Source organism: Saccopteryx bilineata, chromosome 3 (genome assembly GCF_036850765.1).
Source record: "Saccopteryx bilineata isolate mSacBil1 chromosome 3, mSacBil1_pri_phased_curated, whole genome shotgun sequence".
In the NCBI taxonomy this organism is placed as follows: Eukaryota; Metazoa; Chordata; class Mammalia; order Chiroptera; family Emballonuridae; genus Saccopteryx; species Saccopteryx bilineata.
In genome coordinates this window covers 70,560,273-70,989,981 of record NC_089492.1, presented here as the reverse complement: position 1 = coordinate 70,989,981, position 429,709 = coordinate 70,560,273, and the positions used below count along the sequence as shown (strand labels likewise).

Below are 429,709 nucleotides of genomic sequence, written 5' to 3'. Positions count from 1 at the left end.
TCCTGGTAGCTCGTGTCAAAATTGAATTGAATTGAAGGACGCCCAGTCAGTGTCCAAAGAGTTGGTCAGTGTGGAGAGAACAAAACGTCACAAAGTTGGTGTCAGAGGAGCTGAATAGAGAAAAGGTTTACCTTTAGTTGGTGTGAGAAAAGCAGGATGTGCTCGGACAGCCCTGGCTGCAGGAACGTGGTTTGGGGAGAGGAAAGATGGAAGGGTCAAGGGGAAACATTCGGCCTGATCATGTGGTGGCGCAGTGGATAGAGCGTTGGACTGGGATGCGGAAGGACCCAGGTTCAAGACCACGGGGTCGCCAGCTTGAGCGCGGGCTCATCTGGCTTGAGCAAAAAGAGCTCACCAGCTTGGACCCAAGGTTGCTGACTCGAGCAAGGGGTTACTCGGTCTGCTGAAGGCCCATGGTCAAGGCACATATGAAAAAGCAATCAATGAACAACTAAGGTGTCGCAACGAAAAACTGATGATTGATGCTTCTCATCTTTCTCCGTTCCTGTCTGTCTGTCCCTATCTATCCCTCTCTCTGACTCTCTTTCTGTCCCTGTAAAAAAAAAAAAGAAAGAAAAAAAGGGAAACATTCGGTTCCTGGGTGCCCACATGTTCACCCATGCATGGAGCAGCCTCTGCTATACTCAGTCACTAAAAGTAAAAGTTACCAGTGGAATTCAGAGACAGATCCTCTCCTGGGGCTGGTCCTCTTGATGCCTAAGGAAACGTGAAGTGAGATAAGCCACCCCTTGGTCACTGTGATCTGTACTAAGGTGGAACTAAAAGAGAGCGCTGGGGCCCTGGCCGGTTGGCTCAGCGGTAGAGCGTCGGCCTGGCGTGTGGGGGACCCGGGTTCGATTCCCGGCCAGGGCACATAGGAGAAGCATCCATTTGCTTCTCCACCCCCCCCTTCCTCTCTGTCTCTCTCTTCTCCTCCCGCAGCCAAGGTTCCATTGGAGCAAAGATGGCCCGGGAGCTGGGGATGGCTCCTTGACCTCTGCCCCAGGCGCTAGAGTGTCTCTGGTCACGGCAGAGTGATGCCCCGGAGGGGCAGAGCATCGCCCCCTGGTGGGCAGAGCGTCGCCCCATGGTGGGCAGAGTGCCGGGTGGATCCCGGTCGGGCGCATGCGGGAGTCTGTCTGACTGTGTCTCCCCGTTTCCAGCTTCAGAAAAATACAAAAAAAAAAAAAAAAAAAAAAAAAGAGAGAGCACTGGGCTGGACCTTGATGACAGACCAAGCTCAGATTTCAATTGCTCTGAGTTTAGGCCACTGGCCTCTGAACCCCTATAAAGGGACAAATTATGTGGGGATAACAGAGAACACCTCTAAGACCTCTGGCCACCAGTGAGGTAGTCCGTGTCAGGGAGGGCAAGAACCAAGAAATGGTGGGAAGCAGGAGGAGAGCGTGACAGGGATTTCAGGATCGCTATCACCCAGCTTCTTAAAGACCGTTACTAAAATGGGTTATGAGGGTGATTTTAGGGCAGTGTCTTTGATTTTGAAAGCCACAGGTGGAAGAGTGCGTTTGGGTTCCTACAAGACACAGGGCTCAGCTGGCCTGTGGTGGCACAGAGGTTAAAGCATCGACCTGAACTCTGAGATCGCCGGTCCCAAGCCCTGGGCTTGCCCAGTCAAGGCACATACGACAAGTAATCATTGAACAATTTAAGTGCAGCAGCTAGAGTTGATACTTCTTGCTCCTCTCCTCTCTCTGTAAAATTAATAAAAGCTTAAATAAAAAAAGGCACATGGCTCACTGCTGAACAATGACAGGTGGCCACCCATGATCCAGACACAAAGCAGGCTGCTCCTGAGGGAACAGCCAGCAGACGGGATAAAAGCCACAGCCAGACTTGTTTATCCTGGGGAGGCTGCCTGCCCAACTCCCTCTATAAATGCAAGTGGAACATCCCAGGTGAGGCAACTGATAGGCTTCACATGCAAACATGCGGGACTGGTTTCATGGTGATCAGGATCGTCACCTACTGGATATGCCCATCACCTGAGTCATGGCACTGCCGTGGCTAGAGGCCTTTTGTGCACGGGCACCTTCCAGAGCCTTGGTGCTGCCTGGCTGAGCAACAGTTGGGAGCCTTATCAGATACGTGGTCTGAGCTTCCCTGCCTGGTCTTGCTGGAGCTCATAAAAACATTAGGTTAATTAACGAGAACGGGAGAGGCAGAGGGAAGAGTCCAGGGACTGATCTTAGGAGGATCAAGTTATTATTTTTTTATTTATTTTTATTTTTATTTTTTTTTGTATTTTTCCGAAGCTGGAAACAGGGAGAGACAGACAGACTCCCGCATGCGCCCAACGGGGATCCACCCGGCACGCCCACCAGGGGCGACGCTCTGCCCACCAGGGGGCGATGCTCTGCCCCTCTGGGGGGTCACTCTGCCATGACCAGAGCCACTCTAGCGCCTGGGGCAGAGGCCAAGGAGCCATCCCCAGCGCCCGGGCCATCTTTGCTCCAATGGAGCCTTGGCTGCGGGAGGGGAAGAGAGAGACAGAGAGGAAGGGGGGGGGGGGTGGAGAAGCAGATGGGCGCTTCTCCTGTGTGCCCTGGCCGGGAATCGAACCCGGGTCCCCCGCATGCCAGGCCGATGCTCTACCCCTGAGCCAACCGGCCAGGGCCTATTTTTATTTTTTTAATAAATAAATTTTTATTAATTTTAATGGGGTGACATCAATAAATCAGGGTACATATATTCAAAGAAAACATGTCCAGGTTATCTTGTCATTCAATTATCTTGTCAAACAATTATGTCTAGTTTTCTTTGTGCCCCTCCCCCTCTCCCTCTCCCTCCTTCCCTCCCCCTGCCCCCAGGGATCAAGTTTTTAAATGGTTATTAAGAAATAAGGTGAATAAAGGGAACATTGATGGGGTGAAACAAAGGGATAAGAGAGAGGAGACCATGGAGTCATCCCAGCTGGGTGGAAAGCTATATTTAAAAATGCGTTGAGCCTGACCTGTGGTGATGCAGTGGATCAACCTGGAACACTGAGGTTGCTGGTTCGAAACCTTGGGCTTGCCTGGTTAAGGCACATATGGGAGTTGATGCTTCCTGCTTCTCCCCCTGTCCTTCTCTCTCTCTCCCCCCCCCCTCATCTTTCTAAAATGAATAAAAAAAAAAGTGTTGAATAAAACTGACTGACGGGGTTCAAAAGTCTTAATACTGCACTATCAAAAGCTGGGCAGGCCCCCAGGCTCCCTGGTGTCCCCCAACATTAAAGGGCTCCCCCTAGCAAGTCAGCTTTATTTACTCCAAATTGTAGAAAGTTTAAAAGCCAGAAAGCAAAGGTAAGGATGACAGAGCTGATCTGAAATCCTGTGGGTCGACAGTCAGCAGATGGAGAGGAGACGTTCCCAGGAGTCCTTTGTGGGGGCCTCGGCTGCTGTCACCAGACTGGGGAGGCCCTTCCTGCCTCCTGGGCCACACAGTTCGGCTGAGAGAATGTAGAAGTGTAAGCGCGACAGGATCGCGAGGACTGACCTGTTTCATCAGGGTTAGGCTTTGTTCCTTTGACCTTCGGCACTGTTTGGCCTCGGGGACGTCCTGCTGTGTGTGTGTCCTTGGAAAGGTCAAGGGTACGCTCCTCGGCACCATCTTAGCAAATCAGCAGCTCGTGTTACCTGGCCCTGTGGGTCTACCCAGGGCCAGCAGTAGTGCGTGAGTTCTTGACTTTGTGCTGGAAAAAATTCACAGCCCAAGTTCAGGTGATTTTGAGAGTAAGTTTATTGAAGCCGGGGACAGGGAAACAAGGAAGGGCCCAAAACAGAAGTGATAAAAAAGCCAACACTGGAAAGTCAGAGAAAAGGGGGCCTTGGAGACAGGACCTGGAGTTAGCCTGGGACAAGCTGCTACTGCCCACTGCTCCCCTGTTTGCCAGTCTCCTGAGGACCCTTAGAGTTTAGGAGATGCACGCCTAGGGGAGATTTAGAAAAGAAGAAGGGGGAAGGGAAAGGCAAGGACGTGCTCTGGGAGGGAGAGTGCTCTCCAGGTGTAGCCTTTTAAGGTCGTGGTCTCCGCTGATTGGTTGGTGCTAGGGGGTCATTAGTCAATGCAGCTGGTCCTGAGGTCAGCCAAAGGCTTGCTTGTCTCTTTCTGCTGCTTCTCTAGACCTGGAGCTGAAACACAACAGAGGCCTAGATGTTCTCCCGAGGGGCATTTCCCCCCTCCCCCCCCCCCCCCCCCCCCCCCCCCGCCCCTGCTGAGGGGGGTCTAACCTGTATGACTAGCAGCATGCCAGGGGAGGAAAGGTCAGGGGAGGGTCAGAACCCAGGACCAGAGATATGAAATCAGAGTCTCTAACCGGCAATATCTGGTGGAGGAAAGGTGCCTGGGGGCAAGATCCTTGTCTTCCAGGTTTTGCTGGTTGCTAAGCACCTGGGGCTTTCTGTCCTGGCGACAACCTGTGCTTGGCCTATTGTCCTTGTGCTGCTCACATCTAACTGCCTACCACTGCCTACATTCCCAAATGGTTGGCTGAACTCCAGGGAGGTGCATAAACTCAGTCAAGGTTGGCAGTAGAAGTTGGAAGTGGGGGAGGAAGGAAAAGAGAGGGTCAACAACCGGCCTTGGTAACAGTGGTTTATTCTCTTTGGACATCTGAGACAGCCGTTAGGGGCCAGGGTCCTGAGAGGTTAGAGAACCCAGGTGTGTGCAGCCCTAAGCAACGGGGCCAGCAGGTACTAGATAGAAAAGTCGTATATCAGGCCTTAAGAAGTGGTGTGTGTGTTGGAGGGAGTTCACAGGATGTGGAACAGCAATACCAGGAACTTGGGCAGACAAGTCACTGGCCCCTCACAACACCAGGGGCACAGAGAGGCACCAGACAACTTCTTTTATAAAAAATAAACTTGAGAAACTTTTTTTTAATGTTTATTTTACTGACTTTAGAGAGAGGAAAGGGGAGAGAGAGAGAGAGAGAGAGAGGCAAAAACACTGATCTGTCCCTGTATGTGCCCTGACTAGGGATCAAACCGGCAAGCTGGGTGCTTCAGGACGACACTCCAACAAACAGAGTTGTCGGCCAGGGCCTGACGACTCCTAACGCACCAACAGGCCTCATTGTCACCGGCAGGTGGAGGACAGGAAAAAACTCTTACCTCTAGATGTCTAAGTTCTCGACTTGGACTCTGTAACAGAAGAGAGTCAGACGAGAAAAGCATACGGATGTGTTTAATACAAGTCTTGGGTGGCACGGAGCCTCCCCGAGGAGACGCAGACCTGAAGGACACTGGGACCTGCGTGCTGTCACACCAGGTTTGGTGAGGAGCAGAAGTCTCGCCAAGTCACGCTGGGACAAGCTGTAGCGACCCGGGGACAGCTCGGCAGGGCCTGTCTCAGCACATCCCCTCTGTGGCTTTTCATCTTTGGAGATGAGAGTGCTCCTTATTTCTGAGTATAGGGGGGTACCTTCTACAGGACGGGATATGACTCATTCAGGGGTAGGGCAGAAAGTCCTGCCTGCATCCACCATTTCTTAAATTCCTTTAGCTTACAATAAGCAATTTGCCAAGTTGCCATATTTTGGGGTAGTATGTTCTGGATCCCACTTTCGTGTGGAGCCTGCAGGTGATGCTTGGGTGGGACTGGGACACGGAGCAACAACCCCTGCTCTGGTTGATGGGTGCTTCTGATGCTGCCCGTCGGCCTGACCTTGTCTGGCTGCCTTCTGCTGCTCCTTTCCTAGGTCACGTTTCCCTGGCATGGAAGCCCCCTTCCCACTGTAGAATGTCCCAGAAACACCGTGTGATTGTTACCATTCATGGCATGGCCTGGGAGTGTCCTCCAGCTTCCAACTTGCTCCTTATTGCTTTTGTTGCTGCCACGGCTCCCTGCCTGCACTTGCCAAACCCTGCCCCTTGCCCGGGGAGGAGAGGGGACTAGAAGAGCACATTTGGCCCTGTTCCTCTCGAACCTGGTTTCTGTAACCCATCCTTCGGGTGTGCAGCTGTCTTCAGTGGGCCCGGAAGGTGCAAGAGAAGGAAAGTCAGCTGCCATGATTCATGCAGACCCAAGTATTCATGGTAGGAAATTTTTAGTGCCACTTTTGTTTTTTGTTTTTTTACTCTGGAGCAATGCAGTAAAACAATATGATATGCTTCAGAAAATGTGTTGTTATAAAGTACTGCAATCCGCGGGTTATGTAGAGACGCCAGGCAGTTTACAGAAGAAATTTGAGGAGTTTGTTAATTAGCCGGCTAGCTAGCTACATGGGTCAAAGTTTCAAATCATGTAGGCCCTCTTACAGTTCTGAACCTTCTTTTATACAAAATCAAGTACTGGTTGGGTGGGTAAGGAGGGAGCGTGGTACAACAGTCAATTACTAAGAAGCTTACATCTATCTATAGGATCTATTAAAAGGAAAAGCATTCTTACACATCAAGACCACAAGATAACACAGTAGTGATAATTGTTTTACATACCTGGCAAAGACATTCCCAAATTTTCTAGTGTCTACCCTCATCCCTGTCGCTACAAAATGTTTAGCTTAGGATAAGGAGAGAAGCTAAATGAAATTACCTTTGCTAAAAGTGTTGGGGCTAGCTTATTAGAAAACCTAATAAGCTAGTCCCCGCTTGTTTAGTTTACAAGTTTTTATACATATAAAAGATTTCAAAAGGGGTGATTATTAGAAAGCATATAAAATGTTACACAATGCAGGTTTTCAAGCAAAGTGAGCGGGCTCATGATACCTCACTCTCAGGACTCCAGGAGGGGAGGAGGAGTTAGAATCAGTGTAGGAATTTTAATTAAGATATGTAAACATTGTATCCTAAAGGGTCTTAAGCAGGGGTCCCCAAACTTTTTACACAGGGGGCCAGTTCACTGTCCCTCAGACCGTTGGAGGGCCGGACTATAAAAAAAACTATGAACAAATCCCTATGCACACTGCACAAATCTTATTTTCAAGTAAAAAAACAAAATGGGAGCAAAAACAATATTTAAAATAAAGAACAAGTAAATTTAAATCAACAAACTGACCAGTATTTCAATGGGAACTATGCTCCTCTCACTGACCACCAATGAAAGAGGTGCCCCTTCCGGAAGTGCAGCGGGGGCCGGATAAATGGACTCAGGGGGCTGCATGTGGCCTGCGGGCCGTAGTTTGGGGACCCCTGGTCTTAAGGATGGGGAAGAGGAAGTTTTCAGATAAATTTTATCCTTCCAGAGAACTATGATTAGTTACTAACTTTTGCCCCTTTAATCTCTTTCTCTGGGTGTTTTTTTTCTTTTCAGAGAGGAGGGGTTAGGGGGCCTGACTTCCTTTTAAAATATATACTAATGTTAACAATTTTTGCAATTCCTTGGCACCTTATCATTGTATGGCATTTTAAATGTGACCCTAAAATTCTTTGACATCCCTCCCATGGAGAGTTGGGGCGCCCCTTGAATCTGGGCCCTGTGACTACTGGACTTAAAACAGCAGAATTTACAGCAGGGGTCAGGAAGTTTTTTGGCTGAGAGAGTCATGAACGCCACGTATTTTAAAATGTAATTCCATGAGAGCCATACAACGACCCGTGTACGTTTCGCATTATCCAATAAAAATTTGGTGTTGTCTCGGAGGACAGCTGTGATTGGCCCCAGCCACCCGCAATCATGAACATGAGCGGTAGGAAATGAATGGATTGTAATATAAATACATGGGAATGTTTTATATTTTTAACGTTATTATTTTTTTTATTAAAGAATTTGTCTGCAAGCCAGATGCAGCCATCAAAAGAGCCTCAGGTTCCGACCCCTGATTTACAGCATATCAGTGCCAGCTACTGGGCCCAGGCCTTCAAAAACTGGTGTCTCTGACTTCCTGTTTCTTGCAACCCAGCTCCTATGCTACAGAGAGACAACAAGTAGTGTTCTGGTCGCCAGCCCCACTGAGGCCCCCACAGACAGCCAGCATCAGCCACAAATAGGAGTGCACCCTTGGGCAATTTTGCCCCCAGCCTGTGAGCTGGCCTGCTGATATTGGGCAAAGCAGGGACAAATACTGAGCCTTGCCAAAACTGCCTGAACTAAATAAATTGCTTGTTTTAAACCACTAAATTTTGGGATGGTTTATTATGCTGCAATATCATTTTCAAAATCTTTATCATTGATTTGAGAGAGAGAGAGAAAGGAAGAAGGGAGGGAGGGAAAGAGAGAGAGAGACAGAGAGAGAGAGAGAGAGAGAGAGGGAAGCATCAATCAACTCACTGTTCCACTTAGTTGAGTACTCATTGATTGATTGTCCTATGTGCCCTAGCCGGGGATTGAACGCATACCCTTGGTGTACAGTGTCAGTGCTTCATTCACTGAACCAGCAGGCCAGGGCTGCAATGTCTTACTGATTTAGAATGTCATTTACAATTACCAAAGAGAAGAAAGAATGAAACGGTGTCAGTAGCTGCAAGAGTCAGGGTTTTCTTTTTCCCTTTATAAATGGAAAGGAGAAAGAATGTTGGATGAATAATGAAGTTTTTGAAGAGGGGACAATGAGGAAATCCTGAGAGGTGATTGCTAAGATGATGCCTCTATCAAAATAGTCACAATTAAAGTTTGAAGGTATCATTGAACTTAAGAAGGAACACCTGCCTTCTCCCCACATCTTCCACCCCCACCCCAATTTAGAAATGTTACAAATTTATTTCCATTGCAAGGAAATTTAAATGATTATAAACAAGGCACATTTCTAGGCTTTGTCATGTATATGGTTCAAAGAAAAGTATTATAAATTTAGGATAAAGATGAGGGAATAAAACCAAATTATAGATTCGTTCTCTGGAATGTCTTTCCACACCACCAACCAATTCCCTGGCTTTCTGGACACCAACTATATGGGGAGAAAAGCATAGTATTTCTTTACTTACACCTCTGACACCAGAGGTGTGGATGTTCTATGCCAAGCAATTCTGACACTAATAGGTCGGGGGGAGCACAGACCTTACAAGTTAAGTAGGAGCTCAGTCCTACAGCATTGTCCCACTCCCGTCACTTCCGATGTCAATTGCAAGTCCAGGTTGTCACCTTGTGTTTCTGACCAGGTGGGTATAAATAAATCTAGGGTCCCCACCACCCTCTCCTCAGTTTCGATAATTTTCTAGAGTGGCTCACAGAACTCAGGAAAACAGTCTACTTGCTAAAGTACGGGTTTATTATAAAAATGTACAACTCAGGCACAGCCATATTAAAGAGATGCATAGAACAAGTGTTGGGAAAACAGCTGTGTTAGGTTTGCTCGCTCGTACTTTGTATGATTAGTGCATGAACACGTGACGTTGCCACGTGTGCATAGCCTATGTAAGGCTACGGATGATTTAATTTAGGCCGGATTGCAGATTGCCTGCCTGCCACTGTGAGGGGCCATTTTGCTGTTCGTTTGCCTGCTGCAGTGAGGAGAGGTTTTTCTCTGCCTGTTTGTTCCTCTGCCATTGCAAGAATCTAATAAACAGGAATGGCCCAATACTTTCTGGCACTGCAGTTCCTCTACTGTCTGCTCAAATCCAGTGTGTACCTGCCTGGCCTCGGCCATCAGCATTACAACAAGGTATGAGGGACCCAGAACTTCCAGGGATTCCACCCTCCTAGCACCTCAAATGTGCTTCAAGACCTGGAGGCTTCTCCTTTGGTTAGGGTTTTGTATGGAGGTTTCATTATGTAGGCATGATTAAATCATTGGCCATTGGTGATCCTTGGATCCTCCTACCCTCCCTGGAGGTCAAGGGATGAGGCTAAAAGTTCAAAACCTCTAAAAACCCCTTTGGTTTCCTTGGCAACCAGAACTCTGATTTTTAGGGTCTTTCCAAAAGTCATCTTATAACATAAATGCAGATGTGGTTGAATGAAATTTGCTATGATTAACAAAGCAATTTCACCTGTAATACTCTGTAGCTATTTTAGGATATTATAACAAATAATGATTCTGTCTTACCACTTAGGAAATTACAAGGGTTTTAGGAGCTTTATAACAGAAACCCTGGGCAAATAGCAAAATGAATATTTCTTATTGTATCACATCACACTCTCCCATCCCTAAAAGCTAATGAAAGGCACGGAATGAAAACAATTTTATTTTCCCCAGAAACTCTACTGGGTAAAGCTAAGTTAATCAAAGATCTGGAGAGACCTTCCCAGATTAGGCATGGGCAAAATGGAAAGAAATTATGTTAAAATTATGTCAATCATTGTAATAATAATAATAATAATAGTAATAATAGTAATGATATTGTGGACTGTTGCATTAAAAAGACAGAGGAAGAACTCAGGCTAGAAAAAAAAACACCACTGAACAGAAGAAGACTTTCTGTGGGTGCTTGTTCTATAGATAGATGTAGCATAAGTAAGTCTTGGGGAAAGGAAGAAACTTTCCTCTACCCTCAAGGTTCTTTCTGCTGATCTAGTAATTAAATCCACAACAGGCAGATTAACAAGAAAAAAAGTGACCAAAAATAATACACATGTATGCCTGGGAACCCTACATACATAGGCAGGTGAGAGAGAGGCCCACCTACATGAGAGGTTCAGGGACAGAAAGTTTAAAAGGAGGTATTTATGGCATTCGGAGCTAAGGATGAGATAAGGTGCCTCTTTGGGCTTCAAAGGGCAGAAGGATAAGAAGGGAAGATAATTTCAGTAAGTAGTAGTTTTCCCTGCCATATAGATATCTCATAAAAAGTTATTTCTGGAGATAACTTTTGTTATGGGCAAGTTTCTCTTGAGCCCACAGGGTCTCTGTTGCCTTTAGCTCAAATGCATACCACAGAAGGTACATCTTGGAGTGGCTTATTCTGAACCCTTACGGTGCACATGCAATAAAAGAGAGGACATACCTGGAAGAGAAATTGTGGTTTGTGATTCTGGAACCTGTCCCATTCAAATTGCTTACACATGACCACAATGAATTTAAAAACACTATTTTTTTTCTGATGGTTGAATATTTGAATGATGATATCTGTTAAAAATGCATTGACAAATTGGTTGCCCTGTTTTAGTCAGCTGGCAATAGGATCACTCCTCTTTAGTTATCCATTATTTTCACCTCCTATGCAAATATTTCATTTTAAAGTAAAATCAATATCATAGATTTATGTGTGGATTTCCACATCACTCAGGTGATTTCATATACATATGCTACCTATATACCTTGCGCACAACGTTCTCTCTGATAATTATGGCTTCTAAACATTTATTCTATTTGGTGGTTCAAATGTAACACGTCCATGGTCTCCTAGTTAGCAACTGGATAACCAAAGACTTAAAATCAGTTATAAGAAAAAGTTATGGTGGAGATAAAGTTTTCAATTACTTTTAATGATCTGAATCAATGTTAATAAAGTTTCTGACCACATCAGAGTCATTTCCAAGAACATAGACTCATCCATTTATTCCAAAAGCATTTCCCTCCACTTAAAATACAAAATAACTACAAAAATAACTGAGACACAGAGCCTGCTCTTAGTGCACTGTCTGGTGATAGAGACAGGCTGAAAACCAACAGTCCAACAACAATGTCAGAGGAGAGAGCCAGGAGAACGCTGGCCTGCTCAGAGGAGTAAGAGAGTGTCTCTCAGAGAGGTGATGTTGAAATGATCTGAAGGATGATATGTTTATCAAGGAGGCGAGGATGGACTTGCAGGGCAAAACAATAGCCTACTGAAAGACCCGGAGGTGGGAGGCATGTCCCTTGGTACTGCTGGTGTAAAGAGCCTATGTTTATTCCAAACATGCAGCAAGTATTTAAATGTTGACTAGGTGCTAGGTTTGATCAGCCAGAAGTCACTGACCAAGAACCAATGCGGATTTGGGGAGGATGCCACATGTTAAGTTTGAGGGACTTTGCAGAGGTGCAGAGGGGAAGGAGCATAGGAAAATTCTAGGCAAAAACAGCAGTGGCTCATATCTCACCACATGAGACCTACCACATACCAGGCACTGGTATGTATTACATTTAAACACATGATTGTATGTAATCTCCTGTTAAACAATAGAATAACTGACTCATTGGGTAAGTAACATGCAAGTGAATAACCAGACCTGGTTATCTACTTCCGCTGCCCTCTTAACCATATGCTACTGTTTCCCAGTTGTAGATAAGACAACCATTGATTTTAAGTACTGGCTGAAATCACAGGCCTGGTAGACATTTCTCAGGTGAACCCATGCGAAGAAGGAACTCTGGGAATAATATAAATTGATACTTTTGGGAAAACGGGAATATTTCTATTTCTAGACTTTGTCAGATTGTTTTCGGTGTCATTTACTAAATGAAGTGTGGAATTTATTTGGGCCCAACTGGGTTTAAGTTATCTGGGCACCAGTAACCCACATCAAAACCAGGACAAATCAGGAAGTAATTCAAGTTTTCTGGCAACCTTATCTCAACAAGCTAGGATCTAGGGCACTGTTGTAAAATGGTCCTCATTTTTGGTTCCAAGGATTTCTTTTTTATGTGACTAAGTACTTTTTTTTTTTTTTTTGTCAAGGATGTTTGGCCACCCTGCCTGTCTCGGCGAGCAGGTGATTACGGATCACTGGTGTTTCCTGGTCGAGATAGCGGCACTAATCCCCCTACCCTCCTCCACGCCCCTCCTCCCCCTAGCCTGGGAAGGTGCAAGGTCCGCTAAAACGTGCATCGCACAGCTGCGGCTGGAGAGACGCAGAATGGTCGCGCGTCCCCAGCAGAGCAGACGGGGCAGCCGCAGAGCCTGGGGCAGGTACAGGCAGGGAATCCGGGCGCAGTCTGCCGTCTAGAAAGAGCAGAGGGTCCACCGGGTGGGGGAGGCGGCCTCTGAACGAAAGCCCGTGTGGAGCTGGCTGCCCAAGGCCCACCCTTTGCAGCTGAGGCTGCGGGGAGCCGGGCTGGAAGCAGAGGACTGCGCATAGGGTGCGCTCCCCATGCACTTGCCGCCTGTTCCCAAGGTCCCGGGAAAGGCCCTCGATCTGTGGGCCCAGCCAGCTGGCAGCAGCACCACAGCACTTGGGCGGCTGCCGCCGTGGCGAAGCCCAGATGGCCGCTAGGGGGCGGGAGCAGCGCCGTGAACAATGGCCGCGCTCGGCTGCTGGCGGGCAGGGAGGGAGGGCGGGAGCGCGCCAGGGCGGGGGCGCGCTGCGCGGACCCGGGAGGGCGCGGCGGGAGCGCTGGGGAGGCAGGCGGAGGCTGGGGGCGGGGAGCCAGAGGGGTGGAAGCCGGCGGCAGCGGCGGCCGAGCGGGGTCAGTTCTCTGGAGTGTTTGCCAATGTTGGAGCTGACCGCAAAGTATCCCTGGCCAGAAGGTAAAATACCCGGGTTCAGGGGGCCCCAGGTGGCCCACTTCCGCCTCGCAAGCGGAGGAGAGAGAGGGTGCTGGGGAGCCCTGCAGTCCACCTCGTGCTGCGAGCCCCCAGGAGCCTCGGAGGAGCCTCGGGCCCCTTCGTGGCTGCCCCTCCCCCGCGCTTCCCCCCTACCCAGGCTCACTCCTGGCTGGAGGGGGAGGGGAGGTCCTGCGGGTTAGGATAGCCAGGGAGGGGGCGAATGAATGGGGGGGGGGGCGTGTAGAGAGGGTGGGATGACACAGGTGTCGGAAGGGAGGAGCTGGGAGGAGGCTAGGAGGTTGGCACCAGTGGGACTCTGGGGGTGCGGGGACATGGGGAGGGGGAGGCGGGAACCCTACGGAGGGCGCTGGAAGGTGGGGTGGTGAGGGCCGGGTAGGAACAGCGGGAAGAGGGACGGTGGGTGCGACACAACGAAGTGGGGGAGAGGGAGAGGAGGGAAAAGGAGGGGAAGGCCTGGGGGGCGGGTCCCCACGGTGAGGAGCTCAGCGGAGTGGAGCGGAGGGGAGGGGAGATAAGCTGGAGAGGAAGGGAGGTGAGGGCAGGCTCACAGGGGAGTGGGTCTGGGGGAGCGGGGGTCAGGGGAGCTCCGGGGTGGGGATGGCTATTTCTGTATAATGGGCAAGTGGTAAAGACGTAAGACGCTGAAACGGTAGGTGGGGCCGAGGGGACAAAATAGAACCTATGACAGGCAAGTTCTGCTGTGGCTCTTACGAACCACTACCGAGGTGGCTCGGCTTAAAGGGGTAGTTGGCAGTTAGTGACCTTGCCGGGGTGAAGGGAGTTGGGCGAAGAGACAAAGATCAGTTACAGAATCCTCTGTGGGAGGGCAGCACCGCCAGTCCCTCCCGGGAGAGCCGGGGTTGAGGGGTGGGGGTTCTGCAGAGACAATCCGGAGCTTAGGGAGGGGGGCGGGGATAATGGCCTCAGGGTTCTGAAAGTCCCTGCAAATTTGCAGAATTTTGCATTTGTGAATCATTTTCTTTGGAAAGGATCACGCAGAGGTTAGGAACTACTTGGGTAGGGAAGGACCATTCAATTAGGAGAATGTACTGAAGGGTTTTAAGGTGCGTGGTTCCTGCGGAAAGGAGAGAGATGCTCCTTTAAAGGTATTTCCCTGTTAGCTGAAAACCTTTATTTTTAATGTTTGTTTTCACAATTTTGGTGCACTTTTGCCAAACAATATATTACTTCTCTTCTGATGCATTTTTACGTTTTATTCTTACCGTGGTGAACACTTGAAATTAAAATTGTGATGGACAGGCAGAATAGTAGTAATCTTGTGGGAGAAAAGATTGCAGCGTTTGTCCTGGAGGATATTTCTTGCCTGTCCTTGCTCTTAAGGTGGTTCAAATATATTTTTAATTGATCTGCAGTGGGAACAAGAATTCTTATTTAATAAAACCGTCAAAACCAAGACATTCTGCATCTTGATTGTTTTCTGATAGGACAGATTTTTTATTTTTCAGTTTGTCTGTATTTTGCTGCAAATAAGATCACATATCACTTGAATTAGATATCTGCTGCATTTTGTAGCAGGCCTGTGTTAAATTTTTGAAGCACTCAGGCCAAACTATGGAATGTGTATGCTTTTTTCTTTTCCTGCTATGATTTCAACTCAAGTCCCCATTGCTACATTTCATTACATGGCATTCTTGTTTGAAATTTATTCCTAAGTGATCATTAGTTGACAGTTTCTTCACAAAGCATTAATTTTTTTTCCTTAAAAACTCTTGTGTTGTAAAATGTTGTATAATCCAAATATGTATTATTGACTTCAGATAGAATGCCGTGTAATTTCTAAGTTTCAACTTTTTATTTGGAAATAGAATTAGAATAGTACAAAGAACACTCATGTAGTCTTTACTCAGATTTACTTGTTACTGTTTTTCCCATTTATCACTTGATCTTTCTATGACACATGTATAGTATTATTTTCCTGGACCATCAGGGTAAGTGTCATCCATCACAGCTCTTTACTCCTAAATACCCAGCATGGAAAACCATAAAACTTGTACATTTTAACTTATTTAGCTTGCCTGGAATTTTAGCTTATTTAATAGCTTGCCTAGGCATGCTTGGTCTGGTTTTCAGCAAAGGTAAGGATATCAAAAATATCTAAGATGGTCATCAGGCTTTTTAGTATGTAATAACACAGAAAGTGAGGTTGGGTGGTTTTTCTGTTTTAGGGTCACATTCTGGAAGATGTAATTGGCATATATATATGTATATATATATATGTAAATATATATATTTATATTAGTAGCTAATCTCTTCACTCCTGTTACTTTGTCTTCTCTGTGCTGAGAACTGATTATTTATGTGTACAATCATAAAGAGAGAAAAATTTAGATATTGTAAAATTGAATTGGTTAATATTTGACTGAGTAGAGATATGTAATGTATGATCAAATCATGTAGATATATTGTCTCTTCTTAACACTAAAGAAAATATTAGATGAGTTTCTAGACTCTATAATAATTATAATTTTTATATGTATAATTATTTGATTTTGAATAAATCCCCAAAGTTCCTTAGAGCAATCTTGACATTATGTTGTCCTAGTGGTTATGCCCTTTGCGAAAGGAAAAATTTTAAGAAGTTTAATCTTTTTTTTTTAAGAGAGAGATAGAGGCAGGCAGGGAGAGATGAGAAGCATCAACTTGAAGTTATGTCTCTTTTTTTAGTTGTTCATTGTTTGTTTCTGATATGTACCTTGACGAGGGGCACAAGCTGAGCCAGTGACCCCTTGCTCAAGTCAGGGACCTTGGGCTCAAGCCAGCAACCATGGGAACATATCTGTGATACTGCACTCAAGCCAGTAACCCTGTACTCAGGCTGGCAAGCCTGCACTCAAGCTGGATGAGCCCGCACTCCAGCTGGAGACCTCTGGTTGTCAGACCTGGGACCTCAGCATCCCAGGTCGACGCTGTATCCACTGTGCTGCTACTGCTGGTCAGGCTAGTCTTTATTTATAATTAAATGTATAATGAAGAGAAGAAGCCTTTAAACCAGACCATATTGGGTTTTAATCCTAGCAATGGACTATGGGAAAGAAATGCCACTTCTAGAAAAAATGGGGATAACGCCTACATCCAAGGTGGTGTGGATGGAGTTAATGTAAAAATGGCAAAATATGGCACCTGGCATGTAAGATGGCTGTCTGGTAAATGTTACTTTCCTTGTCATCTGGGATGGTGGTATGTGAGTTTTTGGGGTTTTTTTTACAGGAAAAATTCAGAAAAATGTTCATGGAGTGAGACATCTATATACATAGAATTCTTCATAGGCCATTAGGACATATGTATAAAATTTGTATTAATTTTTTTTAACCTAAAAACCAGTTTTTTGGGGGATGACTACTCTTAAAAAGAAATGAAAATGAAAAACATTTTAAACACTTTTTTAAGGACCCCCATGAGTTTTTTAGAGTAAGGAGCTTTGAGTTGATACTTAGTTTTGTAGTAGTTTGGAGCCTAAGAATGGGATTAGTACATCTTTTTGCTTTCCATATTGTCAGACAGAGACATTGAAGGGTAGATTGCGGGATGGCTGCTGATATAAAATTTCATTGATAAGTATTTAATTGTTGAGGGTTTTACAGATTTATGGCCAGCTTCCAGCTTATTAGATGGGCCAGATGTAATTCGTAGCAAGAGCAGTGAGTTACATCAGCAGTGCATGTTAGATACATGCTGGGCTTCTAAGTCCTCATGGGCAGCACGTGTTCTCCAGTGAGCAGTGCCCTCTCTTCCCTCTCTGCCCTCTCACCATAAGCCACCAGCCTGTTTTCAGTTAGTAGCCGGAATCTGGAACTGCGCATTCTAATGTTCCTGACTGGGAATCACCGTAGGGCACCTTTGGGGCATGTGAATAGGTTTCTCTGAAGGTACTTAGCTGTAATTGGAATGAACTGTAGCTGGAAACTTTTTTGACAGAGGAGGGAGAGGTGGATTTTATGAAGCCATAGGCAGTGTAAAATTGCTCTGCATTTTATTGCTAGGCCTTAATATTTTATCCAATTGTTTTAAATGTAGGACAGGAGAGCAGGCCTGTCTTTACAGAAGAAATGAAGTGTTAAAGGACGTGCCACTGGGCATTCTGAATTTCCACAGTATCGTTGTGAATTACAAATTTTATATTGTTGTAAATCTCTTATAACTTGTTTGTGAAAAAGAGTAGGTTCAGAACATTACCCTGTTACCTCACAGAGTGCTGTGATAGATACTAGTTTCATATTTTAATTTATACAGATCTCTATTTTGTAGTTGTGGAGAAAAGAATTATAGAATATTTAAAACTAATGGTCAGTATTAAGCAAATAGGTGCTTTTACTTTTTTTCTTCATAAAACTAACTTTTTATATCCCAAGATGAGAACTTTAGAAGATATACCCCTGTATCTTACTGTGCCTCTTTCTTGGATTCGGCCATCAGTTGCACCAAACTAATACTGAAGAAACATATGCAGGTCTAGAGATAATCATTTGTAACTTCTAAAGGTTTCCATTAAATAAAAACAAAATGGAATTTCTCAGATTTGTTGAGTGCTTACTAAATAACATTAAATTCTGGGCAATAAGAACACTAAATTAATGAGATACTTTTGGTAGTTTGTTTATGTTTAACTTCCAAATGAATTATTTCCAGTTAAAAAATGAAAAGTGGGTGGGTTTGTATTTGTAGGTATAGTTAGTATATTTTAATATCATTTAACTAATGCTACATCTTTTAATGATTTCATCTTTTGAATAAAATATACATGTTTACATTTTACAATTTACCACTTTCCAATTCTAACAGTGTTCATTTGTTCATGTTGAACAGGGAATTAATTCTTTTTTGGCCAACCTAAATATGTTCATTAATACCTAAAGCACCATAGGATTACAGAATTTTAGAGTTGAACTGCACTGTTTTATTTATGGTTCAGTAGCAAACAATCCCAGAAATTGAGGGATTAAAACAAAAAACATTCATTTTCTCAGAAATCTGGGTACAGTTTATCTGGGTGCCTGGTGCTCAGGCTCTCTTATGAGGTTGCAGATAATCTGTCATTGGGGCTGTAGTCTCATCTGAAAGCTCACCTGGGGGGTGGTCTGCTTCCAAGCTTGTCACGTGGCTCTTGGCAGGATTTCAGCTCTTGAGGGATACTGGACTGAAAGCCCCAGTTTCTTTTGGACTGTTGCCTGGCAGCCTCCCTCAGTTCTTTGCCATGTGGGTCTACTTAAAGGGCAGCTCACAGTCTGGCTCCCCTCAGAGCAGACAGTGAGAGAAGCAGAGCAGGTGACGCCTGAGGTGGAAGGTGTGTCTTTTCATAACCCAATCTTGGAAGTGGTATCTCATTATTTCTGCTGCTTTCCATTTGTTAGAGGCTGCCAACTACCAGGACTTTAGTTTACTTTGTAATGATTTCAAGGTAAAAAAAAAAGTGTGAAAGAAAAAAGAACTCAAAGATTCACAAAGTAATTTGCCAAGGCTCAGAAGATAATCTCTTGAAGAGCTTGGACCACAGCTCAAATTCTCTGGCACTCAGGCCTTATGCTGTTTCTATAACACAAAATTCTCCTAGAAAATATAAAATTTGATACAGATGCTGAGGTCACTATTGTAAGAAATATATTAAAAACTTTCAGAGTCATTTAAAATTGACCCCAGTTGTCATCTTGAAAAAATGTTAACCATATGCACATACACACATGCACATTTATAATAGGCAAATGTGTGTGTGTGTGTTTGTGTATATGGTATATCTCTGTGTGTATGTATTTCATGAACCTTTGCTTCTGAGGGAAAGTTCAATATTAAAATTTTACATAGAAGTTTATCATAAGTTCTTAGATAACTTTTGCTGTATATCAAGACTGTGTAATTGCTTTTTTGATAATTTTGAGAGGGGGAACTGTGTACATGATTGATTTTTTTATTTAAACTTTTCTCATTAAAAGATCCTATGATCTATTTGTTTATAAATTTGGGCCTGACCAGACGGTTGTGCAGTGGATAGAGCATCGGACTGGGATGCAGAGGACCCAGGTTTGAGACCCCAAGGTCACTAGCTCGAGCAAGGGGTTACTCAGTCTGCTGAAGACCTGCGGTCAAGGCACATATGAGAAAGCAATCAATGAACAACTAAGGTGTTGCAACGCGCAACAAAAAAACTAATGATTGATGCTTCTCATCTCTCCATTCCCGTCTGTCTGTTCCTGTCTAACTCTCTCTCTCTGTCTCTGGAAAAAAAAAAAAAAAAGTAAATTTGGTGTTTCTTTGGTATCTTTTTTTAAGTTAAGTATACAAGAGATTTGTTTCACGGAAAGAAATACAACCATGGTAAGGTCAGACCCAGAAGGAAACCAGTTCAAATATGTGTAACACTGGGATGTGTGAGGATGGTGATTTTATATGAAATTTTAATGTGCGTGCTATTTTTATAATGATAATAAACATACCACAAACCAATCAATTCCTGTAGATAATCTTACTATGTGCTCTTTCTGGTCCCACCTAAGAGAATACATTGTACTGTAGTTTCAGGCTTAATTTATCTTATAGGGATGGAACAAAGCCTTTTAGAAACCTTATTGGAGTAAGGGGAATATATATTAAATGTTTATCCACGTATATATTAAATATAGGCGTGTCTATATTAAGTATCAACTTTTAGACTGTTTTATGTTTCACTTTTTCTGGAACTCTAGAACCAGGGAGTCTTTGCTCAAGCTCGTTCTGTTCTGTCCAGTTTGGTAGCCATTGGCCACATGTGGTTATTTACATTTCAGTTCATGTTAAAAAAAATTAAAAATTTGCTTTCTTGGTTGCATTAGCCACATTTCAAGTGCTCAGTAGCCATATGGCGTTAGTGGCTACTAGATCGGACAACACCTATTTATTATAATAGAAAGTTCTATACTGATTTAAGGTCTGCTCCATTTCACATTTGATTTTGATCAAGGACGTGTGTTTCAAGTACTAATCATTGAAATCACCAATTAAGTTGAACTTTATTTTTTTCATTTTCATTTTCCAGTTTTTGAAGCCGTGAGGGATACAGCAGTTCGATCAATATTGTTTTAACATGCTTCAAATCAATCAGGTGAGTTTGTGTTGAGGCCTGTTCTACTAATACGGTGCTTGGGTTCTAAATTGTGGAACGTTTATAGTACTCAGCTTTTCTATAACCATAATGCGACTACCACTTCATAGAGCAGTTGCATGCTATATATTCTCTATAGGAGACTGCGGGCAGGCAGTTTAAGGATGATATCGATCATCTTCAGTGGTGGTGACTTCCAGGAGCTTTGAGGGTGCAGAGCAGGGCTGTTGGTTCTTTTTGATGTCACATCCTGCCAGGACTTGCTGGTGTGCTCAGACTGCTTACAGTCACAACCTACCTTCAGTAGGTGGCAGTTCTGAAGACTTTCTAATGAAATGAAGCATTTCTAGTGACAGATCCTGTGAAGAAGTCATATCGGCGTGTTAAAAAAGGCCCCTTTTGGGGGGCACTGAGAAAGGCTAGAAGGAAGCGCTCTGCTAAATGAATTGTAGCATAAAATGCCTTAGAGTCACTGAAAGAAATATGTTTCTTAGGTCTTTGCATTTCTCCAAGAATCTTAATCTTTCCCTTCCTGAACAAATTGAGGGCATTGTATTATAACTTTAATATTAGAAAATACTTTCTTTTGTTTCATGTTTGCAAATCAAGAAAGAAGTTTCATTTGATCACAAGAAGTAATTTTTTTGTGCACATCACTATGCACAGTGGTGTGGTTTGAGGAAGTAATATGTGTCTCCGCCTCACCAAACCCCTGATCCAGTTTACCTTGCCTAAGACGTCTCCAGTTCCTCTGCATCGCACACCATCTCTAGTGACATAGGCTCATTCCTGGTCTAGACTGCTTTTCTGAGCTCCACAGTCACGTAGCAGTTACCAACTTGATCTCTTCACTTGGATGTCTTTATATATCTTAGATTTAACATGTGCCCGGAAAACAATCTAAGTGTTTCAGTTACCCCAGGCTGTTTCTTTCTTTTTTTTTCTTTACAGGGACAGAGAGAGAGAGTCAGAGAGAGGGATAGATAGGGACAGACAGACAGGAATGGAGAGAGATGAGAAGCATCAGTCATCAGTTTTTTTGTTGCGACACCTTAGTTGTTCATTGATTGCTTTCTCATATGTGCCTTAACTGCGGGCCTTCAGCAGACTGAGAAACCCCTTGCTTGAGCCAGCGACCTTGGGTCTAAGCTGGTGAGCATTTCTTTTTTTTTTTAAATTTTATTTTGCTCAAGCCAGATGAGCCCGTGCTCAAGCTGGCAACCTCAGGGTCTCGAACCTGGGTCCTCGGCATCCCAATCCAACACTTTATCCACTGCGCCACCGCCTGGTCGGGCCACCCCAGACCGTTTCAGTTCCTAGATTGGGCAAGGTCATTCCAGCCGTGGGGGCTCTGCACAGGTTACCCCTGCCTGGACCTTTTTCATATCCCTGTGCTTGGCTCACTTGGCAGGACTTGCATTTGTTCTCATAGCGCCCTGCCCGCCCTTTTAGTTAATGACATCCTGACATTTTCATGATATTTAAATATGTAATTTTCTGTTTCATGTCTGATACACTTATATATATGGTTAGCCAAATGCTTCATGAAGGCGGTGACCTGGCTTGTTTACTCTTGGATCCCCAGGTCCTAGAATATATTCTTGTTGTGGATAATTTTAATGTATTTGCAGACTGAGTAGATGAATGGTGCTAGGGTTGTTGCATAAACAAGGGAGACCTGCATTCTTTTCAACAATAATTACCTAATTGCATTGTCAGTTTTGGTATTATATGATGCTTACTTTACACAAATGCCATTAATGTAAAATCGTTCCTTATGCAGTGTTGTTCTTCGCTTTTCTCCTTGCGCTAGAAAATTTTCTTGTGTAACAAACATTGCTTTTGTCAGAGATATCACTAATCTGGGTTTAAAGGCATCTCAGACTTGTACTGTGCACAGTAGTGCTTCCTGCACCTTCACAGTGGCTGTGAATTCCTACAGGGTGTGTTCACGGAGCCGCGTGAGCTGTGATGTGCAGACTATGCTGGCCGTCAGACGTTGCCTCTAAATGATGGCATGAATACCTGCCATTAATTATATGGGTCCAGTTGGAATAATTTGTATTATATTCTACTGCACACAGATGGAAATGATCATTTTATGCCAGTCAACATCACTGAAAATTATAGTTTATAGACGAGTCTTACTCAAGATTTACTAACTGTCTGTGCTGCTGGTCGTATTGAATTGGGTATTGGGAACAATTCCTAAGCAGCATGGCCGTGGGCAGGTCCCTGAGCTTTGGCTGAAAATTGTCCACAGTGCCTGCAGAGAGACATCCTCTGCTGTATAGAGATGTGTTTGTAGACTCACTTCAGGACCCTGTCTTGTTATTGACTAAGTTTTATCCCTCGAGATGTTCAAGTCTGAGGGGGAAAGTTAACCTAATTTGGATAATAGAAGTTATAAAGAACACTGTCTCTTCAGCCAAACCTAGAGTCATATTGAATCCTTCCACTTCTGAGTGATGTTCATGCATGCTCATTTTCATGGTGACTGTTGTCCCTTTGGAGTGACGGTTCTCAGGCTAAATATGATGAAAGGCAAGTAAAGCTGACACTCTGCTTGAAGCAGTTTAGGTTTTTACTAAGTGATTTGCAACACTTTTATGATGAATACTACATTTTTATTTGGGAGGTCATTTTGTTGTCTTAACACGCCTGACTAGTGCTAACACATTTTTCCATGTCTGTTCCTGGAATGAATGAAAACTTAGGCTACTGAATATTGAGTTATTTGATTAAAAAAAATTAATCCTGACTGACATTATTATTCTTAGGCAGCTGGGGAATGTTCATGCTCTGGTGGAATAATGGCATTTCTGCCTTTTAGCTCTGCTCCTCAGTTCTACTTCTGTCTTTTAGGAAAGTGTGTTGTTATCCATGTTCAACTCTGTATAGAATGATTAGGTGATACAAATAAGCAAAAAAAAAAAAAAAAAAAAAAAAAAAAAAAAAAAGGAATCAGAAATAATTCCACTATTCTTTTACAGAGATAATTATTGCCAATATTTTGGGGTATACTTCTAGATATTTTTCTACACTGGTATATTTTTGTGTGAATAAATATGTTATTTTTAAAAAACTGAGATTATACAACACCTAATATTCTGTAGTGACTTAATAATTATAATTTGGAAGTACTAAATTCGTTGGACAGATGCTATATTATAGTCTATGCCATGGTGAGTTTTTTAATTTAACTTACATCTGTGGTCCTGTGTCTATTATTTTCTTGTCATTAATTAATAGAAATTGAAATTCTAGTCAATAGGGTATATAAATTTTAAAGCTATTTAATGCATAAATACCAAAAATACAAAATTATATCTATTAGAATTTTATTAGAATGCCTGTCCTTGACAAATAATGTCCTTGACAAATTTTCATTGTTGGCCAATCTGTTTAACAAAAAGTATGATTTAATTTGTGTTCCTATGAGTTGCTTATTTTGGTTCTTTTGGTTTTGTCTTTTGTGAATTGCTTATATGTGTCCATTGGTATCCTTTTATTTTTCTTTGTAAATAAAATTCTTTTGATTACACACCCTTGCAAATATTCTGAGCTGGTATTATAATCATTGCTTCATATATTTATTTTACTCCTTATTTAATAAATAACTCATGGAAACCTATGTTTGGAGTGGTTTTCACCATTCTCCCTAATGAGTAATCGTGAGCCCCCAGGGAGCGGAACCTCATCTCCACGTGAAGCAGTAGCTAATGTAAACTAAGAAGGCACATGTGCTGTGAAATAATATGTTAAAATGAGTAGCTGACGTAGGGCGCATTTTTGGGGATTAGCTGGTGACGTACACTTGACAGAGAGCAGTGTGTCCTGAGGGGTTGGCAAGGCTGTACTAGGCAGCTGTAGCATTGGGAGGGCCCAGAGCAGTGGGTCAGAAGAGATCTAATAAAAAAAAGCTAAAAGTTAAAAAAAAGTAAATAAAAGAGGTCTGAGTGGTTTCTTTGAAGAGGCTTGGTAGTAGGTGATGAGAACACAGACTGAAGAGGGAGCCTGCGGGCCTCCTCTGGAATGGGAGGGCAGGGTCTCAGTGCCTGGCTGCAGAGGGTGCAGGTGCAGCTCGAGGAGAGTAAAGCTCCACAGTGCAGACAGGAGAGTGTCCGTCCCTTACAAGCCCCAGGAAACGGGTCTAGAGTGTGAGGGATAGTGAAACCTCCTCGCAGGTTTCTTGTTAGGAGTAATTGAGGTGACAGCGGCTAAGTCCTTTGTGTCCGTCCTGGGATATTGCTGCTGCAATGAGTATAAGTGAGTATGTGTGTCACTGTTGCCATTGCTGGCTGGCTCTGGAGACTGATGAGAAAGGCAGACATGTAGGCTGGTCTGGGGGAATGAAGCACTTGAGGCCTTCTCCAAGACCAGGTCAGCCATGTGGGCCCTCCTTTGCCTTTGCCTTTGCCTTTGCCTTTGCCTTTGCCTTTGCCTTTGCCTTTGCCTTTGCCTTTGCCTTTGCCTTTGCCTTTGCCTTTGCCTTTGCCTTTGCCTTTGCCTTTGCCTTTGCCTTTGCCTTTGCCTTTGCCTTTGCCTTTGCCTTTGCCTTTGCCTTTGCCTTTGCCTTTCCTTTCCTTTCTTCTTTTTCTGACGGAGACAGAGAGAAAGAGAGAGGGACAGATAGGAAGGGGAGAGAGATGAGAAGCATCAATTCTTCGTTGTGGCACTTTAGTTGTTCATGGATTGGTTTCTCATATGTGCCTTGACTGAGCATGGAGGGGTGGGGAGGAGGAGCTACAGCAGACCAAGTGACCCCTTGCTCAAGCCGGCGACCTTGGGCTCAAGCCTTGCTCAGACCAGATGAGCCCGCGCTCAAGCTGGCGACCTCGGGGTTTTGAACCTGGGTCCTCCGCATCCCAGTCTGACGCTCTATCCACTGCACCACTGCCTGGTCAGGCCCTCCTTCTCTTTCTTGACAAAGACCCCAGGAGCGTGATTGTTTTCTCTTAAAACCTGCTGCTACTCACCCTTAGTTATTTTTCTCCAAGTCTGGTTGTGGGGTAAGACCTACAGTCTGCTCCTGTCTCCTGAAGCCAGAGGATGCAGTCTGCAGTTAGAGGACTGAGAAGGTAGTAACAGTTCTGGGAGCCCTTGGCTGCCATATGATGAATGGCTCACTGGAGTGGCTGCGCAGGGAGGAACCGGCCTCCAGCCTACAGTGTGGGACCGAGCCGTCTCTGAAGTGGATCTCAGCCCTTGCCAGGCTCCCAGCCCTGTACTCCTGGCCCACTGACATTGACTGCAGCCTCATGATAGATCCTGAGCCAGAGCCTCCCAGCTGGACTGCTCCCTGACTGCCGAGCCCAGGAAGCTTGTTAGGGGTAATTTGTTATGCAGCAGTAGCTTATACACTTCCTTTGTAAACAGCTTGAGAACATATAAATATGTAAACAGTGGTTTTTAGACATTGGGTGACAGGTGTCATAGTCTGGTGACTGTGATCCCTGAGAGTGCACATGTTTATAGGAGAGCCTAGAGGTTGTTTACAGGCTCTAGTGCCTGGGAGGGGCCAGAGCAGAGGCCAGTCTTGTTTTTTTTTATTTTTATTTTTTTTATTTTTTTTTATTGATTTTTTAATTGATTTTTAGAGAGAGGGGAGAGAGAGAGAAGGGGGAGGAGCAGGAAGCATCAACTCCCATATGTGCCTTGACCAGGCAAGCCCAGGGTTTCGAACCGGCAACCTCAGTGTTCCAGGTCGACGCTTTATCCCACTGCGCCACCACAGGTCAGGCCGAGGCCAGTCTTGTTGAGATAGGGACACATACAGTTTGAGGAGACTAAGGTGGTTAGAATTGCAGAGTACTAGGGAGAAGGAAGTGTCACGGACAGGTATATTGAGTATTTGTTAAAGTAGAGAGAACAGTTAAGCATGTAGGCATTCTGGACACCTGCAGAGTCGCCTCTAGTCTTCGGCTGAATTTTTTTTTTTTAATTTTTTTTAAATTTTATTTATTCATTTTAGAGAGGAGAGAGAAAGGGAGAAAGAGAGACAGAGAGGGAGAGAGACAGAGAGAGAAGGTGGGGAGGAGCTAGAAGCATCAACTCCCATATGTGCCTTGACCAGGCAAGCCCAGGGTTTCGAACCGGTGACCTCAGCATTTCCAGGTCGATGCTTTATCCACTGCGCCACCACAGGTCAGGCCTGAATTTTTATCTGTAGAGGTGACAGGGAGTACTCAAAGCCAGGGAAAGAACTGCTGGAGAACAATAAGGTAACAATTCCCAGAGCTCACAGAACGCTGCGAAAGCAGTGGGAAATATATGGCAATAAACACATAAAGCCGTGATTTCTAACCTTGTTCATCTTTTGGTATACATAAACTACTAAAATTCTGTGGCACACCAAAAAATAGATTTTTTTTTTTTGCCAATTGGACAATAAAATAGGGACAATTTTGATGTACAAAAAAAATAATAATAATTACCCTTTTTGCTCCAAAGTGACTTTTTAAAAAAAATCAGATGCATATACCTGTATATAAGGATTTCTAGTACCAGAATTAACCAATCAGATACAACTTTATTATGCAACATGACTAATAAAATACAACTCTATTATATGACCTATATATTTATGGTTCGAGACAGGGCATTCACATAGGGTAGCTATTGTTGTGTTTATTGTTGTTATTTTTTAATTTGACAATCTAAGAGAAAAGAGGTCAGTACCCCTGACTCAATGGTCAGGTACTGTATATTTTAAAAATTCTGCAGCACAGCAGTTGAAAGTCACTGACATAAAGGAGGAAGAAAGATCTCAAACAAATAACTTTTCAACTTAAGGAAACTAGAAAAGAAGAGCTGATTAAATCTAACATAACAAAGGAAGGAAATAGTAAATATGGAAATGGTGATAACAAGACAGAGAATAGGAAACGATATAGAGAGTCAATGAAACCACAAGTTGGTTCTTTGAAAAGATCAATGAAATTGACAAACTTTTAGCTAAGGCTGGCAAAAGAAAAAATAAGCAAAAATGCAAATAACTAACATCAGAAATGGCAGTGGAGACATTGATACTGACCTTAAAGAATAAATATAGGAAAAAAATGTATAACCTACATGAAGGGCAAATTCCTACAAATACATATTATCAAAACTGACTCAAGAAGAGATGGAAAATATGAATAGATCAAATAGAAGAAGACTCCCAAACAGAAGTCCAGGAGCAGATGGCTTCAATGGCAAATTCTACCAAACATTTAAAGAAGAATTAACACCAATCCTTCTCAAACTCTTAAAAATAAAATAAGAAAGGAGAGAATACTAACTTATTCTGAGACCAGCATTTCTCTGATACCAAAGCCAAAGACCATGAGGAAAAAAAAAGAAAAAAAAGATTTTCGTATACTACTTGCAGTTTTGTGATTGGCTTATTTTATTCAGCATAATGTCTTCAAGATTTGTCCATGCCATAGCTTGTGTCAGAATTTTGTTTTTAATGCTGAGTAAATGTCGATTTTATGTATATACCACATTTGGTGTAGGCATTCATCCATTGGTGGACAGTTGGGTTGCTTCCACCTTGGCCATTGTGAATAATGCTGCTCTGAATGTGGGAATGCTAGTATCTGTCCAGGTTTCTGCTCTCAGTTATTCAGGTTATATACTCAGAAGTTAAATTGCTGAATGTTATGGTAATTCTGTGTTTAATTACTATTTTTCTTAGTGGCTGCGCTTTTTCACATTCCCACTAATAATGGACAAGGGCTCTGACTCACCACACTCTCACCAATACTTATTTTCTGTATGAAGTGGCATCTCATTGTGGTTTTGATTTGCATTTCTGTGAATTAATGATGTTGAGTTTATTTTCATATGCTTATTGGCGATTTGTATGTTATCTTTGAAGAAATGTCTATTTAAGTTCATTGCACATTTTTTGATTGGTATTTTTTGTTATTTTTGAGATGTAAAGGTTTTTTTTTTTAAATAATTTTATTTTTTTAATGGGGCAACATCAATAAATCAGGATACATATATTCAAAGATAACATGTCCAGGTTATCTTGTCGTTCAGTTATGTTGCATACCCATCACCCAAAGTCAGATTGTCCTCTGTCACCTTCTATCTAGTTTTCTTTGTGCCCTTCCCCTTCCCTCTTTCCCTCTCCCTCTCCCGCCCCCCCCCCCCGTAACCACCACACTCTTTTTTTAATTTATTTTATTTTTTTTATATTTTTCTGAAGCTGGAAACAGGGAGAGACAGACAGACTCCCGCATGCGCCCGACCGGGATCCACCCGGCACGCCCACCAGGGGCGCCGCTCTGCCCACAAGGGGGCGATGCTCTGCCCCTCCGGGGCATTGCTCTGCTGCGACCAGAGCCACTCTAGTGCCTGGGGCAGAGGCCAAGGAGCCATCCCCAGCGCCCGGGCCATCTTTGCTCCAATGGAGCCTTGGCTGCGGGAGGGGAAGAGAGAGACAGAGAGGAAGGAGGGGGTGGAGGGTGGAGAAGCAAATGGGCGCTTCGCCTATGTGCCCTGGTTGGGAATCGAACCCGGGTCCCCCGCACGCCAGGCCGACGCTCTACCGCTGAGCCAACCGGCCAGGGCCAACCACCACACTCTTATCAATGTCTCTTAGTCTCACTTTTATGTCCCACCTACGTATGGAATAATGCAGTTTCTGTTTTTTTCTGATTTACTTATTTCACTTCGTATGATGTAAATGGTAAAGTTTTTATATATACTCTCTTCAGATACATGATTTGCAAAGGCAGTGGCTTTTGAGAAGCAGAATCTGAGGGAGTTCATTTCAGCAGAGTTGCACTGCACAGTCTGAAAGGAAATTCTTTAGGCAGAAGAAAAATACTAACCGATGGGGATTTGGGTCTTAGAAAAGGAATGAAGAGTACAAGAAATTATAAAATAATGTGGTAAACACAAAAGATATCTTAATTTTTAATCTTTTAAAAAGATAATTGACTATTTAAAGCAAAGATAATGATTAGTTGGAGGCTTATAACGTAACTTAGAAATCAGTTGACTGATGTGAGTGGTGTGAAGAGTGGGGCATGGGAAAGGGACATAAGCGTATGGTGTTGTTAGGTGCTTCTACCATGCATGTAGTGGTGTAATATTGAAGGGAGGCTTTGTATGATTTAGAGCAATAGCTATAAAACAAAATAAGGAAAAATAAATTATAAGCCCATAAGGGAGATAAAATTTAATACTAAAAAATTATCAGTTCAGCCTGGCCTGTGGTGACGCAGTGGATAGAGCGTCAACCTGGAATGCTGAAGTCGCCAGTTTGAACCAGGCTTGCTGGTCAAGGCACATGTGATAAGCACTGAGTCAACAACTCAAGTGAAGCAGCAATGAGTTGACACTTTTTTATGCCCGACCTCCTCTCTAAAATCAAAGATAAAATCTTTTTAAAAAATCAATCAGTTCAAAAGAAGGTAGGTGAAGATTCAAAAAAAAAAAAAAAAAAAAAAAAGGGAAAACTACAGATGGGACAAAAAAATTAAAAACAAGGTTATTTTTCTTTGTTTACAAGTAGTATATAGCTTTAGGGTTTTCTCTGAGGGCTATAAAGGTATGGATTTATGGGACCTCCATACAGTTCCTTGGGACCAGCAAAATAGGTCTGGCTGTAAGATGGTTCAAATGAATGGTGCCGTTAGCTGGCCAGACCTCTCTATTGCTCAGTTTATACTGGGGCCAGGCTCTGTTGCAAGGAATAGTCTTTTTATTGAGGGATTCAGGAGCAAATTTCTCCCAGTTGGAGAGGATGCACCCCAAAAGGGGTCTTTCGAGGCACCGAGGACTGGTTCTCCATCTATGGAGAGGCAGATTGTAACAAGCAAGAGTTAGAGATGTCCCTGCAAGTCTTTGGGCTCTTTTGGGCCATTGTGTAATAATAGTAGTATGGATAGTCTGTCACCCTGAAACTACCTGGGGTGTGGAGTGCTTCCCTAAGGGTAGACTTACCAATGGTCAGAGTGTTGGCCAGGCACGGTGATTATGGACTTACTCTGCTAAGTGTCTGGCTTGCTGCTGGGCCCTGGTAGAGACTGAACACCTGACCATGAGATACCAAATGACTATGCAACCTGAGCTTCCCCTCATGGACTGAGAGTTCTGATCCATCAAACAATGAAGCTAGCCATGTGCCGCAGCTTTCTATCATCAAGTGAGTGAAATTGCTCAGACCAGGGCACTTGTTCCTGCCACATGCCATCTCTTTCTCAGTCAGTACCTCACAGCAAATTACCTGTGATAATTGATGGAGGAAGAAGAAGCTCAGGCCCAGTGCAACTGGGAGTGTATGGCTGCAGTGCTACAGGAAGGCCCTGAAAGACAGTGGAGGAGCGAGAGCCTTTCAGTGAACACAATGTCAAGCAGGACAGTTGGTCTTCCATATCTGCAGACTTGGCCTCTATGATTAGACCAACTGGAGATCCAAAATACTTGAGAGAAATGTTCCATTGTTGTTGTACATTGTGTTAGGCCTGCAATGGTTGCATCTGTGCTGAACATGTACAGACTTTATTTTCCTGTCATTATTCCCTAAATCAGACAGTACAACTGTTTACATAGCATTAACATTGTATTAGGTGTTATAAATAGTCCAGAGATCATTTAAAGCATATAAGAGGATGTGTGTAGGTTATATGAAAATACTATGCCATCTTATATAAGGAAAGGAGCGTCCATGGATTTTGATATCGTTGGGGTCCTGGAGCCACTCCCTCACAAATAATGAGGGATAAGCTAGATGAAGATAGAAGTTCAGAAATGTGGATCTGCTCATGTGCTGGCTGGTCAGTTTGGAGGCTTAGTAGTCAGGAGGTCTGTGTGAGAAGGTACGTGGATGGATCTTTAGCAGTGGGTACAGAAGAAAAGGATGTTTGTATTCTATGCAGATACTCCCCCTAAACGTACTCACTGCAGAGGAGTCTCAATAGATAGATGGACCAGATGACTTGTTCTGTAGATGTCAGTCATGTCATTTTCCCATCAACCGTATCCTTCCTTGCTGAACAGGGTCACATACAAAATGGCTGTGGACACTGAGCTAGAAGTTATAGATGGACACAACAACATGGACTTCCTCTCATCAAGACTGAGTTAGCTAAAACCACTGTCGAGGGCCCAGCTTGTACAGAGTTCCTGATATGGCTCCATTCCCCATAGGAGTTAGCCACCTAGTGGCCAGTTGATTACATGGCTCTCTTCCATCACAGAGGGAGCAGCAATTTGTATATTCTGGGTATGAATTTGCCTTTGACTGTAGTCCAGTCCTGGTATTTCGTACAACATTGCTTCTGACCAAAGAGATGATATTACAGCAAAAGAAATGCAGCAGTGTGATTATACCTATGGGATTTTCTGGTCTTATCATGTACTCTACTATCTAGGAGCAGCTGAACTCACAGGATATTGAAATGGCCTACTGAAGACTCCCTTATAGGGCCAGCAGGGAGACACTGCAGTGCTGGGGTGCAGTCTAGGATGCAGTATATACTTTGTAGCAACCACAGTGCTCTTTTCCCACATGTGGAAGCCATGGATCCAGCAATGCCAGGGTGGGAATGGGAGGGACAACTTTCACTATTGCACAAAAGAACCCATTCACAAAAATGTTGCTTTCTATCCCTGAAACTTTGGACTTTGATGGCTCAAGATTATAGTTCTCAAGGAAGGAATGCTTCTGTTAGAGCATATGTCAATTGACTTAGAAGCTGAGACTGCCACTTGGCCATCTTGAGCTCCTCATACCATTGCAACGACAGTCAAAGAAGTAGGCTACCTTTTGGCCAGCGTGATTGACCCTGATCACCAAGGGTAAATCGGGTTGCTGCCGCAATGGTGGCATGGAGGACTGTGCATGGGGACTGAAGGGTTCTCTGGGTGCCCTGTTGTACTTCTGCATCTGATAGTAGAAGATTAGTGGGAGACATTTCACCAGTGAAATACCTCAACCACGAGGTCCTGGCTGAGGACAAAAAGAACATAGAATAGAAAAGAGAATTTATAAATATCAATAGTGGCCTTGTAGTCAATTACAGAAAAGAGAGCTGTGATAGTGAGAGGTATTTTCTTTTCCACTTGTCATTTATGTGTATATAGTGTGTATAAGGAATGCTGGTGCTGGTTAAATTGACATTTTAGTCCATATATCACAGTAGATTGAGATATGCCTGTAATCTCTAGGACTAGAGAGCGAATGGGAAGAGAATCCAGCACTATCCAGAGTGATGTTCCTGACTGATGGGGCTTTGTGGGTCTAATTTTTGGAGAAAAGGTTATTGTTCTTGAGTTTAATTATGAGTAAGAGGATCTGTGTGGATGTTTGAGTAGTTAGTGAGGTGGACAGTGCTAGAAAACATCTCTGATTTCTTTAAGTACAGCCCTGTTGTGGCCCTGGCTAGTTATTCTTTTCATCTTGATGAAAAACTTCTTATGCATCTTTATATAAATAAAATAAAACTGCTTTATATGCCACAAGAAAAAGTAGATTTAAGTCGTAATAGTTTTGATAATTACATTAAATATAAATGATTTAAATACTCCAGTCCTATTTAGAATTGTCCTGGATATCCTGGCTAGGGCAAGAAAAGGAAGTAAATGGTATTGAGATTAGAACGGAAGGAAGAAAAATGGTCTTTATTCATAGACAACCTGATTTTTCAATCCTACAAAAACTAATTGAATGAGTGGAGTGAGGTTGAAGGATACAAGATCAATATACAAAAACTAGAAAGCCCAGCGGTCATACGAAATGACCGCTGTTCTAGATATTATAAATTGTAATTAAAATGATTTGTGCAAAGGTGTCTGCTAATTCAAACTGAATTACCCAGGGCAGGCGGCGAGGACGCCCCTTTGCTTACTGCCCCACGGGGTTTCCCCCTTCTACTTGCTTAATTGCTTAAAGTAGAGTGCAATGAAGGAAACCACTGGTGGTACATTTCTTTCTTTCTTTCTTTTTTTTTTTTTTTTGAGTGAGGGGAGAGAGAGAGAGAGAGAGAAAGGGGAGGAGCAGGAAGCATCAACTCCCATATGTGCCTTGACCAGGCAAGCCCAGGGTTTCGAACCGGCAACCTCAGTGTTCCAGGTTGATGCTTTATCCCACTGCGCCACCACAGGTCAGGCTGGTGGTACATTTCTTAAGAGCCACCGCTAGCTCAATAAATAAAGGTGATTTAAACAATAAAATGTTAATTCACATGTCAAAGATCTCTTTGTACACAACATTTCTTGTGTAGATCTTTCCATCATTTTTAAGCTTGCCTTGCAGAGGACCATCAATTATTTTTAATTTTACGTCCATTCTTTCACAAACTCTTGAAACATAAAGTTGACCGTGTCCAAATGCAGGCTCAGGTAAAAAAATGCCAACACGCTTAAGCGTTTGGCCCTGAGACTTATTGATGGTCATAGCAAAGGCAAGTTTTACAGGAAATTGTCTACATCTCAATTGAACGGCAACCCTGTTTGAGACGGAGCCAAATCAATTCTTGGAATGACATGTATTTCACCTTTAGAGGAGCCAGTCAAAGAATTAGCTATTATGACATTATTTTTCAATTGGAGAACCTCTAGTCTTGTACCATTGCAAAGACCCCTTCTGGTGTTAAGATTTCTTAACAGCATAATAATTGCTCCAATCTTTAACCTCAATTTGTGAGGTGGCATGCCAGAAGGTGGGACTATTTGAATGCCGTGGCAACTTCACCCCATTGGCTAGTACAGTTACGCAAGCAACCAATAAGCTATCGGCGACAAACAGACACTTAAGCCGCATATAATAAAGGTTAGTTGTGTTTATATATGGTATCAAAAATATGCAGTACTTATGGATAAATCTAACAAAATATGTTAAAGAAAACTGAAAACCACAAAATCCTGCTGAGAGAAAGTAAAGGAACCTACATAAATGGAGAGACAGTTGAACCTCATTATTCACAGATTCTGTATTTGTGAATTGGTCATTTTCTAAAGTTTACTGGTCATCCCCAGATCAATACTTGCAGTGCTTTTGTGGTCATTCACTGACAACATGCAGAGTAGTTAAAAAATTTTGAGTCACCAAACGTGCCCCATCTGAACTGAATGAAGTTGAATGTGGTGACGCTGCTCTCTCATTTCTACTCTCATGCTGTAAGCATGTTGTCCTTTTCTTGGTCTACTTGGTGCCACATTTTTTGCATTTCTGTGCTTTTTGTCAGTGATTTAGCTGTTCAGAGTGCTGGGCAGTGCTTCTAAGCACAAGCATGTTGTGTTGTGTCTTACAGAGAATATGTCATGTCTTTAGTTAAGCTCCTTTCAGTCAAGAGTTACAGTGGTGGGTGCTGTGAGTTCAGTGTTAATGAACCAGCAGCATAGATTAAGCAAGGTGTCCTTTGGTAGAAATACACATGAAACAAGGTTATGTATTGATTTTCAAAAATGTTATGATCAGAGGTTTGCATGAACCTGACCTGTATTTCCTTGAGAAGCAATGGTTCCATATTCGTTAATATTTCCCATTTGTGGTGATCTTATAGAACATAACTGTGATCAAAATACCATTATTTCTATTCTTTTTTTTATTTTTTATTAAGTGAGAGGTGGAGAGGCAGAGATAGACTCTTATGTGCACCTCGACTAGGATCCACCCAGCAAGCCCCCTACTGGATGTTGCTCTACTTTTCTGAGGCAGCTACTCTGTTGCTCAGCAACTGAGCTATTTTAGCACCTGAGGTGAGGCCATGGAGCCATCTCAGCACCTGGGGCCAACTTACTCGAACCATTTGAGCTATGGCTGCAGGAGAAGAGGTTAGGTAGTGTGGAGAAGCAGATGGTCGCTTCTCGTGTGTGTCCTGACTGAGAATCGAACCTGGGACTTCCACACGCTGGGCCGACACTCTACCACTGAGCCAACCTGACAGCTGAAATATCATTATTTCAATAATGGGAATTGACTGTATATGCTGTACATCAGTTGGCAGACTCAGCTTGGTTAAAATGTTGATTTGTACCATATTAATGTGCAGGTTAAAGGAAATTTTACTCTAATCCTTGCATGCATTTTTTGCCTAAAATAAAATTTATGTTGAAATGCATTTTAGAATAGTCACAACAACAATGAAAAAGAACAGTGTTGGGGGGTGGCAACACTACCTAATTAAGAATTGTAAAATTACAGTAAAAACAGCATTGGCATAAAAGTGACATAGATGAATGAAACAGTAGGTAGATAGTCCAGAAATAAACCCTCTTATATATGGATGTTATTTTGACAAAACCATAAAAGCAATACATTGGAGCCCTGGCTGACGGCTCAGTTCCTTAGAGCATTGTTTTGAAGTGCAAAGGATGCTGGTTCAAACCCTGCTCAGGGCACATACGGGAACAGATATGTTCCTGTTTCTCTTTCTCCCCTCTTCCTCTCTTGCTAATATCAATAAATAAAAAAATGTAAAAAAAAAGCAATACAGTGTGTGTGTGTGTGTGTGGAATATAGTCTTTTCCACCAATAGTGCTCAAACATTGAATATCAATACACAGAAAATGAATCCATACCTTACATTATGTACAAAAATTTAAAATGACTTGGAGACCTAAGTGTACAACTTAAAACTGTAAGGCTCTAGAAGAAAACAGAAAATCTTTGAGACCTTAATAAGGCAATTATTTCTTAGACACGGCATCCAAAGCACAAACAAATTGATAAATTAGATGTTATTAAAATTAAAGTCTGTTCTTCAAAAGATGTTCCTAAAAGAATGAAAAGAAACACTACATCCTGAGAGAAAATCTTTGTCAAAATATGCCTGATTAATACTACTTGTATTTAGAATATATAAAGAACTTAAGAAAAATAAATAACTCAATAAATATGGGTAAAATATTCAGATGAGCACTTCATTCACTATGGGATGTAGATAGCATATAAACAAATGAAAGTATGCTCACCATCATTAGTAATTAGGGAAATGCAAATTAAAACCACAAAGAGAACACACCTGTTAGAATGGCTAGAGTTAAGAAGACTGACCAAACCAAATGGTGCTAAGGCCATTCTGTTTTAGCAGTGCTGAAATTCCAAGCTGGCTTCATTTGAAAAGTCAGATTGGAGGAAGCATTACACTTATGGCCTGATTTGTTGTTTTTTTTTTCAATCACAGTTGACATACAGTTTTGGTTTCAGATGTATAACATAGCAATTACACAATTATGTAACTTACAAAGTGATCCTCCTATAAGTCTGATGCCCATCTGATACCATAGAGTTATTACAATATTACTGAATATATTCCCTATGTTGTACTTTATATCCCCATGACTATTTTTTTTCTTTATTTTTTATTTTTTGTATTTTTCTGAAGTTGGAAATGGGGAGGCAGCCAGACAGACTCCTGCATGCACCCGACCAGGATCCACCCGGCATGCCCACCAGGGGGCGATGCTCTGTTATAACCAGAGCCATTCTAGCACCTGAGGCAGAGGCCATGGAGCCATCCTTAGCGCCCGGGCCAACCTTGCTCCAATGGAGCCTCGGCTCTGGGAGGGGAAGAGAGAGACAGAGAGGAAGGAGAGGGGGAGGGGTGGAGAAGCAGATGGGTGCTTCTCCTGTGTGCCCTGGCCAGGAATCAAACTCGGGACTCCTGCACCCCAGGCTGACGCTCTACCACTGAGCCAATCGGCCAGGGCTTATCCCCATGACTATTTTAAACTGACTTAAGACCTGCATTGAATCAGGTCCTCAAACATCTTCTTTCTGTTTTCAGAAAATTGATGGCATTGGAAAGACTTTAGGAAGTTTAGTAACAATGAGAAACTAAGGCTTTAACACTATAAACCAATCTCTAGAAAAGCTGCTCTTAAAAGGTGTAATTCAGTGGTTCTCAAAGTGTATGCCAGGGTGCACTGGTGCGCCCCAGAAGAGTTTCAGGTGCGCCCTATGGTGTTCCAGAGAAATATGTGCCTGTTGGAGACCAAAATACCAACAGGGTTTTTAGACTTTAGATTTTTGGGGGACAGAGGTGTGGGGAATTGGCTGTAAATTGACAGTCTGCTCAACCCCCCACCTCACTTGCCTGATTAGGTTGCAAAAGGCTGTTAAGCTGTGGTGCTGGATTGTTTACACTACCCCCCATGTTCTCCGGAAAGACAGGAGGCAAGTTTCTTCTATCCTTTGTTTGGTGTAAAGTTAGGATGATATGTATTGTGAGGGTTTTCTGCACTTAACACAATTAAGAGTAAAAAGAGAGGAATTCTTCAATATGTTGATGAGGCAATGAGAGTTTGCCTTTCAAATATATGCCCAAACATTGAAGAAATTGCTAGGACACATCAGGCTCATGTTTCTCATAAACGTAAGAATGAAAAAACACATTTTTGCTGGGACCTGCCAAATTTACTAAATTTTACTAAGAATGTATCTATACATAAAAAAAGATAACTTTTTGTCATTTTTTATTTTTTAACCCTTCATTTTACGAATTCTAAAAAGCATAACTCAAAAAATGTAACATAGAAATGTTTTTTAATGTCAGAATAAATTTAATTTTGTTGTATTTAATTTAATTACCATAAAAGCACATTTGGACTTTATATTTTTTCTTTAATATTTGACTTAATTATTATAATATATTTTTCAGAAATTTGTATATAGTGCACCTACAATTATTTATAGGATTTTAAATGCACCCCAACTTCAAAAAGTTTGAGAACCACTGGTCTAACTAGATGACAAGTGGTGTAAATATTTTATAAGAGGCTTCAAAATGTTTCTATGTGGAAACATACCTACATAAATAGCATGCTGTCTTGCTTCTTTTTTCATCTTATTTTTATATTATGGCCATTTCCTATGCAAATAATGGAGCAAACAGCTGTGTAGTTGTAGAGTTTTGTTTTTGAGAGAATGAAATGTTTATATATTAATGGTGGGCTTTTTTTCTTATTTTGAAAATAAAAAGTACCTAAAAGAAAAAAAAAAGCCCCATGGTATGGTTTTGTCAAATAATTTTTAAATTATGAAAGTTATACATATTTATTGTAAGGAGGTAAAATAATGCAGCACTTCAGAGTAGAAAGTGAAGAGCTCCCCCCACCAGTCCCACATTCCCTTTAATAAATGCACGTTTGATGGAAAGAAAAGAAGAGGCTCAGACAGTAAGCTGTTGCAACTGTTTTCATTCCACCTTTGTAACGTTGTCCTCTGTGGGTTCAGAGAGGGCCCACGCCTCACTTTCTTTTCAGAGCTATGCAGTCCTTGTGGTTTGTTTATTTTTTATTTTTATTTTTTATTTTTATTTTTTAATTTTTTTTTTATTTATTCATTTTTTAGAGAGGAGAGAGAGAGGGAGAGAGAGAGACAGAGAGGGAGAGAGAGGAGAGAGAGGCAGAGAGAGAGAAGGGGGGAGGAGCTGGAAGCATCAACTCCCATATGTGCCTTGACCAGGCAAGCCCAGGGTTTCGCACCAGCGACCTCAGCATTTCCAGGTCGATGCTTTATCCACTGCGCCACCACAGGTCAGGCCTTGTGGTTTGTTTAAACAGAACTATTACTGGTGGGTGAATATTCAGCTCGTTTGTAGGTCTTGCTGGTACAGTCCCTCTGTTGCAGGTTGTCATATACAGATCTCATGTGAATCTTGCTGTAGTATGATTGTTTAGATGCTGAATTGTTGTTTTTTAAAGATTGGAACTTTATCAGTTTTGCCAGTTTGCCCACCAAAAAGTTTATATTGTTACATGTTCCTCAATACAGTTTGTACCCATTTACCCACATCCTTGCCAACACTGAATGTGATTACTTTTTCATCTTTAGCAGTCTAGTGGGGTAAATTGTATTTCACTGCAATTTAGATTTTCATTTGTTTCAACATTAGTTTTTTGAATAGATATGTTTACTTAATTTTATTGTGAGTTGATTGTCTGTACACTTGCCCTGTTTCTTTTGGATTTTAAAACTGTGATTTATGTCATCTTTGTATTTTATGAATGTTAACAATTTTTCTTCACATGTTGTATTTTCCCTCCAGTTTGTAGACTTTGTAAATGTCATTTCTGGTGCGTTTTGCTCTGTAGAATTCTACAGTTTTGTGCTGTTAAATCTTTCAGTTTATCCTATTATGGTGTCTAGTTTTCTCATTTTATAGAAGAGCCTTCTGTGTTACAGGATTATGAAGAATATTTACCCAGGTTTTCTTGTGCTTTTGTCATATTTTTATATTTTGCATTTTAATACTTCTGAAATTTTTTTGGTGCATGTTTCTGTGAGATAGGAACTTAAAATATTTTCCATTTGATAGGCAGTTATAATAGAGCAGTTTGATTTTTGGCGATTTGTCATGGAACACCTTGGGTTATAGTCTAACTGGAAGTTACAAGGTTTGTTTTAGTTGTAGGAATGGACAGGAGTCACATTCCTCCTAGAAGACAAGGGCTCATGGGAGGTAAATTCCTTTGCTCTTTTGACTCTATTTTCTTTCTTTTTATTTTACTGGGGAATTAGGATGAGTCCCTTCCAATAGCAGGGAATAGGGGAAGGGGAGCCAGCAGAGACAGAAACTGTCCAAGTCATTTGTGGGACCAGGGATGGAAGCGGACTCTTCTGTCAGCAGGTGAGGTAGATGGTGACTTTGCTGGCAACAGCTCTGGCTGCAACTTAACTACTTTAAAAACGTTGCTCACCTCTGTTTTGGCTTAGGAAGCTTTGTGTGTTTTGATGGATTTTGGTCGTAGTTTTTTCTGCTACTTCCTTTTATGCGTTTTGTCATCTGCTAATGACCTACTTGCATTTGCCAGCACGTGATTAGTTTTATTTGCTTTCTCCTGTATGTGTGGGCAGGTGTGTACTGGCTCTTTTCCTCCCTAGCTAACTTGGTGAATTTATACTTTCCTTAACTAATCAAATTACTATCTTTTGAAACCTACTTTGTCTCCCTCCCTTCACTACCTGTGCTCCTGTAACTGCCTTACATGGCACTTACCACATTGTAGTTTATGTATTGGTTTATTGTTTGTATTTCTTGTTGTACTGGACTTTGAGCTCCTTTGGGATAGGGGTTTTGCCTGTTGATTGAAAACTGTGAACTACATTATTTTGATAGAGTTTAGAGATTCAAGTTCCAGAGAGTGCACAACATTTTATAGAGATATATGAATAGAATCTATCTAAAAAAAATAGAGTAAATCTAGGTTTTGTTGAGTGTGCAGATACTGTTATTATAAATAGTCATTTTACCAATGTCACTTATCAAAGTTACAGAGTTACATGTAAAAACAAACTTCATTCATATCAAAGATATAATATGAGAAATCTTAATGTAACTGATATCACATGTGGAAATTTTTAGTGGAAAATCAACTTAAAATGTTATAATAAGTCAGTGGAAAAATAACAAATACATGTTTATAAAAAATATTAAATAAGTATATTTGTTTGAATATAAAATCAGCTAATTGTAACAGAATATTTTATTTATTTATTTATTTATTTATTTATTTCATTTTTCCGAAGCTGGAAACGGGGAGGCAGTCAGACAGACTCCTGCATGCGCCCGACTGAGATCCACCCGGCATGCCCACCAGGGGGCGATGCTTTGCCCCTCTGGGGCGTCGCTCTGTGGTGTCCAGAGCCATTCTAGCACCTGAGGCAGAGGCCACAGAGCCATCCCCAGCGCCCGGGCCATCTTTGCTCCAATGGAGCCTCACTGCGGGAGGGGAAGAGAGAGACAGAGAGGAAGGAGAGGGGGAGGGGTAGAGAAGCAGATGGGTGCTTCTCCTGTGTGCCCTGGCCGGGAATCGAACCCGGGACTCCTGCACACCAGGCTGACGCTCTACTGCTGAGCCAACCGGCCAGGGCCCAGAATATTTAAACTCAGAATATTTTAGCTAAGAAAGCCATGGAAAAAAGTTTATAAAACCATGTTACTGTTTAAATATTTGATTATAGTGTTTTAACAAATTGTTTATGATCAAAGTAATAATGCATTCTTATCATTGTTAGCAGTCTTAACATCATTTCATTTAACCTCTACCACCATCCAGTAATATGAAAATAACATTTCTATTTTACTGTCTAGGAAAACAAGATTTAAGTACTTTCTCAAATCCTGTAGATATCAATAAGTGGCAGAGAGATCCAAAACAGGTTGTTTACCATCATGTGGCATTTGTTCTCTCAAAAACAAATCCATTACTATTAATTTTATTTACTTCTGAGCAGGCGTCTGCTATTCCAGCTACCAAACTGACTTGGCGCTGATTTCAAAATAGCTTCATTGAGGACATTCTTAGCAAGTGTACGTATATTTCTCTTTTTTGAATTGTTGACTTTTCTAAAAAGTGATATATAAATTAAGTGTATAAATCTCAATTATTTTTTTATTTGACAGAGGGAGAGTCAGAGAGAGGGACAGATAGGGACAGACAGACAGGAAGGGAGAGAGATGAGAAGCATCAATTCTTCGTGTGGCATCTCAGTTGTTCACTGATTGCTTTCTCATATGTGCCTTGACCAGGGAACAACAGCAGAGTGAGTGACTCCTTGCTCAAGATAGTGACCTTGGGCTCAATCCAGTGACCTTGGGCTTTAAGCCAGCAACCTTTGGGCTCAAGCCAGCAACAGTGGGGTCATGTCTATGATCCTATGCTCAAGCTAGCGATCCCACGCTCAAGCTGGTGAGCCTGCGCTCAAGCCAGCGACTTTAGGACTTCGAACCTGGGACCTCCACGCCCCACTCTGATGCTCTGTCCTTTGTGCCACTGCCTGATCAGGCTAGATCTGAATTTTTATAGACCAGTTTATTTTATAATTTTGTTGATGCTTTTATCAGAATTTTGGTTTAACTTTTGAATTATCTATCACTGAGCTCTGTCAAGTAGTTAATACTAATAAGATTTCTGATTAAATGGAGGAACAGCTATTTAAAGTTTAGTCATTTTGTAAAACAAACGATTTCAACTAGGACTAATTATTTTTAAATTTTTTAACTTAAACAATTGGATTTTAGCTGTAAAGTTTTATTAGAGTGAGATCATGATTGTGTTTTGCATACCTAACACAGCAAAACTTCAGTCACATGGTAAAATATTTTATTGGGTTCATGTTATTTTTATGAAGCAGAAAGTCAAAATTAATAAAATCAAAGTTTAATACTGTGTTAATATCAATAGTTAACACTTTCCTTTAATATATTTAAAGTTTATGCTATTAAAATTTTTCATATTGTAAAATTGTCACATTTTTGCAATGTAACCAATGAATATGCAGCATTGCTGTGTTATGAAAATTGTACAGTAACAGTATAAATGGTTTTTCAGTTTTAATGCAAAATTGGCTGATTATTACCACACTTTAATATTTTTCTCATTTTTATCAACTTTGTCATTTTTTTGTTTTGCTTTTTCTGATATTCAGGTAGCTGTGTTATCTATTGTACTTGAGTATTTACTGGCATGGTCTGCAAGGATGAAAATTGATTATAGCCCCAGTTCACCTTGTATTTGATACAATGACTGATTTTCTTGTACAATTTATAAAATGCTTATTTGAATGATACACACTGGAGTAAGTAAAGTGTAAATTTCCTCAAAACTCTTGACTTACTCTTGTCGTGTTTCTGTTGTTCCAGACAAGAATGATTTCTAGGTTTTTTTGTTTGTTTTTGGGCTTGCAAACCACTTAGAGAATGGTTCAATTGTAGAATCAGTTGTCATCTGTGTTGATCCTATAGTTGGTGGCTTAGATTAATTCTCTTTCCTTTTACTTATGCCTTATTAGGTATTTATGTACTTTTCTTATAAAGTAATGTCATAATCATAATGATTGTGATCAAATTATTGTACCAAATTATTAGTCCTGTAAAGAATATTAAAAAGTTAAAAGATACTGTTTTCTACATTAAAACTTGCCATAGATTGTTTGAAAATGAAGTTCCTAAAACCAGCTATTTTATTCATTTAATGTATTCTCCATACGTTGTGACTCTAGTTTAACTGAGCAGGAAGTAATCTACGTGCATGTTATTTAACACTGATTCATGGGAGATGGAAGAAAAACTAAAAAGCAATTAAATGTGTCTATAAGTGAGATGAAGGAAAAAGATAGCATGAAATAATATAGTATTAGGAAAATATTCTGAAGCTGAAATGATTGCGGTAGAATTCAGAATTACCATACATTTAAAAGTCTTAACCTTATCACAGCATGTGAGTTAAGTAGGATAGATTTGTTACCTTTATTTTACAGATAAAGAATAGATGGCTTAGTATATTTAAGTAAACATCATTAAGACCTTGCAGGTTAGGGAAGGATTCCTTGAGGCCTGAAAAGCACAGTCTATAAAAGATTGATAAATATAATATATAAAATAATGAGTAGAAAGAAGGACAGAAGCAGTTTTCAGAGCAGGAAACCCAAATGATCAATAATAAAATGAGAAGATGGTTCCTTACTTGTAATTGTGGACACAAATTAACATAGTAGGGAAAGCAGAAAACAATAGTGGAATACAATTTGGCAGACATCAGATTATCAAAAACTGAAATACTCAACCACACTGTGTGTTTTCATGGTGGAGGGAAATGGTAATTCTCATGCTGCTGGGGAAGGTAATTTGGGACAATTGTTCTCTGTGCCATTTGGCAGTGTGTTTTTTAACCTGTAAGGCTGAAGAATTGGAGACAAACTAAATGTCTGTCAGTAGAGGAATGGATTAAGAAATAGATATGACATTGTGATGGAGATTATACAGCAGTTAAAATTAATACACTGAATCTAATTTAGGATCTCAAAAACATAATTAACCCTTTGAGTAGTGAGTTTTTTTCATGCTCGCTGACCCCGGGAGTGAGTTTTTTTAAAAAAAAAATGAAATAGTTCCAGTTACAGTTTTGTTAACTTAAAATCATGTTTGTTTGATAACCAATTTCTGGAAACAAGGAGAACATACATTTGCCTTTTTTTAATGTTGCCTTACACATTTTTAAAATAAAAATTTTTGTTATGCAATTCCCTCGTATCTCCCACGAGGACATACATGAATGTTCGTACTACTCAAAGGGTTAAGAGTGAAGAAAGTTGTGAAAATAATATAATTCTTACATTACTATTTATGTGACTATAAAATCACATATATCAAGACTGTGTTTTTCTTTATGGATATGCATGCATGCATATAAATGTATTTAAAATATCCCAGAAGTATATATTCTAATTCAGATAATTGTGGTTTCTAGAATAGATATAGGGAACTTAACTGGAAGGTAATAACTGTCATTTTATTTTATTATTTTTAATGTCTTAAAGGAAACATGGAAAACATCAATTTCAGTTCTGGATGTTAAGGATATGAGCGTTTGTTAAGTTATTCTTTCTATTCATGCTTTCAAAATTTTGTTTAAAAAAAGAAAAAGAAGGTACAGCAAAATAGTTAATGAAAGAACTAGTACTTGAATTTAGAACTTGATTCCCAACTCTTGAGCTTTTCTATTAATAGCCTCCCTCAAAATGAGGAGGAAATAAAGGATCAAAGGATAGAAAAGGTAGACAGAATTGAGTATTACAGTAATAAGAATCAAGAGAATTATGTGCTTATGCTAAAATTGTTTAAGAGGAAAGGAAAGCTACAAGATAAGTTAGAAATTATTACAATCCTGTATTATTACACTTGATCTTAGCCAAAAGGCTGAGAAGTGATATATAATTCTATATTATTTTAAAATCTTTAAGCATGCTGTTATTATATATATGTATAGAAAGCAACTTAGGTACTTAGGAAAAAGTTACCTTAGGTTGTTGTATAAAATGTGATACATATTTCTGTTGCATGTAATAGAAGACATTAGATGACTTGAATTTTTATATAAGTTTGTGAAAATAATTCAAATATATAATCTGATTTAAGCTAAGAGTCAAAATGAGCTTTTCTTCCATTTTGTAAAGTCAAGAAGACAAAAACTTTACAGCCTTTTTATTTACAGCTTCTCTCCAAGATAAAATGGCAAACCCCAAAGAGAAAACTCCAGTGTGTCTGGTAAATGAGTTAGCCCGTTTCAATAGAGTCCAACCCCAGTATAAACTTCTGAAAGAAAGAGGGCCTGCTCACTCGAAGGTAAGGTTATGAAGAGAGGTGGTGAGACATGCTTATCCAAGTCTATCAGACTTAGTACCTCAGGTTTTAATTGTGCTTTATTTTGGGGTGAGGGGGAAGCCAATGGCCTGAAGGCTCTTAGTTCTACATTAAAAATATTTTGAAGTCTATAACTAAACAGTTTTGTAGCTTATTATGCTTTACAAAACTCAGATACAGCACTTTACAAAATCACATGATATATGGGTTCTTGATTTTTCTTTTTGTAAATTAAGGAACTAAGGCACAGACAAGTGAAGTGACTTGCTTAATATTTCATAGATGTCAGAGCCAACATTTGAACATGTGTTCTTTGGCTTCCAAGTATAGCACTCTTTCTATTAAATTATAGCTGCTACAGTAAAAATGCATAGCAGTGGTTAACATGTATAGCAGTGGTTACCTAGTGAGATATCCTTTCCATTGTTTAATTCTGAGACTCACCATTTATAAAAGTTGTATAACCAGTATTGTTATTATCTGTGCATTCACTTATAATATTGTTCTTTTAAATGGAAAAGCACCTTATATTTATATATAGCCTTATACATATATGTTTACACATGTACATGATGCAAAGCAATCTGTAACTAATGTATTCACGTTTGAGCTTTATTCATCTGTTTTAAAAAAATTTCAATTGCGCATACATTTCCTTGGTACATTTTTAATCTTGGATGTTGGAGATTATGATGATAAATATAATATGGAAGCAATTGATTCTGTAAAAGTTGGTTAATCTTTGTAAAGCATCTGCCTATTAGGTTATTTGTTTTCTAGCATGTCCTTTAAAGAAGGAAAATAAGATGAAATTAAAAACCATCAATTTTGGTCTGACTGGGTGGTGGCGCAGTGGATAGAGCATCGGACTGGGATGCGGAGGACCCAGGTTCGAGATCCTGAGGTCGCCAGCTTGAGCGCAGGCTCATCTGGTTTGAGCAAAGCTCACCAGCTTGGACTCAAGGTTGCTGGCTTGAGCAAGGGGTTACTCAGTCTGCTGTAGCCCCACGGTCAAGGCACATATGAGAAAGCAATCAGTGAACAACTAAAGTGCCGCAACGAAAAACTGATGATTGATGCTTCTCATCTCTCTCCGTTCCTGTCTGTCTGTCCTTATCTATCCTTCTCTCTGACTCTCGCTTTGTCTCTGTAAAAAAAAAAAATAATCTGTCAATTTTGTTTTCTATTACAGGCTTTTATGAAGGATTTCTGGGCAACAATTTAATTTGTACATAATATCTTTTGTGCAGAGAAAAAGATCATGGCCGTGGTCTACTTGTCTAGTCATACATCCTCTTCCATGCCCATTCCATCCTCATTCTCTTTCTGGCCCTAATTGTGTTGAACTGTTTGCATTTCTTGTTTATTTCACATCTCTCAGCTTTGCCTATACTGTAGTCTCTTTCTACAAACAAGGTCCTTTTGCTCTTATTCATTTTTTAACTCCCAGTTCACAAATCACATCTTCTGAACCTCTGGAACTTCTCTGACCCCTCCACTGGGCCCCCAACAGGACCATACAGCTCTCTCACTTGTGGTCATTGCTGTGCAATGATATATGTTGGTCATTACTATGTACTAGACTGAGCTTGTTTAGAGGTAATAAAGATTTTATTTCTGTATTTTATGGTTCCTCCAGTAAAGGTCCTCTTTGCTCCTCATTGCTAATTCCAGGTGTTTTTCCTGGAGACCCCCTCCCCCCACCATTTTGATTTTTATAACAGACTGACACCCCCCCCTCGTCCCCTCATGGTAGTCATTAACCTGGGTGATCCCGTGACGTTTTTCATGGCTCACTTTCACTCTCTTCTAACACCCATCCTGTTTTAATTTTTTGGTGATGTCACTGTCTGAATTGATGATTGTTCCAGCATGCTTAGTTGCCCCTTTTGTACTTCTCCAGTTGTCTTGTCTTCCACTCGTTCCTGTGTCATATTCTTGACCTCGTCTTTACCAATAACTGCAAGACTCCATGATTTTATAATGTCAAGCATTCATCTCTCCAACACCTCCTGATATTCCAGTCCATCCCCTCTGGTAGTTTGGCTTCCGTAGTCCTTCCACACCACAAGTCCATTGATTCCACCACTTTTTTTTTTTTAACTGTTTCTCACTCCCCTCAGCCCTCACCTGGCTCCTTATCCCCCTTGACTTCAATGCGCCTTCTGTGTGCCCGCAGTACTCTCTCCCCTCTTGGTCTTTACCTGCGTGGCAGAACCAGCCTAAACCCGAAGCTGGTCTGTCCTTTTCATTTACAGCTGCACTGTCTATAGAGTAAGTAGCACCCCCACTCTCGGTACTAGACCCTCCCCTCTGTCGCTCATTGAAGCCATGCCTCCAGCTGCCCTTCCCCCCCACCCCTTCTTCCCTGTCATCTGTGTCTGAGACCCACCGCGGTCCATGTTCTTACAGGGGAAGCAATGACCTGACTTCTGTCCATGTGCTCTCCTTGCTCCCCCACTGAGTCTCACAGACTCTGACCTGCTTGCGGCGGCTTTCAGTATGTGACTGTTAACTAAAACTAATTGTTTTACCCTTTGCCTTGCCCCCTTTTGTTTTTCTGCTCACATTTTAATAGAACGCTAAATACCTTATGTGAGTTATCGTGGCATTGCTGTGTCTCCTAGGTATTCCAACACAGCTCTTTATTTTTTCTATAGAGTGTTGTTTTGATTTTCTCAAATCTCAGAAGAAGGCTATTATGGTTTAGGGTATAAGGAAGAGAGCCCTGAATAACATAACATGGCATTTCTCCCTCCTTTATTTCCCTACTTTGCTAAGTTGTTAGCGTCCCCGACCAAGTGTTACAGGTGCTGTGCTGGTGTTGGCTCTTCGAGGAGGTTTGCTTTGGAGCACGTGTCCCCGAGGAGGCAGGATCACAGGGCCTTGAACCAAGCAGTCTTTGTTTTTAATCTTGCTAGATTTGCTAGGCTTGATCTTTGCCCTGCATCATCCAGTTTGTGTGGGCTGGAGCAACTCATTTGGAGTCTCAGTTTTCTCATCGGTAACTTAGGAAATCCAATACCCGTTCTAGTGTGGTATAATGGCATGATGATTTGTAAATTCTTGGCAGTTGTGTTGATTATAGAGGTACCCAGGTGATTTTATTATTGCTTCTTAGAAGTGTATAGAATTTTAAAAAGTCCTTGGTAAAATAATAACTACTACATGACAGACACTGTTCCTGCCCCGAAGCTTTCCTCTGCAGTCTTCTGAGATGTTACTCTGTATATCCTGCAGACAAGTCTCTCTTCATTACATTTGCTTGGCAAGTATTGCCTTCTAGTTGGAGCCAGATCTTTTTTTTTTTTTAGCACTGTCTTTTGAAGAGCGGTTTTTAATTTCGATGACTTCGGACATCCATTTGTTCTCATAGAGATTGTGCTTTTGGTGTCAGAGGTAAGAAATCTTTGCCTCATCAGAGATCATAAGATTTTCTTCTGTGTTATCTTCTAGATGTTTTATAGTTTTAGGTTTGACGTTAGGTCTTATGTGTAGGTTTAATTGCCATTAAAACACTTTTTTTATTTATTGATTTTTTTGAGAAAGAAGAAAGGGAGGAGAGAGAGAGAGAGAGAGAGGGAAATATCTATTTGTTCCACTCATTTATGCATTCATTTGTTGATTCTTTTTTTTTTCCCCAAATTATGCTTCTTTGTTTTATTTATTTAAATATTCTTTATTTATTTGTTCCAGAGAGAGAGGAAGGGAAAGAGAGAAGCAGAAACATTGATTTGTTTCTGCATATACTCTGATGGGGTGTCGAACCGGCAACCTTTATGTATTGGGATGATGCTCCAACCAGCTGAGCCATCCAACCTGAGTCATTGGTTGATTTTTGTATGTGCCCTGACTGGGGATCAGACACACAAACCTTGGAGTGTTGTGGTGATGCTCGATCTAACTGAACTATCCGGCCAGGGCTTCATATGAATTTTAAAGTCAGCTTGTCCATTCTCTAAAACATTCTGCTGGGATTTTGAATAGAACTGCTGTGAATCTATAGCTCAGTTTGTGAAAATGAACATGTTAGAAAAATTTAATCTTCCAACACATTAACAACATATATCTAATTTATTTACTCTTTAATTTCTATCAACAGTGTTTTGTAGTTTTTACTGAATAGTTTATATTTCTAGGTTTATTCTAAGTATTTCATGTTTCTATTTATTTGTATTCATATTTTTGATGCCATTATCAGTGGTATTTTTATATTTTAGTTTCTATTTTTATTAATTATTGTTCATCTATAAAAATAGACGAACTCATTCTCATTTCTACATTGATGGATTCCATTTCTTAATCCTTTGTTAAGGATTTGTGTTTAGACCAATAGTTTTGTTTTATTTTGTTTACTTTAGTAGTATCATACTCTGGATTTTGCTCTCAAGGTAATGTTGGCTTCAAGAATCAGACTGTTGGGCAAAGTTCCTTCTTCAGTTTTTTGAAGAGTTTGTGTAAATTGGTATTCTTTTTTTCTTAAATATTTGGTGGAATTTATCACTGAAACCATCTGGGCCTGGAGTTTTCTTTGTGGAGTTTTAACTACATGTTTATTTTCTTTAACATATATAGGGCTATTGGGGTTACCTTTTTCTTCTTGAATGAGCTTTTAGTAAAGTATGTCTTTCAAGGAACTTAAGTTGTTGAAGTTACTGGCATAAACTTGCTAGAAAACATTCCCTTGTTATATTTTTAATACTTTAAGAATCTGTAGCGATGTCACCTCTCTTATTCCTGATATTGGTTATTTGTGTCTTCTCTTTTTTTCATGATTAATTTAGCTAGAGGTTTACCAATTTTATTGATCTTTGCAAAAAAAAAACCCAGCTTTTGATTTTATTGATATATTTTCTCTATTTTAAAAAATTTTTACCTTTATCTTTATTAATTTCTTTTTTTTTGTTTACTTCCGATTTAATTTGCTCTTCTTTTTCAAGTTTCTTAAGGTAGAAGCTTAAATTAACTTATCTGATATCTTTTTTAGTATAGGCATTTAGTACCAGCAATTGGGAATTGTTTTATGAGAAATTCAGGTTTTTAACCTGTTCTTGGTTGGGGTAATGCCACTGGATTTGAATTTAAAATCAAATTTGAATTTGATTTTATTAGCAGTACGCTGGGAGCTTATTACATCTGAGCTAAAAGATGAGGCACAACTGACTCCAACGCAGTGTCCCTGGTAGGCAGAAGAGAGAGGTTTGCGAAATACTTACGAGGTTAACATGGGCAGAATTTGGTGACTGCTTAAGTGTTGTCGAGGATTGAGAAATGTATTGGTGACATAATATTTGATAAGATTGCTGATTCATTGACTTGATCATGCTAAGTATGAAGTGAAAGGAATTTGTTACAGAGAAAGGGCCTTTTGGATCCTCTTATAGTTTCTCTTAATGCTTTGTACTTATTCTACTTTTGTGAGGATCATTTGAAGGGCATTAACAGTATGATTCTATTTAGGCAAGCAATTTCTTCTTGAATTATTCAACCCAAAATATACATGCATGCCCTTAAACCTTTGGATAGAATAGAACAGAATTTGGCACCATCTCAAAGTTCTCTCACGAGGTAGAATAAGATTTTTGTTGCAAATGATCTGTAAGTCACCCCTAGCTCTAAAATGTTTAGTCTATGTTGTATCTGTTCTCTCTCGGACAGCACATTTGATTTCCTCAACAATGTTAATATTTTGCTCTCTCTTTGTGTTTCTCTAAGATGTTCTCAGTACAGCTGAGTCTCGGTGAGCAGACATGGGAATCGGAAGGGAGCAGTATCAAGAAGGCTCAGCAAGCTGTTGCTAATAAAGCTCTGACTGAATCCGCGCTTCCCAAGCCCGTGCAGAAACCACCCAAAAGTAATGTTAATAACAACCCAGGTAGGCATCGACTCGAGTCTTCTGCCGTGCTGCATTTGTGTGTGCCGGTCTCTGTGTTGGTCATGATGGCATGCCAGTTGTGTGTTAATAGTACATATGAGAAAGACAGGCAGATGATAACTGAAGGTGAGAGAATGAAGAAGGTAATTGTAATTATTTAAAAAATTTACTTTAGTGGGTACTATACTGGTGTATTACTGACTTTTTATTTTTAAAAATGTTTCCTTTGATTGGAGAGAGAGAGAGAGAGAGAGAAAGGGGAAGGGAGAGAGAGAAACATTAACTCTTTGTTCCACTTAGTTGTTTTATTTAGTTGTGCACTCATTGGTTGCTTCTCATATGTGCCCTGACCAGGGATTGAACCCATGACCTTGGCATGCTAGGATGATGCTTTGTCCACTGAGCCACTGGGCTGGGACTTTTTTATTTTTATTTTTTCCATTGATTTGAGAGAGAGAGAGAGAGAAAGAAAGAGAGATAAAATTATTGACTTTTTAAACCTTGACAAAAAGAAATTTGGATACAAAGAACAGAAAATAAGATTGAGATTTTCCAGCCTGACCTGTGGTGGCGCACTGGATAAAGCATCCACCTGGAATGCTGAGGTCTTCAGTTCGAAACCCTGGGCTTGCCTGGTCAAGGCACATGTGGGAGTTGATGCTTCCTGCTCCTCCTCCCACTTCTCTCTCTCTCTTTCTCTCTCTTTCTCCCTTCCCCCTCTCTAAAATGAATAATAAAAAAAGTTTTATATAAAAAAAATTGAACCTGATCAGATGGTGGCGCAATGGATAGAGCATTGGACTGGGATGTGTAGGACCCAGGTTTGAAACCCCGAGGTCACTGGCTTGAGCATAGGCTCACTCGGCTTGAGCACAGGCTCACCAGTTTGAGCGAGGGAGTTGCTGGCTTGAAGCCCAAGGTTGCTGGCTTGAGCAAGGGGTAACTCGCTCTGCTGTAGGCCCCCACTCCCCTCCCCCAATCAAGGCACATATGATAAAGCAGTCACTGAACAACCTAGGAGCTGCAATGAAGAATTGATGCTTCTCATCTCTCTTCATGGCTGTCTGTCCCTATCTGTCCCTCTCTCTGACTCTGTATCTGTCAAAAAAAAAAAGAAAAATTGAGTTTTTTTCTAAATTAAAGATAAAAAATGATCGATTTCTTTTTTAAAATATATAATATAGAATTTAATAATTAAATTTTTTTTAGTTTAATAAAGAATTATAAAACTAGCTTAAGAATCTTTTTATTCTGCTTGTTAGTGTAGAAATGATTGATACTTGGTTTAGAATATTTGTATGAAATTTAGTAAGAAGCCTACATGTCCAAAAAGCCCCACAAAAACCCACCTGTGTGTAATATAGTGCTAAATAAATGAACATTCTAATTTTAAGCTTTTAATAATAATTTTAAAGTGTTGTTTTGATCACATATAATACCAGCAATATTATATGTCCAGGGATTTATTGGGAAGAAGCAAGCCTGTACTGAGCATAGTGCATGAATTGACAACATCAAATTAATAAAGTTTCATAAGTAGTACCAACCCTATATCTGTGTACTTATTCATTTCCTTATTCATTTACATGATTACCTCTGACAATATTGCTTTAGGTATTTTTGTGATGGAGTACAAAAAGACATTTTGCCTGCCAATAATGACTCTATAACCTATTTAATTACAGTCCACATGCTTATGCTCATAATCAAGTCAGACACTCCATTTTCACAAGGCACCTGCTGGGTAGACAATAGTCTCCTCTTGCAAGGACTACCTTTTCCAGAACTCTGTGACTTTCCTATTACTAATCCTTTTGCTTCTGTTCAACTGATTCCAGTATTTTTAAAATAAGCTTAAATAAGTCAAAATATTATTACAGTAAAGAAAAAAACCTAGTGTGTTCAGTTTGAAGTTGGTAAGAGGCTACCTAATTATTTAATTTTTAAAAATCTCTTTAGATTATTGGTGGATCATTATTACCCCACCACTACCTCTGTTTAATAAGAACTTTTACATATCTAAGAAGTATAAAACTTAAGGTTTTACAGGTGTACACATGAAACACATACCTCAGTGGTAAAGATGAACTACCAAGTGAGTAATAACAGCAGTTAGTATTGTAACTTGGTAAGCCTGGACGGAGCTGGTTGAGCTGACTGGAGAGCAGGCTGGTGTGCAGGAGAGGAAAGACTGCTCTACTCTGAGGATGGGCATTGGAACTGGAGTCGGGACAATGGGTTTGGTTTAGAAAAATTAGATGGTTTTTAGTTAAAGCAGATAAAAGAGAAGACTGAAGATGTAGTTAGGGAGTGGACTGTGACAGACTTTAGTGCCAGCTTTAGGAGATTAACTTCTCTAGAGCAAGCCCTCGGATAATGTTTCATCAGATGCCATAGGAATGTAAGTCTTGTTTGGGTCACTTAGCATGTGGCAAAGTTGGCTTTCTTCTACACCATTTAGCTTAAAGTTGCTGAACCTATTGATGATACTAAGTGAGAACTTACTGTAGGTTGGTTGGATTAATATTGGCAAGCTGCTGGAGCATATTTTTTAAAAAGTATTTTAGGAGGGCCCTGGCTGGTTGGCTCAGTGGTAGAGCATCAGCCTGGCATATGGAAGTCCCAGGTTTGATTCCCAGCCAGGGCACACAGGAGAAGCACCCATCTGCTTCTCTACCCTTCCCCCTCTCCTTTCTCTTTGTCTCTCCCCCCCCCCCCCCCCCCGCCTGCAGCCAAGGCTCCATTGGAGCAAAGTTAGCCTGGGTGCTGAGGGTGGCTCCATGACCTCCTCCTCAGGTGCTAGAATGGCTCCAGTAGAGCATCGCCCCCTAGTGGGCTTGCTGAATGGATCCCAGTCGGGTGCATGCGGGAGTCTGTCTGTCTGCCTCATCACTTTTCACTTCAGAAAAACACGAAAAACAGAAAAGCATTTTAGGAAATTCAATTTGACATGTGAATGGAAGGTGGAAAATGCTAGGAAGACAATCAGTTATGAAAGCACTATCATAGTTTATGGGGGAAGGAAGAAGGAAAGAAACTCACATACGTTGGGCACCATGGGCCATGCTCTGCCAGTGCTGAGAGTAGCAGCTGGAATGGGACAGGACAGGTAGTCCCAATCCATGGCGGAAGCCACGGGAGGGCAGCGCTCTCCAGGGCAGTGGCATGCATGAAGCCCGAGCAGAATGTGCTGGAGCCAGGCCAGCAAGGGAGCCAAGGAGGGAAGTAGCACAGAGTCTGGGGGCCAGTGCGGATGAGTCTCCACTCTGGAAAGTTGCAGTGAGCTGAGAAAATGAGCTGATTTTGGGCAGTAAATGTATGAAATGGAGTCTGATAGTATGTGCCGGCAAGTGCACACGTTACAGCTGCGGAATCTGGATGGGTTTCTGCTCTGTAATTGTGTTAGCAGATCCACAGGCTCTGCCAGAGCCTGGGCAGTCTCCCTGTTGCCATTTCTAGTGGTTGCACGACTCCACAGGGAACACCATTCTGCTTTCTGACATCTGAGGTTCGTTGCACCTGCTAGTCGGAACCACACACTGGATAGCTCATTTTACTCAACATTATCTTTGTGAGATTCATCCGTGTTATTTACATTGCAGTATTCCATTACTTGAATATACCACAATTTATTTAGTCATTGTACCATTGATGGACAGTTGGGTTGTTTCTGATCATATATATATCTAAATATATATATATATATATATATATATTTAGTGAGAGAGAGAGAGAGAGAGACAGTGAGACTGAGAAAGGACAGACAGGAAGAGAAGGGAGAGAGATGAGAAGCATCAGTTCTTCATTGTATCACCTTAATTGTTCATTAATTGCTTTTTCATATGTGCCTTGACGGGGGGGGGGGGGGAGGCAGAGCAAGTGAGCCCAGCAAACTTGGGCTTCAAGCCAGTGACCTTTGGGCTCAAGCCAATGGTCATGGGGTCATGTCTATGATCCCACGCTCAGGCCAGTGACCCCACGCTCAAGCTGCGCTCAAGCAGGATGAGCCCTCACTCAAGCTGGCGACCTCGGGGTTTGAACCTCGGTCCTTGCATCCCAGTCCAACACTCTATCCACTGCGCCACCATCTGGTCAGGTTGATTATTCTTGTATATAGACATTTCCATTGGGGATGTATCCAGGGTTGGAATTGTTGGGTTATAGGTTATGCACGTGTTCATGCTAAAATCAAACCAGAAGATGAATTAAGGTTGTCCAAGCAGGGCTGAACTAGCCCAGGTCAGAAACAGAGCAGGTAAAAAAGCTCCTGTGCTGTTTGGGAGTGGGATTGAATCTGTGGATAGACACTGCACTCCAGCCTCGGCACATGGCAAGACCTGTCTTGTTTGCCCCTCCTTGATTTATAGAATTTGTGTCATTTGAATGAATTAACAAATGAATGTATGCCTTTTTCCAAGTTCATACTTAAAAAAAAAACATACATAATATATACATACATGATGCCAAACATCATTTTCCCTTCCTTGCCAATGTACGGTATCTTCAGCTTTCAGAATTTTTAGCACTTCTTGCCCTGGCCAGTTGGCTCAGTTGGTTGGAGCATCATCCTGATGTGCAAAAGTTGGAGGTTCGATTCCTGGTCAGGGCACAGACAGGAACAGGTCGGTGTTTCTGTCTCTCTCCTCCTCTCTCTAATAAAGCAATAAACAAATTACAGAGCATTTTAATAATTCTTGTGGGGGGTATAGTAGTAATTCATTGTGGTTTTAATTTGCATTTCTTAATACTAAATGGAGCCGAGGCCGTTTTCGCATGCCTGCCGGCTCTCTTGTTGTAGAGTGTTGGTTGAAGTATTTTTCCCATTACAAACTGCATTATTTGTGTTTTAAATTTTTCTATTTTTTGACTTGTAGGTCTCTTATATATTCTGGATTCATATCCTTTGTCAGTACTGCAGATGCCTTTCCATACTCCTAATGGTGCATTTTGACAAACAGAAATATTTTTATTTTAATAAAGCCTAATTTATTAGTCTTTTCCCTTATTGTATGCCAGTGCTTTTGTGTGTGCTAAGACATCTTTGTCTTCTACAAAGTTATGAAGATAACCTTATTATCCTTTTAGAAGCTTTATTATTTTGTCTTTTAAATTTAGAACTATAGTCTGTCAGAAATATCAGGAATAAGGTTTATGCATGATGTGAGGTCCAAGAGTTTTCTTTTTAATATAGAGGCATTCAGTAAACTCAGTCCCATTTATTGAAGACATTGTGATCTGTTGCACTGCAGAGAAGGAAAGCTCAGACTTCACAGAGAATAGAGGAGTCTTAAATAGTAGTTATACTCCAGAGAGGAGCTAAAGTCACATACAAGATGTCTATTCTGCTAGTTAAAAATACATCAGGCCCTGGCCCGTGGCTCTGGATAGAGCATTGGCTAGGTGTATGGATCCCCCGGGTTTGAATCTTGGTCAGGTCACACAGGAGAAGCAACCATCTGCTTCTCTCTTCCTCCCTCTCCCCCTTCTCTCTCTCTTCCTCTCCTGCAGACAGTGACTTGATTGGTTTGAGCATGGCCCTAGGTGGCTGAGGATGGATGGCTTGGTTGGTCAGCCTCAGGTGCTAAGAATAGTTATGTACTCGAGCTTTAGCTCCAGATGGGGTTGCTGGGTGGATCCTTGTTGGGGCACATGTGGAAGTCTGCCTCACTGTCTCCCTTCCTCTCACCTAAAATAAATAAAAAAGAGTAGAAAAAAAGAATACATCATAGGACTATTTTGCTTTCTTTCTCCTATTTTTTTGAACTTTTTTTGGGTGGAGGGAATAATTTTAGATTTATATAGTTTGTAGAAAGAGTATGTGGAGCCCCGTGTACCCTTCACCCAGATTCCCAATGGTTAACTATTCTGAGCCATTTGAGGGTAAGTTGTGGACATGGTGTCTCTACCCCGCAGTACTCAGTGTGTATCTCCTAAGTCCATTGGCACTTTCCTCTCAGGAAGTTAACACTGATCCAGCATTAACACGTTGTCCACAGACTCCATGTGGATTTCACTGATCTTCCGGTCCTGTTCTCCATAGGTCCAGGATCTGACCTGGACCATGTACTCAGCATTTCTCTTCATTCTACTTGGTCTGGAATGGTTCCTCTGGAATGAGATCTTGAAGAGGGTAGACCATGTCGTTTGTAGAATGCTGCTCAGCTGAGTTTGTCTAGTGTCTCTTCATGGTTGATTCATTTTAGCGTGACTGTCATAGGCATGACCTGGGCTTACCTCAGTGTCTCATATCAGGGGACACCTGATTCTGATTAGTCCCATTAGTGATATCTTTTGTCACTTGGTGACGAATATGTCTGCCAGCCTTCTCTATTGTCAAGTTAATAAGTATGGCTTATTATTAGATTGTATGTAGTATTTTCTGAGGACACACTTGGAGACTATATGAACGTTCTGTCCCTCATCAACTTTCCTTCACCCACCAGATTTCTCACCCATTAGTGGTTCTTGTCTGAATCAGTTACTGCTCTGAAGATTCCCAAAGAGTGTTTTTTTTTCTTTTGTGATTTAAAACAGCAGAAACTTATTCTTTCCCAAACGGTGATTTTTAAATTCCAATATTCTTTTCAGATTTATTAGTTGTCATTCTACCCAAGAGCTTTCTCTTCCCCTCATATTTTGTTTATTTATGTCACTATAGACTCTTCCATCCCTATTTTACTTAGAAGTTTATAATCTATCATTGTGAACATTTTTTTTAAGTGAGAGACAGAGACAGAACTTTTTTTTTTTTTTTAGTGAGAGAGACAGAGACAAAGAGAGGGACAGAGATAAGGAGAGATGGAGACAGACAGGAAGGGAAAGAGATGAGAAATATCAATTCTTTGTTGTGGCACCTTAGTTGTTCATGATTGTTTTCTCATATGTGCCTTGACCAGGGGGCTACAGCAGAGCGAGTGACCCCTTGTTCAAACCAGCAACCTTGGGCTTCAAGCCAGTGACTTTTGGGCTCAAGCCAGCGACCATGGGGTAATGTCTTTGATCCCATGCTCAAGCTGGCGACCTCGGGGTTGCTAACCTGAGTCCTCTGCGCTCCAGTCCAACGGTCTCTCCACTGTGCCACCACCTTGTTAGGCCACAGTGGCTCTCTAGTTAATAGCCCCAAACTGGAAACAACCTAAATATCCCATCAACAGCACAATAAATAAACTGGTATAAAATTTGTTTGAATACATTGGAATATTCAGTGATTAAAAAAAGTTTGAAATACTGATCTAGTCAATAAAATCATTTTGTCAAGTGAAAGAGGCAAGACAAAAGAATACATGTTCAGATTTGAAGAACAGACAAAACTAATCTGATGACAGAGGTCAGAATGAGTAACTTGGGAGTTAGATCTTGACCAGGAAATGGTGTCAGGAGCTTTCTAGGTGATGGAAATATTCATATCTTGATCTGAGTACAGGTCACATGAATGTTTACATGTGTAGGAATTCATATGCTTTATGTATAAGGTCTGTACATTTTATTTATCCCTTGGTAAAGTACTGAACAAAAGAGAGAAAAAAGGACTTTCTCTTCCTCTGACCTGATTGTATGGATTAAATTAGGGATTTGGATTGATTTGATTTACTAGCCTATTAACTTTTCTTTGCTGTTTTTTCTTATTTGTACCTTTTTCTCCCCCCTCCCCTCTGTCCTTCACTCCCTCTAGTTTCCCCTCTTCTTTACTTTGGTTCAGTTCCTGTTCCTTTTAATTCTTCGGTGGTTTCACACAAATTCTTTAAAAATGAGACACAGTGAGCAGGTTCTTGACCCTTGGTGGGTTGCTTGTGACCTGGCTGCTGGTGTGGGTTTGTATGGGACCCCCACCCCTTTGCTGGTGCTGCAGTAGCCCCAATTTCTTTGTGGCAGTAAGTGGACCCGATTTTGTATTTGATGGAGCCTTAAATGTATGGTGCACAGGCGTAATTAAGATGAATGGTACAGAATTTACATTGCAAGTAAATTTTACTTTCTACGAAAACTTTAGGTTTATTTTTGTGATTGGTTATATGGAACATATGTACGTGTATTTTATTAAATAATCCCTTTTAGTACTTAAAATAACTTGACATACTAATTTTATATTATGTGTCATCACGGAATTATTCAAACTTGTACTGGAGAGGATATGATAGCAATGTCTCTGTACCCATCATGAACTGCAGCCCTTACCCATACCTGATGGCCAACCTGTTTTCCATCTGTCTCTCCTTTGGATTATTTTGGTACTATTTTCAGATAGGTCACTTCATCCTAAACACTTCAGTATGATTCTATAAAGACAGAAAGCTTTACTTGTGTTGCTTTGTCCTATTGTTGGTTATAGAATAAATTTGAAATTTATTTTCATTAAATTCAAGAATAACTTGTATTCCTTGTTAAGTTTAATTGCTTGATTAACAAAATGTAAATAAAAATATTCACAGATGATAATGTTTTTAATAATTAGATAATTGTAAGGTTTCTGGGGTAATTAATGGTGAAGTTGAATATTTTCTTTATAATATCCAAAATAATCAATCTATGAAACTTGTGTTTGCCATATTTTGAAATAATATCACTATAAAGTTGAATTTTTGGTCATTAAATATAGAAAATGTTGCAAAAACCCTAGATAGATTTAAAAAGTTATTTTTTACTTATTGATTTTTAGAGCGAGAGGAAGGGGGAGAGAGAGAGACAGGAACATCAATCTGTTTCTGTATGTGCCCTGATCAGTGTCCCACCGACAACCTTTGCCTATCAGGGTAACGCTCTAACCAACAGAGCTCCAGGCCAGGGTGTAAATAGATTTCATTAGATATGATTTTCCTGTTTAAGTACTTTGTTTATGCACTCCCTTAGAAAATCATCTCTTCTTCCATGGCAATTATATATACCGTATTTTTTCGCTCCATAAGATGCACCTGATCATAAGACATTCTTAGGGTTTTATGGAGGAAAATAAGAAAAAAAAAACTGAACCAAATGATGTGTTAAAATATTTAATAAAATACCATATTTTTCGCCCCATAAGATGCACGGGCATTTCCCCTCCACTTTTGCAGGGGAAAATTGCATCTTATGGAGCGAAAATTACGGTAATAGAGATTTAGCTTGCATAATTTATTATGGAAATGTTTCACTTGTGTGCCTTTCATATGTTTTCTGAACAGGTAGTATAACGCCCACTGTGGAACTGAATGGGCTGGCCATGAAAAGGGGAGAGCCTGCCATCTACAGGCCACTAGACCCCAAGCCTTTCCCAAATTACAGAGCTAATTACAACTTCCGGGGCATGTACAATCAGAGGTGTGTATGTCTGTTCTGGTTTTGTTCTTATTTATTATTTTATACACACTGTAAATGTTTCTGAAACTCAGAGAGTATTTTAATTGTAAAGAATATTGACTTTGGACATTTTGCATGGAATTTAGTTAAACAAACTCACGAGGACTATTTAAAGTAATAGCTTAAAAAATTAACTGGTTTTCAAGAACTAGTCTGAATAAAATATAAACATGAATGTTTATAATTTTTTTAAAGATAATTTTTATTGTGGTAAAAGCATGAAATTATATTTTTTTCAATGAAATCTAGTACTGTGAAAACAGGAGTAAGAGCTTACTTAAATTTTTTCCGTTAAGAGTTTTATAATTTACAAAAAATTGTTGGGCAGATGTACTAAGTCTTTCTGCACATTACATAATTTTGTGATAATTACAAATGTAACAGAATTTTCGTTAACCCTTTGAGTACTGAGTTTTTTCATGCTCGCTGACCCGTGGGAGTGAGTTTTTTTTCAAAAAATGAAATTAGTTCCAGTTACAGTTTTATTAACTTAAAATCATGTTTGTTTGATAACCAATTTCTGGAAACAAGAAGAACATATATTTGTCTTTTTTTTTTCTGAAGCTGGAAACAGGGAGGCAGTCAGACAGACTCCTGCATGCGCACCAGGGGGCGGTGCTCTGCGCATCCGGGGCTTTGCTCTGTCGCGACCAGAGCCACTCTAGCACCTGGGGCAGAGGCCAAGGAGCCGTCCCCAGCGCCCGGGCCATCTTTTGCTCCAATGGAGCCTTGGCTGTGGGAGGGGAAGAGAGAGACAGAGAGGAAGGAGAGGGGGAGGGGTGGAGAAGCAGATGGGTGCTTCTCCTGTGTGCCCTGGCTGGGAATCGAACCCGGGACTTCCGCACGCCAGGCCGATGCTCTACCGCTAAGCCAACTGGCCAGGGCCCATTTGTCTTTTTTTAATGTTGCCTTACACATGTACGATCATACTCTGGATGGTCAGGAGGCACGGGGATGCACATGAGCGTTCATACTACTCAAAGGGTTAATAAGCATGGCAGAATTTTTTTAAGTTTATTACTTTTCCAGATTATTTATAAAAGCAATTTAACTTATTATAGAGGATGTGAAAAATGCAGAAAGTTAAAAAGAAATTATAAATAATTTGCAGTCCCAGAATTAACCACCTTTAATATTTTGTATACTTTATATTCTTTTTATACTTTGCATATAAATATAACCAAATTGAAGTTTACATTATATGCAATTTCTATAGTACTTTATGGAGTTATATAATATATGAATGATAAAATGCACAAACCTTAAATGTTCATCTTGATGACTTTGGTTATTTTATTTTTGTATGTATTATATATGTTTACAGTTTATTTGATGACTTTTTAAACGTGTGTATCATATGTCACCATCTTGATCAAGGAGGTTTTCATCACCCCTGGGAGTTTCTTCTGCCTTTTACCAAAAGTAAACATGCTTCTGTCCCCATAGAATAGTTTTGCCAGTAACTGAATTTCATATAGCTAGACTCATCCAGTGTTTACTTTTTTGTGTCTGGCTTTTTTTTACATCATAGAATGGTCTTCTTGTTTTGTTTGTTTGCTTTTGTTTTTAGAGATTCATTTATGTTGCTCATATCTGGGTTTAGCCCTTTTTTTAATTGCCTAATAATGTTCCTTTGTCTTACTGTTTCATAATTTGTTCATCATATATTTAGCATTATGTTCATTTCATTTAATATAGTGATCATTTTTCATATCTTTAAGTAATCTTTGAAAAAAATTTTTTTTGTATATTTCTGAAGTTGGAAACAGAGAGGCAGTCAGACAGACTCCCACATGTGCCTGACCGGGATCCACCAGGCATGCCCACCAGGGGGCAATGCTCTGCCCATCTGGGACATCGCTCTGTTGCAATCAGAGCCATTCTAGTGCCTGAGGCAGAGGCCATGGAGCCATCCTCAGCGCCTGGCCAACTTTGCTCCAGTGGAGCCTTGGCTACAGGAGGGGAAGAGAGAGACAGAGAGGAAGGAGAGGGGGAGGGGTGGAGAAGCAGATGGGCGCTTCTCCTGTGTGCCCTGGCTGGGAATCGAACCCAGGACTCCTGCACGCCAGGCCGATGCTCTACCACTGAGCCAACCGGCCAGGGCCTGAAAAATATTTTTGATGGGTGTTAATGCTTCATCTGGCCAAGATATACTTTATAAGTATACAAACAGGTCTAAACAAATAATACTTTATAATTATACAAACAAAATATACCTTTTTGGGGCATCTAGGTTTCCCTCTTTTTTGACAGTTATAATTAATGCTGTATAGTAAAGAGTATACAGTATACAGATTTTTGTTTACATCACTAATTATTTCTTTAAGATAGATTATTATAAAGGAAATATTGGTTTACAAAGAATAATGTTTTGCCCAATTACATTAAAGTTTGTATGAACTTCTTACAGTATATTGTCGTTGCATTTTGACAACACAAATTGAGTTTGAACACTTTGTTTTGTATGATAGTTAAAAAGTGGAATGTTTTTAGGTTTTGGTTTTATTGTGAGACTGAATCATTTTCAGATATTATTAGTTGCTTGTCCTTTCTGATTTGTTTTAGTTTGCCTATTTTTATTGTATTGCTTGACCAGTCTTCCAGTGTTTATGTATTGAGGATATTACAGTAAATATTTAATTTTTCTGCTTAAGAAAGTTGGCTAGTTTTGTGTTGTTTTTAATATACTACAATTTAGATGTTATACACTCTAATTTGTTAATTATTTTTTATTTCTTCCACTGCTTTTATGTTCAAGAAATTCTTTTTTTTTTTTTTTTTAAATAAATTTTTATTAATGGTAATGGGATGACATTAATAAATCAGGGTACATATATTCAAAGAAAACATGTCTAGGTTATTTTGTCATTAAATTATGTTGCGTACCCCTCGCCCAAAGTCAGATTGTCCTCCGCCACCCTCTATCTAGTTCTCTGTGCCCCTCCCCCTCCCCCTAACTCTCTCCCTCCCTCCCTCCCATGTCCTCCCTCCCCCCCACCCCTGGTAACCACCACACTCTTGTCCATGTCTCTTAGTCTCATTTTTATGTTCCACCAATGTATGGAGTCATGTAGTTCTTGTTTTTTTCTGATTTACTTATTTCACTCCTTATAATGTTATCAAGATCCCACCATTTTGCTGTAAATGATCTGATGTCATCATTTCTTACGGCTGAGTAGTATTCCATAGTGTATATGTGCCACATCTTCTTTATCCAGTCTTCTATTGAAGGGCTTTTTGGTTGTTTCCATGTCTTGGCCACTGTGAACAGTGCTGCAATGTTCAAGAAATTCTTACATGTGATCAGATATTTGCTGATGCTTTAAAAATTTTTTGAGATATAATTGTATAACACTGAAAATTTAAGGTGTTTGACATTGATTTGATACATTTATATTGTAGTATGATTGCCATCGTAGTGTTAGCAAACACCTCTGTCATATCACATAATTATCATTTTGTCTAGGGGTGGGAGGCTAACACTTTTAAAATTATTTCATATACTTACTGACATTCCAACTCAGATGTGAGGAGAGATATTTATTTACTCTCTCCATAATCTAATACTTTGTGATATCTTTCTTGGTAATGGATAAATGATGATTTAAAACTTGGTCCATATTCAAATTGTTAGTAATTCATTTAAATATTTTTGCTCAGGTTCTTGAAGAAAAAAAAGGGGACAGTCTCTTAGACTTCTGCCCCTCCCACTTTGCTCTCAGCAATTGTCCTGGGAGGAAGAAAGGGCCCTCACTTCTGTGGGTGTCCTGTATGGTGCCCTGGCTTCTCTGGTCTTTGTGGCGATGTTCCTTGTCCACCAGGTAGCTGACACCTCTCATGCTTGCCCTGCTGACACCTGCACTGGGTGATCATGGTCCACCACTTCCTCCTGAGTCATCCTTGAGTGTGTCTGCCATCTTTCCTGGCTGCCTTGGCCCAAACCCTGAGGTGTCCTGGGTCCCTGGGATGTTCTTCCATCATCTGTGTCCTCTTGCATACGTGGCACATCCTGTGGCAGACATGTCCACTCTCAGCTGGTGTCTGTGCTGCGTAGGAGGCAAGAGAGACGTAACATTTGTCTCCTAGTTGCTTCACTCTCTGTTTTTTTGTATGACATGCCCATTACCTTCCTTGTCGGTCAGCTTACCTAATAGAAATAAAACTGTCTGCCTACTTGAGCACACTAGAGAGGTTTGGTCACCTGACGTAGCAACCTTGTCTATTTTCTATTGGTAAGGTACTTAGCTTTTAAGTGTTTATTGATTTTGATATTTATAGTCTTATATTGAAATTTTGCTAGAGTTTTGATTAGTAAATTTATTATTTATTTTTAATTTTTTTTTGTTGTGGTATAATTAATATATAACACTGTGTTTCATTACTTATAAACGAAAGGCATCCGGTGCCAAAGTGGTGAAAATGAGACATTCATCTCCGTCCTTATGGAGCTCATGCTCTCGTGGGGGAGGCAGTCCGTCAGTGTGCGGCAGTTACTCACCAAGAAGGTGGCATTGTTAGTAACAAAGGCCTGAAGAAGGAGAGGGAACAGGCGGTGTGAATGGCATGAGAGGAGGGAGAGGGCTTGGAATATGAGGATGTCACAGGGCTCCTGTGGTTTGCTTTGATTTTACTTTTTCTGCTTTACATCTTCTATTAAGAATATTGACATTTTTCCTTTGGCCATTCCTCTTTTCACAATCTGATTCCATGTTGTCATGAAGGGTACAAGAATTTAATTTGACTTCTCCAAAGGGTTGTGCCGTAGGCCATTCCCATTTAATGGATTAAGTGGGCTTTCCCTCCAGATTTCTGGAGGGCCTTGAGAATTTTCTGTAGGTTCCAAAAAGGGTAAGAAGAAAATGGGGAAGCTGCCCTGCCGTGTTTCACAAAAGCTCTCTGCTCACCATTACTCTGTTAAAATGATGGTACCACATGGTGTAATTTGCAGGTGACAACCCTTGAATTTGTTACAGGGAATATGGACCCAAAGATTCAAGAGGTCTCCTCTTGTTCATATTCCAGCTGAAGCAGTAGCTGCTTAATAAGGCTAGGAATGAAAGATTAAGAAGTTTAAGAAACAGATATCATTAATAGGGGTTTTTAAAAAGATCTTTTTGCTTTCTACTTAAAATAATGTTAAGTAATTATTAGATATTACCCATGTTGTCTTTTTAGTCCATTCTTTCCTGATAAGGTTCCTCCATTTGAATTTGTTCAGAGGCCTAAGGAGGAACTCATAAAAAGACCTTCCCCACCTTCTCCCCACCCCCATTTCGGTGGCTGGAGAGAAAAGAGATTATTATTACGACCTGGAATCTGAAGGACTGGTCGGCCTTTGTTATACCCAGGATGTTTGAAAGTCCAGGTGCATTTTTGTCTCATTTGTGGCCCTGTTCACTAACAGGTATATTATACACTTGAAAGCATACACAAATTTATATGACCAAGTACAAGATATAAAGATTGGAGAACATTGTGTGCTTTTTTTGTTGTCCCAGATTTGTTACAAAAAAATTAATATACATTATCTCAAGGAATAGAATGGTTAAAATCAGGCCACCTACAATTTATAAGTTTTGTACATTCACAGATGAAAGAAAAAAATTATGATTGCTTGGCAAGTGGCCAGAGAGCCCATGGCCCACTGATGCCGATTGCCAAAGGGCCACCCGTCCGCCTCACTCACTGAAAGGGGGAGCTTGCCCCGTGTAACTGGAATGTCTCGGGGAGCGCTTCAGGCAGGGCTGGGTGGAGACCTTTCGTGTTGTTTCCCCTCGTTTTTCATTTCTCTTTCTAGCTCTTGTCTCATTTTTCTTCTGCTTGGCTTTATTTTCAAAGAAACTCGCTTGATTTACTATACTTCCTTTGCTACCAAGTCCTTTGACTTGCACTTTAGAGAAGGAGAACACGCTTTTGGTTTGGGATTATTCTTAGGGGCGGGGGGACCTTGAGTAGACTGGCCATCCCAGCGTTTGTCATGCAGACTGGATTTGGGGTGGGGGGGACTTTAATTGGCCAAGGTTGGGTTTGCGCCCAGCCTGGATAAACAGGGTTTAGTCCCATGCAAATGGCTCTGAAGAGCACAATGATTTCATAGAACAGTTCCCCAAAGGCACAGATTCTGAGAGAAAATAATTTCCATTACTGTCAGAACGTTCGGTTCAAATTGCAGTTCTGATGCTCTTAGATGTGGGATTTTGGGCAAGGCACTGGACCTCCCTTACTTTCCTTATTTTCTAAATAAACATAATAGCAAATGAAAGGACTTTGGTGAGGCCTCATTCATTCAGCAAAAATTTATTTGAATGCCAGCCTACCCTTTGCCACATGTTGTGTTAGAGTAGATACTTTAATGAAACACAATCTAGTAGATTCTGAGACTGTTGGAAGAGGGAGACAATGAAAAGAAACAAGAACAGAATGATAGCTGTGTCCGTATGGTGAGATGGAGACACTGAGAACAATCACTTCCCTCAGACTGGGGAATCAGAGAAGCCTCCTTGGAGGAATTCACACTTAAACCGAATCTTCATGGTTAACCAGGTGTCAGCCAGGTGAAGAAGGTTAGGGAAAGCAACCTAGATGGTGGGAATAACGGCAAAGAATCCTGAGAAGTTTAGTTCATTCGTGGACTTGCAAGCAAATTGGTCCGGCTGGGATGACAAGGCTGAAGTTCAGGCAGGGTGCTGGTCTGGATGTGCTCAGGTGGCACGCCGAGAGGCGGTGTCGAGTATTTCCTGAAGGTGATTCACAGTCATTGAAGGATTTTAAACTGGGAGACAAAATAACCATATATATATAATTATTAAAAAAGAATATTACTTTAATGGTATATGGAGAACATATAGTTTGGATAGGCTTAGAATTTAAGGGAAAAAGATGAATTACAAGGATATTATTGTAGTTCAGACTTAACATGGTGAGAGCTGGGGACAGTGAAGATGGGGAGAAGGGGTGGCTGGCGTGTAGGTATTTAGAAGGTAGACTTGATAGCACTTGGAGATGGATTGGATGGGGAACAGAGGATAACTTTCACATCTCTAAATCGCTAGAAATACTGTTGACAATGGGAGGAGTTGGAGCAGGTCTTGGGAGAAATGAGGAGTTCGATTTTGACCGTGTTGAGTTTATATTACCTATGAGGTATTTAGGAGGAGTCATTTTCTCACTCTTTGAAGCCTCAATGAAGGCTGTGCAAAGATAATCTTTGGCTTTGAGTGTTGGTTGGAAGTACATATGGGAAAAGGAAGCTCGGGGTCTAGAGCTTTCAGAGTAGCCTGTGTAATGTCTCTTGCAGAAAACGCCATTGTTTAGGATACGACCTCAGTTTGAGTGACCCATCTGTTGTTCGTTCATCTAGGATTTGTACTCCCTTCCCAAAAGGGTTTGTATATTGGTTTGTTGTCATTCATTTTAGAAGAATTTTATGGCTTGTACCCATGCCAAGTACCCCTGTCCTCAGGTGTGATTGGAATATATTTTGTGTGAAGACAATATTTGCTTGCCTTTGTTTAGTGGATCCAATTCCTGGGCCAATCACTTGTGCCTAGGTTAGTCAAGTTGCTTTCTTTAACATGTGTGGTATGGGCCATAGCAAGTTAAACGAGGAAAGAGTTGTGACTATCATGCCCCAAAATTACTTGTTCCTATGGGCAGAACCAGGTAACTACTTGAGGTTTCATCCTCTTCCCCCTTGCAGTTGACCTGGAAAATTAACCTATGAGACTTGGAAAGAACTTTAAAGAGAAGAAATATGATAGGGTGAAACAAGTGTTTTGAAATGTCTGAACTGATTTTGTCATTATGTTAATTATCAGTAAAACTAGAAATAACTGAGTTTTTAGTTTTTGAAATAGCTTGTTTATTATATTTCAAAGTTTATGTTATATATGACGACTGGCTGCTAATTATTGTTAGGAGTCCTGTTTATTTTAAGCTTGTTCAACTGTCAGTCTCAGAATTTTTTACTAGTGTAAAATGACCCTTTATAAAGCATATTGGAAAGAAAGTGGAACTGTCAAGAAACTGAAAATATTTGTAGCAGTACTGGTGTAACAAGTATAAACCTGCAATTTTACTTCCTGCCACCAGATGGTGCATGTATACTGATGAAACAACATACAGTCTGGGTGCATTCACTTTGGCTCCTGTTCTGAGGCTGGTGGCTAAATGATAAATGAGAGTTTAAACTATATGAAATTGCCGATATTTGCCTTCTTTTTAAACCTACTAGTATGTCAGCTTCATGTGGCTCAACAGAATAGGCAAAAGTCAGCCAGATACACAGCTCTGAAACTTCTTGGATAAATGAAATAGATATGAGGTGGTGAAAAATAGGAATTCATTCTAATAGTTATATATAATTTTGCCTTTTGTGTATTACATCTCTTGATTTGGGGAATATATTTACATATTTTTATCATATGCCTTATACTTTGAATGTATGTCATAACGTTTCAAAATTATATTTCTTTTTAAAATTCTACTTATGAGGATATCATTTTATAGACTAGATGTAGAATTGAAAGATAGGCTACAAGTCAAAGTTTTAAGTATTTTCACATAGGACTAAATTAAGTACATTAAGAATATTTTTTATTTAGGGGAAATACTTATAAATCCATAATAAAAAAATCATTAAAAATACATTGTCTTTGAAAACTCATATGCCAGAGAAGAAAATTTGACTAGGTTGCCAAAGCAAAGATGAGGGCAGATGAACTGAAATAGGAAGTGAGGGAATCAGAGAGCCAGGGAGATGATTTTGGGGTAGGTGGAGGATGATTCTGAGTCAGCAGCTCATCATAGGTAGCCTGTATTTAAATTAAGAATAGGAACCAGTAAACATTGTAACTCTCTAGAACGGGTCCCCAAACTACAGCCGCCCGTGGGCTGCATGTGGCCCCCTGAGGCCATTTATCTGGCCCTCGCCGTATTTCCGGAAGGGGCACCTCTTTAATTGGTAGTCAGTGAGAGGAGCATAGTTCCCATTGAAATACTGGTCAGTTTGTTGATTTAAATTTCCTTGTTCTTTATTTTAAATATTGTATTTGTTTCTGTTTTGCTTTTTTACTTTAAAATAAGATATGTGTAGTGTGCATAAGGATTTGTTCATAGTTTTTTTTATAGTCCAGCCCTCTAACGGTCTGAGGGACAGTGAACTGGCCTCCAGTGTAAAAAGTTTGGGGACCCCTGCTCTAAAACAAAACTTAATGCTTAGTAAGACCAGTTGTGATACTTCATTTTATGAAATAGAAACATAACCTTTTCTTTGAAGTGAAATATGAAGATGGTCCCCCAACATCTGATTTCCCAAGAATTAGTTAAAAATCAAATTATTTAAAAGAGTATTTTGAGGGCTTATGCTTCTGGTTGTAATAGAATAACTGAAACCAGCCTTACCCTACCATCATCAGCATCTAGAAAACCTAGGTAAGGTTCTTACGTTATATATGAACTGATACAATACAATGTGAAGGGAATGTGTAGTATGTTAAAGATGTATATTAAAACACAGAAAAAGTAATTGTTAAGACTACAACAGTGGAGATAAAATGGAATCATAAAAAATTGTAATCTAAAAGAAGATAGAAAAGAGGAGTAAAGAACACATGGCGTACATATACTGTTCACAAAAATTAGAGGATCAAGGAACATGCAGATACTCCAATGCTTTCAGCCTTTTGTATAGTGCATTTTCACCAATGAAATAAAAGTTGGTTTTGCATCTCATTTGCATAATTGAACAACTTTCTTTGACTTGTCATTTGCTTTTCTGATGTTCTTATTTAATAAAAAAATCAAATGCTTTTTTATTGCTTCATATTCATTTTGAAATATCCCCTAATTTTTGTGAGCAGTGTAGAAAACAAAGAACAAGATGTAGATTTAAGCCCAGTCACATTGATGATTACATTAAATGTAAATGTTCTAAATACTTTAGTTAAAAGGTAGAGAATGTCAGACTGGATAAAAGAGCAGGAAATATAACCATATGTGATGTAAAGAAAGCCGTTTTAAATATAAAAATTGGTTAAAAGTAAAGAATGGAAAATGTCAGTCAATGCAAACACTAATCATATGAACCTGGAGTAGTTTTACTTGTATTGGACAAAGCAGACTTCAGAGCAAGGAATATTGTCAGGGATACAATTACCAGTGATGAAAGGGAACAACTGTCAAGAAGACCTAACAATTCTAAACATTACGTGCGCCTGCTAATAGGCCTTAGAATAAGTAGATAGAAAAGCAATAAGGCTGCTGCTACTGCTATAGACTGAACTGTGTTCTCTCCAAATCTACATGTTAAAGCCCTAACTCCCAATGTGATGGTAGGACCTTTGAGAGGTCCTTAGGTTTAGAGAGGTTGCAAGGCTAAGGCCCTTATGCTGTGATTAGTGTCCTTATAAGAACAGACACCAGATAGCTAGCTGTATATGCTGTCCCCTCTCCCCCCAGCTGCCATAAGTCTGCTGTCTACAAGCCAGGAAGAGAGCTCTGCCTGGAAACTGACCATGCTAACACCTTGATCTTGGACTTCTAGCCTTTAGAACTGTGAAAAAACAAGCTAATATTGTTTAAGCCACCCAGTCTGTGGTATTTTGTTATAGCAGCTCATGCTTAAGACAGCTATAGATATCAACAACCTTGTCAATTGCTGTTAGGGGACTCTCCATGTAATAATAGCGGAATATGCATTCTTTGAAGTGTGTATGGTACAGTCACTAAGAGAGATGATATACTGTTCTACAAGAGAATTCTCAATACATTTAAGAGACTTGAAATAATATAAACTAGGTTTCTGACCACAAAGGGATTCCATAAATACTTGGAAATTAAACAACACATTTCTAAATAGTGAAGAGGTCAAAGGAGAAATCACAATATTAGAAAAATATTTTGAGCTAAATGGAGATGAAAATGAAACATTGAAATACGTGGATGCCACCCTATGGGTGTATGTATGTTAAAACTCATTAGCCAAAAGCTTAAAGTAGGCCCACTTCATTGTATGTAAGTAAATGAAGTTGATTTCAAAACATATTTTGTAATATTCAATCTTATTTGAAGTTAAAACCATTTCTAAGAGCATCAGATTTTTGCCTCTCTAACCTTTGGCCAAAACCATTATAAATAAATGTCTTACTAGGGGCTGAAATATTTATTTCTTAGTGTTTGAGGATAAAATCATGTGTCTGTAAATTGCTTAGCTACTGCTTTGCTCAATAAATGTTACATAATGTTAATATTTATTTTATTGTAGGAAATATAGTCTAGTTATAGGTACATATTCGGAGTTAGGATGGTAGCTGTGTGGATTGAGCAGGCTGCTTAGCTGTCGAGTTCCATCTGTGAATTGGGAGAGTAAATTGTGCTTCCTCATATTGGTATTTTCAGGATTAAATATAACATTTCATGACCACACATGCCATGTTTTTTTAGTTCCTTAAAAAGTATTTAAATGTCAGTGTATTTGCACTGGGACATTGATTTCAGCCCAACTATTATAAAAAAGAATCAGGCTGTGATTCTGTTGCAGTTTCTGAGTGTATGCTTTCTAGAAGGAATGACGGAGCCTGTAATACAAATATACATACTTTGGCCTTTTTTTGGAATTTAGTTGGTCCTGGAGTAATTTTGACATTGCATCCCAGACAGTCATTTCTCCCTTGGAAAATTACTGTGCACATCAACAGCTATTAACTTGGAATTTAAACATGAGCCTCAGAAAACTGGTGCCTTTTATGTAATTGTTTGCAGCACTTTATACACATACTTTTCTACCTTGTCAGAGCTTGATAGCCATTCGCTCTGCTTTTGATCCTTGGCTTTGTTCCCCTCAGTCCCGAGGCATGGCTGTCCCTGCTTCCTCACCACCCAGCTAGTGTTCAGGCTTCTTTGTTCTGCTCTTACGGGCAGTCGGGCAGGAGCCACGCTTACCGCTTTATGTAAACACCTGTTCTGTTTATTACATAAAAATCTTTTCTCATGTCATACAAATTTAACATTCAGATTTCCCTAAAACAAACACACACAGAAGTAAACAAAGCCAATTCTTAAAAAAAAAAAAAAAAAAGACTTTATTATTCTAGGTTGACTGTCTTATTTGGTCAATTTAAAAAAGCTTTTGAGATAGGTCCTTTCTCAATTAGAAGTTTAAAAAATTATTCTCCATAAAGGTGAATATAAGGAAAGCACAAAGAGAATAATTACTCTAAATACTGCTCCCCACCACCAAGTTTATCATGACTTTTTAGGAAAATGCAGCTAACAGCTTTAATGTGATAAATACTAAATTCATAATTTTTGTTTTCATTTTTTTTTTTTTACAAGAAGTGACCTACCTTTATAGTCCTAAATTCATTTTAAAAATTCAACAATTTTTATCCTGGGTTAGGAGAAGTAAACGGCATCCTTTTACTGTTTTAATTGAGGCTAATTTTATTAATCTATTTTTTAAGCTCCGAAAACCTAGTCTAATATTTAGTTTCCTTTATTTGTGATTGAAGCGGAGTTATGTCATAAACGTCTTTTTTTGTTCAGTTAAGCAAAATGTTGCTTCAGCAATGCTTACTGAGTTTTAAAAAAACAGGGCAAATGACAGTTCCATTTGTGGAGCTTGTTTTCACATGGCATGTGACATCGATGAGTGGGCTCTGATTTTAGAATTGCATAAAAAATTTATACAAATTGCTAGCATTAGCTCTGAGAAATTTGAAAAATTCTGCATCTTTTTTTTCTTCTTTGGTTTGGAGAGTTCCTTTATAAATTAAAAAACGGTATTATATTATGCCAGTGTTTTTCCTTAAATTCAATCACTTTTTCTGTATTTTCTTGAACTATTGATTTTTAACAAAGGGTTTCTGAAATTTTTAATGTTAATTGAATTTAGAAGGAAATTTCAGTATGGTTTTTAATGCAATTGCTGAGACTATTAATGAGTGTTTATGTTACATGTTTATAGAATTTCCTGCAATAACAGCATTTCTTGGAAATGGAATATTGTGTCTACTACATTCTGGGCAAGATTTTGAGTGATCAGCAAAAATAGGTCATGTTCCAAAGTTTGTTTTTATGTTGGTTACTGGAAACTTAGAATGCTAAGTACTTTCTCAAAGAAAGATTTTGGTAAGTGGTGGCAAAGTTCCCGAGATAGCCCATAAAAACTCCCTTTATTTACAGTCAACAGTGTGTACCTTGCTGATAGTTCTAATTTTGGAATGGTTTTTCATTAATGCCTGATCGATAGGCGTGAGCCTGGTTTCAGCTCTCACAGTAGCAGGAGTAGAAAAAGAAGGGAGGTAGGGAGGTTCCGGACACCGTCCCAGTGATGGAGAGGCAGTCTCCCCCTCCATAGCTTTAGCTTCAACTTGTTTATTAATAGAAGCAAATTTAGTCAGCCTGCGGGAGGGCTCAAAAGTGTTGGGTGTGCTTTAGGCCGGGGTTTAACAACAGGAGTGGGCTAAATAACCAGACATAGAAGCAGCTGAAAGACGGCTGAAGGTGGGAAAGGGACAGACTGTGACTTAGTCCAGGCGTTATGTCGCATAGCGTTGGTGTCGAGTCTAATAATTTAGTGCAACCTGAAGTTGCTAAGGAGTGGGAATGTCATGCTAGAACAAAATATTTCCTCTATTTTGTAGGAAAATTTCTGCTTGTTGCTAAGGTCTTCTTTCAATTTACTTCCCCACTACCACCACTGCCCCCACCGCCGCTGCCGCCACGTGATCAGTCGTGTATGGAGAGGGGTGTGCTAACAGGTCTTAGTAAATGTGTGCTTTTCTCATTAGCTCCCTGCATCTCCTGTAGTTTTTGATTCATAAGTGTAGTTGCTGGGCCAACACAGGTATTCATAACTATAACATAGTATTTGAGAGTTTATGGATTTTAGTATTAAAAAATGGCCTTTGACATTAATGCGTTTTAGCTGGAATTCTACTTTGATCCTGGGATAAGAATCGTTGTTTTCACTAGCCTAATACACCTTTGCTTATCCTTTTATTTTTAGCCTTTTTCTGTTTTTAGTTCATCTCTTATATATATAGCATATGGTTGGGTCTTGTTTTGTGAGACGAACTAAAACTCTTTCCTTTTAAGCCCGACATCTATTTGATTTGAGAAACATGGTGAGACATTTCTTCTAGCTGAGGTGGGATTGGTCACCTGTGGGTGCTGTTGGGTGTTGGCCACCTGCAGGTCCAAAGTTATGGTGAAAATATATTTAAAATGCATGATAATGTAAAATCACTTTATAAAACAAATACTGTTAGCAGACAGATATTGAATTAATGTTTTTATTTTTCTACCTTTTCTGAGTATACCAAATTAAAGACGTTTACAAATAACTGATATAATTAATAGTCATTTCATAAGGCTTAGGAATGCCTTTTCAGACTGCTTTCTAGAAATTGAGAAATTAAATAATTGTAACAATTGTAATACATCCCATTGCCAGTCAGCTAGCTTCTACTTCTTTGCTTTCAACAAACTGCAAGAGGTCCTAATCAAGTTCTCAGATGGACACAGCATTAAAAATACTTTCTGATCATAGATCACAATGTATGTTGTGACATAGAAAAAAAAATTGCTTTTACAAAACTCAGAGATGATTTGTTTCTTAATGTGAATTATCTTTTCCAGTGATTATATCTACTTAGAAAATTGTGAAATAAGAAATTGAGAACCTGTCTTATTTTAGCAGTAAGAAATATTCTTCCATAAATACAACAATATACGTTTTTTTAAAAAAGTCCTTCCTCATCTCACTAAGAAACATGCCCACTAAGATTTGACTTTTTGTTTAAAAATTATCAAAATTTGTAATTTATGTTGTTTCATTAATTATCTGCTAATAATAATTGCAATAATGGATTATTCTACAACATTTAGAAAAATACATGCTTATAGTCACTAGAGATACAAACTTCTAAAAATTTAAATTAATACCTATATTTTTTATCATAGAATTATGCTAGAGTGAGCAGTAAAAGACTTTCAGGTGTAAAATATAACATTAGGATAAAATTCTGTGGAGACAGTGGAATAAAATGCAAGTTCAAGAAAAAAAACAATGATGTAAAACTCAGGAGTTTTACAGAGTTTAGGTATTTCTGAAGTAGATGAGGATAGATATCAACTTGTTAGGATATTTAGATACCTTTGGACATATTTAAAGGAGTAACATACACTTTTATTTTAAAATGTCAGTATGTACAGTAAGTCAGAAACTATATCCTATGGAAGTATTTAAACTTCTAATGAAAAATTTTAGATGCTAATTTAAATTTTAGATGTAGGCCCTGACTGGCTGGCTCAGTGGATAGAGCATTGGCCTGGGTATGTGTGGACGTCCTGGGTTTGATTCCTGGTCAGGGCACACAGGAAAAGCAACCATGTGCTTCATTTCCCCTCCCCCTTCTTTTCTTCTCCTCCCACAGTCAGTGGCTCAATTGGTTTTAGTGTCAGCCCCAGGTGCTGAGGCTAGCTCAGTTGGTCTAAGCATTGGTTTTAGACACTAAAAATAGCTTGGTACTTGTAGCATCAGCCTCAGATGAGGTTGCTGGGTATGGATCCTGGTCAGGGCACTTGTGGGAGTCTGTCTCACTATCACCCCTCCTGTCACTTAAAACAAATTTTAGATGTAATAAAATGTGCAAGAATACACATAGTTTTCAAAATTCTTTCATGGGGTCTGAGCATTGAGTTGGAAGAGCTTTGCCACAGGCGTGTGAAGAATTGGAGGGGGCAGTTATGGAGGGCTCAGGGGCAGCATACATTTTTCTCTTGACTGTCAGATGTATATGTGGGCAAATATGATACTTTGATGAAAATGGCTTGCATTTAAAAATTTTTGAACATGAATATAGCAGTCTTCCTTTGTGTATGTGACAGAGACAGAGAGACAGATAGGGACAGACAGACAGGAAGGGAGAGAGATGAGAAGCATCAATTCTTCGTTGTGGCACTTTAGTTGTTCATTGATTGCTTTCTTATATATTCCTTGACCGGGGGGCTACAGCAGAGCTAGTGACCCCTTGCTCAAGCCAGTGACCTTGGGTTCAAGCTGGTGAGCTGTGCTCAAAGCAGATGAGCCTGCGCTCAAGCCGGCAACCTCAGGGTTTTGAACCTGGGTCTTCCATGTCCCAATCCAATGCTCAATCCACTTTGCTACCACCTGGTCAAGCTGAATATAGCAGTTCTTAATCTTTTGAATCTCAGGCACACCCAAAAAAGTGAAATCTTACTTTCTATATTACTTAAGATGATTCTCCTATTTACAACAATAATAAAATTATTCATCATCAGTGTGTATTTTTGGTGTAGTACAGGTAAAAATGTTTATCTTGAACCATTAGAGGGCAGCATGAATTTACTTTAGCTTTTACAGTGTAGGAATGCTTTTAAACATCATTTCAATTAACTATGACATTTTTAGTAAAAATTAAAATCTTTCATTTGGAATTTTGGTAATATAAATATAATAAAAAACATGATCGTGGTATACCAGTGAGCCCCCATTTTCCCCTTTCTCTCACCTCCCTTACCTCTAAGCATATTAAAGCTTTGGTATATTTTGGAAAGTGGCACAATTTGGTTCTTAACATTTAAACAATATTTACCTTGATTTTCAGCCGAAGAGTTATGAAGTCAGAGGTTTAAGGTGCTCTGTGAAAAAAAGGGGGCGGATTTAAAGACAAAGTTGGGAAATGCTGCATACTGTATCTCTCTTAAAGATTCCTTAATGATTCATTCTAGCCTGACCTGTGGTGGCACAGTGGATCAGTCGTTGACCTGGAATGCTGAAGTTGCCGGATCGAATCCCTGGGCTTGCCTGGTCAAGGCACATACAAGAAGGAACTACTATGAGTTGATGCTTCCTGTTCCTTCCCTTTTCCCCACTCTTCTGTCTCTCCCCTTCTCTCTCTCTAAAAATCAATAAAAAAATCTAAAAAAAATCTAAAAAAAAAAAAAAAAAAAGATCCCTTAACGATTCTTAAAGATATCATTTAGAAAATTATTAATCTAAGTGGTTCACAACTCTGGTCAAATGTCACTCTCCTGGAGCACTTTAACAAGTCTCATGCCAAGCTCTCTCTAGACTAATTAAATCAGAATTTCTGGTTGGGGAATTTGAACACCAGCCTTTTACCAAGTTCCCCAGGTGATTCTAATATCTAGCGTTGGGCACACACTGCCCTTTATCAACATCGAGGATTACTTTATGGTGTGCTGGTTTAAATAGTCAGAGACAGAACTTTTGAAAGCACTGAGGTAAAAGGTAAAAATTAAGCGAAGCACAGTCCTCAGGGAAGCAAGTGTTCTGGATGGCTGAGTTTCTCAAATACTGAGGATTTATCCCTTTTTGCAAACTAAAACTTTTCTTATTCTAGTAATTGTAGATAGAAAATTTCCTGAAAGTTAGGGCCTTCATTTTTCATGTTAAAAATGCCACAATTTTGCAGAAGAAGAATCTTCCATGTGGACTTTAGTGTCCACCTTATAAATAAATGACAGTCATCATTCTGAGCTTTGTGAGACACATGCGTGGTTTGTCCAGATTCTCCTGGACATTAGCTACTTGAGTCCCCATGTCTGCTGTGGTCACTTTCTCAGTCACCCTTGGCAGTAAGGTTGCCAGTGTACCCCTGTGTAGCCATGCTTGCCCTGCCTCCTTAATTTAATGCTCTTAAACTGCTCTTGTCTTAAAAATGGATGCTGTAGTTAGAACTGGGAGCAAAGTTGGAGTAACAAGGCTTTGAATCAGGCCCTGAGGCCCTCTGCTCCTGTAAGTGTGAAATACACGAGCTCGTTTTAGTCCATGGATTTTTTGACTTCAGAATTTATTTTTCCCTTTATATATTTTGACTTTCTTCTGCATTTTAGGTAGAATGAAGTTGCCAGTCAGCTGAGTACAGGTTTGGTGAATTGTGTATGTGTGTATGTGTATAAAATATTTAATGGTGAATTATATACATATATATATGAAAGAGTTGTGCCTGGCTCAGTGGAAAGGGCGTTGACCTGGAATGCTGAGGTCTGTGGTTCAAAGCCTGGGTTTGCCTGGTCAAGGCACATACGGCAGGCAATCAATGGACAACTAAAGTGAAGCAGCTATGAGTTGATACTTCTGACTCTCCTGCACCCTATCTCTTCTCTCTGTAAAACCAATAAATACAATCTTAAGAGAAAAAAAGACTGTTTGCCAGTGGGAATGCATACTCTTAGGAAACTGCTGTCTGAGCGTGTTTTTCCTGTCGCCTCTAAATAAGAGGCGTCCCTTTATTGACTTGCCCTTTTTACCTGCTGTTGCTTCTCTTCTCCCGTCTACAGTCCTTTATGGATGTTTCCTCTGGTTTTCTTTCCTTGGCCTTTGTCTAAAGAGCCTGTTCTAAGTAACCAAAAATAAATCTTTCTTTTGTACCTTTTTGATTTTTAGGTGTAACAACCTCTGTTCACTGTTAAAAAAAAAGACTGCAGGATATTTTTCTTTGGAAGAACAAAACCCTTTTCTGTGCAGTGTGGATTAAGTCAGTGGAGATGGATGTTGGTTCCACATCCTATAGTTTCTAATGTAACTGTGTGAATTTAAGTAGAAAGTATTTAAAGGGAAGTGGTGTTATTGCCTGTTGGAGATGGTCAAGAGAGGTTTCCTTCCTTGGCTTGATGCAGATGAGTGACTTTTAAGACTTTTTTTGATTAACCTTTGATAAGGAATATATATATTTTATTATTATTGAGAAGAAGGCAGAGAGACAGACTCCCACATGCGCCCAGACCAGGATCCACCCGGTAAGCCCTCTTCCAGGAGATGCTCTGTCCATCTTGGGCCACTGTTCTGTTGCTTAGCAACTGAACTATTAGCACCTGAGGTGAGGCCATGGAGCCATCCTCAGCACCTGGGGCCAGCTTGAACCATTCAAGCCATGGGTGCAAGAGGAAAAGAAAGGAGAGGGGTGGAAAGCAGATGGTCACTTCTCTTGTGTGCCTTGACCAGTAATTGAACCCAGAACATCCACACACCGGGCCGACACTCTACCCCTGAGCCAACTGTCCGGGGCCAGAATATATATATATATATTGTATTTTTTTTTTCCGAAGTGGGAAGAAGCAGAGAAGGCAGACAGACTCCCACATGCACCTGGCCGGAATCCACCCAGCATGCCCACCAGGGGGCAATGCTCAGCCCCTCTGGGGCGTCGCTCCACTGCAACTGGAGCCATTCTAGTGCCTGTGGTGGAGGCCATGGAGCCATCCTCAGCGTCCGGGCCAACTTTGCTCCAATGGAGCCTTGGCTGCAGGAGGGGAAGAGAGAGATAGAGAGGAAGGAGAGGGGGAAGGGTGGAGAAGCAGATGGGCGCTTCTCCCGTATATCCTGGTCAGGAATCAAACCTAGGACTTTCACACGCCTGGCCAACGCTCTACCGCTGAGCCAACCAGCCAGGGCTGGGCCAGAATATTTTTTAATGGTTAGAATCAGTATAAACATACAAGTATATATAACTAAAACAGAAGATTTAGGAAACTAATACTCTTCTCATGTTGTTGTACTCTCTTTTCTATTTTTTTCATTAAACATGCTAGCTGTGATTCATGAAATTCATTTTATGACCTGGGTCATCATTTGAACTTTAAAAAACACTAATTCAGATGACTTCTATGGTTCCTTCCAACACCAAAGTCAATGTTATTATGAACCTATATATCACAGAAGATTACACTTTATCATTGAACAGCTGGGAGTCAAGTTAAATTAGGAATAATATTAAGAATTTCCTCAATTGCAAATCTCGATGTTTGATTACCTCAGAGGCATTATCAGTCACTGAAAAAGTATAGACTCTCCATAGAAAAGCTTTTGTTTGATGAATACTGTTGTGCTAGCTTTTGGTTTGGACAAATGTCTTGTGGTTATATAAAGAAAGCTAAGAGGAAGGTATATAGGAGCTCTCTGTTCTGTCTTTGCACCTTTAAAAAATATATATGTAATATTATTCTAAAATCAAAGTTAAAGGTACTGTATAGAAAAAGATCTTTGTCTACGGCCATACCACCCTGAACGTGCCTGATCTCGTCTGAACAAGAAAAAGATCTTTGAGTAGTAATGTGCTCTAAAAAATAATACCCAAAACCCTAGAGTTTTTTCTGTTTCAGGTTTTTATTATGATATACTGATAACAACACATAATGTTCGCTGTCCTCAACAGTAAGTCCTTAATAATATGACCTGTAGGAGTCAGAGAACGGAACTTAACAGCATTAAAGCTGAGTTTGCTGATCGTACTTGATAGTTGTTGGAGAATCCTTTAGGGATTTTAGAACTAAGAAGAATTAGTGGAATAAATTCTATGAAGACTTTAAGAGATAGATGAAGGGGGTCAAAAGGTCAAAAAATGTAGTTGGTGTGAAACAAGACAAATTTTGAATCATTTAAAATATTGACTATATCCATATGTATTTATATATGCTAATGTATATGACATGTGTATATATAATACATTAAAACATATATTTGTTATTTTTAAAATAATGAAAATAAAACACCACATTCTAAATCTTTATGATGAGAAAAATAATACTTAGCCACTAGCTGTGTAAGGCTACTGAGCACCTAGAATATGGCTAGTGTGACTGAGGGATTTAAGTTTTATTTAGTTTAATTTAATTTAATTTAATCAATTTGCTTAGTGACTTTAAAAATAACGCTGTTTGACAGTGACCTGCTTGATGGGGCTCCCTGGACCTCTTTTCCCTGTTAGACTTCTACTGCCAGAGGCCAGAACGACCTCCTCTAAGACTGCTGCCTCCAGCCGGAAGCTACAGCTAGGGCTAGACCCAGGGTTACGTGGGCCATTTTGTTTTAGATGGTATGTGGCATTTTTATAGGACACCCAGGTTTATTCATTTTTAACTTTTTTAACTGAGCAAATATTACATTTAAAAACATTTACTGATAGCAGCGAGATAGGAAGGGAGAGAGAGAAACATTAATTTGTTGTTCCACTTATTTATGCATTTATTGGCTGATTCTTATATGTGCCCTGACTGGGGATTGAACCCACCACCTTGGTGTAGTGGGACGATGCTCTAGTCTAACCAACTAGCTATCTGGCCAGGGCAGAGGACACCGGGTTTAATGCCCCACTGCCCCGAATTTCTGCCCCAGTGGGAATGTTAATTCCCAGACATGGGATTGGACGCAGGTGCCAACCTTCAGTCTGTGTGATGTCTGTGTGGGCCGCAGTACTCAGTGGAGCACTAATGCTCAGGATTAGCCTCTGCACCAAGTTTACCATGCTGATCGAACGATGTAGTGACTTGTGGAGAATGTTTAATTAGAATTTCATATCTAATCTCTGTTTAGTGGGAGAGTTTTCAGTGTCTGGCTTTTGCTAGTGTGTAGAAGTTACTGCTATTTCCTGAGAGGACAGAATGGAGGAGAAGCAGATTTGTAGAGGGAATTAAGACCTGAGCATACACCCTGCCTGCCTGAAGATATCCAAGAGGTGTGGCCGAGTGTATGTTTGAAGCTGGAGACTGGACCTTGGGGGAAAGGTAGGGTGGGGAGTGACAGCGGGAGCTGGCCGCACCAGGGTGCCCTCCTGGCCCACTGTGTCAGGCCTGCCGGACCTCCTGGCCTCATTCACCACTCTCCACCACACCAGCTCCTTTTAAACCCCCTTGGCCGCTGTTTCCAGCAAGTCCTCCATGCTTACATTATAGAGGTACTGTTTTTTTATTCTCTCTCACTTGCTAAAGTCTGTTGTAATCTTTGAGTCAGGCCTCTCTTGGCCACCTAGTTTAAATTGTACCCCACATCACTGCACGCTGACATGCCCAGTCCCCTGCCCTGCTTTTTCCTCTGTACCATTTATGTCCCCTGTACAAGCTTGTGTGGCTCAAGATTGGGATGCAGAGAGGAGCAGTGACCCGAGATGAGGCTGGAGAAGGGGGCAAGGGGGAGAGCGTCCAGGCCTTCCTGAGAGACTTGGTTTCCATCTTGGGAGTGGTGGGGGTGAGTGTGTATGAGGAGTGCGTGTGTGGTCACATTTGCATAGGGAGGCAGCCAGTGATTGTAAGAGTGGTGATGGGTGATCAAATACGAGGTGATTAGAATAAAAACCAAAGGGGGGAAAACATAAAAAAACTTAAGTTTTCAACACTCTACTTGGTTTTGAAGAAACAAGGATGGTAGAGTGTTACTCTGTCTCCTGTGTAAGGCATTGAGTTGCAGAAGGTTAGAGAGGTGACTGCAGTCCAGAGAGCAGTGCCAGGCGAGAGGGGTTCTGAGCGTGTGGAACCGCAGACTAGTACATTTGGTCTGAGGGTTCCAGTTTGTAAGCCTTAATTTGATACTTGAACAACTTTCACAAAGTTACTACTTAGAAGTAGTCTCACAGTATTTTGCAATTGAGACCCTGAAGGCATATTTATCTAATCCCTACTGATGAGGAAATTTTCCAAAGTATGTTTTAAGGAGTTTTAGTTTTTTGGTACTAATAAGTACTGTACAAAAAAAGTAAGTGAGTAAGCTTGGAGAATGCTAAGTTAAACCAGGGGATATCTTTACTGCTTCACAGAACTCATGATATGCTTGTGTACATTATGAATCTCCTAGAAATGTATATAGTGGGTAACACTTCCCGTACTTAGTTGGCCATTGATTCTAGTGTGTTAATGAATCATGTGTGAAGGCAAAACAGATTTTGGGAAATGCTGGCTTCAGTGATTTGATCAAAGTCTTAACTAGTTACAGTTGGCTGCAGCTGCAGTACAGTTGCCATGACTGTGTCCTGTGATTTTCTAAGACATCTCTGTATTACTGTAGAGAACAGCTTTATGAAAATGCCACAAGTCTCATGGCCACATTCTAATACTATTTACATGTGGGGGTGAATGAAATTCTAACTTTGGCATAAATGTTACTAATAAATCCATTATAGTTCAATGGGAAAATATTATACAGAACAAATTTAATTCCTTGTGAAATTTATGACCCAGGAACGTGTAATGAAATAACATTTTTTTGTTTCATTACCTCTTTTTTTTTATGGCTTTGAAATATTATGAGTATTTTAGCTTTCTTAGTTTTAGCTTTCTTAGTTTTGCTTCAGTTGCTATTTTGGCAGATAATGCTGTTTTAGGACTTAATCTATTGGAACAATAATAGTATAGTTAAAATCCAACACTTTATTTATGTTTTGTTATAAGAAAGAGTGGAAAATGTTACCAGTAACTCGTCTTCATGCATTTCTAGGTCAGGGTTGACAGACTGTAGCCAATGGGCAGTGATCCAGCCGCTGCCTGTTCTTGTATGGCCCATAGTCTAAGATTGCACTGGTAAAAAATATTGAAAAATAATCAACAGAAGAATAATATTTTGTGATGTGTGAAAATTATATGAAATTCATATTTCAGTGATCATATGAAAGTTGTACTGGAGCGCAGCCGCACTCCTTCATGTCTGTGTCGCCTGAGGTTGTAACACAGCCACAGCAGGTGACCGGGCGTGAATGCACCTGCATGGCCTGCCAGGCCTGAAATATGCACTGTCTGGTCTCTTCAGAAAAAGTATGCTGAACCCATGATCTAGAGTAACAAGTAGTAATGGTTATGGTGTTTTTTTGTAAGTCAAAGCATATGACCTATAGGGAACTATGTTTTATGTGTAACCACTCTTTATATGTCCTCTAATAATTTCCATTTATTTGTCCCTGCTGATTCTGTTCTTTTTTTTCATATTTAATTAATTAATTTATTTATTTTTGAATTTTATAAGAAGTTTATGCATCTGTGAACAGATGGGCTGAGACTCTAGAGGCGTCAGCAGTGAGAGGATGAAAAGCCCTCTTCATGTTTTATTTTAACTTCAATTAATTTTCTTCTTTTTGCCTGTTGACTAGTAAACAGTATATACTGTCATATAGTGTGATAGGAAGCCCTTGGGTTTGGAAAGTATTTCTTTGTAGAGCACACAGAAATTTGAAGTAATTTAATATTTTCCCCATTTACTTGATTTGTGAGAAAACTGTTATATTTTATTTATAGGAAAACTGTTATATTTTACTTTGAGATTAAGTCTTTAAAACATTTTTTTTCCTGTTTGTTGAATTTATTGGAGTGACACTGCTTAACAAAATTATATAGTTCAGATGTACAATTTCACAACACATCATCTGTATACTGTGCTGTGTGTTTATCACCCCAAGGCATGTCTCTGCTCATCACCATTCATTCCCCCTGCACCCACCTCCCTCTCACTCCCCCGGCGGTCACCGCACTGTAGTCCATGTCCATGAGGTTTTCTTTGTTTGTTTGTTTTTGCTCAATCCCTCCAACCATTCCATGCAGCCCCCCTAATGCCCCCCCCATGGACAGCTAGACTAAGTCTTTTAAAAAAACACATTATTTCAAATGATTATATAAGTAGCAGAATGGTATTATTATTATTATTTTGAGAGAAAGAGAGAAACAGGAAGGTAAAGAGATGAGAAACATCAACTCATAGTTGTGGCACGTTAGCTGTTCACTGATTGCTTCTCTTTTGTGCCTTGACTAGGGGACTCAAGCTGAGCCAGTGACTCCTTGCTCAATCCAGCAACCTTAGGCTTCAAGCCAGCGACCATGAGGTTGTGTCTGTGATCCCACACTCAAGCCAGTGACCTCAGGGTTTTGAACCTGGGTCCTCAGCGTCCCAGATTGACGCTCTATGCACTCACTGTACCACCACCTGGTCAGGCACAGAATGGTATTATTATTAGATTTAGTTGGCCCAATGGATCAGTAATTGATTTTTTCCCCCTGAATTCAACTGGAGTAGATATTCTTAGAATACCTCTGTTTGAATGCCACTACCAGTTGAATTTTATTATAATTTTAAGTTTTTGTTGTGTATTCTTTTTGGTAGCTCTCTTCTTGGCTAAGAGGGTGAGTTGATTTTTGTTTCTAAATATATAAACACTTTTGCAGATAACTTTATTTCTTTTTGTACATTATATGGTTTTGGGAGAAGTAAAAATAATATCAAACCAGAGCAAGAATAATGGAATTATGGTGTCTTGTTCAAAGTTATCTAAAACGTGAAGTTTTAAAGAAGCAACTTGAAATATGTTTTCTTCGAAGATGTTTATGGTTTCATGACTTACATTTAAGTCTTTTATATATTTTGAGTTTATTTTTGTGAATGGTATAAGTTGGTGGTCTAGTTTAATTTTTTTGCAGGTAGATGTCCAATTTTCCCAATACCATTTGTTAAAGAGGCTGTCTTTACTCCAGTATGTGCTCTTACCTCCTTTGTCAAATATCAATTGACTATAAAGGTGTGGGTTTATTTCTGGGTTTTCTATTTGGTTCCATTGATCTGTATGCCTGTTCTTATGCCAGTACCAAGCTGTTTTGAGTACAGTGCCCTTGTAGTGTAACTTGATATCAGGAAATGTGATACCTCCCACTTTATTCTTCTTTTTCAAGATTGCTGAGGTTATTTGTGTTCTTTTTTGGTTCCAAATAAATTTTTGGAATATTTGTTTTATATCTTTGAAGATATAAAACATTGGTATTTTATTGGTATTTTAATAGGAATTGAGTTGAATTTGTAGATTGCTTTGGATAATATAGACATTTTAATGATGTTTATTCTTCCTAACCATGAGCACGGTATATGCTTCCACTTCTTTGTATCCTCCTTGATTTCTTTTATCAATGTTTTATACTTTTCTGAGTATAAGTCTTTTACCTCCTTGGTTAAATTTATTCCTAGGTACTTTATTTTTTGTTGCAGTAGTAAGGGGATTGTTTCCTTAATTTCTTTTTCAGACAGTTTATTGTTGGTGTATAAAAATGCCACTCACGTGCCGGGTGGATCCCGGTCGGGCGCATGTGGGAGTCTGTCTGACTGTCTCTCCCCGTTTCCAGCTTCAGAAAAACACACACATATACAAAAAATAAATAAATAAATGCCACTGATTTCTGAATATTAATTTTATATCCTGTCACCTTGCTGAATTCGTTTATTAGGTCGAGTAGTATTTTGACTGAGACTTTAGGGTTTTCTATGTACAGTATCATATCATCAGCAAATAATGATAGTTTTACTTCTTCTTTTCCAATTTAGATACCTTTTATTTCTTCTTCTTATTTGATTGCTGTGGCCAGGATTTCCAGAACTATGTTAAATAAGAATGGTGAAAGGGGTCACACCTGCCTTGTTCCTGATCTTAAGGGGATTGCTTTTAATTTTTGCCCATTGAGTATGATGTTGGCTATGGGTTTGTCATAGATGGCCTTTATCATGTTGAGGTATATTTCCTGTATTCCCACTTTGCTGAGAGTTTTGATCATAAATGGGTGCTGGATTTTATCAAATGCTTTTTCTGCATCTATTGATATTATTATATTATTTTTATCTTTTCTTTTGTTTATATGATGAATCACATTGATTAATTTGCAAATATTTGTACCAGCCTTGCCTCCCAAGAATAAAACCCACTTGATCATGATGTATGATTTTTTTCATGTATTGCTGGATTCAGTTTGCTAATAATACTTTGTTGAGAATTTTAGCATCTAGGTTCATCAGGGATATTGGCCTATAGTTTTTTTCTTTGTAGTGTCTTTGCCTGGTTTTGGAATGAGGATTATGCTTGCCTCATAAAAGGAGTTTGGAAGTCTTCCCTCCTCTTGAATTTTTTGAAATAGTTTGAGAAGGATAAGTGTTAGTTCTTCTTTGAATATTTGTTAAAATTTGCCTGTGAAACCATCTGGTCCAGGACTTTTGTTTGTTAGGAGTTTTTTTTATAACTGTTTCAATTTCATTTGTTGTTATCAGCCTGTTTAGGTTTTCTGATTCTTCCAGATTGATTTTTGGAAAATTATATGTTTCAAGGAATTTATCCATTTCACCTATGTCAGTGGTCAGAAAACTTATTAGTCAACAGAGCCAAATATCAACAGTACAATGATTAAAATTTCGGAGGCCAAATTTTTAAAACTTAAACTATATAGGTAGTACATTTCTTATCAAAGTAGTGCCTGCACATGGTATTTTGTGCAAGAGCCACACTCAAGGGGCCAAAGAGCTGCATGTGGCTTGCGAGCCGTGGTTTGCTGACCACTGACCTGGGTTGTCCAGTTTTTTGGCATACAGATCTTCATAGTATTTTCTTACAATCTTTTGTATTTCTGTGGTGTCAGTTATTACTTCTCTACTTTGATTCTTAATCCTATTTGTTTGAGTCCTCTCTCTTTTTATCTTTGTGAGTCTGGTTAAAAGTTCATTAATCTTATTTACATTTTCAAATAACCAGCTCTTGGTTTCATTGATCTTCTGTATTGTTTTTTTAGCTTCTATGTAATTTATTTCCACTCTGATCTTTATTATTTCCTTCCTTCTACTTTCTCTGGACTTTATTTGTTGTTCTTTTTCTAGTTCTTTTAAATGCAGGGTTAAGTTGTTTATTTGAGCTTTTTTCTTATTTCTTAAGATATGCTTGTAGTGCTTATAAACTTTTTTCTCAGGACTGCTTATGCTGTGTCCCATAGATTTTGAGTTGTTGTATATTCATTTTCATTTGTTTCAAGGAAATTTTTTATATCTTTCTTGATCTCATTGTTAACCCATTTGTTATTTAACAACATGCTATTTAGTCTCTAAGTATTTGAATGTTTTTCAGTTTTTCTATTGTAGTTGATTTCTAGGTTCATGCCATTGTGATCAGAGAAAATGCTTGATATGATTTCAATCTTCTTAAATTTATTGAGTCTCGTTTTGTGTCCTAACATGTGGTCTATCCTAGAGAATGTACCATGAGCACTTGAAAAAAATGTATATTCTGCCGCTTTGGGATGAAAGGTTCTGAAGATATCTGTTAAATCCAGTTGATCTAGTGTGTCATTTAAGGCCAATGTTTCTTTGTTAATTTTCAGTCTGGAGGATCTATCCATTGATGTTAGTGGGGTATTCAAGTCCCCTACTATTGTAGTATTGCTGTTGATATTGCCCTTTATGTCCATCAAAGTCTGCTTTATATATTTAGGTGCTCCTATATGAGATGCATAGATATTTATAATGATTATATTTTCCTGTCAGATTGCTCCCTTTATCATTATGTAGTGACCTTTTTTATTCCTTACTACATAGGCTTTGTTTTAAAGTCTATTTTATCAGATATAAGTATTGCTACCCCAGCTTTTTTTTCATTTCCATTTGCATGAAATATTTTTTCCATCCCTTTACTTTCAGTGTATGTGTATCTTTTGTTCTGAAGTGGGTCTCTTGTAGACAGTACATGTACGGTTCCTGTTTTCTCATCCATGCAGCTACCCTCTGTCTTTTGATTGGAGCATCTAATCCATTTACATTTAAAGTTCTTATTGATATGTACTTATTTATTGCCATTTTATTCTTTAGATCTACATTCATCTTTTTCTAGATTTTATTTTTTCTTTGCTCTATTTACAATATGCCCCTTAACATTTCTTGCAGTATTGGTTTGGTTGTAATGAATTCCTTGAGTTTTTTTTTTTTTTTGTCTGGGAAACTTTTTATTTCTCCTTTAATTTTAAATGATATTCTTGCTGGATAAAGAAGTCTTGGTTGTAGGATCTTGTTTTGCATCTCTCTGAATATTTCTTGCCAATCTCTTCTAGCCTCAAGTGTTTCTGTTGAGAAGTTGGATGTCCTTCTTATGGGGGCTCTTCTGTAGGTAATTAACTACTTTTCCATTGCAGCTTTTAGTATTATCTTTGTCTTTTAACTTTGGCACTTTAATTATGATGTGTCTTGGTATAGGCCTCCTGGGGTTTCTCTTTAATGTGACTCTCTGTGCTTCTTGACTTTGTGTGACTTTTTCCTTCATCAGTTCAGGGAAGTTTTTTGCTATGATTTCTTCAGACAGGTTCTCTATCCCTTATTCTTTTTCTTCTCCTTCAAGAACCCCTATGATGCGAATGTTATTTCTCTTCATGTTGTCACAGAGCTCTCTTAGAGCTTCTCAGACTTTTTGAGCCTCTTTTCTTTATGCTGTTCTGCTTCTGTGCTTTTGTTTATCTTGTCCTCTAAATTGCTGATTTGGTCCTCTGTTTCATCTAGCCTGCTGTTAATACCTTTTAGTGCAGTCTTCATTTCTGATATTGTATTTGTCATTATTGACTGATTCTTTTTTATGATCTCAATATCCTTTTTGATGCTTGTTATCTCTTTATTTAGTTGCTCATTATGTCCATCCATTGTTGCTCTGAGATCCTTGAGCATCCTGAAAATCATTGTTTTATATTTTATTTATTTATTTTCTTTGTATTTCTCTGAAGTTAGAAGCAGGGAGGCAGTCAGACAGACTCCCGCATGTACCCAGCAGACTCCCGCATGTGCCCAACCGGGATCCACCAGGCATGCCTACCAGAGGGCGATGCTCGGCCCCTCTGGGGCATTGCTTTGCTGTGGCAGGAGCCATTCTAGCTCCTGAGGCAGAGGCCATGGAGCTGTCCTGAGTGCCTGGGCCAACTTTGCTCCAATGGAGCCTTGACTGCGGGAGAAGAAGAGAGAGACAGGGAGGTAGCAGATGGGGTGGAGAAGCAGATGAGTGCTTCTCTTTTGTGCCCTGACTGGGAATCAAACCCAGGACTTCCACACACCTGGCTGATGCCCTACCAGTGAGCCAACTGGCCAGGGCTGAAAATCATTGCTTTAAACTCTGCACCTGGTAGTTTGGTTACTTCCCTCTCATTCAGTTATTTTGCTGGGGATTTCTCTTGTTGATTCATTTGGACTGCATTTCTCTGTCTTCCCTTTTTGTTTGTGTATAGATTCCTCCTTAGGGTTTACTGTTTCTGTAACTAACTGAGTCCAGGGTTGGCATTGTTGGCCTCCAGCTTTCAGTTGAATTGTTTCTAGATCTTCTTGGGTTGCTATCAGCTGCTATTTGTAATCTGCCGTGGGCTACTTGTCTTAAGCTACTGTTCTTTTTGCTGTTTGTGTTGGCGTTTTCTGTGCCTTAGCTGCATCAGGTGTGAGGAGTCCTTCATTAAGATAACACTCTAACACGGGTTGTTAGGTCCTGAACTGATGGTCTCCGCATCTGGCTGCTTTCTGTGCCAGCCCTGGATCTCCCTGGCAGGAACCTGACACAGACTAGTGGAGCTCACTGCCTATGTCTGGCCCTTAGCAACCTTCTTGGAGCCACAAGTGATCCAGAGTTTGTGGCTGCATCTGCTGGGCCCAGGTGCCATAGACAATATCAGCTGCACTCCTAGGCTGGCTTTTATCTACTCTTGGCCTGGGGAAAGTCTACTTAAAAGTTCAAGTTCCCTTGAGTTCTGCTTTTTGCCGCCTTTTACTGCTGGCTGCTTGTTGGGCTTAGCATGGTAATTCAGGGATTACGAAGGGTAGTGGGTGTATGTTGCCCCTTGGTCTCAGGTGTCATTCTACCCAGACTTTTTTTTTCAGCCCTCAGTAGAGTGTGGCCACAGGAGTCCATTGGGTGTGGCCTCTGAGATCCAGAGGTATGTTCTACCCGTGGGCCCACCACTGGGCCCACTGCCGGCCTTGCCGTCGCTGCCGGCCCACTTGTCCTTCTGTAAGAACTTAGCAGTGTGGGGTGGCACTGTACCTCAGGCCTCAGCAACCAAAACCTGTGTCCCTGACGTGCCCCCAGCTTCTGAGCCACCCTTTTTTCTGACTGAATCAGGGAGACTCTTATGGGTGGGGTAACTGCTTCCGTTTGCTGGTGTTGCCAAAATGTGTTGCTTCTCCCAGGAAAATGGCTTCTTTAGTATTGGGAATGACTCAGCACAGGGTGGCCTTCCCCCACAGTGTCACAGCCTGGGCCTCTGGGTTTACATTCTACTCTTGCAACTCCAGTCCCTCAGCTCTCTCTGCCACCGGGAGCCCCTGGTAACTGTCTGTGAAGGAGGTTTTCTGCGCGGTCCCTTTAAGACAGAACCTGGGTCTGAGAGTTCTGTCTCTTTCTTGCAAATAGTAACCCGGCTCTTTTCTCAGCTAATACTGTCTGGGTGCCTCTTCTAGGCTCTGGGGCTCTAAACTGGGGCTCCAGTCCTGGGGCTGAGCACCCACACCTCTCAGGGCAACCCACCCCTCTGTGAGAGTCCCTCTGGGCCACCACTCACTCCTGGGAGTGGGGCAGCCCTTTCCGCATCTCCTCTCTTCCTACCAGTCTCGATGTGGCTTCTTCGGTGATCCTTGGTTATAGACTCCTCTTAGTTTAGTCCAAAGTTGGTTTTTCAAGATGTTTGTTCTTAAATTAAGTTGTAATCCAATTTGGTCCTGGGAGGTGGCAGTTGGAATGTCTGCCTACTCTGTCGTCATCTTATGGATCTCCCATACGAGACATTCTTATAGGTACTTTGGATACATCAATAAATACACAAGACAAATATTTAATAATATAACATGAAAATTAAATTTTTGCTCTGATGAAGCTTGCATTCTAGTTGGGAGAGACAGACAATAAACAATAAAGATAATAAATGTTTTATAGTAGATAAGGAAGTGAAGGTACTTGGACAAACAGAAAATGGAGCAGAGTAAAGGGACAATGGTTACAGTTTTATTTTTATTTATTTAAAAAAATATTTATTGATTTTACAGGGGAAGGGTGAGAAGCATCAACCCATAGTTGCTTCACCCTAGTTGTTCATTGATTGCTTGCCTTATATACCTTGACTGTATAAGCCCAGGGTTTCAAACTGGCAACCTCAGACTTCCAGATCAAGGATCAATCCATTGCGCCACCACAGGTCAGGCTGACAATGATAGTTTTAAATAGAAAGATCGTTTGAGAAAGTGAGATTTGAGCAGGGATTTTCAGGAGGATAGGAAGGGAGCCCTGTGGGTGTCTGGGGAGAGGCAGGAGGTCAGCCACTGAAAAGGTTCCAAGGAGCAAACCTATGTGGTGATTTTGAGGAGCAGGAAGGAGGCCAGTGTGTTTGCAGTGGAGTAGATGTGAGTCCTGGTCAGAGAAAAGACTTGGAGCCACATTTATGTAGGTCCTGTATGACATTGTAAGGACTTTGGCTTTTACTCTGCCTGACCTGTGGTGGTGCAGCATCGACCTAGAATGCTGAGGTCACAGGTTCAAAACCCTGGGCTTGCCTCATCAAGGCACATATGGGAGTTGATGCTTCCTGTTACTCCCCCCTTCTCTCTCTCTCTCTCTCTCTCTCTCTCTCTCTCTTTCTCTCTCCTCTCTCTCTAAAAATGAATAAATAATATCTAAAAATAAAGGTTATATTAGAAACTTAGAGCCATTGCAGTGTTTTGAGCAGAATAATGACACCGTCTGATCTACTTTTAGGAAGGATCACTTTGTGGACTAAGAAAACAGTTCAGAGGTTATTACTGTAATCCAGATTATAGACAAGTCTGTGTTGAATCTCTTGGAATTTTTTCCAGATATAATTAGGTGTAAAATGACATCTCTTTGGCACTTTTATGTGCAGTTCTGTATGAATGAAATTGAGCATCTTCTCCTATCTAAGTCATTTAATGTTTCCTTTCCTGTGAATTGTGAGTTTTTAACCTTCGCTTATTTTTCTGTTGATTGAATTGTCTTTTCTTACCCATTTATAAGTCAGTTGATTTCCAGTATAGCTACGGATGAAAATGACAGATGCAGCCTGACCTCATCAGTACATCATATTATGCAGCTGCCCAGGTTCACTGGTCATGCTAAATGTGAAGATGTACTTGGAGAGCCCACTGTTGCGACTTTGTGCGTCCCCAGCCAGACCCCACATGCATCCTTTTTTTTTTTGAACTCACCCTGCTGTGGGCCCGATTTGCTCGCTCCCACTTGACACGAGCCGAGCCTTTGCTGGTCCAGTGTCCTCCCTGCCAACCATCTGCTCTCACATTGAGGGGACTGCAGTGGTGCTGTGTTGCAGATAAGGGGGGCTACATTTGTTTAAACCTGGCTCTCCTTAGACCAGTAACTTAACCTCCCAATTCTTCAGTCCCTTCAGCTGTAGAATGGAAATAACAATGGGTTTTACCACATGCGGCTGTTGTGAGGATTAGCAGAGTTGCTGTGTGGACAGGGCTGGCAAACAGTAAACCTCTCAAGTAGAAGTTAGCTGGGATCACTCATTCCCTCAGTGAACATGTTTACTGGACTCCTTTTGAGTGCTGGGTAATCACACCAGATACGAGATGCTCAGACTATAGTAATAAGACTCCCCTCTCCCCTGTGTCTGAGTGGAGATCAGTCCCACACAGCCTTCCTAGAACACCACCCCCAGAACACTATGGGAATCGTGCACTTCTCACTCTGTTGAAGATATTATGTGGTCTAACACAGGGTTCACGAGCCTTTGCAGGGGAGTCGTGTCCTTAAATTTGAGAAGTAAAAGAATAGATTTGTTTTGATTTTATTAGAATTATATTTTGATAACACAAGAATCAAATGACAACTAAGATTATAGATTTAGCTCTTCATGTAGTTGACTTGGTCATGAGTTCACCAGCTCTGAAGTGTTCAGTTTCAGGGTGGAATTTCTTGTGCTTCTCTGGGGTGACTGAGTTTCCCAAGTGATCACCATGGTCCTACCCCTCAGTCCTGATCACTCTGCCATGTTCTGAATCCCACCACCTCCAATTAATTTCACATCTGTCTTTGTCTCGCAGGAAGTGTCATTCTCTGCAAATAAGATGGTATAGTCTTATTTGCAAGCCTTTCTTTTTTTCCCTTAAGTGAATTTTTCAGGAGAATAACGAAAAGGATAATTAAAATTTGCTCAAGATACATTCTTACTTTTAGTCCCATGTGTGTCTCAGCTTTTTGGAATTCTCTAGGCTGCTTCCTCAAGTCCTTCTGGAACATTATACACGCCGAGTTTGAATGACTCATTGATTTTACTTGACATCCTGTCTTTTTAAGAACATGTGGAAGACTTTCTCCAAGTCAGTAAAGGCAGCAAGAGATTTTTTTGTCATGTTGAACTTACTAGTTGTCTTCATATCTCATTTAAAAACTAAAATAAAACTCATGCCCTGCTCTTTTCTAAATTCGAATAAGTCCTCATGCTTAGTCTGTATTGCTAATGTAATATAATATAAGAATCTTAATATCACATGTAATATCAAAGTATTTTTCACCCTTATTTGCTTGCATGCTTTCTCTCTCTTGCTCAGCCCTTCTTTCTCATTGATGTGAAAACAAGCAACTTCAATGCGTTAGCTGTTCTCTCTTAGGCAGTGATGTTTGGACTATGTATTTAATTATCTAAGGTATTAGTCTCACCATGGCTTACTGCCCTTCTCAGTTTGAATTTCCTGGGACCTTATCATTCACTAATTTCCCAGGCTTTTTCTTGGCTTCAGTTGTCAGAACCTTGACCCACTTGCTTGCTTTATTTCCTTATTACTTGTTGACGTTCTCACATTCTCTGGTTAAGATGCATTTCTTCAAAGATAAATGAGTTCCTAGTCTCCTACACTGTGGTTGACTGACAGGTCCATAGAACAGTCTTTTATAGATAGAACACAACCCCAAACATGTAATATATGTTCTTGAAGTCATAGAAGACAAAGCAAAATTATAGTAAAAGACAAAGCAAAGTTAAAGTCATAAGCCAAAACAAAATTACAGTAAAAATATTACAGTGACGGTATTTCTTATGTTACATCAAATTCTTCCAATGATTTATTTTGCTGGTTTTCACAATAGCTGAACGTAACGGTGTATCTTCTGGATGTTGCCTGGTAGTGTGAAGTGTGTTGGCATACTTGAATGACTGGGGAAGCGAATATCAGGTTCTATACGTGAAGTGGAGTGCTGGGGGTCAGCCAGCGTGACCGCAGCCCTGTCCGGGGCCTCCCCAAGCGGACTAACTGTGCAGTCGTGGCAGGGTCCTAGATTCGAGGAGCTGGTGGCAAAGCCTTTCAGTTATTTATAGAGAGAATAACGAAGTATGAGAGGTGCTAGAAGCATCATAGAAACATTGCAGCACATCTAAGAAGGATGATGGGTTAGTTGGTAAGAAAGAAAAGAGGGCAAACCATTGTGATTTCCTGCTATGAGCTGGCATAGTGCGTAACATCCAGGGTGACACAACCCAGACAGGGCTGAGCTGCCCAGGATGCTATGACTTCAAAACTCATGTTTATTTCTGCGACACTGTGCCAGCTCATAGAGATATCTGCTCTTCGGGAATATTAGGATATCATGACAGACTTATTTAAGAATATCCTTGTTGGTCAAGTAAGTTTTAAACTACGATTTTTATGTTTGCTCGCTTATAGTTTGCATTGGGGGCTGGGCAGCATCAAGTATATGTCCGTGAAATTGCAGATTACCTTCCTGTTTGGGAAGGGCCATTGTCTTGCTAATGTTTGCTAGAGGAGAGGTTTTCACGATAGAAAGTTTGGAAGAGAGCAAGAGAGAAGGAGAAAGAGGCAGAAAAAAGCCAGGCTGTGCAGAGAGAAAGAAGCCTTGTTGGCAGGGAAAGAGAGAGAAGCCATGTTTGCAGAGTGAGAGAGCAGAGAGAATGCAGAATGCTGAAGAAGAAGCCAGTTTGTGCAGAGAGAAAGGTGTGAGGATGGGGAACGAGAGATGAGGGGCTTCTGCCTTTGATTCTAGGAGAAACCGGAGAAGATTCTCCTGGTTGTGGAACCGGAGAATGTGTCAGTGGCTTTGGAAACCCTGAGTGAAAAGGAAGTGTTTTCCCTGTGTGTGTTGCTCGTTGGCCGATGTGAGACTTTAATAAAGGGATGGCCCACCATTTTTTGGCTCCACTGTTTCTTTTATTTTTTTTTCCTGAAGCTGGAAACGGGGAGAGACAGTCAGACAGACTCCCGCATGCGCCCGACCAGGATCCACCTGGCACGCCCACCAGGGGGTGATGCTCTGCCCACCAGGGGGCGATGCTCTGCCCCTCCGGGGCGTCGCTCTGCCGTGACCAGAGCCACTCTAGCGCCTGGGGCAGAGGCCAAGGAGCCATCCCCAGCGCCCGGGCCATCTTTGCTCCAGTGGAGCCTTGGCTGCAGGAAGGGAAGAGAGAGACAGAGAGGAAGGAGAGGGGGAGGGGTGGAGAAGCAGATGGGTGCTTCTCCTGTGTGCCCTGGATGCTCCACTGTTTCTTTACCATCTGCCTGAATCTAATGGGAACCTGTATTGGTCTGGCCATGATGGCCGCAACTACTGGCAGTACAATCCTCAAAAGCAAAATACCATTTTTTCCCTGTGATAGTCACAGAATAGAATTTGCAGTGTGATAAAAATGCAGTCACTTATCCATATTGTGAATGGGAGTCAACCAGTGTAGTCAGAGGTCAGACCTGCCAGCCCTTCCAGCTCTAAGTATTGCCACCTTGTTCACATGGGTAGTAGTCAGACGGAACGTCAGTGTCCTGTATTGCCTTATCTGTCGCTGTGTCTTTGCCTCAGGGCACGTGGCAAAGTGTAAGAGGGTTTGGCGATGCTCAGGGCAGTGCACATCCTGGATTAAGGCACAGTCCACACTGACTTCCTGACGAAAAGCACCCGTGGCTTACCTGCAGCAGCACAGGAAGAGGCCGGCACAGGTCACGGCACTGCACATGGTCGTCCCTGGAGGACATGACCTGAAATTGTTTAGCGTTACCTCTAAGTACCTGTAGGTCGAAGTAGAAGAGTTTTCTAAAAGTTTCAGATACTCTTCTGCTTTAACAAAAGGTGATTTTTACCCGTTTTATAGTGTGAAAGGATCCAGCTGAGTAAATTCTTTCCACTCATTTCCTTGAAAAGGAGTCTTTGAGTCAGACCATGGTATTGGCTCCAAAGGATATGTATAATTCCAGTAAATCATCTGATACGCATTATGATAAAAAAAAAAGTGCATTACCAACAGAAGTTTCTAAGACCCTTACATGATTATTATCAATAATCTGTGACTACTTGCAGTGCCTGAATCTGACAACATGTTTCATCCGCGTGGCAATCCAGCAAAACAATTATATTTCTTTTTTCAATACCTATTTTTTAAAGATACCTGTCCCTGTAATGATTGTGGAAATATGAAAAAAGATGACTATCCATTTGATTAGTTCTTATTTCAGGCGAGAGGACAACATGTAGTTTGTAAAATAATTGATTAAACGTACCTATTCCTTGGCATACATGTTTGGATGTTTAATTATAATTTTTATGATGTGTTGGCGCCAACATTTTTCTATAGAAATACAACTCAAGATTTAATATTGGGTAAGAGTGGGAAAATGGGATTTAGTATGAAAATATTTGCTTTATGTAAACCTTTTTATGAATGTAGCTAATGCATCAGGGACGGCAAGCTGTAAAAACAATTAACTGGGAAAATGCCAAGTAAATTTTTTATATTCCAATGAATATCTGTTAACTACACATTATTGTTATCATTAAACTATATGCAAATGTACAACCAGATCCACTTAGATTGAGGTAAAAATAAAACATAACCCAAGACTGGAAGTATGCAATCAGTGTGATTACCGTTCCCATCTCCAAACAAAGCACATTCATCTTCCTGTGATACCGCTGATGTAATGTCTCCCTGTAACTAGTGGGAGTGTTTGAAGTGGGCAAGCATCCAAAGTTGATAGTTAATTCTGATCAGCAAAGGCCCTGGAGTAGATGTCTGGGTTGGACATTGTAACAAAGCAAACAATTTCTTAAGCTCTCGGAAGATTTCAACGCAAACACGATCATCCATTTGATTCTCTTATTCTAGACATTACAAAATCAATTCATTCAAAAAGGGTGTGAACCCTCTTCTAAAAATACAATCTGATATCTTTTGTATTTTTTTTAAATTTCAACTCCTTGAAAACATATTCTTTTGGGCTTAAGATAATGAGGAAACTAAAGCATTTGTAATATTTTCTAGAACTTGTTTCAGGAACCATTTTGTTGGTGGAAAGGACAAGAGATCCTATGTATTAGTGGTTTCAAAGAACCTTCTCAGGCAGCCCTTACCCAGACATGGCCTGTTGATGGCATTGAATAATGAGAATCATCTTACAACTAAAGAAAAAAAAAAGCCATATTTTCAATAATTTTCTTAAACTTAGGAATTTGCTGTTAGACTACTAGCATGTAGTATTTAGTAAATATATATTAAAAGCTTAACATATTTCTTTATGAAGGAAAATGAATGCATAATAGACTAATTAAAAAGCATGCAGACTCTGATATCTTGTCTTTAGGAAGAACGAATAAAATATATAAATATGCACTCTCACCAAGGTAAATGTGATTTTAAAGCACATTTGTGAAATACAGTCTGATAATGGGAAACATAGATGTACAAGAAATGAAACTTCTCATAAAGGACTATTTTGTTCAACTCTGGAAAACTCTCTCAGAACCGAGATGAACTGGGTGATTTTGTAAGAAAACATAAATAATTAAAACTGACCTCAAAAGAAGAAAATAAAAGACCTGAATCCTATGGGAAAGGATAAGCATGTGGTCACATAGCTTGCTACTACTACCATCCCATCATCCTGAAAAAAAGCACTTGACTTGGATGGTTTCACAGAGAGAGTTAATTGAGCTTTTGAGAAACAAAATAAATTATTTTGGTCAATCAACAATAATTTGATGTCTAGCTCAACAGTGCCAGTTTAAAAAAAAAAAAAGAAGAAGAAGAAACGATAGAACTTCAGATCAATATTATTTCTAGAATATCAATGGAACCTGGCTGAGTATATGTTGGTTGGAGCATCATCTCGACAGGCCAAAGTTGTGGGTTTAATGCCTGGTCAGGGCACATATAAAAATCAACCGATGAATGCATAAATAAGTGGGCCAAAAAATTGATGTTTCTCTCTCTCTAAAACAGGGGTCGGGAACCTAAGCTTGTGAGTCAAATGTGGCTCTTTTGATGGCTGCATCTGGCTCGCAGACAAATCTTTAATAAAAAAAATAATAGTAAAAATATAAAACATTCTCATGTATTACAATCCATTCATTTCCTACCGCTCATGTTCATGGTTGCGGGTGGCTGGAACCAATCACAACTGTCCTCTGGGACAACACCAAATTTTTATTGGATAATGCGTAACGTACACGGGTTGTTGTATGGCTCTCACGGAATTACATTTTAAAATATGTGGCATTCATGGCTCTCTCATCCAAAAAGGTTCCTGACCCCTGCTCTAAAATCAATCAATATCAATGGTAACACATTGAAAGAAGAACCACTATAATCAAGTGGGATTTATTCTAGGAATATAAATTTGTTTTACTGTTAGAAAACATATTAATAAAATTCACCTTATTAAGAGATAAAAATAAAAATTGTTAACTCTACAGATGCTGAAAAGACATCTTAAAAATCCATTTATGACTTTGAAAATTCAATAGATTATGAATAATTGATAATTCTTTAACATTGTAAACTATATGGGCTAGAGATACACACACATATATTGTCCTCCACCCCCCACATCCTATCCCATCCCAACACATCCCAACCCAACCCAACCCTACTTACCTACCCTACCCTAACAATTCAACTCTACTCAACACAGCTTAACCCAACCTAAGCCACTAGCCAATATTATGCTTAATGAGGAGGTACTAGCTTGCCTTTGAAGTAAGAAACAAGGCAAGATGTCCATTATGAACTGCTATTTTGTATTCTTTTGGTGATATGGACCAAAATAGTGAAAATAAAAGGAATAAAATATGGAAAGAAATAGAAAAAAATGATCATTTTTGCATATCCAATATGATTAGCTAGAGCATTGCAGAGAATCAACTAAAAACCTATTAACAGCAACAAGATACAAACAACACCAAGAGCCGGCTTCATGCTCAGGAGAGAACACTGCAACTCCTCCTCGTGGTTTCGGGTACTCTACACGATCAGAGAAACTTCTCTAGTAACAAACTATAGAAATGATCCCTGAAAGTATAGTCTTAGCAACAAGATACAAAGTGAATATTCAGGACTGAAAAGCTTCCATATACACAAAGAAGGGGGAGGGGAGAAGACCCCTGTAAGGAGGGGCTTGTCAGTCTTTGGCATGCACAGAAGTCACTGAGGCTGTTTGGTAATAATGCAGATTCTGGACTCCACCCAAAGAGTCCAGTTCCACCAACCTTGAATCTGCATTTGACCAGGGGTTCCTCAGCCCCACCAAGGACTCTGATGGTGTCAGCGTGGGGCCACACTTCGAGAAATGCTGCCGCGCCACCACCCCACCCTCACCGCCAGCTTCCGCAGCACTGTCCACAGTGTCATTTACCTGTCCCAGAGGCGTGCTGTTCTGCTCAGAGGTTCTCTCTGGAAGGGGGCCTCCAGGTAGCTCTACTGGGGGCTCTTCTTTTCAATCACAAAGTGGAAACACAGCGCTTCCCTGCAGGTCACCCACCACAGGGGTGGCACACTGCTGCTCCTGCTGCATGTCATTTGCTGTCCCCAGGGAGGGTAGAGAAGAGAGTGTGTCCTGGGACCTGTGCTTCAGGAAGACGTGGAGCAGAGCCTCCCGATGCCTGTAGCCTGGGCCAACGTGCTGGTGTCTGCGGGCTGTCACTTCCCACCATCCCTCCCGCCAGCTTGTTTCCTGTGTTTCCCAGCGCCTCTCTGCCTGAATGGCCACTGATGGTGGCAAAACCGTCACAATGAAGCCAGTTCCTCTGACTTTGCACTCCCACCCAGGGAGCTACCGAAAAACACAACTATACTGACCAGTTCCATCTTGAAATGATGACCACAATCGTCAATTGGGCTTTGAGAACTGCCGGCTGTTGGGCTTATTCTAGTCATTTCGATCTCCTGTTTTCAGAGACGACTTGTGGTGGCCTGCCAGCTGCTGTCTTCTTGCCTCTTTTTGGGAAAATAGCACCAAGAGACTTATCAGTCAGATAGTGCCACTTCCCTCCATGTGTAGAATTACATTCTGATTTGCTGCCTGGCTACTTCTCAGACCTGGTTTCCCTACCACTTACTCCTTGATTTATGGCTTTCCACATACGCAAACACTGCTGTTTCTCAAAAAAAAAAAAAAAGTTCAATATGTTACCTCCCCAAGGACTTTTGCCTTGCTGCCACATTGGCTTGGAACTCTTTTCCAGGTATGAATTAGACCCTTGGTAAGTACTTGTTGGGTTAATAATTGAATTCACGTATTCCCCCAGACAATCAGTCAAGGGCAGGAAGAAGAGCCGGTCACTGATTTTCGAGAGCCAGCAGGGAGGGATGCTTGTAGTTCCCGCCTCTCTCCGCAGTGTGGTGGGCTCCTTGCTTGGAGTCTGCCAGGAATGGAATGGGAACAGGGTCGGTCACCCGGGCAGACTTTCTCGTCTGTGAGAAAACAGAAGACTGAACCCGAGGGAGCAGCAACATTAAACAAAACAAACAAAAAATTTTTTAATTGAGGTAAAATTAACAAAATATACAATTTTAGTCATTTTAAAGTGTTCTTTTATGGATTTCATTTTATTCACAGTGTTGTGTAACCACCACCAGAATCTAATACAGAACATTTCATCACCTCTAACCCTACTATTCCCCGTTGCCCCTCTTCCCAGCCTCTGGCAACCACTAATCTACTTTTTGTCTAATGGATTTGCCTTCTTGGGACATTTCATCATATGAAAATTACTCAGTACGTAGCCTTTTGTGTCTAGCTCTCATTTAGCATGTTTTCAGAGTTCCTCCACGTTGTAGCTTGTATCGGCACTTCATTCATTAGTATTGCTGTATAATACCCCTTGTAGGGATAGGCTACATTTTGTTTACTGATTGGAGCTTTGTGTTATTTCTATTTTTTTGTGTGTGTTTTATGAATAATGCTGCTATGAACATTTGTGTATATGCTTTTGTTTCCACACCTCTTTTCATTTCTCTTAGGTTTATATATCTAGGAGTAGAATTGCTGGGTCCAATGGTAATTCTTTACTAGACTTTGAGGTACTGCCAAAATGTTTTCCACAGTGGCCACACCACTTTACACTCCTACCAGTTTTCACTACGTCCTTGCTAACGCTTGCTGTTTTTGTTTGTTTGACTATGGCCAGCCTAGTAGATGCTAAGTAGTATCTCATTGTGGTTTTGATTTGCATTTCTCTAATGAGAACATCCACATTTAAGCAAGGGGGCTCTAGAAGGGTGCAGTAAGAGAGGCAACAGGAAGCTCATAGTAGGGCTGCAGTCAGATTGGTCTCCTGGACCTACAGGGTCCTAGTGCTCTCCTTGGCTGTGAACACGACCATTAGCTACAGAGCTCTTTGGTATTTGCCGGATCTTGTGTGTGTAGTCTGATTTAAGTTGCCTTGATGTTCAGAGTCTGGCATGATGTCTCCAAAGTTAACATGAGTTGCTCTGCATTTTTAGTGCTCTCCCCGCTTAGTCAGAGGCAGCAGAAGGTAGCGGTTCAAAGCCTGAGCCCTGGGTAAGGCTGCCTGGGTTCACGTGCTGGCACACATGAGCTGGCTTTGGGCAACTTAATGAACATCTCTGTTCCTCACTTCCTTGTGTGAAAAATGAATTTAGGGCCATCGTGGTAACTGAATGAGATTAGTGTATAAAGTGCTTGGAACAGTGTCTGGCAGATAGTTAGTGCGTCATATGTTTTTGCTGTAATCATGGTGCTGATGATGGCATTTTACCTGGATGCTCATTTAGAGATGGGACAAGAGTGGGTTTATGTTAGACCCAAGTATGGGATTGAGGGTGTGTTTACAAAATGGGCCTCTTTGATAACATGCTTGCTTTCCATGGTCTTCTTGTGGTCTGGTGTCCGCAACACAATGTAAATTATTTACTCTTGTGGCCTGTAGTCTGTATTTCACGAGTCATTCCACTGACCAGACTTACATCTATTTGCACAGGAACTAGATTTCCTCTCAACACTTTCTTCTGTAATTATTCTAGTACAGTCGCACCATTTTTAAAAATTTGGAATTGTGAAAGAAACATCATTTATAATTGCATTATTTCAGAGCACCATGTCTCAGCATCTAGTGCTCACCTTTCCGTGTTTTCCACTAGGTATTTAAAACATAATTACAATGATTTCACGAACAGAATAGAAGATCCTTGCAATTCTTTTTAGGGCTTGTTCTCAGCTGCCCCGTGAATCTCTTCTAATAGGTCCTAATTTTTAAAATTCCTCAAGACTTAACATTCAGATCCCATAAAAGATGTATTTTCAAAATTTATAAGATGTGAATAGAGAAAGAACCCTCTCCTATCTAGACATTTTATATACATACAGGCTTGAAAACAGGCCAAGGACTATTTTATAGCTTTCTGATAAAACCTATTATTTTTCTACAGCAAGAAAAAGAATGCTTAGCAGTGCCAAGAAAGTGTATAGAGAGTCAGAATAATCAACATGTCATTTGAATTCTAAGTTTTGGCATTTAGAGTTCTTTAAGCATAGATTCTGCAAATATTTTTACAGATAAGTAAACTGAGATAGAAAGATTAAGTGACATTTCTGTTTTCAGTCAATGTTAGAAATAAACACAGAGATCCAAAGCCTCTCCTTATTAGATCAGGAGATAAACCTGTAGCAGAGATATGAACACTGAAGCTATGCTGAGATTTATGAATAATGGTATCAAATAAAATGAGGCAATTACTTTTCAATTTTTAAAAGTTCTGAGATTTGGAATATGTCTTTGTCACCTTGTAAAAGTGATACTTAGGAAAGTGGAGATGTTGAAGAATAAGGCAATCACAAAATGGGAGGGAGGACATGCAGATTTTAGTTTGGAAAGAAAATAAAAAATAAGTCTATAAAAGTCATTAATGAGGTATCTGTAGAGAGGATGGCAAAGGCATATGGTATAGAAAGTTGTTATAGCTGATGGGTAATAAGGATACTTATAGTCTTATAATAATAATACTTATATAAGAATGTAAGGTCTTTTCTTTGCTCAAATAACAAAACAAAACTGTGTAAGGAATGTCACATATTCATTCAAAGGGACCAAGTATATTTCCTTTCTTTATTTTGGTATTGACCTGTGATATTTTGAAGATGGGCCAAATCTAAAAGACTTTTGTGAAATCTAAAGAAAAGAAAGCTTTTATTTTATTTGGAGCTTTATTTGTTTGTTTCTGTTTTGTAAGACTTCTAGCAGACAGAGGGCATGGTGCAAACGGCCTGACAGGCTGCCTTCATCAAGTTCAGCCTGTTGAGCCGTGGGCACGTGTTGGCCATGATTCTGACCTGTCACTCTGGATAGGTTGTTCAGTTGGGTCTATGTCTGAACCTGCTTGGCTTGACATAGGGTAAAACATGGGGTTTCATCGGAGTTGTTTGTTCCAACAGCTATTCAGTAAAACTCCTCTGAAGACTATCAGTGGACCTGAGGTTTAGAAAGAACCCTTCAGTTCTCAGGCCTGCCAAAGACATACAGCCAATTTCATAATCAAATATGAACCCAAATTTCCTGAGCTCTGGTTAGGCAGACTTGAGTTTGACTCCCAGCAACTCTGTGGGGGAGATTTGCTACCTGCCAAAGTGACCACAGGGGCCTCTTATCTCGCCAGGCTGCAGTGAGGATTAAATGAGAGAGATGCAAGGCCCCTACCGTGGTGCTCGAGGAAGGACTGAATGCCTTCCTTCACTGACATGGCTTTGAGGTTCTCGTCAAGTCACTGGAGCCGTGTTATAGGATGTGGTGCTGTCGTGGGTGGCAGCTCTTGGACTCTCAGTGTAAAGACTCAGCAGGGAAGCTTGAGTGAAGATTCTGCTCCCTCCCTGGGAATTGATTCAGCAGATCCGGGTTGGAGCACGGGAATCTGCATCTTTAACAAGCACTAAAGATTCTGATGAAAGTGCAATCGCACTTTGCAAAATACACTGGAGGTTGTGGGTAAAAGCTATTTTACCCTGAGACTTTAATAGCTTGGACGGGAGAGTTTTCCCCACCCATCTTTTAACAATAATCACTATGGGGATCTAAGCGTTGACCACAAAATTCTAACTAAGAAACGTCATTCGAGAATGACAGTGTAGACTTAGGTAAATAAATACTAATTTGTAGAATTATGTACATTACTTAACCATAAATGCTTTACCAAAAATGTGTGAAATAAATAAAAATAGAAAAAGGAACTCCCATTAAATAGAACATGGCCTTTGAAGTTAATAAACTTGGAGTGTTTCTTTACCAAAGGGAGTCAAGATTAGCGACCAGGACCTGACACACTGGAAAACATTGTGCGTTGTCTCTCCTATAACTCAGTCTGGGTGCCATTAATGCGAGTGCTCTGGGTAATCTTAGTTGTCATGACGATACGAGGAGACCTGATCTGTAAGGTACTCAGATCACGTGGGGGAGGTTATTGAGAATCATTGCCAAGTAAGAGGATGGAGTGGAAGTGGAATGGAACTGGTCAGGCGTCCGGTTTGGTATTTCCTGTTGTTAGTGCTAGAATGTTTTAAGAACACAACCAGCCTAATTTTCCCTCTGATACTTATACAGTATAATTTATACGTACATATGTATCCACATGCATGCCCATGCGCGCACACAGAGCAGTGTTTGATGGCCAAAAAGGAAGAGGCCCCAAGGGCTCTTTAGCGTACAATTAATATTTTGGTTAGAAAATCAGCAGATTGTTTCAGTATGGTTATGTGTTATGACATCATATTCCAGTAAAGTTATAATGAACAGAAATTTTGTTTGTCTCTGTGGCAAACAGAAATGAGTTTTGTAATTGTCAGCAGGCCGAAGTGATTACCATGGCGCCCACTCCCTCTACTGCAGTTAAAGGTCTGCTAGCATTCCAGTTGTGGACCTCTGTTTTCAGAAGTGTGTAATTAATTGTAAACATTTGCTCTATGGTGAATGCTTGCCGTGCAAGATCTCAGGAGTTGGTCTCTGATGGTAGGTTGTCTGTTTTAAAAGGTTTTGTAGTGGGACCAGTTTAAAGCATGGCATCAAGTCTGTAGAGGTGGGGAAAAATGAACTTTGTGGGACCCAGAAATAACCTGCATTCATCCCATCGGTCTGTCCAAATTTCTGCATAAAAGGAATCTAAGATAAAGCAGGTAGCAAGAGACTGCAGTTTTGTACACTGGCTCATGTAATCAAAGAGCAAGAAAGAGTGTGGCTTTTGGTGCGTCTTAGCCTTTTGTGTGTTAAAAATAGTCTGTTCCTGTAAGTGGTTTTTTCTTCCTTTAACTTTCTGTATCTGCCAATTAAAAATGGGAACATACGACATCAAAACAGACATTTACAAATATATACTTTATCTTAAAACAAATTAATAGGAAACTGTGGGCCCAGAAAATTGACCCTAAGAATTTAAGGCATCAACTTTTTTTCAGGCTGTGGCTCTCTCCACCCCCATAACACTGCCGAGTGTCTGCCTGATGTTGGGTTGTTCTTTTCTGACCTGGACCTGCCTTCCTCCCCTTCGCTGCCATCTGGCTGTTACTTCCCCTGCCTTTTGATCACGGGCATTAATCAGAGTGCAGCCTCAGGCTCTTTCTTGGTTCCTGTTCCCTTTCCTCTTCCAGGTGCTTATCCACTCACCTGGTTTCAATCAGTGCCTCCCACATCTGCATGCTCAGTGCCGACCTGCCTTCTCGTCCTTCACCCTCAGTAAACCCACTGATGAGTCCCATCTGCCTGCTGATTCTCACACGATGGGCAGCCTCTGTCCAGTTGATCTCAGGTTGAAACAGAGCAATGCTACCTGCTTGTCCACTAGTCGTCTAAAACTCAGTTGGGCATCGATTGGACTTCTTTTTGCTTGGAAACAGACATTTTTCAGCACTGGAGTGATTTTGCACTTAAATTTTCAGCATTATTATAAATGCACCATCAAAATCAATCCTGTGAGTTTTGCAGATTCGTTTGACTTGACCTGTGTTGGACACAATTGACCCCTCACTCCTCCTGCACAGACTTTCCCACTTGGATCCCTGGGAGGACACACTGCCTGCCTGGGCTTCCTGTCAGTCCCTCCCACAGTGCTCTCACTGCCTGCAGCTTAAATTCCATCGATACATTGAAGATTCCCAAATCTTATTCCCCCCTTGAACCTATTTTCTGGAGTCCAGATTCGTAATCTCAACTGCCCATTTGACATCTCCATGTGGATGTCTAACGGGCCTAATGATTTCACATCTTCAAACCAGAGCTGCTGATGTCTGTCCCCCAACAGCCCCTTCCTTCTGCAGTCTTCACCAACTCCATATACGGTACCCTGTCTCCCAGGTACTCCGGTCAGGAGCCCTGGGTCATCCTTGACTCTGTTCCCTTCTTTCATAGCCCATTCTCGGGTACACCTTGTCTCTCTGCTTTTGAAGTCTACCCAGAATCCACAACTTCTTATCACCTTTTCCACTGTCCCCCCTTCACCTGTGTTACTGTGCTAGCTTCCTAATGCATCTCCTGGTTTTTTGCCATCTCTCCCTACAGTCTGTTCTCAATGTAGTTTTCAGAGAGTTCTTCAAAATGTCAGCCACATCATGTCACTTTCCTGCTTGAAACCTTCTGGTAGCTGGCCATTTTACTCAGTAAAAGTCAGATCCTTAAAATGATTTCTAAGGAAGGCTTAAGGGACTCTGGCCAACTCTCCTGGCTTTCCTTTTCTCACTCCCTGTACTCTAAGCAGATGGGCATGCTCCTGAATTACTTGGACGTGCATGGCATGCTGCTGCCCCAGGGCCTTTGCACTTGACATTCTCTCTGGTTCAGTTGCATCATCTCAGATGATCCATGTGGTCTCCTCCCTCATTTATTTTAGATCTTTATGCAGTCATCATCTTCTCAGCGAGGCCTTTCCTAGTCACCCTGTCTGAAACCCACCTCCCTGACACTGCTGAACCTTGGCCTTTTATTTAACTGGTGTCTCTAACATACTGTGCCTTGTGTATTTACCTTATTTATTGTTTGTCTTCTCCATGGTAATGTGTGTTTTTGTTCACTGTCATATTCCCGTCATGTGGAAGGAACTCCTTAAATAGTTGCTGAGTTAATGGAGTTTATTGCATGTCACCTGAATTTTTTTCTCCATAATTTCTTCCAGGTTTGTTCTTTCTTCTCACGCCCGCTTCTGTCCCTCCTTGTCTGTATCACTGCAGCTTTCCAGCTGTGCTTCTCTCCCGCGGTGCTCAGCATAACCCTGCCAGAAAGGTTACCTTAAATACACTTTAATATACTTTCTACCTAAGAAATGGTTTAAACTCCCTATTCTTTTTTATTTTGAATCCTAGTCCCTTTATTTATTTCCAAAGTGCTTATCATTTTGGCGATGTGACTCCTCTCTGCCCCTCCCGTTTCTAAGCATAACTATCTTCTGCTGAAAAGCGCAGTGGTCTGCGCGTTGTCCCCTAAGTGGCCTTGCTTGCCTCCGTCCTCCGTGGTGGCTCCCCACCCTTCAGCACCAGACCATTTGTCTTGCTTCCATCAAAATTCGTCTGAAAACTTGAAGTTAAAACTTTATTAGGGTTAATAAGAGGGCATAGTACATTATATAGTTGGTGTCATTTTAAACAAAACAAATCTTACTAATAATTATAGAGTGATTTTTATTGAACTAACATTAGTATTTTATTTTCTTATTTTAGGTATCATTGCCCGATGCCTAAGATCTTTTATGTTCAGCTGACCGTAGGAAATAATGAATTTTTTGGGGAAGGGAAGACTCGACAAGCTGCTAGACACAATGCCGCCATGAAAGCCCTCCAAGCTCTGCAGAACGAGCCCATTCCAGAGAAGTCGGCTCAGGTGTGTGCTGCAGAGACAGAGACGCGTTCTTACAGATAGAAGGAATTATCTCTTCTGACAGGAAAGACGAGAGGTGATCCCTTCTGATCACCTGTCTACTCTGCTAGACAAGTGTACCTGTGGGGATGACCTGGTCACCTATGGCGTGTACTTCCCAAGCAGTTCAGGATTTTGGGATGTGTACAAGAATGCACTAAATGCTTCATTTACTGAGCATGGATTGTGCTGTATTGATCTAGAATCAAGGAATTTAAAGTGGAGGAGAGCTTTATGGCTTTGTCCAGTCCTACTTGATTTTTACAAATGAGGATATTGAGGCTATTCTTTTTTTTTTTTTTGTATTTTTCTGAAGTTAGAAGCAGGGAGGCAGTCAGACAGACTCTCATATGCGCTCAACCGGGACCCACCCAGCATGCCCACCAGGGGTGATGCTCTGCCCATCTGGGGTGTTGCTTCATTGTGGCTGGAGCCATTCTAGCGCCTGAGGTGGAGGCCATGGAGCCATCCTCAGTGCTCACGCCAACTTTGCTCCCGGGAAGCCTTGGCTGCTGGAGGGGAAGAGAGAGATAGAGAGGAAGGAGAAGGAGAAGGGTAGATGGGTGCTTCTTCTATGTGCCCTGGCCAGGAATCGAACCTGGGACTTCCACACACCAGGCTGACGCTCTACCATTGAGCCAACTGGCCAGGGTCGGGGCTATTCTTGAGTAATTTTTCCCATTCTCATGACTTCAGCTGCTTTCTACTGATTTCAAAGTAGTAGCTCCAGCTCAGGCATGTCTCAGCAGTCCTCTTCATATCGAGGCCTCCACTTAGTTATTGCAAACCGTATAGTTCAGCCTCTACAGTTCCGCAGATCTGTTGTTCCTCCTCCACTTAGGTTGATATTGGCTGATGGCAAACTTAGGTGTTTTTCTCCCGTCCACTTTCATTAGGACGTTTATCTGCTTTCACACCATAATGTAAGCCTCCTGACAGAAGGAATACTCTCTCTCTATCTCTATTGCTTATACCGTGGTTGGTGTATCTGAGATCCTCCCTCCAGAAATGTGTTAAATCAGTAAGTGAGTTGTTGCCAAGGCCAGACCCAGAGCTCCAGAGTCCTGGTTTGGATCCCATAGTCTTTCTACAGCTTAGTTTTTATAGAAGATTAAATACCATGTTATACCACTAGTGGGGGTACCTGCTGCTGTGTGTGTGTGCAGACGTGCGCACAAGATAGAGACTTCTGCAAAACTGGATAAACTCAAATTAGTGTATGGTTGAGTAAAGACTTGTAAACTTAGCATTTATCTTTCTACTTTGAGGGGAAGAAAACCTAAAACCAAATAACAAGGAGTCTCATAGCACAGTCCTTGACCAATGTGGCCATGTAGGAATCCCCAGGGTCTAGCCAATGGCTTTCTATTTCTTACTGTATTTTCCTTTCGATGGGCCCCCTGCTTGTAGACTGTATGCAGTTTGTTACAAAGTGAAGATTCAGTGTCGTCCTGTTTTTTGTGATTTTAGAATGGTGAATCCGGAAAAGAAATGGATGATGACAAAGATGCAAATAAATCGGAGATCAGCTTAGTGTTTGAAATTGCGTTGAAGCGAAACATGCCTGTCAGTTTTGAGGTACGTGCTCAGGAAAGAATCCATGTGCTTCTTCATGTCCACACTCTGCCATGAAAATGATATGGGCCCTGGAGAGATTAGCACTTACAGTGTCATGGATTACTGCTGACCTCTTTGGCTTTTCGGTATTAAGCCATCTGAGTATATATTATATTTCAATTTTCATCATGAACTTATCATCCAAGTGTAAATTAATTTGTAGTACTCTAGGATTGGGTGTTTTTAATAGGATCAAATTGAAAGTATCCCAGTTACTATTTAGTGACACATATTTATTAATATCCAGTTTTTTTTTTCTGTATTTGCCAAAATACATTGAAATTTTATGAAGTCTCTTAAGTAAGCATTTTACCAATTAGATACTTTGTCAACTAGATAAATGTGTCACAAGGATAATTCTAAAATGGTGTGAAATTTAAAAGAGAAAATGTTTAATTCTTATAATACCTCCTGTATCAAGAGGTTACTAATATTTACCCTTTCTGGGTAGTCTAGTGGATAGAGCTTTATCCCGGCACACTGATATCTCAGGTTTAGTCCCCAGTCAGGGCATATGTGAGAAGCGATCAGTGAGTGCACAACTAAATGGAACAACTAAGAGAAACAACATGTTGATGCTTCTTTGTCTTCCTCTCCACCCCCCAAATTAATGGGAAAAAAATTTTAAAAAGAGGTTGCTAATTTTGCAACTCAAATACCTAGTGTAAGGTATTTTTCCCCGCCGAGAAGGAAGGAAGAGATCTCGGAGCCACAAAGTGTGGAATAGCAAACGGCTTTATTGAGTACAGAGCACGCATCCTGCCCGGCAAGGTTCCCTGGCCCCAAAGAAAGATGGAGGAGATGGAGGCTAGAGAAGTTGCACGGATTAAACCGTGTGGGAGATATTTAAAGGGTCCCTCTAGGGAAGTGGAGCTACTATGACGTGGTGAAATTTCACTGGCTGGCAGACGATGGCTTTTTTCCAAACGGTTCCTGTGAAGCCTCCTTTTGGCGCACTTAGTTGTGGGTGGTCCTAGCCAAAGTTCGCGGGTCTGAGTTCCCCACGTGACCATCCCCCATTATCCACCGACCTTACACCTAGAAAATAGGCAGAACCCAGGAAATAGGCTGAAACAGTCGTGGAGTGTCCTCCTTCAGGCTGTGTGATGTTCATCTACCAGAAAGTTCCCCCATTTCCCTCACTGGCAGGATCAACTGACCTGTTTGCTTTCTCCTTAGACACAGTTCTGACAGGTTGGGCTGTCTGAGGTCAGCCTGCAGCCAGTTAAAGGCAGCGGAATGGGGGAGGCAGGCCAGCATGCACAGAGGGCTGGCTAGGCTCAGCAGGAAATGACAGGAACAGTATAAAAAACCAGTCAGAGTCACTGCATGTACTCAAGAAGGATTGAGGATTGGGGGCCTTTAAAGGCTGCGACGAATAGAAACAGTGTTACCAGTCTTAGGAGTCCTTGGCGACATTAGTATAAATATATATTCCAGAACTTCTACTTGATGTTCAAATGGTGATCTGATGTTAGCAATAAAGGGTTAAATATTTGGTATTCTCTATTGAGTTAGTATATTATATAGTTTTTCTTTTAAATTAAAATTCAGGAAGATGTCCAGTAAAGTGGTTAAAATAAACGGTTTTGGTATTTCAACTAGTAAACTTAAACTACTTGGAAAATATACTTATCATAAAGTTCTTATCCCTATCATTGTCGAATTATTGAGCTATTGTGTTTTTGTTTTTTTTCCTAATGGGTATCCAGTACTGAAAGATGAAATTTTAATATAAAGTTAAATAGTAAACTATTGAACCAACTAGGGTATATTTTATAAATCAGAATTTTGAAGATGACTAAAGTTTTGAGCACTCAGATTTCAGAAGCCATCCTTCCTTAAAAAGTTGTCTTTGTTTAAAGAGTGCATTAATGTAGGGTTTAGGAACATTCAGAGCGGACAGATTCATACTCTGTCGCTCTAGAAAGTCACAGAGAGTAAACATTCTAAAACAGCCTCTAAAGTCTGTGTCAAAATTACGTATTTTTCACCCACCAACTGTTGCCCAGGGGCTTCTTCTACCTGCAGGATGCTCAGTGTCTGTAGGACGCCAGTAAGTCGTGGCCATCATGCCCCTGTCACTTCCTCCCCAGAGGGGAAAATGAGATACGTACAAATTATCATTCTTGATGCCCTATGTCCCTAATCTAATGTATGCTTTATGTTCTTAATTTTCTGTCCCGTAAGAAATGGGGAACCATATTTAGAATTGCCTATTTTAAACTAGCAAGAGAACAATTCTGAGTATGAACTGAATGTATTTATTTGAATTTCTGTTCTTCCAACTTCAGTTTCTTAAGCACTCTTAGTATTGTAATTGAGTAGTCCTTCTATAATACCTTTATAATGGCTTTATTAAAGAAATCTATAATTTTGAGATAATTCTAGATTTTAGTGTTGATTATGATACAAACATTCAGAAAGATACATGCTCTGAGAACACATCTCAAGTGCCTGTGTGTTTTCATTTAGGCTGTATTTTTATGTTACAGGTTATTAAGGAAAGTGGTCCGCCACACATGAAGAGCTTTGTGACCCGGGTATCCGTGGGGGAGTTCTCCGCAGAAGGAGAGGGGAACAGCAAAAAACTCTCCAAGAAACGCGCAGCCACCACCGTCCTACAGGAGCTTAAGAAACTCCCACCCCTTCCTGTGGTTGAGAAGCCAAAACTATTTTTTAAAAAACGCCCTAAAACAATAGTCAAAGTAAGTGTATGCTTGTGGACATGAGTCATTTTTGCTGTATACATATTATGGTAACTCTAGATAACAGTTGTTCCATAGGGAGGTATCTAAATCTATAGAATATATACAGTCCCTGATTCAAGGTTGGACATGTGACTATAAATCAGTAACAGTTCTGTTTTGCTTTCTAGACACTTGTATACCTGTGCTTGTTTATCAGACTGTACCTTACATACTAACAGGTTTTTATGGCTTAAAAAATACTTTCTTGTTTGTGACCACCTTTAGTATATAATACCTTAGTATAAAATACTTTCCCGTTCATGATTACCTTTAGTATAAGTGTTGTTATGACTGTAAGGTAGAGAACGGAACCCCCCATATTATAAATGAGGTTTTACGTAGCACATTGAAAGCATTTGCTCACTTTTCCTCACCTGTTGCATGGAGCAGCCTGAACTACTCTGACCCCTAATTCAGTGTTGTTTCTGCACTCCACACTGCTCTGTAGTATCTCCTTAGGATTCAGAAGAGGTGACAGGATGCAGGGTAGGAATCATGACTAACTCTGAGCCTGTGACAGCAGCAGCTAGTGAGTGTCCCAGACTGTGTCGGGTTACGCTCATGGTGGCAGGGAAGAGTGCTAGTGTTGTGTTTCGGTCTTCGGGCATGTCCTTGCCCAAGAAGGGTACAGAACATGCAGATTAATTTTATTTACATTCATCAGAAAAGGGAGTAAAAGTCAGAGAAATGAGATGAATTGGCACTTGGAACGGGACAGGGCCCGTGGGTGTTTAGCGTGTATGACATGAATGGAATTAGAGCTTGGTTTCCAGAGAAAGCCTGAACTTCGCAGTGTGTCAGTTGCCTGCTCAACCTAACCTCGGTAGAAGGCTTCTGATGGGCTCTGCGAACCAGGCACTGCAGAAGTAAAATCCGTTTTGTCTTTCATGAATTTCTTTTGCTGAATTCCAGTAGCTTAGTTTAGTTATTTCTATGGGTTTTATACCTTTACATCTTTGTTTAAAAATATGTATTTACTTAAATAACTATATTAATACTTGTTCTTTTTAATGACTACTGTCCTTACTTCACTGAGAAGATGTAGGTTGTGAGTTCCCTGAAATAGCATTCTGCATTGTACGTAAAGTAGACTAAAAATAAACACCAACTAGATCCACTAGTCGTGAGTCACAGAGGTTCCGTGGAGGACTGGTGTTTTTTCACACCTCCCCGCAGTCTGGAAGGAGGGTGTGGCTGTTAACAACATGGCCTTTGCTGTCCATTTTGAGTGTGTCTCCACATGGTCTGAGCAAGTTACCCGACTTTCAAAATCTTGTATCTCCTCATTTATAAAGTAGGCGTAAGACTTGAACTTGCTTTATAGTATGAACTGAAATAATACACAGAATGCATTAGTAATTATTATTGTTTACTAATAATAAAAATAATAAGTACCCAATAAAATTAACTGTTATTTTATGTCTAATTTTTTTTATTTTTTTATTTTTCTGAAGTTGGAAACAGGGAGGTAGTCAGGCAGACTCCCGCATGCGCCCGACCGAGGGGCAAGGCTCTGCCCATCTGGGGCGTTGCTCTGTTGAAACCAGAGCCATTCTAGCACCTGAGGCAGAGGCCCCAGAGCCATCCTCAGCGCCCGGGCCAACTTTGCTCCAATGGAGCCTTGGCTGTGAGAGGGGAAGAGAGAGACAGAGAGGAAGGAGAGGGGGAAAGGTAGAGAAGCAGATGGGTGCTTCTCCTGTGTGCCCTGGCTGGGAATCAAACCCAGGACTCCTGCACACCAGGCCAACGCTCTACCACTGAGCCAATCGGCCAGGGCCTTATGTCTAATTTTGTTTATTCATATTTTATATATATATATATATATATATATATATATATATATATATATATGAATATATCCATGGTCTGTTTTCTTAATCCTTTTATGTATAAAATCTATAACTTATTCATGATAGGAGAACAGTGCTCTACATCAGAATGCCAATACAGAAATGTTCACCTAATATCTTCAACTAAATCTAATCTTAACAAATTAAGAATGATAAACCATAAGGCTAGAAAAGATCTGTACATTTTTATAGTTGGATATAAACATAACTCTTGTTAATTCTCACTAGAGCCATTCAAAACAAAATTATTGTTTGAGTACTGTTCACCAGAGAGGGGAGAAACATTTTGAATTCTCAAAATTATTTGCCATTAACTCTTGCTTATAAGCATATTATTCTAGAGCTTGCTTCCTATCATTCGAATATGAGCTTGAACTTGACTTCTTCAGGGAACGCTTCTCTGACTTTGCCCCTACTCCAAACTAGGTTTGCCTAGTGGTTCTCAAAGTGTGGGCGAGGGTGCACTGGTGCACCCTTGAAGATTTCCAGGTACGCCCTATGGTATGCCAGAGAAATATGTGCCTGTTGGGGACCAAAAAACCAACAGGGTTTCTGGAGTTTAGACATTTGGGGGATAGGTATGGGGAATTGGCTGTAAGCTGACAGTCTGCCCAACCCCCCACCTCCCCTGCCTGATTAGGTTGCAAAAGGCTGTTAAGCTGTGGTGCTGGATTGTTTATACTACCCCCCCCCCATGTTCCCGGGAAAGACTGGAGGCAAGTTTTTCTATTCTTTGGTGTAAAGTTAAGATGGTATGTATGGTGGGGGTTTTCTGCACTTAACACAAGAGTAAAAAGAGAGGAATTCTTCAATGTATTGACGAGGCAATGAGAGTTTGCCTTTCAAATACATACCCAAACATTGAAGAAATTGTTAGGATACATCAGGCTCATGTTTCTCATAAACACAAGAATGAAAACATTTAACACATTCGTGCCAAGACCTGCCGAATTTACTAAATCTTACTAAGAATGTATCTATACATATAAAAAGATAACATTTTTGTCATTTAAAAAAATTTTTTAACCTCCCTTTTTTTTTTTTTTTTTTTGCATTTTTCTGAAGCTGGAAACAGGGAGAGACAGTCAGACAGACTCCCGCATGCGCCCGACCGGGATCCACCCAGCACGCCCACCAGGGGCGACGCTCTGCCCACCAGGGGGCGATGCTCTGCCCATCCTGGGCGTCGCCATGTTGCGACCAGAGCCACTCTAGCACCTGGGGCAGAGGCCACAGAGCCATCCCCAGCGCCCGGGCCATCCTTGCTCCAATGGAGCCTTGGCTGCGGGAGGGGAAGAGAGAGACAGAAAGGAAGGCGCGGCGGAGGGGTGGAGAAGCAAATGGCGCCTCTCCTATGTGCCCTGGCCGGGAATCGAACCCGGGTCCTCCGCACGCTAGGCCGACGCTCCACCGCTGAGCCAACCGGCCAGGGCCTAACCTCTCTTTTTTACAAATTCTAAAAAGCATTAACTCAAAAATGTAACATAAAAATATATTTTAATGTCAGAATAAATTTAATTTTGTTGTATTTATTTCATTTAATTACTATTAAAGCATGCTTGGGCTTTATATATTTTTTCTTTAATATCTGACTTAATTATTATAACATATTTCTCCGAAATTTGTATATAGCGTGCCTACAATTATTATTTTAAATGCACCCGACTTCAAAGAGTTTGAGAACTACTGGGTCATCCCCTGCGTTTCCCACATGTGCATCACACTTGGAACTTCTTGTACCATGTCTATCTTGTGTTAAAATATATATGTCTTAAACATCTAGGGTCTAGTGTTTTTATATGCAAGAGAAGTAGAGAAAATATCTGTTGGTCATTTGCCTTGATTTTATTTAAAGTAATAGAACTGTCACATCGTCTCGTTTGGTCCTCTTACCCACTCTGGGATGTAGGTATCATCCCCGTTTTACAGATGCAGTCCTTGGTGTTTAAGGAGCTTTACCTGAGAATAAATAGCAGAGTCAGGGTTCAGGTCTATTCATGTGACTCAAGTGCCCATTTGAAACTAGTTGCTTGTGACTCCTTGTGGGCCTACTTCAGTAGAGTTAAAACTACTGTTGTCTGAGATAATATCGTATCTTAAATGGTCTCTTCTATAAGATGAGACAGCAAAGAAAGCTTTCTGAAAAAATTTTCTGGACACAACTGTTACATGACTGTCCTTACTGGTTTGTAGAGTGGTAATTCAAGAGCTGATATCCAAGGAATAACTTAATTGTCAAGGATGCTAGTGGTTAATATCAGTTAAGAGAAGAAACCAATCATTCTCAGTGTTCTTAGAATTCCATTACTATCTAATTGCCTTTTTTTTTTTTGACAGAGAGAGGGAGAGAGAGAGAGAGAGAGAGTCAGAGAGAGGGACAGATAGGGACAGACAGATAGGAAGGGAGAGAGATGAAAAAACATCAATTCTTTGTTGTGGCTCCTAAGTTGTTCAGTGATTGCTTTCTCATATGTGCCTTGACCGGAGGGCTACAGCAGAGCGAGTGATCCCTTGCTCAAGGCAGAGACCTTTGGGCTCAAGTCAGTGACCTTGGGCTTAAAGCCAGTGACCTTTAGGCTCCAGCCCAGACATCGTCAAACTTTTTATAAAAGCCGCCCACTTTTGCAGTGCTGGTCAACCTGGTCCCTACCACCCACTAGTGGGAATTCCAGCTTTCATGGTGGGCCAATCATGGTGCCGTTTGGTTGCTCCGCTACCGCCCACCATGAAAGCTGGAATGCCCACTAGTGGGTGGTAGGGACCAGGTTGACCAGCACTGCAAAAGTGGGCGGCTTTTATAAAAAGTTTGACGACTCCTGCTCCAGCCAGAGACCATGGGGTCATGTCTATGATTCCATGCTCAAGTCAGTGATCCTGCACTCAAGCACATGAGCCTGTGCTCAAGCTGGTGACCTCAGGGTTTCGAATCTGGGTCCTTTAAGTCCCAGGCCAACGCTCTATCCACTGCACCACCACCTGGTCAGGCACTATTTAATTGCTTTTATACTCTGCTCTTTTGTCATTGGAATCTGTGTCAAAGTACCTTTCTATCTTTGACACCTAAGACATTCTTAAGAAAGAGGTGAATTAAACAGGAAGAGAGACTGCATGCCAATGAAGTACATTATTTGAATGTCTTCATGAACTAGGTATACCTCTTCCAACCCAGACTCAAAAAGCTTCCTTGGTAGTCAATCTATAACTCCTAAATTAATTGTCTGTTTGTCTTTTCATTGGTAGTCAATCTGTGACTTATCAATTACTATCTCTTCTCATCAGCATTCTTTAGTTCCTAAATTGTTTGATATGTAAATAGAAACTAAAAATTTCCTTTTCTCTCTTCTCTGTTCATTTTTTTTCAGTCTGTCTGCTACTCTTTTGGTCCAACTCAAAATCATCTCTCACCTGAATTATTAATGTTGGTTTGAAATGGACTTTCCTACAAATACTCTTGATGTCAAATGGTCTTTTTAAAAGTGTTATCTTTTAGAGACACTAATCAGATCATGTCATGACTCTGCCTAAAATCTTTTAGTATGTAATTACTGCTGTTTGGATAAAGTCCAAAGTTCTAAACACAATTTAAAAAACCCTTCAGTATCTGACCCGGCGGCCGCACCTGCAGCACCAAACTAGATCCAGTGGAGGCTCACCAGTTCCCAGACAGAAAGGAAGGGAGAGAGATGAGAAGCAACTCGTAGCTGTGACACCTTAGTTATTCACTGATTGCTTTCTCATATGTGCCTTGACTGGGGGGCTGTAGCTGAGCCAGTGACCCCTTGCTCGAGGCAGTGATCTTTGGGCTCAAGCCAGTGACCATGGGGTCCTGTCTGATCCCACACTCAGGGCGGTGACCCCATGCTCAAGCTGATGAGCCTGTGCTCAAGCTGGCGACCTTGGAGTTTTGAACTGGGGTCCTCAGTGTCCCAGGCCAATGTTCTATCCGCTGCACCATCACCTGATCAGGCGATTTTTTGCGTTCTAGCTAAGAAATTGTTGTGTAGCCAAGTCACAAAAATTTACCCTATATTTTCTCTATATTTCTTTATATTTACCCTATATTTATAGTTTTAGATATCATATTTAAGTCTGTGAGCCATTTTTAGGTAATTTTTGAAAATGATATTAAGTATGGATTGAAAAAGATATTTTTTGCATATAAATATCCACTTGTTCTAGTCCCATTGATTGAAAAGACTACCCTTTATCCACTGAATTGCTTTGCACCTTTGTTGAAAATCAGTTGACTGTGTGTGCAGATCTATTTCTGGATGCTGTTTGTTTCATTGGTCTCTGTCTTGATGCCGAGAGTACACATAGCTTTATAATGATTATCATAGCTTTATAATGAACTTGGTATCAGATAACTTGAATCCTTCAACTTTGTTCTTTTTTTTTCAAAGTTGTTTTGGTTATTTGTACTTTCCATTTCCATATGAATTTTAACATTGACTTATTATTACCCAGAAAAACCCTGCTGGGATTTTGATTGGGAATGCAATGACTTGATAGATCAGTTTGAGGAAAATAAACATTTTAACAATGTTGAGTCTTCTGACCCATGAGCAAGCCTCCCTATTGAAAGCTCACTTAATTTCAGTAATGGTTTGTAGTTTTAGTGGGTTTTACATAAATTACATCATATTCTATGTATTCTGTACTTGCTTTTCTCACCTGACATCTTTTTTTCCCCCTGAAATTCATTCATCTTGATGCATGTAGCAATACTTAGTACATTTTCACTACCCTGTGCCCTTCCATTGTATGAACACGCCATAATTTATCTATTTTACTTTTGATGAATGTTTAGGTTTTCAGTTCTTTTGCTATTTCTTTCTTTTTTTCTTCTTTTTTTCCAAGTAAAAGGAGGGGAGATTAGAGAGACAGACTCCCACATGTGTCCCAACCGGCATCCACCCAGCAACCCCGTCTGAGGCTAATGCTCTGCCCATCTGGGGCCATGCTCACAACTGAGCTATTTTTAGTACCTGAGGTGGAGGCTCCATGGAGCTATCCTCGGTGCCCAGGGCCTGATGCACTCTAACCAACTGAGTCATGGCTGCAACAGGGAGAGAGAGAGAAAGAGGGAGAAAAGAGGGAGGGAGAGGGGTATAGAAGTTGATGGTTGCTTCTCCTGTGTGCCCTTACCAGCCATCGAACCCTGGACATCCACATGCTGGACTGATGCTCTAGCACTGAGCCAACTGGCCAGGACCTTTTTTTTTTACTATTTCAAGTAATGTAGCTATAGCTATTATTGAGCATATGAGCTAGCACATATGGGTAACAGTTTTCTAGGGAATATACCTGATAATGCCTATGCTGCTATAGAGTACTTATACCATTGTTGGCATCACTAGACATTGCTGAATTGTTTTCCATTTTATATTACTGTCAGCACTGTATCAGTTTCTGTTACCCCCACCCCATCCTCAGCAGTCGGGGCTGTCAGGCTGCCTAATGGTTACTAAATTGATGTGTGTGAAATAGTATCTCACTGTGGTTTTAATATACGTATTCTGAGTCCTAATGAGATTGATCATCTTTTCACATGTTTTTTATCTGTAAAATATCTGTTCATATCTTTTGCCCATTTTCCTTTTAGATTATATTCTTCTTAATACTTTCTAGGAGTTTTAAAAAATATATTTTGGATATTGGATTTATCATTTTTTGTTATACATATTGCAAATATTTCTTCAGTTCCTGGCTTGTCCTCTTCTCTTCTTTTGGTGTTTTTGATGACCAGAGTGTGAAGTAGCTGTCCTAGAGAATTTGAAAGCAAAGTAGGTGACCCGGTTTGTCAGCAGTATCCCCAAACCGGAAATTCCACACTCTTGGCTTCAGATTTGTGTTATGTTTTTTCTTCACAAATCCTCTCCACGACTCTCAGTTATCTTTTCCTGTCGCAGTTTCAGGATGTGAGGCGGGGTGGGGGTGGGGGAGAGGGAGAACCACTTTAAGGATCCAATAATAAGTTTATAAGAATGTTCTGAAAGTTTTTTCTTATGTTGTTTTTCAGGCTGGACCAGAATATGGTCAAGGAATGAACCCCATTAGCCGCCTGGCTCAAATTCAACAGGCTAAAAAGGAAAAGGAGCCGGACTACGTTCTGCTCTCGGAGAGGGGAATGCCTCGGCGTCGGGAATTTGTGATGCAGGTATCTCTCCACCTTTTATATGAGAACAGTAGTTTTATTGTTTATTTTTTTTAACTGTTGAAAGAAATGTAGAAATACTCAGGTTGGAATAGAGAGATGAGGAAAAGCCGACTAGGAATTAATAGCAGAAATTTACTCTTAGAGCATTTATTCCCTCCAGGCCCCTCTTCCGCCTTGGTTGAAACATTCAAGAGTCAAGGATATGCTGTCATAGACCAGTGGTTCTCAAAGTGTGCACCAGGGCACACTGGTGCGCCCTAGAAGATTTCCAGGTGCGCCTATGGTATTCCAGAGCAATATGTGCCTGTTGGGGACCAAAAAACCAATAGGGTTTTTGGAGTTTAGATTTTGGGGGGACAGAGGTGTGGGGAATTGGCTGTAAGCTGACAGTCTGCCCAACCTTTTACCTCACCTGCCTGATTAGGTTGCAAAAGGCTGTTAAGGTGCTGGATTGTTTACACTAACCTCCATGTTCCCCAGAAAGACTGGAGGCAGGTTTCTTCTAGCCTTTGTTTGGTGTAAAGTTAAGATGACATGTATGGTGGGGGTTTTGGATTGATGATTAAACATAAGGAATTGTCTCTTGAAACCTTTTGGATTTCTATAAAAGAAGAATATGTGGCAATATCTAAAAAAGCTTTGAACATTTTACTATAATTTTCAACATCCTATTTATGTGAATTAGGATTTTCTACCCTCAACACAATTAAGAATAAAAATAGAGGAATTCTTCAATGTATTGATGAGGAAATGAGAGTTTGCCTTTCAAATATATGCCCAAACATTGAAAAAATTGCTAGGACACATCAGGCTCATGTTTCTCATAAACACAAGAATGAAACACTTTACACATTCACCCTGGGATCTGCCAAATTTACTAAATCTTACTAAGAATGTATCTCTATATATAAAAAGACAACTTTTCTGTTGTTTATTTTAACCCTCTTTTTTACGAATTCTAAAAAACATAACTCAAGGCCCTGGCCGGTTGGCTCAGCGGTGGAGCGTCGGCCTAGCGTGCGGAGGACCCGGGTTCGATTCCCGGCCAGGGCACACAGGAGAAGCGCCCATTTGCTTCTCCACCCTTCTGCCGCGCTTTCCTCTCTGTCTCTCTCTTCCCCTCCCGCAGCCAAGGCTCCATTGGAGCAAGGATGGCCCGGGCGCTGGGGATGGCTCTGTGGCCTCTGCCCCAGGCGCTGGAGTGGCTCTGGTCGCAACATGGTGACGCCCAGGATGGGCAGAGCATCGCCCCCTGGTGGGCAGAGCGTCGCCCCTGGTGGGCGTGCTGGGTGGATCCCGGTCGGGCGCATGCGGGAGTCTGTCTGACTGTCTCTCCCTGTTTCCAGCTTCAGAAAAATGAAAAAAAACAAACAAACCATAACTCAAAAAACTAACACTAAAATGTATTTTAATGTCAGAATAAATTTAATTTTGTTGTATTTATTTTGTTTAATTACCGTAAAAACATGCCTTGGACTTTATATATTTTTTATTTAATATTTGATTTAATTATTATAATATATTTCTCAGAAATTTGTATATAGTGTACCTACAATTATTTATAGGATTTTAAATGTGCTCTGACTTCAAAAAGTTTGAGAACCACTGGCATAGACAGAGGAGTTTTGAGGGAACTGAGTTCACACAGGCTTTTTAGCTCAGAGTTTATCATTTCGAAGGCTTGTCTCTATCTTACTGTGTTCAGCCAAAGACAGTTTTATGATTGGGACTAGGAGACAGATGAAATTAGGAACAAAATTGAGAACGATGAACGTTGATGGAATTGGTATAAGACCATGAACTTTGGGGTTTTCAGGAAACTTAGGAAAAGAGAGCTAGCTCTCTCTAACCACAATGAGGACCGCAGGACTCAGATTGCTAAGAGTGTTAACAGCAGTCTTTGCAGCCAAGAGGACGGAGCTTGGTGGCTAGTGGATTGATTGGCAGGTGGGTGGGGACTGTTAATGGGGTGGACCAGCTAAAACACCCTCCTCCTCTTAGATCCTGTCTTTGCATCTTCATGGGCCAGCTCAAGTGCCAGTGCTGGAGAAAACTTTAATTTTGATTATGGAAATTGCAAACATGTCTTAAGGTGGATATAGTTAATCGTATACTATCAAAAAAAATGATATAATAGCATGTTGGGAAATATGCCCACCATCCAGACGTAACAGTTCAGATTCTCACCACACGTGTTAATTTTTCTTTCCTTTCTCCCTCTCTGCCTTCTTTTCCTGAAGAATTTCAAAACTAATTTCTAACTATATGTCATTTTAGTCTACATGTTTAGTGTGTATCTCTAAAAAAAAAAGTATGTTTTTCTTACATTAGAAATTCATCAGAATCCTCTAATAACCAGTCTGTATTTAAATTATCTTTATTGTCCCCAAACTGTTTTTGTTATAATTGGCTTGTCAGGGAAACTTCTTCCACTGGAACCCATGGATCTCACCTTTAATATAATCCAGTCAAAACAAACATATTAATTAAGTGCTGACCATATGGGAGAAATTTTGATACTCAGGCATAGTCTCATGCTGATGAACTTCTCATACATTTCTAAAGTTTACCTTCCTTCCTAATTTATAATCTTTATATTTCTTTATCTCACAGGACCCAACACAGTGATATATGTATAGTAGGACGTTAAGAAACCTTTGATGTGTATTTGCTGCCTGTCTGCCTGATTGAGAGCTACTATATTTGGCTTTTGTTGGAGATGTAAACTTATGATGCAGTCACAGATAAACCACTTTTGGGCACCTAGACATCCACAGAGGCGGATTGGTCTGTGGTTAGTAGACCATATGGTGTAGATGTCATTAGGACCCAGAACAATGTTGTTCTAATATCTTCACTTTGTAAAATATGTGCACCAGTTTTTTCTTTTTGCATTCTTAGCTTTGAAGAATTCTAGAAAGTATTCTTTGAACTTAAAAGCATGAAGAAGAAACTTGCTTACATTTTAGATCTGTATTAGGAGTAAAAATTAGCTTTGACTTTATTAAACCATTCCTTTTCTGTGGAGTATATTGAGTACCTCCTTTTGAAAGAGGAATTTAGAGTACCTTATGCCAGCTTCCATTTTACAGGTATTTGTAAACATTCTAGTCAAATGGGAACATTTGGCTGTGCTTTTACATGTTTTCACACTGAATTCATATAGTTTTTTCCCCCCTTCTGGAAGTCCCAGTGGATTCATTACTGTATTGCTGTAACTTTATCAAAGTAAAGGCTTTTGTATAAACTACTTAAACAATATTATTATTTGTTAAAATTGAATGTGGAAGTAAAATATCTAGAGATGATATGCTAATATTTATCACCCAAGAAAGTAATTTTCTGGTGTTATAAAATGTATGCGATTACTTGTTATTGATCGCTAGATAAAAGACAATCTCTGATGACTTTATTTGGGTATTAGTTCCAGAGCAAATTTCTTAAAGCTTTTAATTTTTGGGGACAGAGGGATTTAAGTTTTCAAAGAGGAAAATAATAACTAAATTGCATACCAACACACTGTACCACTATATATCAAATCATGTTAAGTTTTCTACCTGTGATTAAGATCACTAGGTTTTTAAAAAGATAAAAAGCAAATTTTATCAGTTTGACTCAATGAAAGATAATGAATTAACTTTTTGGTAAATACTATTTTAGAAGTTTTTGTTGGGTTTTTGAGGACTTGATTTATTTAAATTATTTTTTTTACAGCAATCTGCAGTCTTAAATGTATTGCATAGCAAAATTGAACTTTGCAGAAAAAGTGACATTTTAATAAAATCTTATTTATAATAGTTATAAAATTTGTGAGCTTTCTAGGAAGATGACTTATGAAGTTTATTGCATACTTGCTTGACTTTTATATAGAAGTGATTTATTTTTGAGTGACTGTCGTTAGCAGGGAATCAAAGTCCTTCAGCGCAGCAGTCTTTTTTAATTTATATTTTATTAAAATTTCTTGCAAATTAAATTAAATTTTTTTTCAGAAGTCTCATTTAATACTAACAAATAACCTGGGATAGCTACTCACAAACTCTTGAACCTCCTGTGTAAGAACTTCTGTGAGACACGGGCTGGTGAATGGGAAACATGACTCTGACAGTATCCACTCTAGAAGTCTTGAAGGAATCAGAATAGGTCAGAAGGGAAGCCGAGGACATGGACCAAGGTGAATGCCGAGATGGGAGCAGCATAGTCAAGGGCAGGCCCCGGAGCCGAAGGGCTCAGGCCTGGGGTGATAAGAGAGGTGGATGGGTGAGCCGGCAGAAGAACTGAATCAGTGAGTGACATGTATATAGTGTATGAAAACAGATGAAACATATTTGTTGCTCAGTGATCTTTGCCTTCCATTTACTTTGGCCAGCCTTTTGACACTCAGAGCAAGAGAGGAAGCTTCTGACGTAGCTGGCCTAATCTTTCAGCTAGCAAGCATTCCAGCAACAACACAAGGGCTGTTGGAACAAACCGAGCACTGGGAAAAATACCAGGTAGCAGAGGCTGGCGCCAGCCAGGGACTCAAGCATATTAGACCGAGGGCCTGTTGTGTCAGGTGCAGGCCAGCACAGACGTGACAGGTGGTATGTGTTCACCTGGCCAAGTATCTGCCCTGAATGATTCTAGACCAGTGCTTTCGAGTGAGGCCCAGATTACTGCTGATTTGTCATAATGCACTAGGTTCTGGGTTCCAAAGAAAAAGCAATGACTATTTCAAAAACTACGCAGATTGGAACTGTGAGATTTGTGATAGTTACAGAACTTCTATACTGAATATATTTTCAATGTTTCATATGCTATAAGAACGATAGCTCATCTTGACTAAAATTCTATTAACAAAGTGCATTGTCTTTGTCATAATCTTGCACATTGTTTACATTTAAGGTTTCCTCCCTTCTGTATTATATATCCCTAGTTCCTTAAAAGTAGTTGGTCCACTGAAGCTTAAAAAGTAGTGATGGAATAGTAACACATTGAACTCTAAATAGTGATGTAAGAATAAATGGCAAACGGTACACAACAGGGTAGCAGATGGGAAATCTGTATGTTCTGAGACAAATGAAAGAGCCAAAAAAGGAAAAGAAAAATAGGGGTAGAAGTAGCATGCTCTATACCCAGAATCTGGATTTAGCTGAACTATGTACCCATTCATTGATAGTACCCAGTATGTTGTCACTATGAAATTTTATTAACGTGGCACGAGCTTGCTGAAGCTTTCTGCTGATAATTTTTTAAACAAAGCACGATGATATCTGATACAATGGTCCATATTTTCAGATATAGACCGTCTATTTCATTTTTCTACTGGCTTTTTAAAAAACTGACTTATAGGACTCCATTGTATATTGTGTAATGTAAGTCTTTTTGCTCTTAGGTGGCATTTCAGATATGTTCTATTGTGTTGTGACTTTCCTTTTTAATGATTTTTTTCGAGGAACAGCAGTCATCAGTTTTCAAAAGTGTTTAGCCAGAATATTCAATATTACTTATTATTTTGGAATGCTACAGAAGCTGTTGTCATTATCCATTTTCATTCTTATTTGTGTCTTTTTTTCCCAATCAGCCTTACTTTTGGTTTATCATTTTATTATTTCTTTCAGGGAACCAACTTTTGACACTTTGAACTTCTCTTTTGTACTTTATTTTCTATTTCTGTAATTTCTGCAATTTCTTTATGCTTCTGTTTTCCTTGGATTTATTTTGCTGTTATTAATGTCTTGAGATGGCTGTCCAGCTCATTACTTTTCTTTCTCTAATGTTTATGGCTGTGTATTTTTTTTAGATCCTTTAGCTGCATCCTTCAAGTTTTGACATATTGTATCTCCATTATTATCTATTTAAAATATTTTCTAATTTGTTAGCACTAAGATTTTTCCTTTTACCCATAGATTATTTAGATTACATTGCTTAATTTTTAAAAGCGTGATTACCTTCTTATCTGCTTCTTCAGTCACTCTTTGAGACCAACATATTTAATTCCACTATAAATTATATATTTTCTATTTCTCCTTGTAATTTTATATTTTTTGATTTCAGATTTACTTTTTATATCTGTATTATCTCTTGGCACATGTGTCTCTAAAAGACGATTACCCAACTCAGAAAATGTGTGTGTGGTTGTAAGATGAGTGATGTATATTTATATATATATATATATATATATATATATACACACACACACACACACACACACACACACACATGTGCATCATTTATTCACTGAAGAGAACTGTGGGATAGTTCTAATGTGAAAAAGCTGCTATTTATTGAGCAATAATGATTAATTGTACACTCTAGTTAACATACATTTTCTTACTTAATTTTCATTGCAACACTATAAGGCAGTTGTATTACCCTTCATTTACTGATGAAAACACTGAAGCTTAGAGATGTTACAATAATTTGAATCAGTTCATATAGCTAGGAAGTAGAAGAATTGAAATTTTTTTTTTTTGTATTTTTCTGAAGCTGGAAACGGGGAGAGACAGTCAGACAGACTCCCGCATGTGCCCGACTGGGATCCACCTGGCACGCCCACCAAAGGGCAACGCTCTGCCCACCAGGGGGTGATGCTCTGCCCCTCCGGAGCGTCGCTCTGTTGCAACCAGAGCCACTCCAGCACCCGGGGCAGAGGCCAAGGAGCCATCCCCAGAGCCCAGGCCATCTTTGCTCCAATAGAGCCTCGGCTGCGGGAGGGGAAGAGAGAGACAGAGAGGAAGGAGAGGGGGAGGGGTGGGGAAGCAGATGGGTGCCTCTCCTGTGTGCCCGGCCGGGAATCGAACCCGGGACTTCTGCACGCCAGGCCGATGCTCTACCACTGAGCCAACAGGCCAGGGCCAAGAATTGAATTTTATACCCAAATCTGACTTGGAAGATTTTGATCTTAACCACAATACCATATTAACCTTTGTATATTAATTCCTCAGGAAATATTTAATATAAATATTTATAAACTTGGTATGCATTGTGAACATTATTTTCAATGGCACCAGCATGAATTTCAGCCCTTTCAGTTTATTAATTTAAATAAAGAATACTAAATGTAGTTAGAACCAACATATACTCTATTATAATGTCAAATTAATTTTTCTGCTTATATAAATAATACAAGTTTATTGTTTAAAAATAAAATCCAGAAATATGTAAAGAAGTGAAAATCTAAGATTCTATCATCCTAAGATAACCTCTGTCAACATTTTGAGAACCGTATTTTCATATTTTTCTCCATGTATCTTTTCACTTGTACATATAATCTTACATAAATGAGATCTTATCAGTCATTTTTATTATGGACTAAACTTTGTATTTTTGAATGCTAGAGAGAAGGACACATTGCTTTGTGGTGTTAAGGAGTTCCTGTTTATCAAAGCAATGCTCACTAATTTCTTCCTTTAATCTTATCAGGTCAAGGTAGGCAATGAAGTTGCTACTGGAACAGGACCTAATAAAAAGATAGCCAAAAAAAATGCCGCGGAAGCAATGCTGTTACAACTGGGTTATAAAGCGTCCACTGGTCTTCAAGATCAACTTGACAAGGTGAGAGTTAAGTTTACAGGTACACGTCCTATCCTGTTAGGACATCAACAAATTCTGTTTCCATGTTTTTTGACTCTAAGTAATGTCTTGACTGGCGCTAAAGTAGACTTCAAGTTTTAACTTGTCCAAGGCAGTACTCTATACTTCGAAAAATAGATTTTCCAGTTATAAACCATCTGTTTATGGAGTCAGGATGAAGAAATATTAATTATAATCTTACAGTTGGCAAATACTGAAAATTTGTTGTATGGCTGTGTGTATTTTGTACAATACCAATTTAGTAATTTTTAGCTGGTGGGTTTTGCCACATGGACAGTTTTAATTTGTACTAAATTTTTAAGAACAGAGGTTGTTAGCTTTTATTTCTGAAATACAGCTGAAAACACTGGAAATAAAGACCCTGAGTTATCCCTTTAGGGCAGCAACTATATTGGACAGACACTCTATAAACTAATTTTTGTATTTACTTTAAATTTAAAGGTAAACGCAGAGGGTGTTTATTTCTGCCAAGACTTGTGTTCATGGTTCCCTGTCTCTTCTGCACAGTTACTGACATCATTCACACCTGCCTCTGTCGCAGGGGAAGTGGGGAACCCCGGATCCAGGACTTGGCAGGGAACTTGGCGAGAACTGGCTTCATTTCATTTCGTATTAAATTATCATTTGTCTAGGTATATGTAGAAATTATTATTAACATATATATGAATATTCACAAAACAGGCTTAATAATTATTTCTATCAAAAGCAATATGCTTTTTCCATGCCATTTTCTCACATTATGATTCCTGTTTCAGAGAGATTTTTAGTTTCTGCAGGAACACATTTCAAAAGTCTAGAGTAGAAACAAAATCATCTATTAAAAATCATTTAGATCTACTTTTTTAGAGCAACTATGAATATATAGCCAATTATTTGGAGTGATTAAAAAATTATTTGTCTGTGTGGTATCACTAGAGATTTCAATTCTGTTTTTATAACCTGGGTAGTCAATGCTTTTTCTTCCTTTAAAAATATTTGTAACATGAAACCTAACATGTGTTCAAGTTTCTATAGTTCTTGCATGCGTATATGTTGTTTTAACTTAACACATTTATATTGACTTAAACCTGATGAGTGATTTATAAAAATAGGTCAAAATAAATCTCAGACATTTATTTGTAATTAAAAACAAAACACTAAAAACAACATTAATTTCATTAATTTAAAAACAATATTTTTTGCATATCCACTGCATTATTCGTTAGTGTCTGCAGAGAAGCAGAGCCAACAGGAAATGCGCATATACATACATGTGTACATATGCCTGTGTGTGTGTACACACATATGCATATATACGCATCACATTCAGAGACTTATTTTAAGGGATTGGTCCCTGCAGTGCTGGAAGCTCAGCCAGAACAAGATCTGAGAGGGAGGCTGGAGAGCCAGGAGACTCAGGAGGGTGCTAGCAGTTCAGGTGTGGAGGTGGGGTGATCTGTTGGGGGTTCCCTCTTGTTCCTACGAGGTCAACCCTTCTGGGTGGCTGGCAACTGATTAGCTCCCTCCTCCTCGTGATGGAGGGCAATCTGCTTTATTCAGCATTCAGTCACTTAAATGTAAGTCTCTCCAAAAACACCGTCACAGGAACACTCAGAATAACATCTGACCAAATATCTGAGTAGTGTAGCCCAGATAAGTTGACATATAAAATTAACCATCACACCCATGAAGTGCCAGATACTTACAACCAAAGACGAGGTGACCAAAATTTGGTACCTGAACCCAAGGAACTGACCAGTAGGGGTTAGGGATGAGGTGCTTTAATCGAATAACAAAAATTACAGTATCCTAGAACCTAGAGAACATGAAGACAGATCTGAAAAGTCAGGGAGGGCTGAAACTACTGTTGCTGTGCAAAGTGAACAACTTGGAGAATTATAAGTTTAACACTTGAACATGAACCTGACATGATCTGGTTTGTGTTCGTCTAAGGCGATCCTGTAATAATGGAGTGAATGGATTTGAGTAAGATGAGTAGCAGAATGTAGCCTGAGAGAAACCTTGTAGGAAATAGGTCTGCTCAGGGTCAGCGAGGTGACCTGGAGAGTTCATAGCATCTTGAAAGACTTCTAGACATTGTTCTGTGTTCAGGCCCTTGAAGGATTTATCTCTGGGGAAGGAGCAGGTGTGCTTCTAATTCCGAGGCTCCTTGGGGCCTGGCACACTGGGCACACTTATGCAGGTGAGGCTTAGCCTCCTGTGTCTGCTGAGTTAGGGACGGCTTGTTCGGTGGCTCTCAGGCTCCAGACTTTGACCTCTACTGCTGTTGACTCCTTTCATATTCTAGGGGCAGAGGGTGGAGGGAAGAAAGGGAGAGGATTTATATGGGTTATTGGATGATCACCTTAGAGGTATTTTGGGAGAGAGAAGAGATTCCTCCTTGTGTTCACACTATTGTGTTTTAGCCTAAACCTTACGAGAGCAGTTTCATTAGTGTTAGGATAGAAATGAGAGTGGTAGACTTGGGGTTCAGTTGAAAGTGAAAAACTAAGCATAGGGAATACAATCTAATATTTAAATAACTTTGGTTATTTGTAGAGGGAGAGGAATTATGAAAGATTGCATGAAATGCTAAATTTATTATTAACAGCTTCAACTGGGCCAGCAAATGCCTGAGAACCTGTATTCTTCTCATTGGCCCCATTTTGCCCCTCCTGAAAGTGACTTACTCCCTACCATGTGCACTTTCCTCCAACTTATCACCCCCTCCACCAGCTTCCCTCTCATTCTGTGGTCTTGTCTAGTGCTTCACAGAGAACATAGAGGTGGGAGTCTCCCTGCCCCTCATGACATGTACCTGCATTTTTACAGACATTGACTCCCCTTCCAGCCTTTTACAGAGGCAAACTGTGTACTAGAATTCTATTTTTGTTTACACCTGGATTTAATTTATCCGTTTGATCTTTGACATCTGATAACAAGTATAAAATGCTGATTATAGTAAGAAATGTACCTTTTGTTAATGTTAATGTTCCTGATTAATTGCATTAAATACTACTTCAGACTATCTGAGTTGACACCAAGCACATATCAAATCATCTGGTGAAAGTCAGGATATTACAAGTTTTACTTGAAGTGTGAGAGCTTAGTCTTCAACTTTTTGCTCATGTAGTTAACCATATTTGGTGACCATTGTCATAGGGATTGTTCTAGAACAGAGACAATACTATTTCTGTTGTTAATTTGGCCTCAGGAGGGAGAAAGAAGCTGCTTTCGTCTCTTTAGCACTTGTGATGATAATTATTGTTTGCTGTTTGAATAAGAACTGTTTACTTTTTAACCACCTAGGTAGAGGTGCTGTTGTATATAATGTACTGAATATGGGGCTTTCTTGATGACTTAAACTGTAAGTGTACATGAAAATAAAAGCAAAATGAGATGGAAGAAGATGCAGATTTGAATGTAGAAAAGGGATATATAGTATTGTTCAAGTGAGCTACTCTCGTGTCCATGCTCCTGGGTCAGAGGTGGAAAAAATGACCTTTGCCCTTGCTTAATTGATTACTTAACATTTTTCTTTTTGAATAAGTCTGTTTTGCTGGATTTTAACAATTGATTTAATCTTTCAGACAGGGGAAAACAAAGGATGGAGTGGTCCAAAGCCTGGTTTTCCTGAACCAACAAATAACAGTAAGTTTTCACTTTTACCTTAACTATGCTTTGTGCTCATTGGTGGTTCAGTGACTAGTAGGTCACTGGGTATTTATTGGGTTTGTCTGGGCTCAAGATGCCATATTTAATGTTGTGGAAGATACAAAGAAATTTTGATGTTTGCTGTTTAGGAATTACCACAAGACATAAGCACTCGTATTCTTTTTTTTTTTTAATAATTTTATTTTTTTAATGGGGCAACATCAATAAATCAGGATACATATATGGCGCTCATATTCTTTTTTTTTTTTTCTCTCTCTTTTTTTTTTTAATAAATTTTTATTAATGGTAATGGGATGACATTAATAAATCAGGGTACATATATTCAAAGAAAACATGTCTAGGTTATTTTGTCATCAAATTATGTTGCAAACCCCTCGCCCAAAGTCAGATTGTCCTCCGTCATCCTCCATCTAGTTCTCTGTGCCCCTCCCCCTCCCCCTAACTCTCTCCCTCCCTCCCTCCCATGTCCTCCCTCCCCCCCCACCCTTGGTAACCACCACACTCTTGTCCATGTCTCTTAGTCTCATTTTTATGTTCCACCAATGTATGGAATCATGTAGTTCTTGTTTTTTTCTGATTTACTTATTTCACTCCTTATAATGTTATCAAGATCCCACCATTTTGCTGTAAATGATCTGATGTCATCATTTCTTATGGCTGAGTAGTATTCCATAGTGTATATGTGCCACATCTTCTTTATCCAGTCTTCTATTGAAGGGCTTTTTGGTTGTTTCCATGTCTTGGCCACTGTGAACAGTGCTGCAATGAACATGGGGCTACATGTGTCTTCACGTATCAATGTTTCTGAGGTTTTGGGGTATATACCCAGTAGAGGGATTGCTGGGTCATAAGGTAGTTCTATTTGCAGTTTTTTGAGGAACCACCATACTTTCCTCCATAATGGTTGTACTACTTTACAGTCCCACCAACAGTGAATGAGGGTTCCTTTTTCTCCACAGCCTCTCCAACATTTGCTATTACCCGTCTTGTTGATAATAGCTAATCTAACAGGAGTGAGGTGGTATCTCATTGTAGTTTTGATTTGCATTTCTCTAATAACTAATGAAGCTGAGCATCTTTTCATATATCTGTTGGCCATTTGTATCTCTTCCTGGGAGAAGTGTCTGTTCATGTCCTCTTCCCATTTTTTTATTGGATTGTTTGTTTGTTTGTTGTTGAGTTTTATGAGTTCTTTGTAAATTTTGGATATTAGGCCCTTATCTGAGCTGTCGTTTGAAAATATCAGTTCCCATATAGTTGGCTGTCTGTTTATTTTGATATCAGTTTCTCTTGCTGAGCAAAAACTTTTTATTCTGATGTAGTCCCATTCATTTATCTTTGCCTTCACTTCTCTTGCCATTGGAGTCAAGTTCATAAAATGTTCTTTAAAACCCAGGTCCATGATTTTAGTACCTATGTCTTCTTCTATGTACTTTATTGTTTCAGGTCTTATATTTAGGTCTTTGATCCATTTTGAATGAATTTTAGTACACGGGGACAGGCTGTAGTCGAGTTTCATTCTTTTGCATGTGGCTTTCCAGTTTTCCCAACACCATTTGTTGAAGAGGCTTTCTTTTCTCCATTGTGTGTTGTTGGCCCCTTTATCAAAGATTATTTGACCATATATATGTGGTTTTATTTCTGGGCTTTCTATTCTGTTCCATTGGTCTGAGTGTCTATTTTTTTGCCAATACCATGCTGTTTTGATTATCGTGGCCCTATAATATAGTTTAAAGTCAGGTATTGTAATGCCCCCAGCTTCATTCTTTTTCCTTAGGATTGTTTTGGCTATTCGGGGTTTTTTATAGTTCCATATAAATCTGATGATTTTTTGTTCCATTTCTTTAAAAAATCTCATAGGGATTTTGATGGGAATTGCATTAAATTTGTATATTGCTTTGGGTAATATGGCCATTTTGATTATATTTATTCTTCCTATCCAAGAACAAGGAATATTTTTCCATCTCATTGTATCTTTTTCGATTTCCCTTAACAATGCTTTGTAATTTTCATTATATAGGTCCTTTACGTTCTTTGTTATGTTTATTCCTAGGTATTTTATTTTTTTTGTTGCAATCGTGAAGGGGATTATTTTTTTGAGTTCGTTTTCTAATATTTCATTGTTGGCATATAGAAAGGCTATGGACTTTTGTATGTTAATTTTATATCCTGTGACCTTACTGTATTGGTTTATTGTTTCTAATAATCTTTTTGTGGAGTCCTTCGGGTTTTTGATGTACAGGATCATATCATCACCAAAAAGTGATAGCTTTACTTCTTCTTTTCCGATATGGATGCCTTTTATTTCTTTGTCTTGTCTGATTGCTCTGGCCAGAACTTCTAGCACCACGTTGAATAAGAGTGGAGAGAGTGGACAACCCTGTCTTGTTCCTGATTTAAGGTAGAAAGTCCTCAGTTTTATGCCGTTTAATAGGATGTTGGCTGATGGTTTATCATATATGGCCTTTATCATGTTGAGATATTTTCCTTCTATACCCATTTTGTTGAGAGTCTTAAACATAAAATTGTGTTGTATTTTATCAAAAGCCTTTTCTGCATCTATTGATAAGATCATGTGGTTTTTGTTCTTTGTTTTGTTGATATGGTGTATTACGTTAACCGTTTTGCGTATGTTGAACCATCCTTGAGATTCTGGGATGAATCCCACTTGATCATGATGTATTATTTTTTTAATATGTTGTTGTATTCGGTTTGCCAGTATTTTGTTTAGTATTTTAGCATCTGTATTCATTAGAGATATTGGTCTGTAGTTTTCTTTCTTTGTGCCATCCTTGCCAAGTTTTGGTATGAGGGTTATGTTGGCCTCATAAAATGTGTTTGGAAGTATTGCTTCTTCTTCAATTTTTTGGAAGACTTTGAGTAGAATAGGAACCAAGTCTTCTTTGAATGTTTGATAGAATTCACTAGTATAACCGTCTGGGCCTGGACTTTTATTTTTGGGGAGGTTTTTAATAGTTTTTTCTATTTCCTCCCTGCTGATTGGTCTGTTTAGGCTTTCTGCTTCTTCATGACTCAGTCTAGGAAGGTTGTATTGTTCTAGGAATTTATCCATTTCTTCTAGATTGTTGTATTTGGTGGCATATAATTTTTCATAGTATTCTACAATAATTCTTTGTATATCTATGATGTCTGTGGTGATCTCTCCTCTTTCATTTTGGATTTTATTTATTTGAGTCCTGTGTCTTTTTTCCTTGGTGAGTCTTGCCAAGGGTTTGTCAATTTTGTTGATCTTTTCAAAGAACCAGCTCCTTGTTTTATTGATTTTTTCTATAGTTTTTCTGTTCTCTATTTCATTTATTTCTGCTCTGATTTTTATTATCTCCTTTCTTCGGCTGGTTTTGGGTTGTCTTTGTTCTTCTTTTTCTAGTTCTTTAAGGTGTGAAGTTAAGTGGTTTACTTCGGCTCTCTCTTGTTTGTTCATATAGGCCTGAAGTGATATGAACTTTCCTCTTATTACTGCTTTTGCTGCATCCCAGAGATTCTGATATGTCGTATTTTCATTTTCATTTGTCTGTATATATCGTTTGATCTCTGTGCTTATTTCTTCTTTGACCCATTCATTTTTTAGAAGTATGGTGTTTAGTTTCCACATTTTTGTGGGTTTTTCCCCCTCTTTTTTGCAGTTGAATTCTAGTTTCAAGGCTTTATGATCAGAGAATATGCTTGGTACAATTTCAATTTTTCTAAATTTGCTGATATTGTCTTTGTGGCCCAACATATGGTCAATTCTTGAGAATGTTCCATGTACACTAGAGAAAAATGTATACTCTGTCCCTTTGGGATGAAGTGTCCTGTAGATGACTATCATATCCAGGTGTTCTAGTATTTCATTTAAGGCCACTATATCTTTATTGATTCTCTGTTTGGATGACCGATCTAGAGCCGTCAGCAGTGTATTGAGGTCTCCAAGTATGATTGTATTTTTGTTAGTTTTTGTTTTAAGGTCAATAAGTAGCTGTCTTATATATTTTGGTGCTCCTTGGTTTGGTGCATATATATTAAGGATTGTTATGTCTTCTTGATTCAACTTCCCCTTAATCATTATGAAATGACCATTTTTGTCTCTGAGTACTTTTTCTGTCTTGTAGTCAGCATTATTAGATATGAGTATTGCTACGCCTGCTTTTTTTTGGGTGTTGTTTGCTTGGAGTATTGTTTTCCAGCCTTTCACTTTGAATTTGTTTTTATCCTTGTTGCTTAGATGTGTTTCTTGTAGGCAGCATATAGTTGGATTTTCTTTTTTAATCCATTCTGCTACTCTGTGTCTTTTTATTGGTAAGTTTAATCCATTTACATTTAGTGTAATTATTGACACTTGTGGGTTCCCTACTGCCATTTTATAAATTGCTTTCTGTTAGTTTTGTATCTAGTTTGATTCTTATCTTTTGTTTTTCTATCATTTGTTTTTGTTTGTTTGTGTTCCATACTTCTTTCTTCTGTTGCTACCTTTTTTAAGTCAAGTGTTTTTGTGGTGGTTTTTTCAAGGGTGGTTACCATTAAGTAATGAAAAGGGTACCTACCATATTCATTGTAGTACCCTATCTTATAAGTATTTCTGCACTTCATCGTCCTTTGCTACTGTTAGTCTCCATCCTCTCCCCCCTTTTTTTCCTTTGTTGTCACAGTTTAAGTTTGGTTTTATTGTGTTCTTGGTGGAGCTGTTACTTGTGGTGTTGTTTTCTTTTGTTCTTTGAATCTGGTTGGAAAACCCCCTTTAGTATTTCCTGGAGTGGGGGCTTTCTGCTGATAAATTCTCTCATCTTTTCTGTATTTGTGAATGTTTTTATATCTCCTTCGTACTTGAAGGATAGCTTTGATGGTTATAGTATTCTTGGCTGAAAGTTCCTCTCTTTCAGGGCTTTAAATATTGGGGTCCACTCTCTTCTAGCTTGTAGAGTTTCTGCTGAGAAATCTGATGATAATCTAATAGGCCTTCCTTTATATGTTGTACTCTTCTTTTCCCTGGCTGCCTTGAGAATTTTTTCTTTGTCATTGGTTTGTGTCATCTTTATTATGATGTGCCTTGGAGTGGGTTTGTTGGGGTTAAGAAAACTTGGTGTTCTGTTTGCTTCTTGAATTTGAGGCTTTAGTTCCTTCCACAGGCTTGGGAAGTTCTCGTCTATTATTTGTTTGAGTATATTCTCCATTCCATTTTCTTTCTCTTCTCCCTCTGATATACCTATTATTCTTATGTTATTCTTTCTGATGGAGTCAGACAATTCCTGTAGGGCTTTCTCGTTTTTTATTATTTTTGAGTCTCTTTCTTCTTCTCTCTGTTGTGCTTCAAGTTATCCAGGTGTTCTAGTATTTCGTTTAAGGCCACTATATCTTTATTGATTCTCTGTTTGGATGACCGATCTAGAGCCGTCAGCGGTGTATTGAGGTCTCCAAGTATGATTGTATTTTTGTTAGTTTTTGTTTTAAGGTCAATAAGTAGCTGTCTTATATATTTTGGTGCTCCTTGGTTTGGTGCATATATATTAAGGATTGTTATGTCTTCTTGATTCAACTTCCCCTTAATCATTATGAAATGACCATTTTTGTCTCTGAGTACTTTTTCTGTCTTGTAGTCAGCATTATTAGATATGAGTATTGCTACGCCTGCTTTTTTTTGGGTGTTGTTTGCTTGGAGTATTGTTTTCCAGCCTTCTATTTGTCTTCTATTTCACTAATCCTATCTTCAATCTGGGCTGTTCTGTTAGCTAAGCTTGTTACCTCGTTTTTCAGCTCGTGAATTGAGTTTTTCATTTCTGTTTGATTTGTTTTTATACTTTCAATTTCCTTGGTAATATATTCTTTGTGTTCATTGAGTTGTTTTCTGATCTCCCTATATTGCCTTTCTGTGTTTTCTTGTATATCTCTGAGTATTTTTAAGATTTCTATTTTAAATTCTCTGTCATTTAGCTCCAAGGCTTCCAATATGTTAAGTCTTTTCTCCATAGATTTTTCCACATCTATTTGTGTTACCTCTCTTTCTTTTGTATCCATAATATTCGATTTCCTCTTTCTTATCAGCATCTGAGGGTGGTCTTGTTGATAGCACTAATTAGAATTAATAATGAGTAAAAAGTAAAAAAAAAAAAAGGTAAAACACCCCACAAAAAAAACCAGTAATAATTTATTATTTCCCCCTTTTTTTTCTTTCTTCTCTTTCCCTCCTCTCCCCTCCTCAGGGAAATATCGTGCCTGTAATGGAGGGCCTGATTTGGGGTGAAGAGTTCAAGGGGCAAAAAAAAGGGAGTAGGGACCTACTAAATGCAAAAAAAAAAAAAAAAAAAAAAAGGAAGAAAATCTTAGACAAGCATAAGATGATTTGCTTGTAAGTGATGGTCAACTAAGAGATATAATGAGAGGGATAAGAGGGAACCAGAAAAAAGGACCAAAAAAGAATAATAAAGAAGAAAAAATAAAAATAATAAGTAAAAATCTGTTGTATTAAGTGGAGCGAAGACTAAATACAATGGAGACCTTGGGTTGGGAGGACCCAAAATGCCACAAAAATAAACAAACAATAAAAAAAAATAAAAACAAAAGCAAAAAAGAGAAATAAAGCCAAAAAAAAAGCCTTGAGTCCCAAATTAACTAATTTGTTCGTGATTGAGGATTATATGGGAGGAAAGTAAAATGAGAAAAGAAAAAACGAATAGAAAGGAAAAAATAAGAAAAAGAGAAAAACGAAGGAAGAAATAAAATAGGAAGAGAAAAAAACAAAATAAAGCAAAACAAAAAAAAACAAAAACAAAAGAGGAGAGAGTGAGAGTTAAGTGTTTTGGAGTATAACCTTAAAGGAGGGTGAGGATGAAGAAGAAAAATAAAATGCAACACTCATGGGTAGTGTAGTTCAAGAAAGGGGAAGCATAAGATGGGCAGAGAATAGAAGGACCGAGGTGGAGGAAATAAAGGCAAAAAGATAGAAGAAACAAACAACAACAACAACAACAAAAAATTAGTGGATCAAGTTGTAAAGTCTGTGGGTTTTTCTTGATTTTGAGAGATTAACTTCTTCCTTTTTCTTTTCTCTCCCTCTTCCTGGTCGGTGACTCTGTACCCCAGGCTCTGCCCCTGTGTCACTCTTAGGTAGGGATTTGCAGTTGATGGGATTCTATGGCAATGTCATATAATTGGCTTTAGTCTTGCTGGAAGTAAAGGCTTGTTGGCGTTTGCAGGGTCCAACGATGAGAGAGTTTGCTTTCCTGGATTCTCTCTCCTAGTCCCCCTTTTCTGAATTAGCAACCTGGTGATCCAGCTATAAGGCTGCAACTGCTTCTGCCTGGGGAGTAAGAGGCTCAAAGAGCTGGGAAATCCCCACTCTATCCCCCACTCAGTGCAAGGCTTTGGGAAAGGCTCTGACAGTCAGGGCCTCCAGTGTAATCAGGCGGGGGTGGGAGTCAATTGTTGTCAAGGTGACTGTTCAGCGCCTATCATTTAGTTGGAGCTCTCAACCCAGGCTTTCCACACTTTGTAGCCTGTTTTTGCAGGGAAGAAGAGGCACTAGTCTCTGCTTACGACTAGTGTAGTATAGACCTTATTATCTGCCAAGTCCCTCTTGTTAGCGTTTATCCCTGAATATGGAAGCTCTATCAATCAGAAGTTGCCCCCGCCCCTTTAGCGAGAGGCACTAAAAAATATCACGCCTCTTGTCTTGGATCGCTGAACTGAGAGAGATCTTATCAATTAGAACCGAGGGTGCGCAGATTTCATGGGTTAAGCTAATTTCAGTGATTGGGTCGCAGCTGTGCTTCCGAAGGTATTTTAGGCTGCCTGCGCGCGCCCCTCCCCCAACGTTTGATTGTTAGCTTGAATGGCTGGGTGAGGTGCCCCGCCCACGGAGAGAATCTCCCAAGCCTCTCCCACTCGCCCCGCCGCTGGCAGCTGGACCGCACCAGGCGCAGGATAATGGAGCCCCCTGGGTGTGCGGGCCAGCAGGGCGCCCTGGGCCGTGGAATGCCCAAGGCACGCGCGCGAATGGGGTGCTCCGGGCACCGGTGGCCGGCGACCCCCACTCGCAGTGTGCGGGCCGCTGGGAATGTCAGCGGTGCTCAACCGGACCGGGCGCGCGCGGCTGCTCGCTGCGGCTCGCGGCGGCGGCTCATGGCGGCCGCTCACGGTGGCGGCTCGCGGCGGGGGCTCGCGGAGGCTGGCGGTGGCGGCTCGTGTCGGCCGCTCGCGGCAGCTCGCGGTTCCCAAGTATATGGGCTGACTCACCACAGGCGCACTTCCTTGCGGTTTGAAAGAACGTCCCTGTGGTAGATTCTTCCACACCCTCGTCTCTCAGATTCAAGTGATAACAGTCCTTTCGCTATCAGTTTGTGTGGAACTCCGGAATGCTCCGAGGATAAATTTTTCTGTTTCTAGTTGATAAATTTGTTGTGATTTAGGGGAGAGCTGTCGGACGCGCTGCTTACGGCGCCATTTCCGTGACGTCTGGCGCTCATATTCTTAATGTGGTTAAGCCATTGCAGATGGTGTGCCATTTAATTCACATAATGATGACATTCTTTTTTTTTAAGTTATTTTTATTGCAACGTAATTATAGAATGAAAGAATCAAAAAATAAAAGCAATTATCTACAAATTTATTATACTCTAAAGTCAATATTTTATAGTAATTCTTTTTAGGTAAACACAAATTTTTACATAATTATAATTTTTTTCATTAAAAATTATTCAGTTTTATTAATTAAAATTAAGTTCACACCTAATCTAAATAGAGTAATGCAAAAATCCACTGTGTAATCCTTGGCCACAGTACAGATGATAAGCATTCAGTAGTGTTTCTGTTCTGCTAGATGAGTCTGGGCGCTGTGCTGTCCATGGTTCTCAAGACTGAGGATAATTACCTAGTAAACATGAATGTGTGATAATTTCATGGCCTTTTAGGGAGGAGTTTGCTCTACTTTTCTTACATTATCTGTGAAGATTTCTGTATTTCTACTGCATCAAATAGTATTCATGACTTCTGTCGCTATTGTGACGATTCGTCAGGATTTTAATGAACTGACAATTGTTTTAACTATTAAAGAGCAATTGTTTAAACTATTTTTCCTGTCTTTAATGCAAAGAATGGTGCCCTCAAAGCTCACTTCATGTGGATGTAGCTTACAGCAGCATTCTAAGTCAGCCGCTACCAGTGTATCCACTTAGATTTCCCCCGTGTGGTACCTGGCAGTGACCTTGCTCGTCCATGAGAAACGAAGGAAGATGATAGAGTTCATCTCTAACGTAGATGAAAGTTTGTACTGTGTTGTTTTTATTTAACTTTGCAATAAGCATTTTTCACATTGTGCTGAGTCATTAGAATTTTTAATATTTTGTTAATGTTACTAATTGAAATAAAAGAATAAAATTGCTCACAATTGCATTCTAATGATATTGTTATCCGATGCTTAAAAGTCCACTTTGGTTTATTTCTTTTTCAAAGGTGTGTGATCAGGCTGTTATGCATTGGAAGCATAGACATTTGTCTTCAACTTTCTTCCTTCCTCTCCTGAAAAGTGTCTGTTTTCACTGAAGTGACCATTTTACTATAAATCAGTAAAACAAAACAGCCAGCCAATGGAGGGAAGGGCCAGTGGGGTCAAATCTATGCCATTCTCAACCTTACTTTTCTTCTGTATATAACCTCTGGGTACCAAATAAACTTCAGTTTGTAAATTTTCATAATTTATTTTGGTATCAGCACCTCATCTCTTGATGTAGAATGAAATTAGTAACAAACTTTTTTCAAAGCATGCTTATAAGAACTGAATTTTTGGATCATCAAAACGTAGCCTCTTGAAAAGAATATTTCAGTGAGGTAATGGTACTCATAAGTTACTTTCTGGGAATAATTGAAATAACTTAATAGGATTCTCCTTTGATCTCTCTCTATGTAAGGATGATGAATGTGATAGCTTAGCATGTACCCCAAAGAAAAAAATGGAATCAGTTCAGGATTCTAAGAGAGTTTAATTCCTTTGATGTTTGAATATATAGGTTTATAATTACTTGGTAAGAGAATGTCAGAAGCATTGACTTGATTGCAGTTTATGTGGCTACTCAGCACAGTGCCTGTTTTTTTACTGAATGGTGTTGATTCCCCTCTGTGCCTTCTCACTCCTCTTATTTAATAAATATACAATGCTGGTAGGCTTACCCAAAATTCCATTCTTATGCTTTTTATCTGTTGGATGTCTTTTGCATGCACATAGTGACCAAAGACTATAGTATATAGTTTATACTTGAATAGTTACTGTTGGCACTCGGCACTTTTTCAAAGAATATAAACATTATTTATTTGAATATGGAAGTCAGTTCTTAACTTGACAGTTTTAACGTGAAATCACATCATAAATATTCTGTAAACTCCAGCGTTAGACAGTGACATTTTGGCTCTTAGCTTTATGTGCTTGTTGATTATTAACTTGCTAACAGATGTGGGAACTCCTCTGCAAGTGGGGGAAGAGGGATCAAAGAGGCCAGTGAGGTTCAGTGATCAGAAATGGGTACGAACGTGTAAAAGATTGGCTTTCAATATTATCTTAGATGTGATAACGCTGTTTGAAGCCAGCTTAAAACTTAACCACACTATACACACCGGAGAGTGTCCTCTGGTCTGCAGTAGTTCTCCCTGAGAATTTGAAAGGAGGATGGTCCCTCCCCGCTTCTCAGCTGTGAGGGGTGAGAAAGCTGATCCCAGGTCCCTCCCTGTGAATATGGAGTAGTCCCTGCTATAGGTGGAACCAGGCAGGACAAGGGCAGCACAACTTTGAAATGGGCTGGTTCTCTCTAGTAGGATCCAGATTCCAGTGGGGCCAGCTTGTATGTAGCGTTAGGAAATAGTAGTCTCTTCTTAGGAAATAATCACTCAAGTGATGAATCCATTACCTAAATGTAGTTTAAATTTATATATTATGGTAACATTTAGGTTAAATTCTCTTCTCCTGAAGGAGTTCCAGCAGCTTGAAAGCTGGCCGTGAGTGGTTTCTCTGTCTTGCGGAGCATGCCTGTGTCGGTGGTTTGCAGGCAGAGGTCAGAGCAGGGACCTCCCGGCATGACACGTGTGGGGGAAGGCAGGAATTTGAGATCGCCAGTGCAGGCTGCCTCGCTGACCTATTGTCTGACCTCGAGAATCTCATTGTACATCTTATTATTCATTGTGCTCTATTCAGAGTTATGCATACCAGTTTAAAAGTTGATAATCTGGAATTATGTAACCTTTGAAAAACGGTTTGCCCCCCTTGAATAACATCTGAAAAGGTAACATACTACTTTGCAAAAAACGGAATGTCATCATAAAGCCACTCTTCTCCATTGTTTCCTTTGTGAAACTACCTTACTTCATAGATTGTAGGTAATTAGATCAAATTTTTAGCTGGCCATTGTTCAGATAAATATGAAATTAGCTTGGAACCATAGTGTACAAAAGTTAAAAGAATGGAAGGCAGAATTAGAAAGGGGAGAGAGGAGATTCCCCTGGTGTAGCTAGCACCTAATTAAGTAGACAAAGGAAGTTCATGTCCATGTGCATTTAATTTTGGAAGTGGGAGACATTACTATTTTTTTGGTGGAAGATATTATTTTAAAAATTACAGTCCTAAGAAACTGCTAACAGTTACAACTAAAAAATAGTTTAAATGGTTTTGCAAGTGATTGTGATTACATAGCCTGGTTCCTGGCTTGATTGTCTGCAGACTTAAACTATGGACCTAATTTTTGCCTGCTTCCCAGGCTTTCTTCCCTGGACCAAATTGCAATTGAAGGTGGATGATTCTAAGTGGATTTTACCCTTTGTCATTGTCACATTGAAGGGCAGGAGCACATAACTCTGTCATGTGAGGTTTGTGTTAAATTTAGCACAGGGCTATTTAATGCTTGACATATACATAAAAAGCTAGATTTTTACAGATGAATGAAGAACAACTTTTAAAAAACATTTCTGCGTTTTAAAGATCTACTGACAGTTCGTGGAAAACTTTTAAAATATTTAGATAGAGTTCAGCTGATAATATCTTTTTTTTTTTGGTATTCACATTCCACGTTTCTTATTAATACAGAGTTTTACTTAAAAACAGGTTCATTGTTTCTTAAAGGTGAACTCTAGCTTAATTCAGAATTGGACTGAGCTCAAAGGTATTCATTGGTATGTGCCGAATCCACCCACTAAAAGATTATTTGGAGGCATTTTTCACATAAATATTTTTCCGTTAACCTTTTAAAAAGTTTTATTTAGCCCCTGTGAAATATGCTGACTCTTCTGGGTTCATTAGAGATGACCCAAGACAAATACTTTTGGGATGGAATAGAATTCTTACTGGCCTGTTTAGTACTGTAGTTGACAACGACATTTGGGTCACTTTTGAGTCCTATCTGTATATTATTAAAGTCTGTTCATCCTGAAACCAGAGGCCAGACCATGCCAGTGAGCTGACGTTAGAGGCTGTGCACATTCCCCAAGTGCTGTATATTGTATTTAAAACCTCTACATTTTTTATTCTTGTTGGGAAGGTTTGTACTTTTAAGATAATAGATTAATAGATTCTTTATAGTGTTTCAGGAGAGTTCCCACTATTTCTTTGTAGGGCTCTCATGACAGAAACTATACTGCTCACAAAAATTAGGGGATATTTCAAAATGAATATGAAGCGATTAAAGAAGCATTTATTTAATTTATTATTAAAGAAGAACATCAGAAAAGCAAATGACACATCAAAGAAAGTTGTTTGACTATGCAGATGAGATGCATAACCAACTTTTATTTCATTGGTGAAAATGCACTATTCAAAAGACTGAAAGTACTGGAGTATCTGCACGTTCCCTGACCCTCTAATTTTTGTGAGCAGTGTACTTTGTAATGAGACAGTTAAGTTCTTTGGAAATTTAAATATATATAAAGCTGGGGAAGAAAAATGGCGATGGAGTAGGCAGACGTTCCAACTGCCACCTCCCAGGACCAAATTGGATTACAACTTAATTTAAGAACAGTCATTTGAAAAACCAACTTTGGACTAAACTAAGAGGAGTCTATAATCAAGGAACACTGAAGTCACCACACCTAGACTGGTAGGATGTGCAGAGTCACGGAAAGGGCTGTGCTACTCCCAGGACCGATCAGAGACTGAGGGTCTGAAGGGACTTTCAGTGCAGGGTGGGTTGCCCTGAGAGGTATGGGTCCTCTGCCCCAGGCCCGGATCCAAGCCTAGAGCCCCAGAGACTAGAAGAGGCGCCTAGACAGTATTTAGCTGTGAAAAGAGCCGGATTTCCGTCTGTGAGAGAGACACAGCTCTCGGACCCAGATTCCGTTTTAAAGGGCCTGCGCAGAAAACCTTGTCCACAGCCACTTACCTGGGGCTCTGACAGGGGAGAGCTGAGAGGACTGGAGTTGTGAGAGGAAAGTGTCAAGTTGGAGGCCCAGGGAGAGACACTATGGGGAACAGCCACCAGAACCCCTGTGCTGAGTCATTCTATAGTACTGTAGTCATCATCTTTCTTGGGTAGAGCAATCCTCTGAGAGGCATCAGCCTGGGGAAAAGCAACTGCTCTACACTCAGGAGTCTCTCCTGCCCCAGTCATGGTGATGAGTCATTCTGAGAGGCCAAGAAGCAGGGGACACATCAGTGACTCAGTTTTCTGGTGTTGAGACTGGAGCTGCTCCCCATCCTCTCCCCAGTCTGTGACTGGTGCTTCCACCTCAAAAGAGACTCAGTTGAAACTGTCTCTGGGCAGACCACACCGCTGGGTTCCAGAGGTCACCCACTGAACTCCTCAGGTGTCACCTTACTGAGGTCTGGACAGACTGACACCTGGGGCCAAGGGGCAAAGCCACACCAACCACCCTTCCTAATTGCCGAATTGCCGCAGGTTCTAGACCAGGAGTAGTCAACCTTTTATACCTACCGCCCACTTTTGTATCTCTGTTAGTAGTAAAATTTTCTAACCGCCCACTGGTTCCACAGTAATGGTGATTTATAAAGTAGGGAAGTAACCTTACTTTATAAAATTTATAAAGCAGAGTTACAGCAAGTTAAAGCATATATCATAATAATAATTACTTACCAAGTACTTTATGTCGGATTTTTGCTAAGTTTGGCAGAATAAATCTTTATAAAACAAGTTACTATAGTTAAATCTATCCTTTTATTTATACTTTGGTTGCTCCGCTACCGCCCACCATGAAAGCTGGAACGCTCACTAGAGGGTGGTAGGGACCAGGTTGACTACCACTGCTCTAGACTCTAGCAAAGGTTTTTTCAGTGGTTGAGCCCAATAAGCAGCCAGCAGACAGGTTGCAGGAGGCAAGACTCAGGGAAACTTGGCCGTTTGAGTGGATTTTCCCCAGGACGAGAGTGGATAAAAACTAGCTTAGGAGTGCAGCTTGGTATTTCCATGTACACCTGGGCCCAGCAGAGGCAGCCACAAACTCTGAATTGCTTGTAGCTCCAAGGTTGCTGAGGGCCAGTCATAGGCAGTGTCTCTCACTGGTCTGTGCTACATTCCTGCTTGGGAGGCCCAGGGCCGGCAATCTAGGGGCTAGCTGTGGAAAGCATTGGTTCAGGACCTAACAACCCTTGCTAGAGTGGTATCCTAAGGAAAGGCTCACACCGGGCCCAGCTGAGGCGAGTTTCACTCTCTGTGAAATCAGCACCAGTACAGTGGCTCAGGTACATTGGATAGGGTGGAGCTTCACAGTCAGCGGGCCTGGGCACTGGATATTCTCTCCTGCTAGGCTAGATTCCACAGGGGGAAGGGAGAGAACCTTGGAGCATGGACATTTAAAGTGTGGGTCCTTGTGAGTCTATTGTTGGATCTGGTTAAGGGGCATAGCTAACTTTGGGAGGGGCACCATCAACCCCAGAAGAGGACTCTCTCAGTCTTCCTCTCTGAGATGGGGGTCTCAATAGCTGAAAGAACTTCTGCAGAGGGGACTGATGGCCACACTCAGTCTGAACCTGCTGCTCATCTTGTTGGGGAGAAAAAAACTTTGAGTATCCAGCAGCGGCTGAGAGATCAAGCTCTGGAGTAGGGGCCACATTCCCTGTACTGAGCTCCTGACCAAAGAGACTCCTGAAGTAGGGAGTCCCACAAATATTGTATTCACAACCTCAGCTGCCCTAATCCACTAAGCGTGCACCCTGAAGAGGGGTTGGTTGGATGAGGCCAATCTGAGTCTACACTACAGTCATTCTACAGAAGACTCTGTGGGAAGACCAGGCAGTTGCAAGAGGAGGAGGAGCAGCTGAAAAATGGAGCCAAATCTTACAGAGCTTGGGGCTTTTATGGAGCTATTGTCATCTCTAAACAGGAGGATGCTGATTCTTATACAAAGGTTACCCCCTCCGCCAGTACCCAGACACAGAAAACACAGACACAAACAGCGAAAAGTGCAGTAGCTGCAGACTGGTAGCCACAGCGGGTTACAAACAACAGCTGACGCCAACCCAAGAAGAACTAGAGCCAACACTACGGGTAGTGGGTGGCAGACAGCACCAACCCTAGACTCAACTACCTACACAAGCAGCACACCCAAAGGTGGAGTCTAGCTGGCACCAGACACTGGAGAATGAATATACCCAATAGGACAGACATTGCACACTGTGTAATACACATGATCAAGGTTGATCTTTTAAGCCAGCCAGCCTGAAGGGATAACTGTACCCACGAAAGGACCAACTGCATCTAATACTCACAACAAGAGGGAAAATAGTACCCTCAAGAAGAATTCCTAGAACAAGGAAAACAGTGGCCTGGAAGACAGTACCACTGAGCCCATCTTTTTCATAAAGACCACACAAAAATTTCAGAGTCAGAGAGCACTACCTAATACACAGACAAAATGCACAGAGAAATGTGACTCAAATGAATCAAAAAGAGAAATCCCCAGAAAAAGAACTGAATGTGAAGGAAGTAACCAAACTACCAGATGCAGAGTTTAAAACAATGATTTTTAGGATGCTCAAGGGTCTTTGAGCAACACTGGATGGACATAATGAGCACATAAATAAAGGGAAAGAAAGCATCAAAAAGGACATTGAAATCATAAAAAAAATCAGTCAGAAATGACAAATACAATATCAGAAATGAAGACTGCACTAGAAGGAATTAAGAGCAGGCTGGATGAAGCAGAGGACTGAATCAGCGATTTAGAGGACAAGATAAATGAAAGCACCGAAACAGAGTAGCAAAAAGAAAAGAGGCTCAAAAGATCTGAGGAAACTCTAAGAGAGCTCTGTGACAACATGAAGAGAAACAACATTTGCATCATAGAGGTTCCTGAAGGAGAAGAGAATGAACAAGGAATAGAGAACTTATATGAAGAAGAAATCATAACTGAAAATTTTTTCTAAATTGATGAAGGAAAAAGTCACACAAGTTTATGGAGAATCTCATTAAAGAGGAACCCAAGGAGGCCTGCAGCAAGACACATTGTAAGTAAAGTGTCAAAGTTAAGAGACAAAGAAAGAATACTAAAAGCTGCAAGGGAAAAGCAGTCAATTACCTACAGAGGAGCCCCCATAAGGATGACATCGACTTCTCAACAGAAACACTTGAAGCCAGAAAGGATTGGCAAGAAATATTCAAAGTGATGCAAAGCAGGAACCTACAATGAAGAGTTCTTTATCCAGCAAGGTTATCATTTAAAATTGAAGGAGAGAAATGATGACATCAGATCATTTACAGCAAAATGGTGGGATCTTGATAACATTATAAGGAGTGAAATAAGTAAATCAGAAAAAAACAAGAACTACATGATTCCATACATTGGTGGAACATAAAAATGAGACTAAGAGACATGGACAAGAGTGTGGTGGTTACCAAGGGTGGGGGGGGGAGGGGCACAGAGAACTAGATGGAGGGTGACGGAAGACAATCTGACTTTGGGCGAGGGGTTTGCAACATAATTTGATGACAAAATAACCTAGACATGTTTTCTTTGAATATATGTACCCTGATTTATTAATGTCATCCCATTACCATTAATAAAAATTTATTAAAAAAATAAAATAAAATAAAATTGAAGGAGAAATAAAAAGCTTCCCAGACCAAAAAAAAAAACAAACTCAAGAAATTCATTACAACCAAATCAGTACTACAAGAAATGTTAAAGGGCCTGCTGTAAAAAGAGCAAAGGGAAAAAAATTGAGAAAAGGAGGATTATAGATTTAAAGAATAAAATGGCAATAAACAACTACATATCAATAATAACCTTAAATGTAAATGGATTAAATGCTGCAGTCAAAAGACATAGGGTAGCTGCTTGGATAAGAAAATAAGATCTGTACATATGCTGTCTACAAGAGACACACCTCAAAACAAAAGATACACATAGACTAACAGTGAAGAGATGGAAAAAGTATATCATGCAAATGGAAATGAAAAGAAAGCTGGGTAGCCATACTTATATCTGACAAAATAGAGTTTAAAACAAAGGCTATAGTAAGAGATAAAGAAGGTCACTACATAATGATAAAGGGAGCATTCCAACAGGAGGATATACCCATTGTAAATATCTATGCCCCTAATATAGGAACATCTAAATATATAAAGCAGATTTTGATGGACATAAAGGGCAAGATCAAAAGCAATACAATAATAGTAGGGGATTTGTAAAGCCCACTAACATGCACGGATAGATCCTCTAGACTAGACAGAAAATTAACAAAGAAACAGCAGCCTTAAATAACACACTAGATCAGCTGAATTTAACAGATATCTTCAGAACGTTTCACCTCAAAGCAGCAGAATATACATTCTTTTTGAGTACTCATGGTACATTCTCTAGGATAGACCACATGTTAGGACACAGCACAAGTCTCAATAAATTTAAGAAGATTGAAATCATATCAAGCATCTTCTCTGATCATAATGGCATGAAACTAGAAATCAACACAATAGGAAAGCTGAAAAACATTAAAACACTTGGAGGCTAAATAGCATGTTATTAAACAACGAATGGGTTAACAATGAGATCAAGGAAGAAATAAAAAAAATTTTCTTGAAACAAATGAAAATGAATGTACAACAACTCAAAATTTATGGGACACAGCATAAGCGGTCCTGAGAGGGAAGTTCATAGTATTACAGGCATACCTAAAGAAGCAAGAAAAATCTCACATAGACAACTTAACCCTGCATCTAAAAGAACTAGAAAAAGAACAGCAAGTAAAGCCCAGAGGAAGTAGAAGAACGGAAATAATAAAGATCAGAGTGGAAATAAATGACATAGAGGCTAAAAAAAACAATACAGAGGATCAGTGAAACCAAGAGCTGGTTATTTGAAAAGGTAAACATGATTGATGAAACTTTAACTAGACTCATCAAGAAAAAAAGAGAGAGGACTCAAATAAATAAAATTAGCCATGAAAGTGGACAGCTGACACCTCAGAAATACAAAGGATTATAAGAAAATACTATGAAGATCTGTATGCCAAAAAACTGGACAACCTAGGCAAAATGGATAAATTCCTAGAAATATATAATCTTCCAAAACTCAATCTGCAAGAGTCAGAAAACCTAAACAGACTGATTACAATAAATGAAATAGAAACAGTTATCAAAAAACTTCCAGCAGCTCTGGCCGGTTGGCTCAGTGGTAGAGCGTCGGCCTAGCGTGCAGAAGTCCCGGGTTCGATTCCTGGCCAGGGCACACAGGAGAAGTGCCCTTCTGCTTCTCCACCCTTCCCCCTCTCCTTCCTCTCTGTCTCTCTCTTCCCCTCCCTCAGCCAAGGCTCCATTGGAGCAAAGATGGCCCGAGCGCTGGGGATGGCTCCATGGCCCCTGCCTCAGGCGCTAGAGTGGCTCTGGTCGCAACAGAGCAACGCCCCGGATGGGCAGAGCATCGCCCCCTGGTGGGCAGAGCATTGCCCCCTAATGGGCGTTCCAGGTTGATCCCGGTCGGGCGCATGCGGGAGTCTGTCTGACTATCTCCCCGTTTCCAGCTTTGGAAAAATACAAACAAACAAAACCCCAAAAACCAAAAAACCTCCAACAAACAAAAGTCCTGCACCAGATGGCTTCAGAGGGGAGTTTTACCAAATATTCAAAGAAGAGCTAACACCGATTCTTCTCAAGCTCTTTCAAAAAATTCAAGAGGAGGGAAAACTTCCAGCTCCTTTTATAAGGTGAGCATAATCCTCATTCTAAAACCAGGTAAAAACGCCACAAAGTAGAAAACTATCGGCTAGTATCCCTGATGAACTTAGATGCTAAAATTCTCAACAAAATATTAGCAAACCGGGTCCAGCAATACATAAAAAAAATCATACATCATGATCAAGTGGGATTTATTCCAGGGAGGCAAGACTGGTACAATATTCACAAATCAATCAATATGATTCATCACATATACGAAAGTGAAGATAAAAATCACATGATAATATCAATAGATGCAGAAAAAGCATTTGATAAAATCCAGCACCCATTTATGATCAAAACTCTCAGCAAAGTGGGAATACAGGGAACATACCTCCACATGATAAAGACCATCTATGACAAACCCTCAGCCAACATCGTACTCAATGGGCAAAAATTAAAAGCAATCCTCTTAAGATCAGGAACAAGGAAGGGGTGCCCCCTTTCACCACTCTTACTCAACACAGTGCTGGAAGTCCTAACCACAGCAGACAAGAAGAAGAAATAAAAGGCATCCAAATTGGAAAAGAAGAAGTAAAACTGTCATTATTTACTGTTGACATGACACTGTACACAGAAAACACTGAAAACTCAGTCAAAACACTACTAGACATGATAAATGAATTTGGTAAAGTGGCAGAATATAAAATTAATATTCAGAAATTAGTAGCATTTTTATATACCAACAGTAAACTGTCTGAAAGAGAAATTAAGGAAACAATCCCCTTCACTATTGAAACAAAAATAATAACGTACCTAGGAGGTAAAGGACTTGTACTTGGAAAATTATAAAACATTGATAAAAGAAATCAAGGAAAATACAAAAAAGTGGAAGCATATACTGTGTTCATGGATAGGAAGATTAACCTTTATTAAAATTCTATATTACCCAAAGCAATCTATAAATTCAATGCAATTCCTATTAAAATACCAATGACATACTTCAAATATATAGAACAAATATTCCAAAAATTTATATGCAATCAAAAAATAACACAAATAGCCTCAGCAATCTTGTAAAAGAAGAATAAAGTGGGAGGTATCACACTTCCTGATATCAAGTTATATTACAAGGCCATTGTACTCAAAATAGCTTGGTACTGGCATAAGAACAGGCATACAGATCAGTGGAACAGAACAGAGAACGAAGAAATAAGCCCACACTTTTATGGTCAATTGATATTTGACAAAGGAGGTAAGAGCATACAATGGAGTAAAGACAGTCTCTTTAATAAATGGTGTTGGGAAAATTGGACAAGTACATGCAACAAAAAGAAACTAGACCACCAACTTACACCATTCACAAAAATAAACTCAAAATAGATAAAAGACTTAAATGTAAGTCGTGAAACCATAAACATCTTGGGAGAAAACATAGGCAATAAACTCTTTGATATCTTGTAGCAATATTTTTTGCTGATTTATCTCCATGGGCAAGTGAAATAAAGGACAGGATGAACAAATGGGACTATATCAAACTAAAAAGCTTATTTCACAGTAAAAGATACCATGAACAAAATAAAAAGACAACCCACACAATGGGATAACATATTCGCCAATACATCTGATAAGTGGTTAATAACCAAAATTTGTAAAGAACTTGTAAAACTCAACACCAGGATGATAAACAGTCCAATTAAAAAATGGGCTAAAGAACTGAATAGATACTTTTCCAAAGAGGACATACAAATGGCCAATAGGCATATGAAAAATTGTTCAACATCACTAATCAGCAGAGAAATACAAATTAAAACCACAATGAGATACCCCCTCACATCTTTCAAAATGGTACTCATTAACAGTACAACACAGTATAAGTGCTGGTGAGGATGTGGAGAAAAGGGAACCTTCCTGCACTGCTGGTAGGAATGCAGACTGGTGCAGCCACTGTGGAGAACTGTTTGGGGTTCCCTCAAAAAATTAAAAATGGAACTGCCTTTTGACCCAGCTATCCCACTTTTAGGAATATATCCTAAGAATACCAAATCACTGATTCAAAAGAAGATATGCACCCCCATGTTTATTGCAGCACTGTTTACAATAGCCAAGATCTGGAAACAGCCCAAGTGTCCATCAGTGGATGAGTGGGTTAAAAAGCAGTGGTACATATACACAATGGGATACTAGGTGGCTGTGAAAAGAAGGAAATTTTACCTTTTGTGACAGCATGGATGGACCTGGAGATTATTATGCTATGTGAAATAAGCCAAGGAGAGAAAGAAAAATATCATATGCTCTCACATATATGTGGAATCTAATGAACAAAGTGAACTGAGGAACAGAATAGAGGCAGAGGCAGGGTCACAGGGACCAGAGGGACAGCTGTCAGAGGGAAGGGGGATGAAGAGATGGGATCAGAGAAGGTAAAGGGATTAGTGAAATTATATATACATAACACAGTTATAGATAACAGGACAGCAAATTTTAGAGGGAAGGGGGGAGAGAGTTAGGGGGAGGGGGAAAAAGGGTGTAAAAAGGGACATGGGTGGCGTTGAGGGAGTTATATTGAGTGGGACATTTGAATCCATGTAAACAATAAATTTAAAATTTATAAAAATTAAAAAAATATATATATATAAAGCTGAGCAACCCAACTTAATTATTTTTGAAGATTTTATGTATTGATTTTAAAAAGGGGGTGTGGAGTGAAAAGTATCAACTCATAGTTGCTTCACTTTAGTTGCTCATTGGTTGCTTGTCATATGTGCCTTGACCAGGCAAGGCTGGGGTTTCAAACTGGAGACCTCAGCATTCCAGGTGAGGCCTTATCCACTGCACCACCAAAGGCCATGCTGAACTTAATTATTTACTTAGACATAAACACTGTGTTGGAAATCTAAGAGTCTAGCTTACTCATAGCATTTTATTTAGAAAGAATCGGTGGCTGCTCTAGCCCAGCCAGCCCAGTCCCTGCATGGTGAGGATGGTTTTGGAGTACATTCTGGCAGGTAGAGGGCTGTTTATCTGAAGTTGTCGAGGCAACAGGACATAGTATCACCACTACTGGCGCATCTGTGTGCCTGCAGGGGGAGACACTGCTCCTCCCTGAACAAAGGAAGACCCTGGTGTTCAGAAAGACATGCTCCCCTTTTATGTTGGTGGCTGTGTTTTACCTGTCCAATTGGTGAGAAGCTTTAGCCCTTTTTATTACTATGACCGGGGCTTTCCTTTCTTGCTCACTGAATCTAGAGAGATGAAAGGCAACATTAAGCTTGCTTTTGTTTTAGCCATATCAGTTGAGTTTGTAGTTCAGAGCCCATTCATTTAAAGAGAAAGGATCGAAACTAGTAAGTAAGTCTTTATTCAGCTCAACACAGGTAGGACATGATTCTGACATATTCTCAAGAAAGATTGGAGGAATTTAAATTTTCATGATTTTATAAACTTTTGCTTGGCTCATATTTTTATACAAAAGTGATTTCAAGGACATGTTTCTTATCTTTTTTGTGAAAGAGAGAGAGAGAGAGACAGAGATAGGGATAGACAGGCAGGAAGGGAGAGATGAGAAGCATCAATTTTTCATTGCAGCACCTTAGTGGTGTATTGATTGCTTTCTCATATGTACCTTGACTGGGGGGGGGGCGGGGGGGGGGCTACAGCAGAGTGAGTGACCCCTTGCTCAAGCCAGCAACCTTGGACTGCAAGCCTGCAACCTTTGGGCTCAAGCCAGCAACCATGGGATCGTGTCTATGATCCCACACTCAAGCCAGCGACCCCGCGCTCAAGCCGGTGAGCCCATGCTTAAGCCGGATGAGCCCACGTTCAGGCCAGAGACCTTGGGGTTTTAAGCCTGGATCTTCTGTATCCCAGTCTGATACTTTATGTACCATACCACCACCTGGGTCAGGTAAAGGACATGTTTCTTAAAATAGGAAACTATGAGCAATTTAAGGATACATTTATTGATCTCTGTATCAGAATGTTTTTAAGCATAAGAGCAAAGGATGAAATAAAAAGTTTCATTTAGGGACATAAAAACTAATTCAAGGAATAGCATAAGAATAAAAGAGACAAATGACAAACAGGAAGCATAGATTGCAGCATCTGTAGCAACAGGTTAAGTGTACACAAAGAACACATCCAAGTTAATAAAAAGAAAAGCATCCCAATTAAAAAATGGCCGATGGACTTGAGACACTTAAAAAGAACAGACATCAAGGAATAAAAAGTTGTTTAGCAATCAGGAAAGTGCAGATTAAAGTGAGATGTGATGTAATTTCTGATCCATAAAAATTGGCAAGGTTTTAAAAATAACAGTTGCACCTGTTGGGGAAACAGGTGTGACCTGCTGCTGCTGCTTCTGGGACTGGGAACGAACTCCACCTTCCTGAAGCAGTGAGCGTGCCCAGGGAGGCCCATTCTCTCTCGAACTGACCTAAAAGATGGGGGAAGATATAAGGGAATAGCTTTTTCCTTAATAGACATACACTGTTTTTATAATGAGGAAAAAAGTGTATGTTTAAAACACCTATATATAAATTTTGGTCTGATTGCACAATCTGGTGGCATTTAAACAAACATACTATATATGAAACAGGGAGCAGTTATCTTTATACTGAAGTTCACTTTTATGATTTTTGTGCTTTTTATTCTCAGAGCTCTGTGGGGATCGAAAGATTTTTAAAGCTAGCGTTTTGAAAACTGGGACACAGCATAGCACTGACACAGACAAAGCCTCCTGGAGATGGAGGGTTGCAGTGTTCAGGATTACCTAGTCCACTTAGTCCATCAAGGGAACTTCAGTAGGTGTGAGGAGATAGGAAGGGTAATCATGCTCATGATTACTTCCTTATTCACCAGCTTGTCTAGAAAGATGGAGATTTATGACTCTAGCATTATAGTTTGTCAGTAAAGGTTAAATTTGTGTTACCTTTCTTTTCTTTCTTTCTTTTCTTTTTTTTTTTTTTTGTATTTTTCTGAATCTGGAAATGGGGAGGCAGTCAGACAGACTCCTGCATGCGCCCGACCGGGATCCACCCAGCACGCCCACCAGGAGGTGATGCTCTGCCCATCCGGGGCGTCGCTCTGTAGCGACCAGAGCCACTCTAGCACCTGGGGCAGAGGCCAAGGAGCCATCCCCAGCGCCTGGGCCATCTTTTGCTCCAATGGAGCCTCAGCTGTGGGAGGGGAAGAGAGAGACAGAGAGGAAGGAGAGGGGGAGGGGTGGAGAAGCAGATGGGCGCTTCTCCTGTGTGCCCTGGCCGGGAATCGAACCCGGGACTTCCGCACGCCAGGCCGATGCTCTACCACTGAGCCAACCGGCCAGGGCCTTGTGTTACCTTTCTTAAAGAAAAAAGATAGGTGATATCTGATACTTAACTTATTTAACACATATAAGTCTGAAGCATGACAACAAAAGAGGCACTAGAACATGACCAGCCTTCACCTGTATCCTTCTCTTTGACATCCCTTGGCCTGCATGCTTCCCCCCAACAGAGGTAATCACTCTGTCTGGGTTTTATATGTAGTTACCCACCCTTTGATTCTTTTTTTTTCATTTTATTTTATTTATTTATGGTTTGTAGCAAGAGAGACAAGCAGGGAGAAGGACAGACAGGGACAGACAGATGGAAGGGAAAGAGTTGAGAAGCATCAATTCTTTGTTTTGACACCTGTAGTGGTTCATTGATTGCTTTCTCATATGTGCCTTGATTGGGGGGGGGCTACAGCTGAGCCAATGACCTTTTGCTCAAGCCAGAGACCTTGGGCTCAAGCCAGAGACCGGCCAGGGGTCATCAAACTTTTTATAAAAACCGCCCACTTTTGCAGTGCTGGTCAACCTGATCCCTACCGCCCACTAGTGGGCCGTCCAGCTTTCATGGTGGGCCAATCGCAGCGCTGTTTGGTTGTGCAGTAGGGACCAGGTTGACCAGCACTGCAAAAGTGGGTGGGTTTTATAAAAAGTTTGAAGACCCCTGCTTGGAGTCTTGTCTATGATCCCATGCTCAAGCTGGTGACCCCATGCTTAAGCCGGATGAGCCCGCACCAAGCCGGTGACCTCAGGGTTTCAAATCTTGGTCCTCAGTGTCTTAGGCCAATGCTCTATCCACTGCAGCATCATCTGGTCAGGCCACTCTTTGTTTCTTGTAGTTTTAGCAAATAAGTATGATTCCTTAATAGTATTTGTATAGTTTAGTTTTGGGTTTTTATTTCTTTAAACCTCAGAAAAATAGCATTATACTGTGCATTTTATTGAACTTTCCCCCTGACTTAACATTGTGACTTAAGGTTAATTTATTGTTACACATAGAATTTCATCTGTTATGTCCTATAATTGATTTGTTTAGTCTCCTATATCCGCATTCAGGATATTTTGTTATTACCAAAATAGCACTGTGAACACTTTGAACACGTCTCCTGGTGTACACGGCTGAGAGTTTCCGGGAACACCCCAAGGGGTGGAATGTATGGATTACAGAGCCTGTGTAAATTCAGGTTTACAAGATGTACTGGTTGCTTTGCAGTGTGGGAGCTGGAGAGCCCTTCAGAGTAAACAGTCCTGCACACTGCTGGAAGCAGAAACTTTTCCAATCACTTTTGTACCTTTGATCTCATTTTCGATGATGAGTTTAGTTGGAGTTCAAATTCCACTATATCATTAATCCTCTTTATTTTTTTCTATTTTGTTTATTTTTATTTATTTTAAGTGAATAAAAATAAAAAATGCAGAAAAAGTAAAAAATCTCCCCCCTTGTTTGTGCCCAGTAACACACTTTCTACCCTGCCACCAAGCAAGTAACTTAGGGTAGGTCAGTTTATTTGGGACTATTCCAGAATCTTTTTATACATGTACAGGCACATTCAGATATATATTATTTTATCCCCTAGCATTCCAGACACACTCTTCTACAATTTTCTCTTTTCACTTACAATATGTCCTGAAGATCCTTCTATATTAATATGTACAGAACTTTATTATTATATAGCCAGTTTCTAAGTGATGGGCCATTTTAGATTGTTTGTACTATTTTTCTATATAAATAATGGTACAGTATAATGCTTCCTACATATATCATATTATATGTGTGTTAGTATATTTGTTGGATAAATTTTTACGAGTGGAATTACTGAGTCAAAGAATATGTGTATCTAGGATTTTGATGGTTGTTGTCATATTGCACTCAACAGAGACTTGCCAATTTACATTCCTACCGGCAGTAACATAACTTCAGTAACACTGTGTTTCAGACTTCTGGATCTTTGCCAATCTGATAGTTGAAATATGGTATTCACTGTAGTTTCATTTTGCATTTCTCCTATAATGAATGAGATTTTTGGGGGGGAAAGTTAAGTCATTTCTATACTTTTTACATCAATGTTATAGTCATATCTGTTGCTCATTTAAAAATTAGATGGTTGATCTTTTTTTCTTATTTGATAAGAGTGTGTGCTCTTATGATATGATTTACCAATTTTTTTTGTTTGTTTATGCTGTAATTTTCTTCTGAAGTTTGGTTTTCTTTTTAATGTATTTGGCCTTTTTTTATAGTCTTTTTTAGCATTTGTAATCTTAATAATGCCTTTCCCACTCTGAGATTATAAAAAATTCTTTTAGTTACCTCTAGAACTTTTATGATTTCCCTTCTATAATTTTACTTTTTGTCTTTCCATCTCCGATTTATACCGAAAGTATAGATCCAGTTTTAATCACCACTGTGTGAAGACTTTATTCAGATACTAAAACTCTGTGTGTATTTGTTTTATTCTGGACTTTTTTTCTTCCGTTTATCTATTCATGCACAGGCTTTAATCATTGAGTCTTTATTTTGTTTTAACATAAATTTAAAGTTTTCTTTGAAACAGTTGTGAATGAAAACGTGCTTGGTCCATATCTTTCTGCCCTTACTACATGGAGTACAAGTCACTAGGAGATGAAAGTCCCATTGACCCGGGAAATAGAGCAGTGAGGGTTGTCGGCTCACAGTGAAAGAGGCACTGGGCGCACTGTAGTTGGGGATGGCTAAGATCTGGGGTTTAATGGCAACAGCCTCCCTGAAACTGTCTGTAGTGGATGTAGCATGAATTCCTAAATTTATTCAGAAAGTATTGATTGACTGCATTGGACTATTTGGGGCATTATTGGTGATTTTAATAAAGCTTTTTAAAGTTGAAACTTTCTTAAAAAGCTGGCCAGGCCCTGGCCGGTTGGCTCATTGGTAGAGCGTCGGCCTGGCGTGCGGAAGTCCCAGGTTCGATTCCCGGCCAGGGCACACAGGAGAGGCACCCATCTACTTCTCCACCCTTCCCCTTCTCCTTTCTCTCTGTCTCTCTCTTCCCCTCCTGCAGCCAAGGCTCCATTGGAGCAAAAGATGGCCCGGGCGCTGGGGTTGGCTCCTTGGCCTCTGCCTCAGGCGCTAGAGTGGCTCTGGTCACAACAGAACGATGCCCGGATGGGCAGAGCATCGCCCCATGGTGGGCATGCCGGGTGGATCCCAGTTGGGCGCATGCGGGAGTCTGACTGCCTCCCCGTTTCCAGCTTCAGAAAAATACAAAAAAAAAAAAAAAAAAAAAGCTGGCCAACCTATAAGATAAACACGATTAGCTACCACCTAATAAAAAGAAAGGAATAAAAACTTGTAACAAATGAAACAAATGTAAAAATGAAATTGAAAAAATGATCACTTGTTTTTGGTTTGAAAAAACATCATCTAGCACAGTGCCTGACATTGTTTGTGCTCAGTATTTGAACAAGTGAAAAATACAGTGTACAATGTTCTCACGTTTTTCCCAGTCTACATGGCCTTACATACGCTAGACCTCTGGTCCTCAGCTTACTGTTGCTGGACTTGATATCACAGGTGTCATTGTTGGTATTTCAACCTAATAGAAAATTGATTTTTAGTAGATTTCTTTGATTTGAGGTAGAGCTGCATCTAAATTCATACTTACGCTGTGATGAATCTCAGGTTGGCAGCCTTTGGCGGAAGGAACAGGGAGATGACTTATCATTACTAAATAAGTGTGGTCTGTCTGAAAGACTGATCCTCGAAACATGATATGCACAGAAGAAAAGCGACATGATGTCAGAAGTGTGAAAGGGCTGGAGACTGTCCAGCCTCTCATTTTATAAACCAGGGAATGGAGGCTCGGGTAATAGTGTAACTTGCTTGATCACACCGGAAGGGCTGGGGCAGTCCAGGTTTGAATGTGCGTCTTCTGACTCCAAGAATTTTTTTCCATTTGCCCCTAGTAGACAACATTTATTTGTAGATCTATCTTTTTGCTGATATTAAGGAAAAAATGACTAATATTTTAAAAAGAAATTCCACTAAAATTAAATATGTATTTTTTTGAATGTATTATATACCATGCACCAGAATTATTTTTTAAGATCGTTTCATAATGTGGAAAATGTCCAAACTGTTGAGGCAGACACTAGTTTGCGATTTGGGTGGACCATGTAAAAACACGAAAATGGCTGAGAAAGCATGTGAAATGTTTGTTTTAACAATGGAGCAGACATCTGTATTACATGATTTTCCTTAAGACATAAAAAACTTTAGTAATAGCTCATTTTACAAAACACTCAACAGGCTTTTGGGGTGATGTTATTCAAGTGAATTGTTTTATTCCAAGCTCTCTGGTTTGTGTTAAGATGATTTATAGACTCTTAGAGCTGCTGGAGATTTTCAAGTTCCTCTTGTCTGATCCGTTTTGCAGATGAGGCGCGCAAGGTTAGGAGGCTGCCAGCCACAGGCTCCCGGGCACCCTGGGCGCGGGGCTTGGAGAGTGCAGCTCTGGTCTAGTGCTCTTACTGCTCTGCTCTTATTTTTGTCGTTTTTTTTTGTTAGTTACTGTGCTAAGAAAAATGTCAGCCCTATTTTAATTTACTATTTTAAAAAATATTTAATTCTTTTTAGAGAAGTTTGATTTAGATATATAAGAAAATGGAAGAGAGAGATTCAGAGATTTCCCATATACCCTGTGTCCATACATACATAGCCTCTCCCATTATCAACAATTTCTTTAATTTTTAGAAGAGTTTCTTTCAGATTTTGCATTGTTGATTTTTGTCTCCATGTAAATAGTGTATTTAATGGTCGCTTATAAACTGAGCAGAAGGCCCTGGCTGGTTGGCTCAGTGGTGAAGTGTTGGCCGGCGTGTGGTTGTCCAAGGTTTGATTTTCAATCTGGGCACACAGGAGAAGCAACCCTCTACTTTTCCACCTCTCCTCCTCTTGCTCTCCTCTCTCTTCTCTCTCTCTTCCCTTCCTGCAACCATGGCTCAATTGGAGCGACTTGGACCCAGGCACTGAGGATGGCTCTATGGCCTCCACCTCAGGTGCTAAGAAGAGCTTGGTTGCTGAGCAACGGAGCAATGCCCCAGATGGGCAGAGCATCACCTCCTAGTGGGATTGCCTTGTGGATCTCAGTCGGAGTGGATGCGGGAGTCTGTTTCTGCCTCCCCTCCTCTCACTGAATTAAAAAAAACCAAACTCATCGAGTCAATTTTTCCAGCAGCAATTGAGGAACTTTTTATCCTTTTTTTCCCCCCAAAGTTGGCAATGGGGAGGCAGTCAGACAGACTCCCGCATGCGCCTGACCAGAATCCACCCGGCATGCCCACCAGGGGACGATGCTCTGCCCATCTGGGCCGTTGCTCTGTTGCAACCAGACCCATTCTAGTGCCTGAGGCAGAGGCCATAGAGCCATCCCCAGCGCCCAGGCCAACTTTGCTCCAATGGAGCCCTGGCTGCGGGAGGGGAAGAGAGAGACAGAGAGGAGGAGAGGGGAAGGGGTGGAGAAGCAGATGGATGCTTCTCCTGTGTGCCCTGGCCAGGAATCGAACCCGGGACTCCTGCACGCCAGGCTGATGCTCTACCACTGAGCCAACCGGTCAGGGCTTGAGGAACTTTTTAGATAATCAGTTCTAAGTTGGCAGGCACAGCTTTCTAAAAAATTTGGGGGTATTTTAAGGTAATTAACTCCAGCCCTGGCCAGTTGGCTCAGTGGTAGAGCATTGGTCCAGTGTGTGGAAGTCTCAGGTTTGATTCCTGGTCAGCACATTGGCCCCGGGCACTGAGGATGGCTTCATGGAGCCTCTGCCTCACGCACTTAAAATAGCTCAGTTGCGAGCATGGCCCCAGATGGGGGTGCTGGGTGGATCCCAGTCGGAGTGCATGTGGGAGTCTGTCTCACTATCTCCCTTCCTCTCACTTGGAAAAGAAAAAGAGAAAGCAGAAAAATAAGATAATTGATGCCAATGAGGAAGCAGGACTCTGTCTTCTGAGATAGCACCACATGACATGTTGCACCTGATCAAAGAAGGAGTAAAATTCTGAGACATCATCTTCTAAAACATACACAAATACTTGACCTTCTTATTGAAACGTGGCAGGTCACCGTGCTGGGGTCTGTGTAGAACAGGGGTCCCCAAACTTTTTACACAGGAGGCCAGTTCACTGTCCCTCAGACCGTTGGAGGGCCGGACTATAAAAAAAACTGAACAAATCCCTATGCACACTGCACATATGTTATTTTAAAGTAAAAAAACAAAATGGGAACAAATACAATATTGAAAATAAAGAATAAGTAAATTTAAATCAACAAACTGACCAGTATTTCAATGGGAATTATGCTCCTCTCACTGACCACCAATGAAAGAGGTGCCTCTTCCGGAAGTGCAGCGGGGGGCCGGATAAATGGCCTCAGGGGGCCGCATGCAGCCCCGCGGGCCGTAGTTTGGGGACCCCTGGTGTAGAAGCAGTTTCCCTCGAGGGAGCCCACCCCCATGCTGCTCCTTCTCTCCTTTACCAAAGTATTTTACCTCCATGCAAATTACAGTTCTCTGTTATAAAAAACTCCCCAAGGCAGATATAAGCCTGTGTATTGTTGAGTATTTGTGTATTCATAAACTAAATATTTAGTCCAACATTATTATGGCCAGAAATCAAGCTGATTTATGGAAACATACAGTAAGATTTTTCTTTCAGAGCTTTGGTATAGAGAGTGACAAATTCATTTTATTAAGAGGTGTCTGTGCATTTATTCCTTGGACGTGTGGCAAAATCCTTCCTTGTAGACTAGCATTAAACATAGGGATGGACAGTGTTGGAATGTTCTCTTTCCTGCTACTTTGGTTGGCCCTGTACTTCTAATACCACTGATACCACTTATTAGTCATCAACATTTATGTTCTTAAGCCTTTCTGGAAGAGTCATGACATTAGTGAACATCACAGGGCAAAGTTCTGCTAAGTTGGCTAATCTACACATATCATGACACCCTTAAGAGATCTCAATTCAAAACATTCTCTGCAACTCTTCTGGTGAAAGAGGACTCCACAAAGGTGCTCAGGGGGCTTAGTGAGTTGATGGTTAATATATCTGTTTGAGAGAAGCACAGACTGCATGGGAAGAACATGTGAAATGAGCACCATGCCTGGCACTCCTCATTTTGTAGGTTGTCGCAGTCCCTGGCAAGTTTTGGCTTTTAAAATCTTATATAATTTTTGTGAGGCCACCTCTGCACAAACATTATGACATGGTTCCACCTTGGAACCATCTGGGCAGAACCTAGGCATGGAGTTTACTTCCTGGATTAAAGTTAGGTGCTTGGAGCTGTCCGGACTTTGAATTTAGTTTTCTACTTATAATGAAATGGTTACATATCCAGGCTCTAGAGACAGACTACCTGGAGTCAAATTGTGGGCTTTGCTACTTACTATCCATATGGGCTTGGCTGACTTTTGTGATGTCCTTGCTTTAGTTTTTCATCTCTAGTATATAGTAATAAGTCCCTGGCCAGTTAGCTTTGTCAGTTAGAGCATCGTCCCAAAACACCAAGGTTAAACCCCGTTCAGGGTACATATAGGAAGTGACCAATGAAAGCACAACTAAAGGGAACAACAAATAAATGCTTCTTTCTCTCTCTCTCTTTCTCTCTCTCCCTCCCTCCTCACCCTTCCTCACCCCCCCTTCATCCCCCCTCTTTCTCTTCTTTCTCTTCCCCTGCCCCTCCCCTTCCTGTCTCTGTCTCTCTAAAAGCAACCGATTAAAAAAAAAAAAGAAACAGAAATGCCACTTTCATGCAGTCGTTGTGGGGATTAAGTGGGATAACCCATGTAAAGGGCCAGAACAGCCCCAGAGTGGCATGTGCAGTGTAGCTGGATACCATGGTTACAGCTGTCAGCCCCCAGGTGGGAGTATTAAAGGCAAAGTCAGGGACAAAAGATAGATAATGGGAGGATGGGTTCAGGACATCTTGAGACAGAGGGTGAATATAATTAATGTAACAAGCCTGAGCCAGGGGAAAACCTTTGAAATCCATGAGCAAAAACTAAGGTCAAAGCCAACAGGAAAGATGACACAGACCTAAGGTGGTCACATGAGAAACAGTTTATACTGTGTAGTAATCAAATGCATGGAAATTAAGATAACAGTGCAATGATATAGCGTGGCAATAATTATTTAGAATAACTAAGACTGTTTTCAACAAAAGTGTGGGAAAACAGGTTTAGTCCCACACTGCTCATAGAAGTAGAAATTGCTATAATTTTTCAGGAGACCTAATGGCAAAATAAGTTAAAAGTCATTATATATGCATACCCTAAAAGACTCTGATTCTACTTTTACGTCTTTAACTTATTGAAAGGCAACATAAATTTACAACAGGAAGAACCTAAATGAATTGAGACCTCTCCAAATACTCTCTTACAGATAATTCAAGTTGAAAATCGTTCAGTGGTTGTTCACTGATTCCACATATATCCTTACTCTCTTTTAATCACTATTGTATTAGTTGAGCCCTGTAGAAAGGAATCTTCTTTATTCATGAAGAATATCAACTCAGGCATTATTGTAGGATATGGGAACTTGAATTCTGTGTGAGCTCTTATACTGTGATGTAATGCCTCTCATCAGTGTTGACAGAATGTGACTGTTGCTTTAAAATACTGTTATTGGGCCTGACCAGGCGGTGGCGCAGTGGATAAAGTATTGGACTGGGATGCAGAGGACCCAGGTGCGAGACTCCGAGGTCGCCAGCTTGAGTGCAGGCTCATCTGGTTGAGCAAAAAGCCCACCAGCTTGAACCCAAGGTCGCTGGCTCCAGCAAGGGGCTACTTGGTCTGCTGAAGGCCCACCCGTGGTCAAGGCACATATGAAGAAGCAATCAATGAACAACTAAGGTGTTGCAACACGCAATGAAAAACTAATGATTAATGCTTCTCATCTCTCTCCGTTCCTGTCTGTCTGTCCCTGTCTATCCCTCTCTCTGACTCATTCTCTGTCTCTGTAAAAAAATAAATAAATAAAATAAATAAATAAATAAAAATACTGTTATTGGGAAGCCCATTATTGCTGTATATTGACAACATAGAAGTAATGCTGTTAGTTTCTTGATTTCATATATTAAGTGTAGAATTTAGAATCATCAAATTTAATTATTATTTAGATAAGAATTACAGGCCTTCATCATTTGGCTCAGTGGTAGAGTGTTGGTCTGGTATGTGGATGTTCTGGGTTCAATTCCTGATCTGGGCGCACAGGAGAAGTGACCATCTGCTTCTCCACCTCTTCCTTTCTCCATTCTCTTTATCAAGTCTCATGTTGCCACCTGTTCTTCTGACCAACAGCTATAAATTCAGAGGGTTCTTATAACCCCCTTCTTAAGTTCGATAATTTGCTAGAATGTCTCACAGAACTCAGGAAGATACTTTACTTACTATCAGTGGCTTATTATCAAGGATATAAAATGAACAACCAGATGAAGAGGGTCAGGTTCAGAGAGGTCTGGGATACAGCACCTTCTGCTTCTGTGCAGTGGAGGAGTGCTGCCCTCCAGTATGTCAGGGTTCTTATGGAGGTCCCATTCCATAGGCACAATTGATTAAATTATTGGCCTGTTGGGACTTGCCTCAAATCACCAGGCCCTGTCACCTCCTCAAAGGTCAAGTTAGGGATGAAAATATCTTTGTTCCCATTTTGGTTTGGATATTATTGTTAAAAAGTCTTTGTACTACCTACAGTAACAGAGAAGAGGGGCAATTTAAAAAAAAAATAATACCCAATGCCAGAAAATAGGGGGAAAGGCACTTTCATATGTTAATATGAGAATGTGAAAGTGTTGACAACATTTTTTGAAGTTATACCAATTTGGTGCAATTTGTCCGTGTCAAAAACCCTAACATGCATCTTCTTTGAATTAGAAATTCTGCTTCTAACTTAAGGGAATGAATTTTTGTGTGAACAAGGATTTAATTACAAAAATGTTCATCATTGTTTATAATTGCAAAAAATCAGAGACGAATTAGATGTCCAACAATATGGAATTGTTTAAGGAAATGATTCATATAATGAAATAGTTTACTTTTAAAATTAGTACTAGAAATGTTTTGTAAACAACAGGGTCATATGATATTCCTATGTTTTAAGTCATTTTTTTCGAGTTAACAAAAAAGTACATAGAAAAAAAAGTACTAAAAGCATATCTTCAAAACAAAATATTAAAAATCATTTCCTTTGCCTAGGGAGATTTCTTTGTATTTTTTCCAGTGTATGTGTTTTCTTTTAAAACTTATTAAAATTTCTTCCTGATTATAAAACTAATACAAAGGCATAATGTAAATCCATAAAATAAAATTGATATATTAGTTTACACTGTACGAATTATTTAAGGAAACAACTCTACCTAGCTCCATCTTCACCTTTTCACTTCCCAACTCCCTCTTCCTGTTCCATTGGCAGGGAACTGCCCGAGGCTTCCTGGAATATACACTCCCCGGTCCCTGCTGTTGTTCATGCTGACCATCTACCTTCTGTCCTCTTTTCCTGGCTTAGTTCTTCTCATCCCTTGAAGTCTGCCCTCAGTATTACCTCCAAGAACCTTTCCTGAGCTCCTAGTGTGTTTCCTTTCCCACTGCCCCTGCTCTTTAGATCCATCTCTACTCGGTGTCCCACACTATATTGTCTGTTTTCACTTTCTTCTTCTAAGAGAGTACGTGACTTGAGGTCAGGACAGTGCCTGCACCCTAGCAGTAGGAACTTAACTACGTATGCTTGCATATGTGCGTGCGTGTAAGTAATTGAGCAGTAGACATAAAGGCGTGCTGTATCCAACAGCCTGGAGTATTAGAAGAAGTGTGAATATATCTGTATGACTGGAGCTTGGGGTCTTCACAGAGCATTTATTAGATGGTGACAGAGAAGTGAGAAGGAGCAAGATAGGTCAATGAGGTTGTCATGTGTCATCCTAAAGAATTTGGATTTTACAGTATCAGTGACAGGGAGCCAATAACGTCTTTTAAGTAAGATAATGTCTGGCCTTTACCATTTTCCAAAGCAATCTACAGAATCAATATGACCCCTGTCAAAATTCCAATGGCATTTTTTACAGAACTAGAACAAATAATCCTAAAATTTATATGGAACCACTAACCCTAAATTGCTAAAGCATAATACCCTCTAGATCCATTCATGTTGCTGCAAAAGGTATAGCTTTTTTATCCAATTGTCTATTGATGAGCACTTAGGTTGCTTCCATATCTTGACTATTGTAAATAATGCTGCAATGACCATAAGGGCGCATATGTCTTTTCAAATTATTGTGTTGGGTTTCTTCAAATAAATACCCAGAAGTGGAATTGCTGGGTCATAAAATTGATATGGAATCACTAAAAACTCTGAATTGAGAAAGAAGAACAAAGTTGGTGATATCATGCTACCTGATATCAAACTATACTGCTAGGCTATAGTAATTAAAATAGCATGGTATTGGTATAAAAAGATCAATGAGACTGAATAGAGGACCCAGAAATAAACCCATGCCTATGCCTATATGGTTATTTAATTTATGACAAAGGAGGAAAGAATATACAATGTGAGTGACGTCACAGAAATGGCGCTGTGAGCAGCGCGTCTGACAGATCTCCCCAAAATCACAACAAATTTATCAACTAGAAACAGAAAAATTTATCCTCGGAGCATTCCGGAGTTCCACACAAACTGAAAGCGAAAGGACTGTTATCACTTGAATCTGAGAGACGAGGGTGTGGAGGAAGCTAACTACCGCAGGGACGTTCATTCAAGCTGCGGAGGGAGTGTGCCTATGGTGAGTCGGCCCACACTCGGGAGCGGTGAGCAGCCGCCGACGCGCGCCCAGTCCGGTTGCAGAGCGAGCACCGCTAACGTTCCCAGTGGCCCACGCACTGCGAGTGAGAGTCCCCAGCCACCGGTGCCCAGAGCACCCCATTTGCGCGCGTGCCCTGGGCATCCCACGCGCCCAGAGCGCCCTACTGGCCCGCACACCCAGGGTGCCCCATTATCCTGCGCCCGGTGCGCCCCAGCCGCCAGCGGCAGGGCGAGCAGGAGAGGCTCCAGGGCGGTCTTTCCTACTTGGAAGATTCTTTCCATGGGCGGGGCACCTCACCCAGCCATTCAAGCTAACAATCAAGCGTTGGGGGAGGGGCGCGCAGGCAGCCTGAAATACCTTCGTGAGCACAACTGCGGACCCAATCACTGAAATTAGCTTAACCCATGAAATCTGCGCACCCACGGGGCTCTAATTGATAAGATCTCTCTCAGTTCAGCGATCCAAGACAAGAGGCGTGATATTTTTTAGTGCCTCTCGCTAAAGGGGCAGGGGCAACTTCTGATTGATAGAGCCTCCATATTCAGGGATAAACGCTAACAAGAGGGACTTGGCAGATAATAAGATCTATGCAACACTAGTTGCAAGCAGAGACTAGTGCCTCTTCTTCCCAGCCAAAACAGGCTACAAAGTGTGGAAAGCCTGGGTTGAGTGGTCCAACTGAATGCTAGGCGCTGAACAGTCACCTTGACAACAATTGACTCCCACCCCCCGCCTGATTACACTGGAGGCTCTGACTGCCAGAGCCTTTCCCAAAGCCTTGCACTGAGTGGGAATAGAGTGGGGATTTCCTAGCTCTTTGAGCCTCTTACTCCCCAGGCAGAAGCAGTAGCAACCTTATAGCTGGATCACCAGGCTGCTAATTCAGGAAGGGGGGACTAGGAGAGAGACTCCAGGAAAGCAAACTCTCTCATCGTTGGACCCTGCAAACGCCAACAAGCCTTGACTACCAGAAAGACTAAAGCCAATTATATGACATTGCCATAGAATCCCATCAACTGCAAATCCCTACCTAAGTGAGACACAGGGGCAGAGCCTGCGGTACAGAGTCACCGACCAGGAAGAGGGAGAGAAAAGAAAAAGGAAGAAGTTAACCTCTCAAAATCAAGAAAAATCCACAGACTTTACAACTTGTTCCACTAATTTTTTTTTTTGTTGTTGTTTGTTTCTTCTATCTTATTGCCTTTATTATTATTATTTCTATTTCCTCCACCTCAGTCCTTTTATTCTCTGCCCATCTTATGCTTCCCTTTTCTTGAACTACACTATCCATGAGTGTTACATTTTATTTCTTTTCTTCATCCTCACCCTCCTTTAAGGTTATACTCCAAAACACTTAACTCTCACTCTCTCCTCTTTTGTTTTTTTTTGTTTTGCTTTATTTTGTTTTTTTCTCTTCCTTTTTTTTCTTCCTTCATTTTTCTCTTTTTCTTATTTTTTCCTTTCTATTCGTTTTTTCTTTTCTCATTTTACTTTTCCTCCCATTTAATCCTCAATCACGAACAAATTAGTTAATTTGGGACTCAAGGTATTTTTTTGGTTTTATTTTTCTTTTTCACTTTTGTTTTTGTATTTTTTGTTTGTTTGTTTATTTTTGTGGCATTTTGGGTACTTTTTACATTGCTTTTTAACTCACTAGCATTCCTCCCAACCCAAGGTCTCCATTGTATTTAGTCTTCGCTCCACTTAATACAACAGATTTTTACTTATTATTTTTATTTTTTTCTTCTTTATTATTCTTTTTTTTTCTCCTTTTTTCTGGTTCCCTCTTATCCCTCTCATTATATCTCTTAGTCGACCATCACTTACAAGCAAATCATCTTATGCTTGTCTAAGATTTTCTTCCTTTTTTTTTTTTGCATTTAGTAGGTCCCTACTCCCTTTTTTTGCCCCTTGAACTCTTCACCCCAAATCAGGCCCTCCATTATAGGCAGTTTTTGTTCCATTTAGCATAATATAATTCACAGGTCATCACGATATTTCCCTGAGGAGGGGAGAGGAGGGAAAGAGAAGAAAGAAAAAAGGGGGAAATAATAAATTATTACTGTTTTTTTTGTGGGGTGTTTTACCTTTTTTTTCCTTTTTTTTTCCTTTTTACTCTTTATTAATTCTAATTAGTGCTATCAACAAGACCACCCTCAGATGCCAATAAGAAAGAGGAAATAGAATATTATGGATACAAAAGAAAGAGAGGTAACACAAATAGATGTGGAAAAATCTATGGAGAAAAGACTTAACATATTGGAAGCCTTGGAGCTAAATGACAGAGAATTTAAAATAGAAATCTTAAAAATACTCAGAGATATACAAGAAAACACAGAAAGGCAATTTAGGGAGATCAGAAAACAACTCAATGAACACAAAGAATATATTACCAAGGAAATTGAAAGTATAAAAACAAATCAAACAGAAATGAAAAACTCAATTCACGAGCTGAAAAACGAGGTAACAAGCTTAGCTAACAGAACAGCCCAGATAGAAGATAGGATTAGTGAAATAGAAGACAAACAATTTGAGGCACAACAGAGAGAAGAAGAAAGAGACTCAAAAATAATAAAAAACGAGAAAGCCCTACAGGAATTGTCTGACTCCATCAGAAAGAATAACATAAGAATAATAGGTATATCAGAGGGAGAAGAGAAAGAAAATGGAATGGAGAATATACTCAAACAAATAATAGACGAGAACTTCCCAAGCCTGTGGAAAGAACTAAAGCCTCAAATTCAAGAAGCAAACAACACCGAGTTTTCTTAACCCCAACAAACCCACTCCAATGCACATCATAATAAAGATGACACAAACCAATGACAAAGAAAAAATTCTCAAGGCAGCCAGGGAAAAGAAGAGTACAACATATAAAGGAAGGCCTATTAGATTATCATCAGATTTCTCAGCAGAAACTCTACAAGCTAGAAGAGAGTGGACCCCAATATTTAAAGCCCTGAAAGAGAGGAACTTTCAGCCAAGAATACTATACCCATCAAAGCTATCCTTCAAGTACGAAGGAGATATAAAAACATTCACAAATACAGAAAAGATGAGAGAATTTATCAGCAGAAAGCCCCCACTCCAGGAAATACTAAAGGGGGTTTTCCAACCAGATTCAAAGAACAAAAGAAAACAACACCACAAGTAACAGCTCCACCAAGAACACAATAAAACCAAACTTAAACTGTGACAACAAAGGAAAAAAAGGGGGGAGAGGATGGAGACTAACAGTAGCAAAGGACGATGAAGTGCAGAAATACTCATAAGATAGGGTACTACAATGAATATGGTAGGTACCCTTTTCATTACTTAATGGTAACCACCCTTGAAAAAACCACCACAAAAACACTTGACTTAAAAAAGGTAGCAACAGAGGAAAGAAGTATGGAACACAAACAAACAAAAACAAATGATAGAAAAACAAAAGATAAGAATCAAACTAGATACAAAACTAACAGAAAGCAATTTATAAAATGGCAGTAGGGAACCCACAAGTGTCAATAATTACACTAAATGTAAATGGATTAAACTTACCAATAAAAAGACACAGAGTAGCAGAATGGATTAAAAAAGAAAATCCAACTATATGCTGCCTACAAGAAACACATCTAAGCAACAAGGATAAAAACAAATTCAAAGTGAAAGGCTGGAAAACAATACTCCAAGCAAACAACACCCAAAAAAAAGCAGGCGTAGCAATACTCATATCTAATAATGCTGACTACAAGACAGAAAAAGTACTCAGAGACAAAAATGGTCATTTCATAATGATTAAGGGGAAGTTGAATCAAGAAGACATAACAATCCTTAATATATATGCACCAAACCAAGGAGCACCAAAATATATAAGACAGCTACTTATTGACCTTAAAACAAAAACTAACAAAAATACAATCATACTTGGAGACCTCAATACACCGCTGACGGCTCTAGATCGGTCATCCAAACAGAGAATCAATAAAGATATAGTGGCCTTAAATGAAATACTAGAACACCTGGATATGATAGTCATCTACAGGACACTTCATCCCAAAGCGACAGAGTATACATTTTTCTCTAGTGTACATGGAACATTCTCAAGAATTGACCATATGTTGGGCCACAAAGACAATATCAGCAAATTTAGAAAAATTGAAATTGTACCAAGCATATTCTCTGATCATAAAGCCTTGAAACTAGAATTCAACTGCAAAAAAGAGGGGGAAAAACCCACAAAAATGTGGAAACTAAACACCATACTTCTAAAAAATGAATGGGTCAAAGAAGAAATAAGCACAGAGATCAAAAGATATATACAGACAAATGAAAATGAAAATACGACATATCAGAATCTCTGGGATGCAGCAAAAGCAGTAATAAGAGGAAAGTTCATATCACTTCAGGCCTATATGAACAAACAAGAGAGAGCCGAAGTAAACCACTTAACTTCACACCTTAAGGAACTAGAAAAAGAAGAACAAAGACAACCCAAAACCAGCCGAAGAAAGGAGATAATAAAAATCAGAGCAGAAATAAATGAAATAGAGAACAGAAAAACTATAGAAAAAATCAATAAAACAAGGAGCTGGTTCTTTGAAAAGATCAACAAAATCGACAAACCCTTGGCAAGACTCACCAAGGAAAAAAGGCACAGGACTCAAATAAATAAAATCCAAAATGAAAGAGGAGAGATCACCACAGACATCATAGATATACAAAGAATTATTGTAGAATACTATGAAAAATTATATGCCACCAAATACAACAATCTAGAAGAAATGGATAAATTCCTAGAACAATACAACCTTCCTAGACTGAGTCATGAAGAAGTAGAAAGCCTAAACAGACCAATCAGCAGGGAGGAAATAGAAAAAACTATTAAAAATCTCCCCCAAAATAAAAGTCCAGGCCCAGACGGTTATACTAGTGAATTCTATCAAACATTCAAAGAAGACTTGGTTCCTATTCTACTCAAAGTCTTCCAAAAAATTGAAGAAGAAGCAATACTTCCAAACACATTTTATGAGGCCAACATAACCCTCATACCAAAACCTGGCAAGGATGGCACAAAGAAAGAAAACTACAGACCAATATCTCTAATGAATACAGATGCTAAAATACTAAACAAAATACTGGCAAACCGAATACAACAACATATTAAAAAAATAATACATCATGATCAAGTGGGATTCATCCCAGAATCTCAAGGATGGTTCAACATACGCAAAACGGTTAACGTAATACACCATATCAACAAAACAAAGAACAAAAACCACATGATCTTATCAATAGATGCAGAAAAGGCTTTTGATAAAATACAACACAATTTTATGTTTAAGACTCTCAACAAAATGGGTATAGAAGGAAAATATCTCAACATGATAAAGGCCATATATGATAAACCATCAGCCAACATCCTATTAAACGGCATAAAACTGAGGACTTTCTACCTTAAATCAGGAACAAGACAGGGTTGTCCACTCTCTCCGCTCTTATTTAACGTGGTGCTAGAAATTCTGGCCAGAGCAATCAGACAAGACAAAGAAATAAAAGGCATCCATATCGGAAAAGAAGAAGTAAAGCTATCACTTTTTGCTGATGATATGATCCTATACATCGAAAACCCGAAGGACTCCACAAAAAGATTATTAGAAACAATAAACCAATACAGTAAGGTCACAGGATACAAAATTAACATACAAAAGTCCATAGCCTTTCTATATGCCAACAATGAAATATTAGAAAACGAACTCAAAAAAATAATCCCCTTCACGATTGCAACAACAACAACAAAAATACCTAGGAATAAATATAACAAAGAATGTAAAGGACCTATATAACGAAAACTACAAGGCATTATTAAGAGAAATAGAAAAAGACACAATGAGATGGAAAAATATTCCTTGTTCTTGGATAGGAAGAATAAATATAATCAAAATGGCCATATTACCCAAAGCAATATATAAATTTAATGCAATTCCCATCAAAATTCCTATGAGATTTTTTAAAGAAATGGAACAAAAAATCATCAGATTTATATGGAACTATAAAAAACCCCGAATAGTCAAAACAATCCTAAGGAAAAAGAATGAAGCTGGGGGCATTACAATACCTGACTTTAAACTATATTATAGGGCCACGATAATCAAAACAGCATGGTATTGGCAGAAAAATAGACACTCAGACCAATGGAACAGAATAGAAAGCCCAGAAATAAAACCACATATATATGGTCAAATAATTTTTGATAAAGGGGCCAACAACACACAATGGAGAAAAGAAAGCCTCTTCAACAAATGGTGTTGGGAAAACTGGAAAGCCACATGCAAAAGAACGAAACTCGACTACAGCCTGTCCCCGTGTACTAAAATTCATTCAAAATGGATCAAAGACCTAAATATAAGACCTGAAACAATAAAGTACATAGAAGAAGACATAGGTACTAAAATCATGGACCTGGGTTTTAAAGAACATTTTATGAACTTGACTCCAATGGCAAGAGAAGTGAAGGCAAAGATAAATGAATGGGACTACATCAGAATAAAAAGTTTTTGCTCAGCAAGAGAAACTGATATCAAAATAAACAGACAGCCAACTAAATGGGAACTGATATTTTCAAACGACAGCTCAGCTAAGGGCCTAATATCCAAAATTTACAAAGAACTCATAAAACTCAACAACAAACCAACAATCCAATAAAAAATGGGAAGAGGACATGAACAGACACTTCTCCCAGGAAGAGATACAAATGGCCAACAGATATATGAAAAGATGCTCAGCTTCATTAGTTATTAGAGAAATGCAAATCAAAACTACAATGAGATACCACCTCACCCCTGTTAGATTAGCTATTATCAACAAGACGGGTAATAGCAAATGTTGGAGAGGCTGCGGAGAAAAGGGAACTCTCATCCACTGTTGGTGGGACTGTAAAGTAGTACAACCATTATGGAGGAAAGTATGGTGGTTCCTCACAAAACTGCAAATAGAACTACCTTATGACCCAGCAATCCCTCTACTGGGTATATACCCCAAAACCTCAGAAACATTGATACGTGAAGACACATGTAGCCCCATGTTCATTGCAGCACTGTTCACAGTGGCCAAGACATGGAAACAACCAAAAAGCCCTTCAATAGAAGACTGGATAAAGAAGATGTGGCACATATACACTATGGAATACTACTCAGCCATAAGAAATGATGACATCAGATCATTTACAGCAAAATGGTGGGATCTTGATAACATTATACGGAGTAAAATAAGTAAATCAGAAAAAAACAAGAACTACATGATTCCATACATTGATGGAACATAAAAACGAGACTAAGAGACATGAACAAGAGTGTGGTGGTTACCAGGGGTGAGGGGAGGGAGGACATGCGAGGGAGGGAGGGAGAGAGTTAGGGGGAGGGGGAGGGGCACAGAGAATTAGATAGAGGGTGGCAGAGGACAATCTGACTTTGGGCGAGGGGTATGCAACTTAATTTAATGACAAAATAACCTAGACATGTTTTCTTTGAATATATGTACCCTGATTTATTAATGTCATCCCATTACCATTAATAAAAATTTATTATATATATAAAAAAAGAATATACAATGTAGTAAAGACAATCTCTTCAATAAATGGTGCTGGGAAAACTGAACAGACACATGCAAGAAAATGAAAGTGGATCATTTTCTTACATCCTATATAAGAGTAAACCCAAAATGGATTAAAGACTTAGATGTGAATCCCAAAGCCATAAAACTCTTAGAGGAAAACATAGGCAGTAAACTCTTTGACATCATTCTTAGTAATATATGTATTTTCAGATTTGTCTCATTACACAAGGAAAACAAAAGAATAAAACCACAAATGGGACTTGTTGGGCAAACAAGTTTGTAAAAAGTGTTTTTTAGGTTTGCTCCTTGTATAGGGGCCTCGCCCTGTGTGTATAGTCTATGGAAAGCTGCAGGTGCTTGCCCTCGGAGCGGAGGATTTGCAAATTGTGGATTATTTGCTATTGTTTGCTGGAGAAGTTTTTTCCCCCATCCTGTTTTGCTGGTGAATCTAGAGGTAGAGAAAGTGTGCTGAGGGGCTTGGGAGCCCTGCTGAGGCTGGTGGGGGGCCTGTTTGCTCTGTGAGTCCAGAGGGTGAATCTGGAAAATGAGTCCAGGTTGTAGAACTGGAGACCGAGGAAAGGCTTGGGAGCCCTGAGGAAAGGGAAGCAGTTTTCCCTGCCTGTTTGCTTGTCCGCCTTTATGAGACTTTAATAAATGGAATGGCCCACTGTTGGGCAAATAAGTTTGTAAAATTTGTATTTTTTGAGTTTGCTCACTTTTAGTGTTAAAAAATGGCACTGGTCAGCACCAGGTATGTGGTCTATGAAATTGCAAATTACCTTCCTGCTTGGGAAGGGCCATTGTCTTGCTAATATTTGTTGGAGGGGAGGTTTTTGAGCCAGAAATTTTTTTTTTTGTATTTTTCTGAAGTTGGAAACAGGGAGGCAGTCAGACAGACTCCCGCATGCACCCGACTGGGATCCACCTGGCATGCCCACCAGGGGGCAATGCTCTGCCCATCTGGGGCATTGCTCTGTTGCAACCAGACCCATTCTAGCGCCTGAGGCAGAGGCCATAGAGCCATCCCCAGCGCCCGGGCCAACTTTGCTCCAATAGAGCCTTGGCTGTGGGCGGGGAAGAAAGAGACAGAGAAGAAGGAGAGAGGGAAGGGTGGAGAAGCAGATGGGCGCTTCTCCTGTGTGCCCTGGCCAGGAAACGAACCCGGGACTCCTGCACGCCAGGCTGACGCTCTCAGCCAGGGCCATGAGCCAGAAAGTTTTGAAAAGGAAAGGAGAAGGAGAGGAAACCCATGTTTGCAGAGTAAGAGAGAGAGGGTGTGCAGATGGGGAACCAGAGGTGAGGGGCTTTGGGAGCCCTACTGAGGTTTTGGAGGCCTTTGATTCTAGGAGAAACCAGAGAAGATCCTCCTGGTTGTAGAACCAGATAATGTGTCAGGCCTTGGAGCCCTGTGTGTTTGCTCGTCGGCCGGTGCGGGACTCTATTAAAGGAATGGCCCACCATTTTTTGGCTCCACTGTTTCTTTGCCGTCTGTGTAAATTCACTGAGAACCTGCATGTGCATGGCCATGATGGCAGTGGCCCCTGGCCTTACACCCACCATTTTCTGGATCCACCATTCCTTTACTGTCTGCCCGAATCCAACGAGAACCTGCTTGGCCACGGTGGTAGCCCCTGGCCCCACAGGACTTCATCAAACTAAAGTTTTTGCACAGCAAAAAAATCATCAAAAAAACCCCAAAAGACAATCTGAAAGGGAGGAGATACTGTATTTGCCAATGATACAGCTGATAAAGATGTTAGTACCCAAAATATTTGATATAAAGAACAACTGAACACCAAAAAAACCTAACAGTCTACTAAAAATAATGCACAGAAAACCTCAGTAGACATTTCTCCAAAGAGGACTAACAGATGGCCAATAGACATATGAAAAGATACTCAACATATGAAAAGATAGTCATCAGGGAAATGAAATTAAAACCACGATGAGATACCACACACCTGTCAATATTGCTATCATGAATAAATCAACAAACAAGTGTTAATGAGGAACTGGAAAGCAGGGAACTTGAGCACTTTTGTTGGGGTTGTAAATTGGTGCAGCCAGTATAGAAAACAGTGTAGAGGTTTCTCAAATAATTACAAATAGAAACGCCATGGGACTCCCATATGAAAAAGGGGAAGGAATTAACTTTGCAAAATTTAAGGAATTTTGTAAATTGCCACTTACAAAAACAGTCATAGAGACTTTTAAAGTACATTATAGGGAATATATTCAATAATGTTGTAATAACTGTGTTTGGTGTCAGATGGGTACTTATCGTGGTGATCACTTTGTCAGTTATATAAATGTCTAATCACTGTGTTGTACACCTAAAACTAATAAAATATGGTATGTCAACTAATATAATATTGTATGTAATTGAAAAAAATTTTTATTTTAAAAAACAACATCAAGTTCTTGAATCAGGTTACTGGCAGGAGAGGGGAGGGCGAGCACAAAGGAATTATGTTGTGTCTCTCAGAGTGCATTCTCCAAAAGTGGTGATTTATTAATAATTTCAAAAGAAAGATTTGTTAATAATTTTTGCAAGACAGTATGAGTTATGAGTTGTTACTATCCAATCCAAAGACAGTAGAACAAGCAGTGTGAAATGTGGTTTGAAACATCTCTGAGATGGATGGTAGTCAGAGGAAAGTGCTTCCTCTTCTTTTTTTTTTTTTTTTGTGACAGAGATAGAGAGAGGGACAGAAAAGACAGGAAGGGAGAGAGATGAGAAGCATCAATTCTTCGTTGCAGCATCCTAGGTTTTCATTGATTGCTTTCTCATATGTGCCTTGATTGGGGGGGGGGGCTACAGCAGACCAAGTGACCCCTTGCTCAAGCCAGCGATCTTGGGCTCAAGCTGGTAAGCCTTGCTCAAACCAGATGAGCCTGTGGTCAAGCTGGCGACCTTGAGCTTTTGAACCTGGGTCCCAGTCCGATGCTCTATCCACTGCTCCACTGCCTGATCAGGCAGAAAGTGCTGCTTTTATGTAGTAACTACAACTCCACCACCTGATAGCATAGCCCAGACTCACTCCTTTTGATATCACAACCTGTCCATGGCATGGCTTGAACTATGATGTACTTGATGATGAAGAGACAAATTCTAAACTGAACGTGATAACTACTAATTTGTGTGTAAATCAAAGGGTAACCAGGAGTTTCAGTTAGGGAACTGAGCAGATAGTCAGTGATATCATAATGATGTAACCAAGATAGGAGACAGTGTCAATTTGGAAAAGAAGAGGCTCTGTCACTTTTTGGCACGTTTGGAGTTAGAGTTGTCTGTGAAGAGGAGAACACCAGTAGCCATTGGATATCTGAGTTGATAGCTCAGATTAGGGTTGACCCAGCATTCATCCTACCTGCTGTGTCTCAATTGCCGCATATTTAGGGGTTTTGTGTCTCTTTTATGAGCTCATAAAATATGAAATTACAGGGTGAAGACACTGCATATTTCTAATGATTCTCCACCGCGTGTCCACAAACTGTTTACCCTTTTCCTACCACAGCTTCCCTACCATATACACATTTCAATAAAATCACTTTGTTGGATCTTTCAAATATCTGATTCTAGGAATATGGAAACATTCATCATTTACCTCTACATGGAGACTGCAGTTGCCTCAGCAAATATGAGGAGGGTGCTTGGTGGACAGTGTTTCTTGCTTTGTTACCGCACCAATGGAAATTGTTGAGTTAATAATGTTATAACATGTTTCTAGTTCAATTATTCTCAAGTGTAATAACAATCTTCATTCATTTTATTTATAGCTCCAAAAGGAATTCTTCATTTGTCTCCTGATGTTTATCAAGAGATGGAAGCCAGCCGCCACAAAGTAATCTCTGGCACTACCCTAGGCTATTTGTCACCCAAAGATATGAACCAACCCTCCAGTTCTTTCTTCAGTATATCTCCCACCTCGAATAGTTCAGCCACAATTGCCAGGGAACTCCTTATGAATGGAACATCTCCTACGGTGGAAGCCATAGGGTTAAAAGGAAGTTCTCCTCCTCCCCCTTGTTCTGCAGTACAACCTTCAAAACAGCTGGAATATTTAGCAAGGATTCAAGGCTTCCAGGTATGAATTAAAAGCAAAAACAAAAACAAGGAAACAAAACAACTCATTAGCTCCAAATCCTTCATCTCTATTCATCAGAAAGCTCATCCTCGTCTGCTAGTGTAACCCATTTGGCACTTACATTGTAAATTGTCAGGAACACAAATGACAGAAAAGAGACCCATCTGCACACATCTCATTGTCTTTATATATATTTTCATTCTGCCCAGTTATTCTTTTGCTGCCTGGCTCTCCTCCATTTTTCTTCTTCCCGTTTCTTCCTTTTCTTCTTCTTTTTTTAACCTTTTTTTATTCTCTGCTGTGTATTTATGCTCAGTTGGTCTTAATTGGATACATCTATTTTCCACAAACAAAAATTCTGCCTGCATACATTTGGCAGTAGTGTTGAGCCCTAAGTTCTCCCTCTTTATACAGTGAGGTTGAGTTTTTCCAATGATGCTTTTACTTTCATAACAGTTTTGAATTTAACATTCTATCGCTAGTAATGATTCAGCATATCATTAAGGTACAACATCCTAGAAGTCTGGTATCTTATGGAATTAATTAAAAATGGTATCAGAACAACCTGAAATGCTTACTAGTTGTTTGAGGCATAACAACATGTATTTGTTTGAATGGATCATGTTTTGAGTGTCAGGAGCACCTGCCTCAGATGGTACCAACCATTCTGTTTCACTGGGGAGTCTAAAACTAGCATTAGTCCACTTAACTGGTTGTGTATATGAATTTGGGGATATACACTTTTTTCCCCTATTTATTCTTTGTTCCCTTTTGAAAAAAAGAGAAACAAACCAACAATCCTGTATGGATAGAAGTTTTAATAGAATTGTTAACTTTAGGAAGAGGAAACACCTGTGCTCTGATTTCTTGGTTTCCTGGAAGATCATGTGCTGACCTGTGGCTGGCTGCCGGATGAACTACAGTGTGTTTGTGTGTGGGTGGGTCTTGCTCCCTCAGATCCCACTATTTTCATCCCCTTTTCCATCTTAGTCTTATTCCTTAAGACCAAAAACTGTAACTTTATTTTAAAATGCTCTAGCAGCTCTGTATTATGTAGAATAATCATGTATTTATACAAATTTTACAAGTTTAGGTACAATATAAGAAAGAAGATCAACTGTTTTGGGAGTGGGGGGGGTTGCATGTTTCTTTCCCCCCATAGGGAGTGGATTTGTTCAGATCTATTGCCAGGTAGTTATTAGTGATTTTAATTAGACTTAATAGGAAATTAAAGAAGCTGTTATTAATTATTGGTTCTGTCATCTGAAATTTTAAATGCATAAAATTAAATTTTAGAATTTGGTTTTGTTTATTATAAGAATGACAATAAATCACTGTTCACAATAAAGACTTTGATTCAAATAGTTAAAGTACTGGGCAAAAGCTAAGTAATTTTTAGTTCTCTGTATGATGTGCATAGGATGAACTAGAAATAAACTGTCATGAGAAGAAATTCACTGCTTATTTACAAATCGAGTCATTTAGAAACATCTGAGAGTAGCACTGTATTTTTTAGGAAAAAGCACAAACGGCACTCAAACTCTAATAGATTTTTTGCTTGGAGATATTATTATGGTAGCTGTCACTTTGCTGCTTCAATCTTTTATTTGTATTTATTTGTTAATCCTCAGCAATGAAAACATGATAATTTGAACATATCTTTACTTCAGTCAAAATGTAGCCTGATTTCCCCATTATTGGGCTGACTGCTCAGATCTTTTTTTTTTAAGTTTATACGCATATAATATTCATTATTTATAGACAAGTTAAACATTTCCAAATTTGTGTATTGTGACTTTTATCTCCTAATGGATATAAACAGACTTCTTTGGTGGAATGAGCTTGGTGTTGATGGAATATTGTCTCTCTGATGGACCACATCCTACAGCTGAGCAGTGACCAGGCTCTGTGGGAAATGGCTTAGTGTCCTATGAGATACAGCCCCACCTTCACATCACACTAGAAGGTTCTTTGTGATTAAGAGTTTTAAAACCTATTCCTTTATAGGTAACTTCCTCAGGTATATTTACCTGGTAGAAAAACATGTAGATTGTTTCTGTTTCTTAAATGTTTTAATTGGACAATAGCTTAGAAATTATAGGGCCAGCTTGTTATGGGTTACATGCTATTCTCTTATTTTTATTTCTGGAGCTGAAAAACAATAAATTCTTTTACTGTGTTTCTAGGTTAGTATTTTTTATTTTGTTATTGTACACCATTACATAGATATTATTGCTTACTGAATATTGTATTGAAATTTGATGTGACAGCTATCTTGCATTACAAAGTAAAATTAGTGTACTGAAACTAAGTTGTTTTAACTTCTAATTTTTTTCATTAATTTTAATTAAAATTCATAAGTTACAAAAAGCTTATTTGCTCCCCAGAATGTAGGTATTAAGCTCACATTCTTTTGCATAAATCTATAAAATAATTTAAATTATTATACAATTAAAGTTATTAATAAAGCTGACTTCACAGAGCAGAATGTGACTGAACACTTGGATATTCTTGGTAATTCTTTTATCCTTGCTTGGGCTCACCTAAAGTTTTCAATCACATTTCAGAAGCAAGCTTTTGGATCTTTGTCATAAACAAATGTTTATTTCTCTGCAGTTTCAATGAATGCATTTTAATTATCCTCTTTTAACACTTGAATGTTTTAATCATCGTTTTATTATTATTTTTTTAAATTGAGTTTATTGGGGTAACACTGGTTAACACAAATATACAGGTTTGAGGTGCTCAACTCCATCACGCATCTCTGTCCACTATACTGTGTGTCCCCTGCCCCCCCAGTCAAGTCTTTGACCACCACCATTTATCCCCCCATACTCTCCTCCACCTTCCCTCCCGGGTTTTATGTCATTCATTCTGCAAACCTCAGACTTTATGCTTCAGTCAGAATGCTTCTATAACTTTTATGTGTTTCATAAAAACTCAGTTGAAATTATACTCATACCAGTGTTTAGGGCTTTTTGTTATGTAATCTGATGCTCTTTAATTATAATGCCAAAATGTATCAAAATCATGTGGCTTTTTAAAGAAAATTATTATGGGAGAGACATTCTTGAAATGCTGTACATTTGAACTAAAGTAGAATACTTTTTTATGTTTTAATTTACATTCTAAGCTTTTATATCTTCAATATGATTTTCCATAGTACTTATGTTAAAACCCTCTTTGTGTAATTAAATGTAAGCAATTTCTTTGTTTAAACTAGTCATTAAAAAATGACTAGCTTGAAAATGAATTACAGTTGTCCTTTGGGATTTGTAGAAAACTGGTTCTTCTTCCATATAAAATGGACTAGTATTTACCTATACCCTACACACACCCTCTGGTATACTTTAAATCATCTCTAGATTACTCATGCTACCTATGGCAATATGAATGCTATGGAAGTAGTGGGTATACTGTGTTGTTTAGGGGGTAATGACAAGAAAGCAGCCTGTACATGTTCAGTAAAGATGCAGCCATCATCGACCTGACTACATAGTACCTGTCAGCAACCACATAACCTTCTTTTCAAATATTTACCATATGCAGTTGGTTGAATCCATGGACAAGGAACCCATGGATATGGAGGGCTGACTGTATTTTAGTAAATTATTCTTTCTGGGTGGATTTAATTTCAGTTTATGATTCTGTGCTCCTCCTAGTTACTGTCATCCTTTGAGCCAAGTTGTTATTAAAACCTTCAGAGTAAAATATGATAAACTAGATTTGTTTCTTTTTCACGTAACAAATATAAAGAAGCACTTAGTTGGTGTTTCCGTTAAACAATAATTAGACTTTTTTTTTTCAATACAGTGAAAGGAGGGGAGGCAGAAAGACAGACTTCTGCATGCTTCCCAACCAGGATCCACCCAGCAAGCCCTCTACCAGTGGTCAGCAAACTCATTAGTCAACAGAGCCAAATATCAACAGTACAACGATTGGACTTTCTCTTGAGAGCCAAATTTTTTTAACTTAAACTATATAGGTAGGTACATTCCTTATCGAGGTAGCACCCGCACGTGGTATTTTGTGGAAGAGCCACATTCAAGGGGCCAAAGAGCCGCATGTGGCTCGTGAGCTGCAGTTTGCCGACCACTGCTCTAGGTGGTGATGCTCTGCCCATCTGGGGCATTGCTCCATGCTCAGCAACTGAGCCCTTGTTAGTACCTAAGGAGGAGGCCCAAGAGCCATCCTCAGTACTTGGGACCCACTTGTTCCAATTGAGCCATGGCTGCAGGAGGGGAAGAGAGAGAGAGAAGCGAGAGGGGGAGGGATAGAGAAGCAGATGGGCACTTTTCCTGTGTGCCTTGACTGAGAATCAAACGCAGGACATCCACATGCTGAGCTGATGCTGTACCACTGAGCCAACCAGCCAGGGCTAAAACCATAATTAGGTTAATTGGTTTACTTAAGGCGTGTTTTATAGAGGGGCTTCTCATTATAGTGAGTTTTAGATATACTGATGCCATTTCTGGCTGGATGAGAATGTCAATACTTCTACTTATTTGAAACATCTACTCAGAAACTCTCTTTTCAGATATAATTCAAACTTAATACATTTCAATTGAAATGTATCCTTTTGTGAAGTTTACTATGATTATAGCAGGCTCATTTTATAGTTACAGGTTCCAAACCAGCCCCTCCTCCGTGAAGGGGGATGCAAACTACATATCACATAATTGTACTTTCATCAAAACCAGTGGAATTACACCAGATCAATTCATTATGCTAAAATTTATAACTTGATAGAGAAAAACATTACATTTGAAGAAAGAAATCGTGATGCACATAAAAACATGCCATAATGAATAACAAATACTGGTAAGCGTCAACATAAACTATTCAGGACTAACTTGACCTGAAGTCGCCACAGAACGTAGTTGTGGAACTCGAAAGAACAAAGACACTCATCCAGAGCGTTGGCCTCAGTACATACATAGTAAGACATACAAGACATTTCAAAGAGAAAGTAATGTACAAACCCAGAGAGAGCCGTTCCTGCCACTGGGACTTTGATGTGGTCCCGAAACCAACCCTGTGCTGCAGGAAGAATGACTGTCTTGATGTGTCCTCCCAAATAGAGTATTGGTAGCCTTTTCTGTTTGTATCAGAAGAGATTTCAACTCAGCATGAGAACTCTAGTTGACATTATTTGAAAATCAAGTCTTTGAAGACCAAAAAATTATTTTTCATCTAAAGGTGAATTACAACTCCTTTCACTAGAAAAGACTGGCAGTCACATGAATTTTTCTTAGGAGGTCAGTTGTAGAAGCCGTCAGGAGCTGGCCTGTCAGGCTCAAATTTATATGCCTATACTCATTTTAGGTGGTGTTGAAATGACTATTTCCCTATTTACAGCTTTTGGCTATATTTTTTGTTTTTTGGGGTTTTTTTTGTGAATGACAGTGGCTTAAATTTTATGATTGTTCTCTACTCACCCAGGACACCTCTGAGAAGGAGAATAACATGTGGAATATTGCCTGTAAAGGGTTTGTGAACCCTGAAAAAAGTTGCTCTGACCTTCCAGAGACATGCTTCCCTTAGGAGATGTGTGGGTGACAAGGTAACAAAACTGACATTCAGCGACTGACCTATTCTACAGCAGAAGGTGGAGAAGGCATTGCATACATTATTTTGTGACCAAGCAGAAGTGCCTGGTACACTTTTTGCTAACAAATCTTTATTTTATTTTATTATGTATGTATGTATTTATTTATTTATTTTTGGTGGAGACAGAGAGTCAGAGAGAGAGAGAGATAGGGACAGGCAGACAGGAAGGGAGATAAGCATCAATTCTTGTTGCAGCTCCTTAATTGTTCATTGATTGCTTTCTCATATGTGCTTTGCCTGAGGGGCCACTGCAGAGTGAGTGACCCTTTGCTCAAGCCAGTGACCTTGGGCTCAAGCTAGTGACCATGGGGTCATGTCTACTATCCCACGCTCAAGCCAGTGACCCCATACTCAAGCTGGTGAGCCCGCGCTCAAGCTGGCGACCTCAGGGTTTTGAACTTGGGTCCTCTGGGTCCCAGCCCAATGCTCTATCCACTGTGCCACTGCCTGGTCAGGCTATTTTATTTTTTTGTTTTTATTTCAAATCTTTATTTTAAGTGAAACATTTGTATAATATTTAGAGACTGATTCTTGTAGGTAGGGCTAGTTTGTGGTAGAGGTCCAAATCTTTTTAGATTTTATTAATACACTTATTTATGCCCTCCAATTATATACACAACTGAGTCTGAGTCATTTAAAAGTTCTAGCTCTTTTGCCCTGGCTGGGTTGCTCAGTGGTAGAGCATCAGCCTGATGTGTAGTAGTCCTGGGTTCGATTCCTGGCCAGGGCACACAGGAGAGGTGCCCATCTGCTTCTCCACCTTCCCTCTCTCCTTTCTCTCTATCTCTCTCTTCCCCTCCTGCAACCAAGGCTCCATTGGAGCAGAGTTGGCCTGGGCGCTGAGAATGGCTCCATGGCCTCCACCTCAGGTGCTAGATTGGCTCCAGTTGCAATGGAACATTGCCCCCTAGTGGGCATGCTGGGTGGATCCCAACCAGGCACAAGTGGGAGTGTTTATCTACCTCCCCATTTCTCACTACAGAAAATATACAAAAAATAAAAATAAGTTTTAGCTCTTTTAATATGATCAGAACATGGGATTTTGTTCTAAAATACAATTTTATTATGTAAATACACATTTGAGGGACTACCCAAGCAAAACATCCTATTAGTAATCAGCTTACTTGTTTCCCTATGTGAAGTAATTAATTAATTTTAAACCCAGATAGCTTTTAGGTTCTAGAAAGCTCTTCGCTCATCACATAGTCACATCAAAAAGCAGATTTAGCTGTCAGAGATAAGAGATACTTGAAACACGTTTGAAATGTTTTTATCTGTAATATTGTCACCTTTTTAAAAGAGTATAAAAGTTCAGAATCAAGTTCTAAAATGGAACATTTAGAACATTCCAAAACAGGTGCTACTTTTGGAAAATGATGCAAAGTTCACAGCTAAGAGAAAAATAGTAGATACTACATTAAGAATAGTTTTCAGTAGTTGCAGTATGTATGTGAAGAATCACACGGATATGAAAATTAATCTGGCTATAGGACGTCATCCTATTGAATGCTGGAGTTGATTCAGCTGAAGAACAGGAAGTGGAACATTCGTTTATTCACGCTGGAAAAATACTAAGTATCTACACCTGATGGTAGTATGCCAAGCAATGGGCACAAGAGGAGGTATGGTCAAGTTGGACACAGACAGGTAAAAAGTCAATATGCAGAAGATTGACTACTACCACAAATTAGTCCTCTCTCCAGGGATCAGTGTGTGATAAAAAGAATGAAAGATTTCTAGTATATTGCATTAAATAATGTATGTGATGCCCATACAACAAGTGTGATAGTAAATGTAACCTGACAAGTGTTCACTTGAGGTGTGGTTACATGTGTCAAGAATCATAAATGGGAATGAAGATCTCTGACTGAAGGCATTAGGGAAGAATTCAGAGCAGAGGAGACATTTGAAATAAGGTTTGAAGAGCACATCGAATTTTAAGGTGGATAAGAAGAAAAGGAATTGCAGGCCAAAGCAGCTAAGAACTGAAGACCGAGGGCATGGTATTTTAGAAAATGCCTGGCGATCAAAGTAGCAGAGGCTGGCAGGAGGCTGAAAACGTGTATGTAGCTGGCAGTTTGAATTTTAGCTGTTAGGCAGAGAATGCTGACTTATTTTTGAAAGGTAGTGACATGGGTTTTCTATTTTAGAAAGATAATTTAGTAAGCAATGAGAAAGATAAACTAGACCAAAAAGAGACAGATTGGTGGTAGAAAGATTAATTAGATGGCCCTGGCCTGTTAGCTCAGCGGTAGAATGTTGGCCGGGCATGTGGAAGTTCTGGGTTCAATTTCTGGTCAGGGCATACAGGAGAAGCGTCCATCTTTTTCTCCACCCCTCCCCCTCTCCTTCCTCTTTATCTCCCTCTTCCCCTCTTGCAGCCAAAGCTCCACTGGAGCAAAGTTGGCCTTGGGCACTGATAGCCTCCACCTCAGGCACTAGAATGGCTCCAGCCTCAATGGAGCAATGCCCCAGATGGGTAGAGCATCGCCCCCTGGTAGGCATGCTGGGTGGATCCTGGTCGGGCACATGCGGGAGTCTGCCTGACTGCCTCCCTGCTTCTAACTTGGAAAAAGACAAAATAATAATAATAATAATAATAATTAGAGTGATTTTGCACAAATCCAGGAGATTAAATTAAAGCAAAGCTGGGGGCATAGAGGAGAGGGGCTAAGTAGAGTTGTCTAAGAGACAAGTCATTTAATTGAGGAAATAATCTCCTGTGCCACCTTCTGTGAGGATGCTTTTGCTAGCCTGCTCAGGGTGGAAACCAGGGTTAAGGGTTGAAGAGTACATGGAGACTTTGCGAGGATAAATAGACTATTCTATCAAACATTTGAGAGGAAGCTAATATGAATGACTTGTTGGAGGCAAGGTTTTATTTTTAGTGTGGATGACATGAATAAACTTAGAGGAAGTTAATACGTTCCATTTTAGACATGCAATTTGAGTCATCTGTGGGACTTTCAAATGGAGCTGTCCACTAAGCAGTAGTAACAGGTCCAGTGATGAGCAAGAGGAGTCAAACACACAGTTATTTTTACACAGATGTCACTGAAGCCACAGAAGTAGAAGATTGGCCAGGAAAACTGGGCACAGCTTAGGAGAGATTAGTTAGTATTGATCCTGATGAACACTTAACATGGGAGGGCTTCATTTATTTATTAATTCAACCAAAATATATTGAGCACCTGCCATGAACCAGGTACACTTGTTGGCACTGAGGATGTAGCATAAATTCAGGCAAGGTCTCTGCTTTCATGGAGCTAACATTAGAACAGGATGTGGAGTTGGGGGTTGATGGGTGGAAGGGCAGAGAGTCACGTTTGAGTGCCTCTGATAAATTCATATGGTGTTAGTATCCTAAGGTTAACAGTGGCTTGGAAATTAATTGTGAGATAAATTAAGATTATTTGTGAGATATATAAGCAATGATTTAGTGTCTTAACTGTTGTATCAAAGATAACTACACTTTTTAAGTGTAGTTTTAATCAACCTTATTGATGTATAATTTACAAATAATAAAACACACTTAATTGTACACTTTGATGAGTTTTGAAAAATGTAGGCAACCGTGTGACTACCACCACAGGTAAGATGGGAATATTTCCATTACTGTGAGAACTTCCCTGGCGCCTCTTTGCAGCCTGTTTCCCCCTCTTCCCATGGCTTTAGGTGACAAGGACATCCTTTTGTCACTAAAGATTAGTTTTGTCTTTTCGGGAATTTCATAAGAATGGAACCATATGGCAGGCACAATTTTGCATCTGGCTTCTTTGACTCACTGTAATATTTCTGAGATTTGTCCGTGTTATATATATCAGCAGTTTGTTCCTTTTTATTACTAAGTACTAGTTAATATATGGATATATACCACAGATTATCAGTTTACCACTGGTGGACATTTATTTTCAGTTTGGGGCTGTTATGAATAAAGCTGTTTATGAAAATTCATGTACAAGATTTTGCACAGACATATTACTAATTGTCTTGGAAAAATAACCTTGGAGTGGAATTTGAATGGGTCATGTGGTAAGTGTGCATAGAAATTTATAAGAAATTATTAGATTCTTTTCCAGTGTGTTGTATCATTACATTTCTGTCAACAATGAGTGTGGGTTTCATACATTGATGTGATCAATCTTATTCTGTGAATGGTACAGTGATATCTCATTGATATTTTAATTTGTATTTCACTGATGACCAACAATACAAGCTTCTTTCTACTGTGTTTATTGGCCAATTATATATCTTTTTGAAATATCCACATCTTTTGCCCAGTTTTTAATTGAATTTTTTTCTTATAATAGAGTTATAAGAGTTTTTAAAAATATATTCTGGAGGAAAGTCCTTTATATTACTAATGTTATCATCCTACCTATGACTTTTTTGGTATCTTAATGGCATCTTTTGAAAAGTTGAAAAGAAATTTTTCAGTTTCGATGTTTAGTTTTCCATTTTTTCTTATGTAGTTTGTGCCTTTTGGGTCATATGTAAGAAATCTTTGACTACCCCAGGGTTGCAAAGATTTTCTCTTACTTTTTTCCTAGACTTTTTATGGTTTTGCTTTTATGTTTAATTGTAAGATCCACTTAATGTTAATTTTTTGTACATGGTATGGGTGAGGTTTGAGGTTTTATTTTTCCAGAAGATGGCCAGCTGTTTCTGTACCATGTATGTCATGTGTTGTTTTACTCTATCTACTATTAAGATATTCTATTTATCTTTGGTTTCACCAATTTGGATATGCTTTATCTAGGATTGTTTTTAATCCTTCTTGGAATTCATTTAGCTCTTAGAATGACAATATGATGTTTTTTACTGGCTTTGTAAAGTTTTGGGCCACTTCTTTTAAAAAATTTTCTACCCTTTTTTCTGTCCTATCCTTTGAGAGCTCGTTACACATATGTTGGGCCTCTTGATATTGTCAGGTCTCTGGGACTGTTAATTTTTCTCCATCTTTTGAGTTAAGAGACTTCTGATCTATTTTCAATTTTACTGATTCTTCCCTCTATATTCTCCAACTTGCTATTGAGCCCATATAATCAACTTTTCATTTCAATTACTGTAATTTTTGGGTGTGCTGTTCTGGAACCTCCTAGGAGGAGAAGGTCAAGGTTAGCCACCACCTGTGTTTTGCCTGGCATAAGCTACAAAGTGACCTGCAGAAAGCTGCTACTGGTGCTGAGCTTGTAGGTGCCTAGGCAAGGCCAAGCTGTGAACCAAGGCTGGCTGCTGCTCATGCTGGGCTTGGGGCTATTGATTTTTAAGTGAGAGTAGGGAAGATACAGAGACAGGCTCTCGCATGCACCCCCAACCAGGGTTTACCCAGCAACCCGCATGTGGGGTTGATGTTCTGCCCATCTGGGCCCTTGCTCTCAACTGAGCTATTTTTAGTGCCTGAGGTAGAGGCTCAAGGGAGCCATCCCCAGCGCCTGGGGCCGACATGCTTGACTCAATTGAGCCATGGCTGCGGGAGGAGAAGAGAGAGCAAGAAAGAGAGAAGAGGGGGGAGAAGTAGATGGTCACCTTTCCTGAGTGACCTGGGACTTTCATAAACCATGTCAGTGCTCTACCACTGAGCACACTGGTCAGGGCCTGGGCTTGGGGCTATTTAATAAGAGGTACAGAACACACTGAGGCTAGGTGCTGCTTGTTTGAGAGATTTTAGAAAACTCTGAAACATGAGTCAAGACAGGACATTTGTGTGGAAAAGCCACTGAAAACTGCTTGGGTGGGCCACATGTGAGTATAGGATGAGCCTATCCCGTTCTCCACACTCCTACCAGTCTCAATGTGGCTTCTTTAATTCCCTAGTTTTAGGACTTTAATTCAGCCAAATTTCAGGGAGTTCTGAATGATGGTTGTTCTGTGTGGTTTAGTTTTATTATTTTTTCTTTTGTAAATTATTGTTTTTGTTCTAGACCAAAAGGTCTAGAACCCAGTTGTGTGAACAAGTGCAAGCTTTGCCTTCCCCATAGTGATGTTCCTTAGTTGATGACATCCCCATGTAGTCCTTTCAGCTTCCAGCTGCTGCTTTTTCGGTTGCAGTCTTCCTGGTGCCTGCAGAATTATTTGGGCTGAGTTTACTCTCAGGTTCTGGAGCCCACCCTCTTTGCATTTCTTAGCTTCCAGCCTTTCCGCCCTCCTCCTAAATTTTCAGCTGATCCACCAGCCCCGTGTCTACAGATACTTCAGTCCAGCAAAGCTTTAGCTTTCTAGCAGTCAAGTTATGTGCACTTTGGAGACTGCACTCTATTAAAAACATAGCAGTGGTGGGAGGTGATGGTCACACAATACAATACAAATGATGTGTTATAGAATTGTGCACCTGATATCTAAATAATTTTATTAACCAGTGTTACCCCCAATAAAATCAATAAAAAAGAAAAGAAACCATAGCAGACTTACAGATCTTAATGGATTCCTCACTTTTTAATGGCCACTTCTACATTAGGCACTCTGTGGTCTTCCCAGCACATGTAAAGTTTATAGTCACTCAGGAATTTGGGTAGAGTTTATATGCGGATGTAGAATTGTACCACTCATGCAGCTACTTTACTTTTGGGGTTTCATCCCTCAATGTCCAGCTCATCTGTCACCTCTAGGCTCTTTTCCTCTGCCAGCTCCACTACTGGTAAGACTGCAGTTTTCCACTAATAGAACGAGAGGAAGCAAGAATACCCTCAGTCAGAAAAAGCACCACAAGTTACTGTTTTTATTCCATATACTTTTGGTCTTCCAAGGGAGAGCTGTGCCCTAGTGTCTCCCTGCTTTTAATCAAATTCCAGTGTCTTCAGATATTTTTCTTTCATTTCATCTTCTTATATATTGTTATCTGCAAGAGGCTTTGTCCAGTGAATTTATTCTTTCTTTGCCATAGCTGGAACTCTACCAGTTGTTTTTGAATACCACTGAATTGACCAGTTAATTAATTACTGGTAATCTTGACATTTGTCAGAAAATAATTCAAACTATGGAAAAGCTATAAAAGACATTGTCTTTGGATTTAGGGCCTATCCTAAATCTAGGATGATCTTATCCTGACATCCTTCACTTAACCACACCTGCAAAGACCCCCTTTCCAAATAAGATCACATTCAAAACTATTGGGATGAGGACCTGGATGTAATTTTTGGGTGCCAACATTGAACTCACTGTATATTGATTGATTTCTTAAATTGGTATAATTATTATTTTCATCAAATTTGGAAAAATTTTGGTCCTTTTTCTTCAAATAATTTTTTTCTCACTTTTCTATCTCCTTCCGGGCCTCCATTTACATGCTTTTTAAAAAAATACTGTTTTATAGATTTCTGAGGCTTTTATCCAGAAGTTCTTTTCTCTGAACTTCAGATATTCTATTTCTATTGACCTAAGAATTCACTCACTCTTTCCTGTATCTTCTTCACCCAGTGAATTTTTTTTATTTTGTATGTTATGTTATATTTCTAAAATTTCCATGTGGTTCATTCTAAAAATTTGTTTCTCTGGTGATATTTTTCTATCTTTTCATGCCTTATGGACATCTGTATAGCCTTGAGAATAATTATAATAGGTGCTTTAAACACCTTCCCTGCTTGTTTCAGCATCTGATCTGTTGGATTTGGCTTCTATGGATTGCCTCTTCACAAGTATGAGTCACTTCTTCCTGTCTCGTTGGGTCTGCATTCCTACTGTTGTGAATGGTACATTCTAGAGACGGGGTTCTGTTACATTCTTCTGCATAGTTTTGAATTTTGTTTTCAGAGGCAGTTAACTTGGTTGGATTCAGATTATTCTAAACTTTCTATCTCATCTTGAACTTTCTTTTCTCTTGGCATCTGGATTAGTAGTTTCTCTTGGTTCTCCATCTATGTCTCTTTGTCAACTGCTGCAAAGAACCTGATAGAGTTGACTTTGAGGTGTGTGTGCTGCTCCCTGTTAGCCGAGTTTCAGTGGAAACTTTGTAATGAAATGAGTGATAGGAGAGCAAATTGAGGGTAGTATTGTAATATTTTCCTAGATTAAAAATAGAAATAAAGATAATCTGCAGTCGGTGGTATTTACTACCAATTTAGATTTGCTGTTTAAGCAGCAGCTTTCTTAGCCTTTGCAAGTCAAATAACATTTATTGATGGTTCCTTGGTCCCCAGTGCTGTTTCCCATGCATACACCTATATTATATATTTTCTTTCTCTAAAGCTCTGACTTATGGGGAGAACTTTTAATTCCTGTTTCTCATGATTGTTTGGATATTATAATCTTTCAGGCCTTGATGTCAGGAAATTGTTTTTCTGCCTCCCCTCTCCTTCCTATATCAGATATAGAAAGTACCACATTGTCCAGTAACTTACTTTTCTAATTAAGAGAAACTTCAGCCTGTACTGATTCTCTTCTCTCGTGTTTGAAAGCTTCTTTTATGAAGATATGTATAAGAAACATATGTATAAAATTCTGATATGCATAGAAAAACTTTAAAAATTTGTTATTTATTCTAATAGGCTCTCAGCTTCCTTCAAGTCTCACTTATTTTGAAGCACCAAAGTTTTTCTTTCCTATTATAAATGGCCTTTAAACATATTTTACATTTAGAGAAAAGGAGAAAAATAACATAGACTTCAATGTTAACAATGGTATAAAATTAGAGTATAGTTGTCAGTAACAGAAAATTAATGATGATATAGTAACTAATCTACAGATCTTATTTAAATTTGCCTGTTTTTCTACTGATGTTCTTCTTCTGGTCCAGGACCCAGTATAGCATTTAGTTGTGATGTCTCATTAAGTGTCTTCCAATCAAGTAATAGTTCTTTGTCTTTATGATCATGACACCTGAGTAATACTGATTATTTATTTTGTAGAATGTTATTGAATTTGGGTTTTTTTGATATTTTCTCCTGGTTTGATTGAGGTTGTACGTTTTTGGTAACAATATCACAGAATTGATGTTGTGCCCTTCTCAATGACCGTTATGTGACTCTGTTTATAATACAATTGCCCTAAGTATTTCCTCTACATATATTAAGAGTCATATCAGACAGGTTTATAATTTTTGCTTCTCATGCGAAACATAATTTAGAAACTTTAAGAGGAGAAGGAAAGTCTGTTGTATTTACCAACATTTTTACTCCTTTCAGTGTTTTCTTCCTTCCTGGTGGAGTTCCAAGATTCCTGCTTTTGTAATTTCCTTTCTGTTTCAATAACTTACTTTAATCATTCTTTTAGGGTAGGTATATAGGCCAACATACTCTCAACTTTCATGCACTTGAAAATGTTTTGGGGTTTTCTTTATTCCTTAAGGCTGTTTTGCTGGATATTAAATTCTGGGGTGTCATTTTTTCTTTTTAAGCACTTGAAAAATGTTGTACCAATTATTTATGACTTCCATGGTTTCTGTTGAGAAATTCCTGGAGTTGTTTTTCACTGAGTCCAAGATTATTCTTTGTTTTTAACTTTCAGAAGTTTGCTTCTGGTGTGTCTTGGCATGGATTTCTCTGTGTCTCTTCTGTTTGATGTTTTTCCAGCTTCTTGAAGCTGTAGGTTTACATCTTTTACTAAAATTTGGTAAATTTTTAGCCATTACTTCTTCAAATTCTTTTTTAGTCCCAATTACTATCTCTTCTTTTAGAACTCTGATGACACAATTATTAGGTCTTTTGTTATGGTCCCACACATCTTTGAAGCTCTGTTCATATTTTTCTCAGTCTTTTTTCCTTTGGTTTCCAGATTAGGGAATTTCTCTTTTTCTATCTTCAAGTCCACTGATTCTTTCTTCTTTTCTGTTTATTCTGCTCTTAAGCCCATCTGTGGAGGGTTTTTTAAATTTATTCTGATTCATGCATTTTTTTTAGTTTTAAAAGTTTGATTTTGATTCTTATTGTATATTTTATTTCTTTGGTGAGACTATATTTTTTGTTTTTAATATGTGTTTCATTGCCTTTTAAAGCATATTTGTGATGGATACTTTTAAACACTTATCTGATTAATCTAAAATCTATGTTATCTTGTTGTTGACATTTTAAGATTCTCTTTTCTCATTCAAGTTGAGATTACCTTGGTTTTTGGTATAATAAAAGGTTTTCTATTGAATCCTGGACATTGAGTGAATAAGTCTGTATATTTTATTTAAATCATTTGTTTTAGTAAGCCTCCTCTGACATGGCCCCAGCCTAGGAGGCTATAGGAGTGCCACCTTGTTAGTACCAAAGGATAAAAGTTCACTTTTTCCACTTAGCCTATTTAGACACTATGGTGGAAGGAAGAGGTTTGTTATAGCTAGATGGTGGTGAAAGTCCTGACCTTCCACTGGCTGTCTCCCAACACCACTCCAATGAGAAAGGGGAGTGTGCCTCATTATCAGCTGAGGAATCCAGTGGGAATGAAAGTCAACTCCCCACTCAGCCTTCTCTGTCACCACCTGTAAGGGAATTGGGTCACTGCATTTCAGTCTAGGCTCCTCATTTGGCCTTTGCTAGTGGGGATGGAGGTGGGTCTGCCATTTTTTCCATGTTGTTTGTCTGGAATAGGGCAATTTTGTCTCAGAGTTTTCTTTCTTGCTAAGTTATTCTTTTCCTGGCCCTTTGATTATAGAGAGCAGACTTTTGGGGGCTCCTCGCCCATACCCATTAGCATTTCCAGGTTGCTGGCTTCTCTAGCACCCAAGCCAGGATATGTAAAAGAAAACCCAGGAATTCATTACTGTGTTACTTCTTGGGTCTTGAAATCCCTAGCTCATCTTTCTCCTCTCCACTTTTCTGAGTCCTGTTAGATTTGTTTTATAAAGAACACCCAGGACTATTGCTTATACTAAGCAAGAAGAATGAGGAAATGTAAATCTATTTCTTCTTGTCCAGAAGCAGAAATTACAAATGGTCTTTTTATCATGAATGTAATTGTATTTTAAATATTTAATGTAGTATGTTCTAAAATCTGTAATTACTGAGTAGAATTCAATATTTGTGTAAAAAATAGTTAATTACCACTATGAATTAAACCAGTATGGAAAGATTGGTAAGGCCTTATCTTTGCTGTTTATTTTTTGATGTGGTATTCTATACAGTAGAATTCTAATACATAAAGCATGGTAGAGGTGTGGTTGGCCCTCTTGGGAGAAGGTTTTGCATTAACTTTTGCATACTAAATACACATAGAATTATAATTTTCCTTTGACCTTAGACTTGTTAGAAAGTTATTTCTTTGTAAAGTTCTATAGATTAAAAAAAATTTTCCCATTGATTTGGGAGAGAGAGGGGGAAGGGAGAGTCAGAGAGAGGGGAGGAAGAGAGAGAGAAAAGCATCAACTCATTTTATCACTTAGTGGCTTCATTTAGTTGTGCACTCATTGATTGCTTCTTGTATGGGCCCTGAATAAGGGTTGAACCTATAGCCTCTGGTGTGCTGGGTCAGTGCTTTATCTACTGAACCACCTGGCCTAGGCCTAGATTTTAATGTAGCTTCTTTTACCTATGTAAATGGATGTATGTCAGTATTTTAAAACACGAGTACATACTATAAAAGAGGGAAGCTCCTTTTCTGGTAAATATGAAATTGTTAAAAATCATTTAGTGGTTTCTTTTGATTGATATGTGAAACTAAATTAATTATATATGTTTATGTATATAATTTATGCATTAATGAATTACCTCCTTAGACTTTCAATGGCATAGTCATTGAAAACTGAAAAGCAAATGACAAAAATTTAGGGTTTTTTGTCATGTACATACTTATCACTTAAAGTAAGAATTCAGTTAGCTCCCTTAACTGTACTGACAACCCACTTGTTGTTGCAGTTGTTAAGACAGTTTTTCTCTGTGACTTGTACTAGAAATAATTTTGTGCATTATTGCTAGAATGTGTACACCAAATATAGGCATGTAATTTTCAGTTTATCTCAAGTGAAGAATTTCTAAAAGGGAGAAAATATAGTGTGTCCATAAAGTCATGGTGCACTTTTGACCAGTCACAGGAAAGCAACAAAAGACAATAGAAATGTGAAATCTGCACCAAATAAAAGGAAAACTCTCCCAGTTTCATACCTATTCAGTGCAGTTCGGTGTGGGCTCATGCACAGATTTTTTAGGGCTCCTTAGGTAGCTGTCCCATATAGCCTCTACAGACTCGTCACTGACTGGTGGCCTACCAGAACGGGGTTTCTCCACCAAACTGCTGGTTTCCTTCAACTGCTTATCCCACCGAGTAGTTATTCCTATGTGATGGTGCTTCATTATAAACGCACCGATATTCACATTGCACTTTGGTCATAGATTCGAATTTAGTGAGCCACAGAACACACTGAACTTTCCTCTGTACCGTCCACATCTCGACTGCCATGGCTGTGGGCTGCTCTGCTGTATACACGGTGTTATGTCATCATCTGCGCATGCGCACATGCTGCCACATCATCCTGCAGAAACTGGGAGGGTTTTCCTTTTATTTGGTGCAGATTTCACATTTCTATTGTCTTTTGTTGCTTTCCTGTGACCGGTCAAAAATGCACCATGACTTTACGGACACACTGTATAGTTACAAGTCTGTGTAATGTGACTTTATTCATTTAGAATCCCTTTTGAGGCAGTAATGTGACAAGCATATTGCATGCAGAGTGAAATGGATTACTTGTGCAGCTAAAACACTGGTACATGGCTGAGCATGTTAAATAGATGTTTGCATTTTAGTTACAAAAGAATTGGTTTTAATTATGAAAAGAATTGGGGAAAATAAGCATTAGGACAAGTCAGTGACAGATATTATCCCAATGTAATATTATTATTAATAATTATGCAACTTGTCACATCTTTTATTTTATTATGTTGTTATGGACTGTGTTATAATAGTAATAAGAAGAATACCTAAGGTTTATTTTATTGTTAACTATGAAGAAGGCATAATTGTTCCAAGTGTTTTTCAGGAAGATACTCAATAGTACTTATAATTTAATTTATTAGTTAATTTATATTCAAATAGAAATAATGTAGCTTTGTATTATTGACCGTAGTTGACCCAAATAAGCAAGATGATTTATGAAGTCATCAAATGAACTAAACAAATGGTTAAGAAATATTTAATGCCAACTTAATCTTCTTACTGGGTCAATATTTATTAAGCAATGCTGTTTCATGCTTGGCCAAGAACATGCTGTTTTGCGTGTTAGCAAAGATTTAGGTCTTTAGTGCTGCCAGTGTGCAGACTCTGCAAGAATCAAGCCTGTTTTGAGTGGCCTTGAGAGCTAGGGCTATACTGGTGCTCTTTAGCTTCTTGCTGTCTGTATTCTGGGCAGGGCTTCCCTGCAGTAGCTACAGTGGGGTCCTTGCCACTTCTGAGGAGTAGACCCTGCTATTAATGAACCTGAGCTGTGTTAATCAAACCTGTTTTCTGACCCAGTGATTGTGTTGACTATCACATATGCGTGTACTGGCCTTTCTCTTTCCTGGATGAACTGTAGTGAGCAACTTTCTTTAAACTTGGGTCTTTTTCACACCCTCCTCATTTTTGCCCCACAGGAGGTGACATCAAAACCATGTGACAGGCAAGCAGGTGGTGAACCAGTTTTCCACTGAGATTAGTAAAGTATTTAGTACTATAATATCAAGCAACTTGAGCTCTGTGGGAAACAGTTTGACAAGTTTTTTTTGGAGGTAGGGGATAGGGAATTTAAATTTTCGTTTGTATAACTTCTCATATTTTTAAATGAGTGTGAAAAAAATCGCATACCTAGCTTTTTATGTAAATTTTTATTGAATTTATTGGGGTGACATCGGTTAATAAAATTATACAGGTTTCAGGTGTACAGTTCTATAACCCATTATTTGTATACTGTACTGTGTGTTCACCACCCCAGTTCACCATTCATCTCCCTCACCAGCTCTTCCACCTTTCCTCACTCCCCTTTTCCTCTGGTAATCACCATGATGATGAACGTCTGTGAGGGTTTGTTTTTTTTTTCTGAATCCCTTTACCTTTTACACCCAGCCCCTAACCCCCATCCCCTCTGACAGCTGTCAGTCTGTTCTCTGTATCTATGAGCCTGTTTCTATCTTATTTGTTAGTTTGTTTTTTTCATTAGATTCCACGTAAAAGTGAGATCAGATGATATTTATGTTTCTCTGACTGGCTTATTTCACTTAGTGTAATACTTTCCAGGTCCATCCATGCTGTCACAAAGGTAAGATTTCCATCTTTCTTAATGGGCAAGTAGTATTCCATTGTGTAAATGTACCACAGCTTTATTATCCATTCATCTACTGGTGGCCACTTGAGTTGCTTCCAAATCTTGGTTGTTGTAAATAACACTCAATTAACATAAGGGTGTGTATATTCTTTCAAATTAGTGTTTCAGGTTTCTTCAGATATAGTCCCAGAACTGAAATCGCTGGGTCATAAGGCAGTTCCATTGTTAATATTTTGAGGTAACTCCATTCTGCTTTCCACAGTGGCTGCACCAGTCTGTATGCCCTCTAACAGTGCACGAGGGTTCCCTTTTTCTTTACACCTTCGCCAGCACTTGTTGTTTGTTGATTTATTGATAATAGTCAATTCTGACAGGTGTGAGGTGCTATAATTTGCATTTCATATGTCTATTGGTCATCTGTATGTCCTCCTTGGAGAAGTGTTTATTCAGGTCCATTGCCCACTTTTTAATTGGATTGTTTTTTGTTTTGGTGTTGAGTTGGATAAGTTCTTTATACATTTTGGATATTATCCCCTTATCTGATGTATCATTGGTGAATGTTCACCCAGTCAGTGAGTTGTCTTTTCATTTTGTTGATGGTTAACTTTGCTGTACAAGACTTTTTTGGTTGGATATAGTCCCATCTGTTTTATTTTATCTTTTGTTTCCCCTGCCCTAGGAAATATATCAGAAAAAAAATATTGCTGTGAAAAATGTCTGAGATTTTACTGTCTGTGTTTTCTTCTAGAATCTTTATGGTTTTTAGTCTAATATTTAAGTTTTTAATTCATTTTGAGATTATTCTTGTGTATGGTGTAAGAAGGTGGTCTAGTTTAATGTTTTTCAGCTACCTGTCAAATTTTCCCAATACTATTTATTAAATAGACTGTCTTTACCCTATTGTATGTTTTTGCCTCCTTTGTCAAATATTAATTGACCATAAAGGCATGGGTTTATTTCTGGGCTCTCTGTTCTGTTCCATCGACCTATCTGTCTGGTTTTATGCCAGTACCATGCTGTGTTGATTGTTGATTACTATGGCTTAGTAGTATGGTTTGATATTAGGTAACATAATTCCTCTAATTTTGTTCTTTCTCAAGATTGCTGTGGCTATTCAGTGTCTTTTGTGGTTCTATATAAATTGTATCCTGCTTGGATGTTGTTTGAAGCTGGCCACTAGTTTGTCTGGGGCCTCTTGGGACAGTTTCTGGTACAGGCCAGTGTCAGACACTGCCTGTGACTGGCCTTGGGCAACCTGATTGGAGTTACATTTCTGTGGCTTCCTCTATTGGGACAGGTGTGCACAGGAAGGATCAAGCTGTGCACCAAGGCTCGCTTCCGCCAGCACCTGGCCTGGGGGCAGGTCAGCAAAAGTCCCAAAGAGCCCTGATGTCTGCCCCTGCCTGCCAGCTGCCTGTCAGGCTCATTTCTTGATAGAGCCTCTGCATGAGGTAGATCCGCAGGAAGTCACCAGGGAGGAGCGAGTGGTGTTTACCAGATCTATACAGGTTCAAAGTCGGTGCCAGCGCTGGGTCTGAGTCCGCTCAGCAAGTATCCCAGGATATACCCAGTCCGGCTGCCACCCACTGTATGCTCGCATACCTTTGTGGTTGGGTGGGGCTCCAGGGAGTCTGCAGGGTGAGGCCAGCAGAGGTTATCATGCCCAAACCAAGATTTGGCTATTTGAAGGGAGCGCTCTGCACCGGTTAGGTGTGCAAGGAACAAATTTCCCTGCTCTTAGAGCCACACAATTCAGTCTGTCCTGGATTCTGCTCAGACCTCAGCAGGGTGGAGCCATGAGTAGTTGGGAAGGTGGGGTTGTCAGGAGCCCAGAGAGTGGGATTAGTGGATCTACCATGAGGGGGAGGTGCCAGCTAGGTTCACAGGAAAGTGGAGGGAATGTCCCCTGCCTCAAAACCCTACAACTTATCACTGACACCCTGAGTCCGGCTAGACCTCTACACCCTGGCCCAGGCAGCTGCCTCCTCAGCAGGGGCAAGCTCCGCAGTGTGGGGCAACAGGGAGTTTAGAGGGTGGGGCTATTGCATTCCCCCAGGCTGATGTATCTCGAGAGGTGAGCTCCACCCAAGAAAGACAGCATCTATGGTGTGGGAGAGGGACTCAGCACAGGAATTCTGACGGCTGTCTCTTCCGCTTTTCCACCAGAGCCACAAACCCCAGTCTCTCCTTGCATGACTCTAGTCAGCTCCTCTCTTTCTCCAGGAGCCCAGGGTGAGTGATTATGAATGAGATTTTGTGCATTGCTACTTTAAAGGGATGCCTGTGTCTCGAGCAACCTCCTGTCTCTCCCTCTGAACAGAATCCCCACTGCTTTTCACAGCCAGATGTTATGTGGGCACCTCTTCCTGGCTCAGGTAATTTGGGCTGCCCCAGCTTCAGGTTTAGATCCCATACTTCTCAGGGGAACCCCTGTAGCTGAGATACCCTTCCCAAATCTCAGCCTGTGGGAATGGGATCAGCACCTTTCCCATCTCCGCTTGTCCTACCGGCCTCAATATGGCTTCTTTATATCCTTGATTATAAGACTTTTCTCAGCTAGTCTTCAGTTGGTTATCCTCAGGTTGATTGCTCTATATTTTAGTTGTAATTCCATTTTGGTCCTGGGAGGAGATGCATGTGACATTCACCTACTTTACCACCATCTTGGATCCTCCACTTTTTATGTAAATTATTCTAAGGCCTATAGTATTTTTCTCCATTTCTTTTTTTTTTTATAAATAAATTTTTATTTTAATGGGGTGACATCAATAAATCAGGGTACATATATTCAAAGAAAACATTTCCAGGTTATCTTGTCATTTAGTTCTGTTGCATACCCATCACCCAAAGAGAGATCGCTTTCTAGCTTCTTTAGGTATGCCTGTAATGCTATAAACTTCCCTCTCAGGACTGCTTTTGCTGTGTCCCATAAATTTTGAGTTGATGTATGCTCATTATCGTTTGTTTCTAGGAATTTTTTAATTTCTTCTTTGATCTCAATGTTAACCCATTTGCTATTTAATAACATGCTATTTAGTTTCCAAGTGTTTGATGTTTTTCAGTTTTTCTATTGTGGTTGATTTCTAGTTTAATGCCATTGTGGTCAGAGAAAGTGCTTGATATGATTTCAGTCTTCTTAAATTTGTTGAGACCGCTTTTGTGCCCTAACATGTGGTCTATTCTAGAGAATGTACCATGAGCGCTTGAAAAGAATGTATATTCTGGCCCTGGCTGATTGGCTCAGTGGTAGAGCGTCAGCCTGGCGTGTGGGGGACCTGGGTTCGATTCCCAGCCAGGGCACATAGGAGAAGCGCCCATTTGCTTCTCCACTCCCCCCCTCCTTCCTCTCTGTCTCTCTCTTCCCCTCCCGCAGCCAAGGCTCCATTGGAGCAAAGATGGCCCAGGCGCTGGGGATGGCTCCTTGGCCTCTGCCCCAGGCGCTAGAGTGGCTCTGGTCGCGGCAGAGTGATGCCCCAGAGGGGCAGAGCATCGCTCCCTGGTGGGCAAAGCATCACCCCTGGTGGGCGTGCCGGGTGGATCCCGGCCGGGCGCATGCGGGAGTCTGTCTGACTGTCTCTACCCGTTTCCAGCTTCAGAAAAATACAAAAAAAAAAAAAAAAAAAAGAATGTATATTCTGCTGTTTTAGGGTGAAACGTTCTGAAGATATCTATTAAATCGAGTTGATCTAATATGTCCTTTAAGTCTGCTGTTTCTGTGTTAATTTTCTTTCTTGAGGATCTATCTAATGATGTTAATGGGGTATTGAAATCCCTTACTATTATAGTATTGCTGTTGATCTTGCCCTTTAAGTCCATCAAAGTCTGCTTTATATATTTAGGTGCTCCTATATTAGGTGCGTAGATATTTATAATGGTTATATCTTCCTTTTGGATTTCTCCCTTTATCATTATGTAGTGACCTTCTTTATCTCTAACTATGGTCTTGGTTTTAAGGTCCATTTTGTCTGATATAAGTATTGCTACCCCAGCTTTTTTTTTATTTCCATTTGCATGAAATATTTTTTTCCATCCTTTTATCTTCAGTCTGTGTGCATCTTTTGATTTAAAGTGTGTCTCCTGTAGACAGCATATATATGGGTCCTGTTTTCTTATCCACGCAGCTACCCTATGTCTCTTGATCGGATCATTTAATCCATTAAAATTTAAGGTTATTACTGATATGTAATTGTTTATTGCCATTTTTTTCTTTAAAACTGTTTTCCTCTTTCGCTATATTCTTTTTTTCCTTTGATCTGTTTACAACAGGTCCCTTAGCATTTCTTGCAGCCTTGGTTTGGTTGCAGTGAATTCCTTGAGTTTTTTTTTTTGTCTGTAAAGCTTTTTATTTCTCCTTCAATTTTAAATGATAGCCTTGCTGGATAAAGTAGTCTTGGTTGTAGGTTCTTGTTCTGCATTACTTTGAATATTTCTTGCCATTCCCTTCTGGCCTCAAGTGTTTCTTTTGAGAAGTCAGAAGTCATCCTTATGGGGGCTCCTTTGTAGGTAATAGTCTTTTTTTCTCTAGCATCTTTTAATATCTTCTCTTTATCATTTAGCTTTGGTATTTTAATTATGATGTGTCTTGGTGTTGGTTTCTTTGGGTTTCTCCTTAATGGAGTTCTCTGTGCTTCCTGAACATGTGAAATGTTTTCCTGCCTTAATTGGGGGAAGTTTTCCGCTATGATATGTTTGAACAAAGTCTCTATCCCTTGTTCTTTCTCTTCTTCTTCAGGAACCCCTATGATGCGTATGTTATTTCTCTTCATGTTGTCACAGAGCTCTCTTAGAGTTTCCTCAGACTTTTTGAGTCTCTTTCCTTTTTTCTGCTCTGCTTCCGTGCCTTTATTTATCGTGTCCTCTAACTCGCTGATTCGATTCTCTGCTTCATCCATCCTGCTTTTAATTCCTTCCATTGTATTCTTTATTTCAGATATTGTATTTGTCATTTCTGACTGATTCTTTTTTATTATTTCAATGTCCTTTTTTATATTTATTATCTCTTTATTTAGGTTTTCGTAATGGCCATCTATAGTTGTTCTAATATCTTTGAGCATCCTAACAATCGTTATTTTAAACTCTGCATCTGGTAATTTGGTTATATCTAATTCACTTAGGTCCTTTTCTGGGGACTTCTCTTGGTTTATTTGTGTTGTATTTCTCTGCCTCTGCATTTTCTCTTCGCGAGAGTGGCTGTGATCACGCGCTCGGGTGCACAAGCGTTGGTGGCCTTGGCCTTTGCCCCGCCCCCATGTGTGACATTATGCTTGGTCCCGAGGACACTGGCGAGCACCTTTGCTCAGCTGCGGATCTCCACCTGTTTCCGGGCTTTCGCCCTGCCCTTGCAGGAGGAGCCCGCTCGAGGGACGGCTGCTAGCCTTGGCTCTACCGCCAGGCAGGACTGCGTGCCCAAGCTCCTCTCCATTTCTTAAATTATATTAATAGTTGAAGTGATTTTTGTCTCTCAGGAAAAACAAATCTCTAGACTGACATAACCAGTGTTAGGATGCACAATTATGGCATCTCATCTGGTATTATGCATTTACAAATCAAAGTAGGAAACTTATTTTAAAATAAAAATTATTATAGATGTGCAAATTTCAAAGGAAGCCACATTGTTTAATGAACACATATTGAAATGTCTGACATTGTTTAGTAGAATAATTTTTGCAAATTCATGAGAAAGAAACAAAATGTCAGTTTATAGTGGTTGATGGTGTATATGTCCAGGACAAGTGCTGCATTGTAAAAATGAAGCAGTCACTTACAATTTAGAGTAGCAAAGGCAGCAAAATTACCAGATTTATAAAAACCCTAAAGTAAACATCGGAGATGACTTTTATGATCTTCTAAAATTATCTTTATTCATATTCCTTTAATCATAATCAAGGTTCTGAAATATCATGAGGAGACTTTTTAGGGCCACATCTGGAGAAATACTGCTTTGTTGTTGCGGGAATATGCTGCCTGTCCATCCTGAAGATTTGCGCATTGCAGAACATAACTGAGTTTTATTATCCTAATTATTTCAGCCTCTAAGATTCCTGGCTTCTGCTGATTCTTTAAATCATCTTAAGGATTTATAGATTCAGAAGGATGCATTTTAATATCATTCACACTTTTTTTAAATGCATAATTTTATGAACTCGAATATTTTCCCCCCCAAAAAATATGTAACTGAAGAGAGCTATCTCAAGTTTTTATGAGCAGATTGATGAGTATGTAAAGTGTGACTCTTTATTAAGGCCTTGTATCTGCCTATGATTACTTTTTGTTTAATTCAAAATTGTGTCCTCAAGTAGTAGTTTTCTGTATCTTTCACATATTTTTATCTGGTTTTGAGCAGGGGGGGTATAAACAGGAAGTGATTTTATATTTCTTGTTACCACTTTCCTGCATGCTTTCAAATCATTCATGCATATTCTTTTATGATATCTTTGGCAAATCCCATAGGTTTTTTTTGTGACATTTAGTTTTTTGAAAATATAATCCAGTTCAGTGTAAAACTCCAAGTTTATATCCCCTAATTGCACACCTGTGATTTGGCTCAAGCCCTTGGAGGACGGAGAGTGTACATTGATTTCCTCTGCTCTTCCTCTCATCCTGTGCCTTTGACCTTTATTTGTGGTTGGTGGGGCGGGGGCTTGATCTGCTTGGAGACAGCTACCCCATACTGTACCTCTGTTTCGTGGCCTTACCCCTCTAGTGTTTGGAGGTTTGGAGGTACTGGCATAGGGAAGATGCCACTTCACCTGGTTTTCCCTATTGCTGGTTTCCATGGAGATGATGTTTGTGATTCTCTTGAGGCAACTCCCTCTGTCCCTGCAGGGCAGCCATGTTGGCTTTGGGATTTACTGGTGGTTCATGCTCGTGGCCCCCTCAGTCAGTGGGTGTCTCTTTGAGTTCTGCTGAGACTTTCTTTCTTTCCTTCCAAGACCATGGAGGTTGGGGTAAGAGTGTTTCCTATCACCGTAGGTACAGAATCTGCCCTGGGCTCCTTCTGCAAGCTCTCAGCTGTCTCTGTACTCAGTCTCTGTATTTGCATTTGCTTCCAAACTGCTAGGGACGCACATCAGACTCTGTTGGGGTTTCTTTCAAAGGGTCCTACAGGGTCCGTTCCCAGCAGGGCTGCTGCCGGGGACGAGATGTCAGGTTCCCTTTCATGGAGGTCCCCCCTCCTTTCTGTCAGCTGTGTTCTTAGCACTGCCCCACTTTCTGGAAATAGTATCTTCCTCAAGTCTGACATTGAGGTGATCCTCTCCCATTCACCAAGTCCTCTTAGTTCCTGTGAGAATTCTTTGTTTGGACCAGTTCTGCTAACTCTTACTAAGGGGATGAGGGAAGGGAATGAGGTCTAGGCCTAAACGTTGGCAGCTCTTTAGGTTCATTTAGTTGTTGGCTGTGGGTACTGGCGTCGATTCTGGGGAAATAGGAAAAATCCCACAGTGATTAGGTTCTTTTGTGAGTGATACAAAGCCCAGTAACTTAAAGAAAATAGATGCTTATTCACTCATGGGCCAGCTTGATGGTTCTGGTCCAGGAAGTCTTCAGGGACCCAGGTTCCCTCCCACTCACCACTGTACCTTCTCTTAAGTTTCAGCCTTTGTCGTCATGATCAAAGATGGCAATGTCCATGTTCCAAGCAGGAGGATGACGAAATGGGTAAAGAAGAGCAAAAGGCACACACCTGGATTCTCTTTAAAAGTTTCCAGGAAGCTGGCCCTGGCTGGTTGTCTCAGTGGTAGAGCATCGGCCCGGCATGTGGAAGTCTCAGGTTTGATTCCTAGTCAGGGCACACAGGAGAAGTGTCATCTGCTTCACCCTTCCCCCTCTCCTTCCTCTCTCTCTCTCTCTTCCCCTCCTGCAGCCAAGATTTCATGGGAGCAAAGATGGCCCAGGCTCTGAGGATGGCTCCATGGCCTCCGCCTCAGATGCTAGAATGGCTCCAGTTGCAGCGGGGCATTGCCCCCTAGTGGGTATGCTGGGTGGATCCTGGTTGGGCGCATGTGGGAGTCTATCTGCCGCCCCTGGCTTCTCACTTCAGAAAAATAAAAATAAATAAATAAATAAATAAAGTTTCCAGGAAGCTGCCACAGAATTCTTTCATTAACATTTTCCTCAATCATATGGCTGACCAGAGCCATGTTGGAGCCTGGGAAATAGGATTATTATTCTGAATATCCAATTGCCCAGCTAAGAATTGTGGTGGGAGAAGAGAGGGATAGGGGTACGGTTAGCAATAGCTGTCACGTCCACTGGGCGCCAACATTTCCTGTGGAGCTGTGTGCAAACTTGTATCTTTAGATTTTTCTATGTGAGTTATACACATATACCAGTGTTGAATGTCCGCAGGGCACATGGTATTTTCTAGGGTTTTATAAACTCAGGGTGAATTATAGACAGCTAAAAGAAAAGTTAAATCTTTCAAAAATAGTATCCAAGCCACTTGATGGAAATGAAGTTTGAAGCTTATTTTTTCAACTGGAATGGTCCTGTGGTATTTCTGTCCTTTCTAATTTAGTAACTTTCTAACTGCAGTAAGTTGGCTGACATATAAGCATTTTCACTATCAACTTGGATATTTAGGAGAGTGTCATGTCTTTCACATGGACTTCCAATTGATGTCAAAGGGTGTTTATATTTTATTTTTAAAAACATGTTTTAGAATAGCACTGTATGAGACAAACATTTTAATTGTATCATAAATGGTTGTGAATTCTAATTATTATGGTGTCACCTTGCTGGCTTTTGCATAAACCTGAGATGTGGTAAGTTTTACTTCCATCATACTCAGCTGATGCATAGTAAACCACACTTCCACATGCTGGAGTTCTTATACCCCAAATGACCTTCTGGTTTGCTCAGGAGGTATGGTACAATGAGTTAGAGCTGTTGTCAAATCTTTTCCCCCAAAGTTAACTTGGAAAACTACTTTTATGATAAAATCTTTACAGTACTTTGAAGACAGGGCTTTATATTTTGACTTGATTTGAACTCCAGGAAGTCTTTCTACCTTCAGGGAAACTGAGAGCCAATGTTAATAATCCTATTGTTTTTAAAAAGTTGAATTATTAAACCATTAAGGTAGGCTTCACATTGTTGTCATTTTTAGTCAGATCTATATTAAATTTGACAAAATACATATGGACCATAATCTGTAATAAAGATATATGGATATTATACAGCAAATAGAATTAAACCTCACACAGGGAACTAGTATATGTCTTAATTTTCTTCCTCACAAATTCAAAATTTTCACCTGTTTTTACGCTAAATCTATAAAGATTTAACAAATTGAGCAAGTTATAGCCAATGAAACCATTTTTTCCTATGATGTAGTTAGTAGAATTCCATTGTATAAGCATATTTTCATTAATTTATTATAAAAGCAATGCTGTTTTAATTTTATTAGCTTAGAATTAAAGTAAATACTGCTTGAAAGAATTATTTTGAAATTAGATAAAAGGGAAGATGGACTTTTCCCAGTGGGAAGACTCTCACTTCTCCTACCCATCCCCCCACTCCTACCCCTGATATGGACTGCCTTACATGTGCTTTTAATAATGTTTGGTCATATTTCACTATAAGAAAAATATTATCATAACTTTATTTTGGTCTGCACATTGCAAATCATCAGTTTAATTCAATTTGATTGTAATGTCAAAATTTCAAGCAGAACACAATTTACTGATTATATATATATATATATATAAAAACAGTGGTTTTATAGGGACCATAATGTATAAATAGAAGATTGTCACTACCAATTACCATATTTTTCGCTCCATAAGATGCACCTGATCATAAGACACACCTAGTGTTTTAAGGAAGAAAATAAGAAAAAAATATTCTGAACCAAATCGTGTGTTAAAATATTTAATAAAATACCATATTTTTCGCTCCATAAGATGCACAGGCATTTTTCCCTCCACCTTTGGGGGAAAAAAGTGCGTCTTATGGAGCAAAAATTACAGTAAATGGCAATCACACACACCCATAGAGTCAAAGATGAGGGAAAATTCATTTTGACAAAGTTTCTGTAGAATCAATGAGCTTTGACTTATTCTCACTCCTGAGTCCTTTATGCATTATGCATTATGAAGAGTTGGACTATAACGGTTGATGTAGCATTGAGCTGTGAAGTTTTCTAATGGCTATAATAATATAAAGCATTCTATAAAGCATTATCTAAACTCTTAAAACTTCTAAAGTATACCTAAAGTAGGATTAATAGATTTCCTATAGACACTGGAAGATCCCAGTAAAGTTTTAAATATCTGAAGCATGTGCTGCATGAATTCTTTGAATTTTTGTTGAGATCTAGACCACTTACAAAATATCTGTTGCATTTGGCTCCCCCTTACAGGTGGTGCTCAGCAGATTGCATGTGTTTTGTTATAGGTTCACTACTGTGATAGAGTAGCCAAGAGTGTGTGACCTCTCTGACCTTAGCCCCTGTGCCGATGACTTTCCATGCTAGTGAAAGCTCCTTTGACGCCAGCCATGACCAGGTATACTATGCCACTGACATGTTGCTGTGTTCTGGCCCAGCTGAAAGGTCAGAGGCCATCAGAATGGGTGCAGTGTGCACACGTACAGCTTGGCTTTCCCAATGCAGGACCGGGCCAAAGCAGGCTTACGGCTATGATACAAATAATACAAGAATACGCTGTGTTTCACACAATCACAATGACAAACCTACTTCTGCCCACCTGGTACATTATCCACTAGCATCATTTGCTAGACTTATGAAAAATCAAAATTTTTTTTTTTATGTTTCAATAAAACTTTATTTTTTTTAAAAATTTTTTTATTAAATTTAATGCAGTGACATTGATAAATCAGGGTACATATGTTGAGAGAAAACATCTCTAGATTATTTTGACATTTGATTGTGCTGTATACCCCTCCCCCAAAGTCAAATTGTCTTCTGTCATCTTCTATCTGGTTTTCTTTGTGCCCCTCCCCTCCCCCAACCCCTCTCTCCTTCTTCGCCCCATCCCCCCTCCCCCCACCCCCCATCCCTGTTGCCATCACATTCTTGTTCATGTCTCTGAGTCTCATTTTTATGTCCCAAAAAATAAAAAATTTTTATGTTGGAAATTTGTAATCTTAGGAGATTTAAATTATTTTAGATATCTAGTTTGCAGTCTATTATTAATTTAAATATAGAATCCTCTTATAAGGAAGAAATAATTGCCCTAGAAGTTGTTTTTATTTTTAATAATTAAAATTTTAATAATTTTTCTTAATAGGAAGAAGAATCAGCAAAACAATACAGATAACTCTGGGGCCTTAATATAATATACTCAGTTCTGTTGAGAGTTTTTAGTATTATAGGAAATATAAAATAATATGAGCTTTCAGAACCATCAACTACTCTCGTAACTTGGGATATTAAATTTTATTTGTGAAATAAGGCTAAAAATCTGAAAAGTGTATTATTTCTTTTTTTAGTATATTATTTCTTAATAAACAAATTCTTTTGTTTAGATAGCAGCTTGAAAAATTTATCCTGTTTATAAAGTAATATGTATTTTCAGTTAAAATAATCATCAGATTAGACTAAACCAATGATCTAGGTCATAGAATTCTTCTTTTAGAGTCAAAATAAATAAACATATACAGTTTACAATATGACTGACCAGCTGTACTTTCTAAATTAACCATTCGCATACAGAACAAGCACAACCCACTTTCATATTCATTTCCCAGTGAATTTGGGGACTGCCAGTAGTCCTACCTGGAAAGACTTTTTCTCCCACTTGATTAGTGCCCTTGCACAATGAGAATAAAAAAGCATCGAGTGTTATCTTCTCAAATACATGGTGATTAATTATCCAACTCAAACCAGATCCAGGAAAACATCCTTAAGGGCAGTGGTCCCCAACCTTTTTTGGGACCGGTTAATTGTCAGAAAATATTTTCACAGACCAGCCTTTAGGGTGGGATGGATAAATGTATCACGTGACTGAGACAAGCGTCAAGAGTGAGTCTTAGACGGATGTAACAGAGGGAATCTGATCATTTTTAAAAAATAAAACATCGTTCAGACTTAAATATAAATAAAATGGAAATAATGTAAGTTATTTATTCTTTCTCTGCGGACTGGTACCAAATGGCCCACAGACTGGTACCGGTCCGTGGCCCCGGGGGTTGGGGACCACTGCTTAAGGGCACTGCTCCCTAGTTCATGATGTCTCTAACATGGTGGGCTTCCAATCATTGTTTATTGATTGGTGGTGAGGTCTTGTGGTGTTCAGGAAAGAGCAACTACAGGGATCCTCAGGTTACAGCAGTCTCAACATACATCATTTCAAATTTACGACACTCACTCCCTTAAAAACTTAAAAAAAAATTGAGATGTGAGTGTTCCAGCTCACGCCATTAGCGTTGTACTTCTGGACTATGTGGCAAACTAGTTTGGTTGCACGGCAGAAGAATATGTAGTACAGTGTACAGTATAGTATATTCGTGTCCTTTTCCTTTTTCTGTGGCTTGGTTGTGTTTTTATGTTCTAGATTATGATGTTACAACTGTGTTAGGATAGGTTAGTAACTTAGGCTAGGTTGTGTTTCAGCTTACACCAAAATTTGGTTACATTACTGTTGTAGGGATGGAACTGTGACATAACTCCAGGACCCCCCTGTAATTAGTCAGAAAAATCGGAGTTCTGGGAACTAACCATGGCGTAAGTTAGCCGAAGCTCTTGGGGTGAGTCCATCATCTCTTGGGGGCTTGTTTCCTGGGATGTGAAGTGAAGGAGTTGGGTTGGGTGACATGTAGGATCACTCCAGTGCAGCTTAGAGAGCACTGAGGTGCTGCTCAGGGCTTTGCTCAGATGTTTCCCTGGCACAGAAGGGAGTGCAGCGGCCTCTGAGGGACGTGGCCCCAACTAGCAGATAGGAAGTGTTATGTTTCCCTGTAAAAACTGTGACTTAGCTATCACCAGGTGCCAAGGGTCCATGGTAAGAATGTTAGACATGTTTGTTTTCATGGATCTTACAGTCTAGCAACTTTATGCTTTTACGTATTTGCCAGGAAGCTGTATTTATCTCTATCTCTTTCTTCACCTCCACCTCCACCTCCACCACCACCGCCACTACCACTGTCTCTGTGTCATTCATGGCAGAAACAAATGGCAGGAGCAGCATGAAGTAGCCATCCTGCACAGACCTCTGTAGGCTGAGCAAAGAGATGCAGGGGTGCCTTAGAAACCCCTCAGCAGAGCAAAGCAGAGCATTGCAGCCAGTGTTAGCAGAGGCAGCGTGTTGCTTACAAAGCAGCAGCATTGGACTGGGAATGGACACTGGGCCCAATCCCAGGTTTGCCCTGAACTAGCTGTGGCCCTTGTCTCTTCATTTTTGGAACTTTGCTTCTTCGTGGATAAAATAGAGGTCAGTTCAGTCTTGTGCCCAAGTATTCAAAGCCCAGGGCTACTGTTAGCCTGTATGACACCATTACATACTCAAAATAAACCAGTGCCTCTTTGCCAGGCATTTTTATGCTGTCCAACATGATATTGTTGTATTAGAATAACTACAGTGAGAATAAAAAGCCTTGAATATACAAGCCTAGAATAACTACAGTGAGAATGGAACCCCTCAGGGCATGCAGTGCACAACCCACACAGCTATGCTTAGTGGTCTTATACTCCATCTATCCGGAACGTCAGTTCTACTCAGTGGTAAGTAAAAAAGACATTTTTATAGTAAAGCAAATACAAATGTATTTAGATGACAAATTTGCATGAAATTTTAGAATAAAAGAAGACTTTCAGGAGATGTGTTAATAGTGGTCAAATAAATGGATGGATGGAGCTGTGATAGGAACGATCAATTTCTATACCACACACTCTACTTGGGTGGCCTCAGACATGCCAAGTGCAGGTAGTGGTGTGGTCAGTGCTGTCCCTGTGTATGGGCTCCCCAAGGAAGGCAGACGCAGGGGGGACCTGTGTGAGCAGAAGGTGCCCGTGCCACACCAGGGCACAAGCTTGATCTCATCAGTAAGAAGAGATGAACTGCTCAATGCTTGTTCACCTGTTCATGGGAAACATTTAAAGCAAGAAAAGTTACCCTCAACTAAAAATGTTTTCTGTTCATAATACATTTGAGCCAAACCAGTTGAATGAATGGAATAAGTATTCTCAGAAAAAAAGTCTATGTAACAACATTTGGAGGTGAGGCTTCATGAGCCTTGGGTTGTTCTTGTCTGTGTAGAAAATGCAGGTGAGGGGTGGAAGAGCGCTCTAGCCTTGAACCTTTGCAGCTTATCCTCTTTTAAAAAATGTAACCCTGGTAACCCAGTGACATGGAGTCTGGATGTATCCGGTGCCTTCCCTCACTTATTAAAGAGGCACAGTCCTGGGATTAAGTGAACTTTCTGTATCAAGGTCAATACAGATAGGCAACATGGTCAGAGGGGAGATTCCATATCATCTGTATGTGATACTGTCCAAGTGTACGGAACTTTTCATTCTCTCCCTCCCCTTGCCAAACCCGCTCCCCCTCCTTTCCTGCTTTCCCTCTTATCCGTCCTGTTAAATGCCACCACCACCTCCCCGTTTTTCAAGCCCAGCACCATGGTGCCTCCTCGGCCCCTCTCACATGCCCACATGCTGTACAGCCCCAGCATCGCCTCCTGTGAGGCACATCTCTGGCCTGACTGCTTTGACCACCTCCAACTGCAGCTCATCTGTTTTTGACCCAACAACCGCAGCAGCCTCTGAATGGCTTCCTTCTCCCACCTGGGCTCCCCTGTGGTCCAACTTGCACACGGTAGCCCAATTATTTGTAAGTTAATCAGATCACACTCCCAGCTTCTCAGAATCTGTTGGTGGCCTCCCAGATTCTTGGGTTGGTTGTTATGGTGGACAAGTCCCCATGTGGCCTTGCCTGTTGCCACACCACATTCAGTTTCGACAGCTGTCCTTTTCACTTCCTGTGTCCAAGTCTCCCTGGCCTTTCGCCAGGTCACTGCACAGTAGATGAAAGAAACCAGGCGCAGAAGGCTTCCTACTGTAGGTTTGATTTGTATGACATTCTGGAAAAGCCAAACTGTAGGGATGAAAAACAGATTGGTGGTTGGCGGGGGCTGGGGAGTGACTGGCCATAAATTGCCATGAGGAAATGATGTGGGGGGTGATGGAGATACACTGTATCTTGATGGTAGTGGTAGAAACACGACCGTATGCATTTGTCCAACTCGTAGAGTATGCGCTCAAAAGGGTACATTTTACTGTATGCAGGTTATACCTCAGCAAACCTAACTTAAAAAAAATGCCAGATTTTTCCTTTTGCCAGTTCATGTGGTATTGATCCTTAGGTAATTGCCTGCCCTGTTCTCTGTGTATGTTGGATGCACCTTGGAAATGCACTACCTCTAATAGCTCAGCTTAGTGTTCCTCCGAATGCTGGTGGTTAACGAGGGCCTGCTTCAGGCCTAGAGTGGTTAATAGTGTCCAGGAAGTGGTCTCCACCTGTCCTGTCTGACTTCAGGGGAAGGCCAGTGTTCCCATTTGGGAACTCGGAAACCTCATCCAGGCACCGGACAGTCATTCAGGCTAGAGTTTGCCTGAAGGTGTCTGGGTGAGAACTTTCTCTACGTTTTCCTTATTCATCACAACAAATGTTACAGTATAAATTCACATTAGTTTAACATGTTCAGTTGTCCGGAATAGGAACATAGTTTACATTTCCAGATACTGATTTTTTCCAGCAAACCCCTGTTCATGGAACAGCTCTGTGGGAGAACTGTAGTGGACACACTCAAGCATACAAAGATCAACTAATTTATGGTTCTCGTAATAAGCCAGAAACCAATTTATTACAGTCCTCACTGAGTCAGCAATCTTGTGAACTTTAAAATGTGTCAATCATATAGTCATTTCAATGAAGAACCATCATCCTTATTCAAAAGTTAAGGAGAAAACCCCACATTTGTTTGTTAAGCTTGAACTAGTAAAGGCTTTGCTCAGTATTTTGTAATATATCCTATTTAAACATTAAATTTATATTAGTGTGTTATTAAAAGCAAAATCCTCTGTAACTCTGGAAAAGTTTTTGGAAGCATCTAGCTTATTATAACTCATTGAATATTCTTTACTTTCTTCTTGCCCAATGCCCTTTCAGCATCTGTCTTCATCATTCTTAGATGTTGCTGAGTGCCTCGTCCCTCTCCGTTTCTTTTATTACATCAGTCACCTATTTACACCCTCAGAATTATGATCTTCCTTCCCTGCCTTTATACACTTTCTTTTTATTCATCTTCTTTCCAACCGCATTGTCAGTCCCACTGATTTCATAAAAACTGGGTAAGCAGGCATAGGTTAGTCAAAATACTATAGCTTAATTTCTAGTTAATAGTTTTATCACTGCCTCCCTTACTTTGTTCATGTTATCTCTGGAACTTACTTCATAGAAATAAAAGTAATCACTAAGAAATCACCCACATAACCAAGCACCAACTAGCCAGTGAAATATAACATATGTATGTTAGTATTTGCTGTAATCTGATTTCTAGTGACACTGAGATTATCATGTAGAGTAAATGACAATGCACATTTAACATATTAGTTAGAATTTAAAACACAACAATTCCATAAGAGAAAAATAAGAACCAAATTTATATATAATGTATTTACCAGGTACTAGATGTTGTGGTGGGCTCTACTTGCATTATTTTGCTTAATTCTCTGAGTAACTCTGTGAGGTATAAACCACTGCATTTGTATATTTGCTACATCACCTTTAAGGGTTTATGTCTAGATTAGTAAAGTCAAGCTGAGTTTTCCTCATGTGTGCCTGGATCAGAATTCAAGATAGACCTATCAGTGAAATAACAGCTATTAAGTGTAACAAGTTACAAATCTAATGAATATTCTGTTCTAGTTTTTTTTTTTTTTAAGTGAGAGGAGGGGAGATAGTAAGACAGACTCCTTCATGTGCCCCTATGAGGATCCACCCGGCAACCCCCATCTGGGGCCGAAGCTCCAATCCACTGAGCTACTATCCTCAGTACCCAGGTGGCCCAAAGCTATGACCAGCCAAGCCACTGGCTGCAGGAGGGGAAGAGAAAAAGAAGTGGGGGGAGAGGGAAGAGGAGAGAAGCAGATGGTTGCTTCTCTTGTGTACCCTGACCAGAGTTCGAACCCAGGACGTCCATATGCCAGGCTGACACCCTATCCATTGAGCCAACCAGCCAGAGCCCTGTTCTACTTTTGATTAATTAAATGTTGCTCATTGTTTGTTTTCTAATTAATATAAAGTATGTCTAAATGAGTAATCCTTCCATAATGTCTTGCAGTTGTATGATAATTTAAAATTAAAAGAGAAAAAGCCTTCATACTTAATGTCTAATAATCACAATAATATGTTGATTGAGTTGGAGACTGTATACAGAACTTTGTAGTATGAGATGGTCTTAAATAATAGTTTATATACTTACTGCCTTTGAGGTAATTTTAGTCTTTATTGGAGTTTATCAGCAAAGATGCTTTTGGCTACACGTAACAGAAAACCTGACTCACACTGGCTTCAGTCATAAGGAGCCTTGTTATCTCATATTATGGGAAGTTCAGAGGAAGGGTGAACTTTAGGGTTGGTCAATAAAGCCGCTCAGTGATGTCAGCAAACCCTCAGGTCATTCCATTTCTTAGCTCTGCTATCCTCTGCCTATAGAAGGATGGCCACAGGACTTCTCTGGGTCACTGGCAATATTGCCACATCCAAAAGAAATATGAGAGCTCTGATCATGTGTCTTTTTTTAGGGGCAGTGACAACTGTATCAGGAACTCCTCCAGCCATCTGTCCTTCCTAGCTCAGGCCCGAATGAGTTTGATCACATGCCCATCTCTAAACTAGTCACTGACAACAGCAATGAGGTCACTACTAGTTTAAATGGTTGGGGTGAAATGGTTTTTGAGGAATCAACCACAAGGACTACACTGAGGGGATAAATGTTGTGGAAAAAGTTTAAAATCTTCTAGTATATCCATTAAAAAAAGAAAAAACAGCCCCTGGCCAGTTGGCTCCATGGTAGAGTGTCGGCCAGGTGTGTGGATGTCATGGGTTTGATCCCCAGTCAGGGCACACAGGAGAAGCGCCCATCTGCTTCTCCACCCCTCCCCCCTCTTGCCTCTCTCTCTCTCTTCCCCTCCTGCAGCCAAGGCTCAATTGGAGCAAGTTGGCCCCGGGCACTGAGGATGGCTCCATGGCCTCTGCCTCAGGTGCTAAGAGCTCAGTTGCTGAGCAACAGAAGCAACTCCCCAGATGGACAGAACATTGCCACCTACTGGGCTTCTGGGGTGGATTCTGGTCAGAGCACATGCAGGGGAGTCTGTCTCTGTCTCCCTTCCTCTAGTGAATAAAAAAAACAAAACAGGCCAGTTTAATCTTAATCATGTATTTTATTTAACCCAATATATCTCAAGTATCATTTCAACATGTAATTGACTTTTTAAATTATTGAGATATATATTTTTTCATACTTTTCATTTTGGATTAGGCACATTTCAAGTACTCAGTTGCCACACATGTCCCAGACATTGCAGGTCTATGGGACAAAATCCAAGTACATCAGGATTTGGCCCTGCCTGTGTCTTCCATCTCCTCCTTCACCACTCATGCTGTGTCTAACTCACAGTAACCATGCTTTATGCGTTGACAGTATTGAGTGACACATCTCATGCATCCTTCCCTCTGCAAGATGCTTGCTCTGTTCCTTCTGCCTGGGTCATGCTCTCCTTGCTCATAAGAGGAGCTTGAATGGTTGGATTCATCCTATGCAATCAAGATCTCACTCCAGTCGATAAGCCTTCCCCAAACTTAACTTTGATAATAGACTTATCGCACAGTTTTCCTTTTATTTCCTTGCAGTGACCCTGTGTGGTGCAGGGCAGTATCACGCATCCTCCATGTCTTCGCTCTGGCACTTAGGAGGCACTCAGTACATGCTTATAGGATGGAATTGAATTGCATTTCTGAAAAAGTTAGAAGGACTTGAATTTAATGCAATCATTTGGTAGAATTAATAAGAGAAATAGAATGTTTGGCTCAGTATGCTTTCTCTGATGGTGGTCTTATAGGGCCATTTTTGTGAAGCACCACAGTACTTCCAAACAAATTGACCTCAGTATTTGCATACTCTGAATCGGTGTGGCCATCATTAGGAATCTATCAGATCTCTCCATTAATTCTTGTACTGATCTGTTTGTAACTTTTAATTTTCTAATCTATCAGGCATGAAACTACATTCTTCTCAAGTGTCCGAAAATGCTTTCTCCAGTTCTGGGGGCTGCTTCCTGATTCAGGCGTTCAGCAGTGTAGTGCAAAAGTCAGTGTTCGCTGAATAGTGTTGTTTGGGACTGCATGAGGATTGTCCGGATCTAAAGGGGCACGAGTTTCATAGGTTTGAGCAACACTTACCAAAGAAAAAGTTTTTATTAATATAAAGGACACACATAAGCAACATTGCATAATAACACACTACATGCCATGCTCCTAGAGGTGCCTGTCCTAGGGTTCTGGCCATCTTTGTCCTACACGGGTTCAGTATTAGTGCCATGGGGTGTTTGAAAGGGCAGGTCTGGTCACTGCCACTGGCCCTTCTAGGAGGTTCTGGAGCTGCTGAAATTCAAAATATAACTTGATTTCTGTATCCTTTTTATGAAGTAGGGTGCTAAGAGAGATATTAAGAAGGTTCATGAATTATTTCTTCTACTAACTTTTAATATATAAAATCCTTCTTTTACCCCAATACATCTTATAGTTAAGGAATTCGATTATATCTTTTTCTCTTTACATTTTGTATTTCAGTAATTAACCCAGTTGTTCACATAGTGTTTTTATATTTTTTAGTTGTTTTTCTTTTAATTGAGATAGAATTGACATAGAACATTGTGTTAGTTTCAGGTGTATAACATTATTATTTGATATATGTATACATATTGTAAAATGTTTACTTCAATAAGCATGGTTAATATCCATCAACTCACATAGGTACAAATTCAGTTATATCTTAAATATATATATATACAGTGGTACCTTAAGATACAAGTTTAATTCATTCTGTAACTGAGCTTGTAAGTCAGTCAACTTGTATTTCAAACAAATTTCTCCCGTTTAAAATAACTGAAATAGATTTAACTCATTTCAGCCCTGTGAAACATCCCCAAACCATCCTAAATATGAAAAAAGTATGTTTTTAATTAAACACACATGTATACTTTACCAATGCATAACAAAATATATGAAATAAAAGAAATAAGTGTTATTTAGTACTGTATTCTTACCTTGGAGACAGACGAGTGTGGCTAACAGAGGTGAATGGTGGAGGAGGAGGGAGGGAAGAAGGGATGCAGGCACTTGTAGACACGTAAACTAAAACTGCACTTTCTTAACACTAAATGTAAACTAAAACTGCATTTTCTTAAAACTAAAACTGCACTTTCTCTACTTAAAATGAAACCACAAAAACTTAATTCTAAAAAAACGAACTTTCTTAACTTTAAACTTAACCTAAGCATAACATTACGTATTTTTCATTTAATCATCATCTGTTTTTGTCTTTTTGGCTGCACTTTCGGCACTTTCACTTGCAGGACTTTTGAATAAAAATCTATCCAAAGAGGTTTGCTTTTGCCTGCCTTTTAAAATGTTACGGAAATGTGACAAACAAGTGTCATTAAAAAGTGCCGAAGCACCTCCAGCTGAAACTTTTTCTGGGTGTTTCTTTTCAATGAAATTTGAAAGCTTCTCCCACATTGCCAGCATGTCTTTAATTTCACTTGTAGAAATCACTTCCTCCCACTCTACCTCCTCCTCACTACTAATCTCTTGCAGAAGTTCCGTATGTTGCATCATCTGTAGCTCCTTCAACTCCTCAGTTGAGAGTTCCACCTCATGTTCCTCGACAAGCTCGTTTACATCACCCTCATCTACCTCCAGACCAGACTCATCGACTTTCCAAGGGACATAATCTCCTCCAATGCTTCTACCTCGGTCTTGGTCTCTGGTTCGAATCCTTCAAAGTCCCTGTCTGCAAGAATATCAGGCCATGATTTTTTCCATGCCGAGTTCAAGGTTCTTCTGTAACCTCTTGCCACGCCAAGTCAATAATGCGTAAACATATCATGATGTTGTAGTGATCTTTCCAAAACTCTTGAAGGGTTAGATTTGTATTCTCAGTCACCTCAAAGCAGCAGCGGAACAAGTGCTTTGTGTAAAGCTTTTTAAAGTTGGAAATGACCTGCTGATACATAGGTTGTAAGATTGAAGTCGTGGTTGGTGGGAGGTAGAGGACTTTCATGAATTTGAACTCATCAAGAATGTCATCTTCAAGACCAGGTTGGTGGGCTGGAGCATTTTCAAGGATTAGTAATGCTTTCATCGGGAGTTTATTTTCTTGAAGATATTTCTTCACTGCAGGGCCAAAGACTAGATTTACCCATTCAATAAAAAACTGCCACATAACCCATGCCCTAGCATTGGCACGCCACATAACCTGCAGTTTTTCTTTAAGAATCTTGTGAGTCTTAAAGGCTCGGGGATTTTTGGAATAATACAATTGCAGTGGCTTTACTTTACAGTCACTGCTAGCATCTGCACACAATGCAAGGGTCAGATGGTCCTTCATTAGTTTATGGCCTGGCAGCTTCTTCTTCTCTGTGGTGATGAAAGACCTCCAGGGCATTTTTTCCAAAACAATCCTGTTTCATCACAATGAACACTTGTTGGGGGATGTAGTCTTCCTTTGCGATAAGCGCAGCAAAACATGCAATGTACTCCTCAGCTGCCTTAACGTCAGCACTTGCAGCTTCACCATGCCTCACCACCAAGTGGATGCCAGATCTCTTCTTGAAATTTTCAAACCAGCCGTGACTTGCCTTAAACCTATCTTCTGCTATCTCTTTTGAGATTGATGGTTCTTTCTTCTTCAAGTCGCCGTAAATAATACGTGCCTTTTCGCATATTACAGTCTCTTGTCACTGTAACTCTTGCCAGCTCTTTCTCTTTCACCCACACCAGCAGAAACTTCTCCATTTCTTCATGGATATTTGTCCCTAATTGGGAAGAATTGTAGTTCCTTTCACTGGATTTGCGCTTTTGATGGCATCCTTTTGTTTAAGGATGGTACAAATTGTAGATTTATTGCGGTCGTACAGACTTGCCAGTTCAGTCACTCGTACACCACGCTCATGTTTTTCTGTTATTTCTTGCTTTACTTCTATCGACATCATTCTCTTTTTCTTCTCCCTACTATCATTTACACTCTCTTCAGCCCCATGATAGCACACAAAAAAAGTAAAAAATGCAAAAATGATGCAAGAACTAGTACAGCACACGAGATTCGACTTGATTCTGCGGGTAACATGTGAGAAAGAACAAGATGCTGGTGTTGTGCTGCTGATACTGGGCCTGTGCACCAACTAGTGGCAGCTTCCTGAATTATGACTCCTGTCTTGGAGTTTCGCTCAGATCTCAAACAAAATTTCAGAGTGAGTCGCAGCTCGTATCTTAAAAAGTATGTTGATCTGCTTGTATCTCAAGGTACCATTGTATTTCAGCAGAAAAAATCACCAGTGAACAAATTCTCAACACTGGATAATTATTACTCATTGATGGATGAGAGGAAGGGGTCAACAAAGTATGGCCTCAGGGCCAAATTCAGCCTACCACCTGAATTAAGAATGTTTTTTAGGTTTTGAAATAGTTGAAGAAAAAAATCAGATGATTTCATGACATGAAAAGTATATGGAATTCAAATTTTAGTGTCATAAATGTAGTGTTATTGGAACCCAGCCACACCTATTCATTTGGGGGTCAGCCATGGCCCTTCCACTCTGCAGCAGCAGAGACAAGTAGTTACCTCAGAGACCTTGTAGCCTACGCAGCCTAAAATATTTACTGTTTGCCCCCTTCCAGAAAGAATTTGCTGATCCAATCCATGGACTAGAAGGAAGAAACATTAGGCATTCACCTTGTAAATTTTTGTCTCATGTATTACTCTGAACGTGGTCATTCAGAGTTCATTCTCTTTCCTAAAGAAGCCAGTTTTCTGGAAGTATCACCCATATGACAGCACGGCTAGACTTGATTATGAATTTTAGATTTATTCACTCTATCATGGAAACCAATTTTATTTTCCAAGGGATTAATAAATAAGTCTGTCTTCATCAGCATTCATCAGAGCATTGAGAAAAAGCTTGCCCCCAGCAAAGGTTGCTTTTGCCTCTTCTCTGAAATTCCATTTAGGAACACTTCATAGCTGGACTTTTTCTTTTTAAGCAATAAGGAATATTCTGTTGTTTCCATAGTGATTTTTCACTTCTTTCATTTCAGATGTATAAGCAGTTTGTAGAACCAACAGGGGAAGGTAGTGGGAAGACCAAACATTATGTACTTTATAACCTACTCATAATTTCAGTTATGCTTAGGACAGCATGACCACATTGCCAAGAGGTTGCTTATACCCACTGATATTGTGCACACAAGTGACTTATTAACTTAGCCTATAAAATAATTTTGGACTGTATTCAAAACCCACGAACTTAACTTACTGCTCTCTTTCTCTTGCTTTTTTCCCTGAAGTGATGAATAATAGTTATTTACATCAACAGAAAGTATGAAATTTTAGGCTTCAAAAACCCGACTTTTCCCAACAACACAGTGTGGTAATTTATAACTGTACCCTAGTGGTTCAAGACAGGCTATCTCTTTGAAAATAATTTCACACTCATGATGTGACATGAGAAAAATTAAAGTATAAATAGCATCCAGAAGTGTTTTCTAGATTTTCTCCCTAATAAGTTTTGGTTAGTTTTGGACCTGCACACACATTCCATATGTTATTTCTTAATTTTTAATTTAAGAGTCTAATTTTAAATTATTTAAGTAGGAATTTAATATTCCTTTTATTCTGTAAGTGTATTTTTATATTGATTTGAAGATTGTTGATGAAATATTCTAAAAAGCTTTCTGTTAACAGTTCATACCAATCAATCAACCAGATACATTGTGAAACCAGTAAATACCATACGTGTATAATTGGCTAAATGGATGTGAAAGTTATAGAAGAAAACTGTTGCCTATATAGACTTTTTAAAAGTGACGATCAATGGAATATAGTTCCCCAGGCCACAGAGTTGAGAGCATTATTGCCCACTGGAGGTCACTTTTACAACCTAAAGAGTATTACCTTCCTCGTAAACTCAAATTATGGTGTTGTGTATGATTTATTACACTTTTTAAAACCAAACAACAGTAACCTTCAATTAAGTCATGTGTCTCCTCATTTCCAAAATTCCTTTTTAGACAAACCTGTTGCTGGTTATTTTTCAGAATATTCAATTTTATCTTTTTATTGTTAATAGATACTTGGCCTGCTCTCTCTGTTTCTAAGTTGGCAGCTTTTCAGATCATTGGATTCTCTTGGCATCCACTGATGGAAGGACTTTGAAGACATTTTTAAGCCCCTGTATAACTTGACATATGTGAAATTAAATAATAAGAGCTAACATAGTGATTTAAAATGTCTCGTATTATCCTTTGTAGGCAACAGTGTTGTGCCACCAGCAAGCCTGATACCCTTTGAGGAGACATGTCACCACCGTTCCAAGACTCACACTTAAACGTCTCACTCTCAAAGACTAATATGCTAATTTACCTAATATGCTAATTCACTAATGTGCTAGTTCACCTAACTTCACATGCAAAGTCAGGTCATACCTTCACATGGTTCCTTGCCATAGTAGGAAGCACAGCAAGAAACTTTTCAGCTTGGGAGCAAAGTTACTTCTTTGTCAGAGTCTCCTTGTTGCTGGTACATCACTGCCTCCTGGGCAGCTTCTCTGCTGCAATCCTTATCCAGCATTTCTTTCCTATCTGCTCAGCCGACCTTACTGCTTTACCGTGAACTCTGACTCCTGGTTCCATACCTAGAGCCTGCCCTATTGGTCTGTCTTGCTGACTAATTCTTTTACTCTCTCTGATCTTCTACTGCCTATCTGACCCTAGACATTGGCATCTGACTGGTTTTCTGTTCTTGTGTGCACCTGGCATTTTAGACTCATTGCTCTCCAAATCTCAAACTATTCATAATGGGCAGAAGTCCATTTTATAGATGCTATATTCTACAGTCATTGTAAAGTCCAGATAATGTCAGTTTAGATTTTGAGAGAACTGATTGTCTGTGCCCCTGATATGGTTGTGCCAATTGTTAAAATACTTCCATACCAGTTGGCAAATAACTGATGGCCCATGTTTTACTCCCTGTGATCATGGCCTCACGTCCAGGACATCTGGGACCTACTCCCAGTCTAGGAACTCATGGATCATTTGGGCCAGCACGAGTTTTCAGGACTCGTATTTTGTTGCCTAATTTGGAATGATTGGTGTTCATGCCACACTAATAATTAAATATTTTTAGAATCACCTCTACTTTCAGAAGTATATGTAAGCGTTAAGTTCTTCAAGGGGGAGGAGCAGAAGGTATTCTAAAGTGATGATTTTTTTTGTGTGTGTGTAATGATTTTTCTTACAAGATTTTTGATACTTTCCATAGAAAACTAAGAGGCATTTGAGTGTATTTGGTCAGCAGCCAGGTGCTGAGCGCCGGCTGTATGCCTGCCGCTATACTGGATGTTGAGAAGTGTGTTCTGTTTTGTAAGTAAGGAAAGCCCTAAAGTTCTGTGTAATTAAAAGTTGAAGACAGGGTATATGGAGAACTCTATACTTTCTGCTCAATGTTATTGTGAATCTAAAACTGATCTAAAATGCGAAGTCTACTTAAAAGGGAAAAGATGTTGGAGAAACAACAAAACATATATAGAAACAATTGAAGACCAATTGCAAAGCAACAATTTAGTGTCAGAAATGTTTAAATATATATAATATTAAATATATATAATATAATATATTTTTTAGCCTAGTCCCTGGCTAGGTCACTCAGTTGGTTAGAGCATTGTCCCAGTACACCAAGGTGGCAGGTTCAATCCCCAGTCAGGTCACATACAAGAATCAACCAATGAATGCAATAATAAGTGGAACAACAAATGGATACCTCTCTCTCTCCCTTCCTCCATTCCTCTCTCTCTGAAATCAATTTTAAAAATTAAAATATATATGAAAATTGAAAAGGTGTATGGCATATAGAAATGATCAAGAATGGGATAATTCATGTGATTAAGTTTCTCTTAGGAGTTGCTGGATTATAAATTGAAAGACAAATTATAAAGACCTTTTCATGTGAGGGAAACAACATGAGGAAAAATGGAAACACAGAGGTTGGCAAGGAATTTGTGGGAGAAGAAAAACTCAAGCTGGTAGGAGCTCCAGAATTAAAGAGGTATCAGAAGACCAAGGCATTTGAGTTCAATCTTGACAGCTGGGCTGAGCAGCATGGATTTTATGTATTCTGTGGCAAAGAACCATTTGTCAGTCAGGAGCAGGGGATATGGTTGTGCTGGTGTCTGTAAGATCACTGTGGTAGCCAGACGCAGAACAGACTAATGACAGGAAGGAAGGCTTCTATCATAGTAACTCAAGAATGGGTGCTGGATATACTTCAATGAGTGTGACTCCAAAAATGGCAAGGAAGACAGCATTTCACCCAGAGAGACACTGCAGAGGAGGAATCAGCAGACCTTGGTGACCAGCTGAGTTTGGCAGAAAGAAACAAAGTAATTAAAAATATCTTTAAAGTCAGACTACCAATATGGCAGGATAAGAGCTGGACAAATTTCTTCCCTAAAAACTGGACAGAACAGTCAAAACAGCAGCTGTAGGTCTCTGGAAATTGACCAAAGGTGTTCATCAAATTGAGGAATATTTATTCATAGTAAAACCATTGACCTTCAGGTAAGAAAAGTAGGATTCTGCGTTCCTGCCTGGAGCTGCTCCCACCCCCATTCCAGGTGCAGCCAGCGCAGCCGTTCCACAAGGGTGAGGAAAGCCACGAGGACCAGCAGTTTCACTGGAGGAGTGGCCTTACTTAATCTGACGTGGAATGTGAAAAGCCCCATGCTAAGTGGCAGTGTGAATAATAGTAGACATCTTGGTGGCAAACAGACAGGAAAGCCTAGCTAGCAGCTTAGAGAGCCTGAGGTTATAGTCTTGGTTGTAGTCAAGAGTGGGCCAGTAGGTTATCCAGAAATTTTTAGGGAGATTCAGGAATAGTACAAGAGACGGGTCTTGATAAACTCAACCCATATTCCTGGCTGACCAAAAGACTTCATATACATGCAGGAGAGATCAGAGAAGGCCCAAGCTATTACAAATTGCTTCAGGGGCCTAGCAGAAAGGAAACGCCAAGGCAGACTTGAGAATTTCCCGAACTTTGAATGTGCTCCCTAACCCAAACACAGATCCATGAGCAAAGAGTAGAAGCTTTATGGGATTAGACTGTTTGAACACAACTACTAACCAGTCATTGTCCACTAAACTATATAGACAAAAGGGTGACCTGTAGTAAGCCAAGTTTAAATACAAAAACAAAAAAAATTTTTGAGGCCCTGGCCGGTTTGCTCAGTGGTAGAGCGTCGGCCTGGCGTGCAGAAGTCCCAGGTTTGATTCCCGGCCAGGGCACATAGGAGAAGCGCCCATCTGCTTCTCCACTCCTCCCCCTCTCCTTCCTCTCTGTCTCTCTCTTCCCCTCCCGCAGCCGAGGCTCCATTGGAGCAAAGATGGCCCGGGCGCTGGGAATGGCTCCTTGGCCTCTGCCCCAGGTGCTAGAGTGGCTCTGGTCGCGGCAGAGCGACACCCCAGAGGGGCAGAGCATCGCCCCCTGGTGGGCAGAGCGTCGCCCCCTGGTGGGCGTGCCAGGTGGATCCCGGTCCGGCGCATGTGGGAGTCTGTCTGACTGTCTCTCCCTGTTTCCAGCTTCAGAAAAATACAAAATAATAATAATAATAATAATAATAATAATAATTTTTGAAAAACTGAGACCAGACACGAGGAGCTACATGCTGCAGGGGGCGATAAATTCCACAGACTTAATCTAGGCTATCATACACAAGCAAGGAAACCAAAGCAACAATAGTAATCCTGAGGAGAAACATCAAAATAAAGAATTAATAGTATCTAAATATCCAGTTTAAAAAAAAATTATAAGATATGCAAAAAAAGAAAGGGTAACCAATACTCAGTGGAAAAAAATCACTGGGCTTAGGTGTTGGACTTAGCAGACTGACTTCAAAGCAGTTATAATAAATATGTATGTTCAAGGATATAAAGGAAACGTTTAAAGAATTAAAGGAAAATATAATGACAATGGCTCAGCAAATAGAGAATCTCAGTAAAGAGGTAAAAAACATTTTAAAGGCCAAATAAACATTCTAGAGTTGAAAAGTAATTACTGAAACAAACAAAAAAATTTATTAGAGGAATTCAGTAACAAATCTGAGATGGCAGAAGAAAGAACCCATGGACTTAAGATAGAGCAAGAGAAATTATCCAATCTATATAACAGAGAAGAAAGAATGAAGAGAGCCTCAGAAACAGTGAGGCAACAGCAAGCAACAAATAAAAAGCATTGAAAACTATTATCAAGGTTGATTTAACATTTGAAAATCAACTGTTGTTTACACCATGTTAATAAATGAGAAAAACAACTGTGTCAGTAGACAGAAAAAAAATTTGACATGATTGAACACCCATTTCTGATTAAACACTGAATTGAATAATCTAGGAATCGAAGGGAACTTCCTTAACTCAATAAAGGGCATCTACAAAAATACCTACAACTAACTTCATCTTAGTCAGTGGTAGTCAACCTAGTTTCTACTGCCCACTAGTGGGCGTTCCAGCTTTCATGGTGGGTGGTAGCGGAGCAACCAAAGTATTATATAAATAAAAAGATAGATTTAACTATAGTAAGTTGTTTTATAAAGATTTATTCTGCCAAACTTAGCAAAAATCCAACATAAAGTACTTGGTAAGTAATTATTATTATATGCTTTAACTTGCTGTAACTCTGCTTTATAAATTTTATAAAGTAAAGTTACTTCCCTACTTTATAAATCACCATTACTGTGGAGCCAATGGGCAGTTAGAAAATTTTACTACTAACAGAGATACAAAAGTGGGCAGTAGGTATAAAAAGGTTGACTACCCCTGATCTTAGTGATAGAAGACTAAATGCTTTCCACCTAACTTTGGGAACAAAGCAAGGGTGTTTGTTCTCATCAGTTCTGCGCACCATCATACTAGAGAGTATAGCTGGTGCTATTGGGGGTAGGGGAGGAGGAAGGAGAGAGAGAAACAAAACATGCAACTTGGAAAGAGAAAAACCCTGTCTATTTGCAAATGACATGGTCCAGTATATAGAAAATCCTAAGAAACACACACACACACACACACACACACACACACACCCTATTAGGATTTAAAAACAAGTTCAAGAAGGTTACAGGATACAAATCAATATACAAAAGTCAATTGTAGCCTGTCCAAGTGGTGGCATGGTGGATAGATTGTTGAACTGGGACCTGGAGGACCCAGGTTCGAAACCCTGAGGTCACTGGCTTGAGCGCGGGCTCATCTGGCTTAAGCGTGGGATCATAAACATGATTCCATGGTTGCTGGCTTGAGCCCAAAGGTCGCTGGCTTGAAGCCCAAGGTCACTGGCTTGAGCCCAAAGGTCTCTGCCTTGAGCAAGGGGTTACTTGCTCTGCTTTAGCCCCCTGGTCAAGGCACATATGAGAAATCAATCAATGAACAACTAAGGTGCCTCAACAATGAATTGGTGCTTCTCATCTCTCTCCCTGTCTGTCCTTATCTGCCCCTCTCTGTCTCTGTTACAAAAAAATAAAAAATCAATTGTATTTCCACAGACAAGAAATAACCCCAAACTGAAATTAACTTTTATTCACACTAACATCAAAAAAATAAAACACTTAAGGAGTCAGTTTAACCAAAGTGTTAAAACTTAAACTGAAAATGATAAAACATTGTTAAGAGAAATTGAAGATCTAAATTCATAAAAGGCATTTAATACTCATGAACTAGATTGTTAAGTTGACAGTTTTCTCCATATTGAATTATAGGTTCAATGCAGTCTTTGTCAATTTCAAATTTTACTCTAAAGCTACATTGTTCAAGTTTGTGTTATAAGGATAGACATGTAGATTTAAAGGAACACAATCAAATGAACAGTAAGAAATAAACCTTTATATTAACATGCAATTTTCAGCCAAAGTGCCAACAAAATTACTATAGATGGTGAAAGGGAAGTCTTTTCGACAAATACACAGTCTTTTCGTAAAATCACGGTGCACTTTTGACCAGTCACAGGAAAGCAACAAAAGACAATAGAAATGTGAAATCTGCACCAAATAAAAGGAAAACTCTTCCAGTTTCATACCTATTCAGTGCAGTTCAATGTGGGCTCACGTACAGATATTTTAGGGCTTCCTAGGTAGCTATCCTGTATAGCCTCTAGCAGGGGTCCCCAAACTTTTTACACAGAGGGCCAGTTCACTGTCCCTCAGACCGTTGGAGGGCCGCCACATACAGTGCTCCTCTCACTGACCACCAATGAAAGAGGTGCCCCTTCCAGAAGTGCGGCGGGGGGCCGGATAAATGGCCTCATGGGGCCTCATGCGGCCCGCGGGCTGTAGTTTGGGGATGCCTGCTACAGACTCATCACTGACTGATGGCCTACCAGAACGGGGTTTCTCCACCAAACTTCCGGTTTCCTTCAACTGCTTATCCCACCGAGTAATGTTATTCCTATGTGGTGGTGCTTTGTTATAAATGCGCCGATATTCACGTTGTACTTTGGTCATGGATTCGAATTTAGCGAGCCACAGAACACAATGAACTTTCCTCTGTACTGTCCACATCTTGATTGGCATGGCCGTGGGCTGCTCTGCTGTATACACGGTGTTACGTCATCATTTGCGCATGCGCACATGCTGCCACATCATCCTACAGAAACTGGGAGGGTTTTCCTTTTATTTGGTGCAGATTTCACATTTCTATCGTCTTTTGTTGCTTTCCTGTGACCGGTCAAAAGTACACCATGACTTTACGGACACACTGTAGTACTAGGAAGATTTAATATTAATATAAAAAATGAATTTAGACCCTTACCTCAACCATATGCAAGAATTAAAATGTAAAGCCTAAAACTATAAAACTTCTGAAAGAATTATAGGAGAAATTTTCATGACCTTGGGTTAGGCAGTGAGTTCTTAGATCCGCCATCAGAAGCACAATCCATAAAGGAAGAAATTTGTAAATGGGACTTCATCAAAACCTAAAACTTTTGTGCTTTAAAAGACACCATTAAGAAAATGAAAGGGCAAGCTTCCAACTAGAAGAAAATGTTAACAAATCATATATCTGAAATATGACTTGTATCTAGTATCTACAAAGAGCTCTTTTAACGTAATAAGAAGGCAACTCAATTAAAATGGATAAATGATGTGAATAGACATTTTATCAAAGAAAATGTACCATTGGTTAATAAATACCTGAGAAGATGCTCAATGTCATTAGCCATCAAGGAAATACAAAGTAAAACCACAATGAGATACATACCACTTCATACCCAGGAAGATAATTATACTAAAAAAAGGCAGACATTCACAGAGGCAAGGATAATGAAGGAATTGAGACCTTTATGGATTGCTGGTGGGCATGTAAAATTGTACAGCTTCTTTGGAAATCAACTTGATAATTAAAAGGTTAAATTTACTATATCATCAAGCAATTTTACTCCTACATCTACCCAAGAAAATTAACATGCTTACACAAAGACTTGTATGTGAATATTCATAGCAGCATTATTCATAACAGCCCAAAACTGTATACAATTCGAATGCCCACCATGTTGAATGGATGAGTGAGATACAATACAACCATACAATGGAGTACTGTTTAGCAGTAAAGAGTAATGAACTGATACACAGTACAACAAAATGAACCTCGAAAATGTGCTATGAAAGACACCAAATACACATATGATATATGATTATATGAAAAAAGCAAATAATCTGCAGAGACAGAAAGCAGATCAGCAGTTGTCATGGGCATAGGAGCAGGGCTGGCTGTCAGTTGTCACAGGGAGATTTTTGTGGTGATAGGAATGTCCTAAGAGTAGATTGTGGTGATGTTTGTACAACTTTCTAAATTTCCAGAAACTACTCACAATAGATCGACCTCGTGGTATGTAAATTAACCCCCAAAAGGATGTGAAACATGACTTTATAACTTTTGAATTCTTAGAGACGAAGAGGATTATAGGGCCATTCATGATCTCGGAAATTTGGAAAGAAGTAATAATCTCTTCGGGTTGGGAACCTCAGACATTCTCCTGCAGACCCTGTAGGGTCTGGGGGTGGGCCGGGGTTACTATTTGGACAGAGGTGGAGTGGAGGTCTCGGTATCACTGGGCGTTTCCAGGCCCGAGATCTCCACATCTCTGCTGGTCTTCAGCCCTCTCCATCCTCACCATGTACCAAGCCTAAGGACTCTGTCCAGCCTCTCTTGCCTCTTATTTCCAGTTTTCTTTACTTCAGCTTTGTGACCTGCCTCAAGTTTCCTATGTTCCTGACCTCAATTCCTGTTCATTACTACCGCTCCACCCCAACTCCTGGTCATCATGTTTCCTCCTGCCCAGCCCAGTAAACTGATCCTGACTTCTGATTGCTTAACTTGTTTCATTACTTTTTACATACTGAGAGCAATCTCTCTGCCGTTTCTAACCCTGGAATGCAACCCAGCTCCAATTCAGCCTCCGCACCGGCTTGGATAGAGAGCCCGTTCTATTCTTCCCTTCTTTTGGAGGATGATGACCTAAGTGTTTAACATAGTAATTGTCAATTCTAGGGATGAGGTAGAGTAGATAACTAAAGATGTGAGATTAGAACCACTGTGAGAAATCAGGGAAGGATAGAGATTTGGTCCCCACATGAGTGTAAAAAACACAGGCCCTGGAAAAAACTATAAGGTAAAGGGATAGAGGATTGTAGAAACCAGGAAACGGTCAGGGTTTTTTTTTCTTTTTCTCCTGAGTTACAAATTATAAATTTATATAAGACATTATTATTTTACCTTCAGGTTTCTAGGTTCATCATTGTAATGAAACTAACTGCTTGAAATAAAACCAGTAGATATGGAACAGACATTACGTGAGGTTACGAAAACACTTTGATCATGTTCTGGTCCGAAGCTGGCTGTTCTTGAGTTAAAGGGACAATCCTACACAACACAGGAAGCTAACTCTGCAGCTGCCTCTCCCACTAGGTGGCAGAAGCGAGCTGTGGGAGAGAGGTCGCTTTCCACCCTGCTCAGTTACTTCGAAGTAAGGCGCCCTTAAACCGTCATTTTGAAAAATTCAAACACTATCCACTTGAAGTATAGTATGTAGTTTATGTAATACCTAAAATATCCTATAAAATAGAGGAAGGAGAGCTAGAGATATGTACCTTATATTAATTGTTTTATAGCAAACACTCAGGAATGTTTGGGGAAACAACATAAAACACTAAACTATTTACATCAAATACTAAAGAGAAAATTACTGCAGTCATTCACAATTTTGTCTAAGAGTTCTTGGGACATGCTAGCTAATGAAGAACTTGAGCTAAATTCTAACCTCTATTGTAAGTTAGTCTCTGATAGTAGCCAGTAGAAAGTCATGAGAAGTCCTCTTTAAACTACTGTCTCTTGCTGTGGCTTGTTTTCCTCCCCGGGCTTGTGTAAATAGAAAAGGTTTCTGGAGTTCTCATTAATTCCCTCAGACGCAGAATAGGCTTCAGAATAGGCTGAGATAAAGTAGCATGTTTAACGTGCTATTTAGAGATTTTCTTTATTAGGGGTCAACAAATAATGGTCTGCTTTTATTTATTTATTTATTTTTTTGCTTTTATTTTTAATATTAACATTAGTGATGATTTCCCTTCTCTTAGGAATATTTTTTCTTTCTTTTGATGTATGCTCTACTTTATCCTTTGGTCTGAAGATATCTTTGGAAAGGCAGCAGACGACTGCTTTCGTTCTGATGGAAACGGACTCCCTCCCTTAGGCCTGTAAGTCGGTGCCAGGCCCCTCAGAGAGCAATGGGCTTTCCCTGGAGCTTAGTCCTACAGAAGCAGAAACACTATATGGTTGTGGGGAACATTTCTCAAATCTCAGCCAAGAGACACAGGTTTAATCTCTCTCCTTCAAGTTCATGCTCAGATACTAGCATGTGTCTCTTGTCAAAAGTATTCTTATTTAATGTTCTAATAAAAAAGCCACCGGTCGTTGATTCATCCATTCAACAAATATTTATTCAGTATCTCTTTATGCCAAAAAAAAAAAAAAAGTACTGTTGCTTTTTAAAGCAGAGTCAAGGTGCTTCAGTGTTTTGTTGTTGTTTTAGATGAGTCATTTTCAAGTTGTGATTCACTCTTTTGGTCAGTTCCATGAAAGGAAACCCTGTTTTATTAATTCTTCCATTACAGGCTTTTCGGTTTATGCAGATGATAGCATTCTGAAGGGGGAATCAAGTGTCATCCTAGAAAATGAACCTCACTATTACTTTAAGCCTCATTGATTTGGAGGTTTTAAAATTTGACCACTTCTATTTGGAAGTAAAGAAAGAATCTACTCAGCAAAACTTGATTATAAGGCACTACAGTGTACCATGTCCTCATTTCTATTTCATGCCAAATTATGTCTCCCATGTACACTCCGAGGTAGAGAGTGTATCTCCTTCCAAGTTATAAGGAAGCCTGTCGTTCAGGGCTCATTGGTTAGTCCCTGCTGTCAGTATTACGGGCTCACTTTATGAATGAGGCTGATCTCTGGTCTCACCCCCAGTTGAATTTATAATTGAGAGATCAATCATTTCTATGGTTTACTATTAGAGAGTACAGGTTGGAACAGCTTTTGCCACAGTAATGGCTCACATAGGAATCCAGAATAAAAGATTATGGTTACATAAAAGTTAATTCAGTCAATAAACCTTTATTGAACGCAAGCAGCACACAGGCAGTGTGAGGATACGTGGTGTATGGAACTTGAAGAAGAAGATCTAGAATGCACACAACAGATGACTGGCCGATGAGAAATATAATGAAGGGATTTGGGGGACAGAGATGATTCTGACTAAGAAGGTTTTGTGCAGAAGGTGGCCTGCTCTATAGGAGGAGAAGGATGAACCGGACTTCCATCTGCAGAGGAGACAAGGGCACTGGGTCTGGCAGTGCTGGCATGGCCAGACATGGAGGGAGGGCCAGGCTCGCTTTGTGGGCACAGCCCGTTGGTTGGCGTATGGCATTGTGTAGATGTTAGTGGGGACAGGCTAGAACAAGAGGGAGATAAGACAGGAGGGTCCTGGACCCCAGGATAAAAAATTCGTATTTCATCTCGTGGGTTTTGAGAAGCCATAAAAATCTGGAAACATGCAAAGCATGTTTAGGCTCAAAGCAGTTAGGGCTAATGTCTGCACAGAGCATGTACAACATTTATATTAAGTGAGAAATAATTTAGCTAGTCAGTTTGAGGAATAGCTTTTCCCTAGTTCTGAAATTCTGTAGAATAAATAATATAATGCTGCCCCATGGGTAATACAGTTTATTATTACATGGCTCAGATAATTTAGTCGTTCCCCCCCCTTTAATTGAGAGCATATATCCTATAATAATAATAATATACAGCAAAGGAAAACTCTCTTGTAACAAACATCATGGGTATTAATTCTGCCCCTCAATTATTAGCTATAAAAATATTCCAATTTTAAGAAAATATATTTCACAAGTGAGGTGATTAGAACCTGGGTCTTTTTTTTTTTTTTTTTTTTTTTTTTTGTATTTTTTCTGAAGCTGGAAACGGGGAGGCAGTCAGACTCCCGCATGCGCCCGACCGCGGGATCCACCCGGCAGCCTACCAGGGGGCGATGCTCTGCTCTGTCGCGACCAGAGCCACTCTAGTGCCTGGGGCAGAGGCCAAGGAGCCATCCCCAGCGCCCAGGCCATCCCTCACTCCAATGGAGCCCCGGCTGCGGGGGAGGGGGGGGGAGAGACAGAGAGGAAGGAGAGGGGGAGGGGTGGAGAAGCAGATGGGTGCTTTTCCTCTGTGCCCTGGCCGGGAATCGAACCCGGGACCTCCGCACGCCAGGCCGACGCTCTACCACTGAGCCAACTGGCCAGGGCCAGAACCTGGGTCTTTTGATTACCATTTGAAGGACCCCTCAGAATCCATCTCTATGTGCCACTTCTGGCCACTCACCCCAGAATCTATAGAAATGGAAACCCCTTTCTTGACCCTTTATGGAATGATAGGTGCTTTCCCAGGATTAGCTGCTCCTGGGGAAGAAACAACAGATAATTGGAAATGTTTTCATTTTCATTTATATCTTCGTTGACATCTGTGGACCTAAAGACAAATTGTAAATGGCCTTGGTTGGAGAACAATGATCCTATTAAACATGCTTTTGGAAATCCTTGTGAATTTTATGCTTTTTTTTTTTTTCCTTTAAGGCTTTTTTTTCCTCTGTGGATTCCAGGATAAATAAGGGAGAACAGAGGTGGAATGAAGTCTAAGGTTCTTTCCCTGTAAAAAATATTTTAAACATTATAATAGAAGAACTCAGGAAACTGACCTGAGACTTTTACCTTTAGAAGCTTTGAGTCTGGGAAATGTTTTACTTACATTTGCTGAGGAAGATTTATAAAGTGAAATGTACTGGGTATACTCCATAGATAAGGCATCTGGAGAATGTATCTAAGGGGTGTATAACATAATAGCAACAAATGTAATAGATACTTAAACTTTTAAGGCATTAAATATAAACACATTGGCTATAAATACACAATTCTAAAATAGGTCATACTTAGCCATTTAAATCTATTTTCTTTGTCTAGAGAGATATTTCTATCTGAAAGCCTAATGTTATTTAAGATAAAATTTTAAGACCTGTAAAGCACTTAATTCTCTTTTCATTATTGAATAATGTTATAATGAGAGTCCAACACTTTTATTTAGTAAATATCCAACTGGGAACGTTTGTGCAGTTGTTTTTTTTTTTTTTTAAGTAGGAAAGTTTACACAAAAGAAGTGTTTTCTTTTTATCAAATTAGTTACTTTGAAGTATCTGGCAGATTCCATCAGTCTCTTATTTGAACTACTACTACAAGAAGACATCTATTGTCCATCCTTACTCAAGCATTAAATTGGTTATTTATGTTTTAAAATCTAAGCATAGTAGAATCTTTTGTGTTTGCCTTCGAAGATAGCTGTTATAATAAAACATTTTGAAATGACTAAAGTTGTCCTTTTGGTTTAGTTGATGCATCACTGGAGAACCTAAATATTTTAGCCTCTAATCAACCATCTCCTCGTTTAGTGGAATGTGAGAAAATTGTGTAAATTACCTTACATTTTAAGGAATACATTTTTGCATCTTGTTTGATCACTCTATATTTACAGCTAAGAACACAGAGAAGACTGATCACATCACTAGTCTCAAGTTCAGTGTTCTGAACATTTGAACACATAAGATTAAAATACACTATTGTTTTATCATGCTTTTGCTTCTAATAGTGGTCTCCTTTTGTGGCCACTAAGAGTATATAGTTATTTTTATATTTGGAATTACAACTAAACCATGTGTTGGAAATCTTTTTAATGTAATTTATTTGTTTTTTATTTTTAATTTTATTTTTCTCTCTTTTTAAAATTCTTTAAAGCCTTTATTCATTATTAGAGGAGGGGCAGAGAGACAGAGAGAGAAGGGGAGAGGAGCAGGAAGCATCAACTCCCCGTATGTGCCTTGACCAGGCAAGCCCAGGGTTTTAAACCAGCGACCTCAGCATTTCCAGGTCAATGCTTTATAATTTTATTTTTCAATTACAGTTTACAGTCAATGTCATTTTGTAATAATTTCAGGTGTACAATATAGTGGTTATACCAGTGATTTTCAACCTTTTTCATCTCATGGCACACGTAAACTAATTACTAAAATTCTGCAGCACACCAAAAAATATATTTTTTGCTGATCTGATTTTTAAAATAGATATAATTTTGATTCATTCACACCAGACGGCTATTGCTGTGTTGGCTGTTGTCATTCTTTTATTTGACAATCTAAGGGAAAAGAGGTCAGTGCCTCTGACTGAATAGTCACATATTGCATGTTTGAAAATTCTGGCGGCACAGCAGTTGAAAAGTTCTAGGTTAGATGGTCAGATGTGTTGGAAATCTTGTTCTCAAGCTTCTTTAAAAAAATTTGTGCAAAGATGAAAAGCAGAGGACCAATAATATCTTTTGCTCATCTCTGGCAGAAATATGTCTGTTTGGCTAAAAGCTTTCCACAATTTACTGTGCCACCCAACACTGGTAATAATTTCACTCTAGGAATGGTTGAAACATTTCATTTAGTGACTACTGTGTCCTAAGCCATATTAGCTGGGCAGGTAGACCGGCAGAGAACGGGGTTCATGCTTTGAGTATGAGGCACATAGATATTATTTAATGAAGATTCTCAGTGATAACCACACCTCTGAATTCCCTGAGATAATAAAGGACAAATGGAACAAAGGCACTGAGCCACAGCTGTGGAGCAATGCGGGCGAGCCCTGAGGTCCTACCTGCACTCTGCTGGCCTTGGACAAGGAGGCCTCCCTTCCCTGAGGTCTGGAGCCTGTCCTCGGGGATATTCTACTTCTTCTTTGGCTTGGTTTCCTAGCAGTTGTCACCTACCTTTATCTTCTCTACTGGCTTCTTTCCCTTAACAAATACATAGCTCCCTCATTCTAAAAAAAGTCCTCTCCCTCCACCTAACCTTTCTTTTTGAGCTATAACATGATTTTCTTCCTTTCCTCAATTGTCAAACTTCTCCCATCACCTCTTATTCCCTGGTAGATAGTCCATGAATGCGGTGTGATTTCCATCCCCAGCACCATGTTACTGCCCGGGTCACTACTGCCCTCCACATTGCCAAACACCAGGGCCTCATCCGTCCCACCTCTGCAGGATTGCCTCTCTCCCCCTTGAAAACTCTTCTGCCTGTTACCTCTTCCTTGTACTCCTGGTCGTCTGAAGGCCCATTACATTTTGTGCCCATGTTTTGTCCTTTGCACCTCGGTTCTTTTTTGTCCTGTGCCTCCCCGGTCTCCATAGTGCACTGTGAACTGGCGTTCGCCAGAGAAACAAATCCAGTTGGATATATATGTAGAGAGATTTTAAATAATTCCCTCATGTGATCTTGGGGCTGGCAAATATGAAGTCACTAGTGCAGCAGGTCAGAGGCGGGCGGCCAAACAGAGCTGGGATTCATCTTGGTTCTGAACTGTGTTGGGCAGGTCGGCAGAGTGGAAATCCAGGTGGGATTTCCGTTGTAGGTCCATAGGCAGAATTCCTTCTTCTCTGGGAAACCTGATTTTGCTTAAGGTCTTCAGCTGTGATTGGATGAGTTTCATCCACATTATTGCTGATTGTCTCCTTTACTTAAAGTCAACTTATTATAGATGTTAATTATGGCTAGAAAGTACCTTCATAGCAACATCTCAACTACTGTTTGACCAAGCAACTGGGCAGCTCAGCCCAGCTGAGTTGATACATAAAATTAACCATCACACTCCCTTCCCTGCTCCAGGCTCATGTTTCATGGGAAAATTGGGAGACATACAGATTGAGATTTGACACTTGGTTCTTGAACTCATGCACTAGGTTACCTTGGGCAAATTTCTTAATCTCCTCATGAGATTAAATTTCTTAATCTCTCTTCTTCTTTTTTTTTTTTTTTTTTTTTTTCATGTGTGTGACAGAGACAGAGAGAGAGTCAGAGAGAGGGACCCATAGGGACAGACAGACAGGAAGGGAGGGAGATGAGAAACATCAATTCCCCATTGCGGTTCCTTAGTTGTTCATTGATTGATTTCTCCTATGTGCCTTGACCAGGGAGCTAGAGCAGCAACCTTGGGCTCAAACTGGTAAGCCTTGCTCAAACCAGATGAGCCCACACTCAAGCTGGTGAGCTCCGGGTCTCGAACCTGGTCTTCCGCATCCCAGTCCAACGCTCTATCCACTGTGCCACCGCCTGGTCAGCAGCCATCTTTGTTTACAATAATTATTGATCTTTGTGTTTGTCTTCATCATGTACATACTTGTTCTTTTTATACCACCACATGCCTATTAGTGCCAGTAACATAAAGACTGGGTGAATGAATGGAGTGTAATGAATGAAAGCAGGAAAAAGACTTCAGTTTTGATGTCACCCAAATGGACAGCTAAGACTCAGACTTCAGAATCAGATTAAAAGTTCTTACTAACAAATTTCTCTAGTTAAAAAAAAAAGTAAATGTGCTTATATACTATATGTAGTGTGTGTATGTGTATGTTTATTTATTTAGAGGATGAATGCAGGCCCCAGTTTGCACACACATATATACTGTACAGTGTATATATTCCATGGCCATTCATGCATAAACATTGGACATCTACTAGGTGCCAGGCAGTGTGCCAGACGTGGACCACACAGCATCAAGAGTTCCTCTGACTTTGCCTTTATTCCGTTCCCCACTGGCCTCTGACATGGCATAGATAACTGACTGGAGGAATTGTGGGTGACTATAGCATAGCAATGACTTTACTCTTTTTTCTTCAGAAAGGAAGCATTGTTATGTGTCAGGCTGGTTCTGCAGAATGCTCCTTAAATAATATAAATCTTGTAGAAAGTTGACTTCAAATGATTTTATTGTATAAGCAGATTCACACACACACACACAGTACAAGTTGAGCTAGTTATTAAGGGATCAATGTGTTGTTATATTGCTACCTATAGATATGAATTAATACCATCAGCTTTCACTGTATATAATTTGAGATAAATTTTAGAGATTTTCAGAAATACCTTTTTTATTTTGACAAAGCATGTGGGATGTTTTATGAACTTCATTTTTAAAAAACAGGATTCTATTATATAATGGTTTATAATGCAGAAACGCTTGAGTGTGCTGTAATTCTTTTATAAATTAGAAGGAGAAAGAGAAAGTTCAAAAGACCATAGTAATGTCAGAAAATACATTTAAATGATTTTTGTAAAGTTTGGTGTAACAGATTCATAAGCTAATTGAGATGATGTATGATTATGCCCGGAGATAAATAACTTGCAAGGGTCTATTGCAAATCTAATTGATCATTGAAAAGTTGTCCTGTGACGCAAATAGTTTCTATTCAAGCCTGTATGCATTTTTCTCAATTAGAACCTGAATATCATCACCTGCTTTAATGAGCATGGCCTTTCCCGCTAATATGCTGCCACTAATTGATAATGACATCTATTATTGAACATTGATTTGCTTTTGCTATGGTTCACTAATATAAAACACTTTAATAGCCTTCATAATTTAGACTAAATGAAACAAAGCAGAAATTAAACTGGCTTTATCACTACAGTAGTAATTTTGGATGTTTATTCATTTGAAAGACAGTCATAATTCTTATGACTACATAAAGATCTAAGCTTCAGATTAAGGCCAAATCTGCATCATGTAATAAGAAATGGGAACTTGGCAGTTAGTTAACAGACTTAAACCAATTTAATAGATTAAGTAATCCACTCTCTGCGGGGTTGAGTTCAGAAGATAATTGCCAGTTCTTTACTTCTTAATGATTGTTCAATGTTAGGAGGAATCATCCAGAGTTTATAAATGCCAGATGAAATAGGGAATTAATGAACCTTTCCTGATGGAAGTAGATGTTCTGTGGATGCATTTAATCTATGGTTTTAATATCATTGTGCGGAACTTTATACTAAATCTATTAATATATTAATTTTGACAGTAAAGTAACAATAGAGTTTTTAAAATTGAAAACACTGTTAAGAACTGTCTAGATCTGTGCTGTCCAGTATGTTGACCATCAGCCCCATGTGGCTATTGGGCATTTGAATGGGGCTGATCCAAACTGGGATGAGTGCCATACACATCAATTACACACGGGATTTCAAAGACATAGTACCCCCCCCCAAAAAAAAGCCCCAGAGAATTTATAATTTCTTATTAGTAATTTTTTTATTGAGTAAATGTTGAAATGACAATATTTTGGATATATTAGATTAAGTAAAATATATTAAAATTAATTTCATCTGTTTCTTTTTGCTTTTTAAATGTGGCTATAAAAATGACATATGTAGTCCACATTCTATTTCTATTGGACTGTGATGGTCTAGAGCAGGGGTAGTCAACCTTTTTATACTTACCGCCCACTTTTGTATCTCTGTTAGTAGTAAAATTTTCTAACCGCCCACCAGTTCCACAGTAATGGTGATTTATAAAGTAGGGAAGTAACTTTACTTTATAAAATTTATAAAGCAGAGTTACAGCAAGTTAAAGCATATAATAATGATTACTTACCAAGTACTTTATGTCGGATTTTCGCTAAGTTTGGCAGAATAAATCTTTATAAAACAACTTACTATAGTTAAGTCTATCTTTTTATTTATACTTTGGCTGCTCCACTACCACCACCATGAAAGCTGGAATGCCCACTAGTGGGAAGTAGGGACCAGGTTGACTACCACTGGTCTAGATAAATGCTTTTATTTTAAAGAGGAGAAAATTAAAACCCAAAAAAGTGAAGGAATTTACCCAAACTCACACAGCTTATAAGTGGCTGTGCTGAAACTCAGAGCCAGGCCTTCGATACCAGACATAGTTCTCTCCATCTGAGCACGTGGCCATCACATGGAGCAGGGAACACTCACAGACACGCCGTGCGGAGCATGCATAGCTGAGCATGGGCGCGGTCCTTCAACGTGCTCATCTCAGTGTCCTGAGAGATGCTATATGTTTAGTTTAGTGATACTTTTAAGTTTCCACTTTTGTAAATAATCTCAGAATTTTCCAAACATTCTTTTGGTAGCAGCTTTGCCATTTTTTGTGGCGGCTTTGATTTTTTGAAATGAATACACGTTATTTGGAGATATCAGCTAAGTAAAGTTATTGTGGCTGAAAGTGTGATCATAAAGGAAGGCAACTGTGTGTGTGTGTAGTGTGGAGGGTGTGTGTGTGAGAGAGACAGAGAGAGAGAGAGAGAGAGAGAGAGAGAGAGAGAGAGAGAGATGAGGGGAAGGGAGGGGATAAAACACACCTTTGAGGTAGGCAATCTTGTGAAAATAGTTCCAAAATGTAATTATATGACTATATATATTAATCCATTGTCACTTCCCTGGTTGAATAGTAACAAGACATTAATGATCTATATATATATATATATATTATATATATATATATATATATATATATATATATATATATCTGGGATAGTTTAATCATTGTTCTTTTCTTTTTTTCTTTTCTTTTTTTTTTCTGAAGTTAGAAACGGGGAGGCAGTCAGACAGACTCCTGCATGTGCCCAACCGGGATCCACCCAGCATGCCCACCAGGGGCTGATGCTCTGCCCATCTGGGGCATTGCTCTATTGCAACCAGGGCCTTTCTAGCACCTGAGGCAGAGGCCATGGAGCCATCCTCAGTGCCCAGGCCAACTCTGCTCCAATGGAGCCTTGGCTGTGGGAGAGGAAGAGAGAGACAGAGAGGAAGGAGAGGGGGAGGGGTGGAGAAATAGATGGGCACTTCTCCTGTGTGCCCTGGCCTGGAATCAAACCCGGGACTCCTGCACGCCAGGCCGACGCTCTACCACTGAGCCAACTGGACAGGGCTGAATCATTGTTCTTTTTTTTTTTTTTTTTCACTTTTCTGAAGCTGGAAACAGGGAGAGACAGTCAGACAGACTCCTGCATGCGCCCAACCGGGATCCACCCGGCACGCCCACCAGGGGCGACGCTCTGCCCACCAGGGGGCGATGCTCTGCCCGTCCTGGGTGTCGCCATGTTGCGACCAGAGCCACTCTAGCGCCTGAGGCAGAGGCCACAGAGCCATCCCCAGCGCCCGGGCCATCTTTGCTCCAATGGAGCCTTGGCTGCGGGAGGGGAAGAGAGAGACAGAGAGGAAAGTGCGGCGGAGGGGTGGAGAAGCAAATGGGCGCTTCTCCTGTGTGCCCTGGCCGGGAATCGAACCCGGGTCCTCCGCACGCTAGGCCGACGCTCTACCGCTGAGCCAACCGGCCAGGGCTTGAATCATTGTTCTTTTATTGTCAAATTCATTAGGTAAACCCAAGAATTAGTGTTAACTATATACATAGATAGTTAACTATATGCACATATAGTCTTAATATATTGAACTTTGTGAATTTTTCCCTTTTGTAGTGTGTGATTTAGTTTAAGAAACTCTGTCTTTTAATGTAGGTAAATTAAGTAAAGAAAAAAGTGAATTCTTATTGGCATTTTATTTCACAACTGAAAGACTACAATCTTACATTAAATAAGGAATAAAATCATTTGGTAAAGTGATATGTGTTTTTACAAAGAAATTGTTAGAAGAAAAATGTAACACTTAAGATAAACTAACATACGGCTATTTCTTATACTTATTAACCATTTTTTAAAAAGTCCTCAAATCAATTAAATGTCAGAATACTTTTACTTTATTGACATATGATGCTAAGTATTTGTATAACTGAGAGGAAAAAGCACATTTTACCACCAAGCAAAATGAAGACATTCTTCTGAGGTCTGTTTATGTGGTTTTTATAAATAGCGTACAGCTAGTGCTCGACTTACGACCACGATTGCTCTGACAGACCGGTCGTACATGATTTGGTCGTAAGTTGAGTAGGCTATATGTACAGTACTGTGAAATGATGTTATGAAAATCTTTAAGTCATATTTTATCATAATTTTCTTTCATTTTTGTTATATATCATACTTTTCTTTGTTCATTTTATGCCATTTGTATCATCTCTACACCATTTTGTTTTTTATTTTTACATTCGTTAGGTTTAAGTAAAACACTGCATTACCACTACAACTGGTTTAATATTTGCAAAACATACAAAATTACAAAATACAAGTGCATACAAAAATTCAAAATACAGGTGTAAAAAATACCATAGGAAACATTTTCCCAATTGCAAAACATATCAAAATATATAAACATGTACGGAACATTTTATTGGCCACTGGTGCTTGGCTGCAGATCGTTGATGTGGTCATCTGAGGCAGCAGTTGGGGTTACTGGAGTTGGTTTTTTCATAAACATGTGCGATCACATTCACTTTCTTTTCTCCTTAGTACTTGTTCATTGATTGCTTTCTCATATGTGCCTTGACCAGGGGGTTACAGCAGAGCGAGTGGCCCCTTGGTCAAGCCAGTGACCTTGGGCTCAAACCAGCGACCATGGGATCATGTCTGTGATCCCATGCTCAAGCCAACGCCCCTGCACTCAAGCTGGTGAACCCATGCTCAAGTCGGATGAGCCCGTGCTCATTTTCGTGTCGACATCGATGGCCTTTCTTTCCTTCTTGGCAGGCTGAGGTGTAGACAAAGACAATTTCCTCTTGGTAGACATCTTGGGAGGGGTTTGATGAAAAATCTCCAAGACACAAAACACGAATTACTGTACTGAGTCTGGGATAACAGTTGAAATGGTGCACGTGGAGATAGTAGTGCTGCCAGAAGCTGATCCGCACTGTCGTATGCCTAGCTGGGCAACACTTGAGCTGCCAGACGGGGAGCAATCGTGGCTAGTGATTGTGGTCGTAAAGTCAAATGGTTGTAAGTTGCATAGGTCGTAAGTCGATCAATATCTATATTTAATTTGATATCTGTAATTATTGAATACTATAAGTATATTCTCGTACATACCATCAAGTTTTTTATATAGTTATATATTTGGTACTTAGAATACTGAAAGAGACCAGTCCACTTTTAATTTGAATAGATTAGTTTCCTTGCATAGTATTTTGGGTTATAACCAACCTTCCCAGATAACATATGAAGGAGATCTATTGTTTCATTTGCAAATAAAAAGTCATACCCAACAAATAAGAATATAAAGTCTTCCTTTTATCAATAGACTATATTCATTTAGAAATGGAAGCACAGTTTAGGTTTTTAATCTGAATATATGATAAAAGAACTCAGATTATAATAAAATATTCTTCTTATACATGATGTTGGAAGGTTCCACAGTATCTGGTGATTTGTGTCTCTCCATTTTGTTGGCTCAGCACAACTGGAAAAATGTTTTTCTTTCTGAATTCATGTAAATCAGTAATCTATGAAATTCAATCTGTTATTTGTTAAAACTTCTCATTATAATTTAAGATAGCATTATTTCTTAATATTTTTATAATTCTAATTACAGTGCAAATGAGTTACAGTTTATTGTTCTAGATTATTTTTAAAAATCTTTGAAAAAAATTAATTAAAAAAGTCTTTGCCCATGCCATAGATTGAAATCTTTGAAAAAAATTAATTAAAAAAGAAAGAGTCTTTGCCCTCACCATAGATTGTAATAGAAGTTGGTACAACTACTACATTTTCTTATTGTTCAAGAATGTGACAAACTTTGATATTCAGATCAACTGATCAAACCAAGCTAGTTTCATTTTATATCTTCTGTTAACATTTGTCATAGATGGACTTGAAAATCATTCAATCATTCTAACTTTAAGAAGTGGTTCAACTTCATTGTACACAAAGATGAAAGAAAAGATCTATTAAATAGAGGCAAAATATCAGTGTAAAAATGTTATTTTTGAAAAATTATACATGCTCATGTAAATCACCTACGATTGTGATTACTATTCTTGTTTCATCATCTTTCTATTAATCTACCTTTGGGGGGGCACATATATTTTAGAGAAAGAGCAGACATTGTACAGTGCTCCCTACCAATAATTTAGCATGTATACCATTACTTTGAGTTCCAAATTTGTTTCTGTTTTCCTTCGAGTTAAAATTTACTTATAATAAAATGCACAAATATTAAATATACCAGTTGACAAATTCTGATCATATGCCTGTGCAATTAAACCCCTATTAAACATTACCATATAAAACATTACCATCAAACCCAGAAGTCCCCTCATGTTTCTTCTCATTAAATCCCAGCCCTCATCACCCTCAAGGGCAACCGCTGCCCTGGTGTTTTTTCAGGATATGTATATTATTTTTGCCTGTTCCAGAAATTTGTGTAAATAAACTCATATAGTGTACATACACTCTTTTCTGTAATGCTGCTTTTACTCAACAAAATGTTTTTGAGATTCCCCCATATTGCTCTGTATATCCATAACTTGCTTCTATTTGTTGCTGAGTAGTATTTCATCATGGGAATATGCCCGTTTGTTTATTCATTCTCTTTTTGATAGACACCTGTGCTGTTTCCAGTTCTTAACTACCATGAATACAGCTGCTCTGAACATTCTTGTACAATCTTTTGTGGACGTGTTTTCATTTCTCTTGGATCAATCCCTGAGAGTGGAATGCTGGGTCATAGGGTGGACGGCCAATATAGAAATCAAGTAGACTATGTAATTGGAAGCAGGAGAGGGGGAAGCTGTGTTCTCTCTGCCAAAACAAGACCGGGAGCAGATTGTGGCACTGACCATGAACTGTGAGTATCAAACGCTGGAGCGGAGCTGAAGAGGAGCACTGAGAGAGTCTTGGTGCCAGAACAGAACGTAAATAACATTCCTGATGGATTTAGAGACCACATAAAAACCAGATTTGCACTGTTAAACTTAATTGACTGGGAACCAGAAGAACTGTGGACTGAGGCTAGAAAGATTGGGGAAGAGCGCAAAATAAGACAATGCTGGAAGTAAAAAGGAAAGAAAAATCAAGATGGATGACAGCAGAAACACTAGAAATGGTTAGAGACGGGCAAGAGGCAAAAGCAAACGTTGACAAAAGCAGGGTTTGAATCCTGAACACAGTTTCTCAACGACTACCATGTAGAAATAAAAAGAACTGTTACACTAGTGAATGTGAGGAGGTGAAAGAGAACAACAAAAAAAGGAAAAACAAGAAAATTAAAGGCATAAAAGGGAAATACAAAACAAGAAAGCATATTCTCAGATCAGGAGAAAATATATAATTATATAAAAATAAAGGGCAAGTCAAAATAGTATACTGAAAATCTATGCGTAAGAGACAAAAGGATGACAGATTTCTTTAAAGGGGGTTCCTATAAGGAAGAACCTGCAATTCAAGAAAGTGAAATAAGCTTCCTTGGAAGTTTTGGGAAAAAATAATTCACCAGGGATATTGACAGAATTACTTCAAGCCACAGAGGTTGAGTCTGTCAAAATCCTACATGAATTTGCCAACAAATATGGAAAACAAAAATGGCCTACAGATTGGAAATGATCAGTATACCCCCCAGTCTTCAAAACAGTAGATGCCAAGGCAGTGCAGTCACTGTAGGACCACTGTTTTATTTCTCCACACCAGTAAAGTGATGCTCAAGGTGAGCAACAAGGGCTTCTATCTTATATGGAGCAAGCAATGCCAGATGTTTAAGCTGGACACTGAAAAGGAAGAGGTACTTGAGTTATAATTGCAAGCATTTGCTGGATCCTGGAGTGCTCCAGAGAATTTGAGGTTAGTCTGTTTTATAGACTATAGTAGAGCCTTTACTCTGAAAGAACTGGGTGTGCCTCAGCCCTTGACTGTCCTGATGCATAACCTGTACTGTGGACAGGAAGCCACTGTCAGGACAGAGTATGGAAAGACAGAATGACTTCCTTTAAGTGAAAGGGTCAGACAATGACACATCTTATCTCCTTATATATTCAGTCTGTACAAAGAACATATATGAAAAACTGGACCAAACTCAGTGAACATTGATGGAAGAAATATCAATAATTTAAAGATGGCCCTGGCTGATTTGCTCAGTGGTAAAGCATCAGCCTGGTGTGTAAAAGTCCTGGCTTTGATTACTGGTCAGGGCACATAGGAGAAGTGACCACCTGCTTTTTCCATCCCTTTCTCTCTCTCTCTTCCCCTCCCGCAGCTATGGCTCAAAAGGTTCAAGCAAGTTGGTTCCAGGAACTGAGGATGGCTTTGTGGCCAAGATCGGGAAACTTTTTGGTTGAGAGAGCCATGAACGCCACATATTTTAAAATGTAATTCTGTGAGAGCCATACAACGACCCATGTACATTACTCATTATCCAATAAAAATTTGGTGTTGCCCCGGAGGACAGCTGTGATTGGCTCCAGCCACCCACAACCATGAACATGAGCGGTAGGAAATGAATGGATTGTAATACATGAGAATGTTTTATATTTTTAACATTATTTTTTTATTAAAGATTTGTCTGTGAGCCAGATGCAGCCATCAAAAGAGCCACATCTGGCTCGCGAGCCATAGGTTCCCAACCCCTGCTCTATGGCCTCATCTCAGGCACTAAAAATAGCTCAGTTGCCAAGCAATGGAGCAGTGGCCCCAGAAGGGCAGAGCATCACCCTGTGGGGGACTTGCCAGGTGGATCTTGGTCAGGGCACATGTAGGAGTCTGTCTGCCTCCCTGCCTCTCACTTAATTAAAATAATAATCACAACAATAATTTAAAGATATGCAGATGACACCATCTTACTGGCAGAAAGTAGCAATGATGTGAAATTACTTCTGATGAAAGTGAAGGAAAAAAGTGCCAAAGCAAGACTGCATTTGAACATCAAGAAGACAGAAATCATGACTACAGAAGAAATACACAACTCTAACATAGACAATGAAGACATTAAAATTGTTCAGGATTGCTGACCTTGGCTCCATCATCAATTCAGATGGAGACTGCAGCCAAGAAATCATGAGATGGCTGAAACAGAAGGGCAGCAAGGGAAGAATTAGGAAAGATGACCCAGGGCACAGATGTGTTATTAGAGATCAAGGCTAAGACTATCCACACCCTCGTAATCCAAGTGCTATAGATGGATGAGAATGTTGAACAGTGAAGATGGTTGATTGGAAAAACATGGATTCATTTGAAACACAGTGTTGAAATATGGTCTGTGGATAACTTGGACTGCTAGAAAGATGAACAAGTGGGTCCTAAAGCAGATTAAGCCTGGAACTTCACTGGGGGCAAAAATGACAAGACTGAAACTTTCCTACTTTCGGCACATTGAGAGAAAGGAGGGTTGTTTGTAAAGGACAGTAATACTGGGAAAAATAGAAGACAGCAGGAACAGAGGAAAGACCAAATATGTGATAGACTGACTCCATAAAGAAGCCATAGGCTGAGTCTATAGGAGCTGAGCACAGGACATTGTGACATCACTCATTCATCATACACACACACACACACACACACACTCACATACACACACAGGCAGGTGTATGTTTTATATAAGACACCATTTGCCACTCCCACTGATAATGTATGTGTGAGAGTTACAGTTGCTGCACTTCCTTGCCAACATTTGATGCTGCCCTTTTAATGTTAGCCATTCTGATGGGCGTGTAATCATATATCTCATTATGGTTTTAATTTGTTGTTACCCGATGACTAATGATGTTGAGTACTTTTTCATGTGTTTATTGGTCATTCATATATCTTTTTTTGTGAAGAGTCTGTCCAAATTTTGGCCCAGTGTTAAATAGGTTGTCTTTTTATTATTAAGTTATAGGAGTTCTTTATATGCCCCAGATACCAATTCTTTGTCATATGTGCTTTGCAAGTATTTTTTCTTCGTCTGGCTTCCTTATTCATCTTCTTATCAATGTGTTCTCATGAACCGAAGTTTTTAATTTTGATGCAGTCCAATTTATGTTTTTTATTAATTTTATGATTATTGATTATCTCTATTTTAAGAAACCTTTGCCTGTTCCCAATTTGTGAACATATTCTTCTTTGTCTTTATCTAAAAGCTTCATAGCTCTTACATTTAGGTCAGAGATAGACCTAAAGATAATTTTTGTGTGTGATATTCAGTTAGGAATCCTAATACAGTAGGAATACTTTGGTGTTTTGTTGAAAATCATATGACCAGATAAGTGTGGGTCTATTTCTGGGCTCTATTCTGTTCCATTAATCTATTTGACAATCTTTATGCTAACATTACTGTGGCTTTATATTAAGCGAATGGTGATTTTTTTAACAGCTTTATTGTAGCTTTATATTAAGCAAATGGCCATTTTTAACAGCTGCATATATGCCAGTGTATGTATATACTTTTATTTTCTTGCCAACTTTTAATTTAATTCCATTTAATTTAATTTAAACTTAATTTCCAACTTTGTACTACCATAAAAAATACTGCTATGAAAATGCTTGCACATATATCTCTCCCCACTGTTGCATTATCTCCTCAGGGTAATTTCTATATGTAGGAATTCTGGGTCAAAGGATGAGGGCATCTTTCATTTTGATGTATGGACCCAATCTGTCTTTCACACTCCCATCAACCTTTAAATCAGAGTACCTGTTTCCTCTTACCATATGAGGAGTTGAGCTAAATTTTAGTAACAAGAATTAGTGAGCTTGGGCCCCCAAGAGCTTTGTGTATATGGTCATGTGTGTGTATGTTTGTGGGCTTGGTATTCACTGAAGTTTCTTCCTCATTTTCCCTCAGAAGTCTGTAGGAAGACTGGGAGCATCTTTGCCAGTCTCAGTGACTTGGGAAGCCAGGGGTCCACGTTGACATCGGCCAGGGGTGGCTGCCTGCCGCGGGGAGTGGTTGACAAGGTGGACTAAGCGAGGGGCCCAGCGTGGGTGTGGAGCCACTCTGAGCACTGTCTCTCAACTCTGTCCTGAGGCTTTCCAAAACAACTAAGAAATCCTTGAACAATAGAAAATAATCTAGGCTTATTTAATGGATACCTGGTAATTTTCTGACATAACAGCAGCCTGTACCACGCATTTTGCAAAGCAAACTGGAATTGGTAACAATGAAATGCTTCATTCTTTTTTACCTCTATATTTGTATGGAGCCCTTAAATGTAGAGTTGAAAACAAAGCTTGATGCTGGCCCTCTTTTCACACAGCCCCCACCACCACTCCACCCCCTCTTGTTGGTGATGTGGGAAGAAATTTTCCATCGACTCTCTCTCTGAGGCCAGTTTAAAGAAAACAAAAACTAAAACATGCCAAACTGAACCATCAGATTTTGCCTGGTGTAACGGTTTCTTTCCTTAACTATTTTTGCATTGCTAAATGAAGCCTGATTCTCATTTCTTTCTTAAGCATGAGTATAGTGAATATTGAACTGAGGGGTCAGGAGGTGGTTTGACAGTCTAGTCCCAACACATCAACAAGTATGTGATCTCTGGTGAATTACTTAACTCTCCATCAAGTCTTTGTAGGCCTCAGTTTCCTTGTCTGTGAGGTCAGAGATCTGATCTTTGCGAGCTCCAAGCTTTCTTGCTGGTCTGTCATTAGTCTGAACTTGTTCCAGATTTCTAATGTAGGATAAAAATGTGTTTGAATATTAATAGATTTCAAATACAGCTTAGTTCTTTTGTTGTTGTTGCTGTTAGAAAAAAGCAAAAGTACAAATTTTAAAAAGTATATTTAAACCCCTTACATGACTATTTGCCCTGTGTGCACTGTGCCTTCCTAAATAACAGCGGAGCAGGGGGCTCGGGGGTCTCCTGTGAGGCACACCGAGACGCTGGGGAAACCGCCCGTGTGCCTTTCTGAGTCACCTGTTGAGAGAATAGGCAACTAGTGACAAGTGTGATTCATGGCTGAGTGACTGCTCTGTGGCCTTCACATGATCCCCACTGAGCAGAATCTGTGACCGCCCGCTAAACGAGGTCTGTTTGAAGTTTCTTTTTAACATTTCCAAAACGTTAATTCAGCAGGATGTCTCCGCCGGGGTTCTCCATGTCACCAAATCAGCAGCTGTTGAAATCCATTCACTCCAGCATGAAATGTTTTCATAAGTGCTTTTTTAATTTGTGACAACAGCAAAGTAAACACAAGACTAAAATTCTACCTCATTCAACATTTACATGTGTGAAAATGGCTCCTGACCCACAGCCCGCAGACAGGCCTTTTGCGAGCATGAGTACCGATCGACAGTGTTACCGCAGGGGATCGGGTCAGCGTGCCTGCAAAACACACTGTGCCGTGTCTTTCCTTTTAAAATAATCTGTGCAAACATTTATACTTTAAGTAGGTAAGAATTGATACTCTGACTTTTAAGCACAAGTTTGTTTGTATTTCCTGTGAAGCATGATTTTTGTGATTTGGGGTAGCACAGATGGTTTAGTGGACGTTTAATCTTCAGATAAACCATTTGCTAATGTTGCATGGTAGTATTTGCAACGTCTTTAAGAAATTTCCCGCTTTAAAGGAAAGCTATTAAGCTTACAGGGAAATAATTCCACAAGAGAAAGTAATGTAAGACCCTTAAAGTAAAAAACTGAGGGCCCGCAGAACTGGTAGAAATGGGAAGGCTCACTGAGGTCTAAGGATCACCTTGAGTTTAAATAGAGCTGCACACTCCTTAGGGCCACGATCTTTTAATTCATTGTCCGTCACAGCAATGCAGCTTTGACTGCAGAGTTAAACATGAGAACTGCCCCATTTTTTTTCAACAGGGGTTGAGCGGAGCCCCTTTTCCTGTTTATTCAGGTTTTAAAAGGCTTAAGTGTAGTTTTATAAGTTCATTAACTTGCTTCATTCTCTGGGACGCATTTCACCTCTGTCTTATCAAATTTCATTGCAGTGCAGAGAATTATCAGATCAACCCATTCTACAGCCTAGCAGCATGAAGTCTTTTTTCCTATCTACTGGGAGAAGACTGTGTAAATCAGGCTCTCGGGTTTCATGGGAGGCAGAGGGTCGCTCCAGGTCCATTTGTCAAGCTGATGGCCCTGCAGCGAGGCTGCATTAGCTTGTCTTTGAACAGAAGTGAAATCTTATGCGAAGCTCCCCTTCCTGTCAGTTACACCACCATCCATCCTCCTAAAGCAAGGCCTCCGAGAAAAACAAAATGAAGGCACAGTATCATCAGTCACTCAAGTTGTCTGTCATCTGTTTTCTTAAGGAAATGACTTTTAAGTCAGAGCAGAGAACTGTAAAAAATTAACAAAGCTCATCGTAGTAAAAGTGGGTGGAATTGTTTTAAACTGCAGATGTCTTTTTGAGAAGATTTTTATATGCAGAATGCCAAAAAGGATTCCCTCCTCCCTCCCTTCCATAATGAATCTCCTGAAATGCATTTCTCCTTGAACAATAGACCTCCTGCTGTTAACAACTGGAGTCTTCTTGCTTAATGTGACTCCCTGTTAATGCTCCCAAGAAACTTTCTGCAAAACCGAGTCTATAAAACTCTCAGCCTCAGTGGGTCTTCTGACAATCAGCGCACCACCTTTCAACGCACAGCTGTCTACATTTCGGTTATGTAACGGCTGGTTTTGCATACAGTAGGCTGCTTTAGGGTAAATGGTACTTTGCATGTGAATTATTAGCATTTCATTACCTAGTAGTACACTTAGACAATTCCTTTAAAACCGCAAGTCTCTGTTCCATCCCAAACTGTATTGACGATGATGGCCAATCTAAGGCCAGTGATCAAATTTGCAGGTTTTATTTCCCTAAACCTGTTTTATGGGCTAAAACAGTCAGGTCATTGGTACCCTGTCTCATTCATCATGAAGTCGTTAACCTCGGATTGTTAAACCAGGAGAGATTAGCTAACAGACAAGGGTGCATTAGAGAAAGGCCTTGGATTGCGCTAGACTATTTAGCCATCCCATTTGTGCGACATTTATAGCAAAGCATCTCTGGTGGAATTTAAACGAGGAAGGAAGAGAATTTTAAGACAAGGGGAAATAACCACTTTTTAAAGTAGTGTAATTAATATATATTAATATATATATTCATTTTCATTTGCTCTGTCATTAACTACTAGCACAGACCATTTGAAGAAGGGTAACTGGACAGTTGGCTAAAATCCCAAGTCTCTGCATTGGCTTGTAGACATATTTATTAGTTACATTGCTGTTGTCTTTTTTTTTTTTTAATAACAATTTGGAAAATATAATCTCTTCCGCTAAAAGTATTACTAAGAACACATTCAATCTTTTCTTGGAAATTATTCTAGAAAATCCCTTAAGCATTGATAGACAAAATCAACCCATACTTCTCTGTACCGGGGAATAGAAACAGATTTTTTTCAGAAAAGAAAATAAAAGGGTACTTATTTTAGTTATAGTTAACTGCATTTTACAAAATGCTGCTGCTTTGAACCCCTGTCCCTGCAACAAGCTGTTCAGTGTTGTGTTAGAGAAGCTGTAGAGTTTTCTTCCCTTTTGAAAATTTAGGTGAACATTTGAAATTGGTGAACTTAGGAGAAACCCAGATCGGTCTTGATCAGTTTTTTTTCTCAGCAATGATTTTGATAGCCTGGTATAGCTTTTTTTTTTTTTTTTTTGTCTCTTTCTTTTCTCTTTTACTTTTTCTTTTTTTGGAGCCTTGCTTATTTCCTCTGTTGAGGGATGAAATACTGTTAAAAGCAATTCATAAATGAAATAGTAAAAAACAGTTTAAGCAACTGAATATTTCATTGTCAATAAGGAGACCTCAGATTTAAGGCTGATTTTTAATTGCCCTTTTGCTCATATTTCTTTCCAATTTAACCTCAAGGTGATTTTTAAAGTTATGGCTTAATTGGGTGGTCATTTTACCTTTGCTTTTGGGCAGTTTATTACAGCTTTATTTCCTCAGACTAGCAGAGACATAAGTGCTGGGTCCTTTATGATCCAAAGCTATTTTATGATGCATTTGGTCTTCTAAAGAGGAATCTCAAACATTTTTCTCTTCAAACATTCACAACTGGATATAAACTTGATGTCAAAAGCACTATAAAAATGCAGGAAAAAGATACATTGGTTTCTGATGCTAGTTCCATTATTTGAAGGGATTTTGAAATTATGTTTACAAATAAAGATAATTTGAAAGTTTATACAACAGTATACTTATTTTATCCTGTTATACTTTCTAGGGACAGAAAGTGTCAATGTTAAATTTTTTATTCATTTACACATATTCCCTGACATTTATTGAGTGAAAACTGTATGTCACAAAACAAAAACTGTTTTGTGTGGGTTAAATATTTGAACCTCACAGAGTTCTTTTTGTTTGTTTGTAGTAAACTATTTTGTAAACAAATTATCTGAGAAAATTTATATTTCTGAATATCTATTCTTCCAAATATTTCATCACAATTCATTAATAGAGGTTATGATGCATTATGAACCATGAACTTAACTTTTATGTTACAGGTTTAACCTAATAAAAATTTATATTCCGGTTGTTCAATGACGTTTAACGCCTCCTTTCTCGGATCCCAAAGTTTAGTTTTCTTTTGCAGCTTCAGTTGTTAATTTGATTCAAGCTAATTTGTTCCAAGACTATTTAAATTGTCTTTCAACATGGATGTTAGTGCCAAATGTAGCCTTGTACAGATATACGTAAAACTCTTAGGATGCACCAAGATGCTATGTGGGCTGTTTGCGAGAAAAGTATCCTTTCTCAAGCTGCTGAGTGCAGCAGGATCGGGCAAGAGCTGGACATCAGACAAACAAACAGATCATCTGCCGTCACCTTCTTCATCAAACAGAAGGGCACTCCTGTGTGTTTATGTGAAAGAGGAGACAAGTAAATGCTTCATCTGTAATCACTGCTGTGTTTGGAAGCCTCCCTCTATTATTACGGAGAATTCACCAGTCATCTCTTCACCTCCTTAATTAATTCTCAGGGACCATTAGAGGTTGTCAGTTTGGGGAGGAAGAGCCAGACTCCCTCTATTCTGTAGAGTCAGGACACATTTACCAGCCTTCTCTCCTACCACCTGCCAGAGTTAATAACAGCCATGAAGTCCCAAAGTCCTTCCCATAAGTAATTTCTGGAGCATCCTTTAGAAAGGAAGATGTTTGCATCATTTTCCTGATTGACCTGCAGATAGGCTTGGCAGCCTGATGAGCAAGAAGAGTGGTCTTGGGTTGAGGCGCTGCTAGAGGACCTTCTCCCTGGAGGGATGCCCCAGGTGGGCGGGAAGAGTGGGTTCCACTTAACCACTGACACCCATTTCAGGAGTGCAATGGCCAGTGAGGAAGAAAAATTCTGAAATATTTGTTATGGTTTTCTAGGGCCATTAAAAGAGATTTTCTTGAATTTCCAGATTAAAACTACTCCTTTAAAGAGCAGATATGTAGAATATATATATTTTTTTCCAGGAAAAACTGATAGAAAAGGGAGTTTTTAAAATGAAATATTGTGTTTGGTAAAGTAACTATTCTTCTTATGCAAATAGCTAGTTGACAATTAGCAAAACCAGTACAGGATTGTGACATCAATTTCTTGCATATAAAATATGTTAATATTTCTGTTTATATGGTATTTTGAGTAACCTAAAAAGGAAGTAATGTAGAGTAAGGAAAACTCCACTATTAAGTGCTCACTTCTTTTTTTTTCACTTTTTAAAAAAAGATTTTGTTTTATTGCTTTTAGAGGTAGGGGGCAGGGAGGAGGATCAGGAAACAACGTATTAGTTGCTTGTCATATGTGCCTTGACCAGGCAAGCCCGGAGTTTTGAACCAGCAACCTGAGCATTCCAGGTCTACACTTTACCCACTGCGCCACCACAGGTCAGGCAAGTGCTCATTTATTTGAAATAACTCATGTAGGAAATTGAAAGTAAATTGCACAAAGAGATACACTAATAATAAAAATTTAAATTTCTGTTACCTTTAATGAATCAATTTAGCTGTTTGTTCTTTTACTTATTTCTTTATAAAAATGTGAGTACTCGTGGCCAGCCCTGGAGCTTCCATCACTAATCCTGTGTTCCCACAGCCCAGCATAACAATTAGAGAAAAGACAGCGTTTTGTGTTTTTAGTTCGCAGAGTTTCAGGTTAGCTGTCTGGACAAAGAGGCCTGACCTCCATTTTGGCCCCTCTGTCTGGACTCCTCAAGAGAACAATCCAAGATCCTAAGCGGTATCCCCCAAACTTCCTGGTCAGCCTCCTCCATTGTCCCTCATACTGTCCGTGGCTTTGGCCAAACCACCTAATCTTCCTTGGGCTTTCCTGTTGGTTTTGTTCTTGCTTCTTCCTCATTTGGGACAGCTTTCTCCTGATCTTTTTCTTTCATATTGGTTCTTGGAGCTCCCCCTGCAGAGGTCGCCTCTATCCAGAAACGTTTTTATTCTTTGGGCTAGCTCAGCTCCCTGCATCACTGAGCCTCCGTGTACTTGGCATGTCTCTCCTGGGGCCACTTGGTAATTGGGGTGGAAGCTCCTTGAGGGCAGAGTGCTCTCTTTTGAATACACGGAGCAGTGCCTAGAAGATAGTACCATATATTAAATTGATTGGTCGTCTTGGAACAAATTATGATTTTAAAAATGTAGGAATGGAGTTCTTTAAAAGGATAAGCACAACAGAGCTTTAAAAATCTTCTAAAATTGCCTGTCATCGTGGTTGCTGGTATTGTGGACTGCGTTGTGAATTCAGACACAGGGACTGTTCTGGGCACGCCTGCTGCCCATGGGGATTAGAATGTGTCTTTCCAAACTTGGTCTTGGATGAGGAATGCAGTATAAATCTGATGTAAAGCTATAAATAATTAATAAGGTATGGGAAAAGTAAACACCTTAGGCTATTTCTGTTACTTCTGTCAGGGCCAGTTGTCAATGCTTATTTTATTAGAGAAAAGTTTGTAGATAATTTAAAGTAACCTCCAGTGTGCTCAGTTTTTTAGTTTTTAGTTGCCGTAGAGAGCTGCCTGTTTGCCAGGGTCGTACAGGGGGCTGGTAGCAGAATGGGAATCCCAGACGAGTTGTTCCGTCTAATGTAGAACAGGCATCAACAAGAGGAAAAGGGGACGCTATTCTGTGACTCCGGTGTCAGTAAATAGGAGTCATATTCACCTAGCAAATGATGCACTTTTATTGTAAGGAACAGATGGGTTTGGTAAAACATCAATTTAACTCTGACTATATATGAATTCTTATGAATAAAAAGCCATTCATTAATAAGGTTCTGCTGTCCTAGATCTCCAGGGTTTCCCTTCTATTCCAGAAAGAATGTTTTAAAGACTGGGAATATCCAAATACATCCATCCAGCTGACTTTCTCCATTATGTAATCACTCTCACTAGAAATACATATTCAGGACTAACCCTTGTCTTTGAACATTTCAAGGATGTTATGTTAACTTGAACTGGATTCCAATGCTCTGTAACAATTCTAGACACAGCTTCAAAACAATGACTTCTTCCACACTCCCATACTCATAAATGTCAAAATTTTAAAATTGTTTTTACATCATGTCATTTTGCTGGCTTCTAAAAATCTTACCATGTATTAGCAACATCCAAAGGGACCTACTGATAGGAACACAGGGACATGATGAGCTCATGGTCATTGTCATCCTTGTCTTTGTATGAAATGTAGCTTTTTAAATTGTTTTTGACACTAAAAGTGAACACTAATCACATCTTAATAGGCGACTGACTCTGGGCATGACTTTACTTTTCTTTTCCTCATGAAAATGCTCCCTTGCTGACGCCATGGCTGAAACAAAATCCTTAGCATTGCGAAGAAAAGAGCTAGCAAGAGCCATGACTCTGTAAACACCACTTCAGTCAAAGTCTGATACCAAATATAGCCTTATGTTAGATGCGTGTAGGCTGGGCCTCTGAGTGTCCCACACAGTTAATCTCTAAGTCCTGCATGTCAATCACACCTCCTTCCCATACCTGGCCTGGAGCCTTAATGGGATTCCTCCTCTAATTTCAGTGATAGCTCACTTCCTCTGTTTTTCCAATTGGCTGCTCAGTGTGCCAACTTCTTCAAGGAGCATTTTCTTACCTAAGCAACATTGTAATGTTGTAATATGTGCTGACAGTTCATTTATACCACCCTTTTGGTTCCAAATGTTTTTATGTTCAATTACTGAAATGTAATCATTGGAAGAGGTTGAATTTTCTCTTAGATCAGACAACTTTGCTTAAATGTTAATAGCACATTACTGAAATAGAAGATTTCAAAGGTTTAAAAACTCAGTCTCAAGAAAATTCATTAAGCTTTGAACTAATCACCTTGGAAATCACAGATAAGAGCTGTGCAAATGGTCCACATACAAACCACATATTTTAAGAGAAGTTAATTTGAAATTATAACAAACCAAGTCAATGATTCCTCATGGTTTTTGGGTTTTTTTTTCTGATTTCTTCAAATCCTGTGGACATGCTTCTGGTTTTATTTTACAGCCGTCTCTCTCTTTAATGTGATGTTGTTAAAATTCCTTCAAGCCAACTGATCCTTTTTAATCTTTTATCGGCATGTCGAAAACACATTTTCTGTAACTTCATTTTTATGCTACTAGAAATAGAGACCAGAGAGAAAAGACCAACCACTCTACCTTCTAAAGTGTCTCTTGTTTTAGACTTTTGAATTCTTTTGTACTCTGTGCTTGGAGCTTTTTTAAAAAATGTGTTGTGTCAGGTACAAAGCAAATATTAAATATTATTTTTGGTTTCAATACAAGGAAATTAGAAGAGGTGTGGGAGCTCTGTTTGCTGTTCTTTGTGGAGAAAACGACCAATTAAGCCACTCCACTCGGCTAAGTAGCACCCATGCTTTATTTCAAACCTAATGTCCTCATGTGTCTTCAAAAATGATGTTCCTAAGTTCTATTTAGGGGGGGTTCAAGTCAACTAACAAACTACATAAAATATTGCAACACCCAATTATTGCTATATGATAAAATTTCTATACTACAGCTAGTGGATTCTTGATCTTTCTGACTGTGAAAAAAATTTTAAGTAGTACATATAGCTTGTAACCTAAATAAAAGACTTTTGTTAAAAATAAAACATGCCCTGGCCGGTTGGCTCAGTAGTAGAGCATTGCCCAGTGTATGGATGTCAGGGGTTCGATTCCCAGTCAGGGCACACAGGAGAAGCAACTCTGCTTCACCCCTCTCCCTCTCACTTCTTTCTCTGTCTCTCTGTCTCTCTGTCTCTCTCTGTCTCTGTCTCTCTCTCTTCCCTTCCTGTAGCCATGGTTTGATTGGAGTGAGTTGGCCCCAGACACTGAGTATGGCTCTATGGCCTCCATCTCAGGAGGGCAGACCATTGCCCTGTAGGGGGTTTATCAGATGGATCCTGGTGGGGGCACATGCGAGAGTCTGTCTCTGCCTCCCCTCCTCTCGCTTAATAAAAATAAATAAAAATAAAATTTAAGTGCATTTAATACAAATATGTAGTTCAGTCCACATTAAATGAAAGGCAATATACTAAAATGACTTCTATTACTAGTTTTTGGGTTCAGGTGTTTAGGTGAGGGTGTGTGTGTGTGCCTGTAGTAAGTTTACAAAGCACCCAGGCCAGGGCTTCCTTCTCTTCCCCTCCCTTTGGGTCCCTTTCATACCTGGAAATGTGTCCTGTGTGCTGAAATTAACTAACTTGTTTACTGTTCAAATACCTATTAAATTTTTGAACTAAAAAAAAAAAGACTTGTTTAAAGATCATGAGCTTTTTTTCTTTCTTTGTCCATTATATTCTGAAGTTTTCATGGGTAGCTGTGGTGGTCTCAGTGGAAGTTCTTCAGGATTGGGAGTCAAGGAATGAGTCCACCAGCTGGGCGTCAGCTCCCCAGCCATGTGTCCACAGGCCAGTGGCTCTACCTGTCTGTAATGAGGAGTGGATACCTGCCTAGCTGGCAGGGCTATCAGGAGGATTAGATGAGCTAATGTGTGTAAAGAACCAAGTGCAGCCTCGTACCCGAGGGGAGCTTTAAAAATGGTACACACCATTGTGCTGGCAGCCTCAGCAGAAAGAAGCTCTGCAGGTATAAAAGTACATTTCAGTAAGAAGAAAAAGACTCCCCACCCATGTGTTACAGCATTCAAAGGGCAATGTGTATATAGACTAGTGACACAGTAGGCAGACTTCGCTCAGAACATGGCCCACCTACTGCACCGGACCTAAAAGAAAACAAAGTTCTGCCCTACAGAGTTGTTTTAAGAAGAGGGAATTTTTGAATCATACTCAATTTTGATTCATCCCTAAGCTTCAGCCGTCACATGCGGTGAAAATTCATTATGTTTCCACAAACAGTATTTCCTACCTTTAAAAATCACAGCTAAAATCTCAAAGCAATGAATGATTCCGTGTATTCCCGAAATGAGTCAATTTAAAACAAATTTTAGTTCTTAGTACAGTTATTTAATATGTGAATACACTTAAATCAGGAGTATTATTATATAACTAACTTTGATGAAGATAGGCCTTTGGTTGGACAACATATATATTATAAATACAGGGTTGCAAAAATGCTCTTCTAGCTAGAGAAAGTTTTAGTTTGGTTCACCCTCAAGAAAGCATTTTTTGGCATATTTTGATCTAAATACTTATTCCTAGAATTAGAAGCGAGGAGGGACTCTAGGCTGAGACTCTCAAACTCTGGCATGCCTTAAAATCCCCAGGTGCACATGTTAAAACACAGATTTCTGCATCCGTCTGGAAATTCTGACTTGGTAGGTCTGGAGTGGAGCCTGGAACGTTGCATTTCTAACAAGTTCCAAAGTGAGGCTGATGCCGCCAGTCTCAGGAGTTTTACTGCGCTGCTCTAGTGGTCATCTTTTAACCACTCAGAACAAGTGCATGTATTAATGTTATTTCAGTCAGATATTTTATAGAGATGGTGGTTTTATATCCATGACTGTCTGCGCTTTGCACCCAAAGATATTAAAAAGAAAAACAAAGAAAGCTGAAGGGGCTCCATTACTATGAGACACAGTAGATTTCAGAGCAAAGAACAGTACCAAGGATATTAAAAAATCATTTCATAATGATAAAGAGGCCAATTCATCAAGAGGACACAATCCTACTTGTGTGTGAACCTTTTAACAGAGCTTCAAAATATACAAAGCGAGAAGTGATAGAGCTGCAAGGAGAAATCTATGATTATAGTGAGATTTCAGTGCCCCTCACTCAGTAATTGGGAGAACAAGTAGAAAGAAAACCAGTAAGGATATAGAAGACTTGAACATTACCAACTAACTTGACCCAGTGGGCATTTCTAGAACTCTCCACCTAATGTTGCTTACTTTCTTTTCAAGTACTCATGGAACATTTACCTATACAGACCCTATTCGAAGCCATAACACAAATCTCAATAAATTTAAAGGGATTCAAGTCATAAAAATTACAATCTCAGCCACAATGGGGTTAACTTAAAATTAATAACAAAATGATATATGGAAAATTCTCCAATATTTGGAAGCTAAAACATACTTCCAAACAATGGATGGGCCAAAGAAGAAATTACAATGGAAATTAGATCATGTTTTGAATTGAATAAAAATGAAAATACAGCTTGTTAAAGTTTGTGAGCATAGCCAAAGCAGTATTATAGGAAAATTTATAGCACTAAATGATTATATTATAGAAGAAAGGTCTCAGATCAACGGTGTCAGCTTCAAACTCAATAAACTAACTAAATAAATAAATAGAAAATAAGCCCAAAGTGTACAGGAGAAAAAAAATAAGTATCAGAATAGAAATCAATGAAATAGTGATCAGAGAATGAATAAAGAAAATTAATGAAAACAAAACCTTGTTCTTTTAGACATTAAAGTTAACAAACCTGTAGCCAGACTATAGACCAGGGCAAAAAGAGCAAAGGCACAAATTTCCACTCTCAGGAATGAGAGGTAACATCACTGTAGAATCTACAAACATTAAAAAGGTAATATTGGCCTGACCTGTGGTGGCGCAGTGGGTAAAGCGTCAACCTGGAAACGCTGAGGTTGCTGGTTCAAAGCCCTGCCTGGTCAAGGCACATATGGGAGTTGATGCTTCCAGCTCCTCCCCCTTCTCTCTGTCTCTCTATCCTCTCTAAAAATAAAAAATAAAATAATAATAATAAAAAAAAAGGTAATATTGAATATTATGAACAGCTTTTTGCTCTAAATTAAACAATTTAAATGAAATGCTAAGGAAAAGAAATCAGACAGAGAAAGACAAATACCATATGATTTCACTTATATGTGAAATCTAAAAAACAAAGGAACAAGACAACATAAAACTCATAGTTACAGAGAACAGATTGGTAGTTGGAAAGTGTAGGGAGCTTGGGAGGTGGGCGAAATAGGTGAAGGGGGTCAAGAGGTACAAACTTCCTGATATAGAGTAAATCAGGCATGGGATGTAATGTACAATATGACTATATGCTGTATGATATACAGGAAAGTTAAGAGAGTAGATCCCAAGAGTTCTCATCACAAGGAAGAATCTTGTTCTTTTCTCTTTATTGTATCTGGATGAGATGAAGGATGTTGACTGGACCTATTGTGATCATTTCACAATATATGTAAATCAACCCATCATGCTATAGACTTTAAACTTAAAAAACAACTGCAGTACAATACCACTTCATAACTCATTAGGATGGTTATAATTGAAAATACTGAAACTCATAAGCTTTAGCAAAGATAAGGAGAATTGGAACCTTGTGCATTGTTGGTAGGAATATAAAATGAATAGTACAGTTGCTATGGAAAACAGTATAGCATTCCTCAAAAAATTAAATATAGCATTTCCACTTGATCCAGCAATTCCACTCTGGGTACACACCCAAAAGAATTGAAAACAGGGACTCAAAAAGTTACTTACACACCCAAGCTCATAGCAGCATTATTCACAGTAACCAGAATGTGGAGGCAACTCACGTTCATCAAGTGAACTGATAAAGAAAATGTGGTGTGTACTTATAATGGGCTATGATTCTGCCTTAAAAAAAGAAGGAAATTCTGACACCTACTACAACATGGAAGAACTTTGAGGACGTTATACTAAGTGAAATGTCAGTCACAAAAGAAACAAATACTGTATGACTCCACTTAGAATGAGGCACCTGTCTTCACAGAGATGGAAAGTAGAGTGGTGCTTACGGGGGCTGGGGGCAGACTTTTAGTTGGGGAAGATGAAAAAGTTCTGGAGTGAATACTGGTGATGGTTGTGCAACAAAGGTAAATTATATGTTATGTTATTTTGCCACACTAAAGAACAAAACACAAAAGAGAGAGCAGCACACACCTGACCACAGTTCCGCCAGATGTCCAGTTCTTGGTCAGCACTACGGTTATGACAGGGGCCCAGCGGTGGTGGGACTAGGCTCCTGTCGAGTCTTTCTTCCCCTGGCCTTCCATCCAGCAACAGAAATGTTACTCTTTCCTTAGACGGCTAGGTTGGTGCTTACTATGCTGTTTTCCAAAACTCAACCCACGTGTTGTTTAGGTTATAGATGCAGATGGTAAAGTTATAAAGAAAATCAGTGGAGTGATTATCACAAAAAAAACAAGATAGGGGTCACCACTCAGGGGAAGGGTATGGGAGGTATTGGAATGGGGGGTTCTAGGAGCTTTCAAAATATTAGTCCTGTTCTATGTTTGTTAAACGTGGGTGTTTGTTGTTGGTTTAAAAAAATAAAATTGTATATATGTACTCTTTGTATCCTGCTTTTCATAATGAGAGCTTTAAAATATTTTAATTATTTAATGACATCAGAGTGAATGTAGCAGCCGGTCTGGCATACTCTTAAATGTATGATGGTAGCTTTACTTTTTTAGTGTCCCTTGAACTTCTGCCTTTGTGAGGTTGTATGGAGTATGCTTCATGATTTGTTGGAAGTAATTGCTTAGGTCTCTCTGTGTCTAAGTCAAAAGTCTCCGCCTCCCTTTGCCATCGTATGCTTCGACTTTGGTTTCCACAGGTTTTGTGTTTATTTGGTAGCAAAGAATCCTTCAAGTAAACCAGTTCATGTTTGCGTTTGTGATTATAAACTGTCATGAGTGTTACCTGTAATAAACTGTAAATGCTCCTAGCTCAAGCTGTTGAATATAGCCATTCCATGGTTATGCAGCCATTCTAGACATTTAATTTGGGGGGGGGGGTTCTTAAGCTATGGATCAGACCCTTCTCTCTCCATGTGTTTTACAAGATGGATTTCTGAATGCTGACTAATAATCACATACCCATAACAAAATTAAACACTCCCTCCTTTGTGTCACCACGAAGCCTAGCATGTAGTAATACATCTGTATTGATCATACTTCTGTTGAAATTTATTTACTTCTCTGTGTTCCCATTAGGCTTTGAGCTCTTGAGATCATTTCTTATCTTTATCTCATCACTGCAGGATCTCATATATTATATATTGAATAAACAAAAACTACTGTGTTTTAGGCAGAAACAACATGAATAAACCCACAGAGGCATGAAAAAGACTTGTTCAGGGACCGGAGATTTTCCAGCACAGTCCAGGCACCTAGGGGCCTGGGGTGGGGCAGGGCGGTGGGGTCCACACTTGAAGCATGGGCCGCAGTACGTTGTAATTATCCTGACTGCCACTTATAGAAATTTGAACTTGATTTGAACTTGTTGACAGAGGTTAACAATGGACCACTTTTAAGGAAGACATTGCATGTTGGATCTGTGTTTAGAAAATGAACTCTGTCAGTGTCTGTGTGCTGGATGGAACAGGGAAGGGATGAGAGGGAAACCAGTGGGGAGGCTGCGCAGAGCTGCGGAAGGGAGGCATGTGGGCACTTCTTCCCGGAGACTGTCCATGTTAATATGTCTATGTTTGTAAAGATGTTTTGAGAGAGGTGCAACAGATACAACTTTTCAGAAACTTTGGAGTAGGGCTTTCTATTTCAAATATGCACAGGAAAGTGTTCTTTTTAGGCCTATACTCACACATATATGCAGATGTATAGATTTATATCTGTATATAGAATTAAATATATCTATTAGAAGCTATCCTACTCATTGCTTCTTGGCCTTTTGGCTAAGATCAAGTGTAGAAGCCATTCTGCTCAAAAAATTTTTTTAATTTTGGCTACTTTAAAAAAATTTTTATTTGTTGATTTTAGAGAGAGAAAGAGAGAGAGAGAGAGACATTGATTTGTTGTTCCACTTATTTATGCATTTATTGGTTGATTCTTGTATGTGCCTTGCTCTGGGACTGAACCCATATCCTTGGCATGTTGGGACTGAATCCACAGCCTTGACATGTCGGTACAACACTCTAACCAACTGAGCTCCCATCCAAGGCTCAGAGCTTAGAGGTTTGTCATCAATCACAAATTCTCAAGACCAGCTTTCTTCAGTGTTTGTTTAGCCCACTTCTCTCCTGTACGCCAATTCTCATTTTTATATCAAGCATTTATTTTCATGCAACCAGCAAATTATCAAGCTTTTACCCATTATGTGTGTGTGTGTGTGTGTGTGTGAAGGTGAGCTGTAGCTAAAGGAGACAGGATGGGAGGAATCTCAGAAGAGAGAAGTTAAAGGAATGTAGGATGGGTCCCACCTCGGTTGTAAAGTGATAAGGTTTCTATTCTGGTCCTAAATTTAACTTGCTGGAGGACCCACTTTAGAAGTTGACCCAAAAATAATCAGTGTCTAAAATTCAAACTATTAATTTAAGAAACAATTGAGGGAAATTTGAACACCAGCTGACATTTGGATGGTATTAAGGAATGATTGTTAACCCTTTTAAGGTATGACAGTGGTGTTATTATTATGTATTTGAAAGTGTCCTTATCTTTTGGAGACTCATACTAAAATGTTTACTAGTGAAATGAGGTAATGGTTGGGATTTGCTTTAATTTAATCCAGGAGCAAATGGATTACTGAGTGAGGGTATAGATGAAACAAGATTGGCCAGAAGTTGACAGTTGCTGAAGCTGGGGTATGGGTTTATGGGGGCTCATTAGACTATTCTCTCTACTTTAGTATGTATTTGGTTTTTTTCATAATAAGAAAGAAACAAGGTTCAGGGAACTGATTCAGCTACCTAAACTCATAGGCCTTTGATTAATAATTGCATATGTAGCCATCCATCAATTTCAGGCATCTATCTAATGTACTTATTCATCTATCTACCTGTCTATAGGCTTTGACTTACTTCAAAAATAAAAAAAAATAAAAAAAAAAAAGAAGACCTAAGGTGAGTTTTAAAAAGTTCTTAATGATTTATTTAAGTGGAGGATTAAGGAAAAGACTTAATAATAAGACAGGTAGTACGTACAAAATGCGCACGATGAATTTCTGTACGTTGACTAGAGGTGCGTCATGGATTTGCCCATTAACTTTATGGAAGCTTTTGTAAAACAAAGGACATGATTGGTTTTGTGAGTCATAGCATCATCTGGTGAAGTAGCTGTCAGGTGACTGGAAATATACACATGTGAACAGTTTGTTGTGCTGCATCTTGAGACCTGTTGGAAGGTATAGGAAAGTGGAGGGAAAGGAAAACTACACCCGTGCAGCATCTACCACGGGTCAGGTCTACGCTAGACGGTCATGTTCCGTGTCTGCAAGCTTTGCCATGCTTATTCCTTTAGTAATGATCTGTCTTTGCTTTAGAAGATGTCTTTTTCCCCCAGCTTGTTTCCAACATTGTCAATCCCTAATGAACATACTCTATTTCCTTACTATAAAAAAGGATGTGTGTGTATGTATTTCTAACCACAGTACCAAATTTTAGTACTAACGTTTAGCATCAGACAGTTGGACACTGGATAATGACTGGTGTGTAGATGAACATTTTCTATAGGAAAAGTTATCCAAATTATGCTTAATCTCCATACTTTTAACCTCATATCTCAACATATCCTGACCTAATCATTTCCTTCTGCCTCTGAAGCTGCTTTTGCTGGGTGTTTCTTGCCTCAGAGAAGGGCAGCAAGGCCCGCCAGTGGCCTAGGGCAGGAACTTCGGCCACCCAGGTTGCATTTCCGACACCTCCCTCATTGAAGCATGTCCTCCTCAGTGTCCTGGAGTCTGTCTGCAGCACTCTGTCCCCCTCGCCAGCCCTGCCCTCGGGTGAGCACTGTCATCCTGAACCTGACTGTTGCCTCTGCGGGCGCTCGGCCCGCTCCTCTCCCATCCTTCCTGTATGTAGAGCAGCCAGGTTGGCTACCCAGAGTGTGAAACAGGGTGTGTCGTTCCTCCACTTAAATATTTCATGGACACGGCCCTCAAACTTTTTGACTGTGACTCACTATAAGAAACAAATTGAACATCATGACCCAATAGAAACATAAATGTATATAAATAAGTTTGGTATTTTATAGTCTGTCCTATCCAAAAGAGTCTATTTTGATCTCTTTTCTTGAAAACATAATGCTGGTTAAAACCCCTGAAAGCAATTTCAGATCTCATCTCACAGATGAGATCCTGCGGTTTGGAAAGCCCCACTTTTTGGGATTCTTACTGTATCAAGGCTAAGAAACCAACCTCTGTGATGAGAACGGTGGGCCCTTCATCCTCTGCACTCTCTCTGCTCACCTCTGGAGCCTCTGCCCTTGCCCTTGTCGCTTTCTGTCCCAGCTTTTCTGAACCCCTGACCACTGCCTAGTGTGGTGCTGCCCTCTTTTGCCTGTGACTGCTCTCTTCCTAAGCTGCCCTATGTGCATGGTTGAATCTTTGGGTCCTTCCTGTCTCAGCATCAATGCCACCTCCCCCTGCTCCCCTGGTAGTATTTACAAAGTGTGCATCATATAGCAGTCACTGTGCTAACCCTCCATGTGGGTTCCCTCCTCCAAGCTCCACTCGCAGAGTAGGTTCTCAATAAGTACTTGCTGAGTATATTCATGTCGCTTCATGTCCCTGCAGTGATTGTCTAGGAATGGTATGAATATATTATCTACCCTAGAATTTCTACAGTTCTAAAATCCACTTCTTAGCTTGGCTGCTCTGCTGACTATTTATTTGTCTGGCCACTGCACCTATGGCCAGTGGGTCATTATTGGATACAGGAGCCATAGGGGGTGTAACCTTTTCTTCAGGCTTGAGAGGAAGGTGCTGTCTACATCTAGTCATCTGAGAGTCAGTTGAATGCAGTAAGATCTTAACATCTACTTTAGTAATTCATGTTGTTATTTCTTCTTTGATGGTTGCTTTTAAAGCCTAGTTTAATCTAGTGATTCCTATTATTAGAAGTGTACTGAATCAGACTATAAATGTTATGCAGCCATGATCAAGGAAACTTATATTTTTAATCTGAATAAGGGTCGCAATACCAAGTCACAGTACATTACCCAAAATACAAAGCCATGAGGTAGATCTCCTGAAAATAATGAATTGTTGCTCTACAGTGGGTGAGTCAGAGCCACATGAGTCCTGAAAAATGGAATGGACATGGTAAATAGTTTCAACTTCAGGTAATTATTACTGTTTATGAATAGTAATGACCCACAGCGAGTAAACAGTCCTTGAAAGGCCATTGCAAGGTAAAAATAGCCCAAGTGTTCTCAAGCGGAGGACCTACAATCGATCTGTGTCTTCAGATGTACCTAGAAGAGCCTTTAATAAATTCCACTCTGGCTGGTCTGAGGTCATGTAGTATTATTCTAATAATGTATGTTCTTGAACACAAAAATAAAACAGCCCACACAGCTCTCATTGGTAACAATAATTTACAAAATAAGAATCTTTAAAAAAAAAAAAAGTTATCCAAATTATGCCTAATCTCCATATATTTTTTTTTTTTTGTATTTTTTTTCTGAAGCTGGAAATGGGGAGAGACAGTCAGACAGATTCTCGCATGCGCCCGACCAGGATCCACCTGGCACGCCCACCAGGGGCGACGCTCTAGCGCCTGGGGCAGAGGCCAAGGAGCCATCCCCAGCGCCCGGGCCATCTTTGCTCCAATGGAGCCTTGGCTGCAGGAGGGAAAGAGAGAGACAGAGAGGAAGGGGGGGGGGTGGAGAAGCAAATGGGCGCTTCTCCTATGTGCCCTGGCCAGGAATCGAACCCGGGTCCCCTGCACACCAGGCCGACGCTCTACCGCTGAGCCAACCGGCCAGGGCCTAGTCTCCATATTTTTAACCTCATATCTCAACATGTCCTGACCTAATCATTTTGTGGTTTTAGTCACATGGTTGGAATAGAGGGAAAAGATACTATTATCATGAGTTTCTCAACTGATAATAAGCTAGTTTATAAAAATCAGGAATCATTTAGGAACACATCATTTCTTGGTCTTGCTCTTTAGAATGTATGGATATCACACAAAGTTAAAATTTCAATGTTGTTGCATTGTCACTTTATTTCATATCTTTTTTTTTTTAGTTGTTTGTAATTTTGTGAACTAACAATAAAGTAGAAACCAGAAAGCTAGAACAAAAGAGAATTGGTTTAGTAGCTAGGGAACCTGAATTCTAGTCCATATTCTGTTTTTGAGTAGTTATAAGGCTGTGGGTGTATCATTTAACCTCTTTGGGTTTCAGGTTCTTGATTTATAGAATATGGGGATTAAAGTCAGCATGCGATCATTTTCAGAGGGATCTTCTATGATTCTAAATTAGCACTAAGTGAGACCCTGATTACATATTAGGGAGGAAACCCTATGTCAATTTAAATAAATTGAATAAATGGTTTTGATTTAGTTTTCTAGACTTCTTTCACATAGGGGATGTGGAATCTCCTTGTTTTTTTTTTTAATTTTAATTTTATTTTATTTATTCATTTTAGAGAGGAGAGAGAGGGGGAGAGAGAGAGAGAGAGACAGAGAGAGAGGAGAGAGAGACAGGGGGGAGGAGCTGGAAGCATCAACTCCCATATGTGCCTTGACCAGGCAAGCCCAGGGTTTCAAACTGGCGACCTCAGCATTTCCAGGTCAACGCTTTATCCACTGCGCCACCACAGGTCTCTCCTTGGTTTTTAAGCTATCTCAAAATGGAACAAAATCCAAATAACCGAAAATATTATCCATTGAATTCACAGTATATATGGATTTGCCAATTCATAATCCATCAAATTTACAATTCCATTTACTGAATGTGTGATTTATAGCACAATTAAAAATATATACTTATATAGTCATATGCCATATAGCATTTTGGTCAATGAGATAGTATATATGGGACAGTGTGTATGACATCGGTCCCATAAGATTATAATGGAGCTGAAAAGTTCTTATTCCCTAGTGACATTGTAACATCTTACTTAGCACAGTGCATTGCTCAGGTGGTTGTGGTAATGCTGGTGTAAACAAACCTACCACACCAAATAGCATATGCAATTATGTACAGTACACAATACTTGATGATGGTAATAAACCACTGCATTACTGGATTGTATATTTACTAGACTAGTACAACTAGAGTGTACTCTACTTATTAAAAAAAAAGTTTGCTGTAAACAGTGTGCCATGTTACTCTGGCTGTGGGCATACACTTCTCCTGTTCACTGCATCCCTTGATTGCATCATGTTCTCTTGTGGTTGATTTAATGTTGTGTTGTCTTGGACAGTGACATGCTATGTGGGCTTGTAGCCTAGAGCAGTAGCTATCAAGCCGGGGTGTGCAGTAGGCTAGACCAGTGGTCGGCAAACTGTGGCTCACGAGCCACAAGTAGCTCTTTGGCCCCTTGAGTGTGGCTCTTCCACAAAATACCATGTGCAGGCGCTACCTCGATAAGGAATGTACCTACCTATATAGTTTAAGTTTAAAAAATTTGGCTCTCGCCTGACCAGGCGGTGGCGCAGTGGATGGAGCGTCAGACTGGGATTCAGAGGACCAGGGTTCAAGACCCCGAGCTCACCAGCTTGAGTGCAGGCTCATCTGGTTTGAGGAAAAGCCCACTAGCTTGAACCCAAGGTCACTGGCTCCAGCAAGGGGTTACTCGGTCTGCTGAAGGCCCGTGGTCAAGGCACATATGAGAAAGCAATCAATGAACAACTAAGGTGTTGCAACGCGCAATGAAAAACTAATGATTGATGCTTCTCATCTCTCTCTGTTCCTGTCTGTCTGTCCCTGTCTATCCCTCTCTCTGACTCACTCTGTCTCTGTAAAAAATAAATTAAAAAAAAATTGGCTCTCAAAAGAAATTTCAATCATTGTACTGTTGATATTTGGCTCTGTTGACTAATGAGTTTGCCGACCACTGGGCTAGACCATCTATTGATAGGTTTGGGTGAGTGCACTCTAGGACGTTCGGACAATGACAAAACCACTTAACAGTGCATCTCTCAGAATGTGTCCTGTTGGTAAGATGTGCGTGGCTAGATTCTGTGTCTCAGCTCTAAGCCTCAGAAGCCATTGAGTTTCTGTGGATAGTTGCCTCCTGATCCATTGGAACTAACAAGTCTGAGAGCAGGTGGTATCAGAGCATAAGTTAGACTACGTCTGTCTAATTGAATCCTATCCACTTAGGAGCTTTTCCACTCTTTAAAAAACTTATTAAAGTAAAATATTCCACGGGGAAAAAAAAGTATATGAGTGTACACTTGATGTATTTTCACAAATTGAACACACCTGTGTAACTAGCATCCTGATTAAGAAACACACCAGCACCCCCAAAGCCCGCACCAGGCTCTCTTCCAGCCACACCCCCGCCTGAAGGTCACCACCATCTCAGCTCCCAGCAATGTAAGTTAGTTTCACTTGTTTATATAGCTGGCTTAAGTGGAATCTTACTGTAAGTACTCCTGTGATTTCTTATATTCAATATTATATTTGTATATAGTATTGAATGTAGTTACAGGTCATTGCTATATACTGATCCTTTATGGGACTATCCCATAATTTATCCTTTAATTTATCCTTTCCAGTTTGGGGCTAGTATGAATAATGTCATGTACATTCCTTTATATCTTTTGGTGAACACATTACCCATTTTTTAGTGGGAAGGCTGATCCGTTTTTAGACACAACCTTTATGGGTTTGTTGGGAGGCTGGGTAGGCATTAGCTTTATAAGTATCAAAAGGCATGGATTAATTTTAGTTCAAACAAGTCCACTTTTTATCTTCTCTCTCCAACAAACACACCCATTAAGATGAAGGGAATATACCCACTCCACAGGAGGAGTTACAAACAGAGTGAAGTGGTAAAGTACCCGATCTTAAATGATACTTACAGATAGAAGGTAGTTTTTTGTTTTTCATTTTTGCTGTTGCTGTTGTTTTTAATAGAGCCAAGTGGTCTGTGGATAGAAAGAACTTTAGGTTAGTTAAACATAAAGTTTCAAATTCACCAAAACTTTTTGTAATGTTTTTTCCTTGCATGTCAGAATAAATTGATGGTGATCAGATCATGAAATAACCCATAACCCAAGCTTGGTTGCCCAACTTTTATTCACCCTTCACGGGCAGCCTCCTTCTTACTGCTCCACGCTGCAGTTCCAAGGTACGCTGGCAGACGTCTCAACAGGAAATGCCTGCGGGCTCCAGGGACATGATGAGGGCCTAGCCAGTTTTTTAACCATTTGGACCACATGCCACTATCAATTATTGAAGGATTTATAGTTCACTGATCATTTTTGCAGACAATATCTCATTTGATTATCTTAGCAACTCTCTGAAGTAGACAGGAAAGGCCATGTGGATCACAGAGCAGAGAATCGTGTTCTAATGTGGAAAGTGGCATCCCCTTGTCAAAGATCTTATTATGGGTCGTGTAGTATTTTTTTAAAGTGGAAATTCCCAGACTTCTTCCGTCTCCCTTCTCACTATCCTTTCCTTTATTTCTCCCTGGGCATGAGGGTGGGCAGCCAGTGGAAGGCTACACTACGCTTTCTAGAGCAGTGGTCCCCAACCCCCGGGGCCGCGGACTGGTACCGGTCCGTGGGCCTTTTGGTACCGGTCTGCAAAGAAAGAATAAATAACTTACATTATTTCCGTTTTATTTATATTTAAGTCTGAACAATGTTTTATTTTTAAAAAATGACCAGATTCCCTCTGTCACATCTGTCTAAGACTCACTCTTGATGCTTGTCTCGGTCACGTGATATATTTATCCGTCCTACCCTAAAGGCCGGTCCGTGAAAATATTTTCTGATATTAAACCGGTCCGTGGCCCAAAAAAGGTTGGGGACCACTGTTCTAGAGCATCTTCTATCTTTTTATTTGATTTTTAGCTGGTAAGCACTTAATCCTTCTAATGGCGTCATATTAGAAGGTGTTAGATGGGGCAGTGGCTTGTCATATAGCATCTCTGGCAAAACCAGGCCTCTGGCTGCCTCTCTGTCTCCCCGGCCAGTGCTGTGGTCAGGAAAGGGCGTGGGCTCCGTGGGTGCAAGGGCGTGAGGTGGCTCGCATGGCTCCTCGGGCCTCCTTGCTGAGCTCTGCAGAAATGCCCAGCATGCACTTTGCTTGGTCTCGAGGTGCGTGGATTTCTGCCTTCTGTTCCAACCATGTGACTAAAACCACATAAACTTGGATAGGATGATTCTTCTTAAAAACCACTCCACTGCTCTTTGATGTGTGGATGTTCTATCATTTGACTGGCCTGTGCATTTTTTTCCCCCACAGAAATATCATTTGATCCAGGATTCTCTGAGAGTCTTAAATCTATTTTCCCCAGTCGGCAGCTTTTAGTACTCCAGAGCCCAAACGGTCCCACATAGCTTATAACAACACAAGGACAGGACTGATGAAAATCAGGTCTGCTTGTTTTAAGCCGCATGAGACTGAGTAAGTGGGGTTTTCTTATTGTCCTCATGAACTTCTCTGGCTGCCTGCGCTGTCAGCACCATAATTCACCATCATGTGAAGTGTGAAAGCTTTATGGAAGCACTTCCTCCAACATGCTGGCATTCACCTTGGCTATTACAAATTATGCCAACTCGCATCCCCCCGCCCACCCGGTCCCACAATAACTTAAATTGGGAGAAGATTCCATGGTCTATGGTCTTGTTTCTTAAATGTGCCTTTGAGTCATTTCCCTTCATTACTGAGCTACTTTTCATTATATCAGTTGTTTTTAAGAGAGCTCATTTTTATTGACTTTCTTTCTACTTAATGAATTCTTTGCAGCGAAACAGGAGCTCACTGGCACAGCATATAAAACGACCCCTTAATATGGCTGAAGGTGGGCTGCATTTTCTTCTGTTTTCTTTATCTCTTAGCAGTGTATCTTTCTTGTTATTTTTTGTTGTTGTTTTAATGCTGAACTAAATCGGCTGAAACCTTTATTACATGGGCTGGCCTCACCTCATGAAATAGGATTCTTAAAAGCTTGTCCTGTACATTAAAAAAAAAAGATAACTTGAAAAAAAAAGATAACTTGATTAGTATTTTAAATGGCACTTAAAGGAACCTTAAGGAGAATTATTTTTTGTAAAACCAGTAATTGTTTTATATTGTGAACAATTATTTTCTAATTTCTCTCTGTATATTCTTTTATGGGCAATTTTCTAATAGTACCCACATGTAGCTAAGCACGCAAGACAAGGGAATACAGTTTTCCGAGGAATAAGCAAATCAAAGACATATCCTTTTATTTTGCTTGGTGTGTGTTTTAATGTGCAGCCGCTCTTATTTACCTTCCCCCAATTTTGTTCTCCCCGTGCCCACCCCTCCGCGCCTCCCCCCACACTGTGTATAATTCACAGGTATAGCTCCATGCTAATAATTAACCCATTAGTAGCACTATTTTTTTTCCTTGTGAGAGAGACAGAGAGAGTCAGAGAGAAGGACAGATAGGGACAGACAGACAGGAAGGGAGAGAGATGAGAAGCATCAATTCTTCGTTGCGGTTCCTTGGTTGTTCATTGATTGATTTCTCATATGTGCCTTGACCAGGGGACTACAGCAGACCAAGTAAACCCTTGCTCGAGCCAGCGACCTTGGGCTCAAGCTGGTGAGCCTTGCTCAAACCAGATGAGCTCGTGCTCAAGCTGATGACCTTAGGGTCTCGAACCTGGGTTCTCCACATCCCAGTCCAACGCTCTATCCACTGCGCCATCACCTGGCCAGGCAGCAGCACTATTTTGATTGGGTGTTACCCAACTGTGTAGCTTTTTTTTAAAAAAATTTTTTTTTCTGAAGTGAGAAGCAAGAAGGCAGAGAGACAGACTCCTGCATGTACCCATCTGGGATCCACCCAGCATGCCCACCAGGGGGTGATGCTCTGCCCATCTGAGCGGTTGCTTCCTTGGAACCTGAGCCATTCTAGCACCTGAGGTAAAGGCCATGGAACCGTCCTCAGCACCCGGGCCCACTTTGCTCCAGTGGAGCCTTGGCTGTGGAAGGGGAAGAGAGAGATAGAGAGAAACTAGAGGGGGAGGGGTGAAGAAGCAGATAGGTGCTTATCCTGTGTGCCCTGGCTGGGAATCAAACCTGGGACTTCCACATGTCAGGCTGACGCTCTACCCCTGAGCCAACTGGCCAGGGCAACTGTGTAGCTTTTTGTGAAGCTTTATTTTAAACTCAGCATCATCTCTTAGCATGACAGTTCTTTTCCTCTCCTGTTTTGACAGATTTGTCCTTCCCCACCCAAGTCTAATGCACCATCACCCTGCCCTATCACACACCACACTGATTACAGGTGGCTCCTTCCTGTGTTCCTTTCCTGCATCTCTACTCCCGGACTTTAGCAGGGTTAGCCTTCAGCTTAACCAGTGTTGGGAAATCCCTTAATTTGAAAACCTCTCTTCCACTGGTGCTATTCTGCAGTACCCCCAAATATACCTATATTACCTGCTTTAGTACTTTGCATTCAGAGATTAACGACTCCCACACTGGCTAAGCTGAAGGTAGTCATTTTCCCAGACTCCCTTGCAGCTGGGTGTAGCAATAAAACCAAAACTTTGCCAGTGAGACGAGAAAGGATATCTGCCTAAAAGCTTTTGGGGAAACCGGCCGACATCCTAATCTAGCCACGATGTAATCATTGGAAAACCACTTCCAAAACTTCATGAGAAGGTGATTCTGTCCTCACAACAACTCTATAAAAATATAGCATACATCATCTTAAGGAGAAACTAAGGTTCTGAGAAGCTAAGTAACCTGCCCAAAGTGACAGAGCCTATATGTTTTAAGAGAAAAGGCTAAAACCAGGGCTTCTAAATTCAAATGGGACAATCCCACTGCTTTGTGCTGCATGTTTGCCACCCTTCCATAAAAATAAAGTATATCTGCACCTTTAAAAGTCACATAAATTACAAATTCACTCACACATCTGTTCCGCTGTTTCCCATCTTTCTTCAGTTGCAGCTTTGTTCTCCAAGTAGCTTTGCTTTAACTTGAGCTTGAACTGGACTCTTCCCAAGGGTCTTCTGTCAGGCTGTTTTTGCATGTGTGTTCTTGCCCAGTAGAAGCAGTCACTCACTAATCTACTTTTCAATCTGTTTGCTTCAACCCATATTCTTTTCCTTTCTTGAGTTGACTATGGACATGCAACAGCAATAACCTGCAGCCCGTCTCCTCCAGAGACTGCAGAACATGGTTGTGTTTCGTTTATTTCCCTGTTTTGCCTTCTCCCATGTCAGACCTCTGTCTTTTTAGCTCCCAATCCTTCTACTCAGTTGCTCATACAAATACTCTTCCTAAGATGACACAGGGAGCAGGTACACCTTTTCCTAATAGCAAATCTCTGCAGTGTGGTTGGTGGTTTGAGCAGAAGATATGGCCCCTTGCCCAACCCTACCATCATATAAATGTGGGGTCGGATCATTTATCCTCTCCATTTGCCCTATCCATTTGGGCTACATTCACAAAATATTGTAGGTTAGATGGCTTAAATAATGTAAGTTTGGTCCTGGCCGGTTGGCCCAGCGGTAGAGCATCGGCCTGGCGTGTGGGGGACCCGGGTTCAATTCCCGGCCAGGGCACATAGGAGAAGTGCCCATTTGCTTCTCCACCCCCCCCCCTCCTTCCTCTCTGTCTCTCTCTTCCCCTCCCGCAGCCAAGGCTCCATTGGAGCAAAGATGGCCCGGGTGCTGGGGATGGCTCCTTGGCCTCTGCCCCAGGCGCTAGAGTGGCTCTGGTTGCGGCAGAGCGTCGCCCCGGAGGGGCAGAGCATCGCCCCCTGGTGGGCAGAGCATCGCCCCTGGTGGGCGTGCCGGGTGGATCCCGGTCGAGTGCATGCGGGAGTCTGTCTGACTGTCTCTCCCTGTTTCCAGCTTCAGAAAAATACAAATAAATAAATAATTAAATAAATAAATAAAAATAATGTAAGTTTACTTCTCATAGTTCTGGAAGCTGGGTGTCAGCAGTGTCTTTTTGTGGTGGGAGCCTCTTTCTGGTTTGTAGACAGCCATTTTTCTGCTCTGACTTCACTTGGCAGAGAGGGGGGGGATTCTTTCTTGTGTCTCTCCTTATAAGGGCACTAATCCCATCTGTGAGGGCTCCATCTTCATGACCTAATGATCTCCAAAAGGCCTCATCTCTAATACCATCATATTGGAGATCAGAGTTCGACCTATGAATTGGTGAGGGCAGACGGGCACCCACAAACATTCAGTCCATAGCACCACCCCTTTGATTTCCTACCTATAAAAAGGGTAAGTGATATCTTTCCCACTTCACCTTAGAGAGATGTCATGAGGACAGCTAATCAACTATTAATTTAGCTAATATCTACCATGAAACAGGCATAGTGCTTGAGCTTGAAGACTCAAAGATTAGAAGGCCAGGTTCACACCCCAAACCCCAGGGAGGAGACAGACTTAGAAACACAAAGTTTCAATTTATGGTGAGCGCTGAAAGAGAAGTGTGTGTGTGCTGTGAGAACTCAGATGGCAGACAGCAGAGAGGGGGCCTGTGTTACAGGCAGGATCTGGGCCAGGACCGGACGCGTCTTGAGGACAGGGGTCGTGTCTCCATCATCTTTGTATCCTGGCATCAGCAAGGTGCTCAATAATTGTTTCTGAAATGTTAACTAAATGGAAGACTGATGGCAGACCACATAGAAACGTATAATGCTCAGTAGAAACTGGTGGGGACTCTAAGGGAGATCCTGGGGCTATGGTGAAAGAGGAGAGGCGAGAGGGAGTGGGAGGGAATGGCAGGATGGCCCCGTGCAGAAGCAGCCTTTGAAATAAGCCTGCAAGAATGGATGGTGAGACTTATCCAAGTGGCTGCTCTTTTTCTCTCTTCCATGTCACATTCTTCCATTCACCAGCCTCCTGACTCTGGCTTAGGTTTCCCTCCACCCCCTTTTTATTCCTGGCTTCCTTCCTGGGTTATTTCTTTCATCCTGCTCAGAGAGCCTTCATCCTCGCTAATAAGCCAGAGGGTAGGAAGGCGTTGCTCAAGCCCTTTCACCTCTGCTCAAGAGGAATTTTATTACAAAGACTGGGCATATAATAGCTAGTGAAATTATTTTTTTTAAAGACCCAGAACTCCCGTGGAAAGGAGAAAGAATTCACATTCTTTTTAGCCAGATGGAAATGAATAGAACAAATGGTAAAGGTGATTGAATGGATCTGAATAATTTCATTAATCTGAACCCAGAAGAAACAGTTATAAGATTACACCATGGCATTCTGGTTTAAAGCAATGTAATTCATGGGCTGCTCAGGTTTTGGGGGATCCCTAGGGCAGCTGTTTGAAAAGACAAGAATGCTTCCCTAGTGTCGGATGTTCAGAGATTAAGCTGAGAGTGTCTGGGCAGAGCGCTACAACTCCTCTGATGCCTTTATACACAGTGGTGAGAAAATAGGGAGCAATGATGATGAAGAGGGGATAGTAATCTCTTGTGATATAAACAGGCATACACATATGTGTGCACATGCACGTTTACAGGATTACAACTAAAGGCTATGATGCACGTGCAGAGTGTTCAGTGTCAGTCACAATAAGTCCAGAGTGGCCATACCTGGAAAAGCTGAGTAGGAGGAAGGGATTTTTTAGTGAGTGAGCGAGAGAGAGAGAGACAGAGATAGAGAGAGGGTCAGATAGGGACAGACAGAAAGGGAGAGAGATGAGAAGCATCAACTCATAGTTGCGGCACCTTAGTTATTCATTATTGCTTTCTCATACGTGCCTTGACTAGGGGGCTCTGGCTGAGTCAGTGACCCCTTGATCAAGCCAGCGATTTTGGGCTTCAAGCCAGTGACTTTAGGGCTCAAGCCAGTGACTATGGGGTCATGTTCTATGATCCCATGCTCAAGCCAGTGACCCCACACTCAAGCTGGTGAGCCTGTGCTCAATCCAGATGAGCCCACACTCAAACTGGCAACCTCAAGGTTTCAAACCTAGGTCCTCAGTGTCCCAGGTCAATGCTCTATCCACTGTGCCACTGACTGGTCAGGCGAGAGGGAAGACTTTTAAACCATTGTCCTGTGACAGCAGGGAGGGCTGCTGTCATATACGCAGCCACCCAAGTTTGGTTTAAAAGAGAAAATTAGTTTGAAGAAATAATTAAGAAATAAAATAAGAGACACCCTAACACATCCCAATGCTAAAGAACATGAGTCTAACATATTTTCTAGTAAAAAAAAACCCACTACATTCCTGCTCAATCTGGACACAAAATAAGGGGGATAGGCTAGATTGTAGGATATCATAAAAGAACTGTGGTTTAAAAAATGCCACGAAATACTTACTGAAATATCATTACATGCGCTGGAAAACAAAATATGCAATATGCATCCAGAAAGTTCTGATATGTCACTAAGTCTTTAACAGTTGAGCATTAGAGGGTACCTGAGGGCTGTTTGGCCTCACAGCCTGAGTGGCCGGGACCTGGCGGGCCAGACCAAGCTGCCAGTGTGTGGCTGGGGAGGGGGTCACCTCTTCGCCACCTGAAATCCCCTCCTGTGTGGGTCTCTGCTCTGTGAAGAGCAAGGCAATATAAAAATTCTACAGGAAAATAAATAGTTTCTTGGCAAGGGCAGAAAACATTGTGTTGATGTTTATTCTCCCATTGACTTTGGTTCCACACATAAATCATGCTGAGCACATAGTGACATCCTCTGATGGGCGATGACCTCATTTTAGCTGGATCGCCCTAAAATGATACCACACAAACAAATCCACCCCCTCTGAAATGGCTTACAGAGAGCAGATGGTTTCCCACTCTGAAAGAGAGCTCGTTCTTGTTTGCAGGTTGGTGATACAACTCCATCTCACTTCCCAGCTTCCATTCCACGAAGCCTGTTAATCTAAGCCGTGTTCAACTTGGATTCCTCTTCTAATGTTTCCTTTGATTCATTTTCCATTTTTTAAATGCTTTTCTTTTTTAAAACTGTCCTTGCATTTCCTGAAACCCTTAATGTTTTAGAGAAACATCGAGCTGTTTAGACTGCAGTGTGTGTGTGTGTGTGTGTCCAGTGCGGCCTGCGAACAAGTGCTGTATTGTATATTATATGGCGCTGCCTCCTCTCCCCCTTGAACAGAGCACCTGGTGTTATTGGCTTCAAAGAATATTTCAAGATTGGCAGTTGGAGTCTCTTCATAGAAGTGTAACGGCGCTTCCCAGAAAGCTTGAAAATTGATATTCGAAGTGAAGGAGAATAGAGAATAGGTGTCACCCTCCGAAAGAACAGCAGGCAGCCCCAAGAACCTTCTTTCAGAAAAGATTGAGAGAGAAAACGGAGACGTCTGAGAACCAACTGCATAGCTTGGTGTGAGCTTAGAAGAATGAGAAGCCTCTTGAGAGAGGGTTCTGCCTGATCTCCCTGCCAGCCTGTGTCAGTGTGAAAACCAGACCAAACCAAATCAGGGCCACTGCTCCAGGGAATAATTCACCCAGAAGAGTTTCATTCAAAAGCTAGAAACTGCTACAAATTTTTAGGCACTTTATCAAGTGTTGTCTCCAAAGTCCTGGCTTTATTGAAAGGAAGAAGTTGGTGGAGATATTTCCTAACCCATCTGGCCTTCTATGGGGAGAACCATGTGGCACCCTCTTAAAGTCTTGATGTCACAGCTACTGACCCATCACTTCATCTTCAGTGCACATGCAAGGCTCACATGGTGCTTGCAAGTTTTTTTCTGGACAACATTGTTATAAAGGCCATTTTTAATTTCTGTCTCACCAGTTCATAGCAGGTCAAGAAAGAGTTACAAATGAACCAGTAAAATCCAGCCCATGTTCATTGCCACACATAAAGATCTATGGGCCACTTCCATTGTCAAAGGCCAGCATATTGCTTTGATAAGGTTGAAAGTGAGATAAAGCTAGTCAGTCTTAGTCTTGTCACTCTCTGGCAAGTGTCATGGTGACGAATTAACTTGTCCATGATCACACCGCCAGGAGTTGAACCCAGGCAGGTCTGGATCCTCTGTCAAACCTCACGTCTCCATTTGGCTCCTAACACGCTGGTAGGAAGGCAGGACAGGCAGACAGGCAGACCAGAAGAAAGAAAAAGGAACCTTCTCATTGCCTCCTAATATGACTGCCTTCAAGTTCAGTGTCTCCTGTGCACACAGTTTTCAGAGAAGTTCCTTCACCACCATTGGCTACATACTCTGAAATTCCACAGTCTTTATTGCCTGTACAATTGCATACAGTCCAAAGGCACTCCAATTAGGTACATTTTTTTTTTAATACTAGGTATCATAAAGACATTACATTGACAACAACCACTTACATTTTAGCATAAACAATGGAGGTCACATGACGCCTGAAATTCATAGATGCAACAGAAATAAGGGAAATAGCTTACATATTTTTTAGGTTTAAAAGTTTTTATTATTTATTGGTAGGCAAAAAAGTAATTGGACAAAAAAAAATAATTCTAAATGAGGGGTGAGGGTTGTAGCTGAAAAGATTGACAGAGGAGGTGATGTGATGGGCTTGGGTTAGGTAATCGTACCAGACAGAGAAGCAGGGGTTGATGAGGGGAAGGGCGGGCACAGAGCTCTGGGAACAGCACAGCTGGAGCACTGGGTGTGGCACCCGGGCTGGGCCAGGACCCAAGCATGAGGTTCCAGGGCTGGTCCAGTTCCATCCCTGCAGGCTCTGAGTTTAGGACTTGCCCTACATTCCACAGCTGGGTGAAAGCCCGCGTCTGGGTTCCTACCTGACTTCTGCCTTCACCCCACGTCATTCTCCATCCCACACGCAGTCTTCGTCCTCCCACTTGTCCCCATGCTTACGTTATCGGTTGGCTGCCACCAGCATGACACGATGTAACTGGTATCCTCTCCTTAGCATAGGGATGCATTTTTGCCAACACACAGAAGTTGTGTGTAGCCTCCAAAGGCACCTCATAGTTGCCAAATTAGTTATGATTCCCCAAGGTTTCTGACTTTTGTCCCCAACCAAAGGGAGATGTTGTCTTTCCCTACTTAGCCACTTAGCTAGTAACATACAGCTCAGCTATTCTTGTATTTTTCCTCTGAACTTTGCCTTTCATCTAATCACTTACTGCGGCTGAGGTAACTCGCCCTCCTATAAAACTAGCACTTCCCAGAAGTATTGAGATGGCCTGTTTAGCATTTTCCTTGTTCACCAGCCCATGAGCTATTTGTGGTCTGTCATATATGACATATAATGGTGTAATAAATAGTGACAACTACCATGTATTACACATCTCCCATGAGCCAGGCACTGTGGTAAATACTTTGTGTGCATTGTTTCATTTGAAGATACTCATTGAAGAAAGTGAGACTCAGACAGGTGAGGCAGTTTTCCCAAGGTCTTCCTGCCAGATCCCAGGCCAGGTCACCCTACCTCCATAGCCCATACACAGACTTACCTGTTATATACACCAGAGAACCTGACATGCAGTTATTCCGTGATTACTTGTCAAACTCAAAAAGGATAAGAATTGCAGGGAGAGTAGGGGAGAAGGTGCACCCCCAACTAGAGCTCAAAGGTGCTGCTCAGAATCCTGATCTGAAGCTGATTCTAGTGTCAACAGCTAGACCACTGAAAGTGAGTTGCCCTCCGAGCATATTGGAAGTCTGTGCAATGTGTCCTGAGTGTGTTAGGACAGTCTCAGAGCTCCTTGGGACATCACTGTGAAGACTATGAAAATACAGCCATGGACACAGTCTGGCTGTAAATAATTGTGGCTCTCATCCTGGAAGCAATTGATGCCTCTGTCTGTTGTCACCAAAGCTGAGACCTCCAGAGCACCTATGGAATACCACGAGACACCCAAGTCTGGAAGACGGCAGATCGGAGAGGACTCAGAGCCTGAGCCAGGGCAGAAATCATCCTGCCCACACGAGCAATTTCTTCCAAAGCCCTTTGTAGTGACTATTCAGCCCCCCCCACACACACACACCTCTGCTGATGTACTCACATCAATTTCCAGAACCGGTGGAGTTTCAAAGCTAAGTGTAGTCAAGTATGTTTAAACTTGTTCAGAAACTCTCTCAGCCCCTGTGGTAATTTAGCACATGTGTTCAACAAGAATGAACAACCCCTGGTGTGGATTCAGTCATTGGTGCTATCTAATCATGTCTTTTTCTACCTTGGAACTGATGGCTTCTCCAAACCCCCTTAATCAAAACAGTCATGCCCATTTTCTTCCAGTTCTTGCTCAGTTCGATAGAGAGCAGCTGCACTGCCACATCGGGGGTGGGTGGCGGTGGGCAGGGTGATTGTCAAACACATGGGTGGCCAGTCCCTCAGGCTAGGAGGCTGAGCAGCTTAGGAGCCTGGGTTGGCGGTCACTGGGTCACTGCCGAGTGGAGGCTGAGCGTGATGAGAAGTGCTGACCTGTAGTGGTGGTCTCCTGGGACATGCCACTTGCAGCAGTCCCTGCCTGGCACACTGGCCACGGTGCTGGGGACCAAGAAGCGGGCAGGGAGCTGGGCGTGAGAGGAGGCGCCCCTCGAGACACAGTGGCCACATTGAGCAGATGAATGTGTGGCGCCCAGGACTGGTATCCCTGAAGTATGTTTTGAAATTCTTCTTTAATGCATATATTCGGCAGCATACCAGCACCCTTAGTAAGAGCCCGTCGGGTGTTGTGACAGCACTGTGGGTGTGATGGCAGCCACCTGTGTGGGATGCTGTGCTATCTGGGGACAGAGCTGTGTGAGTCTGAGGATGGGTTTTGATTTCAGTGGGAGCTGCGCACATGGTCAGGTCGGGCCTCCGTTGGAGGTCTCTGCGGAGGGGGTCACTGTCATGGGCGCAGACTGCCCATTAGGGGCCCCTTCCTGACTGGGAAGAAGGTACACATGTTGCTCCAGAAACAGGAGTGCTTCTCAACTATTTAAAGTTGCCCCTTGAAAAAAGCCTGGATGTTCAGGTGGCTCTCAGAACGGATTTAGGGATTTCCAATTTCTATATGGAAAATGTGTTCTCTGAGCTGTTTTGTGGACTGGAAAATGAAGGCTCCTTTGGTACAAATACAGTAGCACAGCCAGTCTGAAAGGGCTTCCATTCCCTGTTTGTTGAGAATTAGTTTTCCATGCTGGGCGAGAGAGAGCTTGGCCTCTCTCCTCTGACGACACTCTCCAACGAAGAGCATCCTTTACGTGTTTTTTTTTTCTTTTTCTTTTTTGGCAACTTGTATCTCTGCATTGATCTTTGCAGTATAAAACTCTTGGCAAGTTAACATTGAACAAGCAGTCATCAGTCAGAGAAGAATGAATATAGAAACTTCTTTAAAAAGAAAACCTCTAAAGTAAAAATTTAATGTCTTCCCAAAAGCAGGCTTCCATTCAGTGAACAATTTTGTTGGGTTATTTAACCGTCGCAGGGAGCCTGAGTGATTAAGACATTCTATAATGCACTGTTGTTTTCTGTGAAACTCTAGTGTGGCGCTGTTCCTCAGCCACAGGAATGCAAGAACTTCTTGGCAAATACCCTGACTGGATGGGGTGGGATGATGTATAATTAATGTCGTGTTATGCCTTTCTTTAATGCCATCCGCCCACTGACCAGCATTATCTTCTTCCTGTGCTTTCTGCACTCAGAGCTTGGCTTACACCACGTGGTTCTGAATATATCAGCATAAAATTCTCTTTTTCCCTTTTGAGAAAACTCATGTCAAAAATCAGGTTCATGTAACAAAAGCTAATGTTATTATATCTCTATTAAAGGGATTCAGAACGAGTCAACAGTTTTACAGTTAGAGATACAGGGGTAGATAAAAGTAGACTTCATATGGAGAATAATACAATACTAAATAATAGTATAAGAATAAAGGGTTTTGTGTAGTCACAACTGTAAACCTACTTTTGCCATGCATGTAGTATTCAAGTTAGTAAAGTTATTTTTTTTTCCTTTTTATTGAACTTATTGGAGTGACACTGGTTAACAGAATTAAACCGGGTTCAGGTGCACAATTCTAGAACACATCACCTGTACACTGTATTGTGTGTTCACTTCCCCGAGTCAGACTCCATCCATCACCATTTTCCCACCTCTCCCCTCTCTCACCTCCCCAACTTCCCACCACCCCGGCAATCACCACACTGTTGTCCAAGTTCATGTTTTCTTTTTTCCCCTTTTTTAGCTCAATCCCTTCACCCCCCCCCCCCACCCAGTAGAGATTTGTTTAAAGAGAACATTCTATAGCTACTTTTTAGGCATATATTTTGTTCTCATTTTTAAAAACGTTTCCTTGAGCTCTGCTTGACAAGTACTGGGAGAGAATGTATGGCAACTGTTGATGGAACCATAGGCTCTTTTTCTCTCTCTCTTGTTTCTATAAACTTACTAGATAGGATCAAGTCCAAAGAACTGATAAAGGGAAAAGCTATCTGTGTATTAAAATAAAAGCAGGCATTAAGGTAATATTCCTGAATATCTTACCATATTGAATTGGGATCAGAGTAGAAACCCTGAGATTCGCATACGTTATCATGAAGCTAAACTGCCTAATGAGGAAAACCACGATTGTGAAGAGCAAAATTCCAAGTCAGTCCTGGGTCCCATTTTATGGAAGTAAAGCTACAAATTTTAATCACATAGTAGTTTGGCCAGTGAGGTTCCTGGGAAGGAAATTTAAAAGACAAATTTAGGAATGAAATGTAAGGATAGATCTTAATGGGGGTGATACTCATTAGGTCGGGGTTAGGAGGCCCCGGTATGCCCACTGGTTGCTAGCCAAGGCCTCCAGTTCTCAGTACCTTCCACCAACCCCCCATGTTCCTCCCCAAGACCCAACTACTAAAGGGGCAACACCAGTGCAACAGGGGGTGTCTAAGAGTCCGCCCACTCCAGGGCGGCAGTCAGTCCTGCTTGGTCAGTACCTGTGTCATTTAAAGCCCAGACTAAACAAATTGTAAGCAAAGCCTGGAGTCACGGGATGTGGGAGAGCAGGAGGGCCACTGCGTAGCTTTTCTTGGCCTGTTGCTGTGCTGATTTACGAATATCTGCAAGAACTCTCATCCTTCCTGCTCCTCTTATTCTGGCTACGTATCTTTTTTTTTTGCACCAAATCATTAATCTGGAAAGGAGAAAATGAATTTCCTTTATGACAACATTGCAAATGGAAATGCGAGAGGGTGCCCAAGCATGAATGGGTCATTTGAGATGAGAACCCAACTGCCCATGTAAGAGCCAAGGCTAGCAGGGGTGGGGGCTGCCTGAGTGCACCGGCCGCTGGTGCAGGTGCAGGCCCTTGAGACTCCAGTTCCTGCGAGGGCCCTGCAGCCTCCCAGGGCCTGTGCTCAGTCAGACACAACCGCAGTCTGTTGTATCGCTGATCGGAATTTAGATGCTCATATCAAAAGGGAAGTGCTTCCTTTTGGTTGTTCAGATTTCTTTCTGTTTATTTCTAAGTTTGATTAGGTCTGTAATATTCTTGCCTTTGCCATTGGAAAACCAGTGGAAAAAAAACCAAAACCTTAACTCATGGGCCCTGGCTAGGTAGGTCGGTTGATTAGAGCATCATCCATAAGCACAGAGGTTTGCTGGTTTGATCCCTGGCCAGGGAAAAAACAGAAACAGATTGTTCCTGTCTTTCTCACTTCCTCTTTCTAAAATCAATAAATAAGAAAAAAATATTTTAAAATCTTAACTCATGGATATAATATGCCCATGAGGAAAAATCATAGCATTTCCAAAAGTGGCCAATGCAAAGTAAAGACTGCTACAAGTAATGGCTACAAGAATGCCATTAACAAGTTCAAGTATCAATACACATATTAAATCAGAGGATCAAAGATTTGGGAACAGAAAAAGATCTTGGTTTCATTTGGTAACTGTGATTACTTGGTACACTGTGTGATTTACTACTAACTACAATTTTTCTGTAATTCTCCTCAAATTTTAATTCTGTTTTTGAGTGGAAGCCCAAATGTGTTTGTGTAGAAATTTTCCTTATTTGAAAAATGGAAGTACTGCCATAGAGAAAATGTCAGTGGCTCTAAAAATGTAGAAAAGTATTAGCCCAGGTGAGCCACATATGAATAATAGGAAGAGAATAATTATGGAATGACACAGTGGAATGGCAGCGGCGAGCCCACCAGCTGTGGGCCTGCGCTCTGCCTACCTCAGGAGGTTGTTTGGCCCCGCCCCTTCCTGCCACCGGGAGCGGCTGCTCCGCGTTGTGGGTGGGCTTGACAAAGTTTTGCTCTTCTGTGTATTCATTTCCTTTTTCTTTACACTCTCCACAAAGCACCAACAATGCTGTGCAGTTAGGATTATTCAAACGATACCTGGCTGAATGAATGATTGATAACTCTGGAAGGATTTCAGTTATTCTTCGTGTAATGCAATATAAGAGGCTCCGTTTCTTACCCTAGATTGATTTAGGCTCACATTTCAAATAGTCCTGCATGAAGGCCTCCATACCACCAGCTGGGGTCTGTTTTCATAGACCACAATTATATTTTAGATTGCCCAGTTGTGCCTAATATGGTGCAGTTATGATGCCCTACTTACCTTTGAATTCAGCAGTGCCTCACGGCAACAAGACCAAAACATGCTGCTCACAGATCTGAATATTGTAAGAGTATTTATCTGTTGAGCCTGATCCTTTCTGACTTGGACCTAGACATTAAAACCATATTCTTAACTATAAAAACGTCCAATGAACTGTGACACCCTCAGATATCAAGACTCAGCTTCTCATCCATCCATCCATCCATCCATCCATCCTCCATCTATCCAGTGTTTATTGAACAGCCACTATATTTTGGGTTCTGTGTTGTGGCTGGAGAGATAAATGCAGCTCACCTCTTGATCTTGAGTAGCTTGTGGCCTGGTGGGGTAGAGACATGGAGTCTCACATATCATCAGTACAATAAAAATCTGTTATAGATTTATGGGCAAAGCGTTCTGGAAGTACAAAGTATAGAACAACTCACTCTCAGGGAATCTGGAGAGTGTTTTAGGGAAGAAATGACAGTTTAGTTGAATCTAACATTGTGAATAGTAGAGACAGGCAGGGCAGGCCCTCTGTTACAGAGGGAACAGATTAAACAAAGTCTCAGAGCACTGGTAGGCCTGTCTTGGGGGGTTAGGAGGACCACATCCCATTCCTGGGTTTGGGCTGTGCCAACTTGCCCTGAATTATGGCTGCTGCAGAGCCCACTGGGAACACTTCCCACAGCCTCCTTCGGTTAAGGGAGATCTGGTAACAGACATCAGTGTCTGATGTGGCCGGAGTGAGCCTCCTGGGCAGGTTGGCCTTTGACTCCTGACCTGTGGTCCTGGCTCCTGAACCCTCCATGATAACCACACATCCTCTGAAAGAGTAGTAGTTTGACTAGAGACCACAGCTATTAAGTTCTCCAATTTGAGCTGCCTCTTCTTTCTGAACCTTCACAAGAGAAAATTTTCCTCATTAGAGAGCAGTGAGTCCAGCCTCTGCCCAGGCAGCACAGGCGGTAGGTTTCATGCACCTTTGATCAAGGAGACAGGCTCCAAATAGCCCTTCTGCCTGCAGCAGGGCATGTGTTTGGGGGCTTTTGCACATGGGAACTTCCCAGTGTCACACAGCAAACATTGAGTAGGATGACCTTGCTAAACATTCCCATCTCTAGTTGAGGTGGAATCATAGCTTTAAGCATGAACTGACTGGGAAGAACCATCCAAGCCACTCCTCTTCTGACCTGAGAAGGCTGTGGTCCCCCAGACCAAGATGCAGGGCCAGCCTCGCAGTCACCCACCTCCCAGCGCTAACAGTTGCAGCCCTGTGCAGTCTGCCATGCTCAGCAGGCAGCGGTGTCCCTGGGAGTACAGTCTCACTGCTGGCTCTACTGTAGCATCACCAAGGTGGTGGTGTGTGTAGTAATAAACATCTACAGGCCGCACGTGTAGAATCTCTGCAGCTCAGGAACCGGAGATGGTACTGAATTGCCTTGGAAAGAGTGTCCCCACTGGTCTTTTCCTTGTCTCATGTGTTCTTAGTCTTCTGCCTTTAAAGATAAATGTGAAATACTATTCAAATGTGCGCCATCATCATGGATTGTCATTGCATGTGGTAGGTTGAAGAAGAGAGGCAACGGCTCCATGATCAGCGTGTGCTATGGGTGCAGGGTGACCCAGGGCCCCGTTCCTGCAGATCCTAATCTCCACTTTCCTTTTCTGTTGCCACCACTGAGTTGGGGTTTAGAAAAATACCCCTCAATACAGGTACAAACAAAAATCATACAATGATTTTAAACCCATTTTTATGGTGATATGATCATGAACCGTAAGTAGAAAGCATAAGGAATATGAGGAAAAAAGGGATCCCTTGTGCACTGTTGGTGGGGATGTAAATCGGAGCAGCCTCTATGGTAAACACTGGAGGTTCCTCAAAAAATGACAAACAACCACCATATAATTCGGCAATTCCACTTCTGAGTATTTATCTGAAGAAATCGAAAACACAGGTATCTGCATCCATGTTTATTAAAGCATTAGTTACAAAAGCCAAGATATGGGAACAACCTAAGTGTCCATCAACAGCCAACTAGGTGGCCCTGGCCGGTTGGCTCAGCGGTAGAGCGTCGGCCTGGCGTGCGGGGGACCCGGGTTTGATTCCCGGCCAGGGTACATAGGAGAAGCGCCCATTTGCTTCTCCACCCCCGCCCCCCCTCCTTCCTCTCTGTCTCTCTCTTCCCCTCCCGCAGCCAAGGCTCCGTTGGAGCAAAGATGGCCCGGGCGCTGGGGATGGCTCCTTGGCCTCTGCCCCAGGCGCTAGAGTGGCTCTGGTCGCGGCAGAGTGACACCCCAGAGGGGCAGAGCATCGCCCCCTGGTGGGCAGAGCGTCGCCCCTGGTGGGCATGCCGGGTGGATCCCGGTAGGGCGCATGCGGGAGTCTGTCTGACTGTCTCTCCCCGTTTCCAGCTTCAGAAAAATACAAAACAAAAAAACAAAAAAAACAGCCAACTAGGTAAAGAAAATGCCATATATATACATAGTCAATGGAATAGTATTTAGCCTTAAAAAAAAGGAGGAAACCCTGTCATTTGCAAACACATGGATGGACCTTGAAGGCTTCATGCTAAGTGAAGTAAGTTAGACAGAGAAAGACAAATACTGCATGATATCACTTACAGGTGGAATCTAAAAAACATCCCCTCAAACCAAACTCTTAGGTAGAGAACAGATTAGTGGTTATCAGAGGCAATAGGGGAGGGGTGAGAATGGGGGAGGTATTGAAATGGTTTAGGAAAAACACAGCATAAATAAATACGTGAGGTAAAGGGGTAGAGCCACTTAATAGTTTTAAAATTAGGTCATATCTGCAAATGAAACAGGCAACCAGATAATCTAAGATGAAATATTATTCTTTAGGGTTCTGCAAATTTTAAATTTGTCCATTGGGTGTTATATCTCCGTTGCTGTTTAAGGTTTTGGCATGTGCAGTAAAATGCAACTTTCTGAAGGTGTGGCATTTTTCAAACTAACATGCAACCCGAAGTGCTGAATTTGTTGCTGCTAATTTGGACTGGTGAACAGAATTCCTATTTTATAGCTTACTCTATGGAGAAACAAATTTAATAACCTCTATTCTGTAAATAATGTATTTTTTAAGGATAACAAATTTTTAAATAGTCTAAGATTCTGGGGTGTTTTTTTTTTTCTCTCTCTCTCTTAAAAAATATATTTAGAATCAAATGGTGTTGAGTAAAAGGAAGATAATATTCAGTGGAAGTGCCCATTTGTTTCCTGGCTTCGAGTCCTGAGCGCAGCCCGAAGCCCCGCCTTCCAGGCCACAGCTGCTGGGGCGGCCGTCAGCTCAGAGGACTGGCGTCCCCCCAGGGAATGGGTTACCTGGTTGCTCCACTCAGAGGACTGGCGTCCCACCAGGGAATGGGTTACCTGGTTGCTCCACTCAGAGGACTGGCGTCCCACCAGGGAATGGGTTACCTGGTTGCTCCACTCAGAGGACTGGCGTCCCACCAAGGAATGGGTTACCTGGTTGCTCTGACCCACACTTAGGACATGTGCCTACTTGAAACAAATCTCTTTTTTAAGGGATAAATGCCTAGAGCATTTGAGATCTTGTTCCCTGGCCTATGCTATCAGTTTGGCTCAAATAAACTTTTATAAAAGTTTTAAAAAAATATATGCCTACTCAATAGCGTTGTGTCTTTTAGGAGATACTGTTCTTTGTGTTACCAAACAAGAGTTTATATTTCTTGTTGGTATAAAATGAAAAAAAAAAAATTCTACCTATCCTGAAAATTCATTGCCTTTTAAAAGAAAAAATAAAGTTTCTCCTTCCAATTTCTAAAACGAGCTGTCCACTTTCAAACTGGTTTATCTACTCGGGCCTCCAAGCGCTCAGGCCGTCACAAGCTCCTGTGCCAGCATTTATCAGCTGGGCTTGGGTAGCAAGTGTTGCTCAGCTTTTCCCAGATGGCACTCAGAAGCCGAAGAGTATGTTGACAGAATATATTTGCCCCTTTAGGGTAGCTGTAGGGTGTAAATGATCTGCGTCCTGAGCAAAGAAATGGGAATACACGCTTACAGAGTCACGGAAATGTGGAGTGATAGCCTTTACACTCTTGCTCAGATTTATATGTTTGGGGTTAATAATTACCAGCAGTGGTTCATGAATATGCAGTACTTAATATGGTATATTGTAGGGGAATTTCGTCTCTATAGAAATATGTTTTCCCTTTTACAATACTTGCTAACCTCTAAAAACAAGTCACAGGTGTGTGTCTTTCTCTCTCTCTTTTTTACTTATCTGCTTTGTAATCACATTCTAAAGTGAGCTAAGGAGACTACATTTTTTTTGCTAGGAAACCTGCTGTGGTGAGTCTTATCTTTGAGAATTATTCCTGCTCTTCTGCAGTTTTTCCTTAAAGACACCGAGTTAGGGTCATTTACTAACCCCGAGTACAAAATACATTAGGTTTTAACAGCAGATCTAAATTAAAAACTCAGTAACGTGGAACAAATGGACCCCTTAGTTTATTTCTACACTAAAGCCCTGGTTGCGTTTTATTGTTTGTAAATCTTTCTTAGGGCAAACCATCCATCCACCAACTTCCTTCTGGCTCACTCGGGCTTTGAACGGTACCTCCACGGTGCCGCAGAGCCCCGTCCCTGGGATGCTGAGCCACAGTTGTCTATCTTTGAAGACATCTTTACAATACTTAGAATTCACTCAGGAAAGTAATAGCCAACTGAAGGATATAAAACATAAATTTGAAAAACATGTTTTGGTTTTTATTTCAGGATGGAAAATAAAAGTGGTCAGAGTTATGTGTGCAGTTCCATGACCCAGAACTCCCTTTCTAAGACTTTGGTACCATTGTTTCAGGCAGAGCCTTTGAGCCACAGGAAGTAGAAAGAAAAGCACAGCCTGCTCTCGCCCACCTGAAGACAAGGGGCCACTTTAAAGATATTGTTACAGGGGGACACGGGCAGGCTCATAAAATTGTCAATGAAACACGCTCTCATCGGGGCCTTCCGTGCGATGCATGGCAGGAAAAAGCAAAAGGTCTCAGCTGAGGTCGAGACAGGGCCTGGCTCAGTGGCTCTGATCAACCCCACAAAGGGCCCTGGTGAGCTGCCCACAGCAAATATCAAGCCTCTCTGCCTGCCCTGGACCTGCTGTCACACTGGCATGGGAGGAGGATGAGATGGGGCTCTTAAGGGGAAAAGGAACCCACACTGCTCTTCTGTGAGCCTGGAACTCCAGACTGTGAACCTTCTATAGGCACTGGGAGCTGTCTGTCCGCTACGGCCTGTCTGTCGGGTCTGGCCTCACTCCCTGCACCAGCTCCGCGCCGCATCCTGCAGAAGCTGATCCTTCGGAGGAATTTGTTTTTCAAGCTTTAAAAACAAAATTACTGGGAGGGTAAGAGAAAACCCAAGGCTTCAGTCCTTGGGCAGCATGCCACCAAACTCCTTGAACTCCAGCCCTGGGGTTTTGTGTCCCTTTGAAATAGACACGGTTTGGGTTGAACCTGCACTTCCTAGCATCTGGAGGAGAGGAGGAAGAATATACTATTTTTAAAAGGAACTTTCTGGAAAGGGTACAAAACCTGATAATTAAAAAAATAAAAAGCAAGCCCTCAGCTGCACAAACAGCCCTTGTTCTCGGCCAGCGAACATGGTCTGTCAGGAGTGCCCACCTTCCTCTCCCTGAGAAGAGCAATTAAGGAGACCAGGAAGCATCGCTGGGTCGGGTCTGTTTCCTAGCAAGGCCTTTTCAATCACCGGCTTTGATCTGGCTGTGAGTGTGGGAGGGGGAGCGACACCCGCCCGCCCGAGCCTCCAGCCCCGTTTGTAGGCACTGTGTTGGAAGAGCGTCTTCTCCCTCTGAACATGTTTTTTTGCATCGGCGTGTACACATCTGTCTTTATACCCAGCCGCTTTTCTGGCCCCAAACAAGTTCTCTGTGAGTTTCCCCAACAGAGCTCAGTGGGATCTCTGTCAGCTGCAAGATTTATGTCATCTTGTTCAGTCCTGAGAACTGTTCCTTCAGCTCTCCACATCTGGATTTAATTGCAAAGACATTAAGTGCACTGGAAAAGCATATTTTAGGGCAGTTCTTTATAGACACCCCGGTTAAAGGAGCTGAGGGCTGTAGGTTTGCGTGGGATGAGCCAAAACAACATCGCGAAAGTGGAAAGCATGGGATTGCACAAGGGCCGCTGGGAAGGAGACGGTCCTGTTCAAGGGTTAGTGCATTCTCGAGGTGGCTGTTTGGGGAGAGACTTGCACTGAGATGCCTGCCAACTGCTGGCTTTGTCTGGCAGCATGTGGGCCTTTTGGTGTTTTCATGGACATTCTCATGTGCTGGCATTTGGGTGTGGAGTACACAAACGTCTCAGAGGGTGGTTGGTGACTGCAGATGCCGTCACCTTCTTGCCTCATTGTCCCCTCTGGGGGTGGTGATAGAGTCCTGGGGGCCACCACACCCTGTGGTGTCTCGATACATAACAATAGAGGCATCCAGTCCCCTTGGAGCAAAGACAGAACACACGCTTGCTTGTGTGATTTTCATGAAACCCCTCCCTCCACAGCCCTCGCCTGGCTTTGCGCACACTGGTCGTCTTTAAGTAAACGCAGCCAAGACTGAAGGCCATGATCGGTGTTATACATATGGTCTCTGCGTTTTCTGACTTGTGGCTGCTGTTTGAAAGGATAAGGAAAAAGAACCTTCGTCATCAGAGGACCAGCAGTGTTTCCTTGATCTGTATTATATTGTGAAGCCCTGAACTTTCTAGAGGAGCTGAAATTCTCTGATGTCCTAGCCCGCAAACAGCTTATTACTTGAGGGTAAATGGGTATTTAGTTTCTTGTGTTTGAACTCATCTCATCTGTGGCTTTGATTATCAGGAACTCTTAACCTTTTTTGGGCCAGGACCCTTTTTGATAATCTAGGGAAACCTCCGAATCTCTTCACAGAAGAATATTTTAAACTACATGAAATAAAAATACATAAGATTTCAAAAAGTTATATTGAAATCAATTATCAACATTTTTTTTTTTGACAGAGACGGAGAGAGAGTCAGAGAGAAGGACAGATAGGGACAGACAGATAGGAAGGGAGAGAGGTAAGAAGTATCAATTCATTGTGGCACTTTAGTTGTTCATTGATTGCTTTTTCATATGTGCCTTGATGGGGGAAGGGACTACAACAGAGCGTGTGACCCCTTGCTCAAGCCAGCAACCTTGGGCTTCAAGCCAGCGACCTTTGGGCTCAAGCCAGCAACCATGGGTCATGTGTCTGATTCCACACTCAGGCCAGTGACCCTGGGCTCAAGCCGGATGAGCCTGTGCTCAAGCCTGCAACCTCGGTGTTTCGAACCTGGGTCCTCTGTGTTCTAGTCTGATGCTCTATCCACTGCGCCACTGCCTCATCAGGCAATTATCAACATATTTTAAAAATTAATATGCTATAGCAGTAAATGTGTTAATTAGCCCATTGACTAGATATAGCTGATTGTCGAATAGCTACATTTCTAATATAATTCCAGTGTTCCTAATATTTTTGCCTAAAGAAGTACTAAGTTCCTGTTAGCTGTTAATACATATAAAAAATGTAATGTCTTCCTTGCCTAAATTCATAGAGCCCCTAAATCCATGGGCCCAAGGTTAACCCCTGGCTTGGTGAGGATGCCCGTCTAATTGGCAGCCATGGACCATGAATTTCCCAGCCAGCCTCTTGCCTCCGGGAGCCTCGGCCTGTTTTTTGGCCCATGTTCTATACTGAGTGACTTGTCCATTGCTCACCTCTGGCCCTCCCTGAAGCCCTTCTGGGAAACTGGCTCCTTGGAAGTTGAGGATAGCACCCAGCAGGTCAGGTCAGAGCGGAGAGCAGCCGTCAGCAGCAGGGGCCCATGAGAGGCCGGAAAGGCCTCTCTACACCTTAACCAGTTACTGTCCTAGGCCTTGTAGGCCAAAGACAGTGAAGGAGTGTGCCCGGCAGAGGAGGAGTATGGGCGGGAGTGGGAGGTGGAGGGGTCGTCAGTAGTGTAAGAGCTGGAGAAGATCAGTCAGGAAGAGAAAAGGCCTCGTTTGTTCTGCTGACCTCCTGCCTGGTCCCCCTGCTCCTCACCAGCCGAGGGCAGACAGCTTGGAAAACACACCTCTGAGCAAGCTGCTGCCTTGGTTAACGTTCATGTGTGGCTAGTGTCCTTCATCTCTGCGACGACACAAAAGCCATTGTTAGGGGCTGATGTGTGTCCCCCACAAAGCCACATGGTGAAGCCCTAAACCCCTCCAGTATCTCAGAATGTGACTGTAGTTAGAGATTGGGCCTTTAAAGAGGTGATTAAGTTGAAATGAGGCTGTTAGGGTGGGCCTTAAATGAACCTGACTGTGTCCTTACAAGAAGAGGAGATTAGGACACAGAGACGGATACCAGAGATGTGCACATACAGAGAAAAGCCCAGAAGAGGAGCCTCCAAAGAAACTAAACCCCACACCACCTTGGTCTCGGACTTCAGCCTCCAGACTGTAAGTGGATACTTTTCTGTTGGTTGAGCCCCCTTGGTCTGTGGGGCTTTTTATGGCAGTCTAAGCAGACTGACACAGGCCTCTGTGGCTGTCCACCCTAACCCTCCAGCTTCCTGTGAGAACAGTCCTGGCCTCCCCCGGCCATTCCAGGAACACGGGCACATCTGTGCCCATGCACACAAGGCACAGGGCTTGCCCTAGCCTGGGTGCCTTTGCCCTACATGGTGGTGGGCTGACCTCTGCTCATTTTTTACCAAAGTTTGGGTGGCACCTCACCCTGTCTCTCCCTGAGCACCCTCTGGGCCTGCACTGTGTGCCCTTGTGCATGTCCCTGTGCTGCCCCCTGACCCAGGGCACCTCAGGGGAGGACTGTCTTTCTTTGGTCTCTGTGTTCCCGGAGCCCCACACTTGGCACAGGGCCTGGCGCTCAGCATGCTTGTGAGTATCGGATAAACAAATACACGTAGCCGTCTCTCTGGTCAGATCGTCCTCACTCGGCCCAACTCCAACATGGGAAACAAGATAATCTGCGTTCAAGGCCAGGGCGACCCTTTTACCAGCTCTGTGACCTCAGAAGGAGAGTCCATGACCTCCTGAGATACAGACTCCTGAGCAAACTGTGGGCACAGGTCCAGGGCCATGTCTCTCAGTCATATTCAGACCTCTGCCTCCTTTTAGAAAATGTTAAAGAAAAAATTATATGGGATTCTTTTCCCCCAAATGATCCCTGATCCTCAAACTCCTGTAAGCCAAGATGATTTTGCCAACCCTTATTCTGTCTTTAACATTTGGGTGCAAAAACACAGGTGAGAAGACATGGCCTCCAGCGTGCAGAGCTCCACATCCACTGGGATAGACAGACAAACGAATAATTTTAGCAGCATGTGGAAAGTACTAGGTGTCTACATAGAATAGACATTTGGTCCAAGTAAAAGCCTTGGCCAGTTTTTCGGAGATGTCTAAGCTGGGTCTAAATATAAAAGTCAACCAGGTTAAGAAAGGTGGGGGACCATGTGCTTCCAAGCAGGGGAAGAAAGAGCATTATGCATATAAAGTTGTAGGGTGATTACAATCAAAGCTAAAAAAAAGGAAATGAAATGGGAGAAGGGGAGTGGCAGAAGGTGTAACTTGGAGGGGTACGTTATGGTGAGTCATTGGGAGTCATGTTCAGCTCTGTTCTGCTGATGGGAAGAATTGGGAGAGGCTCATGTTAGAGAGCATGGATGATAATGTTGTTGGTGGAAATGGGTTCTTGTGGTGTCCCAAGAGAAGCATTTCAGGGATCCACCTATGGGAGGATGTGGTGTAGTGATAAGACAGCAAACACAAAGAACTGTCGCCAGGTGCCCAGAGTCTGGGTCTCATTCACCTCCAGGTAGTTCAGCTCCATCCTTCTGTGGAAGAAGTCCAGCCTTGTCTTCATTGAGACCAGAAGAAAGGCCAGGGTCCAGAAATTGTGCCTTTGGTTCAGTCCATGCTAGAGCTTAGTCCAGTTCTGTCTCTGTTCCCACCCAGCTAGCTTCGTCTCTGTTCCTGACTGTGCTCTGGCCAGCACTGTGTTGCTGCATCTAGGATGGCAGTTGGGCCCACACCTGGAGCCGTGCTTGGATCCAGGCTGCTGCTAGTCCTGCATGGCTGCTACGGAGAGAGAATGCACAAATGAATGGGTGAATGAACGCATGTAACCAGAGGAGGCCTTTGTTAAGCTTTGATTATATTATCTCAGGCTTGGGAAGGAGCCAGACTGGTTTTCAAATTAACCAATCTCTCTCCCCATGTTTTCTGCCAGCACTATATCAGGCTTGTATTGAGTACTCCTCCATCCAATTTGATCCCTTTCCCAGGCTATATGTCTTCCCCTTATGATGCCATCTTAGCTCCTACTGCACATGTCTCAAAGTTCTGCTGTGTCATCCGGTTTCTGCTGCACATGCACTTACCTCCCTCTGCGCCATCTTGGTTTCTGTCACCCATGCATCTAGCCAAGGAATTTCTCCTGCTGCTTTTATTCCTCCCTGGGTAATACCTGCAAATGACTGGTAACCAATCCTTCATGCCTGCTTTGGGGATTAGGTCCCAAGGGTGGAAGATGCAATGGTCCCCTGGAGAGGCTATGAATGTTGTAGCTTCTTAGCAAATCAGGCTTAAATGTCTGATTCAGCTCCCTAGTACAGTAGGCTTAACATCTGATTTAGCTCCCTAGTTTATTAGGCTCGATGCCTGATTCTCTTTACTGTGTGTGTGTGTGTGTGTGTGTGTGTGTGTGTGTGTGTGTATGTGGCAGAGACAGAGAGAGAGAGAGTCAGAGAGAGGGACAGATAGGGACAGACAGACAGGAAGAGAGATGAGAAACATCAATTCTTCATTGCAGTTCCTTAATTGTTCATTGATTGCTTTCTCACATGTGCCTTGACCGGAGGCCTACAGCAGACCGAGTGACCCCTTGCTCAAGCCAGTGACCTTGGGCTCAAGTTGGTGAGCTTTGCACAAACCAGATGAGCCTGTGCTCAAGCTGGCAACCTCAGGGTCTTGGACCTGGGTCCTCAGCATCCGAGTCCGACGCTCTATCCACTGCACCACTGCCTGGTCAGGCTACTCTTTTTCTTTATTTATAACTAAATAGCTACCTATGCTAACATCAAAACTGAGTAGTTACTTAAAGCAATAACAGGAAAATGAAGTTTTGACTGGCTTTTACAATCATCCTAGCAGTCTGTGAGTGTAGCTTTTGTTAAAGAGAAGATTTAATATTATAAGTGAATTCCTTGAAAGTATTCCTCTAAATTCTGAAACCAGTTTTAACTGGAAAGGTCTCTGAGACGCCCATCATTTTAAAAAGAGAACTGGATTCTTAATATTTATTTGGACAAAGAGTAGTTGGAAGGTGTTGACCGGATGCCCTCACCCATGTTGAAGTTCACGAGAACACTGCAGTGTGCCCGGAGGAGGGAGGCTTCCTCATAAGTGGAGGGGGAGGCAGAGCCGCTCTTCAAGGAGGCCCAGCTCCCCCACAAGAGTGGCTCCAGGGGTCACCCTCCGGTCCAGGCCCTGGTGACTCAGCCTGCCTTGCTGTTCTCTGTAAAGCAGCCATTACCCATAACTTGGTACAGTTTTTTCAGAAAACAATTTCACAATATCAAAAATTTAAATTTATCTTGTGGATGTATTTAAGTGTATCTACATAGGTGTACATAAATAGTCTATTAGTAGGGGACTGATTAAATAACTATGGCACAGGTACACACTAGAAGGTCATGCATCTATTAAAAAGAATGACTTAGAGCTTTTTTGGTGACATGAAAAGATGTCCAAGGCATGCCAGTATTATACTCTAAAAGCAAGTTGCAGAAGAATAAGCACTTGATTCCCCTTGAGGAAAAACAAAAAGTCCACATCTACGTAAGAATACCTGGGAACATGCACATCGAACAGTGAACAGTTACTTCTGTGGTGTGGGAATGGAGTTGATTAAAGGGTGAGCCAATACCAGGAACTTTTCCTTAACATGAAGTAATTTCCAAAGTTTTACAATGAGAACTATGATCTTATAAATCAAAAATATTTATTTTCCAAAGAGCACAGTTCTGATTTTGTTTCTGTTTTTAATTTTTATTTTGAAATAGATTCACAAGGAGTTGCAAAAAATAGTGGCAGGAAAGACCCACATACTCAGTAACCAGCTCCCTCCCAGTGGGGATATGTATAATATTTACCTGTGCCACAATATCCAAACCAGTGTATCGACACTGGGACAATGTGTGTGTTGCAGTTTTATGCCAGTTTTCACGTGTGTGGATTATGTGTAACCGCCGACGCATCACCACAAAGACCTGCCCTGGTGCCGTTTCTTCACAGTCTCACCTCCTTCCTGCTCCCCCTCCCACTCCCATCACTCACCCTTGGCAACCGCTAATCTCTCATCCATCTCAATATTTCTGTTATTTCGAGAATGTTATGTAAATGGAATCATATAGTCAGGGACCTTCTGTGATTGGCTTTCTCCACTCCTCAGCCTCATGCTGTTGAGGGTCATCCACGGTGTTATGTGCACCAATAGTTCCTTCCTTTTTATTGCTGAGTGGTATTCTGTGATTCCGTGGTCTGGCTGTGCCACAACTTAATAGTTCATCTGTTGTGCGATATGTGGGTTGTTTTCAGTTTTTAACTATTAACCAAGGAAGCTGCTCTGAAAATTTCTGTATAGGTTTAGTGTGAACATAAATTTTTGTTTCTCTGGGATAAACGACCAAGAGAGTGTGATTGCTGGGTCATAAAGTTTATGTTCTAGTTTTTTATGAAACTGCCGTATTATTTTCCAGGTGGCTGACATATTTTATATTCCCATCAAAAATGGATGAGAGATCCAGTCTCTGAGTCTCCTCCGGCATTTGGTGGTGTCACTACTATACTGCTCACAAAAATTAGGGGATATTTTATAGCTTCATATTTATTTTGAAATATCCCTTAATTTTTGTGAGCAGTATATTTTTTTGAGCTGTTCTCATAGGTTTGAAGTGATACTGTGGTCCTAAAGGCCAAGGACATTGAGCATCTTTTTATATGTGCATTTGCCATTCTTAAATTCTCCAGCGACTGCCTCTCCGTGCCCTTTGCCCATCCTTTTATTGGGTTGTTTGGTTTTTACTGTTGAGTTTTGAGAGTTCCATATATGTTGTAGGTATAAGCGCTCTGTCAGATGTGTGGTCTGAAAACATTTCCTCCCAGTCTGTAACTTGGTTTTTCGTTCTCTTACAGGGTCATGAACAGAGAACAACAGCTTTTTTGTTTAATTTTGATGAAGTTTAACTTATCGCTCTTTCTTTTATGGTAATTTAAAAAAAAAAAGAATTAAGGCTGCATACTTCCTGTTTCTTACTTAGGATTAATCTTACCCCAGTTTGACTGCAAATTGGGGTGCAGACTCCCCAGAAACCCTTGCCTTTGTTATCTCTGAGTAGTCACACCAGCTCTTCCCACTTTGAGGGAAACAGAAAGTGAGCATGGACCAAATGGGCACAGAAAGAATAAAGTTCCAGGTTTTATAAAGTTCTGTAGTCCTGCTTATTCCCCTGTAACTTGTGATGTCTTTCTCGGTGGATAAGGAGGTCAGGCTTGATATTGATAAAGATTTTGGTTCCTTTTTTTTATTCTTGAGGTTCACTAGAAACCCTTCACCTCATCTTTGTCTCTCAGGAACTCAACTTCTCTCCCCCAACCACAGCGCTGAAGGGCACGAGGTCTCTCTATGAGAGCATCTTGCATGTAGACACGATGAGAGTTACAAAAGTAGGCACCCCTGCCCACATTGACATGTGTTCCCTGTGCGCTATAGAAATGTCTTCACAGAGAGGCTATCTTGAGGAAGGGAGAAAAATCCAGGCATTTCTTGGTGATCTTAGAGCAGAGACAACCAGTCTTAACATCACTGGGTCACTCTGCTGGGCTTTGTGAACAAGGCAGCCCACATCCGCCAACAATGGAATCAAACATTATGTCCACATCAGCGTAGGTGCTGCAGCTACCAAAACAATCAGGTTCCATCCACTCTGCCCCATCCTGGGGACTCACAGCTTAGCATGTGGAGACAGACATGCAGATGCTTCAGCAAGGGAGTGTAGTGACATGGTGCCACTTGTGGTAGAGACTAATGACTCACCCCCCACCTGTTTCCTCTTCTTCTCAGATCACAGCTAGACTTGGTTTCCCAACCTGCAGTGTGTGTGGGTGGTGGTGGTGGTGGGGTGTCACAGAGTTAAGTGTAGTCATGTCACTGGGTCTAGGCATGTCAGTGGAGTATGAAGGCTCCCAGTCCTCATTCATAAGCATTTCTCATGCACTATCTTCTGTTTTATTTTCCCATCCACTGGCTGAATGGAGAGGACCATATGCTGGCCTATAGGAGGGAAGAGTCATGAGAAGAAAGGGGTCTGGGTCCCTGATTTACCAGGGGCTATTGCCCAGGAACACCCTGATGAACTTTCCATGAGCATTGAGATTCTGGGGTGTTTGTTCAGCAGTTCATTCACCTTGACTAACACACAGAGAAATCACCAGTCACTACTCCCTTCCAGATATAGAAAGGCTTCATAGAGGAAGTGCCTGACATCCCTCATCCCACATTGTATCCCATACTATAAATACTCCTTACTTTTACAGATCAGGGTATTGTCTTCTTTCATTTTATGCTTGTACTCATTTGCTCATTTTTCTCTTTTGAAATATTAGCGACCATTGTTCGGCTAACAGTACTAGCTCTAGAAAGGACTATAGTGACATGCTATCAAATTCCAAAGAGCTTCCTGCTTTTAGCACCCGCCCCTCTTTCAGTAAATCCTTCTAGCCTTTTGATAACTTAATTCATATCGTTTCCACATAGTTATCCAAAAGGCAGCTTTTAAATTCTGGCATGGTGACCCACTCTTCCTCCTGAGCTTTGATACCACCAGGTGCTAGAAGGAAAACATTCGCAATATGCCTACAATCTATTTCTTATAACTCTATCCAATTGAATGCCAGGCATTTCTGAAGAATGCTGTTGGTTGATAGAACGTCGCTTTCCCAAGTTCAGGTTTTGATTTGAAATTGCATATTGGAATGCCTCATGTTGCAGTTTGCCCCAAATTCATAAGTCTCTTCCAGATTCTCTCTCCCATCTATCTTGCCTCCTTAAAAGATTAACCAGAAAGAGTGGAGTTTAACATGATATCTTTAGAAAGCAAAAGGAGAAAATATTCTGCTTTTGAAAGGGAATGTACCCGCAGGCAAAAAAAAAAAAAAGTTCTCTGTCTCATAATACACATTGGGAACTGCCAGTTGTCATGTTACAGCTTAACAAGGATTAGGATTCCATCACTGATTGTCACATGGATTCTTATCATTTCCATCTGCATCTGCAGCCAGGCAATTAGGAAACAAACAAACAAACAAAAAACAAAACTAGGTGTGGGTATGTGTATGTTAGTTTCCTGAAACAATTGAGGAGCAATTTTTACTTAAGTATTTGGCAGACCTAAAGCATATCCCCAAAAGTAGACTAAATTTCTTCTGACTTGGGGCTGAAGGTAGGAGAAGGAGACCATTTGTGATCATGATTATTTAAACACAAAATAATGTTCTTTCTTTGATTATATTCTCTTAATAAAGATGCTCTTTAGAAATCAGGATACTAGATTTCTTTTGAGATGGTTACTTAAAAATAGATTCTCAAAATTACTTTTAATGGAGTTTCTCAAAATTACCAAAGGAAGTATGATATTAGTGATGTGCTTTTCTTTCCATTGTAATGAGAAGAAAGAGATACCATTCACTTCTTGAATTTTACAGTGACTTTTCATTTCTGTTTAAAAATATTAAGACTTGATAGGAAAAAATTAAAGTTAGTTCCAATTAAATTACATCCAAAGTTTCAATACTCTAACTGGCATAAAAGTAAGTTTACAACATATGAGAACACCCACATTTGGGACCTATCGTGATATTTAACTTTCTTCATTTAAAAAATCATGTAGCAGATACTCCAGCTTAATAATTAGTCTTTAAACATGAAATGAATGGTCCAGGTTTCAATAAATGGGGAAAATGATCTACTCCCTAATTTCCTTAAGGAACCTCTGAGAATTAATAAAACTATATATGGGTGGTGGCTAGATATGCTTGAAAATGGTCACTATTTTTGCCTATTTATTTGTTTTTTAATTCATTCAACCAATAAATATTTATTAAGCCTGTATTGTTCTGGGTGCTGAGTGTTTTGCAATGAACAAAAGGGACAAATCTCTGCCCTCGTGGAATTTACCTTCTGATGGGGCACCCGGACAATAAACTCGTAAGTGGGCCAATATACATTTAATAAAGTTTTAGGGACAATAACACTAAAAACTTAGGCAGTGTGAGGAGCTGTGAGAACATCAGGCTGAGAGAAGGCAGTGCAGCTTCTTTGCGTCCAGTGGGGACGGTGAGGGGTGACAACACAGTAGTGATTGGGAGGAAGAGGGCGAGCCATATGAAGACCTCAGAGAAGGGTCCCAGGTCGAGGGACAAGCAAATGAAAGTCCCTGAGACAGGAATGAACTCAGGGTCTATGGAGAGCACAGAGTCTGATGAAGCCAGAGATCCGTGGGACTGGGGCAGGCGTGGGGGTAGACGATGAGACTGGAGCTGTGGGTGGGGTAGGGTGGGGTCACAAAGGACTTTGGGGCTCGAGTCAGAAATGGGAGTTCTGTTCTAAGAGCATCAGGAAGCCCCTGGAAGGTTTTTAGTGGGGTCGTGACCTGTTCTCGTTTATATGTCATACCCATCTCTCTGGATATATTCATAGGAGAGGCGTCAGGTAGGCACAGGTGGACACAGGTTGATGAGTTAGGAAGCTAGAGTGTAAGTCTTGCTGAGAGATGGTGGTGACCTGGGCCAGGATGATCACAGGGCAAGTGGTTAGTAGTAGGTTCTGGGTGCATTTCAGGGAAGAACCAACAGAACTCACTAATGGGTTGGTGTGGGAGGTGAGAGAGAAAGGACGTGAGTGAGGTTGATTTTTGAGGGTTTTTTTTACTGAACAACCAATGGCATGGGATTACATCTCCAGAGGAAAGACTGATTTGGGGAATTGTGATCAGTAGTTGGGATTTGGGCAAGTTTGAAATGCTTATTAGACATCTTAGTGGAGAAATCCACCAGGCAGTCAGTCACATGTGTGAACTCTAGGGCAGAAAGCTAAGCTGAAGATGGGAATTTGGGGCCATCAGTGTTGATAAGGGACTTAAGCCATAGGCCTCAGTTAGATCATCTAGGGAGAGAACATTCATTGAGAAGGCAAGAAGTCCAAGATGGATTTAAAAGGCAGGACACAGGAAAAGCCAGCAGCAGAGACTGAGAAGAGGTGCTCAGTGACGGAGGAAAAGGAAGAGGCCTAGGGGTCCCAGGGACCAAGACAGCTAGTCTTATAATACACTGCTCACAGAAATTAGCAGATCTTTTATCACTTCATATTCATTTTGAAATATCCCCTAATTTTAGTGAGCAGTATATCAGGGGAAAGTATGAAGTTGCTGATTAACATTCATTTATACTTTCTGATGAGCTCAGTGTGTACCTGGGCCCAACCTACCTGGGTTTCAGTCTTGACAGTGATTCTAAATTAGCCTGACTCTAAATCTTGCCCCACCTAAATGGTCACCCTGTTGAGGTCAACCGTGCCTGCATTAGGTCGAGCCGGAGTCGCCACTAACCTGCCTTACTTGACAAGCCCAGGGCCTTTGCCTTCAGTTCTGCAGCCTCTCAACTCCAACCCCCTCCATTACCCGGAAGACCACCGCTCAGGGGAGCAAAACAGGAAGGAAGGGCCTGGATCAGAGAGGGAGGCCTATGTTCTCAGCACCAGCACCGACACTCTGGCTCATGTGGGCGTCATGCCCTGGTCAGGCTATGTCTTCAGCATTTGCACGGTGTGTCCTCTTTCTGGATCGAGATGTGGTATAGTACACAGCAGGTCCTCAGATCACTTCATCTCACTTGGCATTGTTTCATTAGAATGATGATGAGATGCCGTAGGAACTTATTAGCCTGTGGGAAAATCAGTTCTTTTATACGTCATTTCACTGAAAGTTGCAGCACCTATCAACGATATTAAGTGAAGGCTTATTGTAGTTGTGAAAAATTCTGCTCTAGGGCCAGGCTGTCTAGGTCCAAATTCCAGACCTACCAAGAATAAGCCATGCGTCATTGCTTAATTGCTCCATCTATGTCTTCATATCCCCGTTTTTAACTGAGGATGAAGGTCAATCCAGTAGTCACAAGTATGTGTTGACTATACCAATTAAATGAGTTAGAAATGTAAACTCCTTACAACAAAATGAGTGTCATTGGCACTAGATGCTATGTCATTTCATAGTGGGGATCTTTACTTGCCCAAGGTCATGTGGCTAGTAAGGGGGGGGGGCAGACATTGAGCCCAGGTTTGCGGGGCTGCAGATCCTGGGATTCTAACCACTTTGCTGCCCTGCCTCAGAGCAATAAGCTGGAGATGGTGCAGTGAGGTCAGCTGTTGATCAGTTTCCCACAGCCCTATACACAGCAGACACCTCAGGACATCTTTGTCAGATACAATCATCAGTTAGTCCCTGTAATAGATGGGTTCACTGATTCCGTCTTCTAAATGGAGACGTTGAGGGATCAACAGGGGATGGACACTGGTCACATGACCAATGGTGAAGCTCAGTTCTAGATTCTGACCCCTGTCAGGGAAAACCCAGTTTTACCTGCAGTCCATACTCACTATACATGACATCCTCTAAATGTCACCTCTCCAGCCACCCTTCTCACCTTGGAGCTGTGCTGGTATTTTCTCTCTGTGAGGCCTGACTGGAGTATCAGAGAAATTAGAGAAACGAGGGCCTTCCCTGCCATCTGCCTGCCAGCAAGTGGACCAGGCTGCAGGTGTCCCCCAGTCTCACCTCCGTGTCCAGCATACATTCCCTGGATGCAAGGTTTCATCCTGTTTTGAGACCTAAATCATTTGCCTGTGGCTTCCACCGCCTGGGCTTGGCCCAACCTTTCCCACAGCAAAGTGCCTCCTTTTCTAGACAACAGCGTTAAAATGGCCCAGGACACTTACCATGCCCATCAGCTCCCAGTTACCCCCTCACTCTGCTGAGGATGCCCTCCACTCACTGTTTGCCTCCCTGAAGTCCTGCTCACCCTACATCTCACCCCAAACGCTGCCTCTCGTGACTCTGTTTCCTCTGGGGAGATCTGAGTGTTCTTTCTTGGTGCTGCTGTCACATAATCGTCACAGCAACCATCCTACTAGCCTGGCATTGTCTGCATGATCTTCTCTCTGCCGGCAGACACGCCACAAAGGCAGGGATCGTGTGGGCTCATCGTGTTTTCCTGGTGCCCAGCGTGGCGCCTGGCTCTCAGTAAATATTTGTTGAATGCATAGTGATACCTAGTTGTGAATCAGATAGACCAGGACCCTCCCTTTAAGAAAGAACCACAGATTGTGACAAGTGTTATGAGGACAATGAACAAGGTTATGGGATTTGTTGGGGGTCAGGGTGTGCTGTAGATGGGATGATCAGGGTGGCCTCCCCAGTGAGGAGACCTGGGGGCTGTTATGAGAAGAAGAGGCTACAGGGACTGGCCAGCGTGAATCCCTGAGCAGAACCCAGCCCGGCGTAGAGCATAAGGAGGGCAGTGGTGGGTGGAGCCTAGGTCTGCGAAAGGTGGATACGATGAGCAACTTGATCTTAGTGTAAAGCCTGCCTTGAGAGGGGTGGGCAGCTCTTCTGTTCTTGTTTGCTGTAGCCTGCAGAGAGCCACCAGCAGCATCTGAAGGGTCACCCAACACAGTTGGCCCAATTTCTTCTCAGGCCCCTGGGACCCCCTTCCCTGGACATCTCAGTCAGGCTCTGTATCTCCTTGGCCCAACACCAACCTGATCTCAGGAAAGAATCTTGCATCACACACTTACACCTTGTGTGATGTTCAGTCCCTTGTTAGAGGAATTGTGGTTTAAAATAACCCAAGGGGCCTGACCAGGCGGTGGCACAGTGGATAGAGCGTTGGACTGGGATGCGGAAGACCCAGGTTCGAGACCCCGAGGTCACCAGCTTGAGCGTGGGCTCATCTGGTTTGAGCGAGGTTCACCAGCTTGCACCCAAGGTCGCTGGCTTGAGCAAGGGGTTACTTGGTCTGCTGTAGCCCCACAGTCAAGGCACGTATGGGAAAGCAATCAATGAACAATTAAGGTGTTGCAATGAAAAACTGGTGATTGATACTTCTCATCTCTCTCCGTTCCTGTCGGTCTGTCCCTGTCTATCCCTCTTTCTGACTCTCTCTCTGTCTCTGTAAAAAATAAAAATAAAAATAAATTAAAATAACCCAAGGGTATTATCTTACAGTTTCAGTCTTAGAAGTCAGATGGGTCTACCTGTGCTAAAATCAAGGTGATGGAAGGGGCTGGGTTCCATTCTAGACGTTCTAGGAGATAATCCTTGTATCCTTGTCTCTTCTTGCTTCTATAAGCTTCTCGCATTCCTTGGTTTATGGCCCCTTCCTCCATATTCAAAACCAGTAAATGCACATCCTCCACACCATCTTCCATCATCATGTCTCAATCTCTGACCAGAGCTGGGAGGGGTTCTCTAATTTTAGGGACTTGTAATTAGATTGGATTTACAGGCTAATGAACTCATCTCAAGGTCCTTAATCTAATCCCATCAGCAAAGTCCTTTGTAAAGTAACATTCACACACACAGGGGTTAGGACATGAACATCTTTGGGAGCCGTTATTCTGCCTGCCATAGGACTCCTAGAAAATCAATCAAATAAAATACAGCATGGGAGCTGTTGGGATATAGATTTGAAAAGCAATTGAAGATTATCTTTGAGACAGTAGGGGAAATTTTAACATAACCTGGCTATTGAGATGATAGAAAGGATTTATTATTCATTTTGTTAAGTGTGATAATGGTGTGTATCTTTATCTGATATGTGATTGGAAATATTACATGAAAACAAGATTGGCAAAATACTGATGCCTCTTGATCAGAGGGACAGGTATGTAGGGGTTCAGTGTACTATTCTTTGTCCTTTTGTGAATGATTGGAACTTCTATTATAAAAAGTAAATACATTTATATGTATAAATCAGGTGTCAGTAGGAGGCTAAGGAGACTTCGGGATGGAGGTGAAAGTCTACTCCAGCCCCTCCCTGCTGCAGTCTGACCACTGGGATGGCCACCAAATGCCCCAAGAAAATGCAGCTCTGTGTACCTCAGCTGCTGAGAGAGGCAGCACGGCCTCCAAGCCCCGGCCTCTCCCCCCCCAGGACTTGACTGTAGTACAACCAGAGGTTCAGAATTAAACAGAACATTACAGGTTCTGTTGATTGACTGCCATTCCCTGTTCCCAACTACCCTCTCTCCATGCAATCCAAGAATAATGAAACCCAGTAAAAATTACAAAATAACTTTAACTTTTTAACCAATGACATACTTAAACCCAAATGGAGTTCCTGAATAGACTGAGCGGTGTGCCCACATGTCCAGTGGGAATGCTTCTCATCCTGTCTGGATCAAAGGATCCAGAAATCCCACATGGACCTTCGAGGACACGGAGGGGAGGGAGCCAAAGCAGAATGCAGTCGTAACTGCCCTGCAGAGCTAGGCTCTCCTCGGGCAGGACAGGCTCCACTCTTGTTTTCTGTTGCAAGATGTGCCACCTTGAAGGTCTTAGGCAAAGCCCCATTGTGCGGTCCTCCCATGTTGGGCCTCCCGGCACTTCCTGTGTAGACCTTACGCTGATTCGGGGAGGGCGAAGCATTGATAGCCAACCTGAAAGATGACAGAAGCCAAAGCCCACATGATCGATACTTTGAAAAGACAGTAACTATCACCATATTCCTTGGAGGTAAATTGTGGGGCAGGAGAACTTTCTCTCACATGGATACATACAGCCCAGTCTTGCTCTCCTGGAATTGTTTATCCCCTAGCATATTGGTCACAGAGCCTGTGGGGGGGAGGCATAAAAGGAGGAGAGAGAACCTCACTGGCAAGAAACTTTGGTGATGCCTGCCGTGGGAAACCAGGATGATGACTCAGAGAACAGAGAGGACGCAGAAGCAAGGAATGTGTCTACGATACTTGTCTGTCTGAGGTTGCTTCATATGGAAGCTATGGATAATCTATTAAGGAATATTCCTTGAAGACAAACCCACTGTGATGATTTCACACAGGCCGGTGGCTCCGCCGGCCAACAGTTAGTGTATGGGAGACGGGACGTAAACACGCAAAAACGATTCACAGTTCAGAAAGGTGAAAGGCAAGGGCTGTCCGCAATTCCTAGGAGGGAGACAGGCTGGGAAACAGGGAAGCCCACCCTGGGAATCTGAAAAAACTCAAAGTTCTCGAGCAGACAGGAGACAGACTGGTACAGAAGATGTGTGGGCAGGGCTTATGGAATGTTGGTGTGTGGCCAGGGAGCTAGCTGATGACACTCACACCTGCCAGGTGTCCCTGAGGCTGGTGGCTGGTGTTCTGTGGGCCACCTTCTGGGAAGCATGCTGTAATGAAACCACAGTAAGTGAGGTTGTCAGGTAGAATGGAACCAGAGGGTGGAGAGCCTTGAATGCCAGGCCAGCGATACGGAATGTTATTCTGAGGCTGGGAATGATAAACGACTTTTGATTAAGGAGGAGGTATAATGATAGGGTTCTCTCAGGAAGAGAGATGGGTGAGCAATGCACTAAGAAAAAAAGTGATAGAAATGTACAGGAAACAGGACATAAATTAACATGGAGAGACTATAAAGAATGTTGTGATGGGATGTTGGGCTCAACAGAGAAAGATGTGTAAAAAAAGCCCTCCGTCTAGAGGGCCACCCACATCCTATGGCTGTGTTTCCCTTCCTCCGTCTTCAAGACTAACAACCTTGCATCTCTTTGACCATTTTTCCAACCGAGGCCAGGAATGCGCCTCTGATTTTAAGGTGTACCCAGATAAGCCAGGCTAGTTGCTCCATCTCATTGCTTAGCCCTCAGTCCCATCTGCAAAGTCCCTGTTGTCATGTGAGGTAGCATATTTTGATGATGGGGATTAGGACATGGATACCCCTGGGGGCATTATGTTGCCAAGTGCAGAGTCATGCTTGCTTTGTTTCAATGCCTTGTTGTAATGCCATTACAAAGGGGACTTTTTGATGAATCAAAAGTAATTAAATGGAGGACAACACAGGAGTTTTAAAAGAAATGATGTTGCTGAAACAGAGGATTATGGTTAGGGGAAGGCACGGCAGTATGGAGGCCACTGCTTGAGTTTGTTCTAAATGCACCGGGAACATTGCTCCCCACAGTTAACCCTGCAGTAAATTCAACTCTGTATCATTGTCAAGGCTGAAAGCACTGTGGCTGGTTTGCTCAGTGGGTAGAGCGCCAGCCCAGCATATGAACATCCCAGGTTTGATCCCTGGTCAGGGCATACATGAGAAGCAACCATCTGCTTCTCTCTCCATCCTTCTCCCCCTTCCCTCTCTTTTCGTCTCACAGCCAGTGATTCAGTTGGTTCAAGTATCAGCCTCAGGCACTGAGGATAGCTCAGTAGATTTGAGCAACACCCCCAAACAGGGGTTGCTGGGTAGATCCCGGTCTGCGAGCATGCGGGAGTCTATCATTCTATCTCCCCTCCTCTCACTGTAAAAAAAAAAAAAAATGGCTGAAACTATGTGGATTCAACATAAGAGCCTGACAGAGAAATAAAGGTGATGGCTAAGTCTGTACTTCAGGTGTCCAGTTCTGTCCTAATCCCCCACCTTCTAGAGTCAGAAGTCCTATTTTTTGCCTTAGCAGACTGCCCGAAACCTGCATGCCTTCCGCACCCCCAAGCCCGGTTTTTCACAGAGTGGCTATCTCCTTAACAGGCTGACAGCCCTCTGTCCCAACAGCCAGTCGTTTTATAAAGCACCAATTTTACGGAAACTACCTGAACCAGTAGGATTCTGTGAGCATAAATGGAAAGTAAAGGGCCAGAATAGAATTGTCACAAAGCTGGCAGCACACAATGTCACTAAAGCTCAATGTGATTCTGCTTCCCTTTTATGTTTGAAGTCCTATCAGTGGAGTCATCTAACACATAATAGACTGAGGATCCTATCAGAATGTGCTAAAACTTAGAAATATAGTTTTCTCTTTTTTGCTTTTATTTTATATAAGGTGAGACTTGGTGTTTTTCTATAGACCATTCAAAGCAAGAACATGATAACTTAGAACCATAAAAATTCTCATTCTTTGGGCAATAAGCCTGTGGGTTTACTGAAGAACCTTCCGGTTTTCCAGGTATTTAGATGATTTAGTAAAAAGTCAGCCTCCAAGGTTGTTGGGACAAAGGTAGGAGAGTGCTCAACTGCAGATGAAGACATTTGCTGCTTTTCCCATTGAAGCAGACATTTAACGAGCTGCATCTCTGTCCACTTGTGTGTTCTGACGTGACTCGAGCTCTTAGATATGCCCCCAGGAGGAGTTCCACGGGAGCAAGCACTGTATGCAAAACAGAATGAACCAGATACTCACTTAAGAATGAAAGTCACATTCAGACATATGTGGTTACCACTGAGTTTTATGGGAACAGCCTGTCTGTTTCTGGGATTTAGACTATGAAATTGGTGGGAAAAGTGTGACATGGGAAAACAGGAAATAAAAGGAGCCATTGGGCCTCGTGTTCAAAGACTCCGCAAAGAGCTGTGCATGTTATAAGGGGATGAGTTTAAATTCACAGTTTGCTAATGAAGAGCACTGTTGTCTCAAAGAAGGACTGAGTTCTGCTACAGTGCCATGGCACACTATCAATTCCTGAAGAAGGAAGCCAAAAGAATAGATACGGGTTCAACACAGTGCTAACTGGCCAGAGGAAAGTTAGAGATTACAGAAATAGCTGGAAAGATCCACCTCTATTCTGTGGACACACACACACACACACACACACACACACACACGTGCAGCCAAGACCAATCAACAGGCACAGAAAGGATCTTACTGGCATCATGTTTCTGGCATTGCTATAACTACGCACAAAACAAGTGATACACGACATGGTGGCAACATCTGTTCCAGAACCTGTGGAGCCCTACTCACAAAACAGTTGTAAAATGTTTGGGGGACAAAAATATTTCTATGTATCTGCGCAGATGCTCTCCTCTAAGGGAAACACACACACACACACACACACACACACACACACACACACACAGAGTAGATACAAGTGTTGAGCTGAAAAGACAAGAAGGAAAGAAAGGAAATATCGTTAATTTCTTTTTAAGTGAGAGGTGGGGAGATAGTGAGAGATTCCTGCATGCACCCCAACCAAGATCCATCTGGCAATCCCCATCTGGGGTCAGTGCTCAAGTACCAAGCTATCCTCAGTACCTGAGGCTGACACTTGGACCAACCAAGCCACAAGCTGCATGAGGGGAAGAGAGAGAATGGGAGAGGAAGGGAAAGACAAGAAGATGGCTGCTTCTCAGTGTACCATGACCAGGGATTGAACCCGGAATGTCAGCATGCTGGGCCAAAGCTCCATCCACTCAGCCAGCTGGCAGGGCCATTCATTTCTTTAAGCTACTTTAATTTTCTTCTTTCAAACGAACCTACATGTGTTGCTTTCAATGTATCTTTTTTTTTTTTTAACCCCACAACATGTAAATTGTCCTAGAGCTAAAGTTTATAATTCTAGTTGGTAACATACAAGTGGATGCTGAATGAGTTTGTTTTGATTTGGTAGGAGAACATTTTCTGACCTTGGAAATGAATTCATTAGTTGTCTATTTGTTTATGGCTAAAGCGAAATGAGGGTTCAGGGTACTTATGTTAGTGTATCTCTGAAATTCTCCACTGCCCAGAGTGTGGGAAGTTAGACGCTTGGGTTTAAGTATCCTTCAAGATGTTCCTCATTAAGGACCCCAGATTTACCTCCTTTCCACGACTCCTCAAGATTAGTTTACACTGATCATGCAGCAAATTGTTTCTGCTGGAGGGGGAGCTGCAGACAGTATCTTGTTATCTGTTTTTCCTCCAGTGATAGACGATAAAGAACCTGTTCCTTAATCAGGCATTAAGTATGTCTCCCCAAATGAGGGCTATTTGATTTTTCCTTCACAAAGTGTTCTTCTTCTTATTAGGTAGCATATTTACAATATGTTCTTAATTTTTTTTAACACCTGGCAAGTTACTATTTGGTTTGTGCAGTGTAAACATGGGGATTTTGCTGATTTTATCATCTTCTGATCAATTTGGAAGTAAAGAGTAAAACATTAAAAAAAACTTTTTGATTGAATTTTTAGAGAGAGAGAGAGGTAGAGAGAGGGAGAGAGAGAACATTGATTTGTTATTCCACTATTTTATGCATCAGAGTGAAACATTTTTGTGGACTGTTAAATTTCCGTGTTTGTTCCCAAAGCCACTTTATTGTACATTGTTCTTTGACACAGTTGGTAATTGGGTATTACTAAATAGAAAGTGGCTATTTCAGGTGTCACTGCTTAATCCTACTGCTTGGGCCTTTTGCTGTAGGAAGGGAAGCAGCCCAGCTCATTCCATGAAACTTTTTGATCTGGAAGGCGTATTTTCTGGGGACGAAGTGGATGGTGAATTGGGGGTGCGGGCTGGGGCTGTGACAAGGGGGAGGAAGCAGCGGGTTGAGCGGGCTCTTAGTACCTACCTGTAAGAGGAGGCACCAGGTGAGCAGCCCCTGCCTGGCTCCGCCTTCCGAAACACATCGATTGGGCTGCTTGCTCACTATAAGTCACAGCCAGATCCACCATCCGCTCTCTGTCTGTGTCACCTGCACAGCCCTGGCACCTCATCTCACTGTGTTCCCGGCATCCCACAACCCAGCCAAACACTGGCGCTTATTTCTCCCTCCTGCCAGCAACTCCAGGACAGTGAGAGATGAGAACTTGTCCTAAAACAATAGAAAGGGGAGGCGAGTGAAGGGAGGGAGAGGCTGGGTTACCCTCAGGAGGCTGAGAAATGCAGAGTCATACCCTTGGGTAATTATAAATGGCAAAATAACTACCTTAATGATTTAGTTTTAGCCCAACCTGCAAGGGTTACGAAAGTGCAGAACTAACTAAGCCTCAGAAGTCAACCCAGGGTCTGCAAGGAGGCTGGAGACTGGATACGGACTGCATGATCCCGCATGAAGATAGTTTTATGAGTTTTTACCTCAGGTAGTTATTGTGGAAGATAACCAGCCGAATGAGTGCGGGAGAGGTGTAGCGAGAGTGACTGGGTGACCATACTGTCTGGAGATCGAGGCTGACATTGCGCAGGCCGAATGGGAGCAGTGCTTCAGTTTGGATGACGTAAAGTGATGTGATCAAGAACGTGGGCTGGGTTCAGACAGCTGCTCTGCCGCTTGCTGGCTGTGTTAACCTTGAGGAGGCCGCTGAATTCCTGATGGGTAGGCTTAACCTACCTGGCTGGGCTAGGCTGTGCTAACATCTGAGGTCACCGGCTCAGGTGCCCGTTCTCACGACCGTGGCAGAGTGTGAGGCTCGTGAAATGGTAGCTCTTGCTGTTTACAGAGAAGATAATCTGCATCGCATTTTGTAAATTAATGAGAAGTCTTCTCATATTTATAAGCGATCGTAGTCAGGGTTATCAATACCATGTGGGTTGAATTATCTCATTAAATAGATAAGGGACTGATGTTGGGAAACCTTTGAGCATACCTGTGGGGGGAAGCAGCCACGCAAGAATTCGGAAAATCCGCTCATGGCATCCCGTGAAAGAGTGTGCCGCCACTCCAGCCTAAAGGACATTCCTTGAGTGACGACAAGCGTTTTGACAGTGCCCGGGGACCTGCCTGACATGGTGATAAAAATCATCCAGGAGGTTTTGCAAGATTCTAAAACATTGAACCTGCTACCTGAGACCTGGCCTTTATCTCGTATGTGCATCTCTTTTCAGTTGGAATAGAGCAGGTGTCCCAGGGTCTTGGACCCAGTGGAGCAAGAAAGTCGGCTCCTGGTATTCAGGTGACCCTGGGAACCAAGTATTCCAAAAGCAACCTTTGAAAATAATGGGCTTCAATTAGCCTATACATGATTTATTTTGTGTTTTTTAAAAAGTTGGTTTTGGTTGTCGTCTTGGCCTTGTTGGGCACAGAACAGGCCCAGGAAGCCCTAGGGGCTCGCATTCAGCGGTAGGTACCACACTGTGTGTTTCAATTTCCGGCCCTGAATGGCCTTCCATAATAATCCATTTGGGAAGAAATCGATAAAAATCTGCATTCTTGCCAACAATTCACATCCTAATGGGTCAGAATAAAATAGTTGTGCATTAGTTCAAAGCAGTTGAACATACAGAGGACTGTAAGCCCGCTTGCCCGTGCTGCAGAGTTGTGCTGTCTGGGAAGTTCAAGCATGGGTGGCCTCTGGAGCCCAGCAGCGAGGGCCTGGCGCCTTGCTCCGCACACGTGTGTATGAGGTGAGACTTCAAGCTCAGGTTCGTGTGACAACCCCACAAGAATGTCTACATCTGCACAACTGTTCTCAGTGTAGTCACTGGGAGGGCCACCAGCCCCCTCTGCATTTCAGGACTTAAAAAGGACCTCAGAGGTCAGTTCACTGAAACCAAATGAGAGCCAGATCTCTCTGCAAATTTCATTTTTGGAGGCGGGGGGTATCCAAATCTAAGTCTTTTGAGGGAGAATTTATTTTCTGGAAGAAGCGAACTTCACTCAAAGCCGCGTCTACTGAGTAAGGTAAAAATGGTCAAGACGAACAAATTAAAAAGAAGGCGGGGCCATCAAGACGACAGTAGTTTGCTTGAATGATCCACTAAGTGGGTTCTGAGCAGGAACTCCAGAAGCACTCACAGAGACAGGCGCCCCTTCATACTGCTGGTGCGACCCCAGCCTCTCTGAGGGCTGAGAGGTCGGGTGTTTAAATGTGCAAACTCTTAGGTGCAGAAATTTAGTTTCTAGGAGTCTGTCATGAGGAAGTTATTGGGATTGTACACAAAGACTTAAGTGCTAAGAAGCTTAGTGCTGTGTTCATAACAGCTGAAAAATTGGGAGTGGCCTGAAGGTCCAACAGTAGGAATTGACTGGCACATGCAGTCAATGGATACTGTGCGGTCACGGGAAATGATGCTACTGATATTTCTGTTGCCACGGAGAACAGCTCATGTTCACTGAAAAGGGCAGATCACCCAGCAGCTGGGATATAATCCAGGGTACAGGATGTCCACATGAAGAGGGGATAGAAGCAGGTATGGAAAGGCAGACACAAAGTTGTGAATGGTGGTGGGGTAGTGAATATTTTCACTTTTTTTTTTTTTTGCTTGTCCACACATTATGATTTTTTGTAATGAAAAACTATTTGTATAATGAAAAGATAAAAGGAAGCATCAGAGAGGAAGAAAAGGGGTCCTAATATCCTTCGAGAAGGATTATGATGTACCTGTGTTAGTTAGAACCGTTGTAATAAAGCACCACTAACTGAGGGGCTTCCTCAACAGAAATTCACTGGCTCACAGTTCTGGAGGCTGAAATTCCAAGATCAAGGTGTCGGCAGGGCTGGTCTGAGGCTGAGACAGTAGAAGTTGGCCCCATGCTCATCAGCTGCCGGTGCTTGCTGGCCATCTTCTGCATTCCTTGGCCTCTGCCACCTCACTCCAGCCTCTGCCCTCCTCTTCACATGGTGTTCTTTCCGTCTGTGCATCTGTGTCCAGATTTCCCTTTTTCATAGGGACATTGGTCACATTGGCTAGGGGCCCACCCTACTCTAATATGACTTCATCTTAATTGCTTACCTCTGCAATGACCCTATTTCCAAATAAGGCTGCATTCTGAGGTGCTGGGAGTTAGGACTTCAACATAATGAATTTGGGGGAGGACACAATCAAACCCCCTGCTTCTGCCACCACAGCCTTTGCCAGCTGCTGTGTAGCACAAGTGTGGACCAGTATCAGGAGTGGTCAGGTGGGGCACTGACATCTCTGAGGACTCCAGGTTCAAAGAGATAGATGATGGTGGAACAGGGAGCTGGAGCACAGCCCCTCACTGCCCCAGCGGCCCAGGCCCAGCGGCAGCCCTGAGCGGGCCTTCAGATCAGCACAGCTAAGCTAGGGAGACCAATGCAGGATCGGCAAGGAAGAGAAGCCTAAAGAAAAAGAAAAGGACACAATGTTACTTTGGGTTGGACCTAGGAATTGTGATTTAGAAAATAGAAAGAAAGACCAAAAGAGAAGAGAAAGAAAAATATTATAAACATTACAAAAGAATTTGCACATAGATATTTTATAACAGCTTTATTTATAATCGCCAGAAACTTGGAAGCAACTAAGATGTCCCTCAATAGGTGAATGGATAAATGGTGGTACAAGCCATGTAATAGAATATTATTCAGCGATTGTAAAGAGATGAGGTATTGAGCCATGAAATCACAAGGAAGAAGCTTAAATGCACATTGTTAAGTGAAAGAAGTCAATCTGAAACGGCTATGTACTATATAATTCCAACATTTGACGTTCTGGAAAAGGCAACTATAGAGATTGTTTAAAATAATTCAGTGCGGCCCTGGCCAGTTGGCTCAGTGGTAGAGTGTTGGCCTGGCGTGCAGAAGTCCCCGGTTCGATTCCCGGCCAGGGCACACAGGAGAAGTGCCCATCTGCTTCTCCACCCCTCCCCCTCTCCTTCCTCTCTGTCTCTCTCTTCCCCTCCCACAGCGAGGCTCCATTGGAGCAAAGATGGCCCGGGCGCTGGGGATGGCTCCTTGGCCTCTGCCCCAGGGGCTAGAGTGGCTCTGGTCGCAACAGAGCGACGCCCCCTGGTGGGCGTGCCAGGTGGATCCCGGTCGGATGCATGCGGGAGTCTGATTGTCTCTCCCCGTTTCCAGCTTCAGAAAAATAAATTAAAAAAAAAAAACAAGTCTTAGAAAACTAAAGCTCGTAGCATAGTGTCTAGCAGATAGTAAAGAAACATTCTTTAAATGTTAAGTACCTCTGTAATTTGCATATTATAATAAAACTTATTTAAAATAATTCAGTGGTTGCCAGGAATCTTGGTGGGGGTGCACTAAAGAGGAGGGTTGAACAGATGGAACACGAGAAATTGTTAGGGCAGTGGAACCATTCTGTGTAACACTGTAGTCATGGCGACATGACATTATGCATTTGTCAAAACCCATGGAACGTACAACACAAAAAGTAAGCCTTAATGTCAACCATGGGCTTTAGTTAATGATAATGTATCAATCAATACTGGTTCATCCCTTGTAACAATCATGTTGTGCTGATGCAGGATGTTAATAGTAGATGACAGGTTGGGGTGGGGAGGGGTCCTGGGAACTCCTGCCTCCTGCCTCCACATTTCTATAAACCTAAAACTGCTTTCAAAAACTAAGTCTATTAACTTAAAAACCAAAAAGCATATTTATTAATAAAGAAATGTAGAAGGGATCATGCGCTTTAGTCATCTACCCAAAAGGGGCCCATGGCAGACAAAAGTCTGGGCAGCTGCAAGGGTCAGCTCTTTTTCGAAGACACTTGAGAAGATACAGATGACCAAAGTGTGACCTAGCAGGATCGCCAAGATTCAAGCATCCCTGGCTGCTCATACCCAGCTCAGACCCAACAAAGGCCCTCTGATGGAGCTGAAAAGTGGTGGGGTGTGGGGGAGGGGAAGAAGAACCAAATTCTTATTCAGAGAAATAACAGTTTGGAACATGCACAAGAGTGTCAACAAGTTATGTAGATCTTATCAGCATTGCATTTTTGGTGCCTCCCAGCCATCCAGTGAGCCTCCACTGGGCTGTCAACACCCTTCAGCATCCCACGCATTTTGGGCATATCAACACCTTGGGAGGCTTGGCCACAGCCAGGCCTGCCTCCCCAGGGCCCCAGGAGGGAGGAAATCCAGGAGACCATCCTGCATCCCTCCGTGTGCACAAGGGTCTTCATCTCTCTGCTCACGTTCTGTGCCTTGCTTGGGGCCCGCTGCCTGTGCCACTGAGCAGTATCTTTATGCCTATTTCAGAAAAAAAAGTACCCAAGTGGGAAAAGTCTGATGTTCTCACATCTGAAAGGAGAGAATATGTTCTCTCAGTAAAGTGAGAAGAAATTATGCAAAGTCATCACCATAGTATGTTACGTTTATAGAGGTGTCTCTACATTTGCTGATAAAACATTGTGATTTAACAAAACTGTGGATAAAGGATAAGGGATCAGACATGTGGGGAGATTCCTCTTTCCACCTCCCCCACCACACACCAGAAACAAAGCTCTCTGAACATTTATACCTTGCTGGAGGAATAACCCGGCCTTTCACATGTAATATTGCTAAGCAATGCAAAACAACTAATTATTTAGACTAATGAAAACGATGGTCTTTACTGTTTATCTCAGCTTTCTTTTACAATTGCCTATTCGCTACTTGAATGTCAGTGACTGGATCTCCTTGTTAGTCTGTGTGTTTGTTCTCACTTTTAGGCAGCTTTAAGTGCCTTGAAACAATTTTCTGAGCAAGGACTGGACCCAATGGAAGGGACAATGAATATTGAAAAAAGCTCTCTTGAAAAGTGAGTAAATCTTCTGTCATATTCTTACATTTATAATTTTGTCAGTGCATAAAAAATAAAATATGGATCATAATAAGGTAAAACTCCAGACACTAACAGCTATAATTTTACAAAACTATTCATAATACAATGAAATGTAAATAAGTGAGAAACAGTATATATGACCATATTCATTTCCTACAGTATGGCTGTGTAAGGTTTTTGTTTTTGTTTTTGACTGTGTACTTTTTAATTTACTCACTGACCATTATTTCTGCATTTTCTAATGCCTTTGTTGGAAATAATCATGCATTTTGCCGACTGTGGAAACTTGCAAAAGTAACAAAACATTGTGTTCACTTCACACTGTTGAGCATTTTCTGGCTAAACCATTTTTGAGTTAAAATTTTTGACTCACATTCCTGCTACATTGCTGGCACAGCAGAGAAAAAAAGAAAAAGAAATTGAGAAGTGACACCACCCCCCCACCCCCGCTGGCTGCGTTTGGTTTTTCATTTTGTTGTACGAAACACAACACAAGCATACGTTGCCACAAAAGTGTGGCTCCCAAGGGCTTCAAACGCACAAATGCAGCTATAATAAGTATTTCTGAAATCTAGCTCATAGCCTTTTCTTTTTGTTTTGTTTTTTTATGATATTGAACATAAGGTCTTATCTGAGACTGAATTTTAGGCCTCTCCAGAGACCCAATTAAGAGTAAAGAAATTGAGCTGCAATTATACTTACACAGTGGAATCCCAACCCTTTCAGAGCAGTAATAATAGCAGGTGAGATTTCAGAGCACACACAGGAGATAACGTTTTTTAGAATGAAAACAATAGCTAACCCAGGACGTGAAAACCAGACATGCTGATACTACAGTTAAAGAAGCCCTTGCCCTGCACCCCCACCCCCATGCCCCACCAAAAAATGAACCAGCTTTTGGTCATTAATAGTTAAAAGGTGAGAGTGCAAGAAGAAAACATTTGGTAAACAGACATGGCATTTTCGGGTTTTTTCTATAGATTGGCAACCATTCGTAAGCTAATTTAATCAAAACCATTTCCACATGATCTCATCAGTAGACTATCTGAACATAAATATTGTTGTTTCACTTTAAAATGTCACTTTGGTGGTGACCTTTGAATCCTGTGTGCCATCTGCTAATAAACATGTCTGAAGATGTGCAACCCTGGACCTTCAGCTCTTGTTAATGTATTAATCTTCCAGACAAGGCCAGCATCTGGGAGAGAAGGCGGACAATAACCAGACACACCCGGGCTCCATCGCTCAGGACTGCAAGAAATCAAAGTCCGTCATCTAGCAGCTCCCAGAACCACGGCTGCCACCGCATCCTTATAAACCTGTCAGCACGCATGAGGGTGTCTGTGTTCGAGGAAATGAATGGCTAATACCATTATTTGAGTCTTATGTGAAGACAACACTATTCTAACACAAAGAGATGATATGCATAGTCCTGTTTATTCAACTGGGGGAAAAAAAAATAAAGCTTTGTGCATTTCCCTTGGAACTTGAGATCAGATCATAACTCATTCGTCCAGAGGCAGCAGAAATCTGATCCTGCTACTGGAGCTTAAAATAACAATTAATGAAAAGTGCTAGAAACAGAGGTTGAAGTTTTTAAATGATCGCTAGAGAAATCGGGTCTGGTTCCCTTGTTACGATTGTTTTGTTGTGGCGCCGTGTTCAGTTCTATTCTCCCACATTTTAAATAATGCTTGACGATTCAAAAAATTAACCAATGACGTGCTGTGGAATGTGATGGTTGTTGTCTTCATATAGAATCACGCAGTCTCTCTTTTTATGCAGATGTTTGTAACCTTCATTCTATATCAGTATGAATACCTTTAAGGCACACTACTCAAAGATGTATGCAAACAAACATGGTTTAAATCGGGTCAGATATTTAGTGAAAACTATGAAATAATGTTAGGAACAACTAGTCTCACTATACTCCAGGAATTTAAAAGACATCACTTGTGGGTTTTGAGCTCCGTAATACTCTTAGTCACCAAGGAGGCGTCTTGCCTCTACCAACCATGTCTCCAGGTTCCACGTCCTGTGGCGGAAATTGAACCCCCCCCTCCCATTCGTGTCTTGTGGCCACTCACTGTTTGCACCCAGAGTGTTTTTAATGACTGCCTTTGGACTCGGGACAGTGAGGAGGATCAGCATAAACTGTGTCCCCGGCGGGGAAGGGAAAACCGGTTGGAGGAGCCGTCAAAGCCTTGCCAGCTTGTAGCCAGTCACGCTCAGGACCAGCATGTTGGAACCCAGCGTGTAGCAAATGCAGTAAAAATTTGGTCGGTTTCTGTGTGAAATGTGGTTTACTGTCGTTCTTTCCTTCCCTTGCTCTCATTTCTTAAGGATCACCTCAGTGAAACCCATCCCAAAGGCCACCACTACCTGGCTTCGTCATCCTGCTTAGTAGTGGCATTAGAGGGCGTCCCTATCACCAGCCGCGTGTATCTGCGAAACTGCAGAGCCACCTCCCGGGTGACTCGGAGCTGGGTTCCTGACTGGCTCACATCACCTCATTGTTCAGGCTTTCTCCATATTGGTTTTTAGATGTTGTGAAATGAGAAAAAACACTAGACGGTCTCACTGCTCGACCCAACAGGACAATAGGAATAGAATTATGTAAGATTTCACAAGCAAAACCACCACAAATCATGATCTGGCTGACTCACACGCGACAGAAGAATAAACAAACAGCAACATAAGGAAATAACTCCAGGGTTGTTTTTAATGATTCCCATGTGGGGAAGTCCACCAGTTTGGGGAGGGCTGGTGCCCTTGGAGGAAATAGATTTGGTTATATAAAACCAAGGCCTTGTGGAAATAACAGCACGTTTGTAAAGTTGGGGTTTACAAAGGTAAGCCAGGTTGATCAGTATGTCCTGCTGTCTAGGACAAGGGCGCAGAGGACCCCAACTCCTTCCCTTGGGGGATAGGCCCTTTCTTCTCCTAGGCCCTTAGGTGGGCAAAGAGCTGGCCTGTAGACAGCACCATGTCAGGCAGGGTCATGAAAGTGGATCTTCCATTTACCCAAAAGCAGTAAACATAGACTAGCTCCCGATGCCCATGGTTCCGACACCAACACCGTGGCCGGAACAAGGCCGTGGGAGAGCCACGAGCACAGGGAACAAACAGATCTAATCAGTTCTCACAACCCAAGTATCCCAAGCATTTCACTCTTAAGCTGTGTGACGCAAATCATCCTCAGAGTGGATGGAGCCCTGAGCAGAGTGGTGATGTGTATGGGGGTGGTGGTGGTGTATAAGTTTGCAAAGGATCTCGTGTTTCAGGACAGGATAGTTATTCCAAATTTCATCCCATCTACCTGCTCAAAGAGCCCAGGAAGACCTTCCCACATTTTCCCAGAACAACAGCTCTTCCTGGAACCCTGGGTTCTCTTTGGGTTGAATTAGCAATGCTAATGACAGGTGGCCCACAGTCCCTTGCGTGGACCTGCTGTGACACTTTGTTCCACAGCTCACTGGTATATATCATTAGAGGGGAAACCATTAAGTAGATTTATTGAAAGAATGTTTCTTCGGCACAGGGAGATTTTTTTGATGAAAAATGGAACTCATTATTCTTTAAAGGACGCAGATTGACTTATCTCCTTTATCAATTACAGCGTCCGCTTTCAGCTTTTCTCAATCAGTGCCGGGCTTTGTAGTCCCTTCCCAGTGCGGAGGCCAATGTGTTTTAGGAAAAATGTTTGTTTTTTATGTTTTAATTGGAAATATAATGTTGCACTCTGGAACTCTGACCATCCCTTTCCAGGACAACTTGCCAAAGGTCCATGGTGAGACACCACCCGTGAGGCTGGGACAAAGACGTCCTTCCTTTTTCCTGGGGTGACCTCTCTGATATCCTTCTCCCCAGCAAACATTCTCAATGTTTATTTTTGGGTTTTTTTTTTGACAGCTTCAACCAATTTTCTGCACCATAACATAAAATAGATTAATACGAAAGTTAAATTATTATACAGAGGTTTTCAGGATTCCAAGTGACCTTGGAAGGACATGTGATCCACATCAGTTGATAGGTATTTAAGTTCTCCTCAGGGGAGTTATCACTGCACCTGTGTACCTTTTAATTTCCAAAAGCCACTTGTTATCACATGGCCAGGAATGGTAGAAAACTGAGCTATGAAGCTGAGAAGTCACTAATGGCGACATCGTATGTGAATTTGTCTTTGAGTTCCCCCTACCTTACCCCAGCGTGATACAGGTACCTGATACATGGAGAAGTGATACATTGAATAAATGGACAAATGAATGATCTATCAAAGGGATAGCTAAGCCTGCGGAAGAAATAAATTTTAAATCTCACTGCTTACATGACACAGACATAGCCACTCATGATAATATATGGTATTACTGCTGTACCTTTCACCTCAGGGAGATGGTGATGTTTCTTAATCAAAAACATGGCAAGCCCTCCACCCCGAAAAACCAATTTCAGACAACTCTTGATCCATGCAGGCCCACTATTCTGCCCTCCTCCCCATCTCCCCATTCTTGCATTTATACCCTTTCCCTATGCAGTAGATTTAATTCCAATCTCCACCCCTGGCTACATTCCTGTATTTCTACAGTCAAAGGTGCATGTCTTCACGAGCAAGAATAATATAGCTGGTTCAAAGCAAAGACTTCCTCAGACTCCATCAAACCCAACTGTCTGTTTCTGGCAGACGCCACCCAGGCCCCATCTCACCTTGCGAAGACTCATTTAACACTTTGCTCAGGGGGGAGCCTTCCTGTCATGCTTTAACCTCTCCACTCCAAGCAATCTTGACTGAGTCCCCAACACACGCTGATGTATGCCGAGAATGCAGAGAATAAATAAACAGATGAAATGACTTCACCCTAAAGAACCCACATTCTAGCCAGAGGAAAAGACAGACCAGGAAATGGGCGTGGAGAATTGAGCATTTTGAGCTCAGAACCCCTGGTCATAGCTTGCTGTTCACCTGCTTGTCTCTCTGTCATCACTATTTGGGCCCTCGCTCATCTTACAGTGCTTTGGGCACCATGCTATATTCTGATGACACTGTCAAGAAGCCATCATCTGCTTTTACTCTAGTTATATATCTTATCTTACCTACATATGCCCTGAATGTCCACTGACCTACCCCCAAGCCCAGTCCCAATATACATAGGTAAAGTTCTTTAAGTGAATTTATTCCTCGTATCTTCAGGCCTAGGAAAGGTGCTCACTGTGACATGGTAAGTACTCAGTAAATGTTTGTTGAATAGATGAATGACTCTAAGGACCCTGCAATGATGGATTTGTCCATCTTGCCAGATCAATGGTGGCCTGGGCTCATGGACAGAGAAGTATGCTTTTTTGGATGCACCCACCTGTCTGGAAATAAACTTTTAGTTCTGCTTCTGTTCATGTGTAAGTAGCCTTGTTGATGTCATTTAACAGCTTCAAATTTCAAATTTTCACCCCAAAAGGTAAGGATAACAATATGTAGAAGGATATGGTTTATTTTTTTAAAGTATACAAATTGTGAAAGTAAATACAATATTTCAATCGAAGTTAGTAGATATTAAAGAAAGAGCCACGGTTTAGGATTCAAGAGTCTAGAGATCCGATTCAGAAACAGACATGACCTTGGTAAGAGATGTAGCCTTCCTGGGCCTCAGTTTCTACATCTATAACCTGATGGCCCCTAAGGAGGTTAAGTTTATAGTATTACCATTAACACCTCTACTACTAGTGGTATGCTTATATTCACATTTTGTCTCTAATATGCAGATTTTAAAAATTGAACACCTGCAAGGAAAAGGTTGAGAGTTATAGCAATGGGAAATTTGTTATAAAGCTGCAGGGGCAGAAACACAGAGAGCCAGGGGAGCCAGGAAGTGCAAGGCTGTGGAGAAACCAGGAAGCTCTCCTGCCTTACTCTCCAACATGTGAATCATTTCTCTCCACTCTAGCTCCTGCTTCACAAGTACACGCCTCAGAGAATACAGCTAACATAGAACCCAAGGTCACAGCGATAGAAGGAACACTGAATCTTTCTCTTGATTTCATTCCCAAAGCCGAAGAAAGGAGCCCCTGATTGGCCCACCTCGGACCAGGTGTTCACTGTTGGCCCACATTGTACAAATATGGCTGTCCCCACTCGACCCCTATAGAATAAGACAGAGTAGTCAGCAGAGAAGAGAGAATCACTGTTTTGGATGGCAACCAAATAGGTATCTGCCACAACCCCTTCCCGAGGAGGGGCATGGCTCCCTATAACCCTGTGTAAGTTCTTACTTTCAGTGTAAACAATGAAGCTTCAATAACGGACTTAACAGACTCCCAAATGTCACAGCTTGATCTCAGGTTTGTGAAGGCTGTGCTGTTTTTGGTTTCACTTAATCCTTTAGTCTTTGGTTTCAAGGGTCTGATGAACCACAAAGCTCTCCTGAGTGAGTCATAAAACTACCTAGGAGAAAAATAAACACTTTCAAAATGAGTATATTGTTAAAAGCCTCTTTTCCTTCTCAGCCATCCAACCTCACTGATTTCTCTAGAACCAGAAGACCGAAGGCCACTTCCTTGTTATCCTGAGTGGGTTTTAACTGTGGGGAAATTTCTGGTTCTTAACAACTGAGATAGGTAGAGATGGAGGCAATCTTGGCCTAATTTTCTTTCAAACTTTACTCCTAAGTTTTCAAGGGAGCTCAAAGAAGGAAGGAGACTTGGTTATTTAAGTAGGTAGGAGGAAGCAGACAATAGAAAGAATCTGAAATTTAGATTCAAAAGTAAGGTGGGTGAGGAAGCCATTCCACCTGAGTGAAGAATGAGGAAATAGGAAGTTGTGGAGGAAGACACAGTGTTCTGTGCAGGTAAATCTTGAAATGAGCGGTCGAAATCTTACGTTTCCTCTTCAGCCTCCCCCTAAATCTTCTATGTGGGTAGTCATTTTCCAGGAAGGTGTTTGGTCACTGGTCCTTCTTCATTGTCTGAGTGCTGGGGAAGGCACTAGACCTCTCTTCACCCAAGCCTTGGAAAACACCAACAATGAGGGCATAAGCTGAGAACAAGGAGCTGGTGCAGAGAAGGAATAGAAATGGTAAGAAAAGGATGGCTAGGGGAGCACTGGATGGTCCAGGGTGTCAGCTGCAACAGCAAGGAAGTGAGCGAGCAAGAAAAGACAGGAAAAAAGCCCATAAGCTCCGGCATCAGGAGGTCCTGGATGAGCTCTGATAGTCCTGATCAGGAAGGCGATGAAGAGGATGCAAGGAAGGGCAGCCTGACTCTCCTCCTGAGGGGCTGTGGCTCCTCAGGCCAAGTCTAAACCACTGTCTTCCAGATACTAGTACACAGGGTGGAAGGGCTGTCAAGTGCTACATCTTTCTAGAGAACAACCTGATCATGTGTATCCAGGTATTTCATGGGGAAAGGATTCTGTTGTCAGTTTTCTCTGCCTACTCCCTGTACAGAGGTGAGGGCTGCTTGGGTGCAGTCCATGCAGTAGACAATGCAGGAGACAGCATGTCTGACCCGTAGATCAGCATGCGCTCCAGTGATCTGGACTGGGGAGTGTGCTGACTGCCTCTGCAGACAGAGAAACTGCAGATGGCCGCTAGGTGCCTGACCTGTAGGTGCTGCCCCACAGAGTACTCCCAGGTGGAAGCCCCTTCCCATCTTAGCGGTAAGTTATCCCTCATTCTGGTATGCTTGTGGTCTTAATGCTGCTGCTTTTGCTTATTTATTTATTTATTTATTTATTTATTTATTTATTCATTTTAGAGAGGAGAGACAGAGAGAGAGAAGGGGGGGAGGAGCTGGAAGCATCAACTCCCATATGTGCCTTGACCAGGCAAACCCAGGGTTTCAAACCGGCGACCTCAGCATTTCCAGGTCGACGCCTTATCCACTGTGCCACCACAGGTCAGACTGCTTTTGTTTGCTTTTTGAGGATAGGGCTTCTGCTTCAAGTGAAGAGCCATGAAGCAGAAGGTATTGGTTTAAAGGCCATTCAAGGTCAGCCGGGTATGGGGGTCCATGACAAGGGCTGTGTAGGGGACCAAGGTGGTAAGGATGTGATATGTGTGGGTGCAGACCGGGATACTGTAACTTACAAGAAAGGCTAAGATTAGGTGATAGTGCTGGATTGGAGATGGCTGTAAATTGTCTCTCTAGTCATTGAGGAGTGGAGTTTATGTCCCCTCCTCTCGGATCCTGACCAGCCCCATTATTCTTAATCAATAGAACCTGGTGGAGGTGACATTGAGCCATTTCCAGTGCTAGCCTTCTGGGTGTAGCCTCCCGCTTCCTCCCTACTAAGCCACCCCTTTCTCTGGCTCTGACTCTTGGAACCCAGCCACCGTGCTGTGAGAGGCCCAAGACACATGGAGATGCCACATGTAGGCACTTTGGTCAGCAGCCTTGGCTGAGCCCCAGACCGATAGGCAGCATCAGTTGCCAGCCGTGTGAACAGGCCACGCTGGATGTTCTAGCCTGATAAAGCCTCAGAGGACCTCAGCGCTGCGCCATCGTGTTGAGCAAAAGTTCCACCCAGATGAGCCCAGTCAACCCACAGCACAGTGAGAAATGATGCAAGAGTGGCTGTTTTCTGTTACTCCATTTCTGGATGGTTTGTTGTGAAGCAGCAAGGTATCTGGCCAGTTTTCATTCCTATTTTCCATAGACTTGAACCCAATTGCTGGTGTGAACTGGCAAAAGCAAACCTTAAATTACCCACTAGCTTCTATCCATACTGCACAGAACCCTTGCCACCCTTCCTTATAAGTACAAAATAAAATAAAATAAAATAGTCGGTGTTCTCTTTGGCCTTCCTCTGTATCCTTGTAAGTGCAAACAGTGGAGTGAGTCTCTCAGGCATGGGATCCAGGCACAGAGCGGCTGGGAACATTCAACTGGAAGAGAGGGTGCCTTCTCCAAATGAGTGAGCACAGACCCTTGGGGCTGGGGCCATTTTTGCACAGGTGGCTGAATAGCATTACGTTGTTCCCTAGTCAGTCTCCATAGGAGAGGGCCAGATGCCAAGACTGGGTGAGCCCAGATGGCCAAGTTTCTGTTCTTTCTTACACTGAGGGCTAATTTCAGTAACATGATATGACACTTGATCACAATAACTGCATGGTTGTGGCTTTCTGCAGCACCACCGATTCAAGTCTCTCAGGCCCCGGTCCACCATGAGCCTGGCTCAGCCCAGGAGCCTGCTCCCAGCCCTCTGGCTAGAGGTAAGCTCAAGCACCAGGGCACCAAGAGGCTCTATCTTAAATTCTTTACTGTTGTTTTTTATATATTCACTTTTCACCAAAATCTCAGTTGTTTGCTCCTTGAGGGCAGAGGCCACGACCTGTTTTGGATGCTGGACCCTGCCAGGAAGGTCAGGAAAAAATTACAAAAGCCTGAAACACACTCCTTTTTGTTTCGTGGAAACCCACAGTCAGTGCCAGTTCGTTGGGAGAGCGTGGTCCCGTGGACCGGCACTTTGAGCCCAAACGAGAGTGCCTTAGAAAGTTCTGGTTCAGCTATACCAGCCTCAGATCCACTTTTCTTACTGGGTTGTGATAATCATTAATTATCATGCTTTTTAACTCAGAAGAACTCATTTATGACAAAGTTTGCTTAAAGCTCACACCACTGTTAGAACTCTTTGTGTTTTGGATTCAAATAACTTAAATTGAAATAATTTTCATTTCTCACATGATGGTTGTATTGTTTTCATTTTGCCTGGAACATAAATGATAGCAGGAAGATCCTATTACTAGGAGAAAAAAAATAAAATTAAACAAGGTGGTCTGTGGTGAGTTATCGTGTATGGAATTAATTTCACATCCAGGTTGGGATGAGCTCATGAATTATTCTTCTGGTTGGCAATTTCACCACAGTCTGCTAGATTGAATTATTTCCTTGTAATTCAGACCCCCTGAGTAGTCCGTAACGAAGAACACATTGTGTGTCTTGGTGAGCATGGGTGGTAGAGGACAGATGCCCACAGTTGTCTGTGAGCTGTCAGCACAGGGCTCAGCCACACGTCCTTGAGGGACAATTGGTGATATTGTCAGGCGTGTTGTTGCAATATCGGGGTGGGGGAGGGGCGAGCAGAGACGGGAGGGAAGCCCTAGAACTTGGCATCTGACATGAGTGTTTTTACACTATGAGGTCTGTGTCAGACGATTTGACCTAACACCCATAGAACAATGGAATGCCCCAAACTTCAGTGGCGTCTCAGAAAGACAGTGGCTCAAAAGACCAGCCACACAGAGCCCCGGCCCCAGAGCAATGGCTTCTGTGATGTCTTTGGACGAGCAGCCCTCACATATGTGGAAGACAAAAATGGCTTCGGAGATGCAAGAATCTCAGGTCCCTCAAATGTAGTAGATAGAAACAGAATACAAGAGAATGAACTTCCAGAAATAAAAACTGCATTCATAGCCGAGGTGTCTGCTTCTGAGCCTGTGTTGTGCAACGAAGCATCCTCCAAAGCTTTGTCCTCTTTCTTCTGGGTGGGAGAGGGTGACAAACTCTACCAGCCTGACCCAGTGCCAAGCCCTCCAGCAGCTGATTGTGACCTGACCTCCAACCACACTTAGAGACTGTGCTCACTCCACATGTATCATTTGCTCCCTGTGAAATCTGCAAATGTAGCACCATCTAAGGTCTACTGCTTTGCCGCAGGCTGTGGAAGCTGGTCCGGAAACCATCCCATGGGCCTGCAGGGACCGTGTCTCCAGCTCACTACCGGCGAGAAGAGGGCCATTGCCTGTGCTCCCCTCATCCAGCCCGGCTGGGGGCTGAGGTGGCTCTGCGTGTGACCAGGGAGCTTTCAGCACGTGCCTCTAATTCTTGTGACCTGCACTGTAGAAACTCACGCTTTATCCAGAGAAAAGAGCTCCGTGGGACCACTGCTGTGTGCAGGGTGACCGCTGTTTTGGTTTGCCCAGGACGCATGTTTGCTGGGATGTGAGCTGAAACCAGAACTAAGCAGTTGGTCCTCTTGCCTCCAAGGTTTATCCTATAGGTAGATGAGGGGAAACCTGGAACATTCTCTGCAGTTCCAGGAAAGCTGCATTCTATTTGTGGGTCCCCTGGCAACGTTTTCCACCGTTCAGCCCAATGACATCCGAGATTTGTTCCTCAGAATCTACTTGCGCCCTTTCAGCAAGCTTTGTCTCTTAATGCTGAGAGGGGAAAGAGAAAAAGAGAGGAAGAAGGAGGGAAGGAGGAAGGGAGGGAGGGAGTAAAGGAGGCAAGAAGGAAGAAAAAAAAGAAAGAGAGAGAGAGAAAGAGAAAGAGAGAGAGAAAGAAAGAGAAAGAGAAAGAAAGAAAGAAAGAGAAAGAAAAAAAGAGAGAGAGAGAAAGAAAAAAGAAAAGAAAAGAAAAGAAAAAAGAAAAGAAAAGAAAAAAGAAAAGAAAGGAAAGAAGCATACCGCAGGCCCACAGCAGCCCAGGTTTCTCGCTGTGGCTCTCCGTGGCTCTCCGTGGCTTCTCAGAGGGTGCCTCCCCTCTGGGTGGCCCACTTTGTGGTCTCATGCAGCGGCCAATTTGGAGCCTTGGCCACACAAACGTGGCCAAGAGCTCGTCAACAGATCTTCTCCTGCCTGGGGCCATCTGAATGTCTTTATGATTCTGAATCAGAGACCTAAGCTTTGTCCAGGGTAGTGCCCTCTCTCAGTCTGGAAACGTACACAGATTCAAGGAGTGGAGACATTTGTTATTGTCAGGGCATGATCTGTCCTACCAGGAAAGAATGCACAAAGCAAGAAGCGCGGCTCTTGTCACGCGGGAGCCCCGAGCTCCTGCCAGCCCATGTGGAGCCCAGTGTTCCCGGGATCAGGCCGCTGCGGATGGAGCGTGAGCATCGTGGCGTCCTCTGCACAGGCCCAAGCCCTGCTTCCCCCGCCTCCAGCCCTGGAGGCAGCTCAGCAGAGGGCAGGGCACCCAAAGTCACAAACGAGGGCACTTAAGGAGCAGTGACAGTGACCACTTGATCGTAGGACAAGAGATTCCCCGCTCTGTGCAGCTCCTGTGACAAACTATAAAGTGGAACGGGAGTGTCACTAGAGTGGTGTTGACATGACACGCTCATTTTTCCACAACTGGAAATTCTGAGGAACTTTAAAATTCCACAACTGTGTCCAGATTTTTAGAGTATTGTTTGGGAGTGAGACTGACTGATAGCCCAGCTCACTGAGCCCCGGGAGAGGAAAGAGAGAACCCCTCCACACCTGAAACTCCAGAGCCTGGTGAGAGTCAGTTGTCCGAGCCCTCAGCTCCCTGCAGCCGGACCCTTTGCTGCTCTCTCTCCAGGCCCTGCCAGGCCGGGCTGACTCGTCTTCTCCTAGTCTTCTGAACACGCCTGGCCCTGTCCTACCCATATTTTCCTCCCTTCCTCCTGTCTAGCGTGTCCTCCCCTCGCCCTTTGCTCCTCACCTGCCTTTCAGGTGCAGCTCAAGTCTCACCTCCTGCATGAAGCCCTCCTGGATGCCCCAGCCTCTGCCTGCTCAAACCTATGGTACCCTGGGCTGCCGCCTTCATCTTCTCCTTAACAGATGGTGAGCCTCATGTCCATATGTTGCCGTGTGAGTGGTCACATGTGCATGTCTGTCCCGTTCACTGGACGGCAGGCTCTTTGAAGGCAAGGTCTCTTCTGTTTTCGGGTTATATTCAGTAGGTCTGGCCCCCAGGAGAAACCCAGTTGTGGTGGTGGGTATCCTCTGAGCAAATGGAAACTCTGATCAGAAGCAGTGACACATGCATCTGCCCCATGGCCTAGTCGTTCGCCCCCGAGAAATGAGCACCACGATGCTGGTGGGCGCTAACAGCAGCTTTACTCCCAGCGGCCCCAACCCGCAAACAGGCCACGTGCCCGTCCATAGGAAATGGGATGCACAAAGTGGATCATACAAATTCATCACTGGGATGAACCCCAATGCACAAGGGAGTCCAGGCTGCATGGCGTTCTGCAATGAGCGAACTCGTCTACGGTAAAAACTTGTCAGAACGGTTGTTTCTTCTGGGGTCAGGAAAGGGGCCCAAGGAAACTCTCTGGGGTGATGGTCATGTTCTGTCTCTCAATAAGGGTTTGGGTTGCCCAGTGTATGCATTTTTCAAACCCGAAAACTATATGCTTCATATCTGTGTATTTCACTGAAGGGAAATTTCTGTCTCAAAGTAAAAAAAGTTAACAAATATTGAATACTAACCATGTGCACGTTGAAGAGCAGAAGTATACTAATGTCTACAATTTTCTTTGGAATGCATCAACGTGTACTATTGATGGATGGAGAGGAGGCTGGAGGGATGGGTATGTGATAAAACAAACACAGTAAAAATAAAGCATAACAAAATCCAAGAGCAAGTGCTAGCCACCACCCAAACCGCTGCCCTCACCTTCAGCGCTGACACTACTGGGGAGGAGGGGCTGGAGGGGAAGAGGTGGTATCATCAGGGCGAGCAGGTGTCTGGTGAGCCAGAAAGAGGCTGGCGAGGTGGGTCGGAAGTGAAGATTGACATTAGCCCTCCCAGGGGGCTGGAGTGAGGAAGGGGACAGCTTGGGACTGGCCCAGAGTAGCATGGCTTAAAGCTTTGATTTTTGTCCACTGCCCAAAGGGCTGCCCATCCTTGGCACATACCAGGTTGGAAGGAATGCTTAGTGAATGACACACTGGCTGAGCTTGCTCTGTCCCTGGGCCTACAGCCCTTGAAGTCCAGAGTGGAATTCATGGTTCAAAGAACTATCTTTTCTTAGGAAACACTGATAAGCCAAACCACATCTAACCTCATTCCTCCTGTTGATAGGGTAGCTGGGCTGGTAGATCAGAGGGCCATAGATTTCGTCCATCTGGATTTCAGCAAAGTTGCAAACTGGCAGCCCTCGGGCTGGACCTAGCCCGCACATGTGTTATGTATTTTGTTTGGCCTCCCAGAGAGTTGGTTCTTTTTTTTTTTAAGTTTAGTTTAGTTTACTTGCCAAGATCTTAAAATCACATAAGACCTGGATTGTCTGTATCTCTTAGAATGTTGAAAGACTCAGCAGTAAGGTGACAGTTGGCAGGCGTGAGTGGCAGCCACCCCCTCAGAGGCCTGGCCCTCACACACTCCTGTCCCCAGATCACCCTATGGGCATGGGTATTCCAAACTTCTGCGTGTCATGTCACTTGTGTAGACAAGAGAGAGAAGTCAAGGTTGGCTGATGGTAACATTCAACTAGCCTTAATGTGATAAATATTTACTGAGCACCTACCAAGTGTGTTTGGTTTTGAGAACACCGGGGAAAAATGACTCAGTCCCTTTTCTAGAGGATAGATGGGCCAAAAAGGAAGAAAAAAAGAAAAGGAAAGGAGGGAGGAGGGGAGGGAAGAAGGGAGGAAGGAAGGAAAGAAGGAATGAAAGGGGAAGGAAGGAAGAGTGGAAGAGAGGGAGAGAGGGAGAGAAAAGAAAACAAAAGCATTTCAAATTGTGATAATTGTTATACCTTGAGGTGGGACACACCTACCATAGGTAAGGGGCTGGGGAAGGGAGGTCTGGGAGTGAGAAGATGTTTTAAATCTAAGCCCTGAAGGATGAGAAGATTCAGGGAAGATTGTTGGGGTGGACAAAAGGCCTTAAATGGGGAAGTGATTGGGTTCATTCAGGAGCTGAGACAAGCCTGGTGTCAAAGCCGTTTGGAAGAAAAGGAAACAAGATGAGGTTGGAGAGGTAGGCAGTGGGTAGGGCTTGTCAACCCAGTAAAGAGTGTACATTTTATTCTGGGTGCAATGGGAAGCCATAGAAGGTTTGGGGCAAGAGGGAGAGACACAGTTAGATTTACGTTTCATAAAACCAATCTTGTTGTCGGTAAGGAATGCAAGAAAAAGCAGCCAGAGGTTGCATTAGGAGGCCATGGCAGGGGACAGATAAACCATGATGGTGGCTTGACTGGTGGAGGAAAGAAATTGATCCAAGTGCATTTTGAAGGAAGCAAGTTCCTAGCTGGTTGCAGGAGGAGGTAGCCCTGGAAAAACTATCAATGGCCACATCAGATGCAAATATGTGGAGGGATTTAGACAAAGATTGCCTGTAATAATATAGCTCCATCTTGGCCTCTTCTAAAACGCAAGATACTTTCACATAAGTTACAGTTCCTCTTGATACCAGGATGTAACCCAAAGTAGTAAACAGTCCATTGCAAACAGAAAATGGCTTCACAAATTCACATAGATTTTGAATTCTAATCTACCAGTGTACCTGCGTTTGATCTGACTTGTGAAAGTTATAAATGACACAGCATCAAACAAACAATACAATATTCCTTCCAGTGTCCCCAGTGAATCCCCCAGAGATTCTGGCGTAGTTGTTCCAGGATATGAACTGGGCATCTAGATGTTTAAAGCTTCCTGGTGGCTCTAATATGCAGGGATGGTGGAGAACCACTCACTAATCTGGGAGAGACATTCCCCACAGCATGGTTGCTGGGCCAGCAGCAACAAACAATCTAGAATCTTGTAAGAAAGGCAGTTTTCTCGGGCCCCACCTCAGACATACTAAATCTAAAATTCTGGGGACAAGAGTCAGCGAGCTGTGCTTTAACAAGCCCTTCAGGTAAGTCAAGACACTAGCTGAAGTTTGAGAGTCATTCCTCTGGACTCTGTGCTGTTTAGTTTGAGATGCTCAGACATACAGCCTTTCACCTGATCCTCACCTACAGAGGTGTGGTGGTAGTGGGGAGGTACACGTTGTCTTTTCCATCTACAAGATGTGCGTATAGAGACAGAGAGAAGTTTAAGTAAGTGGCAGGCTAGAGACCCAAACCCAGGTCTTCTGAGGCAGAACAGAGGTGGGTGTTTGTAGGACCTCCGTCCACCATGCTGCCTCCCTGTCAGGTAACAGGTCTCATACTGGGACCTTGCCTTCAGGAGGTAGACACAGAATCCTGGGCATAGAGGGATGGGGAGAGGGTCACCAAACTTGTTTTGTCAAGGGCAGAGAGTAAATAACTCCGAGGACCACATTGTCTCAGTCAAAACCAATCAATGGTGCCATTTTGGCAAGAACGGGACCATAGACAACATGTAAATGAATCAGTGTGGCTGTGTGCCAATAAAACTGTATTTACAAGTGTAGATAGAGGGCTGGATTTGGGTGTGGGACTAGGGTACTACTTTCGAATAAGATTCAGGCTAGGATGCTGGCCCGGGCTAGGTATCCATTGGGTACCCACCCTTGTTTATGGAGTCCAGGAGACCATGCTGTGTGGTTGCTCAAGGCTGGGAAGTGGTAAGGACTGAAATCCAGCAAGAGAAGATGAGGATAAATATGAAGCTGATGGAGATGATGGAAGTGGAGATGGAAATGATGGAAATGGAGACGATGGAGGTGATGATTGAGATGAAGATGATGGAGAGGAGGAAGAGGATAGCGATGGAGATTGCTTTTCTGGTTCCCTTTCTTACAGAGGCTTTAGGTGGTGGAATGGTGGGATCCCAAGGCCTGGGTAAGTCACCTAAGTGGCAATATCAGCCAAGCTGTTCCCTGATGGTCCTGCAGGGACAGTGAGCTTGCTCTCCAAACCCAGTAGCTCATTTTCAAGGAAATTATCTTCATGGAACTTTTTGGAATATTACAAATCCTGTGAATACAGAAGGAAAAGAATACCAATGAAGTGAGATGCATAGCAAAAAAAGAGCCATTGGAGGTGCCAGAAGGTGGGCTCTTGGCCGGGTAAAACATACACAGCACATTGTTTACATTTGCTTGTTCATGAGTTTTAGAAAAACAATATCATGTCATGTATATAATCTTCTGGGATTTTTTCACCCAATATTTTTTAAGAGTCATCAATGTTGGGTGTAGTTCAGTCATGTTCATGGTTGTATAATATTTCATTGCATGATTATGCTGCAGTTTATTTACCCTTTCTTTTGTTACTGTGCATATACAGAAAAGTAGAACTGCTGGTTAGTGAGATGTGCAGATGTTTAAATTCAAGCTTTGAAATTTTCAAATTTACTTTGATCTGCAAACAAAGAACTTTATCCCTCTTTTTCCAGTCTCTATTAATTTAATTTATTAGTCATGTTTTGTTGCACTGGCTAGAACATTCAGTTGAATAGAAGTGGTAAGAGCGGACGTTCTTTTTTTTTAAAGATTTTATTTTTATTTATTCATTATAGAGAGGGAAGAGAGAGAGAGAGAAAGGGGGAGGAGCAGGAAGCATCAACTCCCATATGTGCCTTGACCAGGCAAGCCAGGGTTTTGAACCGGCAACCTCAGCATTTCCAGGTCGACGCTTTATCCACTGCGCCACCACAGGTCAGGCGAGCGGACATTCTTGCATTAACTCCAATGTTAGCAGGAAAACATTCCATTTTCTGGCACTAAATATATATATAAAGTTAGCTGTTAGTTTTCGTTGGTGCCCTTTAACAGGTTGAGGAAATTTCTTTCTATACCTAGTTTTTTGAGAGTTTTAGTCATAAGTGGGTAGTGGATTTTACCAAATGCTCTTTCTGCACTTTTTTTTTAGTGGTTTCTGTTCTTTTTCTACTTATATTATGTATCATGTGACTTGATTATTCAATTTTGGGATATTAAACCAATATTGTATTCTTGGGATAAGTCCCACTTGCTCTTGGTGCATAATTCTTTTAATATGTTTCTGGATTCAGTTAGCTGATATTATGTTTAATATTTTTATATCTATTAATAGGGGATATCAGTCAGTACCTGTTTATTTATTTATTTATTTGTGATTTTTTTTTAAAATCTGGCTTTGGTATCAAGTTAATACTTTTCTTAAAGAATTAACTAGTAATTGTTTTTCCTTATATATTTTCTGAAGAATTTTCTGTAGGATTTGGTATTATTTCTTTTCAAATGTTTGATAGAGTTTACTAATAAATCCATTTGAGCATTTTTTCATATGCCTATTGGCCATCTGTATGTCCTCTTTGAAGAAGTGTCTATTCATTTCTTTTGCTCATTTTTGGATTGGATTGTTTGTCTTCCTGGTATTAAATTTTACACAATGAGATATCACCTCACACCAGTCAGAATGGCGCTCATCAACAAAACAACACAGAATAAGTGCTGGCGAGGATGTGGAGAAAAGGGAACCCTCCTGCACTGCTGGTGGGAATGCAGACTGGTGCAGCCACTGTGGAAAACAGTATGGAGATTCCTCAAGAAATTAAAAATTGAACTGTCTTTTGACCCAGCTATACCAATGTTAAGAATATACCCCAAGGCCCTGGCTGGTTGGCTCAGCGGTAGAGTGTCGGCCTGGCATGCGGGGACCCGGGTTTGATTCCCGGCCAGGGCACATAGGAGAAGCGCCCATTTGCTTCTCCACCCCGCCCCTCCTTCCTCTCTGTCTCTCTCTTCCCCTCCCGCAGCCAAGGCTCCATTGGAGCAAAGATGGCCCGGGCGCTGGGGATGGCTCCTTGGCCTCTGCCCCAGGCGCTAGAGTGGCTCTGGTCGCAGCACCCTGGAGAGGCAGAGCATCACCCCCTGGTGGGCAGAGTGTTGCCCCTGGTGGGCGTGCCTGGTGGATCCCGGTCGGGCGCATGCGGGAGTCTGTCTGACTGTCTCTCCCTGTTTCCAGCTTCAGAAAAATACAAAAAAAAAAAGAATATACCCCAAGAACACCATAGCATTGTTTGAAAAGAAGAAATGCACCCCCATGTTTATGGCAGCATTGTTCACAATAGCGAAGATCTGGAAACAGCCCAAGTGTCCATCAGTGGATGAGTGGATTAAAAAGCTTTGGTATATATATACTATGGAATACTACTCAGCCATAAGAAATGATGACATCAGATCATTTACAACAACATGGATGGACCTTGTAAACATTATACTGAGCGAAATAAGTAAATCAGAAAAAACTAAGAACTATATGATTCCATACATAGGTGGGACATAAAAATGAGACTCAGAGACATACACAAGAGTGTGGGGGTTACAGGGTGGGGGGGGAGAGGGAGGGGGTTAAGGAGGGGAGGGGCACAAAGAAAACCAGTTAGAAGGTGACGGAAGACAATTGGACTTGGAGTGATGGGAATGCAGCATAATCAAATGTCAAAATAATCTAGAGATATTTTCTCTGAACATATGTACCCTGATTTATCAATGTCACTCCATTAAAATTAATCAAAAAAATCCATCTGGACACAAGCTTTACTTTGTGGGAGGATTTTAAATTGCTAATTCTGTTTCTTAACTTTTTACAATTCTATTAAGATTTTTAAAAAATTTCTTCTTAAATCTGTTTTAGTAATTTGTATTATTTTAGAAATCAGACCGCTTCATCTAAATCATCTAATTTGTTTGCATAAAGTTGTCCAGAATATTCCCTTAAAAGACTTCAGTACTGTGGGGCGCCTCAGTCTGACACCAGTTGTATTTCTGATTGGGGTACTTGTGCCTTCTCTCTCTCTCTTTCCATTACTGGTTTGTCAACCTTCTGGCACTTTCTGAAAACCAACTTTTGCTTTCTTTGGCCTCTTCTACCATTTTCTCTATTCTATTTGCTAATTTCCACCCTGATCTTTTTTATTTCCTACCTTGTACTTTGGGTTTGACTCAGTCTTTTTTTTTTCTTCTTATTTTCCAGCTTTCTGAGATGGAAGATTAAACTGCTGATTTTAGAGTTTCTTCCTTTTCAGTATAAGTGTTCAAAGCTATAAATTACCCATTTAGCATGCTTTAGCTGCTGCCAAAATTTGGATATGGTGGGTTTTTCCAAGTTGGTAGAGTTCATAATATTTTATAATTTCTATTTCCTTTGTGATGTCTCTTTTGACTCATAATGTTTTATGAATAACCTGGATTTTGCCTTCATACCTACTGGACACAAGATGTAGCAATGACTTAAGTGACCAACAATGTATATGACTGAAACCTATTTTGTCTTGAGGTCTTTTTCTATTTATGTAAGGTCATGGTGAGAAGCCCCATAGCCTAGTGGTTCTGAGCAGGACTCTGAAGCTAGGGCAGCTTTTCTGAGTCCCATCTTTATCCCTGACTGGTTCTGTGACCTTGCGTAGGTTATTTAATCTTTTGTAGTCCAACCTCCTCACTCTGTATCATAAACTTACATAAATGAGTGATGTATGTAAAGCACTTAGTGTCTGGCATGAAGTCAGTCATACATGTTAGCTCATTAATAACTCAGCCTAAGGAGGCTCTCCCTTTTAACTGTTAACAGTGGCTAGTGCAGTTAGATGGAGAACATCTAAGGCAGAGGGAGAAGTGAGTTTCTCTGTCGGAAGACTTCCTGGAGAAGTAAAAGGAACCAACACTTAGCATTTTATCTGAAAGAAATAGTCTTCTGTGAAATGGGAATACATGTAAGAGTTTTATTTTTCTTAAACCTCAGATAAAAGGATGAGACCCCCAACACACACACACACACACACACACACACACACACTCACGCCATCTTTCTTATATTTTATAGCATGATTAATATCATGAGAATTCCAATTATCTGAGATAGTGGTAATTTTCCTTTGTGATGCCATCCAAGCCTTTAGCTATTCTTTTTTTCCAGCTCTTACCATTAACAACATTTACTATATTTGTTAAGGCATTCTTTGAGAATAAGTTGCAGATATCATGAACTTCAACACCAGAATACCTATGTGTATCCCTTAGAAATTAAGAGAGTCTCTTACATAGCAACTATGTAATTAAGAAATTCAAGAAATTTAAGCCCTGACTGGGTAGCTCAATTGGTTAGAGTGTCCTGATATGCCAGAGCTGTGGCTTCAATCCTTGATCATACAAGAATCAACCAGTGAATGCATAAATAAGTGGAATGACAGATCAATGCCTCTCTTTCTCTCTTTCTTTCTATCCAAGAATAAATCAATAACTTTTTTTTAAAAAAAAGAGAAATAAATTTAACATTGAGACATTGTTGTCAGTGAAACAAAATGGGTCATATGCACATATCACTAATGGTGCCTGTGCTGTTTTATAGTGGCACTTTTGTCGTGATCAGAATCCAGTCTGGATGACACATTGCGTTTAGCTGTCAGATCTCCTTAGTCTCCTTAATCTGGATTGGTTCCTCAAAATATCTTTGCCTTTTACAAAATTAATTTTTTTGCCAAGGCCGGTTGGCTCTGTGGTAGAGCGTCAGCCTAGCATATGGAAGTCCCGGGTTCGATTTTTGGTCAGGGCACACAGGAGAAATGACCATCTGTTTCTCCCCCTCGCCCTGCCCCTCTTCCCCTCCTGCAGCCATGACTTGAATGAGCAACCCAGGCACTGAGGATGGCTCCATGGCCTCACCTCAGGCACCAAAATAGATCAGTTGCCGAGCAATGGAGCAGCAGCCCCAGATAGGCAGAGCATCAGCTCCAGACGGGGTTGCCAGGAGGATCCCGGTTAGGGTGCATGCGGGAGTCTGTCTCTCTGCCTCCCCGCCTCTCAATAGATAAATAAATAAATAAACAATAAATAAATATATTTTAAAGCAATTAGGCCAGTTATTTAGTTGAATTTTCCTTGACTTGGGTTTAGCTGGTAGTTTCAGGTGACACATTTTCGGCAAGGGCACTACATTAGCAATGCGTCACTCTCAGGGAGTTGCATCAGGAGAGATGCGATGTCAGTTTTACCTGTTTCAGGTGCAGTAAACTTCATTCACCTGATTGTGATGGAGTCCATCTCTGGCTCATCTTTGGAGCTGAACATCTGAGCTCTCAGTGGAACATAAAGTCATCTTTGTTCCAGGATTGGTGGGTTAGGCAGAGACAGTCCCATAGTTTCCTGGATAGACTGAGTTACAGGACCCCTTGGTAAGGGATGCATGAGTTCAGGATGTACTTTGAAAGCTGCATTTGGAATAAGCGAAGCTCGCTCCCTCAAAGATTCGGTAAGCCCATTGCCAAATATTTTGCAAGTCACTGGGAGAGGGTTAAGAAGGACATGGGACATCTGTTTTCCCTTAAGGAGAGTTGAGCGTCCCCCAAGTATCATTCCTTTACACCTGAAGAAGTTAAATAGTCCTGTTCCCATGGAATCCTCAACCCATGTAGCCGGGACCTGTGATTTATATAAAAAGTAGCTGTTCCTTAATTTCCCCCACAATAGCTTCATTCTTGCCTTATGAACCTGCTTTGTCAGTGTTTGCTTTGATTTATGGAAGATTTTCAAACTCCCCAAATAACTATCCCTTTTCTTTTCATTAAAGTTAATCCCCACAAAGACACTTTCATCCGCTGATTAGTCATGCCCCAGTGAACCTTGCTAACCAGAGGCTAAGTTATTGATGTGTTAAAGATGTAATCGCTAAGTCTTGGGACCACTGAAGAAACCCCAACATGTTATTTGACAGTCACACTCTCACAATGTATGGCCTCCTTTGAGTAGCCTTGGTCCCACACGTTCCTTGGGGTCCATAAATCTCCCTGGCCAGACTGCCTGTGAGGGCTGAGTTATTGTGGGGCTGAGTTAGGCTGCCAACACACACTGCCCTGCACCCCAGGCTATTGCAGGGCCTTCTCCAAACTCCTTTTTCCATTCTTAATGGCATGCATCTAGCAGCAAATCTATGACACCACCAGCAGCAGCTCATTGTTTTATGCCTGGCCTGTGGCCTTCCTCATAAATTTGCACCAACCCACAAGTCAACAAGACTGTAATTAGGGTGTGATATTGGCTACCAGTGGCACTAACCCTTTCTCCTACCTGTTGATTCCAAGCAGTGTAAGCGTGGCTCAGACATCACTGAGTCTCATTACAAGGTGGTAAGGTCCTATTTAAAGAAGAGCAGCCTGCACGGAAATGTGCAGTAATTCCTCTATAATTAATTTTAAATTTGTAGATCCCTGCCCACAAAAAGTAGACCTTAGACCTTTTTACCTACGTGAGGTTCAGTTTGACTAAGACCAACGTTTCTCAACTGGCAGTTCACGGGACAGCAAGGTCCCTGCGTTGGAAGATGTTTAGTGTTTAGCGTTCTCAGTACTCACAGTAAATTGCAAGAACGGCTCCTAGTCATTGTGATCATGTCAAATACCTGCAGATCCCCCCCCCCCCGTAAACCTTTAAACTGTTCCCTGGGAAGCTAACGTGCACCTGCACATGTGCACGCACATACACACCAGCTAAGAATCACAGCCTTGAAAGAAAAACAGAGAAGAAAGGGGGTGATATGTGAGTACCACCTCCCCTGTATCGGTGCAGAAGAACCATTCCAGGAAAACATATTCTTGAACCTAGCATTTGACCCAAGTTTGTTTGTTTTTCAAATAACAGCCATTTATTAGCACATAGTTCTATAGATCAGAAGGCCAAATGGGCTCCACTGAGGTCTATGCTCAGGGTACCACCAGGCTGAAACCAGATGGTTTATCTGGAGCATTTGTCTTGAGGCTGGAGGAAAGAATTGCCTCTGGGCTCATTTAGGTTGTTGGGAGAATTCAGCTCCTTGTGGTTTTAAGACTGAAGTTCCCATTTTCTTGCTGAAGCTCAGCCAGGACCTGCTCTCAGCTTCAAGAGGCCAGCCACCATCTTTCTCAGGTGGCTGCTTCCATCCTCACACCAGCAACACCTCGAATGTTTCTCTCACTTGGATCCCTCTGCATTTGTCCTCTGCCACCCTTTGGAGAACAGTCATTCAGTTCAACAACTGGCCTACAGCCTCTTTATTGAGGTGAACCCACTGATCATGAGCTTGGATGTGGGGGCAATGTCAAATTGCTGTAACAACTTTTAATGGCTCACTCTCAGTTTTTGTACCTAACTCATTGAGAACCAGTTTATTTTCTTAAATGACAAGAGTTATTAATTACACAGGAGACAGAGGAACACATTCTTCGAAACACTCTGAGTATTGCTGTGATATTGTGATCTAGAATAAGAAATACGAGTTTGGTCTTGTTTGGTCTCCTCTTTTGTCCTAGCACAGAGCTGCTAAAACCCTTGAAATTTCCTAAGTAATAAGGATAATAAAGATGTCTGTTATGTTAATAAGGTGACTTTGGAAAGCCATCAGGTAACCTAAAAATAGAGACTGGTTGCCAGGGAAACAAAGCAAGTGATTAGAAGGTTGGAAATTTCAGTTCCACACTGGACCTCTGGGGAGGTAAGAGGGGCTATTGTAATGACCTTAGTTTTGTAATAGGTCTTGATCTCTCAGGAAACACATCTTACCTGCTACTCTTCCCTTTGGGATTTTTTCAAATTGCCTTGGTAATTCTTAAACATTTAGAATGTCTTCTGTGTAAATCAGTTTGTCAAATGTTATAAAAAATATTATATTGGGATTTTGATTCAAATTACTTTAATTTTTTTTTTATTATTTTTCTGAAGCTGGAAATGGGGAGGCAGTCAGACAGACTCCCGCATGTGCCCAACCGGGATCCACCCGGCATGCCCACTAGGGGGGTGCTCTGTCCATCCGGGGCGTCGCTCTGTTGCGACCAGAGCCACTCTAGCACCTGAGGCAGAGGCCATGGAGCCATCCCCAGCGCCCGGGCCATCTTTGCTCCAATGGAGCCTTGGCTGCAGGAGGGGAAGAGAGAGACAGAGAGGAAGGAGGGGGGGGGGGTGGAGAAGCAGAAGGGCACTTCTCCTGTGTGCCCTGGCAGGGAATCGAGCCCGGGACTTCCTCACACCAGGCTGATGCTCTACCACTTAGCAAACCGGCCAGGGCAAATTACTTTAAATTTATGATTAATTTGGGGAACATCACATAGTTATTTCCAAAAACTTGTGAAAATGAGACAAAGGAAAAATACAAGTGCAAAGATGTAACATTTTAAGCTTGAAAGGGCTGGTTATAAAACCTTTAAAAGATGAGGAGACTATGTAACATTTAAATTCTTTATTAAAAGATTTTTTTTTAACTTAGTGATTTTATAAAGTGAGAGAAAAGGAGAAAGAGGGAGAGAAATATCAATGTGTTGTTTCACCTATCCATGCATTCATGGTTGGTTCTTATAGGTGCCTTGACTGGGTATCGAACCCACAACCTTGGTGTATGAAGATGATGTTATAACCAACTAAGCTACCCAGCCAGGTCTAGGTAACATTTTTAAAAAGTGGAGATGAAAAGCCCATTTGTTTAACTAGTGTTTTTTTGAGTGTCCACTATATGTGCAGTGTTATTCTCTGCACTCAAGACGTACCACTGAAAAAGCAAACACAGACCCTGAGAGAGTGACTGGCTGCCCCTGGACAGCCGCTTTGAGTCAAGTTGGAGCCAAGAGCTGGAGGACGAAGAGCAGAGCAGAAGTCTGAGGGTCAGAGGCCTTCAGGAGGAAAGGATCATTGCCTTGATGGTCCCACAGAAGCCAGCATAGAGATGAGGCCCAAATCATTGGGGGCTTGTAGGTCACAAACGGAGTCCAGGTTTTATTTTACTTGCGATGAGAAGCCAGGGAAGGTTGAAATAAGGGAGGGTCAACAGTAACAAATTCAAGAGTGGATAACTTCTAGAACAAGCATTTACTGTGTTTTTGAACTTTTAAATATATTTTACTATTTTTCCCTATTGCTATGCTATCCTTCCTTCCTTTTTTTTTTTTCTGAAGCTGGAAACGGGGAGGCAGTCAGACAGACTCCCGCATGTGCCCAACCGGGATCTAACCAGCATGCCCACCAGGGGGCGATGCTCTGCCCATCTGGGGCGTCGCTCTGTTGCGACCAGAGCCACTCTAGTGCCTGAGGCAGAGGCCATGGAGCCATACCCAGCGCCCGGGCCATCTTTGCTGCAATGGAGCCTTGGCTGCGGGAGGGGAAGAGAGAGACAGAGAGGAAGGAGAGGGGTTGGGGTGGAGAAGCAGATGGGCGCTTCTCCTGTGTGCCCTGGCCGGGAATCTAACCCAGGACTTCCGCACGCCAGGCTGACGCTCTACCACTGAGCTAACCGGCCAGGGCGCTATCCTTCCTTTTTTAACATTCTTTTTTGTTTGTTTGGTTTGGTTTACTTTTTCATGTTTCTTTTTTATTTATTGTTTTACTCCTTCTTTTCCTATGTCAGTCTTCTATAGGAAAATAATCCCAGGCAGCAAGAGAGCACGGTATTATCTTTAATAAAGTAAACTGGTACATAATCTCTGTTCTCTTTCTTTCTGACTGATAACAGCTTTGCTGTGAGGATGAAATACAGCAAGTGGGGATGTCATTTTTCTTCCTCTTGGCTATGAAATAACGTTAAGCTTTAATGTGACTGTATAGCCAGTAGCCACAGCCACCACTACAGCTGCCTGGCCCGTGCGGGTTCGCAGTTGATTCGGACAGACAGTAATGAAACAACGGAGCCAAGAACTGGTGGGCCATTAGCTTTAATCCTAGTTCGCACCCAGCGGGCAAGAAATACACACAGTGGGAAAACACTTTCCTTTCCATTCAGGGCTCCCAAAGCCACTGACTTATCCGCGTATTCCTAGAATCAAAGGTTTCTACCTCTCCAGCCTTATTCACCTCTGTCCCCCATCTTCTTCTCTCTGCACAAACTGCACAAACTAGCTTCTCCTTCAGTACTCCACCATCTTGGCTGCTCCTCCTCTCCAATGCTAATTTCAGGAACCAAGCCTGAGCAAGCCCCTGGTCTGCCCCATTTTATAGTGTAGAAATCAAAACCTTTCAGCCAATATACAAATAAGGAAGTCTCTGATGCAAAGCCACTTATCTGAAGCATAAATGGGATTCCTCATAAGAGTGCACCACCCCACATCATGCAACAGTCAAGGGTGTGAGGAAAAGCTTAGTGTTGAAAAAATCTTAGTATCAAAAGGGTGGGAAAGGCTTAGTCTTAAAACTAAACCTTAGGCTATAAGGACCCTGCCTGCTTACAGCCTGTCCCCCACACCCAATGCAAACTATAAGCAAGCAAACATATACATCATATTTGCAAACTTATTTGACCCACAGTGACAAAAGTGGAGTTTGTAATAGAAGTCAGCAGGACCATCCCCAGCTTGGGGCACTTTTAGGCAGATAAAATATATTATGCTCACTTTGTTAAAGATTATGTTGCCCACGTGGAAGCCCGTCACCCAGGTGATTGCTTGGGATGGGCATGATTATGTTAATATGTGTTGGGAGACACTTTCGCTCCAAAAGGTTTTAAAAGGAAGAGAGATCACGTTGTTCTGGGAGAAGAGTGATTACGTTCTAGGAGAGGCCCATGCTGTAGGAGAGCAGAGAAAGGAGATGTGGAGGAGGAGAGGAGAAGCAGCCAAAATGGCAGGGTGCTGAAGGAGTAGCCAGTTTGTGTAGAGAGAAGGAGATGAGGAACAGAGGTGAATGAGACTGGTGAGCTAGAAACTTTTGATTCTAGGAAACTCGGATAAGTCAGTAGCTTTGTGAGCACTGAATGTGAGTGGGTTTTGGAGCCCAGTGTGTATTTTTACTTGCCCGCCAGGTGCAAGCTAGGATTAAAGCTGATGGCCCACCAGTTTTTGGCTCCATTGTTTCTTTACCGATTATCTGAATCTAATGTGAACCTGCATGGGCCAGGCAGCTGTGATGGTGGCCGTGGCTCCTGGCTTTACATGCACTTCTCCCCCAAGCTACAGGCGGGTGCCATGAAATCCCCTTGACTCATCTGCTCTGGGTCTGAAGGCATCAATCAGTGGGAACAAATCACCTGTGGATGTAATTTATTTTATTTAGCTCATCAGAAGCATTGGCCCACAACCAGTAATACAAATATTCAAGGACTGTAGATGGGATTAAGTGTAATGTTTTGCTATGGATCAGAAACTGGCTTAGAAACAGGCAGCAAAGGGTAAAAACACTCAACAAGGGAATCCTCCATTACATGTCATTGGGAATGGTTTTGTTTTTTTGTTTTTTTTTTATAAATAAATTTTTATTTTAATGGGGTGACATCAATAAATCAGGGTACATATATTCAAAGAAAACATGTCCAGGTTATCTTGTTCTTCCATTCTGTTGCATACCCATCACCCAAAGTCAGATTGTCCTCCGTCACCCTCTATCTAGTTTTCTTTGTGCCCCTCCCCCACCCCCTGCCCTCTCCTCCTTCCCTCCCCCTGCCCCCACCGTAACCACCACACTCTTGTCCATGTCTCTTAGTCTCGTTTTTATGCCCCACCAATGTAAGGAATCCTGCAGTTCTTGTTTTTTTCTGATTTACTTATTTCACTCTGTATATTGTTCTCAAGATCCCACCATTTTGTTGTAAGTGATCCAATGTCATCATTTCTATGGCTGAATAATATACCATGGTGTATATGTGCCACATCTTCTTTATCCAGTCTTCTATTTTTTTAAAAATGATTAAAGCCTTTAAGCAAACTCTTGGCCAATACAGCCAGAATCCATAAAAGAGTAGTGTCCTTAACATGTTCACCAAGTCCAAGTTGGCACCATCACCATGCCAAATCCCTGAAAAATGCAACCCATCCCCAGTTCAGTCTGTTATGAGCTGTCACAAGGAGCAGGAGCCCAGGAAAAGTCCACATCCAGGAAAAGTCTGCATGGCACTGAAATTGTTGTCACAATTCTATACTTTGCAGCTCTCATCCAAGTCCCAATGACTGCTTCTAGCTGGTAATGATTTGGGTAGACTGGAAGGGAATGGTTTTTTTAAGAACCACTTTTGCAAACCATACAAAGACTCAGTAGAGCTTCACATATGCAAAGAGCAATCAATGTTAAGAAATCTGGAGTCTGACACAGCTGTGTTTGGGCACGCTACTTAAACTGTAACCCTCATTTTTTTTATCTGTAAAGTGGAAATAATTATACCTTCTCACTGAATAAACGAAGTAATGCATGTTAGATTCATGGCCTGCGGTTCCTCTGATATGTGGTAAGGTGCCAGAGAACTGTAAAACTTAGTATTGGCAACGCCATTTTAAAGAGGAAAAGTCAGGCTTTCTGTCCCGTCCTTTCTTTGGAAAATGGAGGGAGAAGGATATGAAAGTCTCCTGACTTACAAGAACAACTGGGTGATTCAGTTTTAGTTCTCTGAAAGGATTAAGGTTATCTGAAGAACTTCCTTTCCTTTTCAATAAGAGATAAAATTTACATACCACCCTACACTGACTTTGGCTCTCCCTCCCTTCCTGGAATCCTGAGATTAATGTGTACCTCTAGGTAAAGGAGGAAAGAGAGACACTAAAAGGTTTATGAATGTATTTTAATATGTAAAATGACATCACCATTGTGTTACCTTGAAAGTTTTAACATTTTTTTAAATCCCCTAGACAAATGTTATAATCTTGTTAATGATTGTGTCATGCTGTCATGCTCCCCCCAACCTGTCTGTGGTCAAAGGGTATATAACCAGCCTCTGAGATATATTTGGGGCTGCACGATTTGGGTCAGATATACCCTGTGTTAGTCATATACAGCCAGCATATTAAGAAATCTCATTTTAATAAAACCCTTCAAGATTCATCTGGACTTGGTGTCTGTTGGTCAAATAGGTTTGTAAATATGATATATATGTTTGCTCGCTTGTGACTTATATTGGGTCTGGGGGACAGGCTGTAAGCAGGCCAGGTCGTTGTGGCCTGGGGTTTGGTTTTAGGACTAAGCTTTTCCCCACACCCTTGACTGATTGTATGATCTGGGTGGTGCACTCTCATGAGGAATCCAATTATGCCTTGGATAAGTGACTTTGTATTGGAGACTTCCTTGTGTGTATATTGGATTAAGGGATTTTGGTTTTCTACACTATAAAGTGGGACAGACCAGGAGCTTGTTCACTCAGTTCCTGCTATCACGATTGCAGGGGCTTCCCTGATCCCTTGCCCTTCATGGGAAAAGCTGGTTTTCTGCTTTTCCCTTGTCTTCTTTTGTGGTTTGCCTGTCTTGGTGAGACACCAATAAATAGGATGGCCCACCATCCTCCGACTCCGCCGTTTCTTTACCATCTGCTGGAATCCAGTGGGAACCTGCATGGGCCAGGAGGCTGCTTTGATAGTGACAGCCATGGCTCCTGGCCTTACAGTGTCTCTACATAAACCTGCGGAAGTGAGGTACAGTACTTTACAACATTTAGGGGCTCGTCTAGGATCCGGTGTTCCACGTCACCGGGTAGAGACACCCGAATCGGCTGGTCTTTCCAGGGGACTGCCCGACCCTGCTGGAATCTCGAGGAGAGGTGCCACCTGAGATGTTTTCAGGGCTCCCCATTTTCCTATGGGGTTCAGACAGTTCTTTCGTAGAAACCCCCCCAATTCCCAAATTCCACGATTTGGACAATTCGGCAGAGAAATCAACTCTTTTGCTTTACTGAATTCTAGCTTTCCTCTGAATCCTAGCTTTTCTGTTTGGGACTAGTATGTAGGTAAGGCAGATCTGTGGCTTTGCTGTTTGGGATTCCGGAGGTGTGTAGGTAGGGCAGATCTTCTGCTTTGCTGTTTGGGATTCCAGAGGTGTGTAGGTAGGGCAGATCTTCTTCTTTGCTGTTTGGGTCTCTGGAGGTGTGTAGGTAGGGCAGATCTTCTGCTTTGCTGTTTGGGACTAGTCAATCTGGAGCTACTGCACGGGGATTGGATGCAATCTTACTCATGCAGTCGGCTCTCCAAGACCAAGACATCGGTAGAGAGTTTTGGGTCTTGCCTTAGGCTTATCTGGGACACATCTGGTTATTCTCTGGAAGAGACGTTCATTTGTGTTTGCACATTTATTCTTGCTTAGGAAGACAATTAGTGGAAACTGAATTAACCAGGTTAATCAGTCTGTCTCAGGCTTCCAGAGGTGTCTGTTTGTGTTTGCACATTTGTTCGTGCTCTAGGAAGACCATTAGTGGGGACTGAGTTAACCTTGAACTTCCAGAGACATCTGGTTGTACTCTCAGAGAAAGACCTGAGTGGGGACTGTTGGGCAGATAAAATGTATTATGCTCACTTTGTAAAAGATGACGCTGCCCACGTGGAGGCCATTGCCCAGGTGATATTAATGTGTGTTGGGGGCAGGCAGGATCGTTGTAGCCTGGGGCTTGGTTTTGGAATTAAGTCTTTCCCACCCTTTTTGATGTGGGCGGTACAATCCAATCATGCCTCAGAGAAGTGACTTTGTATTAGAGACTTCCCTATTTTGTATATTGGATTAAAGGTTTTGAATCTACACTATAAAATAGGGGCAGAATAGGAGCTTGCTCTCTCGGTTCCTGGGATTAGCATTAGAGAGCAGAGCAGAGAAAGGCCACATGGAGGAGGCCAAAAGAAGCAGCCAAGATGGCGGAGTGTTGAGTGAGATGCCAGTTTGTGCAGAGTTTGTATCTGGGATAAGGACGGAGATGGGAAACTGAGGAGAATAAGGCTGGTGAGCTAGAAACCTTTGATTCTAAGAAACTCGGATAAGTCAGTGGCTTTGTGAGCACTGATTGTGAGTGGGTTTTGGAGTCCAGTGTGTGTTTTTACTTGCCTGCCGGGTACAAGCTAGAATTAAAGATGACAGCCCATCAGTTTTTGGCTCCATTGTTTCTTTACCAACTGTCCGAATCCAATGCGAACCTGCATGGGCCAGGCTGCTGTGATGGTAGCCACGGCTGCTGGCTTTACAGGACATTTGGTGGTGCCATATTTGGTGGTGCTCTCAGGAAGAGACCTGAGTAGGGACTGAGTTAACACGGCTGGGCAAGAACCTGAGAGGAATGATTGGTGTGTGAGTGGAAATCTCTAGTGTCTGAGCCTAAGTTCCAAGAACACAGCTAGGACCCCTGAGTGATTGGTGTGTGAGTGGAAATCTCTAGTGTCTGAGTCTAAGTTCCAGGAACGTGGCTGGGACCCCTGAGTGATTGGTGTGTGAGCGGGGATATCTGGTGTCTGAGCCTAAGCCCTATGTGGGTGGGTGAGCACCTGAGAGCAATGATTAGTGTATGAATGGAAATCCTGTCTTGGACTTCCAGGGACACCTTTGTGTTCATCGAGATCTCATTCTTTGTTTTTAATGTTTCTGTCTAAACCCCCTGAGTGATTGGTGTGTGAATACAACTCTCTGATGCCTGAGCCTAAGTTCCAGGAACACGGCTAGGAAAGCACCTAATGAATGGTTAGTGTGTGATTGGGAATCTTTGGTGCCTGAGCCTAAGCTCTCCCCCCAGGACGTGGCTGAGCAGGTACCTGAGAGGCCCTTAGTGGGGGAACCCCTTCCTTTGTCTATTGAGCTGTCTGAAGTGATCTGTTTTGTCTCTTTGTTTGTCAGGAAAATCTCTGGTATAATTTTAATTGGAATAAGTAAAGTGGGCTCATTTAAATTTCTTTTTTTTTTTTTTTTCAGAGGCAGAGATAGACAGGGACAGACAGACAGGAACGGAGAGAGATGAGAAGCATCAATCATCAGTTTCTCGTTGCGCGTTGCGACTTCTTAGTTCTTCATTGATTACTTTCTCACATGTGCCTTGACTGCGGGCCTTCAGCAGACCGAGTAACCCCCTGCTGGAGCCAGCGACCTTGGGTCTAAGCTGGTGAGCTCTTTGCTCAAGCCAGATGAGCCCGCGCTCAAGCTGGCGACCTCAGGGTCTCGAACCTGGGTCCTTCCACATCCCAGTCCGACACTCTATCCACTGCGCCACCACCTGGTCAGGCTCATTTAAATTTCTTAATTTGTGATTTGTGTGTGTGAAGTCCTTGTTAAATGTCTAAATGTGTCTGTTTTAAGGTCTGAATTAAGTTCTTGCAGGCAAAAATTGGAAATTTCTGGCTTAAAACCAGAGGGCAAAAGTGAAAGTGTTGGGCAGATAAAATATATTATGCTCACTTTGTTAAAAATGGCACTGCCCACGTGGAGGCTGTCACCCAGGTGATATTAATGTGTGTTGGGGGCGGGCTGTGGGCAGGCAGAATCCTTGTAGCCTGGGGCTTGGTTTTGGGATTAAGCCTTTCCCACCCTTTTTGATGTGGGGTGGTACAATCCCATCATGCCTCAGAAAGTGGCTTTGTATTAGAGACTTCCCTATTTTGTACATTGGATTAAAGGTTTGGATTTCTACACTATAAAATGGGGGCAGAACAGGAGCTTGCTCTCTTGGTTCCTGAGATTAATATTAGAGGAGAGAGCAGAGAGGAGAGCAGAAAGAGGCCATGTGGAGTAGGCCAGGAGAAGCAGCCAAGATGGTGGAGTGTTGAGTGAGAAGCCAGTTTGTGCAGAGTTTGTGCAGGGAGGAGGAAAGAGATGGGGAACAGAGGTGAATAAGTCTGGTGAGCTAGAAACCTTTGATTGTAGGAAACTCAGATAAATCAGTAGCTTTGTGAGCACTAAATGTGAGTGGGTTTTGGAGCCCAGTGTATATTTTTACTTGCCCGCCGGGTGCAAGCTAGGATTAAAGATAATGGCCCATCAGTTTTTGGCTCTGTTGTTTCTTTACTGACTCTCTGAATCCAATGCAAACCTGCATGGGCCAGGCTGCTGTGATGGTGGCCCTGGCTACTGGCTTTACAGAAAGGAAATGTGTAAACTTCATATTGGGTTATTGGCTGTCCACTGGAGCCCGCAAAATTATAAAACTAGTGAAATTCATAGAAGTATTGAAAATTCTTAAATGATAAATTGTCTGTACTATAGATTCTCTTTGTTTGTCTGAGAAATCTCTCATGACATTTCATAGTTTGGGCCTCTCTCCTCGGAGCCACTACATCTCTTTTCTTGGACCCAAGACCTCTAGCTTCAGGGCACTCTGTCTGACTTCTCCCCTGAGAAATGATTCTCTTCTGTTGGCTCCTACCTCTTGTCTTGTGTAATAATTGACACCTCTATAGTCAAACATTCTTTATTCTGGGTGCTAGTTATTATCTGTCTTATCTTTCTTGCCTTTTATTAGTGTGCCTGCATTCTCCCAGACAATTTCAATTTTGTAAATCAGCACCCCAAACATTCAATATAGGAGGAGAAGGCTGAGAAATGCACTCCAGGAAGTGTTTCTCCAGCCTCCGGGGGAGAAGGGCTGGCAAGTAAGCAGTTTGGGTGAGAGAAGAGCGAAAGGTAAGGCCAGGACGTGCTGTGTGCGGAACAGCGGGGGAAAGGGCACTAGAGTAAGGTGGCAGGGACAACTAAGGATGGGGTGACTAGAGGAAGTATAAAATAGGAATTAGTTTCAGATATTCAGATATCCACCTACTAACCAGAAGAGGTTTTGCCCATTTGGAAAATACAGGATAGGAATAGTATTAAAATTAAAACTTTGCTTTAAAAACTCTTAGAAAAAGAGAAGGAAACAGGGGCCAGGTCGAAAGGTTTAGAAATGAACAAACCACAGGTGTAGACCTTGCTGATTATCATTTCCTTGAAATGAATTGCGATTCCAGAATGAGTGATGGGATCATGAGTAATAGGGTTATATGAGATGGGATTATCAAGGACAGGCCCTCCGGCTGCCTCTCCCCTTCCCCTCCCTAGGACATGGGGGTTGCGTGGGCCCTCCATGGGTTGGGGGTGGTGGCTTGTTGCCCTCCACTGGTGTGTAGGAAATTATAGAAGGAAAAATAAGTATAAAGTGTACAAGACTAGCAGTGGGAGAAGTGTTCCAACCCTCTCCCATGGGGCCAAGGTGGGTGTTGGGTCTCCTCCAAGTTTCCCCTACCTTTCCCCAATTCCTTTGTGTGGAATGGTTGTTTTCTGATGTGGGAGGCATGGGATTCACAGGGGAGACCCACTGCTTTAGCCATAATAGTACTCTCTTGGGCACCAAGAATCCCAGGCACTCCAACTCTTATATTGATGGTGTAAAGCACTGTAGGTCAAAAAGAGGATTAGTATCTCTCTGCCAGCTGGGTAGTTATGAAATAGTGAGTACATTTTGACATTCCTTATTTTTCTTAGTCAATCAATAGTTCATTGGAGTAATAGTTTACAATCCTCTTATTGTAAACTGTACTAAAATTGTACTAATAATAAGGCATATAGAATTGTATAGCCTGCCAAATCCAAAGATTTCCTTTTTGTACCAAGGATCCCTTGTTATGTAAAAGGTATTTTCCGGGCCCTGGCCGGTTGGCTCAGCGGTAGAGCGTCGGCCTAGCGTGCGGAGGACCCGGGTTCGATTCCCAGCCAGGGCACACAGGAGAAGCACCCATTTGCTTCTCCACCCCTCTGCCGCGCTTTCCCTCTCTGTCTCTCTCTTCCCCTCCCGCAGCCAAGGCTCCATTGGAGCAAAGATGGCCCGGGCGCTAGGGATGGCTCTGTGGCCTCTGCCCCAGGCACTAGAGTGGCTCTGGTCGCAACATGGCGACGCCCAGGATGGGCAGAGCATCGCCCCCTGGTGGGCAGAGCGTCGCCCCTGGTGGGCGTGCCGGGTGGATCCCGGTTGGGCGCATGCGGGAGTCTGTCTGACTGTCTCTCCCTGTTTCCAGCTTCAGAAAAATGAAAAAAAAAAAAAAAATAAGGTATTTTCCATGTTAGAATTGTATGTGTTATTTCAAAAGCCTTTTGTTAATTCTCCTTTTTATTTGCTATTTCATAGTCCTGTGATGTTAAAATCTTGGTTTAAATACTAGGGAATATGTATTAAAAATGTCTTTTTAAGTAATGTTTAGTTTATTATCATTTTTGAAGCAGTATTGTTCAATGTTAGGTGTTGGTCAAATAAGTTTGTGAATATGATATATATGTTTGCTCGCTTATGGTTTGCATTGGGTGTGGGGGACAGGTTGTAAGCAGGCAGGGTGGTTATAGCCTAAGGCTTAGTTTTAAGACTCAGCTTTTCCCCACACCCTTGACTGTTGCATGATAGAGGGTGGTGCACTCTCATGAGGAATCCCATCATGCCTCAGATAAGTGACTTTGTATCAGACTTCCTTTTTTGTATATTGGATTAAAGGTTTTGATTTCTATACTATAAAATGGGGGCAGACCAGGAGCTTGCTCTCTCAGTTCCTGAGATTAGCATTAGAGGACAGAGCAGAAAAAAGAGAGCAGAGAAAGACCATGTGGAGGGAATGAGAAACAGCCAAATGGCAGAGTGCTGAAGGAGAAGCCAGTTTGTGCCGAGTTTGTGCAGAAAGAAAGAGATGGGAAACAGAGGTGAATAAGGCTGGTGAGGTTAGAAACCTTAGATTCTAGGAAAGTCGGATAAGTCAGTAGCTTTGTGAGCACTGAATGAGTGGGTTTTGAAGCCCAGTGTGTGTTTTTACTTGCCCACAGGGTACAAGCTAGGATTAAAGGTAATGGCCCACCAGTTCTTGGCTCCATTGTTTCATTACCGTCTGTCTGAATCCTATGAAAACCTGCATGGCCCAGACTGCTGTGATGGTGGCCGTGGCTACTGGCTTTACATTAGGTCACCATTACATTAGGTCACCAAACCTAGAGTAAAAAATATTACTACTGCCCTGGCCGGTTGGCTCAGCAGTAGAGCGTCGGCCTGGCGTGCGGGGGACCCAGGTTCGATGCCCGGCCAGGGCACATAGGAGTAGCGCCCATTTGCTTCTCCACCCCTGCCCCCTCCTTCCTCTCTGTCTCTCTCTTCCCCTCCTGCAGCCAAGGCTCCATTGGAGCAAAGATGGCCCGGGCGCTGGGGATGGCTCCTTGGCCTCTGCCCCAGGCACTAGAGTGGCTCTGGTCGCAACAGAGCAATGCCCCGGAGGGGCAGAGCATCACCCCCTGGTGGGCAGAGCATCGCCTCTGGTGGGCGTGCAGGGTGGATCCCAGTCGGGCGCATGCGGGAGTCTGTCTGACTGTCTCTCTCCGTTTCCAGCTTCAGAAAAATACAAAAAAAAAAAAAAAAAAATTACTACTGATTGGTTATAAAATATTAGTCATTTCAGTTAGTAATTATAACTAAATCTTTAGAATTTGAGACACAATGTAATAGGAAATAGTTTAAATCCTTTTTTCCAAATGACCTATAGAATTAGAAAGCTCAGAATTCCCTTTATGGGGGAAGCCTCAAGCCCTAGCTGAACTGTTAGAATCTGTAAAACAATCGAGACCACCTCAAGAAAATGTTTCTAATTGCCTAGCTTAAGTAAGATTCTAGCTCCCAAGCAAGTGAGGAAGATTTAAACATTTTCCCTCAGTTTCTGTTAGCCAGGATCAGAAAAAAAAATACTGAGGTAGTCAACTTAGCCTTTTACATAGCAATCAGCTCTAAAAATTACAAATATATTATAAATTTTTTTAAAAAGTGGCATCATCAGCTGCTAAAAATAAATAAATGAATAAAACGAAGCATTTCAGAAGGGACGTTGCTCCTCCCTCAATCTCACAACTCTGTCTAGCTCCCAAGATGGCTGGTTAGTCAACAAAGGGTAAGATTCCTGAAAGAAGGGACAACCTAAGACAGGCACAGTCAAAGGGGGGCCATAAAGAGACAGCATAAAACTAGCAAAGGTGAGGCTCAGATCTTTACTCCAATAATGCAACCTTAAAATAGAGGTTTTCATCCACTGACCAGGACACCAAAAGAAGGGAGAATCCCTAAAAACTCAGGAAAAATCAGGCAGCTGAAGGTGCTACCTAAAACCAGTGGATCTGCTAGAAAATTTTACCAACTTTACTAAAATCCTTATTGCTAAAGATTTATTCGCAACCAATTAGAAAAAGATTTTGCCAGCAGGAAAGAAATAATTTTAAAAGGCCAGACTTAGAATCTATTACAGAAGGCATAATATCTGAGTGTTTAGTTTATGTCCAAGTAAATACTAAGCAAAGTAAGAAAATTGTGAGAGAAAAAAAAAAAAACAGGGAAAGAGGAACTTTCTCAAGTAAACATTTAAAAATGGACTTTAATAAAATAATTGACAGATGAATAGAAGCTTTTCCTACTGGAAGTGGAGCCACAGAGACAGTTGTTAGAAAGTTGCTCTGTGGAATTCTTTCCAGATTTAGCTTGCCCATTCTAATGTTAGGCCTGCATTTGTGTCCAAAATCTCACAGCTAGTAGGAAGGAGACCAAATATTAATTAGAAACGAATTTGAAGTTACATTGTGCCCACAGGCCCCAAAGGTTCAGGGCAAATAGAACGCATAAATGAAATCATAAAGGAAACGTAACCACTCCTTCCTTAAGTACTAGCAGGGTCTACAAATTACTCAGCAGGCTGTTCAAAAGACTGTCCAAGAGGCGCTTCCAGCACTGCCAGGATATCTGGTACATTTTTTTCAGCCTGGGAACTCAGTCTGAGTAAAGAAGTACATCATCCAAGGACTGACTCCCATGTGGATGGGTCCACACACCGTGATCCTGGCCGCTCCCACTGTTTCCAAGGTAGAAAGCATGCCCGCTGGGTCCACCATAGCCCGTTGAAACCTGCAGCCCCAGCAGAGACACCTTCATGCACAGCAGAGACTGACCCCACCAACTCTTGTAAGTTAACCCTAAGAAAGACGGCATGCCCTGCTCCAGCCACAAACCAGAAGCTGGTTGGTCTGCGCACAGCTAATGCATGCGGAAACTCACTGAGGACTTCCTTTTAATCAGACTTTGAAGAAGAAGGGAAACAAGGGAAAAAGGAAAGGTAGCTTGGTTGTCACTAAAGGTTAAGATTTTTTAAGAAGTCTGACTGTTGGGCAGATAAAATATATTATGCTCACTTTGTTAAAGATGGTGCTGCCACATGGAAGCCTGTCACCCAGGTGATATTAATGTGTGTTCGGGGTGGGCTGTGGGCAGGCAGAATGCTTGTAGCCTAGGGCTTGGTTTAAGAACTAAGCCTTTCCCATCCTTTTTGATGTGGGGTGATGCAATCCCATCATGCCTCAGATAAGTGACTTTGGATTAGAGACTTCCCTATTTTGTATATTGGATTAAAGGTTTTGATTTCTGCACTATAAAATGGGGCAGACCGGGAGCTTGCTCTCTTGGTTCTTGAGATTAGCATTAGAGAGCAGAGAGCAGAGAAAGGCCAGGTGGAGGAGGCCAGGAGAAGCAGCCAAGATGGTGGAGTGCTGAGTGAGAAGCCAGTTTGTGCAGGGAGAAGGAAGGAGATGGGGAACAGAGGTGAATAAGTCTGGTGAGCTAGAAACCTTTGATTGTAGGAAACTCGAATAAGTCAGTGGCTTTGTGAGCACTGAATGAGTGGGTTTTGGAGCCCAGTGTGTATTTTTACTTGCCCGCTGGGGGCAAGCTAGGATTAAAGATGATGGCCCATCAGCTTTTGGCTCCATTGTTTCTTTACCGACTGTCTGAATTCAATGCGAACCTGCAAGGGCCAGGCAGCTGTGATGGTGGCCGTGGATACTGGCTTCACACTGACTAAAAAGGAATTGTATAATTTTACTAACTAAAGGTATAGAATATGAAAACACTTTTGAAAGAGAAAGGAAGAAAATTTATAAAATTAAGAATTTATATAAATTACAGAAATTTTGTACAGGTTGTAAGAAATAAATCAATAGCATTTGTTTCTTCAGTAGACTGTATTACTATTAATAAAAACATCAAGTCTACCTGATAAATATCTGTTACATGTTATAGGCTGATATTCCTACTCAACAGTCTCATGCACCTCGTTAAAAACTGAGTCAAAACTTTGACTCAGGATATAAAACCAGTGAGGGAATGTGCTAATGTGCCAGAGAACTGTAAAACTTAGTATTGGCAACGCCATTTTAAAGAGGAAAAGTCAGGCTTTCTGTCCCGTCTTTTCTTTGGAAAATGGAGGGAGAAGGATATGAAAGTCTCCTGACTTACAAGAACAACTGGGTGATTCAGTTTTAGTTCTCTGAAAGGATTAAGGTTATCTGAAGAACTTCCTTTCCTTTTCAATAAGAGACAAAATTTACATACCACCCTACACTGATTTTGGCTCTCCCTCCCTTCCTGGAATCCTGAGATTAATGTGTACCTCTAGGTAAAGGAGGAAAGAGAGACACTAAAAGGTTTATGAATGTATTTTAATATGTAAAATGACATCACCATTGTGTTACCTTGAAAGTTTTAACGTTTTTTTAAATCCCCTAGACAAATGTTATAATCTTGTTAATGATTGTGTCATGCTGTCATGCTCCCCCCAACCTGTCTGTGGTCAAAGGATATATAACCAGCCTCTGAGATACATCTGGGACTGCACGAGTTGGGTCAGATATACCCCGTGTTAGTCATATGCGGCTGGCATATTAATAAATCTCCTCATTTTAATAAAACCCTTCAAAATTCATCCGGACTTGGTGTCTCTACGTAAACCTGTGGAAATGAGGTACAGTACTTTACAACAGGTGAAGCCCTTAGTCTTATTTCAGAAAGGGAAATACCATCCTACTGGGGACAAACTGCAGAAAATCTCAGTGAAACTGTGTTAGGCCTGAAAAATGTATGGAATACGTGATCCAAAAGTAGAATCATTATTCTCCAGCAAACTCTGGCCTTCTCACAGTGACATGCATCTTCTGTGGTGGCACCATCTTAACCGGTTGTAAAGCCAGTGGCCAAGGCCACCATCACAGCCGCCTGGCCCAAGCAGGTTTGCATTGGATTCAGACAGTCGGTAAAGAACGGAGCCAAAAACTGGTGGGCCATCATCTTTAATCCTAGCTTGCACCCGGCGGGCAAGTACAACACACACTGGGCTCCAAAACCCACTCATTCGGTGCTCACAAAGCTTCTGACTTATCTGTGTTTCCTAGAATCAAAGGTTTCTAGCTCACCAGACTTATTCACCTTTGTTCCCCATCTCCTTTCTTCTCCCTGCACAAACTCTGCACCAACTGGCTTCTCACTCAATACTCCGCCATCTTGGCTGCTTCTCCTGGCCTCCTCCACATGGCCTTTCTGTGCTCTCTGCTCTCTCTTCTAATGATAATCTCAGGAACCGAGAGAGCAAGCTCCCGTTCGGCCCCCATTTTATAGTGTAGAAATTAAAATATTTAATCCAATATACAAAATAGAGAAGTCTCTAATACAAAGTCACTTATCTGAGGCATGATGAGATTGTACCACCCTACATCAAAAAGGGTGGGAAAGCTTTAGTCCTAAAACCAAACCCCAGGCTACAAGGATCCTGCCTGCCCACAGCCCACCCCCAACACACATTAATATCACCTAAGCAACAGGCTTCCATGTGGGCAGTGCCATCTTTAACAAAGTGAGCATAATATATTAATATTTTATCTGCCCAACAATCCACCCCTATGCTTACTTTACTACCCACAATCTACACCACCGGCATCCCTGATCAAGGAAATTAGGCACATTACACAAATTACAACAGCGCAAATCATACAGTTTCAACAATTACAAAGGTACACTTCACCAGTCTTTGAGCACTTAGCCCAAAGTGCAAAATGTCCTCTGACTTCTTTCTAGCCATGGGAAAAGTTTCTCGGGGCAGGGGAGTGCTTCCAGCAAAGCCACCCCCAACCCCCATCAGGTTATTTCACATTGTCCAAAATCCGTAAGTTCATCTTTAACAAAGTGAGCATAATATATTTTAGCTTGAAACCCAGGGCTCAGCCTTGGAGGCTCAGTGCACCCTCCTCACCCTCATGTCACCCCATCTGCTCACCTGACCTTGTTTCTAAACAGTGATCACTCTTTTCTCACTGCTTTCTAGCTCCTCCTTTTGACCAGGGGTTGGCAAACATTTTTTAAAAAGGGTCAGAGAGTAAATGCTTTTTGCTTTGCCAGCCCCTATGAAACCACTCCAACCTGCCATTCTAGCACGAAAGGATCCATTGACAATTGCATAAAAGAATGGGTGAGGCTGAGTTTCAATAAAACTTTGTTTACAAAACAGGTGGAGGGCTGCCTTTTGCCCACAGGATGTACCGTATTTCCCCCATATATAAGATGCACCCTAATTTGGGGGCCCAAAATTTGAAAAAAAAAAAGTATTACGTAAAGTTATTGAACTTAAGTCTCATTCATCATAAAATTCATATAACTCCTCATCACTGTCAAAACTCCCTTCCATTAGCTTGTCCTCGTCTGTCTCTAATGACAAATCACTGTCTTCATATATTGCATAGTCCTCAGTTCCATCTATGGCATTTGAAATGCCATGTTTCTACAACCACTGTATAAGATGCATCCAGTTTTTAGACCCCAAAGTTTTCTAAAAATGGTGCATTTTATACATGAGGAAATACGGTAGTTTAACTGACCCCTAATTTAGACACCTCTGCTCTCCTGCAGGTTAGGACTGTGGCCCCCAGGTCTCCCTATAAGCCTGATCTAATTTTGTTACACCCCATTTGAAACCTTTTCACTGGCTTCTCATTTTTTGGCAAAGGGTAGTCCTGGACCATATCAGTGAGCTGCTTTCTAAAATGCAGAGTTCTAGGGTCCTGTTTAGAGCCACTAAACCAGCATCTCTGGGAGACAGGCTGGATAGTAATGAGCCTCCCGTGAAATCTGAATGTGACTATTTTCAAAGTGGGGTCCATGGAGCCCTAAGGCTTCCCCATATGCCTTTGGGGAGGGGGGGTTGATGCAGGAAAGAATAAGGGAGTATGCTGGGGGCTGGAGCAGAACCTGGTGGAGAAGGTGAGAACTGTGTAAAGGCCGGAAGAAGGAAGCCCTGAGCACATCCTGGGAGGGGTGCTCCAGACAGAGAGCAAGCAACCGGCTCTGGTGAGATGGCTCTTGGCTGGAGGGAGCAGCAGGGAACAGGAGATAAGGCCCAAGAAGAGAGGGACCAGGCCTGATGGAGCAAGGCCTCTAAGGCCATTGGGAGACTTGGCTCTAATTCAGAACAAAGTGAGAGCCATTGGAGATTTTTAGAAGTTCAAATTATGTAAACCATTCCAGGAATTTCGCCATCTCTTTCTCCTTCCTCTCTCTCTCTCAGTGTGATCATTTATCTCCCCCCATACCCCTCCCTCCCGCACCCCCCCCCCCCCCCAAGCTCCTTAAGACCAGGCTCTGCTTTACCTGCCCTTACCCTCAGGGCTTAGTGATGCTCTGACCCCGTGGGCATGCAACAGACCCTGACAAATGCAAAAGTGCCTTTGATGTCCTCTGTGACTGCATTCTGATGTTGGTTTGGTAAGAACTTCTTGAGAAAAAATGCAGTCTTTTCCAAATATTTATTTTTCTATGAGCAACTTAATAAATGACATATTATCTTTTTATACAAAAAAAATCTCATCCTCAAACGCCCTTCACCAGAGAATCAGAAATCAACATGCCTTTCCTTTGTGATCATAAATAAAGCGGAATTAAAAAGTAGTGTTTTCCGGAAACGATTTCGTGGCATTCGAAAAGCAAGCAAATCCCTCTTTTCGGTATTGGGCCACGAGGGAGTTGTGCAATTTGCTCTCCCGCCCCACTCACAGCCTCCTGGGGTGCGCCTCCGCACCTCCCTGCGGGGATCTTTCTGGACAGTGTTTCCCTCAGTGCCAGCTGAGGAAGGAATTAGAGCTGTTTCCATCTCCACGTAAGCAACTGCCTGACCCGACCCCCGGGCTGCAGAGCGGGACTCCCGCTCTCCTCTGGCTCCATGTTTTCTTCCTCTCAGAGCTGACCACCAGTCACCTCCCTGGCTGCCCACAGGACTGGACACTTGGGGAGCATAGCACACCTGAATGGGAGAGGCCACCAGGAACCCCACCCCCACACCCCATCCTCTGTCCCTTTACTGCCAAAAAAGCATAAGGGAAGCAAAAGTACCCACATTCCTTTCCAAAGCTTGATGCTTATTGAACACTGATGGAGGAGATTTTAAGGAAAAAGAATGTCACTGTTCAAAGAAATCCTAGTATTTTATTTACCATACATTTGTGCATGTGTGTTTGTAAGTGTGTGGCCCTCATGGTGCTTTTGTTCCTACCAGGAGCTGTCTCTGCTTTTTATTTTTGTTTATAAGAAAAAGTCTAATAGTTCTTGTTCTCTAAGAAGTCATTTCCCTTCGGGAAGACAGTTTTCGGAAGAGCTGACTAAGAGTTTCCTTAGCACAGGAGGGATCCACAATGCCTTCCCTGCAGACAGGAAGCTATGCTGCCAGCCCACGGGGCAGGCGCTGTCACCAGGTCCCGGTCTACAGATGGCCCAGCACCCAGCACGGTGCCTGTCCCGCAGTAGGAAACTTTGTTAATATTTGTTAAATGACAGAATGTAAGATGTTACCTAATTTAAAAATATTAACCTGTGCGCTCCTCTGTATTTCCTGCTACCCATAACCCTGCCCCACCCCAAGAGGCAGCCGCAGAGAGACATTCATTGCCACAAGGAATGAATGATTAGGAAGATGGGGTTTTTAAGGGTAATCAGAGAAGAAACCATGGCTTCTTTATGAATGAGGTTTTCTGACTTAGAGGAGAATGAGGGGAAAGCAAGATGGATAAAGACGAGTTCCTACCTTTCCTCTGCCGTCGTTCCTAGCAACCACCTCCCAGGTAGAGAGCTGACCGCAGAACCCCAGGTGTGTTTGAGGACCTGGAGAGAGATGAGACCTGAGACCTGAACTTAGCAGGGGACCAAGTCCCTGGAGCAGATGCAGCCATGATAGCCTCCCCTGGGAGCTGATGAAAGTTCCCCATGAACCCGAAGCCGGCACTGAATAGGGGACAACTTGACTCTGTGGGCCCAGCTGCAGAACACCCCGGTGTTGTTTATGACACCTCAACAGCTAGCAACCACTCTACCAGCTCTGCCTATCTGCTGGTTAGAGCAGAACAGTGCCTGGCACAAAGTAGGCATTCAAGTAATATTTATGAAATTAATGTGCTGAGGTATTCCAAAACTATTTCCAGTTTTCTGCCTTTGGTTCGAGGAAATGTGAACTTCATGTCTGTTACTCATTCATAAAACAGAAACATTCTAACACCCTCCCTAAAGGCTGGGGAGAAATAGCCCTCTGATTGGTTATGGCCATGTACCCTGTGAGGCATTCATTGTAGGGATGGCACCAACATTAGACATGCTGCCCAAACCGAAGTTACTGGTTGGGAGGACAAGGATCAGTGAGTAAAAGGATAAAGTAATAAAAAGAAGCATAGCCTGACCAGGCAGTGGCGCAGTGGTTAGGGTGTCGGTCTGGGACACTGTCGACCCAGGTTCGAAACCTAAGGTTGCCAGCTTGAGTGCAGGGGTCAGCTTGAGCATGGGGTCGCTGACTTGAGTGTGGGATCATAGACATCACCCCATAGTCACTGGCTTGACCCCAAAGGTTGCTGGCTTGAGCCCAAGGTCGCTGGCTTGAGCAAGGGGTCACTGGCTCAGCTGGAGCCAACCTTGTAAGGCACAAATGAGAAAGCAATCAATGAACTAAGGTGCCGCAACTATGAGTTGATGTTTCTCATTTGTATCCCTTCCTGTCTGTCTGTCTCTGTGTGTCTGTCTCTCTCTTGCAAAAAAAAAAAAGAAAAGAAAAGAAAAAGAAGTGTAGAGAGCCAGATGATGCTGAGCATCACTGTCAGAGGAATAGAGTGTAGGGATAAATTACGAAGGAACGGGTTATAGAAATACGAGTAAGAATGAAATAGAAGAAAGAGGAGGAGGAGGTGGTATGGTATGACTGTGGGAGAGAGGAATTAGATGCACAAGGAAGTGGAAGCAGAAATGAGCATGGTGTGTCCCAGTTACACAGACCATCAATATCAGTGGCTGGAATGGAGGGAGGACGGCAAGGTCTAATTAATCAAAAGGGGCTAACCAGATGGTAACAGTTCTTAAGGCCAAGATCAGGACTTAGCATAAAAGTAGGCATGGTTACCTAATTTGCACGGCTCAATGAGAAATAAAAATTCGTGATCCCTTGATAAAAAACTATGAAGAGTTTCAAGATAGTGTGGCAGAGCATTAAACCAAGCGTGGAGCCCTTCTGACCATGGGGCCCTCTGCGGCTGCCCCGCTGGTACCCATGAAGCCCATGCCGTGTGTAGGGTTGAGAATTCACTGAAAGATTTTGAGCAGGAAAATGCTGGATTAGAGTAGATGGGTGGGGACAGAATGTGGCAGAGGATTACCTATTAGGACATGTCAAGCATGAGATGGAAATCACAGAGAAGGTTGGTGGCTGTAACAGTGGGAAGAAATGGCACATGTGTGAGGTGATGCGATGGGTCATGACTCTATGGACAGAAGGGAACAAGAGCCCAGGGCCACTGTGACGATGCCTCAACTTGAGCCTGGGTCTCGGGGAAAGCTGGAATCATCGTGAGAAAGAGGAAGTGTGGGGAAGGGAGCTGGCTTTGGGAGGCTGGTGAGGAGTAAGCAGTCTTAGTCATTGCTGAGTGTGAGGTAAGGGCCAGGCCACAGAGAATCAATGCCCAGCTGTCAGCTGAAGATGAGGAAGGAAGTTCACTTTTGGGAATACGGATGTTAAAGACGTGAAAAGTGTTGGGTGACTGTTCAGGTTGGAAGCCATATGCAATTTCTTAGGAATTAAGTAGATAGATAAGCAGGGTGCTAAAAAACAGATGAGTCCTTTAAAATAGTATTTTCTTCCTCTGCCTAAAGGAATTGGGCAATTAGCTGTGAGGATGGAGCCAGCATCCTCACTGGAGGTTTTCTCCAGTTTCTGTTTCCACAAGGTGGATTGTGCAGGATAGCAAATCTAGTTCGATCTTTCAGAGCTAAAACACGGTTTAAAAAAAAAAAAAGTAATAACAATAATGCTGAGAGAGTAGTAAAACTTATCAGCATTAACTGTCTGTTAAAGGGCTTTTGTGGCAGGTCCCCTCCCCATCACCCCTACCTTTTCCTTACTTTTTAAGGATCCATTATTTTTCAGGCAATTTTTTTCAGGAATTTGAAAGTTTAAGCAGGGGTTACATGGAGAACTAACAGGAAATGTCTCATCTTTCCAAGTTTATTGTTGAGGGTGGCCAGATGTCATTTGTTTGTGAGTGGGAAATGGGAACTTAGATCACAGAACGTGAAATTTAACACTACAGTTTTTCTTTTTCTTTTTCCTTTTTAAGGGAGTGGAGAGGAGAAACAACACAAGGAAGCCACTTTGTCCCCTGTGACTTATGTTAACAGGATGGTGAAACAGCCCAGCGAGCAAGATGCTAATCGGAGAACATGGCTTACTGTCTGCAGCCATCCCTCTCCCCCAGGGCTGTGTGCAAACAGCTGGTCTCCGCCGGGTGGCCGGGGTGTTTAGGAGCTCTCTGTGGATGTGCTGTAATGACAAACCTCGTCAGGGGCCAGGAACAAAGGCCAACGTTCTTATTGGTCATCGTGCCCCAGAATAAAGAATGAGAGAGGAACTCACAGTCCTTCAGTATTCGGTGCTTGATGAAAGCAATTATTCTGATCTTTAAAAAAATAATATTTTCAGCCTCTGTGGTTTAAACTACAGGTCAAACACTTCTAGATTTTGGGGGTTGGTTGGCTCAGATCTGGCCCCTTCCTCTTGAATTGCTCACTGGCTGTCCCGGAAATACCCTCTTTGTCCCTCCCTGTTGCAACAGTGGTCTTTGGCAGGCTCCCTCTCTGGCCAGGTGTTTTCCCCAGCAGTTGCCATGGGAGCAGTGTATAACAGAGGTTCTAAGGGGCTTGGAATTGACAGGCTGGAGGTGGGGCCTGAGTTCCTGTCTTCCCCCCACGACTTGCTGATTCATCTGTCTTCCTCGTACACCGAGTGCATAGACAGGCCTGCACTTCCTTGGAAGAGGAGGCTCCAGGGCAGACAAAGAGACGTAAACTTGGAATGGGTTATTGGATCACTGGATCAAACATAGGACACTCTGCTGAATGGAAGGATTCAGAGCAAAGAGATGTGAGAGCAGCTCCGAGGATGAGGACTTCTTGGCCACCTACCTGCTGGGCTGCCAAGGGCCAGAGGAAGGATTCCCTTCAGCCCCAGCCCTCTCCTCCACTCAGGGTTCTTTGGCAGGTTTTCATCCCCCAGGCCCTCTGTTTAAGATCCTGAACTCCCCACCTTTGTCTCTTCTTAGGGGTTAAATCATTTAGGCTTCATTTATGCAAATGCTGAACTGGAGAAGCAAGCCTATTGGTCAGGCCCATCTGCCACCTTGGCTGCTTAGGCATTTGCTGTCATAGTGCCCAGGGATGGGAAACACAAGAAATAAGCTTTTTAAAAATTATGGTAAATGTGTCTATAATATATATTTATATCATAATTACAATTTTAACTATTTTCAAGTGTACAGTTCAGTGGCATTAAGTACATTCATGATGTTGCACGAACATCACCACTCCCATTTCCAGAACTTTTCATCTTCCCAAAAAGAAACTCTACTCCTGTTAAACAGTAACTCCCCCTACCCCCCACCCCCCACCCCCAGCAAACTCTAGCGTACTTTCTGTCTGTATAAATTTTCCTAGTCAAGGTACCAAGAGATAGGTCTTAAAAAAAACTTTGTTTTTATGACAATAACACATGTTATTTTTTTTTAATCCATGCTTGAGGAACACAAAAAGGTATAAAGGAAAATGACATCATAGCATACTATTGTCAGCATTTGCTGAACATCATCCCGGACACCTTTGTTTGCATAGAGACTTATAGAACTGTGGGAAAGAAAAATGCACGGATACATTTTATTACAATGGTATTACTCTAAAACATGGATGTTTTAAGTTAAAAATCCAATTTTTTTTAATTTAACGGAAGAAAAATTAATTGAAAGTATTGCCTTAATTGAAAGTATTGCCGAACTTGAAATAAGTGATTCTTCATGCACACACACAAAAATTAACTGAAAAAATTCCTCTTTGCCAGTGAAGGTACTGGGCTCCTGATGATTTACTGATCATGGTTTCAAAGTTGGCTGTAGCCGGAGGCCCCGTGTGAGTGACAGAGAAGGTTGCATACTTCCTCTGCCTCCTGCTTCCCCTCCGCCCCTGCCCTCAGTCCCAGTTGTTAGCTGGTTTATTCTGGGCCACATGCGTGGAGCTTTCATTATCAGAGTGGACTAAGGAGTGGTGCTGATGAGGGCAGGGATCTGTTTTGAGACCTGATTATGGGAAAAGCCTTCTGCTAATCAACTACCTTCCATGTATTAAGTCCCTCGGTCTTGACAGCCGACCTATGGTCAATGTTATTGGGTCGATACTTTTATTACTATTTTTGCTGTATGGATAAGGAGCTGAGGCTTGGGGAAGGACTTTGTTTAAGGTCACAAAGCTGTAAGATGTGGAGCCCAGGCAGTCTTAGTGCAGAGCTCACACTGTCTTCTCCACTAACTCTAAAGGTGACCAGGTATTGGATCTACAACTTCAACAGGGGGAATTTCTAGTCGGGACCCCAGGGGTGACAGAAATGGTCAAGGGGGCAGCCAACCCTTTACGCTGACATGGTGTGTCCCCATGACTTATCTAGTTTTCTCTTCTCCATAATATTCCCATCTGAGAGATGAAGGAGAGAGGTGACTAACTCCTCCAGAGGCGCAGACCAGGAGTCATTTCTGGGACTCGAACTCCAGCACCAGCCTCTTTCTTCTCTGCTCCCCTCCTCAGTCCAGTGCTCTCTGATCGGGACAATGGTACTTGGCCAATTTTAATGGGGAGGGTATGTCCTTTAAAAACAAAAGAATTCCTTTTGAATTAGCATCTTCTGTTCGACGTCATGAAAAGAGAATGCAAGGGCTCTGTGCTAGTTTCCTGAGGCTGCTGGTAACACACTATGGTTTAGTAGAATGGATATGTACTGTCTCACAGTTCTGGAGGCCAAGAATCCAAAGTCAAGGTATAAGCAGGCTGCACTCCACTGAACGCACTCAGGGAAAATACCTCTTTGCACCCTGCAGCTTCCGGTGGCTGCCAGTGATCCTGGATGTTCCTTGGCTCATAGATACATCACTCCAGCCTCTGTCTCAGTTTCACATGAACCTCTCGGCTCTTATAAAAACACTTGTTATTGGATTTAAGGCCCCCCTCCCTAATCCAGGATAATCTTGAGGTCCTTAATTTAGTTACCTTTGCAAAGACTCTTCTTCCAAATAAGGTCACCTCCACAAGTTCCAAGCCAACATATGTTTTGGGAGTGTGCAATCCACAGGCTTCATGGCAAATGCCCCACTCAGGACATGGTGCTCCCCTAGTTGGTATTTTTGAGCCCATCAGTGACAGTTGACAGAACAGTCACTCATTTATAAAACTCCAGGCCTATCTTGAATAGGGAGAAGATGGTGGCATCACTGTCGGAACTGGGTTCCACCTCCCAGAATCATTGTTATTCCCGCAACAACAAGCGTTCCCACATTTTGCTGTTAGATAGAATTTCTTTGGGGGCTATAAGGGCATATCCTTACTTAGGTCCTGACTAGGAAAAAAAATAGCAATGCTTAAATTCCATGGGCTGTCACAATCTATATAAAATTGCCCTGTTCACCACACAAACACCTGCAAAGTTTTGCTCAATGTTTTGAATTGTCCCTGAGTTTATAAGACATTTTATGAGGTTGGAAAAATCTGATAAATTATTTTTGAAAATCCATCTAAAATTTTTTTTGTTTATTGATTTTAAAGACAGACAGGAAAGGAAAGAGTGAGAGAAAACATTGATGTGTTGTTCCACTTATTTACACATTCATTGGTTGACTCTTGTATGTGCCCTGACTGGGGATCAAACCCACAACCTTGGTGTATCGGGATAATGCTCTAACTAACTAAACTACTTGGTGAGAGCCTGATAAATTATTTTTGAAAAATAAACTGAGGCCTGATTTAGAAGGTACATTTAAGCCTGTATCTCTTTGTCTGAACGTGTGCCTTTCGCGAAGGGACATGGTGGCCTGAGGTCTGGCATCTGGTAGAGACCCTGGCCCACTGATTCTCTGCCATACTGATCCCTAAAATTCTTTTTTTTTTCTTTCTGGTCTATCTCTTACCAAATTTAAAGAGGTTGAAAATGGATCCTTCACTATTATTATTATTATTATTATTATTTTTGGCACCAAAGGTCTTCCCTCCTTTCTCATTGCCTCCGTGTGACTCAGAGCCCATCCTCTCCTTGAGTCCTTTCCCATTTACTCATCCCACCTGCAGAACTTCCTCTGAAATCTCAAAGGCTACATCGCTATTCTGCTCACGAGCACTTGGCTCACGCCTCATTGCTGATGCTGGAAGAGAGAGGACGCAATGCTTTGTGTCTCCCACCTGTGTCCAGGACCAGCATGACAGGCTGTGAGGTTAGTCCTGTTTGCATGACCCTAGGAGTCCCTGACATTCCTAGAACCCACACCCTCAGATCAGCAGAAAGACACTCAGTTTCTCAGAATCCCACACCTTCATACATTTCTTTCATTTTCAAATAATGTTTCATTGGTTTTGTTTTGTCCCCAAAGTTGATAGACAGCACCAGCTTTGCTCTTTTAAAATAGCCCACAGTTAGTGTTATAATTTAAACCAAATTTCTCATTTCAGAAAAAGAAAGTGACATCTCACATCTTGGGATATGACACATTTGTATCTGTGACTAATGCTCTAATAAGAGAATCGGGGTGACAGAGATGGCCAGTCATGCATTGCTCCTACACGGCTCCCTTCTGCTGGGAAATGAAGCAGAATTCTCTAAAACCAGGGTGCTCTGAGCAACCCCAACCTGCCTTCGTCATCATCGAATGCATGACCCTTCCCCAGCAGTCCCTACCAACAGCTCACACCAAATCAACCCGGTCAGGCACTGTGCATCTGCTTTTCATGGATTTTAAAAACAGATATAGCCTGACCAGTGATGGTGCAGTGGATAAAGCGTTGACCTGGAATGCTGAGGTCACTGGTTCGAAACCCTGGGCTTGCCTGGTCAAGGCACATGTGGGAGTTGATGCTTCCTACTCCTCTTCCTCCTCTCTCTTTTTCTCTCTCCTCTAAAATGAATAAATAATAATAAAAACCCCACAGATATAATTCACGTATAACCTTGTATCCTTTTCAGGTGTACAACATGTTGACCTGATAATTGTATATATTACAGAATGACTAACATCGTAAGTCTAGTTAACATCCATCAACACACATAGTTACAATTTTTTTTTCTGATAAGAATTTTTTCAGATTTACTCTCTTAGCAACTTTCAAATATACAGTAGAGTACTATTAACTGTAGTCGACATGGCATCTTTAGGACTTATTTAATTTCTTTTTCTCTATTTTTCATTTTTTGGAGGGTAGGGAACTTATTGATTTTAAACTGGACTTTTGTACCTTTTGACCCCTTTCACTCATTACACACACAAACACCTTTGGCAACACCAATCTGTTCTCTGTGAGTTCAGGGCTTTGTTTTGTTTTTTAGATACTACATATGAATGAGATCATATGGTATTTGTCTTTCTCTATCTGACTTGTTTCTTTTTACTTTTTTAAAAGATTTTATTTATTGATTTTAGACAGAGGAGAGAGAAAGGGGGGAAGAAGCAGGAAGCATCAACATGTAATAGTTGCTTCTCGTGGGTGCCTTGACCAGGCAATCCCGGGGTTTCAAACCTGTGACCTCACCATTCCAGGTTAACATTCTATCCACTGCGCCATTGCAGGTCAGGATAACTTGTTTCATAGTATAATGCCTTCAAGATTCATCCATATTGTCATAAATGGCAGGATTTCCTTCTTTTCTATGGCTGAATAACATTCCATCATATATAATACATATACATATATTTTTTTTTCTCCCCTAAGAGAGAGAAATTGATTTTAGAGAATTCTGCTTCATTGCCCCACAGAAGGGAGCCATGTAGGAGCAATGCATGATTGGTAGTACCTATCACCTGATTATATTATACATAATAATATTCCATTTTGTGTATGTGTGTGTGTGTGTGTGTGTATAAAACTTTCTTTATCCATTCATTCATCGGTGGACACTTAGGTTGTTTCCATGTCTTTTTTTTTTTTCCTGAAATGAGAAGCGGGGAGGCAGTCAGACAGGCTCCTGCATGTGCCCAACCAGGATGCCCACCAGGGGGTGATGCCCAGCCCCTCTTGGGCATTGCTCTGTTGCAACCTGAGCCATTCTAGCACCTGAGGTGGAGGCTATGGAGCCATCAGCGCCCGGGCCAACTTTGCTCCAATGGAGCCTTGGCTGCAGGAAGAGAAGAGAGAGATAGAGAGAAAGGAGAAAGGGAGAGGTGGAGAAGGAAATGGGCACTTCTCCTGTGTGCCCTGACCAGGAATCAAACCTGGGACTTACACATGCCGGGCCGACACTACCACTGAGCCAACTGGCCAGGGCCTGTTTCCATGTCTTGGCTATTATAAATAATGCTGCAAAAAAAAATATGGGTGCAGTTGCTTTTTTTTTTTGAGAGAGAGAGAGAGAAAGGGAGAGAGAGAAGCATCAACTTGTTCCACTTAGTGGTGCCATTGATTGTTTTCATATGTGTCCTGACTGGGGCTCAAACCAGTGCCCTTGGAGTCATGCTGGCAACCCCAAGATCAAACCAGTGACCTCAGCGTTCCAGGATGTTTCTCTAGCCATTGTGCCATGGGCCAGGACACCCAGCTGCCTTTCTTTATTTTTTGTGAAAGAGACAGAGAGACAGGAACAGATTGGGGCAGACAGACAGGAAGGGAGAGAGATGAGAAGCATCAATTCTTTGTTGTGGCACCTTGGTTGTTCATTGATTGCTTTCTCATGTGTGCCTTGACCAGGCAGCTCTAGCTGAGCCACTGACCCCTTGCTCAAGCCAGCAACCTTGGGCTCAAGCCAGAGACCCCGTGCTCAAGCTGGTGAGCCCATGCTCAAACTGGGTGAGCCCATGCTCAAGTAGATGAGTACAAGCTCAAGCCAGCAACCTCAGGGTTTTGAACCTGGATCCTCTGGGGCCCAGTACGATGCTCCATGCACTATGCTACCATTTGGTCAGGCCCAGCTGCCTTTTTGAATTAGCATTTTTGTTTCCTTCAGATAAATACCCAAGAGTGGAATTGCTGAATCATATGGTAGTTTTATTTAAATATTTTTGAAGAAGCTTCATATTGTTTCCTATATCCACTGCTCCAATTTATATCTCACCAACAGTGTACAAGGGTTCACTCCTTCACATCTTTCCCAACACTTTTCTTTCTTGTCTTTTTAATGCTAGCCGTTCTAACAGGTGCGGGTGATATCGCATTGTGCATTTCCCTGATAATGAGTGATGTTGAGCACCTTTTCACATACCTGCTGACCATCTGTAAGTTTTCTCTCAAATATCTATTCTTTCATACCCTGCCTAGTTTAAAAATTTGATTGTTTGCTTTTTTTTTTTTTTGCTGTTAAGTTGTACAAGTTCTTTATATAGTTTAGATATTAACTGCTTGTCTGATATAGTTGATAGATATTTTTTTCCCTATTCCACAGTTTGTCTTTTCAATTTGTTGATCATTTGTTTTGCTGTGCAGTCTTTTCATTTGTTGTCACCCATTTGTTTATGTTTTCTTTTGTTTCCTGTGCTTTTGGTGTCAAATCCAAAAATGTCATCACCAAGACTAAGTCATGGAGCTTACCACCTGTGTTGCTTTTATGTGGATTTAATCCTCTTAACAGACCTATGTAGTGAGTTGTAGTAGTGTGGGGCAGCTGTGTTAGGCTTGCTCGCTGTTTTACCAGCTGTAAGCCCTTTTCTTTTTTTTTTTCTTTTCCCAGCTTGTACTTTAATGTGTAACACACAGGCATAAGACAGGTGCATCTGACACTGTTATAAATAAAAGGAATCAAATCAGTCATCAAGGGTTCCTGAGTGAACAGCATCATCATAACCTCCGTGCTTATCATCTCTGCTTTCTGGATGTAATTTAATAAGATCATCAATTCGAAGAGTGGTAATTGCAGCTTCTGTCGCTAATTTCAAGCTTGTAACTTTAACTATAGTTGGTTCAAATACCCCTGCTTGTTTGTTGTCTCGAGGTTTGCCATTGACCAGATCAAGACCAATCCATTTTAGATTTCTATGTTCTGGGTTAACTTGAGCCTCATTATGAAAAGCTCTTAACTTTGCAACTAGGTCAGTCGAGTCTTGGGAAGCATTAACTGCCAGTGTATTCGGAATAACAAGAAGAGACCGTGCAAACTCTGCAATAGCGAGCTGTTCCCGAGACCCCATGCTGGTTGCGTAGTTTTCGAGGGATATGGAAAGGGCTGCTTCTACAGCTCCCCCACCCGGAACCACAGACTTGGACTCCAACACTGTCTTCACCACACACAGAGCATCGTGTAAAGAGTGCTCCATCTCATCACACATGAGATCGTTTGCCCCACATAAGATAATTGATGCAGATGTACGAGCCTTAGTGTTTTTGATCAGGATCAGCTCATCATCACAGATTCTTTCCTGGACCACCTCTTCCGCTTGTCCCAACATAGAAGCTTCAAAAGTCTCTTCCCCTTCCAGATTATCCAGGGTTGACAGAATAATTGCTCCAGAAGCCTTAGCAATGTGTTTAAGTTCTCTCTTTAAAACTCTTCTAACTGCCATTGCGCCAGTCTCCACAAAATACTTCAGACACATGTCATCAATTCCACCAGTGGTTAGGATAAGTTGGCTCCAGTTGCCAGGATCTTCTGGGTTCGCTCCTTGGTGATATCTGACTCTCTCTGTCTAATCTGGTCCAGTTTTTCAAGGTCTGTAATGACCACCTGGACACCAAGTTTCATCTTAGTTTTCTGCAGGCTGAAGTCAAGGCAGGCAATTTTTGCATTCACTATTCTCTTGGGCATGCCCTGGGACCCCACCACACAGTTGAGTGCATAGCCATTGATGAGCATACTCTCCACCTGGCTTCTTCCATGGGCTTTCAGAACATTGATGGAATTGATGGGATAGCGAGGCTGGCCTCTTACATCTGTGTATTTAATGGCAAGAACAGCATCTACTACTACCATGTTAGCGAAGAAATCCCCATTTATTCCAATGATTTTGGATGACATTGATGTCTTAGCAGCATTAATCAGGCAGTCTCTTCCAAGTTCATCTGTGTTAATAATTAGATTTTCACTAATGTAACGCACTGCTTCCTTGCAGGCAAGTCGATAGCCACTAATAACTGACGTGGGATGAATTTTCTGTTTGACTAGTTCATCTGCGTTTTTTAGAAGTTCTGCTGCAATAATGACCACAGAGGTAGTTCCATATCCCACTTCCTTGTCTTGCAGATCAGCTAGCTCACAAAGAACTTTAGCTACAGGGTGTTCCACCTCCAGTAACTTCAGGATGGTTGCACCATCGTTAGTAATGGTTACATCACCAATATCATCCACCAACATTTTATCCAAGCCAACTGGTCCAAGGGAACATCTTACAATATTGGCACTAGAAGCCGCAGCCATAACGTTCTGGGAGCGAATCGCCTCCCCACTGCTGCGGTCCCGGAATATCGGCAAAGGCCCCTCCATCTTCGTGGCAGGGTCCACTTTGGGTTTCATTCACACCACGGACAACTGGCGCCTCGGTCCCTAGGCCAGGCGGCTGCCAGTCTAGCGGCGGCGTGGAACGTGCCGGAGCGATGCCGCAGGGGCTGCCAGGAACGCGGCTCCCCTCCCCACCCCGGTCCCCTGTGCCGCTGCCAAGCCCTTTTCTTGATTAGTGCATGAGCATGTGGCAGCCCGAGTGTCTGGCCTATATAAGGCTATGGGTCCTAGTGCTTAAGGGGATTGTGAATGTGTGGATTGCCAGCCCACCATGGTGAAGGGCCATTTTGCTGTTTGTTTGCCTGAGAGGCAGTTTCCCCTGCCTGTTTGCTTGTCTGCTGTTGTGAGACTTTATTCAGCGGAATGGCCCAACCCTTTTCGGCTCTGCAGTTTCTCTACCGTCTGCCTGAATCCAATGTGAACCTACTTGGCCTCAGCCACCGGCATTACATCTGGCACAGTGATCAGGATTCGGAGCAGATTGGTATGGAGCTGCCGACACCCTTGAAGGGTGGAATAGAGGAGTGGTTGTTCCTGGTGGCTCTCTTGGTGGAGATTGTGGACTGGATGTTTTTTACAATCCTGCAAGAAGACACCAAGAACTCTGTGCGAGAAGCTGAGTGAGGTCAAAAGCTCCAGAATGAACTGCACGCATACTGAGCACCAATGAAGGTGTGAACTGGAGCAAGCGCTGGAGAAGGAGGCTGACTGGGTTCGAGGGCTGCAGTGTGAGGTGCAGGCTGAGCGCCAATGGCACCTGGAACTGAAGCAGTCTCTGGACAAGAAGTTAGGGGTTTGTGAGTTGCAGTTTGCCCTGGAAGCTGAACGTTGACAGTGACGGCTATTGGAGAAACAACTGCGGGTTCAGGAGCTGGAGAGTCAGCTTTAGGCTGAGTCAGCAGCTGCAGGAGCTGAAGGGGGCATGGAAGATGGAGCTGCATTACTTCCAGTGGAGAGGCTCTGAGTCAGCAGGAGCAGGCATTTTTGACTCTTCTGAGGGGGAGACTCAGGCTGCAGCTACAGTCCACAGACTTGGAGACTGGCTGGTGGTTGCCAAGAAGGTAAAGACCCAGCAGCCAAGAGTCCCTCAGGGGCAGCCACAGCCTCCTCCCCAGAGCACTCTGTGGTCCAGCCCTTCTCCCGGGCAGAGCTGATGGAGTTAGGGTGAAATTCAGGCAGAAACCCACTGAGCCTCTGGCAGCCTGCTTAGTGTGGCTGCAGGACATAGGGGTGGATGGCATCATACTCTCTGGAACAAAGATGGACCATAAGGCTGTGAGGGCTGCTGCCCATGCTGCCTTCCCCTCCTGCTGACTAACAAGAGAAACAGGCCTGTGAAAGTTATCCAAACACAGATGTGGGTAGATTTGACTGTGGCCGGGGCAGATAGAGAGAAATTAGATGGCAAGCCTAATAAAGTCTTGTTGGAGCTTTGGCAGCAGCTAGAGTCAGAACAGCCTCTGAAATAGCAGGACAAGTGAGTGGCCCTGGCATCTGCCAGGAAAATGGCTGGTGTTCAGGTTAAAGGATCTTCAAGACCTGTTGTCCCGGTTTGAATAGGGGGAAAGGCGAGGGACCTGTCCAACAGGGATGAGTCGGGCCAGAGGCCCCGTGTGAAATTGGCAATCCCCTGGACCCCTTCTAATGTGCAGCAGGTGTTGGCATTAGAAGGTAATAGGTGCTTTTTTTTTCTTTTCTTTTTTTTTTTTTACAGCAGCAGCATCTAAGAATGCTGTTAAGGCGACACAGGCCTTGACCCTGCCAGGCCCTGTGAGCTTGTTGAGAGGTTTGGATGGAGTTTGTGGCAACAGACAGCACACTATGGAAAGGTGCTGAGGTTCATTAATAAAGAGCTGTATGGCTAGTTGCCTGTAATGGACCTTTACCTTGGTGATTTGCACAGACAGCTGGGCTGTCTGTCATGGACTGATTCTTGGAATGTGACCAGAGTCGCAGTCCATCAAGGCACCAGCTCCCTTGATGGACACATCACTCATAGACAGTACTATGAGAGACGCTGATTGGGGGAGGATGCCTGCGGCACTCATGGAGGCCCTCCTGCACTGGTTCTCACCCAGTTGCAAAGGTGCACCAAGGACACTTTACAGTTTCCATGGACACAGCTCTGGACTATACAGGCCCTCCTACCTACCATGGGGCAGGGAGTTAGAGGTGGGCCTCCAGGTGACACCCTGGGCAGAGTGCTCAGGGAGACATTGTGAAGAGCAGCTTTGTAATTATTGTGTAACTTTTGCTGTTGCTGTGGTCTGTTTCCTGTCATGTAGATTGTGAAGCGAGCAACCCTAAAGGGGTGGAATGTGGGGCAGCTGTGTTAGGCTTGCTTGCTGGTTTACTAGCTGCAAGCCCTTTGCTTGATTAGTGTGTGAGAACATGGAAGCACCATGTGTGTATAGTCTGTATAAGGCTAAGGGTGCTTGTGCTAGAGAGAGATGAGGGATTGTGGATGCACAGATTGCCTGCCTGCCACTGTGAGGGGCCAGTTTTGCTGTTTGTTTGTCTCAGGCGTTTTCCCTTGCCTGTGTGCTTGTCTGCCTTTGTGAAATTTTATTAAACAAAATGGCCCAACCCTTTCTGGCTCCATAGTTTTTCTCTCTTTTTTTTTAATAAGATTTTTTTTTTTTTTTTTTTACAGGGACAGAGAGAGAGTCAGAGAGGGGGACAGACAGACAGGAACAAAGAGAGATGAGAAGCATCAATTATCAGTTTTTGTTTGTGACACCTTAGTTGTTCATTGATTGCTTTCTCATATGTGCCTTGACCATGGGCCTTCAGCAGACCGAGTAACCCCTTGCTCGAGCCAGCGACCTTGGGTCCAAACTGGTGAGCTTTTGCTCAAACCTGATGAGCCTGCACTCAAGCTGGTGACCTCAGGGTCTCGAACCTGGGTCCTCTGCATCCCAGTCTGACACTCTATCCACTGTGCCACCGTCTGGTCAGGCTGGCTCCATAGTTTTTCAACCGTCTGCCTGAATCCAATGTGAACCTGCCAGGCATTGGCCACTGGCATTACAAGTAGCATCGCCATTTTAAAATGAGAAAATGGAGTCTTGACAGATTAAGTCACCTGCCCCAAATTACAGTTTTACCCAGATGCCTGGCCTCAGAGTCTGTGCACCTGGCTACTACCAGCACTGTCTATGGCTTGGCACCTGACCACTGTGCCAAACTGCCATGTACCCCTAAGGCAGGGGAATACCAGCCACAGGGTGACACACACCTCCCCAAAGAGCTAGTAGACATTTTAACAACGTTCATCTAGGACACTGTGATTTGGAATGTCAATTAAACATATATCAACAGGTTAATTAGAATCCCATGGGTTAGGATGCAGGTTCTGTTTTAATCTCTATTTTTCTCACGAGGAAATCGTGGGTTTGAGTGACTTGATTTGCCCAAGGTCGCCCAGTGTGTAGCTGGTGGAGACAGGATTTGAACCCAGCTTTTCTATACCTAATCGATCGTTCCCAGGAACACACTTTCCCACAAATGCTGGGGAGGCGCCTACTTGGTCTGCTCTGATTACACTGATGAAACTCACTGCTCCCAAACCATCTTTTGTACCCACTGCCCTCTTGTCCGGAACCCCCAGGACCAGCCGGCCTCTGTCAGATGTTGGCCCACAGGGCATCCCTCGCGAGGCTGGACATACGGAGTGTTCCCAGCACCTGACCGGGAGCGGGTGCTCACAAAGTGCATGCTGCAAGAATGGATGGACTTGTTCCCAGTAAGTTTTTTCCCATAAAATACCAGTTAATATGCAACTGTGCTACCTGGCTGTGCAGCAGCTGTGTTAGGCTTGCTTGCTGGTTTACTGGCTGCAAGCCCTTTGCCTGATTGGTGCATGAGTGTTTGGCTGCGCCATGTGTGTATGGCCTATCTAAGGCTATGGGTGCTTGTGCTCAGGAGGATTGTGATGGCAGATTGTGGATTGCATGCTCACCACTGTGAGGGGCCATTTTTTTGCTATTTGCTTTGTCTGAGAAGGGGTTTTCCCTGCTTGCTTGCTCATCTGCCATTGTGAGACTTTATTAAACGGTAATGACTGAACGCTTTCCAGCTACGCAGTTCCTCTACTGTCTGCCCGAATCCAATGGGAACCTGCCTGGCATCAACCACCGGCATTACACTAGCAGGGATACCTGGAATTCATTTCTTCATCCACCCCTCCCGCTCCCCCGCCAAGAGCAAGGTTTCAGGGATGATTTGATAGGAGTGAAAGAGGGGATGCCCTTGAGTTTAGAGAAATGCTAAGGGTGGGCCCTGGGAATGCTGGTACAGCACAGGGGGCCTGAACACTGTGGAGGAGGGGGAGAAAGCGGTTCTAGTCTGGGCGAGGGAGGGGGGACAGGCCCTGCCCCCTTCAGTTTAGCTGTGGGCTGGCTGGTCTTCAGAGTGCAGCTTCTGACTCCCTTCACAGACAGTAGGGGAGGCCCAGTGGCTGTGTCTGAAGGCAGGTTCTTCTCAGTCCTAGAAAAGAGCAAAAAGTCCCGTTTTCCCAATAATGTTCTGGTAACAAGCTTTGTGACGCACTCATTTTCTCCTACTAAGCCAACACCTCTTTCCATCTCCTAGGACAGCAAATCACAGCATCATTGGGCCCATTTTTCACCCCCTCACCCTAAGTTCATCAAGCAGCCCTGCCCTGCCTCCTCCTGCAGGCAAATTTTCTCCCAGACCTTTCTCTATGCATTGACACACATAGGCGTGCATTATACACAAAAATTGGATCATTCTCTACATGTGGTTCTATGGCTTATCTTTTCCATTTAAACATACTGGATGTCTCTCACTGTCAGTTTACATAGATCTGCTATAATCTTTTGCAAATAATCTCATTGTAGTTTATCGTATGACAACGCAGATATATCACAATACACTAAACCAGGGGTCCCCAAACTTTTTACACAGGGGGCCAGTTCACTGTCCCTCAGACCATTGGAGGGCCAGACTATAAAAAAAACTATGAACAAATCCCTATGCACACTGCACATATCTTATTTTAAAAAAACAAAACGGGAACAAATACAATATTTACAATAAAGAACAAGTAAATTTAAATCAACAAACCGACCAGTATTTCAATGGGAACTACAGGCCTGCTTTTGGCTAATGAGATGGTCAATGTGCTCCTCTCACTGACCACCAATGAAAGAAGTGCCCCTTCCGGAAGTGCGGTGGGGGCTGGATAAATGGCCTCAGGGGGCCGCATGTGGCCCGTGGGCCGTAGTTTGGGGACCCCTGCACTAAACCAGTCTCCCATTCATGAACAATGTCGTTGTCTCCAGCATTTTGCTGTTTTCAATAGCGCTACAATGAACAAGTCAGCTCACAGAATAGCCTTGTTTGAAGAGATCCATGAACCACTATGCCTTCTTACCGTGGCTCTTACTCGGAGGGGACCAAACAAGAGCCTGTTTCTCCCAGGCAGCGGAACTCGGCTTTAGAAACCCAGCTCCAAGCTGCCCTCCATGCAGTGCTGGGCAGGGGATGAATCACTTGGCCAGGGTTCCTGAGCCAACGTCAGTGACAATGAGGGTGAGACTCAGAGCCTGTAGAGTCACTGCCCTGGCCCCGGCCTCTCACCTCTCATTCTGGGGCGTGGAGACACTCCTGCATCATTTTCTGTAATGCCAGAGGAAATCCCCAGATAAGCGGACACCCCATGCCTCACAGAAGGCACTCCCCCACTCCCCACTCCCCACTCCCACGGAGATAAACAGACGAATGCTTTCTTAATAGCAGCATTCCATGCACTCCGGAGCTGCCCACAGCCCGCTCCCAGCTCACAGCGGATGCTACCTCAGCCAGATGATGCTACCTCAGCCAGACGCAGCACTTCCTAGAAAATCCTCATTCCATTTAGTGTCTGTTCCAGGGCTGGATGTTTGCTTCCCATAAACTCCCCCAGCACTAAAGGCAGTTTCCCAGTAAATCTCAGGAGATGTCTACAGAAGGGGAGGGGGGGGTGTCTTTATTTTAGGTATTTTCTCTTACCTCAATGTGCCAGAGAAAAGGAAAACACTATTACTTTTAGACGGTGATAAAAGCCAGTGATGAATGATTCTAGCTAGCGAATATAGTGGTGCTTTACAATCATTGGGGTTTTTTTTTAAGGTGGGTTAGCTTAGACCTCAGTTTTTCTTTTTTCAAAAAAATTTCTATTGATTTGAGAGATAGAGAGAAAAGAGGGAGAAGAGGAGGGGGAAGAGAGAGAGAGAAACGCATCAACTCATTTCACTTAGTTGTTCCATTTAGTTGTGTACTCTTTGATTGCTTCTCATAGGCATCCTTACCAAGGTTGAACCTGCAACTTCTGGCTTGTTGGGTCAACATTTTACCCACTGAGCCACCTAGCCAGTCAAAGCTCTTTGTTTCTTTTAAAAATTTTATCTACTCATTGATTTTTAGAGAGAGCGAGAAAGAAAGACATTAATTTGTTGTTCCATTTATTTATGCATTCATTAGTTGACTCTTGTATGTGCCCTTGACTGGGGATTGAACCTGCAACCTTGGCATATCAGGGGAACATGCTAGCCAACTGAGCTACCCAGCCAGGGCTACAAACATTATCTTTAACTCACTAAAAAGTCAGTGTGCTTGCTGGGACATGAAGAGGACAGGAAACTATTTGCTGCTAACACACCAGATCACACAAGTTTCTCAGACTTGTTATATACAGCTTTGGTTTTTGCCACATTTGTGAACCAATTGTACCATGAGTTCCTTATTATTTTTAATGACTTAAAATTTTAGGTCTGGCCAGTTGGCTCAGTGGTGGAGCATCAGCTTGGTGTGTGAAGGTCCCAGGTTTGATTCCCCATTGGGGCACATAAGAGAAGCACCCATCAGCTTCTCCACCCTTCCCCCTTTCCTTCCTCTCTATCTCTCTTTTCCCCTCCCACAGCCAAGGCTCCATTGGAGCAAAGTTGGCTCAGGTGCTGGGGATGGCTCCATGGCCTCCACCTCAGGAGCTAGAATGGCTCCGGCTGCAATGGAGCAAGGTGCCAGATGGGCCAAACATCACCCCCTGGTGGGCATGCCAGGTGGATTCTGGTCGGGCGCATGCGGGAGTCTGTCTGACTGCCTCCTTGCTTCTAGCTTCGGAAAAATACAAAAAAAAAAAAAATTAAAAAGATATTTTTATTTCAGAGAGAGAAAGAGAGACATCGATTTGTTGTTCCACTTAGTTATACACTCATTGTTTGCTTCTTGTATGTGTCCTCACCAGGAATCAAACCCATAACCTTGGCATATCGGGATGATGTTCTAACTAACTGAGCTCCCCAGGCAGGGCCAATTAATGACTTTTTTAAACATAGTTTCATCCTAATTAATATCTTCAGTAGTAGACTAGGTGTGCTAATTGTATTTTTTCTGAAGCATATTAAAATAAAAAACTGTTGACTGTTACCTACAATGCTCAGGAGTCCTGCCCAGTGACGCATTCTGATAAACCCTGCACCCAATGGAGTCCAGTCCCCAGCCTCCCCCTGGAGTTTCTCCTCAGGTTCACAGAGGCCAAAGGCCATTCCGACAGGAGAGCATTGCCACGTGTCTTTGCATTTTTGTGCATTTAATGTGCCACAGCGCCAGAAATTGGGCTTGGGAGGAAGGGCGAAGTTATTTATTTGTGAAAGTCAAGCTGGCTAATTGACAAAGGCACAAGTTTTGGAATCAGGCCTTGGTACACATCTCAGTGACACTAGAAAAGACTTCTCATTTGTAAAGGGGACATAACAGCAGGCACTTTATAAAGTGGAGCAGAGGTTAAATGAGAAAATAAACACACAATGCCCGACTGAGGGTAGGTGTCTATACCAATGGTGGCCATTGACCTTCAGAGCCGGGCCTTGGAGACACTGAGACCTGACCTGGGCCAACTGTGCGACTGAGGGCCGATGGCTTAACCTCTAGGGATCCTCAGCTTTTCCTGCTGTGCAATGGGGACACAATATCTGTCTGCAGGGCTGCGACAGGAGCAAACAGAACTCATGGGAAAGCACTCTGGGCACACAGGAGGCCCACTACCACCATGACTGCCCTCAGAGCTGTGAGCCAGGATTAGTAGGTGTCTGAGTGTTATTAAGGTGGGACCTCTTCTTTTCTTATCCTCTGGGATTGGGGGCACAGTGAGGAAATTGTGATGATAAACAACACTTCTGGCTGGGAGCACCAGGGGACCCTGGTAATGACACGGAATGATTGTTCTAGATTCATGACCACAGAGGCGGGGTATGGCAGGGACTAAGGGGCTCTCTTAACCTGCTGCAAGTTTCACTGCCGTGATACTGCTTGCTTTTTTGAGCAGGGCGTGGGAGAGATGAGGAGCTCTCGGGAGAACCACAGGAGATGTCAGGAACGCCCCTCACCAGCCTTCATTCTGTTTTGCTCCTCCGTGTTGGTCTTCCCACTTCCTTCACACCCACCACATGGTGTGGGGTCTGCCCTCCCGGCCATCTGGGGGCGGTGCTGGACAGAACGAGGGGGTGGGAGGGCACCCCACCAGCTGAGCAACCACAGCTCCCACAGATGTGCTCAGATGTGCTGAGAAAACAACCCCGCTTCCTGCAGAGACTTCAAAAGCCCACACCCTGTCTACCGCTGCACATTTCTGCAGCTGAAGGAGAAACTGCTGGAAATGAGAGTTTCCCTGATGTCATTGGGATGATGCTGACTATGTTGTCCCGTAGACATCAGGGAGTTGGCTCAGGAAGGGCTGGGTGGGAAGTGATGCAACTTTGGACAAACGCTCTGGACTCTTTGCCAAGGGAGGTCAGGTGGGACCCCTGGGTTCCCAGTTGGCTGAACTTTCACCTGCATTTAAGGGAAATAGAAGGTTCTAGTCCTGAGAGTAGATGATATTGAGAGTAGAGATTTAGAGAGAGGGAGGAGCAAGGCAGGTAGAGTTGTTACAAAGACCTCCGAAATCTTCCTTGTCCTCTTGCCCTACCCTTCCCACCCAAAGGAGGACTTGACAGCATCCTGGTGCTGTCGATTTCCTAAATTTATTCATTTCTTCTAGGTTATGTTATCACCCCAAGGGGAATCCTTTAAAGATGCCTGGGACACGGACAAGAACCAGGGCTCCTTAGAGACAGAGCCGGTTTCTGATTAGTGTATGAAGTGTTTGAATGAGCCTCCATGATTGTGCCAGAAAGTCAGGGACCTATCGAAACTGGCCCATCACAAAGAATAAAGACTGCAATATATTGAAAGGTAGCCAATAGAATAAACTATGAGTTTTCAATACTAATTCAAGACCCCTTATTAGTCACTTTTAGGAGTTTTTTGGGTACCAACTCATTTTCTGAAAACTGATAGAAAGAAGCATAAAGCCGGTATCCTACCTTCCCCTGTGATCAGAGTAACTGAAGAGCTGATGAGGTCAAGCTCATCTTTGTGTAATAATTCTCCCTTCTAAATGCAGAGGAACAACAGAATTAGAAAATCATAAATTTACAACTTTAATACAATAATAGATTTAGAAATGATTATCATTGGGTGCTGAAACTATCTGGAGAAAGGTTGATTTTTAAAAGTTGGAAATCTATAGCAACACATACAAAGTATTCTACTCATGTAAAAAACTTATAGCTGAATGGCCCTGGCCAGTTGGCTCAGTGGTAGAGCATCAGTTTGGCGTGCAGGAGTCCCGGGTTTGATTCCCGGCCAGGGCACACAGGAGAAGCACTCATCTGCTTCTCCACCCCTCCCCCTCTCCTTCCTCTCTGTCTCTCTCTTCCCCTCCCGCAGCCAAGGCTCCATTGGAGCAAAGTTGGCCCGGGCGCTGGGGATGGCTCTGTGGCCTCTGCCTCAGGCGCTAGAATGGCTTTGATTGCGGCAGAGCGATGCCCCAAGATGGGCAGAGCATCGCCCCCTGGTGGGCGTGCCGGGTGGATCCTGGTTGGGCGCATGCGAGAGTCTGTCTGACTGTCTCTCCCCGTTTCCAGCTTCAGAAAAAAAAAAAAAATTCTACATGCTTCTGTAGCATTTCTTCCTTGTTGAAATTCATAAAAATTACAGTGGCGTAAATGAACTTTATCAGTAGCCATGAGTACACTATCGCTTCACACATAAGACTAATGTGAATTAACTTTGTTTTAATTTGCTATGTCAGTATGTACACATTAAGTGATAAAAATAGAGAGGCACACATGCACCAAATAAACATGTGCTTATGTGTCAAAACTTGTGATGGAAACGGACAGAACTTTCCAGTAGACCTTATATATTATACAAAATAATGTAATCTATTTCTTTTAACTTTTTAACTGTGGTGGATAGAACATACACGATGATAACTGTGGCTTGCATATTGCCATATTTCCCCATTTATAAGATGCTCCCATGTATAAGACACACCTTAATTTTGGGGCCTGAAATTTGAAAAAAAAAGTATTACATAAAGTTATTGAACTCAAGTTTTTTTTTTGTTTGTTTGTTTTTTATAAATTTTTATTAATGGTAATGGGATGACATTAATAAATCAGGGTACATATATTCAAAGAAAACATGTCTAGGTTATTTTGTCATTAAATTATGTTGCGTACCCCTCGCCCAAAGTCAGATTGTCCTCCGCCACCCTCTATCTAGTTCTCTGTGCCCCTCCCCCTCCCCCTAACTCTCTCCCTCCCTCCCTCCCATGTCCTCCCTCCCCCCACCCCTGGTAACCACCACACTCTTGTCCATGTCTCTTAGTCTCATTTTTATTGAACTCAAGTTTTATTCATCATAAAATACATACAACTCCTCATCACTGTTAAAACTCCCATCCATTAGCTTGTCCTCATCTTTGTCTGAGGACGAATCACTGTCTTCAACCATGAGTGCAAAAACAAACACAAAAAAGTAGAAAATGCAAGTAAAAAAAAAATCTATAGCCACTGTATAAGATGCACCCAGTTTTAGACCCCAAATTTTTCAAAAAATGGTGTATCTTATACATGGGGAAATACGGTATTTCCATTGGACATCGTTGCTCTTAATCTTACTTAGCAGTTTACACAAAATACCAGCAATAGTGAAACTAGTTAACAACACCAAGAGGACATGATCAGCCAAGCCCAGAATGTGGGGAAATTCTATCAGATAAATGACCTCCTTCACCAAATCAATGGTATTAGAACAAATAGGGAGGAGGGATGGTTTTACATAAAAACAGATACAGGTATAACAACCAAATGCAGTGTCTGAACCTTGTTTACTTCCTGCAAAACCAGTCATAATAAGATACTTTAAGACAATCTGGGAAATTTGAACGTTGGGACTTGAGTATTAGATCATTTTAAGGGTTTATTGTTTATTTTGTTTGAGGTAATACTGGTATTATGGTTATATCTTTTAAAATGTGCTTATCTCTTAGGGACACATAACCAAATTTTTGTGGGTGAAATCATATGTTTTCTGGTATTGGCTTTAAAAATGCAGAGTAGCCCTGGCTGGGTAGCTTAGTTGGTTAGAGCATCAACCCAATACACCAAGGTAGTGGGTTTGATCCGTGGTCAGGGCATATATAAGAATCAGCCAATGAATGCATGAATAAGTGAAATAGCAAATTGATGTTTCTCTCTCTTCCTCCCTTCCTCTTACTCTCTAAAATCAATAAAACAAAGTGCTTAGAGTAAAAGCGGGACATAGATGAAACCAGATGGCCAACATGGTGATTATTGTTGAAACCAGGTGATGAAGATGTAAGAGTTCTTTATATTTTTCTCTGTTTTCTATATGTTACAATGTTCTAGAATATAATTATAACTAGATAATATTTTTATTGTATCTCTAAATAATTTACAATACTATATTTAATAATATAATTATTGATATAGTAATGTTATATAACAAAAAGTTGTAATGGGTTTTTTTTATTAATTTTAATGGTGTGACATTAATAAATCAGGGTACATATGTTCAGAGAAAACACCTCCAGGTTATTTTGACATTTAATTATGTTGCATACCCATCACCCAAAGTCAAATTGTCTTCTGTCACCTTCTATCTGGTTTTCTTTGTGCCCCTCCCCTCCCTACTCCTTTCTCCCCCCCCCCATAACCACCACCCTCTTTTCCATGTCTCTGAGTCTCATTTTTATGTCCCACCTATGTATGGAATCATATAGTTCTTAGTTTTTTCTGATTTACTTATTTCACTCAATATAATGTTATCAAGGTCCATCCATGTTGTAAATGATCCGATGTCATCATTTCTTATGGCTGAGTAGTATTCCATAGTATATGTGTACCACATCTTCTTTATCCAGTCATCTATTGAAGAGTTTTTTGGTTTTCAAGTCTTGGCCACTGTGAACAATGTTGCAGTGAACATGGGGCTGCATGTGTCTTTATGTACCAGTGTTTTTGGGTCTTGGGGGTATATAGCCAGTAGAGGGATTGCTGGGTCATATGGTAGTTCTATTTTTAATTTTTTGAGGAACTACTATACTTTCTTCCATAGTGGTTGCACTACTTTACATTCCCACCAACAGTGAATGAAGGTTCCTTTTTCTCCACAGCCTCTCTAACACTTGTTATTACCTGTCTTGTTGATAATAGCTAATCTAACAGGTGTGAGGTGATATCTCATTGTAGTTTTGATTTGCATTTTTCTAATAGCTAATGAAGATGAGCATCTTTTCATATATCTGTTGGCCATTTGTCTTTCTTCCTGGGAGAAATGTCTGTTCATGTCCTCTTCCCATTTTTTTATTGGATTGTTTGCTTGTTTGTTGTTGACTTTTATGAGTTCTTTGTATATTTTGGATATTAGGCCCTTATCTGAGCTGTTGTTTGAAAATATCATTTCCCATTTAGTTGGCTGTCTGTTTGTTCTGTTGTCAGTTTCTCTTGCTGTGCAAAACTTCTTAGTCTGATGTGGTCCCATTCATTTATCTTTGCCTTCACTTCCCTTGCCTTGGGAGTCAAATTCATAAAGTGCTCTTTATAACCAAGGTCCATGAGTTGAGTACCTATGTCTTCTTCTATGTGCTTTATTGTTTCAGGTCTTATATTTAGGTCTTAGATCCATTTTGAATTAATTTTAGTGCAAGGGGACACACTGTAGTTGAATTTCATTCTTTTGCATGTGGCTTTCCAGTTTTCCCAGCACCATTTGTTGAAGAGGCTTTCTTTTCTCCATTGTGTGTTGTTGGCCCCGTTATCAAAAATTATTTGACCATATATATGTGGTTTTATTTCTGGGCTTTCTATTCTGTTCCATTGGTCTGAGTGTCTATTTTTCTGCCAATACCATGCTGGGTTTTTTTTTGTTTTTTTTTTTTAATATTTTATTTATTGATTTTTTAGAGAGAGAGGAGTGAAAGAGAGAGACAGAGAGAGAGAGAAGGGGGAGGAGCAGGAAGCATCAACTCCCATATGTGCCTTGACCAGGCAAGCCCAGGGTTTCGAACCAGCGACCTCAGTGTTCCAGGTCGATGCTTTATCCCACTGCGCCACCACAGGTCAGGCCCAATACCATGCTGTTTTGATTGTCGTGGCTCTATAATATAATTTAAAGTCAGGTATTGCAATACCCCCAGCTTCATTCTTTTTCCTTAGGATTGCTTTGGCTATTCGGGGTTTTTTATAGTTCCATATAAATCTAATGATTTTTTGTGCCATTTCTTTAAAAAATGCCATTGGAATTTTGATGGGAATTGCATTGAATTTGTATATTGCTTTCGGTAATATGGTCATTTTGACTATATTTATTTTTCCTATCCAAGAACAAGGAATATTTTTTCATTTTATGGTATCTTTTTCGATTTCCCTTAACAATGCTTTGTAGTTTTCAGTATAGAGGTCCTTTACATTCTTTGTTATGTTAATTCCTAGGTATTTTTTGTTGTTGTTGCAACCATGAAGGGCATTATTTTTTTTAGTTCTTTTCTGATGTTTCATTGTTGGCATATAGGAAGGCAATGGACTTTTGTATATTAATTTTGTATTCTGTGACCTTACTGTATTGGTTTATTGTTTTTAGTAATCTTTCTGTGGAGTCTTTGGGGTTTTTGATGTATAGGATTATATCATCTGCAAAAAGTGAAACCTTTACTTCTTCTTTTCCAATATGAATGCCTTTTATTTCTTTTACTTGTCTGATTGCTCTGGTTAGAACTTCCAGCACCACATTAATTAAGAGTGGAGAGAGTGGACAACCCTGTCTTTTTCCTGATTTAAGGGCAAAAATCTTCAGTTTTATGCCATTTAATATGATGTTAGCTGATGGTTTATCATAAATGGCCTTTATTATGTTGAGATATTTTCCTTCTATACCCATTTTGTTGAGTGTTATACACATAAAATTGTTTTGTATTTTATCAAATGCCTTTTCTGCATCTATTGATAAAATCATTTGGTTTTTGTTCTTTGTTTTGTTGATATGGTGTATTACGTTAACCATTTTACGTATGTTGAACCATCCTTGTGGTCTGGGATGAATCCCACTTGATCATGATATATTAGTTTTTTAAAGTGTTGTTGTATTCAATTTGCTAGTATTGTGTTTAGTATTTTAGCATCTGTATTTATTAGAGATATTGGTCTGTAGTTTTCCTTTTTTCTGTTGTCCTTGCCAGGTTTTGGTATGAGGGTTATGTTGGCCTCATAAAATGTGTTTGGAAGTATTGCTTCTTCTTCAATTTTTTGGAAGACTTTGAGTAGGATAGAAACCAAGTCTTCTTTGAATGTTTGATAGAATTCACTAATATAACCGTCTGGCCCTGGACTTTTATTTTGGGGGAGGTTTTTAATAGTTGTTTCTATTTCCTTCCTGCTTATGGGTCTGTTTAGGCTTTCTGCTTCTTCATGACTCAATCTAGGAAGATTGTATTGTTCTAGGAATTTATCCATTTCTTCTAGATTGTTAAATTTGATGGCATATAGTTTTTCATAGTATTCTACAATAATTCTTTGTATATCTATGATATCTGAGGTAATTTCTATTCTTTCATTTTGGATTTTGTTTATATGAGTCCTTTCTCTTTTTTCCTTAGTGAGCCTTGCCAAGGGTTTGTCAATTTTGTTAATCCTTTCAAAGAACCAGCTCCTTGTTTTATTAAATTTTTCTAAGGTTTTTCTGTTCTCTATTTCATTTATTTCTGCTCTGATTTTTATTATTTCCTTTCTTCTGCTGGTTTTGGGTTGTCTTTGTTCTTCTTTTTCTAGTTCCTTCAGATGTAAAGTTAAGTGGTTTACTTGGGCTCTCTCTTGTTTGCTCATATAGGCCTGTAGTGATGTGAACTTTCCTCTTATTACTGCTTTTGCTGCATCCCAGAGATTCTGATATGTCGCATTGTTATTTTTGTTTGCTGCTCTCTGTGCTTATTTCTTCTTTGACCCACTCATTTTTTCAAAGTATGTTGTTTAGTTTCCACATTTTTGTGGATTTGTTTACCTCTGTTTTGCAGTTGAATTCTAGTTTCAAGGCTTTATGATCAGAAAATATGCTTAGTATAATTTCAATTTTTCTGAATTTGTTGATGTTATTTTTTGTGGCCCAACATATGGTCAATTCTTGAGAATGTTCCATGTGCACTAGAGAAAAATGTATACTCTGGCACTTTGGAATGAAATATCCTATAGATGTCTATCATATCCAATTGTTTCGTTTAAGGCCAATATTTTTTAATTGATTTTTCTGTTTGGATGAACAATCTAGAGCCATCAGCAGTGTATTGAGGTCTCCAAGTATGATTGTATTTTTGTCAGTTTTTGTTTTTAGGTCAGTCAGTAGCTGTCTTATATATTTTGGTGCTCCTTGGTTTGGTGCACATATATTAAGAAGTGTTATATCTTCTTGATTCACTATCCCCTTAATCATTATGAAATGGCCATTTTTGTCTCTGATTACCTTTGCTGTCTTGTAGTCAGCATTGTTAGATATGAGTATTGCTACACCTGATTTTTTTGGATGTTATTTTCTTGGAGTATTGTTTTCCAACCTTTCACTTTGAATTTGTTTTTATCCTTGTAGCTTAGATGTGTTTCTTGTAGGCAACATACAGTTGGATTTTCTTTTTTAATCCATTCTGATACTCTATGTCTTTTTATTGGTGAGTTCAATCCATTTACATTTAGTATAATTATTGACACTTGAGGGTTTCCTATTGCCATTTTATATATTGCTTTCTGTTAGTTTTGTATCTTGTTTGATTCTTCTCTTTTGTTTTTCTACCCTTTGTTTTTGTTTGTTTGTAATCCATACTTCTTTCCTCTGTTATTTCTTTTTTTCAAGTCATGTGCTTTTGTGGTGTTTTTTTCAGGGGTGGTTAACATTAAGTAACAGAAAGGATATCTACCATGTTCATTGTAGTATACTATCTCATGAGTGCTCTGTGCTTCATCCTCCTTTGCTGCTGTTAATCTTTGTCCTCTCCCCTTTTTTGTTTTTGTTGTCACAGTTTAATTTGATTTTATTGTGTTCTTTGTGGAGCTTTTATTTCAGATGCTCCTGGGATTGTTTTTCTGTCTCTAGTTGTTGAATTTGTTGAAATGTTAGGGAAAAGTATTGGGAGCCCTCCTCATGGCGCCATTTCTCTGACATCACCTGTAATGGTTTTTAATGCCTTAGAAACTATTTCTATTTTCAATGCCTGGGAAGGGTAGCACATGTTTGGTTTGTCAGGTGAAGGTGCATGAAACTTTAAAAGGCAGAGCCCAAAGGGAATGGAACACCTTTTCTGATAAAAGACCTATCCACTCCTGTGGGTAACAGGTCATCCCTGGGTTTTCTGAGAGGAGCACACGTGGACCAGGGCCACAGATCAAAGCCACTGGATTCATATGGAAGGAGAGAGGGAGGGAGGTTTTGCAGGTCCTGGAACCTTCTAGAGAAGGCCTGGAGCCAGCTGGAGAGTCTGCTTAGGGCCAGCCAGCTCATAGAATTCACAGGTAGGCCTTGTGGTCCAGGCTCTGACCCATTACTGGTTTGTAGGAGGCACCAGGCCCTAAGTTCACCAGAAGGATGGACAACCACAGTCCAGCTGTGCATTTGCCATTAGCTGTAACTGCCAAGGATTAGATATCTGCAGCCACTGAGCAGCACATTGTGGGGAACCAACAGCCAGTGGAAGAAGAGTCTGGAAGACGGTGGTGCTGGTTCCATCAGGCTGTGCTGCTTTCTAGTACATGTTGCCCCACCGGCTGCACGTGACATCCTTTTTGGTATAAAAGGACAGCACAGACAAGTTTGCCCAACACTACTGGTTATAGGTTCCCCTACCGACCATTGAACCCTCTTCCCCTCTCCACACATTTAACCTGGTTACATTGAGCCATTCCATCTCTTTAGAAGCTCTCTCCATTGTTACAAATCAGCTCTCAGAGGGTAGACCTAGTGCCCCTTCCTGGTTCTCATGGGACATTCATGTTGCCCCCTGTGGGTCTAGATGAGGATGGTTCTGAAATATTACCCTGCTCATGAACCATGCAGCTGAGCAGCAAAGAAATGGGTTCCAGAGTGGCAGAGAGACCATGCTGCAACCCTAGCTCAGCCTCTGACCAGTCGTGTGTCCTTGAGCAAACAGCCTCTTATAGCCTTGGTTTCTTGAAAATATATTCCCTGGACATCGCTGTGAGAAAGTGACAGAGCATCTGGTACAGTGCTTGACACCTAGTGGGTCTTGATAAATGGCAGCTGCAGTTGTTAGGTCATTATTACTGTTGCACCTTGGACCTGGCCCTGACTAAGTAAGTTTTGCTCCCAGTAGCTAAACTATAAATGTCCAAACCAGGAAGCTTAGACCTGCTTCCACATTCCCATAGCAAATCCAGGGCCTTTCTTGATAGAATGAAAAGTTGGAGTAGGCTGTGGAATACAGGCTAAGCCCGTAAACCAGGTCTGCTGGGCATGTCACTTGGCTTGTGTCTCCAATATGGCAACTGAATAGGGCTGCAGTGGGGGAACTGGAACTGACCAGCTCACCCACAGTGTCTATTCACTGCACTGAGAGTTAGCCTAGCTCCCAGAAGGCTCACACTGCTTCTTTCCTGGACACGTGCACCCTTATCTGTTCTAGGACCCCATCCATGCAGCCGTCCTTTGCCTCTATGTCCTCTTGGAAGGATGGTATTTATGACTGATAATACATAGCAGACTACCATCTGAGGGACACTTGCTCTTGAGTTCGGCATAAAGCCTAAATTAAGCTCAATAGAACCAACCCATGATGATTCAAGGCTGACTCTTCAAGTGCCTGGCTCTTAGTAGGTGCTCAACAAATATTTGTTAAGTGATTAGTGGAGGGAATTTCAGGCACTGTGGTGAATTACTGAGGGGCATCCATCAAGCCTGGGGACTTTCCTGGGACCATTCCAATTACCCTACAGAAGGTGGTTTTCTGTCCCAGTTACTCAGAAGGTCTGCCCTTAGGAAAGACACAAAACCAGTATTTCTTTCCAGGATGAGGCCAATTCTAGTCTGAGTTTCAGGAGCTTTCATGCTTCACAGTGCTTTAGTCCATTAGAGCTTTGCCTGGGTGGACCGGTTCCCAGTGGGAGTGATAGAATGCTCACCACTTAAGTCATTTAGGCTTTGGCTGCCCAGGCCTGGAAAAAATGCCCTTGGGACTGATCCTGAAGTGCCTGCGGAGAAGTTAAATGGCTTAATAGATCCTGGAAGCTTCAGAAAGGACTAATGGCTGAGCATTAATTGGGTACGCAGGGTGATGAATCTCCGTGGAGGTATTTCAGATTTGCGTGGTCAGCTATCCCTGGCTTCAGAGCACCATGTCAGTCGACCCCCAACCTGATACTGATTATGAATAGAGTACGAATGCTTGATATTTGCATCGGCCTTTGGCAAACATTTATGGAGGATGCACTACATGCCAGGCATTGGCTTAGAAATAGGTGACCTGCCTGACCTGTGGTGGCGCAGTGGATAAAGCGTCGACCTGGAAATGCTGAGGTCTCCAGTTCGAAACCCTGGGCTTGCCTGGTCAAGGCACATATGGGAGTTGATGCTTCCTGCTCCTCCCCCCCTTCTCTCTCTCTGTCTCTCTCTCTCTTCTCTCTCTCTCTCCTTTCTAAAAATGAATAAATAAAATTTAAAAAAAATTAAAAAAAAAAAAAAAGAAATAGGTGACCTTACTCTCCCTGTCCTCACGAGCCTCTATTCCTTGGAAGGCCAAGAAGGGTTAGAAACAAGAAGATAGGTCCCTTGTTCGAGGCAGATCCGGACAGGAGCAGAGAAGAAGGAAGCATGGGTCATCCTGGGGTGGTGGGTGGCAGCGAGGCTTCCTGGTGGTGGGAACCGGAGGACATGCCAGGCCTCCAAGGTGGGTGTGCAGATAGGCCAGGCCTCCCGGCAGGGAGCTATAGGGAGGGAGGGAAATGGGCAGGAGCTCTGTGGAGGAGTCTGCTACGACTGTGTGTCACTGCGGGATTGGAACACCGATGTGACACACATTGCTTTGCATCATGAAAAAGACAGCCACTGGAGTGTACAGAATACACATGAGGGGGGATGAGACCCAAAGCAGGGAAACTCCTTGTAAGGGTCACAGATGTGTACCAGGGTCCAGAGCTGTGTTCAGGTTCACACTGCTCTCTCTAGTGGCAGTGGGACAGTGGACAGCTCGTTTAACCTCTCTGAGCACCTTCCTTGGGCTGAGGAACAAGTGATAAGATAGACACAATGCCAGTGGCCAAGGCCAGGCCGGTTCACATTGGATTCGGGGAGACAGTAGAAAAACAGTGGAGGCAGAAAGGGTTGGGCCATTCTGTTTAATCAAGTCTCACAACAGTGGACAAGCACACAGGCAGGGGAAACCACCTCTCAGGCAAACAAACAGCAAAATGGTCCCTCATAGTGCTGGGCAGGCAATCCACAATCCCCTATCTCTTTTAAGCACAAGCACCCATAGGCCATACACATTGGCACTGCTATGCACCCACACACCAATCAGGCAAAGTGTTTACAGCCAGTAACCCCGCGAGCAAGCCTAACACAGCTGCCTCACATTCCACCCCTTTAGGGTTGCTCGCCTCGCAATAGGTACATTACATACATTCCAAAAATGACAATTACAAAGATGCCCTTTGCAGTATCTCCCTGAGCACTCTGCCCAGGAAGTTAACAGAGGTCCACCTCCAACTCCCCACCCCACGGTGCCAACAAGGCCACCCATTGTAGGTGGGGGGCCTGTACAGTCCAGGGCCATGTCCACTGAAACCAAAAATGTCCTTGGTGCATCTCTGCAACTGGGTGAGAGCAGCTTCCTGGTGCAGGAGGGTGTCCACCAGAGCTGCCCCTACCCCCACCAGGGTCTCTCATACTGTTCAAAGGTGGCATGTTCATCCAACAAAGGAGCCGGTACCCCCTCTGGTTGCAGTCCAAGAGTCAGTCTACAGGCAGGCCAGCTGTGCAAGTCACCAAGTGTAATGCCGGTTGTCTCTGTGGGTGCTCCTTGGAACACACTGCACATTGCTCACAGGCTGCAAGTACCTCTGCATAGGACACAGGCAAGTTCCATGCCTTAATGATATCTCACATAGTTTTTTGACTTGCATGGAGCAGACGCTGGTAGAGCCACTATGCCATGTCACCTGCAGGTGCAGTTTCCAACCATCGCACCCTTGCCAAAGTGTCTGCTTCATCATTCTCAGGATGGGCTAGAGGGGCATGGCCTATGACATGGTATACTGTCACCTGTTTCTGCTGTCCTATTTCCCATAAGTCCTGCCACATGGCCTGACCCTATATCCCTGCCATCACAGCAGCTCTGAAGACACTGCCCCAAGGAGGAGCGTGTGGCACACAAAGTGCTTGCAGCTGGTAATCCCGTGAGCAAACCTATCACAATAGAGTATCCCTGACACTTTGGCTGTAAGTGACCAAAAGCCATGTTGAACAACCTCATGCCAAAGGACGAATTTCAGGAAATCTCATGTTGGGGGTTCCCCAGGGTAATGGGAAGGCTTGATGATGGAGGCTGTCTCCCCAGCTCTCAGCTCTGCTCCATGGAAACGTGGGTGCCCCCGTCCACCAGCTAGCCACTACTCCCACACCTCTGACCTCAGAGCTTCCTTACCGGAAATGTCTGCATCTCTTCTTTGAGATCCAGTTGGAAAAATTCTGGGACTCTGACCAGGCTGGAGCAAGGTACTCCTCATCCATGGTCAGTTGGGATGGGATGAGACTCTGTGATCAGCTCAGTATGGGTCTGGTGGCCTCTCTCCATCCAATTACATGTGAGTGGGGAAGGAGGCTGCCGCTGGAACAGGGCGGTAGCTCCTGGTCAGAACTGAGGGTTGTAGTGTGGTAAAAGCATTTCCTAAATGTATGGGTGGAAGAGGTGCAAGTCGCAGAAAAGGGGAGCAATGCTGGACCTATAAAACACTAAGTTGGCATTCCAAAATACTTTGTAGATGTATAAGATACTGTTCACCCTTTGAGAGTGGCCTTCTCTGGGTTCATTTCGTATAGGAACTTCATACAAATGGTGTTGAGTAGTGGATGTCAGATGTTGTGTCAGAATAGTTCGCAGATAGTGTGCATTCAAGGGAGTCAGACTCTATCAGGAATCACATGGAATTCACGTGTGAGCAATACGACCTTTGAAACCTTGCTAGGCAGACACTATATTGAAAAATCACACGCTGTCTCCCAGGAAGTTTGACAGAACCATTTTTCCTCCACGTTGGAACCGGTCACTGCTTCCTGTGGTCAGACAGCAGATGAAGCAGTTGGCTTTTACTGAAGAGTGACACGTCATGAAAAACTGTATGCTCATTAGCCCTCCATTCTGCTGGGTGAGACGCTGCGGGGGGCGGAAAGCACGGTGCTCAGGCGCTCAGGGTGTGGGCTCACTCAGTGCAATGGCAGGTGGAATTGTTTGCTTTATGTAATGCCAGTGGCCGAGGCAGGCGGATCACATTGGATTCGGGCAGAGGGTAGAACAACTGTGGAGCCAGAAAGGGTTGGGCCATTTTGTTTAATAAAATCTCACAACAGCAGACAAGCACACAGGCAAGGGAAAATGCCTTTGAGGCAAACAAACAGCAAAATGGCTCCTTATAGTGGCAGGCAAGCAGGAAATCTCTTCATCTGCAATCCCTCCATCCACAATCCCCCATCTCTCTCAAGCGCAAGCACCCACAGCCTTATATAGGCCGTATACACGTGCCTCTGCCAGATGCTCACACTAATCAACCAAAGTGCTTACAGCTGGTACACCAGTGAGCAAGCCTAACACAGCTGCCTCATACCTTATTTACATTGTTTTTCTGCTCTTACGGAAAACTGCTGAACAAATGTCAATGCAATTTTATAAACCTGAACAAACGTCAATGCAACTATAATATATAAACCAAATGGGCATTTAGTGTCAGAGACTCACACTTATTTATTTGTATGCTGTCTGGTGTTCATCTACTTGAATGTGTATTCAATGAATTAGGAAGCCCGTCTGCCCTATTCACTACAGACACCCCTCCCCGTCCCCCGCCCAGTATTTAAAACCATGTTTGCACATGGTAGGCCCATGCTAATTGCTTGTTCAAGGAATGATATCATTGCACAAAGCGCCATGTTTGGTATTTAAGGAGTAAGATCAGGGGACTGGTGAAACCGGCCCTGCGCTCCAGACATGGTCAACATAATAAAGGCACTAAGCCATGAAATACCGGGAAAAGCATGAAAGGACAATAATACCAAACGGGAGATGTTAACTGTCATTGGTTAGTAGAAAAAGAAGAAAGAGCTCTGGTGGAATCTCAGAGAAAGTAGGACCTAGCTTTAGGGAGAGTCTCCTGTCTTTCCCTCTCAACTCCGTTCTTTTAACTTCTCCATTCATTCAGAGAGGATTCCGCTTTCCTGCAGCCTGGAGCAAGTTCAAGCCAGAGGATTTACTTCAAGTAGCTGGTGCCTGGAGTGGGCTTCCTGGGGACTCTTTGGCCCAGAGATGTCCCCAGGGCAGGAAGGGATTCTAACACCAGCTGACAATCAGTTCATACCAAAGCTGATCTCAGGTTTCTCTTTCTGACTTTGGGGAAACCTGACATTGTCAGGAGTGGTCATGACAATTAGATCTTCACTTGGTACTTCCTGGGAGAAGGGGGTCTTACAGTTTTTCCGCCCCATGGTCCAGCCCTGTTTAGTGGAGTAAACTTTGGGCTGCCCGGCTACTCATGTGAGTATGTGACCCCTACTTCTAGAGCAGAGCGGGGACAGCCCCACCTCTGTTCTCACAAGCAGGTTCATGAAGAGACTCCCTCCTCTGCTCTCACAGGCAAGAGAGGAATAAAGGGCCTTCACGCGGTCTGACCTGCTCTGGTCTGAGAACAGTTTCTCTGCTGGTGGCTTTAGACTCATGCCTGATGGGGACCATGTAACTGGGATCTCTGGTGAGCACCTGGCCAGCAGGTGTTCGGTGCACGGAGGGAGACAGCTACCTGGTGCAACACTTACAGCCCATGTGGAATACAAAATTTATTTTATTACACTGCAAATTAGAAAGTACACATAAGTAATCAGTGTACACAGAGATATTCTTCCAGACTTAAATTTCCCTATGTATTCATATTTATAGATATGTGCAAAGCCAGTATCCATGGCCACCATCACAGCCACCTGGCCCATGCAGGTTCACATTAGATTCAGACAGACGGTAATGAAACAATGGAGCCAAAAACTGGTGGGCCATTACCTTTAATCCTAGCTTGCACCTGGTGGGCAAGTAAAAACACACACTGGGCTCCAAAACCCACTCATTCAGTGCTCACAAAGCTACTGACTTACCCGAGTTTCCTAGGATCAAAGGTTTCTAGCTCACTAGCCTTATTCACCTCTGTTCCCCATCTCCTTCTCTGCACAAACTCTGCACAAACTGGCTTCTTCTTTAGCATTCCACCGTCTTGGCTGCTTCTTCTCTCCTCCACGTGGCCTTACTCTGCTCTCCTCCCTGATCTCTGCCCTCCTCTAATGCTAATCTCAGGAACCAAGAGTAAGCAAGCTCCTGGTCTGCCCTACTTTATAGTGTAGAAACCAAAACCTTTAATCCAATATACAAACAAGGAAGTCTGTGATACAAAGTCACTTATCTGAGGCATAATGGGATTCCTCATGAGAGTGCACCACCCCACATCAAAAAAGGTGGGAAAGGTTTAGTCCCAAAACCAAGCCCCAGGCTACAAGGATCCTGCCTGCCCACAGCCCGCCCCCAACACACATTAATATAATCATACTGTTGGGCAGATAAAATATATTATGCTCACTTTGTTAAAGATGGCGCTGCCCACATGGAAGCCCATCAGCCAGGTGATATTAAAGTGTGTTGGGGGCAGGCTGTGGGCAAGCAGGATCCTTGTAGCCTGGGGCTTGGTTTTAGGACTAAGCCTTTCCCACCCCTTTAATGTAGGGTGGTACAATCCCATCATGCCTCAGATAAGTGACTTTGTATTAGAGACTTCTCTATTTTGTATATTGGATTAAAGGTTTTGATTTTTGCACTATAAAGTGGGGCAGACTGGGAGCTTGCTCTCTCTGGGTTCCTGAGATTAGCATTAGAGAGCAGAGCAGAGAAAGGCCATGTGGAGGAGGCCAGGAGAAGCAGCCAAGATGGTAGAGTGCTGAGTGAGAAACCAGTTTGTGCAGAGTTTGTGCAGGGAGAAGGAAGGAGATGGGGAACAGAGGTGACTAAGTCTGGTGAGCTAGAAACCTTTGAATCTAGGAAACTCGGATAAGTCAGTAGCTTTGTGAGCACTGAATGAGTAGGTTTTGGAGCCCAGTGTATGTTTTTACTTGCCAGCCAGGTGCAAGCTAGGATTAAAGCTAATGGCCCACAAGTTCATGACTCCATTGTTTCATTACCGACTGTCCGAATCCAATGCAAACCTGCATGGGCCAGGCGGCTGTGATGGTGGCCATGGATACTGGCCCTACACACAACCATCCCAAGCAAGAGGGCAACCAATACCATCACCTGGGTGACAGGCTTCCATGTGGGCAGTGCCATCTTTAACAAAGTGAGCATAATATATTTTATCTGCCCAACAATATGTATACAAATACACAACTAGGACTGTTACAGTTGTAACCTGCTTTTCTGCCTTCCACTATATCATGAACATCTTCACTGTTAAGAAACACAGATTTGCTGCATTCATTTTTATGGCTACATAATATTGTGCCATTTCCCTGGCCGGTTGGCTCAGTGGTAGAGCGTCGGCCTGGTGTGCGGGGAACCCGGGTTCAATTCCCGGCCAGGGCACATAGGAGAAGTGCCCATTTGCTTCTCCACTCCCCCCCTCCTTCCTCTCTGTCTCTCTCTTCTCCTCCCGCAGCCAAGGCTCCATTGGAGCAAAGATGGCCCGGGCACTGGGGATGGCTCCTTGGCTTCTGCCCCAGGCACTAGAGTGGCTCTGGTCACGGCAGAGCAACGCCCCGGTGGGCGTGCTAGGTGGATCCCGGTCGGGCGCATGTGGGAGTCTGTCTGACTGTCTCTCCCCATTTCCAGCTTCAGAAAAATACAAAAAAAAAAATAAATAAAAAAAAAAAAAAAAAAAAAAAAAAATATATATATATATATATATATATATATATATATATATATATATATATATAGTGCCATAATTTATTTAATAGCATCCTGTCATTGGGTAGCTAGTCGTTTGCTATTTTTTGCTATTATAGGTGATGCTGTAATAAAACATTGTTGAACATACTATCACACAGTTATTCGATAACTTTCTTTAAAGAAGTCCCTAGAAGTAAGATCATAGAATCCAAGCGTATGCAGATCTTCATGTTGGGTCAATTCACATCCTGCCAGCAGTGGATCAGAGGGTCACCAAGGGGAAACACACATTGTTTTTTGTCTTTGTCACTCTGAGATCTTGTGTCTTATCTTAATTTTTAACTTGTTTTGCCAATTTTTTATGTATTTAATGTCTCTTCCAATGTCTTCTTGTGAGGATTGTTTATTTCTGGGAGATTTTTTATTTTTATTTTATTTTATTGTTTAGAATTTATTTATTGATTTTAGAGAGAGGAGAGTATGAGAGAAACGCAGGGGCATAGGCCCGAGGAGCGGGAAGCATCAACCTGTTGCTTCTTGTATGTGCCCTGACTGGGCAAGCCTGGGACTTTGAACCTGAGACCTCTACACTCCAGGTCAACACTTTATCCAGTGCACCACTGCAGGTCAGGCTGTGGGAGATTTTTTTTAATGTGAAGCGAAGTGACTCCAGTTTACAGGTTCAGACAGCTTGAAGCATGTTAGTCTTATTAATTTCCACCTTGCCTTTCCTATAGAATTTCCCTCCTTTTCTGGATCTAACCTGTGTTGTCTCCCCGACCATCCACCCCATTGCATATTCTACCACTGTGTCCTGCCCCTGACCTGTCTATTCTGTGGCATGTGGCTGACATGACACCCCCACATCCAGCTGCCCCAGATATTCCTCAGGACAGGATTTGGTCCATATTTTAATTTTATAAACAGCTGGGCTGAGGGGTTAACAATGAATAAAACACAATTACTGCTGTCCAGAGCTGAGCATAGAGTAGGACCGCCACATGTCACTAATGTAAGGCCGACTCTGAGATGCACATTCCCAGAAGTGACACGGGTCTAGAGGAGGGCACATTTATTTCAACTTTTGGATCACATAGTTTCTTAAAAGAAATGAAGGTTTGAGGAGGAAAAGTATTTCAGCCCGAACAAACAGTATAATACCAAGAGCAATCGTGTATTAAGTAATTGCCATGTGCCAGGCTGACATATGTTATTGCTCATTCTCCTAACAGCTGCATGCGGTAGGTATTATTCTTACTGTTCCACAGCTGGGGAAAGGAAGTCTTAATGAGGTTAAACAACCTGTCCAAGGCTGCTGCACTGTTTCAGAATGGGGATTTGAACCCAGGTCTGTCAATATTTGTTTTGTGCAAAAGCTATAAGGTAAAGAATGTGCAGAGCACAGGATTATTGGGGGCTGAGGGCTGGGGGCTAGGGGTGGGATGATTGGTGTTCAGGGCTGGACCACAGTCCCTACTGTCCTGAAGTCTAATTCAGGCACCACCTCCTCCAGGAAGCCTTCCCTTATTCCTTCAGCTTACCTAGATGCCCACATTCTTTCCTCACTTGTAGGCATGACTCTGTGCCCTTTCCCACAAACTTAATCACCATATACAAATTGTCTACTTATTGGTTCCTGTTAGACAGTAAGCTCCTTGAGGGTGGGGCCACGCCTGATTGTCTTTGCATTTCTAGTTTTTGAGGGAGAGAAAGAAAGAATCAGTGGGGCACTGGGTGTGGGAAAGAGAAAATGAATAGGGTTGAGGCGGCCTGGCAGGATTTGGCAACAGGTGACGGGCTGAGGGCAGGGAAGGAAGAAAGCTCTGAGGATTTAACCTGACGGGGAAGAAGGAAGACCTGTCCTTGAACCAAGCAGTGTGGGAGAAGCAGGGTGGCTGGGAGGTCTCACCCCTCCCACAGGATGAAAGTCAGGGATGGGGGAGAGAGGTGGCATTCTAACATCGTAAGTCTAATGCTCTTGGGACCCATGATAAAAGTACTGTGGGCCAGTGGGGAAAGACCGTAGCTCTGGTCTGAGACTATTTGACTTGAAATTCTAGCATCACCACCTGACCCGCTAGGACCTGTGACAACCTACAGAACTGTCTCAGTCTCAGTTTTCATCCCTGGTCAGAGGAGCTATAAATCCCATCAGGCTTGAATTATGCTAACTTATCCCATTGTGAGGATATACCACATTTTGTTTATCCATTTGTTGTTGGATATTTGGGTTGTTTCTACCATTTGGCTATCATGAATAGAACATTCATGCAGAACTACCTGTTTGAGTCCTTCTTTTCAATTCCTTGAGGTATATATCTAGGAGTAGAATTTGAGGGTCATATGATAACTCTATATTTTACTTTGTGAGGGACCACTAGAATACTTTTCAATGTGGCTGCATGAGTTTACATTACCACCAGCAGCATCCGAGGGTTCCAACTTCTCCACATCCTCACCAACACTTAATTTCTGCCTTTTTGATTCTAGCATTCTGCTGAGTGTGAAAGTGGTATCTCTTTGTGATTCTGAGTTACATTTCCCTAAAGATGAATGGCATTGAGCATCTTTTCACTCACTGTATGTTGTTGAACCCAGAAGCAGGACCTGGTGTGATTGTCTGATCTGAGGTTGTACTTCACGAGAAAGTGCATCTGGACAATGTGATTCCTCCTCTTGGTTTCCCCAGGGTATGGGATTGGTTTCTAGGGTCCTGTTTAATTTCCACACGTGGCAGAGGAATTGGAGCCCACCGTCCTCAGCCCACTAGTCCCTGACTCAGAGTGAAGACAAGTGAGAAAGGGAAGTCGCTAAGAGTGTAGACTCTGAAAGAGGATAAGGGGATTCCAGTGCTGGCTCTTACACTGTCTATGTGACCTTGGGCTAAATGAGTCAGTGTCTCTGTGCCTCTGTTTCTTGTCTGTTACTGAGATTAATAATGGCAACTGCCTCAACAGGGCTGTTGTGAAGATTAGATGAGTTAATATGTGAGAGCCAGCACTCAGTAAGGGTCTGCTATTATTATCCTCTGCGTTTTGTGTTTCGGCTTCCGCTGGATGCAGGCGACCAAGCTCATGTTTGTTCTGATTGGCTTGTCAGCCTCTGGAGGTCTTTATTGACCATCTTCTGTTTGAACTACATAAGAACTCTGTTGTCTGTTGGTCTTTAAAGCAAAAGGAGTGTGGTCTCATTCAACAGCTCCTCTTGTGTCTACGCAAGACTTTGATGAAACTGTAAAAACTGCATTTCTGATCATCAGACGTTGGGCCAGGAGTACAGAATGGAAGAGGTGGATTTTGAAAAGCTGGTTTAGTTCCCCAGACCATAGCTGATCACTGCAGGCATAAAAATAAAATAAAAAACCTGCTTCTCCTTCTGACTCAGTCCTCCCCTACCGCTTCTGATTCCTGCCCTTACCCCCAGTGAACTTCAGTCCCCACGGCATGAGGCTTGGCCAACCTAACCCCAACACTCCAGAAAAGACTTCTAGGACCTTTCCTAAGAATGGCCCTCTTCCACTTCTGTGATTCCTTCAGCTCCTCTGTCTTTTAAAAATATTTCTCTCTCTGTGCATGTGCACACAACACAAAGGTCACGGGAACATGTCGCGAGAGGGTGGCCACCTAGGAGTCAAGAGAAGAGTCCTCAGAATGAAACCCACCCTGCCCACAGTTGATCTTGGACTTCCCAGCCTCCGGGACGTTTGTGCAGAATGGGGTGGAGAATGGACCGAAGTGGGCAAAGCAGGACAGGAAGCCAGTCAGATGCTCACCCACAGTAACCAGGGGGAAGGACAGTCTCCCTTCTACTGTATCACTGAGCGGGGCGCACCTGCAGTGGAGTTGTGTCATGAAGAAGAGGAGCAGGATATCTCCCGATTAAGCCTGGAAACCAAACAAAACATCAAAACCAAAACAAAAGAAAGGAAAAGGAACAACAAAGGAAAGGAAAATGGAGTCAAAGAAAGAAAAGGAGGTGGTTCTGTATGCTCGGGTCTCACTGAGACACTGGTCTTTTCACTTAGGTGTGCTAACACTTTTTAGTCACTTTGAGTCATGCCGTTGACAATTAAATAAAGCATCAAAGTATTCCAACAACAACAACAAATCTTAGGCAGAAAAGCTCTGACTTTGGGGAAGAGAAGAAACTCACTTTGCATGTCTGCTTTATCCATTCTCTGGCTCTCTTTCTAGCTCCAATGAGCACAGCCTGTTTGGGTGGTGGGAACCAGGTGAGCCTGGGCGAGGAAGACAGGTGCTGAATGGTGGCTGAGGAGGGGGCAGGAAGGGCAGCAGGAACCGGTCTGTTTCAAGGGCACATGTGGGGCCCTCGGTAGGAGCCAATCATGCTCAGGGCAAGGCAGGTGAACAACTTAGGGACGTGGATGGAAAGGGGGTCCTACAGAAGGGAACCTCATAGACTGATCCAATCATAAATTTCTAACTGGCCAGGTCACGGTGGGCAGTCACACCCCCAGGCCTATAACTTTTTTTTTTAATTATTAAGAGTTTATTTTACTTTATATGAACCAAATTGATGACATGCTAGGAAGCAAGATCTCAAATGCTCCCCCCAGGGCTATAATTTTTTAGTAAATCTTTGCCTTAAGCAGCCCTGTCCATTGTTCTTGTGCATCTATATGAACACACCTTTGCAATAACCACCCTCAGGAGAGCACATGATCTTGCTCATTGTCACCGGCCACGCTATCTTCCATCTCAGTGTGTTTTCCTGGTCTTCCCTCCTTAATGTCACACACATAAAAGAAGCTGTGAAACTGATTCTCCAGAGCAAGTGAGATCTTGCTTCCCTGCAACTGTCGTACATTTTAGCTCAAATAAACTCTGATACAAATTCCTCACAAGTTGGATGTTTCTTATGTCAGCAAGGATGACCCTATCCCCAGCTTCAGGTCCTAGGTGGGCCTGAAAGCGCGTGCTGTGGTCTAGATCCCGGCTCCATGCTTGTGGCTGTGTCCTCTCTGCATAGTGGGGCTTAGACGAAGGCCTTCTGTGACTGACACAGCGCCACATGGGCTTTGAGGGCTCCAGGAGAATGCTAAGCCAACTTTTCCAAGAGAGTCCAGCCTGTGCTCTTAAACAATGAACATGTGTGGAAATCCTGACTGGAGACTGTTGAGGGGACCCCTATAACATACAGTGTTGTCAATCCACTAAACTGTGCTCCTGAAACCCATCCACAACAGAATTGAAAGAAGAAAGCTGTGATGACCCAAAAAGGGGCTGCAGGCTGAGGTGGAGGAAACTGACACCATCACCCAGGGCAGGGGCTTCAGGGAGTCCTGAAAGCCTCGGAAAGGGGGGGGGGTGCCAGCCCAGCGCCTGCACATGCCGTTGGCCCCAGAGTGTTGACCTTTCAACCTCCCCATCTGTGCCTCCTCCTTTGCCCTTCTCTGACAGTGTCCTCGTCCTTTTCTCGTCGGTCATCATGGTAGCGCGTGGGAGAACCGCACACTCCGTGACTCAACCAAGTGTCAGTGCGGTGACCTGATACCGTGAGTCTCCTGGTATAAGGTGACACTCAGCACACAGCATCACCTAGAAAGCGTCCCTGCCAAAAGCATTTAACCTGAACCTCGGCGAAACTTCTGGCCTCACTTCCAGTTTACAAGAAAATCAGACGTAAGAGGAAAAGGTTAAAACAAGGCCACAAAGTTAAAAATAGACAAATTCAGAATCTGGGACAGTCTTCAAGACAACTGGCCGGCCCACGCCAAGCACCTTCACTTCATAAAAGTGATAATAAAGGTAAGGGGCTATCCAAATTAAAATAATATAAAGAGATCCAGACAATGCATAACTCTTGCTTGGAATGTGGTTTTTAAAAAAATATCATTTAGATAGGCCAACAATAATGCATAGAACCCACTGAATGGATACATTTATACTATAATAAAATATATATTATACTGAATATACTACTGCATCATATGACATAAATGTATCTCAAAAACATAGTACAAATTAAATAAACTCAAAGGAAAAAAACATTATTTGGCCATAGCATTGAGAACATTTGACTATAAACTGGAATTTAGATGACATTAGGAATCCTTGTTAACATTATCAGGTGTGATATGATATGATATGGTTATAGAAGAGAACATTCTCTTTTTAAAAAAAAGAGAAGAGAACATTCTTACTGTTGAAGGTTTATACTGAAGTGTTTTGAGATAAAGTATGATATCAGTGAATTACTTTGAAATGGTTTTGTGGACAGATAGATGTAAATAAAGGCAGAAGGACAGAAAGTTTAGAACTATTGAATCTGGGCTGTGAGTATGTGGGTGTTCATCGTACTATATGTTTTTCACCTTTTTGTATGTTTGGAAATTTTTATAATAAAAAATGAGGGGAAAACTCTGTGGAACTCATGCAGTGGCAGGCTGGGGACAGGTACATGGGGCCCTAATGCCAACATATTCTGGTGGCCCTGCACGCCCCCACCCCTGCCCAGCCCAGATGATTTTTGTAATGACGTTGAGGGGATTTCTGTGTATAGAAGAGACACTATTTGTGGTTACTTTAAAAAAGTTATGCTAAATTTATCTAATATGTTAAAAAAAACCCACCAAATTTTGCTTAAGCTTTTACGTTCAACTGACAACTCTCATGATGAATTTATTTATAAATCTAATCACGTTTAACGATCACTCTTAAAGGGGCTTTTTGCATTTTGTTATTAAATCCTCTTCTATATTTTAAACAGATTTATACACTTAATATATTTGGTTTTGCGTATAAGCACTTCAAATACCTAACAATCAGAACATTCACAAACACTAAAACAATTCTAATAAGTATTATAAATGAAACAAAAACATAGTGCGTCTCAAGTTCTTATAAACATCCCAGTATTGTTTACAAACCTAGTAAAGTTGCAGATCTAAACAATTTCTTAATTACACACTTTAAATTGGAATCAGGAGGTTGATAGATTAGATTCTTTCATGCCAACTCCTCTTAAACATTACACTTGAGATGACCAGTATATACAAATTGTTGCAAAACCTAATACAAATGTATTAATCCTTTATTTGAACCCTCCCCAAGGTCAAAGGACACTTCCACATGGAGGAACCAGTAAAGTCATATCAGGAAGTTGTCGTTCCCCACTCAGCAGACTGAGGTGACAGCTCCCAGATTTTACTGTGGACACAGGCTCCTTACAGACAAGTGGAATTGTTGTAGCAGGAGCTGCAGGTCTCAGGAGGGTCAGAATCTCGGGGGTCAAGGTGTCCCCTCACCCACATTTCTCATCTGCCCTGAGGCTGTGACTTCTTACACCCAGGTTGTGCCATTTGCTTATTGCCGGATGCGGTTCGGATTCTCCCTGTCTGTAGAACCACAGCTCGTACAGGGGTTAGTGACACCCCATGGGAACCTGTGTTTCTCTAACGGCTTTGCCTGGCTCCGCACTCAGGATATAAAGGTCAGGCTGGAGACTGCCTGGGGTACTGAACCCACTGTGTCTCCGTGCCAAGCTAAGGCAGCAGGTGGATAGTGTGTCTGGGCGAGAGGCACGGGTCTCTTCTATATTCAGAGGCCCCCAGATGTCTTAGCTATGGCCACCTCCCCAAGGCTCTGCACCAGGGAGGAACAGGGGCTCTTCATCCAGGACCGCAGATCTTTATTCTCTTTCATGGCTTCCTCTCCATCTTTCCCCCTTTTTTTGGAAGGTGGGGGAAGGCTTGATCAGAAGGACTTCGGCCCCTTCATTTTTCCCCTGTAGGAACCCCCAGCCCTGGGAATTTTCATGGTGTAACGTGAGTGGGATCACTTGACACTTCTTATATCCCCTGGTCCCAAATTACTTTGTTTAAGTGCCTGGAACCTCAGTGGTGACCTGGCAAGAACTGTCTCTAGATGCAGCAATGGCGGGGTGGGGGTGGGGGGTTGTACCACTTTGTATACGGGCTGCCGTTACTCAGGTGAGTCAGTGTGGCTAAGCAAAGGTGGCCTGAAGGCCTGCAGTCCAGAGGTGTTTGTTTCCTACCAGGTGACGACCATGTTAGCACCAGGGTCATGTGCAATGTCTGAGACTATTGGTAGCCTACTCCTGGCTTGAAGTCTCCACTAAGCTTGTCTGAGCCACAGGGGACACTGTGGGCTGCCCGTGAGCTGCTGGTTCCCACCAGGTTTCTCATCACACTGCACACCTCAATCGTAGGTGAACTTAAAAAAGGCATTCTGCCTTCCATTAGTTTCTGCCCCAGGCCAGTGAGAGAGCTGGTTCCCAGGTACGGAAACTGGGTTCTTAGCTTTGGCCAGAAGACAGGTGTGCAATGCAATGGTTCCTGTGCCCTGCATGCCTCGTGGGTGCCAAGCACTCCAGGGGGAGGGAGAAACCAAAACTCCACCCTGATTCAAGGAGCGCACCTGGTCCAGCCAAGATCAAAGACACCATGAGTATACCAGCAGTGTGTGCCCAGGGTTGCTCGGAACCGAGTCTCCCGCAGTACTGATGGTGTTAACGATGTCAGTGGGAATGGTCTCCGGCCATGGAGCATTTCCCAGTAGCATCTCATGAGACTAGTGTTCTAAGGGGCACATCTGGGAAGTGGTACCATATTCTCCCATGTACATGCTTGGCTCTGTGTGTGGGGTACAGCCTGGGAGCTAGAGAGGCCATGGTACCCAGAGAAGGCTCTGCTGGTCACTTTAGAAGGGATGAACGGCAACAGTCTTTGTATTGTTTTCAGAGAAGTGATTCAATCCAAATGTTTGATTTTGAGTCCCCTTGAGAACAGGATGTGTGTCCTGGTTACCTTTGTGTCCTCAGTGTCCAGCATGTGGCATGGCCTCAGAGTATGTCCTGTGATTTCTTCCTGTCTTGTCACAGGCAAGGATGACACTGGGTAAGGAGATCATGTGCTACGCTATTTATGGGTTGAATACTGCCTTTTCAATAATGACCCCAAGGCTGGGCCATTCTAGTGTTGTTGGTTTTTTTTTTGTTTTGTTTTTGTTTTTTTTTTTTAATTAAATTTAATACAGTGACATTGATAAATCAGGGTACATATGTTGAGAGAAAATATCTCTAGATTATTTTGACATTTGATTGTGCTGTATACCCCTCCCGCAAAGTTAAATTGTCTTCTGTCACCTTCTATCTGGTTTTCTTTCTGCCCCTCCCCTCCCCTAACCCCTCTCTCCTTCTTCACCCCCTCCCCCCTCCCCTAACCCCCCACCCCTGTTGCTATCACATTCTTGTTCATGTCTCTGAGTCTCATTTTTATGTCCCTTCTATGTATGGATTCATCTTAGTTTTTTTTCTGATTTACTTATTTCACTCCGTATAATGTTGTCAAGGTCCATCCATGTTATTGTAAATGATCTGATGTCATCATTTCTTATGGCTGAGTAGTATTCCATAGTATATATGTACCAAAGTTTTTTAATCCACTCGTCATCTGACGGACACTTGGGCTGTTTCCAGATCTTCGCTATTGTGAACAATGCTGCCACAAACATGCGGGTGCATTTCTCCTTTTCGAGCCGTTCTATGGTGTCCTTGGGGTATATTCCTAAAAGTGGAATAGCTGGGTCAAAAGGCAGTTTGATTTTCAGTTTTTTGAGGAATCTCCATACTGTTTTCCACAGTGGCTGCACCAGTCTGCATTCCCACCAGCAGTGCAGGAGGGTTCCCTTTTCTCCACATCCTCGCCAGCACTTATTCTGTGTTGTTTTGTTGATAAGCGCCATTCTGACTGGTGTGAGGTGATATCTCATTGTGGTTTTAATTTGCATTTCTCTAATGATTAGTGATGTTGAGCATTTTTTCATATGCCTATTGGCCATTTGTATGTCCTCTTTGGAGAAGTGTCTATTCATCTCTTTTGCCCATTTTTGGATTGGGTTGTTTGTCTTCCTGGTGTTGAGTTTTACAAGTTCTTTATAAATTTTGGTTATTAACCCCTTATCAGACGTATTGTCAAATATGTTCTCCCATTGTGTAGTTTGTCTTTTTATTCTGTTCTTGTTGTCTTTAGCTGTGCAAAAGCTTTTTAGTTTGATATAGTCCCATTTGTTTATCCTGTCTTTTATTTCACTTCCCCGTGGAGATAAATCAGCAAATATATTGCTCCGAGAGATGTCGGAGAGCTTACTGCCTATGTTTTCTTCTAAGATGCTTATGGTTTCATGGCCTACATTCAAGTCTTTTATCCATTTTGAGTTTATTTTTGTGAGTGGTGTAAGCTGGTGATCTAGTTTCATTTTTTTGCAGGTAGCTGTCCAATTTTCCCAACACCATTTGTTAAAGAGGCTGTCTTTACTCCATTGTATTTCCTTACCTCCTTTGTCAAATATCAGTTGTCCATAGAACTGTGGGTTTATTTCTGGGTTCTCTGTTCTGTTCCATTGATCTATATGCCTGTTCTTATGCCAGTACCAGGCTGTTTTGAGTACAATGGCCTTGTAGTATAACTTGATATCAGGAAGTGTGATACCTCCCACTTTATTCTTCTTTTTTAAGATTGCTGAGGCTATTCGTGTCCATTTTTAGTTCCATATAAATTTTTGGAATATGTGTTCTATATCTTTGAAGTATGTCATTGGTATTTTAATTGGTATTGCATTGAATTTATAAATTGCTTTGGGTAATATAGACATTTTAATGATGTTTATTCTTCCTAACCATGAACATGGTATATGCTTCCACTTGTTTGTATCTTCCTTGATTTCTTTTATCAATGTTTTGTAATTTTCCGAGTAAAAGTCTTTAGTCTCCTTGGTTAAGTTTACTCCTAGGTACTTTATTTTTTTGGTTGTAATTGTGAAGGGGATTGTTTCCTTAATTTCTCTTTCTGACTATTCATTGTTGGTGTATAAAAATGCTTCTGATTTCTGAGTATTGATTTTATATCCTGCCACTTTGCTGAATTTATTTATCAGGTCCAGTAGTTTTTTGACTGAGACTTTAGGGTTTTCTATATACAATATCATATCATCTGCAAATAATGATAGTTTTACTTCTTCTTTTCCAACTTGAATGCCTTTTATTTCTTCTTCTTGTCTGATTGCTGTGGCTAGGACTTCCAGGACTATGTTAAATAAGAGTGGTGAAAGGGGGCACCCCTGCCTTGTTCCTGATCTTAAGGGTATTGCTTTTAATTTTTGCCCATTGAGTATGATGTTGGCTGTGGGTTTCTCATAGATGGCTTTTATCATGTTGAGGTATGTTCCCTGTATTCCCACTTTGCTGAGAGTTTTGATCATGAATGGGTGCTGGATTTTATCAAATGCTTTTTCTGCATCTAGTGAAATTATCATATGGTTTTGCTCCTTCTTTTTGTTTATGTGATGAATCACATTGATTGATTTACAAATATTGTACCAGCCTTGCCTCCCAGAATAAATCCCACTTGATCATGGTGTATGATTTTTTCCATATATTGTTGGATCCGGTTTGCTAATATTTTGTTGAGGATTTTAACATCTATATTCATCAGAGATATTGGCCTATAATTTTCTTTCTTTGTGTTGTCTTTGCCTGGTTTTGGAATCAGAATTATGCTCGCCTCATAAAAGGAGCTTGGAAGTCTTCCTTCCTCTTGAATTTTTTGAAATAGTTTGAGAAGGATAGGAGTTAGTTCTTCTTTGAATATTTGGTAGAATTCCGTTGTGAAGCCATCGGGCCCCGGACTTTTCTTTGTTGGGAGTTTTTTGATAACTGTTTCTATCTCCTTTGTTGTAATCGGTCTGTTTAGGTTTTCTGATTCTTCCAGATTGATTTTTGGAAGATTGTATGTTTCAAGGAATGTGTCCATTTCATCTAGGTTGTCTAGTTTTTTGGCATACAGTTCTTCATAGTATTTTCTTACAATATTTTGTATTTCTGTTGTGTCAGTTGTTATTTCTCCTCTCTCATTTCTAATTTTATTTATTTGAGTCCTCTCTCTCTTTTTCTTGGTGAGTCTACTTAAAGGTTCATCAATCTTGTTTACCTTTTCAAAGAACCAACTCCTAGTTTCATTGATCCTCTGTATTGTTTCTTTAGCCTCTATGTCATTTATTTCTGCTCTGATCTTTATTATTTCCTTCCTTCTACTACATTTGGGCTTTACTTGCTGTTCTTTTTCTAATTCTTTTAGATGCAGGGTTAAGTTGTTTATTTGAGCTTTTTCTAGCTTCTGAAAGTGTGCCTGTAGTGCTATGAACTTTCCTCTCAGCACTGCTTTCACTGTGTCCCATAAATTTTGAGTTGTTGTATGCTCATTGTCATTCGTTTCTAGAAATTTTTTTATTTCTTCTTTGATCTCATTCTTAATCCATTCATTATTTAACACCCTGCTATTTAGTTTCCATGTGTTTGAGAATTTTTGAGCTTTTCTGCTGTGATTCATTTCTAGTTTCATGCCATTGTGATTGGAGAAAGTGCTTGATATGATTTCAGTCTTCTTAAATTTGTTGAGAGCACTTTTGTGCCCTAACATGTGGTCTATCCTAGAGAATGTACCATGAGCGCTTGAAAAGAATGTATATTCTGCTGCTTTAGGGTCAAAGGTTCTGAAGATATCTATTAAATTGAGTTGATCTAGTGTTTTCAATAAGTCTGCTGTTTCTTTGTTAATTTTCTTTCTTGAGGATCTATCTAGTGATGTTAGTGGGGTATTGAAATCCCCTACTATTATAGTATTGCTGTTGATCTCGCCCTTTAAATCCATCAAAGTCTGTTTTATATATTTGGGTGCTCCTATATTAGGTGCATAGATATTTATAATAGTTATATCTTCCTGTTGGATTACTCCCTTTATCATTATGTAGTGGCCTTTATCTCTTACTATATCCTTTGTTTTAAAGTCTAATTTGTCTGATATAAGTAATGCTACCCCTGCTTTTTTTTCATTTCCGTTTGCATGAAATGTTTTTTTCCTAGTGTTGTTTTTTAATGTTGTGGTATACTCTGGTTTCTCTTCAGATCACATAAATCTTTTGCCTTTTAAAGTTGTGGTAAAATAGGCTCTAGCCGGGTTGTTCAGTTGGTTAAAGCATCCTCCCAATACTCCAGGGTTGTAGGTTCAATCCCGGGTCAGGGCACATACAAGAATTAACCAATGAATGCATAAATAAGTGGAACAATAAATTCATGTTTCTTTCTCTCTCTCTTTTCCTTCCTTTCTCTCTCTAAAAAAAAAAAAATCAATCAATCAATTAAAAAGTTTTTAAAGCCTGACCTGTGGTGGCGCAGTGGATAAAGCGTCGACCTGGAAATGCTGAGGTCGCCTGTTCGAAACCCTGGGCTTGCCTGGTCAAGGCACATATGGGAGTTGATGCTTCCAGCTCCTCCCCCTTCTCTCTCACTGTCTCTCTCTCCTCTCTCTCTCTCTTTCTCCTCTCTAAAAATGAATAAATAAAAAAAAAAAAAGTTTTTAAAAATTGTGGTAAAAAACACATCACATAAAATTTACCATCTTGATTATTACTAAGTGCACAGTTCAGTAGTGTTAAGTATACTCATATTGTTGTGCAACCTGTCTCCAGAACTTATCTTGCAAAATTGAAACTCCATACCCATTGCACACCAACTCTCCACTCCCTCATTCTCACACTAGTCCCTGGCCACCACCATTCTACTTTCTGTCTCTATGAATTTGACTACTCTAGGCACCTCATATGAGTAGAATCATGCAGTATTTGTCCTTTTGTAACAATTTAATTTCATTTAGCACAATGTCTTCAAGGTTCATCCATATTGTTGCATGTGACAGGATTTCTTTTCTTTTCAAGGCTGAATAATATTCCACTGTATGTTTGTTTGTACAACATTTTATTAATCCATTCATCTGTCAACGAACACTTGGGTGGCTTCCACCTTTTGACTATTCCGAATAGTGTTGCTATAAACATGGGTGTGCAAATATCTCTTTGGAGATCCTGCTTTTAATTCTTTTAGATATTCACCCAGAAGTGAAATTGCTGGGTCATCAGCTCATTTCATTTTTAATCTTTTGAGGGACCACCATGCTGTTTTCCTGAGTGGCTGAACGGTTTTATATTCTCACCAACAGTGAACAAGTGTTCAAGATATTTAAATAGCCATTCTTCTAAGACTGGAGGGTGCTCTCTAAACAACTCTCACTTGGAGTTGGGACTACAGAACCTTTTCCTCTCCTTTCCTTGTTTCTCTTTCTGCATCCCAAGTTTCCCCAAAGCATCAGATTTTAGGGGTCTGATCCAATTAGCAGATACTAGAAACCCTAAGGCTGATGAAGGATTCTGTTTCAGCCCACAAGCCCCACTGCCAGGAGAGCAGGGCAGACTGCCACATTGCTCCTTTTCCTCTCATCCACCAGAACCTCATCCTTTCTTCTTCAGCTGACATTTCACTGGTCTTTGAAGTTACTTGGTTTTTTCCCCTTCCCCCATCCATGAAATATTACTTCTTTCCTTCTAAGAGAAATCATTTCAAAGTGACATTTCTTCACTGAGAATAGACCAGAAGTGCCCCCATTGCACAAGCTTCTTACCCTGTGGCTCACTGAGCTAAAACCGAGAGGCGTGAGTAACACTCACTCCCAAAAGCTGGGTCCCAGAGGAAGGGATCTGGCCAATCCATCTTCTCCAGAACGTGCTGGAGTTCCCGAGTGCATCTCCAGCAGGTAAGCAGAAATGGTTTCTGGACTTTCAGCTGGCCTCAGGAATGTCCTCAGGGACAGACTCCATGCGGTGGTGGAACAGGAAGTCGGAGCAGCTGGAGGAACTGTGGTCAGGGAATGTCCCCCGGGGATGCAGCTTTTGCTCTAGTTCCTTCCGTGACAGCCGTGTTCATGTTTTCACTCCCTGGCCAGGTTCTGCCTTTCCCAGCTCACAGTCCACCTCCGGAATGTGAGGGCAGGAGTGGGCTCCCCGGGCCACAGGGAGAGCGGCGTGTTAGGTTTACTTCCACGGAGAGCACGGGAAATCCCAGAAACTTGGACAAAGCCACTGTCAAAGTTAGAGCAAGGGGGTAGAAAAAATAAAAGGCAGTTTATGGACAATAGAGACTTCTATTTACCCCCCCCCCAAAGGATAAAGTTTCCATTGTCACTTTCAGCCAGAAGAAAATGGTTTTAGAGGTCAGATAAAATGTTTTGTGTCAGTCTCAATGCTTATCCTTTTCTCAAGGTGGCCAACTTTTGTTTTCCTGACTTTATTCTCCAAGATTTGCCAGATACCCTGAGGGGCTGGGAGGACCAGCATCAGTGGGGTGGGGTGCCTCACACACTTTTCTGGTCTTCATCAACCTTTGTGCACAGGTAAGTTTGCTTGAAGTGAAGGCTCTTAGGGAGTGTGAACGGAACATTCTTTTGTCCTAGGTTTCTTTAGAAGCAACAGAGCAGGGAAAAAAAAATCCCTTAGTGCACAGAAGACTGGGCAAAGTATGCTTCCATTTCCCAGGGCAGCTGACCACCAGGTGAATATTTAAAGAGCACAAAGGGCATTCAGGTCACCATTTATTGAGCACCTACTGTGTGCTTAGCTCTGTGTGAGGATGTGAAGTGCTAGGTCTGGGACAACTGAGATGAATAAGGACCCTTGTCCTCAGATGTACAAAGCAACATAGTAGGTCTTTTTGGCATAATAAAAAAAATATGCATATATTTAGTTTTTGCTCCCCAGTTTCTGGCACAAATCTCCTAAAACCCTCGGCATTTCTGGAGTGACGGCAGTGTCTTTTGTATTTGTAATGAGCCTCTTCCCACCACACCTGAGTTTATCTAATGAGGTGAAACTCGTGGGCCATCAATTTTGAGGGATGGCTGGTGTAAAGCCAGAATCCAGGGCCAGGGCCATGCAGGTTCGCATTGGATTCGGACAGTTGGTAAAGAAACAACGGAGCCACAAACTGGTGGGCCATAGTCTTTAATTCTAGCTTGCACCTGGCGGGCAAGTAAAAATATACACTGGGTTCCAAAACCCACTCACATTCAGTGCTCACAAAGCCACTGACTTATCCGAGTTTCCTAGAATCAAAGGTTTCTAGCTTACCAGCCTTATTCTCCTCAGTTCCCCATCTCCTTCCTTCTCTCTGCATAAACTGCACACAAACTGGCATCTCACTCAGCACTCCGCCATCTTGGCTGCTTCTTCTGGCCACATGGCCTCTTTCCGCTGCTCTCTGCTCTCTCATGCTAATCATCCCAGGAACCAAGAGTGCAAGCTCCTATTCTGCCCCTATTTTATAGTGTAGAAATCCAAACCTTTAATCCAATATACAAAATAGGGAAGTCTCTAATACAAAGTCACTTCTCTGAGGCATGATTGCATTGTACCACCCCACATCAAAAAGGGTGGGAAAGGCTTAATCCCAAAACCAAGCCCCAGGCTACAAGGATTCTCAACACACATTAATATCACCTGGGCAACGGCCTCACGTGGGCAGTACCATCTTTAACAAAGTGAGCATAATACATTTTATCTGCCCAACAGCTGGCCATTCCTAAAGGATTGAAATTTTCAACCATCCACTTCCCAACCTCCAGCAGAAGCAAAAGGCCTCACCTGTGGTTGATGATTTGCTCAATCATGCCTACATAATAAAACTTCCGGAAAAGCCCTTAAACTTCAGAATTTGGAGACCCTCTGGGTTGATGAACATGTGGAGATGCTGGGATGTTGTGCATCTGGAGGGGGACATGGAGGTGGCTGCCACCTTCCCCTGTCCCCTCCTGCCCTGTGCACCTACCTCTTCACCTGGCTGTTCATCTGTACCCTTTCTAATGAATGATTCGGATAGTGTTGGCCTGAGTTTGAGTTGTTCTAGTCAATTATCAAAGATGAAGAGGGGGGGTGGGGGAGCTTCCAAATTTGTAGTCAGCCAGGCAGCTGTGTGGGCAGCCGGGGTCCCCATGGCAGCTGGTGTCTGAAGTGGGAGGAGTCTGGTGGGACTGAGCCCCTCACCTGCCCTGTCTGTACTAACTCTGAGTAGTGTCAGAGTAGACGTGGACTATAGGGCGCCAGGTTGGTGTCTGAGAATCGAGGACTGTTGTTGTAAAAACCAAAAGTGTGAGAGACAGGGACTCTGATGTTGGTCCTGTCACCACAACCACCATCGTTTCTGTTGGGCTGAATTGTGTGAAATGGCCATTTTTGTAGGTCAAAACTAGTTGAGCAACAGCAGGTTCACAGGAGTCACCAAGAGCAACTGCTTCCTTGTTTACAGTCTGGACTAGACACAGCACTGAGTGCGCTGTGTCTCCTCTGGTACGTCCCTCACAATACTCTTGAGACAGGTGCTGTTATTCCCAGTTTACACATAAGGAGACTGTTGGGAAGATAAAATATATTATGCTCACTTTGTTGAAGATGGCGCTGCCCACGTGGAAGCCCATCACCCAGATGATATTAATGTGTTTTTGGGGTGGGCTGTGGGCAGGCAGGATCCTTGTAGCCTGGGGCTTGGTTTTGGGATTAAGCTTTTCCCACCCTTTTTGATGTAGGGTGGTACAATCTCATCATGTCTCTGATAAGTGACTTTGTATTAGAGACTTCCCTATTTTGTATATTGGATTAAAGGTTTTGATTTCTACACTATAAAATGGGAGCAGAACGGGAGCTTGCTCTTTTGGTTCCTGAGATTAATATTAGAGGAGAGAGCAGAAAGGAGAGCAGAGAAAGGCCACGTGGAGGAGGCCAGGAGAAGCAGCCAAGATGGCGGAGTGTTGAGTGAGAAGCCAGTTTGTGCAGAGTTTGTGCAGGGAGAAGGAAGGAGATGTGGAACATAGGTAAATAAGTCTGGCGAGCTAGAAACCTTTGATTCTAGGAAACTCGGATAAGCCAGTAGCTTAGTGAGCACTGAATGAGTGGGTTTTGGAGTCCAGTGTGTGTTTTACTTGCCCGCTGGGTGCAAGCTAGGATTAAAGATGATGGCTCATCAGTTTTTGGCTCCATTGTTTCTTTACCAACTGTCCGAATCCAATGCAAACCTGCATGGGCCAGGCTGCTGTGATGGTGGCCCTGGTTTATGGCTTTACAGAGACTGAGACTAATGGAGGTTGTCGACCTAAGAAACATCCAAAGTTGGGGAGAATTTTTATGAGTTTAATTTGAGCCAAACTGATGATGATTGCTGGGAAACAAAATCTCAATGGGTTGAGAAAATGCTCCAGAGAATGGCAGTTTCGCAGCTTATTTTATACATTTTGAATGAAAGGAGGAGATGTGTGCGTAGGGGCGGGTGATACATGAAATCCATTGGTGGTAGGGTAAGAGGGCGGGAGAAAGCCAAGAGGGGAATCTCTGTGGTTGAATAAATAGTAAAGCAAAGAGCCCTGTCTGGATAGCTCAATTGGTGAGAGCATCGTCCCAGTACGTAAAGATGACCAATTCAATACCTGGTCAGGGCACAGACAGAAACAGATCAATGTTTCTGTTCTCTCTTCTCTCTCCCCCTTCCTCTCTCTAAAAAAATCAATAAATCTAAAAGAGAGAGAGAGAGAGAGACTCATACTTTCTTTACGTTGGTGAGTACAGGATAGTTAATAATCCACATTTCCAGTGCACGCAGATGGTGTGCCGGGAACAAGATAACAGTCAGGCTCTGGTTTTTGCTTTGGTGCCAGAAGTTGTGCCCTGAGGGGTCTACAGGAGGGGATTGCTCCGATATTTCAAAGGTATGTTATCTCATATGCTTAAGAACAGTGGACAGAGCTCACAAAACATAAAGGTTAACCCTTGTTAAGAAAGCTACAGGCCTAGGACATCAGTACCTGCCCTGACTCGCTTTTAGGTAGGAATTTTTATGTTCAGACCATCCTGTGTGGTTACTTTTTTTTTTTTTTTTTTTTTTAATTTTTTATTCATTTTAGAAAGGAGAGAGAAAGAGAAGGGGGGAGGAGCAGGAAGCATCAACTCCCATATGTGCCTTGACCAGGCAAGCCCAGGGTTTTGAACCGGTGACCTCAGCACTTCCAGGTCGACGCTTTATCCACTGCGCCACCACAGGTCAGGCCAATGTGTGGTTACTTTTTTGTGTGGTGTGTTTTTTTGTTTGTTTGTTTTTTGTGACAGAGACAGAGAGTCGTACAGATAGGGACAGATAGACAGGAAGGGAGAGAGATGAGACACATCAATTCTTCGTTGCAGCACCTTAGTTGTTCATGGATTGCTTTCTCATATGTGCCTTGACCGTGGGGCTACAGCAGACCAAGTGACCCCTTGCTCAAGCCAGCGACCTTGGGCTTAAGCTGGTGAGCCTTTCCTAAACCAGGTGAGCCTGCGCTCAAGTTGGTAACCTTGAGGTTTCGAACCTGGGTCCTCTGTATCCCAGTCCGACGCTCTATCCACTGCACCACTGCCTGCTCTAGCCTGTGTGGTTACTTTTAATCTCTGAGTATGTAAGGCCCACCATGCAGGCCTGACCTTGTCAGGCACCTGAGCTTGTCAAGTGTAGTTTGTGGCCCCCTTTTTCGTCCATACCTCTCGTATGCCCCTCAAAATACTCTGGAGACAGGTACTGTTATTCCCCGCTTACACATAAGGGCACAGAGACTGATGGAGGTCAGGAGAAAGGCCCAGCTCGATGGCTAGTGATGGGCAGGGTTGGACCTGAGCTGGGGCACTGCCCTGAATGGGCTGGTTTCCCAGGGCTGCCAAAACACAGCATCATAAGTGAGTGGCTGACACAGGAATGTAGCCCCTCAAAGTTCTAGAGGCTAGAAATCCGAAATCATGGTGCTGATGGGGCTGATTCCTGTTTGGGGGCTCTGAGGGAGAACTCCTTGCCTCTCCCGAGCTGCGTTCTTGCAGGCAATCCGCGGTGTTCCTGGCTTGTAGCCTCATCACTCCAGTCTCTGCCCATCGTCTCCTGGCATTCTCCCTGTGTCTCTCTCTCTGTCTCTTTCTCTCTCTCTTGTTGCAGAAAACTGTTTCCGTTTGGTCCAAGGCATGGGAGAGGGCTCCTGGGGGTGAGAAGGCTGCTTAGTGAGAGGCTCAGGCAGAAGCCAGATTCCAGGGGGATGCAGAGGGGCCCCATAAAAGCCTTGGGGCTCCAAAAGCTCCCAGTCACGCTTGAAGGTGACACATTTTTTTAAAGATTTTCCATTGGTTTGAAGGAGTGGGGGAAGAGAAAGAGAGAGAAGCATCAACTCATTGTTTCACTTAGTTGTTCTATTTAATTGTGTATTCATTGATTGCTTCTCATAGGTGCCCTGCCCAGGGGTCAAACCCATGATTTCTGGCATATTGGGTCAATGCTTTACCCACCTAGCCACAGGGCCAGAGCCTTGAAGGCGACTCTTTTGAAGAGATACTCTCCCAGCTCATCCTGGGGGCCAGCCAGCCTGTAGAGGTAGGTGTAGCCCAGGGGTCCCCAAACTAAGGCCTGCAGGCCGCATGCGGCCCCCTGAGGCCATTTATCCGGCTCCCGCTGCACTTCTGGAAGGGGCACCTCTTTCATTGGTGGTCAGTGAGAGGAGCATAGTTCCCATTGAAATACGGGTCAGTTTGTTGATTTAAATTTACTTGTTCTTTATTTTAAATATTGTATTTGTTCCCGTTTTGTTTTTTTACTTTAAAATAAGATATGTGCATTGTGCACAGGGATTTGTTCATAGTTTTTTTTTATAGTCCAGCCCTCCAACGGTCTGAGGGACAGTAAACTGGCCCCCTGTGTAAAAAGTTTGGGGACCCCTGCTCTAGACCATCTTCATGCTGAGTTTCACCTGCTCAATCAGGAAGCCGTTCTTCAGGAAGCCACAGAGAGGGGGTCTGTGCGGGCAGAACCCGAAACCTGCAGACACAGAAGGGCCTGGGTCAGGGTCTTCTCCAGGACCACAGTGGCTTCCACGATGCCCTGGATTTCACCCTACTTGTCTTGGGAAGTTCAGTATGTCCTGGAACAGGGCGCAGCCACTGCGCTGGGTTTGCATCTTCAAGAGCTACTGGGAGCCATTGCCATTCTCCTCGGCCAACTCGCATAAGAGTGGCCCAGGCCCTCCAGAGCCACATCGTCACTGTGGAAATAGAAGCCCAGAGAGAGGTAGATGTAGGAGGCCTGCAGATGCAGGGTGACGAGACGGTTGATGGGGCCTCCACCTTGATGGAAAAATTCTGGTGAGTATGGGAGCTCATGGTTGCTCAGCAATAAGGAGTTAAGGTAAAAAAATGTTGTTTGCAAGTCCTCGCCCTATAGCTTGGTTGGTTGGAGCGTTGTCCTGAAGTGCCGAGATTGCGGGTTTGATTCCCGGTCAGGGCACATACAGGAGCAGCTTGATGTTTCTGCCTCTCTGTCTCTCTCTGTTTTGGCCTCTCAAACAACAACAAAGATGGTGTTTACTGGTCTTGGGCTGAGGATGGCTGAGAGGTGGTCCTGAAGGTGATGACTGGAGAGAGGTTTGGAGCATGGTCAGGCGTGTGAGAAGGCGCATTTCTGGGTCTACTCTGTCTAAACACTGATACAAGGGACAGAAGGGTATGTGTGTGTGTATGTGTGTGTTTGTGTGTGGGTGACAACCAAGCTCACCGCCTCTGTCTCTTTCCTTAAAAGGATGCCAGCGATTGAACTTAGTGCTCACCAAATCAAGTATGACCTCATCATGATTACATCTGCAAAGACCCTTTTTGCAAAGTAGTCATATTTAGAGGAACTGTGGGTTAGGACATTATCTTTTGGGAGGACACAAATCAACCCTGTAAATCCGAGCTCTTAAATGGAAACTCTACAGCTGCAGGACACGGTGTGCTATTGACATACATGTGTGTCCCTGGGTGGGGGCCCAGACCCCGCCTCCCCGCTGGCCCCCTGGGCTGTTCAGGCCCTACACAGAGCCAAGCTGATGGGAGAAGCACCTGCAGGCAGAGGGCCGGGGTGGAGGAGCCAGGCTCGGGCTCTGCCTCTGTGGGGGAGGGGAGGCAGGCCGGTGGCATGCAGGTGGACCACCCAGGATGTGTGGGCAAGGTAGGGGGCATTTTTCAAGGCTGCTATGAACATGCACCTCTCCCTGCAGCATGGTTTAAATCACCTTGACAGGAAAACCTCAAACTTAAAACTGGACTGACGATGTTTTTCTTTTTCTTTGCTAATTGATTCTCTAGTGTTTGGCTAGTGGTTCGAAGGGTTTCAACAATTACCGCCAAAAAGCTTGTAAGAAGCTCCTGGAAGACAACGTTGTCTACAAAAGTGGAGCAAGTGGAAGGAGAACTAATTACTTGGTGAGGAGGATCCTAGGCTAGTGATGGCATGTCCTCTGTGCTTTCCCAAAGACCGTCCTGGAAATGTGTTAAGTGCCATGAAACAGCTTCTGTTATGTAGGAACAGCAAGTGCCAGGAAGAGTCACAAGGGATAGTCCCTAGGTCTGTGGTCACATGTTCTGACTTGACATTTCCTGGGAGAGCTGGGGGTGTAGTGATGTCCATCTTGACCTGGGGTCCTGCCCGGAGCAACTCTCCTGCTCCGAGGTCAGTACTCAAGGGAACCAGATAGGAGCCTGTCCCCTTTGCGCAGACTGATAAGAAGCTGGTGGGATCCCACTTTTTGGCACATGGAAGCAGTTTGTTTGGGAACTAACATGTATCCATTCAGTGATACAGAAATGCTTTTGTTCCCTCTGCCCAACCCCGGGTTCTCATGAACTAACTATCTCCTGCACATTTAAGCAAGGGATGGTTCTGAGGCCAAGCTAACAAAGTTGCCAAAGAACAACAGGTTTCACTTAGGAAGAAATTTTCCTTTGGTCACTTCAAAAATGGATTTAGTTACTAGAAACCCGAGTGCGTGCCCGGGAAAGCTCCCTGTGCTATCTGTTAGCACTGCCCTTCACCTGAGGGCTGCAGCGCGGGGCTGGCCGTGCAGACGGCAGTTGCTTCCGTGTGACTCAGACCGGAGGTCAGGTCCAGGCAGAGGAGGTCGTTATTTCTAGTCCAGTTTCTTCTGGGGAGGAGGGAGTTCCCCTCCTACTTTGTTCCAACATCGCCTTTCGTGCCTTATTCTCCCACGCGTTTCCTCACGTTCCCCAAGTTTGGGCACCTGGACCTTCTCATTCTGAGGTCCCCCTCCCAGTTTCACGCACTTCCTAACTTCCCCGCAGAGGACTGGAGTCTTAGCGCCAGCCTCTTTCCTGGGGACAGGATCTAGACGTCCACTTGTCGGCCTGTTATTGTCATCTCAAACGCAGCATTTCTAACATCCGATTCACGGTTCTGCTGCTCCCGCTGACAAACAAGCTGGCTCACGGCAAGCGTCTGGTCATAAAGTTAAGTCCTCTGTGAAGCTGTCGTCAAGTCTCAAGGTCCACACACTCTCTGGCCGTCTCTTCCTCTTTGTCCTTACCGCTAGGCTGTCCTGCAGGCCTTACCCCCTCCCTGTGGGGCTCCTGCCTCAGCTGCCCTCCCACCTGGTCTCCCAAAATTCTTCATGGCCGCTCGGATGAATCTGCCAGCCTCACCCCTCCACTTGTGTAGGGACTAGGAAACTCCCCAGGGCTTCTTTCTCTGTCAGATGAAGACACCCATCCCTTCTCCTGGGATGGAGGCTGTTTTCAAGATGGGACTTCCTTAGGGAACGCATGGCATTCTCCACCGTGTCCTGCTTGAGGTATAGTGAGTACGAGTTTGCTTTGTCGATCTTCAGGCCTTTCCGGATAATCTGCCCCTTGGCGGGGCCCAGTTAGCCTTCCAGTCTTTATCCATCCCATGACCAACCTTTAAGTCTTATCTCAATTGCCACGCCCTGCCTCCCCACCTGGCTGAGACCTCACTGCATGCGGAGGCTTCATTTGTAGCGTCTGTAGAGATACCTGGGTCCACCTTGGGAGTTCACTGTGAGCTCCTGAGCCCCTGGGGTAGATCAAGTAGATGCCCGGCCTTCCTAGCTGCCTGGGGGCGAACGTCAGCCAGCTGCTCCCCAGCCCTGGGTCCCAGCCTGGCTGGCCCAGCACAGCCTTGCTTTCTCTATTCCTTTTTTTTAAAGTCAGACCCAGGAAATAGATTTGGCACAGGAAAAAACACAACTGCCCTGTTCCCCAACCTCCACTTATTTGATATTTTGTTGGAGGCAAAAGCAAATATCTAAGCTTCAGGTCAACACCAATTTAGAAGTATTTTTGCCAGTGGGGAAAAGAAAACTTTGAAAAGGACATGTGACTTTTTTATTTTTTAACTTTTTTATTTTTTTTAACTTGGGAAAAATTAGAAAAGTATAGCCTTTCAAGGAAATAGGATACTTAAAAAGAAAAGAAAAAAACCCCCAGCCTGGCTTCATGTAGTTGAATCCTGTCAAGCTAACCTAATCTTTTGTGACAGAGCAGCAGACCCGGTGGATCAAGGGGGAAAACAATGGTTGGAATTTATCTTTGCTGGCTTCATGATTCCTGGGTCCTGCTCAGTATGATTATCATTAAACTGGCTGAAAGGTGAGGAGAGAGAGAGCATGTGTGCCCACTCTCATGAGCCAGTTCTAGCAGGGGAACAGAAGCGGCCTCCCTAGGGGTCAGCCTGGAGCCCAGTGGCCCTGAACATTCGCCTGACTGGGCCAGATGACAGCAAAGGGAGCACAGAGTCAGCACTAATGTCAAGGTGGGGTGGGGGTGCGGGGTGTAGACAAATAATCAGCAAGAACAGTAACCCTGGCAACCACTTAAGTGAGCGACAGCAGGATGCAGGCTTGACCGGAAGAGAGCTCCTGTACGGGAGAACGTTCGTCACGGACGCAGTATATGCCAAGACCGTGAGGCTGAGATGGAGAACTGCAACATGGCCACGGCCTGGAGCCGCACCTCGCATCAACCGTATTCCCTTCCAACTGCGCAGCTAGAGGATTTGGGCAGCATTCAAAGGAGAGCCACAGATGTTATTAAAGTAGCCTGGGATGTGGGAATTGAAGACTTTTACAAAAAAGTTAAATTAGATTTCCTGAACTCAGAGATGGACAACCCTGCAAGGGCAGTAACAAAAATAGAAATGGGTTTAAATTACAACACACGAGAATAAGATGAAGGTAAGGAAGAGCTTCCTTAGTCCTGAGGTAGATTAATGGGGTTGTTAAAGTGGAACAGATTTCTCTAGGGTGGTTTGAGTGTACTGGGGGGCTAACTCAGGCAGGACCGGAGCACCTTGGAGATGCATATCCATCCACATTGTTAAAAGACCACTTTAAATACTTCTTGTGCTTCAATTGTTTTAATGCCCTCAGACTTGGTTTATCATTTACAAAGAGAAATTCAAGCATGACGTGAAGATACTCCTTGTAAAGACCAGCAATGGGGACCGTAGCCATGAGCCAGGGCTTTCCCATCTGTGGCTAAAAGTGTCGATTTGATCTGTGCTGCTGTCAAACACATCGGGAGTGGGTTTCTGTCGGTTTCCCACTTTTGGTATAAACAAGCCCCTGATAAAGGATCTAGTCTAAGCAAATGGTAACACTGAGGATTGGACTGTATGGCACCCTAAGCTGTTAATGTCTGTTCCTGAACACTACCCCATTCACATACTTTTCTTGAAGGTGTGATAAGGCACAGAGAAGAAAAGAACACGATCATTTTCCCTATGACCTTGCTGATGAGTAATAAACCACACACTCAGTTGTACGTAAGTTAATTCTTTAAATTTAATCAGTCCTTTATAAAACTTCCCAATTAATT

General features: G+C 41.6%; 1 protein-coding gene and 3 pseudogenes across 8 annotated transcripts; 2 read left to right on the top strand and 2 right to left on the bottom strand.

Annotated features, from left to right (window-relative positions):
• Nucleotides 1–12,627: 12,627 nt before the first annotated feature.
• On the top strand, nt 12,628–324,813 carry STAU2 (staufen double-stranded RNA binding protein 2). Of its 8 annotated transcripts, XM_066266325.1 has the most exons (16): nt 13,134–13,259; nt 20,323–20,388; nt 39,857–39,965; nt 41,573–41,648; nt 45,331–45,461; nt 51,195–51,354; nt 60,513–60,648; nt 109,202–109,361; nt 110,868–110,975; nt 113,510–113,722; nt 121,637–121,774; nt 129,176–129,307; nt 132,916–132,976; nt 180,571–180,878; nt 322,423–322,511; nt 323,721–324,813. In XM_066266325.1, exons 5-16 carry the CDS (start codon nt 45,348–45,350, stop codon nt 323,812–323,814), a joined length of 1,713 nt encoding a protein of 570 aa, XP_066122422.1. In that variant the 5' UTR covers nt 13,134–13,259; nt 20,323–20,388; nt 39,857–39,965; nt 41,573–41,648; nt 45,331–45,347; the 3' UTR covers nt 323,815–324,813. The 8 variants fall into 8 exon arrangements, with proteins under 8 accessions (XP_066122428.1, XP_066122425.1, XP_066122427.1 ...); XM_066266328.1 differs by lacking the exons at nt 13,134–13,259; nt 39,857–39,965 and adding an exon at nt 12,684–12,701; XM_066266327.1 differs by lacking the exon at nt 39,857–39,965.
• Nucleotides 100,413–100,579, bottom strand: LOC136332561 (small nucleolar RNA U3; annotated as a pseudogene).
• On the top strand, nt 267,264–267,360 carry LOC136332538 (U2 spliceosomal RNA; annotated as a pseudogene).
• A 52,075-nt stretch (nt 324,814–376,888) lies between the features above and the next one.
• Nucleotides 376,889–378,657, bottom strand: LOC136329696 (T-complex protein 1 subunit alpha pseudogene; annotated as a pseudogene).
• Nucleotides 378,658–429,709: the final 51,052 nt, after the last annotated feature.

What these genes read in the sequence shown, in the direction of transcription:
- STAU2 (XM_066266328.1), top strand. Translation starts at nt 45,348, where the DNA reads ATGGCAAACCCCAAAGAGAAAACTCCAGTGTGTCTGGTAAATGAGTTA. An exon ending in GCCCTAAAACAATAGTCAAA is followed by an intron (nt 113,723 to 121,636) that starts GTAAGTGTATGC and finishes GTTGTTTTTCAG; the next exon opens with GCTGGACCAGAATATGGTCA. An exon ending in GTCGGGAATTTGTGATGCAG is followed by an intron (nt 121,775 to 129,175) that starts GTATCTCTCCAC and finishes TAATCTTATCAG; the next exon opens with GTCAAGGTAGGCAATGAAGT.